Source organism: Scatophagus argus, chromosome 23 (genome assembly GCF_020382885.2).
Source record: "Scatophagus argus isolate fScaArg1 chromosome 23, fScaArg1.pri, whole genome shotgun sequence".
Taxonomy (NCBI): domain Eukaryota; kingdom Metazoa; phylum Chordata; class Actinopteri; family Scatophagidae; genus Scatophagus; species Scatophagus argus.
In genome coordinates this window covers 8,164,413-8,741,128 of record NC_058515.1, presented here as the reverse complement: position 1 = coordinate 8,741,128, position 576,716 = coordinate 8,164,413, and the positions used below count along the sequence as shown (strand labels likewise).

General features: G+C 40.4%; 6 protein-coding genes and 2 long non-coding RNA genes across 38 annotated transcripts; 1 reads left to right on the top strand and 7 right to left on the bottom strand.

Annotated features, from left to right (window-relative positions):
• Nucleotides 1-86,155: 86,155 nt before the first annotated feature.
• Nucleotides 86,156-89,169, bottom strand: LOC124054511 (caspase activity and apoptosis inhibitor 1). Its single transcript, XM_046380608.1, has 6 exons — nucleotides 89,017-89,169; nucleotides 88,287-88,478; nucleotides 87,374-87,458; nucleotides 87,210-87,255; nucleotides 87,009-87,076; nucleotides 86,156-86,880 (listed from the first exon to the last, which is right to left on the bottom strand). The coding sequence occupies exons 1-6, from the start codon at nucleotides 89,119-89,121 to the stop codon at nucleotides 86,384-86,386; spliced, it is 993 nt and encodes a 330-aa protein (XP_046236564.1). The 5' UTR covers nucleotides 89,122-89,169; the 3' UTR covers nucleotides 86,156-86,383.
• A 32,692-nt stretch (nucleotides 89,170-121,861) lies between these two features.
• LOC124054208 (phospholipid-transporting ATPase ABCA1-like) lies at nucleotides 121,862-253,222 on the bottom strand. Of its 6 annotated transcripts, XM_046379898.1 has the most exons (52): nucleotides 252,850-253,222; nucleotides 252,708-252,741; nucleotides 247,080-247,209; nucleotides 243,780-243,873; nucleotides 243,395-243,536; nucleotides 243,149-243,276; nucleotides 240,912-241,039; nucleotides 239,843-240,040; nucleotides 236,157-236,243; nucleotides 235,855-236,050; nucleotides 227,905-228,044; nucleotides 227,076-227,192; nucleotides 223,588-223,785; nucleotides 220,196-220,401; nucleotides 219,243-219,419; nucleotides 213,361-213,583; nucleotides 208,603-208,824; nucleotides 205,053-205,257; nucleotides 204,651-204,767; nucleotides 203,862-204,033; nucleotides 202,793-202,924; nucleotides 202,023-202,162; nucleotides 201,076-201,213; nucleotides 195,924-196,138; nucleotides 194,288-194,366; nucleotides 191,951-192,153; nucleotides 190,267-190,315; nucleotides 189,706-189,732; nucleotides 189,522-189,629; nucleotides 189,300-189,332; nucleotides 188,559-188,698; nucleotides 185,188-185,315; nucleotides 181,799-181,897; nucleotides 180,661-180,850; nucleotides 172,811-172,905; nucleotides 172,168-172,276; nucleotides 168,796-168,870; nucleotides 165,900-166,069; nucleotides 161,283-161,460; nucleotides 160,160-160,275; nucleotides 158,478-158,622; nucleotides 153,545-153,668; nucleotides 151,467-151,596; nucleotides 150,923-151,043; nucleotides 146,067-146,129; nucleotides 144,505-144,611; nucleotides 142,488-142,629; nucleotides 141,378-141,512; nucleotides 139,440-139,543; nucleotides 138,111-138,203; nucleotides 129,414-129,657; nucleotides 121,862-122,301 (listed from the first exon to the last, which is right to left on the bottom strand). In XM_046379898.1, exons 3-52 carry the CDS (start codon nucleotides 247,143-247,145, stop codon nucleotides 122,173-122,175), a joined length of 6,777 nt encoding a protein of 2,258 aa, XP_046235854.1. In that variant the 5' UTR covers nucleotides 247,146-247,209; nucleotides 252,708-252,741; nucleotides 252,850-253,222; the 3' UTR covers nucleotides 121,862-122,172. The 6 variants fall into 6 exon arrangements, with proteins under 6 accessions (XP_046235854.1, XP_046235855.1, XP_046235853.1 ...); XM_046379899.1 differs by having other exon boundaries at nucleotides 189,522-189,626; nucleotides 252,708-253,222; XM_046379897.1 differs by lacking the exon at nucleotides 213,361-213,583 and adding an exon at nucleotides 209,558-209,780 and having other exon boundaries at nucleotides 252,708-253,222.
• Nucleotides 253,223-284,276: 31,054 nt separating this feature from the next.
• On the bottom strand, nucleotides 284,277-482,917 carry LOC124054617 (adhesion G protein-coupled receptor L3-like). Of its 14 annotated transcripts, XM_046380812.1 has the most exons (25): nucleotides 478,642-479,451; nucleotides 456,403-456,488; nucleotides 451,464-451,568; nucleotides 424,736-424,964; nucleotides 403,641-403,854; nucleotides 378,259-378,368; nucleotides 365,905-365,919; nucleotides 362,425-363,234; nucleotides 349,356-349,709; nucleotides 346,534-346,637; nucleotides 343,753-343,938; nucleotides 341,680-341,718; nucleotides 332,919-333,102; nucleotides 327,997-328,119; nucleotides 326,511-326,716; nucleotides 323,892-324,068; nucleotides 315,476-315,685; nucleotides 312,066-312,286; nucleotides 305,772-305,838; nucleotides 303,784-303,875; nucleotides 296,235-296,403; nucleotides 296,010-296,135; nucleotides 293,956-294,052; nucleotides 289,761-289,886; nucleotides 284,277-287,041 (listed from the first exon to the last, which is right to left on the bottom strand). In XM_046380812.1, exons 4-25 carry the CDS (start codon nucleotides 424,788-424,790, stop codon nucleotides 286,092-286,094), a joined length of 4,635 nt encoding a protein of 1,544 aa, XP_046236768.1. In that variant the 5' UTR covers nucleotides 424,791-424,964; nucleotides 451,464-451,568; nucleotides 456,403-456,488; nucleotides 478,642-479,451; the 3' UTR covers nucleotides 284,277-286,091. The 14 variants fall into 14 exon arrangements, with proteins under 14 accessions (XP_046236768.1, XP_046236767.1, XP_046236766.1 ...); XM_046380811.1 differs by lacking the exons at nucleotides 451,464-451,568; nucleotides 478,642-479,451 and adding an exon at nucleotides 482,861-482,917; XM_046380810.1 differs by lacking the exon at nucleotides 451,464-451,568.
• Nucleotides 482,918-492,894: 9,977 nt separating this feature from the next.
• LOC124054896 (multiple PDZ domain protein-like) lies at nucleotides 492,895-534,734 on the top strand. 11 transcript variants are annotated; one of them, XM_046381364.1, is made up of 49 exons: nucleotides 492,896-493,195; nucleotides 495,553-495,638; nucleotides 497,160-497,326; nucleotides 499,793-499,954; nucleotides 500,336-500,475; nucleotides 500,885-501,098; nucleotides 501,346-501,468; nucleotides 501,659-501,859; nucleotides 503,082-503,184; nucleotides 504,068-504,156; nucleotides 504,661-504,895; nucleotides 506,729-506,806; nucleotides 507,116-507,195; nucleotides 507,440-507,586; nucleotides 508,162-508,332; nucleotides 509,008-509,193; nucleotides 509,308-509,517; nucleotides 510,594-510,752; nucleotides 511,062-511,214; nucleotides 512,801-513,145; nucleotides 513,539-513,650; nucleotides 514,385-514,583; nucleotides 515,330-515,371; nucleotides 516,554-516,661; nucleotides 517,189-517,269; nucleotides 517,446-517,623; nucleotides 517,850-517,960; nucleotides 520,227-520,319; nucleotides 521,429-521,491; nucleotides 521,757-521,828; nucleotides 522,581-522,755; nucleotides 523,695-523,891; nucleotides 523,989-524,080; nucleotides 524,883-524,961; nucleotides 525,304-525,363; nucleotides 525,799-525,894; nucleotides 525,973-526,047; nucleotides 526,279-526,477; nucleotides 526,581-526,726; nucleotides 527,354-527,437; nucleotides 528,412-528,605; nucleotides 530,722-530,869; nucleotides 530,959-531,045; nucleotides 531,133-531,220; nucleotides 531,330-531,493; nucleotides 532,257-532,361; nucleotides 532,656-532,750; nucleotides 532,949-533,072; nucleotides 533,174-534,734. In XM_046381364.1, exons 2-49 carry the CDS (start codon nucleotides 495,623-495,625, stop codon nucleotides 533,318-533,320), a joined length of 6,393 nt encoding a protein of 2,130 aa, XP_046237320.1. In that variant the 5' UTR covers nucleotides 492,896-493,195; nucleotides 495,553-495,622; the 3' UTR covers nucleotides 533,321-534,734. The 11 variants fall into 11 exon arrangements, with proteins under 11 accessions (XP_046237321.1, XP_046237320.1, XP_046237319.1 ...); XM_046381363.1 differs by having other exon boundaries at nucleotides 521,426-521,491; XM_046381368.1 differs by having other exon boundaries at nucleotides 492,897-493,195; nucleotides 521,426-521,491; nucleotides 526,369-526,477.
• Nucleotides 506,551-517,452, bottom strand: LOC124054901. Its single transcript, XR_006842502.1, has 6 exons — nucleotides 516,560-517,452; nucleotides 515,387-515,484; nucleotides 514,377-514,578; nucleotides 511,116-511,203; nucleotides 507,407-507,597; nucleotides 506,551-506,848 (listed from the first exon to the last, which is right to left on the bottom strand). It is a non-coding gene; the product is annotated as an uncharacterized LOC124054901 (long non-coding RNA).
• LOC124054900 lies at nucleotides 522,562-533,305 on the bottom strand. 3 transcript variants are annotated; one of them, XR_006842499.1, is made up of 8 exons: nucleotides 533,170-533,305; nucleotides 530,512-530,637; nucleotides 528,388-528,585; nucleotides 526,831-527,093; nucleotides 526,550-526,720; nucleotides 523,264-523,395; nucleotides 522,950-523,011; nucleotides 522,562-522,698 (listed from the first exon to the last, which is right to left on the bottom strand). It is a non-coding gene; the product is annotated as an uncharacterized LOC124054900 (long non-coding RNA). The 3 variants fall into 3 exon arrangements; XR_006842500.1 differs by lacking the exon at nucleotides 533,170-533,305 and adding an exon at nucleotides 532,915-533,035; XR_006842501.1 differs by lacking the exon at nucleotides 523,264-523,395.
• Nucleotides 534,735-550,571: 15,837 nt separating the features above from the next.
• LOC124054899 (leucine rich adaptor protein 1-like) lies at nucleotides 550,572-555,165 on the bottom strand. Its single transcript, XM_046381416.1, has 2 exons — nucleotides 554,681-555,165; nucleotides 550,572-552,135 (listed from the first exon to the last, which is right to left on the bottom strand). The coding sequence occupies exons 1-2, from the start codon at nucleotides 554,897-554,899 to the stop codon at nucleotides 551,746-551,748; spliced, it is 609 nt and encodes a 202-aa protein (XP_046237372.1). The 5' UTR covers nucleotides 554,900-555,165; the 3' UTR covers nucleotides 550,572-551,745.
• Nucleotides 555,166-555,701: 536 nt separating this feature from the next.
• LOC124054898 (5,6-dihydroxyindole-2-carboxylic acid oxidase-like) lies at nucleotides 555,702-562,438 on the bottom strand. The gene is made up of 8 exons (XM_046381415.1): nucleotides 562,313-562,438; nucleotides 560,155-560,500; nucleotides 559,476-559,798; nucleotides 558,030-558,234; nucleotides 557,754-557,921; nucleotides 557,364-557,543; nucleotides 557,106-557,252; nucleotides 555,702-556,996 (listed from the first exon to the last, which is right to left on the bottom strand). Exons 1-8 carry the CDS (start codon nucleotides 562,337-562,339, stop codon nucleotides 556,809-556,811), a joined length of 1,584 nt encoding a protein of 527 aa, XP_046237371.1. The 5' UTR covers nucleotides 562,340-562,438; the 3' UTR covers nucleotides 555,702-556,808.
• Between the last annotated feature and the right edge of the window lie 14,278 nt (nucleotides 562,439-576,716).

Here is a 576,716-nt window from a genome sequence, read left to right as displayed (position 1 = left end):
TTAGAATCTGCAAATACTTTACAAGAAAAAAAAAAACAAGGAAATGCCGAGTCTCAAAACATAAACATGATGCATTTTTTTTGAGAAACACTCAATGCAAATTAAAGAAATTATTTTGAAAATTCATATACCTGAAGGCTGGGTTGAGAAATAGTGTTGATAACATGCTAAGTAATTATAATGTTAATTTCATGTCACTGGAACCCAGTGAAGTTTCACATAATGAAATGTCAAAGTCACATTTGAAAATGGTGGTTATGATCAGCAGTGCAGCCAATTTCAAGAGCAATGAATACAACAATGAAGACATCTCCTGTTTTGTGAGTATGAAAGAAATCATTATATTCACAAATGTGGCAGTTAGACCCTTAAAATGCCTCTTTGCTGTTCAATTTGCTGTTCATTGCAGATTTTTGTCTGTTTCTGTCAAAGAAAAGAGTGAGAACAGAAGAAAAAAAGCTTTTGATGTGCCTATACTCAAGGACATCGACACAGTACCTTGCAAAATCTAATTTCCAAAGTGTGAAATTTCCTCATTCTCTTTCGTGATAGCTTCATTTCATAGTGAAAGCTAATTATGGGTGCTATAATTTCTTTCAGCAGTCAAGTCATCAGCTGGTCACATACAGAGCAGCTTGCCAAATGACACAATATAATTGCTGTGGCAAAAACAAGTACTCTTTAAGACATTGGTCATCATATTTAAGACATTTTAATAGAGAGAAGCAGGAAGAATAGTTGTTTATATTGTCTGGGCCTTTGTGAGAGAGTCATTTGGGGTAACTGAAAACTTTTTCATTATCTGTGTTTTTCCTCCCATCATACTTTTTCATGCGGTGCCACATTGTCTCTCCGCTGTAGCAGCTGTTTCTCTCTTCAACCAAAGTTTAAAAAAAAAAAAAAAAAAAAAATCAGAATAACAGTTTTACAAGCAAAACAACTAGCCAACCCACTCCTTTGACAGTGTCTTGTTTAGAAAAAAAAGGCCTGGCCAGATTTAAGATTCACTAGGGTTGCAATCTGCATACTAAGACCCATCAATTTTTCATGGCTCTCACACTATGAGCACTCACAGCCAGAAGGGGGTAATGCAAAATTGATTTGTGTATTAAAACTGCTTAGCCAAGCAGGCATCACTGGGAAATGTAGTGATTACCCCCTTGGGACTCTGGAAGGCCATATATAGCCAAATGATCGAAAGAGGGACTTTTCTGTCCACATTCAAAAACAACTACATATAACATTCTAAGAAAAATGAATAATAAAAAAAAAAGACCTTAAATAAACTATAAACTACTATTTTAAGGTACCACATTGAGACTGCCAGTAGGAAACTTAAATATTTTATGGCATTAGAACTTTTTTAAGCAGTGTACAGGTGACAGCGTCAGGAAAGCTGAAATGCACAACTCTTACATTGCAACACAGTGCGAGCAAAAACACAACAGTGATGTCACAGGCAATATGCTACTAGTGATGTCACAAGCATTATGATTTCAGCTGTGTCCCAAGTGTGATGCCACCACTGACAGAAGAGAAAGAGTCTCTGCTATGTTTGTCTTGCTGAACTGCAAAGAATTACGCAGCTCACTCATGGCTGTAAAGTGGCGTCCGACAATGGTGTTTCTTGAACTAAATAAATAATGTAGTGATGCATGGCCACCGTCCATTCAGTGAGCAAACTGAGGAGGTGACAGTCATCAGTTTCATTTGGGCCTTTGGACACACTGCCTACAGAATATTGCTCATTAGCTGCAGGTGATATAACCTACCAGCGGCAATGTCTTTCATTTTAACTGGCAACAGCGATGGCCAGTACGTCAATGTTCGGTATATTGCTGTTTGGTTTTAAAAAATAAATAAATAAATAAAATAAAAAGGGCATCAAGATTTGTGGGCGTTTTTCCCCAAAATGGATGGATGCAAAATGAAAGACTGGAACTTATCATTATTAGAATTATTTGTGAATTTGCCCGGGAGTTGATATCTGATCCATGAAATCATCAAAAATGCCTGGGGGAAAACACTTTTTGTGAGATTCATAAAATCCTTCCATTTAATCAACTATATCTCATGATTTGCTCAAAGCAACACACACTGACACGCCTCATTGAATGTACATCTCATCCATACTCTCAGTCTGCTTTGTTTGCTACAAAGGATTTCACCCCTTCAGAGATCACTTTGCTCAACATAGGGGAAAAAATGGCTGCATGCACTAAAGGACCTGTGCCAATTCTGGATTTACAAATGCACAATACAGTAACCTTGCTTGACTGCACAAAACGTTGCTAACGCATACATATTTATCAAAGCACGTTTGTAAGGGTCATGAAACGAGTAGTGTGGTCTCTCACCCAGTTCCCCTGCCTGTTTATATGAAACACAACATGTCCTTGGTTGTCAGAGGAGGTGAATACCTGCACTTCAAGAATATTTACCAGCACTTGGCAGTTCTAACCATTGTCAAAGGGATCCCTAATATGGCAAAATTCTGAATTGTTCAACAGAAAGGTTAAAAATGCAACAGTTTTTGCTTACTAATTGTCTATAGGAGCCAACTTATTTCTTGAGATAGCTTTCAAAAACTTTTGCATTTATAGACTTTTCCGCCAACATAAATGTGAAAACAAATTTACAGCATCCCCATAAATTACATACCCATCAACTCACCCTCCCACATTATGCTTTGACAACTCTTCAACTCTGGAAAGCACTCAAAGGTCATTTTTATCCCACAACATGAAAAGCTCCCTTCAATGAAAGTAACTTAATCATTATTTGTACAAGAAGTGGCACATGTCACACACACACACACACACACACACACAAAAAGTGGTGAGTAATTGTCGGCTAATGGTCAGTTCAACAAGCAAGAGCTTAACACAAATGGAAAGCATTTCTTGATTATTGCTGATGTCATGCAGGCTTCATTTAGTGCTGACCTGCATTTCAAAACATGTCTTAAAAAGAAGGGCCTACAGAGAGGCAGTGAGAGGTTAGAGCTGAGAGTCGATTAGGAGGGCTACTGTATGCCAGCAAGGAAAAGAGGTGGCTGAATGCGACCAGAAGCACTGATACTCAAGATGATTAAGTCAGATGCATGCACGCACACAAACTCTTCCATCTTGGCCAAAACAAACTCGCCAAATTGCATGAAATTATTGCCAAGTAAAAACAGATCTCAACACAGATGAGACGTTTGAGTGAAAAACATGATTAACACTCCTCCTGGCTTTCTGAAGTGGGTTAGGAGAAGTGTGGAGAAAGAAAGAAGCTCAGTCCTGTCAACAAAAGGCTGCAACCTATGGGTGAGAACGCAAGTGGAAATGGCAGCATGGCTTTTTATCCATGTTTGAGGAGCAGCCACTGACCTTTACGACTAAGAGCTCAAACATGTTGTCTGCTACATCTGGGCTTTGGGCCTGGCAGTCACTGGGCTTTTCGGTGATTATGGAAATATTTGTAGACGTCTCTGCCTGGAGAAAGCCCAGGAGACCATTTACCAGGCCTACCACCAAGCCTTTCCCTCTATCAAACTCCCCTCTCTGTGTTGGATTCCTCCTAGTGCGGCTTTGTGGTCATTTCTCAGCCTGTAATCTTCGCCCCCACAAACCATCTTGAGTAAAACAAAACTATCACCTTGGGGATGCTTCTGCTTTAAAAGTAAGACATTGCTCTAACATCAAACATTGAGGAAAAACAGAGAAACTTGGCGCAGAATAATCCCCACATTATTAAACACTGGTTGACACTGTAGGTCATCAGCAAAGTACATCTAATTATAATTATAAGAACTTAAATGAAGGGTCGAGGGACAAAATAATGCTTACGGTTTTGACAGTTTCCTTTTAAAAAAATAAAACTTTGGTTCTTGATCAAGAGCCTTCGATTGTCTGAACAATGGTGTTACTCATACAATCACCTTGTCGGTTTTGCCTTATTATTTCACTTGTGGTAATTTTATATTTATTTCATTACCTCTTCAGTACAAATATAAAAATTCTAAGAACAATCACAAGAATCAGAATTACATTCCCTTTTTCCTTTAAGTGGCTATTTATTGTGTTTTCTTTTCAATTGAAAGGTATATTTCCTCAATGCTAAGAATTATGATTCTCACATTACCTATTGTTATTGGTGGCTAAAGAAACACTGAAGCTTGAACCTAAGTGACTTGACAAAAAAATATAAAGTATCTGTGGCATTTACAATGTAATGTAAGGCACGACATATAGTATAAGTAACTTGAATTAAGACAAACTGCTAACTTTCACTAAATTCACAACATTTTCTCTGTCAGTGGAGATGTGCCAGTCCAATCTCTGTTCTGACACTTTTTTGAGCTCAGAAACATTTCATCTCTGAATGTTCTTTTAGCAAAGGGGTCACATTCAAAATCTGAGCCTTTCAAAAAAAAAGTTCACCATTTGGCTCCAAAGACAGATCTGTAAGTGCACTATCTCCAATATGTGGGAGGATCTTATCTAACCTTTCCTGCCTCATGAAAAATTCAGCATCCTGGCTACCAATCTCCGCCGTCTCAGGATGTTATGTCCGATACAGAGGCGGAGGTGCTGGGGAGAGGAGATGAAATTGCTCTGGACTCCAGCACTGCATGTTCACTATATTCATCGCAATGGACCTCATTCAACCACGCATTCTATAGCACTCTAAGGCGCGCATTCGCCACAGTCAAATTTCATTCCAGCTGTGGTGCTCTGGATGTGCCTATGGTGTGTGTGTGTGTGTATATGAGGCCTTGGGTTTGTCATGAGTCTTTGTGATAGAGAAGGGTTACGTAATGGGGGAGAGTGGGTGGCAGCGGTGGGGCGAAGAGGAGTTGAGTGGCAAACTGTGACATGACAGCTTTCCGAACTTAGAGGGAAGGTCTAATACGGGTGAGTGACAGAGATGTCGAGATAACGCTTCCTGTCAGTCTCTGGCAAGTGCTGCCCACCATCGCTACCACCCCCACCACCCTTCATCCCGGAGGGGCCTGGCAGACAGGACAGAGGAGATCTTAAATATCACATAGCTCCTGAACATTAGACATGCCAAACATCTGCTTTGTAAAGAGACACAAGCAGCTCTTGTTCACTTATGCTATCTCACCCTCTCACTCCCTCTCGCAGCCTGAATGCTTGTTTTCAAACAAAAAAATATTATGAGGAATTTTATGTTATCTGTCTGGTTTTGACAGGACAGAGATGGTGAACTGACAATGCTGGACAGGTTTACCTTTGACTTCAGTTTGCTACTTGTTGCTGTCTTTGAGGAAAACACTTGTTAGCTTTCTAACCAAGAGTACCAACCATGAGAGGACTGATACTCCTGTCATTTCTCTGTGTCAAAAGTAAGAAACTGGAGCCAGCAGCTGGTTATTCTAGTATAAAGACTGAGACAGCTTATCTATCTGTACACACACACACACACACACAAAAAGTTAAGATACTGGATCTATGGTGTTTTTGCAACAAACAAATCAGATATTGCATGTTAATTAGCATTAGCCAGCATTTTTTTAAATTTGGTGAGATAAAGGTTGACTGTATTTCAAAAAAATGAAATTAATGATCTCTAAACCTGCTATTTAAAGCTTTAACTTTAACTTAAAACTCCACATATACTGTAAAACTATTTTATATAATGGGCTGTTATTGCCCCTTCTACTTGCTTCTGCTCGACTGAAAAAACCCCCCAAATCATATCAAGTTTACTTCTCACTACTTGAGAGCGCTTGAATTTTATTTGACAAACCACTGATCTGCTTCTGACATGGAACAAAGAATAGTCAGCAGCATTAATGTAGGGCAGATGCACAACAAAAGCAGGACGGCCACAATGTCTACTACTGTACTGTGGATTTAAATTTAAGCTTGAGCTGTGAAAAACCCACGCATCCCAGACAGCCACCAACTGTATGTTTGCTTGGCTTTGCGCACAAGTGTGAACAACACCATCAGTTGCATGATATCACAGTAATGCCTCGGCCCATTAGATGAGAAGTCTTGCTGCTTTTTTATTTCCACCCCTGCCTCTGCCGAGCAGAGGGACAACCCCTGTCAGCAAGCACCACCCGAAGCCCACCCGCTGAGCCAGACGACAAGGAGCAGCCGAGGCAAGGCGCCCGGCCAGAGGCTTGGCAGCAGGGGGGCGCCTGGCCCGGCTGAGGCAGACTCTCTGGCTGAATGTCCACCTGGGCGATAAACACTACAGACTCTACTCACTCCTGAGGGCTCACAGCAGGACGTGGATACATAATAACCGCTGTTCTCCACAGCTGAACCAAATCCTGTAAGTAAGACGTGGAGAATAAAAGTACAAGAGTATGTAAAAACAAAAAGTAAAGAAAAAAAATCTGTAGTGAAAAAGGCTTATGGCGGCACCAACTTGTGAATTTCCACTGACCTGCTTTACAAGTGAAGTGTCAGGATCAGATTCCCCCCCCCCCCCATTTTAAACCTTGAAGAATGGGGAGGGGGGCAGTAAATCATTTTGCCTTGTATTCATATATACTGGAGGTGACCAATTAAATTTGTTCGGCAGTTTTCCCATCAATATCAGCTGTAAAGTTGTCCAGAAATATTTTAATCAGGAACCATTCATGCACATCAGCGTGTGACATTTAGAGTGTGAGCTCCAAAATACCAGTTGGCCAAAGCTGCATTTATTATGTAAATGTGAGATGTGAAAATCAGTAATTATTAACATTATTTAAAAACACATTTCCAAATTACAGCCTCTCTTTTGTGTCCACGTTAATGCAGCAAACCATTTATTAACTGTCCGTATGTAGAGAGTGAATGCAGCAATCAATGTATGTATGTTGGTTGCCATGGTTTCTCGTCCTGATGTGAGTTGCGATCTACATTTGAGAGTGGGCTTTTTACTGATGTGGGGGCACTGCAATAGCAGAAAACAGGAGCATACTGATTGTGATGTGCGTTCACAAGAGAAGAAGAAGAAATAGCTTCCAAATGTCCGAGTCTCACTGTTTTGTTTCAGTGGTATTTGTGTAAACTGCTGTTATTGACAGAGAGAACATTGACCTGACAGCTGATTGTGTCAAAAAAGAAAAAAAAAAGGAATAAAAAGCCGAACAGCACATATTAAACCCGTAATTAATACCTGCTGAGGTAAAAAGGGGCCTGCGCTATTAAATGTTCTCACTATGAAGCACAGACAGATAAATTATCTGAAGGAAATCAAGATAATGACTTTCATTTACTCAATAAGCAGATATTAATTATCTGTCCAACAGATGAGAGGGCCAGACTTATTGAGAGCCTTGAGATAAATGCCTTTCTGATCACGATATAATGAAAACCTTTTCAGGTAGCACTCATGAATTTGCATCTTTATTCCTGCCCTTGTTTTGGCATTTAGTGGTGGTTTTGTTTCAAAGCCACACCCTAACAGCACACCACTGTGTTTTTGTGTTTTCTTCTGGGGATTTGATGTTATCACAAACACAGCATCTCCACTTTCGCTCCCCCCCCTCCCCTCCCCTCCCCTCCCTATGGCCACCCTCTGCGGAAAAGTAATGAAATGATGAATTTGTGAAACAACCGCAGGGTGACTATGATGAATTTTGTGGTATCTCTCAGACTAATAGCTCTGTCAACAAGAACAACTCTCTATAGACAGGCGCAAAGAGGCAAAGCAATCATGGTATTTGTGGTTTAATGCCCAAAACATGAGTGCTGGTTGCTTAAATGGAGGCTGCAAATATCTCTGATGAGAGAGGTTAATCCCACATTGATTACTGAGGTTACTGTGTTTTTATTCCATTTTATTTTTTCAAGAAACACTGAAATGCAGTCTCCATCCCTGGCTGGTGCTTCTCTTCACAAGCATATTTGCCAGAGGGGCGAGCTGATTTGTGGCGGGCCATCGTGCATTTGGCTGTTGTCCAGCCATTTAACCTGCCAATAGCAGCATGATCTTGGAGATCCTCATGAGAGCAGATATCGCCCTGCAGCCGAGCTGAGCAGGAGAGCAGTCTGGTTAGGTTACCACAAGGCAAAGCAAACCTTATTTAAAAACTGCCAAGGCATTCCTCAAGTTGGCAAAGTGTCGGTGTGCACGATGTTCACAAAGCACTTCTCCTGGCTGTTAAGGGAGGCGCAATGGGGGATTCCTGTGAATCTACAAATACTCAGACAAACACAGTTCGCTCACGTTATTATTAATGTTTAAACTTGGGTAGTAGGTGAAACTTCTATCCCCGTCAACATCTGCCAGCAATTACAGTACGTCATTGCTAAGACTCCCTGTTAGCCAACTGTTGGAAATAAAACTGACTGACACAATATCCCAATGAAGACAAAGATGTGATGTAGATAATACTGTCACTACTGAAGACTGTATTTAACCTTTGCTTGTGTTGTGTTGGAGGGAAGAAAACCCGAAGATGTTAGATGTTAGTTTACAAGCCCGTGAAACTAGAGTTTTTCTTTGAAAATTGACTTTTAGTTGATTAGTTACTGGAAAATGTGTATATTATTGGAAATGATAATAATTCCAACTTTACTGCCTTTCCTCCTCTTGTATCAATTAAACATCTAATGTGGAGCAGAGACTTTAATGATGGGTGTGCATTTGGATTAAGACATCTCCACATTTATTTTTGGGGGTGAGAAACAATAAAATAAAGAAACCCCACTTAAACTGCGTTAAACAGCTAATTAACATCATCATCACGCATTACACATGCATTGTTTCTTCGTCTCTTGTGTGTGCTGGGGTAGGGAGCATGTTTGCACACGTGTTAGAACAGGGCCAGCTGCTGAAGTTATGTTTTGTTTTGTTTTTTTTCCCCCTTCTATTATCATGTGTGTGCGCGTGTGCATGTGTGTTGTTAGCCTGCCCGGTAACCACGGCGGCACCTCAGCAGGGTGCGTGTCTGACCACATACCAATCAGTTGTCTGGATAATGAGTATAATTGATTGGAGCCTCATTCAGATTCTGTGGAATGGAGCATGCAAATTGTCCTTGCCAAGTCATAATGAGGTCCCCCTTTAATGGCACAATCAAAAATTTCACTTCTAATTTTGCAAACTGAGGCGAGTGCTCTGTGTTGATTGCATGATTGGGTGCCAGCGTCAACAGCATGTAAATAGATAGGGTTGGTGGTTTATCTCCATTTGCTGAGAAAATATGCCACATGCATATATATCCACGGATGCAAGGGGAAGACAGAGAGCACTCATAATTCATATTTTATTCACTAGATGTTTCTTTCTTTAATCGTGTCATTAATTGATTCTGATACTGGCTGCAGGAGAAGCTACTGTTTGTGTTCCACTGAGGGTTTCTAACTGCTGTCACCACCATTCATCTAATGTCACTATCATAAGCACCGTATTATCCTTAAGGAAATATTCACAGTGGAACCTGGCAAACAGAGAACAAACACATAATTTTGATGGCAAGCCCTTCATTCAGCCACGGTGAGGCTATAAACACTTCAATTTTTCATGTTTGCATTTCACAATGAAAGCTATCCAATATTAATAACGTCCTACATGCTGAATGTAGTAAACAGCCCCCAGGAAGTTACTGGAAGAATTTTGTCTTTGTCAAACTTTTGCAAGCTGAGCATCACAGTGCCTTTAGTAGTCTCGTCATTCCTGGTTTAATGAATGAATTAACAAATGAGAGAGGATTTGCTTGTCTTGGGCTCTCTTTCGGAGGAAGGTTAATTTCCATTCAATATGCCAAACTGCTTAGAACCCAGGACTTTATGCAAGCAGTACCCCTCTTGCAGCAAACGCACTGGTCTGCCCTGCGACCCCTTGGCCCATCTTTAATCCTTCAAGATCCTGTGGTCAATACCTTAAGATTGATTCAGCTCTCCAGTCAAATAAACTATTAAATCCATTAGCGAGATGGCTCAGGCTTACTTTACATTTTGATTACAATCAATTACCATCTCCTACCGCAGATCTGATCCTTTGGTTCTGTCCAAAAGTGAAAAATGTTTGACTGTGCAGACCGGAACAGCAGGTTTCCATAGTGAAAATTCAGCCAACGATCAAACTTACTGTTTAAGGACCTTGAAATTCTGTGCATTTATGGCTTCACTCAGTGACCCAAGGCACTGATCATTATCTTGTTGGCAACAGAAGTAGAAAATGAAATCTCGAGGCCCGTAATGACAAAGATTTATAGGTGGGTGTAGTACCGTATTTATCATGGATTATTTACAGAGAGATTTGTTGTGATCAGTGTGGATGATGTGTGGGGAGAGGCGATGTGGCACATGAATCAGTCCAAGTTAGATGCAGAGACTGGCTCTGCCACCAAGGACAAAAAAGACAAAATGTCCAAAAACAAGAAAGAAAGAAAAGAAAGGACAAAAGTCAAGTCGGGTGTGGAACCTCTGACTACTTATAGTTAGAAATTAACTTTTCATTTAACTACCCAAACACAACCCAGTAATTTAAAACTGCTCTAATCAATATTGTTACGTTAACTAAGATTCACATTAAAGTGTGTAATGTGAAAAGGGTTGTTCATAGAGACAAACCGTCGGAGAGTTATCATCAAACTCTGCAGTTCCTCTCTGGTCTGTGAAGAGATTTAGCCCTTTTGAGCTTGTTTTACTTTTGAGGCCCTGGAAATGTACCATTTTGGTTTGCTCTCATTGATCAGCCTTATATCCAGCCATTTTTCACAATAAGGCTCTGATAGCTCCATTGTACCTTTGTGCTCAGCACTAAATGGCATACAGACAAAGTAAGCAAGTAGCTGGTTAACATAATAGAGAAGTCTAAGGAGATTTAGGAGATTTTTAGTGATATTTACTGGAGACAGTTGAAACCAAAGTGGAGCTAAAGGGATGAATAGAATGAATACTGGAATCACATTTGTCAGGTCACCTAAAAAACTTTCAAATATGTTGCTTTGTATCTATTAGATGTGTAATTAGACAACTGTTTGCTAATGCGTTATCCATATCAACAGATAAGATGTCGGTGTTGATTGTTATGCACTATATAGACAAAAGTATCCAGACATACCTCCTTATAGGACTGTTGTGGACTCGGCCTCTTACTTCCAGTGAAGGGAAATCTTAATGCTTCAGCATACCAAGACATTTTGGACAATGCTATGCTTCCAGCTTTGCTGAAGGCCCTTTTCTATTCCAGCATGACTGAGCACCAGTGCACAAAGCAAAGCTCCATAAAGACATGGTTGGATAAGTTTGGTAAAGAAGAAGTTGACTGGTCTGCACAGAGCCCTGACCTCAGCCCCATCCAACACCTTTGGGATCAACTGGAATGGAGATTGTGAGTCAGACCTTTTGGTTCAACATCAGCGTCTGACCTCACAAATGCTCTACTGCATGAATGGGCAAAAATTCCCACAGAAACAAAAATCTGGTAAAAAGCCTTCCCAGAAGAGTAGAAGCTGTTGTAGCTGCAAAGCTGTCTATGTATTGTCTATGTCTATGTATCTATATAGTGTATTTCATTCCATTTCTTGCCACATTTCCATCCTCACTTGAATATTTAGTTTGCTTTGACTGATCAATATTTGAAACTTTAATGAGCCCTGTTCCAATGATGTTATATGTGGCTTCCTGGTGGAGTTTAAGATATGAAACTAAAGATTTCTTTATTCACTACAGGGCTGAAAATAAAAAGATGACATTAATAAAATGTACATGATGATTCACAATCACGATCACAACCAAAACATCAAAACACAGTTTCAGACAGATACTTTAAACAACTAAATTGCGGGACAGTGTTTTTCTTCCTCCATTACAGTGACTTAATAATAAATACACACATAAAAAATCGATGTGTTGGGAGATAGAAAAACTTGACTCTCTAACAATAGGATCATTGGTTCATGATCACATATGAATGTGGGAAAAGATTTGAATCATTCTGACTAAACCAAAAAGGTGTTTCGTCAAACTAAATTAATGACAGTTGATAGTATGTCAGTAAGTAGCTTTTAGAGATTCAGTGGTGCACCGGCGCTAATGGTCTTATAAATCAATAGGAAACACTTAAAAGACCTTGTAGGCACAAAACAATGCCGCTAAGAGCAGAAGTCCTACTGATGTAATTCGGTGAGAGAAATCAAGCAACCCTGAAGAGGCCATGAATTAAAAGACTGATGGTTGACAGGTGATTGTCAACATTGATTAGCGCTGCACTTTTACTTACAATGACTGACAAACCGTACCGATATAGTTTGCTCTGGATTTGTGTTTAAAGTCCTTGCTAAGTTATTAGAAGCCACTAGCTACTTTCAAACTGGTTATTTACTACAGAAAACCTGGCTGCCCAGCTTGAACTTAATAAAATGTCTTGACTGTAGCTAGACTTTCAAATCTATAGCTAGAAAACACCTTTAGTGGCATCTGGGCAGTATCAAGGATATGCGTGGTCCTTCTCATCAATCCACAACCATGAAGCCCTACAATCATGAATGATTCCAGTTCATCTTTAGACAACAAAGATAAATGCCACATTTTTGCATTTTGTAGTAACGGAAACTGGATTGCTTGTGAAAAGTACTTAATTAATTTGGAAACAACATCAATTTTATTTTAAGGACAACATTAAATGGAAAATCCACACAAACAATGTTAATTAAAAAAGTAGGAAACTGACAAAAGTACACACATTTACTGGGTGATGCAGAGATGCAAACTGTTAATAAGAATTAAGTTTTTATAAGACTGTACAAGCACATTATATTTGCATATCTGTGTCAAAATCATCTTTTCAGCCTAAATAACACAAATAGAAGTTATATTTAGCAGCAGTATGCGAATTTACATCCTTTATATTTTGCATATTCTTCACCCGATTCATTTACAGCCATGTAAGGTGCTTGTTAAGGTTATTTTATTTATTAAGGTTATTTATCATGTGTGCTTCTAGGTATATTACTGCTACGTAATCTGTAAATTTTTGCTCAAAATAGCATCCTAAGCTGTCTCTAGTCACACACTTTTTGTGTATCTCCTGTATATTCTGGGTGATAGAATTTTTGGTAATCCTCCTGGATTAAAAATGACTTCTAATACCTGCAGCTGCAAGTCAACCACACTTAGTAGGTAGTGCATGTAAGCCTCTGTTGCTGCATGAAGAGGAGGGAAAAAGGATGTTCGTGAGGAAGAAACAGAGAAGGAGAGAGAAGGGAGGATAGAGAGAGGGGAGAGAGAGAGAGCTTTAATGCTGGTGTCCCTTTTAGACATGCTTTTAATTCCTCTGCAGGAATATCAGCAATATTTAACTGGAAATGTCACAGAATGTCAAGCTGGAAAATGTCACTATGGAAGGACTGGAGGGTGACCTCAAACCTCCCCTTTAAGATGAAATAAATATGCCTCTGTGGTATTGTAAAGACAGGTTTTTTTCAGGGTGTGATTTCTCCATTTTACGGGGGCTATTCATTTTCATAGCAACAGACGGGCGAAAAGGCAGAAGACAGGCCAGGGAGAGATAAATGAACTCATCAATCGTGCAAAGCGTGGACATGGGAAAGGCTGACGTCTGCCTTGTCATTTCCACCATCCATTGGGTAATTTCTGACTTGCAGCATTGCCGCGTTGTCGACTCTCGTCTCCTATATATGATTAGTCCTGCAAATACTAAAAGGAGTGGTTACCGCTTTCTAAATGATATATCGGTCAAACATTTACATATGAAAGCATACATAGCGGGGTGAGTCACCCTCTTGATGAGGCATTTGCTCTAGCTTCACTCCAAAGTCAAAGCGCCTTCATAAGGAGAAAAAGTTGGCGAGTATTCTATACTTCAACCTTCACAACACAGCTAAGGTTGTATAAATAGTTAAAAGACAGTGATTTGTTTATCTTGATCTTGAGACGCAGATTATGACAGTGCAGCTGAAAATGTTTGCTGGCAAGAAGGGTAACCTTATTTGCTACATGGTGCAACACATTTTCCTTTCAGCTATGACAAAGTAAAGGCACGAGGGATGACGTCCCTCCCTCCTACCTCCTGCATCAACTTGGACATGTTCTTCATATTAAAAATATACTGCTGTTAAGGAATTTGTGTTGACATTTGAACCAAATAAAACTGAGGACTATAAATACCCCATTGGGCTCCATGAGCAGGAAAACATACACTTGGCAGGGATGGTGAGGTATCTCACTGTACCAAAGCACAGGATACAGGCTAATATAAAACAACTGCAATCAGAAATCAATACAGCTGGAGACAGAGGAAATATTACAGTAAGAAAACAGGACTTTTCAGTCTATTTCCTTCAAAATCTTACCAGGGAAAAAGGGCAGAAAAGATCCACTTATGCCCTACCAAGACATTAGCCAGTTTTGCAAGGTGTCAGATTATACGCATTTGCTTTGCTGCAGTGCATCAGAACATCTCTTTCCCCTTCCCTCTCTGTCTCTCCACTACATCTCCCTTTAGACATCTACCTCAGTGCTTTTAACATTAAGGAAATTGATATTAACAAGATTTAGTCCATTCTCTGCTGAGTTTTATAGTTTCCAATAATGGAGCTAATGCAGATCATTACCAAGAGAGCCAATCAAGTTATTATCTGGCCCGGGCAAACACATCCAGCTGACCCCCAACAAGAAGAGCAATAGCTTATACATGAAGCTTGGCAGCAGCAAGCTAATGTTTCACAGGACTTCATTAATGTTGGACGATTCACCTTTAGAGATTATACTCTGTAGATACATTAGGATGCTTTGGAACATGTTTTACTGGGTGATCATGTAAAAAAAAAAAAAAAAAATCAAAGTGGGTGTATTTTGAAAAAAGCTAAATTTGCAGACATGTGCTTTTACTGAATACAGAAGATGGCTGTTAATGATGACATGTCGTATTCAAAGGTGGAAAATGGAAATACGTGCCTGCACTGTATATAGGTACACTGGTTTCAATGTATGGGGGAAAAAATTGAATTTGCAGGAAAGGCAGACTCTGCCTGGAACCATGACAACTACTACAGAGGCAATTAGAAAAAGCTGAATGCAATTGCTGAAAAAAAATGTTGACCATAAATAGTATCTAAAACAGGGTTCAATACAATAAAAATCTTAACCATTATTTTAAAAAGCAACTTAAGAGGGATCATCTGCTGATGTCAAGTGGTTCGCCTTTTCACCTTGCTGCAGTGATGTATAAGTGTACTTCATGGTGTGTCAGAACACTGTGACATCATTGTTGCACATGACTGCAACAAGAGCATACTTATGACCACACCCAACCCATCACACACATACCAAATGTGTTAAGAGGTGTAACAGTCAGCCCCGCAGTGAAACACTCAGCATGGCATTTAGTTATTCTTTAAATTTTCTATATTCATTTCATAAAAAGCCTTTTTATTTAAATCTAACATAATTTTCCATTCCCAATTGCTACGATTTTCAAACTTCTTAAGAAGGGAGGAGAATTGAAATAAGCTCCATTATCACTTCTCTATAGTTACACTAATCAATATACCTTTTGAACCGCATTAAAATCCTTCGCCTCACCTCAGGTCCGTAATTCAAACAAAAATCAAGTTTACCATGACTGAAATTTTAAGCGGCTCACCAAGGGTCAGGCCAGATATGAGGTGAGCAACACTCGGAAGATGTGTGTGTGTGTGTTTTCCCATCCTGTGCTATTGGCAGGTAATTATATTAAAGGTGCATTATTTCAAGGTCCCTGTCCTTTAAATGTGATAAAGTGTAATCTGCTGTCTGTGGCAGCTAGCTGTGTGTCCTTTCCTGAGGTCAGCCTGCCCCTCTGCCTTTGTCTGCACAATTTTTTTTTCTTCTGTACAGAAAGCTAACCGAAACAAAGTCCAAAATATGACAAAGTGATGGCCCTAAAAAACACCTAAAAGACTGTAATTCCCTGCACACTGAAGGTGCCTAATAATTGCTCTTTTAAAAGTGCCGTTCCCCAAAGCATTTGTTAACAAGTAGGTGGTCTGGAGCTGCCATTGGGAAGCGTGGGCTTGCTTTATATAATCGGCAAACAACTATGTTATGCAAAGCTCTTTTGATGAAGTTACTGTCGACAGTAAAGCATACAGTGCTGGACCTTGAACCGAAGCGAAGAAACAGTTAACGCTGATCCCTGATGCGTACAGCTGCACTGCATTTTCACAGTGTTGCCTCTTGAAAGCCACCCACATCAAGTGGCCATAACCCACTTGGAACCCAATGGTACTCATTCAGATAATACCTCTCATTATTTCAACCTCTCAAACTATACAACTTAAAAAATGGCAAAGCTTTCAGGTCAAGGGCAAGAAAAGATTTATATTCTATGACCCACCACAAATTTTCTATTGTCTCGGTGTCTTGCTATTCATAATGACTAATGCTCCCAAGGCGTACAGTGTTTTAGAAATGAACCAGGTTAAGAAATCAGGAACTCGCTTTGATCCAAGCAGACTTCGCATGACCTCGGTTAAGGCATTTGAATTCTTGTTTATGGTGTTTTTAATGTGTTTTCAACAAATCCATGTATATAATCTAAACCCACTTGACATCCTCAATGCACTGGCACGTTTATGGCCTTAAAAAACTAAATACTGCATTGTGGCTCAGGCTTTGTCTGCACCCGATTCATCTTTTCATGGCTGAGTAATGTCAGGGCAACGTTGCATCACTTCCAGAGGAGGATGAAATGCTAGAGATGTTCCTGACCATGTGCACTCCATCCCTATTCCCACTTCCATCAGAAACTTGTCCCCAGGCTCAAGTGATCCTACATAGACCAACAGAACAGGCATTAACCTTTGAGGGGTTTATATTATATATATAGTTTTTTCAAGACGAAGGGAAAATAGGACATCTGCTTCTATTGATTTTTCCTATGTCTGCTCTGAGTCAGTGGCCAAGCTTTCAGAGTTTCACATATTCTGTCTCCCTCTAAAAACTTCTCAGTGTTTCAATGCCTTATTAACCGTTTTACTTTTGAGAAATCACAATCTGCACTTTAGGTTAGTTTTTTTGTACCAAATCCCATTACTGTCATCCTTTTCCGGTCATACAAAAAAACAGCTATTTTTCCATTCTGTCAGTTCACTGTTAAGTTTTTGTGCTGCATTTACCATAGTGCTAAAACCCACAATACTCTCATTATGCACAGAATTCATTTGATTGACACAGCAGTAATTTCCTATTTAATGATTGCATTGTCCTCTCCTCTTTTCTCCTCTCTTCATGGACATTAACTTTTATTGTATAATAGCTTGGCTTTGACGCTACACTAAGTTTGGCTTTATGGTGGTTCATAAACATTGACCACAGTTGCACATTATGGCCGACATTTTTAAAGTGTTAAGCAAAACAAAGTCCTTGAAATTGTCTCTGGTCAAAGTGTTTGGGTCCACACACATCTCAGATAAAATCCTTGGGAATGGAATGGCTGTAGGCTAATAATTAAAGGTCGATGATGAAGTGCAGGACTTTATAACCACAGAAAGGAGGTGCACAAACTTGGGGTTGCTTAAACTGCATTTAAAAACCTGGTAGTGAAAATGAATCAGCACATTTAAAAGTGGAATTCTGCAGCCACAAATCTTGAACTTACAAATACTATTTTTGAAAAAGGACGCCATTCAAACGGGTTTCTGCCCAACGACCTGTCCACATGTGAACGAGGCTCCATAACTAAGTAGGATGACTACAGCTGAGTTAAGTACGTGAGAACTTAACAAATGACATTTCATTCAAATGATAGCCAAACGATGAGACCTGATTGAAAGCACAGGAAAAATCTTGCAAGTGGACCTTGTTTTAAAGAAGTAAGTTGTAAAACATGACCAGAATTTGTAGCTCCAAAAACAAAGAAATATAGGAAGCAAACTACCTGCTATTGCTCACTGCACTACAATATCTGTAGTATATTATATTGTAGTTATCTTTGTTCAAGTTATCTTTGGCAGTGGATATAGCTACTGTTAGCTCACAGTGCAAAAGGTTCCTGTTGTCGCACTGCAGCTTCTCCTCTCTTTCTTGAATACCAGAATGAATTCTGTTCCTGATCCTGCCCAGTTCATACCAGTTACCAACAAGTGTACTAGTGTACTACTACATCTGTAAAATGGGTGTATCAAGACCTTGGCAAGATGTATGCAACTTTGGAGCTAGCCTGGCTAACTGTTTCTCCCTACTTTCAGTCTTCATCCTAAGCTAGTCTAATCACCATCTCAATATAATCTACTACTACAATGTCCGTGTACTCATTCGCAGTAAAAAAACATGTCACTCTGACAGCTGTGCATTTGCTCCTGAAACTCAAGGCAACAATTAAATGCATACAGTTCAAAATGACCAACAACAGTCACACATTTTTAATTTAGTCTTTGGTGTTATTACTGTTCACTAAAACCAATGGTTTCAAACAGTGAGTTTTTTCTGCTTTGGTCCTTTCCTTGTGAAGTCTGCCACTGCTTCCAAAAATTTCTGTCTACCTCCAATCTGCAATTCAAATCGAAAGAATATGCAGAATAGGCCAGATGGTGTATCCCAGCCTGCAATTCCCCAGCCCATCAGCGAGCCATTTCTGTGCCTATTCTTCTGCACTCCGTTAAACAGAAACTTTCAAAAAAATTTTACAAATCACAAGATGTCTCAGATTAACCGATTTGCACGGTTATTTAATTAATTCATGATGATAAGATTAAATTCCATAGTTTTTCATTCAACAATTTCAGTGCTGTTTGACCATCCAGGTATGTTAACTTGTTCATGCTGTGATGCGAACACTGACATTCAACGGTGTTTGTGCTTGATGTCGAGCCAGTAGGATTCCCATTTTCACCAGACTTCCAAGATATCAAACATTTTGACTTTGACCTTGTCTATTTGTTTGCATATACTCTGCCAGATCACTTATAAAAATCTGTCAATCACAAGTCCTTCAAACCACCAAAAGATGGGCCAGGCATCCAGTCTTATGGCCATGAATGCTTAGTAACTTTTGCTTGCCAACCTTTGGCAAAAAAAAAAAAAAGGCACGGGAAATGATCATTTGCATTTCTGCCAACCTGTCAAGTCAAACCCTCACCAACAAAATGAACACTGTCAAGCCCTGACATGACGGGCGATTTCGCGCACACATGCCAAAGTGTGTCAGGAGCTCATCTCTCCACCTGTCCTTCAACAACGCCACGGGGTGCCATCTTGCTTTTACTTGCACTGGCTGATGAGAGGGGGACATGGCACCGTTCCCCTCCCGATTCCCCCAAAATAGACTCCAAGTCTCGTGTCCTTCTTGGCAGCAGTGAGTCTTCCTTGTCATGACACATTGTCAGAAAGCTACACAAAGTAGCAATTTGCCCAGGTATCTGCCATCCAAATTTTAAATACAAGCTAGACATGATCCCTCTAAATTTAGATCAAATCCCATTAAGCTTGCAAACATCTATGACACACTGTCAGAGAGTGTGGACTAATACAAGTCTACTACAAGTTGTTTTGTGTGCTGCAATCTTTAGCAGCTACTTTATATTTTGTGCATCTTCTTCTACAGTTGTGGTTCATTGTGTTATATAGAACAGATTTATTCACCTGAACTTAGACTGCAAGATTCGTGGATTAACTGTGCAGTTCTTGAACAGGAATATTTGTAGTATGGTGAGTAAAGAGGCAACATTATCTTTAATTATGCACAGTAATTTTTTTTTTTTTTGCAGAAGTTATAATTTTGCAGTCTTTTTCCTAAATGTAATACATGTAATGTACTACATGTCTTGCTGATGGTGTTATCTTTAGATATTATTAAGCTTACCGTTCTCAGTTTTGAATTAAAAGACTCAGTAAACCACACCAGCCTGACACCAGGTTTATCTGACCTATAAGAAGCTTTTCACACCTGCTTAAATTTTCACTGTACACCTTAACAGCACTTGATAAAGCATGTTGCTGCCATGCCACTGGCAGGGCACAGAAACAAGCTATTAAAAAAACACAAGGAACGGTAATATCAGTGGCATATTGCAGAAACGAAAAGAAACATGTCCATTACGGCAGCAGCAAAAATAAGATCAGGCTGTGTTCTCTTGGTGTTGTGATGACATCCTGTTTTCACTAAGAGATCAGACTAATGTAAAGCCCATAAAACAGAACCCATAATGTAAGCTAGCCCCCCATTCTTGATTAAAAAGAGTAGATTAAGAGCCAGCTTGGCTCTTTCTACACATAACTCAAATGTGCTGCTACTGTGTGTAAGCACTATGGAAAAATTTGTAGTCAGGTCTCTTCCTCCCTTTTCACATATAACGTGGCACTCAGGGGGGCTTCCTTGTACATATCATTGCTGCCCTCTGCAGTTCTACACCCATTTGCTCCTCAGTGAAGATGACGCAGCCAAATGAGTTGATGGGGTTGTAATGGGCTGCTACATGACAATACTGTGCTTCAAAATTGGACAGAATTTCACAATGCAATGATGGGATTTTTGTGAAAAGCATTATTAATTTATGCTTAAAAACATAACAGGCGTTCATAATGACAAGACATCAACTTTGCACATTCTTTGTCCAGCACATAAATGACTCAGAAAGTGATATTGCAATCCAAAGAATAACCAGAGTTCTGTTCTTAACTTGAAACTCTTTCTAGGACAAGTCCACTGTCCTATTTTTTTTTTTACACACTGAAGCACACATCCACAGTGACATAAATGTCCAATCCACACCTGTGGTGTGATGTGCCTTGTGACACACAGCTCAACTCTTCCCCTTGGGTCTGCCCGCTTGCCGGCCTGCCTGCCGCATAACAAGAGAATGCAATTAATGACAGATGGCCAGGCGATGACCACATCCTTGAGCTGCAAGCCTCATTGGCACCTACAGCTAATTATATCACATATACCACAACTAAAAGCATAATAAATCTGGGAGAGTGTGGAAGGTTTTATGCAAACCCTCTCCTCTTTTTCCAAGTGCTAAATTGCTCTGCTCTTGAAATACCTACAACCTTATGACACCCATACTGCATTAGCTTAATTGCCTTTTCCTCTGCCCAGGTTCTTCAGCCCTGAGAAACGGGAGAAGAGGGGAAAAAAAGAAGCAGTCTTGCTTAGAGAATTATAAGGATCTGATTAACAACAATTGCAGTCGATTAGGCATCATGGCCTGCTATGAAGTGATTTGAGGAGAGAGGGCATGAAATTATGATGTGCTGCCATGAAATTGTCAAACATTGTTAAAGGTTTATTAATTGCACTTGTATTTTGTCATAGATAAACAAATAGAAAGAATCTGTGAAAGTTAAGACTTTATGAAACTCCATAAATGAGGACACTTCATTGCCACACCTGAGGAGTCTCACAAAGTGTGCAGCTCACAAGCGTCCATGTAGACAGCTTGTGTCACTGCAGGGTTTTTCCCTCAACACCGAGCGGCACTCCCCTCCCTCGCAGCCCAACCTTCCCATCTCACCCTGGGCTCGTTATGGGGAGAGTGATGACGATGTCTTAGAGCAGCTGCTGCAGGGACAGCTCCGCCAAGAGATGGGAGCCAAGCTGCCTCGCCAACGTGCTAAAAGAAATAGACACGTAGCCACAAACGGCACAGGCTCTCAGGTACATGAGCTGTAATGTGCTGTGTCACGAGCACACTACACAAACCATTCTCAAATGATCAGAGATGGATAAAATGGAGCCTTGCATATATCACGACACTAGGCATAACCATACTACTTTTCATGTTGCACCTCATATTTCATCGTCTCTTTTAAACAAAGGTTCATGCACTCCACACATGTTCAATCAATGGCTGATATTGACTCTGACATGAACAGTGGAGCCCAGGAACATGTACGCCAACTCATCCAAGTGATGAGTGGATTGATTAGTATACCTGCAGCTTTATTGAGCACTGGTCTGTGGATTAACAGTATTGCTTTTTTATTGGTCCACAAAAATCAAGCAGATTATGGGACAAAATAAAGATATTATGTAATACAATCCCATGCAAAATTCTGTGGTCATTTCAAGCATAGCTGCTTTTAAGTATGCTTTGCTAGATATACAAGAAAGCAAAATTAATATTAACAATGTAAAGTTCTCCAAATACAAACATGCTTCTTTGCCTTATATTTAATATTCTCTACTCACTCTGTGTCATGTGTATTTTTCACTGGCTTATCTGCAACAGACTCTCGTCCCCTGTGATAAATTTACCCTTAACCTAATGACCTAGCAAATTAGTTTTAGCCATCCATCCAATTGTAGATTATGCTGCAACATGGGCATGGTAATAAGCCGTCAGACAAAGTAAATGCCCACAATGTAGGGCACAAATCTTATTTGGCTGGCGCCGAATTCTACAAAGAAAGCTGAGTCTGCACAGGGGCTGCTTACTCTGGTGGAAACGGAGGATACAATAAATATACTGAACAACCTTGGGTTCAAATATCTGGATGCAGGAGGTATCTGAAGGGAATTTCAGAGGACCATCATTATCCCTAAAAGGCAAGAAGCGTATGTTGCATGCAAGAAATGGGAAAATACAAAAAAAAAGGAAATCCAGAAACTGGACATTAAATAAGTGATGGAAATAAAACTATAAGGTACTTCATGAATTGCTTTAAAATGCAGGGAGGTGAAAATCAATCATCGTCATTTGCATTCATCAAATAATTTCCTTATATCCAACTTCCTCCCGTCTTAAATAATGTATTTTCCCAGTTTGAGATCTCTTTAACAAACAAATGAGCTACGGCTGCATTTTCTCCACAACTTACATGAACAAAGTACCATTTCTGAAGCGTTGAATTGAAAAAGAAATGACTGTAGCAATGGTTGCTCAGCTGAGTAAGCACAGCAGGACAGATTTCCACATGGCCACACTAACCTTTAAAACCACAGAGGCAAAGAGAAGGGGTGGAGCAGGACCCACCACCACCACCACCACCTGTGCCTGCACTCACAACTACATGTGCAATTAAACTCACGACTCCACATGTGCTGTAAAGAAAGAGGATTTCCACCAAACCCCAGAATAAAAAGGAGGCCATGGCAGCATGTTGGAATGAGGTGAAAAGAGGGAGGAAAAGAGAGAGAGAAAAAAAAAAACACAGATGGGGAAATCAATAGGGGTGTGTGAGAAACGATCTGAATGGCTTGCATTTCCTCTCTGGTCATCAAAAGGTTATTTTACACCCAAAAGCATGTATTGATTGCACGCACTAGGCATGGTCTCCCAGAGAAAGCAGAGGAATATCTGCTGGGGGAATTTACACGGTATTTATTTTTTGCATTAGGATTAGGGTGGGCGTTGGGGACGATCAATGCTTGTTTAATGTAGCTGCAGGGATCAAGGCATGAATCATAGGCTCTAGGGCTATTACATTTTATTTGGCATTATCATTGGTGGGCTTAAGGGCCTGGCAATCCTTGGGTTTAGTCAACATATGGAATTAAACTTCCTTGTCACCTCTCATGACTGTGCCAAACATATCTGGCGCCGATGTGGACACCCATTACAGAACTGGCTGTGCACAAATAATGGCTAAATATATGACAGCAGGACAAAGGAACGGATATAGCTAAAAAAATTTGTAGGTTCTACTTTCTATTTATTAATGTGGAATTAATTGTTTACTAGCTTTATTGATCACTTTTAAGTCATTAGGACAGCTTTTGGGTGGTGGAATATCTAGAGCTGTTATTATGTTATGTTATTTTCCTTATCAATGAATTTATTTTATCAGTTGTTTTCTTAATCACTCTATTAAAATGGAAATAGAGAAAATGATCATTATAATTCCCCTATAGCCCAAGCAGCTTTCATGAAATTGCTTGTTTTGCCCCCAAAACATACAGCATATTCACTTTTCTGTCATAGAAAATAATGAAAAGCAGAAATTCTCTTGTTTTAGAAGCAGGAACAGGTGAATTTCTAACATTATTGTGTGAAACATTAAGAAATAAATCATGATCTTCAAAAGAGCTGCCATATCATTTCCTGACAACTGACTAATCGATTAATTGACTAATTCTTTCAGCCCTTCTAAAATCTGTCTAGCTTCTTCAGCAAGAGCCTTTTCTTTTCAGCTCAATCTATAATTAATTTTTCAAAGGAGTATCTGACCATCCTTCAAGAAATCTGCGACAGATTTGATGGCCCGCTGAAAGGTGAGAAAGTCACGACCATTTTGGAATGACTTGACTATTAATAAATCACCAGCAACAATTTTTTCAACAGCCTGACAACTGAAATATTGGCATTAGTAAATGATTTGTTAACTATTAATTAGAACTTGAAAACTTTTTATCATGGGTACCTTATGAGAAAGCTGTATTATAAAAGAATATTCTTATGATCAAATAACAATAAAAGGTTACCCTGACAAAAAAAGATGATTTTGCCTTTTAATCTTAAGACTCCTTATTAACATATCAGCAGTGAGAGTGTATGAAAAGAAACCAGCACTGACAAAGTTTTAATTTCAAAGACAATGACAGTTTCACCTTGACAGGAACTTTTCCTGTGCAAAGATGGCTTTTGGATATATGCTACTGTCAAGCAGTTGGCATAAATAGCCGTGGCAGTTTACGGTGATCAGTTCTAGCAAAACATGCATCACCGTGACATACTATGTTGCTGCTGAGGTCGAAATCGATTCATCAGCAGATACCTGAACGAAGGAAATGTTTTATTTTGTAATATGGCTGGTAATGAAAAATGCAGTGCAGCATTAGGGCCAAGATCCACTGTGCTGGTAAAGAACAAGTAGAGCATTTCTGCTGATGAAGGTAAGTGAGCGGACAGAGCATGGATCATTTTCACTCTCTCGTCACCATTCCCAGCACTTGGCCTGTCAGCCCGCAGACAGTCATTGACATGGACCACATAGCCAAGCTACAATCCTGTGGTTCAAATGAATAATTCAACCATAACCAATAAGCCAATGCTCCAGTGCTCAGCCTGTGACACAAAAACGATAGCATCCCAACTTATGTCTGTTGAAATTACAGAGATTAATAAGAGCGTGCACTCGTCAGCGCACTGACAAACAACAGCCGCCATGTTTGATTTGCATGGATCTGAAGGAGCAATCTATTCACAAACCGCTTTCATGTGGCGTATGAGGGTCAAAGGAAATCTGACACACAGTCCCCTCAGAAAAAGTGCGTTTGGTTGATCTGACTTATCTAACTGAAGATACTCTGACATGCATCAGTCAGTTTTAGACAGTGGAGCCAAGAGGAAAATGTTTACAGCATCCTATAGGGAAAAGTGGCCACTTAGCGCTGACAAATTGTGGTATTGCATTAAAGCAGAAGTTCTGGTTTCTGAAGTTTGGGTGATTCTCAACTGATTATGATTCAATAACTTAGAATGAGGCTAAATGACATTAGTTTTTGCATGTATTTTCTTATAATCTACAGTTTTGGACAAACACAGTTTTGACCTGACAACAGCAAAAAAGTGAGGGTAACACAAACAGAGTTAATCCTGAAGGGGAATATGAATAAATGTGATTTCAAGGCAATCCATTTCAGTGTGGTGATATTTTAGGCTTCATCAAAGCGGTGGATCACGCTGCTCACTGTGTCATACATGCCAAATGTTTGCTAGTTCCAGTTTCTCAAATGTAAGGATTTGTTTCTTTTCTCCACATCATGTAAATCTAAACTGAATGCTTTGTGGTTTTGTACTGTTGGTCAGAAAAATCAAGCTATTTGTAGAAATCGCTTTGAGCTCTGAGAGACTGTGATGAGCGGTTTTCTCCTACATTTTATAGACTAAATGATTCACCCATCAATCAAACAATGGCTTTGCATAAAAAAAAATACATGCATGTTGTCTCTCACTTCATATCTCACAATCTTTCACACACACACACACACACGCACATGTAGATGTCTGACAAAAACACTGATTGTCAACTGTGATGACACCATAGCCGCCCACAGGAGACTGTTACTACATCCTTCTTCATCCTCATTTATGTCTATGTATGACAGGCAGCACAGTGGCTTGTTGGTTTGCACTCTTGTCTCACAGCACGACGGTCCCGAGCTTTTAAATCTCAGAAGGTCGGCTGGGGCCTTTCTGTATGGAGGTCTCATGTTCAGCACGTGTCCATCCTAAAGACATGAATGTTATATCTTTGCCCTTGACCAAGACGCTGGCCTCAGACCTGGAGTTGCACCCCCACAGCTGCAGTGTTGCTTCAACCTGCTCCTGTATAACTAGAAGGGGTCAAATACACGAGTGAATTTTCAGGAAAAGCAGTGGAATTTAAAACCTAAAATCTTAACCCAAACTGACCAAGTGACACACAGAGTGCTTGCGGAGTAACACACAAAGGAAAGTATAACTGCATATCAAAAAAGAGAAATAATCTGCAAAATACATAAAATAGTTCCGTTTTCGCAAAGAAGACTAGGGCCCTAAGGTTCATGTACCTGATCCCATTTAAGAACTGAGACACTCTAATTTTCAAACTAAAGCAGAATACGGAGACAAGATGGACGCGTTAACGGTAATGGTAGGTGACAGTGTGATTAGCCACTGACAGCACCATTAGCCAGGGAAGTCTTTTCTTTCTTGTGGCACATGCGAGATGTTCTTCCGTGCTGAGGTGCCAAGGTGTTAACTGTAGTGACTCTCAAAGGTGCTTACGGTGCTTGACAATTTCTGATATTATTGCTGGAATTGATACAGGAAAACACATGCAAACGATGAACTACTAAAGTACTGTAGGCTGCAGTACAACCGACACACTCGGAGCCAGCCAAACACTACAGCTATGGATCAATATTTCTTTCTCTTGACAGCGAGTGATTGATCACAGACCGACGTGAGATTTCAAGATGAAAACAGCAGGTGTCTTCTCTGGAGGAGGATGTCGAGTAACAGAGCGGTGCACCCGCTGATGAAACCGACAGGCCGGCAAAGACATAGAAACCAGAGCCTTCACTCGCCCACGCACCTTACGTGACTAGAGAGGCTCAATTGAAGAGCCCGAGACTGTGGATGCAGTAGCTCTTGCCGCCGCCGCCGCTACTGCCTTGGAAGTCTGCTACACCAGCCTCCTGCTGTTTTGAAATGATTTTCAATTGTGGCTTTTTTGGTGTTGTGTCAGTTGCAAGACAATGTGCCCTGACCAGTGTTAAAATGAGGCTCTTTTTCAGCGATTATGTTGAGTAGGAAATGGCTGTTTTGATGGTTTTTGGTGGTTGTTTCAGGATCAACTAAATGCTTTGCGTGCCAAGGATTTTTGTGCTTTATATACTGAAACATTCTGAACATGACGGACACAGTGAGAATGGACACTCTGACATTTCTGGATTGACTAATCGCAATAGGAGGCAACTGTTTTCCTGCTTTCTTTTGCTCTTTTTCACAACCTTTGGCTTATGGATTGTTCTCAGTCAACATAGCATAACTCTTTCTGGCCCTTTAAATAATGCTTCTTTCACATCAGTCACAGAATAGCTGCTTTAAAAGTCCCTTTAGCATTTTGCCAAGGAGCTGATTTAACACAGCACCATATTATCACATCAACCACCACTGATAAGACAGGCTTTTATCACAAAGCAGATGTTTAAAAGGGTCAAAGCATGTAAAATCTTGTATGCTGCACATTCATCTCCCCTATTGTCCCACTGTTTTGTGTCACTCCGATTATATATCTATAAAATTACAATGCAAGGAGCGTTCAGAGCATGAGGCATCCATTCGGGATTGATTACATGGATATCACATCCCATCAAGGACATCAGTTTGGTCCTGGCAGGCTTAAGTAATTCAGCCGCATGTTCATGTTTTGGCAGGCTTTTGATACTTCAAAAAGGTTGAAATGTTTGTGATAACATCTCTTGACATCTATTCATGTGGTGGTCCGAGTCTGTGAATGCAACGTGTTGCAGGCTTTCTAAAGGGCAGCTGTGACCATGAAGCACAGGCATATTTGAATCATGACATTTCATGACAATTCATGACAAAAGGGACAACTCTGATAGATGTGTGTGCTGGATCGTGCTGTCACTTATATACCTTTTAAGTTTAAGTTGAAATACGAATGCTATATGTGAGTTGCTCCTCCATGTTTTTTGTGGATAAATTCATTTAAGCTGTTACTGTTTTTGCTAACATGCATCACCAAATCCGATTTACACTTCTCATGTTGAGTGCTGTGCCCGTATCTTTGGTAGAGTCAACCAAATTTTGCTGTATAGTGCGTATATTGACAATAAAGGTTTCTATTCTATTAAGCCATTACAGTTAAAAGACAAAAAAATTGCTTTAAAATGTTCCAATATGCAGACAAGCTTAAAGCATCGATATATTCATATCATTTAAGCTTATGAAACCTGCAAATAGTAACGAGTAACAATGACTAATCCTCTCTGGTGATTAAATATGTGTCCGCGGCATCATAATTCTTCTGTGTTCTCTCATTTGGAGGTTTTTCATGTCCATTATCTCAGCTTAGCTCGATCATAGGTCAACATAAACAACCCACAGAGAGTCCAGAGGATCTCATACGTTACTATAACATGGAGTCAGGCAGAAGCAGTTTAGCGGGAGATGAGTTTCCACATTGAGATGGTCTCCTTCTCAGACAGGCAGGGTCAAGGTTGGGAGGTAATCCAATAAAGCTAATTCACTGCGCTGCTGTAATATGGGGTCACAGTGTTCTCAGACGCTGGGAGAGGAAGGAAGCTGGTAATTGTCCTTGAGAAACGCCACTGGTGAAGTACTGCGCAACAAGCAAGTCTTGAGTTATACTGATGACAGTTTTACAGAAAGGCAGTGAAAGCTCAAAACTTTGCTGACTCTAATCTTTCCAGACATTAAAATCTGTGGCTTGTCGATGATGTGACTTTCCATAATAGTAAATGGAGAACAATGCTACGATGCATGGCAGTGCCTTTCCCAGTGCTGCTGGACCAGCCTCGAGGGTGCCAATCGCTCTGTTATGGAAATTGCATTGGCTACTTGTCAATGTTGATGTCTTGGGAGGCAGGCCACCTAATTGATTTAAAAAGTATTGTGCCAGTGGGGAGAGCATATCAATGCTTGATATCCAGAGCTAATCAGAGGATTTAAAGAGCAAGTTCCCATGAGAGAACACTGAGCTGACATGATGCAGGGGACATGAAAACGCATCTGTGCTCATAGTTACATATTCAGCCAACATAAATTGGAGAGAATGTACTGTAGTGAAGAGACCATGCAAAAAATGTAAAAACATACATAGCTACAGCTGATCAGTCTGCAATTTTCCCTGCTCTGAGGCTCTAAACAATTGTGTACTATGATCACTCATGAGCACAAAGTTTTTAAAGTACTATATTTTTAAAAACTTAAAAGGTCATGTTTCTCTATCTTGGATTTGCTCTCCCTCCTTCTTTTACTTTTAAATCTCCATAATTGTTTTCTGTTCTGTCCCATTGCCTCTCCACCCAGAAGATACAACAGTATCTAAACTAAAGAGAAATTGATTCTACTGCCCTTTCTGCAGATAATTTATATGTTGTACTCAGCTAATCTTTGGTAAATTGTGGTCCAAACTAGTAAAGGTCATGGATCCCAGTACCTTACAAGGAACGCCATGCGAGAGACGTTGTCTGTTCCGAGCTCATCAGCGCTTAAGGCTGGCACACGCGAGGTGACAGACAGCATGGGAGTTGATCAATGTGCTGACAGCTATTAGGTAAGTGGGGCTGAAAGGGCAAGTGTGTTTAAGTAAGCCGCCAGGGAAAGCATGGGTTCCATCACGAAAATTGAACATCGGCATCGAAATTAGCCAGTGATGGCGTGTTTACAGCCCCAGTGCACAAGGTCAAAATGAAAGAAGAAATTTAATTTGTGCCTTGATGGCACCCCATCCACCCTTAACAATGTTTGGTAATTTGACTGTGCAAATATCTGTGCGAGCTGGCACTAAGAAAAGTTCATAATATTGCTGCCACACAGGCCGTTAACCCTCTGCAGGGCTGACATTGTCAGCCATTGCTTAGTACCATGCTGACTAGCTCCCACTTTCTGAATAGAAGTTAACTGTCTTTGCTTGCTAGCTAACTAGTTATGTGAGGTATACAATCTTAACAGCATGGTAAGGCTTCCAAAATGTTGAGAAGGGACAGAAATCTGAAATAGCTAATGTTACATAACCAACAGGATTGCTAGACGTACTATTAAAACTCTGTGTATTCACTTTCGGAAGCAGGACTTTAATTTTCTCTCTCAAATGTCAACCGCTGCCTTAAGAAACACACACCCAGATGCGTGAAGAACGAAAAGCACTCCCACCTCTTAAAAAGGTTGTATCCTCTTTTGAACAGTGTGTAAATGTGCACAATATCTGCTGAATCATTCGAGTTTACAGTCGGTTTCTTTTACAAAAAGAGAAGACAAACAAAAATTTTAATTTGTCTTTCAAAGGGGGTTGTGTGTTTGTTTTCCCTGCAGTTTCCACATATCCATCATCTCTTTTGGCCAAATGCAGAACCAAGGCCTCTCTTGTCAGAGCTGTATAGTTTTCTTGAAGACCACCTCATTTCTCAGCACCACAGGCCCATACTTGGCAACTGAAAGCCCAAAGCACTATTTCCAAATTTTAAAAAGGTCACAAAGATGTAGAGGAAAGGGCAGTCATGCCTCCCTCTCATCACCCTGTCACTGATGTGTGTCCACTAGGAATGGTAAAGGACAGGAGTGCCCGTGGCAGCGTTTGATTGTGCAATGACCCCCATAAGGGATCCTTGTGTGTTAACTAATGCAATCAGTAAAAATCCAAGACATTGCAAATTAGCCAGCCAATCACAACCCAGACCCTTTTTTTTTTTTTACTTCAACACATGCAATTTTTATTTATTTATTTAAAAAAAGGCAGCAATAATTGGTCACTAATAAATAATTGACTGAGGACAATCAATTCCCATGATGGTTGGTATGAGGGAGACCCTGTGTCAGGTCACATGAGGGGCGGTGGCTTAGGCATAATTAAAAACAGATAAGATACACAGAGGAATTGTAATTGGAAGTGTGGAGAGAGTACAAAAGAAACAGTTCAATGTCTGAATAGTATGAAAGATTCATCCCGAGGTCTCTGTGCTTTCCAGACATGCACTGTTTGCTTTGCCTTGCTTTTTAAAAAGATAATTAAATCACTGTTAGAATAGGAAAAAAACAAATAACGTACTGGGTACATACCAAACCTGCAACAAGCTTTCATTTAGCAGCCATCAAAGCACAGCGTGAGGCAGCCATCTGCTAACTCAAAATGTTCTGGAAACTAGGTTTTGTGATGTTAAAGAAATCTAAATATACTACATGGGATTCATATTGTTGTAAGCCTCTAGCACCAACAAGATGAACTCATAAATTATTACACATATCTGGATCTCTCAAGAAGATATTAAAAACATATTACATATTGAAACTAGTTGTCAACATACAGTTGCTGATTTATGAACACTGATAGGGTGGTTTGAACTTGCACCCGACCATAAGTGTGTCAAAACAGCTGCATTAAAATCAATAAATATCCCAGTATGCTGTCTTCATAATGATGCTCATTAGAAGTCTACACCAGCATTATGAAAAGTGTGTCATGTTTCTTGTCTTTTTTCACCATCAAATTACTACACACTCAAATGTGAGAGCAGATAGCTTACCTGCTAAGTAGCATAACCCATCTGAAATTTAACATTTGCAAAACATCTAAAACACAGATGAAGGTATAATAGATTTCTGCTCTTCTAAAATGTGTTAAAAATACATTCAAAGCCAATCTTTCTAAAGTTCAAGAGAGTTCTGACTGTTATCATTTTTCACACATCTGGTAAAAATGGATGCATCATCAACTCTGTATATGATGATGATTAAAATAATTGAAAGGGACAAAGTCAAACTACATGAAATAAACTACTAAAACGATCATCACATTATTTCCTGAATTGTCCTGACATGCCATGTGTTCATTTCCAACCTCATACCTCCTCATGACCTCAGCTCTATTTATGGTAAATATGATGTGATCTGATCTGACTTGAGTCACAGCAATGGCAATCATGCAGTTAGTAGTGTCAGTTATTTCCAAAACACAGGGGACCGGGGCTGCCAGCTTTCACTTCAATCTGATAATTGGCCTGCCCCAAAGATCTGCAATTACAGCACATCATAATTAATAGCCTGCTTTTCGGAAATGATTCAACTTTTGTCCTTACACGTTTTGTTTTTTTTTTTTTTTTTTCCCATGGTCTACAATTAAAGCTGCCATCCGAGGAAATGCGAAGGCACAATTACAACAGACATAAAAGACTGGTCATCATGGGTCAGTGTAATTTCAATACTCGTCACAGGTGATGGGTAATATGTCCCATGGAGTTAGGCTGGCTGTCAGAATGCTGGACCTCTTTCCCTTCATATGACATTGATGTTATAGAACAGCACAATGAGGGTGCCAAAGCCACATGATGGTCAACCACACTTTGTGTTGAGGCTCATCGTCAAGGTTTTTATATTTGATACTTTTGGTAAGTATGCTCTATTTTCACTATTAATTCAGCTAAATTCATTGTCAAAAGTAATGTAACACTGTTATTACATGCTGCCAGAGCCCTAATTTGAATCAAGACATCTTTAAGTACTTCAGTTACAATGATAAAACTTGCTTTCCACAAATCTGTGTATGGTGACTACAGAAATATTGCGGTTATGTCAAAATAAAAAAATAAATACATAAATAAACTTTGCTATGGTTTGGGTTAAGCAACGAACAGTTAAGTTTTGGCAAAGATCTTGGTCATGGGTAATGAAAAGGTAAACTTTGTTGCTCATCTGTAACTGCATGAGAACTCCAGTCTCTAGCCTGAAAGTCATGCTTCCTGCACTGGTGCTAAAAATCGGTACATAAACTGTGAGGCATGAAATCGCCCAATACAGATGGAGAGAAAGGAGAACCACTGCACTGGATCACTTAGTTAGGACTAATCACGCTGATTGAGGTTTTAATTTTGCGATTACTTTATGCGACTGACCATAATGTCTTCAAGTTAGATTATGATTCATTTGTTGCCTCAACAGAGCGACATGTATTATTCCACAAAGCATTTTCATATTCAGGGATTAAATTAGCCTGCATTTCACTTAAAACCTAAGTGATATAAAAACTGAACAGTGATTTAAAGCAGACACAACTCAGATACAGCAATTAAAATTAAATCAATTTACAATTCTTTGACAGCAGACCACAACTCATGTCTCATATGACATCTGGTGGATCACAGTACAGTACAGTAGCATGAATCACATTGCTGAGGCTGCTTATGCAATCCAGAGAACATGACGCACATATGCAAAGTGGAAAATTGGCCCTGGACTTTAGGTAACCAACCATTTATGTTACTTTATTCTACTTATCAGTATAGTGGAATTATGGTGTGGTAGTCCTGCTCAAACATGAACAATATGAGTGACTATTCTGCAAACTAGCATACAGTACAGAAAAAACATCATTATTGAACAGACGATTCCTACTTAATGCATCGATCAATCACGCATTAGCATTAGTCAAGGACGTGCTCACACCCTCTCTCATCCACCTGCAAGAAAATAGGCTGCAGCTGCTTAAGGGGCCAGATCACACAGAGGTAAACGCAACTGGGCGGAGTCACCTTTAGCGTCCCTGTCGATAATGTTGGACATTAACGCTTCGTCATGCCGGAGAGGTCAAGCAATTCAACATAAGCGATAAAGACGAGGATGAGCAATGATCTTCAAAATGAGGTGAGTTTGACAAGTGCATGTGTGTGTTCGTTTGGTTGAGCGATGGGTGTTCAACACATAATTTATTCAATGACTCACTTGTTCTCATCAGATTCAGTGCAATTACATGGGCCTCCATTCTCAGCATCAACATTATGAATTTTCCAGACCTCATTTTCATGAAGGTCTGTGAATAAAAAACTAAGGTCCTAAAGGAGGGGTACTTAAAGCAGACTTTGTCCTATTGTGGGCTGAGAGCTCTTCTAACAAGAGGTGCAACATCTACAAGCACCTCAGATTTTTGACTATGAGATCAGTTGCTTGTCATCACTTGCTTTGCCATTCTAGCTCAACACTTAGGCCCTCTACACATGATCAGCAATGCTTTATGAGCTGTACTGACAGCAAGGTGATGCAAAGATGTGAAGTGAAGATTTGGGTCACTATTTGTAACAGGTGGAGATAAAAAACCAGGAAATCACTGTGACACTATGGGCCTAGCAAAGACTGTGAACCAACTATCAAGAATGGTACAGGTGCGATTTCTTTATGTCCATCACAGTTTGCTGGAGGCTGTGGGAGCAGCAGTGAGCCTTGAGACAATGCCCAAGGTAGCACTGCTCAATAGGAAAATAATGTTTTATATGCACACAAAGAGGTTCAGGCACTAATAATGCAGAGACTAACAACTGCAAAATCTTTCGGCCTTGTTAAAACATACTCTATGTCTGTAACTCTGCCCTAGATTTTGTACGAAGATAAAGCATTAGCAAAGAGCTGAAAAAACAAAACAAAACAAAAAAAAAAACCCAAAACATTCTACCATGTGATTAACTGGAAGAAGAGTTTTGGTCAAATCATCATTTCTGTTCCTTATTTAAGCAAAATTTCCCCAAATTCACTGGTTTCAGCTTCTCCAACATGACAATTTGCAGCTTTTCTGTGTTTTATATTATTGTAAACTGAACATGTTATGGATGCCTTTAAACATTACACTGGACTCTCGGAACTTGCAATGGGCATTTCTCACTTCTGTCGAATATTAAATGGATAATTAATTTATTATTTAAAAAAAAAAACAACAACAAAAAAAACCAATCCAGCGATGAGTCATGAAAAATGCAGTCCTGCATTTCTGCACTGTGGGCTGGAAGCCGTAGCCTCTTGAACCTCTAAACAACATCTCTGATCACAGCTAAGTGTGTTTGCGAGCACAACCAGTTGTGCACAGCTGCATGGGATATGAAAAGAGCATAATCACTGCTAGCTGGCGATGTAATCAAGATTATTTGTCTGGGTGCCGATACTCTTTAAAGTTAAGAGGTTTGAGCTGCCAGGTGTTGTTTGTGCTCGTTCCACAAAGCGCACTGACAAATCTTGGACTCTGTCTTAAAGCATATTGGTTTATCAGATTTACTCCGCAGCACCAGTAATTGGGCCTCAATTCGTACCTCCATGAGACCTCGCCATCTGGATGTGATGGCCCTGAGTGTGGAACATGCTGTCCTGTCAGCAAATGCAGGTGTGACCTCCATCTTTGCCAAGCTCCCTCTGATGATATTTTATACCCCATAGTGAATACTACTCCATTTCCTCAATTCAGGCAACTTAATATAACACTGCTGTGGTTGACCTAGAATCAAGTTGAGGAAATGTATAAATAACATTAAGGTTTGGTCTTCCCAAGGCCAATAGGCACTGGTATAGACTTCACACTAGAGCTGAGATGTACTCCTGTGCTAGAGTCAAGTGCTACTTTTCTAAACTGCCTGAAAAGGCACAAGCTACTTTGTCCTCTTAAGCACAAAGAAAGTCTAACATCACTTAATTTAAAGATGTAAGGCCTAAATAAAGCACTGCATACATGCCAAATTGAATAATTGTTCCGTTGCTTAATTGCATTATTTTGAAATATTTTGAATATTTTGAAAACAGTCATATCGTGCATATGATCTGTGTAAACAATCGATTTCTTCCTCTGGCTTTATCAGCATGGACAGTTTCTGAGCACTATACAAGCTTCATCCACACTCTCCTTCTTGTCTCTTCCATGCTGGCCGTGCTCCATCCGGCCCAGATCAGCCATTCCATCGGATTATCATTGACAGGAAGTCTGGACCTGCTGAGAGAGGCACTTTCCCCTCCTGATTCTCGATCTGACATTGGGACAGACAACAAACAACTCTTTTCCATGGGGAGCGCAGTGCTCCATAATCCATACTGACCTTCCCTGGCTGCAATTCAGTTTTATTTTTAGTCTGGCTGAAGAGAAGAAACCTAACCGTGTGTTGTTGATGCAGAGAACACTGCAACAATTTTCCCAGCAGCGCTCCACCTTTCAATCGCTCTTATTTTGATGGATAGCAACAAATTACTGATTTGGTTCCTTGAAGCATAAACTTCAGCTCTCTTCATGACTCAATTTACTCCACACCCTTCTGTGTAATTCTCCTACAGCATTTTTATTTCCATATACACATAATGAAGGGAGACAAAGCATCTTATAACAAAGGTAAGTCATATCAGACTGTCTGCCAATAAAATATGTTTGTGTTGGTTTTTGAAACTGTTCAAGGACAAGGTTGATGATATTCTTTTTCTTACTGTCACTAAAACTAACTGAATTAATCCTATTAACAAATACTATCACAGGCTCCCATTGGTGTCCAGAAACTATTAAAACTAGTCAGTGAGCCACGCCGCCATTTTGAGTCTATTCTTCATTCATCTGCCTGGTAGCTTAAAGTGAATCAAACCAACAAAAGCACTGTGTAATCCTGTTTGAGTAACATTTGCTGTGAAACTATATATCTGTGACCCAAAGATTTATGTCTTTGATAGAGGAAAAAATGAGTTTGGGCTGTGGCAGCCACAGAAAAGGGCATAGAAGTCAGCAAGTGTTGAGAAAGGGGATGTTACTTTGTATTTCTTGTTTATTACTGACAAGCCCACAGCCTGGGCACAGATAATTTAAGATATGACAACACAGTCTCTGGCAACACAATAAGAACAGAGCTTAAGTATGTTACATGGTTAACCTTAAGAAACGGTGGCAGTATGGTTAGGTTTTGGCACAAAAATTTACCCACAGTCAGGGTTTTGCCTGAAATAAATAAGTTAATTTTGTTAACCACCTTCATAATTTTGTTAACATTGTGTCTGTCATGTTTTAACTCAGATTTGGGGATTTGGATAAAATTATGTGCTGCTGTACATCATCACAGTGCAGGGCTCAAAAATAAGGATTGTCTGCTTACCTGTGGCAAGTAAAACGCCACTTCGGACTAGTAAATCCAGCAATTCACTTCCCTCAAAAAAAAAAAAAAAATTTAATACATAAATAAGATAAATAGAACTAGTGACCCATGTGCCTTACTGGGAAAATGAAAAATAAATAAATTAATAAACACATCATCTGCAATGTATGTAATTATATATAGAAATGTTATTTTTGGTTAACACAGTGAATTACATACAAAATGATGAATTTAAAAAAATGAAGGTACTGGAGCTCACAGATGGATAGATAGATAGGACAGATATGTAAACCTAATACAGCCATAAACCAGTCCTACTAATTCAAGTATACATTATCATACTGCCCCAGCCTAAATTCAGCTGTGCGATAACATCACATACATAATAATACAACTATTGCATTATTCACTTACATGTCCACCCTTCTAAGTATGTGTCTCGGTCACACACATTCTTCTCCCTGAATGAACACCATTCAAAACCATCTGACACTCAGCTCAATCTCCTCAATTGTGGACACACAAATCTCCAAACTGATTATAATCTGTTGAAACAAAATAAATATCCATTATGGCAAATATCTCTGTCCTACCGAATGACAAAACATCTGTTTGTCTTTGCTAATGCTAGTGCTAAATCTCCCCGGTTCACTCTATGATGGCAACATATTTTTTTAAAAAAGGATGCTGTTTTAATGAATCTCGTGTGCTCGTTTTGTTTTTTCCCCCAAAAAATATTTAATTATTGCAAAGACTCCTCCGCTGTTTGCATACTTTGGTTGAGCATCAGGGATTGTCTAGAGACCAGATTGCCTGGAGCAAATTAAATGAAACTTTGTGCCAAAGATAATTTGGTGATTAATATTTTGGAATGTTAATGCCAGAATAAGTAGGTAAGGAGGAAAAAAAAGGCGACTTTGCTTAAATAGAAGGACTGTATTGCTGCTGCAGTTTGTGTGTGCAGCACAAGTATGTGTGTCTGTGTGTGGTTCATGGCTATGTGCAGCTGCAGCACTTTCAAGTCTCAGAGAGTAGAAAGTACAGAACCAAGAAATGGAGAACAGGGGGAGTAAATGTTAAAATTACCATATTGATGGATGTTACAAAATAGGGGCTTCATCTTTTTCATCTGAATTTCAATGATGCATAATCATAATGGTCATTTGCTTTGCCTATTTGCATAGTTCCCAGAATTATTCAATTTTTAGGTCATTTTACCAACAAAGAGAAATGAAGACAGAAACTATGTTTTTATGTGGGTCATGACTACGTGTCACAAACCGCATTTTGCTGCAGTACACCTGAGTGAAGAACTTTTTTTTTTTTTTTGAAATGCTAACTGACCATGAAAGGAATCGCAATCACATGTTTAAAAGAAGACTTTCTCAGGTCATGAACACAGACGAACACACTGTTCAGATTTCGGTCTTGAAAATCACCTTAAACACACAATCTATTACGTTTTGAGTCATAAAAAAATCTCTGCAAGCTGCAAAAGAACATGTTCCAACTGATGACCCACTTTTTTTGTGTTGTAAAAAGTACCCAAAAGTCATATTTGAATAAAAGTAAAGATATTGTGCTAAATTATGACTTTGGTATATATGAAAGTCATCCATTTGAATAGTACTTGAGTAAAAGTCCTAAATCACTTGATATTAAATGTACTGATTAACGACGTTGGCTGAATCAAATCTGATATTCAGCATTTTTATGCTTATCAGAAAAATTTGATTTCAGTTAAATAAATTCATCTAAAAATGTGCTACTTTCACTCCGCAAAGCTACTAGTAAATAAAGTTAACAAACAAATGCAGTGGAGTAAAAAAGTACAATATCTGTCTCCAAAATATAAAAAGTAGCAGAAAATAAAAGCACTCAAGTAAAGTACAAGTACCTCAAGATTCTACTTAAGTACAGTACTTTAGTAAATGCGCTTAAATTCCATCACCACCTTTTTTCATCAACCTTTGCAGCCTCTCCACAATCTTGAAAATCCAACATAATAATGAATTAATTGTGCTTATTATTGGCGTTGAGAGAGTTCCTGACACTCAGCTCTGTAATTTAATATGGTCACATCTATTTAGTAGATATTTTTGGACAGAAAGTTCACAAGTGTGTGCCTGGAGTCTAATGTCTTGTCCAACAAGTACTGTAGATATGACACTCTAGAAGAAATTGCAAGATACTGTATTCACTGTATGTATAAGTATCACTGAGCAAACACAAGGTTCTCAGTGACTTGACCTGACCATGTCTGGCAGGTTACAAGTAACGTTTAATTGACTGAACGCTCTCCTGACAGGCGGGATGCAAGATCAAAGTACGTGTCCACCACCAAAAAGATGCCAATTTAATTTTCCCGTAGTGGTAATATTAGAGGCACACGTTTGGCCATGTTTCTGTCATTTCCAGTCAGTAGGACTTAGAGGTAGAGACACAAATACTTCCAGCTGTCACGCATTCCCAAACTAGAAGTTGGGATAACCATATTCAGAGGAGGAATACCAGAGCGAAGCTGAGAGTTGTTTCCAAATTCTGTATGACAAAGAGTATCAGTTAATGTTCACCTACAACCGCACTGCTTCCGCTAGATGTAGAGCATCTCCACAAAGGGGTTAAGCGATTCAAACTCATTCAAAACCACAGGTCTGTAGGCACCCATCTCCAACTGCAATGCCCACCTTTCAGCTACAAAGCCAAAGAAACATAATGGATTTAAATCAGAAAAGCAGCAGTAAGTTTGGAGGAGTTGCGCTGCAGCTACACATGCCGTCATTGCCATGGATGCGTGATGTGGACTTATGTAGTTGTCTTTGTATTTCTGATTTGGCTCCTTCACAGTATTCACTATGTGAAATTCGATGTGGTCACTTTGTGATTATGATTCAATATCGTAAGATTTTGTTCCATTGCTCCTCTTTTTTTTAATTAAAAGACCCAGGGTTGTTGAGAGTTTAACCTGGTTTCCTTTGAGGTTTTCCGCAAAACACTGCTATAGATGCACTCACTTTTTTGTTTGCATAAACTGTCCATGGATAGGACTGCTGCAGATTCCTCGCTAAAGGTCTCCATAGCAACACCTTGTCATCTGTGTTTAAGTCAGTTGGTGTAGCAGTAGTGTCACAAGGAATACAGCCTCAGTACCCATCACAAAGTGACAGTGCAATTTACTTTACTCCCTAATCCTGTTTTCCCCCTCAAAGAGCGTCAACACCTGCATTACAAAAAGGAAACTGAGAAAGTATTCTCTGTATCCTTAAAACCTTTTAGTGTCAACATTGATATTTTGGTCTATGATTGTAGATTTAAGCCCGTATGGAGTCCAGTGGACTGTGTACGATGTCTTCTTCATCAGTCATTTCTCTAAAATCTGCACTGTATTCGCAGTTTGCCTTTGGCAGCCCAAAAGCCGATTTTGAAATTCATAATAACAACTCATGTCACGTAAATAGATGAGATTGTCATGGGCTTATATCACGGCACAGACAGCTCATCCAAACACAGCAAAGTGAATCTACATAATCTATCAATACGCTGTAAAGCTTTGGGCCTTTGAGAAGACTCAGGAGATCAATACTTCGCTGCAGGTATTGACAGGACTTTAAATGGTGGCTTAACACAATGTGCAAACTCTGGAAACATTTTTCACAGTTCCCCCATTATCCTGTTACACATTTATTTCAAAGACACAGCCTATTCATCCAGGAGACTGAAGTTCCCTGCAGAGGACTGCGGGCAGAAATTAATGCTGGGTTTTAAAGGGAAAGTTAATCTAAATCTGTTCATTTTGTCGGGTTGGAATATGAACTGCGGTAATCATACATGTATCATTAAAAATTTGCCAAATCGCCATAATGGACTATGACAAGTTTCTCAGAGACCAAATTGAGGTTGTTGCAATAGCAAAGTAGCTTACTGGATGTTGGTTGTTTTGATAATCTTGTGACAATAACAATAACAGCAACAGTGTAGCTCAGTCCGGCGAGCAAAATGCTAACATGAAAGTGAACAGCAAGGGAGAGCTTGATTAAAAGCTATTCAAGATATATTAAAGGATAATTCAAGTTTACTATTGTTTCTATCATTTATGATAACAGTGGACAAGTTAATTGCAGTAATCTAAGAAAACACATCTAACAACATCATTAAAAATACAAGATGACAGACAATCAGACAGTCTGATTGAGTTTGATTTTTCCGCTGTCCAAGCTAAAGGAAACGGGCTCCGTCAGACCATTCTGCATTGCTCCGGGAAAACATGTGGACAACTGAAGTCTAACATGAACAAAACATGATAACAAAACCGACAACTGTTCATGTATTCACGTAAGAGTTCGACCCAAGAAAGACCCCGAAAAAAAGTGCCATATTGGCAGTTAAAAATCCCACAATGCCGTGTATTCTTCAGTCATCTGATTTCCCTTCTGTGGGTGAAAGCAGACAACATCTGAGGATTTCGAGAGATTACTCAGTCATCAAGTCAATATGCAAAGAAACTAATGATCTAATGCTGATCCCTAATAGATAGGCTGTTGCATAGTGCAGTGATAAACTTGACGTGTTAGTAGATGATGCTCAAGTCAATTTCACTGCACATGTTAAAAGAGTCACATTTCAGTATCTTATTAGCGTTGCCAAAATAAAATATAATGTCTGTCTGAGACAGAGCTCTTTTCCTGACAAATTTAATTATCAATATGAAAAGAGCAATTCACCTTCAGCTGCCTTTTCTTTTAAGTTGAAAGGGATTTATATCCGAATGTACTGACGAAGCACTGCTAAAAAACCTGACAGCTACTTTTTATTTAACGTTGCCATTAAATAATTTCATGAGACTTCACGAATCTAACAATTTTAAATTCCCTTCTCTTACTCTGTCAAATTAACTGTTGGAGAAAACACATAGTGTACAAATTTAATGAGGAACTTGAGATGCTACACCTGTTGTAGCTTTTTGCCTCATGCATTTCGCTCTCAACAATAAAGAAACTGGTCTATGGAGCAACAAGTGTGGAACTGAAGAGCGTTTGCCAACAAACATGAACACTCAGGGGGCGAGGGTCTTTCTGGGACAAGACAAGTCCTCCACATTCAACCAGATTATCACCACTTAATTATTATTTATCTCAATGATGCAAATGAACATGACAGACAGCACCGATTGCTCCAAAATGGAGGAGTGCTGTGTTTGTTTACCCCATAAGGTCTAATTATCTGAAGAGCGTAGTCACCCGCCTTTCCCAGGCCCAAACCTTGAACAGTTAAACTAAAGCTACTAGACACAGCTTTTTCCTTTTATTTTGACTTTGTTATGTTGTGTGTCCCGGCACCCTGTGAAGCACGATGGGCAAGTAAGAAGAATAAACAACTTGGACCAGCATAAAAGGGCAAGGAGTGAGGAGGAATGTCTCGATCTGGAAACACCGTTTCACACGGTAAGAGCCTCAAAGCATTTCGCTCTGCACTTGAAAAAAAGACTTAAAACTGACAACTTCTCCCCTTTTTGCTGCCTATGATGTGCATCTTGTGAGCTTCTAAGGGCAGACAGTTTAGGAGAAGTCAACGAGAAGCCCAACGGAGCGCTGTTGAACTAGTAACAGCAAAGGCTGTGCTGAAGTGCTGGGGGAATATGGGCTAAGTGGGCTGTGAAGGGTTGGAACGCTACGCTAGTAAGTGGAATCTGGTGGGTTGGTGCTGCTATTTACATATCTGGATGGCTCTAAATGTGTGAATGATGGAGTCATTCAGAGCATTATGGTCAGTTTTACGTAACCGCATAGTTGATCAAAGATATGAAATTAAGCCTCATCTACTGAGGGTTCGTTCTACAGTTACAAACTGCTGAAATATACTGCAACATCTGTTTTTAATGCACATCTCTTGAAATGGCCTAGAGTATAATCAAGACAAAGTTACACATTGTGAAAAATTAAAAACACTAGTTTGGGACTGCAACCAAGCAATATTATCCTCATTGATCCATATGTAAATTTACAATCGGTCTCTAAGATATCAGGAAAAGGTGAGAAGGTGGCATCACGAAGATAAACCCACACAGAATTATCACTCGACTTTGTAGTTTAGCACATTTTAGTGAAATGTGTTAAACTACAAAATGGCTAACCCAAAAAAATGAAAGAATGAAAAGTTCAGAATAAATCATTTTGATCTAACTTTGACATTGCAGTGCTTCACTTTTGATAGCTCTGTAAATTAAATTAATTAATCAACTGAGTTATGGCACAAAATAATGATGTGTCAAAAGTGCTTTAAATCCTGCTTTACTGCTCATTAAAGTCGAAACTGCCTTGCATTTATTAGAGAACAGTGACTGAAGGCCTGATTTCTGACACAGCCACAGTCATAATCTACACCCAATCACTGTTTCATGACCAAAGAAACAAGAAATGCATTGATGGCAACATTACAACACACTGTATCAAGTAAACACACACAAAAAAAAACAAGTCAACTCAAAAGTTTTGCAGAATAATTGATTAATTATTCAGGTTAAATTAAATACAGATATTTGGAGCTTCCATGTCACCTGGACCATTTCACCATGTGACATTTGTAGGGGGAAAACAAAAGCCACTGAATCCCTGAAATCATTTAGTGATGAAAGCAAGCTACCACTGGTGAGTAGAATCTATGAGTTTTCGATGGAACCGCACTTCTCTTAAACTGCCCACAGCCACTGCTGTGATTACAGTCCCACACAGGAGTAACTGTGGGGCCCTTGATTCCCCCTGTGCTATAGTAATCAAAAAGTCTGGCCTTATTCTGCCATATCCATCTCCCTCTTACTGGAAACCTCTTAATTGATGGATGAGGATGTTATGGGAAATGGCAGGAGTCGTTATGTCGCTGATTTTCCTTCAAATGTATCTGCCACTTGGCTGGTGGAGGAAAGGATGAACGACAACTTTCTTGGACCCTGAACAGGCGGAAAGACACGTGGGCTAGCACTGCCACATCGACGGGGGGTAAAAAGCGAAGGGTGGATGATTGATAGAGACTTAAAATGGAAGAGGGACACCCACCTTCTCTCTCATCACACCTATAGCCACAGTGTCTGTAGTTCCCAGTGGCTGTAATCAGGATGGGTCTAATGAAAAAGGACTGTGTGCTCTTCCTCAGCTTCATAGGTTTTCTCTGTCTATGTGTGTCTCTGTCCTTCCTTGTTACTCGCACCCTACCGGTTTCTCTGCAGACAATTTCTCTATTGACAAAATGTACTAATGAAATGTCACCTCCGACAGCTAGCCGAGAGGATTGATGCGCCAGAACTTTTTTCACTTTATTTGAATTTTCTTTCCCTGCACTTCCTCACATTTTCTCCATCGATTTTTTTCCCCCCCTCCCATCCATTTCACAACGCCAGAAATTAAATTTTTGCCCATGCCCATTTGTAATACAGATTTGTTGCATTGGTTCAAAAAATATCATATGTCATGCAGGCAAGCACGGACTATGATGCCATAACTGACATCACAGCGTAAATATCACTGTTTTAAGGGGAGCAGCATACCAGAAAATGAAAGATAAACAAGGTTCTCCCACATGTAACCATAAAGTCAAGTAATTATTACTATAACCCTTTATGTCAGTTCAGAGGCCGCAACATATGCAGGGTCATGAATCCTCAAAAAAAAAACAACAACATTGGTTTACTGACTGAAAACAGACTGCAGATAATAGGCAGCAAAATACAATGTACTGTGTCTCTTAACCCTCTATTGTGTTGTGTTGCAATGAGACATCATGGAGTCTTGTTGATCCTCACTCATACCCATTTCCAAGTATTAACATTTTAGCATGCAGAAGATGTGATGCTCACCTCTGCTTCATAAACTTCATAAACATAATTAAAGCTGTTAAAGCATCCAATTCCCTCAGAAAATGCACTTTCTAATTGATGCATTGCTGCCATGTAAGCCTCGTTGGTGGTTGGGTGATCACTGTTGCTCTACAGTGGTGGGTATACAAGGGGAAACTGAACAGAACCTCCCAAAGGGGCTTGCCAGCCCAGGTATCACCCTTCTCATGTTTAAAAAAAAAATGCAAACTTCTTCCAGCACGAGACCACCTAAACTCATGAAATAGGCACAAAAACAGCTAGCTCAGTGTACAAGTCCACTGTAGAAGCCATTTTCTCTGTGTCCACTTAGAAAACACAGCAAGAAAAGCAGTACACTTGAGAATTGCTTTGCATCGCATGCTGAGCTGCATCTCAGGGTGAAAATGCAAGTTGTAGCTTTTTCTGTGTAAAAGTTCAGTCTGACCGAAGATAGCAGTGAACATACAGCAAACTGGATTTGGTAATTTAAACATTTCCATTAACACATCCGACAATTAACTAACCAGATACAGCAGAAGTCATGTTTTTGTCTTTGGATGTTTCTAGGGAGGATTAACTATTTATCTCAAGATTTAAAATAGCTTGTGCAGTTCATTAAGTCTTAATGTGCACTGCAAATTTGGGCCATTTTAAGACATATAAAATTGTATTGCAATTTCAAGGAAATTGGCTGGGAGGTAAATTGGCATCCCTCTCAGTTAATAATCTTCTATTGTAGCTCAGCATTCAGAATGATTCATTTTCCAGGGTTAGACCCTGCATTTTCAATTATCAACACCCAGAACTAGCTGTCTCTTTTAATTAGAAATCACTGCTCAGCTTGGTCTTAACATAAAAACACATAGCATGAACTATAACCTATAAATTGTTTTTAGTCTGCAAAAATTGATACAGTTCTACTAAAATAATCAAATAAAACACAGAGGCAGCATCCCAGCTTTTGCTCATTACCAAATGGCTTTAATGGTGAATCAACACTGAATCACACTGGACAGAAAACTGCTGCTGCCCTCTCTGCAGGTGTCAAACCCTTCCAGCGTGGTGAACCTCTCACCACACCCCAGTCATATGTGAAAGCAGGTATTTTGCCTCTGACAGCTGATGGAGAGCACCTGCTTAAATTCGGTGGTGATTTACCCTTAAAAATACCGGACAGGGAGCATCAGGGGATGCGCCAGTGCCTCAGGTTTTTCTGCAACCTCTCAGAACAATAGGTGCATTTGTTGACAACAGGGCCCAGGGCTTAAATACCACTATCTGTACTCCGTCACTTTTATTTAACGTTGAGAGCGAGACGAGAACTGCCAAATAATGTTAAATCAGTGACTTATCTTTTTAATTTGCCCTCTCTGCACAGCTACAGCACCATTCCCTGTAGAAATAGCTCAAAACTGAATTATGCCCAAGTCACTTTTTTTCAGAGGAAGAATTTTCTCCTACTCTCAAGGCTCCATCTAACTTTATTTCTTGCTGCCGTCCGTCCGCTGTGCTTCTAAAATTGCTCAAATGCATTAATGAATAAATGTAGATGAAAGACTGAGAGACTGAATCTTACTCTAAAAATTATACAGTCCTGGGTTTAATAGATTTGAGCTCCTGTTTGACCTTTCTGCTTCATTTCATCAAATGTTTTGGAATTAATAATCTTGTTTTTATAGTCAGAAAATGCTTTAATGCAGCTTAATTTTTATGTTTAAAGACTTCCCCGCATCACCTGAGTTTACATGGACAGATGACTCCATTAGTTGTGAAGAACTGAGTGCCTGCTGTCATCTTGATGTCAGATGTAAATGATGTTGTCAGAGTGAATTTATGAGGTACCAATGTAGTTAAGACACCAGAGTGCTAACAACTGCCTGTGTGACCTTTCAGTGATGAAAACATTTACAAAATGGAAACAATTATGACCAAACACATTAAATTTAAGAAAAACAGAGATGTGTAATTGGGCAGAACTCTGTACCCCAGTAGGACACAAGAGGATGTGCTCTCTCTTTTTCTATTTTAGATCATTAGTTTGAGTGTGTACCTGTTGAGCCGAGAAATCTAAAACACAGCATGTGCTCCGAGTAAGACATCCCTCCTGTCCTCATACCTCGTACTACCATAATTTATTTAGCCCATCCATTCTACACCAAATCCACTCTATTTTTCATTTTCCTCAACTTTAATTTAAAGTGACATTTCACTCCAAAATCAGTGAAAAATCAAAAATACTGATTTTTCCTCTTACCTTTACTGCCACTTAATCATCTAGATGCATGAAACCGCTCACAACAAAGTTGGTGGATTATCCTTAGTATGATTCCTTCAGAAAGACATCACTCAGCACTTTGAACACCACAACCAAAGTGCCATCTAAGTCCATTATATTCAAGAGAAGACGAGTGTCTCTACAGCTCTACAGAGACATGCAAGTCACACCAAAACAGTCCATACAGATAAACAGCACATGTACAGTATATCTTACTACAATCTTTTCATGATGACCAGGTCAAAACAGTGTACTCAGACTGTAGTATTATCAGATCAACAGTTATAGCTTGTAGTTGTAGACTGACACTAATTTCCATGTAATTCTTATTCTTATCACTCAGTCAATCATCTGCAAAAAATCTACTCCTGTTTCAGTGATGCGTTCAGGGGACATGCAAATCAATCTGCGTCACGACTTGGAAAACAAAAGGGGAGACACATTTCTGTGCTTTCATCTTTGACTGTTTCATTTATTTACAAAACTGCAACCTCCCCCAACCTTAATTTATGTTATTTGCATTTATTGCAAGGTACTACATGATAATAATGACATTTTTATTGGTAAGTCTCTTTGGCTTTCTCTCAAAGCAGAGATCACAGGCACATCCTGGGGCTAAGGAAGGATTACTTTGTAGTGAGACACCGCACCGCAGACATCACATTAAAACACAGGCACCTCCAAGGATGTTATTTGCTTGATTTGTTTCTTAGATGGAAACATACAACAGGATGGAGCAATAAAAAAAAGTGGAATACAATAAAAAAAAAAAAAAAAAGAATCCTTTGCTTGGATTTGATTTCCGGGGGGAAAGAGGTGTGTGCGTTTGAGGTGCCCCTGAGTGACTTTTTGACAGCTGTTTGTTTTTGAATTAAGGGCTGCTGTAATTTATTTATTTCTCTGACAGATTGCGGATGTAAAGCGTCTTTGCTCTCTTTGCTCTCTGTATGGAAAATTCCTTGAGCCCTCTTTGTAATTCAATGTTTGAACAACACCAAGATGTGGTGTGCAATGTTAACAAACACTTTGCCTCTTAAATACATAGACTCCAAAAAAAATAAATAGGCTGCAGGTAATCTTAAATACAGACACATTTTCCCTCCAAACACAATATCATGAAAGATAATAAGTTAATGTGACTGATGCATACCACACCCACCTCCATAATGCTGCTTAAAAATTAACTGCTTCAGTTGACTCTCAGGCTTCAAAGCCAATTTGCCGTGGTAATTGAAGGAGATGAAACTGTGAACACAAAGGACTTGAGACAGCATGTTGATTAGAATTGATGACTACATTCAGTGTCTGACTGCAGACAGTCGCTGGTTATGTCGAAGACGGTGAGAAAGTGAAAGTTTATGTTCCTTAAGATTCAGTTTTAATACATTTTTCTCGTCCATGTAACATATTAGTCACTGGCCTTATGTCGTCATGGTAATTTTCAATAGAAATTCAGGAGGTGGTTTTCTAAATTAGCACAGCTTCAACAAAAGTGGTCCTACACCACCTTTTTTTTTTACTGTTATTTAATAGGCTAGGGTGGCTAATGATGGTTTTCATATTTATCTCTGTGGCTTTTAAGCAGTGTTGCAACTCCTGCTGGTCTGTAATGTTTTCAATATTTAACTTCTCTCCACGTTACACCCTCAATACAAGCAAAACACTTGAAAGTGGAGTGAAGTGCACGTTGAAGCTTTTACTGATAAAGACATGCTATGTGGGGGTAAAAATGTTGACTGTATGAATTAGGCTTACTGTGATTCTCTCCTAGGCAGTCTTTGTCTGCCAAAGGCTTCATCAATACAGCCGTGACTTTTATTAATTCCAGTGCTCCCACTGAGACATTGATCAAAGCCTCTATCATTCCTATGATCTCATTTCAGGCTGTAATGTGAAACTAAAGGGTCATTAAAGATCTCTTATTTAATCCCGTGTTTGGCCGGCTCAATGGTTCGAGGAACTGAGACACTCCACCACGAGCTGAGAGATGTTTGCTTGGTTTTAAATGACAAGTCCCTCTGGATTACACTGTTTCTTGTCTGTGTTGTATTACGTAGCCCCCATGTCCTTGGTTATTTAAGTGAACCCTTTGCAGGTCATGTATCAATAGATTTTGTATTTCTTAACAAAGTAACAACCGTAGAACACTAAAAAGGGTGAATTTATATTGTTGGATATATTCCACCCAAACCGAGGACTTTTATTTAGCATTATGAGGTGTAACTGATATCAAACAGTCAGAAAATGAAATGTTAGAAGAACACACAACTGCACATCAAACTTTCAGATCCAAAATCATTCATCAAAAGAGCCAAAGTTTTGAGTTTGTTTTTTCAAAAAAAAAAAAACATCCTCTTAAAACTTCCCCGGCGCTGGCACAGATGGCCATAAACTTTAATTTCCTGCCTAAAACTCCATTTTATATAGCTTTTTCACATCACCATGTACTTTTGTCTTTCCCACAAAGACAAAGATTAAAGAAGAGGAGAAAATGCACAAAGGAGCAGATAAAAGCGATATGCTCCATATTGAGTGTAGAAGCGCTGCTATCGCCACGCTCCGTTGGCTATTTCTTTGTTATCAACACAACACCAGTATCATATCAAAAAACAAACCTCAGAGAGAACTCTGGAGAAACACCCCTATGTATGATCACTATCGCGAGGTGCCCTTTACTTGCAGATAGGGCTTATAATGAGGTAAAAAGGGGGGAAACATTCGATTAATAATACATGGGTCATTTGTAAATCAATGGAGGGGCATCAGGCCAGTGAATAGGCTTGAGGATTTATTCTGATTACAGAATGGCAATAAAGGGCCATTTACAACCTGAATGGGACAGCCAGTAATTAAGAAAGCCTGCCTTAAAACAAAGGGAGAAGGAGTTCTGTGGGAGTACGCCGTTAACTCCAGGGAGAACCACTGCATGTTAATGGCCATGCTGTATTTCACCTGCAGTTGGTGGACAAGACCGAGAAAGCTAGTCCTCGAGGAGAATGTGCAGTAGCCATCCATCTTATTATAATATCGGTCCGCACTGCAGTGATATACAATTGGCCTGCAATGGATTTGCTGCATTATGAGGTGTAATGCATGGGAGATTAACCGAACAGAGCCAATGACAGTGAAGTTATACGTGATAAACAGACATGGTTAAAAATTTACATCTCACACTGTAAAATAATCCAGGCTTGTTGTCAGCCATTTTCATACCAATCACGACGCCTTCCTCGAGTTATTCTCATTAACTTTCACTTTATTGTACCAGATTGCAAATACACCAACACATCGATTACATTAGCGTCAATCTGATTTTATCCCCTTGACAGCATGATTGATTAAGTGCTGGTGGCAGTAGTCAGCCACCTCTTTAATTGGTTTGTCTAAATGTTTTATGAAATCAAGATAAAATTCAATCAATCCCCCCAAAACTGCTGATTCATCCTAAAACGGCAGCGGACATTTTGATTTATATCAGTCGCCAAGGGGGCTGCAAAGTTGATATGTGCCCAAGCAGCAACAACTGAAGGTTAAAGAGCGCTAGGAGATTTTTATTTATTTATTTTTTTGGTGGGGGTGGTGTGTGGTAGGGGGCAACGCCCACACAGGAGAAGCCTGTGGGGTTCTGCTGCAGGACATACAGCTGCTCCAAACGCACAGCACAAGCTTTACAGACAGGATGTGAAGGCTGAGCCATTCAGAAGACGATACATGCGGTGCGATCATTCTCACACCCAGCACTGAACTGACTGCGCTTACCAGATGAAGCATTTTACAATCCGTTCATTTCTCCATCACACTTTCAATGGAAATCAATGGTCATTAAGCTCTACCAATCGAGGTTTGCTTTCTTTATTTTTCTGCTCGATTTGGAAACTGTTAATGCAATGTTGTCCTCACGATTGATCGTGTTGTAAATCATCTTACATGTCAGACTCATGACAGACACCTATAAAGGAATAAATTGGACATGTGGGGTTGCAACAACAGACCGTTTTCAAAATTGATTAACCTGAGTTTACATTCTCAAATCATTTGCTCCGAAAATGCCCATTTCTCCAAGCTCAAGTTATTAACAATGCTACAAAACCCCAAGACATTTACTATCATAGATGATAAAAAAAACAACTGAAATTTGCATGTGATACACTGGAATCAGTAGATTTCTGGCATTTTCCCTTCCACTAGATGAAGAGTCTACAGTGATGGTGGAGGCTCTTTGATGCTGTCAGTGCTTTGAACCAAATACAAACATGCTCACAATGAAAAAGTTGAGATTATAATGTTTAGCAGGTGGAATGTTCACTATTACCATCTCAGTTTTGCATGTTAGCATGTGAACATTTGTCACTAAAAACAAAGCAAAGCTCGGAAACTAAAGCACAACACAAATAGTTAACCAAACTTATTAGAATTCATCTTGAGGGGAAAAAACATTTGCACCTAATTTTGTGACAATATATTAAGAACTGTCAAGCTATTACATGAAAACCCAAAATGTCAACCTTCTGGAGGGGCTACAAGAAAAGTCAAGGAATCATCAAATTCATAGCATTCAACCTTCGGCAATGACAAATATCTGTCCAGTAATTCATAGCAGTCCATCAGATACTTGGTGAGACATTTCTGGACCAGTTATGGCCTGACCAGACCCGCCCAGTTCTGTACACAACCTGAGCCTTTGGACCTCACCACTGAACCACTGCTTTATGTCACAAGCCTACAAGTTTCCCTGCCAAAGTTACAGGACTTGACAGTAGCATTGGGCTTGTTACCCTCAACCACACCAGGTGAGGTTTACAGTAGGAAAGAAAGGAAATAAGCCTGGGGTATTTCAAAAGTGCAGATTAGCAATTGATGATTGTTCATTTCTTGATTTGCTGGTCTATTCAATGTATTGGTGACAATGTATTGAGAAAACATTTGAAATCTGTTTTGGTATTTAAGTCATATCTTTTCATATAGTCTTGATATATAGTTTAAATAGTGGCAAAGTGTCATACCGACTGATCATCCCTAAAAATAACAGAAATGATTAATCACCAACATTGTTGCAAACTAATATTTTGCCAAACAGCTAATAAATTAGTCGACCAAACATTTTCATCTCTAATGAAGTTTCACCACTGTGTCTCCTTCACTGAAGAAAATGGCACAACACTACTCTGCACTGAAGATATTCCCTGAGAAATGTTCAGTTTTATCATGATGTGATTCGTAGTGTGAAAGTCTAATTATGCTTTAATGGGTTTTGTAATTGCAAATAAATTGCTTATTTTGAATGAGGATTGATGTTTTTATTCAAATTAGATTGATTTCTAATTAAAAGCTAATTGAGCATAAATCAGGAAATCGCCTTGTAATGGAAGCAACCAGAAATAAGCATTGAGTTTTTCCTCATAACTGCACATTTTGCAGGTCGAGCTGTTATACGAGTTTGCTTGCTGCCTGGAGCTGTGATTCACCCTATCCTTGCATAGATATTTTTCTACAATGTGACATATGCTACCCGGGATGTCAGTTGAAATGAGAGGACGGCTGAAATGCAAAGCCATTTCCCGCTTGTTCCATTGTGGAGCTCAGCCACGTTGCTTGCCTATTGTATAGCTTCTTCCAAGTTATCTGTCAGGCCTCGCAAGCACCCTATTATTTTCTGCCATTTGACTGTCCCCTCTGCCACACTTCTGTCGTGCCATGTGATCAATCTGATTCTTTTGACATCCAGGGAACAGTATCTAGTGATCTGTAATGGTGGCCATGTTTCCTGTCAGAAAATGGTCCCAGGAAATAGGGAGTGGGAGAGGCAGAGAAAGCTAAAGTGAGAATAAGAGACTGAGAAAAAGAGGAGATAACAGAGAAAGGCAGACAACCTTTATGGGAAATATCACAGTCCAGTCTTTACCCAAAGTAGGAAGTAGAGTTTTATTGTTATTGCCTCCTCTGCCTTCCCCTTACACCTGCAGCCTCATGTGATTTTGTTTTCCCACAACTCCTGTAAGTAAGACATAAAGCCAATCACAGAATCTAGGCGTGCACACCACAGCAAACCAGCAACATTATTTGAGAAGCTGTTTGTCCAAAATGGCTTATTTCTATTGATTCTTTGAAAACTTGAAGGTAGGAGACAGAAGAAGCAAAGAGAAAGGCATTATAATTCCACAGCTGCTGCATACGTTGTCCTTCAAGGAGACATTGTGCGTAGCCGGTTATTACGGTGTACACGGCATCCCTGTCACTCCAAACTGACAAAGCTGTTAAGTGCCTCCTTAGCCTGTTGCTCTTTTCAATGTCACAGAGAAACGGTGGCTTCAAATAAGGCCTCACTTGTTTGCAGTTTCTCAAGATCCAATGTCAATTAGATGTCATGAGGACAGATGTTCAAAAAGTGCCACCAAGAATTGTCCTTTCTTGAGACATTTAAAAGTAAATAAAAATCCAGAGCTGGATTAGGAGTTATGTCCATTTCTACAGAATATTTATTGATTTAGTGTTCCCTAAACTGTCAGCATACTAACACCCCATTATTGTGCATGTATTTGCTGTGTAATAATTGGTTTCATGCCTGTCAAACATTTCTCTCTGCGGTGCACTAAGCTACCTATGTAGGAAGGAAGCCTGCTGTAATTAGTTTTGCTTGCTTTGGAAATTCTGCATTCAGTACATTCAACACTTGTCACGAAGGCAACTGTTGGAGCAGAAATGTATCCATAGCAAGCAAGCAAATGTGAGACAAAAAAAACAAAAACAAAAAAAGCTGTAAGATTCCTAATAATGGCAACCTACCTCAGAACAGGGCATGAAACTTGTGTGTTTGCAAGATACTTACTGCATCATTGTAGCTGCTATAATGATGTTTTTGTTGCACTATGGTAAAAGTCTGCATAACAGTAAAACAGCCAGTGGAATTTTTATTTACGTATGTCATGTATTTTATAACATCTACTGGAAATACCACATCATCTACAGGGAAATATCAAGATCAAGAAGAGAACGAACAAACTAACCTGAATTGACACTTGCTGCTGCACTAATTAATATCTTATACTTTATCTTTCAGCTCACAGGCTTTTACAGCCAACAACTCTTTTAATTTAGTCACCCTTATCAGCATCATTTCTAGCTGTAGCAGCTATTCTCAGGATTAAAACTCCGATTTATCCACTGTGCGTTGCCTATAGCACCCACCCGTTGAAAAAGAAAGGGAGCGATAATGGAACATTTAGCAGGTAAAAAGACAGATATTTGTTCAGTGTTAATTTTTTAAAATATGTTAAATTGCTTCGTAATAAATTTGAGCCCTGCAGGTTTTGGTCAACATTATTCAAACAAGACTAAATTTCATATCTGTTGGGGACTTTTTTCAGGCGTGGATTACAACACATTTGCTGCTCTGTTGATTATTTCCATCAGCAGGAAAGCTTTTAATAGCCAGGGTAGTTTTTCAGTTTCCTCTAATATGTTGTGTGACCAGACTGTGGACATGAAACTATCATTAAACTTGCTTAGCATCCCGGAAATGGTGTGTGGTGCTTTATTTTGTTTTTCTACAATGCGGAACAAAGATACAGCCACCTCGCCCATCAAGCCTTTTCGAATTCAATTTGAGGAAAGTCTGCAATCTGAACAGGAAAAAGATGAGCACAGCAGCAAGAGAGGAATAGTATTTTGGACTGCATTCACTTCTGTGGAAGCAAATAATGAAGCTGCAAGTAATCAGAACAGGCCGGAAAATGGATTGTTTTTCTGAGCAGGTTAAATCCACAATCACCCATTTTCCTATCGCCGACTGTTTATATGAACAGCCAGTGGGAAGTGTGGATATAGGAAGTGCATTGAAACTACACATTCATAAAATAGTAACCAAACTTGTGCAGTTTAACTTTAAAGAAAGATTCAGAAAATCTTAAATGTTTTCCAAAGCTAGTTGCACATCAACAGATACTCTCCTTCTCCTTTTCACAATGACAGACCTTAAACACTATATCCAAATTGGATCTGCATCTGCTCTGAGAGACATATACACTGAGGCGGCTGATCGTTCGAAGAGGCGCTGAAAATTGTGCTGTCATGGTAGAAAATGCTGAGAGATTAATACGGGTGCATTTCGCTGCCATCATCTCGCTTTCATTATCAAGTAACAAGCGCTGGAGGAAAAAAAAAAAAAAAAAAGGGAGAGAGAGAGAGATGCTGCTCTACCGTTCAACCTGAGATGTGAGTGTGACATTATGTTGACAATTCAGTGTGTGGGTACTGTTCAGACAGACACGGGCATATCAATGCGAGCCATTACTGTCTATAGTAGATTGGCTTAGCTTTGTGCTGAGGTGTAATTGCGCAGCTGTCTGGCATTAGTCCTCCCAAACAAATTGGCTTGGGAAAGACGGCCTTTCAAACCTACCAGTGGGGATACTGTATGATGCACACGAAACTCACCTTTCACGATTTGCTTCTGGCTTTTGACAGTGATTATCAGTGCCTTCATTTGCAAATAGTTACTGCTACATATTATTATTATATTGTATTGTTATCTTTATCTTTAGACAAAAAAAGGTCAGAATGTGTTGACTGCATGTCATTCTTGCTGACTGTAGCCAAGAGTTGACAAAGTGAAGACACACGTTCGACACCCTGGGAAGTCTATGAATATGCAAGATGCTGGCCTTTACATCTTAATGTGAGTTTAGCTCTTATATGTGCTAGTGAAATGTGGGGGGTGGAAGTGCTCATCTATTCCTGATCATGCCTTTGTCATGGGATCTCCTTGGGAATTCATGCTTCATGGCCTCATACGTGCTCATGAAATGTCATTTCAGACATAGCGCACAAAGCCCAGGGTTACATGATACAGAAGCCCCCCCCCCCCCCCTTCTGATAGTGCGCTCTCCCACTAAGTGATACTGCGGTGCTCTTACTGTATGATTTGCTGGGAATCTACAGTATGTCTTAGCTAATGTAAGCTAATAAGGCTGTCTTAAAGCCCTCGCAGCAGTACAAAAGAAAAAAAAAATACTGCAAGCACTTCATGCATTAATGCATGTGTTGTGCTTCTTTCAATCCTTGCAGCAGAACTTAAAGCTGATCCATCTGAAAGTCTATCCAACAATGGGTCAGAGCAAGATACAATAGGCACCAATGAGCCAGGTGTCAGTGGGATTCGGTTTGAATATTTACAGGTCGCAGGATGAGTGTCTAATATAAGCCCAATAACCTAACAAAATACCTAATGCTATAAATATATATATAATGCTATAAATATGTCAAATATGCCAAAATATGTCACTTTCAAATATAAAATAACACTATATAAATATAAAAAACAATCAGAATGAAAGACATAAACAGTGAACAGGGAGCAATATGTCAGTTCTTATTGGGAGGTGTCTGCTTTTCCCACGCTGGATTCATGTAATCAAGAGAAATTTCATTTAACTGATAACAGCCTCACTATTTACTGCTACTGCACTGTACCAAACTATAATTTGGTCTCCTAGTCCTTATGCCTTTGCCTTGTGTAATATTTTAAGTCAAGGTAAAAAAAAAAAAAAAAAAAGTTTTTCTTTTTTATTCTGTTGCTGAATTTGTCTGCAGTCAGCACAAGTGTGCTTATGAGAAAACTGTTAACAGGAAAAAAAAATGATCAATGACAGGTTTCTTTGACAACTTCAAGTCAGCAGTCTTTTAACAAATCAAAACATGATTAATCTCTCCTGTAAAGTCAGTGGAATGGAGCCTCCTTTTTCATAAATGGACCTTCAAACTCCTCAAGAGATGATTAATCAATGTCTGCAGAACACAAAAAAAATATTTTCAAAAAAATGTGTGACTTTTGTCGGCTTTGATTCTAATGAGTTCCCCTGTAGAACTGCAGATAACAATTAAGGCCTTCTTTTATTTTCTCCTGCTTTTGTGTTCATATCATGAATTGACACACATTGTCAAATAGAAGTGTGATTTTCAATGTAAATAGTACTTAGTAATCCAGTGTCTGACCTCACATTTTAAGGAAAATAGAAAGGGAAACAGTGAGGCTTCCTGAATGAAATGTGTCTTAAGTGGAGCATCGTGAAATGTAAATTTAGGATTTTACTTACAAAGCAGCTTTGAGCATTAAGGACTAGAAAACTGGTCCTATAAAAGTTTTATTCCAACCTGCTGATGGTAATCCCTCATCGCTCCTTTGAACACTTTTGGTGCAGTTAAAAGAGGAAAAATCAATAGTGAACTGAATCTGGCCACATTAGAGCCCCCATCTGGGATATGAATGTTCTCTTCCCCCATAAATCCATAACATCACGCGCAGTGGCAGAACTAATGAGAGAATATGTTGCTTTCAATTTTTTTTTTTAAATAAACTGAAAACAATAGAGCACTCTCAGCTGTTTAGGAATCTATTGATATCCATCCACTGAGCCCACCATTATTCCTCCATCAATGTCATTCAGAGGTGTCATCTCAATGTGGAACTGTCTCAGGATGATGGCTGAAATCTAACTGTTCTTTAATGTCACCTCATTCTCCCTCAACTCATATGCCGCCGTGTGAAGAAAAAAACGAAACAGACAAAAAACAAAACAAAACAAAACAAACACCCAGTGTTAAATTTGGTCACGTGTGCCCTATCCCCTCACCTGTCTCCTGCAGGGTAATATTCCACCTCAGTTAATTGAGTAATTAAATATTTTTATATCAGTGCTTGTGCGGGTGGGGACAGCAATATAAATACTGTAATAACAGGGCAGACTTTCTGCTCTGAAGGTCAACTGTGTCGCACAGACTTCTGTCTGCCCCTTAAATATTTCATTACTTCAAAATGAAAAATAGTACAGCCAATTCGAACATACCTGCAAGTCATTCAGGGAGGCTTTAAGATGCACATTTTACAATAAGAGCAGGGCTGAGTTTTTACTGCTTTTATTTTTTTTTTTTTAATCGTGTTTAGATCATTGTGTTTATTTGTTGTCCTCTATAATCCTTCAGATGCGATTCATCACTAAATGAATGACATCACATCCAATTTTGAGGTTGTGTACTGAATCAGTCTGCTTCAATTACTAAAAGAGGGCATAAGTTAAAATTTATACATGTATTATAGGTATAAATGAAGGTAAGCAGTGTAGGTATAAGTCAAGTCCATTGCTTGTTGTGAAGAAAACAAAACTTTCAGATGGTCAAAGACATTGGACAAATTAGAATTTGGACCTGTTGGTAGCGGATAGATTAAAAAGTCAGGGGGGTCATCACGTCTGCACGCATCCAACAGCTGGAGAGACTTTTCACTCTAAATCCAGAGATATTGTTCAGATATTTTAGCCCGGACCAAACTGGTGGACCATCTGATCTATAGACCAAAGGGCTGATACTGCCATCCTTACAGCCATGCTGCTATTGTAGCCAGAAAAAAAAAAAATCCAAATGAAAAATAAAGTGCAGCTGTCACAACAAACATCTAACAGCACAAAAGTCTTGGTGACATTTGAGAGTCATTAAGACAAACACACGTGTCCACTCTCCCTCCCCTGCAGCTTTAAAAGCTCCCTTGATTCCATAGACAATAAACAAATGAATTAAATGCTTGGGCCGATGTCAGACAGCAATCTCGCCCTCAACCTCACCACGCAGCCTCTCATAAGCATGCTAGCACAACACAGTAGCACCGATCAGGCTGCAGCTCCTCTCCTCACAGGGTGCCAGGACCCCGCTGTCTGATCTCCACCACCGCGCTCATCTCGGTGCCGTTCGATCATCCACAGAGGAAAGACCCCAATGTTACACATTAATTATTCCAAAGGCCGGGACTCATTTGACTAATCAGCGGTTATGGGACTCAGGGGCGCAGCCGCCTGAGTGGCAAATGCCAATATCCACTCTGTCGGCAGGGGCAAAGGCAGGGGTGACTATGGATCAACAAGCCAATACAGGAGAACTGATCCATCATTTTGTCAGCCATTGTCCAGAGGGTGACCCATGTGTTTTGCCAATGAGACGCAGCAGCAGCAGCAGCAGTGGTGGGGAGGGTCAACAAGCTACGCCTCCCTGATGAATGCATGACCATGCTAACAACTGCCACTTACAGCTTTTAATTACATCAGAGGAGAAGGCAGAGGTGAGGGAGATGCATACTGCTCTTAGCATCGGTATTACCACTCTACAAAACACTGTCGTGTCAGTGATGGTGCTCTCCCGATAGTGTGAATTTTAATAATTTGTGTGAAAAGGCAAAATGAAGCAAAGGCCACATGTTGGCATCATCATATCATAATACTCTTTAAAACCTGCTATCAAAACAGTCCAGACTCATCTGAATGACTGTTATTAAAGACATTGGACCAAAGGGTCTCTGAACTCATCTTCAAACAGATTTTGCACATGTTGAACCCTGTTGAATCAAAGTGGCAAAGAAAAACACAAAGTGGCCATATTTCAATGGTGCATAAATTATAACCCTCTTTCCTAAAAATGCACTCAATTCCATTCCAGCTTCCCACGCTATACAAGCATAGCCTTTACAGAGAGCTTTTAACCGATTGCATTATTTAAAAAGCCACCCCAACGCACAAAAGCAATTTGGTAGAATAGCAGCCGTAAAATATAGCTTTCAGTATTCAGTCGTGGGCACAAATGGTTTGTCTTTCATCACCGCTTTTTCCTGTGACTGCTTCTGTCCTCTTGTCAGACATAGCATCCGCCACCCCCACCCCATCGCAAAGAGAATCATAAGTGTTACCGCCGCACTCCAATACAATTGATCTCACATCAGGCACACTTGAACCCTCCAGCCCCACCCAATTTTCAATTTTAAGCTGCTATTTGATTCCTCTTATTTGATTTTTAAGCAATGCAATGCCTTTATTGTGAGCAACCCCCACCATACCACAGATGTCCAAGCTCTCAAAAGGTCAATGATGAGAATATGTTGTGTTTTTAAAGACATAATTTAAAGTGGGGACTAAACTCCATGGAAATTGGAGAAAAAAGAATTTTTGCTGGGCTCTAACTCATCTGGTTGAAGGTTGGGGAAAAGGGGGGGAACTGCAACTAATTAAAATGCTGAAATGGTGTAACCTTCAGAGTTTCTATGTTTAAGCATGGCTTCTTGCTCCACCACAAAGTGGCAAATTAAATCAGGTCTGAGCAGTGACATGCCGTGAGAGACAAGTTCAATATGTATGATTTATCTACTTAGACAAATGAAATCACTGTCAGCTTATTCTTGCGAAAAGGTTTCAATGTCTCCTCCTTGGGAGCAAATGCAATTTGGATCAAATTTGATTTTGTCAAAACTTTTTTTTTTTCGCTCTTTCCCCCAGTGGCCCATGTGAATGGCTTTGAAGGGTGAACTTTGCTTTCATATGTTTTCACACAGAAGAAAATAAAGTGGGCATCCACTGTCAATATCAGCGTTCAGTAAAAGAACAATATCATACTCATCTATACTATTATACTATACTATCATACATACTGTATCGTTATTGCAGACAAAAGGGGGGGGGGGGCAAGTAAAGAGTTGTATTCTGACAATGAATAAATCAAATTATCACCAGTATTCACAGTAAAGTGTACTTAATGAAATAAATCTTTTAAGGTAAAGTAATATCTACGCTGCGCATAAAAAACAATGCATGAGGTTTATTTTTGCACAACAGAAAATTTGATCGAGTTCAGGAATATTGATGAACGAAAGACCTAATATGATCTTTTCTTCCATGACAATGGCTGTGATGAAGTGATAAAGCCCCCAGCACTGAAAAGAATTATGGCTTTTGTCCATAGCCAGAAAGTGTGCAATGGAATTAAAAGAGAGGTTTCAAAGCTATCCAATCATCCAACGAGCAGTTCTAAAAAATATAAATATATAATATAAATAAAATAAAGGACATTGGTGCCTCCTGTGGTTGTTATCGTAACCAAAACGATAAAAATCATCTAACCTGTATGAAGTAGCAATTTTTACCCGAACCAGCACCAAGTCACTATGTGCCGAAGCATAAAAATAGAAATGTCAGATGACACAGTATTCGAAGGCACTGACAAACGATGTCACCCGAACAATGTCGGATTTGGAGATTCAACTTGATTTTGCCATTTCTCATGAGAAATATAAATTAAAGGTGGTGAAAATTATTCTGGAGAGCAAAGGGGTTTCTGAACACGGTGTGCTTCAGGATCTCATCTTCCCAACAATGAATGAGTAAAATGAACCGAAATCAAAACTGATCAAAAAACGCCATTGCAGCTACAAAAAAATGGACCTTGATGCAGTATTCAGATTTTTAGCCACTGCTGCAGAAAGTCACTCTGCATCATCTTCATGGTTAATGGAGCTGTATCAATCTGATAGTACAAAATAAGACAGCTTGGTAAACTCTGCATTATCATCTCTCGTCACGTGTTTAAAAAGCACTGACGGTGGATGTGTTTTAAGTAGTCAACCCTTTCTAGTTTTCAAATTATGCAACTGTCAAATTCATTGGTTCCAACCAGCCTCTTTCAAGTGGGAATATGAAAGCTTCTTGGAGTTGGAAATGTGAGGGGTGATGCAGCTCCCACTGAAGCAAATACTCTTTGAAATGTGTAATCTAAGTATGGTTTGTTGATATCTGCTCTGCCTCACCTATGGCTACCGAGCACTTAATATTATTGACTGACCTTTCACTACCCAGCCGCACTGAAGATGCCGAAAAAGAAGATCTTAACAAATGTAACAGCTGAATTTAAGTGCTTTTTCCATTTGTCCTCGGCTCGACCAGCCTATGTAAGTCCCCCGGTGTCATCATTTCCTGAATAGCATCCTCAGCGGCCACCACCAGTCTAAATGATAACAATGAAAAATGTGCTTACTGTCTTTCTGTAATAACCATCACCTCCAAATCCATAGTCATTTTCTCCAAAAAGGGATATGCACATTGACTAAGTGGGTGATTTATGAACTTGTCCACACAGCTTTAACTACAGAAACCGCAATTGGTAAGTTGGAGAGTCCTCATTATATCATTTAGTGGACCTCTTAAGTTATGTGTCCATTCGCTTTTCAAAGCAATGATACACTGGATAATGGGAATTAGGCCAAAACACATACAGAACAGCATGTTAACAACGACAGTATAGAACTTCCATGTCCTATAATTGCTTTTCAGTGAAATAAGCTTGATTAATTTAATACAATCAATAAAATACAACCCGATACATTCTTATTTAAATATAGTTTGTATGAGTAATGACTACGGCCTTGTATAAAAATATGTTTGGCTAAAGCATGAGACAATCTTGCAGTTTTACATTTTCCAGATATAAAGCAATCTAAATCCTTTTACTGGAGCTATTGGCAAACACTTTAGTCTACTCTATAGTAGCTACTATACGGTAACAACAGCACCTTTATTTTTGTCTAAACAAATGAACTTTCTTTCAGGATGTTGCATTATTTTTTTTATTTATTTATTTATTTTTTGTTAACCAAAGACACTGTGTCTGTAAAAGAGAAAAATAGCAACATGAAAACAAAGACAATTTTCATGGTAAGCACAAGACATTGTGCATCAAACAAGCTTTGTACATGAAGGAGAACAAGGACGGAAGGAAGTATTGATGACACACAAAAGAAATATTGAGAATAAGACATGTGAGTGTACAGGTGCAGACAACAGATACTATTGGCTGGGAAAACCGTCAGCACAAGCAAAACTACCAGACCCAAAAAATGTAATATATACACGAATGAAATGTAAATACAACAAAGTAGCATCTGAGGCTCAGCAGTGAGCCTGAAAACCAGGGACGGCCCCATGGAAGGCAGTGCCAGGAAAATGCAGCATCTACATCCACCACCTGTTCATACAGGGAGTCACAGACGTCCAAGCATCACAGCTTAAATTTAGTCACAAAAGGTAAATTCCAAAACAGTTGAGAAGAACAACCAGCACGGCTGAAAAGAGACGACGGGAGACCCCTAAAAGTTCATCTCATGACTAAGACAAGAATTTATACATAGCAGTAATAGCTATAGTGGCCAAAGTGGGAATTTCTGCACCTTCCATTATGTGTGTTGCTTGACCCCTTTTACTGAGGCATGTGCTCCAGTATTTATGTGCTGTGGCTCAGTCAAATCTCATGTTCAATTTTCAAACAACTCCCCCCCCAACCCCACCCATATTACTTTTTTTTTTCTGTAAGCCAGCTTAATATGATATGCACTGTACTGCTAAAGTTGGCTGCATGCTATAGCTACCAGTTCCCCTAGCTTAGCACTATCCCGGTCTGTTCACTGTCTTTCACACAACTGCTGTGCTGCCTCATTCAAATTCCTTTCTTTCATTTATACCATATATTCATCAAGCCTTGTGACCATATAAATTAGCCACATAAAAAAGATCACCAATATATTTTTTAACGCACATTTACAATGGCAATCCACTGACAAAACTCAGCTACTCAGGTTAATGGCTTGTCATATTGGCATGAATGTATCTGATTGGTGTGAGATTTTATGTTTTGGTGGAAATCAACTTTCATGAGATTCCGCCACACGGTATGTTTTTTGTCTCCTAACAGTGATTGGCAAATTTTTGTAAGGTGGAAAGTTGTAGGCGTGAAGTTAGTTTGGATTCCACCGGGAACATGTGCAAGTATTTGTAGAGCAAGAAACTTTTGACAACTTCACATTGAAAAGCTTTCCTTTCATGAAAGTCATGTCTGAAAATGTAATGTACCCTGTATTAACATATGTATATAAGCTGCCTTCCACACTGTGGTTGTCTGCATCATTTCACAGCCAAGCTATGTTTCTATGAAGTGAAATTAAAACTATAAGGGTTCTTGTAATCCTATACTGAGTTGAAAAACCTACCATTTACTTCCATACTAAAGCAAAGCCTTTTTTGCTGCTTATTTTTGGTCTATTCCTAATGCATTCATTTACATTAATGGCTTGTAAAAATCAATCAAATGCTTTAATTGCAGATTGCATAAACTGATTTAATGATCCAGCACATACAGATCTGAGTGTGAATAATGCATTTTTATTTGTTTAATGATGCCTATGTTAAGGTACGTTCAAAGAATCCCAATGCTTTGCCAAATCCTGATACAGCAGGAACTGATGATAATGTTGCCACAGACAAATCCTGCAACTATTTTCCTTTTCACAATGTCACTGATTCCTCACTGAAAGTACAGATTGTAATTTATAGCTGAGTCAGAGTGATAACATGTGGATTCTGGATTTTTTTTTTTTTTTTTTCAAGTTTCGCCAGTACGTCCAGTTTGTTTTCTATATTATCAGAGAGCCAAAGAAAAAAAAGAAGTAGAGGGATATGGACTGCCAATCTAGTTGCTGGATGCAGCAAAAGCTCAGATCTCATCTGTAAGTACTAGCTGGCTGAAAAAGGGAACCCTGCACAACAGATAAGAAATCATGTGACCTTAATCCCCCAAATGGAGCTTCGTATGGCCTCGGGAAGTCAGAAGAAACAGTGCTGCAGCCAGTCTGCCCACACCCAACACTTTCTCCTTACTGTATCACTCTATAGCTTAATTTTTCATGAGGAATGCTGCCAGTAGATGCCTGAAAAAAAGTGATGTAAACAAAATGCTGGGAGAAAGCTCCAGGCCTAATCACAATTAAGGATATAATTGCTTACTGGTGACTGTTTTCAAAGCAGACAAGTAATGATTTCCTATGTGTCTTAAAAAGCTAAAAGGCAACAGAAACTGAGCTGGGCATCAGCGCTGAGTGGACCCTTAAAAATAAATGCCCTCAAAATATCAATGATGTCCACAGAATATATTTAAATACTGTAAAAATAGGTAGGCAATACACTTTTTATTTTCAGTGACACTGAACACTTTGTCTCATTATCCCATTTCAGTTCAGAAAATCAGTCTAAACGAATATAACAAGGTCTTTAGAATAACAATCATTATGTAGCATGTGGGCCCCTTCTAACAACTTCTACTTTTGGCATAAGATCAGAGTTGTTTCCTTTTACTCATACACTCATAGGAAAAAAAGGTAAGTCGGAACTGCACTAAACACAAAAGCATGTCAGAGGATCACAATCCAAGACAAGCAAGTTGTGGTTTCCATTCTTGCCAACTTACCTGTCAGATCAGAGAGTGTGCAAACAAAAGAACAACAATGTTCAGAATTCCTCAACAGCTTCCCATTGCTAAAAAACTGGTAAATGTACTGAATAAGAACTATTATCACAGATTGGACCTTGAAATGTTAAAAAAAAAAAAAAAAAAAGAAAGAAAGAAAGAAAAAAAAAGCTCCTCTGGGTTCTAGCTCAATGTGTGCAATGACTTATTTGTGGATAATTAAAGTTACTTGACAACAATTAAGAACAATTAGATAAGTAATTAGCAGGTAATGGATAATCTGCCTGCTGTGCCACCATGAAAATTTGGCTCAATACTCAGTCCATAATTATGATTTAAGTTAGACTGCAGTAAGCATTCAGTGCATGCAAGGCTGAATGCATTGCCAGACGCTAAGGTAATACTTCATTATCTGTTCATTACTCCTTTTTAAGTATTATAGTATCTCACTTAACACACTGTTTTTGCCTGTAGGTAGTATTATGAGCAAATATTGTACCAGTCTAAGATTTCTCTTGGCTTTTGCTCTTTGGATTCAGCAAACTGTGAAACACTTTGGGACTTGCAAACAAGTATGACATTTTCACCCTGAGGGACTGCTTACATTAAATATCAGCACTGACAGGTTCAGATTTCTCATGCCAACAAATCATCTTGGGAACTGCGCTAAGACATCCCAGGGAGCCAGGGCAGTAAACCCAAGAAGTCTACCTTGGTCATATGCAAGTTACTATTCAGGTCTGATGGAATCTGAATCAAGACCAAGCCCAGATTGCATGCCCAACCAAGACCGGAGACACCACAGAAATCTGAATAACAGTTTTAAATGTGTCCTCATACATGTTCATGCAAAAACAGTTTTTGAAAGATGGAAGAAAGTCTTTGGAAGATGAACACGGATACAGTAATATTTATAGTATATGATATCCATTTTACGAATGAGTCAACAGAGGTTTGTGGGTATTGGATGTAAAATTTGTCACACAGCACAAAATAACCATGATACATTATGAGTTCTTTGGGTTGTTCATCAATACCAACAAATGCTTCATCATACACTCCTAAATAGTGATAAAGAAGTAGTATTATGTCAACTTAATGTTTCCATTGGATCTCTGCTCTAATTAGCTAGAGTCATTGTTGTTAATCTGTCACTTTTATATCACTGGCTATCTTTAACCTACATTCAGCTGTGCCAGAGGCAGGTTAATATAGTTACCAATTACTTGGTTGCCAGCAGAGATTGATGAAAGTTCTAAATCACTCACTGCACTCTGGAAATTGTTTGTCTTGCTGAGAGGAGAATAAAAAGAACAGGAACAGGTAAAGAAAAACAGAATTGTGAAGCTCTTACAATCAGCAGGAGAAGACTGAGACACTATCCCAAAGAAGCTGACGCACAGGCAAAACAGTCAAATCAAAATAGAAAAGATAAATGAATACAACAACACATATATGTGGTGTCTCACTGCAAAATGCTCCGATACCATTTTTTCTACATTAAATTCTATAGGAAATATATGGTAAACATAATTTATTTTATCCTCGTTCTTTATTTCAGCATCAGCAATCAATATAGGGCTGTAAGTGTCACTGTGTTTAGATGGTGGATGTTTTATTCCGAAGCCGATAAATTCAAAATATGGAACATAAACATGAAAGACGGATGGGAGAGATCTCGACGGCAGGCATCAACTCTCGTGCAGGTTTTCAGACAGCTGCCTCAAGGCAAAATACAAACATGCAATCTTCACAGCCCACTGGCCAAAGGGTCCACTGTTTGGGTATGTAGAAGGCATGCAAGTGACCTTTCTCCCAACAAAATCATTATTAGAGTAACATGCATTTAGAAGAAAAGTTAATAGTATTGTATTAAAGAATATAAGTTGTTTTAGTAACACGTTTTTTAAATTTGGGGTTTTTGGGGGAATGGATGTTGCAATTTGGTGAATATTAGTGTGCCCTCACTGCATCACAACAACAGGTATTTCTTATATTTGTAAAAAAAAAAAATGTTTTGCACTTTCTGACAAAGAAATCAATTGGAATTTAGAGCACACAGGCAGAGACAGACAGAAAAAGACACCCAGATTATGAGCTTTTCAGAAGTATTTTAGAGACACCTGATGTATGTAAATCAATGTCACCTCACTCCTTTGTGTATCTGAAAGGAGAGACAGGTTTTTGCTGTATCCATCTAGCAAGAAAGGGTCGGTATTGTTAAGAACGCCTACATTGCCCCCTGTTGGTGATGCACTCACATGCAAAATGAAGCCCAGATGAGAAGCCTGCACTGGGAACCACTTCTGGAAAATATCTTGGAAAATGGCTAGCTGGATGGATGAGGATTATGTCATGCCCCCCCCCAAAAAAAGGGAAAGCTATTTGAATCACATGTCACAGTAAATGCTGTACCTCTACAATGCAAATACCATTACTGTGGTCTTAATAAACACAGTGTCTCACCTCAAGATCAATTTACGTGCTTGCCATTTGTAAATTAATATAAACACTGACAGCCTTGTTGAAAACAGAAAAGACAAAAAAAAAAAAAAAAAACAGAAAAAAATGTCAGCTGCATCTTGAAGGGTTTGGGGAGTTTTCATTTTATGTGATCTATTGTTGCTTACTGCCTGAGCAGAGTGGATAAATCAAGTCAATGGCCTGAGAACACTCTTGGTCAGCTGTATTGGGAAGAGAGAGGAGGGAACGGTAGGAGTTAAAGCCCACACAATGGAAAATGAACTGCTGTCTTTCAAACCAAAATCCCACATGATGGGAAAGCAGCGAAGTGGCACTACACTGTGACAGCGCCTTGTTAGTAACTTTAGCTTAAGAACTACCACGGCATTTGGCTCCTTCTGAGAGGGAAGAGAGCTGGGAAGATGAACAAAAAGAAAAATGTTGAGGGGGGGGCAGAAAGAGAAGTTACAGTCGAGAGGAGAAGAGAAGAAAAAGAGGAGAGAAAGAGAAGAGAGATACGGCCATGGATCACCGGTTCTCTCTAGTTCAAGGAAAGTTCATTGGAACTCTTGCTCGGATTCATGTCATCTGTTTAGCTGTTCATTGGTCCCTGGGGTACATCTCTCTGCCTTTACAGTCTGTTCAACTTGACAAAAGGGCAGGGAGCTTATCAAATCTCCAGCAGCCAGGAACAGGTTCTCAGCCAAGTTACATATTTCAAATGAATTTCACAATATCATTTATGGATCCCTACCAGTATGGACAAGGAGATTTCAGTTTCTCATTGGCAAATATATGCCTATGATGGTTTGGAGCTTCTGAAGGAAAAACAACCAGTAATTTGGCAGACAGTAATAGTAGTCTAATTACAAACAGTGCCTCTGTCAGTGAGTAAGTGGGCATGCAGAATGGTATGAAAAAATTGCTCCTTCTGTCTTTGTCCAGATGACTGAAAAGCAATGGGAATTTAAAAAAAGAAAAAAAAGGAGAGGCATATGTAATTGCAACAACAAATGCCAGAGTGGCAAATTGCTGTTGTCAAATTGAGACAGTTTTAGACAAGTAAACAGGGAAATTAAGCAGAGGACAGTTTTATAGCCACTGAAAAGTCAGCTAATACACAAACACTCACTGCTGCTACAAATGAATGGCAAACCTTGATGTGAAAAACATCATCAGCTGCAACACCGGTGTATACAATTTAATTAATTGTCAATTAAGGTTATGTGTTAGCTTCAAAAGAGCACAGAAAAGGAGTTTTGAGACGGGAGTTTTCAAGGAAACGTGAAGCAAATGGGTTTAAAGAGGTAGATTAGTGTCTGAGCGAAAAGTATTTCAACCACAAAATCTCAATTAATATTTAAAGCATTTCTAATAGAGGTGCACTGATGCGTGACCCGTATGGAGTCAAATTACAGCCAAAAGTTTTGTTAATTTGAAAACAAAAGTTGAAATTTCGATTTTGAACATGCATATACAAATACAACGTTGTGTAGGAAATGATCTATTATCAGTTTTCACTTTCATATATATTTCAATCTTATTTTAATTTTTATTTTGATTTTTTATTTAATCTTCAGTCAGTGTGGATGAAATGTTGGTTGTTTTTTGAATATATACTCTGAGAAATTATTTATTTTTTATTAAGTGTTATAATGATGGGTACATTTTGTAACATAGGGGCATACCTTAAGGGGAATTGGCTAAAGCTGGAAATTAACCATAGGACTAGCAGAGTGTTTGTTAGTTGGCATATGTGGCTTCTGGCCAGTGATGTATTAATGTCCAGCAGATTAATACATCAAATGGCCAAAATGTCCGGTGCCAATAAATAGGATATTCTGTGACGAATAAAACATGTTCACAACTGAAAGGATGACCGGGACCTCGTTGCCCCATGTCCGGCTTGGTATCAGAGATACGGAAGACTGACCAGCCGATCTCCGGTCTGGGCCGAAACCCTGAAAACCAATTACCAATTACCAATTAACTAATTGAAAACCGATTAAAGTGACTAACTTCAAATAACCTCTTGCAATACAGAAGTACATCCAGAATTTATTAGCTAGTCAGTCTGTTGTTATTGTAAGCCTTACATTGTGATGCATTCTTGTATTTTTAATGTATTCACTCAAATTGACTTTGTATTTACAAGATGTTACATGTTAAATTTATACTGATAAATTTACCCTGCCATGCTTTGTTTGCTGCACCACCGACAAGCTACACCCACTCCCTACCCTGTCTCAACCTTGGCAGTTCTGCCCATCGTCCTCTTTATAAACCCTGCTGCATGCTTCCTTAAAAGTACACCACCCGTTCAGTGAAAAAAAAAAAATGCAGGCTCAAATTCAGAGTCAAGGTCACACTGACTTGAAAGACCATAAATGCAAGAAAATGGAATTACTGTCAGCTTCTGTGCTGTGTAATATCATACTGCCTTCTCTGTTGGTGTACCTCACCTTTATCCATGACGCCTCAGTACTCTGTCAGTCTTGCCCTACTTTGTCTTCTGAGTGGGCATAAGTTTCAGGTAAAGAGAGGGAGAGGGGGAAGGGTGGAGAATGACTTAGCTTTGAGTTTGGAGATTGTTTTCTAGTCTCTGTGGCATAGATCACTCCACTTCTGCAATACATTCTCAAAAATATATGTGTTGTGAGCTTCACAAAATTGGTATGGAGGCTCTGGCATCTTAATATCACTTGAAAGTTATAACTCAGTGCAAGAAACTCAAAGCCTGGAGCTGTTTTTTTTGTGTGTGTGTGTGTTGTGTGTGTTTTGGGTTTTTTCCCCTTTTTTGCAAGACTTCAATACATTCAATCCGAAACAGCACAAAAACACAAGACTTTAAAGTCAATTTATGAAGGTAATCCATTGCTGCAAATCAGAGGCCACTTGATCATTTGTGTGTAGGATCAAGATTTTTGCTTACATTAATGCACAGGTCGAGAAACAGTCAGAGCTTAGTTGGAAATCAGTTTTCTCATGCTGCCATTTTCATGTGAGATCCTCTGTTTCAGTCTTCAAAATGAAACGAAAATTCTCTGTGGTGTCATTAAGGCCTGGCTTCTGTCAATCACAGCATAGTTGAGCCCACACACAGACCCACTTTTCCAGCTGTAGTTTATAAAATTAGCAAGAAAAACTAGATTTTACACAAATAGCAGGCGCTGGTTAACACTTTCGACTGGGAATGCCTCTACCTATTTCTCTTAAAAAAAACAGGACCAGTAAACCAGAGCACATGATACCAGTTAAAAAAAATAAAAATAGAGTGAGCCAGTAAAGGAAGCCAGGAAATAAGCCAACACTCCAATCGCCCTGCAATAATCCTTTATGGGAATTTCTGGAGCGCGGAGTGCAGTGCAGATTTCCTCCTCCTTCATCACTCAAAGAACTGGAGGTTTCGCTTCCTGTGGGATGCTTCAACTTCCCACTACACACTGTTCAACATTTGTACAACATTACAAGGAAGAATGAAGCTGCTCTGAAGGCAAAGTGTGGCCCTATTCCTTGCTAAGTAAATAATATTCAAACAGTATATTGCCTTGTGTTTCCTTTAATCCCCCCCACCCCCACCTTTTGTATCTCAATATCTTATGATATCCATATGTATACAACCTGGGGCCGTGTGAATATACAAAGACAAAGGGAGCTGCTGTGTTATTCCTATATTGAAAAACTCAGTGCGACTGTTGAAGACAGATTAGATTTCATTTCTATCATGTCTATAGTATGGCAGTGCAAAGCCTCAAGTGTCTGAAGACATTCAATACCGCATTACACACACACACACACAAAATACAAACAGCCCTCAAATATACCTCCTGGTTGACTCAAATGAAAAATGAAAGCTGTTAAAATTAGACTCCCCATTCGTTTTATTATTCTGCTTAAACCATGCTTCAATGTGATTAAAATTACAACAACTGCAGAAAAGGCTGTGCTAATAAACCAAGAGGTTGTATGCATGCATCATAATGCTTCATTTAGGCACTAATTCAAATTGAAAAACAATATAGGCTCATAACGGTGACATGATTTGCTCATGCTTGTTTTCACAAATGGCTTTGCTTGGAGCTGAGAAGCTTTTGAAATAATTCAGACAAAAACATTATATTCCTCAAAAAAAAAAACAACCTGAACACAAAGCAAACAGAATAAAATGCTTTCTGTTCCCCGCACAACAATTTATCAAATGCTTTTCTGCTAGAAATGATTTCTTATTTTGGAAGAAAGCAATAGAAAAAAAAGCATCCAATTTGTCCATCAGGTCTGATGTCATATTCAGAAAAAAAAACAAAAAAACATCCGGTCTTCAAAGTTGAGTGCACTTATACTTTGTGTTGAGGTAGTTGAAGTTGAAACATTCTATTTATTATTTTGTATAGTTTTGGAACTGGTGATATTTGAATTAAACATTTCTAGTCACAGAATTTACTGAAAAGTTAAGACCTATTTTAAGCTACAGGACATGATAAATGTCTTGGTAACAAGTTATGGATCATCATCAAAATGTATGTGAGAGTGGAAGTTCATCCTTGACCTTGGAAACTGTAGTTAGACGGTCAACTTACATTTGTACTTTTTTTGAAATCAGGGTCAAGTGATTAAAAACAAAATAAAATGTGGCATGCAGGATGCCCATGTTGAACAAGCGGCCATTCTCAATGACCAGTCAGGGGTCTGCACTGTCTTTACTCCACCGTTTAGCGTTATTGCGTGTTCTTGATCAGTTATGGAAGCATTAGCCACTCTCAGTACAGCACCAAACCAGCAACCTTTTTACCACTCGCCAGGCCATCCTAGAAAACTTCCCTGCTTGCTTACTATTCAGTTTGGGTTGCTTCCACGCCTCCGTTTACTGCACGATTCATGGCGGCCCATAAAGGCCATTACAGAGCAGTTTAAAGTGACAAAGCATGTGATGTGAACAAGATGCAGGGAGGCCATTATCACCGTCTAGGGCGAAGCTGTGGTGCCAAGTCCAGCTGGTACCCGCAGCCCCCCGACAGTGCCCCCATGGCGACTGCGCGTCCGCAGAGTAACACTTGGGTCTCACAACTGTCCTGGAATACTGCTGAACATCATCAGGATTTAATGAGGTGACAGTGCATTGTATCAAACGCTAGTAGGGGGTCTGCTGCTGCCTTCCACTCTCCCCTCATTAAAACCCTTTTAATGGGCTCTGAGGAGGGCAAACCTCCTCCAACTGGCTTAACGCTTGTTCAGGTTGTCAAGGAAAATTATTTTTGTTGAAGGACGAACTTGCCATTCAGCACTGAAATATTGATTCAAGTAAACTTCAAGGGAGTTGCTGGCTGGCTCTCGTATAATGGCACAGTGTCTATAGAGCTGATGGCTTTCAGAGACTCAACTCGACTTTAAATTCAGCATTTTGAGCAAAAAAGCAAGCAATACTGGGTGGTTGGAAAGAATGTGTTGATAACTGACAGTCCTTCATCACTACTGTGCGCATTTACGTGTAAGTAGCGTGTTGTCAAGTTTAAACAAGAAACAAAAGGTTAAATTTATTACTGACAATCATTTTGGAGAATGGGTGGCATTTACAGGCAGGGCTTTGCTGACAACCTGATGCATTTCCTTAAAATAACAGCAAAGCGTAGTGAGTAAACAGATCAGATCAATCAAAGCATATAATATGTTTAAAGAACATCCCCCCAGCAGCAGCTTTTCATGTTCGTGTTCATTATATGCTCTGCACTTTTCAAGCTCATGCCTCAAAAGCAAGCCTCGAGCCAGTCAAGATGAATATATTCTCCATTCAATGTGACAGCTTATGGAAATGAAACAGGCACAGGCGTCAGAGCCCGGCCTTAGAGCAATTTTTTTTCGTTTGCTTTTTTCTTCAAGAACAACTAATTACATAATTAACCACTTTAAAACGACTTTGCATTCCAGGAAAGGGCAGATGACTTCCATAGTAAAAAATGCAATCCGTTTGTCATAGTAAGGTGGCAATAGGAGAGCAGCAGCTCTTTGAAAATTAAAGACGGGGCCAAATGACACGTTAATTAGTACAACAGTAATTGTGTATTTACCCAGTTAATGAGTACAGATGCTTCAAAGTAGATAAAAGACCCATATGTCCTCAAGGTACTGTGATTAACATAAAATGAACTTTCTCTTTCCAGTCAGCCATGGTTACGCTCCTTATCGGGTTTACGAGCAATGGGTCACAACGTTTAAGACAATTTTAAAGTACTACATACAGTACAATGCCTACAGATGAGATTCTGATACCTATTACTATCCCTTTAGCGGTGCAATGCTTTTATGAGGGGGTCCCTGTTTTGCATACGAGGATAAGCAGCAGACCTGACAGACAGTACTGACTGGCGGTGGTGACAGTCGAAGAAACGTAAAATTACACCAGCAAAGGCAATAAAGAACAAAACTGCAGGCTAGCAAACAAGAATATAAATGTCCCTCTATTCAAAATATTCAAAAACATTGGCTCTGTAAGTGTTTTATGAGGAGGAAAATACTGTCAGCACATTCGTTAGGCCTCAGTGAGACACAAGGACTTTTGTTGAAGAACACACACACATAAACATAACGTGCAGCTTTAAGTTTCATATATATATATATATATATATTTGTGTGTTTTAATGCTATTTACTATACTGCACATTCCACTTTGGATGACATATAATTCCATGTAAATGAAGGGAACCAAGTCAAATGAAGTGATAACCTACTTCTGTATTTCCTAAATTTCTAAATGAAATGCATTAATGTCAGAGATGGAAAAATGAGCTGTGCCAAAATGGAGGCTCTCCTGTCAGTTGATCTCTGGACAGCTCTTACAGGTAATGCAGATGACTCTGACGGGATTTATGCTGCCATTACAATTTCTGTCACTCTAAAATTAAAAAAAAAAAGAAGTTCCAGAGGATGACCTCCATACTAGTGATTATAGTGACAGTGAAGGGCACTTCAACCACTGCTAATCTTAAAAAGGAAAATGCAATACGTGAGTCATTTTCCCTCTGACTGCCAGAGGACTGACATTCAGACAGCCTTGTCAAAGTCTGGAAACAAAGTTTAGTGTTTTTGTTCCTTTTTTTAAAAAAAAAAAACCAAAAAAACAAATGCACATTTATCATGTGCTGTGCTCAGTGAAACTGAGAGACAAACCTGAAATCCCTGAATGATTTTCACATAGAGGCACTTTCTGTGATGTGAGAGGGAAGCTATAACTCTTCAAAACAGCAGTTATCCCCGGCAATCTATAAACATACATCATCAGGTAACAACACATTCATCACAGGATGGCAAGAAAAGAGCTGAGGAACGGAGAGTTTGTGTAATACCTCTGATTAAATCTCAGGAAAGCGGCACAAAAGTTACATTCCCAAGCAAAATCATTTGTTCTTGGCAAATTAGTGTGGGCAGGTGCTATTATTCTCGCATGAACTCTTTGGCTTTGGGAAAGAAATTCATCTTTTTAGAAATAGGAGAGAGCAAATCACTGTGAAGTTATTCAATCACTAGTGAGTGATTCAAGTGAAATTACCTTTTTGCTGTGTATGCAACTACCGAGCCTCAGTGTAGATGGCATTCAGAACAATGATAGCGACTGTCAAAATGAAGTGGTCCTGGTTCACGGCACCCACAGCAACTGAAGATATGAGAAACTTACCGGACTCACTGTAACTGCACAATTTCACTTTAAAGCTTCATTTACCACTTAGATGAATGACCTGCTGGTCCCCTTGCAAGGACAAAATTCCACTGCCCAGGACCCTTCCTTTAAACTGTCAAACTTCCACCAACAACACCTCAACGAGTTTAACTGACCCTTTCTTGCAAAACCGCTACTGAATGCTGCTGCAATATGAATAAATAAGCAAACATACGCTGTTCTTGTGCCCCCTCGCACAGCGTACAGTTCTGAACTCAATTTCACACTCCACTGCCTTCTCAGACAATTTAGACAGGCTGATGCCAACAGCAGAAAGTGAAGAGACAATGCATTTATTTATCGACTTTTTGGCAGAAGGGAGGATTTGTCAGACTGTGTGTGTGTGTTTGTGTGTGTGTGTGTGTGTCAGAGGAGTGAGCGTATGCGTGCATGTGCCCATGCACCTATGTATGACAGAGACACATTGGAGGGAAGCAAGAGAAATGTGATTCAGCCCCGAAGAGACACAGAAAGAGCGCAAGAGAGAGGAAGAGCGAGACAACAGGCACATCCAGGGGAATTGTTTTCTTAGTCACTCATCCGGTGTTTGTCCCAGCGCTCCTGCAATGTGTCTGAGGAGGACATGAAACGCTCCATGTCCACAGAGAGACAAACTCCACTGTGAGAATGCTGACAAAAAAAAAAGGATGGAGTTTAAACACAAGCAGGCCAGCTGTCACAAAAAGTCAACTCAAAAATTGTACAAAAATACATGTTCCTTATATTTCTTATGCACTACATGCACTATAGGCGGGACATTAAGTCAAGTCAAGTCCATAAACTTATATGGAAATGAATGGAGGGACACACGAATAAATATTTTGTGACATCATCAAAGGGCCACTGATTGTGCACATAAATGTCATTAGCAGTACCAATAAAAACAGTTCAGGGAGCACCAGCTGCATGATGGGAAATTTGGGATTCAGTGTTTTTTGACTTTGGCTCTTACAAGGGAAAGTCCCAGCAAAGTCCCACTAACATCCACAGCAACACTAAACTGCCAGAGTAGCCCATTAAACCAAGAATATTTCCACAGTGCGGCACAATGGAATAAAGTCTGAATTAAAATAGAAAAGGAAGCTCATAAGAAAAGTGAAAAATGCTTTTTTCTCCCCCTCTTTAAAAGTCATGAGACTATTAGTTGTCTGTGTTTTTTTTTTGCCTCACACTGTCAGTCTCTTTATGCCCAGGGTCTAGGAAAAGAAGCCCAGGCTCCCTTTAAAACAGATATTTAAGTCTTCATTTCGTATCAGTTGCACACACTTTCCAAAGTGGCGTCAAGGACAAAACCTTTAAGCTGGCAGGGAGAAAATAAAGTGCCTTGCCAAAGAAGAAGTTCTGCCTGGGAATTATTCAAAGCACTGCCATTTATAAAATATCCAAGCGTTCCTCAAGTAGAACTGGGGGTTCAGGTTCACTGAGCAGGTCCTTATCACAAAGACTTTTGGTAATTGACTCAGACATATCAAATAAACTTTCTACAAAATTCACAAGTAAGCAGGTATGACATTCTAATGGGCTTCTTCATTAAGTCTTCAGCAAGGGGTAATGTGTTTGAAATTAATGTGACATTTTCGACTCCAAAGAGTTTCAGTCTTCAGTTATTTCTCCGTGCATAATACTCGCTGTGGAAGTAATTTATGCACAGTTGTGATCTAATACGGAGCTGTGTTTTCTAAGCTGCTGGAATCCGACATCTAACACCGAACAATCATATCAGCACTGGGGAAAGAGCAACTCAGCGCCGGTGGGGTATAAACAGGTATCGGATTTGAGCAGAGGTTTCTTTCTGCAAGAGGAGTCATTGGGTCAAACAGTCTTCCAGGCTGTGGCTGCGACTTCTGAAGACCAATACATGAGCAATTGTGCATAAATTCTATTTGAATGAGGATTTTCAACCTTTTTCTACAAAATATACAGCAACTGCAGTGAAGACACTTTCCTCAGTATGTCAGTTTGGATTTTCTTGTAAAAAAAAAGAAAAAAGGTCACAGAGAAAGAAGCTTTCATGATTAAAATATTATGCGTATTTTCGAATCTGACCAGCAGCACAGTGGCTCTTTGTGCTTTTGCTTTTGACGAGTTACTTTTACTGTCTGTCAGAGCACGATATATGAAACTACAAAAATGATGAACACAGAAGATGCTGTAGTGCATTAACTGGGGGAACAGTTTAAAAGAAAAAGAAGAAGAAAAAAGAAAGAAAGTCAGCAAAAGAAGGTGAACATCATCTCCTTTCTCTGCAATATGAAGGGGTTAGTCTTCCCCAGTTGAGTTTTATCCAACACTCTGTGCTATTATCATCATTTCCCACTAAGCAGAAGCTCCCCAGATACTCCCCAGAGAGCAGCATTGAGCTGTACTGGCGCCTTTGCCATGTTACCATGGAAACATTCCCATGGCATAGCCCATTACAGAAACAGACACTTACACATCATTTCGGAAAAAGCTTTCGGGGGGTAAGATTTCAACTCCGGAGTGAAGACACTACAATTGTCTTTCCCTAAAACTTTAAACCTGAATCCCATATTATCTGTGCAAGGATATGTGGGACACTTTGCCGTAATTTTTTTGAGGCTTTCTGTGCAACATTCAAAGCCATCCTGGTAGTTCTTATTAAAAGAAAGATGCAAACGCTGCTGGCCAAAACCTCCAAAATGTTAAGAACAAATTATACGGAGCTCTTCTTTCAATACACGAGGAAAATGCATCATATAATAAAACGTACTACCATAATTACCCTCAAACTGCTGACTCATTTCATCAAGCGTAAATTGAAAATAACAAACAACCCCCTGGCAACCCCTTGCCTCAGCATCTGTGTCCTCCATCACCTAAATGAGCACCTTGATGAGCTGAAGTACAAAAGTGGCCCCTGCCCGATTGTCTCCCTTTTTCAGCAGTGGGGAGCCATTATTTTGAAGGGGTGCTCGGTTTTGATTAAGTCATGTTTTATTACGCCGTCTCCACACCCGTGTAATGAGTCTGGCGTAAGGACGATAAACCTTTGATAAAAGATCCAATATGGCTGTTCTGACTTCTCAGCTATCTAAAATAAATTTTAAAAAGTCTTTGGTGAATGCTGAGTCTAACTCTCAGTGGCAGGATGCTGTTTGTTTATCTTGGACAAACAGAAAAAAAACAGAGACAGGGTGGGCAGCTTTTGGGTCCCAATGCAAATACCAAACCTACCCCAGTCAGACATGTGCTACATCACAGCTTGCACGTCTTAAGCCCCAGTCATCACTCAAAGCCAGAACGCTGACTGCTCTATTATGACATTTGATTACTCGTGTGACTAATGAGTCACCTAAGAATAGGCTGAGGACAGATTATCAATACCGAGGAGCACTATAATAGGAGGACCTTTGCCGTGAATACAGGATGACTCATGATGGATCTTTTGGTGTTAGGTGCTTTGATTTTTAAATGACTCATCACTTCTATATGACCTTTAATTGTGCAAAGTGATAGTCAATTTGTCATTGCAAGAAAAAATGGTGTTAACGCTCAATTTTGAAGTCTTAAGGGGGCTGCATTGCCTGCTACTGATTAGTTTGGGTTGGACAAGATTAAACCGAATGGCAAAGGAGTGTTGATTAATGTTAGAGTCACTTCAAACTTACCTTGATTAATTCCGCAGAAACTGTTATTAGTGTTGAGCTACTTCCACCTCTGACAAACAAATAGTTCATTTCCTAAGCTCATAACCAGGTGCACAACGCACTTTCATTTGACAATGACATTTCTGCTCATCAACATCACACTGAATGATTGTGTTGTCATTTTGTCACTGAATACATACAGCGACATGGTTTTCCAGTCAACTATTTGCAGAGGGCAACGACAAATGAATGACAATGAGCAGCCACACTTTGTGCAAACTTACTGCTTCAGGTGGACAGCGAAGGCCCCGAGGAGCTGGACCAGGTCCAGAAACGTTAGGCTCTTGGACTCGGAGATTAACAGCCGCCTCTTCTCCTCCCAGCATGCCGACTCCATTTACCAGCAGGCCCAGTAACACCTGTTCCTGCTGAGATACATATCATAAGCGACATTTTAACATCTGTCCTCAATGAGCACCTCAGTTTCAAAGGCAAAACTTGAGCACTTCATTAATTAAGGAACAAAATAGCCAAGTTCACAAAATAGAACTTCCAGTCATAATGAAGGGCACTGATGACACAGGAGCAGTGGTGGAGGAAGCCTTCAGACCCCTTAACTTAAGTCACATCATTCATATCACATTGTAAAAATACTGCATTATATTAATTAATGTACTACGAATTAAAAAGGTTACTTAAGAAAATGACTGGCTAGTTGAAGCATATTCAGGCAATGGTACTTATTCAGTATGAAAAGAAAAGGAACCCACTGCATATAAAATGGCCTCTGTCAGTGTTACGTCATTAGATCATTATTACTCATGCACTTCCATTTAAATGCACGATTGTGTCGGAGATGGCTGGGGGCGGAACAATTGTCTATATCGATTGACTGATTGTAGTTTGTAAAAAATCTGAAATTTTTGCCACACATTTCAGGATTGAAAAAGTATTTGGCCTCTCATTTTCTGTCTAAGTCAATTTCATGATTCCGCATGGACAAAATCTTAATATGATAAATAACTCGAAAAGTAAGTAAATAAGCACATCATTTCTCTCTGAAATGTGGTGCGATAGAAGAATTAAGTGGCATTAGAAGAAAGGGCTCGCGGAGTAAAATTCAAGGAGCTCCAATCTGCATTTAAGTACAGTGTAAATGTTCTTGGTTACCTTCCATCCCTGAGCAGAAACGATCCTGCCTTCCTCACAGCTCCTGCCATTCACTTGTGGAACACGAGCCTAATAATGGACCAGTTTGCAGGAAATCTGGACACTTTACTGTCATTTACCCTCAACTTTAACTATTTGTTGCTCCTACTACTACAACCCACAATCTTTCCACCTTCCGTGCAGCTGCCGTTTCCTCCCCCACATGAAGATATTTTCAAGATTGTATGAGATAATAAGATAAGATAATTGTGCAAATAATTAACCCAAGAAGCAAACAATGTTCTTGTATCCAATGGAGATCTGGTATTTTACCACTTAAAACTGGACAATATGTCAATGTGGAAGAAACTAAATAACTGACTAACACAACTACAAGTTAGCAGAAACAGTTACAGTCTCACTCATGCATAGGCACAAATTGAACATTTCTGCTAACGTGCATGTCACACAAACTGTTGACTAAGTACAAAAGTTTTCTCATTTGGTCTGGAGAATGTGTACATTTTTAAAGAATTGTTTGTCTGCATTTGCCAGTGGCCTGTCACATTAAGAGTCGCAGATATGTTAATTCCACTATACTGGAGTGACTCGATGTTCTCTGCAGGTGGAGTATCAGCACCAGCAACCAGACAAAATAGGTCGGAAAATATCGGCAAAAATCCAACATTGTGCATTCCTGATTATTTCAGTGATCAAAATGCCATTTTTGCTGAGGTGCCTGCTTTTTATAACAACCTCACAATCAGAATGAGGGACAAGCAATCAGTTTGGGGAAGTGTAAAGCGGAGTCTGGATTCTTAATTGGCTGTCAAAAAGACTAACTGAAATAGCACTGCATTCATGTGTTATGATGTGATGAAGAAGAGGACAGTATGGATGTTGGAACTATTGAAGATGCCGTGTGAAGCTTTTGTGTGGCTCGGTTTATCGGCTGTATGACTCATGCCCATTGTGTCATAGCTTGAGCGATTTAGACAATGGCTTCATACGTCTGCCTTATCATCTTCCATAACTTTAGAACTTGCGGGAAGGTTGTTGAGTCCTACCAAGAATCATACAAGTTATCAATCAAAATTGATAAATGGCACTTGTTCTGTTTGTTATTGTGAACCACAGAAATAAAACGCATTTGAGGCTGGTGTCACCAAACAGCAAAGCTTGTGTTCAAACTGCTGGTGTCAGACTTAAAATGAAATGGGGGGCGAGGGGTTAAGATTCATTTTGACTCTTGTATCTAAACTATGGCCTTACCCCGGAGAGCTGCATGCAGCAATGTAGTTAAAACACACGACAGGGCTATTAAACTAAGGCAAGCCCTGATGGAAAGAGAGACTGAAACTCACTGAGCAATATACTCCTCTCTTGACAATCCTTTTGACAATTACTTATGTAATACAATTGCCTGCCAGCTGATGGTGGAGAGCAATTTGACAGTTTTATCACAACTTTGACAAAAGTAATTTACTCAGCTCAGTCCTCTCTGTGCTTCTGCGGGAAATAAATCATCCAAATAAAAATAAATAAAGGGCACCCCGCCAGGATTTGACAGTTCAATGTCTTCCAACCCCAGCACAAATGGTGTAGTGTTCACCTAGCATCATAAAAAGTGTGAGCTACCAGGGCTGTGCGCTGTGATCCATCATCTGTCTAGGGGACACTTTGGTGGTCCATTGCTGTTCATAGGACAGATGGGGCTATAACCATGCAGCTGTTTAAAGCTTAGCTTCACAGAAAGTGTGATTAGTTGAAAGATACTGGATTTAGAATGGATTTAGAGTTTATTTTTCACATTTCTTGGTCTTTGAAAACCTGTGTTTAGAGCCACATTAAGTTGGGTGTGTACCACACAGTACACAGATATTTGTGGATAATGTATATTTTAGAGTCAGATATTTTACAGTATATTATGGCGACAAAATTCCAATTTTACTTATCCGATACATTCTTCAATCAAATGCAAATGGTTGCACAAGCGAGTTGTTACTACAGTCCTTGAACATTTATTTCGAATGGGTGTGATGGCAATTTTTTTAAAAATGTGTATCTCTTTTACATGAGAGCTGTGAGATGAAAGCTTAGTTTCAGCGTTTTGCGTCACTGACGTAGAAAAAGAAATACAATCTGATGCACACCATAATTATCTTGGGTGCCATCACCCTTAATTCTCAAAGGGGAGTTAAATCTTTGCATACTGTTGTAGATTAGGGCTGCAGTCTGCATACTCGAGCGGGAATCAGTCATGTTTACTGATAGAAGATTAACCATAGATCGCATGAACATTTAAAAGCGACACAATATTACAGATTTACACAAAGCCTGCTCAGTTAATTGTAAAATATATTCACTTCAGGCCATCCACCACAACATTTCCGTGAAAAAGCACCGACAACCCCGAGGATCAAGCTTGTTGATCGTGTTGCAGTCGCTGTCGCGGTGGGAGCTGGCTTTGATGTAATATTGTGATATTTCATTTGATTATGCTGATTTGATTGTGCGAGGTCGTCCATCCAGCCTGATGTCTCTGATATCCTTCAAAAGCGTTTCGTTTTATTGGCTCGCTGGTCTACACACCAGAATTTCAATGGTTGTTTGATGGTATTAATGCACCATTTAAATGCAGACGCCGAAGTTGAGGGAAGGGGGTGGTGGTGGCGGTGGCGGTGGCGGTGTTGGTGGTGGTGGGGGGCAATGGCATGCAGAGAGAGAGAGAGAGAGAGAGAGAGAGAGAGAGAGAGAGAGAGAGAATGAACAGAATCTGAAAGTCAGATGTCAGAGGAGTCAGTGCAGGGTAGGAATGTTCTCAAAATGCAGATACTACACTGGAGTGGAATATCAAGTGTTCGAATCTCTTTCAGGGATTTTGTAGTGTGACTTAAAAAAAAAAAAAAAAAAAAAAGGGAGCTCTTCTCTTTCAAATGGCACCAAACTTACAATCACCCACTTTACATTTTTCAAAAAGGATTCAGCCAAGCTTATGCCTCTTTGAGAGAGTAAGAGGAAAAAAAAACAAGCATTCATGCACACAAATGAAGTGAGTAGTGAACAGATGTGCAGTGTACTTGAGAAGAAATTACAACTGTCATTCTCAAGGGACATTCAAGGCAGCATAGATATCCATTATTACAAAATACCCACAGTGAGCCACCATTCAATTAATATGCAACATCTAGAGTAGAAAATGGAAAACATCAGGGTAATCTCTCTGTTTAAATATAACGAACACCTTTGGCATACATGCCTACATCTTCTAGTGTAGCAATTTGCACTATGACAGTTAGACATTCAATCAAAACTAAAAAATGTTATACTAAACATCTCTTCTCCTGCGTTGTTAAAAAAAAAAAAAAAAAAAGTACACCATCTGAAACTTGAAGAAAATGAAATGTGTCCGCTGAGTCACCACTTGGGGAAATCAATTCATTTAGTCATACAGAGGTGCTAAGTTATTTATTGCCTGTCAGCACGAGCTGTTAGTTCAATTTAATTTCTTGCTGCAGAAAGAACAGAGACTACAGAGGAAATTTGGTGAGAATTTATGCAAACAGGATGTGTTCCTTAAAAAAAAAACAAAAACCACATATTTCAATAGCTTTTCTGTCCCATATGTATTTCCCTGTGGTGCAACAGTAACATCTAGAGTCTGGTCTTTGATTGACAAGGTTTTGACTGACAAGCATATTTTTGCGAATGTTACCATTTGCAGTGATTGAACACACAGAAAACATTAGGAGAAATGCCACACCCATGTCAAAATACTGCCAACACTAAAACACGCAGGAGTGAAGGCACAAAAGTTTGAAGTTTAGTTTGAAATTATCAAAGCCAACAGCAGGAATGTGCACCAAAAGAAGCGGCAGGCCCATTTTGGACTGAGCAACAGCCGAGACAAAGACGTTGACCGGTTCAAGGATTTAAGACACTGCACAGAAGAGAACAAATCTGGTTCTTAAATTTCTTTAAATAAAAAAAAAAAAGTCAGAAAGGCAGCTTTGCTTTTGAGTTGTACCACCAAGACTACAAGTGTGTTAATATGTAATTACATTTTAAAACATTTCAGTCTCAGCCTGGAACTGAACCTGAAAAGCTGAGTAGCATCACCCAGCAGACTCAGCTACTTCACTTACACTCATCTGGATTACTGTGCTGTGAGGTACTAAGGTACTACATCAGGCTATACTACAACTAGCGTGGAACTTTAAATGCTAACATTTACCATGTTAGCATGTGCATTCACATTACATCACGAGGCTTGAAGCAGAGCTGAAGCTGATGAAAACTGGGCCGTTTTTTAAAAGGCACTATCGTAAAAAGGAAATTTTATCTTTCTGTGGCAGTCCTATGTAAAACAATAAGAGCGGCGGAATATTCATACGCTGAGGAAACAAACTCCATTCAGTATTGCTGAGATATGTCATTACCAGACAGACTGAAAGATGGACCAAAAGTAATATCTCCTTTGTAAGAGCCATTGTGGTAGTATTTGTGCTTTTGCTTTTTGTAGCAAGTATGGACTGAAGGGCATTGCAAGAACACTATTTGTATACAGCATACACAACAAAGATACTTTACCTTTGAAGTGCAATAAATGCACAAGCTCCTGTTTTATTTTTTAAAAACCGTACCTTGTCAATGCATTGAAAATGAAGCCTTGAGTTTTGTGGCAATCACAAGTAAAAACCAGTGAGGGACAAAATGTTCATCTTTACTTCCACAAAGTTTCGACACTTTGAAGCTGAGATGATAAACACAGCTGAAGTAATTGTTGAGAACCGTGGTGCATTGAAAGACAAACCAGCGGACAAGTTTTTTTTTTTTTTTGCACATGTTCAGTTTTGAACACGCAAAATCCATTTAGGTATGATGGACTCATAAAATGGACTCATTTAAAATCCAAAAAGTGCTCCTTCAACAAAACATTATCATCTCACCTCCATCAATCCATTTATCTGCCTACTCATTCTGAGGTCTGCTTAAAAAGCCATTTATCTCCTCGCTCCAAATCATAACTGGCATTCTAATAGCAGTGAAATGACACCGATAAATACTTACCGATCATAATCACTCACAGGCACTTTAGGTTTGTTGAATTCCTTTTTTTTTGCTAAAATGGACGTTTCCCTCTTCAAATCATCAATGAGTGCCATGATACCTGAACATAAATACACAGAGAATCACGAGTTTAACCCTCCCCGCCCTCGTTCCTCCCGCGAAATAACTCTTTTAAATGCAAATACCCAAGAGGCAACTGGCTTCTTATCACACATTTCACCGTCTCCTTTGGGGTGGAGAAGCTCTTTTGCTCTGCATCTGCATGTAATTACGCACACACACACACACACACACACAATGAAGCAAAGAAGCTTCAGAGTAAATGACAGGAAAGACAATATAAGATGAAAGGACACTATTAATTCTCTGTGCTACATACAGGTACACAAAAAAACCTCTTACTCTCGTGGATAAAACCAGCAGGCCCTTTAATTTGATGTATAGGAGACAACAGCTTATCTCAGATTTCTTTCATTCATGACTTTCTCTGTCATGCTATTGGTTTTTTGGAGTCTCAGATATCCATTTAACCCTGGCGTAGAGAAAAGACACTGCTTGGTATGTACTTGAACTCCTCATTGTACTTCAGCCTGACAAGACGAACAGGTGTTCAGTGAGAAAATACAGCAGGTGCGACTGCTGTACATGACGGTACAAATACTGCTGCCATGTATTTTGGCTTGCAAAGCTCAGTATAAATAACATCTTTCTTGTGTTCACACATTCTCAAAAAAAAAAAAAAAGACTCAAGGAAAACCTCCACCACAAATTTTTACTCTAACTGCATTACTAAATAACATCATTACTAAGAAAACCGGTCTTTCATGCTGCTTTGACCATTTTGACTGTAATGTGAACAAATAAATCATCTCTTGCTCTCCTCTGCACAGATTAGAAACCATTACCAGTACTGTGGCAGATTAACACTGCCATCTAGTGATGAGAGACAGAAACACATTTGGAAATATTGTGTGACAGGCATTTGTGTTTAATTTTCACATTAAATAGCTTATAACATCATTCCAATGTGGAGTAATAACACAGCATGGTTTGAATGGTATCCTCCTGAATGAATCACAGCTTAAAGAGAGAACCAGTGTTACCCATCTGTTGTATCATTTGAGCACAAACATGAAAAAGCTGTTATTATTTCAGAGAGTTTGAACCATTAAACCATTAAAAAATAAAACATGCTAAGCATTTTTTGTTAAACAAGGCTTTTTCCCGTTACTTGCTTTCATCAGGGCTTTGATTGCCCTCGCCCTCATTTCCAACTCCAGAAGCTCCAGCTGCTGAACTGACGGTTGACATGCTGCGGGTGAACAACTTGAAACTGGTCCGCCTTGAATCGGTGAACTAAGATCTGCACCATGGGGGGGCATTCTCTGTACCTCCTCAGCTGCCTCTTTGCTTGAAGTGGATGAAAACGCTAAAATCTCACTAACGCTTTTGTCTATGTCGCTTTGGATGTCTTTTTTTGCTTCTGTTGGTTGAGAGCCCGTGGGAGGTTCAGGGTTCGCTGGGTCACGGTTTAAGGCTGGGTGAGCACCTTCCCCGCTGCTGTCGACTACCTTCACCGCCCCGTCCACATCTTTAACAGCGTGCTCCTCTTTGGGTCCCTCTATGTCACTATCGTAAGCGTCTGCGTTTATGCTTAGGACGTCACTTTCCTCCCCCGAACCACCACCCTCTGTGAAGAAAATTACACCGAGACATTTTAAATGTAAAAATGTCCTTTTCATAGCTTTTTTTCCTGTCTTTGAAGTCTCTGACTGAGTGCCCGAAGGAGGTTTTGTGTGCGCATTACATATTAATTACCTTGCTTAGGGTCCTCAGCTTTTGCAGTTTCTTTGAGGCAAGAAGTAGAGTCCACATTACTGTCTTGCCTTGATGGAGGAAAAAAAAAAAGAAGAAGAAATAAACACAAAAGTATGAGGAAAAACCATTAGAAGACACTTTACTTTCATTTTGTTTTGTTTTATTTATTTATTTATTTATTTTCAAAAAGGGTTCACTCACTGGCTTTCTGTGTTTTTGTCGCCATTTCCAGATGTCACTTCTTCCCCTAGACAAAAACAGCAGCAGAAAGTGAATGAATTGTTTTAAGGTCAGACAATCCAGAAAGCGCATAGCTGTAAACTTAAAAAAACAAAAAAAAACAAAAAAGGGAGCCAAAATCTTACCTGTTAAGATCTGTGTAAGATTTGTCTCTGAGATTGGCTCCAGCTGCTCCCAGCACAGCTTTTTGATTTCCTCTAAATTACAGTCCTGTGAATGATAATGTGTTTAAACAAAATCTTTGATAATAGGTTGCTTTAGTAGCCCCCGCCCCCCCGAAGCAAACATCTGTTTAATTCAAAATTCTATGCACTTTCTGAAGTTGACACAAATGTAGGTTTTTAACTTTACTTTTCAATTTTACTAGCTCCATAGCTAATTTATAGCTACAGATAAAAATATCACCAACAGTGTGTGAAATAAGACTGACAGCAGCACCTTTCTATCTAAATTAAATAAAATAAATTAAGTCTTATGGAAAATTAAAATGTGGATAAGGTGACATTCAACCAGCTGTAATGAGATGAAACTTAACTTAATTATGTGCACCATAAAACAGAATATGCCCACAAAAGGATGGAACAAACCTTTTCATGAAATGATCACTATCACTCAAGGCGTTGCTGCTTTTTCAGCCACAGGTGGTGCTGTTGTAATATAACCAACAGTGCGAAATGTGGCCATACATGTTGGAAGACTTGTTGGCCAAGCACAAAATGTGGTACGTAAAACCACAAATTAATGTCAATAGAAATACAGCTTGAGGGAAACAAGTTGTTTGTCGAGGTTTACGGTGGACCGACATCTTAAGAACAACATTCGAAGAAGCTGTTGTGAAATTAAGTAACGAATTTCTTTTCACCAGCATACATTACATCTCCTCTTTTTCAATGACAAATATTTGGGTTTGAGTTCTGTAAATGTTTCAAATATTGATGTTATTCAAAACCAGCATTTACATTCAACCTGAAGTATTCCTGGCATACAGAGATTGTGGGTTTCAATAATATAACAGTCGTTAAATGAGCACATTAGTACCTTTAGTTCATCAGGCAGCATTTTCCGTAGCTTCTTGTCACCCAGCACGTGAAAACACTGCTCCAGCATCTCCCGCTTGTCTTTGACATAAGCTGTGATGGGCTGGAAGGGCAGGCTGAGGTCGAGTCCTCCATCCTCGATGTCACTACCAATCCTGTCCAGCTCTGGGTCAGCGAGATCATCTTTGGAGTCCTGTTTTAGGAAACAAGGTTGTTACAGAACCTCAAGAGCTTTAAAAAGTCTGCAATTTAAGTGAAGGAAAGAACGGTTTAGAACATTATAACATCAACTTTTTTGGTTTGCCACTTCTAGAGGAAGAACACAGGAAATCACCAGTAAACAGAATTGTGTTCTGTCTCAAAATATTACATGTTTGTGTTGAGGTTTCCTGTATTATTCAAACAAGCATGAAACAGTCCAAAAAAACTTTTAAATTGTTGTTTACTACACACGTTTGTGTTTTCACAAACAAAACCAGGAAGGTTTTCCACCCTGTTGTTAATGCTAATATGTTATTTAAACAAACACTGTGCTCTTCCAGACTATTTAACCGACACAGCTTGTCGAAAGCGTAAATTTCTCAAAACTGTCGAAAGTAGTAACGTAGTAGTAAGAGTAGTAAGGTTACTGTTAATACAACCACAAGAGCGCAGATGTAAAGTAGCTGCAAATATAAACAAAACATAGCATTAGCATGCTATTAGGTTGCAGAGCAGGTTGAATATCTTGCCTCCAAGGTGGATTCCGTACTTCTGCGTTTATTGTTGTCGTGTCGCTCCTCAGACTGCGAGTGTTTCCTTTTCTTTTCAGTGCTACTTGACTTCTTTCTGAGCATTTTTAAGGTAGAAAGATAAAACCGTTTACTCGTGAGCTCACTTGTTTTAAACTGAAAGGCGCTTGAAAATTACATCATAAGTAGGCGGCGACTTCTTCTTTTATTTTGGCGCCAATCATTTTATTTTTTAACGCCACCTACTGGGCTGGGGCGTCACTACTCGCCCGTGACATACTGTGTTTGGTAGCAACTTCTGTGTTGATAATGTTAAGTCTGGTCAAGATTGTTTGTAAAATTCCCTGCCTTTATTATGAAATCATAATTTCTAAATGAGCAGCAGACAACAACTGTATGTCCTTACTTGTTTAGAGTAACCGATATTCTATCAAACAGATCTTCTTGTAGTCCCAGCAGCAAAGATTTGTTTAATATTCTGTGAATGCAGCACAACTGCCTGTATTTTGACTGAATCATCTTGCACTGAGACGTCATTCCTGTGACCTCTGCTGATGGAAGTGCAAATACATTCAAACTGAATCCCATAATCATTTTACACTTCAAAGCTTCCTCAGATTAATACAGTGACAGTCAATAACGAGTTACCTTCCTATATTTCACACGGTCTTGCCATCTCCCAGTTTCCATCTGCCTCACCATTTCATCCAGGACGGTATATAAGATTCATTCCTGCAAAAGCCTTCAAATTTACTGCCACTGCTCATTTACATCATTCAGCATTTCACATTTAAATCAAGACAGCACTCTACCGTTTCACAGTACGTTTCAAAGGAATTTGGGGTCGTAAAATAATGACGCATAGGTCAGAAATGTTTGCAGAACTTATAACAGTAACGCAAAACAAAAGACACATATGAAAATGTTGGGTATTATGCATGCCTCATAGAAATACTCAAAACAGTGACATTAAACTCAAAAAGAAAAGAAAAAATTTATTTCACACGGGTAAAATGATGAAAAAAATATGCTTAACAATGACAAAGTGATTGAGCAGATAGACTGTACATTTCCAAGTGAGGCTCTACGTTGTCCTCCAAAACAAATGTCCTCTCCTCTAACATGTTTCCATCACAAGGCATTTGAGGCTGAATTAGATGCATATGACACATACAGCTTCATTCTCAGAGAAATGACAGGATAGATGTTTATATCTTAAGTAATAATCAATAGTTTTGTTAAAACGTAAGAAACTAACCATAGCCCCCTAAAAATAGTTCATCAAATTCATTTAAAGGACAAGCTAACATTAACCTCTCTCATATCTTCCGTCTGGAGCTGAATTACATTACATTTCACCAATAAACTCTGCAGCCCTCCGCAGCATGCCTTCTTTATTACCACCCAGGTAGCCATGCGTTTTCTTTAGCTGGACCGAGACACAGGTTTCAAGGTGCTGACGACACGAGCAAGCTGCAAATCACTCTAATTGGCTTTCCCGCCTCTGCCTGAAATAAGGCCGGAGCCAATGCGATGGTTGCCCAGGCACCATGGCGACAGCTGTCTCCACATAATGCAGGTTGTTATCCTGATGCCATCCACCAAATTATGCAGTGGATATGGTGGGAGGTACGCATCGATCACAATCACGTCACATCGTGTTTTCTTTGCAACATCTGCTCCCATGTGTCTGGATATCGCCTCGTTAAAAGGGCAATGATGGAGCTGGCAGTGTTGAAGGGGACACTGCATTTGGGAGCCATGAAAAGGGTTGAAAAAAAACCCCACAAACACACACACGTTTCACACACTCTGCATAAGTGTGCAAGTCAAACCAAGTCTCAAAAAAAAAAGAATTTTGTGAAAAGAGATAATTCCCTTATGCACCTCCAGCACGTTATTGAATTCTTTCATTAAATTCAAGAGTGCTCATAGAAAACTGGTTTCATGATTCTCTCTCTCTTTTTTTTTTTTGTTCAAAAGGGCAAGAGGAGCCTGTTGAATACACATCAAGACTCTGCTGTCTAATTAGGAAGTTTGGCTAATCAAGAGATGCGTTGCTGTGAGCTGAATGCATTTTGCTCTCCTCATTTAATTCAGTTTAGTTGCATAATGTTTGGGAAATGAAAAACCACAAGCAAAAGGAGAAAATGTAACCGAAAGTTAGATTAAAAAGCTTATGTGGGTGTTTCACCTCAAAGGAATAAAAAAAAAAAAACAGATATGAACTTAAAGTGGATAAGGAACTAATTGGACAGAGAAAATGAAACACAATCAAAACAACAAATAAATAAACTGAGTTTAATTTGATGCAGGAAAAAAAACAACCAAACTGAAAACTTCCAGTATAATATGCTAAATGGTATTTGTGTCTGCGTATTTTTGTATTTTTCATGATTTGACAGCTGGAAAACATAAAGATTTTATGTATGTCAACATTCCTCTGTTTCAAATATACACTTTATATCTAAATACAAGTCCCATTCTGACAATATGCTTTGATTGCATTTAATCAGTCATATCTACATATATTTACACAGGCAACTTCCGCATAAACGCAGCAATAATCTCGATGCTGCGAAATTACATAAACTTATCCATAACTGCTGATTGCATCAACAATTACACATTTTCCAAAAAAATAGTCTGTCAAGCCAATTTTTATTTTGAAAGAAAATCAGTGCTGATTTAACTTGGAGCACACAAATTAGTGAAATGCTCGCCCATCAGTCAGATGCTGATACTCATTTCAGCACTTCTTGCAGTTGTGAACACCTTTGCAGAAGCCATAGAAGTTCTACGTGCGAACAGGCAGCTCCGCAATCAACACCAGCTCTTGACAAATCAACGCTCATTAACGGTGCGTGTAGAACTACAAGTTTTCTGCCAAATGAGATGGATGTGCTTTTTGTTTTTTACTTCAACCTAATTCACTTGAAACGTACCTGAGAGTCTTGGCTTCAAATAAAACTGTGTTTAACTACTTTGTCTGTTTTTTTTTTCCCCCAATTAATACCTTTAAGTGAAGATGATTAGTTTTATTTAAGATGTGACGATAGTGGTTAGCACTGTTGCCTCATAGCAAGAGGGTTCCGGGTTCGAATCCCGGTCTGGGCTCTTCTATGTGGAGTTTGCATGTTCTCCCTGTGCCTGCGTGGGTTTTCTCTGGGTTCTCCTCCCACAATACCAAAAACATGCTCATTAGGTTAATTGGCTACTCTAAATTGCCCCTAGGTGTGAGTGTGAGAGTGTGTGGTTGTTTGTCTTTGTGTGTTGGCCCTGCGATTGACTGGCGACCAGTCCAGGGTGAACCCCGCCTCTTGCCCATAGTCAGCTGGGATAGGCTCCAGCTCCCCCGCGACCCTGACGGATAAGCGGTATAGAAAATGGATGGATGGATGTGACGATAGGTTGAGTCCCAAAAGCTTTGTGTGACAGCGGAGAATGCTGTTCAATCATATTTCCACCAAATACGCCTCCATTTTGAATTTGTTTTCCAGTCCATAAAACCATAACTAACCCTGAATCAGAACCACAACAGTGCAATTTGGCTCTAAATACTTTGGGAACCCATTTATACCTGGGCCCCGCAGTCGACTCAGAAGTTAGATTAAACAGGTTTGAACTGTGATTTGTCAGCAGGTTCACCTGATAGTCCGTGATCTGATCGCAACAGCGTTAACAAACCTTTTTTATTTCTAAGTTGTAAGAACACCAAGTTAATTCCTCCTTCTTTCAGGCATTACACTGAAACAGGAAACTGCTGAACCTGCACAGATTTCGATGCCAGCAACATGACAGCATTCCGGACCATTCAAAAACACACAATGTGTCCTCGCAACCATCTGACCTTACTGAATCAAGCTTTTGTGGCAGGCGAAGGACACATTGAGCACATAAAAAGAGATAAACAATATTTCACTTCGCTGTGTCCTTAAAAGCAAGCCATTTGCACAGCAGTACAACTGGAAGTCCACTGACCGACCTGACACTCACATCTCCACTTAAGTTGCCATAAAAATCTAAGCAGAGCCACGTCTGTGTCCACTTAACAACATCTCATATCAGCTGTAAGAGTCCTTTGAGATTGAGTCTCTTGACAGACTATTGACATTGAGACGCCTTGATATCATATTACTGGTCCAGAGATGTAGTGAAACGGATAAAGCCCTGTTACTGAACGGTTTGGAGAAGGGTCTTCTAGAAATCCCCCTCATATGGCCAAAAGATTCACAGCAGCTCCACAGCATATATGAAATAAAGCAGGAAAAAAAAAACAAACAAATAAATAAAAAATCTCTCCAAGCAGGGGCCTTAATTCAGCCTTTTCAAATGGCTGCCCAGACTGTCCCTAACTATGCTTTCAGTATCCTCAGCTGTCATTCCTGATAACAGTTTGCTCTACAAGCTTCAATTATTCTTGCACAGAACTGGGCAGCAGGCTGACAGCTGTACCCAATTAAACTGAACTAATGTATTAGTTGTCAGTAGTTGTAAAATTATAACTGGTTTGTCTTAATCACGAAACTTCTCTCCATTTTACAAGAGCTTCTTTTAAATGAAGCAATGTCTCTACCTCTAATACCTACTTAATGGCTTTACCCTGGTTTGGGGCTCCAACATTTTAACATTTAAGGTCAGTGAGGCACCAGCTTCACAAATGAAAATGCAATCCATCATATATATTGCATATATGGGAATCATGAAGAAGCCTGTGTCATATTAAAAAGATTAAATGCTTGGAAATAACTATGATGCGTAATCATAAACAGTTTACAGTATTGACTAAATATTCACATTCAACAGTTTTAAGTTATTTCCCTAAAAAAAAACACCACATAGCACCACATTAAAAACAGAATAAAGGCACCAAAGAACCAGCGACTTTCTGTGAGGATTGCAAAGCAACAGCTCTCCTGCTTCCCTCGTCCAGCATGGTGTTAACTTAAATATCAATTGTTCCCACTTAAAGCAGCAGCTTTCTGTCGTGGTGCTGCTAGGTAGCTTGTTACAGGACTGCAAAAACAAGGCAGTGTGCACACAGCTGTTGCCTTGAGTAATGAAAGCCAGGGATGTCTATTAAAAATCTATCTTTTGCCTCACACTGACTTCTAGGAGAACCGTACCTCATTAAGAACAGCAGTCATTGCTGAGTGAAGGTGTTTGGAAGCCTTTTGGCTTACACCAGGCTGTTTATTCTATAGCAGAGGCATCTGTAAAAGACTCAAACACAACACTCATGTTGGATGGGAATAATGGATTAGTGCCCGCTCACTTGTTCAAAAGGCCCAACCCAAATCTGTCAAATATTGCAGGCTGCATAAACTGCTATACATTGCTATAGCACAACAGGCACTGATTCATAAATAGTCTGTTCTAAAAGATGAGTCACCAGTACCGTATCATTCTCCAGCTGTGTGGAATAAGTCACTGTCTTAATTTCATAGCTGTAAACGAATTATTTATTGGGACTATTAAAAGCATATAATGCCAAGAATCTTATATCCACAGGCAAATGGGGCAGGTCATAAAAATTAACATTCTGATCAACAGTGGATGGTTTCCAAGTGAGCGAAATAATTCATGATTAATGAAGGAAATAAACACTCATTTCGTTACCTGCGGTGATCCCCCAGCAGCAGCACAAACAATACATGCGTCTCCTCATTACAACAGACTATGTGTGCATTTACGCACAGCATCTTAACTTCGTTTAAACAATATCAGTCAGGAACCAATATTGATTCATGCTGACTATTCCTCTACACAGCCAAAAGGTCAAAAAAACAAAAAAAATTATAAAATATAAACAAAACAAATCCGTTGACAAACTAATCTCAACTCAAGGTACTTGATGGTCGCCATATTCTCACCAATAGCCATTAAATGCATTTACATTATGCGATTATTTCTTCAAACTATGGGTTTTATTGCTTGTGGCCATTCCTATGTATGTATGACTGGAATTGTTTGCCTATGCAGACCTGAAGCACAAGCAAAGCTGCCGCACGTAATCCAGCATTACTGATTTTAAATTAGTTTGCGTCTGCAGAAGCCATTGGCTGCGCTCCAAACGGATACACCAGTCGCTCTTCTCTTGTATTTCTGACAAACTGCACGTGTTAAATCAGCCAGGACCGAAATCTTAAGGATTCCAACTTTAAGGCAAAGAATGAACTGTCAAGCTCAACTGTTACGTTAAGATGGATGAGATGCGCTCAGAATCGTAGAGCGTTTCAACAACCAGATCGTTCTCGGTCAGCTGATCAGGAAACATACAAAGGCCCCAGAACAAGTGAGTCGATCCTTGGGTTGAGATTATTTTGACAGGTGCTCTTTCCAAGTTCAAGAATGAACTGTCAAACCTGTGTCGCTGATATTTTATCCCACTAAAAGTGTATTTTTTTTTTAAGTGTTGTATTTGTGACAAGACACATAAACAGTAGCCTATACCCCTGTGGCAGGTACTGTCATGAAATTCTTGCTTTTTAACTTTCAGAAACACTTCTATCAACAACAACAACAACAAAAAAAACTGACAGAAAACAATAACTGACAGATAAATGAGGTAGCATGACTGTGCTGTCCATAAAGTTCGCAATTTACTCCCTAACAGTTTAGGTTAGCGTGATGCATTTCTAAAATTGAGACTGGTTTTCTTTCGAGAATTTCCCCTCGGGGATAAATAGAGGAATTCTGATTCTCACGAGAGTCGGAGCAGAATTATACATATATTTTATTTATATATAATTATTATATAATTATACAAATTACATTCCTCCATCCCACACAGAAATATCCATCTACAGTGTACCTGTGGAAAATAAAACAGTTCAAATAAACCAGTCAAGTGATGTCATTCATATTATTAGTTATATAGTTATATAGTCACATAGTTATATAGCTATATAGTCTTATTTTAGCAGTACTTTCCATGTGGCAGCAGCTTAGGAGGAAGCGACATGTAAAGGAGTGTGTGGGGCAAAAAGAGGTAAGAAGATATCAGGCGTTTCAACTTTGAAGCGTCTGTGGAGCACAACCAGATGCTCACTTTGCGGCGTTCCCAGGAGCCGTGCTCCGTGTGCGTTCCAGTTAGACTGAGTGAACAAGCAGGGTGAGATGAGGAACCGGCGCAGGATGGGATTTGGTTTCCCTCTCGCCTTTCATTCAGTAATTGAGGGCTAAGATTGGGAGGAAAACTGACAGGCTCTTGGCCCTCAAAGGGCTAACCCCTAGCCTCCCAGAATCCTCGGGTACTACTGCATTCCCACAACACTCAGCCTAGACTGGACCCATACATTTCTCATTTAACAGGGAACAGAAAAGGAGAGCGGTGAGTTCACTGTTATGTGTTTGCTTGGGGATTGTCCAGGACCATACTTACCACCTGGCTATGTTCTTCAGCTGAAGTCAGAGCAACTTTCCAGGAACAAAAGTATCTTTAAAGAAAGCAGACCGTAGGGCAGAAAGGTTACTTAAAGTAAAGGGCAAAAGTAGTATGAGAACAGTTTCAACAAAAGAAAACATTTACAAACCCACTTTCTCACCACTTTTAAACATTTACATGTTCAAAATGTGTCGCATCCACTCATCACTTACTGAATGTGTAAGCAGGTGACGACCGACTTAAAAAAAATACCATCCCACTCATAGGCCTATACACTGAGCATTAACAACACTGAAAAGTGAAGTGAATAATTAATCGAAAACGGCTCAGGAATGTCTCAAGGACCACAACAACGGCCTGCAGACTCCCCAGATCCTGACCCGATTGAGAATCTGCTGGATGGACCGGAATAAGCTGAAGCTGTGGCTGATCAGTGTATGTGATGAGTGATTTCTCTGTATGCTTTGCTCCAATGCATTGTCCTTTAAGACAGCAAGCAGACAAAATGAACTTTTCTCTTATTATCTTCACAATTAAGCTCCCAGACAGAATAATAATAATAAAAAACCAATCCAAAATACAGACATTCTGTATATCTTTTTTAATTCTTAATGGCATGAACTGATATGTCATAAACATCTTTTTTAAAATGGGCTGCAGCTGAAAAAAAACAACAACATGTGGTCTAAAATATTGCTCTACTTCATACCCTACAAATTCAGAGGCAGGAGTGCTGGCAAAAAAAAAAAAAAAGATAAGTCTGATGCATCCCAAGGTAGCTTTGAAGGGACAAGCCTCTGCAGCAACCTCTAAGCATGACTGACAGCAGCCAAGCCTGACATATTCATTCCATTTTCAGCTGTTAGAAGGATATTTACAGTCACATAAGCCCTGGATTTTATTTTTTTTTTATGACTAATATTTGGAGCAATTTCTCTCTTATCTCTTAAAGGCTTTCTATGACAAAATCTAAATCAGGTCAGAGAACAAAAATAAAAAGAAAGCAACTGAATGAGCATGGTTTTTAAAAAAAATCTGGAAAGAAATAGAAGAAATATATAAATTGCAGCACAAAGTACAGTATGCATTCTGCTTCAGCATTTCCATAGAGGAGGATGTGTGTTAAATGCAGACCTGACACTCTGTGTTTCCATAGATGGCAGTGTTTCATTGCAGAAGACACAGACGGGTTGTTTGCTGCCCAGAAACAATGATGCAGTGGCAGACTTCAGTTTAACACGAGTATGATGTCATACTGTGACAGGCAAAATTTCTGTGGCCTGTGATAAATGTTGTTTAAATGGATTTAAAACACGTGTTTAAAAAATGTGCATAATTTAGTGGTTCTACACTTTTCCTTTTGTTCCACTAAAGGATGGAAATATGTTTCTTTAATGTCCTGCATGTATTGTAAATGCTATCCAGCATGTACGATATGATTCCTTTTTTAAGAAGCTTTACATGCCGGAACCGTCTAGGCGGTGGAAGAGAATAATTATTATTCTCCCATGAGACCCTCTGAAGGGAAGAAGTGGGAGTGACTACTCAGGAGTGTCTGGGCAAAAATGTCTTTTGTGAGTCTCAAGTGTATATTAAAGCCCGTCTATGCTGAATTTTAACGTCACTGTATCAATCTCAATTTCATTTTGATTGCACAGAATGGCTGCAGAACATTTTTAATCATGATGTAATTATATGTGTCGACTGGGGCTGAATCACGGCATAAAGAAGGTACAGGCATACCTTTAAGGTGATTTGCTGGACACGATTCTCAAAGTGTTCTGTCTCATTGTAGCTGAAACTGAAATAATTGGTAGCAAAAGCAATGATGTGTTTTGCCCATTTTTCAGTGTGCATCATGCATTCCTTTAGCCATTAGCTTTAGCTATGGCCTTTGTGTTTAAAGCTATTACCAATACACCACATGTTACACCACATGCTAAACTAAGCTGGTGACTATAGAAAATCCTATATCTATATCCTATATCATACACTAACATTTAGCTCATAATTAAAGTGCAGCCTGTGAGGCCAGTGATGGCCTGTCATGTCATTTAACTCTTTAGTAAACTTTTTTTTTTTTAATTTGAGAAAGGAATATTACTGAATGTACAGTTACAACAACCACATCAGGCTACCAAGAAGACTAAAACACCTCAGCTGGTCAACGCTGAGAATCTGTGCACAAGTAAACGTACGGAGGTGTGTCTCGCTTTGCATCTTAAAAAGGGAGGGCAAAGCAGGGCATTGGTGCTCACGGTTACATGCCGAGAAAAGCTTAACAGGATACGTTAAGGTTATAAACACACACACACACATTACAGGGCAATATCAAATAAGCAGGACTTTGACTTACAATGTGAGGGACTGTCATGCACTGTCAATCAGACGCCCTTCAGCTCTTTGGTTGGAGGAACAAAAAAGCCTCCAGTGAGCAGGCTGATGACTGATTATGCCTGACAATAACATTTCAAAAGCATCACGCCTCCTAAACATGACAAAGCAAAGCGTTGGGTGTGGGCTGCTGCAATCCCCAAACGACTTTCAACTTCAACTGAGTGCTGCAAAACTACAAAATGCAATACATCATTGATGCTTTAACTATTGATGTTCTCCTGTCACTGGTCCACTGTGTACCCTCGTCATCCATCACAAGTTCCTACCTGTCTCTTCTCTTTCTCCTTACACCTGTACTCTTTACAAATGAGCTCCCAGGATGCAGCCTGTCTATCCCACCAATATCAGCCGTTTCACACTATCCTTCACAGTGGAGCTGAAGTGTTTGCTCAGATAAAACAGCTCTATATCTGAGCCTGACGGTCAGATCGATAACCGGGATGGATATGAATGCAGATCATGGTTTTGCTTCACTGTGAGAACAAAAAGGCTTCACGGTTGAAGGAAAACAAAGAGCGTTTTGGCTCCAGCTAATACTGAAATAGCCCACCTGGACTTTTTCTTTCAATCAGAAATTCCGATTACAAGCTTGCCCAAATATTTGAGAGAAAAAGAACAGAAATATTAACAATCGCATAAGTTTTTACTTGTTGGGCAAAAGTTAAGGTTTATAAGAAAGCAGATGAGATTCACTGGAGGTGACCTCGTGTGTGTCTGCACCTATATGCAGCCAATCACAGTTTTAATCTTGCAGCCAATCTGGAGGCCCATTTGACTGACACTAAGGTGTTAAATACAGATGTCTAAAGTCTGAAAATGATTCCTGACTCCCTGTGGAGTGTGTGGTGTTGGGCACATTTTTCTTTTCTTTTTTTTTTTTTCCACACACAGAAACTGTGTCAGTTCTCAAAACTGAGTGTGTATCCAAGTACAAGGAATGTAATGAATCTTTTTCTCTTGTATTAATTCACATTTAACACTATAGTTTTCTTTTTACCGTCCATTTAGTGATTGCACACATTTTCTTGAAGAAAAAAATGTATGGCTGGGATATTCCTTTTTCTGTGAGAAGAACCTGTGATTACACAGTGTAGGAGATGGCTGACAAAACAGAACATGCACACGTGAAAATGGATTTAAATGTTTTCATCTGACGCTGATTTGAGGCTGCAGCAGCTAAGTTGGACAAATCAAGTTGCTCCTTTTAGTGGGTCTCGTGAAAAATGTCAAAAATGCAGAAAAGGGGAATTACATAGTGAGAAAAATCAAGCTAAATAATAGCTTCCTCGGCTTTGGAGTTTCCATCTCTCTGTCCCCTGAAAGGTCAGTATTGTCAAGACAGCTCAGTATTGGTATATTGGTATGTGGTACAAATTCATGTGTTAAAGTTCACAGATGTTGAAATCTACGTGGAACATTCCTACAAATTAATCACGCCTTCTCAAACCGAACCTCCGGTCCCACTATGCCTGGTCATAAATCCCGAAATGAGAAGCGCTTCGTGCCCCTTGCTTTAGCTCACATATGGGATGATGACTCCTTTCCAACCAATAAGAACAACACTGTACATTTAGAGAAGATTCAGTTTGAAAAATCAACTAATTCCTCCAATTAGAATTTGGAGACCCATCATTAGGTACCTTTTAGCTTGAATTTATGAGACCATCTACATTTTACACCCATTTAATATTACACAGTATCATAAAAATGTGAATGATTGTGATTGAGTACAGACATGGAGGTCGGGTAACGGGGTGGGGCTGTCTATAGCAGGGGAGTCAAACTCAATATCATCAGAATTTCGGTTGCCCTCAGAGGTCATTTGGAAATGTAAGACCATGTGAGTGTATCCAATATTAAATATTAAATAATTGGATCTGCATTCTATTATTTTTAGTGTTAGTAATAACTTCAAAATTAATAACTGGCAAAAGTCCAGCAAAAATAATGAGGAGCATATATTCAGTTGTACAGCTACACACACACACCTTCAGCACACACTACTTCACGAATCCACTTTCTGAAAAACACTTTTGACGCCTGAATGATTTCTTCAGCCACAACAAAATTGACTTTTACTTGGGCATAATTTCGAGCTGCGACTTTTGTGAACATCTGTTGAGAAAGCATGCCGACTCTTAACTCTTTTAACTTTTCGTTGCTTTTCCAGCCCGCATCGTTGATCGGCTGTTTCTCAGCCAACTCAGTAAATACTAGAGCAAAAATTTCCTTCTTTGTGCTTCCTCACTGAGCTGCAGTGGAAGGGTGGTCACACAAAAAGAAAATATTATACAAAAAAAAAAGAAAAAAAACAGCACTTGATTTTCCACCTGCTCCTTTTAAATGCTCCTGAAAACTTGCAGGCACTCAGCATTTTTCTGTAACAATAATGACTTAATCCACTTGAGCGGGAGGGTGTGGGCGTGGTGCAGTCTGATTTGATTGCCAGTGGTCAACTCAGTGATAAAAGGCGTGGCCTCACCCCACTGACATGGCAGATCAAGGCTTTGATGGAGCAACCTAACCTATGTCCCCGTGTCCTACACCGCTTGGCACGACCCGCTCATTAGCAAGGTCCAAGGGTCCAAACCTGCCATCTGTCCCAAGGCTAAGGTTCACAGGGGCCCCCACTGTGCCCCATTGCACTTTCCGTGGCCCTCCCAGTCGAGATGCCAAGGAGCAGAAGGTGACATTCCAACTTTCTGTCTCTCACTCTCCCTCGTTCCACTCCGAGCTCCAGTCAGCTCCGGGGTTAGATTTATTCTGAGAAAGCTTGGATCCAAGTGAGGCACCGCGATGCCACCACTGACTACAAAAAGAGGTAGAGAGAGTTCGGTGTGTTTGTTTACAATGTGGAGAAGGAGCATGAGAGCCTCAAACCGTCAGCATTCGGCTTTGAATGCCTCACAGTGCATTTCTGTGTGCACGCACTCAGTCCCTGCGCACATTTAGTTGTACCCACTGGCAGTGAGTGCCAAGGGGGGGAGATGAGGATGGGCAGAAGAATGTTCAAAATAAACAGTTTTTTTTCTGTTTTCCCAAAAACACTTCTCCAGGGGGCAGTGATACTTGATAGAGATGTGCAAGCCTAGCTCAGCATGACAATGTTCACTCCTCTAAAAGTCGCACAGGAAGACTGTGGAGCGGTATAGAAAGAGGAGGATCAAGAGTGGTGGGAGGAAAGAGTGAGAGACAGCACTGCAGCTGTCCCGTCAGAGCCTGAAGCCTGACTAGCACTGACGCTCATCTCAAATGTCAACCGGGCTGAAATTAGGATGGGCTTCGACGGTCGTAAATCAGGGCCAGAGCCTTCGCAACTGTTGCGGCGATAAATGAATTTCACCATTTAATCACTCTCAATCTCCTTTCTCAGCAGGTACGTCTTTAAACTGAAAATAGATTTTTATAAAGAACATAAGTAATGTTCTTTAAAGGACAGCTGTAATAGAACGGTCCAATTTCTCTTCCTCGCTCCACACTTATCCATTTGTTTTCAATCACAGTAATGAAAGATTTGCAGTGAGACTGTCTGAAGAGAAAAAAAGAGAAGAAGTAGGCAGAGGAACAATTTGTCTTTATGGGAAATCTTTTTTGCTTTGTTGGCATGTGCATTGAATACAGCATGTCCTCCTAAATTGTTGGCAACATAAACTACATTAACCACTTTCACATAAACCTTAATGTACTGCTGTATGGATTTCCCAGCAGAACAAAGCTTTACATTCCCTGAGCTGGACAGGTAACAATAACCACTGCGACTTTCATTCAGTGTAATGTGAACAGCAGGATTCCATGAGACTTTACATATAAATCTTGTGACATAATCTTTCCCTCCCACTGTACAGCATAAAGGTAAAACACACTGGATCCACACTTGTGGTACTCCAATCTTATTTCTGTTCTGAACCACTAGGGGCCAGTAACAGAGCATCTGATCAATATGTGCACAGTAACATGTACCCTGACACTGCTCACAGCTGGACGTTTCACCAAAAACATGCTACTTACAAAGTGATTATCTGAAATACACAAAAGCACACTGACAGCAATTCTGTTCATCAACACATGAAAAAAAAGATGCCATTTTAAGACATACTCTAAGAAAATCTTCCTTTCAGGTGTCTCAGACAGGCCTGCAGCTGGACGTGATGGTTTCAGGGGATACCAAAATGGGGATGTGCCGTAGAGGAGCGGAAATAAAACATGGCATTAATGTTGTGTTGCAAATGACTCCACCTTTGATGTCTCTCCAGCGAGTCACCTCTTTGTCTTTCTCGCTCTCCTCTATTCTCTCTGGTGACAAACTCCAGCCCAACTCTTATATGTGAAGTTTCTATAGCAACCCTGTTGCCAGCATGAGCTCATCAGTTAATTTCCCCATAGGCTATCTGACAAAAAGAGAAAAAAAAAACAGGACTGGGCAACCCGGTTGACTTTGCAGGGGTGAGGTTTGCTTCTTCAACTCTACTTCTGCTCAGTGTTCAACCTAATAAATGACTGTCACTGCTGGATTGTGACCAGTGGGAGCCGATCAAAAAATGAGATAAATGTTTCTGATAAATACATTTTTATTTAGAACAAAAAGAATCGTCACTGTTATTGCCGTGAGATTTGAACATGTGCATTAGGAGTTACTGTAAGGTGCCTCAAAGCAACGGTGCCACATTCGGCACCTCTTCCCAAAAAGTGCATGGAGAGGACGCAGTAAACCGTCAACGGGGAAAAGCACGAGTCTGAGTGCAGACGTCAGGGCACAACCTGCCTTGTTAATGTCTCCCTGGCAGCGGGAGATGCCTAATGTGGGTGGAATACACACGACCTCAGCATTGATGGGCATTCGAGGGGGCCGCTCACACGGCTGGAAATCCGGCAGCTTTTAGGCTCTGACTGTGGCTCCAGAGGTCTTTGGAAATGTCAATCATGTGCCCTTGGACCCACATGCTGGGGCCTGGGCTTTACAACTTAACTTGGCCCAGCAGTTTTCCTGCAATCAAAAACAGCTCGATAGGCCACTTCTTCCAATGGCAGTCAGAATGGTCTCAATGCTCTTTTGCATCAATTTATGAAAACTGAAAATCTTTCTGCTATCCACCTGCCAGTGAAGTTGGAGTTTAAAAATCTTGGCATAACAAAAATCTGGGAAAAGCCATTCAGAAGAATCACACGACCAGCATGCTGATTGTTTGTGTACATTTCTTAAAGAAATAGTCAGACGTTCTGGAAAATGTTTCTATTTTAAACATTAGGAGAAATAAAACAGTTCTAAATTTCATAGCAACTTTCCTAAAAAGATTAGACTATTTAACATGACAAAAAGAAACAGAGTCAGTGTTAAGCTGAGCCTTTTAGTCAGTCAGTGCACAGGGGATCTGCTGAAGGTGCAAAAGTGTGACATTTGTCAGTTCAAAATATATGGAGAATCTGCAATAATGATGTTTGATGTAGTTCTTTCACAAAAGGAAGTTCAGTTACATCTTTCTTAATAGATGCAAAAGTTTTAAAAATGCAACTCAAACAAGATGTCTCCTAACAGTCAGCTCTCTGGAGAACTGGAGCTTTTCCACCTCACACTTAAGTTGCTTACTGGATGTGAAACGATCTTTAAGCCGTGTCACAAGGTCCCGTTCGTACGAACTCATCTTTAACAGATGAATATGACAACAGCCTTTGAGGTTCAAATATCATTTTGTACAGTGAAGCGCAAACATCCAAGTGAAGTAACAATAAGCAAAAAACAATTTTGATCCTAGACTAAGCTGTTTTCTCCCCAAAGTGACTAACTCAAGCAGAAATATATTTATTTTCCCTTATAACTATACCAAATCAAATAGCTCTCCCAAAAGCCTTCCTCTAAAAAATTATTGGAAAAAGAACAATCCTCTCCTCTAACTACACACAGAACCAAGTGAATACCTCTGCCTTACACTAAACTTAAAAACACTGTTTTAAAAACTTGAGAAAATTGGCTGCCAAGTTGAAATAGTCCAATAATCCAAATCCAAATGCAGGCCAATATTTGCTGTGTTATTGATTTAGCCCTGCTGTTTATTTTTTTTTTTTCATTAGCTTTCCCATTTTCTTGTAAGTTGACGGGAGGAGACATAAATTTGGCTGCGCATAAACACTGAAGCATCTATTTGTTTCCCCAAATATAGCCTAAAGTAATATGATTTATTGCAGCTCAATCATTTTATCTGCATCTGTAAAACATTTTAAAACATCAGTCTGCCACTTGTCATAACAGCTGCGGCCTAATAAGTTCAGGTAGAGCAGCCAAACACTCACATAGACATTGATTTGCAGTTCTAATAAACAGCAAGGCTAAATGTTTGTGCAAAAGTTATTACTGCTTGGTATGCTGAAAGCTGGAAATACAAGATTCAATACCAGAAATGAAATTTTAATACTGGGGGTTTAACCAAGGGACTTTTGTAATAAAAATGTTTTTTATGCTCCCTGGACAAGGACTGGACTGTAACAGCTCCTGCAACACAAGTTTGAACTTTAAGCTGACAATGACAAACATATTTGATTTTTTTGATACACTACATAGACAAAAGTATTGGGGCTGGGTGGGGTTGTTTTTAAGGCATTGGACTGACTGTGTTGGACCCTTACTTCCAGTGATGGGAAATCTTAATGCTTCAGCATATCAACACATTTTGGACAATGCTATGCTTCCAGCTTTGTGGCAACAGTTTGGGAAAAGTCCTTTTCTATGACTGTTCCCCAGTGTAGAAAGCAAGGTCCATAAAGACATGGTTGGATGAGTTTGGTGTGGAAGAACTTGACTGGCCCATAAAGAGCCCTGACCTCAACCCCATCCAACACCTTTGGGATGAACTGGAATGGAGATTGTGAGCCAGACCTTTGGGTCCAACATCAGTGTCTGACCTCACAAATGCTCTACTGCATGAATGGGCAAAAATTCCTGCTGCAAAGTTGTCCATGTATTTAGAATGTAAGATCATTAAAATCCCTGTTGGTGTGATGAACAGGTGTCCATATACTTTAGTCTATATAAAGAAAGAAAGGCTGTTTTATTTCACTTCTTAAAGTTCTTCCACACTCTTCCACATTCTTAAGAAACCATCTGTCCACAAACCAAAGGGTTGGTTCATCCCCACATCACCAGGATAACACACACTCTCCATCCGTGAACTTTTTTCCACCTTCCTGCTGAATGTGAGGGTAAGGATGTTGAAGCCACTTGAAGTCAGAAAATCCAGTTTAGAGAGTACTAAAGCTTTTGGTTTGCCTGAGCAGATTTAAAGGAACAATCACACAAATTTCAAAAGCAAGTAGACAAACAAAATGTTTCTAAGTGACAAATAAAGGTAAAACAAGAACTACTTTTTCTACTTTCAGACTGCTCAATCTTTTGCTTTGAGACAGATTCAAAAGTCAATATGTTTATGCTGTGAATCTCCACCTGTTTACAAATGTAAGAGTTCTTACTAATTTATGAGCTGCTGTCAAAGAACACCAATTAGCCGAAGCTGTGGTTCAGAAGGAGACCAATTTTGCCATTCATCTTCATGACTGGTGCATTGAGCAAAGTCCCCTGAACGTCTGCTAAATTTCTAGGTATCTGTCTTTCAGAAAAGTGCTCTCTCCTCTGCCTGTGAAAAGGCCTAATATAATCATATCCAGCCATGACAGTACTTCAAACCAAAGCAGAACAGACAAGACTAAAATGGAATCAATAATATCCCAGCACAAGGGGGACAGGAAAGCTTCTTAAACTTTTACATAAAAATCCGAGCAATTTCATCAGGAGTGTCATTCAGATGGCTCGGTCATGCCAGGTAAAAGTCATATCAAAAAACGTAGCCGCATGCTTCTGCCTGTGTGGCTGTGACACCATCGTCTCCATATTTTTCGATTGTAGATGGACCTGCCACTCAGCTCACCCCGCCACCTGTCAATCACACGTTTCACGACACATTAATGACCCTCATTATGTGCTGTGGCCATATGGCACGGCGCTCTGTGTGTGTGAGCACGTATGCCTGCGCCATGGCGTCTGCTCCTCCGTCCTGAAAGCAGATTGCGCCGGAGACGAGGCCAAGCTCTTCGTCACCTCCCTCAGAATCTCGCGGCCGTAGTTACACTGACAGAGAAAATATGGCTGTGGAGCCGGAGGGGGTGGCAACCATAATGGACTCTTTGCATCTGCTTCAGAATGTCATCCCAGATGTCCCCTTCTAGCCAGCAAGAGCAGGAGAATGAGCAACGTGCAGGGCCAAGTAATCGCCATGTGAGGCCACCAAGGGGTGACTGGTAGCTTGTGAATGGCACTGAGGGTGTAAGTCATAGTGAACTTCTCACCCCTTAAATATTAAAGTGTCCATCTTTGTGACAATCATTTCTGGATGAAAAGGGGATTGCGTGGGTTCTACAGTCAGAAAATAAACCCATGGACAAAACGTCAATCAAAATGGCCCACAATTTAACCTGCAACATCTCAATCACCTGCAGAAAAGATTAAAAAACGGATGCCAATTTGAAAATTGGTCACCATCAGGGAGACCCTGTATCTTTGGGAGTTTTCAGGCGATTAACTGCTTTAAATGCTTTGCAACAACAACATGTCTTCTCCCTCGCTAACCCTGTTCAAGTTTCACTCAGACAAATCAGGAGAATCAGTACATTTCCCAGAAAATAATTGACACATTATCATGCTTTCCTTCTCGAAAACCAAACTAACAGATGCCCCCATAACCTCATTAAAAAAGGAGCTGGATGATTTAGAAATACTGTTATTCATGTTCCAGCAGAGAGTTATAGCAGTGATTAGCTTTGCATAAAGACTGGAAGCATGGGGATAAAAGCTAACCTGGCTATTTCCAAAACTACAAAAACACCTACCTGTACCTCTGAAGCCCAATAATTAAGAGGGTGTATCTCGTTTGTTTACTTTGTACAAAAACAGTCATGTAAATAAGATAATTGACGTTTGAGGGAGTCAAACAGTGTTACGTACTACAGTTTATCCAGCACCTCTGCTGGTAGCTTGGTATCCTACAGTGACAACAAGGGAAGTCGCTTTGTCCAGCAGTCTTTATGCTAAGCTAAGCTAATTGCCTCTTGGCTCCATCTCTGAACTAAACAACTTATTACTGCACAGCCCACATTGCAAAGATTGCAAGTAATCAGAGCAGCAACAGCTTTGGTGCTATGCCTGTGGGACGCATTCAGGCACAGTTCTGAGTGCCCGACACACATTGTGCTGCATGATCTGGATTTTAATGGCCTTTATAATATTCAGTGGCTCAGTTAAACTTCTATTGAGACTTGTAACTTTTTTCAATTCAGTTTATTTATATAGAGCCAATTCACAACAGAAGTTATCTCATGACACTTTTCTATTAGAGCAGGTCTAGACCAAACTCTTTTCAGAGAACCCAACAACACAACCCCTTGAGCAAGCACTTGGCGACAGTGGCGAGGAAAAACTGCCTTTTAGAAGGCAGAAACCTCGAAGCAGACCCCGACTCTCATTGTCTTTGATATTTGATTAATTAAATCAGTACTCTACCCAAGTTTCTCTGTAAAAGCTACTCATGAGCTACTTTGACATAAATTTTGAGAGACACTTGGAGAACCGGAGTAGTTCCTGTCTGTGATACCAGACTTGAGGTTGCTGAAAACTTCTGGAAGAGGAAATGTTCCGGAAAATGATTTCCCTGTAATGTTTTGCTTTTCGTTTCCTTTACAGTCATAATAAACAAAATCCTCTCTCTCTCTCTCTCTGTAGTGAGGCAGGATTCAGGACAGCTGCAGTTTGACTTAATCACACTGCTGGTCAGACTGACCTGTGCTGATGGACTTCCGGCTCTCAGGAGGCTTTTGCTTTACCATTCCGGTTTTTCTGTGTGTACATATCTCCTAAAGAGAATCTTTTGTCTTACTCATCTTAGTACTTCAAAAAATGATAAAGAGCAGTTTTATTTTCTTTTAATGGAAGAGGAAGTGCACAGGATTTCTTTTTCTCTGGCAAAGCCATAGTTGTTCAATCAATGATCAATTGATTCAATCTAATTATCTGCAATTATCTGCAAAATAGACCTTAATAAGACATTTTGTAATTAATATAAATATTGAACATTTACACTGAGCTATTTATTTTTGCGCTACCGGAAACTGATTGGACAGACTACTTAATGGGAAGTCAGGTTGCCATTTGCTGTTGACTCGCGCCTCATGATGCCACCAGCTGGTTTATTTTTAGACCACAGCATGAATGCTACACATATCTCTGTCTCCCTCTTCAGTTGGCCCCATCCTCAGAGACGACTGCGTGCAGAGGAGCATCGCCTCCTCCTCTCCGCTGTCAGTGTATTCCAGCGATGTGAGACGCCAAGTGGGCGGGAGCACAGTAATCAAAGCTGCTGGAAACACAAACAACCAGCTGCAAGACCGGGAACAAACGCGTGCACACACTGCAGAGCTCTCATCCCTCACAGCCGAGAGAACCATTGCACTCGGTTTTAGGTGATCAGTTTGATAAGCAAAGTGGTGTGATTAACTGTCTAACAGCATGGTTTAGATAACAACGCGCACAGGTTGTAACAATGACCCCAGAAATGTGGGTCTGGCTGATAATGAATTAGCTGACTCTGAAAAGCAATCAATTACAGGTGATCATTTAAAAGCAATTTGTTGCTAATTACATTTTAGCTTATGTCTTCTATTTTTGTGAACCTACATGCGCAGGAGAAAGTTTTTTTGGTTTTTTTTGTCTCACTACCCTTCGACACAATAAAACTGTTTTCCTACTCTTCTAGGTGGCGTTTCACTGAATTCAAGAGAGAATGTACGATGATGCCATCAAAATGCACCACAATGAGGTGGTAGAGAGAATATTTAGGGATTTAAGCTACAGATACTGTTGGATCAGAATACACACGTAGATATTTTATTAATTCCAAGAAAGTTCAAATGCCAACTCAAAATACACTCAAATTTCTTTTACCGGCAGGCATATACAAAACTTCTATAAATAAATCAGTCACTCAAGCACAAGCTGTCAGAGACGAAACCATCAAACTCGTCACTCCGACTAGCGCTGCGATCAGGGACAGGAAGCTAAAGTCACTCGTTCAAGCTGTCTCTCTCTGCTCAGGCCTCTTGTCTCCTTACGGGCTTCTGATGCAGTAAGACAGCTCGAGGGAGTAAAGAGAGAAGAGGTGCTGAAACCAAAAGTCCACACTCGCCCAGACTTACTGACTTTGCAGAGGGGTTATAGCAGGCCTTTGCCAAAATTCATCTAGTCTGCAACGGCTCTCAAGCGAATATTTGGTGTGGGCTCTGTGTGGAACGTGGACTGTAGTAGTGAGATTTTTCATAGTTCACCGCCCTGCTGATATGATCATAAAAGACATCAGGTAACAGAGTCTTGTTCTCATCTTTGAAATAAGGTGTGGAACAAGCTCTTCAATTCCCAGCTTTAATAGCAGGGAGCTAATAACATCCATCTGGTGTTGGTTGTATCAAGGTGACAATCAAAATCTCTGGGAAACTGCTATTAATTCATTCAATAATATTAACGCTGACAGTTTGTGTATATTGTATTTGTATGAAAATGTATAGTCTTTCATTTGTGAGAGCGAAAGGCACAGAGAGGAAAGACAAATCCTTTAATTGCTCTACAATCTTGCGGCCTTCATCAAGGCAACATGTGTCTTTCCAGAACTATAGACACTTCAGTCATTGGTCAGACTCTAAGATACAAGTCCACCACTGCTCAGCCTGTGCTTCTGGGGTCTGGACTTTTGAATTCACCAATAGAACATCCATGGCACTGGAAGCCCACGGCGCATAGAGCAACAAGCCGAAATGCGCTCTTTGACTAAAGCTGCTAAGCCCCTGCTGATCGATTGGCCTGGCCTTTTACTGGCACTGTTCACACACACACACATACAGTAGGACATTGTTCTGTCTTGGCCATACATGCATGGACAGACCCAGGTGCAAGCACATACACAGCAACATTTGAAATCATATCGACATCACAGTATTAAGATCACATAGATAAGTAATAAACAGGCTATTTCTTCCTTCCTGCTTCTGTACCTGATCTGCTCAGGGATCAACCCAATGACTCTTGCTGCTATTGATACCATTCGTCACTGTCACCACCATATCTAGTGCCAGTTAATCACATGTTCAGTTAATTTGTCTCGGCGAAAGACTCACCGGGGTTCTCTTGAGGGTTGGGGGTGCAATGGAAAGGATGGCGAGGCAGCTACAGATGGCAAGACAATTATGTATGTATCCTTGGAATTGGATGTTTAAACCACTGGAATTCAGAGAGGAGATAGAAAATACATTTTCTTTGCTCAATTATAATGTCAGAGAAAAACTAATCTTGTGAGGTGACCACAAAAAGTGGCATTGAGGTTTTTGGTAAAACGATATAATGTGATAATTTCTTCACACAGATTTCTTGATCAGTTTTATTAAAATGTCACTGCTGCCTTCTGTCCTGTAAGAAAATAAGGATTATGAGGTTTGTCCAGCTGCTGCAGCATTTTGAAGGTCAGTCATTTTGTGCGTCCTTAACATTTTTCCCTGATGCAGCGAAGTATAGGGATGGTAAACATATGTATCTCTTTCTTTTTTAGCCGACTGCGCTTATCTGTGAGGGTGCAGGGTGCTGATAATGTTAGTTTCCAAGATGTGGCACCCCATTCAAATCTGGCTTTAAACAGGGGCCCTCTGTCTCGCCTACTTTGTATTCCGACGACGGTAAGGTCAAACCTCATTTGATTTAAGGGAGGAGAAAATATACTGAAAAAGAATGAAAAAAAACCCCTTGCCTGTGTAAAATTTAGGGCTTGTATTACCTCAGGCCTTAGCAACAGGCATGGTGTTTCATGAGGAGACCCGTGACCAAGATGGCTCTTCAAGTGAATCCCTGAACCGCTCCATCAAAATAAAGACCTTGGTGAATTATCCTGTGCTCAACGAAGCTTTGCTGATCAGTATGCACCTGCAGGCAGCTGTGTGTGGTGCATTAATAGGTTCTTTAGTGGCTTTATTTTTAACCCCTAACCTTGCACTGCATAACAATGTAACTGAAACTTGGTGCTTTTTTCTCCTTACATGAGTTGGATATTTGAATTCTGGCTTGGCTATTGTGTCCACCCACCAGCTATGAGCTCTGTTCTTAAACACAGACCACAACCCTCACATAACCTCTTTGTCTTTCAGTTTATTTACTGAAGAAATTTAGCAGTCGGTTGCAGTTTGATAACAGTGCCCTCGCCACAGATTCAAGCATCTGCTTGTGCTCCCAGAACAAGTCTGGGCATAGCTGCTGGGTCATAAAACCCTGTCAAAGTGAATAATGAGGTGGTCTCCGAGGCTGAGCCGGTGCCAGACCAGGTAGGTGACGTGCTGAGGGCAAAGCATGCTGGGAGCCGCGTGGGTCTGCAGACAGGCTCTGCAGCGCTTTGTCATCTGCCGAGTTGGCTTGTGTGTTCACACTGAAGGGTTTGGGCTGTCAGCAGATCGGGGGAAGTCGAAACCCTTCATGATGTCAGATAAACACTGGGAGTGGAGTAGCAAGCCCGTCTACAAAACAGATTGGAAAGCACTGGGAGGCATTAGGAAGAAGAGAAAGAGAAACAGGCTGGGCTGTCTGGGCTGTGAACTCTCCTGCAGTTTTCTTTTCCCTCTCTTTTACACCCCGCCCCCCTCCTCCAGCAACCTTGTTGGAAAACCGAGCATCTCCACCAACCCATTAGACAGTGAGGTTTTGAAGTGGCAAGAGGCAGTGAGAGGCTGCTCGTTATTTCGCCTCTATTGTCAACGAGGTCAGTGGTGCCCTTTCAAGCGAGTGCATCACTTTCCAGACAAGATTACATACAAAGTCACGACCACTGTTGAGACTTCAAGGCACCCTTTAATGGACAAGACAACATGATAAAACCAACTCAACAAGATGTTGGAGGAGGATTCTGGGAGAAAAAACAGTGAGTGCTGTCAGGGGTCTGCATGCTCAAAAACCCTTCAAATCCATAATCTGTCTGATTGGAAGAATTTAAGTATTATAGGTATTATTTCTACATAAAATTGCCGAATTAGAAATGTCTTTTTGTACTCTTGGTCAGACATGCAAAGGTCCAGCACGCATCTGGAATGTTACAGGGACTAGAACTTGTTTTGACTCAGCTGACTGCCAGAGCCTCTGACCTTTCTGGGCGTTAAGGCACACAAAATTTGACCAGCAAATAAATTAGTTATTTATCCAGGTGAGCTTTGTTGCTGAACCCTGGTTTGCTCAAGGCACATACACACACACACACACATACAAAAGATAGATTGGATAGTGTAGGTGAATCTGGTTTAATAGCAAAACAGTGATGTCCACAATATTTCTCCAACCTTGCATGTCATCTGGGTGGCATTACATTTCTTTCAAAACATATATGCTGCTTCAAATAAGTAGTAAATTTCTTTTGTACAAAATTCCACCCCAGCTGACCTATCAACTTGTCTAAGCTGAGAATGTCACGTAACATCCTCAACAATGTTTTAGAAATAACAGAAAAACCTTCTGTCAACACCTATTCTTAGACAAATGAAATATATGTGGAGCTCATATTGTAAAAGTGAAACAGCTTTGACATTCACTTACACTCACACTGTATGTGCCTATGGTGCATTTTATGTTGGACAGCCATTGCTGTGGGTTTTTGATGAATACTTGAGTGAATGAACATGAAGGTAAAAGCAAGGAAAAAACATGACTTGATTACCTTTACTGAGTAGTAGTTGTAGCTGCAAAAAGTCTATCCAAGAAGAATAGGCTCAGCTGATGATCAAGTTTCTCCTCAAGGTGTCTATTGATGATTCATTAGTACAACTGAGCAGTAGTTATTAAATTCCCTCCTAAAAAGACAAAGAAAATTGCAATTTGTTTTAGTATATCCACAAGAGACATGCTGTAATGAACTGGGAGGAAAAGTAATTCACCACTGATTGCAAAGGTGACTTAAAGAAAGCTAAATTGTTAAAATGGCCCTAATCACTCAGTGTACCAGACAGCTCATGCCTGATGGTGCTGCGACAGCGGGCCCCACCCACCACCTTCAAAGACGAGCAGCACTTTGGAGACAGCAGCCGGACAGGCAAAAAAAAAAAATGGCTGGAAGGTGCTGAGAAATGTCTCTAACTTCGCAGCGGTGTTGCAGCATTCATCGCTGCAGGAGATCCTAAACGAACACCAATCAAAAGGGAACTGATGCTCGAACCCTCATCATCTCTCAGCGTGAAGCCGCCGAGAGGTGGGTGGCTGTTAAAAAAAAAAAAGAAAAAAGGCATCTGGTGTAACTTAAATAGCAATGGACTAAAAGTGTGACAATACTTTCAGTCATCGTGGCTATTTCTAATTCAATCTTTCACTGTTAAACATTAAAGTTTCAGTGAAGCTGAATCCCTTCACAGAGTGTGTCATCACTTCTGCTTGGTACCTCAACACCATCTCCCATAGGGTCAGGCGACCATGTACTGCAGACGAAACAGTCAAAAGTAGTCCAAAACAGCACTGCTTCACGTCAGAGGGGAGCACAGAGATTAAAGAAATAACCCTAACTTGATAAAACCAGAAATATCTATAATGGCTGCCATAAAAGAGAAGCTGTGAGTAAACATTTTGGAAGCTGTTGCGCCCTATCTTGAGCTGGAAGAAAAGGACAGGAAGAAGAAAGAGGAGATGGTATTTTTGGTCCTCTAAATCAAAGCAGTAGACAAGATGGAGAGTTGAGTGTGGCGTATATGCATAAAAATGTCAAGGCAATTAAGTGGAGGAGGAGGGGAGAAGCTCTTCCACAAGGCAACACCACCAAATATGTGGTATTTCACACCATCTGTAGACAGGGTCACAAACTGGGGTCTGCTATCTGAGAAATGTACAGGGGCTGGTTCAGGCAGAAAGATAAACAGCTCATTGCAGAGTGGAGCATTTATTTTTTCCTTTTCTTTCATCTGCAGAAATCCGCTGACATTCATTTCCACAGCAAACCGTGGACTGCCTGCACACGCACACTTGACTATGCAACGTGCAAAACATAAGTACATGCCTGATTTCCATGAGGTGCTCATCATGAAAATTACCTGCACATGCATTATGCAAAATTCAGAGCATGACATCTAAACCTGTTAAGCTGAAGGTGTTTGTACAGTTTTGTACGCACAATTAATAGTCAAATTTTGGAAATAGGGTTTCCACTAGAGATTATTTTCATTATTCTTTGTCTATAAAACCCCAAAATGATGTCTTCAAATGGCTTCATATTACTTGTTTTGTCTAACCAGCAGCTCCAAACTCAAAGACAAACAGTAAATCTTTACATTTAAGAAGTTGGAACTGGCAAATGTTTGTTATTTTTATGTAAAAATGGCTAAAACGACAAATTGATAATCAAAATCCAATCATTTAATCGACCAATCCCAGCAACCGTAATTGGAAATCCGTCAAATCGATCAGAAATGAGAATTAAATTCTGCTTTAAATGACTGAATGCATTTGTGGACTCTTGCCAAGCACTGAATGAACAATTTTTTTTTTCACAGCAGACATTTTGGCTTGTCATCGTCAGACAAGGAAAAGTGTTGCTAACATTAAGGTTAGCTCTGCTCTATTCAGGTGTCCCAGTTAGCCGTGACACTGAGAAAGCATGCACCAGGACCCTGTGACATGTCACCATGTCCTCTGTGAAAAGAGTTGATGGGTAAAGCCAAAGAAATTCCAAACAACTTTCACTACTCTCCACCTCTGCAGGTCTTTTCATTCTTTTCCAATACTTTCCATTTATGTTGGGACAGAAAATGAATGATGGCAGGGCGATAAAATGTTTGACCTCGACCGACGGGCGAATCTGCAACACCGCAGGCAAGCAGCGTGACTTTTTCGTCTCAGTGCAAATGTAAAGTCAGTCTAACACAGTGGAAGATAACTTAATGGGCCTGCTGCGCCCTGACTGAAGTCGTATTTACGTTGGATTTGAACATATTTCAGCATTGAAAAAGGTTTTTCATGTTCATGCCAAACTAACTGGGGTATGTACTGATTATTAAAGAATCTCCTGTGATGTTACCTTCAGTCTTTGGATGTGCTTGTGTTTATTTTCAACTCAAATGATCTGAATATTGATATGTTTAATATTCAAATCAAATCCCTCTTAAAGAAAAGTTTCAGTACCTCTATCTGAAAAGATTTTCCGAGTTAAGTCTCCTACTTCAAAAAAGAAAAAAAAATGTGTCAACGTTCACTACATTAGTGAGCTATCTGTTAAAACAACATCGGCAAGGTTAATATTAAAATCCACCTTCATCTGCAACAGCATGAGACCTGTTGAAACATCAGCCCACGGCTGGCACTGTGCAGATCTTTGGGTTATTGAATTGAAGAGATGCTTTCATACATCTTTTAAAATGACTGCACATGGCATTCAGTTCAAGGACTGCCAGTGTGAGAATCAAGGTGTTTTTTTAAAGTACAGAGTGCTTCAAGAAAGTAAATGTAGCATGTAAGTGCTTGAACAAAAAAATGGCCTGAACACAGTTACTGATATACTTGGTAATCTAAGGAATGTATGGCTGGTGGAACCTTTTTCATCTCTGTGCAGAAATGAATAAATACATATCTTATTTCCATGTGATTAGCAGACTGACAAAAATATACGTAGAGCAACTGGTTCTGCTCTGTTGTGCATTAAGAAACACTACACTGTGAAATAATAAATTTGGGAAAAGATCCTCTTGAAATTACCCAGTGAAATATTCCACTATTTTATGGCTTTCTTGTATATTTTGTCTCTGTTTATTCACAACCATTTCCTCTTTCGAGATGTCTAATTTATTTATGTAACACTGAACATTTTGAATCTCCAAGCTCAAATATTGTGACTTCAGTTGGGTTTACGATAAATCCAAAGAACGTGACAAAGAACATGAAAACACGACTGTCAAAAATGTAAAAAAAAAATATATAAGATAACTTTAAAAATCACTCAGACAAAAAGTGCAAGTTCCCCTGAATGGTCTACAGTAGTTAGACTGCAGTGAGATGAACAGAGACACTGTACCAATTACTACCTATTCCAGACAGCCTATAACAAGTACCCTGAAGCAAGAACAGCAAACTTAGAGCACAAAGGGTGATTACAGTCTCAAAGGGTGGCAGGAGCTTTCTGTAAAGCTTGCCTGTCGAACAGATCATTGAATCTCCCCTAACTCCTGTAATCTTCCCATTCCGACTGACAGTGCCTTTTATTGCATTCTCGTACTTGGCGCAGAGATTGACAAAATGTCGAGACATGAGAAGGACTATTGTATGTACTGCATGAGCTACATTATCAGGGTAATGTGTTGTTGTGAACTTTTCAGCTAAAAGCATAAGCTGACTGATCTCACAAAACCTAAATTAAATCTAAACTAATTTGATGACAAAATGACGAACTCTGCTTAAGATTGTGACTATTTTTTCAGAGGAAGTGATGGCAAGCTTCAATCTAAAAATACCAGAGCAGCACTCAGTTCCTTGAAAATACCTTTTCATATGCTATTACCTGGTGTTTCTGGGTGTTATCTTTCCGCTCTCCATCATTCCTTGCCAAATAATAACATTTTCCTTTTAAAAGTGCTCCAAAAATCAAAAACCCACTTTTATATATATATATATATATATATGTGTGTATCGGAAAATTCAGATCTGGCTCTGCATGTTAAAATCCACTGAATACTGAAGAATCAACGGCTAAAGCGAATTAACAGCCTGCAGAGCCAACTTTCCTGATCTGTAATGTAACCTCTGCTCATAAACCTCCTAAGTATTACACTGGAACGTGAAGTGTGAGGGAGTAATGGTAGAATGCGACAAGTAATCTTACCGCAAGACTTGAGTTTTATCGCCTCTGTGGAGCTCCCACCTGACTGACTGCCTCTGGCTGTGTGCCCCCAGAGCTCCGAGTTCTAATGAGTAAGAGAAAGACGAGGTGATACATGCAGGGAGCCCAAACAGGAGCTCAACATACTCTATTTAAAGTTTGCAAAGACAGAGACTTCTTACTGTATGTGGGAAACATGAGTCTTCTGAGGGAACCACTGAAGAACTTCAGAGGTCTTATGAGAGACATGAAAACTCACATTCACGCAGGATTTGTTAATTTGTACAGGCAGATAATTCACCTATATTTTCAAAAGATAATTAGAAATTAAATCACACATACAGTATAATTATATTTTCTATAGCTTTTCGCAGGTGTAATTGAGTATATTTAACACACGATTATTATCACACATTATTTCCTATTTAGTATATAAAGCATTTCATGGCACATCTGGGTAAGTCACATACATACTTATGGCGTAAGTATGTATACATAAACTGTGGCTGTCGGTACTTAGGATTCAAACATCTTTTTTTAATAAATCAGTTCATTATTTAGCCAGTAAAGTGTCGCATCTTGTCAGGTGTCGTGGTGAAAAACATTCATCACAGTTTCAAAGCTCGAGGTGACATCTCCGAATTGCTAATTTTGTCCAACTCAGAATCCAAAGCCTAAAAATATTTAATTGCAATGATACAAAACAGAGAAAACTGCAGATTTTCACGTTTGAGAAACCGGAACTTGTAAGTGTTTGGCAATTTGATTGATAAATGACAACTAATTCATTATCTGCGGTACATTGCTTTTGATCGATGTCCCCCTGTGCACTCGGTTTGCAGGATTAGAGGAAACTCTGATGTTGTCTGATGTCTGAAGACGCCGTTAATATTTCAGCCTGGTGAAAGACAGCAGCAACTTTATGGATTGCAGATATTCCCTCCGTCATCTACCATTCACAAGCAAGAAAACAAACAGAAAACAGAAAATCCATATCCATTCATCTCTGTGATTTAGACCCAGTAGAAGAGCAGACAGTCAAGGTTTGATTGTCTGATCCAAAGGGAAATAAAACAGGAAATTGATATTGTAAATGTTCCCAAGAATGCATAAAAATGAGATGTCCTAATGAATTACTGCAGAACAGGCTGATCCAAAACAAAAGCTACATATTTTATGCTACTGAAATGAAATTGAGAAAACAGTTGGTTTAACCTCAAGGCGTAGCAGCTTTAAATTCACTACAGGGGGAATAAAGTTAAATAAATTTAAAGGACGCACACACACATTAAAAGAGTCTGTGTGGTAGTTTGACAAGAAAATGAATTCATTCTCAGGCATCTGGCAGACAAAATACATCTTTCCCTTTGAGCAACTTGACTAAATGTGAAATAAAATGCCTTACCCACTCCGGTGCAGTCTGTATTCTGGCATCCCGTGGTCTCAGTTTAAAAAAATGGACGTATGAGACGTTCAACAAATGTGAGCCGTCAACCGAAAGCCACACTCAAAACGAAAGACGTGACAGAGTGAAAAGACAGACAACACAACAAAACAGCATGTAGAAAGTTGAACCAGAGACTTTTCAAACCGGAACCCTATGAATCAGTGGACAAATCCAACAACATGCAAACATTAAAGTCAGAGTCACATTACAATTTGTGCAAATGTTTAATTGTTTGTCTTGGCATGAAGCAATATTCAGTACAAACAGGATTCAGGATTCATTATTCTTTGCAACAGGCATGACAGTAAAGTGAACACAGCATACAAATTATGCCAAGCTCTAAAAGTAAACCAAAGCGTCTGTGAGGGGTAAAATAAGGAAGTATTTACCCTCTGAAGTAAGTGCCAGCAACATAAACTGCATAAGTGAAGAGCTTTGGGGGCTTTTAATTGTCAGGACCCTTTCAGTCCCTCAGTGTTGTAGGCTACAGTACAATGAAAATAATATGAATGTTTAATTCTTTCCATTTACACGTAGACATTCCTGAGTCAAAACTACACATAAAACATTCCTGAGTGATATTTAATTTTATTTAAAATTATTAAAATTATTTACAATTTTTTTGTTGTTCAAAGTTTGCCACATCTTTACATACACAGTGACAGTGCTTAATTTAATTCATAAAACATCAACGACAGAACGGCCATTTTACAACATTTATTGCTGTATTTAGGTTATAAATAATTGACATGAATCTTTCCCAATAACATAATTGACCATTAACTGAACAGTCACAGCTTAATAACTGTGCCTAACTGCCGTAGGCGCAGCAGGTCTTTCATGGTTGGGATGAAAGGAGTGTGATGGGTGGAGCTGTACAGAAGTAATGCTTGGAATACTGAGAGCTTGATGGATGGTGTCTTATTGTCCATCCTTCCCAAACACACCGCATTTGATTGGATTTGGGGCTTTCACTTCAGCAACCATAGCCAACGTTAAGACAGTCTTATGTTTCCCATTGGTTAGTTCATATTGTATTGAGAATTTATTGAGAATTTCCCCCCTTAAGTTATTTTAAAAACTGAGCTACCAGTAGTCAAATATAATTTCGTTAGAGCAAAAGTCTAATTTTAATTACAACACTAGGATGAGCTAGCTCTACACTGCAATGCAACAAAACTGTTCCTTTATTGAGTTTTTTAGCATGTAATCACGTATGCAATCATTAAATGAATAATAAGATCCTTTTATATCTATCCATCCATTTTCTATAGTGCTTATCCGTTGGGGGGGGGCCTGGGGCCTATCCCAACTGACTATGGGCGAGAGGCGGGGTACACCTTGGACTGGTCGGCAGTCAATCGCAGGGCTGACACACGAAGACAGACAACCACTCACGCACACACTCACACCTAGGGGCAATGTAGAGTAGCCAATTACCCTAATGTGCCTGTTTTTGGGAGGAAGCCGGAGTACCCAGAGAAAACCCCAGGGACAGGGAGAACATGCAAACTCCACATAGAAGAGCCCAGACCGGGAAAGGCACCACTGTGTTGCCCACCCTTTTATATGGTTTTTAAAAAGCCAGCTGGTAACATAAGCAGGAAACGGTCATGGAGCTAGCATATAACCTACGACGGATTTTAAGTAGATTATGATTGCAATCAATGTGCATATAATGTAGGGAAATGTTAATAAGTTATTAGTGTATGAGCAGTAACTACGGAGCCCCACGGAGTGGGGCTTAGCAAATCACTTCCAAAAATATATTTTACACATCTTAACATTAACTGTTTGACTAAATGTGTTCACTCTACACACAGAAGTTCTGAGCATGAGAGGGGGTTATGTATTCTGTGATATCAGTTCAGGTTCAGGTTATATATTTACACAGTGCCAATGACAAAGTTGCAGTGACAGCAGTTTACTTAGATTTTGCAAAAGGAAAAGAAGAGGAAGATAATAATAATGATAAATAAAATAGATACTGTAGTTTTGCACTACAATGCATTAAAAATCTCATAAAGTACAAATCTGTTCTGTTCAACAGTAATTCTGGAAAGATCTTTCTGATGTGTATCCACTATTCATAATCACTGAGTCTAATGCATTTGAAGTTGTGTGTAAGTTGTGGCTGGTGCATACCAACATGTCTGACAGCTGGTTGACTCTGCCTGACTCTGTGTTGTTCCAATGCTGTAAACTCAGTGTCTTTTATTAAACACCATCTACAGCTAATTGGAGGCTCATTCAGACATTCAAAGTCGACACATCCGACAGAGTCGCTATTATTAATTTCTTATCCGTGGCAATCATCTAAGTGCCTGACAGTGACTCACAATGTGAGGTCGGAACTAAATACGGTTTGCAGTCTTCTGGGAACTGGGTTGACAACATTCTTACATTAGTAGCTTGCTGATATTATTTAATAATCTCAGTTTTATCTATATATCTATTTTATATCTATTTTATCTATATGACCTGATCTCACCCACTTTAATGCATCAGGGAAACTTCTTCATCATCTTATCAAGTAATTTCTATATGTAATTTGGCTGTAATCTGTAATTTACTGTGACCAAGTAAGAAAAAATCTGCCAGTGCCATCAGAATATTTCCTTTTCAAATTTAAATTGATTTTTTAAAAAATTTCCTAATTCTAGTGAATCTACTTATTCTTAACTGAAATATTCTTGTGCTGATCAGACATTTGCAGTGTAAACTCACTTGAACTCGGCATCTCGTCATTTAATTTTAAATTTATTCTTTGAATTCTAGTTCAATAGGGTTAAGATGGTTAAGCTGTTTTTGACCAACACTGGTCACTGGTTTGCACTGGGACTGAACAAGGAAGTGCAGAAAGTTTGGGAGGCTAGCCTAAGAAAAACATGGTGATTAAAGTCAAAAATTGCACTTGGTTTTGTTTGTGGACCCATCATTCTGGTACAAATCACACTCATTCAAACTTGTTTGAGGTAGATTGCCGGTTCACTCTAAGTGCAATGTGTTACGCTTTCCCTTTTTTCCTATGCCATCTCTGCTTCTTGTGAGGTCTTCACAGAACGCAACGGTAGCTCATCCGAGGTGTCCACTGGGTTTTCGTAGGCCCGAGAGTCGTTCTCCGCATGCTGGTGCCTTGCAAAATTCACAAAGACCTGGAATATCAATGAAGAGAAGAAGGTACTTAAAGGCAAATGCAAGATAGAAAAATTATAATACAAACTAAAGGGCCTGTGGATATTCTCGACCAATCTCATTTTTGCTCTCCCCCTCCCTCTACCTCTAAAACAAACAGAAACAGTGGTACCGACTATGGGGTGCTAGTGAATGAGCTGCCAGACAAGGGCTATGAAGCATCAAGTAAGCGTCTAGGCTCACACAGTGAATGTCAGTTTGACATCTTTGACCAGCTGAGAAAGCGAATAAAACAATCATTCTTCTCTCTGTGATGCCCATTTAATGTCAGAAGAAAGCAATCCTATGGTGTCCATAAAAAGCTGTGTGTATTTCATTGTGCTGTAAACTTCGCTGGAGACCGGGCTTGTTTTTTTTTTGTCTTAGCATTAGCTGTCTGATGTGGTAAAGCTACATAAAGACTTTTACTGTGCAGAAAAAAAAAGCAACAAAAAGGGTCACATAAAATGATAAGAGCATTGCTTTTTCATTAAACCACTTTCAGTGGCTGTAGGACTATAAAAGAATATGTGAAATACTAGATTGTATTAAGAATATCAATGGAAAAAAAAAAGGGACCAGTTCCATCAGAAATTACTTTGACATACCAATAAATAAAATTATATCGATAGTAAACACATGGGACACAGCATAAATGAACAGAAATAAACAACAGTGTCCTCTTGCACTTTTGTTTTTGAGAAGCTCAGATAAGATATACCCTGTCAGCTTTTGTCAGCCAGTTTATATAAACAGCACCCTTAAAATTTAATATCAATGACAAATAGAAAAACTCTTTGTAACATTAACATTCCATTTTTGAACACATGGAGGAGGTCTGCCGTTTACTCTCATGTATTTACTTTTTTGCTATTGTGTAAGATCTTTTGCCTTTGGTAGCTTTAGCTCCATGTCATTCTTACATTACCTGTATAATGAAAGCAAGCTTAAAATACATTGATAACCATGTGACTCCTGTTTCCAGTTTTAATGCTGAGCTAGGCTAATTCGCTCCCTTCCCAAACAAACAAATATGAGAAATGACATCAATCTTCTGCAAGAAAGTGAATAATAAATAAGCATATTTCAAAAAATGTAAAACTACTTTGATAGGAATCTTATGATTTAATTCAGTTTGACTCTAGTGCAGTTTTATGGAAGTACAACTTGAGTACATTGGTGAAGGTGTTATTATTTTACATACTGATCTTTATACTGATCTGTCCTAATAATCTTTATTTTATGGTTCTACTCAATTCAGAAAACCTACAATGCTACCACATTTCCTAAATTTTTCTTTTATTCTTTCTCCAAGATAAATTGATTGAGTACAAATACCAATTTCTTAAACCCTGTTGAAGCAACTCAGTGCAAACACAGTCCTGTCGTATTTGTCAGCTTTAGAGCAGCAGAAAAGCTGAAGCAAGTTGAGGGTTGACTGCCTTGCTCGAGGGCATTTTGGTTGCTATAATGAACTGAGGCACATTCTGCTCTTTCACCCGTTTAAACAAAGGAGAGAAACTGTTTAAACTGGATTTTGCGAAGATGAAATTCTTCTGCTTCCAGGAACACGTGGTAATTCCTTTCTTCTTTGTTCAATCCAAGGTTAAAACAAAAAGGCTTTTCCTACTTCATATACTGGATTTCCAAAGAAACATTCCTTATTCAAGCTAGTAACACTTTTGGTTCCAGCCATCATTTTACTGGACTTTGCTACCTACATATGTAAAGTTTCCTGACCTCGGAGCTCATGGAGCTGGTGGCCAGTTAGGTGTAGAAAAAGCACAACAGCAGGCTACATTCTAACTGAGGAGCGAGCTACGCCTGTAGAACGCCCAGGGCTGAAGCATGCTTGTGTGTGTGTGCGTGATGTCAGACCATCAGCAGTGTGTATCAAGGTCACAGTTGTCAAGGCATCTTATCAGGGCAGAATGAATAAGAGAGAAAGAATGACAGTAGCAACAGCTACACCCTGTGCCCATCTCTCCTGGCCTCTGACCCTGCCACTGGCAGATATTGGTTTGATGTGCTGAGGCATGCACAGCATTTTATATTCATAGCCAAGGCTGTATAATTTTGCAATAGGATTTCTAAGTTCTGTTTGTATTCAACTTTTTTGTAAAAATCCTTGGATAATTTAAAAAAGTGCTTCAACAGTGCAGTTTATAGCTTTACTGACTGAAGTGACCATGCTGCTTTGTGATGACATAATGCACGCCGTCTGTGTTTAGCCGACCACCCATTCATGACCTGAACGTCATGCAACAGTGCAGGTGAGCGACATTTTCTTAATGACAGATGGACACAGGCATTAATCACATTACAGAGGCTACATTTGGGTGTTTATCTGATGTCCGTTGAGGCAGAACAGACTGAGGGAAGGAGGTGAGTCACCCAATTAACCCCTCCTGTATATAAAAGGAGTCCTTGCAGAATGTAAAATAGCAGTCTGCTTTCACAGGTCATCCACATGTTCATGTTCTACTATGATGCCACATCAACTCTGGCTTGTTCTTTAGCAGTGGAAGATCCTGCTTTAGTCTGTCAGGCTGAGAGTGCACAAAACAACTGGAATTAGAAATAAATAATATGGGAAAATATACACGTTAAATCATTCTTTCTAATCAAATTAAAGGTTATGAGGCTTCATAGGCCTATTAGGAATGAAAGCTATTAAAATTTAAAACTGGGATAATAAGATTTATGTAAAATTTGGAGCAGTGAAACAAAGTGTAAATACAACTTTAGTTTAACTGTATGTTAGACATATTAGCAAACATCAGACATAATTGCAGCATAATAACAGCTGTCTTTTTACACACCTGATGCAAGTTATCATTCATTTTGTCCAATATTCACTTTTGGTGATATCTAGCTCTTTGAGTAAAATTAAAGCAAATAAAATTTATTTCTATAGCGAGTCACAGAGTGCTTCAGAAGGGCATCACAACACACAGTCAGTGAAATGCTGGCCTGGCACATTGCAAGTTACTCAAAAGCCTGTCGAAACAGGTATGAGTTCAGCTGCTTTTAAAAGAAACCACAGAATCAGCAGACTGTAAGGGTGCGGGCAGGGCATTTCATAGTCTAGATGCTACAGCCTCAATAGCTCGTTCATTGTGCCTCTTAAGTCGGGTGACTGGGACAGACCGCAAATTTGGCGTGTCTGACCTAAGAGAGCGAGCTGATGAGTATGGGTGAACTAGTTCAGGCACATACGCAGGAGCCTGACTGTGCAACAAAAACTGTAAGTGAGAGTGAGAATTTTAAACTGAATCAGATAAGCGACAGGGAGCCAATGAAAAGACTGTAGTACAGGGGTGATGTGAGGCTTTCTGCGTGAGCTAGTGAGTTTGCTTGTGGTGTTATTATAGATTGCCTGCACGCTATCAAAATGAAATAAAGGCATGTGTAAGCAGCTCTGCTTCAACAGATGAAACTACAGACCTCAGTGCACTAACATGTAAAGATAAGCTCTGGTCAGTGGCTTAACACTGGTGGGCAGAGGACAGAAAAAGCCAGTTTTCCCATTAACAAGTCATTTCGTATGTGAGCCTTGTTGGCTGCATTAATCAGGCACATTTAGACTGAGGAGGCCACACTGTCGTCATCAGCACAGAAAGAATGGGTGCTTGCAGCGGGACAGAGCACTCAAGCACCATGGCAATCCGGACCACAACAAGGACGGTGAGTGCTGTTCTGTGATTCTGACTGGTGGAAGCAGAAACAAAGAGGGGCAAAGTAGCAGGAATTCCACCTAACCACAAGGGGGAGCTAGTAGGATTTGTAGGGGAAGGCTGTGGTGATGGGAAGTGACCAGGTGTGGACATGGGATGTGTAGAAAATATTGCCTTTTAGAGTGTGTGAAATCATAACGAAGGAAGACTGGACGACGCCAAAAGAGAATTTAAACCATGTAGGACCACTTGGCAGTGACAGCCAACTGAAACAGTCACTCAGCCACAAAACAGTTAGCTTAAAGATGCTAAAGGAAATCATCCCAGGTGGTTTTGTCAATAAAAGCAACTCTTTCCATGTTGGACATCATTATATCACCCATTGTTAAAAAAAAAAATATCAACTACTTTTTAAAAGTTGCAACTGAATCATACTATAAATTGCCTTGAGAAATTATTAAAGCTTTCACAGACATTAACTTTGGTTTGTAAGCATCATTACCCATAAATAATAGATTTTTTTTTTATAATTCATTCACTTGGAAAATGTATTATTCAGGCATGGATAATAATATCTATTTTCACTATTATTAAGAGGTAACAGGCGAGACAGTAAATTACCTATAGAATAGTCACACAGTGTGAGAGCATGTTATGTTCTGATGGCAGAAAGGAATAAAAATAGTACAGTTCTGTAGCCAGAAAAGCAAACAACTTGGAATTATTATATTGTTATACACATAGGAATGCAAAAAAGTGTAAATGATCATTAAGACTACATATATTAAAGAAATTAAAAGGTCATCTGCTTCAGCTGTGCAGTCACGACATAGATTAAATGTAGAATGCTGTCTACGCACAGTTTAGCAAACCCTCAACACTCCTACAACACAATCTGCTTCAAAATGACAGTTGAGAAAGTCACATTTTCCTTTTCAAATGTTCCATCTGCTCTTCACTGTCTTGGCCCTCGGCGTTAGTGCCTGAGCTCCAGGCTGTGTGGATCAATATTAATTGAAATGCAAGTCGAGTGTTATACTATAGGTCATGGCTCCTCTCTATAAATCACCAGCTGAAAGGTGACAGTCTGGGTCTCCACAGGTTCTCCAGTCCTCCAATCTGTGTTTTAATACTATGACCTCCTGGTCCAAGTATGATTTATTTACTGCCTCTGATCTGGTAAATATTGACCTGTACAGAATGTGGGGCAAGCTGACAAAAAAAATCAAAATAGAAATTAGACAAGATTGGAGGTAATAGAAGAGCTAGACATCAGTGATGTGTGAAGTCTTAAAATCCATTCAGGAGAAACCAAATCCGAATGCAAACTACAGTAAGCTTTTCATAACTCCCATTCCTGTCACAGCGGTCGGCTAATTGCCCCCTAAAGGGCCGATTTCACTTAAATAATGTTGCAAAAGATGGTTTTATCTTGAAGGGGTTATCCACAAGGGGATTGTGTTGATAATGAAATACTTAACATCCCTGTGGTATTCTTCATATCACATAATTTCATTTAAATACAACAGTACAAACGAATCGACTGACGGCTAAATCCCATCTCTCTCTCTGGAGTTTTTTTTTTTTTTTTTAATCTAGAAAGAGGCACTCCCCCCCCCCCGCCCATCGTGGAGTGTACCGATGACCTTTCTGGACCACTCAGAGGGCATTTTCACCTCCCACCTGGTCATCTGCTGCTGAGCTAATGGCGGGCTTGCAAGACCAGACACACTCACACTCTCCTGTGTGAGTGCCTGATTGCATCGGGTCCCTGGGGCCATTTGGAAAACACAAGGTGAAGCCAGTCCGTAACATTGTAACATGCAGGGCTCACTTTATCTCACCAATCAGGGGGTCTATCTAGTGCACTTCAGCTGGAATAAAAAAAGGCACGGGATGGGGAAGCTTTATATACAGATAAAAACATATAAAAACACAGTCCAGAATCTTCATCAATACTGAGATCTTACAGCTGAATTATCTTGGCTACAAAAACTGTAGTCTTCATTGGTCAGCCTGACAGCTTAAATGGGAGAGGACAATTTGTTGGCAATGATAAATCTTTAAATCTTATCCTGGACTGCGTAGAATAGCATTAACTGAGAGCACTTAAAATGCTGAATGCATTGACTGATGACCTAATAATCTGTTAAACTGAGCTGGTACTCCACAGAATTTCAGTAGCATGACAGAACAAGGCCCCAGATATTTTGTGAAGTTAAATTTGGAGTCAAATTGTGCATCCGCTGCGACTGTATAAGCTAACACCAGCTACAACTGAAGAATAATCACACAAGTTATTCTTAAACATCTCCATTTCCACGTTCAACTCCACGTTTTTTTTTTTTTTTTTTAATTTACAGAATAATCTACCCAAATAGACACAGGCATTCTGAACTCCAGCATTAATAAAACTTAATTTGAATAAAGGAAAATCTGTGGCTTGGATAAATATAAAGGGGAGACATTTCATACATTATGGAGCCTTTGTGTAATTGCTTTTGTAGCTTTTTGCCCTAGGTGCTCTTAGAAACCTCTTTTGCCAATGCATAGCCACAGCTGGGATTGCGCACAACTCAAAAGAGCATGGGTTCTCTGGTTGGAGAGATGTTTGTTAGCAGTCTTCCTCCTTCCTGATTTGCAAATATATTGCTGCAATTTCTGAAGGCAGAGATGAAGACAGAGATTGGAATAAAAGTGTAGCTGGCTATCTACAGAGGTAACAATGGGTGGCGGTAAAGAGATTTCAGTTCATTCAGTTCCACCTTTACCTTGGGGATTGATACTATGGAATATTGATCAGTATATATGCCTGCAGAAATACAAAAAAAAAACATTAGGGTTCAATTGATACAGGGAAAATGCTGACCTGGGGTCTGCTGTTTTTCCCCAGCATGTTTTCAACAGCTGGCAAGGTCTCAACATGTCATTTAACTATTTTTATTTTTTTGACTGAGACAAATGAGATACTCAGTGTTTTAAGAAGCCTGTTTTGGATTCATGTGAAAGATGTCAAAACTGAAAATAAAATGTTTAAAAACAAATATCAGGCGAAACAATTTTCGAAAGTCTCATAAAGTAGTAGTCTTGAAACCATAGCAGCAATGTAGCTTTTTATATCCTGAATGTGTACATGACAAATACTGTCTCTTACCAACATGTGACAGCTCAGGGCGGACGATCTAAAAGTCTACTGTTAGACTCATTTCATTAAACCACAGCACATACATGCTTTACAATAGTAAATAATGAGCGCACTTCTTTATTCTTACATGCCTCTTGTGACTGTGGTTTATTCTTGCATTTTTCTCTCACACATAACAGTGCTGAAATGAAACGAAACTGCACTATAGTTCAGAAGAACGTAAGACTTGTAAGGAGAAAAAAAAAAGTAAATTATCCGATTTGGGCCTTACCTGATCCAGTGTAGTCTGAGACACGGAGTAGTCTTCTATACCCAGCTGTTGCCGATGGCTGGTGAACTGGCCAAAAATGCTGGCCAAAGCTCCTTGTGCGTATGGGAACTGATATTGCAGTGTGTTGTGATGCTTCTCCTTCAGGACGCTTCCAGGGAAGGTCCGCTGGACGAAGTCCTCGACTGGTGTCAACGCAGGAGGAGAACCACCAACCCTTACAATCACTGTGTAACCATCACCAAACCTAGAAACAAGAGGACAAGTGTTCAGCACAGAAACAATGAACTGCAAACCAGCATGCCAGCGGCAATTTGCTCAAGGCTGGTTCATCTAAATAATGAAGCCTCCTTTCCTGTGGCCACAGCATGGGGTGAGGCAAGCAGCAAAAACAGATGGAAAAATATAATTGGTCTCATATTTGCCATCATTTCAGTGTTGCTTAATGTGGTGAGCTGGAGGAGCAGGTGAGCCACGAGCAGCTGAGAGCAAAAGCAACATGACTTCACCAGCTCATCAACGTTGCTAGCTGATGGATAAAATGATGACCGAAAAATTGTGCGATGTCACTAAACACAGGCAGACGGCGTGCTGTGCTCTCATCAACCCTGACCTGAATGAACCAGTAGGCCGACGAAGTCAGCCACCAGCTGAAGAGCACATTCGAGATTTAGGAGCTAAAGAGTCAGAGAAACCCCTCAGAAGTCGGTGGAGACCAAAACAGATCTAAAAGTAGTTGGATTACTTAATTTACATTTGACGAGCCGCCAGGAAAACAACTACAAATCTTTGTTAATTATTGTTGCTCAGAGTCTTCTGGATAAGCAAACAGGTGACTGTCTGGTAACAATGATAAGGTGATAATATGTCAAAATTGTGTATGTAGCTTGATCCGCAGCTCTCAGCTGGGGGAAAAAAAAAAAAAACATCAAGTATTGCTGCTTTAAATAATAAATACGAACATAACATCTCTAACATCGTTTAAGAAGCCTTTAAGAAAAACACCCACATTCATAGTATATCATACATACACAGTACATACTGAGCACTTGTGTAACTGAACAGCCAGGAATGTGAAAATATGCCAACATGCTCTCCGAGTAAAACTTTACAACATGAACAATATCCTGGACATAAAATACTGTCACAGATGAAAATGAGCCATAGCTAAGCACTAAAGCTAATTAGCATTCTGCATCTTACTGGTTGTATGCTACGTCTGGTGAGCACCAAATAAGACTCTGTGCCTTGTTATTTTGTCGTTAGCACTCTTATGACCCATTGTTTTCAGCCTAATTAATTCCCTAATGTTGGATTTACTCATGGAAATGTCCGTTGTGGGCTAGTACAGCACTACATGCAACGAGAGTCAGAGGCTCCCTTAGTGGCAATTAGAGATATGGTGAATAAACTGCAGGCCAACATGATCCCAAAGGGAGTGAGAGAGGAAGTGAAGCTCTGTGCCGGCACTGAGATGCACAATGAATGACTCCATGGCTAGCAGAGTCCCTTTAGTTAAAACATGAGCGCTTGTAGCTGGAGAGCCACAGTGCAACAACAGTGAAACTGTGCATAAATTGTACGTGGGAATCCTCATTTATACCCATTTTCATTAAGAATACATAGCCTAAGTGTCTTTTTAATGCTACTTTTAGAATCTCACCATGCCAAGGCACCACCCTAAGGCTGATTTTGTTTTGTTTTCTTTTTTTTTTGCATTATGATTGGACAAAATGGAAAATCTTGTGATCAGACCTCAGGAGAACATTCACATGTGCAGGAACTGGCACCTGAACCAATCAGCAGCTACATCATTATAACCATACCCCATGACCTCTGGCACCTGCCATGCAATCTACAACCGGTTCTGTCTAAGACTGAGGTGAGGAAATTGGGGAGTTCTGGATAAATTTTGACATTTCTTAGCAATACTGTCTGATACCACAGTGAAGGAAATGTTCGAAAACAAAAACAGCAATGTATAGCTAAATAAATACACATTTAATTATGCTGTAACCTAAGGAAGAAATAAAGCGACACATTAAAAGGACAACAATGTATAACAAGTATCAGACTATTTTATGTTATGATGCAACAGATCGGGTTGCATGCTATCCTGCCACAACCACATCTGCGTCAAAACGACTCCATAGGGAGGATCTGAGAACTGTGCCTACACTGTGATCTCCTCAGGGGCTGAGCACCGCGGGTGATCAAAAGCATCACCATGAAAGACATATTATGTAGTACACATCATGTGGCTACAACTATGGGTGCCCTGCAAGTAACAGCATGTTAGCGCTTAATTAAGCAACTGCCCTTTAGACAACCCTTCAACCATACCAAATTATACTCATATTACACTGACCTGAGCGCCTCTCAACCTTGCAATGAAATACTGTTCCTTTTGCTGGATGTTCATTGAGTATGCTTGGCTTCATTAGCTCAAAGTGCAAATGAAAATAGGGATCATAATGACCAAGGGAATAGCGACTCTGGCAACATCATACAAAACAAATTATACCATGGGAGCAACATTTTGCCCTTATTTAAGAAGCTCCCTTCAGTTAGTATTGACATTTCTTATTTTCATGACTATATTTGATCATAACATGATTATGATTCATCTTTGAAAGTCTGAAAAAAATCTGAAAGCATGCACGGGTATTCATTTGGCTGTTTTCGGTATAAAAAGTTCATGAATAAAACTGAATGTGTAATGCAACCAGTGTGGAAACACATGCACATCCACCTTGGCCAGGTGCTCGGCCCAAAAGATTGCAACTATGAATCTATCTCACATGATGTCAAATGTTATCACTCTGGCCGTGCTGACACCAACAGACATAACTGCAGTATGTCACAACATGCCGTGAGTTGTTCTAAGCTGTTTGCATGAAATGTACAGACACAATACCTGTATGGAGCGTCCAATCCTCCCTTGAAAATATGCTTTGATTTGCACACACAAAGCACTACTGTCAGTGAGTAAAGCAAATATTTTATTTTAAAAGTAGCCAGAAGCCAGATCTGTCATTGCAAAAAGATATATTTTTGAGGGTTTTTTGTTTTTTTTGTTTTTTTGGAAGATGCAACAGGCTACACAGTCTATAATCAGACAACACCGCCACAACATCACAGCCATCGCCACATATCAAGCTCAATTCATCATCCAATCAAGACTATGAACATAATCTCTTTGAGTTTAATATAGCTGCCGGCTCAGGAAATGTGCTTTGTCCAAAGACGTCCAAGCTCGGCCAAGATGCAAAGACATTTTTGCAAAAATCCAATAAGACCAGGAAGCAGTGTGGCCAAAGGGTTTGGCGAAAGGGTTTGAGGCATACGTGGGTAATGAAATGCTGCTTGTCAGTGACAGTAAAAGAGCTTATCAATTAGCCCCTCCTAGGTCTTTCTCCCTGACGACCTTATATTTATTTCCTTTCTTTCTGCAGCTACACGGGAGCTTCAGGCAGAACTTTGGGGAAAATATCTTTCTTTCATATTCATCATTTTTACTCTGCCTCTGTATTCACAACAAAACAAGTTCTTTCATCTTTGATACACTGTCGGTCTTGGCTCTCCTCAAATAAACTCTGCCTGTGGAAGGAAAGGTAGGTTGGGATGTGTTTAAACAGAGCCTGCACTACATCGTCAGTTCATAACAATAGCGTTGCATGCAACAATTAATTAGCTTTTAACTGGTGATTTAAAAGCTGAAAAGCCAGATCTTTGCAATTTGGCGTTGAATACAGCCTTAGAGAAAGTAATGAATGGATTATGTTTTAAGTCATGACTGCACCACATTGTCACAACTAATCCGTTCATAATATTTTACCATTGGAGATATGATACAGCAGCTCAACACAGCATGGCAGAGACTCTGTAATGTCTGTGCCGCTTCTTCATTTTCATTATTCTGCTGCAATCCCCTCCTCAACTGTGGTCCGCTAGAAAGTCGTTCTTCCATGTAATTTAAAACAAACAAGAGCCAGACACACAGATAAGGGCATGACAGGCAGAAAATAATTTTGCTGCCTTCCTTCATCTGAGGGAGTCTACAAAGGTCACCCTCACCACCGCCGAACCTTGTATTTGTGTCCGCAGGGGGTGTGGCAGACCTGGGGCAAGAGGTCACAGTGTGGCTTAGGTGGTCTGGTGCTTTGATCAGGCAGGAAGTCATCCAAAAAAAAGTTCCTGGAGGGGGAGCTAACAGAGCTCCAGGCACAGTATCAGGACAGAGGGATAAATGAAAGGACAGAGGGATTAATGGATGGAGGGACTCATAAATAAACTTTGTCCAGCTAAACTATATTTTAGAGCATGCTTTGTTTATATCCATTCTTGTGACCAATTTTCTCCTTCTGTCGTCTTCCATTTTTTGGGCACATTGCTGCATTTCTCAGTACATTATTCATAATTAGCCGACAGATAATGAGACATTCATTGAGAACACAGTGGCACTTCCTCTGGTAGCTCAATTGGTTTGGAGTGTGAACTCATGACACTCTTTCACAGTTCCATGGTAGAGTTCTTCCTCACCTTCTGCCTGATTGGTGATAAACTCCCTGATCTGGCTCATATTTTGTCCTCTCAATCCTATGTATTGACAGTTTGAGGACAAAACTTAATCGACTGAAGAATTATTTTATCTCTCATGCAACCTAAATGTTGAATACTTGTGATGACTTAGCTGATGATGTATTTTTCATACACCTATTGGTTACCTATTGGCATTGGTTAAACATAGGTTTAGTGTTGTCAGTTCATGTCAGTTCAATATCTCTCCTGTTGTCTGCGCAAGCATGTGTTCTTGTGCATCCTTGAGTATGTGCTAACAGAGCACACGGTACAAACAACACGGGGCTTTGCTAATTATTAATTATCATTGGACTGGAAAGTGCATTAAGTTCATCCAAAACTTGGAGAATACTAGTTTGACCAATTACTCTTAACTCAAGGTCCAACATGACATGCTTCAAAAAGAAGGTAGTGATTGGATGATGATTGGATTACTGTTATTGTATCCTTACAAACAGTTTTCAGTGATTAGTGGTGACAGTCTGGCTCTATGTGAAGACATATTTACAAGGCGTACGCATGAAAAACTGTGCTGCAAAAGTAATCTCACATGAAGGCCATCATCTGGCTTATAAAGATTATTACTATGGGATATTCACACATGCATAGTTCAACAAGGTCGTAATAAAATATCGAGAGCCATGCAGAAGTTTCTGCAGACCTTGAAAGATCAAATGTAGATGCAGATGCTTGCTTTGCTTGTGAGCACAAAAAAATAAGCTGATAAAACCAACGTCTGTAAAAGGACCAAAAGCCCGTATTAATTAAGATCCTCACAAACTAAAAAAGGGTGAATCTGAATGCAGACAGCTCTCAGATACGAACTGTACAGATACAGTACTTCATCTGTGCTTGTCACTGTTCAGTCTTAATTACACCTACGTAGCTGATGTGTTGTAAACTGTAAAGAGAATTATTTTGTCATCCATCTCCGCCAGTGACATGCACTTAAAAGCCGTAAACTGTTTAGTTAATGGCACACCTGCAAAGCTGATGCTGAGTGCGTGGGAAGGAGTTTATTAGAGTTCTCAACGTCAACTTCAGGGGACTGATCCAAACTTTTAGACGTCACTCTTGTAAAAACTCTCCAGCGCCCACACCACATTACCTTAATGCATTAAAGGCACTTTACCCCTCACTTTTATATCACAACGTGCTTTAAGCAAGGAGAAAATAAGACTCCTGGCCGTGGTGTGTACTTACAGCAGGTACTCTATGAAGAGGGGATATGAATGATATCAATCAGTGAGAAATCCTGCATCGGCTAGTGGGTGTCCTTCCTAACTGACAAGATTATAGGGGAGCTTTGAAGCTGCTTTTATTGGTTCCTCCACTTCATTTGGGTTTACTTAACACCTGGGAGCTTTCATACCAGCACACTGCTGCGCTAAAGCACTATTTACAGCCTCTTGCATTTTTTTTTTTTTTTTTTTTTTTTACTTATTTATTTTTCCCCTTCCCCATCAGCGTTTCATAAATTCCTAGAAGTGTGATTGATTCGAGTGTCTCAGTATCAGGACAGGGAAGGAGGATGTTTTTTTAACGGCCGTGGAGCGAACATAATGAAGAAGAGACTTCTTAAAATGGCCGCCCAACAGCTCAGAATCCACTGCCCAAATGAAATCTTCACATGCTGACCACCTCTCTAGCAGTTTAAATGGGCCATTTTGGCTCATTTGGGGCTTGATTGATACACAGAGGAGGGGTTGTTAAAGCAGCAGAAGGGCATCCCGGTGATAAAGACAGGGTCTCTGCTGAACTAAAGGGGGCAGCACTAACAAGCACATAGATGGCTGGCTTGGAAGTCCTGCCACCTGAGAGTAGCAGAAGGAGGAATAAATAAGGGTAATATGGCGAGAGGTTTTTGAAAGAGAGGAGGCGATGGTGAGAGCGAGGGCTGCGATGGGAGGGAGTGCAATAGGGGGTCAGAATGTGAGAGCTGGCCTCGCGGTAAGATTCCGCTCTCCTTCCAGGGGCATGTGATGAGAAAGAGATGGAGATGTTGGGGGTGGGTGGCGGGGCAGGCAGGAGGAAATGGCAGCCCCAGCACTGCAGGTCTGCTGCTCACACCATGTGACGATGGCGTGCACCACCTGCCTCAATTGCCATGCCTCTCCGCCCAACCATCACCACCACCCCCCCTCCCACCACTGATGTCTGATGAAACACAAAATACCATTCCAAGCTGGACTGATGAGGCTCATGACAATTTAAAGGATGGTGGCTTACACGCTAAACCAGGGGTGGGAGCGTATGTAGGGGCAACATGGCAGTACAAACACGTGGCAGGATAGTGACGAGAAAAGAAAACAGAGAAGACAGTCCTTAATTGCCTTTTCAGTCATTAACAGGGTCCCACACCTCATGAAACATTAATTACACCAAGCGCGGCGGAGATAGGGACACTTAATTAGAAATTATTCACTGCGTGGCAAGAACTGAGCGATAGCATTTCAGCTGCATGTAAATTGTCCGTGTGAGATCTAAAATAAGCGCCACAAAAATCAGTGTCGACGTCATGCTTATCTGGCTTCCTCTCGCTTGACTGTCTTGTGAAGTGCAATTCTCTTTTACCTGATAGCAGTTTGAGTGAAGTAGGACACGTGTTAACCCTGTGTTCTCCTCTCTTGTTTGCTGCCCCTCCCCTCCCCTCACCTCCTCGCTCCCGTGACTCTTACCTATCCTATACCTCCTGCGTGGTTCATAAATTATTTACACCACCCTGCTGGTCCCCCTACAGACAGGATGTAATTGACACAGAGGATCTGTCAATTATCCTAACATCTGGGATGGACTGATTGGTACATCGCTCTTACACTCCCTGATTCTCCCTCCTTTCCAAGCCCCGTCAACAATCTACCTCTACCCTCTCCACAGCGAGACAGCGGCCAATGATATGACATTAACACTCTTCACGTGAAATACCCTTGACACTGCTGCCCCCTCCTTGCTGTTCCAGGCGTTTCCCCTAATCCTCTGCATGACTTTAAAAATGGTGTGCTCCAACCCTCATCCCAGGTGTATTGATCTTTCTCTCCGCCCAGTGACTGCCACCACATATTACTACTGTGTATGTAGCTCTTGTGTGTGTGTGTGTGTGTGTGTGTGTGTGGAGTGTCCTTCCTCTTACAAGATCACACAATAGAGTGGTAGTAATGTCACTAGACTGTACCTAAGGTAATGGATGGGCCTCACTGTTACATGCAGGGCTTTGGGCACAAGTGCGGGCCTTGGGAAATGTCAGAAGAATATCAGAGAGAAGGAGCCGACTGCTAAGTCGTCTTCGAGATGGAGACAACATAACAAAACACATTAAGCTACATGTGCACAGCTTATTAATGGCGTGCATTAGCACAGGGATGGCGGAAAAAGAATTTACGGGTATGCAAAGAAATAAATGTCAACCTGAGATAAAGGTGAATGATGTTGATGAGCCTACACTTAAAAGAAAAACAAAGTCCAGTCTCCGACGCAGCATCTCGGGTCACTCCGTGGTGGTACTGCGCTGGGAGCCGACAGAGTGCAGGACTCCAGCAGGACGAAGGGAGGGGTTTACTTGGCCAGTGATACTTGGTATAGTAGAAGTTGCTGGACAGTGTTTCCCAGATGTTGAATTTTTAATGTGAAGATGCCAACTATATTACATACATATATATGTACATATACATATATGTATAAATACTTTTTTTTTCATACACACACATACATACAAAATTTCATTTTGTTGTGTACAAGAACAAATAAATTATCTTGATGTTTAATAATACTAACATTGTGGGGAGTTTGCGTGAGGTTCCACTTGTACTGCAAACTCTTTGATAAATTATGTTCTTCTTTGTGTATCTCTTATGGAGTTCTTTGCTGCACCAATAAATTATAAAAGAAGCATACACATTCTTTCCTTTACTTCCTTGAAAAACTTAAATAATTTTCTTTTATTAGCATTATACTCTGTCTTCCATTATTTAAACGTTATAAATAACAGAAAAGCTCAGTGAGAGACAGGGATTTCTTTAATCTCATTTCAAGGAGCTTCAAAGATGCTTTTTTTTTTTTTTTTTTGCTTATGTTTTCCAACCGTAGGGCTGACCCTCTCTGTGGTAAAAGAAGGACCCTTACCTGCTTTTCAGATGCTGGATGCTCCCTAAACACTTGAAGCGGCCGTTTACCATGATGGCCATGCGTGTGCACAGTGCTTCACACTCCTCCATACTGTTGAAAGACACAAGGGCCAAGAGAGGAAGAAATTTTACCAGATAAATAAAATGTAACATCTTACACATTGAGCCTTTTTGGTGTAGTGGGGTTATTTTAGAGATCTTTTTTGTAATGTAATGTCCCGTCCTTCACATTTAACTGTTTAAAGTTTCAAGGCCAGAACACAGGTCACGGATGCTTTTTATAAAGAGTATAAAACAATTTTAAAACCATGTCAACTCAGTATTTTGCTGATAAAGATCTTTACTGCTTTACTGAAAGCTTTTCTTCTCATTTAACAGTTAAGGTTTGGCTTCGAGCATTTTTACATGTCTACTTTGACACCTTAAATGGATGACAAATTTGGTAATTAGTGAGAGAGGAAGAGACCATCTGTAGTTCTTATTATCTAATTTTTTTCTCTTTTGGTGTTGGGCTGGAGCAGGAGTCATCTGTGGTTGAGACAAAACCTGTGAAGCCTTTCTGAGGAATGGTGCAATTAGGATTATGACTTTGTAAAACCTGGTGAATCTGCACACTTAACAAAACACAACCACCTGGTCATGCCATGGACGATTGGATGCAGCTCAGACACATTGCCTGGGACAACAACAAATGCTTTAATTTCTCCATGAAGGCAACCCGTGTAACAAGAATAATACATTGCGAAGGAAACAGCAGCACAGATTATTCATGTGCACTGCCAGGAGGAGAAACGATTCAAAACCCAGGCAATTTGGGAAATGGTGAAATGAACAGACTTGTGCATTGCTAAATGTTCCATATCGACTTGGGTCATCAAGTTTTAAGCGACACACCAAAAAAAAAAAAACACAGAGAGGCATTTAATTTTTCTGTCCAAAATTGGCCACCACCACAGAGGAAAAAGTTGGGAAAAGCAGCTTTGCCCCAGGAAGTCTTGGATAATGAAAAGACTCCAGCACTGATATTGACAGTTTCTCTTTTCATTGTGGAAGAAAAAAAGCGCTGTTCAGTCAATATGACCCTGCGCTTCATGAAAGCATCATAGCAGACAGTGTGTTTCTGGCTGGCACTATTAAATGTGGCACGGGAAATGATGCCTTTCAAGTATAACTCCCATCAATTATAATTACAATATTTATGGTGCCAATTCATTTTATGGACAATTTGGTTGATCTGCTTTCAATGGTGAAGAGTCAAAATATTTGGACTGAATCTTAGTGGGTGAAGCCACCAGAGAAAATCAATAGATAAAGACTGACTGTGCACCTGTGTGATGTGAGAATAACGGAGCGTCCCTCTTTGATTATACTCAGGATGCAGTCCCACAGGAAGCGACGGGCTTTGGGGTCCATCCCAGTGGTTGGTTCATCCTGCAATAAAGGTAGCCTCTTTAAAACTGTTTTCATTATATTCCAACTCAGCACATTGTTCAAAAATTGTAGGATGGGTTACTATGGCACTGACAGCAAAAACAAAACATTTAACAGATCATTTAACCAAAGATCAAAGGAAAAACCTGAATGAATGAAGAAATGCATTAAGTATCGATAAGTGAAATAAAGAATAAAAAACTGTGTTCCATTCATCCAGTAAAAGTCAAGAGACTTGTCAAAAGCTGTTCCTGATGGTTTTTCCTTTAACATGTCACCCATGTGTGTATAAACAAATAAAAGGTAAAAATAAATAAATAAATAAAATGTATAAAAACCGCAGACGTTTTTAAGGGTTAAGTCTGATTATACCCATTTATACACACTTGAGACACATACTGAAGCATTCTCGATAATCAACACACACACACACACACACACTCAATGACTTGCTGTTTCCTTTTCCTCAGGGCTAGTCTGTCCATGCATGATTAGAGAGTGACAGTACTCAGTCCACTGGCTGGTTTCATTCCAGGCCTGGTTCTCCCTCACTGGCCGAGTCCTACAAATCCCAAGGGGCATTTCCATCAACGTGCCCAATGTGTCCCTGTGCAAACCCTGCATGGCACTGCCTCAAGGTCCGCCCGGGCTCCCTGGGCTAGCACACAACACTAAAACTGACACAGACACTGACAACATGTTCCCACTGCCTCAAAGAGAAGGCTAGACTGGCTCAGGCGAGCAAATAAGTGGGTTTGGAAGGGTGCGCCTCGACAGGCCTAAGCACTGAGCCAGAAAACAGGCACGGTTGGAAAGATTATTTTGTAAATGTAATTTATTATGGATTACTCATTACTTGACTGATTACTGACTAAATTGTTATTAGCAGCATAATCTGATGGATTGTTTCAAATCATGCAAAGTACTGCATTTGTGAAAGCTGAAAGGCAGCAGTTTTAACAACGTGAACTGGCATTAAAATGTATTTATATCAAATAACATTTCTGCTTTATGGCAATAACCACATACTGCGGTGAGCCCCCTTATGGAGAGGTCCACTGTGATTTAAGGTCATTAAAGTCTGTCCCACATAATAATAAACACAGCCACAAGTTCCTAATGCACACCGAAGCCACTTAAGTGAAAGCATGTGATGCAGTGTATTCTGAGTGAGGCCTTTATTAATCTTCCATCAATGAGGAAAAAGCTTTTGCACTCAGTTTTCATCCCTGATGAATAAGTGCAAATACAGTTCTGTGTGCTAAAGGAATTGGTCTTACAATAATAATAATAATAATAATAAAATAATGAATTGAATTACGACTGGTAAGTGTCCCATGAAAAGACAGCCCCCCTTTTGTCCACAAGCAATGTCAAACCCAGATGCCAAAAAAAAGTTGGGACGCTGTGTATAACATAAACAAAAACAGAACACAATGATTTGTAATTTCTTTAACATATATTCAGTTGAATTCAGTAAAAATGCATTTCATTTTCCTGAATTTTTGTAATAATAGAACCAATCAGGGAACAGGGGCATGTTTACGATGTGTACATGAATGCACCATGAAATCCCATATATATAACAGAAAATCACCCACACTTCATGCTTGCTGTATGTTAATGCTGGACCATTTGTGAAATGAAGAGAAATAATCAATTTGTGGCACAGTTTTTAAATAACCTTCTAATCTTTAAATGAAATGATGAAATATCAAGCATCTTCAAGTGGGAAGGCTCAAGCACACGTGAAGTCACAAGTCATCAAATTTGTGACTCTTGTGATTTGCTCATTCACACCACATTCAGCATATAAACACATGCTGTATCTCACCAGGAAAATCACAGGAGGACAACCGATGAGGGCAATTGCTGTAGACAGTTTGCGTTTGTTCCCACCGCTGTAGGTTCCTGCTGACTTGTTGGAATATTTGACGAGCCCCAACTTTTGGATCCCCCACTCAGCCACCTTTTGAAGACAGAAATCAAAGTGGCCAGACCCATTATGGTGTCAAGAAGAGTGTATCATCAGACTGTCCACGATGGATGATATTTTGGCTTAGATCTTCAATGTATTTATGCTCTGTGGTTTTTAAAGACGCACTGTGACAGCTGGCATCACTGTAAGACCTTAATCACAGGCTGCTGAGGCACTTTGCTGTTTTTTCTTGCTATTTAAACAACATCTTGTCAAACGGCGGCAATCAAGAACATCACCAAAGTGTTAAGGTGCCACGATAAAATGCAGGCTGTCAGACCTGCATTTCGCTTTCAGTACATCTCTGTAACATACATGTGAACATTTCTTGCTATGCAAAAATGACTACACAAGTGCTCACTTTGGATCAAAAGGCATATCACAATGGGCCACAGTAAAATTAAGAGCTATGCTAGTAGCGCAAAACTGGATCCCTTTACACTGTAGCTAAGAGATCAAAGCCCTGGCGCCCGGTCTGAGGCCTATGGTCGCCGCCAGCTTCTTCCTCTTTTGATCTTACTGTTGTAGAAGCGGGCAGTGCGAGTGGAGTGCAGGGAGGCCGCACAGGGCTGGCCACACCACCGGGCATGGTGAATAATGTAGAGCCATAACCCACAGCTGCCTGTTTTCTACCACTGGCCATTTTTCATTATGTATGGCTTCTCCCATTGAGGTTATCTATCACTTCGAAGCATACTTCAGTGTGCCCCATATGCATTCTGGCTGAAAAGTATTTTGATGGTAAAACTAAAATAAAAACATTCTGGAAGGAAATAAACATGTCTTGGAGTATTAGAAGGAGTTTTTTTTCATCATTTTGATACTCCAGTTGCAAAAGCTTGACAGCTAATCTACATTGGCTATAAATGTTATAAACAGTGCCTTTCAACATCAGCCATGAGTGAAGCAATCACTCAATTTTTAAATGAACAAGGACAAGAAGTACAAAAAGGATGTTCTGGTTACCATGGTGATCTCGTCTTCTGGCACCCCTCGTAACCTGGCGTAAAACTCCAGATGCTCTTGTCCAGTCAGTAGCTCATCAATAGCATCAAACTGGGGACAGTAGCCCAAGTTTTGGTGCACGAGCCTCATTTCTGTTCGTATGCTGGGAGAAGAGAACACGTTAGACAATGTTAGGCAGTTTTTGAGATCACTAAAGATTATATTAAATGCCTTAACAAGGCAGTGGATATGATGTCAAATAAACAATGAAGACAGTTAGGAGGGCCAGAGGCCTACACTTTCATGTACACAGGAAGTCAGACGTGAGCCAATCAAGGCCTCTGATTCTCTTTGAAACTCATGCAAACTAATACAGAGCAGCTGAGTGTTCATCTGATGTTCTGAACTCTCGGTCTAAGGAAGAAGTTCCATCCTCGTCTGCAAACAAAAAAGCAAGAAAACCAAAAAAATAACAGTACTAAAAATAACAATGCGGCTCTGTAATCTTTTCCAGGCATATCAACACGCACCCTCTAGAGGCTAGTAAAATAAAGACAGGAACACTTCTGGATGCAGACGTGCCCTTTCTGCACTCTATAATATTAATACTTTGACCACCTGCAGGCAACAAATGTTACAGCTGATTTTCTTTCTTATTTTTACAGCTGCTTTGTCTTTTTTTTTTTTTGAAAGATAATATTGAACCCATTTTTCCCCGCTCAAATGTTATTTTCCAGGAGTGACTGTCAACCTGAGGGAGGCTAAATGTGATTTGATGTGTCTAGAGGTCACTGGAAGGCCATAGAGAACTGAATGCTTTACTGACATTATGTTTTGTTTTAGCTTTGATAAAGGCTCATGATAACGGTGGGTTATATAGCCTTCGGGTGGTTCAGGATGTCCATAGCTTTCCGAAGGAGATCCACCTTTTTAGTTTGTTAGCACCGGCTGAGAAAACACGTATTGCCTTAAAACCAGAGGCATCCATGTTGTTACAGGTCATAAACTTGCAATCATTACCATGGGCATGTTCAATAAAAAAAAAAAAACCCAGATGCAAAGATTCTAGCACAAAATATAGAAATTTTTGTTCAAGCTATTCCTTGTGAGCATTGTGAGCACACAACTGCAGATAACAGAGACAAAAGTCAGGGGAGAACTTCTATTTAGGAGATGCTGCTGCTTCTTCTTTTCTGTCGATCATTTTTTTTCTTGCCACTGCCAGAAAGCATAATGAGCTGAAAACAGAAGTGTGGGCGTACTCACATCTGTTTTTCTCTCTTTTCAGTTTTTGTTTCCCCTAAAGGTCTTTGGGCTTTCTCTTTGATCTCTGTTACCCACATTAATCAGCATTAACGCAGTTGTGTTAGGCCGCGCTTCGCTCAGCTCTCTTCTTTTGTTGAACACATACTCAATTATCAGATGTATAAACGAACACCTATAGCAACCGCTGTGACGCTAAAACCAGCAGCGGCTTACACTCAGCCGCGCTCGGCTGCTGCGCTGCCTCGTTGTTTGTTCCTAAAAATAAGGCAGAGCGAGCCTTCCTTCGCTCAGGAGCTTGAGTCTCGTATTGCTGGTGTCAACGTACCTTTTTTTGGCACGTACAAAGATTTCTTATGACTGACTCTGTAAGGCAGACACAAAAAAACAGCAAGGTACGGGCTGAGGATGTGAAAAGGAATGAAATATGTGCAAGACGCAGGGGGAAAAAGGCGGGAGCAGAGTCTTGAGCATTTCTGAGAAGATCGCAGTGAGGGAGACATGAGAGAACCAAAGTTGAAAAGGCAGAGACGGCAGAATGTATAAGGGATACTGAAACTACCTTGCCAACAAAAAAAAGCAAAAAAAACAAAAGACTGAGAGTAAGAGAGATAGAGAAATAGAAAGCTGAGTTATACTGAACAAGAGAAGCTGAGAACTGGTGTGAGCTATAAACAAAACACCCCCACCTCGGCTCAATCCCCATCTGAGCAGCCATCTTGGGTGGCTAATTATGATGAGTTACTCGGTGCAGCAGTGGGAGTTAGCGCCTCACCTGTATCCATTTAGGAAGGCCTCTCCGCTGGAGACTGGGATGTCTCCTGTCAGCATCTTGAAGGTGGTGGTTTTCCCAGCCCCGTTGATTCCCAGCAACCCGAAACACTGACGGACACAAAGGGGAGGCTTCCATTAGGAAAACAGTGTTTCGTACATACAAGACTCAGTGGAAAACAGACGGGACACTGGACCAATGACACTTCAAACACTTTGTAAGACTTTCCTACTGAATAAATACCCGTTAACCCTAAGTAAGTTTATAGACTGTGTAAATAATTGTTCACCACATAGAATTTATACAGTTCATAGAGTATGCACGACTGGTTCAGTGTTTAGCAAAATAAGAAATTGATATTTTCCTGCACACAAACAAAACAACAAGTACTAAATCAACACGGCAGGCACGCAGCAGCAAATACTGTGAATATCAGACTATTCCCAACAGCATTTCTCTCTGCCTCTGTAAATTTCTACAACAAACAAACTACTCTCTCAGTCTTTTCTCCCTGACGGTGCTGATCTCACTTCCACTGGAGGACATGAAGCAGGAAGTCGCCTCTGCGGGGGCCCCGTGGTCACATGACCCGCATTAGGTGCTCTGGCACCGGCATAAATATTTGATTTCTGTCATTCATTGATCCCTGCTTGTTTGTGACCTGTGCTTGTGAATGCATAGAAGAGGGCTAAGCTTCATGTAAATAATGCATGGAAATGCAGTGTGTGTGATCAGCAGAGCCCCGTGAATGACAATATTCCTCTGGCATTTACACTGGGCTTTGAGTAAACAGTGGCAGGGTGGATGGATACCACCGGAAAGCCTACCTAACACAAACGCCTGTCAGCATTTGAGATTATGTTTAAACCAAGCTTCCAGTGTTGCAGTGCATGTGTAATGTATAACATGGTGCAATGAGTAAGGATGATTTACAGTGAAATTTCTTCCTTTTCAAAAGTTCACTTAGTTGTATTCAGATTCATTACTTTTTCTTTGCTGTCTTTTGAACTAAACATCACTGGGTCCTCGTGCCTTCGGCTCAAACTGCGTTGCTCTAGTGATGCTCTTCTACTAGGCTGCTTGTGTGTTTTCAGCACACACATGCTTGGCAGTAGCGTAATGGCAGGAAACAAGCCCGATAAGGAGATTAGTGTTCCTCCTGACGCCTTCTCTAAGCAGCATTTGGAATATATTTTGATTCCAGTCAGTAAAAAGAAAGACAGAGCCAAACACTAATTCAAATTTTCAAGAAATAACTGTAGACTGTAAATCAAAGCCCAGACAGGGAATCGCCGCTCATTGCTCCTTGGTTCTTGCCCATGTCTGTCAGTATTTTGTAAATATTGTCATTAATATTCACATTTTAGCCGAATGTGTTTAATTTAGTCAATTCACATCCAAAAGTCATTTTCACAGACAACACAAAATTATAATTTCTCCCAAATGGGTTTCGCTGGTGAATTAGTAACCAAATTCAAATTCAAGAAAGTCCTCTAATATGTACAAAGGCAAACAGACTGCAGGCTTGAAAAGGTGCTTGTGTGATTCAGTAGCATTTGGCTCACCTCTGCGGCAGGTACGCCCACACATAGCCTGTCCACAGCAGGAGTGCTCTTCCGAGGGTACACCTGCAGAGAGCCGACAATAAAATGAATCAAGCAGTCAGCCAGAGAAGAGAGAGGGAGAGAGAGAGAGATAGAAAGGGGGGGAGAGGAGGCGGGGGGGCAGGGGAGGGTGGTGAGCAGACAGTGAGAAAGATAGCAAAGAGGATAGCATGAGAAAATATGGAGCGATAGACCAGAGCAGCAGGGAAGACGAGAGATGGAAGAAGCAGGTGGAAAAAGAGGGAGGGAGAGAGAAAGTGAAGGAAACAGATTTTAACAAGAAGGGATCATTTGCAACATTTAGAGTGTACCAGATGGGAAAAGGTATTTGAAAAAAAAAAAAAAAGTTAGATACGAGCACAGGAGGGGAGAGAAGAAGAGGACATGAACATTAGTATTTCTGACTGCAGTGACACTTTTCATGAGGAAATCTGTCTCCCCTGAGTAACCTTCAACACACAAGCCACCCAATAATCTGAAAAAGTACTTTAATAAATGTATTAAACATGATATGAGGAGTTAACAAGTTTAAGCATCTACAGTCACACCAGGGACAGTGAATTGATTTGACACTCTGGAAAGCCAAATTGTTGAATAGATGAAAAGAACAGACAACTTAGATTTGCATGGAGCCAAATGCTAACATAACGGCAGCAGGCCTGCCATGAGCATTTTAAAAACCATCTTAAAACAGCATCTTACAGCAGTATTAAGTGGAACAAGCTTTAACTATAATATTAACATATTATTACAGTAATGTAAGTGCTGGAAGGTTTGGAGTCGTGTCTTGGCCACCTGATGAATTTAAATCTGATTTTCAGTCTCCTTTTAGCTCTGCAGAGAATGTCTGATTCATTAGCTTCTAACTGCTCCACTGTGTTCAATCACCAGGCAGTTGCCAACACTGTTTGTGGGTTTATAAGAGCGTTTTTGCTGAAAAAATTCTTATTGCAACACAAAAAACCAAAAACATGAGCACATTGGGCGTATTATTTATAGAAAGATTCAGCTAAGTGCAGCTGTAATCAGTCATACATTTTACCATGTTGATGTTTGGCTTGTAACGATAATGGTAGCATGCCATATTAGCATCAATTAAAATACAAAAAAAAAACTGTTTGGACTTTTGTCTTTTTTAACCTGTTGGTGGAGCTACATGAAAAGTTCAGTGATAAAAAAAACAAAAAAAAAAACTGATGCAGAGTCAGCATCTGGGGACTATCTTTACAAAATTTCAACGTGGTTGTCAAGATATTTCACAATGATAGAAAGTTAGGCAGCCCAACAAAAGGAAACCAGACCTCATGGGATGCAGAATCTCATCTCCCAAGACAACGGAGAGAATGAAACTTCTCACATTCTGATTGTGAGTCAGTATCCTGCTAAGATCATGTAGTGACACTGGAAATGAGAAGTCACTTGATGTTTTTCACATCTCGCTTGAAGCCTTTCCGTGCCGCATCCACATCCTCCCCCACTGACCAACCTCATCCATGCACATTTGCATTTGAGTCTGCATCGACTGGAGGTAAAAAAAAACAAAAAAAAAAAACTTGAAGTGAACATGATTTGTTCCAATCTAAAAAAAACAAAAAAACAAATGCAAGCGAATGCACAACAAAATGAGGTATTTAGTGCATGAGGTGTTTCCATATCCAAGACTATGTGAGAGCTTGATATGTTTTCAAAGTGGTTTTAAAGCAGCCTTGTCTCGCACAGAAAGACAAGACGTGGACTTTGTTGTTGTTGCCGAGTGTGACAGTCCAGACACTGAGCACTGAAAATCAAGAACAGCACTGTGCTCCTTTGAATAGCGAAAAAGTGACTATCATTGGCATTTTTTTAGGGAAAAGTTGAAAAGTTGAAAAGATAATTCTCGACGAACGCTGTGTGTTTACATGCTGGTATAAAAGTGTCAGAGCCTGTCAGCCTGAAACAGCGAACATTCATTAAAACAGAAAAGTGACAGCATGAGTTTCTCGGTATGAATGATACATTTCCTGCATAGGATCTCGAAACCAAATATCCGCTATTAAAAAGAGTCATCTGTCCCAGCTGCATTCAGAGAGCTACCAGGCAAAAGTAAATTTAGAACTGCCACTTCAACCCTGACAAACAATGATATTGCATTTATTTCACAGTTGGCACATCAAAAGCATTTGATAAAAGCAGGAGTTGCATAGATCCACCATTCTTCCAGTGCCATCTGGCAGCTGCGCTCAGTATTTATCAACCTGGATTACACACACACACACACAGTACTTTTTCATGATAGTTTGCAGTGCTAACAGTACATCAAAGTAGCAGATACATGTAAGGAGGAAGGCAATTAAAGGATAATTCCCTTCTGACTTGAGCACCGTGGCAGCTGTCATGATAAGCAGGCCGACGTCTAATCAGATTAGACAGTTGAGAGAATGTGACGGCGGCGGATGTGCAAAGTGAAAATATAGATTTAGTTTGGAGAATCACAAGATTCGAAAGCCGTATGCTATAGTTGAAAGTGTAAACTGACACTGACACCGCTTTATTAAAAAAGGACTCTCCGACGTATGGTCCATTTACTCCACATATGGCTCACAGCTGTATCAGTTGCTGTCCTGAGGTACTCAAAAGTGTCGGTTCATGAAAATCTGAATTTTAAACTGGATCTTCTTTAACACTGGAAATTTTAGAAAAGCGAATACTGTTCCATTATCAAGATACACTTGAATTCTCAATTTTTTTTCTCTTCAGTTCAGTAACTTTGGTCAAGTACTACTTTCAAAACTGCAACTGCAAAAGCACTCAGGGATTTATAAGATTAGGGAACACAATACGGGAATAGAATAAGGAAAAAGGCAATAAAACAGAAAGAAAAACCACAACAATATCAACTGCATTGTGAAAAAGTAAAAATCTGAAAAATATATTTCTGAAAGAAAAAAAATAAAACAAAGCCAAGCATGCTGTACAGGTTTTGAAGATATTTTTCCACCAAAAATATATTTTAGAAGACAAGGGCAGCCTTTCTGTACCTTTTGTCTAACGAGTCTCACTTATATGCTCAGAGTGCATATTAACACTTATTTCTCCATACTTGTAGTATGCCAAGGTGCCACTCATCACTCATTAGTCTCCTCAATTCCAACAGCTGTCACCGGGTTCTTTAAAACTTTCTCTGTCAACTTAGTGAGTGACTGGAAGGTTAAACTGACAGCACTGGGCCTGGAAAAGTGCTCACAGACGGACACACTTCCATTACAGTCTCCATCGATTACGCCGCAGATGCTAATGCAGCGGCTGAGCGGGGGCTAGCAGGTGGGGCGAACAGCAAAACGCTCCCATTTAGAGCAGCAGGAAAAGGAAGGGGGAGGGGCAGGAATATGACACATGATTGATGGCGTGTCGATCGCTTCAGAGGCATGCTCAGATTTATGACGGGGCTCAGCCTGTGGCGCGTGGCCACCGAAGCCACGCACTCATTGATCAATTTGTTATCTACACCCCAAATGGATGGGGCACAGCTGTGATGGGAGTCAATGAGGGCACTGCAGGAAGAATCCTGATGCCTTCTGCCACCGCGCTGCTGTTTCAATGCGGTGATGGGCCACTGTGTCTCATCTCAGAGAAATATTGTCAACTATGAAGGTGCACATGAACAACGGCTGCTTGTCAACAGCAGACAGGCTTGATCAAATCTGATATCCCAAAATGTTTGGCAATGTTTTAAAGCCATATTTACAGTAGACATGAAGTGTCTTCACAAGTTTTTAGTACATTTAAAAAGTTATGCCAGCAAGTTTTAGTTGAACATTTCTCTCCATGCCTTTTAACCTTGCCAGATGATTTGCAATACATTATCCATCCAACTGTTATACCCCGCACTTGTTCAGTAATTACTCCGGGGAGGGTGGTGAACGCATGTGTGCGTGAGCAATGAGTGAAAGATTAAGTATAGTGAGAGTGAGAAGACCGAGGGAGTAAAGGAGCGAAGAAGACTGGTAAGAAGTGAAAGGCTGTTAGATCGTCCAGCTGTTGGCACTGGAGCAGCAAAACAGGCTGCGGTGACACTTCCTGCTGCCGCACCACCCGCAGGGAGGGAACATCTGCCGATGGATGAAGCGTTAATCTCGGCGGTGTTGAGGCACGCACCGTCACAGCACGCTCGACTTCACCTGCTGCAAAGGAGGGAGGATCCAGAGTCGTGCAGAAGAGCGGACCTTTACACCCTTAGAAACGCAATCTTATTTGGTTCTCATGCCCACTTATGGCATTTGTAAATGTTCACAGCTGCAAACTGGCAACCTATCTTTGTCATTTGCCTTGCAAATTGAATACTACGGATTCAAGTGGAGGAAAAAACTGTTTAATAAAATAAAATTAGACTAAAACAGAGAAGTTAATTGCAAGAGGAAAACATACTGTGGTTTGCCGCTCTTTGTCTCGCGCATAAGAAGTAAAAGTAGACAAAGCAAAGAGTAAAAATAATATCGACCTTGTATGTAGGTGGGCAGTGCAGTTTTTCAGTATACAAAAATATTAAATACACCAAGTTTTGTACATTGTACAAAACTTTGTACAAATGCGAGGATGAGCAGGACAGCGCAAACGATTCAGAGAGGGCAAGACGAGGCCAAGGATATGCAGAGGTCAAAGGACAGAGTTCACCATCCTGATGGCCTGGGGGAAGAAGATTTTTGCTCTCTGTGCTTTATAAATCTCACATTCTGATCAAAAATTAAAGGGAAAAAAAAATAAAGCAATCAATCAACACAAGACTCACTAAAACACAGAGCAACACTGTTGGAGCTTAAAAAAAAGCAGAACACAGTTACCTTAGTGAGATCACAGATCCTCAGAAGGTCATCCTGGGCGTTGCCTTCGTACACCCGCTTGCGTTCTTGAGCAACATCGATATCCTCTTCCTCTGAAGATACCGACTTCGCTGAAATAAGCCTGGCAGAGAGAAGTCAACCACAGTTGGCATGACACCCTTCATTAAAATTAACATGAACCTACGTGACACATGATCTCCGTCAACGTTTGGGCTCAGTGAAACAGCAATTGCAATTTCCATAAATTGTATAAGCCACAGCCATGAGTTTCCATGGCAACTTTGCTTTTGGAGAAATTAAACACTTTTAAACACACGTTTACGAAACTGTGCAACAGATGTTTTTCATTAAAAGAATATAAAGCACTTTGAATGGGGCAAACAGGAGGTAATGATTTGTCTGACTGGGTGAAAATACACAACTTTATCAAAAACATGGATTAGAACTACAGCAGTGAAAAACATGATTAAACAGTCAATGGTCACTTTCAAATGGACAGAAACTTTTCACTCTGAATGAAACAGTTATGGACGGTCACTTGTACCTTGGTTTGCAGAAGAACTTATACTGGATGAGGATTGTGATGGTGAACATGACAACTCCCTCGATGGACATGGCACAAAGGTTCTTTCCCACCATTTCCCAGCTGAGTGGGTCCTTGAAACGGTCTTCCCCTGATAAAGAGGGATGATCACAAAAATATGGGATTAAACAAAGTCAATACTGCGAACAAAAATTCGGGTTATCCATTCTTAAATCATATGTGACTGTCATGTGAAAGACCTCTGCCAGAATTTTTCCCCCTATATTTAAATATGAAAAAATGGATTTCCAATGGATCACCAGATTTGTTTTCTCACTTGCCTCTTGGGGCTTCTGCACAATACACACAGAAGAAGGTAAGTACTTAAATGCATTATTACCATGTGTCACTTGATGTTAATTTCCAGCCTTTATCTACAAGCTCAGGGGACGATTTAGCAAAAACATCTTCAAAATAAAAAGGAATTACCATATGTGTGTTTTCTTTCATGGGCAGCCAAATACATCTTTGTCAGAAGTTTTTCGGAGTGCTGGAATTTGTCACCTCTTTGAAGTGTTTTTGAGACACATTCATTGGTGAAAGCTAGCAGTTTAAAATGCCACTTAGCCTCAAAAAAAAAAAAAAAAAAAAAAATGCTGTCACCTATGTCATGCGAGAAAATCACTGATATCCTGTACTTTTCATGTTGAAGCCTCTTTTGGCTAATGAACACATAAGTAAACGGCTGACAGCCCCCCACTCTAATCATTGTCAATTCTCCATCGCTCTCTTTCCTCCCTCTCCACGAATTCTACAACCCTTGAGCCCGAGGGGGCAGAGTAAGGAGACAAGAAAAACGAAAGCGCTTTCAGTCTCATTCTCTGGTAAATAGCCCCTCTCCACACTAGCCCTTTTAGGCTGTGATTGCTTTTCTCTTCCTGCTCTCCGCCACCGCCGCAAATGATTCCTCAAATCACTATTTCCTTCTCCATCTCACTACAGATAAGGCTCCTCTTCCTCTTTCATGTGCCTCTTTGCCTCTTGATGGCCTCCTCAACCCCAGTTCCACCTCTTCAACCGCGCACTCCTCTTCTCCCTTTTTCCTATCTAAATTTAACACATGTAGAGCTCAAGAGGAGGTTTGGAGGCTGTAATACTGGTCAAACATTTTGTTTTTCCTGCCAGCAGGATGACGAACCAGCATTTTGACATACTGTGTCACTTTGAAGGGAGGTATGTTGTTTAGGGGCTCATGCAAGAGGAGTGTGCACAGCCGTACATATACACGTACAATACACATAATACACATTCTCGGTCATCTTGCTATTCCTCTGATACACAGGTGGTGGTAATGAACCAACAGGGCAGCAAGTAGCATTGAAGAAGATCTCCAGCAAGGACAAAGATGGATGTAAAGAATGAAAACTGCTCCTGAAGATGTTTTGTTTCATGGACACACGCAATGGGGAGTATCTATTAAGGGTGCTCGGTTTATATTTTAGCCACACAGAGGCAAATTTGTCCTCATTTGCAGCAAAAGAAAAACAGCTGAAAATTGCGTGTTTCACCTCATGCAATATGGATTTTCATGCATTTCTGCTTATGTAGGAGGAGGGAATAGAAATGTATACAAACAGCTGCGGGATCCAATTTATCAAGGCGGACTGACCACGGAGACAAAGGAAATTAGTTGTGCTATACGTCAGGATGAAAACTCAGAACGAGAGACTACCTGATGATGGAAAACTGATGCATATTCCCTGACAGTAACTTGTGACAGGCTTAATAAAGATCCCTCAGTGTGTTCTGGTGAACAACACTGAATATAAACAGAAATGTGCATTCAAGCTCCTTTTTAGAACCACATTATTGCCAACAGAGAGAGGCCTTCTATGAAAAACCATCAGTGTCACATAAAACCTTGAGGCAGAGGCTGACTGCTGCTGCAATATCAGAATTTAGTCCCTTGAGTAGAGATTCAACATCTTCATTTGGTACAAATTTTATGATCTCACCCACTTGGCAGATGTTTTCTTTTGTTTCAAACTTAATATTGCACAGATAATCACGATTCCCCCCCAGTGGTGGTGGTCTCTTACCAAAACTGCTGAAGAGGGTGCCCATTGCCTGGTTCCTAGCCATGTCAATTAGCCCTCTACCCAGACAGAAATGCGGGAATATGAGCAGCACCTGCTTCACGATGTCGTTGATGCGAGCGACATTCTGGAAAACGTACACAAACAAACACACAACATACAAATCAGTGGCATTTAACGGCTTTGAATATTTGAGCCTGCACAAACCCAATATGTTGACTCAACACCTTGAATCAGCAGGGCCAATGACGTGAGAGGCTCGGAACATAGTGTGTAGCACCTTGACGCAAGCACGGATAATTAAACATCCCGCACTCCATCTGTTTTGCAGGGATTCCACATCGCACGTGGAGCATCGAAGCTCATCTCACCTTTTACGCACAGGAATTTAGCAAACCATAAGAAGCGTCCTATGTGACCTGTGAGGCAGCACATGCACAGTTTGTGTAAACACAAACTGCTGAGGTGGTGCTCAGGTAAGCAGATGTTTGTCCTTAAAGACATAACATAAGAGGGTAAGAAGGAGCACACAGGGACCAACCTTCAGGTCCCCTCTGAGTGTCTTACATAAGAAGAAAGAAACAAATGAACACAAAACCAAAAGCACAGTTGTTCCACTCTCTCACAAGGCATACATAAAAAGCTGGTCTTTTCTTGACAGGGCATTTCCCTGCTACAACTTTCTCCCCAGAACTGTACTCCCCCGTCCCCTTCTCCCTTTCCTCCTCCCTGAGGCTGCAAATCAAAAAAAAAAAAAAACTTAATTAAATGAAGACACAGTGGACAAGGCTGGAACAAACTGGCTCGAATAAGGAAGGAAGTACAGTAAGTTTTGGAGGAAGGAAGACAAAATAGCACTACATTTGGCACTGCATGGTGTTTAAAAGAAAGTTCATGCATTATGCATACTGCTTCATTGCAGCATAGTCTTCAAAGCCGTTGCGGACATGGAGGGAGACTATAAATTCATCATTTCTATTATTTTGGGGGGAGCCCAAACAAAGAGTAGGCAGGGGTGGCTGTTTTCCAGATTTCCACATGATGGCCATTAGTGTCGCAGAACTTATTCATGGATGTTGGTGAAAATGCTCTCTGATCTATTAGTATCAGTGATTGAGCTTTCTGTTGGTAGCTAGGGATGAGGGCCTGAGTACATTTCCTCTGTGTCAAAAGGTAACACAATCCACCAACCAGCACCTCTAAACCTAATTAATTAACATGTTACCTTTTGTGTTAGGAACTTCCTGGAGTCTCTGCTGGTTCCCCGGAAACTAGTCCCAGCCAAAAAATAGTCTGGCACACAAAGCGTTGTGACATAGCTAATTGTATTTTTTACACCTCATTTTTGGATGAGAAGAAGAAGAAAAAAAAGAAAACATGTTAATCAGCGAGCTTTAAAGGTGCTGACTGGAGGATTTTGATACCAGACTAGATGTTTCTATCTATATGAGAGAATCTTGCCCTTGTTAACGTTTATATATGATTCATAACACATCATACAAGGTTATCCAGGACAAAAAGAAGAAAGCAATCTTACTTAATCTTTTCCCCTTGGGGCAAAACATACAGTAATGTTTAAAATCCAAGAGTAGGCACATGCATATGCGAGAGTAGGTGGTCATTGGCCTAGTTTCTCTCAGGCAGCTATGAGAGTGTGATGAAAAGGCCTCATTGATCATGTTGTCAAAGCAAACCTTCAGATGTCCGGCAACGTGTTCAACAATAATTCATCACTCCTCTTATCTTTATTTACACATTTGCTTTAAGACTAAAGGGTAGAAAGAGCTGTGACAGCAATTCATAGCTAAGAGTAAAACCCAGTGGAGATGAATAAGGGACATCATCTAAAAAACATATCTCTTTCATTAATTAATACACGTTCAACATAATATGTTACAAATCACGCCAATAAAGCACTACAGTATGAGTTCTAATACCTCATACTAAGAGAGAAACAGGGGCTGAGTTGTATTCGAGAACATTATTTTTCACCAGATATTTTAAAGTTTACTTTAGTTTGTCTGACTTTTAAATAGATTTTTATCTGGTTGATGTATATTGATAGAAACGCTTTTTTATCTAACCATGGAAATAAGGACAATTTTTGCAGCTGCAGTTCAGCGTCACACAGGAATTTGTGCTACTCTCCTCACCGTTTGATAAATTTAATGTCAAACATATTTTTATCCCTGAGTTGTTTGCAACTGTATACAAATGTTCAATTACACACACATACACACACGTACGACTTAGGATTTTTCGAAGTCACCTCTGTTCTTTACATTCAACACTGAGCTTATAAGGAGATAAAAAAAAAAAGGCGAATAAATAAACAACAGCTATGACCTTGGCTGAACGCAGCACATCTGTCTGGCAGAGAAATGCTTAGGAAACCAGATGTAACTTGAGATCGATACATGAAATAACACAGCTTTTGACTGGGTGTTCATCAAGGAGATCTAAGAGGCTCCAAGGCGGAGGTGATGAAATGCTGGACAATTTTCCCCCTCACGTTTGTGCTATATGCCCATAAATCATTTTCAAATGGTTTTGAAGGTGGTACAGTCTGCGAGGCGCTTATCTGACCCATATCACTACCTGTGCTTATTCCCACAGCGTGGCTTCATTCATAATGCTGGGACTCAAAAACAGAGCAGACAGACACAATATGTGACTCAAAGTTAGATATTTTCTGGAGATGATATTGATTGTTTTGTTTTTCCTTGAGCTACTGTAGCTCTTAAGGAAAGGCGGGAGGGCTAACAATCAGCTAGAATTTTTACGGAATTTTCTTAAAGTCTCTGCTGCGGTTGTCAGGCTACACAAGTGATTTTATTTTTTTTTTTTTGAAAAGGGAGCGAATAGAAAACTGGATTTTAAACAGACAGTCAATAAAAGCTGCTTGACTTCATAAAATGCACATTACATGAGGAAAGTAGCACCTGGCCACATTGCCACACCTTTAGGTTTATCCTGGAAAATCTATCCATGCCTGTGATGATCTCTGAGTGGCACGTGGTGGAGGTATTCACTCGCTTCAAGTATACAAGGCAGGCTGGGATTGAGGCAATCTGCAGGGAGCTGGACAGTCCTGAGGGGAAGTAAATCTCCCATTGGTCTCGAAACTGGGGCGCCGAGTCTACAACACCGCAGCTCTGCTTTCTCACCCTGTTACTTTTTTCTCTTGGAGAAAATGGTGCTATGCCCAAAAGGGATCTAGATTCACCCCGTGCTTGAAAACGGAGAACAGACTGAAGCCTGTAGCTTTACTTCTGAACGACACTGATTTAACTGATGCCACCGCCGAGGAACCTAAATATGATAAGACAAAGCTCGAAGCTGTCGAAGCTGCGGAAGGAGAAGACTGGATTGAGCTGTCATGCTACTGTTTCTGACAAACTGGGGCACGCCGGGGCACCGCCGTATCTACGTTAGTCGTTTTGTGAAGAGCCTGTTCTACAGAGATATCGGCTTTGAACAAGGGAGAAATGGAAACCTGGAGATTTGTAACATTTGTTGATTGATGTTGACCTGTCGGGTTCCTTTATCAGCAGTGAAATCAAGTCAGATTAGCAGAATTATCGAGGTCCCCCGTCCCTGTCGAGTCTCAGAGAAATCCTATCTCTACCCTTAATTCCCTGGACAAGGGAAGAGCGCAAAGAATCCATCTCTTTACCTGCCAGTGGGTAACATGCTGTTAATTAAATGACCACCAATGGCATCTATTTTGAGCAATATGCTCAACTAGCACTGTATCAATAAATAAAGTGAATGCAGTGACAACAAAATGGCAACAATGACATTCTTTGGGAAGAGACGTGCCAGCGGAAAAATACAAATTGATAATGAATGCCGACAATAATGAAATCACGATGCAAATGAGGCAGCCTCGTTAGGAGACACAAAGCATCCCATGCCATCGCCGAGCGCCGCCAGAGGAAGCATCAAGTCAGAGGCAGGCGTGTCGGAGGGGACAGAGTGTGCAGAGGCAAAATCTTTCAGACAACATTACGCTCCCTCTGAAGTGTCGCTTCAGAGCTGTGGGAGACGTCCAGATGAGACATCAGATGTATAAGCAGCTTGTCAGACAGTGAAACGTCGCTGTCTGTTGACAAAGAATGAGTGATCAATGCCAGGCTGAAAATGCAACATGAAAAAAATCCAAGTGTTTACAAATCAAATCAGACATATTTAGTTCAGGGGGGGAAAAAAAAAAAGAAAAAAAAAAGACATCAAGAAAGCAGATAATTTTCTCAATCGAGACCACCTGTAACAAAATCGAGGTCCTGCCACTGAGAGTGCTGGCTCTTACCCAAATCCTATAGTCAGGATAGGCCAATTTCCTTCTCTCTCTTCCTTTTTTAATGTGATTTAAATTATAATCAAAATGACTGACAGTCAATACTCCTCCTCTCTCCCTATCCTCCCAAGCTCTCCATCTTATGCTGTTCTTTTTTGGTGTCTTTGTCTTTTGATTCCCTCGAGACTGAAGCAGCTTGCAGTTAAAATGAACACTCGCTGAAAGATGGATGAGGAAAGTTCTCCGAAGACCCAATTCTCACCAAACGATTAAACATTAAAGAGAATAGGGAAAATAACTCCTTTGAAAAATCCTTGAGAGGATAAAGGAAATATATTAAAACTTATACCAGGTGGGTACATGTTCCGCCCACATGCATATGGAATCCTTTGCTTTGAAAACACAGGGCGTTTATCTATGATTCATGTCAATTATCCATCCACTGCTATAGTTTCCAAGTATATTTTTTATGCAGCTATGGGATTCTGCGCCTACACAGGAACTGAGTTTTTCATGGCGTTGAAATTGTGCACACATGCATGTTAGTCTCAAAAAATGTGTGTGTGTGTGTGTGTGTGTGTGTGTGTGTGTGTGTGTGTGTGTGTGTGTGTGTGTGTACGTGCGTATGCTACTAACATCATCGTCAAAGAGCTCCATAACAAAAGTGGCCACGCTGCCGTTAATACCAATGAAGAGGTTGATGCAGGTCAGCACCACGTAGGCTGTGCTGGGCACGCTGAAGATGAAGGAGGCGGGGTACATCATGGGGGTGATGGACCACCTGCAGAGGAGAAGACATTGTCACACAAACAGAGAAAGAAGGCAGACAAGGACCCTCCCAACCTGATTTAGCAATAAAATAAAGACTAAATGTAAACAGAACACAAGGATTTCCTCTCATTGGAATTTGAGAAAAGAGAAGGATTTGTGCCATTTTGAATCCATAAACGCAGATTACCTTCTAACCCTCTGCATGTCAGTAGGTGGCCCATGAAAACACTGCTGAACAACGCCACCTACGCTCGGTAGTTCAGTATTAGGGGTAATAGAAGCGATAAACCGCTCTAAGTACTAATTGAAGCTGTAAAATAATAGTTCAATATCTTCAATAACATTTTACCGAGCTCAGCATTGCACATGCAGGCAGAATTTTTTTACAAAAGGTTTGTATGCAGGATTACAGTATTTAAAGGTCAGTCTCCAAATATCTTCATGATATGGCTGATACGGTGTTGGTGTTTTACATGTAACACTTCATTAACATATTGATTTCCAGTGGCTTTTGATTGGGAACTCACTCAGACAATGATGCAACAGCCAGTTGGATCAATTACACTCTGGTGGTGCTCTGATCACCACCATCATGACACAGTGCATACCGAATGTGAACAAGCTTAAATAAACGTGCTGAACATTTTGCCTGAAGTGCTTATTGATCATGGGTACCGCCATAGTTTAAAGTGGAAATAATCTGAAAAGATATAACTCATGATTTGTTCTGTCTAAACTGGCTATGATTTGAAGAGCCCCACTGGCATTATGTCATGAGATTTCTTTCCAAAGGACATCTGCTATGGAATTTCTTTTTGATGTAATGACATGGACATTAACCCTCTGGAGTCAGGTATAACTGTCAGTTTTTGACTATTTTTGATTCTAACTTTATATTTCAACTTAGAAATCTTTTACCTTGCCATGTTGGGTATCATTTTTGTTCAGCACAACCTCACAAGTGTGACTTTACTGTTACGTCTTCTTGCATAAAACTCGCCCCAAACGCGCACCAAACGCGCAACAAACGTGACGCAATGTTCAGGAAAAAAACATTGCGTATATATTTTATCATAACTCGGGTTTTACTTGACATATTAACAAAATTTAAAAACTTGTATATAGTTTGAAGTGCCCACTTTCGACACAAATTAAATCTGAGATTCAGCGAGGCTGCGTCTTGCAGCTACGTCGTCTTAAATTGGTCTTGTGATAAGGACACGCCGGCGTGTCTGTCGACTCCTGGGTGTTAAAAACTATGAGCTGAATTTAATTATTTCATTAAAACAAACAAAGCGTATAACTGAAAGGCTTCCATTAAAAGTTAAAACCCGCGTGCTGGTTATCAACAGAGAACAGGAGAAAAATGTTGTGTGTCCAAACATAAGAAACAATCCATGATGCAACCATTTGACTGAAATTTGAACCTACCTGACGAAAAGTTAAAATGAAACAAGTTGAAAATATGAATGGAGTACTGTACTGAGCTGATTTAGGATGAAATTTCCGCCGAATGCTGGAAGTGCTGGGTTTTTAAATTCACTTACCCATAAAAGATGAGCAGCAGAATCAAAGCTGGCAGGTTAGCAGGTGAAACGTAAGCTTTTTGTTGGAAGCAGAGGAAGATGAAGATCACGATCATGCAGGGGATGATGTAGTTACACTGTCAGGACAAACACAAAGGAACAAACAAAAATATTAGCAACTACCATCAGAAGTAGATAAGAAATCCAAACATTTTTGCATCAGTAGACTGCCTGATTTTTAATTTATTGTTTTTTACATTTCTTTTCAGACAACCTGAAAGTCTTATATATGAAATATATACATCTTTAAATTAAGAATAAACTGAATTGAATAGCTTCTGTTTGAGGCTGGACAAGTCACAAAGACACTAATATTTGTTTAACAGTAGTAGCTGTTTAAATCCCATCAATATCAATAGAAGGCTGGCAAAAAAGCCTTTTCTTATAGGATTAATATTCTTTTTCGGCCGTAGAGCAGAGTATATATACAATAAATAGAATGCATCAAGACCCAGTAACACACTTCTTTATAGTTCACAGGGACATATTAAGTAGCTTTTAAACTGGATTCTCTGTAATATCCCCATTGTTGATAGAGTACGCATACAAATGTGGAGAGCTTCGGGCTAGAATCATTACACTAACTCCTCAGGTACATTTGTCTTCCACTCAGACAGCATTCATTCACCATAATGATCGGCGTCCTGATGCCATGTCTTTACCAAATGTACCTGATAAAATGTTTACTTCAATTATGCCTCAGGCAAACCGCCAGTGAGTGTAATCAGCGGGGGCAGCTGGTGTCGATGATTATGCATCAGCCTGTATATCTGTTGTTGTGGTGAAGCTTTTCCCAGAGGTCAGCAGTGTCAAAGCCACATTATCAATTACAGTAGAAAGATATTCTTTTTACATATAGCCTCAGGTGGAAAAAATATTCAGAATACTAGAACAGTATCAAAATACAGTATAATGAGGCCTAAAACCTCGCCGGCACTGAAACCTGGGTCATATGAATCATTTCATAATGTGCGCCTTATAGTTTAAAGTGTGTTAAAAGAAAAAAAAAAAGTTGCAATGCTTTGTCTGCCCTACCAAGAAGCTACAAGAGGCAATACAGCACTGTGATGAAGCTGGTACTCACCATGTCCCAGGCAAAATTGGCCAACCAGTAGACAGCTGGGTTTACTCCACTGACAAATTGCAGATGCTTGGCTTTGTTCACCCTCTCTTGGATGAGGAAGAGGACAAAGCTGGCAGGGATGAAGGACATGGCAAAGATAACACAGATGGACACCACCACATCGGTGGAGGTTGCGGCCCTGCAATTGAATAGAGCACAGCAAACAGGAAGTTGAATGGAAAGCTAAGCTACAAAACGTGGATGCCGTTCATTCAGGCTCTCTTTGATAAAACTGCAAAACACATTAGCTGGAACTTTAAAGAATAAAAGAACTTTAGCGCAGTTGAAATCTAAATAAAATGTTTCCAGTGAAATAAAGACTTTAGACTATATCCATCCATTTTCTGTATCGCTTATCCCTCAGGGTCGCGGGGGGGCTGGAGCCTATCCCAGCTGACTACGGGCGAGAGGTGGGGTACACCCTGGACTGGTCGCCAGTCAATTGCACACAAAGAGAGACAACCATACACTCTCACACTCACACCTAGGGACAATATAGAGTAGCCGATTAACCTAATGTGCATGTTTTTGGTATTGTGGAAGGAAGCCAGAGTACCCGGAGAAAACCCACGCAGGCACAGAGAGAACATGCAAACTCCACATAGAAGGACCCAGACCGGGATTCGAACCTGGAACCCTCTTGCTATGAGGCTGTGCCGCCCGTTAGACTATATCACTGTTTGTAAATCTTTTTTTCTCAGTGAATTCTATCTCACTTAATTTTCCATTTCCGTGGGCACTAGTCAACATTGTATGGCACAGAATTCGTATTTACTTTCCGCTGCCGACATTCACAAGGCCAAAAATATTATAAATCACCAGAGTGACATCAATGAGGATAACAGAAAAAGGCTATAGACACAGACTCAACACTCTGCTTCAAGAGTTGGTCACTGGAAAGAAATTCCCACTGAAAGAGATTCGGAGAATAGAGAAAAGGTCTGGGGTTGGTTTTCTTGTTACTAGGGAATGAGCCAGACATCACTGGAACAATGTGGAAGCGGCATGTCTCTCTTTTCTTGGAAATGCTTAAATGCTTCTTGTTATGTCTGCAGAAATAAATTTATGTTTCAGGCATGTACTCGTTAGTACTAAAAAATTAATCGAACAAGCGTTATAAACATTAATAGAAAGCATGGACACTGCTGTTTGTAAATAATAACAAAAAAAGCTTTAAAAGATCATTAGCCTTCTGAAAGCATGATGGGCCGTTATGTTATGTTCACCTTCAACTCACAACCCAGCCAACAGAAGACAGAAGAGCACAGTTTCAAAATGTTAACCAGACTTCTTAAATGCAGCAGCGTCCTTCTTTCAAGTTAGAAACAAACTGTGGGTTTCTCCTCCGAGATGTTGACCTTCACTTCACTGGGGTACGGTCTTCGTTTATGCCATCCTGGCTTTTGAAAATGTCCTTCGCCGTGTCTGCTCAATTATCATTGGATGAAATTGTTGTGTATTCTTTTAACATTCGCCGTTGTCCTCACCCTCGGCCCACGATAATCTTTCACAAGACCTCATGTTGTGTAATTAGCATATTAAAGAAGCTGCCCTGTGTGGCTACATGGCTGTATTTATCATCGCCAAGCAGACACAATTAGAACACATAAATAAAATAATTTACCGCACTGGGTGCCAGCCCACATTTTCAACAGGTTTCAAGGGCTGTGTGTTCTGGTTTGGAGGGGGCGGCTGAGGAGGGTGGGTGGAGGACAAAGCTGTGAATGATCTCACCCTGAATGCTTGAAGCTGTCTAATTGCTGTGAAGAAGGGGACAAGCAATCTGCTAATTAACGAATAATGGAAGAGCAAGAAAGATGAGCAGTGGGAGTAAAGTGTTAAAGGATGTATTGCTTTCCTTTAGTTTTTTTTTTTTTTTTTTTAATGACAACGACTGTGAGGAACAGCTTTAAATGTTAAGCGTAGTGGGACTGAAAGCATGAGATGATTAGAAATCTCAAGCTCTATGCACAACAATCGGTTCACTATTTGCATGACGTGGTATTATTTTAAAAATGTAGAGAACAGTTTTTATTTTGGCAGATGGTGAACACAAATCAGAAATGACATTAATTTGCAGCTAAATTACGGATCAAATTCAAACAGAAGTCAGCCGCCAAATTAACACTACTCAATAATCAAGAAGCGATCCCCGTTATGAAATGGTGCCTAAATCTGATGTTTCTGACGACAGTAGCAAAAACTTGAAGCACCCATTTTTGTGCCAACGCAGATAGAAAACGAAGACCTTACGTGAGAGAAGCAGTAATTCCGATGGCCGTTCGAGTCGCCTTTCTTTCCATCTGCATAATTTCACAATTAGAGGATCATGAAATCACTCGCATTGAAATTGGTTGTGAAGTGCACTAGAGGAGGGAGGGTGTCACTTCAAATTTGATGCCGCAGTGCAATTTGGGTGTCCAAAACCCGACGAGGGAATGAATCATTAGTAATGAATTATTATCGATAGAACAGCTCTAGCAATTGTCTCTCCATGACGTTAAGGAGATTTCACTGAGAAATATACATTTCTTTTAAATGGCTGAAGTTCCCCTTAAATTTTAGATTGATTTTGCGTGACAAGGAGACAGTTTTTGCTATTGGTGTTTTTCTTAGCTCCGAGTAATTCAGGGACTTTACTTGGACTGGTGACAGGCAAATTACAGTAGATTTCACAACCACACTGACAGCTATCTCCAGTAAACTGACTTTGAAACTGAAAAATAAAATGAAGGCATTTTACCATTCATCAGCCTTCATAAAAATGACTTTGGCAACTTATAGCTGAGACACCACTACTATATTAATATTTACTGTGACTTCTTCAATCTAAAATCTAAAATAAAAACAAGGATCCTTCTCACCACGCAATGTTGTCCTCTTTCCAACAACAGCTACTGAATTATGCATGCTAAAATTCATGTCTTGAAAGCTGCATTGTTTTGGGTTTTCTTGTTTGCTTTTTGAGCCACTTGGGAGCAACAGAAAAAGTCGATAACATTGTGTTCTGTTTCTGGCCACCTGATGAACAAAATTCAGCAGTTATTCTCTTTTCAGCTTTTTCTTCACTGCATTATGAAAAAAATATGTGGGTCTTTTGCTACTAGATTTTTCACTAGCTTGACAGTGGACTGGCTAGCGAACAAAGACTGTTTGTTGGCAGGTAGCTGTTTTATCAGAACATTTTCACAAAAAAGATGGTGCCACTGCCTAAAATGGTGTTGATGGGAGTATACTTTGTGGAAAAAGAAAAAGAAAAGCTCTGCAGGGTCAGAGGAATTGCATAGGAGGGTGATCAGTCTCTGTGGGTTTATATACATTATGTTATACAAAATGCTTAATCACGCGCACAAGAAGTCTCTACCCCCTCCCCCTGCATCCTTGTCTGCAACTTGTACACATAATCAACAATGAAATGGTGTCCAAGCTAATCTGGAAATCACAGTTCATAAATTGCAGACGTCACACCCTGCACTGAGAGCAAAAGAGGCTCATCCTGAATCTACCATAGACAGGCCATCGTAATTATCTCTTAACCCCGGCCCACCTCCCACTCTAACTCAGGGCTGTCGTCAGCACCTGATCACTACATAAATACCTGACTGAGGAATGGGCCAGAGCAGCGCTGGAGAATGGAATAAAAGTGCTACAATGTGGTAATTGGTAGCAACCGCTGAACTCCGTGTATAATATCAGGAACTGTGGTTATGGCGCCGCATGGTAATTTGCAGCAGTGGGACGCAGTCCAACTACTTTCCATTAGAAGTGTTGATCACGCTGACGTCTCCAGACGGAAAAAAAAAAAAGAATGCAAAACTATCAAGAGCAATTCTAAATTTTTTGCTCATAATCACAGAAGAAAACACTGTGCATTACACAGAGAGCAGTTAAATCTGTATGTTGTGATTTAGCGCGTCATTAATCTCTCCCTCTCATGGGGCGCCGCTCTCTCCAGCCCTGGGATAAGGCACAGCAAAAATATGGTATATCCTCAAAAGGGGCTCCCATGGGCCTCCAAATCTGTGCATACTCAAACAAATCCCTCATCCATTTATCTGTCCTACACTTGCTATTCTTTTGTCTCTTACTGATCCGTTCCTTTGTCTGCTCTGTCTCCGCTCTTCTTTCTCCCTCTCTATTGCTATGTCCCTTTCATTCTGCCTTATCTCACTCAGCTCTCTCTCCTGCATCTGATCACGCGTTGTCTGAAAATAAAAAATCGCGTCTTCCAACAAGAGGTAAAATGCAACGCAAGCAGTCTCGTGTGCTGAAATTATGTTGAGGAAACTGCAGACAAGGTTTGCAGATGCAGTTTCTTGGAAGTAACTGTAACATACATTAGAACATTTCTATGAATGTGTTTAGATCTTCGACACATTGTGCACATCTGTTATGCGTATAAATGTAAAAATGTTCAATTGCAAGTAATGTTTTCTTTGACAGTTTAGAGTTCATGTTCCTGCCATGTTGCTTCTGGACCACATGAGAAGCAATACTGCAAAAAAACAAGTAATTTATCAAATTACCCCTTTGCTACACAATGCCAAAGTCCTTCTTATTTTTGGTCTGATGACTCACATGGCAGCATAGGAGAGCTGCTCCTTGGTGAGGTTGAGGGGATGATTGGACACAGAGATGCCATACCGGCGGGGGTCCTGTCCTGCCGGCAGATTTCCCCTCAGGATGGCGTTGTTTGCCACACTGAGGAAGGACACAATACCGTGCCATGCCCGGTTGTAGAACCATACCTGTCGAGGTGGAGACGAGCGTTAGCACTGAGAACAGCATGCAGAGGCTTTGCAGTTCCCTCAGATGTCTCCTAGCAACTACATCTAGCACCACCACGGTCGATCCGTTCAGTCGTGGACAAATAACGGAGAGAATGCCTCATATGCACGTTAAGGGGAGACATTTTAGAAGATGTCAGTCATACAGCTGCAGATGAAAGAGTCTTGCTCTGGGAAGAATATCTTTTCCATTTTTGGATTGCTGAGTTGCAACCTGTGTCATCCCACTAGACAGAATTTGTCTTCCAGTTGTGCTGTAACAGCTGAGTTGCTGAGATCAGCTGTTGTGAAGGGCTCTTACTGTAAGAGCTGCGTGCCACCAGTATGGTCATCAGAGAGCATGTCACAATCACTTAGTCCCCAAGTGAAGAAATGGGAAAATGAGAAGCTGTTCTCGTTGGAGATGCACTCAGGTTCTTTGCGCAAAATACAGTGAGATGTACAGAAAAGCGCTGTGTTACTGGTGGGCTTTCTAGTCTGTATTTTTTGTATGTGCTTATTTATATTGTGACAGCTGGAATACAGTAAGAGATAAAACAGGCTTTTGTCCACTTAGTGCACAAAAGGAGCTCTCAGAGGGGTCAAACGATCTCTCCAACATTTTCCATAACACGATACTGTTCTTTAAAAATAAGCAACAGAACTGTCAAACTTTACCTTTTCATTTAATAGAAGATAAAGGCCTGCAATGACTGCTAAATCCCGATATGGCTTGGCATGCCAGCTGCAGTGCCAAACTAAAATACAAACCACCCCCCACCCAAAAAAAAACACATTTTCGCACACTTTCTTTTTAATGTAAGTGATTCTCTGAGTCTGTGGCTGCTGGGGTGTAGAAGAAAAAGAATGGATGAAAGGGAGTGGGAGTGAGAGAGGACACCCTGCTGATAGTGCAGCGCTAATTAAGAGTGGATGGTGTTTGAGTGTCAGCCCAACATAACACTGCATCACAGAGGAGGATATGGAGAACCTCGAGTACACACACATAGATGTGCACGCACACACATAATCTTGTCTCTCTCTCTCTCAGCCTGTTTGTGAATCCGTTTCTTTGTTTGTGCCATATTGGAGATCGGCCAAAATTGATTGATTATTTTTTATGTTATGTTTCCTTCATCCTGCCATTTAACGACAGCACAGCAGCTTACCGTAAATATTATTTTATGCATTCAAGATAACAGACAGTAAAGAGCACAAGCTCGTCTGTTAAACAAACGAGAGTGAAACTGTGGGAGTGAAAAATATGTAGATCTGCATTTCCACTTCTGAAACTACTTTAAACATCAAATTATTTTGAGGAAGAGGAAAAACTGGAGTCTCAGTGTGAGATACTGTATGTAAGCTGGATATAAGATGTCTGAATGAGACACTAACCTCAGTATTGGAAAATGGAAGTGGCAGAGAGCAAAACCACTGTGATAACTTTGAGGTGTTGTTCGAGGTCTTTGCTCGTTACTTGAGTATTTCCACTTTCTGTTACTTTGTACTTCTACACAACAGCATTCATTGGTAACACTTTGGATCAGGGGACACAAATGAGTGGCTTTTCGACATGCAAATTCAGCCCCGTCTCTTAGAAATTATGTTTATATACAACTAATTAGCGACAGCAAACACATGTAATGCCAATCAATTACATTTTCTCTTGACGTGACAAGGAAGTGTTCGTACGAAATGTTGTCGTAAAAATGTTGTCACAGAACATGTCAGTTAAATTTTCACTGTCAATGTAACTTATTTGTTCTGTGGAACATTTAAGCAAAACATAATGCTTCATTAACCTTAACTAAACTGATTTTGTTGCCTTAACCTAATAACAGCCCAGAGACTGGACCCTGTGCACTTTGTATGCCTGCCTTTCAGTGTCTCAGGAAGTAGAGCGGTTGTCCACCCATCGGAATATCAGCGGTTCAATCTACACGTCGAAGTGCAAGAACCCCAAATTCCTCCTGAGTGTTCGTTTGAATGGTTACTGCTCCTGATGAGGAGGCAGGTAGCATATTAAACTCTGGCACCAGTGTGTGAAAGTGTGGCACAAAAGCACTTTGAGTGGTACAGTCCATTCACCATTTTTACCGAACCAGCTCCTTGGGAGTCTGGTGCAGCACATAAATGTAGTATTTGTTTCAGTTTATTTATTGCTTGTTTTTGCTTCTTTAGTACTGAACATAATATGCAAGCAGCGATTGCTTTTCTTTATAAATGCATTTGCTGTTGCAAATTAGGTCGATATAAATGTATATGTAATTGTAGGAGACAGGGTTGGTATATTAGTAGCATATTGGCTCACTCATGTATGCATCATTAGGGAAACTCATAGATGGGTTTTCTGACTTATTGACAGCTTAACTTTAGCTCGATAGAAAACTACTCCTAACAAGGCATCATTATTAACTCATCTCCTCCTGAATGTGGTCAAGATAAATAGCATAGGTTTGACGCTACAAAAAGAGTTAGAATTAAGAATGTATGGCATCATAAACTATAATGAAGTAAAAACAAGGAAAAGGTGAGTACAAGTTCTAGGTTTGCGCCTTCACTGTCTGTGCCTTTTTTGGTCCTGTTTCTTTTAATCACCACTTTTCCTCCCCAAAACTTCCAAACTGCAAAATGTCCCCTCAGAGATCATTAAACTTTCATCTCATTGGATCAAATCAAACAGCAGAGCAAAGCAATTAATATAATACCTTTATGTTGTCCCTCGTTCCCAGCTTCTTCAGCAGCATCTCAGCCTTCGGGAAGATCTGATCAGTCACATTATCCTAATGAAGATGAGGAAAACAAGAAAAAAAAAGAAAATAAAACTGAGTTGGAGACTTAATTGGATACACTTGGAAAACCACTACTGCTCTTTGAAATGCAAAACATGAGGCAGAGGGAGACAACAATTAAGACTTCCGGAGAGCATTTGGGTGTACTGAGCCACTTATTTCCCAAAGACTTGGGGAAAAATGTGGCCCCTGTTATTTTGGCTACTGCAATTTTTTTTTTTCCTCCACGTCACGTTTATGTTTCATTAAATAGTGTGAAATAATTAAAACCATGAGAGAGAAGAGGACATGAAACAAAGATTCACAAGTAACAGAAAATGCCTCATTACCCAAAGCTCCAATCAGATTTAACTTGTATGACTGGGCTGTAAGTCTTTAAGTCTTCATATGCGAACAGAAATAAAAATAACAGTATTTTCTGGTGTGTCTGCTGGCTTTTGTCTTGAGATGAGGAGCAGGAAATGGCAGAGAGAGGGTGCTGGACAGGTTGCATTAAAAATCTGCTCTATTCCACTCATGTTTCATGTGAAATGAGCCTTGGGATGAGGGGTTGAGATGACAGGTGCGCCATTTCCAAAGTGTCATGTTGATACCATGCTGTTCAACCCAGCCGTAAGAGCACTGAGCACATTACATGTGTGATATAAATGCAAATGGACCTCCTGTTGGACCTTGCCTTCCTCACAGGGCTATAGCAGAAGTGGGGAGGGGAAAAAAAGGGAGTGGGTGTTGGGTGGCATGGAGTAAGTAGAGGTCGGTGGAGGAAAAGTGCAGGTGACAACTAGAGATAGAGGTGGAGAGTGGAAAAAATAAGAGGAGAAAAATCAAGAAAGACATCCCAAGAATGCAAGAGTGTGCTCAGGTGGAGGTACTTGTCTGCTCTGAAAGAGAGAGAGCGGAAAGGAATGGACACACAAGATATCGCTAGCCCCCAAGACAGTTACCTGAGGACGAGGGGACTGAGGAGATCATACCACTACCTTTTTCAAATTTTCCCACCCCAGAATCCTTCACTCAGTCCATGCCACACTGTGATGTTGTCAGGAAAAATGTATGAAAAGTATTCAGGACATGTTTTTGCCCTGCCATGGATCAAGTCTGCTCTTTAAGGATAACAAAATGTTTACACATCGTTTCAGTTAAGCAGCATGAACTCTTTACATAGCACAGTGTGAAAAGGGGGTGGAGGGTGGGACGACCCCATCTACGCAGACAGGAGTATCTGAGCTGAATAACATTCGCCGTTCCAAGTCATTACCTTTTCATATACCGGGGAGAGAACAAGACTCCTACTCTTGTCCATAATGCTTCCTCCAGCAAAAGCAAGGGAATCTTGACAGCATTTTCTGTTTTTTCTTGACTTTGCATCATGCCAAGCAGCAGCGGGCAGCGCCAATAGGCGGCCTTCCTAAGGATTAGCAGTGGCTGAAACGAGATGAGAAGTGTGCCAGCAGCTGCCCGGGTCTAATCCTTGACAAACTCCTCCCCGCTCAAGGACAATGACAAGGCTGGTGTTGCCAGCGGACCTGCTGGTGCCACGGCTAACGGCACAGGAATAAAGCCACTCAAGTGTGTGGTGACTTTTTTGGCTAGTATTCCAAATACTAGGCACAGTTCAGTGGTCAAACGGACTGTGTGTGTGTGTGTGTGTGACAGAGAGAGAGAGAAAGATAGTTTACGAATACTTATTCTCTTGCTTATTTCTCTGAAAAATAAATATATATAAAGAACAAAAAAATGTTTTTGGAGACAGCAAAATAAACATTTTCAGGAAACAGGCATTTTTAGGTGCAATTAAGCTGTACTTTTTTGTTTTCATCGTTCCCATCACTTGTTGCAACATGAAAATCTATTTTTACCTGCTGAAGACAGAAAATGCAATTAAACAGGCATTTCAAAGCTCGCTTCCCAGTATGCACAGGTGACTCAAAGTGCAAAAACATGCCATTTCCCGTTAACATCTCGCGCGATGTCTGCCGAGCAGAAGAGAGTCAGACATTTCCCAAGGACAGTGTAGGACTTTAATAACAAGGAATGCAGAGCTGGGATGGCTAATGCCCAGCCATTAGGGTTACATCATTGCTGCTGCACAAATTAAAGTCACATTAGCGTTGAGATCGGGGAGACGGAGAAGGGAGCCTGGGCAGGGATGAGACCGGAGATGCCTGAGGGCGAAGCAATGTGCTGATCTCAAAGTAGTTTGAACATCCAAAATCTAAAATGTTAATGAGAGACTTTGTGCATGCAAGAGAGAGACAGAGAAAGAGAAGGAGAAGGAGAAAGAGAGACAGAAATACAAGGAGCGAGTTCGTATCAAGTTCAGGAAACACAGCCTGAGAAACAGAATATGTGAACTGAACTGCGATAGTAGAAGTAGTTAAACAAATATGAGTGAAAAGGTTTGCAGGATTGTGTTAGATTGCATGTGCTGTTGTGCGGTGAAAACCAAGATTCATTGATTTACTCAATGCAACGCACAGACAATCACAGCCTGTTGCCATGGACACTCAACAAAATACAATTAAAGAATTTAAACCTCCTCTTGTTCTTTGTCATTCTTCTTTCTCAATCCTTCAAGAACTCAGCAGGGTCCCAAGGTCGACAGCAGACAACATCACCTGTACCCATGATACAAAGCTAACTGAACAAAGAACGCCACGCTCCAATTAAGAGAAGTTCATTCCAAAGACGACTGACAAACTGCAGCCTTGACAGGAGAAAATCAATTTCAGAGCCACTTCTTCAGTCACAAAACTTGCCTAAAGATTTGGTGTTGGGCAGAGAGTTACAACACAAAAGACTCAAAGCTCCATTTTTATGCTTCCTGGAGGTTAATCAAAGCAAGTATCAAATTTGAAAAGGACAAAAATGAAGCACACTGTCACATCAAAAAATGATGCACTGGGTACTTGGAAGAATGTGGGCCCTCAAATGTATTGAAAAGACATTTGTGATTTTTTAGAAATGATGGGGACAAAGAGATATTTTCAGCAACATTTGACCTCATATGCAAAACCTCATTTTGTTGAGATATCTCAGTCTGGACCAAAGTGGTGAAAGGGTCTGCAGACTGCTTGACCAACTGATGATACCATCCCTAAAGCCATGCTGCTGATGACAGAGCCCACATTTAAAGGATCGTCACTCCGCTGATTTGAGGGAGGGGTTTTTGTCCTCGGTTTTATGAACACAGTCCAAAACTTTAAGGATCTTTGTAGATGCCTCAGGCTTATCTACATAATCATGTGGTACAAGCAGGTTTGACTCTGCCAGATCTTTTTTCCATACCTGAAAAAGTGAACTGAATAGGTTTTCCAGTTCCCCGAATGTGGCGTTGATGCCTGCCTCAGTCAGAAGAACTTGGGAGTTGACTTCCCCGACGGAGAACCCCCCGTACCTGGAATGGTGAAAAAAGAAAAAGCATGAGAGAGAGCTTCAAGTGGAGATAAGACCATAAGAGTAATGTTAAGACTACACACACCCACATGAGATGTAAAGTAAAAGCAGACATCACAGTGTAAATATGGACATGAAAAATATGTTCTGAAAATATGACCAAAAATTCACAGAATCGAACAAACATATCAACCTCATGCTTACAATGAATCATTTCCGGCACTGACATGTTTTCACAAAGTAAAATGACAGATTAAGAGAAGCACATCAAAGAAGCTCAGCAGGTTTTGTCAAAGCATGACAACTGCATACCATGTAGAAATGGAAATGGCAGCACAGTGTGCAGGATTTGGTCCTTTCACTCATATTATGCTCAAATGACCTTTTAATAATGGATGCTACAACAACACAACAGCAGCCCAGGTAGTAATTTGGCTCTTTTTGTGTCAAAAAATAGAAAAGGAGAGTCACTAGTCTCAAAAATGCTACCAGATAAGTGCACTCTGATACCCTTGTTCAAAAACACTGACATTACCTTGTTTTACCCGAGCGTTCATACGTCTTGACCAAGAAGTCTGTCATGTTCCGACCAGTTAAATCCAACAGTGTGTCTGTTGTGTTTTGGATCCTCTGTTAAAAAGTTAAAAAGAAGAGAAAGTTTGATTGTTAGAACTCGTAAAATAAATAATGGTTTGGCCATTTGTTATTTTTGTTTTGGTCACCTTAACAAGCTGTAAATACAACCAAATGTCACTTTATAAAGTTGAAATGGTGCATATATTAGTAAACACTTTGCTGGTCAATCTTATGTCCACCTGGTGAAGATTTTAAAATCCACTATTCTTTTAGCTGTTTTTGTTTCTACCAACCCCTGAGAAAAAATACAGGATTTATAAGCTGCTCAATGCTACATTTTGTTTACCAGTAAGTTGCTGTTAATACTGGAAAAGTGAGTTGTAGCAGAGCTTTACCACTGAAAACAGCTGTCTCATGCTGCTGAAAATGAGGTTAATCAAAGTGATGACAGTAAAATAAAACATTGAACCAACACCATGAGCTAAAAGATGCCAAAACGCTCTGTAGTGTTGAAAGTTTGGGGATAATCTTCTGCCAGTTTGTCACAATGAGTGACGCCTTTCACATTACTCACAATCAAATCGTCCAATGTTAATACAAAAATATTGTTTCGTTAACATGCAGCAAAACACTTTGTGATATTCTAAAAATGTGCCAGGTTCATCTGAAGGGATACATGACTCTCACGCAAAAGAAGCACCTTGTCTTTTACTTGTGAAAACATATAAAACCTTAGCATACTGCACTTAACTGTGCCTGTATGGAATGGAACATCACAACCAAAATGGCCAACCACAGAAAAACTCCAGCAGACACAACTGCTCAGCCACCCATAAGAACCAACCCACTACAAGGTACAAAATCAACAAAACTTAAGAGCAGAAATATTCTGCAGGTGATATCTGTTCACAGCACTGCAGAACACATTCTCTCAACCCTTATCATAATAGTCAATTAAGCCTAGCTATGGGAAGCCTGGCTGAAATCTAGACCCCCGCCAAAGCTGCGAAAGCTGTGTCTAATGTCAAAGGACCCTAATTAGATACCCTTCTGTGGATAAATGGGTACATTCAAACATCCAATTAAGCGAGGGTGCGACACACCATGAATACACTCCATGATGTGTAGACTGATACTTCCCAGTACAAACACGTGGACTCCGATGTCAAGCTGATTTAGCCCGGCTTATTTAGAAGTAATACTATGCTAATTAGCAGAGTGATCCTTGAAAAAGCACAATTGAGACCCCTGACTGCACCGCAATTTACCAACTTACCCCCTAGTTACGTTACCTACAATGCTGCACAAATAGCTTGATGTGCAAACTTTGGGTACACATGGTGTGTTTATTTGGCTCTTCCTATGTGTCACAGGTTGATATGTAAACCCAATTCTTAATTCTTTATCACATAGACGAGATGTCCAGGTGTTAGTAGGAATGACCATTTTTTTTGGCATCCCTTTCATTTTTGGGTCAAGAGCGTGGGTGTGGATTTTACAATACATGGTACTGCTGTTCCATAGAGTATAGAGGTACCAATATAGGGAAGTAGAATTGAGGACAAATAAAACAAATAAATAAATAAAGACACATTAAAAAGATTAAAGAATTCGCTAAAAAACAAGGAGGAGAAAAAAAAACATGGCAGGAATGGATAGAAGATAGAAACATAAGTTAAAAGAGCAGAGAAGAGGAGAGAAGAAGCAGAGGAGACCTCGAATCACAAAGCAAAGAACAAACAGAAGGAGAAAGCAGAGGAAGAAGACCCATCTGGCTTATGAATCAGAGATAAGCAAGACGAACGGCACAGCAACCTTGGCTTATCTCTGAACAAACATGCTTCTCTTTTGAAAAGCCACAGGAACTCGGAAACAAACAAAACCAAAAATAAGAGCTTTTACACTCCACCGTGTGTACAGTGAGTTTATGCCTGGGCATACAGTCAGTGTGGGTCTAATTATTTTGGACTTGGTCCATATCCCCCATCAAAAAAAAAACAAAACAAAATGAGAACATCACATGGTTGTACAATACCTGGGCCTGCATCTCTTGTTCATTACTTAGGAACAGCATCAGTTCGCTTGGCATTCTGTACATAACATCAGCTCTCCACCACACAGTGGTAGCTTGATAGCTGGGGAAGCAAACAGGGGTGAGGGAAATGTAAACTATGGAGTAATCAAATCTGTTGAATGAGCTTGCATACTTGAGCACTGGGGAGATAGGAGCGCGAGCTGTGTTCATATTAATCTCGGCACTGTTTGTATCGCACTGCAACTCGAAGGTAAAATTTAAATTTCATCTGGTGTGTGCAAAGGAAGGGCAATCTCAGGAGAGCAGAATCTTCTATAATTAAACAAGTTATGTTAAAGCACGTGGTGAACTGTCCTCTGAAGTTTTGCAAGTGATGATCAGATTAATTGTGTTTAATATGTTTCTGTACGTGTGAGGCTGTTTTGAAATTGGTTAACTCATGATGTCGTGTTCGAAGTGACAGGTGGCCTATTGTGCAATTGCGTGCATGGGTGTCATTGTGTGAATATCAGGGGCTGCTCTTCATTTCAGCGCATTTCATTGTGTTGTGCGATTATGTCCAATAGGATCTCATCACCACAATCGTTTTAAACTGAGCCAAACAATACCATGAGGTAATAGCTAGAGTGCTGTGTAAAGCAGTCATTGGGTTACAAACACGCAGTTACAAGCTGCTCTCGTTATTGTGTGCCGAATCATGAGAGACTGAGTTGCACACATCCACGGCCGATGACAGATTTTCATCTGGACCTCATTCTGTTCTGTTTAGTAACAACAAAGGGAAACCATTGCCTCATCTGCCATTTGCTTCACCTCACAATTGAATGACCTTTCCGCTCTTGTTTTTTAGCATCTCTTGCCTTCTGCTGAGAAGGCGGCTCCGGACAGGTCGTTTTACACCAAAATGGATCTGCGAATGTTGGGAGTCAAAGGAGCAAATCAACAGGGCCCAGCGGAGAAAGGATGCGTCCGCCCGTTGTGTTCACCGGGTTGAGTATGGACCGGTGGGGGATAGGAGCTGATCTTAGTCTTTGTCAGAAGCTGCTGTTGCAGAAAAAAAACCTGCTCAGAGATGTAGAGTTTACAGATGGTTTCACTGACCGGCATGAACCTGTCGTTCCTGCCGATTTTATTTTCTGAATTTAAATGAATAGAACACGTATTATTCATTTCTAAAAGTGCAACAAATACCCTTACTGACAGACTTTTTCTCTCCAACCAAAAAAGTAAACTATAATGGTTATCGAATTACCCTGTAGAACTCTTCTTTTTTTTTTTTTGTCATACAAATGGTAAGCCAATGGCCAACTTCAATAGCCTGATAGATGAGGCCAAAGAGAGTAATTTGCAAGCAAGCTGTAGTTAGGCCAGTCTCCAAATGATAAAGACATCAATCGTAATTCGGTGAATGTGGTGGCTTTATCAATTCCTCTGCACGCATGATGGCCTATTCATCTATGAAGGTTAAATATCACTAGTGAGCGAGAGTCAATATCTCTGAATTGATAATGGGCTTACTGTTGCCTGCCATTTCCATGGAAACAATGATTTCACACCACCTCCTGCGGTGAAGAGTCCTTTTTTTCTCTCTCTCACTCTCTCTCTCGTCTATTCTGTAGTTTCTCAAGGGCATATTCGGAGTATGGGCAGGATAAAAGATAAAAAAAAAAAGTTGTGTGAAGCTGGTACACTTTGTCATGATTTATTCAACAGGAGGAAGCTTTTAGGTCAAAGGGAATACATCCTCACAATGTGCTCGGCTTCTGTGGGTGGTCTCTGCCTCGGACGACTGGAATTAATTTATGGCCCCCCAGTGATGGACCACAGTGTACAGGTAAGCAATGATGATAAATGCATACGTTCCCATGCACATGGACATACATACTAAATGCATACGTGCATTCTGCAGCATGTCACAATGTCTATCTGATCACAGCACCACAAGCAACAATTCTCTTAGTCGGGCTCCACACTGAATATTCAGCATGACAGCCACACTATATAAAAGTCCACGTGTTTCTATTTCATGACCCTATGCACTGCACTATATTTCAAACTGTAAATTATAGGTTACGACCTACTGGTGGATTGCAGTTAAGAGTGTTGGAGAGGTCCAGAGCTTTATAGGTCATAGTTACATACTTCCTTTCATTGTCATTCATGAAGAAACCAGAAGAGTATGCTGGGAAAGAAGGGTCTTTTCACTAATGTTTAAATAAGAGGGTCATGCTGAACCATTTTACAGCTGAGCTACAGTGTGATTCAACCATACGAACTCACACACTATCACGGGGGGAATAAATCTTCCTAAAATTCGGATGAATAGAAGGAGATAAAATAAAAATAAAAGTTTCCAGGTTTACTGCATTACAAAAACTGAAACCTGCCAAATAAATAAAATGTTTCATTATGCAGAAGGAAGCTGATGGACAGAGAAACGTGACTACAACTTGCACATTGCATATAAATGTTCTCCTGTTGTGGCAGCTTCTTATCCTAAATTTAAAGTTCCTTTACCCCCAGTGGGAGATGACTGGCAATAATCTTGTTACATGATAACTCAATGTCCTCAAGGTTGTTTTCATACAAAACTGTAAGTCCATTTTGATATCCTTTTATAGGATCTGGATTGGTATAAAAGAAGATATTGTAAATAAAGGAGAAATGATGCAAGTGAATGTAACAAGATGTAGGCAAGAGTTGCCCTTTATAAATGGTCTTTTTTTTTTTACTGAGGCTAAGTGTACTAAAAGTGCACACCACTTACAGCATGACACAATAAAGTAGAAAACCAATAAAGTGGGAAAGTAGTAGCAATTCATAAAATAACAGGAAAGGATTTGGGCTGCTGAGTGAGTTTTAAATGGAAGTAGCAGGTGGAGACGAACAAAAAAAAAAAAAAAAAAGAGCGTGAAAAAGGAAGACCTTGCTGACCTAGTTGGGGACCTGAAGATACACAGATACAAGTAGCGCCACAACAAATGGGGCAGTCTGTGACAGTGCTGTCATAAGCTGGAAGTGAACGTCAAGGAAAGGAAAAGGTTACGTAAAGGGCACCTCTCTTGTTTGACTGTCTCGACAATCATCCTATAACATGATACCTGGACAGTTGCTCCATTAATGTGGCCCCGGATGGCCTTGTCACAGAAGGGAGCACGGAAAAACTCACACAAGTTCAACGAGGCATCACAGATCTGTGGAGGGTGTGAAATGGCACATTACATAGCATGGGATATTGTATAGGGGAGGTATAGGGGATTGGAAGGGAGATAAAAGAGCTGCAGAGGAGCCCTGGAGTTTCAAACTGTGTCATTTCATGTTGTGTCTGTTGGAATTCATTGACTTTGCAGTTTTTTTCCTCATTTGCCCTTCCAAGATGACTTCTCGAAAGTACTTTTAAAGGGGAAATGCCACAGCAATTATGAGACAAAATCATTTTCGACATATCTGTATGTGCCCATGTGAGTATTTTCTTAACTGGGCCAGAACATCTCTTAACACTCTCTCTTCCCTTCCCTTTAGAACCGAGGCTGAGAGACACTTTGCTACTTCATAACCACTTTTCACACTGAACTTACAAAGTTTAAACTTAAATCAGAGATATGCAAGAACTGACATTTTTAAAGACTTGGAAGGCATTTCAACTTCAATGCAACAGAAGTTTAAAACCATCTCATTTGGTTCCCCTCCACAATTTCTATTTTTTTTTCTAAATGAGTGGCACATTAATTAGAAATAATGGCATTTTGTACATTTTATAACTCTAAAAATACACATTCGCTCTCAGTAACTCACTGCTCTCAGACTGCATTCACCCACAAGGCTTTTGGGCCTGCTGCTGTATTTTAATTTGGATGATGAAGCTGAACTGAAGTCACGAAATGATCTCTCAAACAGAGATACATTTTTATTACTTTTAAAGACCCCCGTCGGTCATATGTTTTGCCCCGCTTTGTATTAGCTCAAGTTCAAGACCCTTACATAGTTGCTATAGCATAGCAACTATACAAGCGATGCAACTGCAGCGCAATAAAAGCTGTAAATCATATTCCCAGTAAAATGCGTTTTGATCATGTCATTATAATGTTGAATAGTAGAAATACTGTCTAACAAAATTATGGTTAGGTTAAGTGTGAGGGCGAGAAGCACTGATAAGGCATTCTGTTCTTTGTGTGTAAAAAAGAGATAGATTTTCAATTTCATGAATAAACTTTAATTAAGTGCTGATCTGACTGCAAGCTTCATAACATGAGAGCATTACAAGACAGCATGAATGTATGTTCTCAAAACAGTCAATAGGTCAGAAAAAACGTTTTTACACCTACCTACACACACTTTCCTACTTCTGCAACCCACTTACACCTTTCAGTTACATCTTTCCATCCGCCCACAATGCAGTTTGGGTGAACTATCACCTCGGGTCTCGAGTTTTTGAAATAATTTGCTGAAATGCATTTTTACTGTGACAAAGACATCTGTTATCCTTTACAAAATGAACTCATTAACAGAAATCTGAAATCATTAACCTACATTATGACTGTGCATGGTCACCAATGCACCTGAAAAAAAAAAAGATTTTAACGAAGCTGAAAGTGTAATCAGTGCTATTTTGCAGTCAAATCTCAGACAGGACCCAGAACTCTCTCGCTCCTTTCGTACCTCCATATGTGGTAAACTACCGCAAATTCTCAAGCATCACAAGACTCCAATAGGAAGCAGATATTGGCAGATTTAGGTGGGGTTAGCAATGAGACATTCAAATTCAAACCTCTAAAAAAGTACAAGCCACAGAGCCTGAGTAAACAGACAAAGCCATCTCTAATAAAATGACATTGGAGTGGAGGTGGCAGCGTCTCCATCTATCCTCTCTCCAGCTTAGATTTCTCATTATCGTTGAGAGACAGCAGCGCAAACAGCTAACTCCAAATCTACCAGTACTTTGTCTCTTTGTCCTGTTTGCTTCAGTCAGCAGGTAATGACTGGTAGGCAGGCATGCAGAGCCTTTAAGTTGCCCATTGATCCCATCCTGGATGAAGCCTCTTCAGGTCAGACCGTGCAACATTTGCCTGGGCTGCATTTGGCCATGTATATTCTTAAAGTAATGGCTTATAAAGAATTGGTATTGACTTCTGGAGGATGAGACATGCAAGCCTCCCGGGACTCGTGATGCGAGCGGAAAAGGTGAAGTCCTTTGTAAAGTATATGCTGGCAGTGCATGCAATAAAATGTCCGACAAGGTTAATGGTTGGCATACACCTGAACGAGTAAAAGGACACACTGCGAGTTTATTTTAACAGAATTTTTAGCGGGTATTGGGAACAAGCAGACACATTCTCAATGGCTAATTCAGTGTATTTTCAGTGGAATCAATTTTGGGACCTACTTTGATGTATGCACGCTAGTTCACAAAAGGGAGGCAGCACAAAAGGCTGATTTACATTTTGCAATGCAACGCAAATTCCTTGTTAGTAAGTACCTTTACATTTTCAAATCAAAATGATGCTGACTGGGATTTTCACACGGCAAAAGCTTCCATGACAAGCATTTTTTTATAGCACTGTTCCACCCCTGATTTATTTTATTTTTAACATTTAGACTATTCCATTTTCTCTCTGCAGTATTGTGACACACATATAGCAAGCACCTGTATTTTACAGGAGCACCCCAGTTGGTTCAGGGGGGCTTTAACCAACTATGACCTTAAGGTCACATAATGGTAGCCCCAACAACCACACTTTCCTCTTACCACAAAAAGAAAAGTATAAAAGACTAACCTGTGGTGGAGGGAGCCCTCCTGCAGCAGGTGGACAGTCAGGTAACATGATTGCCCGTTTTGGTGTGCTGCACTGACAGGAAGGGGAGGGATTAGACATGGTCCAGTTCCCGTTGAGGAAGATGTCAAGGACAGATGGATCAACGGGTGGAGTGAACCAATCAGAGCCACTAGGAGAACAAGGTAATTTCCTAGGAAAAAACAATTTAGGAAATATGAGAGTTTAATCACCACACCTGCTGAAAAACATATGCATGTGTGACTAGTAATAAATACTATTAGACAACATCTCTAATTAATTAAGATTTTGTGTGGTCTGGCTTTAAAGAACTTAAAGGGAGTGTTATTATATATTTTTGATCTTTCCTGTCATGCTATTTATCCATCCAGATTGTTTTGGTGTGAGTTGCAGATTTTGGAGATATCAGCTGGAGCGATGCCTGCTCTTTTTCGAATATAATCAAGCTAGCTGGGACTTTGTTGCACTTCTCAAAGCACCCAAAAAAAAAAAAAAAATTGGACCAATGATCAGCAGTGTCTCTTACTTCCAGAAATCATGACCCAGTTACTCAAGATATATTAATGGGCTTCTCCTCAGTGAAGCTGCAATCTTAGCTAGCTGAGTTAAATGGCTTCTCACTCATGAGAAAATAGTTCCAAAAACAGTTCTGCCTCTGCAACTCACACGAAAATGATCTAGACAGATCAATAGTACTATAGATAAGTTAGATAAACATTATAAATAGAAACATAAATATGTTCGCTCATGGCATTTGTAATGCACAGATACTAGAAAATGACATGGACTCCAAGCCCAGTAATAATTCATTTTTCAGTTTAAGGAGGTATTCATTATGCAACATCTTTGATCAGGATGGTTGCTTGTTTTCAAACATTAACATGCCAAGCACTCCTTTCCAATGCTCTGGTTTACTTGGCTTTTTTACAGCTTGTTTTTGTTTCTGCAGCAGGATTTCTTCAACGGGGGACAGACACATGCTCAGACATGCATGACATTTGCATGTGCACACAGACAGGTGTGAGGCTACTAGCCAAACATAAACAGCTTGAAACTTATGAATCCACGTGCATACGCCAACACCATTCTTTTGGCTTCCTATGAACTCAAAAACACTTACGGGATAGGGTTTCCAATCATGCAGCGAGTCCCAAAGCCAGGTGAGTTCACCAAGGTTTCCACCACCCGAGACACTTCTGCATTATCTGGCCCATCATTGCTGTAAATATTGGGAATATAACACAAACAAACAAACATTCAAACACTTACATGTAAAGTAAGGTTCAAGAAACATGAGGTTAAATGTGAAACTCAGTGTGGCTTATCAAAATTGCTGTGGCATTGATTGCTTCAAGGAGAGCTTGAATTCAACACCGGAGGACGAAGTGAGCTGAATTACATTGGCATTATCCCTCTAAATATTCAAGATGGTGGGTGGTCATGACCAGTGATCGACTAAAATCTATTGTCATTCCACTGGATGACAGAGCACCATGATGGAGTCTATCTTAAACAGCTGAATCGATTCACAGAATGACCTGTGCGGCCTCCATTATATTGAAAATGCTTGATAAATGTTTCTGTACAGTTGCTCTAAGAGTCTTTTGACTTCTAACCCCTATTACTGGCTTGAATGGTGTGGCATTGAACAGCAAAGGTATTGATTATAATCTCTGAAATCTGTCATTATGCTTGGAATACAATGAAATGTCACAACTGGTTAGGATTTCTCAAGTCTTCCAATCCATCCTCCATCACAACTGGTTAGGGTTTTACATGTCTTACAATCGTTCTCCCGCCACAAGTGATTAAGATTTTGCAAGTCGTTTAATCTGTCTTCCACACTGGCAAAGCACAGGAGTCTAGATGATCATTAATCTTAAACGTATCTTGACATCCAAGAGGGCCTGAGAGGAAATGATACATGTATGTGAGGTGATCGGACATGATGCATTTCAAGCAAACCACCTGGTTATCTTAACCAAGAGTGTGGGAGAAGTCAGAGTTTGCCATCTCTTTTTCAAAACAAGATTTCCAAGAACAGCACTGACTGAAGTGTACCTTTTCCCTCTAGCTTGAGTCCAGCTCTGTTCTGAAGTGTATTCCTGTGTAAGCACATACTTTTATGAGCCTGTTCAAGATTCTGTGTACAGTATAGGCTCTTCACAGCCTTTCATTATTATCTGAATGTCCTGTACATATCTAAGCCCTGTGTCTCAGTTAAACAATCTTCCCATTCCAATTTCTTTCTCATTACTAACCACACACACTCTGCCCTTTATCTTAAGGGTACCGGGGGAGTTAAAACACAGTGTTTCATAAAGACCATCGCAATGGCTTTCTGCCAGCTGTGGCCACAGCCCAGCCAACCATTTGGATTAATACAATGTTCATTGTCTCATTTAGAGGCGTCTCCATGAAGGTCACACGGTCATTTCCTTGACCACCAGCAAGCGCAATTGAAGTGGTCCGATTGTAAAAAAGGATTATGTGCAGCCATCTGTTTTGCAATTAACAACGGCTGGGTTAGCGCGTGATTGAAGGCAATAAAAACTATCGCACAGTTCCAAAATGAAGACTTGTGCACACACACAGAAACAGCGGAACAAATGAACAGTTCATCTCGTCAAAAACGAAACATCAAACTGAGACAATTTTCTGCATTATATAAACATGAACTTCTAAATTGTATAAATCATTATCTTCAATCACTCTAAGCTGAAATGGATCATTGGCATTTATGATGTATGTAAAACTGCAACACTCCTCTGAATGAACTTTTAAGATGAAAAGGCACACTACTTTTAATCACACAGTCACCATCGAGCAGGATGTTTGAAGTCACTTGAGAGAAATACAGTATTTAATAATTGGCCAGAGGGAATGTCAGAGAAATTAAGAACACTCCAGTCACACAAGAACATTTCCCAGGAAATCTTGAGAAAACTGAATGTGCAGTTTTGCCACGTTAGGCAGAGAGTATGTGACAAAGTCCATTAAAAATGCCATGGAATCCAGTGCTGTTGAGCCAGGATTTTATACCCACTTGTCATACTACTGTGTTGTGTTGACACAAAGAAGAGAATGTAAAAGGTAACATTGACTGTTTAATGTCAGGACCCACAGGAACATCTAAAAGTTGTGTCAGCCGAACACCTGACAAGATTGTTTCACTACAATTAAATGATCTTGAACAGATAGCTGTGCGCCTTTAAAGTTGGTACCAAATACTTTTTTAGCTCTCCTGGCAGGTGGCGAGAGTTGTTAGCAGTTGGTATTTGGTGTTGTATGGCTGTTGCTAAGTGCTAATGATGACTCCATGTACACTGTGTGGTGGTCACAGAGGAAGTAACAGTGACAGAAGTGGTGACAGCTAATAAACTGGGTCTGAATGTTTCAGAACCGTGGAGAGAGACAGAGTTTTGAACGTGTTAGCACTGACAGAGAGGCACGCACTGAATTAGACAAAGAAGCGCATTTAAATGTTTCTGTTGCATCATTGGCATGAAAGCAGAGTCTGGAGGAAAATAGTCACAACATTGTAGTTTTGGAGTGTTTGAGTAATAAGTTATTCGTCAAGACCAGAGAGGGTAGAAAAGCTTTCTCAATCCAAATCCAAACTTTCAAATGTAGTGAATCACCTCAAGATTTTAGCAAGGAGAAAAAAAGTCATGGTTTATTGTATGAATGGATCACTAGCAAAGGTAATTCCACAAGTAGTGAACAGAACAGATTATGAATGCAGTGTCAAGATTAGCTCGATGCTTTGGGCAGATACTGTGACCAGCGATTCAATTTTTGCGGTGCTTTTGTTGTTACAGATAAAGACAGAACATGTTGCACAAATTTGGAGAGACTTTACCTATGAAATCATATTAAATGAGTATGGAGAAATCCCTTGATAAGCCTCAAAGGGATTCTTCTGAAAAAGCCATATACTGTGGTGCACATCTGGGTGTTCTTTTCATGTTATGTGTCCACATCCTCTGCAGTAAGTCAAGTTCGTTCTCAGTGGGCGCTGACGTCCACCAAGGACAGCTTCTGTCACTGAGAATCATTCGCAGTGACAGAATAGCAAGCTGCCGCCAAGGAGGGGACACCATTCAGATCGATGACCTCAGCAATGCAAAAACCTCTTGGCAATCAAACAGCATGAGCAAGTTTGTGACATCACATTCCTTGGATTTTCCGTCTTTGAAGTTTGACGTTTCTCACAGGCTTTTGTTCATCTACTCAGCCATGTTTGCTATTGTTGCTACTCAGTTTATCACCAAATAAATTGAAAACACTTTGCTTCTGCTCACATTAAACCTGGAAAATCTTGCCACTGGCTAAAAGTAACAAAGAGTGATGTGCAACTGTTCCATACAATGGGTAGAAGCCAGTAGAGAAATACCACAGACAGTAAGTCTAAATAAAAATCTGTGCTGAATTGGCTAAAAATGCCATAATAACTAATAAAAACACACCTGACAAATCACGCTGTGCTGCAGTGCATAATGAGGTTACCTGAAAAAGGTGGTTTGAGGCAGACCGTACATCCAGGGTTGCAGCTCCAGACTCGGAAACTCAGTGAATGGCGGGACGATGAGCGAGAAGATCAGAGACAGGCACACAAAAACAGCAGGCAAGACCACCTAGGAGGACGAAGACAAATCTGAAGTCAAATGACCTCATTAAAGTCTCCCTGTCAACACTCTCCTAGAGACATTTATCCTGCTCAGTCCGACGTAAAATATTACAGAATGCGATACAAGGGGAGGGAATTTTAATGAAAATGCAGGGATTTTTCAGAGGAATAACTCTTAAACAAACTGATTTCATTGCTGTATGCCTCCAACAAAATTAAAAGGAAAAAAAAAAAAAGAAACAGAATGGAAACAAAATTGGACAAATTTTCTTCCAGGTTGTCTGCCACTGGGAAAGCAACGACCACTCATCCAGAATTAAAACCTCTCAGCCTCAGAGCTTTGTTTACATGCACAGTCGTGGAGGACGTCATTTTAACTGTAGGAACGGGTTGCATTTATTTTATGACCAACGCAATGTTTCAGCATACAATGACACAATTATGAGTGATAAAATCATAGCTGGGTTCCTTTAAACAAAGCCAAAGAGATGCATTGTAGCAGTGCACAGGATGCGTGCATGGCTGTGTGTTAGCATGACAGCACAAGATTCAATGCAGGATCAATTTCATCATCGGCCTCCCCTGAGCCCCCGAGCCCCCTCGCCATCATTACGGGCTGCAAAATGACTGATGCAATCAACAATGATGCGGGGGCCATTGCAATAATGGCCGCATTAATATGTTCCCTGCCAACTTGTTTGGGCTCTTCTTCACGCTTTATGAGTTTGATTAAACACTTCCAAACGCTGGAACCATCATCTGGCCACTCAGACACAATTACTTTCTTGCTATTCTCTCGTCTTTTGTGGTATGTTTTCGTTTTTCTCTATCCTCCTCACCCCCCCCCCCCGCCCCCCTTCCCCCCGTTCCCCTCACGTCCATCCACTCGTCTTTACTCTGTCATGTAATTCTCTTTTCATTTCATTGTTAGAGCTGACAAAAAGGTCAGTGGGGAAAAACGGAAGATATCTTTAATGTTTAATCACTTGTAGGCTGGGGCGCACTCAGCTGCAAGGGGGGGGGGGGGTTGCGTACATTTGATTAATTGCAGGGCGTGCAATTTGCCAGGCCAATTCAAGATGCTCCAATTGAAAAAAAAAAAATTTACTGCATGGAGCTGCGGCCATGGAAATGTGCTTAAGAGAAAGATAAAGAGCAGCAAGAGCCACTGAAAAGCGAAATGGCAGACCACAGAAAAGGGAAAGAACTATTCTTTTCTGTTGCTTTCTCCCTCTCTCTCTCAACAGTAATTGCAGGTGACAGCTGGTAGTTCTTCCACTGAGGGAGATCTGCGAAAAAACAGGGAGAAGTCATTACGCTCACAAAGCCAAAGCACTCCCATGAACAATGCATGAGTTTATCGCTTTCTCAAGTTTGGTGGGGATTTAAAGAAGGGGAGATTATACGCCAACGGGGTATAAACACCAAAACACAATTAAGATGCGTTTTACTTCTCGCAAAGTCAAATGGCTGATTGGAATGAGCCTGTTTCCTCAACATGTTTAGATCTATCTAATTTCATGTGTGAAAAACAGATTCACTGCTGCACCATGCGTCAACGTGGACAACAGCATCACCTTCCATATGTTTACCGCCGTGTTGTGGTGTTTTCTTTTCACTGAATCCAGATAGTTTGTCAAAGTATTGCTGTTTCCAACAGAAAGATCATATCCACAACAGAAAATAATGCAGCAGTAATTACATTGAAAAACACAATGTACATCATCTGCTGCTTAACCGCAAGTTTGCTGCAGCTTGAGAGAGGCGTTGCAGTCAATTCAATTTAAGCTCCAAACACCAGGAGCCTTAGCCTCATCCACTGCGACATACCCAATAACTCCTTCTCCCTGATTCTGACAGTGCCAAGACTTGCCTGTCCCCAACTTACATTCCCATAAATCACTCCTTTTGTGTTACATGCCATAATCTCCTTTATATTCCCCTAACCGCCTTGTATTGGGGAAGATTACCTCACCACACAATCATATCTGCTGACAATGGGAGCTGTTGACATGATGGGAAAGAGAAAACCTTTAGCCAAATGAATAAAGAGGAAAGGTAGGAAGTGCGCCCTTGCAGACAATGTGCATCCTTGTACGTACACACTCACACACTTATCCGCCCTATCCCGGTCTGCATCCGCACTAAAGAGGGACGTCCGAGACTGACAGTGACTAATGGGGATTGGTACTGCAGCAAATTACAAGAGGAGCCTGTACACCTCGCAAAGGTGAAACATTGTTCTGCCTCTCACTCTTTCTTCCTGTCCCTCATACACACACACACACACACACACACAGGACCACATCTGAGATTCACTTCACTCCTTTTCACTTATGTTTATTTCAACATCGTGGCAGCTGTCATAACTGATGGCATTACTTGATACTGACATTCGCAATATGAATGTAGATGGCTGGTGGTGGGCATGTGCCAACACAATTTAAGTCACAAGACACTTTTTAGAACTTGTGAAAAAAAAGAAAAAGAAAAGTATGTCGGAAATTGCTACTTACCGAAATTGGTTTTGACTCGTTTAAATTACATCTCTTTATTGGTTTTGACTTCTCAAATTATGTTTATAAGGAGCAAAATAATATAGACGTACACTTAACAGGCTAATAGCGGTCTGTCATCTCCGTAATTGTTATGAGATCACATTCAATACACAGCTAATGAAAACACATGATTAGCACACAGTAAAATGAAGGAAAAACAAATCACGGGTGTCACTTTGCCTTTCTGGTGCCAATCACGGCGATCAGGTGAAACTGATGGCAGTCCAACCAAAGCAAAGCAAAACACCTATCACTGAAGGCCACTTCACACAGTCTCCTGACCACACTAGCAATGACTATGAGTCAAACAGCATTAAACGCTCTGTTCATGCCATAGCGTCAGCAGTCTCTTGGGTATTTGTTGGTGTAACACATGGCTTCTTTTAGGAGGTAAAGGTGATTATTGTGAGTGCAGGTTGCTGACATGTTACTGCTCTTCAAATTTTTCAAACTCTTACTGCCTTCTCTGTCAATTTCTTTTCCCACAACTTAAATTCCACAATTATTGACTCCATCAAGATGGATGACCTGACTTTTCCCTCCAGATTTCAAATTAGCTTTCTCTATCACATATGTCATTAAGTGATTTTGAAAGCCAACTTGTATTTCATACAATCCTACCTTGATCCTCCCATGCAACCCCTCCCAGTATAACCCTTCAATTCATCAATATGACAGACTGAGGCCATTACCTGGGCAATGAGTCCCTTGCGGCTCCTTCGGGCGTAGTGGAAGCGCTTGATAAAGAGCGCCAGGAACTGCCTCCTGATCAGCTCCCATCCGGTGATGACCCTGGATCCCTTCCCACTGACACTGGCATTCTTTTTTAAGTCTGGAGTGGACATTAACCCATCATGTTATTTATCATCTATGCATATGTAAAAGATCTGCTGAGCACGCTTTCCACCACAGCTAATGGGCTGATCAAATATAACTTAAGTGTTAAACCTGCCAGCTCCACTTGCTCATTCCTCACTGCAGCACCTACTTTATTTTAATAAATTATGAATTTGGAAATGGTATTTGGGAGTGACCCAGAAAGGAAAATGTGATAAACAAGGGCTTTGTAGACAGTTTGGTTTTATACCTCGCTAATATAATAAAGCACATTCAGATTGAAAGCCATTTTCATGATTAAAACACATTGTATGAAAGTGAATTTCTTTCATAATGGCAAAATTGGAAAGGTGGAGAGAGAGTTTAGATAATTTTGCACCATTTGGGAAGAAATTCTGTTTGAAAATGACTTATTCTGAAGACAGAGTGCTTGTTTATGTCCTCTTTTCAAAATGGCCACTGAGGTGAAACAGTCAAATTGAAGTCAAAGTAAAGGAAGTTAATAACTGAAGAACAAAAGGTGTGTGACAAAACTGACACTTGCTGCTACCATAAAGCAAAGATTGTCTGTGGCAAGGAGGAAATGCAATACTTGCCTTCTACTTTATTTCTGAACTTTTCCTTCAGTTCTGCATGAGAAACAGGAAGAAACAAAACTCAGACAGGAATAAGTTTGTATTTGACAGAACACCTACAAATATTACCAACCAGTTGACCTTCTGGATTGTTAAATAAACTCACAAACGCTTAATTGGCTTTTTGGTGTTTTTTTTTTTTTGATTGAAAGAAAAAAGTATGATAAATCTGGAGAGACTTGCCATTCATCCCAGAGATTTGTTCAGTTTTAATGTGGACGCTGGCGATGCTGTTCCGCTTGGATGCGCGGGAGTTTCTTTTGCAGTCTCTCACCAACAGCTCCTCTGCTGCTGTGGGAATACAAATAAAATATGTTGTTTTGGCCTGACCCAATTTAGGGTTATAAATAACAATAAGAATAGCTACCTGCCCTGCACGACGCCATAATATTCCCTGCAAAAGCACAAACCCAGGTGTTTTAGGAAATCAGATTTTGAGATTAAAGTGAAAAGTGGAGTTGTTTGGTGATAGACACACACACACACACACACACACACACACACACACACACACACACACACACACACACACACACAAAGACTGTGAATAAGGGAGTGGACATTTCATCCACCGATGCACCTGGAGCGTGGATGCAATGAAACGGATGTTACGTGATGATTGTCATACTGACAAGTGGTTCAACATAATCTCATACGATTATGCAACATCATGACTCAATGTTGAAGACAATGCACAGGTACTCAGTGTCGCTGCGAGACCATGGCTCTGAAGAAGCTAAACATAACCTTTTTTTCTGCAATGCATTATGGGTGCCAGTTACACAATGTTTCCAAGAGATGCTGTACATATCTTTTTTTTCTTATTTAGATGGCATTTTATAAAACAGAATAACAAAGTGCCTCACATGAAGAAAACACAATAAAAACAAAGAACATGTATTAGCCTGCATACATATTGTCACCTTACTTGGTATTTCCGCATCCACTCCAGTATCTTCTGCAACTTTAAGAAATATCTGTAAAATAAACAAATAATGTATAAGCTACAACATGTGTGCACATTAATGCAGAGGATGATCCCTGCCAGGTTTCTGTTCGGAGTCAGATCAGGGTTGTTTATTCCTCAGGGAGCCTAACCTTAACTTGATCACCTACCAATTGGCCTCTCTTACAGAAGTGCCCTGCTTGACTCCCTCCACCAATAAAGGCCATATGTCAAAGAAATAAATCTCCAAATTTGTTAAAAATTTACAAGTGACTTTCACTTATTTCATTCAGCTGCACGAATTTCAACATATGCCCTCTAAAAAGTCTGGGCACACTTCTGGGAAAAGCCTGAAAAACGTATTATTTGTACTAAGTTTGACTTTATGTGGTGAATCATATGAATCAAAAACACATAAAGTCGAACAACTGACGTCGTAAAAACTCTCAGAAATAAAAGTACTCAAAAAGCTATTCATAACAAATACCAGGGTAAATCTTATTTTATGACTAACTTACAGAAGAAACGTCGATCAGCCCTAGTTTATGCGACATATATAGAAAATTACACTGTATTTCAACTGAAGTGTAGATGGACTTCAAAAGCAAACATGGACAGATGATATAACCTTCCTGTGTCTAAATTTTAGAAATTCAAAAGGAATTATTTACATTGCCTGCAGGCCTTGAGTGTCTGATTCATGTCTGAGTTACACAAAGAGCGTTAACCAACAGTCACTCAACTTTATGATCCAAGACCAGTCTGGATGCCAAACAGTGTGTGAGTTATTTAGGAAAATAAGACTGCATACTGTCTGTGTAATGTTAACAGTGACAAGTACCATGACTTCATGGAGAAAATAAAAAGATAATAGGAGACTGCTCATGGAGAACATAATGAGTGAGGATATCAATTTTATATTTCAGTTAAAAATGAGAGTTGAAAGAAGAATGATCAATGCATTTTTCAAGATTATGTCAGAATGCTATTGCTGTTTTTTACACTGTTTAAAGCACAAATAAGCACTGCGTGCAAGTTTGCCTTCCTTTCCTGTTTGTAAAATGTCGCTGCCCTGTGTGTTGTCAGCATCACCTTTTCACGATCTAAGAAACAACTTTTTGTAAAAATGCATTTTTAGGGTTTAAAACGATTCATCTGCCTTAAGAAGTTTCTCAAGCCAAAGAATCTACAGCATAAACATAATACAAGCAGCTGATTTAAATACTGTGCAACATCTAGTAAAGACTGGATTTCTTTTTTTATGTACTTTAATTGCTACAAGGTTAGCCTGGCTGCAGAAGTATCGAACATGACCTGACATTTTTGTCTCAATTTGCTGTTCTTCCAAAATTCATTACACACTAACAGTTTGTTTGCTCATAGCGAGTGCAAAAATGAATTCCCGCGGGCACAAAACTATGCTGTTCTCAAAACTCTGCAAAAGTATTCCCCAGATTTGTTTATAGTGTCAAGCTTGTGGAAAAACAGTCCAAAATGTAATCAAAAAGCGCAATCCGATTTGACACAGAATGACCCCTGACAGAAAAATAAGAAACACAAGGGCAACATTTTCTGTATGTTCACTTGTACGTGTATATAGGCAGTTTCTCTATATATGAGCATGCTGGTATCTCTAGCTAGTTTGTCAATCCCACGCTTTGTGTACCTCCTCCAGCGCGGTGTCAGATATGCCGTAGCTGGTCAGGCCGAGGTCAGACATGGCCAGGTCGAGCTCTTGGAAGAGCGGAGCAAAGGTCCCATCTCTGGCTCCACTATAAGGCAGTATGTAGGTGATCTCCTGACCGATGCTCTCCAAGAAGACCGCCTCAGGGACGTGGCGCCGCACAAGCTGACCTACAGCTGTCAAATCTGTAGGACAGACAGCCAGCCGCAAAATTACTCATGAAATGAACTCCAAAGGATGGTAAAACTGACAACACAAACAACAGATACTTGTGGAAAACACATACGTCTATCCCTCCTTTTTTTGTCTCCATACTTCTTGATGAAGCTGCTTGTTAGAGTTACAGAACGTACAGAAAATTCAAAAGGAACCAAAGCTTTGCTACATCTAATCGTCTATTTAATAAAAAAGAAAGTTAAACTGAAAAGTCTCAAAAGGTAAAAAAAAAAAAACAAACAACACTGAAAAACCACCACTGTGTAACGTATGAAGATCTCAACATACCTGATGCTGTGACCTTTAAACACACTGAAACAGATCAGTGGACATAATTCTCCTGTCTCATCCATTCTGAAGCTGGGTCTTAGTGAGAATCAATCAGGACAGTGTTGCAGAACGCATCGCATCCATTATTGATCCAGAACCTCTCATACATAATTACTGCAGCTTAACAACCAACGGCTCGGTACTTTATGAAGAAGTAAATGGATCTGCTTCACACATCAGAGTGAATTATTTGTGAAAATGTGTGTGTGCCTCTGCCTATGAGGTAATAAAGAGAAATGTGCTGTCAGTTGTGGAAATATGATTACTTTTATGGCGTTTTCTATCTTATATTTAACTATCGTGTGTGTAATCATTTTGGAGGTGGGAGCAGATTTGATTGATTTCCAACACATAAAAACCCGGAGTCTACCTGAGAGTTTTCTTCTGATCGTGTTTTGCATGAGCACCTTCGCTTCTGCGATCAAGGCTAAAAATGATCAAAACAAATCAAGTCGGCATTATCATATGTTTTAGTCGGGCATTATGTGTTCAGTTTCCGTCATCTCTCTTTTTTTTCTATACAACTAGATTCAGGAAAAACTAAAGGAAGGTCAGAGGAAGCAAGATTTGATCATTTGGGAAACACACTCTACTGTGAGATCAGCCAGTAATTGGTTGATAATTTGCATGAGGATTAAAGAAATAACTTATATCACCACAGTAAATATAGACTTGTCAAAAGTGTGGAAATAAACACGCACTGATCCATGCTTTCTGGACCGATTTGGTTATTAAAGATATTGTGGATATTAATTTGAATCCATCAGTTTGTATATTTCATCGAATATTATAAGACTGATGAGCGACTCAGAGGGGTTGGATTATTCTTTTATCATCGGATGTATTGAAGAAACCTAAATTTAAAAGATGGATCTCCATTTACTCCATTTGATCAATGTTTTGGTTTTAATGTACATCAGTTGAGCTAACCCAATGTTGACATAATGACGCAGAGTTCTTTGAGTTGCGAGCTTGGTAAATGAGTGGTACTTGTGTGAAGGCCAATCGTAGTTTGGTATGAGTGGGGTATCTGATGTGATGCTGAAAAAGTTCACTACATTTGGTGATGCTTTCCAGGTTAAAGATGAGGCATTACTTCTCCTGTCTCATCACAGCTAAAACTCTCTCATATATAACAGGAACTACAAGTTCTACTGTCTGGAAAATTTTGTATTGAATTTGAAGAACCAACTCTGCTGCTATTTGTTATGTTGGTGGAAAATTGGGGCTCAGAGCTTCTACTGAACACCAGCAGTCTCTGGAAAAGTGGACAGTAGTTCCGAGAGACAGCGCCAGTCACATGAATGTGCTATCAGCAACTTATAAGAAAACTTAAAAAAACATATTCTATATTATCTCAAAGTTTTCAGCGCTCATGAAGCTTCTAACTCTCTCCCACTACTAAACACTAAAGACCCTACTATTCCATTTGTACCTTCATTTAAGTGCACTCTAACAGTACAGTCTAACAGCAAGGCAGCAGCTACTTTATGACTCCTGTGGTGTCTTACTGAAAGAGTGGAAAGAAAACTATGAGCTAATGGGCATGCTAATTTGAGACTGGTATTGTTTTTCACCCATTATCCAATGCTTCCAGTAGTTTTGAAGAAGGCTGATGTGGCTCTGAGTTTAGGTGTATTTTATAGCAGCATACAAATTTTACTAGAGCTATAACATGATGAGGCTAAATAGATAAAGACAGATAAATATTTAGCCAGTTTGTTGTTCATTCATCCTGAAATATGAAGGCTGAAACAGAGATAAAGCTTCTACCTGAGGGATCAGAGTTGCTCCAGCTCTGGCTGCCGATGCCATCATCCACGCTGCTTCTCCTTGAAGGACAGCATTTCTCCTGTTAATCAGAATTGGATCAGAGAGGCTTTATCGTACCTTAGTACACACAACAACTCCTGTCTTACATTAACGAAATAACAGATTCCATATTTGTGTTTCTACCTAATTGCTGTAAATAAAACTGTAGACATGTGACCAGACAGGTAATGCTCTCAACCTGTAATGTAACCTGAAGTCACAGCCTTTTCACTTGAAGACAATACACTCGCATGAAGATTATATTTTCAAGGCTGAATAGACCTCACAGCAGTTCTTACTTGATGACATTCAGTAAATGGAGTTTAATCACACTCCATGAGATTGGGATGATCAAACTTTGTCCAGCTCTGTTTCCGAGTTATATTGGCTGTGTAATTGCAAAATCTTCCACTGAATTACAAAGTCGTCATCTTGGAGAGGAGGGGTGCTATTCTACCTCGCCCACAAATGTGTTTGCATGTTTATTTATTTATTTCAAACAAATGACTCTGCTCACCTCAAAGAGTCTGCAGACTGATGGTAATTGCTCTAGCCCTGCTGGCATCAGTGCATCTTGTTCATTTGCTCCTATTGATTAAAACTAAGTGTGCGAGGCACCATTGGCGAGCAAGAGTGAGAATCACCTCTCTCCCTGGTGACAATTAGTATCATCCAACACGTAGGCGTTTGCCAATTCTCATGCTGGGAGAGACTAAACACAGATCATTATAGGGGGAGGGCAGCTAGAGAGAAAGAGAGCACTCACGAAAGTCAGAAGGGGCTATGTTCAATAACAGACCAGAAAGAGGTTACCGCTGTGTCGAAAGGAAATTGCTGCTTCTTTTCTCGATACGTGAAGTCATAAAAAATGATCCCCTTGCAATTACATCAGGTTTATGTAAAGTTATTCTCGTCAGGATGAAAACAGGAGGGTAATTGCATGGTCAGGTGAAGGTCACGGTCACCAGATTTTTGTATATCTGAAGGTAATGAGATCATGTAACCAATGTTGTGTCTCCATGTGGACTACAATGGTTTCTGATGTCTTACTCTGAGGAATATTCACATGTGTTTTTTCTTTATTTAACAAAAGAAGTCAAAGAAATTTTTAAATGTTAAAAAAAACACCCTCCACCCTCCAAATGTTTCTTTTCTGTTCCTACTATCAACTTTCAAATAAAAGGCACAATAGCCAAATAATAATAATACAAAAAAAACTAAAATTATTATGCAAATCTGTAAATACCTAATTAAAACAAAAGCAACCAGGAATTCAGTACCAGCTTCCAAAAGCAGAGTATGAAACCTATCTTTGTGTATGAGCCACATGGAATGCAAACATCAAAGATAATTTACTATAGATCCTAAAAATTAAATTAAAAATCTGTTTTTTTTGTGGTCACTTGGAGCCGTACTACAAAAAACTGAATGAAACAGATGTATATTCTGGCCTTATAAACTTAATATGGCTAAGAGGTCAGCTAACAAGTTTGCAGATTACACTGAGCTGACAAAAAGCAAGATTAGCATATTTTGGCATTTCCACATACCCCTGAAGGAAATGTTTGGCTCATGCTCAGTTAGTTGCTTTTCATACCTCTTTGGACTGAGTGTGTATGATACCACGCCGCTGAGCCGTCATCTTCTCGTTCCCATCTCGGACCAGAGTGAGGTAGTAGCCGCTGCCAAAACATTTCTTTAGAAAGAGTGAGGAGCCACAACAGCGCAACTTGCCGTGGGAGATGATGGCAATGCGATCACCTAAGATGTCTGCCTCATCCATGTGATGTGTGGACAAAATGATGGTGCGGCCTGGACAGAGACAGAAACTCGTTCAATGTCACCGGAATGGCTACAATAAGAGTGTGAAAGAGTGTTTTTGTGTCTGAGTCATAGACATCGTGGCACTGACTGAAAATTTTAAAATAAATAGGCCTTCTGAAGCAATTTTCTCTTTGGACCTTGTTTTGACAACTGCTGTTATGAAAAAGGAGCCTGACAATAAAAGATGCCACAGATCAAAAGTGTTAAAATCAAGCCAATATCACAATCTGTCTCTACACTTATCTCCTTATTGTTGATTCCACTGTGAGGTTTTTTTTTTTTTTTCTGCCCATGCTAATCCGCCTGGCAACAAAGCAAACTCTAGAGGAGTGCGTGGGTGTGAATCTGGGACAAAATTAAAATTATGATAAAGGCCACCCTAAGCCTATTTTCCAGCGTTTCTATGAGACCACAATTTATTTCAGCTCTCCCTTTTGTGCTGCAAGTCCTTTGATTTGAGAGACATCAAACCCAGCACAATTGCAATGACAACTAGAGCATGCGTTGCAAGGTTATTCACAGGTGTTCTAATCCTTTCATATCATGCTGTATCAGATAACACATAATAATTATCACATACCCCAGAAATCAGAAAAAAGGAATAGATCTGCAATGAAGTCACAGCATGGTCATGTCTCTGCAGTCGCCATGAAAGCAAAATCACAAAGTACTAAGTAAAATTTGATCCAGTCATGTTGTAAAGCATAAAACATTTAACCCGATGCCTTTATTATTAAGTGACAAAGGAAGAAACCTATTTGAAGTTCAGTAACTATCTGAAAAGATTCTGATCGCTTAAGAGTATTACACCTTAATCATTAGCAAGGCCAAAAGAGTCAATAAATGGTGATAAAAGCTGGACTGGTCTCTTGTTCAGTCTACAGCTTTGATCCAGATAATAACTATTGACTGGATTTCCATGAAATATACTCATTTTCATAATGATTTTTTTAAATCAACTTAAAAAATGTTCATACCCTAAAACTTCCTGCTGCGCCATTATTAGGTCAAATTTCTGATTTTTAGTAGCTTGATTGAAAATCAGAGACATTCTCATCAACCTCAGTTGCACTGTGAGGTTGCTGCTACTGAACATTGTCAATAATACTTTACCAAAAAGCTAAATTAAGATGGTGCACATGGTAAACATTATACCTGTATTAAACATTATACCTATACCTATCATCTGATTACACATTTCTAATGGTACATATCTTATAAACTTATCAATATATGGTGATGACCCTCAACAGTTTTTATTGAGATCAATATTATTATCATTATTATTATTATTTTGGTTTTGTGGTTTTATTTATGATATTTTAATAATGTGTTTCACATTCCAATCCCAAAGTCTGAATATTCTCAAGAATTAAAAGTTCATTGCTATTTAAAAAGAGTGTACTATTATTATGCGATCATATCGGTGGCATAAAATGGTCTTCAATAATAATAGTGATCAAAATTGTTTCTGGGACAAAATAACAAAAGTAGTTATCACAACAAGCCCACAGAACTTATATCTTAACTCCCTTTGGAGACAAGTGCAATATCAAGGATATTAATCTCAAAATAGGGCAGTAAGTAGCTGACTGGATGGAGTTTCACCCTTTCTCCACCATATATGTGCTGGTGTTTATTGCAAGAGGTCAGGGGCCCTGCTGAATCTGACTGCTTTTTTTTTTTTCACAGTGAGCTAGTTAAATCTGAATCCTCACAGGTCACATTATCCCAGGGACAAGGACACACTCAGAGGTCATTAAAAGCAGCCTGATGCAGTCATTTTGCTTGGCCAACTATTTCCCTCTCCAGTACCCCCTTTTGTGCCCTGCCACCAGCTGAGCTGCTAAATCCATCCCTTCTTATTAAGTATAGCTGCTTTATGCTATGCCAAGCAAGTCTGGATCCACTCTATATACAAACTACAACAAAATGCGAAAGTTGAACGAATGCCCACAACCCAGTCAATTAAACATATGGAGGGAAAACGCAATGCTTCTGAAGGGAGTGGGCTGAGGAGATTGCTTGAGGTTTAGTTTGACGGAGCCAGCTCATTTTATTTTGGATGCTCAAAGTCACAGATGATTTTTCTGGGGATTTGTTGTGGTTTACAGAGAAAAAAAATCAAATCTGCATCAACAGTGAGTTGGAGGCAAAATAAATGTGTTTGGACTGCGGATGGCCCACAAAGGCATTCTGATTTATAGTGTGTTGCGGTGCATTACAGCACAAAGTGATAAATCAAATGGAGTTGGGTGTGTTCAGGTAAATTGGTACTTGCAATACGTACAGCAACGTGAGGCTGAAAATCTGGTTTCTGTTATTTAGCTTCCTTTCCTCTAAATCAAGTTGATAGAAATGGATTTCACAGTGGTTGAGTAAAGCCGGATGGATATTATGTACATCGGCAGTAAGATGAATTATTGCACCCACGCAGGCTCAGGGAGAACATGTGAACTCTACACACACCGTCAGGCTGGAGCCCAGGGTGTACTTGCTGTGATTCGACAGCGCTAACCACTTTGCCACCCGTAATCGTTTCAGATAAGTACATTTTCAAATGATCTTGCTGATATTTAAAGCCTATCAGTGCAATTAACAGAAACAAATGGGCCAAACCAAATATAATGAAAACAGGCTGGGAGAAAACACTCAAGCTCAGGTTTCAAGTTTTGTCATACTTAAATGTAGTCTGCATAATAGCACAACTGAAACTCACACTGTGGGTACTGCAAGGAATGTGTCAAAATTAGCTTGAAGGTTGCACAGGTTGAAAGATTGGATTTGATGACTGAGTACTGTGTTAAATCTTCCATATAATACAGCTGAAAGTTGTCTGTCTTATCCTCCTCTCTGCAACTTATCTCATTAAAGAGGATTGATTTTAACACATTTCCCTTTTATTTATTTATTTTACATGTCATGAAAACGATTTATGAAAGATCGCACAGGATAAACAAAGGCTGGTGCATTTTTATGCCATTTATACTGCAACGCTGACTTCAACTCTACATTAATTTGTATTCCTGGGGAAAATGTATTATGTGCGGTTGATCAATTTTTCACAAATGCCAGAGAACATATAAAATTGCATGCAACTGCAACCAGAGTCTACAATAAACAGTTGTGTCACAAATATCCAACCTGAAATTTACAGGCATGGGAACAAACTTAAAAGACTTTAAATTTTAACATGCTATCGATATGACTCTTTTAATAACTTTCCTTTCTTTTCAAAGCCAACACGACTGTTACTTTATGTGTATATACTATGCATGTATACAAGTTTCATATATCTCTGCTGTTGAGCAAGTCAAATGAAAAACAACAATATTGGCAGAGTGCATTAAAAATATTAACTGATTCCCACATTGTCTTTGCTCTGCTTGTTTGACAACAAAGTAAATAAGCCAAGTGACAGGTCACGAGCTGGTTTATGTTATTTAACTGTGTAACTGTTGATCCTGATAGCTAACTTCGGGGGGCGCTAACATTTTGGCCACTGTGTGAGAAAGTCAGCAGGTCAGTGGGAGAAATCCTTGAATAACAAGTTTCACTGGCTATGCAATCTAAAATATGCTGCGTGTCTTGTGTAAAAGCTTGCAAATTGGTAAAGTTACCAACTACAATCAAAGAATCAGGTGAGATAAAATGGTGCAACAAAACCACACAAGGTCAAAGGCAAAAAGCTTAAAATATAAAAGCAATTGTGTGAATATCATCTATATATTCTATATATATATCTATAGCCCTGTGTGGGAGGCATAATAATAGTAATGAAGTAATGGATAATGATCAAAAATGTAAAATTTGCTCATTTTACTTTAAATCTTAACCTTCAATGGAAATCTTCTCATGACACATAACAAAAGAAGCATTTATAATGAACTTTATATATTTTAATTCACAGATCTAACAAATAATCAAATTCAAAGATGACACCATATTAGAATTTTTGAATATTCCATATTATTTACAAGATATTTTATAGATATCTCTTTAGGCATGTACACAAAGGGTTTAATTTCACCTGTTAGCACATGCACACAATGCCCCTCTTCTTTTGTACCATGAGAAATTTTAAGACCAAACAAGCCCCTTCTGAATTTAATCAAAACCAGATCCACTTAAGGCAATCTAGTCACCCTGTCTGTATGGAAAAACCTGCACACTTAATTAGCTATCAAGAACTGCAAATATTAAGTCCAATTTTAGCCTTCAGCTTTCCATACAAATAGACTGCCTGTAGCCCTTACTGCTTAATGACAAACCTTAGTAGCACTGTGGTGCAAACAGGACTGGAGAGGCACAAAACATGACTCATTCAACCAGCCAGAATGTGGGTGTTCTCATTATAATGGAGTTATCTCCGCCTCCCAATTGGAGTGAAAGGACTTGATTAGAGAGAGAGAAGCTAATGACACATCGAGGGCGGAATGTCACTCAATGCACATTAAACATTTAGACATCTGTTGAGAGAATGTGTTACTATAATGTCCATGTCCTGCTTACAGCCACTAGCAGCCACAAAGTGTATAAGGCCGGGGAGCGACAAGCTGACTGATGTGGCAGACAATTAGGGACTCTGTTAAATAGCAATGTCAATTAAAGCTTCTTAGATTTACTCGTCTTCACTTCCATTTCAATCTGTTCCAGTACAAATTGAGATTTCTCTCCACCCACAATTGAGTGTCACAGGAAGCAAGAAGAAAAAACTAGTCTAGATGGTTCATTACTTTAACAGCTCTCATATTGGACACATTTGAGCAATGCCAGTTAAAAGTCATCTTGTGCTCAGCTCAGTCTTATAAAGTTTCTCAGCTTGAAACAAATCAAACATTCACTCTGTCTGTTCCAGTCACTTCTACAAACACGCTTCAAAGTCTTGAGCAGAGCCTTGGTTCTTACCGCCGCCAATCCCATACCTTGTTTGTACTTTAACAGCAGTTCCCAGATACCCCTACGGGCATAGGGGTCCACTCCTGCTGTAGGTTCGTCTAAGATGACGATTTTTGAGCCTCCGACAAAAGCTATGGCCACAGACAGCTTCCTCTGCATCCCACCTGGAAGACAGAACTATCTATATCAGCGAATGGTTTCTTAGTTATACAATTTGTCTTGGAAATGAGCTCTTCAAAAAACAAATATGTGCATATATATATATATATATATAGATATATATAGATATGTATGTCTATATGTATATATGTAGCTGACATGACATGGATGGAATGGATGAAATGGATACATTTTTGAAATCAGTGAAAAAAGCCTTCACAGCCATCTGTCAACATTAGGTTTCAGATGGAAAATGGAGAGAATATTGGGAAGTGATTATGGAATAAATGTGTCGAGATGTACCTCTCCAGGTTTTATTGTCTGTTGCATGGTATAAAATGATTGATGGCAGGAGAGTAGATACACCCTACTCGGGTTATTCCGGTCTCCACTCTCATGGCGAGCTCTTCAAAATGCATCCAGTGTAGTGCTAATGTAGTGGAAATGTCAGCATAGATCAACCTTGAAAGTCATATTTCAGTGATTTTGCTCACAAGCAATCCGTGACTGGGGACAATTTATCAAGCAGGACTTGCTCATGCCCCCCAGACAATGAATTACAACCTGTGACACGCAGGTATAGTGCATGTGTGCGTCAAGAAAGCCACATGTGCGTGTGCTGGCAGAGGAATGACAGGGCAGCTTCATCCCGAACACAAAAGGATAATCTACAGATGATATTCCTCCACACGGGAAATGAATGCAACGAACAGAGCAACTGATGCACACAACACAAGCTGAATTTACATATCTGCATAATTTCAGCGAGACAGCGAGATCTAAAGCATGTCAACATGCACACATGCAGACACACCTGACAGATTCTTAGCAAGGTCCTTCCTCTTATGTGGTAAACCAACATCCTTAATCATCTGGTCCATCTCGGCTTTCACCTCGTCACGACTGCGTCCTTTCAGCCTGGCGTAGAAATAGATATGCTCCTCCACCGTCAGCCTGCAAAGGTGAAAAAAATGACGCCCGTTTGATTGACATATGAGAGGCCAAAGAGGGCATCACCACTTATTCACATGTAAGTGTTTGAAATGTCCAAAATACAACATTAATGTGTATTGAAAAATGATGCAAATCCATTCTCAGTGGACTTTTGTGAACTGAGGTAAAGAAAAGTCTTGAATTTCATCAAAACATAATGGCTGTCTGGGATTAATATTAATGAAAGTAATTTGCAGGTGCTCAGACATAATTATGATGTAGGACTTGTGTCGGGCTGCAGGTAATCAGTTTGCAGAGAGGGAGAAATTGAGGAGAATCTAGGTGAAGCAAAAAAAAAAAAAAGAAAAAAAAGGAATAATGGCTGGTAATAATGCTATTAGGAAAAATTTAGTGGATGGAGTGAGCAAAGTTCATTTAATTTTTAACAGAAAAAGGGAAAGGGATAATGATGTGTTGATGTGAAACATAAGCCAGTACTGAGCCGTCATTATGCATATGATTAAACTGCACTGTAATGATCTGGTTTTATCTTTCTTCCTCTTTTTTTTTTTTTTTTAAATACCCCAGAGGCAAAACATGATTATACCAATGACCATCTGAAAACAAAATGGATCTGCTAAATTCACTCACTCGTTGAATAAGACGTTGTGCTGTGGGCACATTCCCATGTACTTTCGGATGCCGTCCATGTCCGTGCGGATGTCATATCCGTTGATGAGAGCTGTTCCTGATGTGGGTGGGAACAGTCCTGTCAGAATTGACCTGCAGAGATAAAAACACAAAGTTTAGTTTAGAGATTCTGACATCATCATAAATAATATAATCCCAAATTATAGAGATGCAGTGGGACTCAAAAGGGCAGTTGAAAGCAGCTGATTGGCTTCTTCCATGCTCGATTTAAACATATTTGTCAACAGATCTTATGTCCTACTTCATCAATATGCCCTAATTTAGCAGCTATAAAGTAGGAAACTAGTACTGCCAAGTGGAACCACGGCCTGCAATGCAGTATCACAAGATTCGGTGCTATTCTGATGACTATTGAGATCATCTTCATTAACTTGTATTCAGTTTCAGGTCATTAATTATGTATCAGTTTCTCAGAAAGATGGGCAGAAAAGCAGCAAACACCAAAAATCCAAAGTTTCATGATGTTTTTTTTTTTTTTAAACAATATGTGCACAAGCTCAGTCGTGACGCAGTATCTCATAGATTGATAGGTTCACTGCGTTCAGCTTCACTGTGTGTGACAGAGTCCTTCCTCTGTCCTCTTCTGTTATTGTGCCCTGTTATATTTCGTTACAGTCGCTCAGAGCGGATGTCTTCCCTTTCAGGCCTTAGTCTTGCATCATTTGCTCTCTCTCTCTCTCTCTTTCTCTCTCTCTCTCGCTCATTCTTTCTGGGCCACTGGGTTACAGTTATTTTCTGTCATCCTGAACCCCTTCCAACCTTCCCAATACTTTTTTTTTAATAATAAAAAAAACAGCAATTAGATAAGTCGCACTATCAACACAACAGCTGACACTGTGTGATAAATGCCTTTTCAGAAGATGCCACTCTTTGACGGCAGTGACCACTGAATTAATGGAGCTACAGTACAGTCGGCATTGTGTACAAGTTAGATTAGTTGCACCCTGTGAAATTACATGAACACTGAGCCAAGTGGCAAAGCACAGGAGAAATAAAAAATGCAGCTCACATTGTGGTTGTTTTTCCAGCTCCATTGTGGCCAAGAAAAGATGTGATCTGGTTTTCATAGAAGTCCATGCTCAGTCCATCCACAGCAAGCTTCTTTCCAGTCTTGTAGATTTTAAAAAGATTACGGATAGAGACTCCTGCCTTTATGTTGGGTGGTGGTTTCTCCAGGTACTCTTTAGAAACACATCCACGCATTCGTAAGCACACACGTTAGCACAGTGCAACAAGCATAAAAGTCGGTAAAAATTTCTTAAAGATATAAATACCTTAAGACAAGAACCATGAGCCAAATGTAAACAAAAAGAACACAAATTACCAACAAAATTATAGGTGATATTTAATGATGCTAAAACATGCTTTTATGAAAATAATATGGTCGACTAAAAATGCTGCTTCTCCTCTTGAATTCTTTAATTAATGCACAGTATGTGTTTATTCCTTTAATTCATATTGTCAAATTCACTGATTGGGCCCTTAAAACGTGAAAAGAAAACACTGCCAAGCAGTAAAAGATAAAAATAACCGGTGTGCTCTCTCACTCTGAATGTTAATTGGAAATTGTTTTTTTAGCAAGCTCCTAACTTGAAACTCACCTTTTTTTTCCCCCCACAAAGCGCCAAGCTCTATTATCACCCAATGTGACAAATAAGGTGCTAATGTTTGTTTGCGACCCATCCCAATTAACTCACTTCCCAATTAACTTGAGAGTCTGACAAACACATAATAACTGAATATGCCACACTAGAGTTACACACCCCAAGAGAGAACTGAAAGTTTTATGGAAGTTTACCTCTTTGTGCTCCGGAGTCCTTCAGCAAGTCGGGGTCAGTGTCAGTTGCTGAGGCTGTCCCACACCAATAAGATGAAGTGAAAGGGAAGTACCAAGGCTTAGGGATTCCATACTGTCCTGGGATCAAGCATGGAGAACGTTTTAATAATAGTTTGGCTGAGGGAATATGACATTTTACAGTGCATGTTTCCTCTAGACGGCCTGGCACAAATCATGTCTTCTTTTAATTACAGTGGATTTGAAAGACATTAGGACCAGCCTGTTAGGATAGCTGTACTAGCTATTTATTTAAATTGAGTTGTGGGGGCATCTCATTTAAAAAGAGTTTAACAGAAGACCACAGCAGTGGTAGATAGTGTAAAAATACAATCATACTAATTCATCTGCTTAAATCATGGATACCTGGAAATACATTCTCAATGTACCAGGTGAGCACCCAGTATATGACGGCATCAAGGAGCAGCATGATGATGGACACGATGAAAGTGTAGCGTTCTCCCTCTTCTGGACTCTTATGAATGTTGTACCACTGAATACCAATGCCTTGCTGCTCGTATTTGGCAAAGTTCTCGCAGCCATAGCCAAAGGCCACACATGACAGCAAACTCTGGAAACGACAGATATGCAAGGACAAACATTCAAAGTTAAATGTGCAGTCAAACATTTTGAGAATTATGTTCCTTTGTTGTCACGCTGAGAGTTAGATAAGAAAATTGACCCCTTTCCTAAAAATGTGTTGTTGGAGTTAGCTGTTAGCTGAGTTTAACATGAAGACTGGGGAAATGCCTGACCCTGATGGGAGCTTAGTTTAAAATATTACCCATTGCACAATGATTCAGTTTAAGAGCCAGGTCAGCTGTTTTCCTTTCAGTATGCTAAGCTAAACCAACCAGCTATGTACTAGCCACATATCTAATATATTAATACATGAATGATGCCAGTCTTCTTGTCAAATTCTCAGCAGCTCCAAATTTCATAATGACCCCAACAAAATTTTTATACACTTTAAAAATAAATATCATCATTATTATTATAATAAAATCAGCTAGGCTTTAGTTACTAAATTTAACTGATGACCTCATCATGACAGACATACTGTTACCTGTATCTACACAGACACCGTGTGGTGGAATTGGTGTGTTGCCTTGCGGAACAACTCTGAGGACTGTGAATTCTGAACAAAGATGAAGAGTAAAATATGTGTGCTAAAAGCTAAGATTTGTTGGGTCTTTCATACAGTAGGAAACCGCAAATGATGCTTTGCCCATGAGAGATCATCTGCCACGGCCTATCACTCACATCGCCATGTTGCCTGCCAGCTGTTTTATCACGTCTCATTTGCTCACAGCGTTTTCACTCCGGCAGAAGCATTTGCTGAAGCTTCAGAAACGAACCGCCCTGGATACTGTCTGCCTGATGTTACATTACCACGCAGAGAATCTGAAAAGCTCTGCAGCGATGCCAAACCTCTAGTCCGGCTGCTAACACTGCCAGCAACTTCCTGTGTTGTCATCCGCTGCCCGTTCACTGCCAAGCAATCAAGAGAGAGTCTGTGGATGAGGGATGACAGTGGGGCTAGTGGGCACCCATCCTTGACCTCGGCATGGACGGCTGACAGAACGACAGGACCCACTCTTTTGCTTTTCGAGAAAAGGGCACAAGTTGGGAGGCAGACAAAACAAGCCCCCTCTATTGAACACATGTCAACACTGCAGATTCAGCCACCGTTCGGCTGGCTGCAGACAAAGAGCATTGTTAAGAGCAAGAGTAATCAGGGTTCCCGGCTCTGTCTGGTCATTCTTTCTCTCTCTCCCTCTTCTTTCTTTTTCTATTTTTGACAAATAGAGCTGGAATGAAGGACAGGATCACAACAGAGACAAATGTGTTTCTGTCTGAAGAGGTCTTACATGAAAATGCCAGAGTGCAAACTCTCATTGTCTGGAAAGTGGTTCTCAGAATGAATTGGATTTTGAATAACAAAGAGGAGGCTAGAGCTGTGATAATTAATCTAGTAACCAATTTAATATAGATGCTATATACCATTTATCTGATCAAGTACTTTTTTAAGCCCTTTTCATGTTGAAAAATGAAAAAGATTCCCTTGTTGGGGTCAGGCTGTTGATCAGGCAAAACAAGAAAAACTGCATGTATAGTTTTCTCTCATTTCATGGACCAAACAAAGGGACCTTTGTTACATGTCATTCCCACTCTCCCCTTTCTCACTTCCTGTCTGCATTAATGCTATATGCTATTAAATAAATAAAAAAGTACTACCCTTCAAAAAATCCAAAACAAATCTAATAAAAATAATTGCTGCACTGTATATTAAATGTCAGAGAGGTTAAGCTGAAAAAAGTCTTAACAAAGACCATGTGTGCAAGTCAGCTGCCAGATGCTGAAAAAGCAAAAATTAATTTATTGATTTCAGAAAGGAAAACCTCTTAAGTTCTAAATGAGTTTGCAGGATTTTTCCAGGACACTGTGGTTCTGGTTTTCTAGAACATAAAAGATATCTTGGCTCTCTTGTTTCTACCTAATCCTGGAGGTAAAAGAGGGGAAAATAGTCAAAGCACAGTAGATATGTAACTGGATCGTGACTATGACTTGTGTTACAGTGGCCCGCTGATGCACTGCCTGTAGCCCTCCTTTGGCACACAGCTGCAATCAAATCCTGCTCAAATAAATTCAGGTGATCTTTTGAAATTCTGTTCAGATTAAAGCCTTCATTATCAAGGACAATGTGGGGAGACTTTGTATGCCTTGGCACAATGTAGTTTCATCAAAACTGGGTGGGAAAGAAATCCCCCCTCCCCACACACACACACAGATCTCTGATAAAGTGTAAGGGTGAACTGGATAGTGGGTTGGTCAGAGGAACATTGCTCATGCTAATTAGGGGGCTAGAGGGCTATCCATCTAGTTGGAGCAGGGGAGAAAAATCCCAGCGCCAGGGGAGGACCCAGCGATGGCACTCTGAAGAGATTAAATAAGGTCTGCACTGCTTTATATGTAAAATGGCGACCTAACCTGCATGCAGTCTGTAAAAGAAAACCGACAAAAAAGTTTCCTGAGGAGAAAGAATGACATAACTTTAAAGGACTTACTCAAAGACAAGCCATTTCAGCAAGTATCTTGGCACTGCTTGTTGGCAAAAGCAAGGTTTACAGAGTCTCCGCGGATGAAAGATGAAAGCAGAAGTGACTTCTGTCAGGTGCCAATGTAAGATATTATTGACTGCCACCATTTCAATGTGATAACCAAGAAACATGAGGCTGTTTACCTTGGCCACCACCACCTGATACCACATTGTTGAAACTGACAAACAAGAAAACATAACCTGATTGAAATTCTGCGGAGACGCACAAATGGCAATGAAGATTCAAGATTTTGTGAGCCTTTGTCTGCAGAAAGGACAGCGTGAGGACAAATGATACCAGCACCCTCCATAAAGGTCACACAGAAAGGCTACACTGAAAGTTGAGCAATGATGCACTATTTATCTTTATCTTAGAAGATAGGAAAAAATTCCCAACTTCCTCACTGTGTGTCTGCCCTGTGCCTTCTTTTATGTAAATGTTTCATGTTTGTGTCACTTGAGCGTGTCCAGGTTTAACAGAATGCTTCAGGTCTGTACCAAAACACGTCAGAACAAATGGAAACCAATGTCTTCACTTGACCTATGACTTCACACCTCATTATCAGGAGAGTTGTGCAGACATGATAAAGGCAAATCTTTCGAGTGGATTCACTTTCTTTTATAACAACCAGCACAGATCAAATCAGACTTGCACCCAAACTGAATTTAAAAGGAAATGATAAAGAACAAAAATGACTGATTATACTGGCAAAAAGCATAACCTAGGAGTATAACTCAAAATGCAGGCAGCCCTCAGAGTATGATAACAGCTGGGGAAGATATTAAAAACCATATCAGAGCTAAAGTCGGACTTACCACAACAACCTTGGCCGGGAAACCCATGACGTCGCTCCAGGCGTAGCAGAGGATGTGCGGCAGGTAGAGGACAAAGTAGATGAGGCCACCACATGCTGCTGCTAAGTTGGCCTTCGAGAAGAAGACGCTAATGAAGAAGCACTGAGTGATGGTGGCCAGGCAGAACGCCAGCAGGAAGACAAAGATTACTGAAGGGTCGCTGTATTGTAGCACTTTGCCATACTGTGAAAAAACCCAAGAAAAAAAAACACAAGAAAACACAGGATAACAAAAATTTGATGTCTAAAAACACAAGGTTTGGCAGAAGCGGTTATCTTGCAGACTGTTTATCAAGGAATCAGGTTGAGTCAGAAAATGTGATTGTCATTGCTGATTTTTACAACACAGCAGTCAGAGTAAAAGAGTTCCGAAAGGGTTAAAACGTCTTGTTTATCAATACTTCTGATACACTTCAACATTCTTCTGGTTGACTGATATTCTTTTATCTGAAAGTCATTAAATATGTCACTCTTGTGCTCTGCCAGCTTGAAGGAGGACCCTTCTCTAATTTTAGCGAGCTACTTGTGAATCCAGCCATTCTCCCACATTATGTGGTGATGCTGAGGTTCTCTCTGAGCCTCATTCAAAGAGGCACTTGAAATGTTAGGAGAATGGTGCTATTGTAATGGATGCAATTATGATTAAAAACCTTATAGAGGACACTGTAAGCATGGAGCTGTATGAATGTTCATTATAGAAACTCTTCTAAATTTGCACAGACTAAATGAACTCCTCAAGTACAAATGTGTTAGTGTCAAGGAAAATTACCTCATTTCAGTGCTTAGGTTTCTCTTCAAATTAACATCTTCATTATTTTAAACAAAAGTCCCCTTAATGCACAAGGTTTGACAGCCAAAACTCTCTAAAAGCAGAGTCGGGTCCTCCTTGAATCATTGTTGAATCATTTTGAAATCACCTTCAGGATAACAGTAAGGAGGAGAGCGCTGATGGCCAGCGGCAGCACACTGGACGCTGCCCAGCTCAGCCAATAGATGCCACTTCTCAGGCCCATGATCCTCACTGTCTCCTTAAGCCTGGCCTCCTTCTCTGCGACAATGGCCTTAACGATCATGGCCACTGAGTAGATCCAGGCTAAAGTCATGTATAACGGGAGGGAGCGTGCCAAAGTCCGGAGGAACCTAAAGGGTGAAGGAGCCAGACCACGCAGGACCATTTACCCCATTTATATCTGGTACTAACATGTAAAATTATGTTGGGGGGCAGTGGGGGGGTAGCGGTCATGTCTACTAACATCCCAGGTCCAAGGTCAGGGTGTTATATCAGCTCTACTTTATTTTCCTCTGCCAAAGAAGGGGTCATCTGCAGCTTCTGGTCAGGACTGCTTAAGGCAGCAGAAAAATTAGGTCACCTCTAAACATGTTGGGCTGAGTTCTTTCTTAAACCTGAATTGGTCAATCATTAGTCAACTTGGGGGCAGCAAAAACAAGCTGGAAACACAACACTGACTGACTAACAATTAATAAATGAAATAGAGGACATTTCAGCAAACATTCAGATGAAGAGCATCATCAGCATCAATTTGCAGTAGGGGCACTCTGCTTTAAGGGTTAAGACATCACACATGAGCCGCAACATTTTTGCTGCATCTCTCTCTCTTGTTTCCTTTCATCACTCCATTGTAGCAATATAAATAATTCACAGAATGCCCAAAATAATAGCAAATAAATCACACATTCATTTGCTGTTGTGTTTCCACTACTCCTGAGGGAAATCTCTGGCTCTATAGCTGCTAAAAGCTAAGCAGCTAGTTGCTAACTTTGAATAATGTTTGGTGCTGGGCAGGTCGCATACAAGGTTTTTGGAACATGCTTTGTTTCTTTTCCAGAGAAGATATTCAAATACAGGTTTATCATTAGTACCAGCAGGCTTGTAAATGCTGTTAAGTATGTTGGCAACTGACTAGTTATAGAGATACTATATTTAATTACTATTCAAAGTCTTACAATCTGGACATACAAGCAGCACTTTAATATGTAGCTGGAGGTAACCTGTAACTCTGACTGTCAATTAAATACGTTGATAAAAAAAGTACATTTTCCTCTAACATGCAGGGTGGTGGAAATAAAAAGTAGCATGAAAAATAAGTTTTTACGCACTATACAAGTACTTCAAAATCGGACGTCAGCACAATAATGATTTCAAAAAAGGTTAGGGCAGTGTAAAACATAAATAAAACTAAATCTGATAATATGCAATTTTTTTTTGACACATACTCAAATGGAAACACTGCAAAGACAATTTTTCCAGGTTTCCCTTCACTGATTGTTGTAAATATGCCTCGAACAAAAGACTGGGAAAGTTGTAGAAAGTTCAAAAAACACCTGGATGGGGTGAGGTTCGCCACTGAAACACATGACTGTATAAAGATACTGCTGGTAAAAGGAGTTAGTTTGCAAGCGATTGCATTCTGTTGTTATTTATATTTTACAAAGAATCCCAACTTTTTTGGGGTTCAGGTTAAGTTAAACAGTATTCCATCAACACTGTTTTCATTTCTGGCTCAATGATGTCTCATGTTATTTTTTAGTCCTGTGTGCATGGATGATTGATGGGATGTCAATAGCTGTCTTCCAACTGTGAAGGTGGTCTCTAATGGCGTCATTTGCATCCTTTTGTCAGCGCTCAGTGTTGTTGTGCACAACAAATTAATCAAATTTTAATGACCGAGTGCAAACATGACAAAAACATTTGGCAGGTGGTTTCACGTTGTCAAAACAAGGACATGCTATTTAGGAAAGGAAATGTGTATTGATCATCACTGATCGGTGTTAGTTTTCATAAAGATCTTGCCAAACACCTCGATTCAGCTAGTTTGAGATGGGATCCAAGTGTGGGAGAAGTGTAAATATATCAGTCTGCCTGATGATACATGCATTAGCTCCTCTATAATGGAAGAGAAAACAAGTGTAAAGTGACAGAGGACTCAGGTGCAGATGACAAAACCGGTTGTTGTCACACCTAATCCAGATACAGCCTTATGATAATTACCATTTGATTTGCTATTATTATTAATGTGCTGAAAATGGCTGTGAAATTATCATTTAGAATGGGCCTGTGATCTGAATACACACGGAGCTCACAGTTGCTCCTCCAAGGCACTCAACTAACTCAATTTATTGTTATTAATGTTTACAAATTGTTGATGGCTTGCAAACACATTAGGCTGATGGGAAATTACATTTCACCCAGCTGTTCAAATATCGTTTTTTATTTACAGGCCACATTTTCCAATTAAACTGCAAAAATTGATTAGGCCGATCTAAAATAACCATCCTTTTTTATTTCATTAGCAAAGCCTAGCTGCAAAACAAGGCAGCCCTGAAGGATGTGCTCTATCCAAAGGAGGCCAATAATAATGCTGCTACATCGTATGTCACCTGAGGCACAGTGGGTCTCCATTTTGGTGATGACTGTGCTTTATGCGTCTTTACTAATCAATCTTTATGCAGAAGATCATTCCAACAGATGAGCCAACCAAGCTATTGGATCTCACAGAGGAATGAGTATATAAACAACTAAAAAAAACCATTCACAACCTAAAAGGTACTTCCAGTATATAGGACATTGGTTAAACAGTAAAAATGATAATACAAATGTTTTACCCTTTTTCAGGGAATTTAACCAAATCTGTTCATATTGTTCCACGTTTTCCCAAATGGTTGATGGTGTTAGACTAAGAGCTTTATAAACTGTAATTGTGATGATGGTGAGATCGACTTTAGTTGTCCCTGGATATTGTTCTTTAGGGCTCCAACCTGGGTTCTGTTTGGTTCTCAAGTTCATTTGATTTCTGAGGGGTCAAGTTTTGTTTTGTTTACCAACAAAAAAACAAAAAAAAGTGAAATTTTGTAACTGTGAATTCATATTTGCCTATAATTAAATTCTTCATGCAAAGCAGAGAAGTGTATCTTAAAAAATTACAAGCTTCAGGACTGCACAGGTCAACACACAAGAGAGTCTCCCTGAACTATTGAAGTACTATTCCTCCCACTTACGGTTATTACCTTGCAAATTCAATAACGTAAAATAGTTCACAGCGTTCCACTGGCCAAAGATAATACATTTTCATTTCATCACATACCCAGTACGAATTATTGACTTCTCAAATTATATAACAGAAGCCTTCTTAATGTATAAGGCACAGAAAAAAAGGTGATGCAATTACAGGAAATAAAGGGCAAATACTACTGGCATGATTTTAATTTGACTTCATTGCAGTTTTGATCGCATGCTCGATTAATTAGCCCAGAAAGGCTGAATTAAGGATAATGATTTCATTCCATGCTAAATAACTGGTTATGATTAACAACATCAGGAACACCAAAACACAAAGCATGACCAAGTCTCTGACCTGAATGACCCACAAGAGCATCAGACAGTTTGGTTGGATGCATTTTCTTGGTATTGCTGCATGAAATTAATGTCTCTCTTATGTGAAAGTAGGACTTAGTGTTTCCTCTTAAATTAAAATGATTGGATACAGTAAGGTGTAGCCATTACTGCATATACATTAGCATTTTGTTACTGTGAAAAACGTTTTAAAAGCAACCTTGTATGTGACATAGGTGTCTAGAATTCATCAGTAATACTCCTATTTTCAAAAAAATGTGTCTGAAAAAGCCTCAAAAGCATGAACTGCTTTCATGTTGTATGCTTTGTGTTTTGATACTTTCTATTAAGAGACTCTTTTCCACTGACCTTAACCATGACACTTATGAACACACAGGGAATCGTGAGCAGAACAATGTTTTCTGTGAACCTCGCAGACCAAAGGGCACCGTTTTGAATGCCAACGGCACGCAGCACCTCCTTGAGCCGCAGTTCCTTCTCCAGCACCAGACTTTTGATGGTCATGCACACAGTGTACATGAAGGCCAGTACCAGCATCATGGGAAGCATGCCTCCAATACCCTGGATGAAGCTGGTCATAGAAGAAGGCAATCAAAAAAAAAAAATAAAAAAAAAACACAGGACTGCATGCTGGCAGACGGGTGCTAGTTGTTAAGTTCTGTTCAAAATAGAGGACTCAAAGCACTTGACACAAGGGAAGATAAAAATGCACAAAGGGAAATGTACTTAATGTACTTACTGAAGCAGTCAGGGCAACACAAAGTATTGAACGTAAGAATGTAAGTTCTCTTGTTTAAATGACTGAACAAGGCTACATAATTAACACCGATGGTTAGCAACATGTGGAGCTGAAATAATAAATCGATTCCAAACAGAAATTAAACAGAAAATATTTAGGGAACTGATTACTAAATCTGACTCATTTTTTAAAGCCGAATAATCATTTGCTGTGATAATTTATCATAATTTCCTTTGCATAATATCAGAATATCTTTGAGCTTTTGACTGGGGGCTGAAAAAAAAACAGGAACATTGCTCATATCAAACTTTGTTTTGGAAGCGAGTGATGAGCTATTTTGTGATATTTTTAAGAGCAAATAAAATGAACTCAAATTCAAACAATAGCTGCAGCCTCAGTGAAATATAAGAAAAAGAGAAATGGCTTTTTACACACATACTCCATTTGAAAGGTTGCCTTCTGCAATCTTAACTTGTCCTTTCTCTGTTTCACTTCTTTTGTAGATGATATAAATGTTATCATCAGGAGGGACAATCAAGACAATCAGAGTCATATTCATGGATTCGGCCCCATTGATACGGTTTTATTGTCACACTGAGCTAACCTTCATAAATCTGGTGCATCAGCTCAATCAAGCCGTTTAGTGCTGCAACTCATGCCAGAGATGATGTATGATTTGATGCTGTTACAACACAATAAGGTGATATTAAACTGGCTTCATAATGCCACCGAAATGCCATGTCAATATCTTCTCCTTTGCCAATATAACAAAGTGCTTCCTTTCGCTTTATTAGACAGTGAAGGAAGGATATCAAATAGATTTTGACAAAGTACAGATTTCACATATCACTTACGCTTGCATTCCATAAATGCTGGGGACATAATGTAAGCAAAGCACTGCTCAGCATGGATGTAAAGATAAAGCACAAAGTAAGTATCTAGCAACCGGCAGAATGAAACTCTTCTTTCAAGCCATTTAAAATAAACAATTGATCAAAGTACACCTCAGGCATATTTTGATGAAATGAATTTCCCCTGCAATTTCTGGGCAAGTTATTTTTAAAGGCCTTATTGAATTTCTGCCAAGTGAGAACAGTTCACGCAAACATCTACTTACCATAATTGCTAGGTAGCCCTGCATAAGTGCTTTTTTAGGAAGGTGATTGTGAATCAGTAATTTGTTTTTCTTTCTTTTTTTTGTCTTTTCAAACAACTATAAATTATTGTAGCCTATCATAACTGTCTTTAACAAAAAAAGAGTGTATTTTGCTGTCTTTATATCATACCTTGCACCAAGTTAACAGGGACCAAGCAAGTACAAATACGTTGATTTTGAGCTTCAATCAATACAAAATGCAGTTTAGTATAGACGGTTTTGTCATTAAATCAACGGATGATGGAAGACAAACACAACAAAGAGATTAAGTTAGTTTCACTGTGACCTGAGAGGAAGTTCTGATATATGAGAACTTGAAGGAGAGCATGGCAGACTTGTTTTTGAGGACACTTCCCCCAGTCCTCGTGGGAAGGATCACTAACAAACTAGGCCCTGGAAGTAGCAAGACAAGATTGGATGACACCGGGTTTCTAAGTTCAGACCCCGAGCAAATTATGCCAAAATCTGTTATGAGATTACATAAATAAAACTGCCTTATTGAACCCGGAAATTTGAACTTGAAGAGTTTGGAAGCGATACACTTCAACAAATAAAAGCTAACTCTTACATTTGCACCTTTTCCAGGGGGAGCGAACAGCCTGGAGCAGCCGATGCATGCAGATTGAATACTAATTCTGGCATTATCTGCTCCCGATTCTACTCTGACATCTCTGTAACAGCTGACAGCCTGCGTGACTTAACTCCTTCTGTGGCTTCTAGCACTGGAGGGGGAGAGATCAGTCATGCACACCGAGTCTGACACTGACAACCTTGCCACCAGATGCTCTTGAATTATACATTCGCTGATCGATCAAAGGTGCTTAAGTAATAGAACTCCAGGCGGGTCTGTGTTACAGGGCTCTAGTTACATTGGCAGCCTGACCTAAATTTAGGGAAGCTGGAAGACTGATTTCTCAGTACATCAAGAGATAGTAGAGCACAGCCTCCCCAGAGGTTGGTGTAATAAGAAAAAAAAAAAAAAACAAGCTTCCTGTCTCATTTTGAGCAAATATACCATTAAGATCCTTGGCTGGCTGGGAATCAGCACTTCATTGAAGGGAACAGCCGTTACCCAATGTGGATAATCTCATCGCTGGTACAAGTTATTGCTTGAGGAAAAATGTGCATTTGGTTATGGAATAAAGAATACTTAGGAACCCATATGTCATGTTTTTTTCCCTTTTCTGTAACAGCAAGATCAAATCTATAAAACAAAGTAGAACTTCTTCATCCAAAAGTGATGCAGAGTTTCGAGAAAGAGCTCAAGTTGAAAGATCAATATATAATGTTCAAATTAACATCTCAGTCATACATGTAGACGCAGAGAAAACAGACAAAAATGAATGACAGCAGGGCACTGCTTTCATTAGTCTTTGCTGAATTCTTTGAGAATTATTGTATAAATATTAATAAAGAGATATCGTGAAACTGAGACTTGAAAACTGATAATAAGCACCCAGAACCTTCCTGCTGTGCGATAGTGCTAACCACTGGACCACCGTGCCATCATTTTGTTTACATCACAGTGAAACCAAGTGTTGTAAAAAAGCTGTCTGAATTCCCTCACATCTGAAAAAGATGTAATGCGGTGAATTAAACTGAATGTTTCAGGGTTTAAATACCTGCTGTTGCACATGTTTAGTTTAGCTTATGACCATATATTAAAGATAACCTATGTATGTATTGCCAGTGCATTAGCAAGAAAATGTGCACTTTTTTCCTTTCACTTGCTGCAAGCTTCCAAGACCCCAAACACGAATAACAATTTTCTCTCATTCTCAGTACTAATGGTGCCCAAGGTTAATTAGGTGAATTAGCTACTTTAGATGGAAAAAAACATATTCCTCTTACATCTTGGATTTGAATATGCTTCATGTCCACTACCCACCCATGTTATGCATTGCTGAGAGCAGCCTTAGATCTTTCATGTGGCCCATGTGAATGTGAAGGACCTATTGATGGCAAGCAAAACCTCAGGAGCCAAACAAGAGATGCCTCTGATTCTGGAGCATGCAATGGCACAGAGGCCACTGATAAAAGACCTGTTTGTGTACTATCACGCCCCGCGAGGGTCAAACTTTATCCCACACCGTCATCTGCACACAATGCGAACGCGAGGAAAGTAGGGACCTAATGCACTTTGGTTATCTCAAGTTCAAAATGCCAGCAGGGTCAGCTGTGGTTGCAGAGGCACAGATTGCAGTCGATCATCAGGTGCCTCAGAGCCAAAGAAAACGGAATGCGGAATGAAAAACAAAACAAAAAAATAAAAAAGTATTTGCAAGAGGCAGATCTGATGTTAGGAGTGTTGATTTCTAAACTGAGCAAAAGCTACAGCAGATCGACAGACTTGACCATCTGACTGCACAGCGTTCGTGCCTTTATTTTGGCTGGCAACACTACGCTGTTCAGGATGAAAATAATTACCACCAAGATTCTTTCCCATCATGTGTTGTAGCACTTCTTCCTTTGTGTGATTTCACTCTCAATTATTTATGAATGAAATAGCAGTTTTCAAGTGTTAATAATTTATAAAAATGCCCAAATGGCTAGGCAAGCGAAAGAGTAAATGGTGAAGGGACTGAGGGTATTGCAGTGCTTTATGGCTCCCATTTATCTTCTGTAATTATTAATCCTTTGTTTCAGAAAGATGAAACTGAGGCAATGGGGGCAGCATTAGCAAATAAGCTGTAACATGTCTATTTTCAGGTCATTATCACAACAATGAGTTATAGAAGAAGATACAAGGAAATTGGTGCATTTTTATTTGAAAATCACCAGAAGTAACATGCTGAATGCAGAACATGCTACCACTGAAGGTGATTGCTACAGAGTTTTGGTTGTTACTATATTGAGAAAAGCCCAGAAAGGCAGCAGTGGGGGCACCAGTCCTCTTCCATCTGCAGTGCGGGATGACTTTGTAAGTTAGTGAATTCAAAATGTCAGAATTCCTCTTCAACAAATATCTGGTTTTAAAACCACTTTGGCAGTTAAAAACAAATATGAAATGTTTGATTTAAACCAGGTTTATTACAGCAGTTATTAGATCAAGCGTATGGCCGTGAAGCTGCATTTAATCTTGAAGCTACAATGTGGATATAAATCAGAAGGAATTAAGCACAAGTGGTTTAATTGAAAGGTAAAAATTACAAATTGATGACAAAAAATTTAATATTCTCATTACATGACATTTGCAAGAAAAACTCATAAATGCTCATAAATTTATGACTTCAATCTCAAAAATTCAGATTTTTTTCTTGTAATATAACTCTCACTTGCAGCTTCATGGTTTTTTTTTGTTTTGTTTTTTTTGGTTAATATGTTGTTGATATTAGAATGCAATATGAAGTCATAAGTTTCATGCTTCTTCCTGCTTCTGCATCTTTAAACATGTTGATCCAAAAAAATTTAATTCTCTGCTATCCAAAGCACATAATATTTTTAAATTAGATCCCTAATCTCTGGAACTGTGTTTTCCCACGCAGTGCAAACATTTTGTGTTTACTGAAAGGGGCATATTGTGTTGTTCAGCTTAAATCTCTGTGGTAATTATCTTTTCTCTTGATGGCATCACTGGGCTTTTCCTTTATTAATGGAGATCATAATGTTGCACGGATGCGAGTAATTTCCCAGACTCTGAGGAAATCTTGGCTGAGGAAGATCAAGAGTGATACCCCATCATTTCTGTCCCTAGGTGAATGGCCTGACATGACAGAAGCCAGTCTTATCAGTGGATACATACACAACACAGATGGAGTCCTGATAGTAATCATTGCACATAATGCCGCTACATGGGATGTGGGGTATGGTCCTCTCACTTTGTTGTGCATGAAACGCCTCGGACATACAAGGAAGGAAGGGACTCACAGTGGTTGCTTTAATAATTCAGCATCCATCAACTATTCAGGAATTTCCTGTGGTTTGACTAAAATCAATAGCTTTATCTCATTTTTTCCTTCTTGTCGTCTTTATTTTTACCTTTGCTGACTCTCCACACATGGTTAACTTTATCCTCAAGGACGTTACATTTTTATGACAGACTTTTAAAAGTGACAGTATTGGAGGAGCCTCTTCATCTGAGATCAACGATAGCAAAAGACACTAGCAGAAGATCAACATAGATATTAAAGAAAGGGTAAGACAGAGAAATACGAGGGAGCATCTTGAAGCTTCCGCAGGGAAATCTGGAGGGCCTAAGTAACTGATAAGACAATAACTCAACTACTTGGTGGCAGTGAGTGGCAACTCCCCAGAGAGAGCTGAATTTTATTGCTGTAATACCTCCTTCCTCTTCCACTAATCACAAGGCTGACAGATAAAAGCTTTTGTACTCACCCGTCATCCACAAAGCAAGGGTATGGCATTTGTTGGGCAAAAACACCAAGGGGTTGGGTCGTTGACGTTTGCACTTGTATAATGGCATGGTCCATCATATCCTGCAGGTAGGCAAAGCCTCCCCATATATAGCGTAGGTCGTTAAAGGGGTTGTCTCGGGCCCCGGGAAACCATAACCTTATCAAAAACAGACACACCATGATCTGTCTTAGCACAGGGCAGGTAAAGCACAACCAGAAATACAGCCAAAGTATGATAACTGTTTTTAGGAGTCTTATTGTTTGACAGAAAACTTCAAAAGAAGCATAAAGATCAGATCTTGTGGTAAAAATAGAGGGGGGTACAGTTCAAAATGTTCCTCACTCCGTGAGCTGAGAGGAATACTTTGACATTTTGGAAAATGTGCTTATCAGCTATCTTGCTGAGAGTTAGAAGAGAAGACTGATACAGCACTTCTGTCTGTATTTTCACTGACTTAAAAGGTTTTTTTGCTTTCATGTATCATTATGAAATAAATGATGATGGCACAATGCAATGGCTAAAGAATATTGACACCACTGGCACGTAACCTCCCCGGAAAATGAAGGCTGAGTGGTGATCTAGCCCCTTGTAATGAGCAGGCACTTTTCCGTCTGCACAGCGACATGAAAAAATGTTGGTTTAAGCAATAATATTTACCTTTGGACAGTGCCAGGCTCTCTCTCATTATATTTACTGTTTATGTGAAGCTAAACATCTCTTGGCTCTATCCTGATATAGAGCAGTACGTGACAGTACAGATCAAACTCTTGACAAGAAGCAAATAAGTAATTTCCCAAAATGTCAAATTAACAAAAATTGTGAAATGTGTAACATAAGAAAAGTTAGTAAGTTACAGCTCTTCAGTCAGTAAATGTAATATTTGTATTTGTAGTAAACTGGTAGTAAAAAGGTTCATGAGCTGTGTCACATACCTTTCTTTCACTTTACTTGTACGCTCTACCTCATCGATGTCCATGCGAATTTTGTATTTGACATAAGGTGGAGGTTGGCTGGAGTCCGGCTGGAGGTTTTCAAAAACAACACCGGCCCAGTAAGTATCGTTCGTCAGAAGCTCTAGTGCTTTGTCCACCAGTTGGCCTTCAGTTGGGACCGCCTCGAACTTATTCAGGTCTAGACACTGTCAACAAATGCAGAGGTATCACAAAACAGCTTCACTTTTAGGCTAATCTTATCTTCTCACAGCAAATCATTCCTGTTAGATATAAATCTTCAGAGTCCACAAAAGAGGGAATAAAACAGAGGCAGGCATGAACTCACTGACAGAATGGCAGATGGATATTTAGTAGAAAGCATCACTCAGTTATTGACTAAACCACACAGAGTCTAGTTCCAAATTATCTGGAGCTGCCAGGGGGTGGGAAATGTTTTGGGCTTCAGACAAGCAAATGAGATACAGTCTCGCAAGCACTCCCTGTTCTGTAGCCTTGTCCGCCTGTTTCATGAGACGATAATGAGCTAGCCATCCTGGGAGGCAGTCACACCTGACAGCTGTCCACACATCTCTGTGCTGCAATAGTTTTATCATTTCCCCCCAGGATTCTCTAGTCTGTATTCTGCATCAAGCCATGGCATGGAAATAAAGCATCACAGCAGCATTAGCTCAATACATAATAGTGAGGATATCACACAGGTGGAATGGTTACATGAGCTCAAAGTCTGGACAAGTGCTGAGGGAAATATACAGTAGAAAATTCCCTTTATAAACTAGGAAAGCCTATAGGAGTTAAGGGTGAGCTGCCACATTTGATGGCCTTCAGAGCTTAATATCAGCAACAGATGTGTCACTACAAGCCTTACAGAGCGAGATGTTTATAGAAGTTTATAGAGTAAGATTGTTTTTGCATTTCTGGCTTGTTTGTTTAGGACTGCTGGAACAGCAGCTAAGGCTAAGCTGTCTGATATTAGCAATATGACTCTGGCTCTGGACTGAGAATCAGGCCCCACTGAAGGCTTTCCAATCCCATTTTGGCCTAATTCAGAGGAACATCCAGGGCTGTTCAATTTGCTATTTCTAGTCACAGTGTCATACTGAGAGACACTGTGCAGATGCTGCAGACTGAGTTAGTTAAGTGATTAACACGGGTATATCCCAATGACATCATAAACATATGATGAAGTTACTGGCCAGTGTGTTTGTCAAGTGGCTGTGCATGCTATGAGTTCTTTTAGCAGATCTCCTACACAGCCCATAAATCAACATGTTGGAGAGGAGTTACGGTGTCTACAGAAGAGTCATCCACTAAATCACTCCAATATCCTTAATGTTTAAGCCAAAACTTACTGAACTGCAATAGCAGCATTCTCAATAAACAACAGACCAATGTCATGTCAAGCTACAAGTGAGGTTTTACTGTTTTGGGGCAATTCATAAATGAAGCAGGGCAGCAGCAGTTTGTGGCTCTAATTTGGGCCTTTGCTACCAAAGGAATACAGCTTGATTCTTCAGTGTTTATGCTCATGGCATAGTGGTGAGAAGCCATGCCAGTTTTAAAATGATCATAGACTGTTTGGCTTTGATCTTGAGTTACTAATCTGCCCACACAGATTATTATTATTATTTCAAGGATACAAACAACTAATTTGTGAACAAATACCACCGAGCCGTTCACCTCTTCTTTGCGCTGTGTCTGTGTATTTAACACCTTTAACTTGTTTTCCTCCATATCTGCTAAAGAAACTGCATTAAAGAGGAACTGTGCTTGGTTTTTCACCAAGCAGAGGGCAGATGCAAAACCGGTAATCAAAATCTAATTAGATCAGAGTAAATTGTGTTATTCGTCATATGGACAAGAAATTTGTTTTGAAGATAAAAAAGTAAACTTTGCAAATTTTCACTTTCTATCCAGCAGCAAAGAAAAAACAAAACAACAAAAAAAACAAGATTATGTAATGTCTCCTGGTGAGCCCAATTTACATTACTGTATTGCTTTATTTGTCATATGGTGACTGCACCTACTTACATTGCCTTGCCATTACTGAAAGTATGAAGAAGTGCTCCATTTCCCTACAGATGTATACACCGAGACAAGAGGACACCACGGTGAAGGTTGTCTAATAACTGTCCCTTTTCTGGGATCCATTTTGAGCAATGCAATTTCTATTAGGGCAGAAAATAGATTGCATTATGTTGGAATTTCATTGGCCATGTATGGCTAAGCCCAAGGGCCCAACCTGCCATCTTCGCTGCCTGTGGATTGATATTATGTGTGTGTGTGTGTGTGTGTGTGTGTGTGTGTGTGTGTGTGTGTGTGTGTGTGTGTTTGTGTGTATGTGCTTGATCATACACATACACACACAATGCAGAGAAAGAAAGGGTTTTGCTGCAAACTGTGCCACAGATCAATATATCAGTGTCAACTGTGTGTGTGTTCCCACTTAAAGACACCACTCTGTTTGATGCCTCTACACACACACACACACACACACACACTGTATCCAGGCCTGTAACAATGTTTTTTCATGATTATCATGGAAGCAATGTAGTGACAGATCTTCCTGTGTATTTGACAGTTTTCTAAGTCAAGGATATGAAACTTTAATGAATAAAAGACCAAAGCCTTCTTTTTTTGAAAAACACAAAAGCTCAGAGAGTGAGCAAGAAAGCAAAAAAAAAAAAAAAGCCCACGTGTCATCTGGAAAAGTCATGAATTTTGTTTTAACGACATCAGAGCACAGACTCAGTGACAAAAGCTAAGAAACAAAAAGCACTGTGCTCAACATGAAAACATCGTGTCTTGGAAGTGAAGCACCCTGTTTTCATACTTTACCAGAATTGTGAGAAGATATAGGAACAATTTAAAGTGCAGCAATTATGTAAAGGATACAGGAATTTTTTCCAGTTCACTGTCTTAAGTCGATTAATAAAAATATAAAGGCGAGGCATTGCTAAAGACAGCTTGTTTTTATCAAACTAATCCAGAAAAGAAGCTGACAAATTTATCAACTTATCTTAAGAGAAACACTCATTTGTTTGAGCATTGAGGTCATACAGGCATTTTAACTGCAACTCCAGCCAAACACATCACATGGGTAATTACCAGGTAGACCCGATAAATATCACTGAAGGGAAAGGCTAAAAGAGGACGGTAGAGGGAGGGCAAAAAAAAAAAAAAAAATGTATTGCCAATTTCCTTGCCAGTGAGAATTTTTAAACATCTTAAATGTCAGAGAACAGACTGTTTTTTAAAACATCAAATCTTTCACTTTACTGGAGAGGTCACAGAATCCTCTGGTGCATGAGTTGGCTGGAAGCCAGGTTCATGAGGTCTGCGCGAATAAAATAATAGGCAAAAGAGTTACATACACCAAGGAAGCTGGAGAGGAGCTTCAGGGTTTGGGTGGTGGCGTTGTAAACATTCCGCCAGTCGTAAGGCGGCATGCCAGGTGGACGATCCTCTGGAGGCCCATTGTACAGGAAGTTGGACAGCAGCTCGGCTGTCCACACTGTGCCGCTGAGACGCTGGTTGAGGAGCGCAGCAAACACTGGATCTGCCAGCAAAGCCTGATTTAAAAAGGCAAGAAGACAGGTCTAGTTATGGTTACTCTGGTTAAAAGTGAGAGGTTTAGAATGGATGTGGCACAAATGCAACGGAATCTGCATAAGGACAAAAGATCACAGCGTATTATTTTAGAAGAGAAAGCATAGGAGGTCAGCTTTGTTGGTGGCAGCGACATTCATTCTTCTGTAGACTGAAAGAGGAGCGTTAAGACAGGTGGCACTGTTGCACTTCACGCTCTGGGAGACACGGCCAAGAAGTGCTCATATACAGCATACATTATGAATGTGCAACACACACACACACACACACACAGCATATGCACATTTGCATGGACATATATCATGGGGTGTGAAAATGAATGCAAACTGACTGTACAAACACAAAATACAAGAACACAATCAGACCTACAGGCAAACGTTCATTCCCCTCCTGTCAATCCCCTTCTCCTGCATGATAAGAGAGATGTACACAAAGCCTCTTGCAGTCATCTGAGGTCACACACCGAGCTGCAATTGCTCTAATCGCGCAATGAATTAATAAGGGTCGATCTGGGAGGAAATATAACCTTGATGCAGTACTTAAGCACTACAACACATGAATATGCATGTGTGTTTTTGTTATGTGAAATAAACAGTTTAAATCATCTAAGACAATAGCTCTTGCATTATAAAATAATTTAACTCCCACCTGTTGTTTTAAATGCATTACCCTCCTGTTAGTAGCCATGACCCTTCCCCCTCACGCCCACCTAGAATTTCAACAGTTTCACGCTGCTGTGAAATTAACAGCAAAGTAATAATATAACACTCTTCCTTTAATGATAGTCTTAATAAACTAAAATTAAACATAACAGTGATTATATGCCATGTCATGCTCACAGATGAACACTGACAAGGAAGCGAAAGTTGCTGAGTATTTGAGACATACTTTTCAAAGCAATCATTCCAGCCGTTGAATATGTATGGTTCACATTTAAAAGTGGACCGTGTGGACTGGAGAGGAAAGGGCGCGGTACGTCAGTTGAGAATTGGGCATTTAAAGCGTGAAAGTCTGATCTGAGATTCAGATATATTCTGGCCAGTGCAGTGGCATTTCAGTGTCAACACTTCCAGTGATATTCTGCTTAACCTTAAGACAAAGTGTCAAATTAAGTAATCTGGATGTTGCATGTGACCTTTTAAAAAAAGAAAATCATAACATCCATCTTAGTGGGTCCTACATTAAGGACATGACCTGTCAAAAATGTTGGATTTGAAATGACCATAACTGTTAATCCAGCCCGGTATTTGAAACGCTCATTTGGCTACGACCGTGTGGCTTAATTTTCAGTGGTATTTTGGGCCAAAGAGTTGCAGATATGACATTTAACCTTGTTGTTCATGTGTCAAATGGAGTGGTTTGTCATGAGAGGATCCTCCAGTGAGGTAGGGAAATGTGTTTCACATTAAACAATGTCAACGTCCAGGATATAAAAGCTGTTTTCAGTATCAGGTCCTGTCATGCTGTAGGCGTTACCATATGTGAGAATTTTACTTGAAATACGCTATGTCAAAGAGGTCTGTGTAACTTCTACTGAAGTTAGCATTGCTAACCAGCAAACCCCAGCCTGTTCTGTCTTCAAATGCCACTTTGTACCTGAAAAGGCGATAGTGAGTCACCAGAGCGTCCAGGCTGCCCTCTGTCTAACATAAGATGAAAAAGTAGTGCTGCACGAAGATGGTTCAAGACATTTTTATCATTACCGGACAGTGGATATTACTGGGAGTAATGGAGAATAACCTCTCATTGCTAACTGTTAGATTAAGAGTTACACTGGAATGTCACCTCCAAACTCTTAGACAGGTAATTAACTCTACTGTGGCCTGCTGTTGTGTGAAAAAAAACTATTACATGTGCACCATGAAATCAGATTGCAGTTGTTCACGGTGTGATGGAAAATGGCAGATTATTGACTGAATTCTTCATTAAAACACAGTGAAACTGTTTGGCTGCGGTGTAAACAAATGCACTAGTTGCTTTTCTTCTCTATTTTTGCTCCAGAAGACCAGTAGTATTTAATCACATTTCGTGTTACCATGGTAACCAGGGGTTTCAGCAAATCGACAAGGACTGAAATCTCGAGGATTACAATTTTAATGCATAAATACAACGTAAAGGAAGGGAGAGTTTTGTCAAACATATTTTTCAAACACTTGTATGCTTGATCCGTTTCTGTACAGTGTGTCCTTCTATCCAGCTGCTACACCCTATGTCTTCTATCTCACATGTAGCTGTGGTGGTGGTGATGGTAATTGGTCCATCAACGTAAAACGTGTCTGCGACCTTGAAAGACCTCTGAAGATGACAAACCTCTGAAGCCACCAGCTTTGTAGGGAGAGGTGGAGAACGAGAGTGCCGGGCTGGGAGAAAATGAAGACAAAGGAGGATTGCTGGCCCATTTGTGTAAAGGTTAGGGCTAGGGTAATGAATACCCTGGCTATATGGAGCTCCCAATGTCTGCTTCCCTCCAGCTGCCTATAAGCTCATTTGGAGTGACACTGGAGTAATGTCAGTGTCAAGGAAATACGGCGAGAGGCAAAGAGAGCAGAGAGAGGGAGGGAGTGAAAGAAGTGGTGGCGAAGAGTCCGTGTCCTCTGCTTCCTTAGATAATCCTTTCTTCCTGGATGAAAATTATCCTGCACTTATCCATAATTACCTTCCGCCCTCTATTTCCATATCGAACAGAATGTGCAACAAAGTGAAATAAGCAAGGTGTTTACTCTCACCTGCAGCAAATATTGTAGGCTCATTATTTGCTTTTTTTCTGATTTTTACTAAAGCAAACCAGGATTTTTAGAAGAAGTTCAAGGATTATATGTCCCTATGGATTCAAAAGTTGTTGCACGCTGAAAAAGTCCAGCACATAAGCCCGCCAATAAAAATCACATTCTGTTGTTTTTACACTTAATAAGAGAAACAACACTCCTTAATCAACATATTCTAGTTTATGAGGGCTATGATGATGATGATGAGCTTTAAAGGTGTTAGATGTACAAATATAAGAGTGTTGTCAATCTAACTCAGTGAAACAAAGCAAAATAAGCCAGTTTCCTAAAAGGTCAGACTATTTCTTTAAGTTCTGTGCAGGTAAAAATCCCCTTTTCAAGACTTTTCAAGCCAAAGTGAAATCTGACTTCATAAAGATTTCTACAAAAAAAATGTCATCTGTGACAATCTGTTGGGAAACTAGACCATAAACTTCTCTGAATACCTAAAAGTAAGAAAAGTTTGTCAGAGAGGCTCTTAGTCTTACCCGTATTGCATTGACTTGAGAGCTATTCTCAAGGAAATCCCAGACACGTGGCCCAAGTTCATCCCACAAATCAACGAGTTCTTTGAGCGTAGCCAAGGCGTGGAATGTGCTATTTGCCTGAAACAAAAAGACAAAAAACAATATTTAACACTGTTGTTATCTCACCTTTTCCTGACTGAAAGCATACCCGCTGAGCCTCTTCTATTCGCTCCGAGCCAATCCATAGATGAAAGTACTCCACAGCTGAACATTTCAGCTAATCCCAAGGGGAACTCATCACATTGTAACACTGCCATCCACCCCATGGTGACGAATGTAAATGGGGTTATTTACCCCTGAACATTGACTTGTAAACAATCTATGTCTGGTGTGAAAAAAGGCCTCATGTGCCAGCACCGGGCCGCTTGCTGTGAACTCATTATGTATTCTCAATGCAAAACCCTCGCTGCCTGCCTGTTGTTTGTTTTGCTGATGCGCTTATCAAAACGATGCTAATATCTTGGAGAAATGTCATGTCATAAAAATACAATACAATCACGTTCCATGAACAGGCCTGACTAACTACTGTATTATCTTTGTTTTCTTTCGCAGCTGGTAACTTTGTGTGACATCCAGTGTCTGTTGCTTCATGTCCCCAACTGGCAGCTTTTTCAACCTGTTACTGATACCTGTAATTGGTCTGATCTTGTGCATACGGGATATTCAAGTACACCAAAAAAACAACAAAAAAAAAGTGATGTCGGGTTTTTACTAAACCTGCAGCTACTTTTCAAGAGCATGTAAAGTCAGTGTGTATGTAAATATGTTCCATTTTTCTCTCCAGGCTTACCTCTTTCACCAGCAGGCGAGCAGCAGGTGTATCAGGTGCATAGAGGACTTTCCCCCGCACTAACGGCTTGAAGGCGCTCCAGATGTAGCGCAGACCAGGTGTGTTCTCCAGGGTGGCAACAAGCGATTGACAAAAAGCATCTACAGAACAGAAGCAAAGAAGGGAGGAAAAACAGGAAATGTGAAGGCAAGAACAAGAAAATAACTCAAGAAGCTGTTAGATCAAGCTTTTAGATCCCTACAAAAAAAATCACAGAATTTGCAACACCCAAGAAGCAAAAGCAATAAATATTGAACACAAGCTTGAAATTTAGATGTGGTGGCAGCCATACAGCAACTCATCTCAACTTAGAAAGAGCAAATATGAACATGAGTTTCATTAAACATACATCTTGACATCTTTTGATTTCATATTTATGACGAAACCAGACATATCTTTAAAAAATATTTGTAAACCTCTATCTTTGGACAGACATACCACATTAATGATAAAGTTTATTTGATGCATATTGTGCTTGTTCTTCCACCGAACAATGTTGAGAAAATCGCATTCTCGTCAAGAAAAGAAATAAGAAAATCACGACCCAGCACCCCCAGTTCACACCACAGGGATGGCATTGATGCAATCACTGCACTTCAGAAGGTAACTACCGCTACTAACTGATACTGATGACTCATTTTTGTAGAGTCTCTATGAAAGGACCCATCGATTTTTCTGACACCGTCATGAGTATTAAGTGTTTCAATGTTGTTTTTTGTACAATAATCGCTTTGCAAGTACTACAAGCTCCTGGCCTCTGAGAACAACATACAGGAGTGTTGAACTAGCTTACTGCAGTACATTGTAAGGAAAGTCATATGATTGTTGGTTTTCTGTGAGTCACATTAAAAGATTTACAAACTGACTTAAGATCACCTGAGACACAACATCATATTTCATTTTCTTGCTAAAACATCACTTTGTGTATGTTTGAATGCTTGTTGTGGTTTTACTGCTGGACGTCATTTAATATTTTATTTCACTCTGAAAAGTTATTTCTTTGCTTTTCTTCTAACGAATTCGGGCAATTTTGGCAGTCGATTGGATTAAAAAAAAAAAAGAATGATTATATGAATATTATGTAAATTATACCTTTGGATAAAGGGTTTCTTCTACAGATGCGTGCTTCTTAAAACACACGTTTGCCGCCTCTTCTATAAGTTAGCAAGACTGTTCCTGAGAAATGTCCTAAAAATAATAAAATGAAAAGCTCTCCTGAAGTGGATATTGGGTCCGTTACTGGTACAGTACTTTATTATGCATCAGTGACCAGAGGGTTGCAAAGTGGATGTATTTACAAAAAGTTATCAAAAGTTAGTGTTACTTTAACTCACAGGCAGAGGAAAACACAAGCCAAGAGTGCACACCTGAATACAAGAGGAAAAAAAGTCGATATGCTCAGCAGCAGTGCGATCATTACTAATTTAACTTATCTGCCAACGTGAATATTGCCAGGTTGGGAGAACGCTGAATAGGTTAGGAGAGGACCTGCACAGCAGCAATGGAGTCTGAAGTCGAGATAAAGCTTGTGCTTGGACTGTGCCTGCCTTGTTGTGACTGGAAATATGTGAATCTTGTGGCGTAATCAGACAACTGATCAATTCAGTGTTTTTCCAATCTGACTGTCTGCCTCTCTGACATGTTGCCAACTGTCCCTTTTGTTCAGACACCCGTCATTACATCAGTGATTTTTCCAGTCCTCTTTCATTTCTCTCCTGTCAAGACAGCAACAAAACCTCAATCTTCTACTTCTTCTCATCTCACCAGGGCAACCATTCCTCCCCCATCAGGGAGATTTTAGCGGCCATTTTCAGTGCAATTAAATGCTAGCCTTTCTGCCTCCTGGCCATCTTTCCCAGGTGCTCCTGGGAGGTCTGTGCAAGGGCAGCTAATGGCCACCCCTTAGTCTGAGTCTAGCCAGCTGTTCCCTCCACAGACTGCACAGATGCCACTTCCTGCAATCATAACACTTGAAAGACAGGAAATGTATGCAACACATATCTCTGTAACTATCTGCTGTCAGGTGTAAAGATTTTGGTATTTATCGGCAGATCTGTAATCATCCACAGGAGAGAATTTTATATTATGCTTGTCAATAACAGTAACATAAAAGGGTTTAGAGTTCCAATAAAATAAGATGCCTTAAATGGACTGAATGGACTGAAACTCTGAGGACGTGGACTAATCACCTTAAAGTGAAGAAAAATCGGTTGCACTTTGCATACAGCTGAAACTGAAATTTATGTAACATAGTAACAAGAGACCAAAAAATAAAGGCTAATAAAGAAACACATTCAAAGACAGCAAGGAAAAGCTATTCAATTAGTACAGTAATGTTAATAATATTAATGGGGTAATAACCTGACAATAATGAAGGAATAAGGGTTGATGTTTTCAAAGTACTCCTGTCCATACATCAACTTTAAACCTCATACTGGTAAACTAATTTTCATCTAACATTGTCTCATGTTTTTTTAGCTCTTCACATGCAATTCGATATGTGTGTCTGCAACACATAGATTTTTTATTATTATTATTTGAATCCCTTGATATCACTTCTCTGAGCTAACTTGTTTCATAAAAATTCTGGGAACAGCCAGCAATGCAAACAGTCCTTGACCAACATGCTCAGGCTAATTGTGAGATACAAAGGATGAAGAATTCTTGGAGGGTTGAATGGAGATGGCAGTGACAAGTGCAATATTTCCTTTTATGATACTGTGTGTAGGAAAGGGAAAATCTGATTCTAGAGGTTACACATTCAAGAGAGCTGTGAGCTACGTAGTTCTTTCTGACAACAGATCTGTGTTTTATTCCAAAACGGTAAGTATGAAAGAACAAGAGAATCTGTTCTTTACACTAGTTTTAGCCACAGTCAAATAATTGCTTGGAGCCTCAAGTCAGCCCCTCAACTTACCTGGCAAATTTAATCAATTTGAGTTGCACCCTGGAGAGAGGCTCAGTTCAGCACTACAGTGAGACAGTGCCGTTGACACACTACAAATACTGGTGCTTCACGCACACACACACACACACACACCCTGCCGGGCACACACAATCACATGCGAAGACATGCACGTGTGCAAACACGTGGAAAATTACATTACTCTAGGTTCACATGACTCATACTCATACTTTGCACTTTCGAAGCAATACATAACCAAAGCACACACGTGCGCGCACACACACACGCGCATACCTGATATGACATGCCAGTCTAAAGTAAGCTAACCAGTGCATCAATAAAGAAGTACTTATTTCCGACAAGCAGTACAAATCAAGTGCTGTCTTGCAGCATTTCAACGGGAAGTCAAATAAGCGTGAATAAATGTCACTGAAGTCGCTCTTTTATAAGAGATCCAAAGAGAGGCCGCCTTGACATTCAGCAGTATGAGACGAGGTCTCTCTCACTCCCAACATCTGCCTCGACAGTCATGTATTCCGCCATTGCTGGATGAAGTATAAATTAAAAGGCATGTGCTTAAAACCAGGGTAACAATTACTAATTATGCAAAGACACCCATAGGCATGTACTCAGAGGACAATAGTGTGAGTGTTGAGATAATTAGGAAATGTTATGAGCAATGTCAGGGAAAACACACCAGGGAAACTAGGACAATACAAAATGAAAGTTATTTTGACAGATCAACAGAAGATGAATTGATCTGAAAAGTTGATGTTTGCCCTGGATACAAAACACAAAATACTCAGTGCGGTATGAGTTCAAGTAAGGTCACCAGGTTTATAGCCTCAGCTATGGTACTTCAGCTGTTTTGCCCATTTGTGTTTGCAGACAAAAATGGAGCCAAGCCATTCAATTTAGCAACAGCGAGAAAAACGATCTCTAAAATGAGCCATCCATGAGAGCAGGAGAGAGCCGACAAATTCATTTGCAAAATATTTTTTTACAAATGTATCCAACAAATACATAAATGTATGCTGCTGCAGAGCTATGTAATCACTTGTTATTCATGATAATCTGGAGGGCAAATTTTGAAAATGGTAAAATCTTAAAAGAAGAAGAAGAGATACCACCCCAACTGTTCTGGACCGTGACTAAGTTTTCCTTAGCTGTCAACCATTAATTGGGAACATTACTGAGCCGTTAACAAAACCTCACTGTTGCCCTTTATTTTTGCTACTCTACTATTCCTTTGAGTGTACTTTTACACTTACAAAGGAGTTGTAATTGGCCACTTATGCAGACACACTGCACTTTCCAGATTCATTTAACTGTACATAGAGCAACACAATGAAATGCCACAGCAAACCCAACACAGCCATTAGCATGCTAACACAGACTTTAGTGCTTATTTTGTATGGATGATACAATGTTTTTGTTAATTTGTGCTGGCACTAGCATGTAATTCCACTTTACAGTGTAACTTTATTCTGAGGCAAAAGAAGTTTCTTATTAAAATCTAATTTTGTGCAGTCGTCTCCAAAGAACCAGCATTTAATGAAACAGGAATGTGTGGCCTCTAATGAGCATGAGGCTGCAAGAAGCCATACTAAAGCCCTAAATCTTAAGGATTTTATGGAAAAAGATATTCAGGGATTTTAGCAGCTGTGCCCACGACCACCAACAACCACTGCGCTACATTTATTTACTCTTTCCCTTTTTAATACAGTGATAACAATGATTTCATGTTATAAGACTGTATCAGTTTCGCCCCACATGCTCAATATGAATGTGTTTTAACGCACGCTCAGCTGAGGGGTTGTGTGCCACAGAGCAGAGAGGCATCTTAAGAGTTTGACAAATACTAGCCAAATAATTAATGATTAGAACTGCATTGCTTGTACAGACGGGAGATATTCCCATTAGATGTGCTACTTCTTTAAACACTGTCAAACATCAGTGCATTAAAATGTCCACTGGAAACGCTGCATTTTCCACATATGTGGATACAGACACTTATGGGTTTAAAAAATGAAGAAATGGATGAATTATCTTTCTTTACATTATACTTTGTACAGCTCACAGCTCGCCAGTAAAACAAGCAGCACTGTCACATTAACAGGCCTATGGCATGTAAGGCTCACATTGTAAAGTTACAATTCAAATGTCCTAAAATGCTTTTGTATTTTTTGTTATTGACCCATGATGCAAACTAATGTCACATTATGTTCTGAATCACGTTTAAAAAATAAAATATAACTGAACTTCCAGGATTAATATACGTATATGGTCTAGTATATAAGTTTTTCAACATTGTACATTTATCCTTGGTTTACACTTGTGGTTATGTTGTCCAGCAATACTTAGATAGTTAAGATCAGTGTAGATAATATAATGGTGACATTAGAATTTGGCACCAAATTTAGACTTTCACAGCCAAATTTTGACTTTTCTCTGAGCGGACATACACCCACACCGAAAAGTTAAATGTTTGATAAAATAAAACATTGTCTTTGAAAAGATGGGCCTTAATCATTTTGTGAAGCATCCTATAGTGTTTCGCCTGAACATAAATAGGCATACTCTACTTGACTGTTAGTGTAAGTTTACACAACAAAGAACATGGTCAACGAGAGAAATTTCTGCTGTTACAGAACTGAGTCACAAACATCTTTTATCGAGGCTTCTTGTACTTTGATATACAGTCCACAACCCCTAGACAAATGTACGCATTGAGAAACACACTTTGATGCAGTAATGCCAGTAAAGCAGAGTGTCTTCTGGGTTAGATCAAAGTGTGATTCATATATCAGCACTCGACTCTCCAATCTGTCTTCCACAAATGCTTGTAAAATCTATCTTTCTTCTTTTATTAATTCAATCCTCACAGTCATGAGAACACTCATTTACCGACAAACATATCGAAGGTGGGTGGTGCGGCCCAGATTTTCAAAGCAGCGTCAATATACCATAGTTGCAATGTGGTTAGCTGAAATCCATGTTTCTCTAGCTGCACCAGGCTGCTGCAAAGTGCTCAACTCTGGTTGGATAAAGCTGTAAAGGTTACTTTGTACAATGTTACCATGTTTGTGCACTACATACACTACACAGACAAAAGTATTGGGTCACCTGACCCAAGTCCAACATGGACTTCAGTGACACCAAATTCAAAATACATAGACAGCTTTGCAGCTATAACAGCTTCCACTCTCCTAGGAAGGCTTTTCACAACATGTTGTGTTTCTGTGGGAATTTTTGCCCATTCATGCAGTAGAGCAATAGTGAGGTCAAGCACTGATGGACCAAAAGGCCTGACTCACTGTCTCCATTCCAGTTCATCTCAAAGGTGTTGGATGGGGTTGAGGTCAGGGCTCTTTATGGGCCAGACAAGTTCTTCCACACCAAACTCATCCAACCATGTCTTTATGGAACTTTGCTTCGTGCACTGGGGCTCAGTCATGCTGGAATAGAAAAGGGTCTTTCCCAAGCTGTTGCCACAAAGTTGGAAGCACAGAATTGTCCAAAATGTCTTGGTATGGTGAAGCACTGAGATTTCCCTTCATTGGAAGTGACAACAGCCCCATACCACACCTGAATCACTGATAAAGAGGTGTGTCTGAATACTTGTGTCTATATAGTGTATCATTAGGAGTAAGAAAGATAATGGCAATGTTTGCATGTAAATCTATTTCAAATGTTAACTGAATTAAAAAAAAATGCAAATTAATGTCTTTCTTTTCCATCTGTCAGGATTATTATTATTATTACTATTACATATTATTATTGCAATTATTAGCAGTTAGGTCATCAAGATCCAGAAGCAGTGGGTCGTGTTAATTCTCTGGATGAAAATGCAAACTGGTGGATGGAGACCCACCTATGACGTCCAGGTAACGTACTGGAGCAATTTAGACTCAATTTAGAATTTAGATCTCCAAGAGATTTTAAAGGCATCACTGAGATCTAACAGGATGGCCACTTCCCAAACATCTTCACAAACAGAGCCAGGTTCAGTGAAATCAACACAGTGCCAGGGAATGAGGCATACAAATGCTGACAATATGGAACATAACTGAACATGACAAAAGACGAGTTTCCAACGCAAAAAGTGTTTTAGTGACGCCATCTGTCCTCTGAGGGAAGTTTGGGTTGCCATATGGTCATGTTTGGGATGTTATGTATTCGTGTCTTGAGACTCTGCGCCACCTACACAACAACATCAGTTTCCAAGTTGCTCTGGACTTTCCTCCCCATACAAAGAAAAAAAAAAAAACAAATCTACATAGCTATGCCAGGCACAACTTTTAAATGGAGAGAAAAGCACTGATTTGATTGGTTACGATTGATGCTAGCCACTGACACAGCTAATACTGTATTTCAAAAGAAACCCAGTTTCCAGCTCTGGCATAGGTGCCAACTGTGCCACAGGTTCCTGGTTCCTGCGTCCACGCAAGTAGTCACATCCTGTGCACTCGGATGACGAGACGAGTGTGTTTCTCTCATATAACATATATTTTGATAGCTGGCTTTGAAATGTCTGTGCGTTTATTGTAAATAGATCCCATTTAATTACTTTTAGTCTTTGTTCATTAACAACAAACCTAACCCAAAGAATGTGGACTGAGCCTGCTGAAACAAAGCTTCACTAGCAGACAGATATTTGTACGCTCCACACCGTTTTCTCCATCAAACTGTCAAAACCCCGTCTGACATGTCAAATTACTAACATCTGAAATGTTAGTAATTTGATTAGTTGCGATTCATATCACATTGCGTCACACATAGTTCCTTTTCCCAAATAAAACACAGTCATGCTGGCTGATTATGACCAAAAATCAGTTGCACTGCCATGAGGTATTGTCTAGAGTGGCTGCTGGTTGCTAAAAAAAGTAAATAACCAATTTGTCATTTTCCTGGCTATAACTACAGCACTGTAAAGACAAAATGGAGATAAATAATTCAGACACAAGTACAATGTTTTACAGTACGGATTTTGTTGCAGCACTTACCGGAATTGTTGCCCACAAAAAAGGTTTGATTGCTGTTAGCCAGCTGTCGAGGTGGACGTAAATTGATGGACATATTGGTGGAATTGAAGTCAGACTGCCTTTCACACAGCAGCATATTCATACTGCCAAACATGTCACTTTGAAAATCCAATTCAGTAGCAGCCTTAAAGATCATGGAGTTCTGCAACCGGGTGACCTGGATGCAAGAAAAGTCGGTATTTTGAAAATACACATATTAAAAAAATAGCCGTGTCATTAGAGACTACAAATAGTCCTGTATACGAGACAGCAGCAACACTAACCTCCTCAAGCACAGGTAATGCATCTTGAGTGATTTTCCCCAGCAATGTCGCTGTGTCTGCTGCATTCAGATCCAAAGCTGAAGGTAACTAAGGGAGGGGATGGACATTTGTTTTGTATGAATGAACATGCATGGCCAAAAATTAAAGAATTAATACAACATACAACATACATACATTCTAACTGCAGGAGTGAAAATATTACAGCTGTCTCTGCATGGGCTGTTCGCCTGCACGCAACCAAAGCCTCAAATGTGATTGGTCAGTACTACTGCAGGTTTTCCCACACAATCGTTTATACGTGATGGCATACCACAATATCAAAATTGCCAACCACATATGAATTTTATATTTTTGAAGCTGTGTGCCTCTGCCTGTCTCTCTCACACACACAAACACATTATGTGTCTTCACTCTCTCCCTCACATGTGCTGACAATGGCACATGATCTGCAGAGAAACAGAGAGTTCACTCCAGTAAAGTAGAACGTGGAAGTAGAACTACTGTGTTAATCAGTGCCACATTGGTTTTGTTCTGATAAGCTCATAAGCAACAAGTCTCCTCCATATGCTTGCTCATCTCATCTCAGAGCAAATACAGCAAGAACTTAAAACACTTAAAATAAGGTGGAGAATGAAGTAGAATGCAAATGTTAAAATAACATATAACCTTAAAAATTTCAAATTTATTCTAAAAAAAATTATAATAATAATGATGATGACCTGTGGCCCATCATTAGGTTTCAGTCTGGGGAGGGAAAGGGGAAAAGTTATGGCACCAATGGTTTATAGACATTATACACACACACTAATTTGACCTGTAAATTGTATCCTAGCATCATCATCACTGACAGTGGTTCATAAAAGCTGCATTAAAATGACAAGTGTTACCGTGTGTTACAGTGACATTCTGAAGGTACACAGTATGTGTCCAATTAGAAGGAGTAAATGGCATGCCCTTTCAACCACTGTCATTTTCATGCATCAAGTGTCAAGTATAGGCTGTTACAGGAAGGCCTGTATTGTCTTTCAGCAATTAAAATTACAAAGGTCATTAATGTATGCAAGGCATAGATCCAGAACGACAGAAAGGAGAAGGATCAGAAGGCCACTACAGGTGCACTTAGACTGCTTTAGTATTTCTTAGATAAGACTTTAAAGCATGGTTTGAGTCCCCAGCAGATTCATTTAGGATCACTTTTACTCTCAGACATGAAGAGGACACTTAGCAAGAAAACGGAGGAGTCTCAGCAAAGCATCGAACCACACACAAGTCACCGATGGAAGGAAAAAGCCCATCCTTGTCACAAGAGGAGGAAGACAAGGTAAAAAAAAAAAAAAACAGCACAAAAAAGATTTCTCAAAGTCATCTGAGGTACTCGTCTGATGAAGTTTCCTCTGTATTTTCTTACTATAGATTTCAGTAGCTGTGTGCAGGTTTCTTTTTGCTAATGAGGAAAACTAATTAGAAAAATAATTCCACAAAAATGAAATAACCACATATATGTTAAATGGAACGAAACATGAAGATTTGTTGAGCTAATGAACTGCAAAGGAGATTATGCTATGAAAGACAAACTGTGACATTTAAATGACCTTTGTTGAGCCACACATGCATGCAAATGTTTTATTTTTTTGTTGTTTTTTTTTTTTACTGAAACAATTTCCAGAAACCTAAACACAAACTTCTTGAACCGTTTAAATCTACCTAAGTGATAAACCCTCCCTTGTCCTTTTCTTTATGCAGTTGTTGTTATCACAATCATTCAGCGACGTCAAGCTTTAAGTGTGAGAGCTTGATGTTCTTTTCCATCCATTTGCTTGCGGCGCTTAAGAGCTTTTGCACCATATCTTGTCTGGCCTTTTGGTTTTTTTTTTTTTCTTTCTGTGTCTGAAAATGCCTGTGGGCTTAAATTGTTCAAATGCTCTCTCCTACGAACTTCCTGCCTTATCACTTATTTATTGGATTTGCTGTCCCATATATTTTCTCTCAAAGATAAACTCAAAGAAAAGTGCAGGCTTTCATCATCCCAAAGGGAGCTCAGAGATTTAAAAGAACTCGAGAAAACTTTGGTTCTAATAAATAATTCCCACCTGATTGCATGCATTCTAGTAAAATCACTTGAAGACACAGAGGTGTGAATCACCATGACAATTTTAAAAGCTTGGACCCTGTGGGACAAAATATGATTTCTCACTCAAAATGGAAAAAAATAAAAATACAAGATAATGGTGCAGTAGGTGTTCAGGTGTTAGTTTTGGCATTGATGAATTGGCAAGCTTAGACTGAGAAAAAAAGCTTTGACTTCCTTCTCTTAGTCACAGATCCAGATAAGCATAACTGCTCACTTTAAAAACAGTTACTCAATTGGTTGGCACAGAACATCATCATCTTCTAATTCAATTGACAGCAAGCCATGTGAGAATTATAGATAGAGCTGACCTTGTGCCCATACTTTTAAATTGTATTAATCTGCACAGATAGTTTGACCTTACACTATTTAATTGATAGAACATTCATGCCGAAAATTACCCTGTGAAACCATGTATACTTTATTTATCTCTCATTTATCATAACTCCCATGAAGAAAACGCTAAAAAGAAGAAAAGTCAACAGGAAATTTTGGCATACAAAAATCACCTACGCTACCTAAAGGTTTGCTCAGGAGCTCGGGAACACATTTGAACCGCCAACCCTGCACAAGCGGGCCTGCTCAGCAATGTAGAAGCCACATTTTATCAGCAAACAATGTAAAGGTGGTACATGATAGATGTTTTTAACGATAGCAGGAAACATTTAGACTCCCTGTAACTCTGAGTAATTCCACCTCACAACCGAACTCAAGTCCTGAGGTTAACAGACTTCTTGTACTGTGAGCTTTAACATTCTGGCCATTTGCCATTGCTACATTTGGAACCTTGAATGATAGACAGCTAGTACTAGACCACCTCTTTCTTATAATGGGACGCAAACACTGCACAGCACTGAACTGCTCAGAACCTGCTTGACTCTGTAGGTACTGATGTAATAACATGACCGACAAGTAATATCCAGTGACAGTGTTAGAAGGGAAGCTTCCACTTCCACTCCCAGTGGAAGCTAGCTAGCCTACCTAAGTTTCACTTTCCTAGTGGAATAGAATTTGAATAACAAAAGTGCATAACCAAAGCTGTGTATGATATAGGGAAATGTTGTTGATATTTAGACCTGGACACAGCAGCATCGCTCAGCCTTGCTTCCAATGAATGATTTGATTCGCTGTTGAAAAATGAAAAAATACACACAGTGTCTTCAGTTCGACTTTAAAGTGCCTGATGGAGCTTTCATATTCATCCTCCACATTGCTCCTCAGTTGCACCAGCGGTGGCTTAGAGTTTCAAATTTACATTTTTAATACCACCTTCATTAGCCCAGATAGTGTCATTTGTAAGAATGCAAGATTTGGGCGACCTTGCCGAGCAGGAATGGGGACTTTTCAAACATAGACATCATATCCTGCATTATTACTGCAGTGTCCCCATCAGGCCAATTAGGGTATACACAGCTCCCAAATGCATTCACTCTTCAACTTTGTCAAAATTACACTAATTGTGCCCGAGTTACAATGCAAAATTCCTCTCATCAAACTCAAATGAGACATGTTGCGAGTTTTGTTCGTTATGTGCGGATGACGGCAAAGGAAAGCTCACCTCGGAAAGCACTTTCCTCGCATCCAGATTTTGCAGGAGGACTTGCTGGGTGTTAATCAGCTGCTGTGGAGTGAGGGAGCAGCTGACATTTTGAAAAGCCTCCTGTTCGGCTTGGCTGCTAAATTGGACATACTGATCCAGATTTGTCCCCTCACACAAGATGCTCCTCAGGTTGCCTGGCCTTGGGATGCCTATCATCTGAAAAATAAATATCAACCTTGGTAGAAGTCGACAAACAAGAGAACTCTGAATTTGACTCGAACTTATTCATTCAGGTGTGTGGCGTCCTTCACGTTTCTTTTATTGGCAGATGGTATGCAAAATGACATCACAACTCAAACGTAAAGTTTTGTTTTCATTTTAATCAAGCTTCATTTTTCTTAAACGTCCCTCTAAGAAAGAATGACATAAAGTACTGCACATATGCACAAACAGCGACACTTCAGAGAAAAACCTGACAGAAACAAACAGTAAAACCCCCACACATAGATGCATGCACACAGAAAAAAATCATATCAGACAGCATACAGTGACAGATGAGCAGAAGACAAGTGAACTTTTACTTTCTGGGCAAATAGCAAAGTTTGCACAAGAGCCCACTGCAACCATCAGAATGCCTCATACACAGTAGGGAGCTTCTAATCAGCACACATTTTATTTAAGCATCCTTGCCAATGTCACTGAAACATAATTACCTTCTTTCAGCTCATTTAATATTTCTTGGTGCATCCCACAGTACATTGCAGAGCAGAAAAGATGCTCTTATTGCTGTTGCAACTTAATTTCATTGTATCATCATTTCATCAGCGTAAGCAGCTTCAAACAACTGTCGAGCAAATACTAGGGTTCCCTTTGATTATGACTGTCAAGACAAGGAGTCCCAGAGGCAGTTCTTGGCTAGGACATTTCATTCTTAAATGTTCAAGTGCAACACTTTTGGCACTCTTTTGAGCATTTTTATAACATTTAAATTCCTTCATGTACAAAGGGAGGTGAAAAATTGTGTTTCAAAGCAGATGGGATTGGGAGGAGACTCAGCATGTAAGCAGAGTAGAGAAATGATACTCACTGAATTGAGCTTAATCTCAGCATTCATGAGGCTTTGGACCACTGCTGGTGGCGCTGACAGATTGTCTTTCAGATGAATGGAGAAAGTCTCATTGTCTCTCAGAATACTTCTTAGGATCACTGGTTGAGCTTAAACATAAAGATGGAAAAACTGAATTTTAAAAATGTAACAATTTAAAATGCTTTTACTAAACAGCACAAGATGAAATATAGAACACAGCAATGCAGTTTATGTTTACATGTGCACTGATAACTGGTCAGATTTACGCTATATTTCAGCCACAGAGCCACCTCACTTGCCATCTGCACTGCAGATATTGTGCGGCCCACCCTGCAGCATTTCCGTCTCTGTCTGTGATCTTTGTCCATCCTCCCGCATTTGATTTTCACACTGCTCTTCACGATTAAGGGCGTATGCAGAAACGTGTGTGAGACTTGTGTCATTTGCCCTCACAGACACCATGAGAAGACACCCATGCAGAAGAGCCTGCCGTGTAACTAATAGGACAGCAGCCCTTCCACTACAGTGGAAACAGTGAAAGGTTGATCTAAGCAAAGCACCACAGAAATTATTCTCTTGTTGAAAGGACAAGGTTGAGGCTCAGTTCCCTGACTTTACAAAAATCACTGCAGTGCAGCTACTGTGCTTCTAAATCCAGGGATTTCAGTGGAGAGAATGGTTAAATAACTAAAAAAAGGCAATGGTCAAGCTATGAAAATTAGCAAAAGTAAGTAAAATGAAATTAAAATCCTCAAATTTCATGCACACATCTTAGTAAAACAATCAATGATTTGGTTTTGTCACGCATGTTGCTTGGAGTGGCATTATGATCTGATAAATTTGATTTTAAATTATGCTTTTTAGATGACTGTTGCAATTAAATCCTTCACTGGTGCAATTAGGAGATGAACACTTGAACTGCATGAGTGGTGGATAATTTGTTGCTAAACATGTACCACATTTTTAATCAGCCATTTTCTCCTGATTAGCTGCCCACAGGTAGTCTGGACTTTAAAGAGCCAGCTTGAAAAACCAATTGACTGATCATTGTTAACCCCCCCCCCCCCCCCCCCCAACACACACACACACACACACACACACACAAAACGGCTCAGCATAGGAGGGATCCTGCTACAGCATAGTCACACATGCATGAACATACTGTTTCCATACAGCATGTGTTTTCTACATGTGATGTTAAGAAGGGGTTACGTAATTTAATTAGATCAGCTCATTTGCAAGTCTCATACATGCAAGTTAGTCAATTATCAGGATGGAGGGGGGGGGGGTGACTTGTACGGAGTTATTCAAGGTTCAATAAAGATAAATGTTTGAGGAATATAACAATCATTCGGCATTGTCTGCAGTTAATTATGCTACTTGATGTGCTTATGCTTATACTCTATACAATACCTCCTTATTCTTTACTGAATATATATTATTATGTCCCTCATGACTGCAGGAGCATCAAGGGGGGGCAGACACAGTTAAATTATGGGGAAGCAGAACATGCTCAGGGCGCCTCCTGAACACTGTTGCCCTTTTGATTGAAGTGACCACCTGAGTCTTTTAATCAACCTCTGGCAAAAAAAAATAAAGAAATAAAAAAAGGACAACACAATCGCCTTTGCCATCCTAGTCTTTTGATAGTACTCCATTCCCCATTCTTGTTAATGACCTTTTGTGCTCTGGCGTCAGACAGTGAATGCCATTAATTATACCCGGGCTTAGATCTCTGATGGATTTAATCTTGTATATTACAAGCCAGCGACCCCAAAATGCAAATGGCCCACAATGCATTTGTTGAACAGCACCCCCCCCTTCCCCTCCTCCTTTGTCTTTTTGCAAATTAGGTGCCGTATGAAAATCTGAATATCATCAGGCTAAATGAGCCTAATGCAAAGCAGCAACTTATCAAGACAAACGATCTGTCAGTCTGCACGGCAAATTGCATCATAAATAATCACAGCATTGTTTTTGAGGGATAAAGGGGAATAACAAATCCTCCAAGTTGTCATCTGCATGAAGGGGATACTTTCCTTGATGAAGAGTACTTAATAAAGACACAGCAGAGTGATTGCTGATGAGGCTGAGTATTTTCTATACACACCATATTTTAATCATAACTAATTTTATATCAAGATACCCAATCTAGACAGCATTTGGTAACAAGGTTCTTTCCTGAATACTTTGTTTAAAGTCTGTGCATTAAGAATGTGATACCCAAATTCGCTTACCATTAGCGGGATTAGCCTGTGACATGACTGAAGTCCACTGGTTGATGTCATCGGCTAGCAATTGCGCCTTGCTGAGAATAGATCTGTTCACCAGGAGGGTTTGGAATTCTATCAATATCCCAGCAATTCTGGTTGACAAGAAAAACAAAGAAGATTTTAAATAGATATAAAATCTGAAGTCACATTCAGTTAAATTCTCATGCACAAAATCTTAGAGGACAGAGAAGGAAACGTCACAATACGTACATGGAGCTGTTGAAGTTGTTGACTTGGCCTGGTGTCTCTCCTGGCGTTGGATAGCTCAAACAAGGATTGTCGATGTTACAAATCATACCTTGAAGCCAGGGCAGCACACCAGCCGATGGCATGGCTTTATTTGGATAGTGACCTAAAGGAATAGATTTACTGTATTCACCTGCCCAGCTGCGTGACTAACACTTTGTCGTTTTGAAATACAGATGCAGCGATGTCACAACAAGGGTTCATATCAGGTTATATTTTCCTCCACGTTTTTATGTTATATATGTACTAACTTGGAGTTATGACTCGTTATACAAACTCACATTAAAACCTGAGTGGTTGTTCTGCAGGTTCGAGTGAAGTTCAGCATTATAACAGTGCTTCTACTTACATTGGCCTTTGTAAAATGGTTTATTGGTGGACCGCACCCACACCAGTATGAAGAAGAGAAACAGAGGCCATATAATCTCGATGACCAGCCGCACCTGCACAGAGGACAAAGTCGTCTTATTTTCAAAATTTGCTTGTGATCTTATATCATATAATGGATGGCATCGTTCATTGTTTTCACATGAGGTCTTTTCCTTTAGTGCAACAGGCGTTGAAAGGGTGCAAAACCCGCACAAACGGATGACCTCAAGGCTTAACTTGTTCACTACATCGTTTCTCATATTCCCCCTTCAGTTTGCCTTGAGGGCTATTCTAGAGACCAAGTACCAAGACACAAGAGTTTGGAGGTTCGACATATATATCTGAACCGCCTTGGTGTATTCCAAGCTCAAGCTTCCACATTTACCAAACACACCTACATGCTTATTTTTATCACTGCTGTCATAGTGGAAACTTCTTTACACACGAGTCAAGGTAACGGGCACCTCTGCAAGTTGATGGTCGAGTAACATTTTGTGCAACAGCAGACTTCGCTTCATAAAGGCACTTCATCCCCGCAATGAAGTGTTTCCCGCAGGGCGTAATGTGCACCAGTAAGATATTACAATGCTGCAGCTCATTCTTCCCTGACTCTTCACCCCCAACAACCTCTTCCATCTAGGCTTTTACGCGTCCCTTGGCACAATGTGGCTCAACAGCCCCATTCGCCGAGCGCCGTGCTCACCCGCCGAGTCCTCTCTAACGCTCTAACCTCAGCTGCCATGGTCGGCCTGCACACTCACGCCTCCCAACATCTCTGCTGGAGTGACCTGCTTAGAGGAACCAGCAGGAAAGCTCCAGGCCGCCAGTTTCCTGCTCCCGTTTTGGTAACGTGCGGACTTTGTAACTGTCGAACAGAAGACTATACTGAGGTTCCTGTCTTCATAGTTAAAGTGGAGGGCAGGTAGAAGTGAGAAAAATACAATCATACACACTGCTTGTTATATAGCACCGTGGGAACCTCATGAATTGAGGGTTTCTGCAGCAGAATAAGGATGAGCGGTGGCGGTTGTACACATTTTATTAAGTTCAGTTTGGTGTATATATAAATCCAGAGTGAATTTTCACTTCTATAATTTTGTCAATGAATTACAGATGAGAAAATTGGAGAAAGTCACAGTGCACATATTTCAAAGAAACTAGATAGAATTTCTAATTCTGTCCTTTAATTCCCTCCAGTCTGTATGTCAGAGAGGATGTAGTTCTGCTGAGAGGGTGAATTATCATAATGTATTCCAAAGAAAAGGCATGGAGAGGGAACACAGAGATCATGGGGACTTTCTCAATGTCTAGCTCCCCAGGCATTTGCCATCGGACACCAGCGTCTTTGTGAATAGATAATCTCCTCCTATGAAATTATGTGAAATACTGGACCATAAAATCAGTTTCATGCCTGTTATAAAATCTTAAAATGCTTGGTGAGGCATTCATATAATTGGTCATTAACCTCCACAAGCCCTCCAGAAGCGTCATTGTCCTTGCTAACTCCCACTGGTTTTGTCTAATAATAATATTTCATGTTGACATTGGCCAAATATCCCACATTCCATGCACAAAACCACCACTGTTCCCTTACATATTTTAGGGAAAAAGTAGGCACATAGTTCTTTCTGATACAACAGATACCATCATGTTCTTTCTGCTGGTAGAGAAAATTAACAAGGGGGATGTTTCCCAGATACAAAGTTGCAAAAATGCAAAATGACTTTGCCTTGAGTTATTCAAAGAAAGAATGAACTTTGATGAAAGCAGATTTTTTTTTTGGGAAGATGTCTTTTGTTCCATTCTGGCAACTGAAACGCTGCTGTGCTGGAACCCCTAACGAAAAAATGGGGGGGTGACGCTCATCACTGCAAGGATATTAATCAAAGAACACACTGAATATCCCTCTCAGAAATGAGTCATCAGGCTAACCATATTCCATGGCAACTTGTTCTGACCCTTGAGATGCAGTTGCAACACATGGTGTTACTGTTATCTCCCCACAGTATGTGACCTCTTGGTTGCTCTGGGTGACATCAGAGGCAATAATATCCACCATATATCACTGGCTAATCATGTGTAGGCCATTGTCTGTTCTGAGAAGAAGACAGTAATGACTGGGTTTCAGGGAAATGGTCCTGGTGAAGGAACAATATCGAAAAGACTTCCAATACAATTTCAATAGCAGGGTTCAAGTATTCTTGGAAAATTTTTTAACATCACTGAGGTGGACACTCATATGATGCCAACACCAGGATCAGTGTTTAAAATCAATCTGTATTGTTTATATTCAGAAAGTATTTGCATTTAGTTACCATTTTGTCCATATTCTATTTAGTGCACATAAATCGAAAGAGTTCACATAATCCCCAAACAAAACCTACTATAAACAGGAAAAAGGCAACACCATTTCAAGAAAAATTTGCCTGTTGACACTGAAAATCGCTGGTTCAAACACTGCAAACAAGTATAAACGTTGTAAAATGTTGAATGTTTGCTTCACGAATGTGTCAGCTGAAGCTGAAACACAGGCAGTTTTAATAGCCAAAAGCAGCTGGATTTCTGGTTTGAACTCGAATCCCTGCAGGCAGTCAAATTGTCATTTTGAATGTAATAAGTGAACTAACATTTGAAGCATACATACATACCGAAAGCAGCTGAACTGCCAGTGGAAGTGTGAAAAAGGAAATTTCTTCTTTAGTGATAAGTGCATTGTAAAATATAAAAAGAAATATCAGTCGGGGCATTTGAGCTTTTAGTTGAAGAGGAAAAATGGATAACCTTTCACAGTCAGGTAACATGTTTTGTTAACTGCAATGATATCAAAGTTTTGGATAACACTGCTGAGGAACAGGCTCTGACAGCGAGTTTGCAAGAAAAGCCAGAAAGAGCATTTGCCCTTCAAACAAAGCATTTAACATTCGTCACTCTCCATCCCATTCCATTAGGCCAGAGACTGGCTTTGTTAGAACTAAAATACAGGCAATGTGACATAACATGCACAAGAGATATATCTCCAAATATTGAAGGTGACACTTGAAATTGGCTGGCATTAAGGTAAGATTGTTCTTGTTCTCTTGCGGGAGAGTTAAAGGCAGCTTTCTTCTATAGGAGACAATTTTCGCCGTAAATCCCCCCGATTACCCGTCCCTCCCATGAATAACTTAGTTGCCCTTGATGACACAACCCTGGGACCATATTCTCATTTTCCCTCCATTGCTGACCATTTTTAGCAGATATACGTTGATTTGCAAAGGGGTTTTGGTGAGCACAAGTGTACCTTTTGTCTCTTCCGGAGAGTGAAGTTCTTCCACAGGAGCAGAGTGAACTGCGTCAGGAGACCCATTACGGCTTATCCTGGCAATATCCTGCCAAAGCGTCGCTATGGCAACTGGCCCACTTAATAAACCCTGGAGGGAATAAAAGGCAGAGTTTGGTTTTAATACAGAGGAGCAATGCATCTTGGGGGAGTGCCACTAATCATTCACTTCCCCAGACCTTGGGGCTGATGGTGCAGCACCTGTTCTAAGAATTATTATCACCTACACACAGCAAATCTCAGGATGGGGCAACGTCTCATCACACGGATCCTCAATGTAAGAATCTTTATTAAAGGCCATGTGGTTGTTTTACTTAATGTACTGCATGTAGAGCTATTAGGTCAAAACCAAAATCTCTTTTCTATTCTTCCTAAAGGGGGATGAGGCAATGTAAACTGTGTTCTTTGCCTCATTAACCACTGCTGTGCTACAAATTCTCCATCAATTAATCATTCTCTCTTCTTTTTTGGTGACTAGAGTAAAATCAAAGACAAAACCTGCACGGGCAACTCTCTCACTTTTCATGTTGATCAAAGAATGCTGTTCAATGTTTACTGGAGGTTTTATTAGCCACTGAACACTGATTACACAGATAACAAACAAATAGATCTGCCATGGCATTTTTACAAGGCAACAACAAGTATGACCTTTACTAAAAACCAACAGTATTTCATTTGACTACAGTTGAATTATTGGCAAGTTGTGAGGTTCTATTCATTACTACAGGAATGTTAGATATTACTGATAGTTTTACCAATTTCCAGGGTCCATTTAAAATATGTTCCAGACACAGACAGTGGGTTAGGTAGACAGACTTTTTAAATGTTTCTATTTATTTATTTGCAACAACTGATCTTGCTGAAATGATGCACTAACCTGTAACCAAACAATAACTTGGTTACAGGTAAAACAAAAAAAAAACAACATTTAAACACTAAACTTTGTTTCATTTAATGTTTTGCATTCCAGTACCAAAAATTACAACCGCCAGGAGGGATTTTAAATGCCACAAAACATCGAAGAATTGAGTTAGCTGTTATTAATAATCAACCTGAGTTATCCAGCTGTGCTTCAAACATGCGGCAGAGCACTTCCACTGGTGCTCTGAGGAGACTTTTAAGCTTACAGTATGTGCACAAGGTGGTTTCAGGTGGGGATGGGGATGAGCTTTTTAGCCCAAGGGTAGTCCTGACAAATGTGCCACCTTTTAACGCTCCATTTCCTCTTTCTGTAAGGGTTCCATCTTCCCTCTGTGTGTTTACATTATTTACTGCTACTTCATGGATGTTTTATTTACTGTCATGGGAAAGCTAAGACTCCCTCACTTCCTCACTTCAATAGCCAGATGAGTTCTAATGGGCTTAAGAATGATAGCACTAAAGGCCACTGAATAATCTGCTGCACAATATTGGTGACTAAGTGTACACTCTCCTGACTAACATTTTGTTTTATTGGCAATAGCAGTTTGTAATGTTCAAGCTGTTATGAAGTTACCAAATGCATTCCATATTTTTGGCATTTACCACAGATTGTTGTAGAATGAATGTACGCTAACATCGCCTCCTCCACAGTGGCTTTCCTTGTAATTATTTGTTTTATCTTTCAATCCAAGGATTACTTTCTATATCTTCTGGGAAAGGCATGCTGGTTACAGAGCTGAGCAGGGGGGGGAAATGGCCTGGATCTTTACATAGAGGCCTCGTATACGCATGACCACTCGACTCCATCAGTGTTTGTATAATTGAGTATGTCGCTTCCACCGCTTTCAAGCCTTGTCTTTTGAAACACGTAGAGTGCGAGAGAAGCACAGCCTGGTACCACCTCCACTGCGAAATCACGTCAAGCATAAAGGGCAAACAACATCTCTGAGAATATACTCAACCCATACGTCAAAAATGTGTGTGTGTGAGAGAGAGACAGTTGTGTTGGTATCTGAGAAAAGAGAGGTGTCTGTAAAAGATGGTGTGTGTGTGTGTGTGTGTGTGTGGGCGAGCGTTGTGGAAAAGCCCAGCTCAAGGACTCTTTTTCAATTCTGCATCTAAAGAGCAGATAACAAGTAACAAGAGAGGGTATGATTGCGATTTGCATTGCAGCAGCAGTGTTACAAAACACAGTGAACACAATTCTCCCGGGAACAAAAACCATGCAGTGTGAAGAGTGTTTTCCAAATCCTCTTTTTAATCTACAACTGGGAGTGTGGAGAATAATTGAAATAAGTTCTTTTCACCGCTTTTTGGACTCCTTTTATTCACAAGACTGTGGCCATCAGGCACTGGCATCAGCTCTTCACAGTGTCATTAGTTCCAAAGAAAGCACCAAGGAAGACAGAAAGGCAGAGAATGTAGTGATACAAAAAAAAAAAAGGAAAAAAGTATTGAGAGGGTATAAGTGCTGATGCATGCCTGGTGTTTGGGGACCGGGGAGAGCAAAGTGCATTATTTCAGCCCCGAGGATGATCGAAACAGTAAACAGACATTTGTCATACAGCATGAGAACAGAAGACAGCACAGAACGTCTACGACATCCGTTACAAGGGGGGCCTCCAGAGCCCTCTGATGGGTATAATGGTCCCTGTGCTCCTTCATTCAATCCGTCTTTTTTCCCTCTCTCTAACTCCATCTTTATCATAAGCTGCCTTACAAGCTCGCTACAACAGGAATTCATACCATGCACTGTGAGAAGGCAGATTCAAACTTATGTGATACATTACAAGGCACCTCAACACCTTCTCTTTGGATAATATATTCAGGTCATTTATTTTTCATTGTTCTTTTTTTTTTTCCTCCCTCAAACACCAGCATGATCAGTCTAGTGATTTAATTGCTGTACAATTTAATCAGCAGCATGGGTCCAGATCATGCTGCTGTAGCTGATTGTGCAACAATAATCTAAACTCATAAAATGTTCTTTAAAAAAAAGAGGCATTAAGAGAATTTCTGATTTATTCTTAATTGTAGTGTATCTGTCATGTAGAAGAGATCCTTAAAACTCCTACCTGTAGTTTTGAGAACAATTTGAGAATATCAGAAATAAATAAATATATTTTTGCTGTCATCCAAACAGAAGAAAAGTGTTGCACAGCAGCTCAGTCTCACCTTTAACGCTGATTTCAATATGAAGGCAGCAAAAAATAATATAAATAAACAGTAAAAAAGCAGTGCAAATCGCAAACATTGGTATAAAAAAAACAAAGTAAAAATTCAATGTTTGATACATCTCAAGACTATATGAAAAATATATTTCCATCACTTATTGAAAATTGCATTTATGATTTACCAAGAACCTGGGTTTTAAATATCAAAAACCCAACTCTACAGGCTTCAAAGATGGCTTTGAAACATTTATAGCTACCTGCTCGCTCCTCCACAGAGGACTGCGGGTTGAATGCAAGCAGTGACAATGAGTTCTACCAGTGACCCAGTTTCTCTGTCCGCTCAGTATGTTCCACAACAATCATTTATTTTCAGAAATATTGCTAAATACACAGATACCAGTGGCCCTGCATATTCAAGCTCATCCTCTCTAGGTGATGTAACTGCACGTCCAGCACTAATTATACAACTATAGCAGCTTCTCCAACCTCAAGGCCACGGCTGCACCCTCCAGGTTGGAGAAGCGACTTGTGGCTGAAGGTTTGCTGGTTCGAATCCCTGGACCAGCAGGAAATTTGGGTGGGGTGAACAATCAACGCAATCCTCCCCTCCATTATTAACGGCTGATGTGCCCTTGAGCAAGGCACCTAACTCCCTAAATGCTCCGCGGGCAACTGACATGACAGTACACTCCTCCTGCGCGTGTGTGTGTTCATTGCATGTATTTTGCTGGGTGTTGCATGCGTGTTCAAGCAAGGATGGGTTAAATGCAGAGGAAAAATTCAGTTTGTGTAAAGATATATATACTGCCACTAAAGCTGATTCTTCTTCTTCTTCTTCTCAGCCGTGCTGTAACAACTTCATTCAGTTGTAATTCATTTTACTTCATTTTGTATTTTGTATTTTATATTTTTATATTTTTTCTTAAGTGTGCAATTTTAATTTTCTGCTGACTATTTATAAGTGTGTTTTTAAGCCGAGAATCTGCACAAAATTTCATTATGCTTGCATAATGACAATAAAGACTCTTGAATCTTGAATCTTGTAGCTTTTTCCTCAGTTTCAGTCCCAAACTCAGCTAGTGGTATTAGCCCAGCCGTAGCTTAAACCTGACTTGCACTGACTATGAGCACATTGTTCTCTTCATTGTCCCTCTTCATGCCCCTGTACAAGTTCAGCGAGGTGACAGGGAGTTTATTGACCCAAAGACGGATCTCGATTATCTTTCAGATCCTCGCACCGCATTCTCAGCAAAAGAAGTGCAAAGTCCTTCAGGAACGTTCTAATTGGTTTTGGAGGAAGTTCATTTCGTATCAACACAAGCTTATAAAATGGCAACATGGCCCCTCTGCTGACACAAAGCGCAATACTGGATGCAACAAGTGAGATAATGACTGGACATCTGACAGAAAGAATAAGCCATTCCAGGCTAGAAAATCAAATCTGCAGCATAAACACTTTAAAAAAGACCTGTTATAACCACAGTTACTCACATCCCGAAAGTTTTCCCTTTGATCAAAATGAACTGTTTCCATCCTTATGTGTGAGTGAAAGACATACACACAGAGGAAAAGTGTGTACATGCCGTACACTTCTACTTCTGTCACTAATTCAACCTTTTGCACCAAACGCTCCCTTTAATCACAGATATTTTAAGCTGTGGTACCGCAGTCAGTCAAAACGATATCACTGATATTAAGTCAGTCATTACAGGTAATTAGTTTTAGAGTTGCAGTATTTTTTAAGCTCTGGTAACTGTGCTTCCTGGGGCAGCCTGTCAATCACTTTTAGCAGCTAATTACTCATTCATTAAAAACAAATGAAACTGATAAATAAAAAGAGAAGGATACATTTTTGCACTTGATGAATCATTAAGACATGTCATTCAAGAAGACATTACTTAGCACATACAGTATCCAGCACAAAGGCGCCTCATATGACGCCCCTTCACGGCCTGTGCCAGGCTCGGTGTAAATCATTAGCATTCCGGTAATATTGCGCAACACGGGTCAAAGTTCATTGTTTTTCCATGTATGATTCAGCAAACAAGCGCACGTGAGCATGTTTAGATTTCCTGACATTCGGTCGACCATTATCACAGAACACAAGACAATAAATGCTTAATTTTCTTCTTTTTTTTTTTTTAAATCTTTCAATGCCCTCACAGCTACTTTATTTCCATTTTAAAAAGCAGCCAGCCCCAGAGACCGGTTTATTAAATGCTTTCAAATAAGATAAGCAGTTCTCGGGGCACTCTATTTGATCCACTGCAGACGAGACAGGCGCAGACAAACACAGGCGCAAGTGTTTATGGATACCCGGGCCTGAGGTCGAGCTAGCCTGGGGAGCACAGAGCGAGCTACAACAACAAGAGAAGAAGAAGAACAAGGACAAGAAGAAGAAGACCACCGTGACCACGAAGAAGACAGACAGCGTCACAACAAGCTTGGCTACAAAACATGTGTTAGCAAAACAAAATGTCAGAAACAAACCTACCTCCGAGCCGTTTGGCTTCCACCCATCAGCACATCTCAGGACCGACAGATGGATTATGGATTTGATGAAGCAGTTGGCTCTCACGCCACAAAAAGCCACACTTTTTTACAACCTCTTTCTCCCACGCACACTCCCTGCCTACCTGTAATGCTCGACATCTCCTTTTACCCCGAGTCATAAACTATGCAAATGACCTCTGCTGAGCCTGTCATAGCGACTGTAGCCACAGTAATACACAGCAGCAGCGGCCGGGAAGCACACAGGTGGTGTAGATTACACTGCAGGTTTCCCCCTAAAGCTCAGTCCCCTCGCAGCACACGTGTGTCCGCTTCTTGTAGCCTGGTCCGAGTCGCTTGGCGAGGCGAGGAGGGCGAACAAGGACCGCTGCCCTGCATTTCCGCTGGCCTCGCTTTTCACACTCACGTGTGTCTCACAGGGCAACTTTGGAAATGTAGTCACCTGTTGACTTAGCACAAATTATTCATAAACTAATTAGTCCTAAACCCCCCCCTCTGTTTTTTTTTTTTTTTTAATAAGTGAGACGTCAATTAAAGAGGTTAGAGACCAGATGGGATCATGGGATGTGTATTTATTTACCGTGAGACAGCGCCAGTCTGATGATGCTGTTGATGATCAACTGAATGTGCCACAAGAGGGGGAGCAGCTAAGTGCAGTGACTGTGGGGTTTTATAGCATCTATATAATTTGGTAACAAGGGGGCTAAGAGTTTATTATGCCAGGTGATAAAGAATAATACCAAAGGTGCACTGGGAGGATGTAATTATGTAGATAAGATGGCTGTTTAGATGGGAAATAAACAAAGAAGGCTCACTCTTCTCGTGTCACTGAAAACATTTTTCTTTCAGGACAAAGTGAGAGCAGGCTTGTCACACAAAGTTCTGCAACTCATCATTCTCACAAAAAAAAAAAAAAAATGACAACATTTGATTAACATTCCTGAAATTCTTCTGAAGAGACATTTAAGTTTGACAAATTTGAACTACCAAATGAAAAAATACCAGCCAGATCTTCAGATAAAAGTACAGTGTGCCAGTAAAGAACTCAAAAAGCAGATTAATCTGTGTTCATTTTCAACATGATTGAGGTCAAACCCTCCTCCTCTTCCTCCTCCTCCTTCAATGCTCTTGCAAACTACAAGAGAAAACTTTTTCGGTCCCTCACAGTCGCTGAGGGGGTGTGCAGGACCATACTTTCAATTCGTTACACACACACACACACAGAACGCAGGTGAAACCTCGATTGCCCAAAAGTAATTGCTTCGACTAATGAAGTGCTGCCGCTCAAAGGTGCCAGTGCGGTGGAGTGCACCTGCTGTTCCCAGGTCAGGTTCCTGTATTAGTCCAGTCACACTAATGAAAAAACAAGGTGCACATTTGCAAAAAGCACTACCTTGTAATTTGTTGCTCACACACCTTAAGGAGAAAAACAAAAAAAAAAAAAAAAAAAGGTGATGGGAACGCAACCAGAAGTTGACATGAAGGAATGAGCCAAGGGGCCACAAGCTGAGAAGCTAAACAAGCATACAGTGAGAAAAGCACTGTCGTGAAAAAAACTGTAATGAAATCAAATATTCAGTGCAGCAAATAGTTAATTTAATAGTTTCTGGCTTTGAAGAGCTCAGCATCGGGATATTATTCACCTTCTTTGGGATGTCTGCTCAGAATGATTCACAGAAAGTTTTTTTTTTCCTATTTCTAAGGAGAAAAACAGAAAGCTAAAATAATTAACAAGCTGAAAATGAGCTGGATCGAGTGTTCCTGCAGACTAACATGCATGGTAAAATGAACTGGGGCGTGTGCGTTAAAAACATCAAACTTTATTCACTCTAAAAAAAAAAAAAAGGAAAAAAGAGTTTGATTTATTAAAATAAAGCAGGGAAAAACCAGCTTATTCTACACAAACATCCACTGGTGCTCCACCTTCAACACCATCTCACCACTCAGACACGATATAGCACTAATGTTTGCTGTGATCTACGGAAATAAAAAAAAAATATATATATATATATATATATATATATATACCCCTTACAGCTCAAACTACTAGAAGGAGTAACAAGCTTCTTTGCAATCCTGGCTGATTTTATTGCCTGCTCAGGGGAGTTCAAGCACAGAAAAGTTGACTGATTTATTTATCTGCATCAAAGTTCAAGCTGACACTATTACTTGCTTAGACTTTCGTGCGCTTGCATTTCAATTTCAGTCAGTTATTGAAAAAAAAAAAAACGGTGGTGGGTGTGTGTGTGTGTGTGTGTGTGTGTGGGGGGGGGGGGGTGATCACAGATGAATACCCAAACAAGAACAGTCAATATTCCAGGCTGCTTACTGAGCTCGACCGAACACAAGGGAGACCTCCCCATGTCTGCTCACTAGTTCGCTTATTTCCTTCGACCCTCATTTTCTACAAGAACCTGCCCCCCCCCCTCCTCCGCCCCACGCCCCCCAACCCCCTCACCACCCACCTTCAGCAGATGAGGTGAGGAGTGAACTCACAGGTGCTTGTTAACTGTGTTCGACTGGACAGACAGGACAGTTGACAGACACTGGGCAGGGATAAACACGAGACAGCCCTGTTGGGTCACAGTTGGCATTTTGGCTCTGCATGCTGTGTTATGTCTTCTTCTTTGCAGGTGGACTGTTGTCCTGGGGAAAAGAAAAGCAGGAAAGCTGAGGAAAACAAATAACAGCCTTGCCTCAACAGATGCTGTTGCCTCTTTCTGACTACCGGCCATGGGTACAATTGTGTTTGTTTTGACTTCAGCCAGCACAGCCCACACAGACTGTGCAGAGGAAGAACACTTCTCACAAAAAAAAAAGAAAAATGACACCGCCATTGTATGGACTGCAGTGAAAATTTGCTGCGAGAAAAACAACACCTTGAAATTTGAACACTTGAGGCCGTCAGATCCAAGCAGAAGTTCTGTTCCACCATTTCTTAGCCAATAACAAAGATACATTTCTTTTTGTTAAGAGGACAAAAACAAAAGCATGATGTTATAAAATGAAGATATATAAAATGAAATTGGGCATTCTTGACTATTGTAAATTTTGAACTGATCATTACAGATATTTCTGATTTTTTTTCAACATTTAAATTGTGATTTAATTTTTAATTAAAAAAAAAAAAGCAAGAGGTCTACAAGGCAAAACTTATTTCAAAGCATAATTTGTCAGGCTATTTAAAATCACAAGGACTTTAAAGGATATTCTAGTTGAATGCAGTTTAAATAAGAGCGACATTAGCATTACACGGGCCCTTGGAGAGAGTCAGTTCATATTGCTTTTTCGTAGCCATTTATCATGATATGAAAACAGCAACCACAGTAACGTCCACGAACAGGGATTTTGCATACCCTCTTTGGCTAAAGTCTGTGAAGGGAAGCCACCACAAGGATCACATCCTGGTCACTGCACTAGCGACTCCTGCCGGTTGGTCCAGCCATGTCCACAAATAAGAACAGGATCTGTGGGGTTAGCATTAACTTCACTGCATATTACGCCCACCCAGTTAAACCTCTCCTGACAAGTGGAAATAGTCAGCTGGTGAGCTTATGTTTAACAGTGGGAGCACATGGTTGCCCGCACTCTCTCTCAGCCAACACAGTGTGTGTTAATGCAGTGTTTGGGAAACTGGCCCGACCAAATTAGAGAGGTAAAAAATACGATTTTTCTCCTCTTTGCATGAGGACGGCCCGTGATAAATGGGCTAATAGTCCCGCAGGCCACAGCCAGGTGTGACACCTGCTGCCACACTGGCATACAGAACCACAGGAACAACTGCGCCAAGCCAGCTATTTGCATATTGATGGGGCCAAATTCAGCAGTGGTATTACCTGCAGTAGCTGGTGCTGCTCCATCAGTTCAGCTAACTGGGGCACTCACTTGTATTGGCGAAGACTTTCATTAGAATGAATGGCAGTTAACAAGTCTTTTGGGATCCTGGGTGCATTTTCTGACCAAATCTGAGCGTGTTATCAATAGCCGAATTGAACAACACTGACATTTGTTGCACAGATGCTGTTGATTTCTACACTGACTGGGTGCTAGGATACATTTTGCATTCATTAAGCATATATGTAGTTTCTTTTCATCTCCATAAGTTTAAATAAAATACTCAGTAACCCTACAGTAACCCTGATCCCATATGTGAATGGGTTTTGTGTTTTCAAAGAAAACTGATTTGCAAATCATTCAGGACAGACTTGTAAACACAGGGTAGCTAACTCCGATCGGTGCGTTGAAGAACTCTGAGAGATGAGAGATGTCCCACATGTAACACATCACACTGTTTTACAGTTTTAAGTTTCAAAGCGGGGAGAAGACAATCCAACATTTGCACCAAAGATAAAAGCAGCACTAATGAGAATTTTTTTTTTTGATTTATCTGTGTCCCTTGTGGGAATATAAGCTATGCTTCACTGTTGAATTGTATGCCTGTTTTTAATCACTAAATATCCCATTTTCAGTCAGTTTAAACAAATATTTCACTCAACATAAAGAACCACAACACATAATATGAGGTTAAATTTTCAATTAAATCCAAATGGCAAGAAGGTTGGAAGGTTGAGTGCAGGACATCTGACATCACATGAAAACTACATGTGCATGCTAATCACTATGATGATTTAACTGACAATAAGAATGCTAATATTAGAAAACACACACATACTGTATTTACCTTAACCTTATGCCTTATCTGTCCGTACTGTTTTCACTGAAGAGACTGACTGACGCATGTGTGTCGACATCTGTGGGTGTGTTTTTGTCCCAGGCTCAGTTTTCAGAAAAATAATCATACAGAACTTCACTTAATAAGCTGTGTGTGTGTGTGTGTGTGTGTGTGTGTGTGTGTGTGTGTTTGCAGCACGTCTCAGAGACTGGCCTCTCACCAAATTTCTCTTTCTGTTTGCAGGCCCATTAAAAACTGACACAAATTCATCAGCCAGACTGATGGATGGCCTCTGGAAATCATTTGTTGCAAAAAAAAAAAGAAAGTTTAAGACTCAATCTGTTGGAGAGGAACTGTAGAGTAGCCAAATAGTTCAGATATGCATGCCAAAAAAAGTAACAGAGAAAAAAAAAAGTGAGTGTGTGAAAAGCATCTGCCACTGGGGAGAAATCAAGAGACTTAAGCCCTAAATGTTTTTTGTGCTTGTTTTGAACAGATGCAGTAAATGTACTTTTTGTTCAAAAGGGGGGAAAACAAATGGACCAATCTGTAATATCATTTTAAAAAATTCTTTAAGAGGCAAAACAATGTTTGTAAAAATCACTTTTTTGCTAATCTTAAGGAAGATATAGGCTGTTATTCACAAGTAGTTCTGGAAATGTTCAGCCTCCTTTTGACTTCACTTTTGAACAGATGAGGTTTGTCTGTTGATCTGAGTTCATATGGAAATTCAGAAGAACCTGTAATAACAATTAAAATATTGCATTAAAGGTGATAGATACAAAGTTAAAATTTGTAATTAAACCAATTTCATACTGTAAAAATTCTTCTGCTGCATTCTGAACAGGCTGAAAGGGATGATCAGAGTACAATAACCTAAAACACTCAGTCCAAGTTTGCAAAGAGAGTAACTTTTAAAAAATACTTTAAATACAGCTCAAATAATCAGTTTTGATGAAAACAAAACTGGACAAGCTTTTGGAGCAGAAATATTCCAACCTGAATGAAGCTGAGTGTTGAAAATCTGATGGAGAACACAGAATGCAGCAGTTGGTCCAAGAAAAGTTTCGAGACTTCAAATTTTACAGCCTCTCTAGCGTGTTTAGTGTGTTAACACTGAGGATCTCTAAACTGGCGAAGGTTAACATTCTGTATTCTTTCCGACAATGTACGGATCTTGAACAGATCAAGCTGACAACTTATTCTATAATCTGTTAAATCTATTTTTCTAGTGTGTGGCCTGTCTGAGTTGGGGCCATTGAGAGTTGAGACGGCTCTGGCTCGACTGCATAAGACATAATCATTTTGACAGCATTGCCTAACCTGTTGACATGCATCACCATCAGCCTTCCAAAATTATTCCTTCTGCTGTGAATGTGAATTGTAAAATATATCTTGGATTTCATCAAACCACCAAATAAATACCTGTATTATTGGAAGGAAGCTGTGACTTCATTGCAGGCGATGTCACAATCATCTTTAAATATCAATTAAGTCATTAGTAGCACTGAATTCAACGAATCAAAGCAGCCTAATCAGTATTGTTTACAATTCAGGCAAACAGAAAGGAAAACAGGAGCCACCTATACATGTCAGGCCTTATGAAAGAACACAGAAGAGATTCAACACCTCCCTGACACAGTGTTATGTTCAACCTTCACAAGGGTAGCATTTATTGCAGCGCTGCTGTATTGGATTGCATTATTTTCTGCTGAATATTCCAGGTATGTCTGCACATTGCATTGTGTGTCTACTGCCAGTGACAGCACCATGAAAGCGCTCGCAAATCATTTCTTTACAAGGCAAAATAAAAATAACAGCTGATTGCATATTGATTACTGCCAGCAGAGACAATTAGACGAAGCCATCTTGTCACTGATCTCTTTGCTTGGAACTCATTGTGCCTTGTAGAGATAACGGCACTCTTTCTGAGTGTTTTCTAAGGATCTTATAACTTTGAAAGGATGATGAGGTCACTGGGCGCTTTGCACTCCAGAACCTTTTCAAACGTGTGAATGGGGTTCGGCATGCATCGAAGCATGTCTGAACAGAGGAAACTGTCAAACGTTTTCCACATCAGCACAGAAAGGTGGTCTGGAGAAGTAATTATTTGCACCAGACAGCTGCATGTCTGAAGCTTTGGCAAAGAATAGTCTGATTGATGCTCATACCTGGTGTCTCAAAGAGATCAACACGCATTTGGCTCTAATAAACTTCAGCAGTACTGCAAAAAGAAGCCTTTAACATATTTTCAGCCATCACTATAAGTCACAGAGGAAAGCCATATTACTTACGAAGAGACAAAGCCAAAAGCTTTCCAATATTTCAAATATCAAGAGTGCACACCAAGGAATAAAAGCCAGTAATGGAATCTCAGTCTTCTATTGATGATGGACTCATTTGTAGTTTCTATCTGTCTCTTTCTCACAGTTTATTTTCATCTATTGTGAGAATGCCTTGGTTCAATATCTAATTATGTTACCAAAACCGATTAAAAAAATAAGGGCTTGAAAAATGGAACCCTGTGGTGAGAGGAGAAACCTGGATAGTTGGATTATTGACACTTGGCCACTTGAAAAAAAAAAAAAAGTAGGTTGTCCCATTATTTAGCATAAAAAGCACCTATGAGTGGACAGTTCATAAAAAATATTCTGATAATATTGAATCTAAAGGCATTTTAGGGGCAAAATCTACTAAGGGGCTTATTTTGCACACTGTACACAACTTGGAAATTGACATTATTTATCATACTTTAAAACCTTCAAAGTGAATTAGTGTTTTAATTTGGTGAGTAGTGCTCTATGCCCACTGTTTATGGTTCCACGTCAAAGAAAATGGCAGGGTGCTAATGGCAGGCCATGTTCCCAGAGTAAGTACTCCACCAAGTCAGACACAAATGGACATGTATTAATGTCAATTAGTACAGCAGTCAAATCAACTGTTAACCTGATTCTTCTTCTTCTTCTCTTTTTTTTTTTTTTTTTCAGGAATGAGGCACAGATAAGGTGGTGCACTTCACTGAGCAAATCATTAATGGTCCAGTGTGTAGGATTTAGGGTAGAAATGCAATATAATACTCCTAATTATGTTTTCCTTAGTGTATAATCAACTGAAACTAAGAATCATTATGTGTTCATTACCTTAGAATAAGTTTTTCCATATCAGGGTTCAGAGCAGGCCCTCTTTCACTGAGTCTGCCATGTTGCCAAACCCTGGCTCAAGAGAGGGTGAGACAAGGGCTGTTCAGTTCAGTAGATGACACTAAATGAAACACACCGAACCTTTAACTTTTCAGTGGTGTCATGTTTTATTCTAATGCTGTCAAAGAAAATAAAACTGTGTTTAAATGTGTTTCTATTATACATGAAAAAGAGCCAGATTTGTTTGTGAAAGAACTTCAGTCATGTTTGAGACTTACATTTTCAGGTCATTAAACTACCACTAAATGTAACAGTTTGATGTCTTTGCGTTTCTGAATTCTCTTGCAGACCACATGTATGACAACTAAAAATACTTTCTGCCTTTTGTGACAAGAATTTTCAGTTACTGCTGTTGTGGTGGACAGAAAAGAAAACCTAATCTATCCCAAACATGTTATTCCATGTCTAAATAGACAGGGCATTTTTCTATTCAGGAATCCTATGTATGAATGCCCAAGACTGCTGTCTTACACAGACAGGTGAACTAAGGTTTGTTCAGGTTCCATGTGTAAAAAAGGACTCGAGATGGAGCGCAAATAAGCTGTTAGCTCATCAATAAATGCAACACATCTGCTACATTTCCCAACCTATTCTTTACACAATATAACGAGGCTCGACAACACAAACACAAATGTTATAAATTGATCTCAGTGTGATGTTACAGCCTTGAGCTCAAGCTGGAAATTCAGGAAATTGACTTGTATCTTTTCATGCTGTATTTGAGAACAAGAAGTTGCGCTGATTCACCTCGCTGCATGAGGGAAAAGAGTCAATAAAAGGTGGATAAACTGGCTGGAGGATGCTTGCACAAGCTGCCTATAAGGCTCTTAATAAGGACCAACACTGGAACACTGATTGGAGCAGCATCTGCATGCATGGTGTTTTCCCTATGCTTAACTGTGCAGGATTTTCCTATCAGAGTACTAGTGACTTCAAAGGTAAAAGATACGTAAATATACGGTATATCCGCAGTGCACTGCAGCTCTGTACTGCACCAGGAAAGGAAGTGATAAAGCCTGTGAAAAAAGGAGAGGAAGAAGAGCTTTTCACTAATTTGTATCGACACAAAAAATGTGAGTTACACTCTAGGAGTTTCATAAGATCAGATTTAAACTGCTGTTACAGAAGAGCATCACTTGAGTCACAGGTTACTGAGGTGCAAACCAATCTTTGACAGGTTTGTAAATGACCACAAAAGAGTAAAGCAAAAGATCAGCGTAATGTATTTTTATCTTCCATTAGGCACTCTTACAAGGTTTCTTTCTTGACAGTTTTTTACTCTTTCAACCTGTAAGGCTCTGGGCGACAGTGGGTTTCTAAAAGGTTTGACCTTGGACTCACGCCTTCAAGTGCAGACGGCTCAGGCTGATCCAAACCGCTCTCCGCTCAAAGTCTGATTGGCATTTTTTTTAAAAAAAACAAAAAAACAGTACATCGATTTGCCCAGGTTATTTCATCCACTGTGACACACTCCCCTGGCTGTTATCCCAGCAGGAAGTTGACTTGCAGCTCAGTGTAAGAGCAGACGGTGTGAGCTGGCTAAAACTACCGCGTTATATGCAGTGGTTGAACTAAAACAGCGGTAGTGGACAGATGCTGAACAAAACACAGCGCTGTGTAATACACACAGGCGACGCCACGCATGTTTATACTCAACCATCACAGGGCTAAAGAAGAAAAAGAAATTCGAGGATAACCAGAATGTCAGTCACATAATGTCAATGGAAGCACAGTAGAGTGTTAAAAATCTTTAGATAACTGACTGATAATATATCTGCTCTGACAGTATAACCTTGGTATACACAAGGGATTCCAACAATGAGTAATGATGCTGTCCCGTCTCCGACAGGATATGGACAATCTATCTACGGTATGAAGCCTGGAATCTGGCAATACCATTTTGGTTTCCTCGCTGGCTTGCAAAAAACAGTTACAACTCGGTGTGAGTCGTTATGCAACAGTGTGCACAAACACACATTAAGTATTTATTTGCAGCATCGGAGTGACTGATGACGGACATGTAAATGCAGCATTGTTAAAGGTACCGTGCAGAGTGCTTCACCACTAGTTGTGCTACGGAGAAATGTTTTTACAAGTGGGATTCAATTTTGTCACGCACACACGCATGCACGCACTCACACACACACACACACACACTGTTGGCAACTGTGACATGTACCAATAAAGGCAAGGAAGAAGAAGACATGATGTAAACAATGTAGGATTTAAAATATTTAAAATATTGGCTTTGGGAATGTTCTCACCAGGAAAGAAATGCAACTCCCTTGTTAGATCTAAATAATACAAACAGCGCCTCCTAGTGAGGAACATTAAATGCAAACATAGATTTTGTTCACTTTTGGGCACCATTTAGCAAAATGAAATGGATTCAATTGCCATTACATTGATACACTTTTTTGGAAGCCATAACAGATTTTATATTATACACATTTTGTATGCCCACAGTATATATCCTATTGTAACTAACTAATCTAAAGCAATGGTGAAAACCCTGCACTTTTTCGTCCTGTGCCATGTGATTGCCTGCAACAAGGATAAACAAAAGAGAAACACTTACCTGGAGTTTGAGTTTCCAGAATGCTGTGTTCAAATCCAGACCCAAATGAACCTTTCATCCACATCTCTTCACAGTAAAGCCGCTGGCCTGACAAAAATATTTAGCCCTGCCACTCTCTCGATATTGGATATGTCACCCTCCATTGCCTATACCGTGGACCAATGTCAAACTCATTTTGCCTGTGGTGATTTTCTGAGCCATGAGCAGCACAACAGCCTTCTAGGAGATGATGCTGTCCATGAGAAAATTTCAAAATAAAAAAAAAAAAGGTGAATACACAGTTAGCTTAAAGGGTACAATCCCTGACACTGTAAGGACTGCAATGCAGGGAGGTAAAGTAGTAGAATAGTAGAGTTTTGACTGACTTTTATCAGAATTTATGAATTGCTTTACATACAACTAGATCCACCCTGGGACTAAGAGCGGCTCACAGACTGACCTGCACTTCTTTTGAGATTGTTAAGGGTGGGGGCAACTTATGCCATTCATTTTGGTATACTGAAATTGGTGACCTCATGTAATTCCCAGCACAGCAAAGGTATAATCAGCAAGAATAACTGAAAACACCTGTGTGGGTGTGCAGCAGTGCCTTTCATCGAAAAAAGGAAAAAAAGGCTATTTAACATGCACTAAAACATATTTCCATCTTCACACCAATTACCAGTCTCTTGACTACTTTGCCAAAAATGTTTTCCAATTACCCATTTTCTGTTTCCCTACACTATTATCCTTTCAGCACTACAAATGGAAAAAAAAAAAAAAAAAAAAAAAAATAAAGGTCCTTTTAGCCAAACTGGCAAGATACAAGGACTGACAGGCAGACAAAGTAAGAAAGGGACGAGGGGGGCATCATACCGCCAACACAGTGACAACCAATTTGGCAAAACAACCATTGCCTGGCTGCCGCAATATCATACCTCACCAGGGGAAGAGAACTTTACATGAAATGTCAGGGCAAACATTGACCGTGACAGGCTGACCATTGAGGTAATCCATTACTGGGCTCTGATAATGGTGCCACTCGTGGAGCCTCCACAATCTCTCTTTGAGTCTCCCTCAACACCCTTGGGGTTTGAGGGTGGTGGGACGACTGTAAACGATGTGAGTGATGACTGTGAAGACAGATGACTGTTAGCGGAGCCAAGCCTCAGCCGCAGGGAGCTCGCCCAGACTTAATACACCACCTTCGTATACGTCATCAAGTTCAAGAGCCAAGATCAACCCATCTGCTTCATTTATTATGCCATCAGGTTCAGCATTGTTATAAAGGCTTCTGCAGAGAGATGAGCAAATTGACTGCAATTTTATAGTGCTTATATCTTGTTAATTTAAGTCATATAAGGGAATGCGTCCTGAGAACACTGCTGCAAAAACTTCACAGAGCACAGTTTGCAGCAATCATTAAACTTAAACCAATTTACTCAAATAAAATGGAATAACGTAGGACAGTGGATTTAAATTAGGTCGTCTACCGACCATGGCACCAGAAGTATGCGTTCATACTGAGCATTTGTCATTTCAGTAGATGAAACAAATCAAGAATGAATTAGGGATGATGCTTTAAAGCCACCAGTTACATTAATGTTAGATCTGTGGCTTCACAGGTGGCCAAGAAATCTAATTCAACAGCTATGGCCCATGCTGGCTTAATTATACATATCAAATCCACTACCCAAATGCCTTCAGTTAAAAATGAAAAGTCTATTAACACTCTTGTACTCAGATTTATGAGGATGCAATACCTTCAGTCCACACAAGACTTAATCTGCCTTTGTGTGTCATTCAAACTTCATCACACACAGAAGGGATTCTGTTGCCATGTGACACAGAAAAAGGTGAAACCACAAAGACTAATTTATCTGCATGCCGCAGCTCAAAGTAAAATGACAATTATAGCCACAGGTAGCTCTGTGGGCAATCAAGAGGAACATGGATATGCATGGCTAATTGATTATTTAACAGAGGCTGAATTTTGTATTCAAGGTACGGCAGGAGGACTAAAAATGTGAACGTGCATTTTAAGTCTTAGTGTTTTCGCCTAAAGCATATTTATTCTCTAAATTAGGCCACGATTCAATACAAAAAGTCCAGCACCTTGAACTATAATATTTATCAGTGCTACAACATGTTCAACCCCTCCAAAACCCACCCCAGCCATACCCTCCTTTTCCTTTCATTTCCTGTCTGCTTGCTCCTGTTGGTATCTAGTAAGGGCCAATAATTGGCCAGGCTTCAGCAGTGGTGAAAAGTAACTAAGTAAATGGGTGTGCAATATAAGGCTGTCACAATAGCAGATTTTCACTACACGATTGTCCAAAAAATTCAAAATAACAATATTATCGCGGTATCAAGAGAAAACCTTTTTAAAAATGCTGTCAGACAAATTCATCTTTAACTTTGTTTATTATATGTTCTGTCTCTTTTTGGGAAATGAAGGATGAGGAATTAAATTCAAAATACGAGTGTGGGGAGGTGGAGAGAGTCTGTAATCATAAGGAATCATAAGGAATTGTTAAACTATCCAATTATAAGGCCTATCTGAACTGCTGCTTGGATATTAATGCAACTGTAATCACTCACAAAGGTGATTTTAATGATTCCTTTTGATGCTTTATGTACATTTTAATACTTCTGTCCTTTTAATCAAGTTTGATTTTGAATGCAGCTCTTTACTTCTGCCAAAGTATTTTTACTCTCTGGTATTGTTACATTTACTTAAGTTAATGATCTGAATGCTTCCTCTTTTACCACCACCACTGGATTTCAGTGTTTTTACATTTGCTTCATCAAATATACAAGCAATGATCATTAATCAAGCATTCAGCCCAAAGGAATTCAACATCAATATCATAAGAGCATCAATATAATGAACACGGACCAATCATTGAGCTACAAAAGAAGGAAAACATTATAAATCCATGAGCCGCAATCAGCTCTAAAAGCTATTGCTGTTCTTTTGTTACGGAAGACATTAACTGTCTGGTTGGTTGGTTACCTCAGAAAAGCACATGATATTTCACTAAATAATTTCTGATACTGCCTTAGGCTTGCATATAATTGGTGAAATATGAATTTCATATTTCTTCACAAAGATGAAATTCACTCCTCAAAGAGGCCTCACAAATCCATACAAGTTTGTCCTCAGAGAAGATTCAAACATAACTGATCTGCAGTATAGAAGCAGCCACAATTCATTGTCCACAAACACCCACAATGTTTCCCTGGGACTCTTCTACATAACTGGCTAGAAAGCTACTGTATGCTCATGTTCACACATCATTATTAAAGGAAGTACCGAAACTTATATGGAATATAATGAAACAAATAAACACAGAAGTGGGCAAGACAAGAATACAACCAGAGCCTCTTGGAGTACTTACAGGCAGCCAGACTGGTTACAACCTATAAACCCATTTGCTCCTGGCATATAAACAAGTCAATTTCCTTCTCTACAGAGCAAGTTGAGCTGTCAGGATGCTCCTCAGGCAGTGATCTACATGCCTGCATTATGGGAGGGTACACACACACACACACACACACACGTAAAGATGCAAAGATGCAAAGATGGTCCTCCCTCTCCTTTTAATACTCTTCAGTCAGTCTGTGGATCATATCTGTGAATATTTTAGCACATTTGAGTAAGCAGGCTGCGAGTGCCTCGACTGACAATAAAGAGGACGAAAGCAGAAGAGAGACGCACACAGAAAGAGGAGTTGAAATGCAAAGTTGCCCACCACTGTGTTTCCTGTCATCAGTATTCTGGGTCACTATGAGATACTCATTTATTTATTTTATTCTGTCTCTCACTTCTCATTCACAAGGTCTGGGGCTTTTCATATCACTCTGTGTGATGGAGTGTACCATAGTTCTCCCCCTGGAGATTAAACTCCAAGAAATGTCAATTTGAAATAAACTGTGAAAAAAAAAAGGGATTCATAGTCCGACTCAAGCTCTCAGAGAGGGGAATACTGAGAGGTGACGGCAAGGGAGACAGAGGGGCGGAAATGGGGAGAAACTGAGGGGGTAAAAAAGGGAGGAGTGTTGGGAGGGGGTTCCAAGATGTCTTCCGATGTATCTTGGGCAAAGGACAAAGCAGGGACTATGACAGCGTACCAAACGTGTCTAAAAAACTTGGGACAGAGCGGCCAAGCAAATCCATTTTATTCCTGAAGCGTAACAGCCATCTTGGAAGAAAAGTGTGTTGTTTCTGCACATTTTCTGCTAGCTTAGGTGAGGAAGGTTAATGAACCCACCTTTTCCATCATCCCAGTGGGCGTTTTTATGGGTGAAAAATTAATTACTTGTGACAAATACATCGGTGCTTGGACAAGGCGCCATTTCTGCCAGGCAGCCTGTGAACAAAAACATTTTTAAACTGCGGTTATATTAGTCATGGACTTGCCTAATCAGTATCCTATGCAGACATTTGTGTCAACAGACACGCACAAAAGACACACAACCAATGCTATGTCCCCAGACTCGCTGACAAAACATGACAGGCCATGAAAAATGCAAAGTTCACAAGCTCTGACACTGATGGCATGCTGTTTCCAAAGTAAAACACTGTATACTAGCTGCCATTGTGCCTCTAGTCTCTGGAGGAACAGCCATGTGAAATGACAGACATTGGTCCTTTTCAGCTCACAGCTCTACAGTCTTTGTCCCCAGCATCCTTGTATAGGTAGAGCTGCAGAGCTTGAGGGTTTTTCCGTCTCTTTTCTTTTTTATGCACTGCAGTAACATGCTCAGAAATGGTAATGAAATAATTTGCTTCCATCTCTCCCACAAGCCCCGCCATGATTAAAATGACATGTTTTAGTGTCCCCCGTTAGCAGCATATTGACCCCATTAATCACGTTGCTAAACGCCGGTTCCTTTTCCGGATCGGTCAGTTTGATGAACTGTTCATTGGCTTCATGTGTTGGAGAGTACCAGGGTCTCAACTGGAATTATTAAGCTAATAAAGAATATGGAGTTTTAATAATTAACATCACGCTGGCTTGTGTTTGCATTCATTGTTCCGAGCAGACACCATGAAGACATGATACCGCATATAAATGAAGCATTAGCTGTATGACTATATAAATATAAAATAAGATGTTTAAAGACTACCTGACGCCCAAGGAAACAGCTGTAAACTATATGAAATTCTGCCTTAAGAAATGAAAGTGAGTCCTTATTCTCTTTGTTGATCGGCCAACTAAAAAATGTGTTTTTGTACATGGCTACAACATGGCTCAGCTCACCTTAATTCCTTGGAGTTGGCCAAATAGACGAGTCAATGAAGAAGACTATTGATCCTCACATGTTATTCATGCACCTTTGTATAATCCTGAGAGAGAGACACAGTAAGAGTGGGAGAGATATCAGCCAAGAAAGAGAAGTAAAAAAAAAAATAATTAAATGCGGATCTCAAATCAAAATAAGGCAGAGGTGGTAATTCAACAAGGTTATGGACACCACTGTCATTGAAAGTGCTGTAGTATCACCACAGCGAGACAATTAAATAGCTATCCATTTCCTCTAATGGCCGCATTTGGTGGAGGAATGACAAATTTGAATCCAATGAAGTTGTACTTATTATAGCTGGATGCTTGCCTTTTTAATGGCTGCATGGTGCCACCGTGAACTCACAGACAAATTACCCAGAACGCCACAGCAATGAATTATTTATTAAGTGATGTTGGATAACGGCCACTTTCAGTTAAAACTTTGACATGAAAACGTTAGCTGACTCAAATATTCAATTATTGTCTTGCATGTAAAAACAAAACTGCTATTCTGGCATGATTGCCATCCCAAATAATTAGTGTGTTGTTTTAACATTTTGTCATTGCTGTGGACCTGCCTGACTCTGCAATGATCAGTCGAAGAAAGCTGCCACCAGTGAAAGCATGAGCATTTTTCCAAAAAAAGGAACTGAAAGCAGGGTTCTCCTTCTCTTATTTCACTTTCAGCATCACTGCAGCTTCCACAAACTTGAGCTTAAAGCACAAAACAATATTGCTGGAAACATCACACAGTAGGGTAATACATAATATACTGTAAAGACATTTGGCATCTGTGCTGGCTGGATAGAAAGGAACTGCCATATCTGACCTACTCCAAATGTCAAAGTGCTGATACTATAGAAGGAAAATAAACAAATCCTGATTTTTTTTTCTTCCCAATCTCTAGAAAGCATCCATCTCCTAGATGAGATGTCACAGGATTAATTTAGCCTATAATTTCATTGCCAGTACATCAAACAATATTTTAGAAAATGCATTCTAATGTACAATTTAATCAATCCACTTACCGTCTAGGTGGCCTTTTGGGAACCACACTTAATTGACACTATTTGTGCAGGAATACTAAATAAGCATTGGCATAGATTGCCTTTAAAGCTCTCTTAGTGGGACATGCATAATTATGGAAACACAGACACAGATGCTGTGGGTGATATGATGGCATCAGAAGGCTCACTTAATTTAATGCAGGCACATCATTTGTCCTATGGGAGCTTTATCCTAATACAGAAGCTTACTGCAGATTTAGTTAGATACTAATTTCAGTCATCACTCACATAAAGGACACTGCCAGAATTGCTACTGTGTGAAATGTATTGGACATTTAAGACTGTTTTATATTCAGTTTCTTCCCAACCCCTGAGTGTATTCCAAAAAATGTAAAAATATAAAAATCATACTTGCCAATAATAATTTTAAAAGCTACCTATTTTTGCTTAACCTAAAAGTTTGTAAATTTTATTTGAAGCACACCTTGAACTGTTTTAAAAGGAGGTGCCATAACATTGGTTGTATTTTTTTGCTGATATGATAATGCCTGGAAAAGCTGAAGTATATTTTCAATGCTATACGCCTTTTGTTGCCTTAAACTGTCCCCAAGACAAGGCCATATGGTTCTCTCGTGTATGAGCTACTGGAAATGGTGTGCAGTTTGAGAGACTTGTCTTGGTTAGCCTCAGGGGAAGAGAATACCACAACTGTCCATGGTATCAGATATAAATGAATAGCTGCACTTCACAATTGAAATTGGTCTTGGTAAGCCTTGGGGGTCATTATTTTAAGTTAGATGGAGGAAAGGGGATTTTGACTGGAATTCATATCTCAAGACACAATGTAAGGTCACGGCACTTGTACGGATGTCACGCTAACACGGGAAGGGCATGAGGATCATGGATTGTGTGTTGAAGGAGCACTATCTGTAACATTGATGGATTTACAACCCCACTCCATGTTTTGATGACAGAGTCGGCTGGCAACTAGCCTGAAAAGGCTAGCAAAGGTCACGCTTTAAGCAAGACAAAATTTAATACGTAAACAAGATGTCAGGGAGTGAAGCAAATAATGAATAGTATGAATAATATACCAGGCAAAAACTGTAGTCTGATACATCTGGTGTGTTTCTTAGGGTTTTGATGATATATCTAGGGATTGCAATATGATATCTACTCTAAAATAAAGGAAAGTGTTGACAACACAGGGCACACAGGTATCCCTGAAGTTAACTTGCCAATATCATCAAAGAGAGAGATGAAAAAGAGAAGGAAGTCCCAACTTACATTATGAGAAAGACATTGTGCCCAAACTGTCTGGTAAGCAGCCAGCAGTATCATCAATACACTTCAGCAAAGAATGGGGGGCGAGGGGGGGACTTTTGCAGCAACCTTCTGTTTATTTGAAACAGTCATTCCAAAACTTGACAAGTGAGTTGAGCCTTTAATTTCAAAGCGTGAAAATACAAACTTGGCGTGAAAAAGGTGTCGCTGCCAGTATGCTTGCTTGGTTTTGAACATACTTTATTGGCACTGTTAAATAGGATGGGTGGGGGGGCTGACAAGTTGACAAACCACAAGAAACAAGAAAGCTGTGAGTGTGAACAAGGAAGCTGATGAAGAAAAACGGTAAACTTGTTCGATGCAATGACTCAGATAAAAACACGGAGACGCTGAAGGTCCCCACCCAAAACATACAGTAACATGGTGCAGTGAGTAGCAAAGTTATCCTTCAAGCAAAAAAATAAATAAATCAGAGCTTCTACAAGCTTGAGGATTTTTGAGTACAGAGCAGCCATTTTTTTTTTTTTTTCAAAAAGGAGGGAAACAACCACAGTTGAAATGAACATTCAGTTCAGAGCAAATATTTTTCACTTTAAATTAAATCTGCAGCCAGCAGCAGCAGGAAGGCAGAATTAGATGGTGTGGCCCTGTCCTAAAAGTCCAGTCCCATCCACAATACAACATAAGGATTTGTGTGTGCTTTTCCGGTTCCAGGTTAGGAAGGAGGAGATGTTCTCTGTTCACCTAAAATTAAAGCATGAATGTGTGAAAAGTGAATTATGTTGGTGAAACGTTAAATAATCTTGCTACAGTAATGTAAACAGTACACAGTCATTTGTTCCAATGTTGTTTTAAATTTACATTACAATAAGTAGGTGGGTAAACTATTTAAATTGTGTTTGCAATCCTGTACACCACGTTAACTAAATGACTATAAATATATATATATATATAGATATATATATATATATTATAAAATTGGATTAATTATTTGTAACAGGCTGTTGGTAACAAAAAATCAATCTCCATTAGTGAAGACTAATATTATGTCCGTTTTATTATAGAATCATAAGTTAAATTGGCTTGGATTTTTATTTCTTTAGCTGTAATGTAGTGAAGCTTAACTAGTTCAGCTGCTACATTATCCTATTACACTAAGCTCTTCTTTACTTGATAGCTAATGGAAATGTAGTCCAACTTAACCAGAGAGAACTTGTACAGACAGACTTTTAGGTAAACACACCCTTTTAAAATGCTGTGTTATGAGCGTTTCTATCTTTTGATCTGTACCTCAGTTGAGCTCACATCTTATGTGCACCTCACCATATCCGCACATGATCTCATCCTTAATGCACACCTGACGCTAATTCAACAGATAACCACATTCCACACCTCATTAATGTTACATTAAATACTGATTCATTGGCTTATGTTAATTAATTAATTAAAAAAAAAAAATCTTGTTAACTATGTTAAATCCAAACTATGACCAGGAAGCAGCGTGGTTACATCCTGCTTCCTGTGGGTACTGCTCAGTGTTAACTGTCCTGGACACGTTGAGGACTTTCCACTGGAAACAACAGTGAATGACAGAGAATCTGAGGGAGTAAGAAAGTGGTTTATGTCAGAGGGAAACAGCACTCTGCTTCAGGTTTGGTTGCATCTTATCTGTAGCATGCATGTGGTTAGTCACAGCATGTGAAAACAGTTGGAAGGGTTTGTTTTTTTTTCTACTTTTCCTTCATTGATGAAACTGTAGGAGCTCATTAACTGAGAGCAAATAGAGTGTCATATGGAAAGAAAGAAGAAAATGTAGCATGCAGGAGTCTATTATGTATATAAAATCCTCACTCAAGATTTATGTACTTTTAGGGTGTGATATCGATACTTATATTTATTGTTTTATATAGTACATTCTGGGGGGGGGGTGGTGTCTGTTTTTTGGCAACTCCAGCAAATCAAATATGATACGAATTGAATTCTACTTCAGGCATACTGATACAGAACATAAATAAGTGAATTAATCAATTAACAACTGAGTGGGAAACTGCTTTTATTCATTATTATGTATTATATATGATTTTGATATGTTTTCTTTTTTTTTACTTCTTTATTTGGATCTAATTTCAGATTCACCTTTTTAATTTTTTTTCTTTTTTTTAAATAGATGAAAACTTTATACACTTTATACTCTTACAATAAACTTTAAAATTTAATTAAACTAAATTAAAAATCAAGCTTCTAGTACCTGAAGTTATTTCTGTAGAGCGTGGGTAAAACTTGGGTGGGTGAAGCAATTTTAATTCTTGAAGCACAACATGTGTCATTGTGTTCATAATCTTTTTGTATTCATGACAGTGGGACATCCTACTTACAGTGCAAACACATAGCTTCAAACCTCAGCATGAGTTTATTCATACGTTCATCTGTAAGGGCTGCCACCTTGACTAGATAGCTAGTAAATCTTTATCTTCCTATAGGGAACTCAGATGTTGTCATTATTTTACAGGCATTACATTGTGCAATCAATTTTTACCTCATAACCATATGTTAATACAAAACAACCGACCAGTTTAACTAACTGAATGGTCGATTGGAATTTTGTAAGATTAAGTTGAATAATTTACAATTTACTTTACCTCATTTTCACTCTGTCAGAAGACACTGTGCAGCCGATGCTGAAAGGAAATATCAGAGACTTCCTCTACAGTAGTGGAATCCAGAACATGAATGTATAGAGCAGCACAGAACATTTCTATACACTCTATCATGTTTGCAACTACAAAAAAATCATCTTGCTGCTTCATCTGTATAATTTACTGTGCAGTGCATTTCCCCCACATATTCTTAATCATTATTTAAATCAGCATTGAAGTCAGTGTATCCTTGACTTATCTTTAAGGTAAATACCTTACCGTATACATAAACAGTACACAGCTGCAGCTCCAAACAATGAATCACCTTGATAACAGCTTGCTAGGTACAAATATGTACAGCTCTCCTTCCAAGTACACTATTTCATACAGAATAACTGCCATTAAGTCTGACATTTGCACAAGCAGATCCTCAGCATAAAAATCAACTGTATTACAAACGGGCTTTTCCTCCCTCTCCATCTGTCTGACAGTTCAATTTCCTGTGCAAAGCTTTAATTTGGAGCATCCTCTCTGTACTGTATCTGGAGTTTAGATCTTACAAGGTCATCCAGGCATACTCAAGAAAGGGCCAGTGTGTAGATATTCATCAGCAATGTGATTTCTTATTTTACCCTCGTGCCATGACAAACCTCAAACAGGACAAAGCATATTTGCCAGGGGTCACTTTTATCTGTACTCTCTTAAAACATCCAGTGGGCATTTACTTTTGACAGCTGCTGCTCAGAGCTGACAGCCTATACACAAAACACTTATACAAAACAGGACAGGAGTGTCGTCTCTGAACACTGCCGGTCCCATTGGACCACTTCTTATCCTCTAAGGGGACCACAGAGACTGCACTGACAACTAAAGAGCAACCTTATCGAATGAAACTGTTCCACAGTATTGATATAGTATTGTTGAATATTGCACAAGAGCAACACATCTAACACACTAAATATCTGTTGAGTTCCACCAAGCAAGGAAGCTGACTGTACGTCACAATCGTGTGCACACACACACACACACACAGAAATAGTGTTTTATTGATTGAGGAATGGCTTAAAGTAATTGCCTAAGGTCAGCGTAGCCAGATAAACTGTTTTCTTGCTTTGTTAAAGGAAACCACAACTTCTCCCTCAGTCATTAAATGTGAGTTATTGATTCCCAGTCTCATGACATTTTGATACAAAAGCAAAGTTTTAGATAAACTGATTGTGTTTGCTGCCCTTTGTCTTGCAGAAAAATGTCTCTATTGGACTTACTCCCCTTCAGCTTTGCCACTGAGCGTTTTCTCAAACAGGATGGATGGATATGACTCATGGCTTGAAATATACCCTTAAGGCCTGTGATGAGTAGCAACTGCATTATTTTTTTGTGCGTTGTGTGAGTCATGTTGTTTTTCTTGTTCAAAACTAAACTGCAATTTAATACTAATTTACACATTCTACAAAAAAACATGAAATCAATTTTGACCTTTAATGAAATACAATACTGCATTTCTAGCATTCACTGAATCCAACAGATCTGGATTCATTGACTGAAAATCAATCTGTAGACCTCTTTCTCTTGCTTGAGTTTAACTGGTCCCAACCAACATCATGCCCACTCGATTTTTGTAAAAGTTGCAGTTGATTTCAGAAACATTTGGAAAATAAAAACACAACCACACAATTTTAAGAGTGAGCCTGCTGTTCACCACTCCGGGTTACACCTCACCACTGCATGGGTTTACAGAGATGAATGGAAATCAATGGCTTCCCTGAAGGTATGAGAAATGATTCAATAACTTGTATCACTATGATGTGCCAGGGGAAAGGGTCAGCAACAACATAAAGGACGTGTTTTGTGTTTTAATTGGTTAAATACATACCAGGATGGGCGATTGCAGGGACTGGCAGGTGCAGTACTGCCAAAATATGATAAGAGAGAAAATGATGAGAATAAATTAATCAAAGGGCAGATTGTGGACATAAAACATTCAGCATCACATAGGCTACACTACAGTGTATGTACAAATTTATGTACATTCCTATACTGTCAAGTGCTGAATTACTTCTTAAGTATATGCCAAAATCAATGATAACACTGAAGTTTTGGTTCTGATCTGTCATTGCAATGATTAAATAAATATGCCACAAACTGCTGCCCCAGTTTATGATCTTAACATGCCGACATTTCAGAAACAAATAAGTATGGAATAGCAGTGCAGCATTCCTGACTGGAACGGGCTGTGTAAGAGAAGCTTCGAACAGCTTTGCATAACCACTGTATGGTCTTTACAATACGTGAAATGACACTACAGCAGCGAGCACCAAGAGCATCTCCCACTCACCTCTGTGCTGTCTTGATTTGGATTCACTGGATAGTTTGTAAGGAATGGTCAAAGTCTCTCCTCCTCCTTGTTTGCTATGGTGACATGTAGGAAGGAAATGCATTATCGTCAGTAAGTTAAAACCTCAACTGACGAGTTAATCTGAAAAGAAATCACAAGCAAGGAAGAAAATGTTTGTTCCAATAGGAAAATAGAAGGCAACTTATTTAGCAATTGCATTTAATAATGACACAATGGTGATTCAGTTGTTTTGGCACAGAGTAAACAAAAATTACAGTCATTAAAATCTTCCAAATTATTGCAAATGACTATTAATGCGCAGCCTGATGGACATTTCTGATAATAGACCCCAGCTGATATTGATTTGATTTCAGAGAGAACTGCAGATTCTGATTAAATGCCACATGGGACCCATGGTAACACTTTATGAAGACGAGTGATCCAAAATGTACCTGTCATGCTTATATTTTCCCACTTCATATCTTTCATCTTCACATTTTACACTCAAATAAACCCCACTAAGCAAACCTACTTGAATGTGCAGCATTTGACTTGTTTCAGAGAGCCATTGATTGAAAATTGAGCCAATTTAGAATGTACAAGGAGAGCCAGGCAATTAGCAATTTGAATGCTTTGTTCAAAGACCTGAAATCAAACTACTTAATCGTTTCACAAATCCCCACACCCTTCTAACATGTGGCAAGCAACTGTAAGATTTAGACTGAAATGTCTTCTCCTGTGGCAGAAGTGGAAATTTAGACAACTTGTACTGTGGTAACTTAATAAAATGCAATTTGAGTTCAATAAAATATAACAATGTCATAGCATTCATATGAAAAGCTAAAAATCCTTGATTGAAATGTCAACTGATTTGACAGCAGGAAATTCAAGGTTTCCGTTTCATGCAACTCGAGCCTGTGAGTTTCCAGAGGGCATCTTAGCGACACAATTAGAAAACATGGCAGTTTACAACTTCATCATTTACATCTAACTGTGTGCTGCTACGTGCTAGCATCCCTGATACATCCCGGTGTTTGCATTAGCATCCAGCCATATCCAGCCCCTGTGATGAAGGCAGATGTGTACACATTAGTAAGAGCATCCCTTTAGGAGATCTCATTAAATTACTGGATCACAGCAGTGTCCAATCAACATTATCCACAGAGAATCCAGAGGAATATATTTTTTATTATCTTAGCAAGGGCTTCATATAGAGCAATAGAAAGCCTTATCTTAGCTCTCAATAGCATATTTTGAAAGAACACTGATTATTATCAGGGAAAGTCAAGACATTAATGGATCAGTGAGATCAATAGAACCGCACAAGGTGACCCTCTGCACTTAACATCAAGAAACTGTACACTTTCTTCTCTCACATTCAGCGCAAATAGTCACAAAACGTATGCTGTTTGAACATGTGAAGAAAAAAAACACACGGTCTGTATGTTTTAAGATGCTGGTGGTGCGTCTGGGACCAGCACACCTACCCCACTGTGACACTATCGCCACAGTCAATCTACAATATGCTGATTCTATCATAATAAAGAAAATTGGCTCAATCCCCGAGGAGAGGGGCCCTAATAGAAAATAATTCTGCCCTTGAAACACTCCGGGCCTGGCTCTGATTAGATGATGCTATCTTTGTTTAGACTTGAGCATCTGGGGCAGGACCATGTGTTCATATATTTAATTAAAATACCATTGCCTGCTCTGACAAAGGGAACTTATCTCATCAAAGTGTTCACCCTGGATTTTTTCTCTTAATTCAAAAGATTATCTCTGTTGATTGGCCATAGAGGTGGGATGGATGGGGGCAACAGTAAGTATGGAATGTATTGGCTTGTCAGAATACTGGCTTGTCTGCTGTCCACCTTGACTGCAAGCCAGATATCATCACTGCACGCCATCTGGCTCGGAGACAGAACTATTTTACCTTTATCGCTGCGTTTTTTTATCATTCATCGAGAGGTGTGTGAGAGCATAATTACAGTGTCATTATGGTTGTCACAACCTTGCTACAGCAAAATTTGTATCACTGACCCACTGAAAACGACCTTTGTATGCCAATAAAACAAGCCTCATCTTCTACTGATACACTTTTAGAATACAAACATTAGCAAACCAAAACCATAGCACTGTCACAATCGCTTCTAAGTGGGCTTCGACTACAGATTAGCTTTATTAGACTGACCATTTCAGTCTTCTGACTATTTTCTCAAAATAAGTGGCAGATAGGCAGAACTATGAGGCTAACAACACTGATTGAATGATCTCATCAAACAATGTCAGAAAATATTGAAAGAGACTCTTTACAATATTAACTCATTGAGCCAAGAGTTCAAAATGAAAGAAAGTCATTAAACCATCACACCTAGAAGCTGCAGGGAATGACTAACATGAATAAGTGATTCTTATCATTAAGTGTTGATTTTCACCCTGCAGATCAATTAATCACATGACTATTTGTAAGCATGATGTAAAAATGATATACTGTATCATCAAATGTTCTGACTGTAGAGCTGCTACTGAATTTGAAAGACAGCGTACTGAGAGAAACACTTTTTTATATACATTTTATTTGCATCTTGTCAAATGAACGAATAGCTTAAATCACTTGAAACCATTTTAACCGCAAAACGGTCATTAAATTTCCATCCAAAACAATGAAACATTTGCTGACAATTGATAACTATGACAGATGTTGGTTTCAAGCTAGTTGGCTAGTTTAAGGTTAACGTTCTGCAGCATCTCAACTCATGTCTGTAAACATGACTCCAGGGCTTTCACCTCTCAGGAACATACCAATAAATGCAGTAACAGGTGAGCTACATCATGTATCCTTTCTGGTTATGTATTCTGTAACAAACTCCACCCGGTGACCTGAAGTAACTCAAAGAAATTCCCTAGACAGCCATTACTGTGTTCCTGACTAGCACGCTCCTTCTCCTGTGGCCTATGCACTGAAAATGATCCTCTAAATTAACTCGCAGAGGATTTTTGTGAAAGTCACATAACCTGTTTGCCCGTGGCGTGAGGGGCCTGTTTGTTTGTCCCAGGTGAGTAAGTGTTGTGATACCATCAGCCATTAAAGGGGTACGAGGGGTTTTATGGCTTATCCCTTCTGTCATAAAACAAGGCTGTGATGGGGCATGATGAAGTGTATTTATGAGTGACCAAAAGCAACAAGGGCAAGTGGGAGTGAGTTTAAGATACAGAGCGGTGCATGAGGGGCGTGTTAAAGTATTTGTTAGGCTGGCATTCATGTGATTTATGTAAATGCAAAAGTTTATGGGGGAGACAAAATAATAAACGCTCCCTGAAAGAAACTTTTGAGTGACTAAATGACCTGTTAAAAAGGTGGCTGGTATTAGTTGGCGAGCTTTGGCGATCTTTTTCTTAAGTTTCTGACAGTGAACTGAATATTTTTTGGTTTTGAACTGTTAGACGTCTCTTCACCACATAATGTTATTTTTAAAACACACGTCACAATGCTGATAACCAGCTACCAATGTTTAAAATGTCATTCTGTCTAACAACTCAGCAGCAGTCCAGAGGTTACTTCAGAGTCAAATTCCCTCCTCATTAACTGTTTACTTTACTATTATAACTCGCTGAGAAATCAACTTGTAAACAACAGTTAATATTTTGAATAAGGATGGTACACTTTGAATGTGCTATATGTGATATCAAAATAAAGTGGTATTAATTAAAAAAAAAAAAAGACATGCAAATATTAAAAATTCTTCTGTAAATGAAGTCCTGGCAAAAGAGAAACACCGTAAACCTGAGTGGACTCAGTCAGATTTAGCCTGTACTATCTTTTTAACAGTATTTTTTTTATTTGTTAAAAAAAATGTACATGTTGACAAGTGTATGCATTTTTACGTGTTCATACATTTTCATGACACACACAACCTCATCCAGGTGTTTTCAGTTGTTGTGGCTGATTAGACCTCTGCTGCTGAAAATTATGTAAGACCACCAAAGTCCAAACATGATAAATGTGTAATTTGTCTCGCACTAGCAGGTGCAGCAAAGCCCCTCACAGGAAAGTGAGAGAAATACCAACAGAGCTCAGTCTGCATGTGCCAGTTCTGCCTCTCAAAATGTTGTTTCTCATCAATTCTCAGATATTTCTTTGTACTATGGCACAAAATTTTTAAAATGTGAAACAAGAGCTGATTGCAGAAATTCCAGCTCACCTGCTTCTTTAGAATTATGTGGGTGTGACTGGCCAGATATCAGCAATGAAAACAATGACTGTCATGACTGTCAATTCTGTCATCACATTTTGAATGTTGCTAAATCCTCATTGGTGCAAAGGCACAATTGACCTTTACTCACGTTGAGCCTCATCCACGTCAAACCATTGATAAAATCCCAGACGTAACCAAAAAAAAATTACAAAATCATCCAAGTAAAATAACTTAATGTTCAAACTATGGCAGAAAATAATTTTGGCACATTCAGAGCTCATTGTTCAGTGTAAAAAGTGCAAAATAGGGTTTCAGCCCCTTTAAACTCACCTGTGTGGGTTTACTATTAAGCTGAAAACCAAGTCTTTTATTGATATGCTTGATAATAATGTAAGTTTTGCCAAGTTCCATGACCATTCCTTTGTCAGGAACCTAAAGTAGCAGCACCGACCAAGCGTTAATATCTCAAGTACAACCCAAGCCCCAGTTCTTGAACACTTTGGGCCCCGAGTGGCAAACATTGACAAACCCCCCCTCACATCTTAAATCAATGTTATCTTGACTAAAAAAGCCAGAGAGGTATATTCTGTTATGTGCTAAGGCTGTCAAGTTGTCCCAATACACAAAGCTGGAGATGACATTGATTCACCTTTCATTTGGAATTCTGCCAGGCATTCGGCCATTGATTTTTCACAAGGGGGGGGGGGGCGAGATATGAAATGTGCCACTTTTATGTATCACATCTGAGCTACACTGTTGTTCACAAGGCGTGCAGGTGTTCCTCTCTCATATACACACACATGCAGTCTCACGTCCTCACACACATCACGCGTGAACACACATATTCACAGCTGCTCACCATCACACGTGTAGATGCAAATGGCAGACGGTTTTCCAATACCGTCGTCTCGATGGGTAGCAAATGGACGCTTGTCCTTATCAGCACATCCACAGCGTCTCTCCTCCATTTTCCCTCCTGTGCTAAACTGCTGCAAATGATCTTTCCCATAAAAGTGCAAAAAGTGCAAACTTAGAAATGTTCACACGTTCTTGGTTAAGTCGGTCCATTGTGAGACATAAAATTGACAACAGACATAAAATACATGTCAGATTACATTGATTTTACAAAGAAAAGTACATCCAATGAGTTTAATATTAAGTTATTAAAGATAAAATCAAAGTTATAGATGAGGAAATGGCAGAATAGGAGATCTGGATAAGTGCTGGAGGAGGGATGGGAGGAAAGTTGACATCGCCCTTAACTGTCAGGCTGGATAGTCACATGGATTGTGGAAAGAGCCTGCAAGAGAGAGCTTCTCCCCAGGGCTTAAAATGTGTACTTCTTTCTATCGAAAGCCCCTGCTCCACTTCTCCAAGTGTACATAAATGTATACAATTTTTTAATCTCATATTTAGAATGGTGTGTGTGCTCCTCCAGCATCATTAAATCTCCATCAAAACATCCTTAGAGTGTGACAAAGGATTTCCACACAAAGCTGTGAACTGATTATTTATCTGGACTCTTGAAAGTGCTCTACTTTAAGAGTACTGAGCGCATGTCAACACTTACTTTGTGGTTAGAGAGGTAAGCAGAAAACCTTTAGCAATTAAGGTTTTAAGTCTAAAGTCTGAGGGCCTTGCCAGGAAAATCAATACACACTTGTGCTATATTTGCACTTGGGTAAACACAGTGAATAAAGGATACTGTTTGATTTCAAAATATCATACACTGACTGAAATCTGTGCACTTTTTGTGCCAATAAACATCTGAGCAGTAAGAACCTCGAGCCAGTGGGATGTGAGCTGTGGTACTGCTTATTCACCATGGCATTTTGTGCCACGCAAGCATGTTCTTGGGCAGCGTTAGGGCCCGGGGCCAGTTATGAGCTTGCGTAACAACTCATTAATAAAGTGGATAGGGACCAGAGTCACATCTTCAGCACATTTCATGAACTCGCCCGGGTTTGCAAATGCCAGTCAAAGTGATGCAGTGGTGATGGCCACACGTCTTTCTGTCCACCCAAGTCATATCTCTCAGTAAAGAGCCATGCTTAAGCATATGGGCCGGAGAAAACCCCGGAGCTCAGACACTCCCCCGCACACCCACACCCCCTCCTTCGTCTTTTGACGCAAGATCCAGACTGTAATAAGAGGAGCCGAGCATCTCTGGCAATTTTTCACAATGACTCAGCCATCAATCACAGTACCAGCTCTGTGAAAATGGAATGAATTTTTGCTTTCTTTCTGCAATAATATACAGGATGTAAATACAGCACAATAGGCAAAGACAGTGTGAGAAGTATATAACGCCTGCGACTCATCACATAGCATTAAAATGAATTGACTGTTCTGCTACATTTGGAAAAGTCTACTACATTTACACTGTCAATTCAGTTCCTTATCTGTGTGGTTGAAAAAAATGGGTTTAGAAAAGTTACCAGTTTAATTTGTTCATTTAATTTTTAGAAGGCAGTGTCAGGTGCCAGATCCTATCAATAAAACAGAGCACATTTAAACCCGCATCAACCTGCACTTATACATAAAAGCTCAGACAGGCTGAGTGTGTACCACCTGAGCAGCCAAAAAACATCAGGGCCAAAGCAGGCAACTGATGGATGAAGAAAGTGGAACATTTAGAAAGCTAAAAACCCTGACATGTTTTTAAGAAGCCGGCTGACCTAGCAAGAAAAATTTATCAGGTGGGTAGTGAATAACTCCAGTGGGATGGCTCATGTTGCTCTGTGTCTGATGGAAGTTTAAGTTGGATGGTTTGCTGACACGCTACCTATAAAAAATTGATAAGCAGACAGCTGTATTAGAGTCAGGTTAGGGCGGAGGGGTCCGCAACTACAGGCCAGCTGCACCCAGAGGGGTTTGAATGTTATTTTTTCTTGTTTAGTTGATTATTTTGAGGGAGGTTTGTGTTTCTTGGTTGCATATTGCCATAATGTCCATATGCTACATTGCTACAGGCACACTACCATCATTTGTAGGTTGTTTCATACTCATTATTTGTGATGACACAGGCTTGTTAATGGATGCTGACTGTCTGGCCTCTTCAAAAATAGCTTGTTTGTTTCTGCTTCCATCGCGACCACCATATCTGCTCAGTTGTTTTAGTCGGCCACACATTGCTTGCTTGCACGTTGTTGTCCGTGGGTTCATTATGTGGCTTGATTTTGTAACATTAGGCCCTTTTTGCTGCATGGGCATCCAGCATCACGAAAGATTACAACGTGGATTCATTTGCCTTCTATTCTTGGTTGTCTGCTCTTGGGTTTTTTTTTTTTTTAAAAAGGATAAATCCATGGCAATGTCTGAGGTACTAAAATATCACACTTCATTGTAATCCGCATTTCAGTTTTCAGCTCATTCATGGCTCTGTCCCTTGTGCATCTCCACTGACACTACAGGCTGCACAACAGCCAACTACAGGGTCCTCGCCTCCTCTCCAAAGAGCCATTGGCTCCGCGTTTTTCTGTCCCTGGTTGTCAATAATCGGTTTAGACAACACTGAAATACTTGGACAGTATTCCAAGCTCTGCGACATATGAACCAAATTCTGTTGGCTACAACACCTTGAATAAGCATCAACAGAGAAATGTTAGTGGGACAATCGAAGGAGGGAAATCTGATATAAATGTGCACAAAAACCACAGTCATTTTAAAAGAATGTGTGATTTGCTGTATTTTCTGATTTTATGGTCACTCGGGAACAGCAGAACAGGATGTATACACAACATATACAACCCTTTAGAACTTGCTGGGATAAAGGCTATAGCATGTGATTGCCCGTTTACATGTCTGGCAGACAGAGAGCAGCATTAGCATTGATTTGGAATCACATTTCTGGTCCAATATTTACTGTCCTTTTAGCAACTCATGAGAAAAAAATCTTTTTAGCTGCAAAATGGTCCATTATGTTAATTAACTAACTGTTAACTTTTCTGGGAGGCAAATAATTCCTTTATCTGCAACTGGGAACGGGATCAAAACATAAGGCCAAAACAATGAGTTCAAGGGTGATAAAATGCTCTGTGAAGAAGATGTGAGCTACATAATTAAGTGCTAATCATTTTTCACTTGTCACAAGCACCAATTTGGCATTCATTATTAATATAAAACATTACTTGTTGCAAACAATTAATGAGATTTCACTTCGTTCTCCTTCGCTGAAGAACATGCTGATTATAACATCATCATAAGCACTTTTTGTCTCACTTTGTGCTGGTCAGACATTTCTTACTTACCTTTACTCATGTCCTCTGCTAGGGTATGTGGTCCAGGTGACTTTCATGTATCCTGCTGAGTTGTTCAAACACATTTAAAACATACAGTATCTGCAAAGAATTAATTGGTTACACAAAGCAATGATATTGAAATATTTATTACAGCTTATGAAATCACTGCTTCTATCGTAAAGCAGACCAGCGCATACAGAGCACATCCACTGCTGCTGGGCCAAAATTTATTTGGCACTAAAATGGACAAAGGGCTAATGAGGGATATTAACTGATCATTTAAAAATAATAATAAAAAAAAAGATAGTTCCATCATTTGGAGGTCCCTTGCTGTTAAAAAAGACCCAGACAAAACACCAGGACGTTTGTCATAGCTAAGTGATAAATCTGAATCAGTAATTTATTTGTTGGCAAACAAGTTTCACTGTTACAACAAATATTAGTTATGAGGTCATTCAACTTGGAAACCATTACAAAAAGGAATAAATAAGAAGCCATAGTCATAGCCAATAATAAAAACTTATCTGTGCCACTAAACTTATTTCCATCCCCCATTTTATTACTGTTCATTTAAACAAATAAATAAATATATTTTCTCGAGGAAGAAAAGAAAAACACTTCCAGTTTTTCTCACTCCAAAAGCTCTTTCTTTAATAAGTAAAACAACCATCTTTCTTTTTCGTACAAGCGCCTGGTGCTCATCAATGTTCAATTTGTTCTCTTACTGAGAAGAACAAGCGTTTTCTGAATGCCAACAGAGATGCAGAATGCACAATGAACCTTTCTGAGGGACACCACCTGATTAACTTGGACTTATTTTGTCTCCTTGACAATCTGTGAATCAGAGCTCTGCTGTCTACACAGTTAAAGAAATGTAATAGAAATCAAACAGAAACAGAAAACAGACCTGAAAACAAAGGTGAATATGTTGCACAAAAATGCCTGCACGATAAGAGTTTTGTGATATTTTTTGTGTTTTTTTTTGTTTGTTTGTTTGTTTGTTTCTATTTAGATGGTCATTTCTCAGAGAGTGATAAAAGAAAAACAAAAACAGACTGGTACCAGAAAACCAGAGAGGCCAGCACAACAGAACAAAATTGCTCCTAATCACTACATTTACAGAGACAAAGGGTTTGCCCGGAACAAAAAAAAAAAGCATACTATTATGTGCAATGCTAGTTATCTGTACAATTACATAGAAATATTTCATAATTCTCTTATTAGGTTTTTTCTCCCTCTTTTAACAACTGTTATTACAGTAAAATGAAAGAAAAAAGAACAGCTATGCTTGAAAGCATACGATCAATAATTCCTTCATGGTAATTGTTCAAAACGTGTATGGGTTTTTTGTTTTGTTTTTTTGTTTTGTTTTTTTTTTTGTCTTTTTTTCATTGAAGGGACACTTCAGCAAACAAAATGTGCTGCAACTCACCAAAGAGGAAGAAAATCTTTCAAAAAGTCAATATAGATACAGAAGTATAATAAAATAGTCCATTTTTTAAATTTCCCATGTATTCTGGTGAAGTCTATAGACTTAGACTTGTATAGTTTGGGGCTTTGCAGTTCCTTTTGACTTTCAGACTATATATCTGAGATCTAAAAATCCTGTGTGGGTAATTGTCTCTTTTCACACTGAGACAAAACACACCAAACCACACAGGGTTTGGGGGGGGGGGGGGGGGAGGGGGTGGGGCAATACAACATCAATAGATTCCCTCAATGTCTAACCAAATATAGTCACATATTTGCCCCCCATACATAGCAATTATTATCCTGTTTGTGGTCAGCAACAGCAAGAGTGCAGTTATTTGCTCTGCCTCAGTCTTCGAGGACACAGAATAAAAAGAAAGGCTACCACTGCCAACGACTGATGGAACAAGTGGACACGGGTTATAGAAGAGGACTATGGTATTAGGAGGGACACTGGAGGAGTCGGGGATTGTTGGGTCTATAGGCTAGTGACCAGGTGTGAGGGCTCCTGGTTGGCCTCTTCTGGAGATAGATCCTCTTTATTTGGGGGCACGATGAATCCATCACTGCTACCCCGGCCTAGCTGGTAGTAGGAGTGCAGCTGATGGAGGTGGTTACGTGAGCCTAAGTTGGGCATGCTCTTGTAGTAAACGTCGTCCAAGCTGGCCTCTGGGCTCTTGGCATCCCCACCCTCCTTGGAGCCGTCAGCAGATTCTGCAGACACATCAGGCAGGCCAGAAAGCATTGGCATGCTGGTATAAAGGGAGTCTCTCTGGTGGCTGTGACTGGGTGATGAGCCCTCTTCCTCGGTGTGCTCGTTAGTGAGTAAGGGAAAGAAACTTTCGCTGTTCTCCTGGGGGATTCTCCTTCGAGACGAGGAGGAAGTAGTGGCCGACGAGAAGGAGTGGTGAGGCAGTGGGAGGGGCGGTGGCACCGACTGGTGGAGGTGATTGTGAAGGTTGTCCACCGCCTGCAGTGATGGGGGCGGTCTTTGAGGCAACAGCGGGGCATTCGACTCCTCGCGGATTAACTCCAGGCCCAAGCCTTCATCATGGTGTGGACCAAAGGTGGAATGGTCATCCAGGCTCAGAGCGACATTCATGCCCATCCCCACCCCCAAGCCCATCCCGTAGCCGCTGTCCTTGCCACCGTTGCTAACATTATTGACCAGCTTATTCATTAGGTTCCGGTTCTGCTCGGTCGAGCGCTCATGGGAATTGTTGAGGTAGGAGGGGATATAATTGGAGGTGAGCTCTTTCAGGATCTTCTTTTCCAGGGTGGTCTCCTTGTGGTTGTAGCCCCGGTCAATGATCTGGACACAGTCACTCATGTATTCCGCGCTGGCAATGCTGTAGCTGTTGCCATGGTTACCATTCAGTGGTAGAGTATCCATGACACTTGTATCCCGGGCATTGTTCAGGATTCCCTCTGGAATGACAAACATGCATTGGGTTGGGGGGTAGGGTGGGTGAATGAGAAGGGTGAAATCTGATGGGATGTAATTCCCACAACTAAATGTCAGCCATTTTTACAAACACAAATTACTACAACACCGAGGCCCTTTTACTCTGAAATATGATATGACCCTGAAGCACTCTCAGCAGTTGAATTTCACCACCAAGTGCACCTAAGTATTTGGTTTAAAATTCTATCTACATACAGCAAATATTAACATCATACACACTTACCTTGTTACAAAAGAACATTTTTAAAGACCCAAATTCACTTTTCATTACAATTGACAAATTTTTCTATGGCAGTGATGAAAACACTGATATATGCATGATACACAACAACATAAAGTACAAGCACATGCTCAGCACAAAACACAAAGCTGAAGTACTAAATTCAAGCAAAGACAGCCATGCATTTTAACGTTTAAAGTGAATACAAGCCAGCTCTAAATTTGGACCCTGGCCATATTGTCCCGTACGAGCATCGCAATGTAACATTTTAAATCTGGGAAAAAAATTAATTATTGATGTCCGCTTTGTCTGTGTGAACACAACCAGACTTGTCTCCACACATGAATTAGTTAGAATATCTTCGAATCAACCCACATCAGAAGGAGGGAGACTTTCTCTTCTCTCTGTTGCATTAACATGTAGATTTCATATTTTATCACTTTCTCCAAGTGCATGATATTAACATCAAAGCAAATGTCTGACGTTAATTCAAACTACCCCAGACAAGGCCATCCACACAGTCTGACCTCCTGAATATCGGACAAGACGCACTTCTGAAACCTTCAAGAAGTGTTATTAACTTGATCAAAGTGGATGGTAAAAAAATGAATAAGTGAATGTACAAAGGCACAGACGTTCAATATTCACTGAAAGGAATACAGATCAATTTATATTGGTGTGCCTTATGAAATGTTAAGGTGAGTGTGAATGTTGACTGTAATTGGATTAGGTTATTCAGAGTGCGATTGCAAATGGGCCAATGGATATTTAGCTGTAAGAAACAGCAAATGCCTGAAGTTGGATTTTTTTTTTAATATATATACATAGTGCCAAATACAGTCAGCCGTGCAATTCGGGATGTGATTTAAACTGATTTTTACTGGTCTATTTGAAATAGCGAGGGCCTTTGTCATAAAAGAATGCTATTACTTCCAAAGGGAATGACGTCTTTTTTTCATTACCCCTTTGTCAGCACTGAGTGAAAAGAAAGTAAAGCCAAAGTCAATTACATTTGATAAGCAATGTTTAGTTTGACTCCCATACTTGTCTCTCTGTAGGGCTCTTTTAGGGACAGCATGAGGGAAAGGAAAGAAGAAAAGAAAACACAATAAGCATAACAGTGACAGGTAGAAGAGAAATGTGCACATACAGTATGCTGATGACGCATCAAGAAAATGTTTCTGGGATGCAATTGTTTTCTGTCACCATGCAAATTCTGCGTAGCCACAGAAAGAACCGCAACATATCTATTAACAAATATAGGAGAGAAGACTTTTTTGCAAGATCAGCAGGGTAATACATGGCAATGGCGCTCGTGTGTCAAATGCACCAATAAATTTTAAGATGTATTAGCATTTTCATCCATTCAGGTTTTTCTTTTACATCTATTGCAGTGTAAGTGAATTACAGCCCTCTGTCATGAGCTCCCATGCAGTACTTGCACGAGCATTGCATACATAAATTATCCACTGATCAAAGTTAGTTTTACATGAGTTTCTTAGTTTTACAGACTCACAAAGCTACAGCAATCTCATACTGACTGCATGGAGTTGCCGAGAATAAAATAATAACTGCTCAGAGAAAAAGATTTTTCCAATAGTCAGGCTGATCCCACAATAATGTGAATTTCTTTTCGACTGACTATCTAATACTGAGACAATATTAGTATTGGTCAAAGACTAATAAATTAACCCCCTACTTCCCCAATTAAAAGGGGCAGTTAACTTTTTCCCATAAAGGAGGCTGAAAACTGAACTATTTATGCCTTAATACAAGGAATTATACTCTTGAGAAAATCAAATTAATAGCAACCCAAAAAATTTGCTCTTCAGATTTTCCTACACAATAAAAATTACTTGCATTTTAAATTTTAACATCAGATTCATGACATTTTTCATACACAACAATGTTTGGAAATCCAACAACTGCATAAAAAAATGAAAGAAATGCTAACACTAAAACACACAGAGGACGTGGCACACAAGCTTCACTGACGACATCAGAGCACATTGGAAATAAATGACTGGGAATGTATCTGGCTCATTAAGGGCACCAAGTTTCGACCTTTTTACATATACGTGGGCCAAACAGCCGTATGTCAGTGTGACTTAAATAACCGAATCGCATGCCCTGACCCGGAGCCAAGATACACCTCCATGAAAAACCCCACAGCAAAACAAATCTGCAGGGTTTTTATGATAAAGCTAGAGTTTGTTAAATGCTAACACACAACATCTAGAGCAGTGTTTTTTTTAATCAAAGCCCTGTAAAAACCCTCAAGGGTGAATACTGGCATTTCAGCTTAGTGCAAGTCCATTACTTTTAACTCTCCAATCATAAAAGTTGCTTTCTGTTCCCAGGCAGGAACAAGGATGTGCAACCTCACAGTTTCTCCAGGACCAGACATGAAAAGACACTGCCCTATACTTACAGTGTTAAAGAATGAAAAGAAGCTAGCACACCTTGTGTGTTGTACATGCCCAGAGGGTTGTTATAGACTGCCGATTCCCCAAGCAATGTATTATAGGGATTGTTAGTGCCATGAGGACGTAGGAGTGCATTAGGTATAAGATGGTTAGCCATAGCCCCTGGAGCAGCCAGAAAGAGACAAAGTGACAGATAAAAAAAAATAAATAAACAGAGGAGAACAAGAGTGTAGAGATAGAAAAAGGTAGGTGGGTTGATAAATTGAGATAGAGACAGAGAGAAAGAGAGAGAACATACATATCAGTTGGGCAGATGCAGCTGAGCAATGACAGCCATTAACATCCAAATGATCACATGATCATTAATGTGAGGGGGGTTTGCTACATGAAAGTGGCAGAGCTGAACTGACATGGCTAATGGGACCAATGGAAAGTGTGTTAAATTGTATTGTTAATGCCGGCCATTAGTGTTAAGCCTGTTTTTGTGCTCCACATACAGGCAGCATACTGGTGTTAACAGACACAAATTACAAAGAAACACAGACATAGCCAACACAACACATGTACTGTTACATTTCTAATCAAACGGACAAAATACAATAATCTGTCTGGTCTTTCGACTCTGAGGAAATATATTGAACAGAAGCTCTAAGATATTGCACAGACTGTCACAGACAGAAATGGTAAATGAACAGCAGGTCTGTCAAGCTTTTGAATTTCTCCTTGATAAAGTGACTGTATTGTGCTGTTAGACTAATATTGATACTATGCATTTAATTTGTAGGGTTGTGTCATTTTTTTTAAACTGTTCAAAGACCAAGAACACAAGAGAAAAAAGTGTTTGCATTTGTGTCAAACAAAGAATGTAACTATGTGCTGTAACTGTTAGCTGGTCTGGCTAACTGGCTTAGTTGCTACAGTAGTAACTGAGTGTTAAGCCTGAGGAGAACATCAAATAATGACATTAGTGGGGGGGCAAGGGACAGTTGCAAAGTTGGATGGTTGTAGCACCTTGAACTCCTTCAATCAGGAACAAGCTTAAGTGATTGCACTCAATGTTCTCACGCTCTCATTTTTTTTTTGTTTTTTTTTTTTTGCACATATCTCATACAGCCACTGAAATACATTGTTTTGATAGTTGACACACTGAAGGTTATAACAAGTCAAGTCTAAAATAGGCATAAAGTGTCAATTGTTTGCGGAATAATTAACAATATAATGAGACAGTGTTAGGTGACATATGAAGTTGTTCAAGGGTAATCATGCTATTCAGAATGCAAGAAAATATTTAAGCTAATTCAAACAGGGTTGTGTTGAAAAGAAAAACAACAGCCTGACTTTACATTAATCCATATTATACTAACAAACAAACAATTGCTAATTAGCTAACTAGCCACAGCTGATGAAGAATGCCACTGACAGTTGCAATTTAAACCTACAAAATAACCTGTTTCTGCCTGAATGAGGCACCATCTTCACCTATACCTTCTTTTGAAAACAATGAGAGGTAAGTCTACCATTATGATTGTAAACTGCATATGTGCAGTGTGAGAATGGAAAGCTTTTCAGGAATAGTAAAAGCCTAGTGAATGGCCACATACTGCACTATTATTATTGCTTGCGGCATTGCCGAGCCAGAGAGCTGAAGTGTTATGATATTTCCCTTTCTCCAAGGAGCAAAGTTCATATTTTGTCTGACAGGTGACATGTGCCAATGCTGATCTAACCTCTGAATGAAGGTACATGTCCTTTCTTTTGTCTAGATGGTCATTACCTCGCCTCACCTTGTTCGTGTGAACAGAAGAGAGGTTTATTTCCTATTTATGTGATGCTTGAACTCAGATACTTGCTGCCAGGATCTTGCCTGAATGACTCATCAGTTTCCCAACCACATACTACCATACCAAAGCAACCTTCAAAGTCTGAGCCCTGTGATTAGCTGCAGATTTGAAGGCTGCAATCTTAAACATGAATGGTGCAGATTCCCTGATGTTTGTTTTTCTTTGCTGCTGATAAAAATAATTTATTTTCAAGTGTTTGAATGCATTATGCAGAATATCAAGTATGCTGAAAATATTTGCGACTCACATTCATTTCCTGTTTACAAGATTTTTTTCTCCTCCCCTGTCAACATGATATGATGCTATTATTTTTAAAGCAGCCAAATTCAAGACTTATGAAGGCGAAACATGCATGTGCTTCCACTATGCCAGAGTGGGTAAACATCTTTTATCTGAGGTACGAATGCACAGCAATTAGATCCTCTGGCACAGTGTACTGTTCTTTTATAATGCTCTGAATCTGTCATACCAATGTAAAAAGACTCGCCCCCCCCTCCCCACCTTCAAAAGTTGGTCTCATACTTTTTGATGGCATTCTAATTGCAGAAGTATTTTCTATCTTGAAGACACTCCTAAATAAAACTTAAAAAGAATCTGGTTTCAGCCAATCTTTCGGCATTCTAAAAAAAACTTCAGTATTAATTAGGAAATTTAATTTTGCCTGGAAATTAAAAATGTGGTTTTGATTTTAAAAAAAAAAGATAATTTGTTGTTGCTGGTGTTCCTGCTGCAAGCACGGCATTCTTCCAGCGACAGTCCTCAGCTTTTTGTGTCTCTGTGTGATAAATTGGACAATTTCCAAAATCACACAGATCTTGTAGTGCAGTAATTCAGATTTCTAGGATAAATTGAACATGCAGTCCTATCAAGATGATTGCAAGACCACGCTACTGAGTCTTGAGCGCAGCAAGAGTGTCAGCTGTGAGCTCGCTATCAGGTGCGATGGCGGGATGGGGGGGTCGGGGGGGCAAATAAGCAAGAAATATTCTAATATACTCATCAACACATTACACCTTAATAACAGCACATGAGCAGCCTAGTCACACATAAGTGCAATTCTCTTTGCATCTGGTCTTTGTGATAGTTGTGATGGTGCAACACTCTTCACTCTTGTGATTCTTGTCTCGAGCAGATACAGCGAGGCAAGATACAAAACTGTGTTAATAAGTTCTGTCTCCTCCTTTTGCCTTTATGGAAGATCCATGTAGGCCCCGATCCAGCTTCTCCAAAACAGAAAAAGGCTGTGTCTGTTGGTGTTGCTAAGCTGAGTGCCTAATTATTGAGATCCTGACACTTCCTCCCTGTGTCGAACATTAATCCATCATTGTAACTATGCATTAGTGTCTACGCAAGCAGGCACCCAGAGCGAATTTAGAGCGTGTGCAGTGTGGAACTTGAGCTCTCCATTAAGAGATGCGATGAGTAAGAGAGAGTGTTAGGGAAGGATGCCAGCCAGGACAGTATTTGCTACTTGATGTCCGGATGTAGTCCGGTATCTATTTTCTGTAGAACCTGAGAGACTCAGGAGTTAACTCTATTCATTGCGGCAGTGTCAAATGCATTAAGGTAAAGTACTTTTTATTAATGTGTTTCTGCGAGGGAATACCGCTAAATTGATTTTTACATTGTTATTCAGGCTTTTCCTGAGAGTATGCCTGGTTTCAAGGTTTATGCAGTCAGATGATATAATGCTGCACTGCTTGATGGGGTGGGGGTTGTGTGGTGGAAATAATAGGAAGTTTTTTTTACTTTTCAAATGTAGCAAAAATAGAATTTTCATCAACATATTGATCAAATTCATGACATCTTAAATTTAAACTTAACAAATGGCATATTATTCTTCAAATTAAATGAGATCCTTTCTGTATAACTCCTTTAAATTACCAGACTGTTAATGCTTCAAAGTAACTGATTTAATAAACAATTTTCTGTGGCTGCATGACACCAAAGGAGAATTTTATCCTTTCAATCAATGCCTTGTATTCAGTCACATTCTCTTTCATCCAGGCAAAAATGCTCACACTCTCAGCTATTTGAGCACTACATGGCAATTGACAGCAGTTCTGAAGAATCTCACTTCTCTCATTGAGTTGCTTCAGAATTTGGTGATAATTGACAGTTGAGGAGTAAAAGGTGTCTTTTACTAGGAATTTAAATTATTTGGATGATCTGAGGGAAACTTTTTTGAAAAGACCGACTGACTTGAACAAAAACAAACAAAAAAACCCCCCCAAAAATATGTATATACAATATTTATGTATTTTTATACTCTTAAGCAAAAATGACATTAAGTGGAAAACAACTTTGTCTTGCATTAGTCACGAAGCCCACAGTGAAGGCTGGTGTATTGAGGAGTCATTCAAGTAAATATTTGCTGTGGGACCAAGTACCTCTGTTGAGTGATGCAGAGCTGTTGATGTCGCCGGTCATAAAAGAGGACTCGGACTGTTTTCTGACTGTGTCATTCCACATCCGACGGATGCGGCTCTGCAGAGACAAACAACATGTCAAAACACGTCAGAATATTCACTCTTAACACTCCCAGTAACGAAGCTCCAAAGTATTTTTCTTCAAGCACACGCTCACCTTCTTTTTAATACAATAAAGGCTGATTTATGAAGCAAAAAAAGAGACTGTTGGCTTTTTAATCTAGCATTTAAACCGTGAAACATGTCAGCTATGAGGATAAGTAACCTCCAATTAAAGATGAGTATAAGTACAGAGATAGGTGAAGTCAATAATAAAGTCATCAGTCAAGCTTCTTGAATCAGTGTCTTGGGTTGCTAAGGCTCAATCCAAGAGGGTTCATCCTGGTTAATTATGATAGAGTCCCATGGGCTGTTGCACAAGCTAAGGGTGTGGATATCCAAGCACAGAGCTGACTACTTTCTATCCTGTGCCAGAGGGGCTTGGCAGAAGATTTGAGATTAATACATAACAGCTTTGAAGAGGGTGAAAGAAAAATAATGTGCAAAAAGTTGCGTGATGAAATGCTCGCTGACAAGATGATTCCAGTTCACTGCAGCTAAGGTCTTATTTGTTTTGGTTATCATTCATTATCTTTAAGGATAATACTGGATGAAAATATCATCTTTACACTGGCTCAACAGTGATTTGTTGTTTGACAGAATTACAGGGTCTAAGATGAAAAGGACAGGTTTAAGAGTAAAGCCAAGCAGTGAAGCAGAATTTTCAGAATTGTAAGAATTGTTACTTTCTGTGATTGTCTGTGATTTGTCTTCAACACCTCAGACAGGTTTCAGCTTAATTAAGTCATTGCCATCACCATTAGCTAAATTTGGAGCAGCTGTCACAGCACTTCACCTAATCTCTTCGTGAAATTCTCCATTAAAGGAGGACATTCAGAAAACAAACACATTTTTATGCCTAAAAGCTAAAAGATGTGAGTAATGCTCATGCAGGAGATCAATACTGCATGTGTCATTTTAGACATTTCTGTGATGAGTCCAGATGACAGCGACGTATACTCTCACAGCTCACCTCATTTACATATTGCATATCATGTTGTCCCCTGCATTGGAGGCACAGATGGGCTGGAAATGACACTGCAGTTTTGACTTAAATTTTTTATTTATTTATTTTTTTTCTTGGACAGATAAAAACCGTTCATAGCCAGTGGGGTCGAATGTTCTTTGCTGATTACACATTCATTTAGAAGCCTTCAGTTAGCAACCATGTCTTTCTGAGTGTTTCCATTCCTGTCTTGTTCATATAGAGTGACTGAGTGTGAGGTTAAAGCCATCTTGTCAAAGCACTGTGTATAATTAAACACTTTGATCTGTCGGCAGAATCCAGCTTGTATCGTGGGTTGGCACTGCCTGCTTGACTCCAAGGACTATTTATAATTGAGCACTGGAAGGAAATCACACTCTTTAGAATATGGATACGATGTTCAATTACAGTGTATCATGGCAATACATCCTATGCTTCATATCAATGTGGGAGGAATCCATTAACAATTTACTTTACAGGGAGAGTCACCACTTTTTGGCAAACAAATCTTTATTTGCAATTCCTCACAATGCTGGAGACAACGCTTCAGTCAGTGTCACTGTGCCAGTGTGTGGCCTGCTCCCACGGAAATGAACTGCAGACTGACTTTATCTATTTAGAAAATGTTTAACTTAGCAAGCACTACAGTTTCCTTTCATCACTTCCAAGCAAGGACATATGCTGTACTTCCTTGAGAGCTATCACATATACACAATCATCTTTAAAATCTTTTGTTCTGTGCGGACGCCTAACTGTGTAGAGTCACAGATTATTATCAAGGAATGTGTCGTCCTAGATTCTTGCTATGCAGACCGACTACTTAAAGAAACAATTCAGCGGTAACTCAAAATCAAATGTGGGTAATTTGTTCCGGAAGATACTGTCAAGTGCAGTAAATCAAGAATGTAAAGAAAAGAGTGTGTCGTGCCACCTGTGATCCCGTAGAATAACGTCCCGGAGCACGGGAAGCGGTGCCTTTCCCAGAGCCGATGGAGCTCTCCACACTTTTCCCACTGCAGCAGTGAGTGCGAAGGCATTTTCCATACTCCTTACGCACCTGTATGAAATAAATGCACAGCACATACAAGCTAAAAATGAGACCAAATACTGAACTCTCCTTTTAGTACTTTTGGAGATATGTGCAGTGAATCCATACCTTCTTCTGTAGCACACAGTGGAAGATGAAGATGAACATTCCCTGCAGGGAGTTGAAGATGGTGAACAAGTAGGCCATAACCACCGTGCTCTCGTTGACATACATCAGGCCAAAGGCCCAGGTCAGGCCCAGGAGGCATAGTAAAGCAATGGCCCCAATCACCCAGGATCTGCAATATGAACAAACAGCCATCTTGGAAACCATTTGACAAAGGTATTATATTCACAGTGTCTGGTTTTGATCTTAGGAGAAGCAGTGTACATTGTGCCAGGAGAATATATTGTGCGACTAAACAGAGGTAGCTGATTTCAAAACAATTTAAAAACTTCAACTGTAGCTTGTAAAATAAATCGTTCCATGGCCATTTAATCCATAATCAAAAGTAACGCTTTTCCTTTGAGATGGGAGAGAAGGCACAACACAAATGGGGGGGAAGGTGGGGAATGGCTGATGAGAAATGACGAAAGATTTAATCTTCATTTTCACCTTCACTTCCTGAAGCTCCCTTTTCTTTATCTGCCCTCTCTCAAGCGATGCCACTGACTGTTTGACAAGTCATAGATGACCATAAAAGTGCAGATTCATATATACGATAATGGAGGCCTGTATAAATGGGAGGGTAACAAACATGGCATTTTCATTACAAGACTATTTACATGAGTACATTACATGTTGGATTCTACTGCCTGAGGGTTGGGATAAGTGTCTTGTAAATTCTTACTCAAGCTGAAAGGTTGAACTGAGATAAATGCCCTTGAGAACGCCGAGTCTATTAAGAATGAAAGGCTCTATCTTAGTGCGAGCACAGAGAAGCAGGGAAGCAGGAGTTTTTTTCTTCACCTGCACCCTTTTGGCATTTTGGTAACTCCCTGTGTGCCGCGGTGGGCCAGGCGGACTTAAGATTAACACCTGATTCTTGGAAGCATCTGTTATCCACAACAGCCTGGAGGTATGAATATCTTCCTTTTGAGCTGATTAAATCCTGTTACAGCCACCTGACGGAGGACAGTTATGTTTTCCTCCTGCAGCCTCCAATCTGAGTGGCACGTTTTGTCAAAGCACAATTAAACGCAATTATGGTATTCAAGCTTCTTCTTAGCTTTTTATGCCTTTCAAATCAATACTAGTATAATGTTGGGAGGCGGATGTGAAAGAGGTCAACCTACAGATGCTCCGAACAACATGTTGGGGCAGATCACAAACATGGCTGCTCATAACACAACCGCTATAACTGCCATTTTTATTCACACCGACAGTCAATCAAGATGTGCTAATTTGAATTCTTTTGAAATGATTAACGCTATGAATGTGTAAAAGAGGATATTATCACAATCATTTTAGTTTATTCACTTTTAGCAACTGTAACAAGTTCCAACATTACTTTTAGCCAACAATACTTTAACTGTTTAAGCACTATTTGCAGAAATAATTTCAACACTTAAACTCGCCAATTGTTTCAGTTGCTCTCTACTTTTTCATACATTTTTAAATCAATTCATAACCTTATTTTTGAAGTACTTGAGTTCCTCCTTCAATATTTCCAAGTAGGCTTTTAGCAAGCGCAGAAGTACCTCCTAAAGTAAGAGTACTTCCGGTGAGGAACCACTGCAATACACTTTGAATGATGTAATTAATATCCTTGTGATCTTGGATTTAGATAGGAAAAAAAAGATAACCAACTGATAAGTACTATACGTACATTACAGCACTAATATATCTATAGAGTACAGGGTGAAGACACAGGTGTCATTTAAAACTAATCTTGCTGTCACATCTGTAGGCTATGTATATCTAAGACGGGAGAGCTGTGTGCACACTAATGTGGCCTTCAACATGACTGAGTGCTCCACAGTAAATCACGTTAATGATTCAGAGAGGCAGCTGGATGGGTTTGGGTGCAAGAGTGGTTAATATTGAGGAGTAAATGAAAGATGACATTGTGGGAAAAGGGTCCTTCTCATTTCGCCTTACTTGATTTCAGGTTTGTAATCCTGATAGCTGGGCAATATGACAAGAACAAAATAAAAAAAAAAAACAAGAAAACAGGCAGAAATGAATTACATGACAAAGAAGTGGAGAGGTGTAATCTAAAATGTGTGGCTGTGAATACAGTGCACAAATTTAGGAGGGAAACAATACACCAAGGAGGAAGATTACATACTCTGGCAGCTACATTCACATCACCCACATCCATACATCAAGGCCAGACATTCATACATTTTTTGGAAGGGATCTGTTAGTGATTTACAGGTGATAATGATAATTATCTCGCTTCACAGAAGAATCTGGAACCCTCATAAATGCTGGCAGACCTTCACATTTAAGCGGTTATAAATGGGCCAGGTGTGCAGCAAAATAAATGATTTATGAATTCACCAAGGCGACCATTAAACATTATTTTCCCAGGGCTGTCTTAATGACCTGGTGGGAGAGGTACTTCATCAAGGCGATTGCCCCCGGAATGGACACAGAAACACAAGCAGTGGGCACGACGATAATAAAATATTGTCCTCTACCTTGTGGCAGCTTTGTTCAAAGAATGGTGGATAATAAAGGCACGAGAGGTCATAAGAAACGCATCCAAGAGGACAGGATATGAAGAGGCTACGACTCTTATCGCACACGGCTTATCTTCTTCTGGAGTTATCAGATAAACGCGGGGATGAATTTGTGAGCTACATGGAAGTGGCCTCGAGGCAAAACTTCTGCGACCGCATAACAGTCTCTGAAAAGCATAACAACTAACTTACAAATGAAGAGGGTGCATTTCTGTTGAGTTTTATCCTGTCAAGACTATTACATGGCTGAAAGCTAATATTAGTAATACAATAACAGTTACAGAACCTCGGAGTTCTTTCGGGCATCATTAAGGTGAAAACTGTTTATGTAAAGTGAAGTATTTGTATTCTAATCAAGTGTTTAGCTTTATTAAATTTTAGAATGTGCAATATAGCATTTAAGCATTCATGTTAGCTCAACAAGCAAAACCACTGATCCATGTGGATGGCTTTGCAATATATAGATATACTTTGCATCCCCGAGGGCTGCTGCAGAGCACCTCTCAGCTTTCGAAGCACAAATAAAGAGAGTGAAGCTTTATTGTGCTAGTCATCGAGAAGAAACGCCAAAAATGAGCAATTTTAAGCAGAGAACTAGTTCAGACTGTGGCATCAAATTACCACCAATTTCCTTCAAAATGACTTAATTTGCAGAGGTGCCATTCATTGCAATGTCAGAGGATCATTTATGTATGAGATTGCAATTGGTCAATTCAAAATTGTATAAAGTCATTTTATAGGCTGTTTCTGGGAAGAAAAGAGGAAGCGCTGTGATCTACCTGACAGAGTGTTAATTATTTAAGCAAAGGTATACTTAAAATGCTAATCAGCTCAAAGTGTTTAAAACATCAATGGCGTGACATTTTTGAGGTTGGCGAAGACATTTTTATCTTTCAAATCGTCCTCGTTAGCATATTTCACTTGAAGATTCTCATCTGCATGGGGAGGAAGCAATTTGAGTCACAATTCAGTCGCTTCTCTCTAAAAAAAAAAAAAAAAAAAATGTCCAGTCCATCATGTTCTAAATATGCCACATTCAGAAGCGAGTTTGATATTTAAAGTCACTGTGGTGCAAAAGTCATATTGTAATCCATGAATCACAGGGCAGTGGCTGCCTTTGTCTCCAGCACAGGGTGATGTTTGGGGAAAAACACATCAAACACAATATCAATTTTATTCTACACCCTCTACTGAGAAATGTTGCATCTTACCAGTGCCATTCTACAATAACACATCCATCATAATAACGGTAGCTAAAACGAAGAGGAAGAGAAAAAAAAAATGAAAAGATGAAAAACAGAGAGATGTTAAAGATAAACATGGCATAAGATAAAAAGGCAGGATGTGAGTCCTAATCAAAAGAAGAAAAGCAGAGAAAGAGATGCACAGTGGAAGAGAGATGAAACATTCATATTAAAACAAGGCGGCATGATGAAATCTGAACAGAAAACGAGACATCAAACCATAAAAAGGAACAAAATGGCAGAAAGCTGAGACAAAAGACACACCTCATTAAACTGAGCTAAATCGACTTAATTAACCTGTGGTATCATACCATCAAACCAGTTCACCTTGATAACTTGGGGAAAAACCTCATAAAAAGGGAAGGCAGTAAAAGATTTGAAAACATCAGCTGTGACGTTTGGAGTATTTTGTTCAGTTCTGTTTTAACAGCAAAGGCTACTCTGGCTCCTCCAACAAATTGGACAAACACACATTCGGCTTGATATTTTGCAAGGCTCAACTAAACTATTTTTCAATCCACGTTCGAAACTGATACTTTCCTGTGGTGAAACAGAAGAAAGTGAATGGCTACGACAGGATAAGTCTGGATCAGCTGTATCGCACAGCCAGTGACACAGACAGACAGAGTCTTGTGAATGTGTTTGTGCGGTTGTCGTGTGTTGAGTAATGGGTCTTGATTTAAAAACTGTGCCAGATGAATGAGGCCTGACAAAAGCAACGCAACTTCATACCATTTTCCAATGGTCAACTGAAAAATTGCAGTTACTGTTTTGGAGTCAGTAAGACTTGGGGTCAGGCGGTCAGCTGTTTGCCACATTATGGGAGGCCAGTGTAATAAATCACATGACAGTGAGAACTCTAGCAGTCAATATTTTGCTGCAGAACAAACCACATCATGTATCTTGCAGCACCAAAGATGGGAAACACACTATAAATAAATGGAGTGGAAAAATGTTCACCAAGTAGCCTTCCAAACAAACGAGCAAGTAAACTTCAAGATAACTAAATTATATTAAAAAATGTGTTGTATTCTTTTATTGCCAGAGTTTTTGAATGTGTACGGCTTTGTGCTTTGCTCAGTGTACCTGCTGTTCTGGTCCAGTTTGGAGCTCTACCAAAGCACTCTGCTAAGCAATCTATTTCTACCACCAAGCCTCACTATATAATGTAGAGGAGCCAATCAAGGGGCTGCAGCTGGTCTGCCTGTATTCCTGCCAGTGTTTGAACCACCACGTTTTAGACTGGGGCTGCGCGTTAGTTTGTGCATGTTGTATAAGAGTGTGTAAACATGGACATGTATCTGAGACTCACTTGTGTTGGTTTCTAATGCCAGATCTTCTGCTGAGCGGATCCTCACAGTGTTTTCATAGGATGAGTATGACATGGGAAAATGCCATATGATTCAGTGTTTAAAAGTGAAAACTCAGACCCTGCTGGCTAACCTGTGTCAACAATTCCTGCAGCTGCACAATTCTGTAGTTATTGTTCTATTTCTTTCATTGTTGCAACATGCATAGTACTGATTGACTTTCTTATATGGCAGAATGAAACAGGACCAAAACACAATGTCTTATTTCACAGAATAAGATGGAAAACTGGAAAGTGGTGGTGCTGAATGGCAGTCACCATGCAAGTAAAAGACCTCACTGTAGCTTCGAGAAAAGCAAGCTAATGTTAGTTACGTCAGATAAACAACAGTTACTGCTGTGTTACTGGATGTACTGTAAATGCTTGTCAAAAACAAATCTGACTCTACATAAGAAGCTTGTGTGGTGCAAACACATTGGTTATGCATAAATTTCCACTTAGTAACTCTTACATTATGAGAAGGATATGTAAGCACTTATAAAGAGCTGCGGCAACCAGCAACTTGGCTGCTCAGTTCACATGTGGATAACACAATTGTCAAAACATAGCAACAACTGTGTTTTCCCCGAAGCGACAAATCCAGTAAAAGCTGAACATCTTTGTTACCTTAAGGTGACTGCAAGGTGCAGTCCATAGTTTGGCCCTGCTCTGCTCAAAAGCAGCACTTAAAACCACGGTTTGGCTCGAGAACATCCTGCAGTGAATGTGAGATTGAAAAACACCTCGGCACAGCCCAGTCTGCCACGGCCCAGCTAAAGCAGGCGATGTCATGCTCATAGAAAATTGTTGTTTTTTTTTTTTGTTATATGTGCATGACTGTGCTGAGAGGAACGGGGCAGACAGGGCCACCGTGCTGAGACACAACCAGTGATGTGATGCTACAAAAAACAGCCACGACGTCGGCCATAAAGTAGACTAATGTGTCCAGAGTGGCTTCAAAAAAAAAATGAGGCAGACAGCGAAAACAGAGCAGAGGCCCTTATCCATCATAGCAAACAGACAGCAAAACAACTTCACGCCATCTATAGAACGAGTCTGCCCTGACACCAGGTAGCTGGAGCCTACTCTAAAGACAATGACCAAAAATGCTGTGTCACTCTACAGGGTAAAGGGGTCTTTAAAACAACTTTTAGGACTCTTTCTCATCTAGTCAGAGTTCTGGATGAAACTTTTCTTTAAATGTAGCTGTACCAAGAAACTTTAGTATTTAAAACTGCAATAATCAACATCTTTCAAGCAAAAATAAATGAATAAATAATAAACTATTGGTTGTTATTGTTTAACCATAGACACATTGTAATATATAATAAATGAGCTAAAACATACAAAATCTCTTGTAGGCTCCTTTAAGAGTGCATGTTACAGTTCCAGATAAACTATATGGACAAAAGTATTGGGAAAATCTTTGACTGACTGAGACTTGACATCACTTATCTTTGCAAAAGCTGAAAATAACTTCGCTCGAAGAAGCAAATATTTATCTGTACTGTATCAGTATTTATCTGTGTCTGTAATGAAAAAGAAACTCTGCATCTGAGTTTAATGGGAGCCGGCTGTGGTTGGAAAAGCAGGTTGTGACCGGAGAGTTCGCCAGTTCGATTCCCCTAACTGGCTCATCCTGGCCGCTTGACATGGCAGCCCACTGTGTGTTCACTGCATGTAATTTGCTGGGTGTTGCATGTGTGTTCAACCAAGGAAATGCAGAGGAAAAATTCAGTGTATGTAAAAATATATATACTGCCAATAAAGCAGATTCTTCTTCTTCTTAATGATAATTATTGTCTCTTAAACTGTCATATTATTTTAAAGCAGCCAGTCATGGGTAGATAAATAGACTCAAAGACACATGAAACACACACACACACACGCACGATATGAATATTCACCTGTGGCACATTGACACTCAGATAACACCAGGTCAAATTGTCTCCTGGCCTTTTCCCAGTGCAGACAACAATGTTCTTCTGACGGAGACAAAATTGAATACCCTGCCTGACACAACCTTTCAGCATAATGGGGAGGTTCTTACTCGTGGACTGTTGGGTTGGCTGTTCATAGTCTTAAGTGCTTTTAATGAGTTTGCATAATATCAAAAGGGGGACGCAAAATAAAATGAATTGCTTGGGAACACCTGCTTGAACGCAGAGTACCATCCAAAATGTCGCTCTTTAACCAGGGGCTCATTACACCGAAGGAAACAGGAGGAAAAGTCGGCTCAAATTGAGTCATACTAGACACAACACAGCTGTTGGCAGTTTTGTGGAAGTGAGCCCATCACAGTCATACTGAAACATTCTTTCCATCTGTAACAAAATGTCACAAGGAGTGCTATTTCTGGATGACTTTAATGGATATCTGGGTGATCTGAGTGCTCTTACTTGATGTTGTCCAGGCAACCAGAGTCTGGTTTCAAGATGGCTGTGTGATGGAACATCTTGTAGAGTGCGATGCCCAGGAAGATCACATTGAGCTAAGAGACAGACAGAGATTCACAGAGGCAGTGAGAGAGAGAGTGAGAGAGAGAGTGAGAGAGAGAGAGAGAGAGAGAGAGAGGGAGGAATGAAGCTTGTATGTTTCCTGTTTCAGTTCCATTCATTTTAAATCAGAGCACTTTGTAGCACAAAGCTGGGACGCTGCAGCCTGACTTGGTTTCCCACTTTGCCAAACAGAGCGCAAAATCCTATGAAACCTCTACAGTGTGGTGGTACAACAGACTAAACAGGGAACAGTGAGACAAGACAGCTGCATACTTTTATGAGGGAGCCTTTCCATCTGACTTATTCACACTTGTCTCATCATATTCACACTTAGAGGCAACCGCAGGGAATAACTGCCACTGGTGCCGTATTCGCTTTCTTTCGGTTTCAACATCTGGAAAAAAAGATAAATATTTGACATATTTGACAGATTTCTTTTTTTTTTTTTGGTCAAATGCTTGAAGAACTTTGACAAGAATTGACAGCCTATAATGGTAGGATATACTTTGTTTTATTTAGAGTCCGGATTTCTGATTTTAGAAAGAGACTGCGGAATAAAACTTAAGTTTGCAGTCAAGCACATCTCAATTAGCTGAATTTTTGCACCCATTCTGCCAAACACATTGCAATTAGTCAGAAAAATAAAATCTGGGCTCACGTTTACAGCATATCAGAAACATATACGTTAAACAGATCAGTTCTGGTGTATCTCATTGTTTTCATTTTCTCTGTGAGTCAGCGATCACATAAACAGAAAATGAGTCAAGTCTGGTGCTGGCATGTTTTTCTTTTTTTCTTTTTCTTTTTCCAGAATGACTCTTCAGAAAAGCCATTATGAAGCTTTCACTATCTTTTCTGCTGTTTACAGGTGACATTCAGCTAACATAATGCCTACTATCTCTGTCCAAAAAATTCACCAAAATCCCAAAGGCAGAACTGCATTTGAGCTCAAGCTTTCTTTCCAAAAGAAATATTCTTGTTTGTAAATCTAATACAGAAAGGAGTGTGTCATGAGACACACAGAGATGCATTGTGAATGATTACACCAAACTGGAGCATGAAGGTTGCATTATGCATGTTTAGATTTGGCATCTAGCTGGGCAGTTGCATTAAAATTAGTTGGAATTCCAGTCATGCACGACAAGAATATTAACATTTTTTTTTTCGCTGTTGGGAATATTTAACAACTAAACAGCAAAGTTGATTCACTGATTGCATAGTATTTATTACGCCAGCTGATTGGAAAATCAGGTGCACATCTCCAGTGCCAAAGCAATATTTACAGCTTGGCATTAGCCTAAATACTTAGCACCAGCCTGACACCACATTTAAAGCAGTTGGATCAATAAATAAGCTGTTTGTTTATTTATTTTTTTTCTTTAAAAGAATTAGGGCTGTCCTCGTTGGGAAAGACACAGAAAGTATGTGCGTCCTCCTTGCATAAACCTTGTGTGTCTGCACCCAGAGCTGTCTGTGTGCCTGCGAGGAGGAGATGGAAAAAGGTAGTGTAGTACGAGTTGGAACGGGAACAAAATCAATCATAATCGCAGTGCGGATTACTCCAACACTGCATACTGAGCAGAGTTCACTCTCTTTCTCTCTGTCTCTCTCACCCACCTCACCCCTCCTCTTCCATTCCCCCCAAATTGTCTGAGCTGGTGACTGCAGCGGGGTGACAAACTGCAATATATTCTCTACACCCCTCATTCGTTTTTCTGGACGGCTCCGTGCCCGGCGGTGGCATATATGCTCAACAGGGCAGAGAAAAGAGGGAGGACAGGAGCTGGAAAAAGGGATCTCGGCGGACCATTTAAGCGACGACCCGCAGGCTAAGTAGGGTTAATGAGCAAATGGGGGTGGGTGAGGGAAGTAGTGGGTGTCACGCTTACCATAATTATCAAGGTTGCCGGTCCTATGAAACTCCAAATGAAGTAGGTGTCCAGGCGAAGCCAGCAACTGCAATGAAAGAGAAAGCATGAGATAAAAGGGGGTGAGGGGGTGGCGGGGGAAGTAAGAGAGAGGATGGAGAATATTGGGGAGAGGGGGGAGTTGAGGTTACAGCTTTACTCTCCTGCTCAGAGGATATAGATCAAGTGGGAGGCTGGAGTGACACAGACAGGAGTGTCAATGACACCAATAATGACTGGCTTTCATAACCCAAAAGGGTGTAATATCAAAAGATAAAGAAAAAACAGGGATGGAGCTAGACCAGTAAGGGATGTACCCTAAGGGCTGAGAGTGACCAGATTTTAGCTCAGTTCTGTTTTAGCTTGTCAGGTTCAGGCCGCAATTAACCATCACAGATGATAAGTGATACATGTTTCAATTAGTTCTCTGCTGAATCCTCGTTGTATCACTCCAAAGGAACCCAGACTGACCTTGACCTCGACAGACATGGCCACACACAGTCCTTAAGCACTCAACAAAGTGTATTACATGTTCATGCTGGCCGTGATGACACTGCAGGAATGCTATAATTACATCAATAATTAAATAACTTGCTCTCCTGACCTCTCACTTCATATCAAAACATTACAGACAGTCTGTTCTTCTCTGCCGAGTCAAATTAAATACACACCAGAAGCAATAGGGATGGAGGAAGGTGACTGTGCTCCTTTGAAATGTCTAGAACCCCACCCCCCCTTGATTCATGACCTGTGGTTGAATTATTAATCTTTTAATCTCCGCCGCAGCAGCAGATAGACGCCTCCATTTTTGGCCACTGGAAAATTACAGTTCATGCAGCCATGTTGTCATTCAGGCCGACAGCGAGGGGAAATGAAAGTGGCAGAGAATTAGCTGGAATTCAGGAGCATTTTAGGGCGAATTGAAGTGTATGGGGAACCACTGAGCTTCAGACATCAACTGTGTTGAAAAGTGCTGACATATGAAAATGTATGTCTCAAAAATGTGGAACACTTCTTTAAATGTGCTTCCTGATTAAAATGTGGGTGTCTTTTTTTTTTTTTTTTACTCCCATTCACATCTCCGGTATTGACAGTAACAGCAAAAAAATTAAAAATATGGAATAAAAACCTGATACGACGGACAAGCTTGCAAGTGTTTCACATTTTGTCACAAAGGAACAACGCAACAAACGAGATAATACTGTGAAAGACGTGACAGGACAAAACGTGACTGCTCCTTTGTTGTTCCTGGGACTTGATACGTCTCCCCATCGCTGATATCAATGGATGAGAGGAGGCAGCATAGAAAAACACATATGGATGCATAAAGAAGTGAATGAGCAGAAACAAAAGATGCACATCATGCACAGAACTCTGGCAGCTCATCAGAGCTCAAGTGCCGAATGTCGCTGTTATAAATTATGCTGAAGCTTCTATTGTTTGTTTTTGCCTTCTTCTTCAGATCATAGAGAGATTTTTAAGACATGGTGGGCGGTGGGAGCTGCAGGCCTTCATTTTGTTCTTCCTCCTCTACTTTCCGCTTCTCCACTGTGTCACGGTTATATTTGGCTTTTGGAACGCATCTAGTTTTATCTTTATACCTCGCATGCGGATGCTACTTTGTGCACTATTCCTTCAGTAACAAGTAGGGAAAACTGTAATCGTGCGCCAGTCAAAGCCCAAAGCCATGCTCGTGTCAACAGCTTGGGCTGAGTATGCTGGCTTTCATACTATCAATCTGCAGTGATCTGACACAGGCTGTCCTTTATAGCCGAGGCAGCATAATCTGCAAAGATGTCTTTGCAACAGAGATGGTCTTTTCACTGGTCTTAGTAATCAATTCTAATGTAAAAGGTTAAAACTCCACAGTCAAAAACAAAGCCAGTGTGCACATAAGATAACAGTAGTTAACACAGCCAGTAGCAGCAGTAATCGTGCTGGCAGATTAGCAGATTAGCTGTAGTGCTAGTTAGGTTCCCTCCATCTGTCATATGACTCCTGCCAAGTTTAATAAGAAAGGAAATACATTTAACATGTTTTTAAGTCTCAAGAATATAATGACATTGGTGAGAGATGATGAATTTAGCCTAAACATAACTATATTTATTGAGATTAAAACATCAAATGGGACATTTTACAATACCCACCGTTACCCTGCATGCTCAGTGAAGGAGACTGGACTACTGTAACAGCAATAAGATTACTGAAACAAAAAAGGAATTCTATCTGCTTTTACAGGTGGTTTGATGTATTGCTTTAATTTAAGAAATTACACAGGATCACATCCTTTTTTTGCTTACAACAAAGCACCTTAACTGGACTTGAGATGAGTAAGTGCCTTGCTCAAGGGCACAATTAGAGTAATTACAAAGAGTAATTACCCTTATCTTCCCCTAAATGTGTCAATCACAATAATCTATCTATCATCTCCACCTCTCACAGTGGTAAATTGTCCCTGAAAGCACCTGATAAAGTCTTACAAAGCAACATACCTAAGGCAATTATTACTGTATCCCGTCACTGTTACTACCGTAGGCCAGTGAAACATTATACTATAATAATAAAAGTAATAATAAATTAAAAAAATATATACTACCAACCATCAGCCCTACTGATGGGGATACCCCCAGCAAGAAAAAGACTGTCAAATTTTCATTTGATAAAGATCAGATCATTGTTTCTGGTAATCTGGACATGACTGGGCTATGGGAAACATGGCTCAAAATGTTTTCTTACCATCAAATAAAGCCACCCAACTATACTAATGACCATGTTGCTCAAGCTACAAAACAGGATCGAGGTGTTTACTATGATTTTTTTCAATTTTAATTAATTTAAAACCTTCTCCATTCTCCTTCTCCAACCTTCTCCAGCGTCTTGTCCGGGGAACTGGTTTCCATCTTGTGTTATTTATAAAACCATCATGACAATATCTCAGATCTTATCACTCTTTGCAATGATGACATCTGATGACTTTTTTTTTTTAATCGTAAACGGACTCGCCCCTTCATACCTATCTGCTCTCAATAAACCTCATGTCCCATCCTGTGCATTGCGCTCTCAGAAAACAGCCCAACTGCCCGTCCCGATGGTTAAGAAAGAAGTCAGAAGGCTGCAGGGCTTTTTCCGAAGAATTTAATCTAACCTTAAAAGTCATTAATTTGCCTCAATTTACAATTAGTATCACATTCTCGCATCTGTTACCATTACCTTTTCGCTGTGATGGTCTTGGTCTTAATGGATCTCTTAAACCCAGTCCACGTTTGTCCTGCCTATGACATTACAACAACCAGCATACTTCCGATAAACACTGCATTTCTCTATCAATATTTCCCTCAAGCTGCAAGTTGTATGTGTTTTTCTCTCTCTCTCTCTTTCTCCCCGCAGTCATTCCCTCCTTCTCTTTTTTCATTCAGCTTCCTCTCCACTGGACCATCAGCCACCCAGGAACCCCCCTCTCTCTCTCTTCTTACATCGCAGATGGTTGACCTGGATTGGTGCCCCCTTAGAGATTATCTATCACTTATGTTTTTTTCAGTTTACACATATCTATGTTTCTGACTGCTAATTTTCTCTGTGTGACCCGTTCTCTTCAACCCACCATGGTGGGGAGGAGGTTGTATGGCTCAGGTGCCATTAGGTACACCTCAACCTGGTCAGCTGACATCCTGGATCCACATTCATCACATATATTTTGCAATCTATATGCATTAGAAATGTTGTTGTAATCTGTGTATTCTGTGATTTTGATAGTCTATTTGTCCACACATCAATTGACCTTCTGTCCTTTGTTAGAGAGAGAGACAGAGAGAGATCCCTCCTTTGTGGTTCTTCATGCGGTTTCTTCCATTTTTTTCTGAGATTTTTGGATGTTTTTACTTCATTTTACTTCATTGTGTGTCTAAGGACAGAGAGTGTCACCCACTGCAAGGATCACAAAGTGAGACATTGCAATTTGTGATTTTGGGCTATATAAATAAAACCGACTTGACTTGAGTAATTGACCAGAAACTTCACTTTCCTTGGGTCAGAGATTGCTATTTGATCTCAGACTGAGTGGGTGACTTCATAAGCATGCAGACCTTCGGGGTGCTGCGGCCTTTTTAAAGAGCTTGGTTATTATATCGCTTGAGTCATCTACTAATCCTGGGTCACTTTTGACAACTACTTGTTGGATATTTCCGCTCAAAGTGAGACCACCCATGACAGTGCTGCAGTGGCCCCCAAATCAATTTGTGGCTGGACTACATACCCCCCCTAGCCTTCCGCTATTCACCACATGTCAAGCCTTTTCCCTTCCCTCATCCTTCAAAGGCGGTGTATAATTGTTCCACCGGTGGCAGGCTTTAATTATTCACATGATGCCAAGGCTCGGGCGGTGGCAGCTATCACCTCATTCATCACCAAGAACTATGGCTCCGCCAATCTACAAATGCATTTTGTGTGAGCCATATACAGTATGATAAACATCATAGAAACAAACTGCTGATGCTGGTCTTTATTATTTTCAGATGGATCTGAGATTAAATGAGGAATGGAGAGCGATCCTCTGCTTGGCATTGCACTGCTTTATAGCCCACTTTGTGTTTTAGAGGAAAGGGCTGAGCAAATTATATCTTATGTAGCTTTAGGAAGGAAATAAAAAAAAAAGCCAGTTTCTGTTGCTCGCCATCTTTTTGTTAATCTTGCCGTCTCTTTTTCTCTCTGTCACTCTCCATCTCCCTGTTCATACGCACTCTCCCTCCTCCATTCCTCTACATCTTTCCATCCCCTCGCTGTAATTTGTGCATCCTAAAATGCTGAAGACATTAACCGCAAAAGCTTGACATTCATCCAGCAATACTATCTCCTGAAGTTAGCATTTTTCACTGTCGAAATAATGTCAGTTCAGCAGTGGGGAAATGTACGCTGCTTGAGTAACTGTTCTGCTTCATTAAAAGTTGATGATAAGCAGTAGCTATTGGAGTATCATCTGCGAGATAGTTAAAAATGCCCGCCAATAATAAATACAAACAGTTGTCAAGTTGTTACCAGGGTTTCTAACAACAAGACAACAAGATGTTTCCCAAAACTATAGAAGTATTATTTTCTCATCATGAGATGAAATATCTACACGAAGTTGCTTTCTTAGGTATTCCTGTCAGCTGAAATATATCTGATATATCTGTTAATTTCAGTAACCATAACAGACATAAATTGTATAGCAGACTGTATCTCAGTCAGTGGAGTCACTGAGTTAGTTAGGGTAAGAACAGTGAGCCCCACCAGTGTGGATGGGGGGAAAACACCTTTAAAACTACAGCTCCTGAGCAGCAGTGAACTGGGACCAGGCAGGAGCAAGAAGAAAGACGAAGAGGAGAAAGAAGAAAAAAAGGAAGAGGAGGAAGACCAAAGTAAAATACAAAAGGTTCCATTAGCAGAACTGACTGAACCAAAGTTATGATTAAACCTTGAAGTCATGTCTCTAATTCACAAATGTTCATTCTGCATCGCCTCAACCTTTGTCACCAATGGCACATTGTGATCATTCTGAGTTACCCAGAGAAGAATTTTGAGCTCACAGAAATTATGTGGTGCTCTCACACATAGTTATGACAAATACATGAGGGTCCATCAGCAGAACAGATCCGACCATAATTATTTGTAACTTATTAAAATAAAAATAGCTTCGAACGCATTCCAGTGTATGTCAGTCCCGGTCCCTTGGTTGTTTCAGATATTTCCCCTGCTGCAACACAACAGTTTTTGAGAGAACAGAATAATGGACTTCTTAATTCCTTTCAGCACAAAGCATATGAAAAATTCTGCTCAACTGGGATTAAATTTTGGTAAAAGTTGCAAAGCCGTAACATACACGGCTGATAAAAGCAGGTAGAATATCAGTCAATTGCATGGCAAGAAAAATCCCCTTAAACCTGCTAGACTACTAACATTCTTTTAAAATTCTTGCCTAAAAAAAGAAAAATTGGTGTATACTTTGATTTCATTTCACTTTGCAATAGACTCTACACGCCTGGAAAAAAAAGCAGGCTTCCTCAATTGAGAAAGCTCACCCGGATGCTCTGAAAGGACCTCGTGGTTAAGTTTAAGAATGCAAGTGGTACATGTACTCTGCAGTTGTACATGGGTTTGAATTCTACTCATGCAAAAATGAGGCCAATCAGTATATATTTTTCAACTGACTCAAAAACGTACCTTTATATGGGTATTAAATCAAAAAGGAAATCCAGTTCTTCTGCAACATTCAGAAGCTGAATGTGCTCGCAGTGTACTCACACTCGGTCGGTGCCGTAACTGCGGTAGTCCACCGCTGCGGAAACGGCAACAATCAGTGCAGGAACTCCGTAGCCCACCAAGTAGAAGTAGCGTCTGCGCGAGTGCTCACTCTCAAACACCTCCACGAGCATGATGTAGAGCTGCACACCCTCCAGAAACATCCATGTGAACGCTGCCAGGAAGAAGAAGTGGAGCAGGGCGGCGAAGACGGCACAGGCAATCTGGGAAGGGTTTATGGTGGCAGACACATGCAAAAAAAGTGGGAGGAAAAGGTACATTAAAGAAAAATATGTCAAATCAAATTTTCATTTAGCTGATTTCCTGATTTCCACCAGGATTAAATGGCTTGCTGAAGGGCATAATATAAGATAATATGGAGAAGACTGCCTATAATGGATCATCATTTTCTGACCTCTGCGTGTTTGTGTCTTCCTAACAATTAGCATTGGTAAGCTTTGTTTGGCTGAAGTTATTGGATGTTTGCCTGTGGTGACTGGCAGGAGAACACTGCAGCTACTGAGCCCATGTGGTCTTGTTTGCTGTAGCTGGCATGGATGAAGGGTAGCTATGAAGAAGTGAAGTCAGTAGTGCTAGAGCCATTTGGAGCTCACTGCATTTTATACCATGGCTAGGTGTGAGCACATAATGTGGTTAAGCACTTCCTGGGCTGATAGAGATACCTACAGGCGAGACCAGAATACATCAGACGGTCATTAGCATGTATGCAGGTGCCCACAGACTTTCTAACAATAATAAGATACAGTACTTACATGGATTGATATAATTATTGGCACAGTTGAACATAACTGGTGTATTTTGTCACTGAAATGGATTCAATTAAATAACTAAAAGGTTGAGTGGACATTAATTGCAGTCCAGGAGAGTGATCTTTGAGCTGGGCTGTGAATCACACCCATAAAATGTTATGGAAGGGAAAGGTGTAGGCCAAAGCATTATCCTTTAACTTCACAGGGAAGCAGCTTTGCGGATAAACTATGGAGTGTGATTTTTTTGGTTCTGATAGTTATAGTGACATTCAAGAACGAGTGCTCTGAAGAGCAAGAAAATGATGCGCTTTGATAAAGCAAAGCAAAATCGTTTCTTCCTCTGTGAATTCACTATTTCCATTAATCATAAATCACCTGCACTTGTAAATCAGTTGGCAACTGTAAGTACACTATATGGACAAAAGTATTGTCTCTTTATCATTGAATTCAGGTGTGGTATGGGGCTGTTTTTCAGGGGTTGGGCTCAGCCCCTTACACCCAGTGAAGGGAAACCTTAATGGTTCAGCATAAAGAGACATTTTGAACAATGTTATGCTTCCAACTTTGTGGCAACAGTTTTCTATTCCAGCATGACTGTGCCCCAGAGCACAAAGCAAAGTCCATAAAGACCTGACCTAAACCCCATCCAACACCTTTGAGATTAACTGAAACAGAGAGTGTGAGCCAAGTCGCTTGGTCCAACATCAGTGTCTGACCTCCCAAACGCTCTACTGCACGAATGGGCAAAAAAATCCACAGAAACAAAAAACTTGTGGAAAGCCTTCTCAGAACAGTGGAAGCTGTTCTAGCTGCAAAGCTGTCTATGTATTTAGAATGCAATGTCATTAAAGTCCCTGCTGGTGTAGTGGGCAGGTGGCTCAATACTTTTGTCCGTATAGTCAATATGTGGCATAAAATGATCCAAATACTGACAAGGAATAAATAACCACATTTTGAAAAACTATTCCAGTGTCTGTCACCATTACAAATACAAAAATAGATGCACAGACCATTTCGTCCTGTGCTCAATCACTCCAGCCTTTTTCGCTTCGAGAGCAAAGCTAACCGTGTAACCTGTCCTATTAGTAAGCAAAGATGTCACGACTGAGAGAAACTGGAGGTGCAATAAAGCCCTACGCCATCCTGTATACATGTATAATGACTCCACATTTGTCTACAGTACGAGTGTTGAGTGCACACATTTGAAGATGACTGTGTGGTGACAGCATGCCTCCACCTGCTACCACAGCTGAGCTTAAACAAGTAAAGCAATGCCATCCAAAGTAGTGTTACATTTCACCAGAAGAAGGTTTAGTGTATTGAACAGCTTAATCCGGATGAATCTGGAGTGTTTACAAACTGGAAAACTGCACCAAGAGGTGTTTAAGAGAGGTGAGCGGATGAATGTATGTCAGTACGTTTGTAATAACAATATGAGGATGTGACAGTGAGCTGGCAATGTCTGTGTGAGTGTGTGTGTGTGTGTGTGTGTGTGTTTTGTGACTGAGTATGTGGGAGCAATTTCAAGTAAGTGTCTGCTCCTCTGTAACCAAGGGAGGAAGCATTTGTTGAATGAGGAACATCCTATTCTTGTCTTTCATTATGTGGTCTAAGTGAGCCAGGCACAATGAATAAAGTTCAGGGCTGCTGGCACTTGCTGGGAATGACCACTGACAGCATGACAGGACAGGAAATGTCACATTTCCTCAAGAATTTTAGGCTCTTTAGTATTGAGGGAAGATGGTGAACATTCTTCTGTGGAGACTGATCAAAGATTTCAGACTGCAGATTGCAGACACTTAGGACTACGCATTTGCAAGATTGTGATTCAAGTTTTATGCACAAGGTTAAGGAAGAGGCATGTCTTCATTTTGTTTTTCATTTTTTCAGTGCACCTGTGACAACACAATGAATTCAAATTCTTCAAAAAGCAGCCCTGAGTGTTTTCGTGGACTAAAAAGATATCACATCCATACTGGTTACTGTTTAAAAGTGTTGTACTTTCAACATCACTACATTTTTGGCACCTTTGAACATATCAGACTATTTAATGAAACTGGTTTCAAGTCAACAAATGAGACTACAGATTAAATCGTTTTTAACACTCAGTCTTTCTGTCCTGCACTCAAAAGAGTATTTTGACATTTTTCGAAATACTCTTATTCATTTTCTTTGTCGTGAGACGAGAAGCTTGACTGCACTCTCACACCTGTACAGGAAATACTGTGTGTACCTGGAGCTTGCAGCCATTCAGCTGAACTGAGCATAAAGACTGGAAACAGCTCACCTGGCTTTTTCCAAAAGCAACAAAATCCACCTCCCCGCACCTCTAAAGCTCGCTAAATGTCTTTACTAATTGTCAAGTGCCTGACTATTTCTTGGTAGTTACCTTTATGCTAAGCTAATAGGCTGTTGAGTCCAGATACATTTTTACCATACAGACATGACAGAGGTGTATATTTTTCATTCAAGTTGGGAAGAGACCATGTTATTATATTTTAAATATTTTAAAAATATCAAAATGCTGTGTTTTACTTCTATGATTATGTCACTGGCTGCAGTGAGCAGAGTGCTGAATGCAGTGGTGTTAAATAAATGAACGCTTTACAGTGTAACTGTATCCAGCAGCAGCAGGAGTCTTACCGGCTGGTCTCCTCGATTGATCCCTACCAAGAACAGAGACTCTGCGATGAACAAGCTGATGCAGAGGTTCTTATGGATGGTGTTACGATCGCTCTGGAGGCCGCGGAAGAAGCAGAAGGTGAAGAGACTGATGAGCAGGCAGACCAGCGACAGGAGGATGCCCACCCAGGTGATGACATCCAGAAGCATGTCGTGAACAGGGTCTGTGTTCTGTAAGAGAGGTGATGAGAGACAGCGTTCAACAACGTCCACTTCACTTGTTGGAAAGGTTGGGAAAAACAAATATTTGAAAATATTTTGCTTCTTTTAGGACATTCTGATATTTGACTGCAAGGAAAATATAATGTATTTAAATTGTTAGCACAAATGAGAAAAAAATCATGGGCAAAAAGGAAGAAAAGAATAACTATACCAAATACCATGAAATTAAATCAATATGTGACCCCAGCAAAGCTTTTATTTTCTTTATTACTATTTTTGGGGGGTAAAATGCATTCACTCAACCATCCAACAAAGCACTACACAGCAAGCCACAGGTGGCAGATATGAATCATGAATTAGTCAGTGTGAATCAATCTAAAATGCCCCCCTGTTGTTTCATTTTGGACAGGCAACAAAGTGAAACAAAGTGAGCAGTCCACGGGGCCGCAGGTGTCTAAGACCAGCACAACAGGAATACAATCAAACCACAACATGGTCAATAACTTTCACTGTTGCTTTTAGATAATTTTCTCTTTTCAAATAGTAATTTGCCACCACAGCCAGTTCTGGGTACTAAAAAGCCTTTCGCTGACGATAAATTCGTAGCTTTACGGGAGAGATAAGGATCAACACTGATTCCGCCACAGCCATGAAACAGAATTTACATCAGTCCATAAAAGCCCGAGTGCACATAGGGATACTTGGACAGACGATGGAAAAGGCAACACACCCTAAAACAGCAGAGTCTGCAGAATGACTGACTTCTGTGGTCTTAAACAGATTAAAACAAACACATTAGAAGCAACATACTGCCAAGAACCTCACAAGTGTCAAATTTGGGGCTTGTCAGAATTGGACCCTAATTGGAAATGCGTAAAAATGAGATTTTGTCAGTGAGGTCTGTTTTGAAGGACTGTTTCCCTCTTGTCTGATTAGCTTCTCTAAATCAGAAAGTAGCTCAACTAATGTGATAAAATAGAGATTATAATCCAGTTTAAAATGTAATGTAATGTATTACTTCAGCAACATCTAAAATGTTTTGGTTTAATGGCAAATGATGTGAAACTTTCTCCAAGTGTTTGTAGTGCAAATGCTGACAATTTGATTGAAAAAATAACGCGCACTTGCATATTGTTAATAGTTAGATAATATTCTGTTTAAAATCAATTCAAACAAAACATTTAGAACACGACAGGTGGTGTCGATGAGTTCGTCTGACAAGGCTGTGGGGGTACGTCTGACAAAAAAAGAAAAGGTTGGAAGCCACTGCTCTCAAAGACACACGCCACTGAAGCCATGCATAGATTGCCTGTACAATTCACATCTGTTACTGGGAACTACAATATCATCCGACAGTTTGGTATCCTGCTACCAGTGGGGAAAGAGAGGTGCCAAAATATGACACGGCCATTAAATGAGTGTCTCTTACATGTAAAACATGGGAATATGCATCAGACAGGCACATCTTGATTTATTAACTAAACTAACTAAAACATAATTACTGCATCCAAACATTTTGGTCAGCTTCCGATGCTTCCTAATTTCCCATAGGGATAGTCCTCTTTTTCAGTCTGCTGGGCGTTGATTTAAAAAAGTGAGGAAAAAATGAAGGTGTGTGCGGGGACAGGAGGGGAGGGGGTTGCCTTGATTTTAAAGAAATCTGCCAAACTCCTCACAGCTGACTGCCATCCCTGCTGGGACTCGAGAACTACCTGGGTGGAACTTGTCAGTTTTGACATGATGACAACATCTGAATGCTAATGAATATACAAACAAGCACCGTCTTAACCCGTTCCTTAATGATATAGATACTTTAATATAGATACATTTAATTAGCACTGACAGGTAGTTCAGAATCATCACAAGTGAAAGTTAAGCAAAACTCTCCTTAAAAGTGTGTACATCAAATACTGACACTGTCTATTGACTAACAGACTTAGAGTACAGTTTGGCTATTTGATATCAAAGGCTGTGTATGCAGTCTATAATGTATGACTCACAGCTATAGCGTGGGACAAACCCGGGAAAATATTTGCTTACGTTGAGAAATAATGCCGCAAAGGCATACTATGTGTCTAATGTGTCTCTCAAACAAGCACCCCTTTAAATCACATTTCATCCACAGTCAGCAGGATTTTCAGTGAGAGAGGGAGCATCAGCATCCACGGGTGGTTTGACTTTTGTTGCTCCCCTCCCCACCCAGTCAAGTTTATGTGAGGAAACTTGGGGTATGAAGTATCACACAAAAGCCTTGTTTAGTGGCAGCTCAGCTAACGCTACCAGAGAGGGGAACAGATGCTGATCATTAAGGGGCTCTGGTACAATAACAGCCGCAGTGCTCCTTGAGTCTGGGGAGAAAGCTCTTTTGATTTTCCTGCCTGATGAGCCGTTGTGTATACGTTGGGGTGGGGTGGGGGGCGGCTGGCAAGATGTTACATAGAGCAGACGTCTGTGTGCGTGTATGTGTGTCAGTCTGTATGAAAGTAAGGCTGATTTTATCCCCTTTACTTTAGAGGGGTGCATACGCAGTGGGTGGCAACAGATGTTGATGTTTGTGCTTGCATGCTCTGTAGGTGTGTGGTGCATGTGACACATAAGTCTGTTTTCCACCCGCTGCATTACAGAGGTATTGATGCAGTGGGTGGTACTGGATGCGGCGCATTGTGAGGGGACCCTAAGGTCTCTTGGGCTAGTGAGCTGCGCAGTTGCTGCAGGCTCTATCTATCACAATCTCACCTTCAATTGGAGAGGGGCCAGGTCAGAGAGAAGGAGAAAGCAACAGAGGAAGACGGAAAAAGAGACAAAGCCGTAGAAATTGAGAGAGAAGGGCACTGAGTGTATCTACACCTGGGTGATGGATTTACTGTGGAATGATTTCTTTGTTCTGGGAGGTGGATGATGGCTGAGACGTCGCCAGCCACAATGTCTCTGCAGAAAGGCTTCCTTTTACTGAAGGCTCTGCCTGGGCAGGATAGCAAATGATGTGATCTAAACCGCCTCTGCACCCAACCTCACACCGACAAGCCTCAATGATGGGAATCAGTATAGGAGTCTCTAAAGTGTGCAGACGTAATTTGCTCTGGAATTCACTGGCCGTGTTGCAAGGGCGGCCAAGTCATACAACATCCATGTTACTTAGCCCGGGCGAGGCACATTTGTGCACATTCGATTTGTCTTCCAATCTTTCACTTCAATGTTTTTCTCTGATTTCTTAAACATACATATTTTTCATTCCAGACGGATGCCTTAGGTGATTGGCTTTGCCCCTGATCTGCTCCCACGTGGCACAGAATAAGGTTTCTGGGCACTCGAGCAGTCTGACGAGGAGGAGCAGACATGGCAATGAGCAGTTGAGCATCGCGTACTGGTCATTCCAGCCAAGCCAGCTGAACCTGACATCACATCATATGCACTTAATTACAATGATATCCAAAGCCAAAATCTCCTGAACCAGTTCTCTGAAATTCGTAAGGGGGTGAAATGGTGAAAAGAACAGAGCACCAAGCCTTGATACCTCAAAGAACTGCTCTGAGCATGAGGCCATGAAGCCAATCCAATTAAAATGCATAAATCTCCCTATATGCCTCCAGAGCCGAGCTTTGACTCATGAAATACGGTCAGGCAGGGCAGACAGTTGCGCTAAGGGGTAGTGGCCCACTGCAGGGAGTCATGTGACAAGTTCACCTACGGTATGACCAAGGATTTATGATCTGCACAGGGATGAGGAACAGTTGCAGAGGGGACATATGAATCAGGAATCCTGGCAAATTCGTCACATTTAAAAGGGCTGGGAGAGAGGTTCCAGCTTGCGTGGTGGGAGTTGACATTCAACACATGCACGTAATGTCACACTGTGTTCTAAACTGCAATAACTATGATCTAACGTCCAAGATCGACCATTGGTTCTTGCGGCAGTTAACACAGTCTCCATCTTCTCCGTCTGTGCCTTGAAAATATAAATAGATTTGTTTTGAACCGTCTCTCTTGCTGCCTGCACAGCCCCGTGCCTATGTGCAACATCGTAAAATACACAACTAACCTTGACTGTCCTTTCTCATCATATTTACTGTCTGATGGTGCCAGCGTGGAGATGTTCTATAAGGACAGTGATGAATGCTACCCAAATATCACCCTCTCCATCATCTAGTGGGATGTGCCATTGATTTATACTTACTGGTCTGTCGGGAATAGTGCCACTTACCAGTAGCTCAATGCTTCCCTGGGGTCTATCTTAGCACACGCATCTACTACGTAAATAATGGCCTGTAGGTGGAATCAGAGCAGGTCTATATTTCTTGAGCAAGGGCTTGTGCTTTGGCCCATATTTAAAAGATTTTTTTTTTTTTTTTTTTATCTCAATGCCCACTAGCTATCTTCACAAATGGTGGACTTAAATTCAAAGGAAAGGGTTCCATAAAGAGCCTCAGGAGTTTGAATGGGCGTGAGTCATTGGGGAATCTTGAAAAACATATTTGAAGCGGACCATGATGAAATAGTGGCTATCCACAGTGTGTTTTTGTGACAGTTATTGAGCTCCTGCATCTCCTGAACCAGGACCAATTGACCCAAAAGGTTTAAGCAACAGAGGCGAATCTGTGCTGATCAAATGATTTGATATGAAACGTTCATGTGGTGTCCAAGCCCAACATCACCAGCTGAAAAGGCTAAATCCTGTCTTTTGATATTCAGTCGAGCGGAGTGAATTTATTTTCAATACATTTTAAGCATCTTTATTTGCAGCAAATGTCTCGTGGCTCAGTGAAAGGACATCTCGAGGTTAGAATCATCAGAGCTCTCAGCAAAGTCACTTGGAAGTACACTCACTCTCACATCACTCGCTCCAAAATGTTTGCAATCAATCTGAAAAGATACAAAAGAGACACATAATCTCTCAAACGCAGCTGCCATCTGTGAGTGCGGTTTTAATTTGTAATCGGCCAACGGCGCTTCTCAGCTTGGATTACAGGATCAGTCAAAGGCATCAACTCTCTGGCTAAATAACTCAAAATTAGCAAACAAGGGTCTTGAGTGGCGACCCAAACATCAGTGACTGCTCTCAGTGCCTTTGTGATCATCTAAGAGGTTACCTGATCCTGTGTAAAAAGTACAGATATCATGATGAGCAGGACACTCCTGAGAGCGAGCAGGCTTGTTTTAGATATTTGACATTAATTAGCTCTTGTGAGCCTGCATAAAAAAATAAAAATATATATATTTTGCATTTGGTCGTTTGGCAAGAGACATGACATTAGAAACCGCCAAGGCTCTGAACCTCTTCGGGTACTCACTTGCAAATTTTCAACAATGTTCAAACATCTACAGTTAGTAAATTAGAAATTATTCTGAGGAACTAATTGACTTCAAACATAATTAATCCCAGTGAGACACAGTTTGGAGTTTCCCCACTGTGGAATGTGTCGAGTCACACACACAGAGCATTCTAGTTCATGGGTTTCTTTTGAATATGCTTCTGTGGACAAGGTTTTTACCTTGACCGTACAAACAGGTGAGTACAAAGCACTTATTGTTAAAAAGTATATATAAGAGCACAAATTAGTTTAAACGGCAAATGCTTGATCTGAAAAGAGTGAATGTTTGGTCAGTAAAAAATTGGCAGGTAACTGAACTAAAGTGTGCAGAACACGTCGGGTATGATTACATTCATTCATTACACAATGAATGTACTGCATAATGATTGTTATGATGACAATGTATCAAATCCAGCTCGGAGAAAATCAACTTTTCCAGACAGAGTTGGCTTCTTTTTCTGCTAGACAAGGGCTGAAACTGAAAAAAAACTTGAATCCTGCACATCAAAACTGCATCAGAAAACCACGAGCCAACTTCAAATCACTGTCAAGGACAAAATGACAGAGTTCATAATGTCACATGCACAAAGCAGGAACATTCTGCCACTTCTAATTTGCAACACTTCGGAAGCAATCATAGCCTGGTGCTAAAAATGAAACAACACAAATGAGGTACAGATGACAGCTTATTGAGCCGAACATAAAGATTTCTGAAGGTAACACTGTCATTATTGCCAGCTAGCATGCATATGATACATAGGTCAGAAAAACAACAAGATGAAAGATGATAGTGATATTATGGTCTGTAATTGTAATTACAGCATGCCTGTCTTTTTATTTTTTCTGAGATGCCACTGAGAAATAAACAAGGTTAGAATATAATCTGTTGCTCTGAGGGTAATGAGTAATAACAATGCAGAGATCAGCAGTGGTATGTGCTGTTGCCATGGATACAAAAACAGTCTCCTCTATATGACTTTTCTCTCTCTCTCTCTCTGGCGCACACACGCAATCCCACTTTCCCTCCATCCTCAGATACAACACGATGACAGTTTGTCAAATAAAAAGCCTCCATATCTCCCATTCAGTGGCATCTCCCAACACCCAAGCAGAAAAGATAAAGAATAAGGGAAGGTGAAAAAACGCTGTCACTCAGAACTGGGGTGTAACTGCCGTCCACTTTCCTCCGGCGAGGAATGTTTGGGATTGGCTTGACTGAAAGCACTCCTTTCACCGCTTCCTTAAATTTTTTTTTTTTTTTGCTGCTTTGCTTTCATCGCGTGAAGGCTCCTATTCTTCACGACTCTCTCTCTATTCCACACTCGGCTTCAGCTCTGCAGAGAGCTTAGCGGGTCTAAAAGTCACGCTGCTCAGTGACAAACAGATTCATTCTAACCATAAGAAAACTATAAAATTCCCAATCGCCTCGAAATACTTACTGAAACTCACAAATTTTTTTTGATTTTTGTGTATGACTGTGTGCATGAATGTCGGGGGTGGAACATTTTGTGTGTGAGGGATAGAGTCGGACTGGGGAATAGAAGGAGGTGAAGGAAAATCTAGTGGTTTTATGAACAGGTGCCAATTGGGATGACGCTGAGAAGCAAGGCTCTGTAGAGAAAGATGTCATACCAGATACCAAGAAGCAGCCTGCTCTGTCAGCAGAGCTCCTCAAACTTCCTGTCACAGAAATTATTAAGCCGTCTGTCAGCAGCAGATCGCCGACACATCTTCCTCCCTGACCAGCTATATCCTTTTTCCTTCTTTGACTTGCCCTGATTTTTCCATTTCCAGTATCCTCATTACCCGACTCCTCTCCCTTTATCTTTTCTTTTTCTCAGCTTCGTAAGAGCTGCCCACAATAGTCACTACCTACAAATCTCTTTAACAGGTTTTTTTTTTTTTTTTTGGCACAACTTCCATTAGAACCTTTCAATTAACAGCTCTACTTATTTCTGTCTCAAAAAGTCACCAAGTTAGTCTCTATGTTGTTTCGACATTGTGACGTAAAAGCACATGAACACGCCAGCACACCAAAGCTGGAAGAACAACTTTATGAGACCACGACAAATAGGACCATCCGCGTGAATGCAGTATTTATGAAAAGCTAATCGCCTCAGGGCTCATGCTCCCCGCACAAGGTTGGTATCAATCCTCCTACCTGACAAATTCAGCAAAAAAGTTACATTTAGACAAATTTGGTTATTTTACAAGCTTGGAATCAGATCCAGAATGGAACTCTTAAAAAGTGCTTTCAAAGTCAATTACTAATTGTCAAAGTAGATACACAAGTAAAAGTCTAAAATGTGAAGGCATTTTCCCATGGAAAATAACAATTCTGATGTCTTACATGGAGTTTCAAAAAGATCGGAAGGCCAGAACACATCTTTATTTATAAAACCAATTTACACAATGCGTTTAAAATAAGCATTTTACAGTGCTGCTCTTCAACAACTGTATACACAAAACACACCGCACACAGGAGCAAACCATAGTTCACACACTGCAAGTTTAAGACAGGCTGCAATCAATACGCACATTACACAGACAGGGTCATTGTTCAAAACTGTATGAACAGGATCTGTATATTGGCACTTAAAATGTTAGTCTACAAAGTGCTGTGAAGGTCAAAAAAATGTTCAGTCTGTTTCACCATCTGAACTAAAAAAGCAAGGCAAATACAAAACACACACCGACAACCAGCACTGCAGGAAATGCCTTCCGCTTTGCAAGCTTTCCACTGTCTGTATCTTACTTTTCCTATGAACCACTAATGTTCTGATGAACTGTCTGTTTAAACCATGACCAATAAATCTGTATTTCTCTTAGCTGCATTTGGTAAATTGCACTTTTTCAAGGGTAAACGGGCCCACTGAGAAGCGTGAAAAGAAAAAGAGCCGACCTACCTTGACATCCACATGGGCCATGAGAACTGCAAAATTGGTTAGATGGGTACATGAGCATGTGGTGTGTGTCCTGTTGGTGCCGAGCAAGCGGCAGTCCTGCGTCGACCAGTAACCTGTCATGGTTTTCTTGGAGTAACTCCAGAACGAACAGTTGGGGTTGAAGTTCTCCTCAGATTGCTGTTAGAGAGGGAAAAAAACCATCAATAAATGAGTACAATTAGCCACAGCTGAATTAATAACGGAAAAAAATACAGACTGTGCAGAGTAAACATCTTCAAAAGAGGATAATTTTCCTCTCCACTGCAATCCGTATCCATTTTTAAGTGATAAGCAGGTGGTTTTACTGTCATACTGCATCAAGCGACCCCACGCTTGTTTTCCATTGTGTTTTTGACCTTCCACTTTAGCTTTCACTGTGAGAGAATGAACTGCCCCGCTGTTTAATGGGCATCACTGCTGTCTGCGACGGGCTATGGCTTGAACAACGAGCATGCCTCCCCGCTATCATGCTCGCCATTTTATAAAAGTAATCCACGACTCCGAGGCTGGGTAACCCATGAGCACGACAAAACATAACTGCTGACAAAAAGATGTGTTTCTCTCTCGAGCTTAATTTCTTTTGTAGCTTCTGAAACAAAGGAGTGCACACACAAGATCACCGCCTTCGTGTCTCACAGCTTCCAAGGTTATCTGCTTTCTTACTATAAACACCATGAGGAGCTGTAGTTTTTCATAGTTTCACACTTGCTGCTGGGTAATTAGCCTAATAAGGTTTATCCTCTGTGAATGTAAATTTTCCACTGATTGAGTTTACCCTTCACACAACCAAACCCTGTGTAAAATATTACACAGCAAGAAGATAGGATGACCCTCTGTCCGATTAATGATTTTAATTGGTCCCATTAAGTGGTGAGGCAAGGAAGCAAAACAATAACTAGAGGACACATCATCATCGCAGAAGGCCAGTGATCCAAAGCATCACGGTTGAGAGGGGGACATAACTGTGGGAAGCCAGAAAAATAGGAACCCAAATTAGGTAGCACAGCTGAGATGTCTGAGGTTTATTTTCAAGGGCAAACTCAACATACCCAAGATGAGTAATTAATACTGCCTGGAAGCATTATATATATATTTATATATACATAAAATTACACACTTTATGCAAACAATTTTGTAGTAGTGACTACATAATCACATTCAGTTTACCTCGGGCAACATTATCCTTACTAAAAGACCAATTTTTTCTTTTTCTTTACTTCTTACTTCCAATTACAACTGTCGCAATTATTCCAATTTGTCTTTGATTCTTAGAACCACATCTAACAGAGCTGAGCTAAGAACAATAACACCAAAGTTGTGTGCAATACACCAAATAAAAAAAGGATTTATCCCTGGAGAAAGAAATAAGATAATATTCTTGCTTGCAGCCACAGTCATGCTTGCGAAGCAGAGACCAGTTAATCAGAGCATCCTTTTAACAACACCTCTGACTGGCTTTCTCCATTTACCAGAGAACTGAGAGCTCTTGAGCTGATGCACCCGAGAAAGCGCTCTTCAAGCGCAACATAAATATTGCATCCAATGAAGTTTAATTAATTGCGGAAGCTTTAATTGTAATCATGATTATTATATGATTAATTGCACAGCCCTCTGTGTACACAAAATGCACTCTGCAGGGTAAATGTGTGCACGTTTATGGCAATGTGATGAAATGACAATCGTAGCGGCAGTACTCTTGGTGCACCCTGATGGTGTAAGCCAAAAAGTTACTGTACAGAAAACACGCTTCTCCAAAAGGGCACAGTTTTATTGAAATTACTTGATCTGAGCAAGAAAATGGTATAAAAGCGTCAGTGCCCCAACATTACACCAACAGTAAAATTACTGAATCTACTGTCCAAATTACAAATTACACTTAAGGCAGGTGAGCCACAGCCATAACTGCCCTGACATTTTCCCACCATTTAATTTTGACTTCCATAAGCTATCGTCCTTTTACTCTCCATCCCGCCGCGCTCTCTGCTTTACTCCGTCGTCGTTGCTTCCTTCCAGGTCCCTCCTACACAAGAGACCCTCTGCTATTCTCTTAAGGATGTTCAGCATCTTCAGCATCTCTGATAATCGCTTAAGGCGCTGTTTGTAGACAAAACAGGGATATTTTCCGAGGGTAGCAGAGTGTGGAGAAGATAATGTAGTCAAGAGGGAGAAGTCGCGACTCCCCACAATGACTAAGCAGTCTCTAGTGAGGCGCAATATGACTGATATTTGCTTAAGAGATCAGGCTGGTATTTGTTCAGACTGATAAAAACAAAAAACAGCACGCATCACCTTGTGAGTGATTTTTGTTTTCCATAATTTAGTTTTTTCACAAATGTCTTCCAATGAAACTTCTTCATCAGCAACCTTATTTCCTTGGTTTGAAATGAGAACTGGTTATTTTCGTTGCATTTCAGGGATAGAGAAAATTGTGATGAAAGGGTTCCATCAAGAAAGTGCTTATGCAAGTGTGTTTTTGTGTGTGAGTAAAGGAGATAAAAAGCACACTAAATGCACAGGCAGTCACATCAAAGTAAAAACAAAACACATCTCAATACAAACACTAAAGAGACAGGGAATTACCTGTAGATGTCTGATGGTAAAAATGACAGGGTCAGAGAGGTAGACTTTGTTAGCGTCCTTGTTGATGGCAGCTGTGATAACCGGCGAGTTGACGATGACAGAGTAATTGGTAGCCATGGCTTCGCTGCCCAGCTTCATGCTGGCATTCTCCGTCGAAAGGTAGACCCCGATGTGTTTGTACAGGACGAACGCGATCCGAATCTCACCTGCAAGAGGCCCGTAGGGGAAAGTGTTCAGTTGATCGAAGAATACACAACATGGCATGTGTATTCAGCGTGTGATCAATATTACACACACGCGTGGCATCACTCGAAAACCACGAAAGTTAATCTGCTTCTGCAAAATAATCCTCTCTTCAAGATTTAGGAACCTGGCTGCCAAAAGCAATGAAGGGAAATGATTTAAGAGCAACATCAGCTTCAATTTGATTAGTCAACTCTGGGACAGTAAACAATGTTAATGATTTTATTTAAAAACTTAAAAAGCTCTGAAGATGTGCCCTGCTGCGGGTACGTTCGAAATACAGAACCTTGATGTCGTTGAGTGGCAGAAGCACCTCGTAAAAAATTAAAAAAGAAGTTATCTCAAGAATCAGTTATGAAAAAGACCAATGTCAAGGTTTCCAAAATACTTCCATGTAAGACAATGAAAAGGAGAACATCAACATCAGTTATTTTAATTTAGCATCCATATAATGCAACTGCCACTCTGCTATTTGGACTGACAAACTGTCCAAACGAACCTTTTTCTTGTTAATAATTTCCTTGTCTCTTTCTCTCTCATACACATCGCTTCCCCCTCCTGCCGTCTCACTTTTTGAGCACTGATATGAAAGCGAGTTCCCTCCCGCCGTGACTGAGATCACTCACTCAGATGAAAAGAAAACAATTTGGGTGCTATGGCACTGGAGGATAGGGAAATATCCGCCACCCTGCTATAATGATCGGCCTGAGCACGGCTGGACATTGACTTAGTCATCCAACTGAGAGGTACTGGGCGCAGCTTGAGTCCTTTCTGATTTGCATGAGCTGATAATAAAGTCTAAAAATGGGCCGGCATTGCTCCTGAAAACAGCTACGCATTGTGTCTAACTGCCTCATTTACAGTTCAGTGGCAGCGTTAGAGTGTATCTAATTCTACAGCCAGGGTCCCGTCTGAAGACTGCGTAACGATCCCTGTGCTTTATATGCCGCCCAACAAAAGATCTGAGAAACAAACTGTAAGTTATTCTCAGGCTTCTGTGTTTAATTCAGCCAAATTGCATATCCTAGCGTGGAAAAAAAAAAAAAAACACAGAATTTTTTATTTATTTCAGTGGATCTTGTACACACAATTTTTTTCCAGGTAATACTTTATTTCTAATATAGTCACATTATGATCACAAGCCTGAATATTAAACCAACTGAAGTTGTGCTTGAGGCATGATTACACTTCAGACCAACAATAGCGGACCAATAAAAGCAGATTCAAAGGTTTGACTACCCACCGTTTCTTCCGTGCTGCTTTAGCGTGTTTGCCGAGAGGTGAATGGAGTTGCCCTGCCCTCCGGTTTGTGGGAACTTCAGATCAGGCAAAGTCCCATCTGTGCTCATCCTTGCGACCTCCAGCTCTGCACACATACAGAACAAACCCAATCAAGATGGCATTTAGGAATCAATAAATCTGTTTTTTTTATGATACACAAGCTAATAGACATAAAATCGCTGCATACTGTATAGCCAAGGAACTAGAGAGGCTCAACAGAATGCAATGTTCCAGCTCAGGCCCAAACTGAAACAAGCAATGCAGTTATTTGATTTACAGAGTACAGAATTGGGGTGAGCGGGTCACTAGCTTAGCTTAGCATAAAATGTAGAAGCAGAGGGAAAAAGCTACTTTGGCTCTGTTCAACAGTTGGTTAGCTTAGCCCTGCTGGTGGGAGATGGTAAACACACTTCTGAAAAGGTCCAATTATTTCTCTGACCTGCGTTCATAATGGGACCCATCATCATTTCCACTTTCCAGTTTTTAAATAGAATGTCATTCACATCATCTTAGCTTCAATATGTCCATTTTGGCACTAAATAACACTCGACTGTCTGAAAAAACAAACAAGGATGTCAAATACTGCAAAGCCAAGGCAAGATATATGATATCCCTTTTTATGTGTGTTAATATAATAACAAAAGTGTTAAACTAAGTCATTTATAAAAATGATCATAGATGCTTTGCACTTGACTTGCATGTGACTTGTTATTACTGCCATTAAAAACCATAGCAGCAGCAATAAGAAAACTTCAAACATATCTTGAATTCACTTCATCGATTCCAAAAGCCTCTCTCCTGCAGTGGCTTATTTTATTAATCAATGCATCTCCAACGAGCACTAAATGCAACACATCCTTGCCTGATTTCACAAAGCTTTGAAGTACTGCCTCCCTCTCAATTCTCTGGGTGCAGGGGAGGTTAGTGTTACACTACAGGCCTCTTAATCAAGTGACTATCAAGTATTCAGGTGACATTGTTTCCTCTTAAACTGTAACAACAAAGGGGTGTCTTTTGCCCTTTGGAAAAAAAAAAAACAACAAAAAACGATGCCTTCATTTTAAGGAATCTTTTTCAAGAACAGAAAGAGAGAGAGAGAGAGAGAGAGAGAGAGATACAAGGAGGAGATAAAGACCAGCTAGGGAAGAAAAGCTCGCTTCTGCGGCAGCTCAACAGCTGTTGTGTCTGAGGCAAGCTCCTAATTTATGGTTCAAAGACTTTGGCGTCATACAGCAGAGGAAAATGAGCTGCTGATAGGAGAATTGCTGAAATGAAAAGCTCCTTCAATCAAAGTATGATACAATTCTGTGTAATAACGCAGTCGAGTGTGCTGTCATCTGAAGTGCGGGTGACCTGCGTGAAGCCTCTGCATTCCTCAATGTCACAGGAACTCCCAAAGCACTGAGGTGAATCTCCTGATTCCCTGACAGGTAGATGGACAGGTAGACATACTGGATGGACCATCCGATGTGGTGGGCATAAGTAAACAAGCTGCCCTGATGTGGTTTAGGTGAGGGAAGATACTAGTTTTTGTGAATGAATGTCAAAAAGATAGATGCACAACTGCTGTATGTTGAAATACAGTAACAGTAGATAACCAACTGCTGGCAGCATCAGCATATTTATCTAACAGCTAGGCTTGCTTGATCATAAAGCTCACTAATTAATGCTTTATTTCTTGTTTGTTTGATCCATGCAATAACCAAAGTGTAAAAATGACACACTGTTATTTTACAGGGGGGGGGGATTTCTCCTGGCTGCAAACAACTCATGTTTTACACTGACGCGTTTCGATTTCACAGTTGTTATTAAATTATGTATGTTACCTGATTACAATGCAAAAACGAGCAGGACTCAGTTCCTCTGGAAACTTTAACGGGGCACTGAATTATTCCAGACAGAGAACATGAGGCCAATTGCATTCCAGTTGGGGTACAGCGTGGGTAAATTTGGGACTTGATCCTTTTATTACTATGTTGACTTGGCCATTATAATGCTGTTTGCATGCCGATGTAACTAATATTTAAAGTTCATGTTTAAGGATTTGTTAAGTTAAGTTTTCTCAGGTGTATCTTCATTTGAACTTAGATTTTTTTTGTGACAGCTCCCTTCTTTTCCCACCGAATGTAACATAACCATTTGCTCTGCCTTCATGTAAATGCCTCTGACTCATTTAAATGTGATAAATGAAACACATGGTGTATTTTGAGATGGACCAACAGTCGCATAGGCGGGCTTCATCTGTCGGAGGGGGTGATTTATGATCAGGAAAATAGGATGAATGTCAGTGTCAACAAGATTCACCTCTAATATGTCTCTAAGCTAATGGCTAAAATTGTTTGTGCAACACATAAAACTGGCTTTTGTCTGCAGTGGAGGGTACCAACTTGAAACGCAATTTCACCAAGACAAAAACCCAGAAACTTCATTAAGCCCGGTAAGGTATTCAAGTGATGATCTGATGTCAGCGGACGATGACACCTCTGTCTTTGATAAAGGTTAGTGCCCACGAAAAGATACAAAGAGGCCACATTTAATCCTCCCTTTGTATCCATTCTCATACCAAAGCTTCTCATACTTTCTTGTACAAAAAAAAAAAACCCCCTTTGTATTAACATTCTCTTGTGCTTTCGCAAAGGCCAGGGGGTTTTGGTGATACATTCCTATTCAACTTAGCTAAGACAATACCCCAGATACCTCACCATAGCCTGGATTCCAAGCCTGCCTTCAGAATAAAGGAAGCATTTTTCTTCTCCCTCTCTCACTCTGTCTTCCCCACGTGGTTGTGTAAAAGAGCTTACGATGGGCTTTAGGGAATTTCTTTGATGCCATAGTGGTTGCTGGACCCTAAGGCTATACCTTCAATATACTCTAATCGGCAGAAATCTGCTCAAAAGATTATCATGCAGAGAGTGAAGCGCACTTTTGCACAGACAAAGCCCTAGACAAGCACATGCACTGTGATGTGTAAACACAAACACAGGCACAATGGGTGAGGAAATATCCTTGGTTTGGAAAGCAGAGAAAACAGATCTCATTATCAGCTACAGCCGAAAATTGGCACGAAGCTTTCTTACTGTTTAGGATTCGCTTTAAAGCAAGAAAGCCGTCTCGCCCTGACATTGAGAGCGTGTCACCAGGTGCAATGCCTTTGAGCTACAGCACACCTGCGCACACAAAACCCTTCACTTTAGATGTAAGTCAATGTGAGGCATCGATAATTAGCTGCTGTAGTGATTACAAATGTTTAAGTGGGTCTCCTTGTCCTCATTTAACTACCCTGCATGGGATGAGAGATTGCGGAAGACAACCGGCTGCAAAAAATAAGCAGAGCAAACAGAAAGATAAGGCCTAGTAAACATGTCACCGGCACATAATTAACCAGACTACCACTTTGCGCCATAAAATCTCACTCGAGTCGAGCAGGCATCGTCTCATTCCCTTCTCCAAACGAGCCCAGAATCTCCTTAATACCCAGATGAATTGTGTGCCAGATACAATAAAATCCTTTTTATTAATTCTCCTTACGCTTGCTTCCTTTTAAGACAGTAGACCTATATTTTTAGGTTGCCATAGCAATGGGAACATGGGAAAAAAAAAAACCCAAAACCCCACTTGTTCAGAGAAGAGGGCGATACATTATATTACGTTACATTACATTATAACAATTTTTTTCTTAATTCCCCTCGCTCCACTAGCCACCATCTACAAAACAGGTTATTTGATTCCATCTTATTTGGTGCTTTGTAAATGGCTTGTAAACACAATCTATAGATTCAAATTTTCTTGTGCAACTGACTGGGGTATTCACTGCTAAGGAAAAATGTTTGATGACACAAGTTCCATTATCTGTGCTCACTTGGTATTTATACACCGAATAATGAGTGCTGATCCCTGATCTGCATGACTAGTGGTTAATTCTGCCTAATAATTGACACGAATATGAACACAATCATTTGAGATAATTGTCAGTTCACAGCTGACTGCCATCAGCCATAAGCAGCCCTGCCAAACTTAACCTCCTGTGAGGGAGAAAGCATTAATCCAGTGACCTTCACACTTGTTCCTCAGTCTCAAGAGCTCTGCTGTCAATACGAGAGCGCCCTGGATCAATAGCAGTACGGTGAACTTTGTAACCCCTGTGCAACTGGTAAGACCAGTGACAGATGAAACACTTCCAAAAGACCAGGAGAAAACTTAAAACCGAACAAAAACATTCAGCTGCGCACATGCTACACTGCTTTAAATGTTATGATTGCATGTAATTTTCTAAATATCATAATTGACAATACTGAGTCTTCCAGCTGAGCTAATAACTTGTTTGCCAGCAGCTTGAGGAGAAATTAACTTAATCCTGCCCAAGATGGTTTACTCATGAAAGATGACGACAATAAAATTTAAGTGTTTTTTTTTTTTTTTTTTTTTTTTAATTGCTGGCATATAGCTTTCATGAAATGAAACAGAAATCAAGATATTAACTGGAACAGTGTTGAGCTGTGAGGCGATTCTTGGCACAGCGGCCACACTTGGTACACTGGCCCAAAAAGTCTTGATAATCACAAGAAAGTAAGTGAATATAAAACGGTGAATAAAATTTTATGAGCATCACGTACATCCTAGAATGATTATCAGAATTTTAAGCATCCCCTCAAACAGAACTTGAAAAGTGCATCATCAGGAAGCCATCTGGACTGAAAACTCTTTTTCAAGTGAGCAAGTTACCATATAAGGCACAAATTATCACTTCAAGCATTGTATTTTCCTAAAACATGTCTGGAGGTTGTCTTTCACTTTCTTCTCTCTTGCAAAATAAGCTTTTTTTTTTTTACATATATTTGCACAAAGTGACATTTTCATGTGCAGATAAACTTAGCATGTACTCACGGATGTTGTCAGTGTTCTCTTGCACAATGTCAGTCTTCAGCAAGTTGTCTGCCAGGACGAAGGCCCCTTGCTCCACCGTGTCCAGCAGCATGGTAGCGGCTCTCAGCTGCTCGCCTGTGCTCAGCTCCCTCCACGCTCCCTGGGCCTGCGGCTGCAGCAAATTGTTCACCGTCTCCACCATGGCCTGAGGAGCCCAAACCATTGATTTAGTGAAAAGAAGCTTAGCTGGCCTGGAACTGCTGTTGTTTGACATGGTGATTTGGTAAACGGTATGATGTGAGTGAAGGAAGATCAAAAAGAGTCTAGGACTGAAAAACAAATCATGCAATCCTGTGGGATTGTGCAAAGACGGAGCGTGAAGTGTTCCCTGATTTTCATTTGAGCAGAAAACTCATACATACACAACATAATCATCTTTCTACTTAACAATTTCATGACCCTATTTGCAATTCATTTACAAGTTATGCTTTTGGACATGGACTGTCAACCAGCAGCAGCAATGCCTCAATTTGTAACGACACCGAATATGTTCTTATGTTGCTTTCGTTACCTTTTATCTGCTACAAGAGTTAATCATGTAAATGAATCAGAGCCAACGCTTACAAGACTAGAGGCCAGTTCTTACATGACTTGAGGCCAGAGTCTTTAATTGGAGTGATTAATGTTCTTCCATGCAGACGATCCCAATACACAAGAGCACTACAAAAAAACACGAACCAGACATTCCAACGAATGTAAGAGGTATTAGCTGGTAGCAACCATATCTCCCGCATATTTATGGCAGAGAACAACTATTATGCCCTCTTTAATCTCCCCACAACAATGCCGAGGCAAGTAAGCACAGAAGAAACGAGAGCATTCTCAAGTCAGGATGAAAAATTAAGAACCATTAAAGATTCAGAAATGCCAATAGCGAGATTTAAAAAACGGAATACTAATCGGTCAAGCGAAGCAATTCATCTCTGGAGCCACTGCTCCGAAGAACAAAATGAGTCCGAGTGCCAGTGGGGGAAAAAAAAAAAAAGCTATTTCTAAGCCATTCCAGTACAGTAGGTGGTCAAATGCATAATTATTAGAAATTTCCTGCACTGCTAATAATGGTAACATTCCCTCCACAGAGGCAACCACACACCTGAAAACTTTGTGTTTACTCACTTGTAATCCTAAACATGGGAGCCATGATGTATGTCAAAAACAGGGGGTGTCACGCCATAGAAATTCTCTGTGAACTTTGCTTAGATCCCCTTTTTGATCAATGGATTATGAAAGAGAATAAGAGTTTTAGCATGACTCCAAAACAGCACGGGGATAAAGCCACAGGCGATAAGAGAAATCATGTGCTTGAGTGTATCCAATGAATTCCTGATTTAAACAAAAAAAAAAAAGAAAGAAGGGAAAAAGAAACTGGCTTTACAGTCGTGAAGCACAAGTGTGACGCACACACACACACACACACAGACAATTACATTATAATGTTAAGCTATATGTTTGTTTTAAATGACTGTGATAGCAACAGGAGACGAAGGACTGATGGTTCAACTCACTGGCACACTGGCAGAGAATTTCAAATAGCACCAGCTGGCTTTTCCTCATTCAAAACATACCCTGCACACATTAAACCACCCACACCCAAACACAGCCACACACACACACACACACACGTGGTGGAAGACTGACGCAAGAGTGAACACACACCTCTGCTTGTATACAGACAAACCTGTGCAAAGCGTCACGTACACATGCATAGACAGTCTACGGTCTTTGATGTAATTATTCATTATCTGCAGCCAATCTCCAATCACACCTTTTGACATTCAGCTAGAGGCAGAGGTTGATTCACTCTCAATTACGGAGCTCTTTTTCTTCAGGCACTGACATTTCTTTTTTCCTTTCTTCACCAAGGCAAGATTATTATTATTTTTTTTTTTATATTCCCGCACTTCTTAAAACATTGAAGTAATGGTTATTCAGGGAAAGGATTGATGGACTCGCACAGGGAGGCTGTCTCGCTTTTTTGCATGCACAAGAGACGACTAGCGAAGACTAGCTCAGCCCAAAGCCAGAGTGATGCTTCGGAAACTTGATGGGGAGGGAATATACAATGGATAATTGATAAACAAGAGTGAATAAAACAACCAAGGGCAGGGTATACAGTATGTATCAAAAATGAATATTGGAATAAAGATCAGTTTTCTGACTGGCGCCGCAACAGTGTGCCAGTTCTCCCTCATTCTAACAGATAATGAAATCATAATATGAAAACTGTAGAGTACGGAACATTTCCATGATGGAAGGATGGTGAGTCAGTGTACGTTTTACAGATGAGACAATTACCTGGGCCTGAGCATACACCCACTCCACATGTAATGTAATGAAAACAAAACAAAAAAAAAACCAAACAAACTTTCCTTTATAATCACCAACAGGAAGCATGTTATTACTTGTCTAAGTTTGTGTGTTGACTGTCACTTTCAAAAAGGTCATACTCAATGAGAAATGCCTCCCCTGGGTATGGGCTACCCTGCTGTCTATACGTGTCAAACAACGCTAGAGCTAACACTGATCTCATGTCCTTTTCGAGGAAGCTGAAGGTCTTACATGGGCCACATTAAAGGTGAAGATCTCCAAAGTGTCACAAATTGAATACAAGAGTGACATTTGGGAAATGTTGTTTTTATTTTATTTGCCTTTTAACAGACAGATAGGAAAACTGATATCACTCTCATGTCTGTAAGGTTAGCTTTATTATGCGCAGATTGAACAAACAAGTCATAAAGTGTGCATTAATGCGCTTCAGAGGTGTTGTTAGGCAGATATTGTAATATTTGAACAGAGCAAACCTAACTCTATTTTTACTATTTTTAGCTGAACATTTAGGGAAACCATCTCAATAAAGAAAAGCAAAAGCCTGAAACACTGACATGAGCCAATCCACTGATAACTTCCTTCCAAACCAAGAGTGACCATAATCCATTCATTTATCTGAAAACATGAAAATCTTCCAAATGTACAGGCTATTTAAAATCCCATCTATGGCTCTTATGCCAAACGCATGACAAATTTGCACATTTATATATATTTTTTTAGATCAAAACCAACTCTTCTTTTGTGAAAAGTATTTCTGCTGACAGATTTGGCACCCAGGGGCATATATAAAAAGTCTATCTGATAAAATGTTCTGATAGATTTTGGGTTGGTCTACCCAAACACATCCTTCCACATGGAGCCTGTGGGTATATGTTTTATCTGTAAACTTATAAGCAGTTTGAAGTCCGTCAGAGACTTTTTGAGACTATTTGAGCAACAAGAATCCCAAAATCCACCGTGCCCTCAAATGAAAGATGGCCTGTCATTCAAGAGGAAAACACATCACTTCTCTCCTTTGTTGTTCCTCTATAAAGTGACAACAATAAACTGAAAAAAACTAGTATCTATTTTGCAGTCCATGTCCTGCCAATGTTTGAACTCATAAATGAAATCCTGACCCAAACCACCATTTAATGGAAAACAACAACAACAAAAAAAAACACACACACACAGAAAAAAAGCCATTTTAGGGGGCCTCAAAGGTTAATGGATGGGTTTAGTTTAATCCAAGTGGCAACTTCCAAAAAGCCCTTTTATGTGAGTGCTAGATCAGGTGAATTCTGAAGTACACTGTGAGAACATAAACACATATGACAGCTCACGCTGACAGCATTTTAGATTCGCTCTCAAGCGTCCTATTCGTTTGCCCTTACTCAGAGACAGATTAAAAGATTGATGTCATTCTCATGTCTATATATAATAAATATGAGGCTACACCTGGCAGCTGGTTAGCTTAGCATCATGTTTAAAAGTGCAGAAACACAGGAAAAACAGCTAGTAAAGTGCCAAGATAACAAAATCAGCACCTCCAATTCTCACTAATTAGCACCTTATTCGTTATTTGTTGAATCCGTGCAAAAGAAAACTATTTCGTGGACACTTCTTGTCCTCACTGCGAGGTGACCAACTAATCAAACTATTCATTTAAACTAACATGGTAACAATAAGGTTACACATAACAAGTGGGTTAAGGTCGTGTTCAGTCGGTAATGATTAAATAACTTAGGTTGAAAATGACACAGTTAAAGTCAAATAATTTAAGAAAGTTCATATATTTACACCAACCAGAACTCCATGTCTTTTCTTTCCGTGATGCAACCTCACTGCCAGAGCCCTGTCTGTTTGTATTTGTGTTTCCTCCATGTAATCCGTCACCATATGGGGCATCTTGTTTCTCCTGCTTTTCTTGCACAGAGCAGGATAATTGCATTTTGAAAATGTTGGGCTCATTCTGCAAAATTTCATGAGAGCAGTGTGAGAAGATCATTTCCAGCCTCAGCGGGGGAAAATGTCTAGAGAAAGAGGGGGAGGGGTGCACCTAAGCGCCACACCAGTACCATCATCATAGCCTGTGCAGCTGAGTCGCAGAGACGTGATGGCGGCTTGCTATTTTACTGCTATTAGCACACTGCCACTCCATCTGTCAAATGTAGCAGCTCACTCTGCTCCTGCAAACTCCCAACCATTTTTTTAAGCTACTTTATTTTCCTGTACTGAAAGAAGGTAAGCATGCGGTATCTATCTATCTATCTATCTTATAGTTTGTGGTACATGAGGAAATGCTCATTGTTAACTAGTCTCACTGTTGGAATGTTCCACTTGGAACAAGGATGAGGGCTGTGCTTGAAAAGCTGCAGTGCACAGGGCATTTATTCCAATGCAGAAGGAAGGAAGGGAGAGGTGGACATTAGCTAGCGTGTGCTTGGCAGAAGTCCAAACCAACCCGTGTGTGTGTGTGTGTGTACGTGTGTGTGCGTGTGCGTTTGCGTGTGTGCTTCTATCCGTGTGCTGATTGATGAAATGAACTCTGGGTCTGGGAAATTGATTCTGGCTGAGGCTGATCTCCCTCTCGTCCCTTTCTAGCCTGCACCTCCTCCTCACTCCTCCCTTCCTGTTCACCATTTGGTTCTTCTCACTTGTTTTCTCTCACTGAAGTTGAAGGCAGATCTCGAAATGTGTGTGTGTGTGTGTGTGTGTGTGGTGGGGGACAACACAAACAAGGTGGGATATCTTGTTCTCTCTGTCCTGTTCTATATGTCTGTTGGCATCTTGAAACTGTTGCATCATTTCTGTATTTCATTCACTGTGTTTCATTGTACCTGCTGGCAAAATCATCTGTCTTTGAGAATCTCTGCAACCTTCTTGTTCAATATTTCATGAAACCTTTTCTCTGTAGTAAGCGAGGTGTATGTGAGTTTCTGAGGGATTACTGTGGTGTTCTTTGTCTTAGGTTTAATCTTACTATTGTACTAGTTCCAAACAGAGGCCCTTTATTTAATGCAATATCAGAGAGATGCAGACCTTTATTTTAAAGAGTTACAAATGTGCCTTCATTCCTAAGTTTCCCTGTTTGTATGTTTTACTGCACTTTAGTCTTTTTGGATTTCTTACACATCTGTTAGTACGATGAACTATAGTTTCTGGTAGTTTCTGGCACCTCACTGTGTGCGCACTTTTAATTTGAAACGTGCAGTGAGCTTTGAGTTTCACAGAACTAAATTGGCTAACTAAGTTGGCTAACTAAGTTTTCTATTATAAAGTGAAAAGATGAGGGTGACATGACTCTTTTGTAGTACAGTTGGAATCAGTGATATGAAAATTTACCATGAGAGGAAACGAGTGCAAGTATTTCCATCCCTGATTAGTATTTTTACTCAGCTACTGAGCATCTCCCTGTACTTATTTGTATTGGTTATTTAAGCTTTTATGCTATTATTTGAGACCTATATGTGTACTGATAGACAACTTGAGTCGAATTACAAAAAAAAACCCAAAAAAAGTATATTCTGAAGATCGTACTAAATTAATAACCACAAACATAAATTCCTGAGCGTTTTGAGAGATCTTTCCACTCTCTCCGCTGAGCAGAAACAGCTCACACTGATTATTCAGGCAGAACTCTGCTCCGCAGGTGAGATGAGGAGGTCTCTGTTTATAAGGATGTGGTTATCTTCATCGTTCAACAAATTGACTACCAGGGAAATTTTATCATCTCGTTATATTTCCGAACGAGAAGCCTCCCTCTGTTTCGCCTGCTCTAAGGTCATCCTGCCGTGTGACACTCCTCCTAGTCATGCATGCAAAGGTGTCATTTTAATGAGGGGTTGGGGCTGAATATCCTCCCTGTATCCTACACATTCACACTAACTTGGCTCCTACTAAGGCACAAGATATTATTTTGATCTTATTTGTTATGAAATTGTGGTATTCACATGCTGTAGATCCCACATCTTTAACTTTAAAACAAAATAAATGCCAGAGGGAAAAGCCATTCAAAGCTAGCGAGTTTCACTAAAGCTTTAATAAAATATAGATGGACATAATCACAATAATGGACGACCATAATGTCACAGCCTATAAAAAAGCTGCCACTAATATAACCAAAAGGCGCAGGAAGCTGCTATTTTTATCGTGTTTGTTCGAAATCAAAGGGCACAACAGAGAAACATTCCTGCAGGGCGAATGTTAAGAACAGGGAGTTGATCATTATATGCTTTGTAGCTTTATCAAGGCCAAATCCTGTTCAGTGGAATCAAACTGGCTATGACATGTGGCAGACAAAACTGCTTATGAACAAGAAATACTGAGCAGTAGTCATAGTTACTAACTGTTTCATCCCCCCAGAATCAAAAGACGACAGGAGCCTGCGAATATGTGACTGAAACGGCAAAATGAAGCTCTTTGTTTTGAAATTTCCTGATGATCCTAATGAGATGAAGAATTCAGCAACAGGTGAAATCAAATGTCATGTACTAGTTTACCACTTAAACAAGACAGAAGCGCTCAGTCAAGATGAGAGTCAGTCCTCAACTCATTTAGACATCAACCTCAAGCGTTTTATTTTAGACTACGTCCTCCTTTACCGCAACCACACCTGCGCTCGCACAATCTGCCTTTTCCCAAAGCACCGTTGAAGTCTGTTTTCAGCTCTACCAGCAGGTCTCCGAGCAGAGGGACGACAGAGGCAGGTGCGCCTCTCATTTGCTTTGTATTCCTCTGCTAATCCCACTTATGTCAACCACCAGGGCCCCGTTGGAGAAAACACTGCCAAATTTCCCTAATCAATGAAAGTCCCTCAAAGGCTGGCAGCACGTGCAGTCAAAGCCAGTGTTTACCTAAGGCCCCAGATGTTGCTGAATTATTCTGGTTCGTCAAGTGAAAGCTCTTAACTGTTGCTTGAATTTGTCGGCGCGGTGAGGGAACGGAACAGAGGAGGAATCAGATGCGCTCGGGGTTTAGTGTCAACTAGCACATGCTAGCATGCTAGCATGTGAAACTAAGATGGCGATAACAGCAATCATTTTACCTGCTAAATATCAGCGTAACAGCATTGTTATTATCGGCACGTTAACATTTGGCTCAAAGCACTACCGCACTTAAAGAAAACCCTCCCAGAGCTGCTAAGAACGTCTGGAGATTCCTATTTATGCCCGTGTTTGTTTCATGAAGTATCATGTCTGCGGCTCCATGATGTCTTTTTCATTCTGTTGGCCAACAATGGTTGTCTGTGACACAAAAGAAATAACCACTTCAGGCTTTGGCTGCAATTATTTCACAATTGTCAGTTTTGGTTCATTGTTGAACCTTTTTATGGCCTTTATTGACAATAGGAAAATAAATAAATAAATAATCCTTTCAGCTTTTCACTCTCACAAACCCATCTGCACATGTGGGCCGGCCAAAGCCTACACAAACATACATTCCACTTGGATGTTATTTGCACAATCATATACATAGTTAAGTGCTTTCTGATGTGCCTCAGTGGAATTGAGGCAAACTCATGTTGCTTAACATGAGCGCCGCGGAGCATAGATATGCGACAACATCTGGCTCTAATGTGCAGCTTTATTGGAGCCATCTGTACGGAAGACAGGGATGTCAACTTACTTCACAGTTCTCTTGTCAAGGTAGAAATGATTCTGTTGACAGGTAAAATGTCACCCCAGGGAAAACAAAATCACTCAGTAGCCCGAGAAATAGCTGAGTGAAGCAACAGAGACCTCCCCTAAATTGGGACACATATGTATTATGCATCAAGGAGAATCATAACATGTCATGACTTTGGCTGACTTAGTAGTTAGAAGTTGACTTGCTGGGTAATGAGGTCACTTCTTTTCTGCTCTTAAGCTTTTGCTGAGAAATGTAGAAGTGTGTTACATGCCTAAGAGCTCAGTTTTTGACTGATACTATCCACTTATGTGGGCTGTTTCACTGGAAGCAGTGCTGGTGTGACAGCTTTGAGGCAGATTTAAAATGACTGAGAAACCTGAGGAATCCACAATAGATGTTTGGCATTTAAAAATCAAGAAATTCTCATCCGCATGCTCATGCCAAATGTATTCGAGAAGAGATGAGAACGTCGTGACGTATGCATGCAGGGTAAAACGATAACATATGACTCATATCTTTAGGTTTTTCCTTGGATGTAAATTACATGATACTAATTAAATTTGACCCTTTAATGAAATAAAAGCAGAAATGCAGTGTATGATGGTATACATTTATACTGACTTTGTTTTTGTGGCTTTGTATTTGGTTTTAACACAAAACCACTTCAAAAGTCAAAGTCATGACAAATTACTTAACCAATAACGTGGTAAATATGAAAATGACAGCACAGTAGACACAATGAAGAAACGGAGAACAGGGTATGAGGGAAATCTGGTCCAAATACCTGAACATAATACCGGCAAGAGCGCTCTCGTTTCTGTAGCTGCAACCGAAAGAAAAAGCAAGAGTTAGCTACAAGTCAACGACTCAAACAATTCCAAATACACTTCTTCTTAACTTACAAAAAAACAGGGTAAAAATACACCCTAAAACAGAAGTATATATATATATATCATAATTACACATCATCTTGGAAAAACAGCAGAGACTCTTGTGTTAATTAGCATGGCAGGGGTGCACCTTGTTTTTATTTTTCATGTGAAACCTCAGGAGACCTGCTAATTCTATGAACCTGTGCCACCTCTAAAGGAAAGTTAGTGCTAACAACAATTTAGCAACCCTGAAAAATGACAGGAGGTTCTGGCTCACAGAAAGGCTTTTAGCACTGCATGGAGAGTGAATAATTTTAATGAGTTATGATAGGGTAGCTGTCAGAGCTACTGTGTGGCTTAACAGCTAGGCTCTGGTACCATGCTAAATCCCATGCAGATTAGCTCCAACGAGTACCATTTCTTCATAAAGGAGCATTTTGCTCTACATCACAGCCCACACTTCCGGAAACAGTCCTGTCTGTACCGTTAGCCAACAAGCCTTTGATAGTGAAAATGACATGGATCACAGAGTTTGCCAACTCAATCTTTTCATTGTCTGCTGGCAGGGGGCATTGTGCTGCGCTATCAAACCCCTCCCAAATTCTTTAGTTCGCTTAGCTCTTTGCAGATTGTGTCGAAATGATTGAATGCGAGAGGTAAACATCAGCAACGGAGCAGAGAGGAATAGTTCATTGGGTTCTGGAGCTGCCTTGGGGAGTGCTCTCATTAACAAAGGAAAGCTGTAGGGCCATTTTTCTCCTTGGATGCTGCTTGCTAAAATAATAGAGTGTGTGTCAGAGGACAGGGAACTACAAAGTACAGGTAAGCCCTTGACCTCTTGAATAAATTATCCTGGTGTTCAAAAGATTTTTTTTCCCTTCAATGGAACTGCTTTTTTTTTTTTTAACACCACTTCTACAACAGAAAATTATGACCACAACCTCAATCTCGACTGCAGCGGTAGAATGTATTTTATGGGAAACCTTCTTTTCAAGAGGTATTATAAACTGTAGTTGCTCCTCAATGTGAATTTACTCATCATGTTCTCTTCTGAGGCCTTTTGGCCATCTTTACTGCCTCCTCTCTCCATTGGAGAGAACTGGCACTAAAATCTCAATGGGGACATCTGTGTCTGTTGCGGCAATGAAATAAAAACCGTCCCGAAAAAGCTATCTGAGAACAGGTGTTCATGTTCCTCTACAAGTGAAGCCGCTCCAGCAAATTAACGACTGACATTTTGAATTTCACTGATGTTTGCTTTTCTGTTGGCTGCTCAGCAGACAGAAAGAATTATTTTAGCTCGCTTTGCCAGAGTGCCCCTCACTGTGCTCTGCCGTGAATCGAGGAATAAATGCATTAGCTTCAGGTTCAGCAAAAACGAAAGTCCCTACACAGCTGAGATCCAATTCACTGAAATCTTAACCCTGTCCCAACAGTGAAAATCAAGTGGTACAAATGAAGCACTTTTGACAAGCATGGCACGTGGATAACATGTTTTAAACTAAATCAAAGTAAAATTGATAGCATTATACATGATACTAGAGTAAGAGATGTGCCTGAAATTGTAGGTGTGTTTCAGTATGCACTGGACCAGAGGGAAATCGTGGATCTCATTTTGTGTGACAGCGCAGGGCCAAATAGTAGATCATTAAATGAAAACCAGCTGTTCAGGTTTGACTGGACTGAATTCTTCTGGTGGGTAGGTCTCCAATTTGGAAATTCAGAAAGTTTTAGGCATCAGAATGACATAGGTCGACTTACAAATTGGCACCATTGCGTAAAGTAGTTCAACTAAAATTCCTTCATTTTGAGGCTCCTTTGCAGAGGTTTACCTGAACCATGTGGACAAGTAAAGGCATAGGTCATAATTCCCGCAGGCCGTGTTTATCCAGCTTTGTTAGCTTGTCAAGACATTCCATTAAAGCAAAGCAGAACTGAATAAAAGGCAGTTTTGATGTTTCTCATGAAACTGTCTCTTTTGTTACCTTATTGAGGCTCCGTGCTGCGCTGTCCTTGCCACCCGGCGTGAGGTTTCTCAGCTGTACGTCGAGGAGATCTACCAGCTGCACCATGGCCTTTACCGTGTAGGTAATGTCCCCTGCCTGAAGATTACGCTTAGTTTGCTCTGCCAGCTCTCTGGCAATGACAGCGGCTGTCTCTCCAGCTTTTATCTGTAGAAACACAGGGGACAAAAACACAATATTCCCTCAAAAAAAAATAATAATAACTTAATTCCACAGGTGAACGAAACATACAAATATCTCTTTTTACTCTATTATCCACAGCATACATAATGGAAAACATGGGGGAAAACGTGACAAATTGCCATATACAAATGAATGGAATTCAGCCTACACTTTTTCCCCAACTGCTGGTACATTGCACACAATTAATGTGGTGAGATGGTACTCAGCTGAGTGTACAGTGGGGAAAATACTGTATCCGAAAGCAATTATGAAATCAACTATTGAGGGAATTTCCCCAGGTAGCCTTACACCTTTATGAAACTACTGGGGAGCAGTGCAGCCGGGGGAAGCAGTGTGTACATCCTGCTGGATATTTGTTTGTTGTTATGCTTGATAGCTTATGTTTCCTGATTATTTGTTGTTTAAAAGACTTCAACTTTTGCTTTATTTTGCACACCATTATCTTACCACATTTGTTTCTGAGGTTACAGGTTATTAAAAAGATGAATAAATAAATAAAATAAAACACATTCCTGACTTGCACATCCACTGTTTACTTTTGCACTGTTTAGTTTTCTGTTACTTTTCTTTTATTGGAGTTGAAGAAGTTTACACTCCAGCAACCTCATCAAAACAAACACATCCATTAGTCCCGATTCTGAAAGCTTTTTCTCCGGTAAAGTTAAATGTGAAAACAAACTGTGGACCTGAACAAGTTTGTGAGCTAAGGGGTCAAGGAGGGTGTCTTCTACATTGATCTTAAACTGGTGAGCAGGCTGACGTTTTGCCAGGAAATTCGAAGCTCTTAGTTTGTTAGCATGATATCATGTTCACAACCACCAAGTTAAGACCTTTTTTTTTTTTTTTTTACATTTGCTCACACTGTAAAATAAGTCAGCTGGAAGCATGAAAAAAAAAATCTAATAATAATAATCCAGCAGCATAAACACAGTAACTGGACTAGCAGTCAAAATGACCCAACTGGTCTGATGTAGTTCAAAGGTCTGTTACCTCCAAAGGTTTCAGCTAATAGACTAGGTGCACTATAACCACAGTGATACCAACTAAAACAGGCCAATCCTGATTTACTCTGGCATCACCTGCTATCATCGCCTCTGGGTTTGTTAGTCAAGCCAATGATGCAGCTTAAATTGGTCTTCACAGAGCTGTGTACAGGGGAACATGTCTTAGGAAGATATTTTCTTCTTTTCCCTCCCTGCTCATCTCTTAATGAGGAGAGCTGAGGTTTGCAGGATAAATAGTTCTGTTTTTCCCTCTCTCTCTTTCAGCTGATCTGCAGTCATTTCTTTCTCTTTTTGTTCTTCATATATATTGCTTTCTCATTTTGTCAACCAAACCAAATGATAACAAGCAGTGCCACACACAGGACAATGGCTTTAGATGAAAAATAATGAAGTGCCAGATGGGCATTCCAGATCTCTGACAAGTTGTTATTCATTAAAGCCTTCCTGTCGCCACGACAAGACACAAGACACACTGCTGAAGTGTGATTTTCTTTAAAAAAAACAAAAAAAAAAAAAAGAAAAAAACGACATTAATAACACTTGTTAAAAATACACACACTACTTGATTGTCAAGTCGATAATAACAGGCAATATTCTATTAAATTCACACTTCTGCTGCTGAATACATGCAGCAACAGCGAAGGCAAAGCAGCCTCTCTCGCTCAAGTTCAAAAATAACTTCACTTTAATTAATTTCTCCAAACAGCAGCCTGTAGTGGAGCTTTATTGCGCTGCTCAGATGGTGCCGCACCGCACAGAAGCACACCTGATAATTTCTCTGCCTTCTACTTTGCTCCCCAACAGCCATTCTCCATCCATATCTACAAACTGCCGTTTGTTTAATGGGCCGAGCTTTGTGCCGTTGAGTCGATCGTAAGTGCTATAACATGCACGCCTCAGGGTCCTATGAGTTTAAGGGAGAACATTTTCAACATTGCAATTCATAACCTGGAACCCTGATCCTCACTTGCAGTAAATGCCTCCTCTTTTGATTTGATTCTATTACAGATTTAAACATAGGAAGCTTTATGTGGAGCTTTGCATAATAACTTGCCCGTGGAGGAGGAGATTCAAACCGTTTGTGCTTGAGAAGTATGGAGTGCAGCTGACTGCTGTACCATGTCGTAGGACAGAAAGTGGTCTAGATTAGCAGTCCATTAGACTGTGGTGCTGTGGTATTGGTTTTCAACTCTCTCTCCCCCCTCCACCCGCCATCCAACCACCCACGCCAAACATGCATAACCCCTTAGTTGAGGAAAACTTCCAGCTAATCCATCACATTAATTGACCAGTTAAGAGGGGGCAAAGAACAAAAGATAAAACACACAAAAACTAAAGCCGTCTAAGTACAAGAAGCATTTTATACCTTTGATATGGGTTGTGAGCTGTTGCAAATCTAACTTAAAACAGGCTAAACAGGCACAGTTATGTTTACAAAAGCAAAACAAAATTAAGACATAAAAATAAGATTTAAACTCAGAGCCAAGTACAAGAACGCTTTCCAAACAACCCAACTGTGCACATTTCCTGCTCATTATATCATGCAGCTTAGTACCTTCTGGCTGATGAGGTTGACCCAGGGGGAGGTGCAGTTGCTAAAGTCAGGTCCCTGGGGGTCCCAGTATCCCTCTGGACCTAGGCATGTGTATGAGGCCACGCCTGGGGGGGGGGGGGGGGGGGAGAGAGAGAGAGAGAGAGAGAGAGAGTCAGTAAAAACATTACAATTAAATTTAATAAATCAAGACACGCAATCATGTCAGTAAAGACAGAATAGTTACCGTGACACATTTTGAACATCTGTCATCATGTGTGTGCATGTTTGGGTCCTTTGCAAAGATCTCTTGGGACACATCAAGCTTACCCACATTTTCTCATTCTTCCTTCCTCCTTCTTCCTCATTATGGGCAATGGACTACACACCCTCAACTAAAGCCCAGTCCTTATTGTATTTTCTGCTTCTCTTTTTTTTTTTTTTGCAAAACTTGTCCAAATAAAACTGTCCTAAGAAACACAAAACTTAAGTGATTAAATTAATGGATGTAGCAAAATGTAATTGGATGGTTTTATCTTATAGTGACTGAAACGAAGTTGCTTCACTGAGGCCGGCTGAGCTCGCCCAGACATTGTCTGTATTTAATCATTAAAAGTCAGACAATGTCTACATGTGCATGACAGTTCAGCTCTTGCCTGAGAGAGAAAATACGCCAATTAAGTCTGGCATAGCAGAATTCATTACAAAAGGTCAATTAACAGGGCTCTAGAAAACCATCTCTGCTGACAGAGATGTGATTTAGGGAGCGACTGTCTTACAATATTCGATCTGGGCTTTAGTACAAATAAACTTCCAAATATTGAGCAAAATTACTTTATTAATTGGGATCAATAAATACTTATTAGACAGTGACAACCAACGGCTCTGGTGGGCGTGCGATATTTCAGATGAATCCCATGAATGCAGTGTTTTCAAAAACAAAGCGTCTTTGACTTGTACCTCAAATAACTTTCGTGTATACTTTCAGAGCTGACATCAGCAAGGCTACATGCTGACATTAAAGTGCCCTTGCTTGTACTTAGAGCGAAGGTGCGCTGGAGGGCGAGACGGCCAGCATTAACAGATATAAATTTTGATTGACATATAATTTCCTTCCCCAGTCCACCCTGGACAGCCTTATGTTTGATGGGTTTATAAGATAAGGGACTCTGCATTTCCTCCTATATTGAGAGACAGGAGTAGGAGCATGAAAGAGAGGAGTAAAAGAGGGAGAGGGAGAGAGAGAGAGTCGGAGGGGAGACAGAATGACAGCGAGCGAAGTGAGGTAGATAGAAGGGGAGCTCGAGGAACTTTCAAAGAGTGGCAGAGGAAGCTCACAGAGTCGTGTTCTGCTTGGCAGTGTCGTCTGAAGAGCACTGGCTTTGAAGAGTGCACTGAGGGGAGATGGGGTACGTGTTCTTCTTATCTTGCCATATGACGGCTGTTAGTGAGGTCTCGACGGGTACTGGTGTTGCCCATTAATGAACCGTGTATGTACAGTGTGTGTGTGTGTGTGTGTGTGTGCTGATTGATGACACGAACAGACTTTTTTATTGAAGGCTTCGAGCCAGATTTGAGGGTATGATGTCACTCCCCAATCTAGGATGGCTTACTCTTAAAAAAATCATCAGAAGAAAGTTTCATAAAAATCCTTGACAAAGGCGCATTTTGCAGTTTTAACATTTCTGATTTCCATTACCTCTTCTGGGTTTGTCATAATGTATTAACACCAGTAAGCTGCTTTGCAATAACACTGCCTGACAATAAAGGCCTACAATATTAAGGTTTCTCAGTTCTCAGAGTCTTCTCTTCAGAACGCAGCATCATTTTCGACCTTTAGGTTATGCTCAATGTCAAGGTCTCATTACAGTATGAACCACTGCTAGATCATCGGTCACAGATATTCTTGCTTTCTGAGGTAGCTTTTATATATATAAAGCAACCCATATTGATTTTTATCTTAATGCACTCTTGACTTCATTCCCTTAGTATTGATACAAAGACGACAACATTTATGTAAACAAATGGTCTGATGCCTGATAAACAACGCTCAGCAGCCCTTTTAAAGTGCCTAACACAAATGTGTTTAGCCACAAATTAATTGCACCAATCGAGAGAGGAAATAAATATGGGTTAGTGTGTGGCGTATTAGTTAGTAGTTTCCATATAGATGCAATTGCAAAGCTATTTTAAGACCTGCATCGGTGAGTGAGGAAGAATGAGGAGTGAAACAGGAAGCAAGAGAACAAGTGCTGCAGGGGAAGTGTAGACATAAAGAAAACACACACAGACGACCAACATCAAGGCGAAGAGCCTCACAGCAGACTTTGTCTCCTAACGAGAGAACTGACATCCTCCCAGCTGAACAAAGGAATAACAAAATAACTTATATATGTCACAAGCAAATTTTGTCAATTTTTGATGAATGATTAAGCTTTTGGAAGATTCATCAGGTTAACTGAATGTGGATATTTGAAATCATGTGTAATGTCACACATTGTTACACTCAACTGACACTCAACAAACTACGAAGTGACAGACCTATAAAGAGAGGAAACAACAAGAGAAAACAGTAGTGGACAAATGAGTGAAGTGTGTGAATGCAGCCTGCTGCCGCCACAACTTGGACCCAGATTAGTTAGATGAATGGATGGCCTTAATTTCATCTTCTCATAAGTTTGGTTAACCTTGGGGTTTGTTTAGAACTTGATTCTCTGATTGCTTATGTTCATTACACCAGCAAGCTTTTTTATGAAGCAATGTCTACCTGTACCTTAATCTGATTCGATTATTACTGAACTCAAGCTGTTATGAAACCAGGATTTCTCTTTAAAAATCCACCTTACCTATTGTTCCGGGTGGACATGGCATCTTGGACACCATGCCCTGCTTGGTCTTGGGCCAGGAGATATCCATCATCACCAGGGGATTGCAGTACTCCACCCTGATGTTGGGAAGCTTGGAGGAAGGCGGCGACCTATCGCTGTCATCTGGGACCAAACCCTCCACCAGTGTCTGGACAGGGGCCACCACCGTGGAGGTGGTCCGTGGCCACTGGGCCATCACGGTCGTTGTGGCAGGCATCTTGGTCGTGGTAATCCTGGCTGTTGTAGTTGTCATGGTAAGAGTGGTTGGTCGAGTTGTGGTCCTCGTTGTCATAGTCGTCGTGTCCATGTACACCATCACAGAGGAGGATGTTTCTGGCGAAGGAGAAAGGGGGAACAAAGTGAGCTGACGAATTCTCGGAAAAATGCAGAGCTGGAAAAAGAGGGTTGAGAGTAAACGTCTTTCTTTTTTCAGCCACACTTCATTAATGTCTGAGAGTAAAATTTACGTTGGTGCTGGTGAAAAAAGACAGAGTGTTCGTCGAGGGGTTCTATTCCTCCCTCCTTTTCCACATGTCAGTTTAAGAGATGGTACCTCAAAGAGGATCAATTGGAACTGGCAGGTGTGACCTGCATGGGCATGCATGGTATCCTACCCCCCACAAACCCCCCCTGCCCCAGCTGGCTAAGCTAACATGCACACATCACACAGACGTACACTTACAGCCGGGCCGTCTAAATAGAGCTGCTGCAGAGGGCAAACATCTGACAGTCAGGAGCTCGATCTTGTGGTTACATACTATTTCTGGGTCAGCCAGGACAAACTGAAATACCTCTTTCCTCCCTGTGGATACACTACAGGGGGTGCGTGCTAATGATGCTGTTTACCTGAGCACTTGGGAACAAGGGCTATCATAACACCAATACACAGACACACTGAGATGCGTCCACAAACAGGCAGAGTGATCCTTTTCTTCCCACTCAAATCTATACAGACCTCCACTACTCCCCATCATAAATCATCCCATCTACTCATCCACTCTGTCCCCTTTATGTTCCTTTCCCTCGTGTCCCTGATTGGAAAATAGGGGCCTGCAAATTAAATTAGCAACAGGCTTTTTATGAATGCTAGACTTGGTTTAGCCACAGAGGGTCAGAGGACACACAGAGGTCATATTTCATAATTTATCTTCAGACAGTGGGAAGAGGTTTTTTTCTGTCATGTGCGACAGAAGATCTTTATTTAGGAACATTGTTCTGTAGTACTCATTACACATTTGCATTGTTATTTCTGCACAATATTCTTCAATATTCTGTAGTGACATTTCTATATGCCATGATCTTATTACTGTGTGTGGTTTGGAAGAAGGCGGCACACTGTAAACCCCTTAAATAAGTTCCCATGAGAGAGCACTTTCTCACACACAGACACAAAATCCAGGCCTTTGTAAAAATGCAATTTAGGAAAGGCGTTGTTTCCGACTAACGCAGAGATACAATCAAAATGACAGAAGTGACAAATGGTCCCAATCTTTATATGAAAGGGGAGCAAAACAAAATTTAATGAGGGTCGATTTTAGGCTGGCAGGTGTAATGGATGTCACAGATCCAGAGAGCTTAGATAACAGACATGACTGCTGAAATCCAGTTCAGTGAGTTTTCAATTTGCAATTGGACGATTTCTCTGTATGGTGAATTTGAAAGCTCTGAAATAAGACGGCATAAATTAGTGCCACGGTTTAGGAATTCCGAAGATGCCTGAAGGCTGCGATGACACGAAGCAGACCACTATCTGCAGTCAATGCATTCAGCGCTTAAACAGCATTCAACGACAGCCAAGGTTGATTAAACAGGTTGCAGCAGCAGCAAGAGTTTCTGGCTGATTGAGTATTTCTTGTCTCTCACGAACAAAAGAGTGTGTTGTGTTTTGAAGATCCGCAGGTATCTTGGACACTCCTGTGGAGGCACTCCATCAGTAAAGTGGAATGATAACAAGAATCTTGACTTGCAGTGTGAACTAAACTGCTGCGGAACCTTTTTTTACTCCCATCTACCCGGTAATGCAGCCTGCATAACTTCCAAATTTCTCTCACAGACAGAAGAAAACAAATCAGCAAGGCACACAGCAGTTAATGTTAAGTCGAAAACACGAAGGCTTGGAAAGGATGCCGTTACACTGCTGCACATGGATGCAAGCACAAGTATGCATGGTCACATGCTCGCACACTGGCAGCCACACACTCCCACACAACCCTCATCAACCAACATAAACAACCACCAATCAGCTGGGATTTAGAAAAAATAAATAAATCACATGAATGCTCAAGTAGGTATTAAACATTTCCACCAGCCACCAAGACATCACCATTTACATTCTGTAACCACCATTAGACATCATCATCAATCTGCACCAGCTCAGCCCAGTGGATCCTTCATCTGCAACGACCGTGCAATACGAGGGAGAAATATATTCATGGACACCAGTCTGTTTATTTGATTATTTATGAAAGAGCTTCTTCATCCATCTGTTTTTTAGGAGACGTGGTGTCAACCTCAAATGTGTCCCACCCACTCTTGATAAGGGAAGTAGCCTGGTAGAAAAGTATAATTGAAATCATTCCGTGGTGCTTAAACTGCATATAATAAAGGAGACCATTAGAGCACCTCATGGAAATCTGATCATGGAAATTCACTGCTCATATTGAGGTCACTAAAAGGTCACAGTGCACAGGCTCAGATAAGCTAGTGGTTAAAAAGGTGTGCAGACCAGCCCATTAGGATAAGGGAATTATTCTACTGGTCAAGACAGCTGATACAGGAGCAGTTCTAACTGAGAGATTTTTTGCTGAGGGAGTTGTTTGTTACAGCTGGCCAAAATGCAGGCTGATATCAGTAAGCAAACTGCAGACGTGACGTATTCACAGTTTTATAGTTTTTGGTCTTGTGCAACCAATAACTCATAGTGAATAATGTTGACAGATGTTTCAAACGGATGCTGCTGTGTAACTAATATTTCTTGTTACTCTGGGTACTTAATGACTCTTCTTGTGCTTCTGCAACTTCTGTTACACTATATTGAAGCATGTCATGGATAACAACTAAGAATTAAACACAGTGTACCCTTCCAGAGATATTTGCTGCTTCTGGACTAAGCCTGGCTACCATTCACTCCTGAACCAATATAAGTACTTGGAATTTGGTACCAGTCCCAACGGTACCTTTTCAGTACTTCACTTGCTGTAATGACAAAAATGTAAATTTAGCTGTAAAAAAAAAAAAAATTCACCAAATATGTTAAAACATTGTTTCGAAGAAGAAAGCTGTTCAAAAACCTGGGAGCAGCTGGAGGAACTTTGTGCACGATGCAAACTTTACTCTACCTGTGTAAATGACTTAAATTTAGAAACACCTGAGTATGTGACATTTCCTTAAAATGAGATATATTTAGTTTATCAGTCCTTTTAAAATAATAATGATAAAAGTTGTCTTATCACTTTCTATAACGCTGGAGGTAATTTAAGAGAATATGGCTTGAGGAAATTGTCATCACAGCATGAGGTTAATTCAAAGTCACAAGGAACCATGTCTAGAATCTAATTGCATGCTTCCACATGATCCCGTTGAGCCCACTGTTGAATTATTTTTCAACACACAGCATGTTAAATACGCCTGCAAAGACACACACGAGAGATGGAGAGCAGGAGTGGAAAAGAAGAAGGTGTCCTTGCGGAAACTTGTATATCTTTTCCATGAGATGAGCACAGAAAAAGGAAAGCCAGCACACAGCAACCACAGTCTGCAGGCACTATCGCCTTGGAGACAACACAAGGACATTTTGTTTTGCTTTGCCAGCTTTCCTATTCTATCCAAAGGGATGAAGGGAAAAGGGGGGGGGACTAAGCTCAAGAGCACAAACAAGGTGAGCAAGACTTTGGTATGCTCCGATGGGCTTGTGATTGACCATTGACCAGAGGAGGTTTTCACTGTGAGTTTTATAAAGTAACCACAACACAACACAACACAACACAACACAACACAACTATGGAACAAAAGAAGAATAGAAATATGACTAGATGGGTGACCTCACCATTTGCTCTTATGAATTTCTTATCACAGTGTCGACTTCACAAGTACTACCTCTTTGCAGTATTTTTAATTAGAACTGGGTCTTAGGACGCATCATGTGGCATTAGGCAAAGTTTGAGAATGTTACTCCAAAAAATGGCCTCAAACCTCAAAGTAGTTTATCTTCTTTCAATGTATTCTCCAAGGCATTAAAGTTGATTAGAAATGAAAAGACTACACAGACAGCCATCAGACATTCATGTTTCTTAAGCTCAGTGTTCCTACACCTAAACAGGCGAACTTCACAGTTATAAAAGACAGAAGCAAACTTCTGTGGGCACTCAGGCTTCCTCTCATTCAGACACCGACTCCACTCTTCATTTACGCTCAGCTTCTGTTGCACAAAATCCCCTGCACCAAACGCACAAAGTCTGTTTCCACCACACACAGAGCTTTGTGCTTCATTTCAAAGCATTAATTTCTAACTAATTAGCCTTCTCTCTCTGTATCCCAGGGCTCGTGGCTTCCACAATTAGATAAGCCCACTCTACTTCGCTCCAGGAACCTGCTATGTTATTATGAAATGAATCCGGTTTATATGACTTGCCATTTCCACAACGAGAGTGGGCTTGTCGGCTCTGAGAAACTTCTGCAGACTCAAGATCAAAAGAGGTGGAAAGGGCTTTCGGGGGTAACAATGAAACGAGCATCACACGGTAAAGTGACTCTTCCAGACTTGTGCTGAACCCAATTACCTTCTAATTTTAATATTTGAACCTTTATGCATGGTTACATCTTCATCATACTTTAGAAAATAGTGGACAGTCTTTGCGTGATGTCACCCATTGACTTTCTACTAACCTGTTAAAAGTCTACAAAATGAGACTTCTGGGTCCTGGGAAATGTGTACTTAATTATACGTGTTCCTTGAGTGCAAATCCGTGATCACCGGCTATTAGTGGATCTCTTAGAAATAACTTTATACTTTGGCTGTTTGGTCTGAGGGTGCTGCTTCCATTTTGTAGTTCTGACTTCACGTCTGAAGTCAGAATGTCTTTTTAGGCACATGCAGCGAAAGGAAAGTTAAACTAACAATTTTTGATGCTCCTCAGTGCAATCATCAAGTTTTGACAGTGTTGAAATGGATAGAAATAACATTTTCAACTCATGCTACATAAAAACTCAAACTCAAAAAAATTATTTAGGGAGATTTAGTGCTTGTTGGCAGATTTTGTTACCTTTGGACAGAGTTAGCTGTTTCACCCTGTTGACAGTCCTTATGCTAAGCTAAGCTAACTGGCTGCAGACTGTGGCTTTATATTTCCTATACTTCCTCCTTCTCATTTAAACCTAGACAAGAAGGCTAAAGGGTGTGTTTGTCAAAATAGCAAACTTTTTCTTAATGATTTCTTGTTGACGGTTGAGTAACGTGTCCTGTGGCCACAGGCGATATTAATTCCTGATGACTGAAAACAAATTGGCAGTGTCTCTAGAAGTTTTTGCCGTGGATATGGACTTGAACCAAATCATCTGTCAAGCAGCCGAAAAAAGCCGGCTTCACAGAATGCCGTGAGGGGCTCAAGAAGACACTTAGCAAAATAACTAACTGCAGAGATTAAGCTGATGTTAAGCTTTAATAGAAGAGGGAAAGAAGGGTTCAAACAGGGTTGGCCAGTAGTTTTAAAGACGTGTCCCAGTGTTACCCTAAAGCTGCAGAACATGCTAACCACTGTGGTTTCTTAATTCTCAGCCATAAGCTAATTAAGAATTATTTCATGAGCCACAATGTCAAATTTGTTCTAAGACGACATATTTACATTCATATACAGAAAGAAGAAACATCATCCATTTTAAGCTAAAATCTGTACCATCTACATAAAGCTCCCGAGCTTATCAATTCCCTTATGTATATGTCATACACCACCAAAATGCTACACATGTCCTTGTTTGCTGAGGAGAATAGTGGGAAGATAAAATGATGATCAAAGTCCTGTCGTTTAATGGAGCCTTTTGTGGCAGGCCTACAAATCCATCAGTGAGTGCAACAGGGATGTGGGGAGCAGAAGGACGGTGGTGGAGGGTGCGGTAAATTATGCAGCCAGACATCCGGTAATGCTTCGATATTATCTGACATGATGAGAACCGTAATGGATGGGAGCTATGCATTGTTTGGCAATTAATTTCTCATTTCGAAGCACTCTTACCAGGACTTGAGAGGGCATCTATGGAGGTCACCCAGCCTTGGGAGAGGCGCATGAACCGGTCTCATATATATGCGCACATGCACATGCGGAGGCATGAGCAGTGTTTGAGTTAAACTGACAAAGGAGACATGAGCAAAGCTTATCCACTACAGGGAAGAACTAAAGGTTTGAATTCCATAGACCAAAATACAAAAAATGCATGGGAAAGCACAAAACACAAGTGCTTCTTTGACCAATGGCAATCATATTAGCTCATCTGCATTTGATTCTGATTAAATTTCAGTTAATAATATACTCTCATTTATTAGCCTCAAAACCTCAAATGAAAAACAGTACTGTAATAGTAGATCGCACACAACCAGGCAAAGAGAGAAACGTTGTATTCTGTTCTTACTCCCAGAGCCAAAAGGTGAGAATCTCAGGCCACTGAGGAGACCAAATATGGCTGAATATACCAGGAGAAGCTACAGGAGGAAAGAGGAGTGTGAGCACAGGGACAGAAGGTCTCCCCATTTTCAAAAAAACAAAAAAACAAAAAAAAAAATTAGATGAATGACTGTCAACCAACAGTAGAATGGACCAAATGGTGAGGGCAAAGCTGTGCAAAGGAACTCTAACACTAGTGATAAAGAGAGTCAAAGATGCTTCGGAGGCCTCGAATCTGATTTACTCAGCTGAATGGCTAAAATAAATCACCTCGAGCTTATGTGTCACCAAGCCTGTTAAATCTAATGTGGCAATTTTTGGGGTCTCCAGAGGAACCGGGTAGCCACACACACACACACACACACTCATCAGGAGTGCAGGAGAAGATCCAACACACTATATCACAACCTCAGTTACACACATTTGATATTCATCAAGTGCAAAATGGTGAGGAAGCACAAATGATAAAATGTTTTGTCTCTAGACGCTGAAAAGAGACAGAAAATACACTCATAATACATTGGTACAGAGAAAGGGACAAATACACCTGTACCGGATTATCTCCATTCAGCAACTAGTTTCACATTAGACAAAACTCTTTGTTTGTTACCGTAAGTATACTTTTTTCCCCTCATTTCTGTTCATGTCAGTAGAGATGGATAGGCTGTTGGCCTTCACTGAGGAATTACCTGCCAACCCTCTCACTACACAGGTGATCTGTGTATGATTTCTGGATCAAAGTAGAGCCGCCAAGGCTCATGATGGATGGCCAGTCAGTAGGAGGGATGGCAGACAAAATCATGTGATATATAATGCCACATTCTGAATCAGTTGAAACATGAGCTTGCATACCAGAAAAAACAAAACAGAAGTATACGAACTAAGATCAGTGAAACACACACATGCAATAATATTATTACTTATAATACTTAAATATTATAAGTAATAATATTTTACATAATATCATGAAGGATTTTTACATGAGAGAATGTGGCTCCAACACATTCAAAAAAGCCTCTGAAGCACAAAGTGCTCCCTGTTTCCATGCTAAAAAAAATCTAAAGCTGCATTACTAACAGAGCCCCATTGTGTTGCAGCATTAAAGGGTTCCCAAGAAGACTGTGCATTTGTGCGTGTGTTTGTGTGTGTGCGTGCCTGTGTGTAGAGTGTTGGAAAAATCATTCTGAACTATAATCCTAAACCTTGCACTTTCCCTCGAAGAAAATTGCCCTCTGCAAGAGGTGCACTGGGCATGTGATGAGTGCGTAGCCTGCAAATAAGCATGTAGCCTACATTTCTAAGCCTCCACATCAAAAGGGCTTCGTGGAGCATGCAAAAGATTTTTTTCTTTTTTTTTTTTTTTGTGGAATGGTGGCATTTAGTTTGAATTACTAAGCGATATATTCCTTAAAGCTAAAGTCACACTCGAATTATCTCTACCAAACTTTGCCAGCCTAAGCATAGACGGTCTTAATCAAATTAGTATGTGATAGGCGCTTCCAAACGGAGCCAAGATGGTCCTGAGCCTCCAAAACATCGGCTGTTTCGACACGAAGGTCGGGACGCCACATCTGCGGGCTCCCTCAAGGCTAGCAGGGCTGGCACTGTGCCCTGGCCAGATGGCAACATGTGGCAGGATTACAGGAATGCCACACAGTGAATGAATCTATGACACTGACTGTGCCACATCTTATGCACCAATCATAAGCCAAGAAAATAATTACTCTGAAAGTGGCAAATTCAAGATTCAGAGGTTGTCTCATTGAATTGTGTAAGAAAGGGAACACCCCGCAGATACTGAAGCATAAACAGGCTAATAGACACTGATTGCTCTGTTCTGCAGTCATCAGATCAAGCTTGGATCTGGATATGTTAATTTCAGTGATAGAAATCAGTGAGAATCTGAAACCATGTTACTATACACAAACAGCAAACACATCATTGTAAAGTCCATAAGAACCTGGATTCCAAAGAAGTTGAGAGGCTGTGTAATAATATGCAAATCCTTTTTTGAGGCATTCTCAACTGAAAACAATACGACCACAATATATTTAAAGTTTCACCTCCTCAACTTCATTGATTTTTTTGAAAATATATGCAACAAAACACTGGGGAAGCTGTGGAATGCTGCAAAAATTCATCCCAAAGGTGCTGGATGGGGTTGAGGTCTGGGCTCTGTGTGGGCCAGTCAAGTTCTTCCACAACTCATCCAGCCATGTCTTTATGGACTTTGCTTTATGCACTGGGGCACAGTCGTGCTTCCCCAAACTGCTGCCACAAAGTAGGAAGCATAGCATTGTCCAAAATGTCTTGGAATGCTGAAACATTAACATTTCCCTTCACTGGAAGTAAGGGGCTCAACCTCAGAACAGCCCCATACCACACCTGAATTCAATAATAAAGAGATGTGTCTGAATATTTTTGTCTATATACTGTACCACATGGCTCAGTCTTTTACTGAGCTCGATTGTATAAACAAAATTAACACATGGCTTCAGGAACATTAAGCACGGTTTGTTTGCCTTATGTTTTTATTTGCGTTTTATCAAGCATTCCAACATTTTTGGAACTGGGCCTTGTATACAAATGCGGTCTCGAACCTAAAAAGTGAATCTAAGTTAACATAAATGTCCTGTAGGATACGCAGCATGAATTTTATGTTATGGCAGCACATCAGTGCAGTAGCAGCAGGTGTGAGACTGAGGCAAATTTTCTCATGTGGCTGCCCTCTTTGCTTTCCTGCAGAGCTGATGCGGCCAGTGCCTCATGCTCACTGTGGCAGACAGCTTGGAGGTTTTTCTTGTAAAGGTGAGGCCAAGTTGGATGAAACAATACTGAAAGTAGCTTTATGAAGCAACAGGAGCATTTTTTTCCAAGGGTGACTGCCTGGTAATAAACAATTTTACTAAACATGTCTTGACAGTGACTTCATGCATCTTCTGGACAACTGGATCAACCAGTGGGAGGGAACCAATTTCCACAACCTACAGAGAGGTTATTGTGGCTTATTGTGCACAAGAATTTGTGTCGTTTTCATTTACTCATCGGGCAAAAGTTACTTTTCCTTTCTAAAATTTGCTTCATATTCCTGCTTTTTCCTGATATTAAAGGGCAACGCGAAGAGCTTTGTGGCACCTTTATGCTTTCTTTTCTTTTATGTTATTTAAAAAAGATCATAGAGCAATTCAGGTTGTCCTTGCATATTCTGCATTAAATGTGATCAAGTAAAAGGGATTAATGGTAGGAGAGCTTTTACATCTTATCTGCCTGCTAATAGCAGAGCAGCACAGCTTTTAATCACCAATTCTGTGAATTTAATTATCAATGGAGTTGTCATGGTAGCACTCTTGGGCATGGATCATCTGTCCTTGAAAACAGCCTGTTTGGACAAAAAAAAATGTTCTGTCTGTTAAAAAGACTTCAGCAGCTGCAGAGATCAGGACTAATGCAGGGAGTCATCATCAAAGTGCAGGAAAAACAATTAATATCATAAAAAGTTATTTACTTTTTCTTTGGAGAGGTAATTAAAAAAAAACAAAAAACTCCCATCTGCTTTCTACCAAACACTTAAGGAATAATAAAAGACAAAAGATCAAATCATCACTAATTAGACACAATTAGACAGATCCAGATACTAATTCCTGTGCGAATCCAGATATCATTTTCCTGTTCCCCGTCTACTGCCCTGTAGCATGTGCTGTGCCACGGCCCATGTGGTTCAGCAGACGGCCCCGGGGCCCCAGCTGTGGGCCTGGCCATGTCTCTCCTGCTCGGTTGCCCATGTAACATGCTCCACTGGTATGGCAGGTCATGCATGCTCCCAGCGGTGGAAGCACAAGTGGAAATGAGCTCGCATTAGAGCGATCACGGAATGACACCTTTCTGGAAGTGTTATCAGGAACGGTGATCATGACACTGGATCGAATTCCAAAAGCTCATGTTTGCAGCAACAGCAATGTACCGCATTGATTTCTACAGAGTATTCTGGCTTGCCCAAATTTTAGAGCTCACCGAATGACAGCAAAAGCTCCGACAGCTCCGAACTGGTTGCGTTTTACAGGTTTTGCTCAACCACATTTAGCTATTTGATCCCAGCACATCCTCAGAGGACCGGCATGTAAATGGTTCAAACAACATGATTCAGCCGCAAACACAGACTAATTTGCAGAGGTGGGCAGTCATTGTCCAGTCACAAGTCAAAGTCTGTGCTTTCAAGTCCCAAGACAAGTCAATCAGGGAAATTATCAAGCATTTTCAAATTCATCAATGGTGTTCAAGTCCGAGACGAGCTACAAGCCTTTTTTGATTTTCATGAGTAAAGTCATCAAATTTGCGATAATTTCTGTGCAATGAATTTGAACACAATTACGTACTGTCGGACAACTGTGAGGAAAATGTGCCCAGCTAAAAACACCTTCACCAGAATAAGTCTGAATCCTCTGTGTCTGTCTGGGAGTTGATCAAATAAAATGTTTTATTACTCCACAGTCCATTCAATCACTCTTTCATTTCTTATGCCTCTGTTTATCTGACATTTATATTCTTGTTCTTTGACTCCATCCATCCACTTAACCCTCTGAAGTCATGTATAATTGTCAGTTGTTGACTATTTTTGATTCTAATTTTATATTTCAACTTAGAATTTTTTTTATCTTGCCATTTTTGAATCATTTTTGATCAGCACAACCTCACAAGTGTGATTTACTGTTGTTTTTTTCATTTTGACATACTGTATTGACACACTGGACCTAAAATCACACAAAACTCTAAAATCCGACTGGGGAAAATGCGCTGAAATGCGCTGAATGAAGTGCGCTCAATGCGCTGGTGTTTACTGCGTCTTCTTGAACAAAATGCGCGCCCCAAACGCGCACCAAACGCGCACCAAACGTGATGGCAATGGTCACGAAAAAAACAGTGCGTATATTTTTTATCATAACTCGGGTTTTACTTGACATATTAACAAAATTTAAAAACTGGTATATAGTTTGAAGTGCCCACTTTCGACACAAAAAAAACTGGGATTCAGCGAGGCTGCGTCTTGCAGCTACGTGGTCTTAAAGTGGTCTTGTGATAAGGACGCGCCGGCGCGTCTGTCGACTCCTGAGGGTTAATGCAACATTTTATTATCCATATTCATGCGGCAGTCTCTTTGGAGGGCAGTCGATTCTGCACAACAGCAGCCAAACACAAAAGTCAAGATCTCACTGGGAAGTCTAGTGCTGAGAATTTGCATTCGCTTGTGAGTGTGTATATGCAAATGGGTGTCATCATTGGGTAACTGTTAAAAGGTGATGGATAATCATTTAATACAGAAAGCACATATCAGCACCATTTAGTTTCCTAAAGTACATTTTACAACAAATTATATTATTGTGTCTCATCAAAACCAAACACTATAAGAATGGCTAGTCAATGAGTAGACGTACAATACAGGACGTGTTGAAGCAGGACTCTGTATAAAAAAGATTTGGGGTAGAACAGCAGCCAGCTGAGGAAAATAAATGAAAGTGGCAAGCTGTAGGCAGAGAAAACTCCAGAGGAGAAAGCAGAGGTAAAGACTTCACAGTTAAATAACTTGTGACATTTTTGACTAGAGCTGTTGATGAGATAGAGCAAAAGAATTACCTTGGTGTGTCATAAAAGGTTCTTTTTTCCGTTTCATGCTTCCCAACAAGCACCAATTTATAAAAAGAACAATGGAGCGAATAAATTAGGCTTTTCAAAAGAGTTTTGGGGAGTTTAATCTGAGCTGTCGCTTGTTCTTTTGCAAAGGCAACTGCTAGACTGGGTAAGAGATTGTGCTTGTGGTTCAAAACACACAGTGTGAAATGTTTACACTGTTAAACAACCAGTGTGATATGGATTTCACGATAATTTAACTACCTTTTGTGACTAAATATATTCTTATTTTATAAATCTCATTATATGAATTCTTGCAATGGCTGTTGCTGCAGTTTTATGGTGCCCATTTTTTATGAACAGTATACATCTGGATGTTTAACTTAATTTCACTTCCTTTTTGGAGACTAATTAAAAATACAGATATAACACATTGATTATAACACATTCCATATTGGCAATTATCACCAGCCCACACGGTCTTGAGGTGTGACATTTTATATACTATTCTTCTGTATTAAGTCTTTGGAATATACCAAAATGAGAAAATGGGCCCAAGTAAATCAAGTGGGTCATTACAGGCAAAATAAAATAAACCAAATGTGTGAATTTCCATGGTCTTTAATTTAAGACGCGCGATGTTTTGTTGTAATTTCTATTTGCATGCCATTTTCCATACAGCACATAACATTTTAGCACCCAATCTCAAACACTAAACTGAAATGTATGAATATTATGAGTATATGTAGTATAAAGAAATATGTTGGTCTTACCGAGCCTGTTATCCAAAGTTCCAAAGTCCAGAGAGTATTTCACGACATGGTAATTGTTCCACACATACAGCAGGTTGTCCCTGGGATTGTAATCCACTGCAGCGATGTACTGATAGGAGTTGGGAAAGGGAATGTCCAGAAACCCATCTTTACTCAGCTCGGTGTTGTAGATGTAGTCAATCTTGTTCCCCGTTGCCTCGTTGTCATCATCCTCATACACTGACTTCACTACATAAAGGATTCCACAGATCATGAAAGCGTTGGATGCTGAGCGCTTGTCATAAGCTGTGTCCCACGTCCCCTCAACGCGTAACGTGTAGGGATTGAGCTGGCTGATGACAATCCGTCCGTTGTTCTGCTCAGTGGCATAAATCACCCAAAGTCCATTTTCATCAACAGCCAAGTCAATGTCAGACTTCCCTCCCCAGCGGTAAGGAGAAGTGTCATGGTAGTTGGCGTTGGCGATGATGGCCTCGCCGCTCTTGATACGAGTCCGCAGGTCAAACTTCACAATGTTGCGCGTGCGCTCCTTGTTAAAGAAGAGCGCCCCATCGTAGACCACGAAGCCAGTTCCATCAACGCGATGTGGAAGTTTGTAGGTTGTCGTTGGCCTTCCGGCGATGAAGTCTTCTTTGGAGGAATATTCGGTCAACGTGTCAGTACGATAGGGTGTCCAGGGCATGTAGTAAATCTTATCAGAGGCTTGGAGAGGGTCTTTGCACCAGGCTCCTGACTGATGGTCCGATTCAAAGAGGTGCTCGCTCTGGTACACCCTGCGCAGAAGCCCTGGGCACAGGAATACTGAGGAGCCAAAATAGGGGAAAGACAATTACAGCGTTACATTGGCAGGTATTATACCTCAGTACATGAGACAACAACTGGATGCCACAACAGTGAAGTTCAAATCTGCAGCTGAATCTCCTTCATTGTGAAATACCATGATATTGAATCTCACCCTCTTCATCATTGTTGGGAGGATTTAGCTAAATCCAGAAAAGATGACTGATTGTCAGACAAAGAATGTAATTAGTAATGTGATTGAATTACTCAGATGAGTTTTGGATTGCATGTAAATTAAAATTAAACAGGAAACAGTCAATGTACAAACACAACCACTGTTTCCATGATTTCAAACTGTGTCTCAAATTCTAGTGCTAATTTGGTTTCAATTACTTATTGCAGTTTGCAATGTATAAGTATTTGTATAAGATGCTTCTAATTCAGTTAGTCTCTGAGGCAGAGGTGATTATTTTACATCATCACTGAACAAGCAGATGTTATAGGGAGGAGTGAACAGACGTTATGTAAGGGTTATCTCTTCCTTCTGACTTTATGTGAAGCAAAGACAAGTCAGAAGATGCTATTTAAACTAGCTACAGAATGGCTTCTCTGCACATATTTACTAAATTAAATAAAACTGCACCAAAGAAAGAAAGGTTTCATTCTTTTTCTCGCATGAAAGCACCCTGGTGGCAGTTCTTAATAATTAGAATTAAACACACAAACCCAAAGCTAAAAGATTTTGACAAATCGCTACGCTGCAATTATTGACAAAGGCAGCCATTTAGGAGAAAGAAAACACAGACACACGAAAAAGAAAAAGAAAAAAAAAACAGTAATTACATCATCTATATAATGATTGCCTGTCCATTATTTCATCCACATGACATTTTTAGTCTGTGGCATGATTTACAACACCACACACAGTAAACTAATTATATGTGAACTGGTTTGTACTCAAATCTGATAAAGCTTGTCCAAGGCAATACAGCTGGAGCAGGTCAATAGTGGGCACGGTTTGCACAAGCTCATTTGAGTTCATTATGGATTATGTTGGACTGAGGCAATTGTAATTTTCTGTCTTTCTAAACAGGTGACATCAAATTTCAGGATTAGACTGGCCATAAATTGAGGACAGGTTAAAGATTTAAGTTACAACTTCAATCTTAAAGTCACAATAGTAATAGTGAAATAAAATCACATGCATCATTAATATAACCACAACATATCATCAAAAATATTAAAATAGCATATAATTTAAAGAAATACTGGGCAAGTCTGATAGACAGAAAGAGAGAATGTAGAATTGAGACAGTGCAGTTTCCCTTCATGCACAGGCTTGGGCCCAACAGTAAATCACACATAAAAACAAAGAGTGCGTGAAGACTCCTTTCACAGTAATGGGCGAGGAGCCTGACGCAGCGCTGACAGCTTCTAGCCGCAGATCCTTCGAAAGGTAAAAGCTGCTCGCTCCGTGGAGAAGGAAGAGAAGGAGACAGCGAAAACAGAGGCTTCTTTCCCATGTAATCTCTTAAGATTAAACATGTTGTCTACCTGCAGGTGAAAAATGTGGCGAGAAGCGTCCCGTTGACATAGCGCCTCGGCACACATCTCAGTGGTTGCTCTGCTAAATGCTAAGAGGGTTGTTACTATAGCTGAAAAAATGAGTTGTACTAGGGCTCAAGGTCAGATTAGGGTAAGCTTTGTACTGACAGCACACTGGGCTGGGTAGTGAAATGTGCTTTTTAAGGATGTAAGCACAAAGATGGAGGAGTGAATGAAAGATATTAGAGAAATGATACAAAAGCAATCATGGCTTTCATGGGGAATTTCACAAAAACATCTCGTCATCTCATTGCTCATTCTCTTTGCCACCGATTTCAGTGATATGTCATTAATTAACGACCATGAAACTTAAATTTATTGCATAGCTATTACAGCAGAACTCTTGACTCTTGTTTAATGATTCCATTTCCATTATTGACTTGAATCCAGCTTTACAGTTAAGATTTGACAAAGGACCAACACAATGCTCCTGGGGCACAAGTGAAGACTTGGCATATGTTTTGCAGCATTGTGCACTGCTGATAAGGGAAGAACATGACTGCTATGATGTGTCTCCAGTATTGACTCGTGAGTCCCTGAAGGTTATAGCCATCATCATGTTAGAGCTATAATCAAAAATGCTGACAGCTTATTGGACAAGCTATTGATTAACCCGTATAGCCCTCTCTTTTAATATTATGCAGCTGATAAACCAGAGCTGGAATAATCAGTTATAACAACAAATGATAATATCCCAAGGATATGGGATTTTAGTGGGGAGCAGATCTGTAATGACCTTACCCCAAAATGGCATTGTTTATGTGGCAAGGTCAAAAGAGCTGTCAGTCTGATGATGCTGTTGATGAACCTCGAATGTAAGAAGGAATCTACTGCAATATTCACAATTTTGGATGCTGTAGAATACTAAGTGAAAGAAAAAAAATTCTTCATCACGTGTTTTTCTAACACTGATTACCTAAGCGATTTCATTTTCCCCATGAATGACATGTTCAATCTCAGCAATGAACCATACGATGAGCACGAAGCTACAAAATGTCAAAAACCTGCTTTAGCACCCAGTCACCAACGAAAAGCAAGCATATACCCGAATGAAAATGCAGATGAAAAGAAGAAAAGTTGTTGGCATTTAGTTACCTTTTTGTTCCACTTCTATATTTAGGCATGAAGGGGAGAGAAAGAAGGAAAAAAATAAAGAACAGATTATTAATGTGATAACTGTGAAAAAAGTATTTTATTAACAGTCACGCAACAGTACAAGAGGAGCTTGGGGTTAGAGAAACAGACACACAAAACATTGGATTATAAACTTTTAAAAGGAGAACAAGCACCACTTCACACATGAGCATGTAGGAAAAAGACAAGGTCTTAAATTGCACAAAATATTTGTTTTTTGAGGGATGTGAACGTGTAAAACAGATGTACGGTTCATGACTTTCCGCAACCGTAAAATCATTCAACCATATGGCCGCTTACAAGCAAGCTTCTGAGTTTAAGGTACAGCTGGGAGGAAAAAAAATGCTTCACATGCAAATAGGGTACATTTCACACTTTGCACTGCCGTAATCTCAAACTGATAATCATTTATGACCTAAACAGACTGATGAAGCTAGAATATAGCTATTTACCTTGGTGATGAGATACTGTCAGTGGTGAAAATAAATTTAAATGTCCTTGATACTGACTTAGTCTGGGCTAAGATCTGTACTTATTGAAGTTTTTTTTGCAGATTTGGGGACAGCCGAACCAGCTGGTATGGCTAACACATCAAGAGAATGTTGTAGATGACATTAATCTTAAGTCATAGCAACCTAACAAATGGAAGTCCACTGTTTAATGTTTTGGTCTCCACCATCTTCTGCATCTTTAGTTAGGGTTTAAATATTCAGTATTCACTTGTACATGCAGTGAATACTGGCAAAAAAAATAAAAAATTTTCACGTATGACATATTTTATTAAATATGAATAGCTGCAGGTGTAAGTGAAATATAAAAGCTGCCCTGATTCAACAGCTCAACAACTATACTGAAAGCCTGTAGAAAAACTACTACGGCTATTACATCTCAACTCTCTCCACACTATACGTATTACTTCCTCTCATGGGCAAGCTTTTTATGTCAGTCATGGCATTTTGCTGGTCCTGTCCCTTCCCTTCCAGTAATCCTGGTTCTAATAAGAGAGGATTAACCTCTGTTACCAGGGCTTACAAGAGTCCTCTCCTCCAAATGGAGAGTGCAGCAGAGTGAGGTATGGAGGTCAGTGGGTAGAGGTGGGCGGGGTAAAGTTTGAAAGATGGGAAAGTTATTAGAGGAGAACAATATTAATGCAAGGCGGTGAGGCGATGAAAAACAGCGAGCGAGGTGGGGCGGTGTCAGGTAAGGGGAAAGAGCAAAAAGAGAGAAATAATGGGGAGGGGAGGGGGGGCTTTCAACAAGCCGTCTGTGTTTGTCAGATCATAAAATTGTACGCTGGTGCACCACAGCACCTCATCAACAGCAAAGACTCCAGGTGTCATTGGAACATGATAAGTCCATACTGAGCCTGAGCAACAATAGCTGTGGGCTCCATCTGAATCATCATTACTGGCAACTCAAATTTGCCAATAACTTGGAACTGCACGTGGACCCCATAGATCAAATCAAAGTAAACAGCCAAACGTCCCCGATCGAAGCCTCTTCACCTCCCATGAACAACAGCCACACAACAGGGACCATGGGGATGCTGGCATTTCTGATTGAGCGCTCGCTAACAGTGGAGAGGGGAGAGGAGGGTAATGATCTATAGAAAAAGGCATTAGCGGTGGGGATGTGAGAAGTGGTATACGACGCAATCGCCGGGGGAGATGGTGTGAGAAGGGAGTAAAGGATTCGGATGAAATCCCTGACAAGGAAATATGCCACTCCCAGGGCTACTGTACACTGCGTGGCCCTGTCGCTGGACCAGAGGTTGCCGCTAGATGCAGCAAGGTCACCCCTCAGATCACTCAAATCAATTTGTTCATGTCACGTCCACTCGCGTTTCACTGCAAATACAGCACTCACTGAGACACACCTGCGATACGAGCATTGGAGATCTACGTTTACGGTGTCATGGATACAAGCATAGCAGCAGGAAAAGCAGAGTGAGACGGAGAATTGATTCATTTGAAAAGCTTCTTTACTCCACCCCACCACCCCCATTGTGACCTTAATACGATTTTGGTCATGGCTGTCATTGAGTCGCTAAAAAGCACTTAGCTCTCTCATCCTCACGTCTCATCCCTTTCTCTCCCTTCTCCTTGTCTTTCTCTCTGGCCTCCTCTCTGATGCCTGGGAAAAATTGAAACTATCAAAGCTACTCTTACCTTTGTGCAAGTGTTAACATACTCTCCCATCACACAAAATAAGCCTTTGAGTGTCTTTTTCATAAGCTCTACATTATGAAAAAAAAAAAAAAAAGATCCTATGTATTTACTTCTGCACCAAAACACTTGACAGAGTCCTACCCTGATCTTCAGGGACACAGCATTAGATGAGTTATATACAATACAGTATAACATGTTCCTCAGTGTTCATTCTGCTGTACACGATCTGTTTTCAGAATGGCTCAAGGCAAAAACAACAGCTTTTTACTGATGATCTTCTCATTTAGAAATCATTTGGAAGTATCCAGAAACACAATTAATGGAAATACTCCAATGAATTGTGATAATGATGATGTTAATGGTAATCACACCACTCTCCAACACAGTGCGCTTCGACGAAATCAACTTTAAAACACTGAATGAGGAAATGAGCCAGTTATTTGAATAAGAGATGTTGGGCATTGAGTGGCCATTAAAGCAGATACGGGATTGAGCAAATGTGAAAAAACACACCAATGCCACAATGGGTCTGGGGGCTGCACCCTGGCGGTAGTTTAAGAGGAGAAAGGCCCTGCAAGCTCTTGACATTTCAGTAACTTAAGGGGCACATGAGGCTGCAACTGCCACTTCAACTTATAATTTGATAAATAATTGCGGCAATTTTGAGGGCGAAAGTAACATGAGAAAATAGCTCGTCATCCTGCCTTTGCAATGGGTAGAACAGTTGGATGCCTCATCGACAATCACAAGTGTGTGGCCCATTTTCCTCTTGGAAAAAAAAAATGACCGGCTGTAATCTCCCTTCCTTTGATGCCAAAGCAACCAAAAAGGAGGAAATGTCATCATTGGGAAGGAGAAAGAAAAAAAAAATCCCCCTGAAATTTTACAGATGCCTTGGGCTTGCCAACTGACAAACATTCTGTCATTGTACATCAGTTATCTAAACTTGCTAAAGACCAAGAGTCTTTTTCACCCAGCTTCACACAGGCAACACCTGGAAGCAGCCCAGCGCAAGCACTCTTATCTGCTGTCCACTGAGAAGCAGTTTGCTCTAAGGCACCTCATTCACTCCCCAATATACATTTATTTCAGGATTAGACCAGGGATAGAAAACTGCAGGCCACACAGATCTAGGAACACCCTATGCCTATAAATGGATAAGTTATTTTATATTTCAATTATATTTGGGTCAGTTAGCTTTTATGACAATTATGGAAAAAGCCAATCAGATAAATGTTCTACCAGTGAATATGCTGCCTGGCCTGGTTGGGCCAAATTCTGGCAACAGGTTCGGGGCAAAACAATAACTCACTGAACCATGTGCATGCAGCTTGTAACAGTCTGGCTGGTGTATGGCTCGACCTGCCAAACACATAATGCTGGAAAAGACAACATGGCCGATCCTGCAGCTTTCCTAATTGGTCAAGCTGTCGTACCAAATTTATTAATCCGAGCAGGCAGACTACACATATACACACCTTTTTACAATGTGTTTTTTCATGGTTATAAAATGATCATTGCAGTTAAAGATTGTTCTGCTCGCATGCATGTAATTCAGCTTTGACAGTGTTGATAATATGACTGAAGCGCCCTGCTGTTCGGCCATACCGTATGCTATAAAATTCAATTATACTGCCACTGCATGATGCAGTTCATACTGTATTTGTGCAGGCAATGTATAATTTCAAATATAATTCCAACGTGAGAAGCCACTCTGCATACTTATTCTAGTCCACTTCCTGTTTAAGACGCATGCTGAGCAGCTCACAGTGGAGACCTTTGGCGACTGTGACCCTGCCATGTGAGCGGCAGCTGTATGGATTTTCATTTGAATAATTAAAGCTTCCCAATTTCACGCTAATGGTTGAGAGGTATCAGAATGGTATCATTAGCCGCTAATAGAGATTCATGGCAGAATGGCTGCAATATTTTTTGCAATATTCCCCCCCCCTCCTTCTTTTTTCCCATTCCCTCGCTCTCCACTAAGGAGTTGCAGAGTGCAAACCCCTTAACTCAATCCCATCAGCTTTTTAATTAATGACACAAATTACGGGGCTTTGAATAGCATGTGCCTAAGGATGGGGGAGGACATGCAGGCTACCATCTCTCTCCCCCTCTCTCTCTTCATCTCCCTCATCCCCCCCCCCCCACCATTTCTCCCGGTTGGTGCTCATGAGTCTCTCTCGTCATGATATGTTCCATTTCTTGACACCCCTCTTTTTCCTGCAACCACTTGTCTGCTCTCTTTGTGCTCTTTGCTCGTACTTATTCAATCTCTTCCCTAGCGTCTCCCCTCTGCCTCCATCGGCTTCTCTGTCCCTCCTACTGGGAAGCTGCTATGCTATCTTATAACCTTGACAATGCAGGATGCTCTTTGTGTGTGGGTGTGTGTGTGTGTGTGTGTGTGCGCGTGGGTGGGTGCGTGTTTGGTCCTCTGTCTGTATGCGCACACATGTGTGTGTGTTTGCCTCATTTTGAGGGACAGGTGCAAGGACTTGGCACTCATCCAACCTGCTAACCACGTGGGACCGAGCAACAGAGGGAGAAAAGACAAGTGCAGCCCTGGAAAAACAATATTAAATACATTTTTGTGGAACATAGCGGCAACTGGAGCAGAAATAACCTAATTGCACCTCCTAAAATATGTCTTGATTTTCAAGGACCTTGAAATTATGGAGGAGAACAGAAGGATGAGGGCGAATTGTGGGGGAGAGAAGAAAAAGAAAAAGGATGTTTAGTCTGGTGTGTGGCTGAATGTGGTGAAGCAGCAGTGAAGAAAGAAAGAGAAAAAAATAAATAAGGAAACAGAAAAGGAGCTTTGATTAGTAGGGTGATCATTAAAGGGAGAGACCCCCCAAAGAGACCAATGTCTAATTAGTGCTATATCCTCGACACTTGGCACCCCAACAAGTCTTTCAGACATGTGTGCCTGAGTGTGTGCGTGTGGGTAGCAGTTGGAGGAAACGCTGAGATAAAAGCTTTGCTCGTGTTATATAAATGGAAGTGTTTATGAACATTAATAAAGCTTGTTCTGCATGCAGGAGCATTTAGTCCAATATGTTGGAGTGCGCATAATTTTGTCTATCCAAGAAAAAAGCAGGGATGAAACTATATGTATCTTATTGAGCATTGAGAGCAGTCGGTACAGAACAAGAACCTGACAGATTACACCAGCTTATTCAGCTATTAGTGGGGGGAAAACACTTCCTACATGTCCAGATTCACCCCTTTCACACCACCATTTATCCACACTGGTAATCACAGCCCCTCTGTGCAATTACCTCCCCTCTCAGTACAGGGTTCCCCCCCCCATAGAAGTACCATTGTTAATGCCACAAAAAGTCCCTTATTTGTTTCACATTGCCTTTAATATGAAAATGCAAACAGTTCATTTGTTACTTATATGTTATTAAATCAGGGAGACTGACCTTACATTTTCATTTTGTGATGAAAGTGAACAACTGGGGCTGGATGATCTTTATTTAAATCAACTTTTAACTTGAATGGTATAATGACAATATGATATAATTTGTTGTCTTTCATCAAAATTCTGCTGTCTAAATTACTGATTCCCAACTAACTACCAAAAACTACCAACATGAGCTGCTGCACTTGCACTTTGAAGAATTGTGCCTTGTGTGATACATAACAGTTACCGTATTGAATAATGTAATTGTCAGATAAATGTCACTATGGTCACACATTTGATTACAAATGGCACATATATCAACTATATATAATATTTTCTGACTGATCTAACAACCGTTTGTTAACCATATCTCCCAGCCCTACAAACAACAAGCATTTCTGCTCTGGAAGTTAAATGTGTTCATGACATTGTAAACGGTGTATTTCTTGCCCCCTTCTTATCTACAAACAAAGACATGTCCTGTCCACCATCTTAGCTTGCTGAGCGATCTACCAAACAACAACAGCAACTGTACTGCTCACGTCCGTTTCTAGGCCAGATAGCCAATTAGCTCAGGCGTAATATAAGAACATTAACCAGCTTGGAAAAAAAAGAAAAGGTAAGACCAATTGTGCTCTCAGGTGGCCTAGAATGTGAAAATCCCTGTAAAAACAGGATTTTTCTGCAAAGCACAGTTTAAAGCCAATGCATCATAACAAGATCAATGTCTACAAATTCAGGCCATGACAACAGTGTGAATCAGGTGTGTGAGGTATGTGAAAGAAACTCATCAGAGCTTGCTGCGTGGTTTAGGGAGTGGTCAGCTGTCACTGAGTGATGTGATGGCAGTACAGGCCCCCGTCACACATGGGAAAAGTGGAGCTGGTTGTTCAGGTGGGGAGGAGAGAAAGAAAAAAAAAAAAAGCTGTCTGAACAAGAGGGCTAATGCTCACTGGCATTTCAGCGGGGAGCGAGGAGGGTGTGGTTGTGTGATGTATCTGCTGTCACGGCGCCGACTCCCACACACTGGACCTGATGAGCGTGGATTGGAGAGCTCAAGGGCAAACAGCCACTGAACTTCCATACAATCTGCTTAGTAGATTTACTGATAGCATCAGATAGAGTGATCTACTCTTCAAGAAGCTTACAAGTTCCTGCAAGATTATCCAAGGCTAAGAGAACTGCCGGGGTGCTCGGAAAGGTAGCCTGCTGATGGATGTTTGAAACTGAGAGTGAGCAACTATCTAATCTACATTTGAACATTAACCGAGACGTGATTATCTTTTATTAATAACATAAGATCTTTAAATGTGTAGGGACATTAAAACAAAGATGAGACATGCGACTAATCTCAAAGTCCACATTACAACTGTGGGACACCGTCCTGGTCACACAGGTGGTGTTTACCGTAGGTGTGACCACTGCATAATGGGCCTTGTAATCACACCACATTCTGCCCAAGCTGCATTGTAAGTGATAACCATGTGTAGAGCATCAATTTCATGGCTTCACCTGCAAACACAGAAGGACAGAGATTGGTAGCAGGTGCTGAGTAAAACTTGCCAAAACAATCTACTCCTCTATTCGTCGAGGGTCCCCTGAACCTGTTACGTGTGTTTTTATTAACAAAATGAATTAAAAACCAATTAAGGTATGTTGGACGTAAAAAAGAACTTGACAAATCACATGGCAAGTTTCAGGGTGGTATGAGCTCAGGATCACACCGCTCCGTTCAAATCAGAGAATTGATTGCATGATTATACGACCTGGTTTAGCTTCTAGAGTGTGAGAAATATCTGACAGGGCTGAGCTGGATCCCACTGTGTAAGACAGGGTTTTACATTGTCCTTATTATCTAAAAACAGTGGGGGGAACTAGTGGCTTATGTGTAGCAACGGACTGCCAGCAGGTTTTCTTCCTTTGTTCCCCCACTCTGTTCTTGTCTGTGTCTGTCTCTCACTTTCCCGCCACCTCATCTCATACACACTGAAGTGTCAATTTTGAAAAGTGAACTGAACAAAAGCATTTCTCTGAAAGGACATGTAATTATCCCCTACCTGTTTTATTTTTTATTTTTTTTTGTCCTTTCTTATTTTTTGGACAAGGGGTATGGCTGCTTGCCTGAACCAAATCAGTCAATTTACCATGGAAACTACACAGAAAGGTCCGTCTGATTACTGGAGGCACATGGCTGATGCTTTGGAGAAACACAAGAAAGGTACCAGCTGTCAACAACAGGAAGAGTCTTTCAACAGCAAAGCAGGTTTGAATGTGCTTTCTTGTGTGACAAGTCTGAGAATTTGAGGGGCCACCGAGGGGATGTAAGTGCTTCATTAGTGCCGAGGAAAAGAACACTGGGTGGGTAGGAGGGAGACGCAGTTGTGTTGACCTCTTACGAGCTAGACCTTTGGGAGGAGCTGTTAAAGCGAAAGTTACACGGAGAGGAAGACGGAGCGAGTGAGGAACAGAGGTTTTAATAAGGCACTAAGAGAATAGACGTGCATCTCTACACTGAACTGCTGAAAGTCAAGGTGATAGGGCGGGGCAGAGACAGATGTCAGCCATTGAAGCACAGTCATGTTTATGAGTCATCATAAAAGGTCAGCACATCACTTCGGCTCGAGGGTAGCCTTACTAATCTGTAAAGTGCATGTGGGAGCACGCACAAACTGCACTAGTACAAAAGACAAAAGGGTCCTCTGGCAGATGAAAAATGAGTGTGCCCTGATAATCACAAGACTCCATTATCACTTACAGGGTGTAAATACCAAATTCAAATTCTATTCAGTTTTATCTGTTAAATAATTCCTTTTTAAAAATGCAGCATGTATCAATTTGACTTTTATTGTTTCACCTTCCTAGCAGGGCCATTTTACCTCACTCACTGTTCAGCGTAATGCTGTTTTCCATAGCGCATATCAAATAATTATTCAGACAGCAGCTCAAACGAAAATATGATGGATTGCCTTGTGCTGTGGTATTGCCACACAGCACAAACACTGGCACTCTTAGTCGTAATTGTTGCAACATTTTCTTCCATTACGACTGATGGAGCGGATCAAATCGCAAATTAATAAAATCAATATTATATCTGCGCCATGCGTCCATCGATTTAGCACACTCCTCTGCCATTATAAATGGTGGATCTGACTGTACCATCTTGCTGGCTTATAACGATATGGAGAACAGAACGGCAATTTTTTCCGAAAAGAAAAGAAGCTCCCCAACAGAATACAGATAAAAGCTGTCAGTGAAGGTAGCAGAGAATGGAGGAAGGGCAGCTGGGATTGTGTAGTGAGGGAACGAGGGTGGAAAATAAAGGAATATGAGGGTGGGGCTTGGGGGGCAGTGAGAGCACTTAAAGGACAAAAACAAAAGGGAAAGTGAGGGAGACTTGGAAGAAAAAAGTATTAGGACTGAGAGGAAGAGTTTGCCAGTGAAATACAGAGTCAAGACTCCACCGGTGAAGGAGAGTTGGAGTCATGGGTGGCTGCCCCTCTTATTAGACTCTCAAATCCTTCAGTTTGTCTCAGGAACTTGGTAAGAAGACTCGTGTTAAAAGCCTATTCACAAACGCGCAGCCATTTCTCAAACCTTACTCCACTGCCAGTGTAAACACCTGACTACTCGTCCCAAATTAATGAGCAAACCAGTTGAAAGCGTTTTCTGTTTTCTGTTTTTAATTTCAACATGACATGTCAATAAATCTAGTGGTGTGATTAATTAATATGCAAGCCAGGTGGTAAATATTTAAGAGGGAGACACAAAAACACACAGAACTATATCCAACTGTGGCTCATTCCAGACAAAAGGATCTGATTGCTTTATTTGAGAGGTAAGAAGAGAGTCCGCTGGGTTGTCACAGCTGAGTTCATTCACACCCTGCAATTAAATGCGTCTCAAAGTGCGTCCCCAGTGGCCATTTGTGATTACATTTTGCTTCACCGCTCAAGTTACAAACAAACACCTACATGACTTCTGCAATATTTCTGCATTGCCAGCAGATTCTTTTATCCCACAGTGGCTCTTGGCACAATCCATAGCGAGACCAGAAAAGGTGTCCCTGGTTCACTCCCTTGTGCTCTCCTAATAGGTGGTCCCGATGCAACCGGAACAAAGGTGCCAAACACAGTTCCAACAATTCAGCAGACAGTTCCATGTTTCCGCCTCGCTTTTGTTCAGGAAGTCGGGTATGTAATTAAAGGAAAGCTAGAATGTGTGTATCTGAGGCGGAGAACTGAATGGCAATGCCATGCCATGAACAGGGAACTGAAGAAAACAGCACGAAGGCCAGTGACAATGTCAAAGGTTGTCGCGTAAAACTCAATGCAGACTGAATGCTGTTCATGTGCTGCTTGTACAGAAACGGATAGAAAACTTTTTTTGTACACGGCAGCATCCGTAAATTCAGTGCACATCACAGTGTCACACCAGAAAAAGGGAGATAATTAGCCTGTCCACCTGGGTGTCATGTCTCCATCACTGCTGACAGGAGCTGGAGCTCCTGTATACCCGTGACTACTACAGTGTTCCCTGAAATCAATCAGCTGACTGTAGCCTTTCCCACAGAAGGCAAAACTCAGATGCTTGTGGGTGTTCAGTGGGTTTCGTGTCCAGTGTTAAAGGGGTATGTTTGGGAATGCCCCATCGGATTTTCACCAGTGTGTCACCAACATTGGGATAGAAAAGCACAACCAGGATGTTGGACACAAAATATTTTAACACAGGGTCACAAGGTGCAACCAAGTCCACACTATAAAAGAAGTGAAAATGATGGGATAAGGATGGCACGGAAGTGGCAATGATATAAGCCAGACAAACAGGTGCCATAAGTGAGAGCAGGATCAGGTTGAACAGGATAAAAGAAACCCCTTCCTGTTTAACCCTCTAGGGGGCAACGATCATCATCTGATTACGACTAAAGAGAGCATGGTTGTCCTTAAGGACATACAGAGATCTAAAACTGTAATCCTTCAATATTACCCTCACTATGCTCAGTACAAGAAAAAAATACTTGCTAACTGCCAGTTTCGAACACTGGGACAATATTTATTTTGGCTTTTGGAGTCAAACCTTTTAGGACATGAACTTAAGACATTCACATGTTTGAGTGAAAACCTCAGTACATGAAAATACAAGTCCATTTTGCCTTCTGCAGGTAAGCATTTTATCATTTTTCTTTTTTTTTTTTTTGGTAAAATGGTATAACAATGGCATTGTAGAATGAAATGTAGGTAAGAGCTTAATGGAACAATTATGGACTAAAAGTACAGATCTGTCACTCAGAGCAAAGCACTCTGAGATGTGCTAAAAATCAAAAGGGCTGATGAAAGTAGTATTTCTGCTCACTGTAGTAACTTTAGTTGAATCAGTGTTCTACATGGACACCTTGGCAAGACGCTGGGTGGTAAAAATGGGCAGCAAAATGTGCAAACTGCAAAGAGTCAGGTATAAAAGAGCCATCTGTGAGCTCTGGATCACAGGTAGAAACGTTTTTTTACTTCCTAACATGAAAGCTCCTGCTCGGCAGACGACTGAGGGAAGCCTCTAAGGATATCAAATGCTTAAAAAGATGGATTTGATTTGATTTATTAGATTTCGCTTGAACCCAGCAGCTGCAGACCACATGGAAAAATTGCAAAATATTTCCAGTTTTGTATCATTTCTGAGCAAGCATCACATTATGTAAAGGTGTTGGCAGGCATAATTATGGTGACTTCAGCGTTCCATTTCGAAGGTCATTATAACACAATACCTAAGGTCATATGGCAGTGTCCATGCCACTTCCTCCGGCCTCACCTGGACTTCCTCACTGCTGCGCTTATCCTGTCACCCCATGCTGATCCTTCCATTCCCAGCCCAAATGTTTCCAGTCAAGTTATGTGCAGCCTGACAGTGTTTTTCACCTGCTGCACTAATTAAATCCTTTTTATTTACTCCCTTCAGAGATGCTTCGCTAGTCTCAACATTAAGTGGCGTCCACTGAGCTGAACTGAACCGAAAACAACAAGTATGTGTAGTTTTGATTAAAGTCAAACGGCATTTCTCGCTGTTACACTAACAGAGACGTGACATGATCAGACACGATTCCTCAAAGATATTAAAGTGCTGTGAACTGGGGTAGCTGATGGGAAGGCACTGACAAGCTCCATCAAAAAATGAAAAAAACGCTAACGCCGTCTCTGACTGAATATATTAGCAAATATGCTGCTTCATTCTTTTCAGCATGCTGACATATAACAATGGCACTGTTCTGGATGATAAATCTTCTGCGCAGTGGAAAGAAGTTATTTACCTGCAGCTAAAATGCACACCTATGAGCCACTTATTTTATCATTAATAAATTACACAACCAATATCCAACAGGAGATGTTACTTCTAAAAAGGTGAGCGGAAGCTGGGACACTGACGAAACAACTGATGCCATGTTTGATGAGCAAAATGAAGAAAACCTCTATTTCATATCAGCTAAAATAGAGGCCATAAAGTTTGCATCACATTAATTGATTAACATTCCTCTACACTTACATGCTGCATCATCTCACATGTGCACAACACCGTCATTAATATTAATCTGTTCGACTATGACACATTCAAGGTATTTTTGAACATTTGGGAACATGATTAGCATGCATGTTGATTGGGTCGTTGTATGAGTCACTGCTGTTAAGAGGAAATAAGAAAGGGTTAGATTACTGAGGGGTGCTAAGGAGTGTGACAGAACTGAGGAATACATACTGTAGGGAACGCATTCATATTGGACTTCCAGATATTTGTAGGTTCCCGGGCAAGGGTCAGGAAATACGTCTGGTCCAGCCACGACAGCACACTGGGTCCGGTTATTACATCTGAAAACAGAGAAAAGAGAAACAGCAACATCAGCAACAATCTTGTACTTCTAGATGGCCAACATTACAGAGTAGTACATGAGTTCGATGTTTAGAGCGTGGTTAATGAAGTTGAAAATATTTAATTCGGCAGAAGAGATTATGACAATTATGAAGTGCCACTATTTATGGAGATGATTTATCCAGTCTTTTTCATTTAACACTCCATACAGGAAGAGAGGAGGATTTATGTTTATGTCTTTGAAGGGGTGCATCATGTTCACCTTAATTATAATGGGAAGTATTGCTCAGTGGGGATGCGCAAGCACACCATTATCTGCATCACTGTCTGTTCAACCTGTTAAATTATCTCTTACCGTATCCTGACTAGAAACGGACAGGATTTAATCCAGAAGTGGACTGTTGCTGCCTCAGAATTGAGCTTTCAGATCGGTGCTTTTGATCACAATAGTCAGGAAGCTATTTGCAGAACAATTTCTTTTCATAGACTTAAATTAATAAACTTCACTTGTCCTCATTGCTCTCTGAAGCAATGAGGATTTTCCTTTGTCATGAGTCTGGACTGGTACTTGTAAAAAGTACATTTTGTGTACCGGATACTCATTTCAGCCAAGAACTTACACAACCCAATTATTGAAGTTGTAATAATAGATGTATAACCTTTAAAATGTCATCATCATGTCAGAGATATGCACTTAATGGGAAGCCTGTATCACAAACTAGGGATGTGGGGTTTGACAGACATTGGCATTTGCCAAAAAAGGAGGGTTTAATGAAGACAGCTGTTACAGTATGCAAAGTGTAGGCTTCAGTGAGTGAAAACTCAGACATCATAAGGACCACATTCGAGTCAATATTAGAACTTTTAACAGTAACATGAATTTTAGCGGATGTGGACGGATGTGTTGAGGCTCTTGATTGACTTTTAGTTGAGGTTATCAAAATGGGTGAAGAGATGGTGCACATATTAGTATCCTGTGTGAAAAATCTGGCTGAAAAAGTCTATTGTTCTTGCCATTTTGTATTGAATACTGGGATTTAAGCTGATGGTATAAGAAGCGTTGCATTTAAAAAATCTCTTCGTATTAGAGTAAGTATTGTATTTTCTACAAGCTGTTTATATAAGGCTGACTATAATGTTGCTTTAGATATATTGTATTTACGGGGATTTATGGTCACATGACTGGCTGATGGACTAGATACCACTGTGATTAAAGCAAAGGAAACATTATGAGAATAAAGCACAGCATATTGGAGCTGAGTTGAGTGACGTGGTTAAAGCTGAGAGGTTCTAAGGTCGCTCTTCTTTTTAGGTTCAGGAAGCAATGTCGTGGTTAAATTCATCATTCTGTTGAGGAACAGAGTTGGACGTCATGGGTCTGCAAACCAGGCTTTAAACCACGTACAGGTCGGGTTGTTATTACAGTATGATGGATGGCTGTGGTGGTGGTGGTAGTGGAGAGAGGAGACAATCAACTCGGTGCGAAATCAGCTCCACTATGAAATGTAGGTCTTCATTAAAATACACAATCATGGCTACCGGTGGTGTTCTCATGTGCCATTTTGTTTTTGGCAGTCATCAATCACAGCCCCACTTCATATGCACGGAGAGCCTCTTGCCGCACATAATAGCGGCACTTATCTCACAACATTAACTCTTAAACGTTTTGACAAGTATTGATCTGTCCGTGCTTTGCATCTGTTCGCAAAACAAAACACGGGATATGAAGGTCGGTCCAGTCACTGTCTGAGAACCCACTGTGCACGCGATCTTCATGAGGCCTGCTTCTGCGAGCTACAATGTACACGGGACCCGCCGGCCATCAAATCTCAAATCTATACTCGTTTACGGACTGCCATTATCTTGCAATATATAAAAGGTATTTATTCTCCAGCAAGGCCGTTCACAGCGCAAGTCTTGTGAAGGTCAAGGCGGGGTCTGACACAATGATTCATACGCCACAATTAAAGGATTCTCTACACCTTAATTAACATTGATTGGCTGCCGACTAATCAATTGAACCAGTGAGGGACAAGCAAAACGGGTCCCATTTCATTTCAAACCAACCCAGTAATGAGATATGGTCTGCCGAGTCTCTTCCACATGAGCTTTATGGGTTCATGAACCCAAGCCCACCCCCCACATCACCCTTTGCCACTCACTCACTCATGTCAGCTGTCTGCGGCCTGTCCGTGGCTATGAAGAGTTAATTCCCAGGCAGTAAATGCCAGTCGCATAAATAATGGGTCAAGCCAATGAAACTGGAAAACAATTAAAGAGGCAGGCTTCTCATCTCTACAGCCTTCCTCCTTACTACCATTTCTGGTTTATTCTATTTAGAACAGGGGGTGGGGGAGGGGGGGTGTAATCAGCGAGTGAGAACTCAAGTTAAGATTGAAGTGTCACATAGAATTAGGAGTGAGATGGAAAGAAGAACTAGCTAGAGGTTGGAGCAGGGACACAAACAGACACACTCCAAAACATAGCTCGCTTTTCAGCAACATAAGAAATCGTTGCTTTGTTTTATATCAAACAATATGTTTCTTTTTCTTTTTGATTCAATAATGATGAACTAGAAGTAATGCAAGCTTCAAATTTTAATCATGCTTTGTTCCTCTTCCTCTTGAGGGATTAAACATTATAACGTGTATTTAACGTGGATTGAAAACTTAATCCCAGCCTTAACATTTATCTTGACCCATATTCAAAATCCCTTTTATCACTGCTGTGCATTTGTTTTTACCTCTGCACACAAAGCCACAGATACACCCTGATCAATTTTCCACCTGCATCCTGAAGGCATCTCAAAGGGGTATAAAATAAGGCAGAGAAATAATCACAATTAAATTTATCAAGTGCAAATCAATGGCAGAGTAGGAGGGCGATCGATAGCAGGAGAAGCTGACTGCACCACGTGCCGCAATGACTTCACAATTACCAATTAGGGGGGTAATTAGGATTTCATCAGATGCTCGGCTCTGATGGAGCCCTTTGAACTAACAGGGGGAGAGGGAAATGGATCCTCTGTGAGTGATGCATTCAAATATGTACAGAGATATGCGGTTTTGCATTCACGACGTGGAGGAAGACGACAGCAGGTGGTTGGAAGCTACTGCAGGCTGAATGCTCTAATTGGCTCCTCGCTGGAGGCTTGGCTTCCATAGGCAGACGGCAAACAAAAGGTTGAAACTTCCTCTTTTTAACACATACAGCAGTAATAGTATTTCAGGTCTAGGTGTTATCGACCCGCCGCTAGATAACATAATGACAGCACATGATAAAGGATTACATAACCCTCTATCAGAGCAAAAAATTTCTAAAAGAGGACACACAATTTGGCCACCAACTGCCCCTTTTATCCGCATTCCCACTTGTCCTCCCTTACAGCTTTATTCCTCCTGTTCCCTCGTCTGCTGTTATAACTGGCAGATTAAAGCGCAGACTGCCAGCTGACGAGGGGAGATGTGGCACAAAGCACAAGAGTCCTCTGTAAGCACAAACTGTAATGACTATAATCGCTGGCTGATCCTGCTGCCTCTGATGTAAGTAGTTTGAGTCCCTTATAGCCTACTGACCAATGACACGAGACAAAAAAAAATAAATGAGTCAATCAATGGTAGATAAATAAATAAATAATTCATCAGTAGTCTAAGACAGGGATGGTGCAGCTGCTGTCAAAGCTAAACAGATTTGTCCACTTGAGAGAGTAACATAAATGACAGCAGAGAAAGGCTAGCCAGCTGTTAACAGTGCAGGACAAGGGGGGGGAAGCCATGATGCAATGCTGAATCTGCTTCCAACATGGCAACTTGCTTTGAATGATTCTCTGTAGAATTCATATCAAAGAACTTTGCTTGAAGTATGTCAAGTAAGGACAGAGTGGGGTTCAGCTGGCGTTCTGCATTAAGGGGACGTCTCTCTGCGGACTTTTCGTATCCATTTGATGAAAAAATTCCTGTCAGGGAGCGCAAACTCTCCCATTTGCTTTTAGTTAAAAAAAGCAACGCCCTACCTACAAGAAATCCACACACAAACACACACAAACAGGGATTAGTTCTTGTGTTAAGAAAAGATGCATAGGGTGTTTGAGGGATGCATGTCGGGGTGTGTGTGCATAGACGTGGTATTATTGGTATTGTCTGATTCATGTGTAAACTGCAGTCTGTCTGTGTGTGTGTGTATTTGTGTCAGCCTGTGTACAGACTTGTGAGGGTTTGTATTTGTAAGACAGGGAGGCGGGGGGAGTAGGGGGAAAAAAAGTGACGGACGGGTCAATATCCCCGTGCCTCTGTTGGGACCCATTACGCTTTAGTGATGGTCTTCGCCACCTACGGTCTACTTCATTCATTATCTTTCCCAGCTGCACGCTGCAGCATCCATCTTTTCTCATTCAGCCTGTCTCCCGGTGCAGCACACACACACACACACAAAAAAACAACCTTTAAAACTCCAAAGAAAACCTCAAGAAAATGTTGAAGGAGAGGAAGAGATAAGCTTCACCCTGTGCATTTAGCGTTTGAGTAAAACTGAGATGTATTCAAGGGTAACGCTTGAGTGTTGATTAGCATTAGCACTTTAATAGAAAGAGGTGGTTAAAGTCCCCGTGGAAGCCCTTATTCCTACACAGAGGCTAGCTAAAAAGCATAATCTATCTTGTTTTTTGTTGCGAAACTGACATTAATGTATCTTTCATATCTTGTGACGATTATCAAAAAAACTGGAACAATCATGCTAATAACCTCTAACTGCTGGTTCCACTCCGGCTGTGGACCATTACTTTAGAAAACAAGAGAGAATTACTGCAATCAAAAATCAAAAATGAAAAGTTAACCACCATTTTGGCTTTGAAAAACATTCTCTTTAATTTGCACATATAGCCCAGTGCATCAATACTATACATACTGTGCTGCTGACTACATACAAGCTTTACCAAAGCAGCCGGGGGTTAAAAGGTTGAGCACAAAATGGAAGTACACTATATGTTGACAAACAGACACTCCTTTACAGTGAAGTAGCCTTTTAAGCTCACAAGTTATATGTGAATCCAGAGGATGATATAGGATTGTACAGGATTACATATTCAAGCAACCTACACGGAGATGCTCCACACATATCGTATTCTATATACATGCTGGCAAATTATCTATAATGGCACTGCTGTTATTATTCTAAAAGTTCCAGAGTATGTTTTCAAAACACCAAGAGATGGCACTTAAAGAGCAAAAGAGGTAGATGGGAGAATGAAAGTACACAACATAAATACAATGGCTAAGTGTGGGTGTGGAGTTGTTAAAGCACATCGCTCACAGTTCTCGAGTGCTTAAGTTCTCGTCACATCGCAGAAAACACGACTGAACATCTGCACTTGAGTTTGTGCATGCATACGTGTTCGGGTACATATGGAGACAATCGCATGTAAGATTAACACTGCCTGCCTGCTGGGTGGCATTAGCAAACGTTCTACAAAACCATGGAAAAACATCAAGCTCTGTCGCACTGTTTGTACAAACACTATGGGTGACAAAACGTCAGCCATCTTCCTTTTTTTATAGGATTAACTATGTGGAACTAAGCAGAAATGAATGAAGTGCCAAATGGCTGTTCAGTATAGACAAGATGAAGTGTTTATGTGCGTGAGCTATATGAATGACCTTTATCAGGCTCTGTTAAGTATGGAATAAGAGTTTCGTTAGGGATGGTCAGACAAAGGTCAAGATTGATCATCTCTCATGAACTACTTCCACTGCTTACATAAATTCAATGCTATTTCTCCCCCCCCCCCAAAAAAAATGAGCATCTTGAGCTCATTTTTTTCCTCCTGCTGACAAGCATAATCCCTCTTAGCCATTCACACAGATTAGTAGCTTTCATAACATTTTTACATCACACACTTTTCCCTCTGTCTAATATTGTATTTGGAAGATAAGCCGCACTTCATCCCAACGCAACAACAATCTGAGAAAACTGGCAGCTCTAAGGCGCTGCAGCTGGATGTGGAGAGATGATCACCTTTCCGGGCTATTTTTTAACATCTGAGGTCCTGCGGAGAATACGTAGATAGGGGGATACATTGATTCATCTGTGAGGTCTTTTGCCGTCCAAGAGCCTAACGTGAACCTTGATAACATGTGTTTCCTGTTCCGCTGTGTACTCGGACAAGGGGGCACTTCCACCGAGGTGATGGCCCAATGAATAATCCGGAAGTGATAAACGATGACAGGCTTGTTGATACTTCACGATGACGGGTGAGATGAATATTAAAAAACTAAATATTTTGCATCTCGGAGTTGTTTTATTTGTCCATGTCCCCCACTTACTGAAGCCCACAGCAAGAAAAAAGTCTCCCTCGTAATTTGTTTGGAAAGAAAACGTATCCAGGTTTTGTTCAATACTTATTTATAACAATGTCAGCGATATGGAAACAGTCTGTAGTGTAAATCCACAGGAGTTTTGATGACAAATTTTATTTGTTTTGAATGATTTCAGGTTCAATATCTGTCTACATTGTATGTGTTTCATCAATTATTTTATCTGCCCATTTACTTCTTTATTCACTGATTTTAAATGCAATTCCAAAATTAACAGGAAATGATAATTAACTGCCTTGAAACAATCTCAAAATAAATGTCACAAAGACTTTTCTAGGCTGTGACTTTTTCAGGCAACACATGGACATGAGGTCGAAGCAGACGAAGGTCATCACCTCAGGGGATGCTCTCATCCCATGGTGACCAAGGCTTCTGAGGAGGAATTTATTTACCTCAGATCAGATGTCGTTCACAAGGAGATTTAAACCACTGGATGTTTCATGTGAGCAGAGAAGTCCTCCCCACAAAGGCTGATCAGCTGTGGTAAACATTTCACAGACATTTTGGTAGAATGATACATTTCTTATTTCTATTTGTCCTATTTCTCTGCACCAAAGGCTGCTACTAACTCCAACGTGACCTCTAAATCCCAGAAATGTGAAAACTACTCTGTGTAGGTTTGAAAGGTTTGAAGGAAGACAAACCTCTGAGCTCCTGTGCAGATATTTGCTTCACCTTTGAGTCACCTTAACAACGCTCCACATCACTCTGTCAGGTGGAGCACGAAAACAAAGGGAAATATTTTATCAGCGTGAATTTGAAAGCACTTGTAGTAGTAAGAAACTAGTAGATACACAGCTATTTATCAAAGTCCTGGGATGTGTCAAAACTCAAGTAGCACTGCAATTTTTTAGCAAGAATTTTGAATATGGCTCCTCTTGTTATTTTGAAGAAGAAGTAATCCAGGCAAGCTGTAGACAGATCAAACTTGCTCAGCTAGCCTCTTTGAAATTAATCCATCTATTTCAGCGCCACAACAGGTATTAGATGATGCAATTTTTCTCTCCACCTGAAAGGTCAGTCCGTGATTCTGCACATGCTGTAGACATCTATCTGTCTGTGCACACCACGGTTCCATTAACGTTGGAATCTGGCACACACGGGAGGGTGCTGGGGGGGGCGGAGGGTTGGGGGGTGGGGTGGGGGGGGGTACATTGTTTAAATTACAATAAAAGCTTGGCCCCTGCCTGAATATTAATTTAGATGGGTCGGTTCATATCGTTTCATTTAAATTGTAGTCTTTCACTCACTGGTAATACAAAACCATCCTTTTGAAGACAAAGGATTCGTGTGCTGAATCCTTCTTTGACATAAATGCGAGACCCTTTTCACATATGCATTCGTATGTACAGCTCATCTCTGCTGTAAGGCAGGGACACAGCAAGTGGTGGTCTGGGGTGCAGACATGAGTGTCTGAGTTCTGAGAACCTAAAAGGGCAAAGATAAACTCAGCAGGAAAATCCTCAGCCATTTCCTTGAATGTCAGGAGATACACATCTTGAAAACTGCACAGCTCAAACAAGAGCAAAGAACAACGTTTTGTTTAAACTTGATAGCGATTCCAAGTTCTGCCAATATTAGTTTGAGTCTGTCTAACAGACACACACACAAATATATACTGAACCGCAGAGAGGAGATTCCCATAAATAATGCATTATCTGCAAAATCTCTATTTTCTTTGTTTTAGCCTGTGAATGAACTGAGTCCACCATGAATGTTGAAATAATACATTTTCCACATAGGTGATTATCACCTAGAAAAAAAAGCAGAGTCATGTATAACTTATTTTATCATACATGCAGAGATGATTTATATGATGCAAAAATTATGGCAGTGGCTAATTAAAATGCAAACGCACGCTCTCCTGTCAATATATTCCCCTGCTCTCATTTACTGACAGCGGACTGACAACTCAACATACAATTTGTGACAATTCATAAGTTACTATAAAATGTAATGGGATGGCTGGTTCACTCAGCTGTAATCTGTAAATAACATGTCAATTGTCTTAGACGTGATTTGATTGTATGGATGACAAAACAGATTGTTTAGTAGCTTCAACAAAGACACAAATCTGAATTTAATTTCTATACAGATGCAGGTTTTATTACTTTAGTTATTTCCAGTAGCTTCAGGACAATAGTTAATTAAACTGTGTTTTGAAATCTCTTGCTCTCAGAAGAATGGGCTCTGATTGGAAAAGCTCTCACATACCACTACCACAGGCACCCACAGCTAACCTGCTGACACTGAAACGAGTAACAAAAACCTAATAACATCATTTTGATGCATCTCTTCCATTACAAGTAAACAAATAAATAAAGCATAATGTATGATTTAAATATCTGTCACTCTGTCAAAAACAAGAAGCATCTAATCTCCGGGTATGTAAATCACAACGCCCACCAGGGTCTCTCCAGGTGCCTGTAAGGAGGCAGAAGGGAGGATTGAAATGTGCAATAACTTCTAGAATCGATTTGTTTGGTGGGTGAGGCTTATTCACTCCGGCCTGCCCGTCCAGTGATTTACGATTTCCAGGATGAATTTTTCTATTCTTGCCGACAAATGATGCTGCTCCCTATCTTCCTGGTGACGCTTGATTTATCTTCCAGCAACAGCCCTTTGGGACTCTGAGTCCGTAAGCCCATTTTAGGCTGAGCCTCATTCTGGGGAGAATGTGTAAAAAGGAGGATATGGTCATATTTTCATATGAAGTCATATGAATATTAATGTGACATATTGAAAGAAAAAAACAATAATTTGACATGCAAAGTGAGATTTGTGACGGTTTTGTGGCTGTGTGCACACATTTGTGTATCTGTAAACTGAAGTGATCTATGTATGAGCACAAGCATCTCTGAAGGCAGGCAGAACGCACACACTCAACATACCCTTTTCTACAGCATAAAAGAATCCACCCTGAAATATTCCAGTGACAGGCCCCATTGAATTGCTGACCAGGGTTAGCCTTTTGAACCATTCCTGCTGAGATTCTAAGCCCATCTCAAGAGCATCTCTGCAAGCGTCAGATTCTTCGGCCAGATACCCAGAGGTGCCACTGCTGTGCTGGCCGTCTGACGGACGGATGGGGAATAAAAACGGGGAGGCAGAAATGCAGCCTGTCATTTGACTTTTCATGGCATCAAGTCCTGTTTGTTCGCACAAAGAGCGACGTCTGCTGCTGGTCTGAGTCAAAGGAGTGTTTTGGGAGCCTGTGTGGCTGAGCACTTCACAGCCACAACAAAAAGATTCTAATCCTTTGCTTGGACGATTATCCAATCTCTATTTCTGAAAATTGGGAGAAATTCTGAGGTTTGTCTGAATGCAAAACAAAGAGTACTCACACCTACGCTCAAATAGCTCAGCACTCCATCCTCTGCATTCATAATCCACACGCAAATCAATAAGCGCACTGTATCACTGATCCCCCCCCCCAATCTTTCTCTTTCACTTCCCCAAGCAAACACAAACACACACACACAGACACGCACACCAAGACCTGCCTTTAAGCAAAGATTTTTCATTTCCAGTCACTGTCACCATGGTAACTTCCAATGTCCAACTTGGGCCACTATGTGCTTCCAGCACTTTCCCTCTTCAAAGCCCTTTTTCAAAGCCTAAACCCACATTGCTTCACGAACGGGCACCCATAGTGCTTAGCCTCTAAGGAAGGTGTTTAGTTGCTAATTGCCTCGTGTGACAAAGGGACAAATAGGTGCCTCTAATAACAAACCTCTCTATCTATACAAGCCACCAGGTTTAGCAATAAATAAACCTCTCTTTAAAGCTGTTGTTTCATAATTCTTATAGTAAAGGAACAGAACAAAACAGGCTCAAAATGACCTAGCCATTTCAAAACTGTACGTTTTTGCTTGCTTCAACATCATTGCACATTCAAAATGGCCCTCTCTGTTGCCATGAAGAAGAGCATCTTGGCAGAGCCACCTGAGCGACAATCAAATATTCCTGCGTTGTCCGATCAATGAGAGCCGCCCCCTGACCTTCCTCATTCACATCTCAATAATGAAAGACAAGCAGGGGTTATGAGTAACCTCAGTGCTCTATTGGGAGGGGGGGTTCAGGCGTCGATAGCTCGGCAAGAGTCCAGACATGCATTGGCATGCAGGAAATCACCGTGGGTCTTAAGGAATTGTCCTGAAGGAAGCATGGTTGGGATTAAAAGCTTGGGATTGACTGAACTCTCCTGTCTCCTCTGTCAATATGCCCAAGGTACTGTCAGTCACAACTTAAGTCTGAGGGGAAAGTAATTTACTGGCACAAGGATCCTAATTCAGTACAGGGTGTATCATTTATAGTGATGGTAGGATGGCAGCAGTGGCAAAATACAACTTGAGTATTTAAAAATATTTAAACCTGGTGATGATTAAAACTTTATCTCTGAATGTCAGTGTTTATTAGGGTTGCAACTTGCAACAGATTTTCCTTTCCAGTTAGACAAAAGTGATAGAAGTGTGCACTGCCTGACAACTGGCACCATCGCAAGTGTACTGAATTAGCTGTTAGCGTTTCATCAATTGACTTAGCTTCAGTACAGAACAAAACTCCACAGAAGTTGGAGTTGAAGACGGGGTCGTTATTCTGGGAATTATACTTGAGAGGATCTAACAATACTTGTGCCATATCTGTTAAAACTAAGCAAGTTGTGATAAAACAGGGGAAGTAGCGACTGTTCATATCTGCGAAGCTGGAACTGGCAAAAAAACAACAACAACATATGAAATGACTAACCAGATAATCTGCTCATTTTTTAACCACTACTGTCAATTTTATGTTTGAAAAATATGTATAAACATTACAGGCCCTCTACTTTTAAAATGAATTAGCTGTAGAATGAGAGAAATGTAATAATGCAAAAACAGTGACTGTTTCAGATTTATTCAGGACTTTAGTTTGACAGATGAGGAGTGCAAGCGAAGTGAAAAAGGGGGGGAACAAGAAGTACAAAGATTGAACTGAGTTGTGGCCCTTTCCTGTACTGGCAGAGGTGACAAGGCGCTCCTTGTACTTCACCCAATGCAACACCACTGTCCCACTGAATTTGTCAAAGGAAGCCAAGACATTAGCTGTCTTTTAACTTCTCTTCCATAACAACAGGTCTCCAGAGATACAGCCTGAGGTGGAGGGGAGTCAAATTCTAGTGGAAAACAAAGTCTAGAGTATGTCATCCTGTCTGTTTGTTTCCCCAAATACGATGTATTTGGTGTCAGCGTCTGTGAGTAGCAAAATATTCCTTACAAAACACTTTGAAAAATGACAGATTTTTGGAGCGCACTTTGTTCTGCTGTCGTACTGAACATGAGATGTGTTATCCTCATCCTAATTCCATCATTTCTGGTATCTTTCATGACATGAGGCCTGTCTAACAAAGCAGTATAAGTGGGAGGGTAAGCTAACTTTGGGCTTAATCGTGTCTGTTTCTCAGTTGAGACTGTGCTCTGTATCCGTGTTTTCTAACACCTCACATCAAAACTGTGGCGTGATGTTTTTGTCGTGGCTAGTGCATAAATACGCACAGAGTGACCACCTCCTCACCAGTCGATTGTGAGGAAGATTGTGCCACCATTTCTACGGGGTTCTCATGGTGACAAAAATACTGCACGAGTTTGGAAATACACTAGAACTACAATTCCACTATGGTAGTGTCTCTTTCCAAGATAAACAAGTAGGCACTGCATGGCTTTAATATCAGGAAAATATTTAATTCAGTAATTTGTATTAATAACTGCTAAAGTATCCCACAGTATTTAAAATGTCGTTATTGCAGTTAAGATGTACATGTGGTGACCTGAATGGAAATTCTTTAATGGACAGCAGTTATAGTTTTCCAATATGTGAAGCATTACTTCAAGAAAACAGCTGTTTTTTATTTTGTCAACAGAATGTTCTGGATTTCATGTGTTTATTTACAAATTATATTTCTAAATAATACATTTGCTTGTGCTTCAGAAGTGCAGCACTATGTTGAATATGCCAATAGACTGCTTTTATGGCAATCTTGAAAGATGAAAATAGTAACTTGTCTCATTTCCTATCGTCAAAACTTTCTCAGTGTATCCTCCACACAGATACAGATTACGGCCACGAATCTTCAATAATTTTTTGCTGTTTTATTGTCAACTCGTTTGAGAGAGATCTTTAACACTTGAGAACGTGCAGGCCCTTCCTACGGCAGCTGTTAACTAATGATGCGGCCTCGATGAGCTGGGGCATTCTTGTCCATGAAGATGAAATCAGTCCTGTGTTGCTCATGCAGAGGCACAGTGACTGGAGTAATATTGTTATTCAGATAGCATCGGCTTGTGACAGTACCATTCACAAGGTGTAGGGCAGTTCTTCTCCAACAGCGTTGGCGGCCGTCATTTCTGCTCAGTGTGAATCGACTTTCCTCAGAGAACAGTACTGAGGCTCACTGGTTCCTCCTCCAGCGCATTTTAGGTGCACTCTGAAATTTCACCCAAAGTCGAATATCCCTAACTTTTTGTGATTAGCGTAGACTGAATCTAAAACATTGCTGCATGACTGCACAGACAAGGTTAGCTTCACGTTGAATTCCACTGCGAGGTCCCCAACAAGAGTCTCACAACCTCCATTACAACCATTCACCCACAAAAGCCTCTCTCTTGCTTTAGCACTTTTGAACATGCTCGAAGCAAATGATCAGAAGGCGAGGCTACAAGCTATACTCCTTTATAGTGTAGCAGTTCTCTGCGGCAGCTACAAGCACTTCATTTAAAAACACACTATAGTAAGGGACGACCACGGTCCAGTGACTGAGGAGGCCATTGATGGAATTAAGTCTCATGAATAAGAATGCAGTGTAGGGTGAGTGAGAGCTCTCCCACTGTGTAATATTGACATGCTCCCCAGTCAGAAAATAGCCGAACATAATTAGATTTCAAAAGAGACCAAAAAAAAAATAAAAAATAGGAGAGGCCACTTTTGACACTGACAAAACCCTCAAAAGGAATGTGTTGACTATGTATAAGCGAGTGGTTGGGTGAGGTGGTGAAGGGACAATCGTCTTGGAATTCTGAAAGTCAGATCACTTCTATCAAAACACTTCTTTGCAAAATTTATGGAGTCAAGTGATCTGCAGCGATGTGGACTGGGATGTTCTCAGCTTCCAGGAGCCTGTCCATGGCATAACCCCACCATACACTCTGTCCACTATTTATATTTTTGTTGAGCGTAGGTTAAGATCATCTGCTGATTTAAAGATCACGTGGTTGACAGCACCAAGACAACTAGACAATGGACCACATTCATCTGTATGCTGGGAAATAAGACTGACACATGAATGTAGCAAACTTGATTTGCTGGGGTCTAAGAATTTTGAAACAGGCCAGAATAGGTTACAAAATGACGGCTAAGATAAGAGATGTCCATTCAGCCTGATGGTGATTATCAGAACAATTCAAACCATGTCAGGGACAATGAATGTCAAATTAAATTAATCTATTGTCATGAAATCGAAACGCACCGCATGTCACGCACAGCTAACAGAACCTCTCAAGTTATGAGCCTCCTAAGTATTCCCATATGGATTATTGGATATAGAGTTCAAGTGGTACAAACTCTATGAATATTCAGCTGCTTGGGCTAGATCAAAGAGAATTATGTAACTGTGCTATGAAACATTGATTACGTGAGTGTCATCAGTTTTAAAGCTTAAAGATTGATACATTATGTTTTTGCTTTCCGTTGCAGATTAACTATGCAGGTAGGTCCAGCAGCTGCAGATCAAACAGACGGATATTTGCATCATTTTAATTAATTAGGATTAGACAGTCACATTTCAAATAAAGAAAACAAGCCACATCTACCAAGAAAATATCTCACAACATGTCACAACATCTTTAAAAGTGCTCCTTTCATTCCACAGATAAACACAAACATCATTACGGCATCTATCACAAATACTGAATTTCTCAAACTTGTATCAGAGATATCTTTAACTCAATTCTAGATATATCCTCTTGCCAAAGTAAAATGGAGAAAGCAGACGAGAGCGGTGACTGCAGGTGAACGAGACCGGGCTAATAAAACAGGTCCTTTTGTGAGGCGCTAACTGTGTGCAGCCATCAGAGAGTCACGAAGGAAACAAGGTGAAACCGTTCCTTGTCTCGCTCCTTTGATTTCGTCTTGCCAAGGTTAGAGGGCATGCGGCATCAATGTGGATCCCACTTTCACTGCCCTCGCAAGTAAAAAACACAGAGATTTCAGATTGTGGTGACTCATTCATGCCCAGCGAAAGCCCATTAGCAAAAGGATGAAATAAAAGAAATGAAGACATTGGAAGAGAGGCAGTAAGGAGGGCAAAAGGGATTCGGAGTCAAACAGTAATTGAGAGTATGGGGAAGAGAGAGAGAGAGAGAGAGAGAGAGAGAGGGGGAGGAAGATAGCAGGATTAAGAGAGGGAGCAAGTGTCCTGTAATGCTGGGCTGAGCAACGACTGGAGGCTTTCCCAGCCCAAGCAGTCTGAGCCATCTATCGCATCAGCCGGACTACAGCACCTCATCATAGCCTAAACTCTCAAAGATGACTCACTTTAAAGCAATGTTCAATGCCAGCCAAGCCAGATGACAAATATCAGACTTCACATAGTGACAATAACACAAGGAGCAAATATTCTAGGAATCTGGACTTGTTCTACAGCAGCAAAAAGCTGTTGCTGTGGGCACAAAGAGTTGATTCTGGAGCGCAAAATAAAAAGCTGCACAGCGACTTAGAAATGACTCAAGTCAGTACTGAATGATGAAGACTAATAAAAGCCAAAATGCAAGAAAAGGTGCTGTACAATGACCAGCTGTTTTTTGTTTTTTTTATTTATTTTTAAGTTACTTTATTAATCCCAAACTGGGAAATTACTTCTCTGCATTTAACCCATCACTGATTGAAACACACACACATGCAACATGCAGTGAAACACACAGGAGCAGTGGGCTGCATCAAGCGCCTAGGGAGCATATTGGGGGTTAAGTGCCTTGCTCAAGGGCACATCAGCCGGCTAATGGGGGGTGGGGACATTATCACTCCACCACACCCAAATTTTTCCTGCCCGTCTGGTGGGGGAATTGAACCAGCAACCTTCCGATCACAAGCCGCTTCTCCAACCTCTAGGCCACGGCTGTAACACTGAAGTTGTATGTAAACATAAAAGTTTCATTTTCTATACTGTGAGTAATGTGAGATATGCATCAAAGGAAGTGGAATACAACACGAGAGGGGGGTTGAGGTTACTCATGACGTTCCCAACCAGCCTCATTTCTGGTCTCATATTTTTTAAACACCTCTGTTAAATTGAGTTATGGCTGACTGACAAAAATGGCTCCCTCAAAACAGACATGAGCATGATGGGGAAAAAAATCACGTTGTCATCTGGGTGGTTCAGTGGGGCAACGTGCAAATACAAGTAATGTCCCTGTGTGTTTGCAGAGATACTAAAAGTTTTATTTGTCATCGCAATGATCCTCATGTGCACAGTGACTTTGTCGTAAAAATTAAATGAATTATGTATCACATTATTTTCATGTTTGTCTCCTATTTCACTTAAGTGATTAATGAGGTTGGATTCAATTAAATAAGCTTACTTTTATATGCAACGATAACGCCACTGCTGCCAAGACTCAAGAAGTTTGTTTAAGCTGTTTATATGATTGCGTAAACAGACAATTCCGCACAATAATCTTGTTTACATGGCTATCCAGAGAGAGAGTTATTGTTTTTTCCTCAAAAGACAAACTGTCTGCTCACCCCTATCAAATATAATCAAAGTTATTACAATCACAACTCCGCTGTGTAACATTATACTGCCATTTGAAATGCATTTTGGCATTGTTAGCTTTGCCAGACAATTTGATCGGAAGGCAATGACTCATGCAGGCAGAGTTTTAGGATGCGGGTATAGAGAGTAGACTGGTGGAAACAAACAGCCTCAAGATCTTTCAGCGATGTGGAGAAAAGAGAGAACTTTTACACTGACTTAAGGGTTTTCACTTTAAACTGAATGTCCAGCAAAGTGTCTCTCAGGAAGTCATCTTCTCCTCAAGCTGATAGTTTGTACTGCTTAAACCAGGAGACAACCAAATCGGCATATGAGCACAGAGTGGTTATTCTGCACCAGCTTGGTTTATTTGGCTTGTTTGGGCGCGACAGAATGAGCCTGAATCAGAATATTTACTATGAGTGTTTTGTATATTTATGTAAATGTGACAGATCTCTTTTAAGCATTTAATAGACAAAATTCAGCAACGTTTATGACTTTTGGTGCATTTATACTATACATTTCATAACCCTTATTGGCAGAATCATTCTGCTAAATTAAATGAGCAATTGACTCTATAAAAACACAAACAACTCACTGCCTTTGCATAGAAATTGAACTGCATACACATTTTTCAGTTTTTCTGCCTTGCCTGCTGCCCAGGGCACCAAATTGCCAATGGCTACAAGAATTATTCTTTCAATAAGTAGGTAATGAACACTGGGCATGAATCAATGTAACAATTTACTCAGTTTAATTTACAGCCCATTGAGCTGGTGACATTTCTTCCTCTCCGATCCTTAATTGATATACTGTATCGGCACATTATCAGATGTTAACGTGAAGTAAAGCCATCAGAGGAAAGTCATTTTTAATGCAAAGTTCAAAGTGAAAGAGCCACAAGAAGTTTTGGAACTCTTTCCAAAAAATGAACCAAGAATCAACATGAAGGGATGCTGTTTTTAACTTTTTTTTTCTGGGAGGAGGGGTGATGAATAGCCTGTGAAGTTATTAAAGGTCAGTAGAGGTTGCATGGCCTCTCTATGTTGAAGGGGGAAAAAAAAAAGATGTATCCAGAGCTTCGAGGCAGAAGAAAGAGATAGAGGAGTACACATCAAATGTGTATGTTGCCTACTCCCACCTGCCCATTAAAAAAAAAAAAAGAAGAAGAAGCAGCTAGAAGAACAAGGATGAAAGACTATGGAGCACAGAAAAAGGCAAAAATCAGATCGAGAGAAGGAAAGTCGGCTCCCCACGCTCTGAGTAACCACCTGCTCCTATCTGAATTAGCCCTTTCTTTACTGTTTGCACTCATCCAAGTGAAACTCACTCCCCTAACTGACAAATGGACTGATCCCAAACCCCATGTTTAGTGAGCCACCACTGTGACGGCTATTAATCTGACACCAAAAAAGGTCCAATGACCAGGCTAAGGGTTCCTGAGGGTAATATGATGGGGGGCAGAGTATAACATTTTCTACGAGAACTCCCAAACTTCTGGATTCACGGACAAGGAGATCAACTTAGAGGGGAATAAAGAAGTCCATTAGGCTTTCAGCTCAGGAATCCATAAAATGCACACCGTTACGGTCGATTCATGCCACCGGCTTGCTTTTTCCGTCTAATCATCAGAGAGTCTTGTGTGGCCATGTCTGGAGACCCTGGACAGGTTGCCAGTTTGAAGTTTACAGCAGCTAATTGGTCAAAATTAAATGCAGCAGGTTGCTATCAGAGAGGATTGGATGCGGAATGGAGCCAGGAAGGGCTGAACAATGAGACAGGATAATGAATGACAGGTGACGTCGTTCAATGCAGGAGAAGAATAGAATGTGGGAGAAATAAACCTCTTCGATTTAAAAAGTCTTTACGAAAAGAGTGTTACGCAAGGGCAAACCTGCACAGGCAAAGGCGGTCTAAACTCCTACAGTAATCCAGAGAACTTTGAAAATGTGTGTATTACTCTGCAAGTTTGCTTCACAGCAAAAGGGAGCCTTTATCTTCTTTTTCTGTCAGAGCTTTCATTAATACTCTTTTGCATATTAATGCTGGCTGCAAAAACCACCCACCATTCTTTATTTGTTCATACTATTACAACAGGCAGTTGTCCCCCGCTGCGCTTATCAGTCATGTTTTTGTTCTGTAATTGTGAGGTGCTCAACACATAATTGTATCATAGAAAAACAGCCTCCAACCAAGAGTAAGCAAGACAAACCAATGACTTCTGCATAAATACAGAAGAGCCGGGTAGAAAATTAAACTCTGCTGAGTGGCTCATGAAAAATATGCACCCGATATAATCTAATATGCTCAATAAACAAATTGCACATGTAACTTGCATACAACTTGTGCTGCATGTCTACTCTGCGGTGCCCAGTTGGAATCAAATCTGCAGTAGTGGAGGATCATTCCATATAATTAAGTACCACAGAGTCCCTTTCATTACAACCTGTCTAATGGAACCTTTAATTTAAAGCAGAACCTGCATGATATTTACACTTCAAACATTAAAGTCATGCATTAATTCATCTGACATCTCATTGTTTGCACAGTTAAATGTTTATGCAAACCTTGACTTTAAACAAGGGAGACCACTTCTGACAAGGCTTTGTGGGTCACGCATGAACAATGTCGGTATTATTCTCACATGTGCTCAGCATGATAAGCTATCTCTTATTGTCCATGGCAGCTGTATATTTGATGATATTAAAGACTATACTAAGAATTTATACCACACGAATATGCACAGATGGTTTTCTTTCATGTATTAAGAAAGAAATGGCTGTAAAAAAAAAAGAAGAAGAAGAAGAAGAAGACAATGAAAGAGGCACTCCAGCATCCATTTACAAAAATGTCAAGTGTAAAATGATGGATTCCAGACACAATTAAGCCTGGTGAAAAACTAAACACTATAGCAAGAGCAGGGATATGTGGGAGAATATTAAGCAGATGGTCACGCTCTCATATACATGTCAAGCCACCCTCAGAGATGAGGGCAAGTGAGGACAAATGGGCATGTGTTTATGTTTAAAGTTGTTTGAAAAATTAGGTTTGTGTTTTGTATGTTAATAAACATATCACTATTTCTCAGTTAGACCGACTAATTTTGCTTTTTTTTCCATTGTTGCTTCAAGAATCATATTTCTCACTCATCTTGTGATAACAATACAAATTCTAAGTTAATTGGAATTGGAATTTTCATTATGAATTGTTTTGTTGGCAATTGGACAACAAAAGAACCACGGAATTTTCTTTTCTTCCCAGAAAAACCCATAACATCCTGCTTGAGATGAGGGGAATTAAATAAAGATGGGTTTCAGAACCGAAGGGGATTCTTCAGTTAATCCTACTCTCCTGCTAAAACAAATATCTCATCAAATCCTTCAACTCTGAAATAAGGTCAAAAGCCAAGGATAATGAGAACGGGAACGTATGGGAAAGATCATCTGCAAAGGAGGAAGGATCCTCCCATCTGCTTTCCCCCTTCTTATCCCTCAATCATTCTTGTCCCTCTGTCAGCACATGTTTTCATCCGATGGGAGAGGAGCCATTTGTCTCATGCATTCCAGTCTAAGAGCGGTGAAGTAAATAATGGCCTGGAAGCATTTATTTCCCACATAAACGTCATTAACAGGAGTGTTGTCAAATGTCAACTGTCACAAGGCAAGCAGGTTCAAATCACAGGTTGTGCTAATTTAGTTTTATCGTTCTCAAGAGACTCATCAAGCTGATATCTATTAACCTTCATCATTAGTGTCATGCACATTAGCACAAAATGCTAGGAGATAAAAATATGTTTTGTTCCTCTTTGTTCCTTGAAATGACAAGTATGATGACAAAGCAGTGGAAGCAATCCCAAAGAGACTGAGGAAAAAAAACAATAAAATAAAGTGATACAAAAAGGAAAGCCATGGACACGTGTATGTGTGTGTTCGGCTGTATGTGTTTGGTGGGATTGCTCCTTCCTGACCTGCTTTTCTCCTTCAGGGGTCGTGCACAAGCATGCCACAATGCTATCAGCTGTCCCGTAAGGTGCCTGCTGAGGTCTACTGAGATATAAGGTGATGTATAGCTTTGATATAGCCTGTAATTACTGGCCGTGAAGGCCACACCGCCTTGGGGAAAGGAAAAGGGGAACACAACAAAAAAAAAAAAAAAAAAAGGGAGGGAAGAGACACTGGGGCTCTGATGAGAAAAGGGTCACTGTTGTTTGAAAGCACAAGTGTCCAGTCCCTCAACTGATTTCACACAGAGTGAAATGGCGCTAGATCTATGCAGTGTTTTGGTGAAGGGGCAGATTCAACAGACATCTCAGCTCCCAAACAATAAGTTCCAAAAATATCCCTCAAGGCAATAGCAATGATTTGCAAAAATCACAGGCTGCAGTATGTGTGTACACGCTATGCAAATGGCCTCAAATTGTGCTAAATTAATCCTTGGTAGCGTGGTTCAATTACAGCATCATTAGCCTCCATCGAGCTTGCAACACGGCACTGCCTAGGTGACATGTTTATCCAGGGGCTGTGGATTCGGCACAACCGCGATGTTCACAGCACAAAGGCAGCAATGGCTAATGAAAGAGAGCCATTCATTTCATCCTGTCACAGCATGGTGCGAGACAACCTTCATTTTGAGATGCATTAGAGCACTCACAAGCTCAGTGGCGTGCTATCACTCAGGTACAGGGTGCTATTAGCTCTCGCTTAGAAGACTATAATGGTACCAAACACCTTGCTGAAGTAGCCCAGTATACACCTTTAGAAGGGTGCTAAACTGGAAAAGGTAGCATGGGTGCGATAACTGAATATCAATGGAGTACTCTTAGAAGCTGGGGGAGTGGGGCGACCGAGACGCCTAAATGTATATCGACAGCTCGTGGGAGCCGGTGACATGGCTGGGTATTTGCTGGTGATGGATGTGAGGCTGGCACACAGACAAAGCTGGCAGCAGTGTGGCTCATCTTCAGACGGGACGTGAATGCTAACTACCACACTTGCCAGTCACCACGACTTAACTGGTGCCAGCAGGAGAGGCAGGTGGTACAACAGGCTAGAGGGAGGGGGAAAAAAAGGGCCAGGAGTCCCACAAGACGAAAATACTATCAACACATTCACAAGCATGCTAATTTGATTTTATGGGAATGCTTTGATTATTACAATTTAACCGGTTTATCTTGGTTCAATTAGATTGAAATTGGAGCAAACATACCTGTAATCAAGTCAGATTAGTTATCAGTCTTTTTACTGACTCTTCTGTGTCCTAATTCAATGCTACAGACTAAAAGCATACAGCTTGCATACTTTCATAATACACTGTTTTAGCAGTTAGGAAAGAAAGTGAAATAAATAAATTCTCTGTCATCAAAGTACAACTTTCGAATTTCAATGCCAATGTACAAAAAACAAAAACAAAGGGGTTTTCTAAATGTTTCATTCTTGCTTTTTATGAAATTCAGGATCTGGTTTCAACATTATGGCAACATATGTCTTAGTAACCGTGATTATAATAAACCAGGTGAACATCGGTGCCTGTTAAAGCCTACTCGAGCTGTTAATATTGGCCAGTATTCGCTAATGTCAAATATATCAGTAATTGTGCATACATCAACTGGTAAGAAAGAATAAATTACATTGCAAAAGTGCCAAGGACATGTTTGGCATCGATGTCACTTGGCAAGTTTCTCCCTTTCAACTTTTAATTGTCTTATTCAGTGTAACTTTTATCCACACACGCACAAAATGGATATTGGGCCATATACACCCTGTACACAAACATACTGAGTCACCTGACAATTACACCAACAGGGACTTTAATGACATCACAGTCAAAATACACAGACAGCTTTGCAGCTATAACAGCTTCCACTCTTTCTGCAAGGTTCTGGAGCATTTCTGTGTGAAATTTATGCCCATTCATAAAGTGGAGCAATTGTGAGGTCAGGCACTGATGTTGAACCAAAAGGCCTGGCTCACAATCTCCATTCCAGTTCATCCCAGAGTTGCTGGATGGGGTTGAGGTCAGGGCTGTGTGTGGGCCAGTCCGGTTCTTCCACACCAGACTCATCCAGCCATGTCTTCATGGACCTTGCTTTGTGCACTCGGGCACAGTCATGGTGGAACGGAAAAGAGTCTTCCCCAAACCGTTGCCACAAAGTAGGATGCATAGCATTGTCCAAAATGTGTTGATATGCTGAAGCCTTAAGATTTCCCTTCACTGGAAGTAAGGAACCAAGCCCAAACCCTGAAAAACAGCTCCATAAGGAGGTGTGTCTGGATACTTTTGCCTATATAGTGTTTCTCTATTGTATTTAACTCTCAAATATGGATATTGGAAAATAAGAGTATTAGTTGAAGTTATAGTCATTATACACAAACATTGGTGTAATTATGCAAATTTAGTTTGTAGTCTACAGCGCATCCTTCCACACATTAGCCCTGCTGTAATCAAACAACTCATGGAAACCTCAATTATTGGGGAAATCAGGTTACTGCAAACCATGCAAAATGCTTTAATCACACTATTACATTGGTTTGTTTCTAGTGATTGGGTTAAAGCGTGCATGTAAACATACTGCATCAGTACGGGGAGAGGAAAAAAAACAAGAAAACTATGAGATGAGAGAGGAAATTAAAAGCAGACAAGCTGCTGAAGGAAAAAATAAATAAATAGTATCGTTGGTTGGTGGAAAGAATTGTTCTGCAAATCTTATCAAATCAAGTTAATTACAATATAAAAAGAGAAAGCAAGGCTGTAAATTAAGCTGAGACACATATCAACATGTGACTTGAGCTCATTTTTTTCCACACATCACATTATCCCCACTGAGATCATACAGTAACCAAACACATCAAGTGAAATCTTTGTGCCCCTGCTTCAACCTGGGCCTTATCGCAAGCCTTTGAAGACTTTCTTTGTGCAGATTGCTTGTTTCTGTTTTGTTCTCGTTTTCTTTTCAACCCAAATGAGCTTAGGCACAGGTTCCTAGCAACAGCTCTGACAGCTCGACAATGAAAAAGTCGGGGGAGGCGTTCGTTTGTCGCGCTAACCTCCGCATGCTAATGTGTGGCTGTGTTGCTACAGCCACAAATGTCATTGAGTCCTCTCACCCGATTCCTACTTTGGCACCCTCCCTCCCCACCCATTCTCTCAATTCAAGCCACCCACACCTTTCATCCACTTAGCAGCTTCCTCTCCCAGGACAAAGTGCTTCGGCTCTCGATCGGGTTGCAGCTACCATTAAACATCACACCGGCCCAGCAGCGACGAGATGCTAAAAAGACTTGCTTTTCCCTGTTACTTTATGTTAGTTTTGTGTTCTTGACAGCGGCAGGACCCGCTGGCTTATTCCTGCAGAGATTTTTTAGTCTGAGTGGGCGGCTGGAGAACAAGGGAGCCACGGGGTGCATCAATTATCTGACAACATGCTTCAAACTGCCTCTTTTTTACCATCAGCTGCTTTTCACCCAGCTGATTATCTGAACTCTGGCATCAAACTAAAAAGCCAAGAGCAATTGTTTGATAAAGCCCAAAGGTCCATTATTATTTTCAAAGGGGACCGTGCTATGTAGAGCTAAAACTTTGGACATAAAAGGAGCTAGACAAACGTTAACGCAGAGTAGCAATTTAGATCAAGTCTGTCCCTTCAGAGTGCTGCAATAAGTCAAGAAAAAAGAGCCAAAATGGACTCTACATATATTCACTCCACACATGTCTGGAGCTCTACATTTTCTTGATTCCAGACTGCTTGGTTAAACCCCCCACAACTTGTTAATATATTTTACATTAATGTTACCAATTCATTATACCGCAATAGCCAAAGCACAGTAAGACTATACTCTATCTGTCCTGACAAATAGGTCTCCATGTCCAGGTTTCTACACAACAGAGTCATAACTCTGAGAATAAGAATCACACATGACAGCAAAGCTCATTGAGCACATTTTTATTTTGACAAATAACTGCTAATGTATTCATACTAGTCCAACTGAACATTGATTTGTGTCGGAACAAATTTATGACTAATATGGATTAGCAGCCAGGTATGCTTGAGGTTGATGAGGCTGATGTTTGAACGTGCTAATGGCTTGCTGGGATTCTTGACCAAATTAACCCATAGCAGGGATATGTTCCTCAGTCTACCTGCATGCCTTTCATGAAGAAAAATCCATCTACAGGACTGCCACACTTAATTCCATTTCAGTGGACTTCAGGTGCAAATTAAAACATCCCTCATTGAGTGATGATTATGTTTTCATGATTTTTTTTCCTTTTTTTTTTTGACAAATACACAAAAACTCCCTGAGTCAATTACTTTACAGGATAAAACATAGTTTTTCTTTTGAGTAAGGCAGTGCATGCATCCATGAAGTTGTCCATGTTTCATTATTTTGAAGGGGGCTACAAACAAACGCCTTTTTAGCGCTGTCACTTGTTGTCATCATCTATAAAGCCTTAAAATGACTAAACATGAAAGGGCTTCGATGCTAACCCTAAATTAAAAACCACCCACGATATACACGAAAAAGTATCATAATTCTACTGTATGACTCTAGATACACACATCAAATTTGAACTGAAATTTAAATTAAACTCTTTCTCTTCAACAATGAAGTATAAACTACAATGATACTGCAGCTATTGCGCCTTTTTCAAAAGGGGATATGCATCATTCAGTGCTTTTTAAGATCTTTTTCATGCTGCTATTAGCTACATCACTTATGATTACCACTCTTAAACATAATTGACTTATTTGACTTTGCTTAATTGGTTGGACTTCATGTCATAACTCTTTCACAGAGGCAAACAAGTATAAAGGCCTAAAATGCTTATGTCAAATGCTTCTGTATGCTTCAAAAGAAAACACTTTCTTGTAAAGGACATCATCACTTGTGCTAAATCACAAATCTAAAACCATATATTTTGACGACCCCTTGCACAGTACCTGAACACAAAAGCAGCGTGCAGGTACAATTAGAACAGATAATTATATCCAACAAACCTGACTGCGACCCCCACATATAGACAAGTTTTGCAAATGATCACAAATGCTTTTAAACTGCCAACAAAAATTATTTTTTGTCTTTTTTGTGATGAGAACGGCCATAATGCAAATGTGTCCTTACCTTTGAGACATGATCTTGTATGCATCCGGCAGGTAGCACCGCGTGTTCTCCATCTGTGCTGGGTCTGCGTCACAGATCTTGTCATCTGTGCGGCCATAGTTGGCGCTCTCAATCATGATGACGTCCGTGCCCGGGCAGCGCAGCTCGATAGGGTAGCCCTCACACGACAGCTCCCTCCTCACCACCGCCATGGGGATGGGTGCTCGACTGAAGGCTGAGGAGGTTGAAATAAAAGAGAATGTCAGTATTCTCTTTTCCTTCTTTTTTTCCCCTCCTTTGGTAAAAGGCTTTCTGCACTTCAATGTGAAAACAACTTTATCCTGGAGTTGGTGGAAAACAAAAGTCTGTATATCCCTACAGGAAAACAGAGTAACAGATGTGAAGACCTGCAATCAAAAAGTCTGACACTGGGACATGCGAGGAAAGGTTGTCCACTCTGTTCTAGAGTGTGTGGGTGGACAGGACACTCGCTGGTTGTTTGGAGTGGGAGGATGAGCAATACCACAGGGGCTCTAAGGAAGCCAAGGGTGGTGGAAAGAGAGAGGGCAAGACTGACACAGATCAAACATAAGGAAATAGATGCGGTGTTTGCATTTGGCTGTGAGACAATAAACATTCATTACAGGGGCATTCAACTGAGAAATTACGAGACAGACGGAGAGTAAAAAACAGAGCGGAGTGTATCTCTTGTAAATTGTTCCAGTTTCCCTCCGGACTAGAACCACAGCAGTTGCTTCATGCTTCGTCTTTTAAAGCAACGCGATGCACTTGAGTTAAAATACACGCGGACAGGAGGCAGCGGGTCAAAAGGTGCTTGGTGCCTCGAGCCACAGCCGAGAGTCTGTTTGTGGCAACAATCTTTACCACAGAGCCAGAATGGCGGGGGGGGGGGGGGGGGTTGCGGAGTTTGCTGTTTTCCCTCTCCTTGACACAGGCGCACGCACACCCACGCACGTCTGTGGAGGCTCACACTCGCGCACGAGCGGGCATGTAGCACAGCAGACTGCGGGAGTTCTGTGTTTACAGTGAGGACAAAAAAAGGGGCGAAGAACATAAACATTGGCCTGAGCGAGGAGGACTGTGGCAGTTATGGATTTTTATAAACACCCTTTTTAGACGAGCGTCTGAGCCACAAGAGCCACCGCTGGACGACGTGCAGCACAGACATTCATCAGCGGGGACAGATAGAAAGAGAGAGGGGCAGAGAAGAAGGAGAGAAAAAATAAGATACAGGGACAAAGTGTTAGCACATGTAAAAGCAGGGCTTGGAGCTATCACCGCTAACAATTCATTTGGGTAACAATAGATTAAAGATTTTTCAAAATAAACGTGCACAATATTTTCAAATTGCCATTCGGTCATGTGATTGAAAGCTCCAGATCTAAATGGAATTTCACATTTGCTATCATGTAATTGACATTTCTGCTCCTGCAAAAAGGAAAAAAGAAAAAAATTATCACATATATTTCGAATAAATTGGAAAAACACACTGATGGCATTAATCATCTCACTGTAAAATGGAAAAGTCTTTGTTAATAAACTGCTTTGTCTGAACTGTCTTGGTAATGTGACATTTTCCGTCCTTACTTTTTTTCTCAGCTATGCAGTCATCATATTATATAACACTGTTGTGAATCAAGCAGCTGAAAAACTGCTCATTTTTTTACTCCTGAAGCTGTAAAAAAGACTTTTCTGTTTTTTTTTTCCTACAGAAAGTAGATTTTACTCTGTTTGCGTTGACTCACATGGCATTTTCTTATTGTGTCAACTCATTCTGGTTCTCTCTCGCTTTAGCTGAACTATATTCAAGTCAGTTTGGAATAAAACTGCACAAAGGATGCAGTCACACACTTTATTTATTTTGTTTTGATTCACAATGGATGAAATCAATATGTGTAGCGTGGAAAGGGTCACATGCAGAGATGAACAAAGAGAATCTTTAAACTTAACTCTGCATTTCCCCTCCCCATTAGAGAGCATTTTAGCACCTATTATTGCACCACTGTTTTGGTTTCACAGCTCAGGACTTTACTGTTTTAATTCTCTGTCACTGCTTTTATCAGTATTGTTTCCAACAAAAAAAGGAAAAAAGTGTGAAAAGAAAACAGTAGCTGGTGAACCTGTAGTACATAGCATTTAGCAGCTAAAGAGCAAGATATTTCCCCCATACTGAAGATGAGTGAACATTGGATTTCCACTCGTCTAGTGGCCTCAGATAAATGCTAATTGTGCTATATGTCCATTTAATATGTAAGGAAGCAAGTTGCCAGTCGGTGCACGTGTCCGCCCAGGGTTTTCTCACTGCACCATTTTCATAATAACACTGGATGAAGCATGGCGGGCCTTGTCAGGATATAAAATCTCTGCCGTTTTCAGCTTTTCAAATGTCATACAGGTCCCACTTCTAAGATTTCCCTTATGATAAATAAGACAAGGTGTGAAAAAACAACAGTAGAAGCCCCTCATGATCAAGTCATTTCATATTCTCTCACAAATCATTCAAACACCAACAATGCAGTTGCCAAGTGCAGTTGCCACTGAAACATCACAGATTGAAATAATTGTATTCATTCTGGTGATGAAAGCCATCAATTAGCGTCCTCTTAATAGGAAGATTTATTCCGCCCTCTGAAAAGTACTGGTCTGGATCACACTAAACTTCTTTGAAAGTGACAACCACAGCGAAAAGGGTTATCCCTAAGTAAACTTGGGCGCACTCAGATAAATGAAATGAATGAAAAAGGCCAGTCTTCCTTTGATTATTGATCTTCATTCTTTTTGTGCGTGGTTTCTTGATTTTTAAGAGCTGTCACCCAAAGTGTTCTATTGCACAAACTTTTGTTAGGGATTCTCATTTATTTGATGATTTGCTTTTTTAGTGACAAAAAAAAACAAAGAAAGAAAAAAAGAGGAGAATAATTCTTTTAAGTCTCGGCAAGAGCTCAAGTCAGGCCAGCATCCCCAAAAGAAACATTAAAAAAAGATCAGAGTGTCGCGAGCATGACGCCGTCAACATGGGCAACAGCAATCCCCTAATGTAAGCAAGTAAATGCATGCCAGTGATGTCTCGGATTACCCGGCTAGTCAACAACTGTAGTGTAATTACATTTGTGCCCAGAGGCGGTGATTGATGGGGCTCATATTCCTCGGGTGGTGGAGCCAGCATCCTGCCACTCGCACATACTGCTGTCTACCTGTACATGATACTGACAGAGCAAATGAAAATCAAAATAGTCTTACTGAAAGTCCATCCTCTTATCTCTGTCCCCATGTTCTATTCAGTTCAGTTCCCTTTCCAACTCCATACCTCAGAGGAGTACTTATATGCAGTGCATATCTCTTTTTTTTTTCCTCCTCTGAAATTTCTCCCTGGATAATTCCTCTCTGACAAGTGCACTGCTGAATGGGAGGGGGGGGTGTAGTTTGGGAAAAGTTAACTATAAGGGTCACGCTGGATACTTTCATTACTTTCACACCTCAGAGCGGGGATTTTCAATCACGATGCTCGCAAATGACATAACTCACAAATAAATATTTCAAAAAAATGCAATTACTCGCCAAAAAGGGCAACAGAAAGGTCAGAGAGAAAAATGTTCATTTGGAAAATGTCGCTCCCCCGCAGAGCTTTTAAAAAGTGCTCTTGGGGTGGTGGGGTGGTGGTTTTGATTGTGGGTTTAATAGTGAGCAAGGGAGAAATTTTTCCTGTCGAAAAGCAAAGCTCATTCTCGGGTCACCGAAACAGACCGAAGACCCCATTACCTTCTCTGGACCACGCGGCACTGAAGTGCAGACAGAGCAGAGTAACAATGACATTTAAAAGTCATCATTAGTAACAAAAGAGGAGCCTTGGGGAGCTTGTATTTCATTTCATCTTTCAAGAATATGTGTCGGGGAGAAGGAGTTAAGCTCAACCACCACACATAATTACAATGAGCCCAACTAAATAAGCCACCATCGCTCGGATAAACACGCGTCGAGGACCTGTGACGGTTCTCGACAAGAGCGACATGGTTTAAGATCACTTCCAGGCTTCAGCTTAAGAGCGTAAGCAAAGACACAGTGGACAATTTTCCAATAAATAATAATGTTCTCTACAATTAGGCAGCTGGAAAGTTGGGCAAAGAGCCAAATAAGTTCCCAGAAAAGGAGAAGGAAAAAAAAAAACAAAAACGTTTTGGCTATTCGAACATGAAATGTGTAAAATACTTTATTCCTCAAAAAAGAGACTTAAATTCTGCAGCAGATGCTGCAAACTGAAAACTGTGTGTGTGTGTGCGTACGCAAGTGACAGGGGGATGCATTCAAATAAACCCTGACTTCATTGAATTAATGTAAGATAGATGGAGGGGAGCGCAGGAGACGGCGAGGGAGCTGATTCAACAGATCAAATGTCTCTTTTTCCACCGACAATCGCTGGATGGGTCCAACCCCCAGAGCTGGTGATTAATTAGCACATGAATCTGGATGCCGTTATTTGATTAGACCAATGGGAGCCTGTCACACCCACTTCCTTGTTTTCAACAAATGATATTTTTCAGAGATCAGAATAAGTCACTTGACTCGCAACAAGAGGGAGAAATCTTGTGAACCGCGACTCAGGGAAAAAGTATAGCATTTTCAATAATGCATGAGGGATTATTTATCTTGAAGTGAGAAACAGTTCAGGCAAATTGTTCTCCCAAGTAAATTACGTTTACATATGGCCTAAGGCAAGCAAAATCTCAAAGGCTTTTATGCGGAGTGCAAAATTATCCAGGAACTTAACTGTCAAAGAAGTCTGCAGATAGAACATTTAAGAAAACACCATTAATAACACAATGTTAGCGCTGCGTTTGTGGCTTCGGATCAGTGCAAGCAATCCTGGATGCATTGCCAAGGTGATCTGACAACTTTCAAGATTTGAATAAATAAGGCATTTTTATTGAGACATGCAAATGGATGACAGACAGTGATGAATTCATGAGCCAACCCAGGGAATGAACGTGACAAACTTCTCAAAGTGTCTTGATGGCTTTTGACACTTTGACCAGCGATGCTGCTAAGCACAATTAGCATTACTCATTATGACAGGACACAGATATCCTTTCAACACGGAAAATGAATGAGCCATTTGTTTTGCTTCTACTCGCATTTGCTGCCACACATTTGAACACATTAATTGGCAACACACCACACACTTGCAAATTCCAACAGAGGGAAAAGACTGATGGGCTGTATTTTTTTCTTTCTTTCTTTCTTTATTTTGCAGAACGCCAACGTGCAAACGCAACTTCTAAACCGTCAGTCAAACCATGGCCATGATGCCTGAGGGGATATTAGCTCTTCAGTGTTAACAAATTAGCTCAGAGGAAAGACCAGATGCAGTGCAGTCGGCATAAACCACCCGCAACTTACAGGGTCAACCTCCTCACATGGTGAATATCTGTTTCTCATGAGGGGCCGCATGCAACTTCCACTTGATGAAATCGAAAAGATTGTCATTACCGAGTCACAGTGTATTGCTTTTTTTCTTTCCAACTGTAACGATGTATTGACACAGCAAAAGCTAATAACTGTGAAAGTTAATAAATTGGTCACTAGATGGAGGGAAAACCGCCGAGCGCAGCACCTTTCATTCCCTCTGTGATATACTTCAGCAGACAGTAACCTCATGTTTGCATGCACACAAGTAACTTATACAAGTACCTTGCCATCACTCCATAAAGGCATGATTCACATGCCCAGAACACGGGGTGAAGTGTCTTTCCATCCAGAAAGCACTTTCATTTAATTAATCATTACTTCAATTCATTAAGTGCATCTCCATGGCAAGAAAAAAAAATGAGGAAATGGGAAGAAAGTCAGGCATCAAGGTCTTATGTTTAAAACCACTTTGGTGCGCAAATTGCAGCATTAGATTCTTAGGTCAAATCCACTCCAGCTTTGGAAACATCAGCGATTCCCTTCAGTGTGGTTCAAACTGTTTGGATCTTTATTGAAATTATCTGAAAACCGATCAGCTTTAAATGGAACTTTTGGTATAGTTTCAAAGATGCCTCAGCTTTTTCTTTTTTTTTTTTTTTTTTTATTTTAGAGGTAAATCTGAGCAAATTTTGGGTCGTTTCCCAATTTTTCTTTCTATAACGTAAACACAGCAGAGACGCGTGTCCTGCTTCCCATCAGCAAAGTGCCGTTTTGTCGGATGGTCCAAGCCGGAGGTGAGTCTGTGGAGCTGGCAGCGGCTCCTGACAGCGAGCTGGTCTTTGTTCAGCTCCCCTCGTGTCTGACATCGTTTCGCTATTTCCTTTCCTTTCACTGCCGTCTCCCTCCTCCCTCTCCTTCTCCCTCATTCCTGTAACCCACCCACTTGTGCCGGCATCACTCAGGGGAACATCTCAGCCAAGACTAATGCACCTTGGCCCCCACCTACTGTACGCTGCCTCCTAGGCTAAAATGAACACAATGGCTTTCACACATACACGTAGGAGATACACAGAGACTCGCTCCCAAAGCAGGCATGACTCAACATGCCCCCATAGTAACACGTGCCCTGAACGTAATTGAGGTCAAAGAAAAGAAACAACAGGCTGATTTTCGTCTTGTGTGAGAGGAAAGGGGTCTTTTCCTCACTCGTCTTTCACCACATACTATCAGATGGAATTGCCTAACAGCACACTGGAGGGAAGAGCTCAGCTAAGTTTAGCTTTTGTGAACTGAGACAAACTGCGGCACAACCTCGCTTATCTGAATCTCTCGGGAAACGGAGGTTATTCGCTATTCAGACAAGGAAAACAATGAATTACAGGGGTCAAAGAATGAATATGAAAACACATGCACACGTTCTAAAACATACTGAGGAAGCTATTTTGGTGTCAGCCAATTGGAGGTCCTTCCAAGGGATTTGATAGGAAGGTACACGTTTCTAAAGATATTATTATTACACGCCTTCTTATACCAGTCAAATGAAGACTAATCTTTAAAATGCCCACCTTAGCAGTTAGCATATTTGACCAAGGTGACTAGTTTTCTAAATTTGTACTTCTGTATATCTGTATCTCTAGCGTTTCCGTGACCTGCATGAATGCACAGCAAGCAGTAGAAAAGTAGAAATACTTCAATATTACAATCATTAAGAATAAAGTTCCAGATTTATTCTTGAGAAAAATGTGTATATAGCAAAAATGTACAAAAAGTATCATCTTTATAGAGCGTTATGCCATATTATTACAAACAAGTTTGCAGCATTTTAATGTCAGCTTGTTGAAGCAAAGCAAGTTTTATTAATAAACATGGTTTGGCATTTTAATCCATCACAGGCATCACATTTTCAAATCTGATGATACGTATCCTAAGTAAAGCACAAGGACCTCAAAAATTGGACCTCAGAGCCATAACTGAATAAATGTAGTTATAGGTAAGACAGGTAGCAGATGTTTTTGTTTATTCTGCAGTTACTCTGATATGCACTTGGTCATGAATTGTGAACCTGCAAAGTAACACTTGACTAGCTTAGATTCTAATTCAGTGAGTCCTCTGACTTGTTCCTCAAGTTGCCTGCGTTGTGTACTTAAAAACACTGGGGATTCTGCTTTCGCCAAACTTCCATTTAGATCAGAATTTGTTTTTCTGTGTGATCTTTTCTTTTTTTTTTGAAAATATGACATACTTTATTAAGTTCCTGTCTTGCAGGAATTTAATATAGTGTGTCAACACACACCGTCAAATATAATTCTGAATATCTCTTTCTTAATAACAACACTTCATGTAAACACTTGACTGCACTTTATTTCTTGATATTGTAACCTACGGTATTATACAAGCTCAATGAGCTCCTCTCACATGAGATACAGTAGAAATAATGACAAAATACCTTTTCTTGTAGTGGATAGGAAACAGACTGAATGGATCCTTTGGGCTGTATTTATTATAGCTGAGCAACAGTGAGTGCAAATGGCACCGGCATTAATATACTGGCCACCAGGTTAGCACAACGCCAGCTCTCACAGCCGGACTGATAATAACTTTCTGCTTTGGTACAATATGATGTATGTGTGTCTATTGATCATAGTGATAGTAAAACTTAATCTAAGATGACCTCGACAGCAAAATGAACACGACATCACATCCCACTGATAAAAAAAAAAAAACTTTCTTTTTTATTTGAAGCGAGCAGAAACTGGGGAAAAGATAGTAACAGGATTTACATAAAACAGCATCTTGGTTGTTGTTAAGATCTTGAGATGAAATTTCCCTTTATGTTTGTCGTGAAGGCTGTATGAAAAATTTGGCCTTGTTTGGAATCTGGGGTTGTATGAAGCAAGGGTGAGCATTTTTCATTTTCTTGCCAGTTGAAGACAAATACAGGAAACTGAAGCTCGCTCTTACGGCATCCTTGTACGAACTTGTTTAAATTGCATTTTATCAAAAGTATGCTTGCACAAGGTCCACGCACCATGAATTGCGCTGTAGTGATTTGTTTTCAGCGGCAGAAATAAACCTAAGCCGGTTCTCTTTCCTGTACTCCTGCGAGTGTAATTTTCACTGCAGTGTAATATCTGAGAGGCAAAAAGCATGAATTAATACCAATTAAAGCTCAGTGCTGTAGCGTTTACTTACATAATGAAGAACAAGAAATTATTTAAATGACAAAATTAAAATGTGATTTCATGCAAATGCATCTGCTATGTTTTTAGTTTCACAAAGACATTAATTCAAATTTCTCAAATTATTTGTGTCGGTGTAGCCACATTTATAATATCAAGCACTGGCCAAATACAACAGCATTAGTCACATACACACATACGCACGTAGTACTAGACTCTTATTTGAGAGCAAATATTTGAGATAACGCACATCTAGTGGATGATTCCGACTAGTTGAAGTTAAATCCCTGAAAGGTGTAATTCAGAAGTACTGAATGAGCACAGACAACAGTGAGATGAAGCAGGGAAGCAGCTGCAGGTGAGGATGGGGGCAGGGGTTTGCCCTATATATAGTAAAAAATCAAAGGTTGGTGCAATCTAATATGATGAGTGGCATCAGTAGACTGAAGGATGTCTGGATTTGTGTTTTAAATGCAACCCATTTCTTTAGTGAGCTCCCTTGTGGTTTGTGCATTCTTCCATGTGTGTTATAAGTGCATATGCAAACTTTAATACATAATGCATTGGGGTGGGGTGGGGGGGTAGTTCTCCCTGGGGAATATTGCTATCTGGTGCATACACCTATGTACGCTGAACGTGACACCATTCAAGGATGACAATTTTCAAATCAGGCCCCCTGCTTGTTGTGTTTCACTTCCTCCTCCCTGAGCTACAGCGGCACTTGCAAGGTGCAGCACTAATTCAATCTTATGTCAGTCCTCTCCGAGCACCACAGGCCGTCCTATGGGACAGTACAAGCCAATTCATAGGCCATTTGAGTGGTCTCATGCAGTACGTCTCTAGGAGACGAGAGGTCTTTTTCATAGGGGTCACAGTGGCTAAGGAGCTAGCTTTTAGCAAAGCTAAATGGTTAGCGCTGACATGCTGCCAGTAAGGAAGCTGCATAAGAAAGAGAAGGGAATGTGTGGGCAACAAATTGTAGAGGTGGATTTGTGAAGAAAATACAGGGAAAAAGTGAGACAAAAATGTTGTAAAGAGAAGAAAGTGGGTAAAAAAAAGTGTCAGAGACAAAGCTGTAGCGTTGGAGACTGAGGTAAAGGTGAAAAAAAAAGATTCCTAAAACCACCCACAGAGTGAGAAGTAATCTCATTCCACATGTATGCAATCAAGGCAATGCTGCTGAAATTAGCCTGGGTGGCTACGCTACATCTGAGACACACTGCTATGATGATCCCCTTTGATCGTCTTTTCATCCGTATTCAAAATGACAGGTATCAGACACGGGGTTATTGTGTGCAGATAATCAGCGCTGAATATGTATGAAGCAACATGGACGCGGTCACAAATCAAGTCATCTGGCCGCAACGCTTAACATGTGGCATATTGGAAGTCGACAACAAGCATAGGAAGCATGAAATAGGAGGGAAGGCTAGATTTCGGGCAAAACATGCCACACATGGTTTCACACAAACAGGTGTTGTGCTGTAATGCGTGATAGAGTATCACATTGAGACAGGCTTGCACCTCGAACAACATCTAATTTGTTTGGCAAACCCATTACTGGGAAACTGAAAGCTTCAGTGGTTGCATATATTAATTGAAGATTATACTCCTGCATTCTTAAACATGTATCTCAAGTCGAACTTAATGAGTCAATAGACTCAATACAGCTCTTGCTTGTACTGCAACCAAGTAAGCAGTCATCTGGTTTAAAGTTGACAACTACAAGGCACCATCTGAAGCTTTAAGGAGCCTCTTGTTAGATGCTAAATTGCATGCATAATGTCCTTCCATTCTATATGACTCGTTTATGATGCAAAAAAATGTGTCAGATGGGCACGACCGACAAAATCCGGACCTCCCAGCTAAAGGCCCCTGTGATCTTCACCATGACCCCGGTACAAAATACCCACCATTGTATGGACAGGGCTAACATTCAGCTGAGAAACATCTGCAGTGGGCCCATTACAAAAATGGCATGCCATATTGTTTGATGCCGTTGCTTGCTGCGGAATGACATCGCTCCCTCTGCCTATCCAGTTTCAACCCTTTCCTCAGTCCGTCTCAGGGCAGAGAAAGAGGAGTATTATCACAGTGAAAAAGGATCTCCTTCTAACACCCCTCCTCCTCCTCCTGTCACGAAAGGGGGGGGGGGGTCATTACGGAGGCAGCATATGCGTGTATGCTTGCACCCCTTAATACTGTATGTGTGTGGAGGAGAGTGGGAGGCAAGAGGGAGAGCACCAGTGGGGAATGTGCACCTGCAATTTCTCTCATTTGACACAGTTGGTCTTTTGTGGGGTCTCAGGCACAGGGAGATGTCTGTGAAAGTTATGCACCCCCCCCCCCCCCCCCCCCACCCCTCACACACACACACACACACACCCTTACACCACCATTACCACCACCCCTCCACATAATAAAGACATCTTCATCATGGCAGTGGGAGGAAAACAAAACACAATCCACAGATGACCAGGATGACCTGACAGTTTGGCTGAACAGAAGCAACACATACACGCATCTTACTGCTTGGCTTCTGAGCTATCAGATGTAAACAAGGCTTGTGACAAGCTGCAGACCCATATGGGAGAAGAAAAACAAAGACAGAAACAGATAAAAGTAAAATAAACAAATAAATAGATAAAATAAACATATGATTATTAGAAAAAGAAATGAACGTCACGGAACACTTAATTCACAAGATCAATTTTTAGACACAAGATGTTGGTGTAATAATGCATGTTTATTTATAAATAGCAACAAAAAGACTAAGCTGAAAAAGTACAAATATTGCATTCATATGAAAAAAAAGTGACCATAAATTAAACATAACATACCAAAAGGTTTTATTGCAATCTTGGTGTCGCTGAGAATGAGTTTAATTTTGTACTGTACAGCCCAGAGTAGAAAGTCTGGTTTATTTAAACTTTGGTCTTACAGGCCATTGCTTCTATCATTAAAACTAACTTTCTATTCACTAAGTTCAGCGCCCAAAACAAGGAATATGGCAAACATTGTGAAAAAAAGCAATCCAATAGGGTAAAAACTGCAAGAGTTCAGAAGATCATGCAAATTTTAAACAAACCGTCAGGGGAGCCAAACTGTTGTAAATGTCCGTCACAGTTTACAGAACGACTTCTTGGTTCAACTTTGACTTTTCCGGCATGCAGTTTTTCTGACTCCTGGACCTGCTTTAGTGGGTACAGTGTCATCCTAACTGATAGATATGAAGGCTACAAAAACATGACCGAAGTTGTAACAAGAATCATCCTTTAAGCAGATAGTTATAGTCTACTTTGGGGAGTATATTTTGGTCAGGCTATCAGTGATCCATGGTCGAAACTGATGACTCCTCCCATGTCTGACAGACTGAGGCCAAGCTGAGACCCCCAGAGCCTTGATATTGTACATAGTGTAGAGGGTCTGTAAGGAAGATTTGTGTTCTTGTATGTCGGAGGGCTTGAGAGGAGGAAGACAATAGGAGGGTATGTGAGGTATACTTGTGTGTGCACTGTATGCGCGGTACCTAAAATACATAAAAAGTGTATTTTCCAGCTAGTGGAACGCACTACAGCTGTAAACTACTTGACCCCTGGCATCCATCCAAACAAGGAGGGCACGCTGAAGAGCTACTATTACTCTCATGCTATCCATTCCCTTCTCCCCTTCCTTTTATTTTAATGAGTGCACAATTAATAAGGAAATGGAACAGCTTCCCAAAGGAGGCCGGTTCCTCCACAATGGAAGCCTTCTTTTGTCAATGGCTGTATTGAATTCCCCTACAAGGCCACTGGGCCATATTGAAGGCCATCTCCAGTATCGCCCCCCTCCACCCCAACCCCACCCTCACCCCCCCCACACCACCACTACCTTCTCTTTCGCTTGCTCCCTCTCTCTTATCCTCAAGGTCTCATGGGCTAATCTGTGCCACAGTATCATTTGATCCACAACCACCCACCCACCCACTCCGATTCTCCAAATGCAGACTTAACAATACTTGATATTGATTCGCTGAGATGAAATCACCAGTTACTGTGCATGCTTGGTTTATTCAATGACAGACATGAGGGATGAGAAAGCAGGGTCACCTCACCATCTTTCCCGTAATTGGCCCACTGTTTCTGCATTGGACATTTGTTTGGGGAAAATGATATCAGATCTTTAATATTCTTTGTGTCTGAATCAAATTCACCCTGATAGTTCGACTGCTGGGTGAGAAAAAGAGAGATCAAACGGAACAATTACTTATTAATCCTTTGCCCTTTCTGTTTCTTAATTATTCCCTCTGTTGGTCACATAAAGGTGGTATTGGTACACCTGACCCTCTGAGTCATACTAAAGAAGATGCCTGTATTTTCCTCTGCAGTTCTCTGATGCCCTCAATTGCTCCTAGAAGACTCAACAACAACAACATCAATACCCCATACACCTAACAATACAACCTATTCAAGACTATTTATATCAAGATTTACTGACAATGTGGGACTGAAAGTAGAGAACCAGCTGTTGAGATGCTCTAAACAAACAACAGCACTTCACTCTTTGCTTGTTACATAAGCTGAATTAGGCTTTCACACGCTCTCAGAGAGCTTCCCTGGACACGTGATCCACATGACTCAGTGTCAATGAACAATGCCAAAAAACATGACAACTTGATCAAGAGCCTTGCTGAGGTGTAAGGAGGACAGGCACCGATAGAGCTGGCAAGCTAGATCGCTAGATGGATCGGTAGGGTAGGGGTGTAAATATGAACCCGATTCTGAGAACCAATAAGAGTCAGAGATTCAGCTACATCAGCACACACCAATGCAGCTCCAACCCAAAATCTGCCTAATATTCAGAAAATAAAAATTGGTAAGGCTGTCAAAGCTTTCCAAGTAATTCTCTCCACACTCCTGTATCTGTGTGTGTGCCTCTTTCCTGCTATCTGGTGGTGGTGGTCTTTAAAACACATAATCTTTAAAAAAAAAAAAAAAAATAGTTAGCCCGACTGGAAGGTGGGGGGTAAGTTTTGAACGTAGCCAAGCTAGTATTTGTGCTAAGCTAAGCAAATCAGCTGTTCATGAGAGGGGTGCGGATCTTCCCATTTCCTGCCAAATTTCTAACCATCCCTTTTAAATATGCTGGCAAAAAGGTAACATAATTTCTTATTCAAAAGGAGAAACATGTGTGCTTACAGTACACAAGCTACAGAGAGGAACACTAGTGTTAGCAGCTAATGCGATGTGCAGCTGACGCTCCCCAAATCTGCCTAGTTACTGAAGCTATGGGCTGGTTTATTTACAGCAACACATATCCCTACAGCGTTATTGAAAACATTTTCAGATGAATGATACTGACCAAGGAACTGAAGTAAACAAAACTCCATCAATAGCATTTTCTGTGAAAAATTTATCCTCCTTTGGGACTAACAAAAATGTTACCACTGACTGCATCTCTGCCCATGTTTACTATTGTTTGTGTGGAGAAAGATACAACTTGCTGGGACATTTCTGATTGAGTATTTGAAATAAAAATGATTGAAATTGTCAATTTATTTTCGTCTTTTTATTTTAGAAATTTTTAATAGCTGAAAAAGCAAAGCCAAAAAATCTGGCTCAGTCAAATTCTAATAAATGGGCTTTGAATTGCAGCACATCATATCATTAAAAATGTATGTAATGTGATCTTGGCCTGTGTACCTACATATGTATTGAGTTGTGACAGGGAGATACACAAACCCCAAACTCCAATGCCACGCACAAACACACACAAAAAACACGAATGCATATTATTAGCATCATGTGCATTAAAAAAGAGGAGATTGTAATCTAAATAATTAGCAAACATGCATATCGTATAGCCTTGAGGCGTGTATTCACATCATACACTGCTGCAGTAACAATTCATCATGTGGGTGGGTAGGGGGGACTGACAGCCTCACACTCTCACACACACATTCCCTCACCCCTGATTGTGATAACCTCATGGTGGAAATCGAGCTTAGGGGGGGCCCACAAAGCCGACACATTTGCATATGCAGCACCATAGTCTCAAACACTGCAGCATGTAATCATCTGCCCAGTCTTTCTCAGCACCTACTGTGTCATCAGAATGCAAATATGTCACATATGCAGACAGCTACATGTATGTGGACGAGTTGGATTTATCTTTTACAGGCGAGGGATAAAAAGCATGTGCCACTCGTATAGATTTCACACTGTGGCTCAGGAAGGAAAAAGTAATTAATTTCACAAATTGTGTAAAGCATAGGTCACCGTGCTACATCACTGTGTGGTTTCTATTTGCCCTTCCTGCACCTCACATTCCACCCACACCCCAAATTACTGCCTGACCCCTGTTGTTGTGCTGTATGGGAAACCCTGTGGTATTGCACGCCCACAGTTTTTGCCAGTGAGCAGGTCTGCGGGGGTTATTTAGTGATTCTGTCTCCACTGTGGCAGACAGCACAAACATAACCAAGCACAAGGCACACACGCACATTATGCATCCTAAACTAGCATCCAATGCCTCTTGACCTTGCTGTCAATATATGTCCTCATTAAACACCATTCGGTCCAGCTGCAAGTCCACTTTAAACGGCATCATTCAGCGCTTACCGAATTATGCCTGCGTAACTGGGGCTGAATGAATGGGGAGTCCAACTCATTTGTTTGGAAGATATACACAGGTCCAAGTATGGACACCTATAAAACATGCAGAGGTATTTAACCCCACCCTGCCATTATTAATGTTGCTGTCATTCATTCCTCTGCAGTTGCAAGTTCTGACAGCAATTTGGCATCGTCAGGCAGTCACTACGGATGCCACGAGCAGCAAAGGCCGTTCTTTTATTCCCCATATCAAGCAGGTATTGATTTTTCACTCATTACAGAAGAACATAAAAAAGAAAGGGGGATTTCTGAGAACCATGCCAAATGCCACACGAAATGTTATTGGGATAATGTGGAAGTGAGAACGGAAACTGAACAAAAAGACAAAGGGGATTTTATTTATTTTTAAATCTAACATTTCTATTTCTAAGGTCACAGGTAATGACAGAGAGACCAACTAAAATTACTATAAAAAACATTCAGAAAGAAGCTATGGAATAAGCTTGCATCCAAATGACAGCTGTGGAAGCCACCCTTGGGGTAAGTATAAAAATTAACAATTTTTTCCCCTCAGTACAACATTATTATCTATTTTCAGGAAACCTTGTGTGGCTTATGGAAAAAAGCATAATCCATTCCCGGGAAAAAAAATAATAATAATAATAAAAAAAAAAAAGAGAGGCAACTAGAAAAAAATTTGTTGCAGCATTAAACCCAAGGCATCTTTAAGAATATCATCAAAAACATTTTCAAAGCCGTCAAACTTTAAAGGAAAGTCAGGTTACAAAATCATTTTAATGATACATTTTGCCTGTCATAAATTTCCTTATTTAATAGAGCCACATATTTCTCGTCAGAATTCTCCATCAGGGCTCAAAAGCAAAAGACAAATATATTATCAAGTTATGCATATCATCATGTATGGTGGTATATATTCATGCGAGCACAGATCAAGCAGTGACCGTGCACCGGAGACGTGTTGCTGTCAGCGGGCACAAGCTGTTTGTCTGCCTGTGCCTGTTTAGTACTTTTGTGGCCTTGCCTTGACATTTATTGCACTAGTATGTGCAGCACATTCCACAACCCAAGCACCAGTGTTGTACGCATTTTCAGGCTCTGTGAATGAGGCATACAATCTTGCACAACTAGCATTAAACGTTAAAATAAACACACAGTAGAGAGCGGAAATAAGAGGGATTTGTTTTTTTTTTATGCTGGACCAGTGTGGCTCTGGGGATGGCGATGTCAAGTGGTCCTAACTGGAATATCTATAACAACCACTGGATGGACTGCCATGACATCTTCACAGTCTCAGGTGGATGATTCCTCCTGGCTTTGGTCAGCCCTTTGCCCCCTTTGGTCAGTGAACATGAGTTTACTCAAATCTACTATTGTATATTTCCTATATGAATATTCACTGTTTTTTATGATTTATGGCAAATGTCATACAGATATAATACAACATACTGTGTGCTTGTATAAGGTAATTTACCAAATAAATTCCTTTGTACTCTAGATGACATTGATTGTATGTAAATGCTGAATATACTGTACATGTAGTGTTTGCACAGCATGTGGTTTCCTACCCAGCCAACACAAGACAGAAACTTGCGTGTTCATATGCAAAATAGATATGAATGGTGCATAATGGGGATAGGCATGTTAATATTTCCACCTAAAAGAACTGAATAATGTCTTGGCCCTGACCTGAAATACTTTAAAACCTGTTATGGTAATACCAAAATAAGCTTGTTATGTGATTGTGCTTAAGATTTGAGCTCACCCTGACACCCGCTCATCATTAGAAATGCATTATTTGTTCAAGGGCATCTAGACTGTAGCTATTTGTTGGGAATTATCTGTAGCAGAGATTAGTACAAACTGGAAAAAGTTCCCTTGGCCCACTTCTGTAACTTTAAGCCACCCACTCGCGTTGCACCTCAAAATATATAAGCTCTGTTTTCTTCTTTGAGGATTTGGCTGCACAAAATCTACAGTCATTAAATTCCTTTTTTCTGGTTACTTCTACCATTACCTCATCTTCATGAAACACAGACACCGTTCAACATTATTTCCTTAATTTAATGTTGCATGCATAATTTACCCCTGCACTGACATATTGTATATGCCTGTACATTTTTCCGCTGCAAATGAATGATTGACATCCACCCACTCCAAAGCCTGCTTATTTTCAACGCTTCAAAATTCATCTCAGAGTCACAACAAAACTGTACATGCCTCAGTAGGTTCTACAAAGAGCTTTCTCCCGCTTTGAAATATGAGCTCAAATAAATCATTTGTTTAATTAATTAAGCAAATTAGGCAGATCCAGGGATGCTGCTGCGGATGGAGTCGGTGCCCTGGCACAAGGAGATTAATTAAGTGGATCGGGTACGGCAACAGCGAGACTGACACTGGGACACTGGGAGTGTCTGGGAGTTTAATGTTCTTGTTTGCTTAGACACAGCTAACCTTAGCATATTTGTGCTGAGACCTCAATGTGAACAACGGGAGGTGATGTCAAGGTGAAATAAAAGAAAAAGCAAGAAGGATGTTTTATGTGTTTTTCATTTGTCTTGGCCTCTATTGCCATTTACCTGAAAGTCTTCAAAGAGATGAAAAAAACAACAAAAAAAACCTACAAATCTACACATTAGCTTCACCTCTCGTCCATCCCTCATTAAGTACCTATTCCACCCCGGCAGGACGATGTCGGCTTCCAGGCTTCATGTATGCACTAGTGTCTGACCATGAAAAATATGTGTCAGACTTCATGCTTTCGTCTCTTGGATTGGTCCACGAGCCGTCATCCATTATAACCGCTGTGTCTCGGATTCCACGGGGTGGGATTAAGTGGAATGAATATAAAATCCTTCCCGGAGCATTTTACATGCACAGAAACGCATGATTAATGTGCTGTTCAGGCATGGCCAGAGTGTTTGGGACACTGCTTTTCCATTCTTATACACTGCTACCAAAACAGTGACAAGGATGCGTTTTACTTATTCTTCAACCCACCGACTGCATCTCTGATAGAATCTTTTATTAATCTTGCAAGACTCTGTAACTACGCTTCCACACACAAGCAGACACAAAAACAAAATACACATAACTCCATCCACACATCCCCCACCGCTCCTTAAGCATTTACTTTTTCATCTTGCTGCTGTGACACTTGTCCAGAAATATTTCTCATTTCCCTCAGATAAGTGTAAAGTGTCAGACAGTTGAGTACATGTTGACATACAAATAAAGACAAGAAAGGGCAGGACGCTGTGCTGCTCCATCTGCAGACTCTTAGCTATGACATGTGTGTGCGTTTTTCTGCACATATGTTGTGATTATTACATGTGAAACTCAGGCATGTGTGTCAACAGATAAAGTGCTATTCCCTGTGTTTGATTCCACTCATCCGTGTGCATGTGATTGCATGTCTGTGCCTGACTTGTATATAGACAAAAGGGGCTGGATCCCAAAGTAGGCCAGCATCCTCTGGAGTACACACTTCTAACACTCTAAGGGAGAAACATGCACAATGACACCACAGTGAATATTCCCACTAAACCTCCTCCAGCTGCAAAACAATTCACTGGCAACATCTGGTTGTGTCCACTTATAGCATCAGGATTGGGTTGGGTGTTAAGTAATTGTTTTTTTTATATATAAAACTGCCAGATTATCTTCTAGGGATTTCAACTATTTCATCTGGTGTTCAAACAAGCCCGAAACACTCAAATATGGTTCCTTTAGGGCATTAGTTACAGAACCAAAAACTACAGCAACTAGATGGTCCACCAGTTCAATGTCACCTATTCCTGTGGGATCAATGAGTGATTGATTGTTGGTATGAGAAACAAAGCAGAATGATTGATTTAAAAGGCCAATGAAGCTGTTTTTGCATGTTTCAGCCCATTTATGGCAAATCATACATGCACTGCTGCCGTCCATTTTCCAAATGGTATAAACCACTTTTATGACTGATGGATGCTTTTTCCTACCTTTTCATACCATACCGGCATGAACCAAAAGCAGAGACAGGCTGGAAAGCAGAGAAATGCTCCCGCCAATCCAGAAAACGATGGTATGCTTGGAAAAAGTAATACCATGCTAATGTGAGGTATATTAAATTTGTGGGAAATGGGCTATAACATCAAAAAACATAACTCATTCCTTGAAATAAACTGGCTGTCATTGAGTGTCTGCAACGGACGAATTCCAGCTGCATTTCTCAGACATAGATCTTCTTTAAACCACTCCACATCCAGCCCTCACACACTTTCCAATTGGCTGAGGCCGGTTGTCCAGCAGTTAGTGTTTATCCAGCCAAATGGAGTGTCGCCATGCGTCTCCCTAATCCCAAGACATGCTCAAATGCTTTATGTACCAATGGCATTTGTGGACAATAGCTAGGAGGCAGTTGACACTTCTTCTATTAAAAATATAATAACAGTGTCTAAAAGGGCAGCTAAAACGCAGCAACTAAACAAATCACACGAAAGGGCTGAGAGATGCTTACATGCTGTGTGATTGACACATCTGTTGTAGGCAGCAATTTAGAATCAATGCTAATCTAATACAAGCTCAAGAGGTTAAAAAAAAATAACTACCACTAACAGTGACCACAGCCGATCTGCTATATGGTTTGTGCATATGCTCGCCTGTGCGTCACACACACAGGGGTCAAAGGGGTTCCTGCGAACTGAGGGTTACGGCAAATGTTAAGACACACAGTCATATCTCACTATATGACTGTAACTGAATAAACTGCACAATGACTAAACTAACAACAACGGGCCTTGCGACCTCAGGCCAGCTATACTCCATGATTTCAATCACAACATAGAGTTAACCTATGAATGCACACTGTAATTTTGGGAAAGCACAGATGGGACAACAGTATAAAACATCTGCTCCCTGATAGTGAACCACAGTCTGTGAAGCTCTTTCGGTCGTCTAATAGTAAATCAGCTACCCCATGTCGACCTCTCAGTCAGTAGAGCTGTCAGTAGAGAGTTGACTTATTGCTGTCTCCTGACCTCTTTCCTTTGAACATTAAAGCACAAAATAACAATGCTGCAAAGTGTGCATTTTTTTAGCAGCGGCTAGTGAGTAGTTTATCACAGCATAAAAACAATTCAGCTCGCTTCAGATCTCCCAATAATGATTTTAGCCATATCAAATTTATATTGCAATGAAGTATTTACTGACCTCTTCACACTTCCTACATCTAAGGCCTAGCATATTGTGACAATCCACACACATACAGACCATCCAACCACCACCACTGGCATCTTTTAAACTGAACATAAATGACTTCATTTAGTTTGTTTTTGAAACAATGAGCCAATGGCCACAGGGAAATGCTGCAAAACTATGGCAAGGGAGAAGAAATACTTAGCTTAATCTTAAATCTTAATGCATGAAATGATAAGTCATTTTCTCCTCTTTCTACAGTTTTTGCTATCCTAAACATGCGCCACAAAGCCAAAGTGTTAGCGATTCTTTCAAAGTAATTTCAGTTCAATTCCTGTCGCCAGGAGAGCAAGAGACTGAGACAAGAGAAAAAATGGACTGATCTAAAAATAAGTAGGAAATCAGAGAAAGAAACAGAGAGTGCAAGTAAGACAAGTAGGAAATTAAAGGTTTGGGGGAGTTTAGAGAGTAAATAATTGCTAATTAGTGAGAGGAGCTAGATTGACATTGAGAAGAAGAAAGACATGAAGTCAGAACTCAGAGGCTTTTATCACAGTTGGCTGACAGAATCTGAAAACTTAATAGCAAAAGGATAAAATTCTGAAATAGCTTCAAAACATATTAGTCCCAAAATTCAGGAGGCGTGTTTTTATCCCCACATCTGCACATCCACAAGGACAAAACCACCAATTAAGACACACAAGCTCGAATAAGCCAAACTCACCCATAGCGGCTGGTGCGAAGAGGCTTGCGAGGACAAGCAGGCGTGCGGTCCACATGGCCTCCTCCTCTTACCGCCCGCCGCTGAAGGTCCCAGTTGAGGTCAGTCTTTTGCTGGCGAATGCCCGAATCGGGTGCCTCCTTTATGGCACTCTTCCCTCCACTGTGCTCCACTCTCTTCACACCACAGGACCACAAGTCGTGTTGCTCTGCAGCCAGATGCCGTGCAAAATCTGCCCAGAAAAATTAAAAACCACAAGTTAGCCGAGCAGAAGACCTTAAGTGATTGGCTTCTTTGTTCATTTACAGGAACAATAGGTGTCTTTTCCTGTAAGAAACGCAACAGATGGATGCACCACGGCTTTATCATCCTTGCACACAGCCCTTATGGCATCGTGGGTTTCAAGTTGTCATCGAGTGACTGGGTGCAAGTTGCTCAATCTCCAGTCAGCTGAACTCATACCGGGTGCGATCAACCAAACACTAAAGCAGTGTGAACCACAAAATGTATTTTTGGATATTGTGTTGTTGTTTGCTCATCAGTGTGTTAACTCCCCCTCCCTACCAACAAATCACTCCCACAGAGAGACAAGGAGTGAGCGATGAAGCGCATGCTGCTTTGGGCTTCAGAGGACAACTATGTGTGTGTGTGTGTGTGTGTGTGTGTGTGTAAGTCGTCCAGATCTTTGCATGTGCGCACATGTGCTCCAGACTTTGTGTGTGTTCTTGCGAAACCTGATGGTAAGTGACATAAGAAACGCGGCAGTGCTTTCCCTCTCCTGCAAGCTTGAGCCATAATTTCACAGTTTGAGGTTTTGCACCTGTGAATGTATTTATGCGACCCAGGAAACAACTACTGCGCTCAGAGGCTTCGCTCCAAAATTCCCGTCGACACGGCGGCCGAGCATATATGCTCTGAAGAGCCGAGCGAGTTCGAGCTGACCTTGACCTCCTCTGACGCTCATGGGAGTGCCGTCACTGGCGCACTCCTGACTCTGGATGAAGTCATCGGCAGGCTGACATTAAAATGAATTGCAGACATCAAATGTGATTTACATGGTGTCGTCTTGTTACTGCGGTGAGACTGACACTTAGGATGTTTCAATTTAAAAAAAAAAAAAAAGAAAAAGCACATGAAAGTTTGCAATGCCGCATCCCGTAAGTGAAGTATGAATATAACGCTGTTAGATGAGCGTAATTTATTTCCTATCTATATTCTGATAAGATTATCCCCATCAAACCCATATCATGATATTAAGGTTAAGTCAGTTTTAATGATTCAGCAATCCAAACCCCTCTATTATCCACTATCAACCACGATCTGCTGCAGAAATATAATCTGTGCAAAACGATACGAGCCAAAGAGTGCGCACAATGCTCATCCTTGCACATTAGGCATTCCATACTGCTTTTGATATTGCAGGGAGTTAATTCCATTGTGGGATGCCGGGAAATCTGGTTACAAAAGGTCAAAACGTGAGCGCTGCATCAAATGACAAGGCACTAGGGAAGCTGACTGACATCCAGATCTCAAGTTATACATCGCTACATTTTAAATACACCTCTATCTTTTTTATTTATCAGACTCTCAACATCTTATCCTCCGGTATGGACTTCTGCTCAGTGAATTCTTTGGGAACAGCAACATTTCCCCATCTCAAACTCAAGCTTTTAATCCATGCTCAAAAATCCCACATTAGAGTAATCAGATTTTTTTTTTGAGCAGATATTAATGGGTTTAAGAGAAGGGCAGCAAGCCTATCATGAGTCTCGGCATAAGCAGACCATTTGGGCAATATTAGGAGGTTATAAGTCAGTGTTCTCATCAGCAAAGTCTTGGCAGGAGGCCATGAGTAAACGAAACTAGAGCCTTAACAAACCATCTGAACCACATCCACAGTACCCTTGACTTCATTCCTTGTGTGTATATGCCGGCAGGGCTGCTAAGACATTAAAATAGCAATGTGAAAGAGTGTATTTGATCAAAGAAATATCCTTGTGAGTAAACAGCGCCTTTAATAAAACACGCTGACGGCTCTGGGGGAGCTAAATGAAATATGACATCAAATCAGATACCGTGACTCCCTTGACAAAAAAAAAAATGCATTATCCCAGGAATAATCACATTCAAATACACTATCCAAGTAGCAAATTGGACCTGAAGTGTATACTGTAGGACAACTTTGAAAATTAATGACAGAGAGACAGACTAAAATGGAGGCAAAGGCACACATGTTGAATTATACATATCAAACAAGATAATCTAGCACTTCTTTCCATGGTAGGGTTGTTGGCATAGGACTTTCTTTTTTTTGCAGGTTTGCACTCAAACTGTGACCAAAACAAAAAAGCAAAAAGCAAGTAACGGGAGATAGAAGCTGTTTCTATGGTGGAAGACAATAAGAACATTGAGTTCCCTGTGTATCACTGTGTGCGTGTGTGTGTGTGTGTGTGTGTGTGTGTGTGTGTGTGTGTGTGTGAGGTGAAGAAAGTGACTCGATACACCATATTTCACAGCACAACTGATAAAGCAGAAAGTACTACCACCTGCACAGGTGTTACTTGGAAATTATCACATACAATGAAGAACGCTTCACTATCACAGTTGTTAATTTGCTCTCAAAAAACATGTGAGCTTAGATACAGGAAACACTATGAACTGCAGAAAAAGAACACAACATAAAATACATATTTATGAGAAGGGCTTGGACCCACTTCAGTGCAAAAAGTAAAAAAAAAAAAAAAACAAGCGAAAGTTTGAAAAAAAAGAAAAGAAAAGAAAAGCAGAGCGGTAATCCAGCGCTGCCAACTTGTCTTGTATTCCAGAAGGAGCCTAATGATACATTATGGTGCTGACGTTTCAAGGGTACTTGTTCTGAGGGGGATTTAGTGCAACTCCCTGAGATAAACTGGCCAACATTTAGCAGGCCCAGCAGCAACCAGAGCTTCTGTTCTCAGTCACATCAAGAAGCACAACTTCTTCGTCATGTTTCCTGCAACCTTTTGTCTAATCAGTGATGTTTTTGTTATTTTAGTGATTGTGTGCACGCCAGCGGGGCCCTGATGAAACCTGACAGATTTAATTAATTGTCTTTTCTATCTAGTTAAAGGAAAACAGAGCAGGGAGATATAGGTGGAAACAGCAGTACTCAAATGTGGAGGTGCTGGGGGGATATGTTGTCTCGCAGCAATCATGTGACTTGTAGAAAAAGACAAATGGGAGGCAAAGAGCGTTAGAGGAAATGGAACCTATTAGGCTTGATTTAGGTTCCAAAATTGAGGCTGCATTCAGGGGACTTGTGATTAATTGAGACTGAAAATGCCAAAGAAAATATATAAGAATTGCTCTAACATGAGGTGCAACTTTTAGAGAGTTCACATACATTCATGACGCATATGTGGTGATATCGCAGATGACAAAAACACCTTTCTGGAAAAGTGTCGAAAGACGCTCACGTTAATATGAGATGTTATTGTCCAAAGACACAAAAGAAGATTGATTTCCTGCTAAACACCTCCCACTACAGTATCTTGACACTGATAATGCTCCTGCGCCTCTCAAATTGGGTGAGAGCAAAATGTGTTATTTTGTAATTAGGCATGATGTGCGACTATGCTCTGTCAATGACAACACCTGAAATAATAATAATAAAAAAAATCTCTGGAGGACAAGCTGGAAACCTAAATGAATTCTATAGAAGAGAAGAAAAAATATAAATGCTTGTCGTTTGGTGCACTGCACCTCCACAGTGTAGCTGCTCTCATGGAAAATTGTTGGAGGCCATTTCATATATTTTCTACACGCCTGGTCAGCCTCCTCACTGCAGTCTCCAACTTTCTTTTCCTTGTTTCACCTGAGTGCAAGAGAGTTTGCCAGAAGTAAAATACAGTATGCCAACTGTTTTACATGCTTTTTACATATACTTTTCATATTTAAACTACACAACTACTAGTTTACATATGAGTCAATGTCTCTCCACTGTGATTAGCGAGCCGCATCACTAAACCCCGCTCTGGCTCAAAACGAGCAAGCCAAATCCTTTCTGAAAACATACAAAGAGTTCCGAGGGCAAATTGTATTAAAAAAATCCAGTGAACATCATCTGATCGTGTATTACAATTAACAAACGTATATCGCTGCCGAAACCAGTGAACTACTTGTGAATCAGAGGTTCACGCTGATGGAAAAATCCTGTAAATCCAGTATTGACATTCTTAATGATTTGTAATGTTACCCACAGTACAACCACAGATATTAAAGTTTCTATCACCTCACTTGCGGCATTTTGTTGATCTTTTTTCATTAACAGCGATTATTTACTTGACTGATCAATGGAGCGACGGAAGGTTTGGCATTTTTCCTTGAAAAATAAACGTTTAAAAACTGAATTAACTATGAATTAATCATATTGATTATCAATAGCGGTACTTGAACAAGATAACTGACAGATCCGGAGACACAGGAACCTTTTTAATTCTTCAGATGATTCCTAACATTACTTTCAGTTCAGCTGTGACGATACATTCATTTTATCAGTCTTTTTAATGAGATGGATTTCTTCACATACAGCCCTCTCATCTCTGTAACCCTGATATAAATGGTGAGATTGCCGTCACATTGATGCACATCACCACCTAAGGGCATTTCTCCATCTGTCACTTCCTGACCTGACGAAACCAAAGATGATTTTCATTAATACAGACTCGTTCCATACAGTGCTTCTGAAACAAAGCGAAACTTGATCCTCAGTGTTATCTGATGGGGGCACACTAAGTATGATGTTACTAGTCACGCCTGCTTTAAGCCCTCCCACGTAACACTATGTAATGAAGTGGGATCCTGTTTCCGGGTTAAGTACCATGTCTCAGATTTTCAACTGTTTCATGTCCAGATGCTTATCACGGCAGTGGGGAGGACTTGGTAATTTTTACGAGACAGACAGTGTGTTCATGCAAATGAAGTGTCTCATATAAAATGAATATTAATCAGGCACAATGTCTGCATACAGTTTGATTGATGAGCACTCATTCAGAAATCTTAGAAGATGAGCTGAGATTATTAAAACCAAGATGATCCTTTCCTTCTAGACTTAAAGATTTTGTTTTTTCCCACTTGGTCAGGCTTCCAAACCATGCAGACCAATGAGCAGTCAAGTTTATAATACTAAACACAGCAGAAAAGTGAAAATCATGCTTTTATGATGTGAGTTGAAAGGTGTGAAAACCTGAAGGGTAATGGAGAGTCCTCTTTTAAGGCACTGTGCACATCCCCAGAGCTTGACAACATGAGCAGGAAGGCATTGACTCATACAATTGGTTTTCCACAAGGGACCCCAACACTGCTAGCCAGTGACAGGCAGATAATAGTGCTAACTTTAGCCGCCACAGTCTCTGAATGGCCCTATATGATAGGCTTGTTGAGTGTGACTGATGGCTTGGGTTAAATAATGGGACCATCCCTCCTCCCTTCCATGCACACAAAGGCGTTGCAACCCCCTTCTGACACACAAAACACTTCCCAACTGCAAGACAATACAAACACAATCCATTAAAGGAAATTACTTGCACACGCAATAAAAAAAAAAAAAAAGCAAAAAAAATAGCTGCAAAACAAATAAAACAAATTACCATTTCAAATATTTAACAGTACACAATAGGGATGGGTTACATTTCCACAAGGGAGAAAAATAAAAGCAGAAAGGCCTGAGCGGACATACAGTTGGGTGAATGAATGCAAATAGATGCATCGTTTTAAAGGCAGGGGAAATCTGCTTTGAGACGGTTCTCCATTATAATGCAAAGCTCACTATCCATTTTCCATGTCTTCCTTCTTTCTGTCCTCCCTTTCTTTCTCTCTCAACATATCTTGCCTAATGCAGCACAAATGGATCCCAGACAAAGGACGAAAGAGGGGAAGAGGCGGAGGAATAGGGTGGACACGAAAGAGAAAGAGATGGACTACCAAGAACTGGGAAAGAGGGAATGTAAAAGATTGAGGGATGGAGGATAAAAGGGTAGGAGGACAGATGGAGAGAAATTAGTTAGATGAATCCAAAAGACAGATGAAATTTATTCACAGAATAATAAAAAAAAGGAAAATAAAAGACAGAGATGAAGATGTAAGGCAAAAGGATATTAGATGATATCTGAAGGTCAAGAATAGCAGTGCAAGTGAATCCTGCATGCAGCCTCCACTTTGGCTTGTGTTGCTATAGTGGCTCAGGTGAGCAAGTTACCATGACAACCTCACCTGTTGGCCATTAATCACCTACCGGTAGCAATTGGCATGCTGTGCCCACAAACACTGCAAGTCATTATGTGGCAAGGCTTGATTTTGGATGCAAGCTAAAAGGCGGCACATTACATCACTGCAGGTGACTGAATTGCATCGTGCACATAGCAAGAGTGGTCCTAATTTTCCCAACCATGAACCAAAGAATGGTTCATGGTGTATAGCTTTAAAACACAGTGACCTTTAGAGGTAAGTCCCATTGACCATATGAATTTCTTTTTTGACACCTGCATCAATATATTGCCAAAGTATTGTGCTGACAAGAGCTATTTTCAAAGATACAGGCTGACAGTATTGGCAGGGTTATGGACATGATGAATATGTGGTGAAAAAACACGACCTCCTCTATGGCAAGATTAGCAGCATACTGCAGGTCAACCATGTTGGTCCAGACTTCTATCAACTATTAGATGGATTTCCATGAAATGAGGTCCACACATTCATGATTTCCAGCAGATAGTCAGTGGGCCGTCCTCAGGATTGCAGAACCCATGACAATTGCATCATCTTTGGATGTACTTTATTGTACAAATGCTAGCATGCTAAAACACCAAGTTGAAATAATGAACATTGTAAATATTATAACGTGCAGATTTTACCATTTGGTGTAGCATAATAGTAAAAGTACAACCTTACAGTGAACACAGAAGACTGAAGAAACTGTGTTGAAACTCTGTTGAAAGCAGTAAATATATACATATATGAATGAGCTGATAATTAATTCTGACTGGTTAGTAAAATAGCACGGCCATCTATTGAATACAAAACTATTCGCTGTTGAACAAAAAAATGGGCAACATATGGCTGGAGGACAGTTGAAAATCACACAAAGCACTGTGGCTATGAGCTCTGGTAGCAGACAAAGAAACATAATACAGGCCACACCCTTTCACACCTGAAACAAAGCCAAACCAAGTCAGTTTTCTGATTGCTGCTATCGTTTTTCAGCACAGCTTGAACTCTGTGCAGCCAGGTTTGGAGGACGTATGCTCAGAAAACACACCCATTTAGTTTCTTCTATTTTTTTTTTGTATTTGACTTTTTCAGGTCTCAATTTCCATGCTTTTTGTATTCCCTCTAACCATCTTTGCATAATTTTCCAATAGACACTTCATTCCCTGCCAGATTTGAGAAGGGAGAAAAAAAAAAAATCACACACACACACACACACACAAACAACAGCAATTTCAGCTCAGCCTCTGAATCAGAGGTACAGCAAATTCCAATGTCAATAGCACTGATCCCAATGGCGCATGCATTTCAATATCATTATCTGATGCTGAGCCCAATGCACAGAATATAATGAAATCTTAAAAACATGAATTGCATAGCACCCCGGCCAGGCTAATGTGATGCACAAAAGTGCATTATGTATCACTCTGCACGCACTCTCTACAGAGTTGATTACAATGTTAATTCTGCCTTCCATCTGGTCCTGAACGTCTGTGTTAGTGTTTTTGACCACAAATTGCTATGATGCTTCTAGTTGGCATAATGATTGTAGCACCGGTGTTACCGATGGCAAGAATACGTTGTAAATGGTCTGGAAATGAGAGGTATGACTGTGTCACAAGCAACCACAATGGTCACGACCAGAGGGAATTCAAATGGGTTCCACCTGGACTCCACTCACAGCTCAATTAGAGGAAGAGCGGGGGGTGGAATCCATGGCAGGCAGGTGTACATGTGCTTATTTATCCATCAGTTTCCACTAAATGTTCAAATCATACATATAAATCGATAGCTGGAAGGAAGTGGTGTACATTAGCAAAGCAACTGACCGTGAAAAAGCAGGAGGAGAAATCAGAAACTTAGAAAACAGCAATTAACATAATTCAATACTGTTAGATTCTTTGCTCAAAAAAGTTTATTCACTGACTGCAGATAATATTTACACAAGCTAGAACTCACTGTTTAACTTTTGTTTTGTAACAAACTGCATTTTCATTTTCTTTGTAAAGTTAATCTTGGTTTAAGTTACAGAATAATTTGATTTTTTTTCACAATATGTGTATTTCCACATTAAGGTATCACTCTTGATTCGCCTCACTGACATAATTTTATCCTTACATGACATAACATTTTAAAGATGTTTTCAAAACAATCTATAATGCACTATCTATATAAAAAGTGTATACAAATACACTATCTATAATGACTTACTCCCTTTGAGGAACATGGTGACAGCATAATTTGTGAGCACAGTAAGATTCACCGCTCCACTGAAGGGCCCTTTCATTGAGGCTCAACTGTTGACATTTCAGCCGAAACATCTTTTGTCAGAACCTGCTCTGCCTGTTATTGTGTGAAATGTCTTGGCCCTAGCAATGTTCCTGAATGAGCAAATATCAATATGAAAGTGCAAACAAATAATCGATGCTGCACTATATTGTGGTGTGTTTGGTTGCAAGACATGACTGATTCACTGGAAGCAATACTAAAATATGGTCTTTGGGATCATTTCTTTGTCCAACTTTTTGCAGTATATAAACAATTCTAGCTTTTTAACATGTTTTGCAAATGCTGTCTTGCATTGCATAACTTTGATATATTTATTATTTTAATCTCAAAGGTAATGTATCAGGAATTAATGAGTCTTGTATTGTGAATTCACCTTTGCTCCCAGCCCTAAAATAACATGTCAGTGTTCTGCAACTGTATAACGTTGATCTGCATACACCAACTTATTTACTATTCATGTGAATGAGTGCAATTCTGCTCAGCTGCAAAAAAGACTTAAAACAAGTCTCTATAAATGACTTGGAAACAAAATGAAATAGGTGAAAAATGTAGAAAACACTCTTGACTTGGATTTTGCGGTCAACAATGACCCATTATCTTGTTGAGTAAGACGTTCGTATTCTCCTGGCATTCAAAAGTAAATAATTATCCAAACATAGTTGACACAGAGGCCAAAGGTCATTGTGGTGAATTGTTTTGTAGCCTCCTTGAGTTGTCCAGCAGCTTTTTAGAAAATGCGGGCTGAAATGTGAGAGAGCTTCTCTTGTCAAGACCTCGGAGACCTGGCTCTGGAGTGATCGATTTACAAGCAAGAATAAACTTGTGAATGCCTTTTGGTATGCTCGAGGACTTACTTTTCAACTGAAAATTGAGAAGTTCAAAAGTGGAGGAAGACTAAGGATACTACTAGAAGGTATTCAGAGAGATAAATGTAAAATTATTTTACGTTAAGCCATTTTTCATAGTTGTATTTTTGGCCCACTTGGTCTGCTGAGAAACGAAACAACTTAGAGTGCACTTGCAACAGCTGCCAGCCCATCCAAGATCCTATGAACCATTTCCGAATCATTATGGTTCAGGTCGCCCCGAGGAGCCCTCCTAGTTGCCAACACTTCTTCTCCCTGTCTTCCACAAATCCAACTTATCACAGAATGCTCAGAGATAATCATCTATAATTGGGTATTTTGTTTTTCTAAGCCACAGGGAAGAGGTGCCTGCCGAGTAAAGTATGGAAGAAGTGTAGACAGCTCGTAGGCTGTTGGGCCCCACAGTCCTCACTCAGACTTGTACAGAATGGAGTTTGATGAAAGTCTGATTGGTCTGGGCAAACATCCTCATGGGGTATGTCTCTGGACAAAGGGAGCAATACTCTCCTCTCTTGTCAAGGCAAATGCTCTCAGGTCTGACAAATCACGGCTGGTCTCGAGGTGCCTGGTCTTACCACGAATTCTAAAACCTGATGAGATAGCCGGGGCCCCCAGGGTTATATCAACCTCGATCTATATGTCTACTGAATTTCAAGTACGTTTATTATTCTTGATATAGAGTCTTTTCCTGCAGCCCACTACGTACATTATGTTAGCTGTAAGTGAATACACACACACAAAAATATGAAATATGAGATTTGTGGCAGCAATGCACGAAACTATGAATCCAGCCATTTTAGTACTTTTATAATAGACTCAGCAGCATGGACTCATTCAAAAAAAATATTCAGGATGTACTGGCTTAATTTTGCTAGATGCTGACTAATTCTAATAAAGTCATTAAGGACTTAGTTTGAAGAAAAATCTGCAAAGACAGGGGATTTAATGAAGTTGATTAGGGACCACAAAGAGAGAATCACATACAACGCCATATTGATGCTATCAATGGTTGTTCTAGCCACAGGAGGCAAGTTAGATATATGTTTTACATGTCAAATCAAAACATGAACGATTAGTAGATGTAATACACACACACGGGGGGGAGGGACACCGTGCGTCTATGTGTGTCTTTGTGCTTTTATGCACTCTGACTTCACGGAGTGTCATGAAAACGTGCACAAACACACACACACACACACAATCTAATGACCTTGCCCTGTATTCTCTTGGCTGAGCAGCAGAATGTGTTTGGGTTGAACTCAGCAGGCAACCTTTCTAAATCTAAAAGCGGAGGTCTCCCAGGGTGAGGCAGCCACATAACAGTCAGGGATAGTTAACAAATGTGAAAGCACATGAATGGACTGTGAACCACGGCTTTTACACAGCTGTGATTGGAGCTTACACACATGTACATCCACATATACACACTGGACTGTTAGAGGACTCAAGAGGTCCAAGAATTAAAAATGCACAAAATGAATTCAAATAAAGGGTTTGGATAGATGGACCTGGAAGGCCTGACAATTGGGGTAAGATTGGACTGGAAAGGATAATAACAGGGTTTGCACCCAGCTCCTCTGTAGAAAATGTAATATTGTGTTTGTTGGCAGCTGGGATGCACTGAGGAAGACAGAGCAAGTGAATACACAGACAGGCTGTCTTACTCTATGACAAATACTCTTACACAGTTGCTCTAGTTCTTTCTTGGTCTCTCTAAAACAAACTTTGATCGACATAGCGTGAAATCATCACGACTCGTGATCCAGGTGCAAGGTCCCAACTATACTCCAGTATCATTGTTTGTCCACTGAGGCCACTGCCCCAAGTAATTGCTTCTGGCTTTCCAGAGTACAACACCCCAAATAAACAGAAATTTCACAGAACCACTCAGAACACAGTCTTTAATGAGACTGCCTCCTGTTTATGCAGACGGGATAACAGAAGACTCTCGATTGATGGCATTGGCCTTTTCCCCATCAATATTGAGCACATCAATGCTGAGAGGTCTCTGGGTGCAACATGTATTTAATTTGGCCAGAAAGACTGGCCCATAAGGTTTTAAAGAGAAGTCACCCAGATAGCTTTTTCATGCCAGAGTCGATGTTTTAACCCAATTAAGAATCTTTATGGTGTCTTTGCAGCCAAATTAGATAAATGGATAAATTTCTCTATTATAAGCTAGTGGCATGGCTCTAGGAAATGAACGGCTGTTTGGTTAACCATTTTGGTCTAGACTGAAATATCTCAATAACTTTAAAATGGATTACAATTAAATTTTCTACAGACACTAATAGTATTCAGATGATGAACTCTAATCACAATGATGATTCCTGATATTTTGTCAAGTACCAAAATCTGGTCAGAATTTTAATTTCCACAATACTTAGCTTTTCTGTGGAGAGCTAAACTAAATAACACATTGAACTAAGATAAGCCTGTGAATATTCTCATTCATCCAGGTCATGGTTATCTCAAGGAAATTCAATCGAACGCAACTGGACTTGATGGTGTGCATGACTAGCAGCGTGGCACCTTGATGTTAGAATTATGCCTAAGCATAGCCTCGCAGCTACTACTGTGTAGACTCTTAGTCTTGTTTAACCCAGAGTGACAACCCTGTTTTGTTGAGGAAAAAGTCTGTGATGCCATAATGCCCATCTGCACTCCCATTTGTTGTAAATTTAGAAAATCTTAGGGTTCTTCACTGACTCATAGCATCAGTGTCAAATCATGTTGACATCCATCTCACAGTGGCTCTTTTTGCATCCCTGATGATCCTCTTTGATCCAAAACCTCAACCCTTCTCAGACAGAATGACACTGACTACATTTCTGGGGAGTCCTGTCAGCCGTCTCTATCTCATACTTAAATGAAGGGAACTTTCCACCCCTACATCCTGTCTATCATCATAATCATTTATGGACCAATCTAACACTGGATTGTATCTGCACAACAGGCCATCAGGATGGTGTGAGAGACCACCTTTAAAGAAGAGCCTGAAATTCTGTCTTACCCTCCTGAGCAATCCACTTCCACCGTGACGAAGCTGAACAAGGAAAAGGAGATTTTTGTTTTACTTCAGCATCGTGAGTGCAGGGGTGTCTATTTCAATACCATAGCCTTTCTTTAGACTTGGACATGGACCAAAGAGGGGTCTCTGGGACTCTCCAGGAGCCTGGCATGCACATGCTGGACCAGTTGGTTTGAGCACAGAGGGGAGTCTGAATAGGGGGAGGGAAGGACTCTGCTCTGACAGACGTCCAATACACACAGCTGATGCCTCAGGCTGGCAAGTCTAATAACATCATCTGTACTGGTGGATCTCATATTTATTACCCAATATGTCCATCGGGAGGAGAGTGGAAATATTGCAACAGCAGCCAACACAGCAATGCTCATGTCAAGAATTTCAGAATGGATATAGTTAGGCAACTCTTGGGAACGCTGGGCACACAAATTGAGAAATGAGAAAAACGCCTCACAACTAGCATAATTATGGTTGTCTCTGATTAACAGATGACTTCGAACTCCCAGTACTGAGGCTGCATTCCCTCTAAAAATCTGCTACCATCTTGAGTTTGAGATGCTTCATCAAATTTGATGGATATTTCCAAGTTCGGATTGAAAATCAGTCATGATGCAGCAAAAAGACAGACTCAAATTCATGTTAATGGCAGACCCGAGTCTCATCAGTTTGAAAATTTAAAGCTTTGTCTGAGACTATAGGTTTACCACTGGGCCCATTTCACTTTGAAGCCTTCCTTAAACGTAGTTTTGTGTAATCCACTGGTAAAAAAAACATCCGATTAAGAGTCATCAAAACATTAATGCTTGACGACATGGGCATTGAAGTTGACTTGGGTGACTACAGCACCCAAGTCCCCAACAAAATGCAAAAATAAAAGCATTTATTCCTTCTTGACTGCTAAAAATGTCACAGCTGTTCATTGATTTATTTATTTAATTATAACTATATGTTTGTGAATACTATAAGTGAAGGTCTGACTAAACTAAAAGTATAACCAAGCATCATGAAAAAGTGCCTCTTAACTTTCACCCTAACTTTTCATAAAGAACAACCCTCCTAAGCATCAGTAATCATTAATATCACTATCACCAACAATAAAATTTTACCAGATTCAGTTTAAATATATAGTACTAGGTAGATGAGAAATCTGATTACTAATCTGATTATCCAATTATGTGCATGCATAGACAACTTTTAGAGCAGTCATTACAGTAAATGCGTTTTTTTGTTTTCCTCCCTCCATGTCTGATTTCTCTTAATAACCTGGATTCCTATGTGCAGGTCTACAGAGTCAGTGGATGCATGAGATGATTTTCTCTATGGTTCAGCACTGATGCTATCACAATTTATCCTGATGCCATGTACTCAGAGAATCATGCCTTTCATCCTTTTGACACATCACAGTGACTCGTCTCTGCTGTGATTGATGATGGCAACGTGTGGTGCTGTGCTCCTGTTTTCTGTTGTCTAAACTGTGTAAAGAAAATGCCCAAGAGCGTGAATTTCAATTGTTTCGGCTCCAATCGCTGCAGCCTTATCTGCATATGAGCGGCATCTGCTTTGACCTCATACACTGCCCAGAGCTGAATGAGACAGCAGCCAAAATGCATTTCCAGTGTGTGTATCCCACAGTGCACAAGCACAGTGCTTTAGTTTAACCGTGATGTGAACATCGCAAAGATTTGTCTGAATCATCGTGAAAAAGAGGTCACATAGGCTAATGCAATTCTATGATATATAGAGTGAAGATAATTTTACTACTTTCATATAAAAAAATAATAATATAGCAGATGTAATGACAGAGGACAAAGACCAATGGTAAGCACAGTTGATCGAGACAGCTTTATGCAGGTCACACTATTCATTGCCCTTTCCTACTGATGTGTTAGAAAATTGAGCCAATGACATTTAGTTTCCTATTCTTTTATTTCCATGCAGTATTTTTGTAGCACAGCCTTTTAATGTTACGTGATTTTAATTTAGTTTTGGTACGGACAATGGCAAACATGATATTTTCGAATATTTCCCATCAAATGCAGGGACCTGTCACCAGGATGTAAAGGGCACATGTTAAGTGGAGTGACACGAACGAATGTCCTCTGTTCAGTCTGACTCTGCAAATCATTATTCAGAATGAAGCACATCTCAGCGATCCAAGCCTGCATCCACGCGCTAATGCGCAATGCAAATGGCACCAATAATTTAGCACATCCGAGTGATTTCCTCCGTGCAAGCTGATGCTGACAGTTTCTTTGACGATCCCTTGAAAAATAAAATGACTTGTGTGAGACGAAGCAGTGTGTGTGAGTGTGGGAATGACATGAGCTGAAGACAGTCTGCAATGTGCAATGTAAGCATTCATTCAGATTTATAGGACTAAAGTGATTATGATTCGGTTTTTATTTGTTTAAATGCAATGCTGCTGGTTAGCACGTCACGTATTTTGACACAGCAACTGATGCTTCATATGATGTTTCTTATTGTAGTATCATTATTAGTATTAGAATTAAATTTAGCATGTCAGTGAATAACAATGCAGCCCACATACAACTGAATCAATGCAATACAATCACCCTTCACTGAACCACTGCGCCAACAATAACAACTGTCCAATCATAGCTTTAAGCACGGCAGGTCTGTCAAGTTACAGATTTATTAAAATATGAAAGCTCTTGGGCTGTACTGAAGGTGATTAATTTAAAGATCATTTAGTAACGGGCATTTTATCTGGTCCTTTTATCTAGCCCTTCATTACACAATCGCAAAGACAAAAGCAATGGGGTATTTATCTGCACTGTAATCATTAGCATGCTTGGCTAACAAGCGTAAAGCTAGTCCATGTCCTGAAAAAGGCAACAAACACACAACTTAAACAAACACAACCTGAGCAGCCAAAGAGGGCCTTATCCCTATTATAAAATAACATGAGAGTTACTAGCAAAAACGCAGTAACAACACTTCTTTTTTGCATGTCTTCTGCACAGATCATGAACCAGGATGCAAATGCTTCGCCTGGTGCATGCAGCCTTAGTCTCAGTCATGAGACTATATATTGTACTTAGGTATCTTTACCCATGATGTTACATGATTCTTGTTTAAAATCAGGAACACTAAAAGGCGTTTTTAACCAACTCAGGGGGCTAACGTTAGCTCAACTGGCTCGGTTGCTGCTGCAAATAAAGCAGCTCGCATTTCAGAAAGAAAAGTGAACAGTTGCAGTCTAGAAAGGAGAAGCTGCTCTTATCTACCTCGATCAAAAACTAAGGACCAACTTCAGCAATTATTATCAATTTCCATACATTTGCTATTGTTAGCATGGAATAGCAGAAAGTTAGAGTGAAAACTGAGTGTTTAGCCTCATTTGGGAGCTGGGTCACCACCTGGAATCTTAAATAAGATGAATATCACCACTTAAAGTGTTTACAACTCAACTGATTAGCTGAACAAGAAGGAACCATCACCATCACCACTGGCTTAAATTGTGGTATTTCTTTTTTCCTCTTCTTCATGCGGTATTCAGTTTTCCTCCAGCGGTATGCCAGAAGTGTGCAGGTGCGACAAAAACACACATACGTACATAAGTGTACATGCCAAAGTCAAAGTCTGTCTTCATTCACATGGGGTATGCACATCACACCACACTGACAGCATGACCTCCACATTAAACACCAAAGCACAGTTATTAAGCCGGGGTCTGAAACTTGGCTCACGTTTCACGCTAAATTAAGTGTGAGAGGCATGAATGCACATCTGTGTTCCTATGAACCTCGTGCATGATGGGAAACAAGTGTTAAGCACATACCTCAATTCAGTACAAATGTACTGACTGATAATGTCTAAGCTATCTAGATATTTCCCAGCAAATAAACACAGCAACGCCCTGCAGGTCAAGAAATAAGAAAAAGAAAAAAAAAAGCAGAACACAGGCGTTTAAATTTTAATAATGTGTCATATTTGAGCGATTGAAAATTAAATTATTTAGCGCCTGCAGTCTTTCACTGCGCTCCTTCATTATACTTCTGCAGAGCAATTTATCCGTTATTGCTTTCTAATAGGGCAACATATCCTGGGTCACATCCTCAAACAGCTAGGAAAAACTGAAAACACTGTAGCGTTTGAGCACATTCCAGTCCTCGCAGTTTGTGGGTGTTAAATTTTTCAAATATGCATATAATGTCCCATCTCCTGTGTGAAGCTTGCCCTTCCACTAAATGAATTATAAATATAACAGACCTCGTGCTAGTGTGAAAAATGACACACTTCGATGACTTTAGTTTGAGGGTTCAGAACGCCATATGGCTTCATATCCACTTTCACCAGAGTTGTCTGTAAACTGATGGACAAAAGGATAAACTCAAGCTGTCTCTGGGAGCTGAAAAAAGACGGAGGAGTATCCTCATGCTGTTGCTTTAAGTATTTAGAAGGTCCTTTCTCCTTAAGACTTCAGCAAAGGTTACAAACCCTCATTCCTGCTTTGTACACTACGTGAGGATGTCGAACTGGAGCAATTCCTATGGTTTATCTTGAAGTGAAACTCACTAAGAAATGCAGTTCAGTATTCAGCATCCTCCATCACTGTCTCCACACAAGATCTTATAATAAATGGTCAGGCTCAAATCTGACAATACAATAGATGACAAAGAGTAAGGGGGATAGCAGACAAGTAAGCCTAAAATATTATTCTTTCTTAGTATGCATGTATTCAAACTCCACAGCTCTGGAGGTCAGGTTATGAAGTGAGACACATCCGATATATTTGTCTGGCCATCTGAAATCTTGGCAAAAATCCTGGCTTTGGAACTTCTTGTCATGGACAAGTTATAAATCCTGAGGGTCCCCTAACCAAGGGAAGCACATCGATCTGTTTTCCTTCAGGAAAAAAAGGAGCGAGCAAAAGAGAGAGGGAGAGAGAGAGGAAGGGAGAGAGAGATAGAGACAGAGAGAAAGAGAGAGAGAGAGAGAGACACACTGGGCAAAAACACATAATAGAAAGCAATTTTGAACATATTTCTACACGGTCGCCTTTGTTTTTTTCAGCACACAGTCAAAGCGTCATTAAGCACAGTCAAAGTCACTGATTTTTGCTTTTATTTATTCTCCCCAAACAGACGTTTGTGAAGGTCAAAGGGCAAACACCCTCCATCTCCAGTCCTTCCACTTTATTCTCTCATCTTCACAGCAGTTCGCATCATGCAAATACCACACTCCGCTGGGTTATTGATTTGTTCCACGGATGCAAGCAGCAGGTTTAAATGAAAATGCTAAGTCTGCATGGAGAGAAAAGTAAGACGATCTGATGAGCTTAGCCTGCATGGAGACACAGAATATTTAACATGTCTTTAAAACATTACTGAAATGACTTGAGTGGCAACAGCATATCATGAATCTTCAGTTTCTCCGAATTAAAAATCATTTGTTGTGAGATACAAAGGCAAACCCAGCAAGACTGATTAAATCTGTCAAATTTGATGAGAGTTAATGATCCTTTGAAGATGTGGTTATATAACACAGCCTAAACAACAGTTATTTAAAAAAAAAAAAAAAAAAAAAAAAAAAATCAAAAAGCTATCTTTAAAATATGTCCATATGAGGAAAATACCATAATCACATTTCTGGAGATTAAAAATGTCTTAAGTAAGTACCTACAAATTTCATGTAGCTGGTTTAAGAATAGAACAGAGAAACATACAATTTTGTCCTCCGCCTCCCATCAGCAAAGACTGAAAGAACTGAAAGAGGAGCCAAAAAGCTTATTATTCAATCTTGCCATTTACCTCCAGAATTCTGGATAATGGTTTCCAGTCCGCGAAACACAGGCTATTTAGAAATTAAAGGACAAATGCCAGTTTTCCGTCTTTACAAGACATCAAACAAAAGAGGCAGAAAAAGTACATCCAGCATTGCCTTCCATGGTCTGGCAGCACAGATGGATTACAATGTCCAAGTCATAGACTGCTGAAATCCAAACCAGTGAACAATGCAGCGGGGGGGGGGGAGAAAAAAAAAAACCCATTTACAACCAGGATTAGGGAGAAAATGATGGAAATTGGGATGCATGGATAAGAGATAAAGAAGAGGTTTACAATGAAGGCAGTTTATTTACATCATCCCCTTGTTTCTTAAAGTAAATATAGAGCGCTTTCTCAAGGGATGTGGAACAACAATGCTGCTTTTTCTCAAAGGTCCTCTTTCTGCGAGCGATATGCTGGAAATAACTCAGGTGCCCTCAGGTGAGAGCCCTCAGGGACACTCGAGGAAGTGGGTTGTATCTTATCATAGCCAGCTCATCTCCAAATACTGTATCTGAGAAGCTGACATCTTCTAGAGGCCTTACAAAGTATTATTTTTAAAATTTCCATCCACTCTAGTGGCGTTATCCCAGTGGGAGAGCATGGCAGGCTCAAGAGAACAAGTAAAATAAATTTATTTGAGCTGGACATAGCAACCCTAATACACTCTCTGAAGTCTGTATTGGTTCAAAGTTTAGGTAAAGATATAAATAAAGTTTTCTATGTTCCTTGCGGTCGTTTTATGTCCAGGCTGAAGTGCATCTATTTAGTTAAAAGCACAAGAAAAGGCTGGGGCCATTTTTCAAAAACTGATGACGGCCTTGCATAAATTATGCAAACTTTTGTCCTTGTGCCAAGCAGTGCATCTACTGAATAATAATTACGAGAGGGACTTAGGGATATGAGCATGCAGAATATGAAACACATGCCAACATCCCCTGTCATCTGTGGCCAAATCAAGGAAAGGAGGCAGGGATGCGGAACATAATGAAAGACAAATATCTGACAACAATGGATGTAACTTTTGTGTTTTTTAACTTTATTTCCCCGAATGTAAACAACTTCTTCTGCAGTTCAACAGCCTGCATTTTTAACATTGGATTGGATCAAAATTAAAACCACTGCTCTACTTGTCATATCATTAACATCAGCTGTGGGATTTGCACCAGTGAAATCCTTAGCCAGGCATGTAAATTAACAGTCCATTACTTTACTGTCATGTCTAGTGGCTTGGATTGCTATTAGACATTTACAAGGATTCCATGTAAAATATTTTTTGCTGGAGATACTGCAGCTTGATAACTCAATGAATGAGGCTGTTAAATGTTCACACTGGGGACAACAAGAGTCCAGCTGGATTTTATAAGTAGCAATGAATGGAAATCTTGGAAATTGTATTTTTTAACAGCCAATAGCAATTTAATGAAACTAAGACTGAAGTATGTCAGTTTTTAGGTGGAGAAAAGAAGTGTATGAGGAGATACTGAGGCCAGAGCAGCAGAAGGATAGTTGTTAGTGATTCAGTATGCAAATGAAATGACCTTATTTGCTAATTCGGTGTCCCATGCCCCCTTTGGCAAGACAAAAGTGTCCAGTTTCAGGTGAATTCTAGCCTATCACTTTTGTGTATCTGTAAGTAGAGCGTCGTATAGTGTAGCTTCATTAACGAAACGGTTTCCTTTTCTTTGTTCTAAATCCTCTTTAAAGTCAGACCGTAGCAAGATTTTGGAATTGAAAGCATCAAGGACCTATATTGTCTCCATTTGGGAATGGGCATCTTTTGCATTGGGGTTCAATGAGTTTAAAGGAAGAGGTCAACATTTTTGGAAAATATTATTTCCTTTCTTGGTGAGAAGATTTGAAACCACGGTAAATATGAAACTGGAGCAAAAAGACAGCTTACTTAGCTTAGCATAAAGACTGGAAAGAAGAACAAGCTAGCCTGGGAACAAAATCCACCCGCCAGCACCTACAATGCTCACTAATCATCAGGACGTATCTTGTTCAGTTTAATCTGTTGAAAAAGTATCATTGTAATTAGTTAGCTAGGCCAACCTGGCTAACTGTTCCCCCATTTCCTGTCTTTCTGCTAACTGAATGCGGGTCGTCGCTTTATGTTTAGCCATCAGGCACGGGAAGGTATCCATCATCTCATATAACTCTGAGCAACAAAAGCAAATGAGCACATGTCAGCCTTTTCCTATGTAACCACACATCTCAGTCAGCTGAACAGTAAGGCACTTCCTGTGGGATTTTGGTCTCTGCCTTATACACATGATGACTGCTTCTTTGGTTTGAAAACATTCCCTCATCAGCCATCTCATTAAATGCCAATTGAATTTAATGAATAAATTAGTATGCACATTTTGTGTAGATCATTTTGTTAGTTTCCTTTATTTCCATTTTACGGGCGATCTGTTTCATTGTGTGAGTAACAGGGAAATGGTTGACTGATTTATGGAAATTCATTCTGTGCATATGACACTTGTCAGTCTGTTATATCAATATCAATACTGACAGCAACAATGACCACTCGAACATCTCTGACAGATCCTACAAATAGCAAATGACAAGAAAGTGCCACACATGGAAAGATTTAATTATATTGTTTTTTTTAAAAAAAGCAACTAACAGTGTGAATTTGCTTTTGTCACTTCCCTCTAATTTAAGACGAGAATTTTTGTCTTAATTCCCTTTAAAAAAAAAAGATGTGATCACAAAGTAAAGCAAGACTGACGTGCTTAAACACACACACACACACGAGTATACACACTCCTGCACACATCTGCTCGTCAGTGAGCCTGTTGGAAACTGTCACATGCCTGGCAGGTTCTGTAACTTGGGCAGATGGTCCAGCACAATTAGACCCACCGAATCTCTCAATCAATCTCCTGCATGCCATGTGAAGAAACTGGTTCTCCGTTTCTGTGAAACCAACGTGCTTGTGCTACATTGTACTGTGTTGCATCACTGTTCCTGAAAAGTATGGGGTTTTTTTTTCCTTTGCCTTTGCAGTTCATATTTTCTTTGCCTCCCTCATTTTCTGTAAACTACAATACCTGATTTTTTTTCTTTTTTTGTCATTTTCCACACTCACTATTTTTTTTTTTCTTGGCAATATCTTCTTTTGATCCCTTTCACTTTGCAGGACTATGACCCTCTCACCCACCCAAGCCAGTTTTTCCTTCTTGGCTTGTTTAACCACTGGCCTGAATGCAAGACTATACTGGAGACAACAGGCAAGCACAAGTGTTTCATTCACACCCAATTACTGTGAAAGGGATTTTTCTGGCCAGAAATTCACCGAGGAGCACAGTGAGAGAGTCACAGAGGAACAAGATATCCCTGGCGTTTCGTGTTCTGTCCCATGTTCCACACACAAAAGAGAAGAAAAGTGATCCGGTGTATTCAACACCGGCGAGGGCCATTAGCCGGAGCTGGTTAAATAAGGATAGCGCTAACTGAGGCGCTAACAGAGACGGGAAACATCTGCTGCTCGCGCTGGGCCCTTGTTGGCCCTGAGGATTCCGCCTTTGATCAGCGGCCCTCGCAACCACCTTCCTACAAGAGCTCAGATGAAACAGCCTCTCAAACACACACATAAAAAGTGCAAGAGAAGCACACCCACACTGAAAGAAACACAAGTGCAAACACACAAGAAAACAAGCAGGGCTCAGATCTGCACCAATGTATATGCACACAAGCAGACTGATGTATCTGGAAATTGGAAGATAATTTTAATACCATTTTCTTTCAAATCTCCTGAATCACTGGTTTACTCTTTCTGGGCAGAGATAAATAAAAACTTGCACGACTACTTCCCTTCTTTGTCATGAAAAAAATATGACATATTCACATTTCCAGCGGAAGCAAGCCAAACACCTCACTCAACAGCGGGCCAGACGCCACCTTTGGACTGCCAATCCCGCTGTTGTATTTCCCCCACCTGTGACGGGAAGATGATTCACTAGGCCTGCCAGACTGCATCGAGGGACTGTGTGTACTGGGGCGTACTCGCTGCCAGCACAGACAGAGGGTGAAAAAAGAAACACCATCCTCTGCACTGCACTGTGACCTGCAAATGCAGTTGATAAAATAATGTGGCCTGTGAGCAGATGTATCATACTCTACCTACTCGGGGTGTAACAATTCACCAATTCGAATCAAGGCATCAGGCCAAATGATTATGATATGGCAGACGGGAGCATAACTGGGCCTTATACACAGGGAGAATGCTAAAATTGACGCCACCCTGCATGAACACACCACCTGCACCAGAAAAGCAATAAGAGAATTATAGGTTAAATTGGATTTTTTTTTTCTTTTTTTTTCTTTTTTTTTTAAAGCGAGCATGTAAAGTATATGAAATTTTTTGGCTCTGTATTTTTAGCCGTAGAACCCACGCTCCACCTGTGCTGCATTCCTCCATGAATACACAAACAGCACCAAGACAGTTTTTGTTTTGACAATACAAATGGAATACTAGATATAACCAGGCAACACGGATTTCAAGAGGAATTTACAGCTAGGCCACACTCCAAACTCCCGAGACAACATAAATAACAGGGCATATTTCTGCAAAACATATTTTCTTTCCCTTTACATGCATTATCTCCAGTCATACTTTTCTCAACTTATACTTTTTCCATGAATTTAAGTCTGAAATAACTGCCATCGTGTGACACAATGAAATGTGGGGATCAAGGAAGGCTTTTTCATGGGCTACACCAAACAACATAAAGCTGTGAATTTCTTTCAACAGGCTACTTAATATGTAAAATAAAGAAACGGTGCTACATCGTCAGGTGGACTTGAAAGAATTGTCAAATTATTAAATTAAAGCAATCTAATTAATGTGAAGAGTGAAGAGAGTTCAAGTGGTTTGCAAAGGCAAGGACTGCATTAGTTCTAATCTGTGCTTAATAAATTTCAGCGTACTGCATCTCGAACTGTATTACACCATAGATCACATGACAAATGGGAATCCAATTTATCAAGCTGGAGAACTCTACCTCATACCTTTAGCTGTTCTTCAAAATGGAAGAAAGAAAAAATACTTTCACATAGAAAAAGTGGGAAGAACAGGGAAAAAATTCTGGTGGGTAATTATAAAGGCCACAGGAGTTCAAAAGTCTTAATGGAATGACTTGTGCTCGCGCCAAATAATTTTTTTTCCCCCACACATGCTTTTGCTCCTCGCCATTTCCAGGTGTTCATTATTCCAACCATGGAGAACATCCTGAGGGTCGTGCCATGTTCTAATTCCTAATTAACTGTCCAGAACAAAGATCATGGATGGCGGTGACCCTGACCGGCGAACAGCACCGGTTGGAGTCTCAGGGCATTACTCTTACTCAGGTTTGTAACTGCTCATTCCCAATACACCTTCCTCCAACAAAGTTACGGAACAGTGTGTCACAGAATCGCAAGAACTGGGACATGCTTTGAGAAAAGCAACCTAAAGCCCGCTGGAGGCTACGCTTTTTTAAGACATAGCACAACTGGAGACACCTGAGGACTTTGGGGGCTTATGGGTAACCACTGTTAAAGATCCTGGGTCAGACTCTGTTTATTATGTGCCACCTATCTGTCAACCAGGATGTAAACAGCGGGGAAAAATACAACAAATGAATAATTCCCGACTTCACTGCTAATCTCGGCTAAAGCTGCGTACCTATCAGTGGCATGTTTTTACACTGTCTCTGAGATTAGTCATGTGTACTCTCCCTGTGCACATACATATTAGGGCATTACTGGCACTTGTAGGAATACAAAAGCAGCGGCGATGACTAAAATGCAGATGTTTGCTTTGGAGAGATCAGGCATGCCCTCTGTGTTACAACACGGGCCACCTGCAGTCTGGGAAATAGGTTTCTGGGGGGAATTAGAGGATTCTGATGAATGAACAAGACAGACATGAGTAACCCGGCCCAATATACTGCTTATCTACAAGCTTATGTTGCACAAAGGAGGCAGATAAGCACAGACATGCCAGCAGAATGAAGGAATGGAGAAATCAGTGGAAATGAGGCCGAGAGGGTGAAGAAAACATACCAAGGTCAAGATCTACAGGAACGCGGTCAGCTGCGACAAAGCCTGAACGCTTTGAATTGCCGAAGAACAGTTAACCATTGACTGGAGGGACTAGTCAAGCTACACAGCACGGAATCCATGTCATTCGTGGTTATTCAATTCCGGAGACCATGGAAACAAAGCATAAGGGCATTATTCATGGCCCTGGGCAGTGAATGCAACACTAATCAATATGAAAGAAAGGCATTGTGGCTGGTCTTAGAGGACAGGTGATATTATGGCGGTGTGTGTTACTCTCTGTGCGTGTGCATATGAATAAGATTATCCTGCCTATTAGTGTTATCTTTGAGGTAGGTGGTCTGGATGGTAGTAGCAAGCATCACATTGCAACTATTAATCTGTGACAGTGAGGAAAGGACACATATTGCACGGCCTTTTTACACTTTCTAATGATTAACTTTATTAACTTTGACATGAGCCTGTAAACCCTTGCTATGAGGTAGTCTTTAGAAACCCGTTTTTGCACATAGAAAAAGGAGGCAAGTCTGATGAAAACTGGTGCAGGCTGTTTTTTGTTTGTTGTCATCCATCCTAAATGCACTGCTGTCAAGCACAGTCTTTCATATACTACATATATAAGATATTCTTATCATCAGGGCAGAGTGAGTTTGATCAATAAACACTAAATCATTGTGCAACAAGTACAATGACCAGTCAATCGTTTAAGTCCGTATAGCAAGTGCTACATTTCCCAATGGGAAGACTTGCAGCTTTTCTATGAATTATGTAGTTATAGTTTGGGTTCAGCTCTCAGACATCTTTCAGTTCTCAGAAATTTTTTAGGTAATTTCTATGGCTGTCTGACATCTGACTCGACTGAATCAAATAATCAAACAAATAAGCAAAACTTGTAGTCCTATAGCTCATTTCACGCAAAACAAAATCTGCCAAGCAGCAGTCCTACATTTCTTGAAGATTAAGACAACATGGAAATCTGTGATGAAATCAGTCTGTGGCAAAATGACATTTTTCAAGTAGTGACAGAGAATTGTAACTCTGTTCCCATTTGTGACCAGCGTCTGGAATGGTCTGCTAAGTGAAGAGCCACAGCAAGTCTGGCTCAAGCCTGTTGGAGCACTCCACAATAAGACACAAGTGACAAAATTGAACTTCACTTGTCAAGTGCCATAATTCCATCCTCGGCGTATATTACGCAAACATCCACAGCACAAGGAAACAAATCCCATTGACTTGATTTTGATTTAATTATTCCTCTTGAAAAGGTTTCCTGCTCTCTTTTTTTCTGAACCTGAGGGGACAAAAGAAAAAAAGAAAAATTGCTTTTTTAGAAGGAATCTCTACCTATTTGAGAACTGAATTGCTTCCTGCTTGTGAGATTCCATTCACGAGAACCCACCTTCACTTATTTCATTTAAATCTGAGCAACTGTGGCACTCAATACAATGAGGTTTCACTTTGGTAAAATAAGAAAGAAATACTAAATACGGTGTGACTAAGGTGGGGGTGGGGACGAGGGGGTTCATTCTGGAGAAAATTCTGCCTTTTGAGAAGAAGTGTTGACAGAGTAGCAAGAGACAGTGAAATGGAAGGAGAAAGAATTAAGAGAGGTGTAGAAAGGGGTAGTGTACAGTTTCAATCACCAAACAAAACACTACATATTTCTTTGAAAGACAAAGTGTTAAGTTAGGCTACTCTGCAAGCTGTCAATAGCAACGTTCATCATATGGCCAGCCGCAGTCTATATATTGATTAAACCATCCATCACTTAACTCTACAAGACATTATTTCTAATTAAAAAGTAAGTCATAAATTTCCGGCTTTATTGCCAGGCTGCGGTTGTAAATAAAATTCAAGGGAGGGCAGAAACAGATTGCAGGCCCTGTCCATGGTTTAGAGCCACCGTAAAAAGGACAGACGGGTGTGATGGCACCTTTGGGATCCTCACATCCAGACCGCCAGGCTGACAGCAGGGTGGTGCTCTGCTTCGTCCTGGATAAATCAATAATTTCCCCTGGTTGTGTTTTTATAAGACATGCTCTTCCCCCCTCCTTCAGAGGTGCTAAGGAGCACGTCATGCATATGGAGAACAAATATGTAAATTAAATTTTCATAAACCACTTGGGAATATGAGAAAGGAACAGTGGTCGGTGTACTTGAAAATGATGTATAATCATAAGAGGCCATGAGAGTGTATGAAAGCACTAGATTGTACGACTGGGTTGGTCGGTAGGCTGGCAGTGACAACAAGCTCCTATTATCCATCTGTGTCTCCATTTTCCCCTGCTAAACAACAACTTTGCTGCCAAATCTGCAGTCGCAGGACATTATTTAATGATCCCTGTTGATAAAGAGGCCATTAGTACACCTACACTGTAGCCAAGGCTCTGACGTTGGACAGGCAAACACAGAGCACATTCTCAGTCATAGCAGAGGACACTTCACATCTGACAACTGCTGATTACCTCAGCGTGTACGCCGGTCGTATGGCGGTGAACTCCCATGACAGCCAGTTGAGGAGTGTTGGTTATTTTTTGATGGGCACAGAGGGATGTCTGATTTTGCAGGTACTAGACAAAGGAAGGGAGGAAATAGAGGGAATTCAGGGGAGAAAATGAAGAGAAGGCATGTCAGCCTGCACTGCCAACAAAAGAAAGCAAGTGCAATCATTATTCATCCGTCCACATTTTTCTCTCCTGGGCAGACTTTTTATTTTTTTTTTATCCATAGCCGCCAGAATGGGAGTGGCTCCCACCACACAAGCAACCTCAGACTGTGACTTAGTAAAGGAGGAAAGGCTGGGGAATCATATTTGGTTAGCTGACGTCCAGACAGGTTGCTCCCCAACATGAGGGAGGTGGCCTTAGTCTTGGTGAGAGACACAAAGAGAGAATTACGCTCCGGGGGGGATGCGAGAACTAATGAGTGAGCTAAAAAGGACAAGATGGAGTGATTCTCTATAAAAAGACCAGCAGTAATCTGTGCTTCTCCTCCCTCTCCTCTCCCCTTAATGTCCTGAGAGATCTTGGCTCCTCCGCAAAAACCTCCTGCCTCCACACATCAAACAGAGCTGATTAGAGCTGCACACCTTGCTGGAGCTAAACCTTCGGCGGGGGTGCAACCCAAGTTCAAGGAAGTCTCAGTGAACTCAGTACAAAAACCAAACAGAAAAAAATCTTCAAGTTAGTGGACATCTCTCTCTCTCTCTGGACTATACACATTTGAACATCTTCCATTAAATCAGTATGTGACTACAAAGACCAACTCGAGTATCCAATTAGCATATCTATATCCCAATGCCTTACAGCTCAAATAACATCAGTGTCTTTCAGATGTTTCCAGTGTGCTGCTTTAGATTCTTCTGTCATGTCAGATGATATCAGCATAGTCCCAGAGGTGCAAGCGGTTGCTTGAATCTAACTGTCATCAGCAGATCGTCCTGTTCTTTTACATTAGCATAAATGACCACGGTGATGATGAGGAAGAGGAGGGGGGGGATCAACAGGAAGAGGCGGGGGGGGGGGAGAAAAGTAGGGGAAGAGTTGGCAGAAGATGATGGAGACAGACCACTGAGCTGCTATGTGAGTTTGCTGTCATGGGTGTTGTTTTATTAAGACACCCAAACTGTCAGGGCAGGTATCAGGAGAGCAGCCGGGCACATCACAAGACACTTGTGCTAACATCCCAGTAACCCCTTCTCATACTGAAATAGCTCCATCCAAATTTATCGGTCTCTCTGTCTGACTCAGGGATGGAGGAGGTGGGGACACCATTGTCGAAGGGACTGTTAAATATACCAATCAAGACAAGGGAGACATTCACCTGCACAGCCCTCTGAGACTGAGGACGTGGGCTGTGACAAGCAATAAAAATGAGAGTTTGTGTGGGAGAGACTGACACAGAGAAAATAATACAACTTGTTACAAATGTGCATTTTTCCAGAAATCACTCCACTAGACCAATGTTAAAGGACCAGGTCAACAGCACGGTGATTCCTTGGACTGTGCATTAACCAAACATGATAGAACACATTCATTCTTATTGAGCATTAGAAGTGCTGTTAGGCAGATTATGTTACATCTGGACCAGGCTGGCAGGTCCTCTATGTTTCTCTGTTTTATGCTAAGCTAAGCTAACCAGCTGCTCGCTGTGGCTTCATACTGAACAGACAGACATGAGAATCTCAATCTTCTCTTGACATTTTTTTCCCAAAATGAGACACAACTTACTTAAACTTTTAAATTAACTGTAGCTGAACTATCTATTTCTACAGTTGTGTTGATGTGTGAAAAACCCTCATCGCACTGTCATGTATATTAATATTCCTCCATGAGATACATGATTTGCTGAATTTAAAAACGCATGCAGAAATCACAACTGAAAAAAAAAAAACATGCTTTTACCATGACAACGCAGTCCCAGAGAGTACAGCCACTGAAGGCATAAAGATTTTAGAGGAAAAGGTGGAAGGGTTGCAGAGTGTCCCTGTAAACACTACTTTAAGTAGAAGTACATGCACATTTTCTGTATGTATACTGATTTACGCTATATGCTGATCAGGCAAGACCACTGCGCACTCAGATAAATATATCTCCTAAAGAGCTTGACAACACTGTGAATAATTAAGGTTACAGCTGCCTTAAGTTCAGAACAAAACAGGAGATAAATGCCCTAGCGTGGTGTGCAGTTGTGTGAATATATCTTTAATTTATTCAAACGGAGGCACCCATACAGACATGGCCTATGATACTACATCTTTAAAAAAACATAATTAGATTTAAGTATATTGGTTTGGAGATAAATCAACAATACTCTACTACTACAATAATTTAGGAAATCTGGCATATAAACACGTGCTATTTTTGCATGATATTCATCTGCCCACCCCAGTTTCCAAGTACATGAGAGAACATGAGATGAATCAGTGACATTTTCATGCAGCTGCAGGAGGGTTCTCTCATGCACTCATCACCTGTTGGGACAAAATGACCACAAACATGTCTGAGAAAACACATTTCCAGAAGGTTGCTGTTGTCAAGACAGCAGCAATTTGCATGGAGGGCCAACAAATTTGTCATTACCAGCCATGCACTACATCAAGCAATGTGTGCCTTTTAAATAATTGGGTCATTTAGAGGGTTTTCAAGTCTCTGTCTGGTATCCTTGAGCCAGGTTGCTTTGGTGCTGACCATAGTTGCCCAAGTAACAGGACACAACAACAAAGATGTGCAAAGTCAACTATCTCTGGACAGGATTCAAATTCAAGAACACTGCCGACATCGGCCAAAAGGACTTCACTCCCTTTCCAGTCAAATGACCTGTTTTGCATCATTTCGAGAAATCCGGGCAGGATCACACTATGAAAACAAATAGCAGGGCTTTAAGATAACAGAACCAAAGCCGACAGGGCTAATGTCATCACAGGCCATTATGGTCTAACTAACTTGAATGGCTGATGCTATGGGCAACCTTGTTGGGTATGCAAAGCATTTTGGGAGGGTCCAGAAGATCATATTCTCCAACAAGAGTTTCGTAGTTGAACAGGTTTCCAGAATTTCATAATTAAAGAGTTGGCCTAAACGTCTTACTGCCCAACCTTATAATCTGTAAACCCTTCAGAGAATATTGTGCATGTAACTAAAGGTGGATTTTTGCCTTTCTTTGGCCAGAAAAAAAGAAATCTCCCCAAAGTAGGTTAGAATTAATCCAAAGTGACCACAAATTAGGCACAAGAAGGTGCATCAAATGAAGGTTGTGATTCCACGTCGGGGTGCATTACGATATTTATCATCAAAGCCATCCCCAGCTTTTAATTCATTTGACATCTTTCAGCACTAATACAGTATCTGATTTCTGAGGAGCACCAGCGCACGGTCACACAGCGTGACATCTGGAGGAAAGCAGCGGGTTGCAGGACAAGTTTGCTGAAATGTGTTTCTATACAGAACAGAGATCAGCGCCATTATGTCTGTACTAGAGTTAGGCTTCATATCTAAAAAGCACGAGCAAGCGCCACACGTAACTACCGCCCACTGCTCTCAGTGTTATTCAAATGACAGCACAATTCTATTTTCACCTCACCGCTAATGTGACCATTCCTCCTATGTCAGCAACATTTACTGTCCTTTCCTTTGTGCTGGATGTGCGAGCAAACTTGCAAATTAATTCTAAAAGTGGGATAATCCTGGAATGTGTATGTCGCTGCTGGGATTGAGTTGAAATGAAGTTCCCAGTTACATTCTTTCTGAAATCTCCCATCCCATCAACTCTCATGAAGCAGTGATATAGAGGATTTAAGATCCTGAGGACTAATCCAAAAGGTGATAGGACATACTCTTCATCAGCGCAAGTTTTTATGGCTTAATCTCACTGAATACATTTTCATAAAATAACATAAAAACATCAACAGGGTCTCGAAAAGCAATGTATAAACAAAGAAATATGCTCTGCCACAAAGAAGTTGTTAGGGAAAGAGGAAACGAGGGGAAGCTGCATTGCGTTGGCTGAAGGGAAAATGAGTTACATGGATGTAGCAGAGTATGTTTGTGTGTAGGTGTGTGTTTGAGTGAGAGCGAGGAGGAGGAGGCGGTGGTAGCGGCGGGAAGGGGGGGGGCTGACATCGGCAGGCAAACCTATCATCCACAGAGCCCACCAGTAAACTCTGTAGGGCAAACAATCTCCCTAATTGAATTCAATCCAGGCTCACCACAGGAGGCAGGGAGGCTGGTGGCTCCATTAAGTATGGAGAGGGTTGGTGGAGGTGGCGGAGGAAAGTGTGTGCATATCAACAGGATGAGGAGGGGGAGGGCTTGAGCTGGCAAGACAAGTGAGCAAGGAAGGGGAGAGAAGATAAGTACAAGAAGCAGAGAGCAAACACGGAGCTGTAGAAGACAACAATGACAAACAGACAGGGAGAGGAGAAAGAGCTCGGTGCACGAAGGTTTTGGTGTTTAAGGGGCGAAGGGGTGTGTGAGTGTGTGTGCAAGGAACAAGAGACTAGAGGCAAAGAGAAATGGAAGCCAGCTGCGCTTTTGCATGATTACAGCGAAAACATCATTTGCATCACGGAATGGAATCCAAACACACTCGGTAGATATGTATGGTTACCAAGCAAGAAAGCCCTCCTTGTCGCTGGCGGCAGAAATTAAAGGCTTACCGGCGATGTCCCACAGATTTGCATACGAAGATGAGTACCTATCATGAATCATTTTCATAAACATCCTATTGCACATAAAGAACAAGCCCAATTGGCCCACGTGAATACACTTCATTACTGTGGCATGTTGGGGGCAGGAAACCGCTTGTGCACTTGATCTGGGATCTACTGCGTATTCATGGCAATTAATGACACATTTTAGGCCGACTTTTGCCATCATCTGAAAAGGTGATAAAACTGTACAATACCTCGTACTTAGAGGGAGTCTGATTCTTGAGCGTTCTCCTCACAAATCTTGTGTATCACATTCCAGATAATAAAAGCCTGCTCTGCCCTGTAAGGAAATGGAGAGAAGAAGCATGTTAGGAGACAGAACAGGATAGTCTTGTGTCAGTAAAACATAGCAATGCCTACTCTTTCAAATTAGGTGACAAGGGACATAATTAAAAGTCTAACATTACAAATTATTAACTTCTAAATCACCACTAACTGACCCATGCACATTGAGGACATGGGTTTATTTTTATAAGCTGAAAAAAAAAAAAAGAAATACTGAAAATAACAATTTTTCAGTGCCAGAAGTGTTAGTTTGTCACAGTCCCATCACGCATAAACTCTACATCTCGGTCTCTTCTGGGTCGACCATCATTAAGTGGCATCTTCATAAATTTTTCAGCTGTTGTCTGGTTCCCACACTCTGGACTACTGCTGTATGAAGTGCTATTCAGGTCACATCAGCTTTTAATGGCTGATTTATTAAGGCCCAACAGGGGCTTGGTGATGGGCTTCAGGACAAAGAGCCTGTTTTAAACTGCATTAACACTCTGCAGTAAATATCCCATACAACATTAGCATTTTGATGACTGCCTACCCCAGTCACCTTTTGCATCGTCTCATTTTCCCCTCACGCACATTTTGCTCTCCTGCTCTGCCTCATCGCCTCGTCAACCCGTCTTTTTTCACGAGCCACTTTTTGTCAGCCTTCGTGTCAGTTCCTCTTCACTTTTTTCCACTCGTCACAATCAGTATAAACCTTTGTTCGGCTGGTACGGGCGTCCGCAGGTGAAGTGGTTACATTTAATTATGGCCGAATTAATGAGCGACATGTACAGATCCAAGGGGGTAAATTCAAATTCTATTCAGTGAAATTGAAAAACTTGTGTCTTCCTCACCTTCGGTGCAGAAAACCATGTCACCTTACTCTCTTTCGTTATTGTGATGCAAACTATCTTTACTTAATTTCTAATTAAATCTCACCTGCATTAAAAAAAAGGAATGAGCACCAAAGCATTTGTAATTGAGGTGTCTATAGAAGGTTAAGGTCTTGAATAATAATCCAAAATGAAAAAGGATTAATCGGTAGCACAGTGTTTACTATGTAAATTAGGTAGATATTGGATTACTCACAATTAAAAAAACCTATTTGGGTTGTCTGTCACATGCTTTTAAAGTCAAAGCTATCACAGACACGCAAAACTGAAAAAGACAAGCCGTCAGCTTCCAACTGACATCATGTTTAATGTTGTGCATGTGTGCTTCAAATTGTGCAGAGATGCTACAAAGCAAAGAAAAAGAAATTCTCATTTGTATTGCCAAACTTCCACAATATCATCTGGGTACAATGGCTGACCGAACTTGGCTTCCGAACAAGTGCCGGGGACGTGCTGCATCAAATCTGCTATTCATTATGTTTGATCAAATTGGAGACTTTGGCAGCGAAAGCAAATGCCACAGGTCAATTCAGCTGAACCACCCAAGCTAGTCTGGTCAACGGAGCATCTGCCAGTCGTTTAGCAGGCCTTGAAGTGTTTGGAAAGGAATACAATCACACCATATTGCAACAATCCCTGACCACAAACTGCCGAACAAAAGGAGAGACCAAGTTCACAGACAAGAGAAAATAAAAACTACATTCTTGGTGGTTTAATGGCTCCTAGTTGGCTTTCATCATCAACTGACACTGGATCCACACCAAATTTACAGTAATGGCACTAATCTTGAGTTTATACATATTTACATCTTATTAAACCCACATTCACTGCTCCTCTCCCTGATTTTCCACACTGAGCAGAAACACAGAGTCAGAGCCCAATTCAAACCTGCGCTCTCATAATCATCTGTGTTGAAGTACTGGCAGTAGCTGAGAACTCAAGCCTCCAAAATATCTTCAAAGGGTTTTGGACCAGTGAAATGTACACCAGGCAGTTCCAGGCACTCAAGGCAATCTCGTACCATTACTACAAGGATGTTCATCCCAAAGATATGCAAGTCTATTGAAGTACCAGGCACGGATGACCCAGTGTGACACTGTGAGAGATAAATGCTTATTAATTCCAGGTTGCTCATTAATGAAAGCATAACTGTAGAGTTACTCAGGAATGTGTTGAGCTATTAACACCATGGCTGGCATTATAGGGCCGGATTTAATTTGAAAAGACATCTCATTGCAAATTTTTCTGGGCAGTATCACAATTGCAATGAATATCACCTTTTCCAAATTTAACTAGAGGCCTGTGTTTGTGGTACACATAGTATTAAACAAGATAAGACAGCCAGTCAAGTTAGCAGTAAAATTAAAGTAAAGTAAAAAAGTAAGTAAAGTAAAAACTGAACAATCAGAGAAGTGGAGTGCTTGGCATAACTCAAACATGTGAAAATATAATCATGGCTTTCAAAAGTGGCCGGAAGTAATGACAAACAGCTGAAAAGTCGCATTTGACAACGTTTTTGGTATCGCACAATGAGCACCACCTCGCTGTAATGTAGACAGCTCTGTACTGCAGAAGCTTGAGCTCACATTAACCCTGGAACACTACTGTGGGACCAAACCGACAGAGGGATTTTGGTTTTACATCATGTTATTAACTTTTTACTGACTTCTGAGGATATTCCAGAGAGCAAAAAATGATATGAAAAAGTTCTGCTGGACTGCCAAGTAAGCCAGCCAGATCGCTTGATATCTGTAAGTGAATGATTCCCCACTGCAGAGGAATGCTCAAAACCAAGGGGAGGTGCTGCAAGTGCAAACTTTATGGCAGACACACACACAAAAAATGTTCCTTGAAAGGATGTTTTTGGATCTTTTCTTCACCAAATTATCTACTGTACCCTGTTTTTTCAGTTCCCATGTTTAAAAGAGTGTTTTCTAAATTACAAAGTGATGAAACGCAGGACGACTATCCTGTTTTCGCTGCCAAAACCTCACACTCAAATCTGATTTCGCACCCTCAGTGTGATTCACTGTGGTGCACTGTGCTGCCTATCATTGTTAAGTGTGGTCAGAAGTGCAACAGACCACATTTCTGACCTCAGCTGACAGTAATGCTGGGTGTGACAATGCTTTTCTGCCATGAACGATGAGTTTCATCATCCTTTATAAAGTTCATTTCAGCAGAACTAAAGAAAGCATTGAAACTGGGTGAAAAGGGAAAGTTATCTCCCAAAACTGACAAACATTTCCTACAAAGCACACAACAAATTAGCTGACCTCCCTGTTTTAATTAGCTCCCACAGTGTCTGTTGATGGCAACAAACTGTCACAGAGATGTTAAAACTAGCCGCATCTGTGGGCCTAGTTTCATTCTTGTACATACTGTATATAAATATGTTTATAACATTTTTTGTGTCACGCTGTGTGTTTAATCTGAACAAGCACACCCGAACAAAAGCATAAATAGTCAGTTTTCTCCTGAATGCTTTATAACTACTAAATGGTACTAAAATTGAATTATACACATAATGTAGCTGCTTTTCACAATAAAAGGAAGGTAACAGCATACATTTTTATTCATTTATTCATTTCATTAAATTTCATTTATTAACGTCATTAAACTCATTTTATTGATATTTACTTTTTTTTTTGTTTGTTTGGGACCAACTTCACTCTTCCTCTGCTCCTCTACAGCCTGTGTTAGCTTTGCAGCTGTTAGTTACCTCACCCTCAGGCTTCAAGCTGTTTCAAGGTAGATAGCCAATCATGATGAATAGTACAGGGACATGGATTTCACCATCTGAGAGAGAACTCAGACAGGACAAAAAGTACTCTTCCAGCCTCCAGCCTCAAAGCAAAAAGTTGAATATTATAGTTTCAGGGCAGTCTTGAAATACATTAGTGGCTCGAGCACCAGATTATCATTGCATGTCAAAATAAATAAATAAATAAATACAATCAGAAGACAAAAGAACATATGATAAAGCAATGGACGCATGCAGCCACTGTATGAATGATCGAAGTCGACAGCCTGTGGTGTGTCTCTATAAAAGCATTTACCGAGGCGCAGCACCGCAGCCTGCCGAAAGCTCATCAAAGAGTGGCTTATTTTATCAGCCAAGTGGAAAATGTGCTGAGAAAGAGAGGGAGAGGCAATAGTGAGGAAGTCAGCGAGAGTAACTAAGCTATTGTGGCCATCGCTGACCCAAACACCCGCGTTACAGTAGTCACGGCTGCTCACAACAAAAGCCCTAATCGGCGGAGCAGGCCTGTGCATGTGGAGGGGCCAAAGGCAAAGGGGATATGGCTCATGTACAGAAAATGTATTGAGGTGGTGGCATCTGTTAGAAGTAGAGTCAGCCTTGAGTAACCTACATACTCGTGTGTGTGAAGTGCAATATGCACTGCTGGTACTTATTCGACTACTTGCAGCTATTTCACAGATTATACAGACTTTAAAATGAGCTGTTCTCAGAGACAGAAATAACCAGGCTTCATAAAGATTCAGTTTGCACCCTCAGGTAAACTGCACTTCTAGTATAACACACCATGACTTTCACCAAATGTAACTATTACACCTCTCACACGGAGAGGAAGAGTCTGCATGCATTAAGCGCGATAATCCCTGTGAAAAGGCGAGGGAGAACAATTCATGACCACGTCAAAGTGTGAAATACAAACAAGTCCCCTGTTCATTAAATCTAAACTGGACAAATGACGTTGCAACGTTATATTCGGTTTAAGTAATCATGACCAATCAGAGGCTGCTCATTCAAGGGGAGGAAAAATCTACCAACCCAAGTCTATGGGCAGCATTTATAATGCATGGGCAGCATCGCTACTCCCAAGGGTCACATTAAATTCAGGCAAGCTGATAACAATTGACTGAGGTTGCTGGCAACTGCAGGAAGATGATGTATACTTACATGTCTGCTTTCCCATTCTTTAGTCTCACTTTAATTCTCTGCCGCATCACCTTCTCAGCATCCACTTGTCTCGTGTTGTGGACTCTCCCTCTCTCTCCCTTTATTTATCATTATCTTTATATTTTTCCTTTAATCCCTGTTTCTGTCTCACACTCTGTGTCGGCATACCAATGAGAAGGGGGGTTGGGGGACGTAAAACACCGAACACAACAGTCCCTCCCCGGAAGACGTCCTTTTACACAGGCCCTAATTGGTCTTAATTGGAAAGGGATGAATCTTGGGATAGGAGTCTGTAGGTTAATATGTATTGTATGCATGAGTGTGTTCTTGTTTGTGTCTGTGGAAACATACAAAAGATAGGAGCGATGAACACACACACACACACACACAGCCTCCAGAATAATGCGTTCAGCTAATGTGGTACCTCACACCTCCGTTTTGAATTTTTATTCGTGGGTGTATGCAAGCTCATGTGTTTGAATATTTATGTAAATACTATGGTTTTGTAGTCCTCGGGCCCTAGATTGCCTCTTAAGCCAAAACGGGATTTATGTTATGACATGATCTCACCACCAATCCTAGCTCAGAGACGATTCTTAAAAGGCTTTATGTCTACGGCACCCAATGCTAAATGCATGAAATGTATCGTCAGAAATAAGCTGTCAAAATGCCATACATTCACATGGACATTTCCTGCACTCATGGGGCCATGGAGCTGTTTACCTTAGTGGGAGAATATCATTATGATAATCACACTTGTCATGCATGCATATTCCCACCACAATGACCAACCTTGCAGCAGAACATAAAAGTCAATAGAGGGGAAAATTGTATGGGTGACACTCGTGGGACTTGACACCATAGGTCCTTCATGAGGGTGCACGTATTGTGCATGTACAATCAGCCATTTAGCATTTTTCTGTGATGGTAATGCCACATGTAGAAGCACATTTGTTCTGTGATGGGTTACCAGCCAAGGCCATGGAGAGTCGCTCAGAGGGACAAACAGGATGTACTGTATGAGTGCAGCAAGACATCAAAAGAGAGGATTACCTTCAACGGGTCATGAGTTATATCAAAATGTGTCATGCCTCTAAAAATAATGTCCTTTTGAAACCAGGGCTGCAACTCATTTATTTGCAATCTTAATTAATCTATCTATCATTTTCCTGATAAATCAAGCAGGTGTTTAGTCCATAAAGAGACAATAGGAACAAATGCCAAGGTCTCAGGGAAAGAGGTACAATCTTGAAATTGTTTATATAAACTAAAAAATTGTTAATAACTGAAAGGGATTCGGTTTATAGTTACAGAAAACACAAAGAAAAGCTATAAATTCTCACACTGAAGAAAGCTCTAGCGTACTTATAGTGATTTAGGGTTGTAGCTAATAATTATTTTCATTATCGACAAATGCACCAATTATTTTGTCAAATAATGGGATGATGATTTGATCTATAAAAAAGCAATAACATAATGAAAAAAGGCCATAATGAACTTCCTACAACCCAAAGTGATATCTTTATTTTTCTTTTTTGCCCAAACAAAGGTCCAAGGAGCAAAGATATGAATTTTATTCTGAAGGGAGACAAAAAAAAAAAAAAAAAATATTTAAGAAGCTCTAGCCAGACTATTTTTGGCATATTTCATGAAAAATGACTTCAATAATTAATCAATAATCAAAACTACTGCAATTAGTTTTCTGTCAATCAACTCATCGATTAATCAGTTGTTGTTTTAGCTTTGACATGACATGTAGATTCTAATAATTATTACTGACTGACTTTCTCTCAGTCAGTTTTTGCATTCAAGTAAAATACACATATTTGCTGGATGGAAGGAAAGGACACTATGTCCCTCAGTGGTTAACCTCTCAACTCAAGAACAGAAAACCTGCAACTGATTGAAGCAGTGGATCAAGTTACAGCCAGTTTGCCTCTGAATCCTGTTTCCATGTGCGAGCCAGTGCACCTCAGCCAACCTTCTGTGCTCTTGCCCTCCCCACCCTGACAAATATGGAACTTGACCCTTTCTGAATTCTGAAGCCAACCTACACAATGAATATAACCTTAGCATAGGCGAGGTGTGTTTCCAATAAAGTCGGGTCTTTGGGTGTGTGCGTCGCAGTGGGAGAGAGAGGATGTATGCATGCTCTGTGTTTATGTGAAATTCAATTGTGTATGTCTCCGTGTATACGTGCCTGTGTCTTGGCAGAGTTCTGCGGCCACCACGTGTGTTTATTTGTTCATATATGGCTGATTTTAGGTGTGTGTATGTGTGTTTGTATGGGTGTGCAAGGGTTCAATAACCATGTGTGCGGCAGGGGGGCTCTGGAGTGTCTCAGCACCCAAGGCGCCAAGGACATGGCTTGACAGGTGTGTGCGGAGGACCTTAGAGGTCTGCAGAGCAGGAGCGGGCAACAGCACAATGTGCCCATTCAGGCCTGGAAGGAGACAACCGAGATATCGCAGGACCCCTGTGAGGAGGGGGCGGTCAACTGGGGGCATGTCAACCTCTCACCGTGACTACAAAGAAAGACATAACTATAACTGCATCAGCGCAGCAATGGGCAGTGTGACCCCATGCTGGGTAGCTGTCTACTGGTATGTGACTGATTTAGGCTGTCTAAAATTTCTAGTGTAGACAGATTGTGCTGAGATATCTTTGACCATTGAGGAAAGAAACTGGGTTTCATGTGGAACTACAGGTCTTAATAGAAGAAAAGTTGAGAATCGCAGTGGAAACGTGGAGCAGCCTGTTTTATTTTTCATTTATTCCCAGTATGTTCAAAATCAAAAATAAAAATACACTGTTTATATTTTTCATTTATCCCCCGCTATGTGCTAAATCTGCTTGAGGAAAGCTGAATGGAGAAAAAACACTTTTTTCCCCTATTCTGAATTCATCACCAATTTCCACCAGGCATTCTGGGAAAAAAAAAAACAAATGGAAATGGTCTGACTAATTTCCAATTTGGCATTCATTCCCCGTTTACATGAATGAACAAAGTGACCATTCAGGTGCGTCAAGTTTTTATTATCTCTGAAATTAATAACCGGCGGAGGAAAAAAGAAAACCTGGCAATTCAAGTAATTTAACGACTAAGACACGCACATGCAGAGTCACTGAATTATGGTTTCAAATCCAGTCCAATGCATATTAATGCACACACATACACACACATATATATATATATATATATATATATATATGTATATGTCAGATTCAAAACTCACATGACAAACCACTGTGCAACACATGCCAATGGCAGGATGTGACAGAAATGGCCATGTGTCTGGAAGAATTACTTGGCTGTGTGGTCCACATGTCCTTAACGTACATCTGATGAGAGCTTTTAAAACACATACAATGTCACCAGCGCTGCTATCCATGCAGAAAATAGGACAGCCATCCTTCAGCTCCGACATAAATCTGTGGGGGAGCAACACGCATCAGAGAGCAATATAGTACAGAACGAGTCTCTGCTGAAACCTAAAAGTAATTGAATCGAGGATGAATACAGACAGGGTAGGATGAGAGTTGAAGGAAAACATGTCGCCTGAATTTGATGCTCTGCGAGAGAATGCTTTCAGCAAATACGCAAGAAGAACAAGTCTGCTCAAAAGGGAAAAGCAAAAGATTATCACACAAGAAAGAAAACTTCAAAATAATCTGGAAAATCAAGAAGTTTTCTGTTTTTGCCATTGCTGTTGAAGCGAACAGCTTTTGTGGTTGTTCACTAACCCCAACCCCTCCGCACCTATTCTGGAAAAATTCCTCAACTACATTCAGTTCAACATATCCAGCATGAGCAAGATAACCTTAACCTACATGGGTTGTTGCCATGTACTACACAGTAGAGGTCTCTGCAGCAGCAACCCCTGAGTCCCAAGGCTATCTGCCCACTAAATCACATTTGCAGGGTCATATTAAACACGTTGCCCTGAGGAGTAAAAGCTCAGCAAAGAATGATAGGCATCTTTCTATCACCAAAAACCTGCACTGCATTTATTCCATGCAAGTGGCTGATGTGATAGCATGTTTCAATCGACTGCTTTCACGTGACAATGTGCACTGAGGAAACGTGTTCAATTATTCTTGGGTACAGCGAGAGATAAGGGCCATGTTCTCATCAGGTCACCTGCAATAAACAAATGTGACCAAACTGAATGGACGGGGAAAAGAAACAGTGGTTAGCCTTCAAAATGCATGGCCACAATGTTGAGGAAAAAATATGTTTACGCTTACAATGACAAGAAATGGCCTGTATAGAAAAAGAGAAATGAAATGCTTGGATGATCTACAGTAGGTGCATTTGCTGGTGGCAGAGAACAAGGTATGAATAACCTTTACAAGATGCGCTTAAAGCACCTGTAAAGCCCCCTAAATCACACCTATAATGTCAGACTGTCACCAGAAATGTTAACTTTTGTCATCTGAACTGGGATGTGGCTGTAATGCAAGGGGGGGAAAAAAAAACGGTGGGGTTGTGGTGGGAGAGAAGAGCAGAAACAATAATAACTGCAGGCAGCGGTGTGCTGTGGTTACCAATTCTCAAAGCTCAACTGAAAGGGGAGTTGCATGTTAATGGAAACCCATATCTTTGAAGCAGCTAGCATATTCTCAACATCCCCCCATCGGTAGCGTCTAATTGGGCACGTTGCAAGTATAACAAAAGCAGAGTCATTGGCCCAACTGTCAAATTTAGCCCAGTATCCAAGAATTATGTCCATATTAGATGCTTCCAAAGCTCACGATTTACATCCCATGACATTGTTCATTGGAACTGCAGGAAGTAGAGTAGCTTCCAAGTCGCGAAGCCAGACACAGATATGCAATAGACAATCGTCTTTTCATTAACTGTAATCCTTTCAAACCATAATAAAGCATTTCCCTAACCCCACAAACCCACTGATGTCATTCATGATTTATTTGCTATAACCACAGCCTTTCCCTAACCTTAACCATATGATAGCTGTAGAAAGTAAGAATTATTTGAATGCTGACATTGGACATATTCTGGAGTTTTGCAGAGTGGTCCAGTATTGATGTTGCCTGGCAGTAGGCTTTGTCTAATTTCCCAAATTTTCAGTTAGAGTTAGATGCAAGGAGGTCAGAGGTATCACTCTAACTGATACCTCTGACCTTGCCTTTTACTTGTTTTTACGGTGGATCAGCGGATCTAGGAATCAGGTAAGAGGAGTCAAATTAAATTTTAACTGGGCATAATAATTCATTCCAGCTATCCAGAGGAGGTAACGCAGACACTATAAATGGTGACAGTCAGTATATTTTCTGGTTTCTGTTACTTAGGTCACGTATAGGTCGGGCATGAGATTTTAGAATGAAGTTCAGAGGTCATGAGATTGGTTCAGCATATTTTGCATGCCATTAAAATTGTATATGGGAAATGGGTACGAAAACAAACTGTCGGTGCAGGGTAACAGACACAAGGAGACAGATGGCTGCCGGAGTGGGGTTTCTTATGCATGACGAATTGTCGCATCTGCTGGTGTGACTGTGCAAAGCTCGCGGTCAGGGGAAGTTCTCAAGAAAACCGGAGGAAGAGTCATCTGAAAACAAGAAAACAAAAGCCAGGCTGTCTGTTTTCAAAGCAGCTGATCTTTTTATAGTACAGTCATCTGCAGTAGCCGAGTCAGGCAGGAATCCTTTGGGGACCTGAGGGCAATCAAGGTGGCAGTCACTCTCCCGGTACCCAGGTGAGGTGACATTCTGCCATAATAAAGGCTTAAGCTTACTGGAAACAGCGTCTGAAATGGGCATAAATCCTTTGGGGAAAGCTGTAGAAAGAGCTCAAAGGATCCATCCACAGGCCTTGCCACACCTTGTCATCCAAGTTACAAAAATCCACACCGAATGTTGGCCAAAGTTTGTCAGATGTCAAAACAGATCACAAAAACCATCAAAACTCTATCAAGGTAAAGTGCTTGTGTGGCCTCTTTCCAAACCTGCCTGAGTTTCTTCTGAATCCAATGGCATTGTCTAATTAGATGAGCAGGATGGTTTGATACATGCTCTCATTGTATTAAAAATAAAGTCAAAACAAGAGCCATGGATGGAGCCACCTCCTCCCCCCACCTTGTTTGCCTGCAGTGCAGCGATAGGGAAGGTTACAGTCGTTTCTCCCTCTCTCCAGTGCATCCACAGATGCAGAGAAAAATCAATGCACAAAAAGCACTTCGTTCCTACTCAATTTCGTCCTTTACCACCAGTATAATTAAATGTGGCTACTATGGACTTTCCCATCCAAATTTCCCAATCAGCTGGAGGTGGCCTGCTCAAAGTCATTTGCGCTAAATTCAGGGGAAAAGACTTTTCTTAAGACTGACATGGCAACACATATGCAAGACAATGATTGTATGGAAGCTCGGGTTATTGACAAGCACTCTGTGGCAATTCAGCAGATTAGTGCATGCACTTTGTTTGCAGTGACAGGTAATGTACAGCAGGAAACAGCAAAGCCAACAAAGTAGGAAAAAGTGGTGAAGGCACTTAATTTAAGATGGGGGGGGCAACTGCATGAAGAGGCACAAAAACCAAACAAAATTTTCTTTTTAGACAAGTTGTTCAGCTCACTCAATTTGCATTTGTACCAAACCCACATGATGAGCATAAATCATTTTTTACACAGTCTTTCCCAAAAACCACAGCTGATAACACCAGCTGAGAGGGAGAAATTAGCAAATTACCTGTGTGTCATGGCTGCATCCAAGCTGCTGGACCAATTATTTCTGCGCTGCTGCAATTGTAAAGGCCTCTCCAGCTGCGTTTGACACAAAGCTGGCTTAGGGAAGCTTACTACTGACCAAAAACATAAACAAGATTACAGGAGCCTAACCTTTCACAGCACTCATGAGCGACAACAGAAAACCTGCTAAATGGACTCGCTATTGCTTTCGATATTGCTTTGCAAGAGACCGAAGTGATAAGCCACTGTGGAACAAAGCAATCCTTGTTGTCCATACTAATCAATAATGGGCTGTTCATTAGTAGAGACTGCATACAAAATTAACAGAAAAAGACAGAACAATGCCTTAAGAAAGAGGTGGCAGGCACAGGTGTAATGAACCTAGATTACAGCTTAACTCCAGCATTCCACTGATGACTTCCAAGGCAATAACTACACCTACCTTATTAATCATTATGGGCAGAAATTCCATAAAGGTTTGACCTACGCTGACCTGACTGAGCTCATTGTCTGGTGGCATGCTGCAGTTTCATATTTTCCATGTAGAACTAGCATGCTCCTGTATTAAGCTGTTTGCTCTAAGTCAGTCTGACTTTTAGCTACATTTATTATGTATGAGAGGGTGAAAGGGGTCCATGAGAAGATTATAAAAGCTTAACATTTTGATGAGATTAATCTAGCTCTCAATCTGTGCATGCATACAGTAGTGAACCAATTACAATGTGGCAGTCAAATAACAAATAACATTTATATCTCTGTGACCGTATGTTCTGAGCTTCTAGAGAACCGTAAAAATCAGCACATGAAAGCATGTCAAGTGTACCAGCAAGGTGCGGAAGCAGGGGATTGCAACTATCAATGCAGCCTCTGTCAGAAGATAAAGTATCACCATGGAGAACAGGAAGGGAGTGGATGTCAGTTGCCTGGAGAGGATGATCTGACAACTCAACTCCCACCGTCTGTCATTCTGTCCCCGAAATGATGTATGGATGTTATACGGCACCACTCACCCAGCAGAACCAGTCAATACAACCATGCAGAGGAATGCAACAGCGAGACAATGGGGGACTGTGACCCTCGTTATGGAATGACAAAACTCCACGAGGGTGGAGGGGAAATGAATGGGGCTCAAAATAAGTGTTTTTTTAATTCAATATCACAAGGTCAGCAGCCCTGTGGAGGCACTTGAATGATTAAATGTTGCAAAAATGTCTTTGCAAATGCTGGTAAAAACCAATTTAGATCTGGCCCCATCTGAGGCCAGAAACACTGGGATAAGTTTGGTTTACTGACAACAGTTCAGTAGATTTTTAAAATACAACAGACTTGATAATGGATAGAACAACAATGTATTGCACTTGTTTCCATCATTATCTCTGGTATTTATGCAGTCCACTAATCTTATCAAGAAAGAGACAGGCCGGAAATAAAAAAATAGAACCTGAACTACATAAACCAACATTCCACATTCAAAATGTAATGTGTTGCTGACACCCAAAAAGAAAAGAAAAGAAAAGTGAAAACTAATACATAAAAAAACATTAATATATCAACATACTGTGTAGGAGTACCAACTAACAACAAGATCAGCCTTACCGCTGAAGCTTGATCTTACTTGATCTAGATTTTTAACACCATTTTTAACTCTAAACAGTATTTCTGCTTGCAAACATTAGACCAAAAGTCTTTAAAGAAATACAGTCAATCAACTGATCTCCTTCCCTGTTACCACCTCAAGGTGTATTTACCATTGAAAGGAGGAAGGGCTCTGAAGATCAGCCAAAATTTTCCATATGTGAAGTTCGATCTAGCCCTTGAACCAAGGTGTCGTCCCTGTGTAGGGAGAGGAAGAGGCCCCCCGTTTTCTAGCTTGCCCATGGGGGGCTCTGTTCTTGCCTGCATGCCAGCACCGTTATCTGCTGCTTATTATTTGGCTGAATGAGCTGGAGTGGGGCTCACGGGGCTCGCTTCTGACATAATGACTGATTACAGTCTTGTGGCTTCCCTCTAAGAAATCCCACAGTTGCTACCATTGCGCCGCAGCATCACAAGCAAGACCAATGTACGAGCAGATGGGGAGGCAGGAATGGTTGGTGGTGCTTGGGGGGGGGGGGGGGGGGGGGGGGTCTTTTCCAGTGACAGCGTAACTGCTACCCAGTCCTCTAGTTGTCATGACTGACAGAGACGGCAGTGCACACCTGGGTCATCAACCTACTTGTCATCAGGCACCTTGTTAACAACTGCTTCTTTTAAATAAAAGGCTGAATTCTCTCTGTTTCCGATGCCAAATGCCAAAAGATGTGACTAAAAAAAGATCCATGTATTTTAATTCACACTTGAATATTAAGGAGCACATCTGAAACTCATCCTCCCTGCAGTAATGCAACACATACTAATGCATACAGACATTAAGCCCATTAGAAGTAATACGTGTCACATGAACCATCCATAATGCACAGCCTTATGAAGACACCATGCATCCTTATCCCTGAATGTGGTATACAGACGGATGCATGCAAGTGTGACAGCAATCTGAAAACAACGCAGAACAGACTCCGTCAACAGCTAACGTTTCCAAACAACAACAGAAGTCATTCTGTCAGCACTTTTCAAACGACAGCTTTCAAGCAGTCAATTAAGTTCAAGGTGAGGCAAAAATGTGTTGTCATTTAAACCGTTTTGCTCCACTGGGGCGGTGCATCAATTCAGTCATCTCCATTCCAGAGGTGACAAAGGGCTGGCAGGGAAGTTTGTATTTGCCAGTGGATACACAATTCTGTTGTCATTATACCAACCTGAGATAAAGCAGGGTAGCAAGGTGAACGAAGCGCCAAGATTTGAAATGCACAGTTCCCGGTGAACAGAGGCTCATGAAGTCATGAAGACAAGAACAAACAAGGGGCTACTCTTGAGCAGCCTGGTGACTGAGGCAGTCAGTCCTGACAGATCCCACCCCCGACTCCTGAATCCAATCCTATGCTATCGATTAGGAAAATCAATTTGGTCTAAGTCACAAGCACAGAGGGACATGTTGAAATTCTGCAATACATTTCGAAGTGGAATAAGATTCTGATCAACTCAATGAGCACAGCCTGATTTACTGCATGATAAAAATTCCTTCCCTTAATTAAGAAAAAGAGGAAACAACCTCAAGTATAAACCCTTCAATGTGGAGCTATCCACCTGTGTGAAAATACTTTAATTATCCGCCTGCAAAAATGTGTCTACCCTCTGTAAATGTTATCAAGTATGAATGGGGAAGTGGTATTTCAATTTAAAAAGATTCAGCAGGATATTGTAATCAACATCTCTGCAAGGCATTCAGGCTTTGTGTTCCATTACAAGCTCTTTTGAAGTGGAAGACTGAAAGTATGGTAGGATGAAAAAAAAAATGCTGTAATGGAATTTGCATCCAAACACAAAAGTAACACTATTAAAGCTTATGTTCTTCAGTGAACCGACATGTTTTGAAGATGTGAAACTACCCAGGAGGATGAATGGATTCCTCAACAGCTAGGACTCAAGGGGCGAGCCCATTTTCATTCCCATGGCGCCAAATAACGCCTTTTTGGCTAACCATGGGCCAACGTGACATCCAGATGCAGAGGGTACCCTTGTATGTCCGAATGAGACGCAGCACGCTTTAACGCACCTACATTGCAAACCCATCCATGTGAATATCTCTATTTATCTGTCATGTGAATGATGTCTAAAACAGAGGGTCTGGAACACACTTCTGTTTAAATGCAATAACAAAGAGCACCCGTGTTACTGAAGGAAAAATTAGTCTGGAAAATGGCAAAATGACTACAGAGAGACACAAAATGACAACAAAGGGACACAAAACAACCACAACAACGAGTCATTTGTAGTCATTTTGTGTCTCTTTCAGTCTTGTCTCCTGGTCCCATGTCTGTACCTAGAGAGTCATTATCGCATCTTCTCTCTGTGCTCAAGAGCTTTAGTGCCAAATAACATCCAAGTCATACAGCATATTGTTTCAACAGAACTGTTATAAAGGCTTCCAGGAAGTAACATTCCGTCAATCCTTTGTCTGATCTTGTTAATTTGATTCCTCTAACAGCACAAAATATGAATTTGTGACCATCTGGCATTTCCATACTAAGAATATTTCTCTTCTGTACTGCTTTATTGTAAGTTAAAGGTGCACTTTGTTATAACAGGTGTAAAATTGAGAGTGCAAAGTTGCTATGCGCAAATTTGCACCTGATATTTGCAGATACAGCAGCCTGTGAACAAGGAAGCTATCTTCATTTCTCTTTGCTGGCCAATTAGTTGTCAGATCAGGAGGTTCCAATGGTGTGGGGAGGAGTAAATACTAACCGTCATTTCCATTCATTTGTATGCAGCTGCAGGTGCACTACCTTATTATGTATTCAAGCCCAAACCTGCCTCCCAAACAGGCCATAAATTAACTTCTTTTAGAGCTTCGGTCTCAGAGAAGCATTGCATCTTTGTTTGAATCCTCTTCACTGATCCAAAGTTCACAAGGAAAAAGAAAAAATCCTCAGAATAAAGAAAAGCCATCAATATTGTTGCAAGAAACTTGGTGTCATACTGTAAAATGCACATAGACAAATGTATCAGATTTTACAGAGTAGTAAAGAGGTTGATGTACTGCAGCTCCATCAGACTTTGTCAGTTTGATAGCTTTTGGGTACATTTTAACACCACCAACAGGGTCGTAAGAGTGGCTTGGATTGCTTTAAATGCTAAGTTGACATTTTTGGGTCCATATCTGCACTCCAGGAGAGAATGTATCTTTTTCACTCACGGGCATTCAGTTTCCTTGGGCCAATTCTGTGGGGGCTAAGGTTAAAAAGCAGACTACTTTTTGGAATAGAGATATAATTGCCCAAAAACAACCCTTTCGTTGCTGTTTTCACCAAGTGAGGGACAACAGATGTTCTATCTATACTATTCACGAGTCCTGACACACTGCAGTGGGCCTTATCTGCAAGCAATGTTATTATAAGAATCATTGCTGAATGAATGCATATCCGCATATGGGCAAGCTGCTTAATTCTTTGCACTTATATCCCCTTGGCACATCCAGTCTTCGCATCTTTGCCTGCACAAGTCGTTGAGTGTTAAAGCGCAACTGCTAAGTGTTTTGACCCCCCTAGGGACAACTTAACTATGTGTCAAGTTAAAGGTGGAGGGGTGGCTTGCAGCTAGAAACTCCACTCTAAAACATGACAATTTTTTTTTAAAGCACGCTGTCACCGGTCACAGCAACATCTACTCTTGTGCTCAACAACGTACCAGCCTTGGAGGCCTTTATTAAAATTAAATGCCTAAATTAAAATTACGTGCCACTGGAATTCAACACACAGTCAAGGCTGAGTGTGTTCTGTGAATGTTAGCGGTAAAGAAAAAAAAAAAACAGCTTCTTAACTTCAACTGATTTCACGGTCAACCGATGAGCTTATCTCCTGCTGCTACACAATCTAACGTCCTCGCTTATGTCCACACTTGTTTGCCTGTTCATTGTCATGATTTCAAGTCAAAGACACAGTCAGTGAAACGTTTCCGTGACCTCACCCTATCCTCAACACGCCAGAGACTCACTGGAGCGGTATAAAATCCCTGCAAATCCGTTAGTGATTTAAAGGGGCTCATCAATACACCACACACCCCTTCTGTCTTATCCTAACTGGTTTTCTGGTTTTCTAACCAAAGAAGGGAGATGCACAGACTGCTGATTCTTACTCCTGTTCTTTTCGACGCCGCTGCCTCACACCGTGTTTTTGTGTGGATTCATAGAACATTCTTTATCAGAAAGAATTTATTATACTTGCAGAAGTATAATAAACACACACAAAATGATGCAAAACACTAAAATTCTCCCACAAAGAAGCTGTGCTCAAACCCTTGTAACATATATTCAATATTCAAAAAAAATACATGCTGCATCCATTGAAGAAACAGTTTTCTTTTAAAAGGAGTGCGAGCAACTCTTTTCTTTGACTTTTGCTCCCAAACACTGAGGTCACTCTTCACAGAGCCACACAGAATCAGGAAACTAATTGTCTGTTCTTTCCATCAGCACCAGCTGAAGTCTCCCTCTTAACTGTAACCCCCATTTCCTGCAGGGGGTTGTGAAAGCTTGTGTCAAAACCTTTGTGTCCGACCACTTTATGAGACAGGACAGCTAAAGTGTTGAGAGGCACAGACCTCGAGGACCTTTCCTCGGCCGCGTGCTTTCTTTTTTTTTTTATTTTCAGCTTTTGCTTTTCTTCTTTTGTGACATTCCTGGCAGAGAAGGGGCCCCAGCAGACCAACCTGTCTCACTCCTAACAGCATGATAGCTCCGGTCTTCGGGACCATACAAAAAGCAAGGGCCTCATTGTAGCAGCGGGTGAGATTTAGCCCAAAGGAAAGTGAATGCAGTACAGTAGGTGGCCTGCCTTGTATTTTTTTTTGCCACAGGTTTAAGTGTTACATCTCAAAAAACAAAAATTTCAAATACAGAACTCGTGCATACAACACAAAAATGTGCAAGTTTAGCCATTAAGGCTACCACAGCGTTACACTGGAGAATGAGCCACTTATTATTTAAAAATCACAGGGGAACAAAAAAAAATTTTTTTTTTCCAAAACATAAAAAGCATCATCCTCACTCTCTGAAGACGTTTCTGTGATGCTTAACATGTCAACATCCAGCCGTGGGGATAAACAATCACTCAACTGCAAAATAAGTTCTGAAATCCATCATTTAGACAGCCTGTGTGAAAAACCAGAAAACTCCTCTTCTTAGTGTGCTTGTGTTCTAACTCGTCAAGGATCTCACGCAGCGCTGCCTATGATAAGTTTAAAAAAAAAAAAAAAAATCTCTTGAGAGGAGTAATGTCATTTGCTGGGAGATTTAACATGCAGGTTTCTGTGTCAGGAATCTGTCGATGATGGGAACAAAACGACGGCCTTAAATTGCAAAAGCCCCAACAAAGATATTGAAGGCTTCCACAATCTATTTTTCAGGTGAATTGGACGGATTTAAGATATTTAGGTTTTTCAGTGTCCTCTTATTGTGTTTCCAAGCTTCCCACAACCTCCTTGACTGACAGATCTAAGTTACGTGAACAAACCAACAGAGTGACGGTTCTTCCTTGGGGGGATGCATTGTTAATAATGCACCTGAGTCATAGCTTGCGGCATGTTGGATGAGGAGCCAGTGCCAAAAAATAACAATCTTTCTGCTCATAGAGAAATTCATGGGCTATTTCACAAACATCACGATTTAGATTTTGGATCACGATTGCGATTAAATAGTACATGATACAATCTTTTGGCCAGATCGCCCACCTCTATCTGCCAGTGTTGTAATTCACAAAATAATGTGATGGCACTTTGTAAGATTAATGCCAGACAGCACTCCTATTGGCCCACAGTTAAAGTTGCACAAAGGTGAGGTCTGACAAAAAAAAACTAGGACTGCAACTATTACCTTCAGTAACCGGTTGATTATTTTCTTGACAATCGATTATTATTTTGGTCTACAAAACATTCCATGTGTTGGTCAAATCAACAGTCCAAAACCTAGAGATATTCACTTTATATTTAAGAGGTTGGAGAACATCATGAAGTAATCATTTTAGCTTTGTGGGAAACACATGCCATTGTTCTAGCTTCAGTTCAAGTGAATAGAAAAAGTCAGGATTTTACATTGCTTACAGCTGAAACCGGCGATGTTCTGAGTGAAAAGACTGTTGTGATCTGTATCCAATGAGACCATCATTTAAAAAAATGTCACTGATTTGCTACAACCTGACTGTAATCCCTGACTGCCAAAAAGGGTTCAAGTTTAATAAGAGGTGTTCTCATCTGTAGTCTACTTTTTTTTGTCTTAAAAACAGTAATTAATAAATAAATTCCCTCATTCAGTGAGAGAAATACAAACATCTGAAAAGTATGTGCAGCAGCGTCCCAGATAACTACACATAAAGCAGTGAGACAAAGATAGAAAAATGCATTGACGTGTTTGGGTGGAGTTGTTAGCATTACTTGGACAACAACACAGGGTTATGTGGGCAGCGTTAGGACAATCCAGGTCTCACCTAAGGGAGCACAGTGTCAGTTGACAAGTTTAAAGCTACAGTAGATGCCGTTCATCTAAAAAGAAAGAAAAAAAGAATCCAATTCATTGCATGTATCACAAAAGATGTTGAAAGTAAATGGGAAACGTGCGCCTGTGTGAGAGAAAGAATATTTTTTTCCAAATGCTACTCCTTGAAGAATGGTTATTCAAATTGATAAACCAGTAAAAGCCCTCACTGTATCTAATATGAGCCATAAAGCTTTACCCCACATAAGCTAACCTAATGAAGAAGAATCGGAGAGCCCATGTCTCCATTCATACCGCAATGACAAATTGGATTGCCCCTGGCTTGCAATCATGTCCAAAAAGGCAAAAAATCAAATCAAATAAATTGAACTGCCAGTGGTAAAAAAAAAAAGAGGAAAAAAAAAATCCACTGGCTGAAAAACTACACTACATCAACGAGGAGAAAAAAGGAGAACATCACAGAGAGTGGGGTTACTTCACAGGAACGACGCAAATGGCCAAATGAGGAAAGAGTAGGCTTCTCAATGAGGGCAGCAACTTAATCCATCCAGCGTACAACAGGGGAAAATCATTGCCAGAACAAAGCACTGAAACAAAAAAAAAAGAAAAAAAAAGAGAGAAAGATGCCTACAACGAGTCTTTGAGACAAAAGAAGGCAGTAAATCTCTTAAAAGTGCTCTAATGAATCCTAAATCTTAATTGTTTTTAAGTTTGATTTCATTTATCAAGTTCTGAAAGAAAAACAGAGGAAGCATTAAGCATCATTAACCAGAATGAAAAAATATTATGGCGCAATCATGAGAATGAAGACGATCAGTGAACATCCATTTCAGCGTGCTGTTTCCATGTTTATTTCCATCACTATGTGATTCTCTTCTCAAGATAACCAGTTCAGTCAGTGTGCAGCACCACGTCTCCTCTTTCACAAAACCGTTCCTACAACGGGCTGCAACATAACAACAGGTTCAAGAAAAGCAAGGGGAGCAATTATTTTATTTTCGTGCCGCCCTCCCATCAGGTATCACACCAGCTGCTGGATTCAGCTGCTGTAATGTTAAATAAAACCTAAATTATATCCCACAAGGAACGTTTAGCGCGATCAAAATGGATGAGACACACTGAAAACAAAGTGCAGGTTGACATAACCGTTTAGTCAGAAAGCATCAACTGTCCCCTTGAGTTTCCCCTGGAGAAGACAGTCAAGGTTTTCACTGTTGGTAGAGGAAACTGTGTGTGAGAGGAGTGTGTGTGTGTGTGTGTCACCTGCTTGAGGGCACTTCTACCAATCCAGATTATATGACAGATGGTACTGCAGTCCTGGCCATAATGAATGTAATTTTCAAATAAGGATACAAACAACAATCATGTCAATGATATTCTAAAATGGAGGAGAAAACACACACACACACACACCATTGAAGTCTCACATCTGTGGGACAATACGCCAACCCCCTGGATGAAAAACTGCTCATGAATGATCTCCAAGTGCACAGCTGTTATAATATTCAGGGTAAAATTCAACCGAGATCAAACCGTGAACTGGAAATGAAGGGCATCGTCGTGCAGTGATGAGAAAAAAACTTCAGATGCGACTCAAAGTGATAGGCTTGGCTACCTTTTCCGCCTTGATTTTGATGTTGAAAGACAGTGTGCCGTCCTCGCGTCAAAGCAGCGGCCCCTCGACTCCTCACTTCTCTCAGACACAGGACAGCATGTCTTTCTCGGCATGTGCAATAAATGATATGTGCTGTGCAGAGCTTTTCTGACAAAGGATATTCCACAAAAAAGCAGACTGACTGAAGGTTTATGGACAGTAATATATTTATATATATTACATAGCCAGTACCAATAACTTGATTATTTTATTCTTTACGCAAAATTCAACATTTCATTAAAAAAGGCAGATGCTTGCACCACTGGATCTATTCTCACACCCCACTATATTCTAAAGAACAAACTGCAACAGAAAACACAGGCCTGCATTGGTACATCTCTTAGTTCAAGCACCTTAGAGAGACACGCAGTTCATTCTTTGTCTTAGCTTCAGCCTACAGACGTAAGGAGGGCTTCATATTCAATTTAAACTGAAAAAGGAGAAGAAAGCTCCAATGAAAAGGCACTTTATAACGCACAAACTTCATTCACGGGTATGTATCCACATGCAACTTCTTTGCAAAGCCATTTTCACACCGGAGCACATTCTTTCAAGCATCGTGTGAATGGTACAAAAAAAAAAACGACCATTCACTAATCAACAAATCCCCAGATACATTAGATCCAGCCTTCTAACAGAAAGGATTAATTAGTCCGACAGGAAACTGAAATTTTCATATTGGCTATCAATATTTTCCGCGTTGACCGGCGCTGATTGCACCTGAACGCATCGATAGTTAAAGTAATTAAGAGTGAAGCGCATGTCAAAACTGACATTACAGGGCACATCAGCGTTGCTGCGGGGATTCATTCATGGGCATTATTATGGGATGGATCAGATAACAGTGGATAAGCGCACAAACAGAAGGACGTGCGCGTTCTGTGGAACAAAGTCACACTTACCGCGGATTTAGAAATGACTGGTGAAACACACAGCTCACGTCCTTCCATTCAAGGCGCCAGCGATAATTTCTCTCTGTACTGTCTTTCAGGCGTCGGGAACCGTCCTTACGCACTGTGTGCGAGGAATGGACTTGATTTTTTTTTAAAAAATAAAAATAAAAAAAAAACGGGAGTCGAGCAGTGAATGAGAGAGAGAGACAGCAAGGAATCCAAATAGTTGCCTCCTGTCGCTCCGTTCAATATCCTCGTAAAAACAAATCGCCTCGGTGTAATCTGCCGCGCGTCCAGAATCCGAGTCCCGGTGATGCCGCAGGAGAAAACAGCGGCTTCCCTCGCGTCGTATCCACGGTACTGTCCCCTTACATCCCTTTATGGCACAAGGCGTCCTTCTGAGCGGGGGCTACATCACGTCCTGAAAGCTGAAAAGGCGAAACGCCAGCAGCCCTCGCCACTCACGCACACAAACACAAACAAAAAAAGAGTATCCAAGGAGGGAAGAAAATGACAAGGACACACAGAGAGAGAGAGAGAGTCGGGAGGTCTGGTGAGAAAAGCTCCACAAGGAGCGAAAAGTGTCTAAGTTGTTTGGGTCTAAAAACTGAGCTCTCTGCGACTATGACAAACCAATTGTGCGCACAAGCTGGGAGTAATTCTGTATGGAGACCGAGGGTTTGGAGAGCCAGTGAAAGGTGAGAGGAAAAACTCGGATGTGGATTGCCGCTCTCGCGGTATACTCGGGCTCCACCTAGCAGCAAACGCTAGATAACATGCTGCAAACCAGAGCCTCTCCACCAGCACAACCGTAGCCCTTCTTGCCTGCGGCTGGCAAAGAGACCTATGTTATATTACATTCCGCCTGTGACTGCAATATTTATGCGAAATCCACTGCCTCTCTTTCTCTCTCTGTCTCTCTCAAAAGATTTCTTGAAAACTCAACTAGTATAAAAGCTGACCATCGACAGTTCAATCAAGGAAATGAACACTGAGTTCTCATTTGAGTTTAGTGAGTGACTAAGAATGCAAACGCTGTTTCCTCTAGGGGGGACATGTTTACTTGCAAGAAGACATATGCAGGACTTTTTTTTAACTGTATTCACTCCAAAAAAAGGAAGAAGAAGAAAGAAGAGAGTTCGTGGTGCTTTCACTTGCTTTACTCGTTCAAATCAATTTATACAAGAAGCTGTGGGAAGCACACGTTTTTAACCCAACACATCCACTGTCATTCTAGCTGCTGTCCTTTTGACTGCATTTGTAGCTGAAAATGCCACAAAGCATCAGCTAAGAAACGAAATTACAGCTAAATCTTGAGATACCACACCGTTTGACGAAAATGTGCCACACGAGGAACACAAGGGGAAAAAAAATCTGATGACCTTTGAACGCTGCACCAGCTGCACGCCTCCTGCAGGCGCCAGCCAGCTTTCAACCTCTCAATCATCCTATAGCCAATTAATCACTTTAATAATCCTAATTATAATCAAACAATAACGAGCAATCATCCAATCACTCACTCGGTGCTACACTAATGAGCCTATGCGAACACAGACCTGATAAAGTACTTTTATTTTTCTTCTTCTTTTTTTTTTTTTTGCACTTGTTTCCTGTGTAAGAAACACCTTGAACCCCTGAACGCACCGATGAAAAATAACCAGGCTTCCTGCTTTTGAAAAGATGCAGCGTTATCTCTGCCTGGCACTGCTTTCCATGCAATCCTCGATGCAAATGGATTTCTCCAGGTAGAGCACTGACCAAAGCTGCCAGCCATTACACTTACACAAACCAGGTAGCTTCAAAGCGATACCTTAAGTGCCATGCGATATACTGCTGCCATCTTGGCTGCATAAAATATTCAGGCACTACAAAATAGCAGTCTCCACATTAGCAGAAACATGAATGCTACACCAAATATTAGAGATGCAGATGCGTACAGACTAAAAGAATACAAGTTAGATTCGGATCAGTTCCTTTTTATCTTGTGAATAACACACTCTCAGTGATTAAAGTACAAACAGTTTTGCATGTCCTCCACTGAGAGGGAAAGCATTTCAAAAATATGGAAATGAAGGCGAGTGAGACTTAATCTATATCTAGTTTTAGTGCAGGAAAAGAAAATCATGAAAGTGATGGGAAACGTCCCTGAGCTTCGTGAGCGTATAACAGTTTGGTTTTTGAAAAATGGAAAAGGAAGGTGAGCTAAAACTCTTTTTTTTTTTTTTTAAATCAATGATTAGTGGTATTTCTATTAAATACGTGCAATTAGGAACTCTTAATCAAAGCTCTAAAATAGAAAAGGCTCTGATCTGACAACATTTTAGTAATGAATCACTAATCAGACTTGTCAGATTTTATGCTTCTAAAATATTCCCACCAGAGGTATTAAAAGTGCCTTTTATTCTATTATTGCCAACCTCCCATTTACAGTAAGTGGATCAGCACAAGGATTTGTTCTTTACTTCATGCTGGAAGAGATTTCTTCATGTTAATTCTAAACTAAGTGTTCTCTAGACGGAGATAATATTACCGCAGTCAGATAAAAATCCTTTCAGTTCAAATGAAGTATCCTTCCAGGTATTCAAACAATTACATTCATTTTCTGATACCTCCTCTAAATTGCAAAATTAGAATGGGTTCAATTTTTTGAGGTGAAGTGTTTTGGCTAAATCAAATTCAACACCCACACGCTTATTGTGATACAAACATCATCACTGAAATTCATATCCGGAACAGAAAAACAGAGGTTTTTGAGACCTATTTCAATTTTGATAACCTAAATCAGGGAGCAGAGCGAGTTGAACCCTGGGCTGATTTACAACTTTAAAGCTGCTATACTCAATATTTTGTTGATCTCATGGCCACTTGTGTGTGAAAGGGGTTATGCATGGAGATGAACCCACAGATAATTATCACCTGACATGATGGTTACCTTCAGCTCTACCAAAGCTTTTCAAGCACATTTCAGCTCATTGTTTTGTTTTCCAGGTCCGCAGCTTTCCTGTTTTGGTTCACTCTCACAGCTCTCCTTGGCATCTTTTTTGTTTAGCAGCGGTGAGCATATCTCGTAAAAAAAAACTTTAAAACCAATTATACTTTACCTGCCCAGTGCCAGTCACCTGAGAGACAAAGTTAGCCGCTAGCTGGTGAACATTTAGCGAAGCATGTCTCAGCAAAAGAGCCAAATCCATTCTCCAAGAGAGATAGTGTAGACCAAAAACATGAGATGGACAGAAACGTGATTGTACACGAATGCTAATAATCTCCTGCATGCGTAGGCAACTGCATGCAAACAAGTTTTGAGTGGTTGGCGGTTAGAACCTCAAAGTCCATTGGGAATCAAAGATATCTTAATAAAATAGAATAAATTCCACTGCACACATGGAAACAGCGATGGATAAAATGCATTAAGTAAATTCAGTAAATGTTTGATTACTATACTTAATTCAGTCTATCTAACAGCATTTTGCAGTAGTTGTTGGAGAGGTTTTGAGTACTCCGGCTAAAATGGGTGAACTTGTGATCACATGCATCTTAGGTGCTTTGCTGACATAACGTGGATATTGAGGCATTAAATACTGCAAGTAGTGTTCACTAAGTTAAGCATGAAAAGCAGAACTTATGGGGCTTTAAAAGTTGGTGTTTCCTTAAAGCAAACACAGAAAAAAGAACTGAAGAATCTTCATACATCAGACTGAAAATGGTTGTTTGTTTTTTTCTTTTGTTTATTTTTGTACTTGCATTTTAGTATGCTGCAAGCTAAGCTACACATTATGAAATGTTAATGAATAAAGATATGTAGAAGTGGGAAAATGCAACAAGCATAGCTTCTGAGCCAAGTCGTTTGTATATCAACAACAAAAAAATGTCTATTTCCTTGTAAACAAGCCGTTTGAGTTCTGTGACGGTATGTATAATTGTGTGTGTAACATGCTAATGCTAAAATTACAGCTGCCAATAATGGCTTTACTAAATACAGAGAGTTAAGCACCTGAGACGCAGTCATAATTGAGCACCATAAAGTGATGCACGGCACCATAAAACCTCTGCACAGCTACTCACCATGCTGTTGTAAGAAACTCCTGCCAAATATAAAGCTGTTCAGGAAAATTAAGGCTCATAGGGACAGTTGTTGTGCAAAGTGAATCCAATAATGCAGAAGCCATTTTCCCTGTTTATCCATGCTAGCAAGCCTAGGAATTATCATCTCCACAGTGCTGACACTTACATATGCAGCAGTGCTTAAAGTGCTTAGCCAACGAGACACTCTTCTTCAGTTGTTTGTGGAGAACTGTGTGGATATGCACTTGATTGTGTGGTGCTGCAAAAAAAAAAAAAAGGATTAGTGGTATTAGGACTAAATGTATGAACAGCAAAGTGCAAGGTACAGGTTTATTGTGCAGTGTAGGTGACAAAGTCCACGTGAGAATATGGACAGCCAGGACACGGTGCTGAAACAACAAATCCTCCAAATTAAATAACAAAGCGTATCATTTGTCATTACCTCCCACAGTGACACATAAGAGCAGTTTCCGATCTGATCCCCTGTGACATAATTTTTTTTTCTGTGGTGTCCAAGGTCTCCACATAAGACTGTTTTGGTTTTCTGAACTGAAACGGTTAAACTCATGCTTGGGTTAGATTTAGGCACAGAAACTACTTAGTTTAAGTGAGGCTAAGTCATTTTCAAAGAAAGAAATATACATTCAGTACAGTACGGGGGCAGCCGTGTCCTCGAGGTTGGAGAAGGGGCTTGTGATCGGAAGGTCGCTGGTTCGATTCCCCCACCGGACGGGCAGGAAAAATTTTGGGTGTGGTGGAGTGATTAATGCGAAAAAAGCCCCCCCCCCCTCCTTCATTAGCCGGCTGATGTGCCCTTGAGCAAGGCACTTAACCCCCCCAATATGCTCCCCAGGCGCTTGATGCTGCCCACTGCTCCTGTGTGTGTTTCATGTGTGTGTTCAACTAAGGATGGGTCAAATGCAGAAGACAAATTCAGTGTGTGTATGTGCAAATATATATATATATACTTTTATATACTATATATATAAAAGCTGATTCTTCTTCTTCACTATTTTTCTGCTACAGCATCAAAGAGGTGAAAAGGTGTTAGTGGATATTGCTGTGTAACTGAGTCAGTTTTATCTCATGAAAAAAATGTGTTTCAGCATTTACTGTACCATTATCCTGTGTTTGCCACTTGTGGCTTCATAAGCCACTGTTCAGCAACAGTTACACTCAAGTTTAAAAGTAGAACTACTTGGTTCAGGTTATGAAACAGACAAATCCAGGTCAGGGGAAAATTAATTCAGCGCTGATTGACAGAAGGAAACAAACAACAGTATCCCCATTCAAGTCACAGCTGTTCTCGAAACATGACCTGAAACATTTTTGCGAAAACAGAAGCAAGGTCACATTTTTAGCCTGGAACGTTCATCAGATACCAAAAGAAGATCTAATGAAGTGAAGTTTTTTCATGAATAAATGCAGTTCTAACCAAGATGCCACTGTTAAGACATCGACACAGGTGAGTCTGAGGCTAATGTGAGACTTTAGCAGTCTTACCTATCCAAACTGAGTATCTATAAAGGTTGCAGTGTTAGTATGAAATTCCCTCTTGGTGTTACCTGGGACATTGTTAACTTGCTGAGCCACACCAAAGGGATAGATTGCTGCACAGATCAGTAACCATAAGTTTGGAGAGACTTTCAGGACTAAGATACTGACTTGAATTTTTGCACAAAATGAAGACTGACCATTTGCGTCCCTGTTTCTTACAGTACAGGTGATCTACAGAGGAACTGCTTCAGGGCCAGCAAGATGAGGAAGAGTAATTAGATACACACGTATTATAGGATGATTAGATGTGAAAATCTGAATTAATCTGATTTGAGATCTGCAAAGTAAAATTTGCCACCAGTAGACAATCTATCCAACTTATCTCGGATTATTAAACTTGTTATGTAGATGTTTCTTCACGTGTTGAATAGTTTGTCTTCACCTTCAGTGCATGTAGGCCCATGACTACCCACAGTCAGTGGGCACAATATGCCTGCCTACATTCAACATTACATCAGCTGCAATAAGCGAACTAAAACGGTTAAAGGTGGTCCAGCAGCCCATGCTGTCACGAGTCAGTTAACAGCGCGGTCCGACAGGCTGGTCGTGACTGATTGTATCTGCATGTACTGGCTTCTTTTTGAATTGAGGTGAAACTTTTTCTTTTAAATCTCATTCATATGATGACTAAGAAATATCAGAGTCAGCCCTAATAGAATTTTTCGAATAATTTAATCGATGACAACAATCCCTCTTATCAGAATATCGGCTGCTATCCACTTCAAATTAATTTGTGTCCTAATGAGTAGCGGTATAATGATTTAGACGCCAAAAAAAAAAAGGAAAAAAGTGGGTGCATAATTCAATGTAGTGAAATTAAAAGCTAGATTGATGACTCTCTCCCTTGCCGGTCTGTGTGTCTGTATTGAGAGTGTGTGTGTGGGAGTGGGACTACATGCACACACCTACTGTCACGTAGGCAAAGGTTGTACGTGGAAAACAGAATAGAAAAAATATCACAAGAGCTCTGCATTCACTGGGTCTGTTTTAAAGTTTCTGGTGTGTTTATTATTTCAGACTTGGGCTGACACAATTTCTGAAGTTTTGTGTGTACTTTAGCTACACATATACTAGTTGTGTCATATGATGTCATATCAAATATTTGATTTGTCCGTGTTTGCATGTGTCAAATATATCTAAATACTAGTAATACTCACATCTACACTCACAGTGTATCTGTGTATTTGTGGAGATTTGGCTTTGACCTTTGCTGTGTTGAAACCCCCACATGACAGAAAAATCACTGCAGTAAAAAAAAAAGGAAAAAAACACAGCAGCACATATACAGAGATGCCACAAAAGGAAAAGACTGAAGCTTTGTGCTAAAAAGAGACTTCCTCAACCCACATTGCAGCGTTTCAGAATAGCTGCTGCTAGGCTACCTGCACTCAGTTTTTTTTGCACAATGAGGACATTTTGCACACTTGTGAAAAAGTTTATCTTGAAAAGTTAAGTTTATTTTAACTGCGCTACTACTGTCATTCATGTTATTTAAAGGTGGAGGTAAAGTTTGGGAGAGAAGAGATCGGCTCTACAGAAATCCAAACAGGCACAAATAATGACACACGTCCTACTTCTACATCTACTCTTGTTACAGAGTTCTCATTGGTTGGATGGATTTCCACATATTTCACTTTGAAATAAGATCACTGGAAAGCAAAAAAGAACGGTTTTGCTACTGTTTTTGCCATTCTGATGTTATATAGAAATCCCTGTTTGTGGCCAACACAATGACAGATACAGTTATGTTATATTTTCAAATAATCTGTAAATATTGAGTATTGAGTTAAGACACATTCATTACCTTTAGAGGGCTTCAAGTGTAGAGAAAGTCATCTCTGTCAAACATGGGCATGCAGTTAGGAACGGTCTAAACAGAAAAGAGCAGACACACAGTAAATGCTCTGACTGAAACTCGAAAAGGAACTGTTCAACACCTTCCTTATGAGAGTTGAATGAAAGTATCAATAAGACACTGCTGTCATGCATTGGTGAGCGAACAAATTAACTGTAAGCTACCTGCCCAGGATCATAATGACAGTAAAGGTTACTAGTGTTTTGCTTGTGTTATCTCTCTTTCTCTGGAAATACATGGGTAGACTCTTATGTGTTGTTAAACCTAGCTTGCTACTCCAGCAAGTAGGTATCCCCTTAACATAGTGTTCTATTCCAGCACAGACATTTTGTCTCATATGGTGCAGGAACCTGAGAGCTCTTATTTACCTCAAAATGTCATAATACAGCAGAGAGAGTAAGATGTGCTTCACAAATGAAGCTACACGTTTCTTCATGAATGTATTTATTTTGTGTTTTATGTGTTTATATTGTGAATAAGCCAAAGGCTGTGATGGTTAGCTGCTCAAATAGTTAGTACTACTATAATCACCGAAATGTTCCTTTGTCCGTCAAGTCTCTGAAACACTCCATGGAAAACACAAAGCAGAAAAAAACATGGACATGGAGTGTTTACTGCAGTACTGTGCTGCATGTTACCATTATTGTGTCCTTATCAACTCTAAATTCCGCTTGCTGTCTAGAAATGCTGGTTGTTCAACAGCATGCAGGTGGTCATGTGTATCACTACATGGATGATCAGTCAACAAGCAAGCAAGAGATTCTTGACAACATTTTTTCCATCCTGTCACACAGGCAGTCATTTCCTCAGCAATTAAATCCATTTGCACAAACAACGCATATTCATCATCATGACAGGCATCCACAACTTTTCTTTACTTACAAGTTAGCTGTTGAAAAAAAAAATGAAATGAGTCAGATACAGACTGTACACAAGTCACATCACATTCATGTTTATGAATAAAAAAAAATCTGCAAAGTATTCATATGCATGTAGCCACAAGAGTTCTGAATGAGTACCTGATTAAAAAACTTGTTATGTTTTGGACACAAGATCCACGGAATTGACATCCCGTCAGTTCTTAGTGACAAACATGATATGATTAAATGCAAAAAGTAATTCTACCACTGTGCAAAAGTATAATGACAAATGGTATTGATGACATCCTGTATTCACAGCAAACCTGGCATTATAATGAGCTCAAAAAATGAAATTAAATAACATAAAAACATTTATTATCTTCTTTCAAGAGAAGTAGTCTTTGTTAATGCAGCCTATTAGCTATGTGAAACAGGAAGCCAAGCCAGGTACAACTTTAGCGACTTAATTTTGGAGTATTTACATACTTTCATGTTACCTCCAGGTTGAAATGCAATATTTTATCACCTATTGCCATGATTAGGTCAAACCGGTTTTTTTACTAAATACTTGCAAAACAAGTGACATCTCCATCCAGCTTCAGCTTCACTGTGTTTATTGCTAATTAGTGAAGTGGACATGCTAACATGCTACATCAAATAAGTAAACATGGTAAATATGTGCTAAAAATCAGTGTTTCCATTGTAAGCAAGATTAGAATGCTTAATGTTAAACATGTTAGCATAAAGCACTGTGGTGCCCACACGCTAACATGCAGTATTTTCTTGTATAAAGAAGGAATAATATGAAAAGTTTATTTTAAAGCAATTGATCATAATCTAAACATCCATTTTTGATTTATTTTGCAGCTCACAGATTTCTTTTCTCAGCTGGACAGGAGTATTTGAGGAACCAGGATATGCAGAAAGTTCCAAACAGCAGCAAGTGCAGTTAAATGACCTGTGGGGTTTTTCAAAGTCTGGCTTGCTATCTCTTTGAGGAAAAACAGCTTTAGCTCTAGGACTAAAATAAGCATCAATACAGTCTCACATATGCCAGTGATTAGGTAAGAGGCAAAAAAAATGGTGCTACATTATGTGAATATGGTCCTTCCTTTCTCAGCAGTGACCAGTGCTTGCAATTAAAGTATATTTCATTCATTCATTACTTTTTGTTTCAGCCTCATCAAGCAATTCTATTAGCTTCATTAAGGCTCACCTGCCGTGACTCAGGGTGCATTCAAAAGAGCATGACTTGACAGTTGTTGAATATTAGCTTTTGGGCCCTTATTCCAGCTTTCAGAAATACTGAGGTCAAATATTGTGGGAGTCGGTTAACTGCTCGCAAAGCTCCTCCAAATGATGCAGTGTTAGTGATTTACAGAGAATGTGATGTTACAGAATCTTGAACAGAGGATGGAGGTAATAAATTGTCAGGAATAAGCTACCATGCCAGGTTAGCAGTCATCACCCTTTCACAAGCGATTGCACAGCTGCCAGCTCTCACACACATTCATGGCAACTGACCCTTATCACATTTACTCACACTTCATCACATACCTACCACACAGCGGATGTCTGAAATGTTTGTTTTCTCACTTGTTTTCACTGATTGGGGTTTCATGAAATGGTTATAATGTGAGCTCAGAAGAGAGAAGCAGTCTTTCTTTATATATATGGCTCTTTCATTATGATATTTATTAACCATCAAGTATATTAATTATTAAGAAATAAGGAAAATAGATCCCAACATTCATACTTAAGTTACACAATTGAGTCCTGCATCAAGGGTAAATACCAGAGAAAACTGAAGGTTACAATTCAGTAGTTATCACTGAATGGGGACCATTGATTTTATTTTTATGTCTAGATTGGCATGACATTTATTGCACACATTCATGCTCCAAAGAGGCAGAGGCTGATTTATTTTCGCTGACCCACTGACTCCTCTTCTGACACAATCCCCATCAAAGTTTTAGTAGAAAACATGTTCAAGTCTCCAGAATCTCCAGAAGTCACTTCTAAATTGCCATTAAATTCCATCTGCACAGTCACATTCCCAACAGGAACAGACCTATTGATTATCGCTATGACGATGTGACCTCAGCTCTATAACACCATCAGGGCAAACCTTCAGTTTTCAGCTCTCTGACCCTGAAACATCAGTATAACCTTCTAGTTTTCAAACTCTTAAACTTAGCTGCTAAACCTTTGTATTCTTTCTTGCTATATGCTGCTGGACATATAGTTTATCCCAGCACAGTAAAAGGAGACCTTCAAATTGCGGCAAAAATTAGCAATTATTTATTTATTAATTTTTTCTATATATAAAACCACGAAACACAACCACTACTTGGTGAATTATTATTTTGTTATTCTCTATCTACCCCTATGATATGAAAAATACTACCATGATGTCTTTCTGTGAACGCTTTTACATCATTTGGGATGTCAAGTCTCAAAGGCTATTTGAATGTTGATGGATTTAATGGCAATAAATCAAGACAGGCAGACAATGCCAGTGTTCACTCTGCCAATATGGCTCAGTCATTAAATTTGTGATTCCTTCAGGCTTGCTCTCTATTACACCAGATGACATCAAACAGCCAGCTGGTATCCGATAAAGATGGTATCAGAAATGTGCTCAAAGAAAATGTGTGGTTTCAGACAGGGATGTCATTTTTGTAGCAGGTTCATAGGTTGTCACTTTACTGCTAAATCACTGTGACCTTGAATAACCACTTTCACGATTAACCTCCACACTTAATTGCAATCAAGCAGCATCAGCTATGTGAACATGACTGGCACAAAGCATCTATAGACCACTCACGCAATGAATATGTTGACCTGTCAAACGCAGGTGTTTCTCATAGCATTAATCATGTCAGCATGCCATTTAGTTGTTCTGTACTTTTATGACTGGGGCAATACCTCATTAATGTTATTAGTTACACTGATAGTCATGGAAAACATCTCACATCAACCTTCGCCTGTAACAGAATAGGTTAATGAGTATATTTTTAGGCATAAAGTACACCCACTAAACTATATGTCTTCAGATTGAAGTATGCCGAAATGGTCCATTTAAAGAATGTGAAATGAAATTATCAAACAAAATGAAAATTGACCTAAGTATTAGCAAAGCCGAGAAAAGAAAAAAACCCCACTGGACCCAGCTACCACCGATCATGTCACAAAGCAGTCTCAAACAACAAGTAGCACCAAGGGCCTGTGATAGGCAGGAACAAAAATACAAAATGCTGAAGCTGCCTAGCACTGAGCTGAGATGTTTTTCTTCCCTTTCTTTTTTGTTTCAATCTCTTGTCTTTTTCAGCTTTTGGCTGAGTCAGACCTCCCACATAAAAGTGGCTTATTGTCAAAGTAAGATGGGAGTTATTGGGTGGATAAGAGGGAGGTAGAAGTAAAGATATAAATGGTGAAGGGATTTAGTCAGTATCAGCTCTCTGAAAGCAGCCTGTCCCCCCGTTGAAATGACTTCTTACAGAGTGACCCTGCTCCTTCCTGCTCTCCCCTTGAGACTTGATCCATGAAAACTAAAAGTTCTGCAGTTGGTAGAACCTGGTAGATCAACAGCTTGCCGGTGTCTACCTGACCAGCCAACACAACACATCGTCTTTCTCTTCCCCTTACAATGAAGCGAAAACAATGCAAACATAATCAGAGCATTGCTATGTTGGGGCTGTTAGACCCGAGTCATGAGTTAACAGGCAGCAGCTTCCATCCCAGTGGGCATTTGATACATTTCATTTCGAGTAACAGCTCATCAAATTTGATAAGCATGACGCACTGCCGCCTGAAATAGAGTGTATAATCCTATAAACAGGACACGGAGAGAGAATTCTGCCTTTATCAGCATGCTGTGTCATTTTCCAACACACATCCATGGCCTAAAAAATACTTTACTTTGCACTTCAAAATCATGGTATGTATTCCCATTGCTTGAATGCTTATTAATCGAACACACTGAGTATGTGGGTGTATCAATAATGTCCTGCTTGTACAGCATGTACTTTGTATGTGCATTGCCAAAACGAATATTGCATTAGCTCATTCATGTAGCATAATGAACCACAAAGTTCTTGTCTGACCAATGTGCCTGATTCACCAAAAATTGTTTTCAAAGACACAAGAGATGTAATCAGATACTGATGAAAACTGAACCATAATAACAAATATGTGCCAATTCTGAAGATTGTATCCCCTGCAGCAATGTTTGCAATAAGTCTGCATTAAGAATTCAGGTCTGGTTTCTTATTTATTTGTTCTACAAAGAGTTCACTCTGTCCAAAACTAATGACAGTCGTATTTTTTTTTCTTCAACTCTAGTATAGTTAAGATACAGAGCTCTGCCTTTTGCTCAAGGGCATAACAGTGAGCACCAGTGACACTTATGGGTCATGTTGTCATTTCAAAGATTTGGCTTAGCTGCCTCAGACAAGACAACCTGACTTTTGATTGATTTGTCTCACAAGTAATTTCAATGTAATTCACCATTGCTACTTTCTAGTCTAAAATGTTCTACAATAAGCAGGGCTGAATTAAAAAAGATGGAGCTGCAGATAAAAATTGAGCTGCTAGGCCCCTCTTGACCCCATTTCTCTAGCTATTTGTGCACTGTATGTGTACAACATCACGTTTAAATATCACCTAAATACACGCTGCTTACTGCAATATTTGATCTATAGACCTACCAAACTGGTATTAATTTCAAAGAGTTTGCTGTATGTTAGTTACGTTTTGGTGCATATTCATTTAATGAACAACTTTGCAGTAATTTATATTTCTACAAACCAGCTGACACACAACAAATCTGGGACCACATGATAAAATGCCTTCTTGGGTGCCCTTCCTGCGGAGAAAATGTGATAGCTTGCCCTGGTGCCTCGATCCATCCATCCACCATCCATTTTCTATACAGCTTTATCTGTGCAGGGTGGCGGGGGGAGCCTATCCTAGCTGACAAGAGGTGGGGTACACCATGGACGGGTCTCCAGTCAATTGCAGGGCTTCCACACAAAAAACAGGCAATCACACACACTCACACCTTGGGGCTACGTAGATTTGTCAATTGACCTAATGTACATGTTTTCAGGTTAGAGTAAGTTAGAAGTTAGAGTAAACCCCCCGGGGAAAACCCACACAGGGATAAGGAGAATTATGCAAACTCCACACAGAAAGGTCCAGACCTGGGCTTGAACCTGTGAGGCAACAGTGCTAACCACCGCACCACTGTGCCATCTGCCCTGGTGCCTCCATGTTTGCAAATAAAAAAAATGCGGCCAAAAGTACCCTCTTGGATGCATTTTTGGTTGACAAAACACAATTGAGTGCCTTCTGGGGTGCCTTTCCCTTAAGGAAAATAGAGTGAAGTACCCTTCCAGCAGACAAAACATGGTAAAGTGCCCTCTGGGGTGCCCTTAAAAGGGAGAAAATGCAATGCAGTGCCATCTAAGGTGCCCTTCCAGTGGAAAAATGTGATCCAGTGCCATGTAGGTTGCACTGCATGCTAGAAATTGAGTTGGCTTCCATGCGCCTCTAAATAAATAGTTATTAAATCGCTGTACGTTTTTATTACAAAGTACTTTAATATGCATATAATAACACAATTTTCATTCAGTTGGTTTTTTTTTTTTACTGTTTTACAATGAATTCATCATCAATCTCTACCTGATGGCACCCCACCACACTCTTTGTTTTCCACAAATCTTTCATAAATGTAAAGATCCTGATGTACACAGCATAGGAAAGCAAAGACGCTATAACGACGATATAATATGAAAATTAAAGTTTTTTAAACTCTTATCTGAGTGGCTATTCCTTTATTTTATATTACTAACGCAGGGTGGAGTACTCTGAGGACTACCTGGTTTAAAACTTAATATATAGGACAGGAATTTACCGTTCTTACTTCTTACTCTCCCAGGCGAGCGGACCTCTATTTTTGGGACTGAAACAAGCCTGCTTTCAGCATTTCATTACTCGACCCTGGAGCTGGGAGCCAGGCCTGATAGGCCTTTAATGTCAGGGCAACCAGCAAGCGGCGCTTCAGTCCCAGTTGAACTCGCGGTGCCGCTATCACTGAAAATGTCCATAGAGGATCGGGTTACGCTACGCCCCATCTTTAAGCCCCAGTCAGTGCGCCGTTAGCCGCAGGACAACAGTGGATAGGATAGCATACTGGCCGCTGGGAAATTAAATCCTCCACATTCATGTAAGTGCCATTTTTTTCCCCCGACATGTTGTTGCCAGAAATGTTAGCGAAGAGTTTGGAATGTAAGAATAACTTGATCTTTTGGCAACAGTCGCCTTTGTTATATAAATATTCTGAGACGCCTGTTGTCGCGGTGGGTCACTGAGCAAGAAACACGGGATTTAAATTGAGTTTTGTGTCTCGGTTCAAGTATAAAGTGTATTATATGTCCTGTAGCAAAAAAAAACTGCGTGGGCGGACTTTTGCTTCAAACGAGCTGTTCAAGCTAACTTCTTGACCGTCTCATTCTCGAAAGCCTGTTGCTTTTTTGCTCCACGGAGGAGATGGGGAAGGAGGAGGAGGAGTTGAGAAAAGCGGATTGTCTCCAGTGCCTTGGCGACTATATTCAAAATACGAGCAAACCTTGACTGGTTTTAACAGCTATTCACACACATCGTTTGTTGCTAATGCTTTATTTTAAAAAGCACATATGAGATAGGGACGGACTCGACCGACATTTTCTGTCATTTTGAAGAAGAACGATGGAAATGACAATCTGTTATTATTATCTATTTGTTTTCACACACACGACTTCAGCCGCTATTACTGTTATCTTGGACGAATGACACCTTAAGGATGTTTTTTTTGGTTTTAAAGTCCAAATGTAACGTAGCTAATGAGCTCCTTAGGCCTTCAATGAATCATTACGAATCACTGGATATGTGTAACCCTGAGAGTGAATCACATCTGCTCTTGCTTCAGAATAGGAACCACAAAGTTTATGTTCAGTGAATGTCCCTGAAAGCAACCCGTATAAAACTTATAGCATTAAACCAGTATTGGCATGCCATGAGAGAAAATATGTGTTCTCGTTGCTTGGTAGCGTATACAAACAAACCAGCTGTTAAAGACTAAAACAGTATTGCTATATTTTACAAATTTGTATTTTGTAAATCACAAAAGTGTATGTTTGTCTGTAACTGGATGCCATTATTCATTTGAATCATCATTTAGGTGGTCAAACACTTTAAAGGGTTTCAGTAGCTGTGATAAATTAGTAAAGATAAATAACTTTTTGCAGAACTATCATCCTTCCCTGCAGCAGTTTATTCGTATTCGAGCACTACACGAAAACTAAGTTTGATCAAAAATAAACCCAAATAATTTACAAGTGTCAGAGAAGTAAAATTCACTCGTGGCCACAGACTGTTTTTGAACGGTTTGAAAATTATAAGCACACAGTGGGTGAAGCAAGTCAAATGAATGTAAACAAATTAGTGCTGTAGTGATCCCCGTGCCACATGTACTGTAGCTATTCTAAGAGTCTACATAGGGCTTTTAATTATCCCACCAATCTCCTTTAATCGTGTAATGTCTCCCTGAGTCGTGACAAAGCCACTTCTAAAGTCAAGTATGACGTTCTCGAGATTGGATTTGACGGCCATCACACCATTGGTCAAATATAAAAGGCAAAAGCACCTTCATATGTTTCCCGTAGGTTTTGAAGTTATGATCTGTCCAGGCTTTCACTGGCTTTGTTTAGGCAGTGTGATTTTTCTCTCAGAATTAGTTTTTTCTTATTCGATCAACCTGTAACAAACTGGGATCATGTAGTTTGGTGGCAAAAGGCGTATAGCAGGGCTGCAACTAACGATTAGCACTATTATCGCTTAACCTTCTGATTATTTTCACAGTAAATCGCTCATCATTTCTTCTCTGGAATCAGAAACATGCTAATCACAATTTTTAGCAGCCTGAAGTGAAGTCTTCCAGTTGCTTTTTTCAGTCCATCCAACAGTCCAGAACCCAAAGTCTTTTCATTTACTGTCAGAAATGGCAAATAAAAGCAACAGATCCTTACATTTAAGAAGCTGGGACCAACAAATGTTTGACATTTTGCTTTTAAAATGACAGAAGTAATTGTTTATCAGAATAGTTGACATTTAATATTTTTTCAGTCGACTGATTCAGCCTGTTGCAGCTGTACCCAGGAATCTAAAGTAGGTATAGTATTTACAGTAGATGTGTGCTCAAACAGACTCTGCACCATTGCACTGGGGACTGGGTAAATGGCCTGCATTTCTTCAGCACAGTGGCTACTCTGTGATGTTATGGTGAAACATCTTAAGAGATAAATATTGCCTGGTCTGAAAGGAAATAAATCCATTTTCCCTTTCATGTTGACCTTTGGAAAGAGAGAGTTTTTAAGAAGTCGAGCTCCGAGGAGAATGAGCCTTTCCAGCTCTTATTTCCTGTTTGCACAGAGTGTACATGGTAGGAAGTTGACTGCACAAAAGATGAGATGAATTTGTGCCCTGATATTGAGGCATCTGATTGTTAAGGAAAAAGACATAACATAATGCTGTTGTCCTTTGCAGGCCTTGAGAAAGGAGAGAGCTTGAAACTGCTGTTAATGGGGAGAAATCACACTCACCTGAAGTTCTAAAAATGATAGAAACAATGGGTAAGTAATTCTTTAATTGTTTCATGGTGTGTTATTTATTATGGTTAAAAATACATGTGAAGGAAATGATAACAAAGGGTGTGTGACTGTATCCATCGTATCTATCAAATGTTCTTTTCTCTCCTTCCTTCCCTCATCCCTAATTTAAAAAGCTGAGCTCTCCAATATCAAATACTCAGTTTAATTAAGATTCAGTACTACTGTAACAAACAAGACAAAACATGAAACAATGTCTGTGCACACTCACTGTGTCTTTTTTTGTTTTTAATCATCTTTTCTAAAATGAGCATATTTTTGCAGAGGGGTTTGGTCTAGTCAGTTGGGTGTCCGTCTTTGCTGGCTCTGCAGTCGTATTTGGCTCCTGCTGTGAGTTTTTTCTCAACCAGTGTAAGAGGCCCTGGATGTACTTCAAGGCTCGAGGACTGCCAATGTTGCCATATCTGATAATGTTGCCATATTCTTGATTGTTTGTTTGTCCCCACAGAGATCTATTTGTCCAACTGTCATGCCTGAAGCCAAATTGGTGCTGCCAGCTTCTTTCTTTAAAGCTGCAATCTGTGGTCACTCTCAAGACTGGCACGCTAACCGTGTACTTATGTATCATCAAGCGTAACATGCAGGTTGGGCCAGTGAGAAATGAGGCTTAAATAATTTCAATTTACATTTATGTTACTGTATTTGCATAAATGAAACACTTAACCTGCGTAGGACAAGCAGTGAACAGTTTAAAAAAAAAGAATTTGCTGAGGCTCCAGTATTATTGGCTTGTTTACAACCTTTGTTCAAACAACAAAGCTCTCAAAGTGTAAAAAGTGCTTTGGACCTTGTGCACGCCCTATTAGGTGTTAGTCACAGTTGGTGAGCTCTGGAAATTGCTTCATTTTTGTCCGGATGACGTTGGGCTGGCCCATCCTCAGTAACAAGCCACTCTGGAGTTGCTCGATTTTGAGGCTTATGCAGGGTCCAGCAAGCAAACTGTGAAGGGCCGGCTGCTTTTATCTTTTCCTCCTGTTACACATTCTATGCTCCTGTGCAACCCACTATTGACCCTAAAGGCAGAAAGGGAAACATTGCTATTCTGCAGACAACAGCATGTTCAAAATTTAGTTTTTTTCTTTTCTTCGGATGTAAAACCTGATGCTCCATGATTCCGATGTAGGAAGGTCTGCTGAGCACCAGTCAGCCTTAGCTAAGCTTACAGGTTGAGATGTGTGCCTCTCCATCCTTCTTCTATGTTTCATTTACATGCCACTGTTGAACATTAATAAGAAATTAAAGGTGCATGCCAAATGGTTACGGAACATTTCTTAAAGCATAGTATTAAATAAGGATATTTCAAAGTATAAATGAGGTCAGGTCCAAACACCCTCTCCAGTCTCACTATCTCTCCCCATGTACTGATAAAGCCTCTGTCCTCATCAGCTCTCTCCCCTTCTATCTCTCCCACGTGCCTCTCCTCCTCCTCGCGTCCACTCCTTTACTCTGGCCGGCGCTGTCACTGAAATATGTGACGGCTTGCAGATACACAGCGTGCCTTGCAGGCGGTGGAGCGTCTTCAGGCCAAACTGAAGGAGCGGGGGGAGGTGCCCACTGAGGAGAAGCTCAGCCTGCTCAAATCGGTGCTCCAGAGCCCCCTGTTCCACCAGATCCTGGCTTTACAGAAGTCTGTCCAGCATCTCAGAGACCAGGTAAAGTATAGTATAATAAGTATACTAGTATAGTAAGTACAGATATCCCCTGTTTGTCATTGTTAAATACCTTGCAGTAATAATACAATAAATGGAACTATAGGTCCATTTCCTCTATTAAAAATGTAGCTTCGAATTACATTTAAACAATGCAGTGTGGCAGTGGCAAACACCAACACCCATGGCCTAGCTTTGGTGATTTTGATGTTGAGACATAAACTAGCATTAGACCAAGTGTAAAACTGGAAGCGATAGCGTATTTGTAAATGGATTCTCATTGGTATTGGCTGCTGTAATCATTTTGTTCATGCTGAGGGACATTAAAGGCTGTGACCTTGGGAAGATTTCCACTTCATTTGAGAAACTCAGACTGTTGAAGCCTCGCATTAGCGTTTGGCTCAACGTTAGAATGCATTTTTACACAGAAAGACGACTGTAGAATCACATTAGACCTCTTCGCAGCTGGTACAGACAACCAAAACAACTGCAGGGAGCAGCATTGCTTTTGGTGGACATATGGTCATGTAAGTATGGTTTGAAGGCTCAGTTTTCTGTCAGTACTTACACGATAATGCAGAAGAATGTAAAACTGAGATTCCTGCACTATCTGTATACCATTGAAGTTAGAATATTTTCATTCTGTGCACCGTCGCTGTGGCTTTTTATCTCCTCTGTTTCCTGGGTGACCTCACTCATTCTGTTCTTGGTTCGTGTCAGGACACACGCTCCCAGCCCCTTTCAATCCCCATCCCCAATAGTGTTGCTACTGTGGCCAAATTGCTGTCAGGGTTCATACTAGCCAGTTATAATATGGGCACACGAGCAGAGATAGTTGGTCTAAGTCAGGGACTCCTTTTCAAGTGGATTCTCTCCATTGAGAATTGAACATTTTGAGTGGAAAGGAAAAGAGCTCTTAAGTCACAGTGGAAAGGAGCCAGGGTAAGCGTTTGAGAAATAGAGACAAAAATATGTGAGCTATGCAGTGGGAGGCAGGCGTTCTAGAGCTTTTTACTCCTTGTGGAATTTAGATTATAAAAGCCCTGCTGACATTTTTGTGTGCTGGCATATTTAGCTTTTTTTCAAAAGAGGTACATGCTGTGTGTGTGCTGATGCATGTGTCTTTGTTTTGCTAAGCAAAATTTTATCAGGCAGCCATTCATTGTAAATTCCTTTCGGGACTCATTCCATGTTGTAACAGTGGTAAATAGACATATTCCCCTAACTGCAACAAGTCTATGTTGTGTTTTTATAGAGCATCCAAACCTAACTGCCCCTCTTTGCCCTCGTTAAGCACAAACCAATTTGATAGAGAGGATGCATTTTTGTTTTGTTGTGAAACAAGAGCCAGACGCATAAACACACACACACACTGTCCGTCTTTTGGCCCCGCTAGTTAGGCCTTGCACTGGCCCACGTCGCTATGGTGACAAGGCCCTGGTCTCCAATGAGAAAGAGGCCGCCGTCGTGTGAAGTGGGGCAGAAACAATTTCTTAAATGTGCAAGAACCAAACTGGAACTTTAATCCTCTTAGCCAGGCCCCAGCTAACAAAGCTCATGCATGAGGACAGCAACTTAGCAGCATGCTACGCTAACTTAGCCCAGCCCATAGGGTTTTGTTTACAGACTGCAGCACTAATGTGTCCTGCCCAGTGGAGTTTTGTTTCTCAGGACTAATCTGGAACCGTCTTTAAAGGAGGCATGATTTACAGACTGTGTTTCTGAAGTTCGGAAAGTTGTGCAGTCAACTTGCTAACACAAATGTACAAGTTCACAAGGACAGCTTTGGCTTGCCAATGCCATATGCCAAATGGAGTGTTTATGAAATTATTGCTGTGTATTATGCCCGTCCTTTTGAATCCAATTCAGATGGTCATAAACATCATGCCCTTTGGCTAATGAAATCGGAAAAACACTGCTTTATGTAGTTGTCGCTTTCATGTAATTCATCTGTCACACAAGTAAAGTCATTGCAGTAATTAAAACCCAAGCATATTAAGGCGTCCAGATGGCCAGTGATGCTTTTCCCCCACCATGATAGAAATATTGTATTTGGAACCTCGTCATTGTTGGAACATCAGCTAAGAGCCATTATCTCCTGAAGGATTAGGCTGCCATAGATCCAGCTAATCGTGGTGGGATAACAAACTATCTGGCATCCCAGTGGTTTCAGACACACAGCCATCAGGGTTTTGGTTTTACTAAATGTTTTTATGTTCGCAGTAGGAATGAATCAGGATGTTTTTTTTGTTCCAACCTTTAATTGCCTTTGGTTGGATTTACTCCTGTGATTGATGTTCTCTGTAGGAGCATTTTGTAGAAATTCAAAGCTGTTGTGTGGATACAAACGGGAACTCTTCACAGAAATCATTTCCAATCATTTTCATTTCAATCTGATTGGTTAATGAGCAGTTAGGTGAAAAGTCATTTCAGAAAAAAAAACACTACATGCTTACTTTGTTTTTCCAGGGGAGTGTCCCGGTGTCACGTGGGAGTGACCTTGGTGAACACGTCGCCACAGTCAGGCCCAATGGCGGCCATGTTACCCACTCAGAAACATCAGCTGCTACACATGTCAATGGCAAGGCATCATCTGAAGAATTTGAACACATTATTCACTCCATGGCACAGGTATGAGCAACCGTAAAGCCAAAGTAGTAACTGTGCTGTTTATATGCTGCTTTGAGTTTGATGTCAGTGTAATAACAGGCTAATATACTGACATTCTGCTGCTTTTCAAATCTGTCGTTGAGTACCTTTTAACGTTTTAGTCATTTGAACGCACTAATAAAAATCAGCACCTCATCTGTAAACAGGTAGGTCACCTCGAGTCTGCTTTTCTTAACTCAATCCAAATATCCAAAGATAGTAAACGATGAGAATCACAGACTGTGCACTGTTTTTTTTGCCTCTTGAGGCACTTCAAATAGACTTCTAAAGGCTGCCTGTAGCTTTGATGCAAAAGTGAATCAGGACAGAGCCACATGTTGTATATACATATGTATGTTCCAGGGGCGTTACGTGACCCACGTGGAGCTGGAGAAGCCAGTGTCAGGAGGTCTTGGCTTCAGCGTGGTGGGCCTAAAGAGCGAGAACCGAGGAGAGCTCGGCATCTTCATCCAGGAAATTCAACCGGGAAGCGTGGCTCACTGGTGTGTGAGAATCAACATGCCACAATTCAAAGAGCCATGAGAACACAGTAAAACTTCTATACTGATTCAAATCTTTTCACAACAAAGTCTGTGTTCCAGAAAGTTTTTCAGCATTTGGCTGATTGCTGAATTAGATTTAATTAGAGAAGTCTGTTCGTCTGGGGACATGACAGGAATTTAGGGAATTGGCCATTTCATGCTTCAAAACATACAACTGAGAAATATGACAAAATCTAGCAAAACAAATGACAGTTACACTCTCACTGAGTGGAAAATGAGCATCCCATGTACTATTTGTGAAATGAGGTCACAAATGAAAATAATTACTTGATCAGAGGTAGACGTACATCTCAGAGGCACCATCACCATTTGAAACCGCTACAACAGTCCACGATTCTTTCTTCTACAGTGACGGGAAGCTTAAAGAAGCTGACCAGATCTTGGCCATCAACGGACAGCCCCTAGACCAGACAGTGACCCACCAGCAGGCTATAGGCATCCTACAGAGTGCTTCAGAGACGGTGCAGCTCACCGTGGCAAGAGGACCAATACCTCAGCTGGCCAGTCCAGCGGTGTCCCGCACTCCCTCTGCTGCCAGTACGATGTCAGCCAACTCCAGCGCGGTATAGACACACTCTCACAACAATGTCACTCGTGCAAACTTGCAAACACACATGCCTGTTTCTTGTCGTAAAAACCTTTTACTTAGATACAGCTGCTGAATAAAGTGTTCCTTAGATTATGCAGGGCAACACTATAGTTTCAGTTTCAGTCAAAATGTTTTGATGTCGCTGAAGTTTGTGGTTTGTTTGTTTGTTTTTTTTTATTATTTAATTTATTAGCTTTATTGTTTCTTCTCTTTTACTCTAGTGGCAGCATGTGGAGACAATTGAACTGGTCAATGATGGTACCGGTCTTGGCTTTGGTATTGTGGGAGGAAAGACCACTGGGGTTATTGTCAAAACCATCCTTCCTGGAGGCATAGCTGATCAGGTGATTGTTTTTTTTTTGTACATTTTTTTTCGTATTTTATGACCTTTTGAGAGGTCACCATTGGTCTTAAGGTATAATGAAAATGACTTCATTGCAAGCAAACACAGACTTAACTCTCACTCTGACTTTTTGTTGGTACGGACAGTGTAATGATGGGTTTGATTTAATGGAGCTAAACACACGTTTTCAGGATGGCCGCCTGCGCAGTGGGGACCACATCCTGAGGATCGGAGACACTGACCTGTATGGCATGGGCAGTGAGCAGGTGGCCCAGGTCCTCAGGCAGTGTGGCAACAGGGTGAAGCTGGTGGTTACCAGGGGTCCTGGGGATGAAAATCCTTCTGTCTCTGCTGTCATGCCGGTGGTGCTCCCCACTGTTAATGAACAACAGGTGAGAACTAAAATTAAAAATATGACAGAAATTTGCTACAAAATACTACAATAGGGAAATCACATTCAGATTGATTCATGATTTGGAGTATCACTATGTTTCTCAATAACAAACCATCAATATTGCCATATATGATAGCAGGATTTTATCAAAAACACATCAGACCTAAAGTTCAAGGGTCTCATGTATAAAACAGACTCAATGACCAGTTTTGATTTGATGTATAACTTAAACAGAAAACCACATGTAAATAGGTATTTAGAAAACCTTACTTTGATGTGGAGGTAATCTTGTCTCAAGTCTTGATGTGATTTACCTGCTGGTTATGTGGGGTTTTTCGTTTGGGACACATATGTGTCCAAGTTTATAGTATAAGGATTAACACTGAAAGGTGTTAAGGCCTCCATGCATTTTAAAAAAATTATTATTATTATTTTATTTTTCATTTTTAACATGAGCCATGTCTTTCTGTCCCACCTCGTTCACTGTAGTGACGACACACTCTCAAGCTGTGCATTTGGCTTTGTTTGTCAGCTCACTATTTAGCCCATTGAATATTACTTGTCCAAATGTCCATGGCTATTCCTGACTAAATCCTCATTTGTGCTGGCATTGTATAAGTGGAAAATGTAAGACAAGTGCCATTGATTTGAGATTTATAGAGCGCAGTGGTGTAAGTTACAAATGGGTTTTATAGAAGCTGCTAAAGACATTTTTTTATGCTCAACATCTTTGGTGAATTGAACTTAAGCATATTGTCAGAAGTGATCTTAAAACTAGGGTCAAGTATAAATCTAAGAATACAGGCCTTTCATCACCTGTTTTGTCCCCTCAACAGGCTCAAATAAATGGAATTACAGAAAATAACAAGTTAAATCACCTGTGACTCACACTTTGGAGAGCACATATAACTCACTTTCTCTGAAACAGAACTCACAAACAGTGATTTCATGGCTATCCGCAACACTCAGCCCTGTTTTAGCATTAATAATTTCACTGACTCACCATATGAATGACGAACATATCCTTTTGTTTGTGCACATTAGCTGCATATTTCGTGGCTGGCAGGTTCAGAGAGCTGAAGTTGAAAGAAGAGTTTTGGTGAGCGTGTACAGCAGTCAGATGACTGAAGTGCTATGACTTGCTTCTCTGCTGTTGTCCGATGAGTCATCCTTTACTTTTATTTGGTTAGTGGATGTTTACCTGTCACTTCTTCACACAGGACTATGAGGAAGAGGAGGTTGAAGCATTTGATGTGAGCCTTACTAAGAACACACAGGGCCTGGGGATTACTATTGCTGGCTATGTTGGAGATAAGAATTCAGGTGAGAAAAAGCACATTTTAAACTTGCAAGTGATGTTTCACTAAATACACATTTAAGTTGCAATGATTCATACTTTTCTAGCCTATAAACAATGGATTCAATGCATGATATGAAAGATGCTGCTCATGTTGCTGAACCCAGTAACATCCCAAACTGTGTTTTATTATGTTTTAGGTAATTGTTTTGATTTTTAATCCCGCAAACTCGGCTCTGGTCAATCTTATTTCAAGCCACGGCAGCCATTTTTATTAAAATAAGCCCTGAAAAAAAAAATCTAAACACTATACTCTACCTGTTGAGCACCAAAAGGTGGACAGGAAAAGTTATCTTAGAGCATTTAGCAGCTAAAGACACAGTTTCCTCAATCAGGAGTCAAACACAGAGTGAAAAAAGGTGACTGTTAGACTTAACAATCATCAGGTGGACAGAAACCAAATGGATGTTATCGTTCTCTGTGTCTGCTGGGATGTGTCAAATCTTTGTCAACACGTTAGCCACAATAACTGTTGAGGTAATGTCAGCGTCACTGTTTTTAGGTTTTTCCACTTTCCACAAAGTGTTCTAAAGCCCAAAAGTGTGAAATATGTTTTCACTAGGTAGTAATTGGCTGCAATATAATGAGACCACAGACAGGCTACATCATGACATGTTATATTCAACTTGAATAATGAATTCCCTTGAAGAAAAAAATAGTCTGAATTCATTATTAAGTGTGCTGGGTTGATTATATTATTGTTCATGACTTAAATAATGCTGAATCATACTTACTGACACTGATACCAGACTGAAAAACATCTGTTTGCGTTTCTCTTCAAGTCTTATTTAATGTCATGGTACATGCTTGTGATGCTCATGTCTTTAAATATTTTTTCTTTTTCCTCAGAGCCCTCTGGTATTTTTGTTAAGAGCATAACAAAAGACAGCGCAGTAGATCAAGATGGCCGCATTCATGTTGGAGACCAGATAATAGCTGTAAGTACTCCAGTTATGTTCTTTGTAGCAATTACTATTTCCTCTGTCTTCAGTGGCATGAGATAAAATATGCAGTCAGTGTTTTATATTATCTATTACAGTGATCACATTTACCCAGATAGTCAATGAAGGGAAATCACCATATGCATAATGAATAATTCACAATTAACTCACGAAGTTTTTTTTTTTTTTTTTGTGACTCCAAATTTTAAAGACTTCTTCACATGCAGGGCAATTAGGTTTCTAGTTTCATTACTGAAGGACATTAACAGCGAAGTTAAACCATGTGTAATTTTTTGCATCATTTGAAAGACGAGTTAATGTGTGTGTATATTGGAATCTTCATGTGGGGCACTCTGTTTCTATGTTTGCTGGTGTTTATAATCAGGTTTATAGATCGATCAATTGCACTTCTGTCAAATAAAAATATAGATGGCAGTTACGCACACAGGCTGTTCTGTCTCTCGTTTAATCCATGGGCTCACAAATGGTCGCCCTCTGCAGGTCGATGGTGTAAACATCCAGGGATACACCAATCAACAGGCAGTGGAGGTGCTCAGACGCACAGGTCAGACAGTCCACCTCAAGCTGATCCGGCGGTGCTTCAGGCCTGATGAGATCCCCCCTGCTGTGGCCCCCAGTGTCACCATCCTGTCTCCTTCCACCACCATCCCCACCACCACCACCGTCATGAGGGAGCTGGAACTAGAGAGGAAGATGGCTGAGGAAGCTGCTCAAGGTAGGAGGGATAAAGTGAGAGAAATTTAATGAGGACAGACAAAGACACATCCCTTGTTATACACCTCATCCTGTCAAAAAAGGTGTCATTTAATGTGTAAATGTTGCCCAGACAGGAGTTTTCATGATGCAGTAACAAGTGGGTCCAAATGGAAATTTCAGTCACTTTTATCAGTATATTTAAAATGCAGAGACAGAATTGTTATCCAGCTGCATATGGAAAACAGTGGCTCAAGTTAGACACAAATACAGTCCAAATTGGTGTCAACATTGTGACACATTGTGAATGAGAAAGGTGGCCCTCTAATGAATCTTTGCTCTTCCACAGGAAAATATGTTACATAAGATATATATATATATATAATATACTGTATATCTCTATATCTATATATATATAGATATAGATATATATAATTTTTGAACATCTCACTGTGGAACTAATGTTGAAAAAGGAACTGAACAGATTACTTGTTAAAAATATTCATCCTAATCCTCACGTTTCTGGTCATCTTCCCCAATACAAGAGTGAATGCACTCATTATTAATAATCACAGCGAACAAAGAAGTGAGGCAGACATAGAAATAAAGCTAACCACTAAACAATTTGTAAAACAGTACTATCCTCATGTATTGGTATATTGCACTTAGAGAAAAATGCACTGGCTGGGCTGACCCAGCAGCCCACGCATGATGCACTTCATGTTTTTAAAGAAGTTTTTGCATGTTTTTGGTACGGCATCATGAATTATTACAGCAACAAACAAGATAGGCGGAGGGTAAGCAGGAAGATTCTTGTCTCCAGTTGTACTGACAGGACCTCCGGGCTATTGCAGAAGCAAGAAAAAGCAACTTGCATAACTTGTCGATAGTGATAGATGGAACTTCAAACTGATTCGATTTGGCAACAGAAAGTTATAGCCCAAAAACATTCTGAAAAAACTTAACAGGCAAAAGTCTGCATACAGAGATACAGAGGAGGCCAGTATTTTCTTGGCTGCTGTGAAACTTGTCAGATAAAAAAAAAACAAAAAAAAAAACACAGCTACATGTGTTTCCACTTTTGAGTATTTTAGATAATAAATAAAGAGTCCACAACAGTGCATCTCTATATTATATGAGGTTATGTGCCTCCTTACATAATAGTAGGGTCTGTATTTTAGCTAACTTACTGCCCATGAGATTATAGGTTTGGAGTGCAAAGTTGTAATTGGTCATTTAATGATTGGGAGCGTGGAAAAACTCCACAACTCATTTAAATTGTTGTCAAGTCAGTGTTACAATGGTAGAGTTCCTTTCTGCAGACCAGACCAGGCTAGTTTTTATGTTGGCACTTAAAAGGTGCTGATGTACAGCATACACCATGGGCTTGTCTGGGTGCTTGGGTAGTAATTTCATGGGCGACCAGTTTGGTGCCCTGTGGAACTCCAAAGACATAAAGAGTTGCACAAAGTTGTAAAAAAAAAAAAAAAAAAAAAAAAAAAAAAAAGGTACCCGGATCATTAAAAAGGTATTTGAAGTCTTGGAATGTTTATAGTCTGTCATTATGGATTACTTCAGCACATATCCTTTGTGGACCAATAGGGAAATGTGATAGGTTCCTCTTTAAACTACTTGGAAGAAATAAGAAATAGAGTGTCACATAAAAAGTCACTTTGCATGCCAAATAAATTCATCATGGTTGTTCATTTGTGGTGTTTTTGCATGTATGTGTGCTGTCAGTGGAAATAGATGACTCTTTCCAGTGGCTTGGTACCGATAATGTCGTGTGTGTGTGCGGCTGCCTGCCTCTGTCCTCCTCACTCTGTCTCTCATCGTGTGTTTACGTTCACCGCAGATGAAAAGCTGCTCCAGACAAAGAGCGAAGGATCTGATGTCGGCCCAGCCACGGATCAGCTAACAGAAGACAAACATGGTAGGAGGCTGGGATTCTTCTTGAAGCACACCTGCACAGATACTGAGCACACATCTGACAGATAAGGGTCATTGTTGTCAGGACCACACGGACTGGCAAAACACAGTGTGAGGACATACTGAGATGGGTGCTGTCGGTAGCTTCACAGACAGTGCTGTAATTTTTAGGGTTTGTTTTTTTTTTTGACATTCAAGTCTCATCTCGTTACAAATTTATGATCCATTGCTGGCTGTGAATGATTCATCCCAAATTTGGCTTTTATGTTTTTTTTGTTTATTAATACAAGTGCTTTGTATTTTGCCTTCCAAGGGATGCAGCTAACACCCTTTGAAGAGGAAGAACTAACAAAGAAGTGGCAAGAGATTCTGGGTCCAAGCAATGAAGTTGTAGTAAGTTTCATTTTCAAAGGGGATTTTTTTTTTTCCTCTCATGTGTCAACTAAGCAGACATCAATTCCTGGTCAAGAGCTTCATAATGATAAGCAGCTCAAAACTGGTATCTTGAAAGGAAGAATGGCCCGAGTCATTAAACCAAATGAACTCATTTATCAACTTATAGTAAAATAATAATCTCTTATAATAGGAAGCATGTTCCACATACCAACTTAGAGGTGATATCTTGTTTCCATGACAGGTGGCTGAGGTGGAGAAGTTTAGTGAGAACAGTGGCCTTGGCATCAGTCTGGAAGCCAACAGTGGGCATCATTACATTCGTTCTGTTCTACCTGAGGGACCTGTAGGTCGCTGTGGCAAGCTGTTCAGTGGAGATGAGCTGCTTGAGGTACGTGGCAGCTTGAAAGAAAGAGAACATGAACAAGTTGTTTTGACATACGCACACATACTTCAATATGCATAGATTGTCCATCAAAGCGCCTCAGTTGTGAGCCCTCACCAATATCTTTATATTAACCCACTGGGAATCATCACCCAACTGTACAAGCCTTCTCAACTCAGCTTCAGCCTCTTTCAGCTCATTGTTTTTGGTTTTTAAGCCACTGTATGTTACCATATGTTACTGAGCACTCAAATGGTAGACAGACAAAGTTAGCAATTAGTGAGAGAACACAGTGGAACATTTAGCAGCTAATGAGCCAGAAATTTCCCTCAAGGAGCTGGAGGAGACCAGACTAAAGGGAGAGTGAATATTTAAGTTTGCCAGGTGGCCAGAAACATGAATCCAAATAAATGCTGGAGAAATTATTTCCTAACACCTTCTCTGCAATAACTTTAATTTGAAAATATCTCAATATTGAGTTTACCAATTGTTCCCCCAGACTCAAACAACAAAAAAAGTTACTTTATAATGATTTTTGTTCTATGCTAAGGCATATGGTAAGATAACATTTCCTCTCACAGGTCAATGGTATATCCCTTATTGGTGAGACCCACAAGGAAGTGGTCAGAATCTTGAAGGAGCTTCCACTCTGTGTATACATGACATGCTGTAGGCCGGCCCCTCACCTGCAGACTGACATAGATGCTGTGCAGCCAGAGTCCGAGGCTTTGTCCACAACACCTGAATTAAAGGTACTGCATTTGCATTTGCTGCTAAAGATTTTAGCAAGAGCTTTGTATCAAATATTTTTTTTAACTTAAGAAAGTGAATTAATCTTTTTCTTCTCAAGGCAACATGCAGACTATGTTACTTGCAGAGCATTGCAGCAGATGATGCATTTAAGTATAGTCAGACATTCCCTGCATCTCTTTGACAAGCACTAATGTATCATGAAAAAGGTTTCCCCGGCCCTGCATATAAGCAAGAGAATGTGATTGGAGAAGAATTCTCTTTAGGCCCTCCTCCTCCTCCTCCTATACAAACCACCAACCATTATTGGCTTAGCCTGGGCTATCAGTCGCTCCATTGGCTTTCCACATTGCCAGCCATGATGGATTAAGACTTAGCGATAAGCAGGGGAGTCTGAAAGTTTATTAAGAGCAATTCTGGTAATACCTCAGCAGCAGTAGGCAGCATCATTTGTGAGAGATATGAGACATCAAAAGCAGTTTCCCTATGGGGAAGGGGTTTTCATAGCTCCGGCTTTATCTATGATAATGTAATAAGGCCCTAGCATCCCAAAGATATTTCTCTTTTATCTCCTGCCAGAAACCTGAGCCAGAAACACAACTAGAGGGTAGCAGCCTATGGGTTGGGAGTAAAAGTGAGGAAGGCACGCTGTTAGATTTTGGGCTTTTCCTCTGCAGAAACAAATAGACCTGAGCAGCGTACTAGTTGCTGAAGCCTCAGAGGTGAACACAGCGGCAGTGACACAGGATAATGTGACAGAGGAGGCAATAGGATCTCCTTTGGCGATGTGGGAGTTGGAGATCCAGAATATCGAGCTTGAAAAAGGAGAAGGGGGATTGGGATTCAGCATTCTGGACTACCAGGTAGGAAATAGCTTTCCTAAGAAAATCTATTTCATGCCAGTGTATTTGTACTTAGTTGTTGTTATATTGTTTAATTGATAACCTTTGTAAGTTATGCCTGTGGCTCCTCCACAGGACCCGCTGGATCCCGCCAAGACGGTGATCGTGATTCGCTCTCTGGTTCCCAACGGTGTGGCCGAACAGGACGGCAGGCTGCTGCCAGGAGATCGACTCATGTACGTTAACTCTACCAACCTGGAGAACGCCAGCCTGGAGGATGCCGTCCAGGCCCTGAAGGGGGCCAAGCTCGGCAAGGTCCAGATAGGAGTTGCCAAACCACTGCCTGTAAGCATTAGAATTAGTGTTGTTTCTTTTATTCTTTGCTTTAAACCTGACTGAAAATTGAGGATAGACGGTGTGACGTGTGTGTCTGGGGTAAAGGGAGAAGTTGCTGTTGTTGGGGGTTACTAAGAGTTTTCTACATATTGCTTTAAACATTTTTTCCGCACGTCAGAGACTTGTCACTGGCTGTGTGTGAGATTCAAGCTGAGAGTCAAGCTGTCTTTATATCATGCGACTTCAGGTGCCTTCTGGGTTCAGCTTACAAGGGCTTGAATTTTTCATGCGGGAAAAAGAGTGGAGGTAGGCTGTATGGTTTAGCATTCCATCCAGTGGTTCAGAGGAGGCGACCTGCCTAAAATGCTCTGTGCCCTTTGTTTTATATTATTACATTATTGAATTTTCCAAGAGCGCAGACCTTCTTGTACAACACATCGGGGCACCTGTCAAAATATTGGGTCTGTTCAGTGGCATGTTCATTGCTGCAGGCACCTGTACTCTTTTGTTTCTCTCTGCAAAACTGCCTGCATTCTTTCGGCTTTAGCGCTGCTTTTCTCCTGTATTGAATCTGCCGTTGGATTACACACTGAGACCTCTGGGCCGCCAAGGTTAGCTGGATTATAGAGCTGTAGGAATCCTCTGTGGAGTTGCCCAACTCTGCTGCAGGACGTGGAATGTACTTCTGAGGGGTATTTTGTTGTATTGCCTCTCAAAATTGAGTCTGACAAGTGTAATCCTTCAATATGCCTTCTTGCTTTTCTTTACCTGTCTGGGCTGCATGCTACACAAAATCAATATCAGGGGCTCTTAGTAAAGAATACTTGTACAATGTTCAAGAGCTTTTCTGTTCATTCAAAGAAAGTTATAAATTTGCCATTTTGAGCAATTTCTCTGCGTGAAAGCTTGTGCACTAAGATCAATATTTAACTCTATGGCTGGTGTGTGAGAAAACTCAATAACTCCTAACATGTTTCCCCATTCTATACTAATTTATTTGTACATGATTTGGTCACAAAAAAATAAATCAAAAAATTTAATTACATAAAGCTGGACACACTGAAAGAATTTCTCCGCTTTCCTAGGGAATATGTGGATATTCCCACTCTCCACACCCATATGGTGACCAAGAAATTACTCCATCCTCCACCATCCATTCATTTGACTACAACAATATTTTGGTTGAAGAAGGAGAGGAAGAAGGACTGACTGAGGGCATCGTTTACCGAGCAGAGCCTGCATTGGTTAGTTAGTGTTTGGGGGAAAGAAAAAAAAATGAAATCAATCAGAACATCCTGAAAAAATGGAAAACAAATTGTACTTTACATGTGATATTTGCTTTTGACTAATTTTACCAAGAGAGTTCTATTTTTGTGTTTGTAATCCTGCAACAATTAATATAGTTGTCTGATGTTGCATCAGCAGTATTTTGTAGTAAGATTAGTTTTTCATCAGTGACACAGGTGTCATAGAATAGCAAGCTGTGATTGGATAGGGCTAAATTGCTAGTTCTGTGCCAGGGTTGGTGATACACCTTCCACTCATTGTCACAGATTGACACCAGCGATGCAGACCTGTCTGATGAAAAGGTGTTAGATCACACTTACTCTGGGATAGAAGATGACACTTTCCAGGCATCCATGATTGCTCTTCATGGCAGCAGCTGCAGCGCAGACCTGGATTACCTCCACTCATCTACGCCCAAGGTAAGCAAGCAGTTTTTCATTATAAGGCAACAACTGAAACCAAAAGCTTAACTGAAAGTTATTCCCTCATTTCATTTAACATTACTGCAACGGTAACTGCCCTTTGTCACAACGAGCTATCCAGTGTGTAGTCATTATTCTTTGTCCTTTGTTATCAAGAGCCAAAATGTCATGAGAAGTGTTTGATCTTCTTTGTTGAGGCGGTAACTGACTTTGTTGTTGTGTGAGGGTTGTAGCGGCTGCTTTTGTCCCTCTCTGTCCCTCAAGAACAGCAACATGGATATTATCCCAAATGGATATTAAATTACAGGAAAATAAACAAAGAGATCAAGAGGCACATAAACTGCTTTCTTAGGGGTATTTGTATGCTTACAGTTTCCCCAAGGTCATAGCTGACCTTAATTGTGGGGCCTTCCTAAGAAATGTATGTCGTAATAGCGCAGCCTAGAGGGACAGACATGGGCCAGGACGACGTAGGGGATTTTATGCCAGTGAAGGATTTCATGCAAACATATTTCAAATGTTTGGATAAGGCTTGACAGCTCAGTGTTCTCGTGATGATGAACACCTGAACAGCTCTTGAGAGAGACAACAAGTCTGTTGCGACAGTAAATGGTGGAAACTTGTTTCCAGACTTGCTGACAGAATATACGTTGACACTTTTTTGAGGAATATGGATGTTTTTATTCCCACACCTGTTTATGAAACAAGAATATTAATGTCAGCTGCTGTAGCTTTTAAGAAAGATGACCATTTGTACATTCGTTGGTTGTACTGCTCATCACCATAGAGCTATATATTAGAAATCTTTTAAAGGCTAGTCTTGTGTCTACAATTAGGAGATGCCCTTTTAAAATAATCTAACTGATTAGATAAATTCAACAGACCAACAGCATCTTTTGTTGCTATGAGAGTGTTTTGATTGTTCAGAGTTTCTTTCAATGGCAACTTAAGTTTTATTTGGGTATTCCTTTAGTATTTTGAGAATTTTCTTGCTGTTATGATAATTAATTAATGTCATGTGAAATACATTTTTAGAGATGCTGAAGGAGTTCTTTTTAAAAACTGTCCAATTCTGCCTGAAGATATTTGTGCTTCCTTTATATAGTCATACATTTCATAAAGATTCCTGACTTTATGGCTTAAAATATAGGAGGAATGAATCCTTTGTATAGATGCCTGACAACACTGCTATTGCACAGCCCAGTTCATCATGACATTATTAAATGATGTCATTGACTAATCCTTATGTCTGCTTCTTCAGCTCCACTTGTACTTTTTTTTTCTAAAGATTTATCCTTCTGTTCTGGCTCCCAAAGGCAAGTGCTTGCTGTGATTCATCACAAGTATTCAGTCTGTTTCTAGCAAGGTTTAAATGCTGTTAAAATAAAAAGACATTTTGGGCATAGCAAGTTCACAACCACCAGTAATTCCTGCTTTCCTCTATCGGCCACTGATGGCTTTTCTATGCCTCATTACAAGGAGGGCAGGATGGTGACTGAGCAAGACGAATTCCCCCTGTTGGGCAATTGTCTAGCTAACATAGTGGAACGTTCATTCAGCTGCTGTGTTTTGTTTTATCCTAGCTGACAGCTCGCCTGGACTTGTTGGACGAGCGTCCTCACTTTGCAGCATCGTCCGGCCTCGCAGACAACACTCAAGCGTTCTCTCCAGAGAAGACTGACTCTTTCACTGCTCCGAGTTTGAGAGGTCATGTCCCGGATTTTAACGCCTTCCCGAGTAGTTCTGATCAGTACCTGGCAAGGCAATCGACCAACAAGGAACCAGCAGAGTGCTCATACTCATACAGCCCGTTTGCTGAATTGGGAACCAGATCTAATGTTCTGGATGAACCTGTGGAGTCTCTTCCCTATCATAAGGAGCCACCCATGTCTTTTGGAGATATTGGAGACATCGAGATTTTGTTGAAGGTAATAAAAGCTGCACATTTGAAGCAAACCATAGATTTAGTTTGTAAGGCTTGAAAGGCCAAAATGAGCAATGAATGAGCATTAGGGATTGGCAGACAGTGAACATCACGGATACTGTATGTCAAGGTACATTTTAACAGCTACAAAACAACCATTTTTGATCTTTTTCCAAATAAAATTTCTTAAGCAAATTTCTGACCTCTGTCCAGTCAGCTGCGAGACTCCTGCGTGAATGTGAAATAAACAAAGTGCTAAGTTTATCTGTTTTGAATTCATTTCCACAGCTCGTTCGCTGCTCCTGCCTTATCTCTTGAGACCCCTGCATTGTTTTGAACTTGGCCTTACATTTTCATTTACTGTCACGAATAACTGTATTGAATTATCACTTTCAAGGACGAGGAGGCTGGCGCAAAAGAATCAGGAGAAGACGGGGACAAGGAACCATTGACCTCAGGGAGCAATTTTGAAAGGACTATCACAGTTGTCAAGGGCAACTCCAGCCTTGGTTTGTGTTAATTTCTTCACTTTCTTTTATTAGCGTTTTTATTATTTTCTCCTCAGCCTTCACAGAAGTGTAAATGAGTTTGCCGGACTGAAAAGCTTGTTGGCCTTTACTTTTTTTGTATCACATTTTTTGAATGCCACATTTGAAGCAAAAAAGATAGAAAAGATTTTGTTTTCAAGTCTGAAAGGGTAATTCCATTGTGATACAGGGTATTTGCATTTCAAAACCTGCCCATGGGATTGCAGCTGACTCCGAGAATATGGAATTTCAGCATCTAAAACAAATAGGTCTTATGATGGCACTGTTTAGAATACGCAGTGCCTCAACGATAACAGTACCACATTTTACTTTTTTGTTCCGTTTGAAGGTTTCATTCCTATGTTTTCCACTCCTAAATAGAACATACTGATTTTATTTTTATGATCTTTGCAGAAGAATCCCCAAACACTGTGCTATAACTGAGTTTGTAAGTTTTAGATATATATATTAATTTATTATTCCACATTCTGAACTCAATGAAACTCTATAGATCTACTATATTTAGGCTACCCTTTTATTTCTAAAAGAGTAAGTCTGAAAATATGTCTTAATAGCATTGAGGTTATGTTTTGATCTTCATTTGAGAAGCTCAGTTTAAAGTCATCAATGACTGCCCTCAAATATGAGCATCTGTTATTGATTCAGATCAAAATCCCAATTAGTATGTGACAGTTTTTTCTCATCTACCTCAAAAGGGATGACAGTGAGTGCCGTCAAAGATGGTTTGGGGATGCTGATCCGCAGTATCATCCACGGTGGGTCCATCAGCCGCGATGGACGTCTGGGTGTTGGTGATCTCATCCTGGCCATCAACGGGGAGCCCACAGCAAACCTGACCAACGCTCAGGCTCGAGCCATGCTCAGAAGACACTCACTCATCGGACCAGACCTGGGGTAAGAGACTTTGATTAGGAAACAGTTGTAGACATGTGAAATTGTTTAATACAAGGTTTTATACAAAATACTTCTGTGTTGTGGACTGTTGCTCAGTTCTACCGGATTGTTGCCTAAATGATTCATAGTGTGGTCCAAAGTTGACAAAATTGTGATTTGAATAAGGAAATATCTAAACTGTTTGATGAGTCTGAACCATATTTAGTTTGGTTATATTCAGTTCTCTGTAATACAGATATCATTTTGTTTTCAAGTATCATGGTCCTGTGAAATTACTCTTTGACTCAGAGAAATCAAAGGTGGTGAGATATTCAGTATTTCTTTAGTATAAATGGAATCAAGCAAAGCTGACCGTTATATTAAGGGTTGCTTAGTGTGTGTGTATCAAATATTCATTCTAAAGCATCTAATATTTAGTATTTTATTCAAAAAAAAAATGTGAAGAGGTATGTTTAAGATGCAACTTAACTAAACTTTGAAAGCTTCTCTAAAGCCAAATCAATGCAGGAACTGCAATCATACTTGATATTCAGTGATTCTAAATGCAAAATACCGGTAAACTAAAGCAAATACTGTTATTGCTGCAAAAATCACATGTTGCATTAAAGTGGTCACCATTACTCTCACCCTTTGAGAGAATTACTTCACAAGAAAATTGGATATAATATTTCACAAGTTCTGCTCGCTGAACTAAACTTGGCGGTTTGTTAGCTTCGGTGCATAAAAGCCAACTCTTCACATTCTAGATCTGCTTGTGCACCTGAGGACGATCTGTGCCCATTTTATGTGTGAGTATGACTAACTTCCACACCGGCGGTGTTTCGGCAAGAAGCTGCCGCCTCGGTTTCCTTCCTCTTGTTCCCTCCATCTGCTGTCGGGCTTCATTGCATTCGGTTAAGAGCTTTATCCAGACACAGAATTAGAAAGTCAAATCAGTTTAGTCAAATGTCAAAACAATGATAACAACAAAATATAAAAGTCTGGGGGATTTAATTGGTAAAGATGCTGTTCTTACTATCATCCAGATATATTGACTGAACGTTTTAATTATGCTGTGAGACTACACTCCATTAACCAACATATATTTGAAATATGTTTGTCTTGGGACAGCAGCACTTAAAATAGTGTGTGTATGTACTCTAACACGCACAGACAGAACAATATCTGGATAAATCTTGACTGACTGCATCAATTACTTAATATACTCGCGTTTTCTCTCACTAACATTTTACTACGCAGCTGTTTTGCCCCAATCACTTTTCTAACTCACTGTTTTTACATTAATCACTGGTATTTAAGCACCTCCTTTCACTGCATGTTGTGATGTCCTTAATGAACTCAGTCATCTGTTTCATTCACTGGTATTCTCTGTCCGCATGCCTGTCACATGTAAAATCCAAATGAACCCATCTGTCGAGGATCAACTCAAATGCGTAAAAGTGCCATTCAGAAACTACTTCCCTCTGAATTGTTCGGAAATGGGACTTTAAGTGGGTGTCACCCTGTCACCTACTGTGTGTGTTCATCACGCAGTAGGTGACAGAAGACTCGATTTGCTCAGACATTTCTGAAGGTAAACATCTGTTTTGAACAGTCAGATATGATGGCCCTATAAAGAATTCATCAAAACTCACCCTGGGCTTGGGAATGTGTTTGAGAAAAAAAAAAAATCAGCTCACTGTCACTGCAGTCTTGCTGGAGTAAAAAATAGGCTGCTCAGTTTAAATAAGCAGATTTAAAAGTTCTTTTTTTAATGGAATGAGAGAGGTTTTTGTGCTTTCATCCCTTTAATGCCAGCTCTTCTCTATTTTTGGTAAATTACCCCGTGAGATCACAGTGAACAGGAGCATAATTACCACTGAGGTGGGTAATGGAGTTTCTAAAAATGGGGGATGTCAACTTGTTTACTATGTCTCACTCATTTGTGCGCATGTGTGTGTGTCTGTGGTTATGTGTGTGTGTGTGTTCAGCATTACGTATGTTCCAGCTGAGTATCTGGAGGAGTACAAAGCCAGCTTAGAGCAGGCTAAAGAAGATGTCTTCTCTGAAACAGCTCCGGTCTCAGTTCCAGCTCCAAAGTACGTCTTCGCACTCCACCACAGCAACTCTTGTCATCCAATTAAACTGACTGACAAGTACATTTCAAAGTTGCCTTTTGAGATTCATTTTAAACAAACCAATTATGTATGTTTACATTCAGTGTATGTCATCAAAACAAATATGCATATGTATATCAGTGATGTCTAACAAACTTGTATTTGCATCCACTGAAAGAACTGCAAAGCCATTTTTTTAAATCATGCAACATTATCATTCACGTTTGCTAGCTAGCACTCTTATTCTTATTCCCTATCTATGCAGCAGCACTGCTAGGACTTGTTTGTATGTTACCACCTACAGGTGACAAACAGAAGTATAGCATGAAACAAAGAAAACAAGGACCCGCTTGTGAAAAAAAACGCTGCATCGCTCTACTAAAGGCCAAAAGTTCCACAGGATTCCCTTTAGTCATGTTAGCTAACAAAATGTATCAGTTTTATCATATTTTTTTTTGTTCTTTGAGGTGTAATTAACGTCTGACAATCATGTCAATCAAATCTGTCAGAGATATTCCGAACCTCCCAGAGCGGGAAGATGGAGAAGGGGAGGAAAGTGCCTCTTACAGCAATTGGAACCAACCCAGGAAGTGAGCACATACCGTATCTAAGCTTCTGATCTCATTTTGTGAGCATGTCCACTGATAGACATGGTTTAAAGAACTCGAATTTTCTGTCCAGCATGCAGTAAAAGTTACAATAGATCAGTATTGGTATCAGATCAGTAACACAAAATCCAGCATGCTGACACTGGTCCCTTCCTCAGAGTGGAGCTCTTCCGAGAGCCAGGCAAGTCACTGGGTATCAGCATCGTCGGGGGCCGAGGGATGGGCAGCCGCCTGAGTAACGGAGAGGTGATGAGGGGCATTTTTATCAAGCACATCCTGGAAGACAGTCCTGCTGGACAGAATGGGACACTGAAGACTGGAGACAGAATCGTAGAGGTGAAGAGACGTTTCAGGAATAACACTGAGTGTTTTCTTTTGACATAATTTAGAGGTTTTGTGTGAGATTTTAATCCATCGGGAGACTCAATTTCAGACTGATAATCTAAGTGTTATTTTATTAAGATGCAGCCATTTGAGAGAACCAAAAGAATTCTGAAGAGCATTTGAAATCCTCAAAAAATGTGGATGTTTGACAGACTCTTACCCTTGATATCTCTGACAGGTGGATGGAGTAGACCTCAGAGATGCTAGTCATGAGGAGGCAGTTGAGGCCATACGCAGGGCAGGCAACCCTGTCTCCTTCTTGGTCCAGAGTATTATCCACAGGCCCAGGGTAAGTCCCTATTAGTGTCAAACCAATCGCTAGTAACTATCTCATAATCTAAAGGTCACAATTTCCTCACTCTGTAGCTTTTTTTTTTCTCTACAGCTCAAGTAAAAGTTAAATGTAGGTGCACAAGCCATTTAGGGCACTTTCAAAATCTAAAATGTACAGTCCCTGTAGTATCTGTTTGACTAAGCAGTTTCCTGCTGGGGCTGCTACTGGCTTGTATCAAGTGTCAGAGCTCTCATAGTCAGTCGCGCATCATGCATTGTTATCTATGAGATATTCCCCCCCATGCTTTCCTTAACATTCTGGTTATTCATTATGCCTTATAGCCACTTATAGTGTAATGCAGCACATGCTGGAAGAACAGACACAATGAGTTTGCGTTAACCGAGAACCACGCTTAACTGCGGTGACTCTAACAACGTATAATAGACGATAATAATTCAGTATTTTCATAACGGGGGGGTAATATTACCCATCTCTGCAGCTACACTCAGATCTACAGAGGTTTATAGCATCTTGCAGCTTTTCTGTCTCATAACATTGTTTCTGGCCATAGCAGACAGATGTTTTGAGCAAAAAAGCCCTAAAAATTTACTGCATGCTGATAGCCCAAAACCAAACAGCAGACAGGCAAAGTTAGCAACTTACAAAGACCAATAAGAAAGCTAAAAATTAGACTTACCTTCTGACAGAGACAAATTAATGCTAATGTTGCCATGGATATGTGTAAAAATAGAAAATTTGCTAGCAGGTCTGCTGTATTAGCTTAAGTGGCTCAAAGGTGGACTTACTTGTTATGCTTGAGGCAATAGTTTGACATTTTTGGATAAATGCTAACTAAGCTAGCTGCTCTCCGTGTTTCAAGTCTTTACACTGAGTTAAGATTACCGTCTGCTGATTGTAGCTTCACCAGCATTCAAACTAAATCCCAGCGATGTCGAACAATTCCTATCAAGAGTTTAATACCTTATGTCTCCGTAAGTGTTCACGCCTTATTTTTAAACACATTATGAGTTTCCTCAAACTTGCATCTTTGTTCTTCCACACTGCTTTCCCAGCCTGAGTCAATATATAGGCCGGCCAAATCACCTGTAGAGAAACACGCAACCACTTTCACATGCATGCCACATCACACGCGTCAGGTAATCTGTCTTTCCCCTTTTGTCTCTCTCATGTCTGTTGCATCAGCTATCCATCACACTTAATCTTGGCTTCATTATCTCTCCTGACTCCTCTTCCTTCCTGTCCCACACCGTTTGCTGAGTCTTCTTAACTGCATCTTTGACTTTGACATATGCATAATGTGCAAAATAAAGACAAACTGGAATTGGAGATTCCTTTTGGGAGAGAAAGAACTGAGGGGTTCATTTTAATAACCAGAAATCCGATGCTGTTTTCTATCATAGCATAATGACATGACCCACAGTGATGTTTTCAATCAAAAGGGGTCAGCAAATGGTGATATCAATTTTGTCACTGGTAATTATTTTAGAAAACGTCTCTGCTGAAGGTGTGTTATGCTGACATTCAATACACATCCAGACTAGATTCTTATTGCAATTTAACCATAGAGGTTATTGAAATGTCACCGCTATATCTAATAAAGGAACTCATCAAATAAACAATAGAAAACCAAATGATGAAATCATCCGTAGCTGTGTGGCTGCACGGCTGTCAAAATATAATCCAGTCTGCTTCTACTCAACAAAGTGGAACAGGTAAACATTTAGGGAGAAGACTTCTTTTCAATTTACTGCTGTATAAAGTTACTGATATTGAATTGCAGCTCCACTAAAATTCATAACAATGGACAGAATAGTTTGGGAAATATTCTGATTGAATGATATCTCCAAGTGCTGCAGGCAGGTCAGTAATGTCATTTTTAAATGCAGCCACCTAGAGAGTATAATAGCACATCCTTGCTGTTTCCCTTCAAGTTTCAAATCCTTCTCTTGTAAGCGGTGAATAATCTCAAGGTAGCCTGGAGGAATCTTTGAAACATTATATTTAAAACATTTCTGAAAAAGGGGCTTTGCTCTGATATTTTCTTTTTTTTTAAGTGTAGAGGAAACAGCTGTCCTCCAGGAAGCTGTTTGCTTTAATGGTTATTCATTTAAATAAAACCTGAGGTGCTTTTTTCATCCATGTACTCCCCTTTTTTTTTTCCTTCTGCAAGGCCTCCAATTCAATTTTGTCAGAAAGGCTCCGCCATCAACTTAAATATTCATCGTGTTGTCAGCTTGTTGGTCCTGTGTGTTGCTTTTAGAAGCCGCCCCTGCCCTTTCTGCAGCTAAATAGCCACCGTGGGTCAAGCCTCTTCAGCACTAATCAGCCCTGCTTAGCACCTGCCCTCCCTCAGGTTAGAAAAGTTACCCCGTGTCTGTCTCTGCCTGCTCGTCTATGGATGTCTGTCTTAACTGTCTGACGCGTGTGGAAAATGATGAAATAGAGCCTGCACGTGTGTGTGATTTAACACTTAAAAATAAATTGGCTTCTGCTTTCATGCAGGTTTACCACATCAGGGCGATTCAGTCAGCGTCAAGAATTTGCATTAAAATTTGTATAAATTGTTCCAGATTGCCAACTTTTATTGTCCCTCTTGGTAAACCTCTCATGTCAGACATGAAAAACAATCTAAACTTTTTGTCCTCATTGTCCTTCTGTATACATGCGTGTTGGAAGCCTAATTTGAATCTATACTTTTCCTTCATCCCTTAGCGTGTTGCCTTATTTATATCTCTCCTCCTGTGCTTGGCTATATCCCTCTGTCACACTGAAAAAGTAGTAAAATCATAGCCGAGGCTTTTACTTCGAGTGCATTTTATTTTCCTCCTGTCCCCGGCTTTGAAAGCCCAATTATTCTCAATTATGCCTCAAACATTGTCCCAAGTGAATCGCTGCCAATTTAAACAAGACAGCTTGATACGTCAGTGAGCACTCAACACAAACACTGTTATGTGAAGAGCTATAAACTACAATATCATCTTTTTTTTTTTTGTCAGTATACCAGACTCTCTGGCAAAACCTTTAAAGCTCGATCATTGGGGATAAATGGTCAAGCTTGGATCGGAATGTGCTTCTGGATGAGCTTTTTTTCACTTAACACATCAATGTTTTGGCATGGTTGCATGTGTGTGTGTGTGTGCCTGTGTGTGTATGTGTCTTAGTTTTTAGTATGATTTTGCCAAGTATGAAGTTAGCCGAAGAAAAGTTCTCCTTTATTGAAGAAATGTGGATTTTTCTTCAATTGTAGCATTTAGAAACAGATGGTTTTCCACGATATGCCATATGGTGCACAAGTCCGAGTTTAGCCATTAAGAAAACTTTTTGGAAATGTATTCATATTTATGGGATGACCATCTTATATGATACTGTATCATTTATTATCTTGGGGCACTGAACTGAATATTATGACTTGCTTTCTCATTTGTGAGTGATTTACCTTCTCCTCCGGCTTATACAAAGCAGTCACCAATGACAGACTCCTGTGACGAGAGGACTGCAGCAACGACGAGGGACAGCAAGGACAAGGTCGGCCTTTCAATTACCCTCCACTGACATCTTGTATGAGTGTTTTTCTACTTGTTGTCTCACAGTCAGCTTTCACAAAGCGTAGCTTACTGCAACATGGACCAGGTTTGAAATACACAAATACAAATACTGTAATTCAAATAGATGCGTTCAACTTTCAGCCTTGAACTGAAGGCGAACGTGACACTAGCATATGTCTGTCAGTAGACGTGGGTGTGAAATGTGTTGTCCTCTAAAGTTGTTGCCCTTTGTCTCTTCTCTGTAGGAGGGTGACAGTCACAGTAGACTTTTCCTCCGCCTCTCCCCAACTAACCCTTTCACTCCTACCCCGTTTAAGGTTTGTGGGTCTCTGTGTTGTGCTTTCCACTCTCTGTGTATGCTTGTACAGATATGTTGATGGAAAGCGATGCAGTTCATGTATTGAATACATCTTTGAACATGCTGTACACGCACACACTTGTGTATGTCCTAACATCTCCTCCATCTGTCTGAAATCCTCAGTGCACTTTTGTGAAATCTGAACATGTTGTGATTTTTTTTATTCCGTCTTTTCGTTTCTGTCACTTCCTCTCAGAAATGAACAGAATCGCTTTAATGTTCGACCAAAGGCAGGTTTTGTTTTTACAAAGAACAGCTGAAGTGAAATGTTGCTTTTGGTTCTCGACTCAGCGTACGCACGAACGTCTGATGGACGAATATTTGATTCTAATTTAATAACGTAATTACATCTGTAATAACTTAGTAAACAAATGTAGCATTTTTGACTCGCCAAGCGTGATTTTAAACATCGATGAAAGCATCTGTAAACATCATTTAACCTTAGGCTGTAGCTTAAGTAGCTCCTAGCGTGTATGTGAAACTGCACTTATTTCTTAAAACTAACATGTCCTGGGAAAAGAGAAGAAGCTGTTCATGTAAACCAAGCATATGGCTTCTGTTGATTGTATTGACAGCTCTCATGTGTCTTCCTATCTCTATAACCACTGATATCAAGTTGATTCCAACTTAAACACAAAGATAAAACCTTCACCTTTCTCTTCCTAACTTTCACTAATAAACTATTTTCAAACCCCATCTGTGGCGTGACAGCCGGCGAGGCGTGAAGCAGCAAAGGCATCTCCCACCAGCGCTGTCCTCCTCCTGCCAGTGGTGCCCCATGTGGGAGAGACTGATACAGACACGCTGACAGAGATTCCTGGCAGACCTGCTGAGGTAGAGGAGGAGAACGAGGAGGAGGACGAGGATGAGTTTGGATACAGCTGGAGTGAGTTCAGTTTCTCTTTTCTAAAGGGCACAATTGTAGATTCTGCTAGGAGCAGCAGTAAAATGTCATTGGCATATTGAATTTTGAACTTGCTGACAATAAATAAATCCTTGCATTATACATACCTGAAATTTTCATTTCAATAGAATCAATTAATAAGACGATCAAACTCTGTACTGTGCTGTATTTCCTACCTGCCACTAGAGGTCCTCCCAGTTCCACGCTTGTCCCGCCTGTTCATAAATCCACCCAGAGTCTGCAACAGAAGATAGCGATTCACATGCTTGAGGTTGTCGTCCCTCACCAAATCTGAAGGACTCAGTGTCCCAATTAAGCTATTAGCACCCTGCAGATGTCATATTTAGGATAACCTGACAACTGCAAGGACAACGGGTCACAGTCAGTCACATTCAGCTCAGGCAATCAGCATAAAGGACAGACTTCCACCTTCCCAAACTCCTGGGACTGTGCTGAATATGTGTGTGTGTGTTTGTGTGTGTGTGCGCACCCATCCTGCGGGGATAAGATTGATGAGGTTAGGCCCAGGAAGGTGAGTTGTGGAGATTAGTACAGGACTGATGGTTCAACAATGGCAGGGAGCCCAGAACAACAGGAGCCTACTGGTCTGAATGGTGGCTATCTAACACACCAGAGACAGGAGAGGTGGATGGACAAAGACAGGGAGATCAGAGTGAGAAGAGGAGGGATAACAATAGAGACAAGACTGAGACAAAGAGAAAAAATCAGCAGCCTGACATTTAAAATTCTTAGCATTTGCTTTCCGTGACCATGCATCCTACCAAATCCAAACACCTGCCCCTTTTCAGCGCAACATGACAAGAACCGATATGGAAGCCCAAGCTCAGGACAGATCTGGCACTATTCCGCAGTATTGTCAGCTTACATCTGTCTGCCATGACTTTCACCTGCTTCTTTCAGAGAACGTAATCCAGCGCTATGGCAGCCTCCCAGGTGTCCTACACATGATCGAGCTGGAGAAAGGCAAGACGGGCCTGGGCCTCAGCCTGGCGGGGAACAGGGACCGCTCTCGCATGAGCGTGTTCGTGGTGGGAATAGACCCCAATGGGGCGGCTGGCAGGGACGGACGTATGGTAGTGGGGGATGAGCTGCTGGAGGTAAGATGCGTATTGATTGTGGTTCTCTACTTAATTTGGCATCACTTTTGTTATTTTTCATATGCGTGGGTAATCCCGTATTTTTCCGTCCTCTCAGATCAACGGGCAAGTCCTTTATGGCCACAGTCACCAGAATGCATCCTCCATAATCAAGAGCTCTCCATCTAAAGTCAAAATCATCTTTGTCAGGTATAAAAACACTGTGATCATCATATTAAATCTTCGGCGAACACGTTTACACGGTGAGAGGAACTGCATTTCGTTGTCAGACAAGGCCCGTAATGAAAACCGACACAAGATAATTCAAATGTGTTGTAATACCTTTCAAAATTCAACAGAGGGAGCTATTGTTATTCAACAGAAGGATTCACGAGAAGGTGAAGTGTTGTCGACCATATTCAGGGGAGACTAACATGTTCCTCCTTCTTGCACATGTCAAAAAACATCAGGATTTATTATCTTAAAATTATTGATCTGTCAAACCTTTGAAGACAAATTGTGAATTTTATGTAAATGATATGTAAACTATTTGAAAACCTTAAAGGAAAAACTCATCACTCCAAAAAAAAACAGAGAATTAAATGTGGATGACTGTGAAAAAGCTCCAGAAACAAACAAACAAACAAACAAACATTTCGTTCTTTCTTTGTTTGAAGTAACTGGGAGTTTCATTTTAAGGTTGCAGTTGATTGATGACCAATGGTGCAAGCACATCCTGTGAGAACAAAACTGCGAATGTTCAATTCTTTTGAAGTAACTGCAAAAAATGACTGTACAAGGTACAGAAGTGGGACAAAGAGTCCGACACGTATGACTCTTGACCTCTGAGTAGCCTTTGCCAGGACTACACTGCTTAAACTTATACTTAACTCACATCCCTTTCCTGACCCCCCTGAAAGAGAGGGACTGTGATCAGCACATGTAAATCACAGCTCTGCTGTCACAAAACAGAGGAGCGACTGTTTACGTGAGTTATGACTCTTTGGAACAGGAACACGGAGGCGTTGAAGCAGATGGCTGTGGGACCCGTGAGGGAGCACGAGGGCGACGCAGTGGAGCCCCATGCTGAGGTGGCTATGACCACACACACACACACACACACGCACAGTAAAGACAGTGAAGTCCCAGCTGCTTAAGAAGCAATGAAACACACACTCAAACCATTATTAGTACTTGACTCTGCTCTCATATATTTAGTTTTTACCCTGTATCATTTTCCCAAATGGTTTTCATGTATGTTTGGCTCCTAAAAGTCTGTGTGGTCCTGGAGCTCCCAACCTCCCATGCCTGTGTGTAACTTCCAAGACAACCAAAAACCACAAATAGCGGTGCAGACACACAAACACAGAGTCGACACGACACGCACACAAGTTATAGTTAGTTACTTCATTCTGCTGTCTGTTTCCTCCCAGCTCGAAACAACTCCTGCTAATGGTGACACTTCAAAATACGTGCATCACGTAAAGCTGAAGGTGAGGTACACTGGACTCCCCACCACCACCATCCCATATACACAAAGCACACACAGAATCCTGTTCTTTTGAAATGACTGAAACGAAAGTAATAATAGTGAGAAAGGTGGAAGCGGTGTAATTATGAGGGTGCTGTGCACAAAGAAGTCAGTGGGGTATGACGGAGAAGGAGAGGGAGAGCCCACAGGAGCAGTCAAGTCTGACACGTCGCCAGGAAAGAGAAAAGAGACAGAGCATTGTCAGATAGAAAGATGAATAAACCAAACAACATGCATGGAAGTAGAGCTGTTCCAAAGGGACATGAAGACTCAGTTCTTTTTCTTTTTTCTTGTTTTTTAACCTTTTTGGTGTCTTACTTTCCAGCCATACTGATATTTTCAGTTTTTCACTTGTTGAGGTTTTTTATGTCCTGGTGTTGTTGTTGCTCTCCAACAGGAGGACGGAGGACTTGGCATCACCTTTGAGGAGGGGAACACTGAGAGTGGAGTTGAGATTCAGAGTATATCTGAAGTGAAAGGACACACGGGCAAAGTATGTATTACATACTGCAGCTAAGTGACTTTATTATACGACTGATTTCTAATCAAAATCACGATCTGCTCCATGCAGGAGGGCTGCATGAAACCAGGGGACAAACTCTTAGCAGTGAACGGTGAATCAGTGCTAGGCTACACTGTGGAAAAGGTACACAGCCACTGGAAACAAACTGTAATCAGCAAATGTTTTATTTTTTTAAAAGCCAGGATTTTTTCCCAACGTAATGAAGGTGAAACAGCCTTATTTGTAGTGTTTCAAAAGATCTAAGGATGTGTTTGTCACAGTTGTCATTTTTTTTTAATTTTCATAAAAATTATTCAGACGGTAAGAGTCGTGACGTAAGACTCGAGTCTGATTAGTAATTCTAATTTGTTTTAGGTCAATTCTCTACTGAGAAAAGCTAAAGGTCCAGTGAAGCTAACCTTCTCTACATATGAGACCTCCTCCTCCTCCTTCTCCTCTCCCCAGTCAGCCCTCCAGGACATTGCTGGCTCAGATGGCGTCTTTGCCAGCCTACCAGGCACGGCGAGCGCCACCACGACTACCCTGAGTCAACCAGACGTGGAAACAGGCACGAGTGAGTCCGCTTGCTATTTCAAGATTCGCTCGATGTCTCACATTGAAGTTTAGGACTTCTTAATCGACTAACCGCGTTTCCTCTCTTGCTTCCACTATTTCAGGTCCGAGTCGCTCGTCCACTCCTTCCACTCTGGCCTGCGACCCGGCGACCTGTCCCATCATCCCCGGCTGTGAGACCACCATCGATATCTCCAAGGGCCGCACAGGCCTGGGCCTTAGCATCGTGGGAGGCTGCGACACCCTGCTGGTAGATAACAAAAATGATGAATTTGAATACACTGTAAAGTTGTATTAACTTAAAAAATAGTTTTAGAACTATATTTTTGAATTAAAACCCACAATACCACCCACTTAGAAACTTTGGTGGTGGTACAATCAGGTTGGAAATAGCCGTGGCAGCTCAGGAATGTAGGAAATGATGTTGTCACAGTCTTCGTTGTCCTCTTCGTCCTCCTCCTCTCTTGTTGTCCTCTCCTCAGCCCCATCTATTTTGTCTGCTCAGTCAGGCTTGTGGGAGGACGGCGAGGGGGGGGGTGGCTCTTTGTCTGGCCTCGGCCACTGCAGACAATATCCAGCCCTGGAATGTAACCTCTGAACCCCAAATGACACTCACACTGGAACGCAGAGAAAACACACTTGATGTCAGGAACACACACTCAGAATGAGCATCCAAAATAATGTCTGGCTGCTGTCAAATGTGATTTAAAGAGAAAAATCACACATACACATATTTTTCAAAACCATTCCCTCCTCCAACATGGTATTTGTACAGTTTCTTCAGTTTTTTCCACCACTGTTTACTTTCCTGTATCCTCCCCATTGTCACCTCCCCCTGTTCTGTACTTAATTGCTCTCTTGTTTGCTCCCACTGCAGGGGGCCATCATTATTCATGAAGTCTATGAGGAAGGGGCAGCCTCCAAAGATGGCAGGCTTTGGGCAGGAGATCAGATCTTGGAGGTGAGGTGCTGAACATCACATACGGTCCAGATAAAAGGAGGCTGACCTGAGACCAGCCTATCTGAGGAGTTTTAACATGAAAACTTGAGTTTACGACATTCAGTTGATATGAAAAAAATGTGCGCTAAAGAATCTTATATACGTCTCAAACATAAAAGTAACCACTTGTACGAATCCTCGACTGTATTACGTGAGGAGTATCCCAGCTCAACTTGGTTTTGTCCTCTGTTTGACCTCAGGCTTTGTCACAGAGGGAGGGCCTGGATGGCACTCAGTTTAGTTATGGTAGCTCAATCAGTAGACCTGAACTGAAAGGCACACACGCACACACACACACACCCCTTATGACTCAATTGCCCTCTTCCATTCCTTTCTGTCCCCGAGCCAAGCTGCTGTGTTTAGAAAACAGGGTCAGAGAAGAAAAGTGAAAGGAGCGGTTTCCCAGTCCGCAGCAATGCCGTGAGCTGGGAAAAATCTTTTGCACGTCCATGGCGAAAGCTAATGGGGTATTTCCCCCCTTTAATGTGGCTTAAAAAATATGCTGGACATCAGTCCTTAAACTGACCACTTAAGCTTGTCACAGACTTTTGTGGGAAGGCTGCTTCCCCTTCCATTTAGTGAAATCTAAGCGTTGTAACATCACCCTGTGATTTTCATATTGCAAACCAGTGTTGAAATATCTGAGAAGTTTGGGTTTCCAGAGAGGAAATGTGACCTCAGTGGCTCAAGGAAAATTCAGTTTTAGCTTTAAATTAGCCTGTTAGCACTTTTTATAGTCTGCTGCTCACTCACATTATATCAGGAGCAAAACATTTTAGTATTTATGAACTGAACCCTATGAACCCTAAATCCAGTTCAGCCATAGCCATAGTTCAGTGCATTTCTGGAAATATGAACAATAGATAAGACATTATTTCAACCATATATTGCTGGAGCACACACATACTAACCTCTTTTTTTTTCTCTCGTCGCAGGTGAACGGAATCGACCTGCGTGAAGCCAGTCACGATGAAGCCATCAATGTGCTGCGGCAGACCCCTCAGAGAGTCCGGCTGGTGGTCTACAGGGACGAGGCCCAGTACAAGGAGGAAGACCTGTGGGACTCGTTCACGGTCGAGCTCCACAAGAAGTCTGGCCAGGGCCTGGGACTGAGCATCGTAGGGAGGAGGTGAGAGAGATTTATTGTTAGTGAGAGTGCATGATGCCTAGTGTGGACTTAATGTGCAGCAGGATTTATTACAATGCTGAATGAGCTTTGTGAGCGTATGAAAACAGCTGCTTTTTCATTCGAGTGCTTGCTGTTAGCTTTGCCAGTTGCTTTTCGGGGTCACAAAAAGAATTAGGATATTCAGAATTGCAGTTAATATTATGAGTGGAAATGAATAACCAAGAGTAAGAGTCTAGAGTTTGACAGTAACTATATGAATTTTGTTGTTTTAATGCAGATCGCGGGACCAGAGGTAATCGTTTTTAAAAGTATTCATTAAAATAGCTTGTAGCGTGTAGAAAGTAAGAGAAAAAGAGCTTTTCCAGATCTATAAGACACGCCCATGTAGAAGACTTTTAGTCATGAGTTCCTACCTTGTATTTTTTTTTACCATCCTTAGGCCTTCAGTTTAAAATTGGAAAAGTTAAAGTTCAATTAAAATGATAAAATGTTGTATCTGGTGTGTACAAAATCCTGCTTACCTACCCGTCATGTCTGTTGGGTGGTTTGTCAGAAATAATGCACTCTACGTTGTCACACCTCGCTGTAACACATCATGACTAAACGACGGTTTTCAAATCTTACAGTATGGTTGAACAGCTGGTCATATCACTGGCTGGATTGCTGACACTTTAACACATTCTCCTGATGATTAGCTATCGGATCTTTGTCAGTGGCTTTAGTGGCGATCAGGACTCTGTCAGGGACTTTTGTCCCCATTAGAGCCATTGAGGACGATTTATTAGGACGTGAGATGGCAAAGTCTAGACAACACAGGCTTCTATTCTTGCAATAGCATTTATGGCTGAAGGCACATGTGGGGAAAAGGCCTGCTAAATGTCTGTTGCTGTCAGGTGTGTGTGGAGTTGCGGAGATTGATCTCACCTCTGGGATCACCCTCAGAATGGCTCATACGGGCCATAAATGCATATGCACTGCCAGTTACATATGTGTGAATAACTTTGTTTTGTTTTTTTTTTTAAATTCCTTTTTAAACAACTGCAACCGGCAGATGAACTTTTAATGTAGTTGTAAATCTTTTTCCTCTGTCAGTGGTTTTGCTAGACAAGTGGAAAAGAAACAACTAAAACGCTCAATCAGATGGAAAAGGCAGAGACAGAGACAGCCCAAAACCCTCGGCTAAAACGGAAAGTGCAAGCTAGCAGTTAGTGGTGAGGAGCTGTGACAGCCAAGTGTCTCTGGCGCTGGGGACTGAGCGGGATAGAGTTGCTTCTCCTCGCAGCTTCGGCTTGTGTTGGTTTTATCCACGTGGAGATTGGCACGTCAGATATGCGGAGTCCGCGGCAGAGATGCGCTTCATCCTCTCTGCATTCAACTTCATTTCCAAGATGTTGAAAGCAATCAGAGATGTGCTGACCACGCTGACCTTTCCTTTGACACCAATATTTTCATTTGGGTTTATCTCTCACTTTTTTGGCTGATAATAGAGCCTCTAAACCCACATTTGGTCAAAGGGGTAAAAGCATGGGGAGGAGCTGAGGTGGTACAAACAGGTTTCAGTCACCACAGCTGACTCTGGAAGGGGTGGACATCTGTCAGTAAAGCAAACCAGCCTCAAGACAAGCTGCTCAGAAAGGCTTAATATCTACTTGGTGAAGGATTAGTATTAAAACCAAAATCCACTAATTAGAGAATACGAATGAACTCCAACTGACAAAACGTACAAAAGAATTAAAAAGACTAACACTAGAATGTTTTTAATTTTCTGTGATCGTTTCTCACTTTTGGTGCCTGACTGCAACATGATCACCAGTGCGCGTATGCAGGATTCAAGATGGAAAACACATCTATTGAGGTCACAGTTGGGGGCTAAACACGTTCTTTGCTATTAAATATTCCATCTTACCAGCTGTTTGTCTGCCGCTTTCCGAGGAGCATAAGCCACATTTGCGCAGAGGCCCACTGGAAAAATATGAAATTGCTGGATCGATAGTTGGACCATTAGTCAGCGGCATGAAACGATGAAGGTCATCTAGCAGAGAAACATACAGCGTGACTCTTGTTAACTTAAAGACAAATATGGTAATAACGTCACTGCTGTGTTATTATCCATCAGGAATGACACGGGAGTATTTGTATCCGATATTGTGAAAGGAGGTTTGGTGGACACCGATGGACGACTGATGCAGGGCGACCAGATCCTGTCGGTCAATGGTGAGGATGTCAGGTCGGCCACTCAGGAAGCCACGGCCGCACTACTCAAGGTACATCTGCCCCTCAGGACGACGAATGGCAAGTCGGCTTTAAGCTGCGTCGGATGACTACATTAAGAATAATGTGCCTTGTGTTGCAGTGCTGTGTGGGGCCTATAAAACTGGAAGTCGGGAGGTTTAAGGCAGGACCCTTCCACTCTGAAAGAAGGCTGTCTCAAAGTAGTCAGGTAATTTACCGCAACTATGAATGCTGAACTGGGGTCACTGTCATCTAGACCTTGAAAACAATAAAACACTGGATGTCTTTGTTTCAGATAAGTGAAACAGGCAGCTCCAAGGTGGCCTCTCAGTCTTGTGCAGACTCTGGAAACCTTCCTGATGACCCGGACAAGAGCGCAGATCGTAATTATCCTCAGAACTCGTATTAGTTCAGGAAGCATGTGAGTTAGGCAGCCATAGGAAAAATGTAAACAGAGGACAAGGCATTGTAACACGCTTGGCTTCTTTACAGCTCCAGAGCATCAGGACATCAGAACAGTTGAGTTCACTAAAGGCCCCAATGATTCTCTGGGTATCAGCATAGCAGGCGGCGTGGGGAGCCCTCTGGGTGACATTCCCATCTTTATCGCCATGATGAATCCCGTGGGCGTGGCTGCTCAGACCCAGAAGCTAAAGGTACCGGATTTACGCTCCCTCTCAGTAACCTTTGTTCAGCTTCCAGTAGAATACAAATTATGCACACCAGCAGTTTTTGTGTGGGATTTAATGTGAATTTCACTTACTTACACTCATGTTATTTGCTCTAACTTTTCTCCATTTGTGAATCTCAAATCCTCCGAAAGGTCAAGAGCCTACAGCCTTTAGCAGTGGCCTTCGCGGTTAAACGACAATCGTGGCTCTGTGTGATGCAGACCGGAGGAGGACAATAGCCATTGCTAACATGGATAATAAATCTCCCACTCCTGCATTCAGATCATTAAGCCTACAGAAGGGCTCATTGAAATGAATAGGGGGGATCGTGAATAGTATATTCACGCTGCTTTATCTTTTTAGTCAGAATGAGAGATGACAACGCTGCATAATGGAATTACTCAGCTGAACACGAGCATAGTTTTGCTTTTGTACGGTGCAGTGAATTAAATTTTCAAATAGTATTAGTCAGTGTCTCTCATTCTGTTATCATGCAGTAACTCCTGACTTTGCCAAGTAACACTGAAGTCATAGAACTCACTTAACAGCATGCCTGCAAAGCTTTTAAAAGTGGTGCTGATGTGATGATAGTATTCATACTGGTTTCAGGAAAGCTTCTGAGAGTGCAGGCCACAGAAACAAGTTCTAACTCAAACACTGATCCGCATCTGTTTCCAAACTTTTCACAGCTGAAGTTGTTCTCCTCTTATGTATCCTTTTAAATTGTACTAAACTCTCACTTTAATAGATTGGGGACCGCATTGTCAGTATCTGTGGAACTTCTGCTGAAGGCATGAGCCACTCACAGGCTGTCGCTCTGCTCAAGAACGCCACAGGCGCAATACAGCTGCAGGTCGAAAACACACACACACACACACACACACACATAAACTTGTTCTCTCACCCTTTGTTTTCTTATTAGATAAATCCACAGACACAGTTAGGTAATCTGCAGCTGAACATGTACTGTATTCTTTACTTTATCTGTGTACAAAGTTTTCACCTGAAGAAAGAACAGTCCAAGGCTGCCAGCGGCCGACTTTGAAGTACCATAAAATTTGTTAACCCCATTCAGCACCACCACTATGCTATCAGTCTATCTGGGGCAAGTCTAGCATACCATAAAAGTGTTTTTGTGCACCCACAGGTGGTTGCGGGCGGCGACACCACCGTGACAGGTCCCTCTCAGGATCAGGTAGCTGGAGGTTTAACACCCAGCTGCATCTTCCAGGATGACCTCGGGTACAACACTTTAATCTTCGGATATTAGAGGAGAGGATGTTTCATTCCTTTTTCTATGTCAAGGGGAGGATCACTGACAATTTTTAGTTATGTTGGGGAGGGCTATGCTTTTTCTGAAAAATTTAACCATGAACTTCAACCCCCTCCCACACTCTGATCATTACCGTAAAGTCTGTAACTGTCTCTGTCTTCCATCAGCCCACCTCAGTACAAGAGCATCACTCTTGGAAGAGGACCAGACGGACTGGGTTTCAGTATAGTCGGAGGGTACGGCAGCCCACACGGAGACTTGCCGATCTATGTGAAGACAGTTTTTGGAAAGGCAAGTTTGGCAAATTGCTCAGTTTTACATTTGCAGAGCTGACATAATTGTGTGTTATTGATCAAAACTCTTAATTTGTTTGCGTGTGTGTGCGTACTTAGGGGGCAGCAGCAGAAGACGGCCGTCTGAAGAGAGGAGACCAAATCATGGCCGTTAATGGGCAGAGTCTGGAGGGCGTCACGCACGAAGAAGCCGTCGGCATCCTAAAGAGGACCAAGGGAACTGTCACGCTCACTGTGCTGTCATAGACACACATCTGCGAACACCTACAAACACACATACGCACACTATTTTCACTACTTCTCCTAAGACTGAAACTTTAAAGCAACAACACACCTTGCAGGTGTGACCAGCAATATTTCACAACTAGAAGATTGTACTAAAATCGCCCGATGTTCACCTGTGAAAATACACACATGTGAAGCATGAACAGCCATACACTGATTATCATGAAGAAGTTTATAGCTCAATGTAGCTTTTGACACTGTGATCCACGCGAGCCTGCTGCAAATAGATTTATATATGTGTCACGATAAAGAGCTTATATCACTGAAACAGTCTCCCAAAACAGTATGTAAAGTAGTACATGAATTAATAAGCTGTAAATAGTATTGGAAACAGCAGGTCAACTCACTTACATTCCATGGTTCTGGTATGAAGTATTCACTGAATGTTATGGATCAGGTATTTCACTGTTTCCTGTAATGAAATCAATGGATTGTGAGATCGTTCATTTCAGGAATATTTCAGATGGCATTCCAAAACAGTATGAGAATATTTCTATAAAATAGAGGCCAATTTTTTAAAGTTTGTTTTACAGTCTGCAGTCTACTAATAGGGATGACGATAACTAAATAAATTCAGAGCGTGAAACAGCATGAATACACCCTTGAGGCAGTTAGCAGGAGCAGGATATAGCCGTTGTACTGGCTGTTATTGGCCAATATTTACATTGCACTGTCACTGGCAAATCATGCTGATTTTCCTGAAAGAGTGATGCTGCTGTAACTGGTGTTAATCAAATTATTGTGAAGTCACTATTGTTTTGGTAGAAGGGGCTGAGAGAGCATTTTTAAGTGCTGAAGAAGACGAGAGGTCTGACATTGTAAATACGAAATGTGTTAACACCTCCATGAAGTGAAAGATGTGAAATCCTTGATGTTGTGGTCCTTAAACTAAAAAGTGTGGTGAGTGCACACTTGACGAGATGAGGAATGAGGAATTTTGTGTGTGTGTGTGTGTGAGAGTGAGTGTGTGTGAATTTATTCACTGAAATATAGTGCTGCTAAAGCCAATATAAATTAGGAATATTTTGTCACAGTATTTGGATTTTTTAAAGTATTGATTAACGTTCACTTCATGAAAATGCACAGAAAAACAAATGACCTGCTATCTTGGTTGGAAAAGACAAGTGGTTCTTCCACCACAAGTGTTTTTACTTGTCAAAAATGACCTGAGCTCATTTTGACCTTATTATTTACTCAAAACAAAGTCATGTAGTGTGTAGTTTGTGAAGTCATTAGGGCACGTGTTGTGTGGTCTAGTTTCAGAAAGTTGTCTGTTCTCTGTCTTATCACCTTAAATATGTGGCTCTAGTACTGTCAATGTGACAGTATTGAATTTATTCACACTGAATTAAATAAAAGTGACCTTTGGATTCAATATGTTCCACTTTTGCGTTGCCTTGTATTGTATTGCACTGTGTTTGCCTAAAGCAGACAGCATTCATATTTTAGCATCATTCTCTTAACAACAGTTGTCCAACATCTGAATTAAAGTACATAACAAAGTACACTAAGAAAACGAGCTTGTTAAATTTCACCAGTGGCTATGTAAAAATATGGTGTTTTCTATGAATGATAGCAGTAAACGGTATGAAATATAGTGCAACATCCCAAGCACACCAGCAGTAAGTCAATCTAAGTGCTCCTTACTGAGCGCTTGGGTTATTGTGCCGTATTCACATCTGCCATACATAACTTAGATACATTTTCTATCCGCGAGATAAAAGCAATTTACTGACACGGGAGGTCACGTTTAAATGAAAGGTGAATGGAGCTAAATCAGAAGCTACAACAAGTTGAAATGAAACGTCCATGAACAAAGATTTATAGATAAAGAATAACACAGCCATGTGGAACAGCGGGTCTGGTCTTGCTTGAATAGAGTCTCTGTTGACACTTCATAAAGCCTGGACAGAGAGAGACAGAGCTCTACATTAATATAAAGCACAGCTGCTTCACAGTCTGTCACATGGCTTGCGTTGAGTTCTATGAAAAAAAAGTCAATTTCTTGAATCGGTTCAGAGCAAACACGGGGGCTGCCAATTAATACATGAGTCACACAAGACCTTTGAAGTCCTTTATCTAATGGATAAGATTCATTTGAACATTGTGCTTCATTAGAAGCTCAACAGTTGGGTGACTCCTTCACCCTGGGGTCAAGACCCAACACAGTTACCTCCAGCTGCTGCTAGCTAAACCACAAGCTAGCTAACGGCTGCACTCGACAGCTGAGCTCTCTTCGAGCACCTGTTGTTTCAATGACCCCCAGAGGGTTTACAGGTCGCCCAGCCTCCCTCCAGGCTCTGGAGACGCTGGCTGGCTTACGTAAGGTTTTTCTGCACATGCCTTTTTAGATGTGAGATCATATGTTGCCATCATGTCACGGTTGGCTTGGATGTGGGCAAATGGTGTAACATTTCCGCAACAATGGCGCCAAAGCTAAATCACTTTAAAGGACCAAATTATCAAGAATCCGTCAGAGCTCGAGCTACATTTTCAAGGGATTTTCCCATGAACAGGACTTCCTCTTTTGACATAAACAAGAGCTACAACAAAGACACTTTTTATGTTGCACACAAAAAGTCAACTGCATAACTAATGCATTTGACCTCGAAGTTTCCGCCTGTTCAAACATTTAAGAACTCAATGTTATCATGACTCATGCTGGCTCCACTGACTATCAAGAGGTGAAGCAACAGAAACCTGTAGATGATGATTGGGTTACAATGATCGAGCACACATTCGTAATGGAAAACAATCAAGTTGTTCGGTTTTATAAGGACAAGGTGATGGAGATCATTTGTATCAGTCAAGTCAGTCAGTCAGTATCAGATTTTGTTTGGTCTATGAGGTAGAGAATTTCTTTCAACTGCAATAATTTATCATTAGTTTTATTATCTGAGAAATTTGTCCATGTGAGCTACGCATGCATTCGAGATATGTCGGTTTCTGTCATCCGTTACAACGAAATTGGTGTAATTATAATGCTTTGATCAATGTTCAATAATGTATCATCAGCACAAGAGAAGCAGAGCACTGATGTCATGCTTGTATTGGCTAATTGGCATGAGATGTTTCTGATATGTTTCACAACCACTGGCTCATTCATATTTGCTGCTGCAGCTTCCTTCAATACCCAACCTCCTCTTCATCTAATTGTTGAAAACTGGCAGCTCACAGAGGCAAGCTGTCACTTGAAAATATTTTTACAAGAGCCAACATTTTTGTTTGTTTGCTTGTTTTAACAAGTGGTAAAAATCATTTTGCCATTAAACCTGCCCTGATACGTCAGGGCAGGTTTAATGTGTTCACAGAGAACACATGCATCTGTGAGCAGACATGCTTGATTAATCAACATTCATCTCCCAAATACCTGATCTGCCTTGTGGGCTCTTGAGCGTCATGGAAAAGAGTCTGCTATCTTTTGCATGAATTGAATGCCTCCTTTACACAGTGAGTGTCGTTAGAACAGAGGCTCTTGAAAGGTCATCTTTCTCAGCCTGCCTTCACAATGAATCGCTCATGCATACAGAAACTAGCAAACATAATTAAATTTCCACTGCGGCAGTGCTGTGAAATTGCCACTCGATGAACGTGGCTGTTCTTTCTCTTTGACAGCTTTGAAGGAAGGAGCTAGTCGAGAAGGTTTCTGAGGCAATCATTTGACTCTGTTACCTAAGTCTTTACTTTGCAGTCAAATAGATTAGCATCGGAGGTGTGTACAATCATCAGTGCTGTTTGAGTCAGCAGACAGTTCATCCTCTCAGCACAATGGGGTATCTACAGTTAAACTGAGTGGTGATTGTTGGTAACAACAGAATCTGGAGACAAACATGACAAATGCCAAGAACATTTATCTCATTCAACATTTTTATCTTGAGAGGAAGTGACTCATTATCCAAGTTTAACGCTTTTATTCGATTAATATCATTGAACTTTATTGACGTAACGATTATTAAACACAAACAATGAGTTGAAACCCTAACCGATATATTACTGACTGATAAATATGTCATGCAATTGCTGGTAGAATTATTAGGTAGTAAGACAAGAAATGGGAAATTTTATCCACTCCTGCTTATGTGGCGCTTTCATTTGTTTATTTCACATTTACATATCTCCTTCTGGTGTCTTATTTCCAGACCAAACCAAGAGGTGTATAACTACCTTCACTTATTTAGATGGGAACAATTATATTTTTCTGAGTCAACAGTTAAGACACAAATGAACACATGCTTTCATTTTCTCCTGAACCCAAAATGATGCCAGCATCATACTTTGCAAGCAGGAAGCTGGATGCTATCATGATTTACAGTGGGGTTTTCCTCATTACAAGCTAAAGCTCAGCGTACAATCTTGCGTTTGTGTTAAAATAGAGTTGGGAGTTAACCAAGGCAGGGGTGACATCATGCAAGATCGGATTTCCACTTCACCTTTGGTGTGTTTGCACAAAGCGGAGTGTGAAGGCTGAGGATCGTGTTTACACAGACAACAGAGCACATGTTCACCAAACACTGACATTAAATGTTTGGCGTTAAACCTTTAACTGATGTTATTACACGTTAGCAATACAAACAGTAGAGTCAGCTCAGACAGGACAGTTTTTAATAACCCATCTCATACAGTAAACTATAGTTTATCTGTGTCTGACCTCTGTCTGATAACAGGAAGCGACTGCACCATAAGGCTTGTCTTAAACACACCTTGCGTGTTTCTCTTGGTATGTTTGCATTTCAGTTACAGCTTCAAATTACATCACCGCAGCTGAAGCCTGATAAGGCAGAGTGTGTAATCATCATTTTATGAGCTGTGTGTAAAGTAATGCATTGACACAGTCACTGGGAAATGTTTGCAGAGCAGAGGGTAGGATCACCTACGTTTGCCTCTGCGAGGTACACATGTCTGACCTTGCAGAAGAACATGACTGCAGGGCTGTTGAACCAGCATTCAAAGTATCATTCCCTCATGCTAATACAGATCACATATTTAACTCAGCATGTTATGAGGACATAGTCCATGAACTCCTGCTGTTATGAGCTTAAAAAAAAAAAAAAAAGACTGAAGCCATGCCAGCTGCTCGAGGCCTAGGCACAGCGGTGCTTTGAGCTAAATGCTAACATCATCAACATGCCTACAATGAAAGTGCTAATTCTAATCAGGTACAAGTTTACCATCACCATCTTCAGTGGTTGTTCAGACCAAAAATAGCCCTGCATTAAAACATATTAAAGGTGATGGACCAACTGACAGACTGATGCAGCTAAAACACACAATAATGAAGATCTGGCAAACACACTGTTCTACATTCATTAGTAGCCTGTATTGACTGCCATCCCTCTGCACTGCCGGTTTAAAAAAGGCCTCCTATTGATTTTAAGGCAGGGTGGAAAAATGAGCCAGTGTTGAAAGCCCATTTTTGCCCGCGGCCCTTGCTGCTGTTTGAGCACATTTTCCGTCTTTGTTCAGCAAACCTGCCCATGCCGTTACATAGAAATGAGTGTCAAATTAAATGACGTACCATAAATAACCTTTTTCTTAAAGTGCTACTTGCTCAGGCTTCAGCTTGGAGGTCTGATGTTAATTCACGCCAAGCACTCTTAAATTCTGAGGACGACATTTTTAGAGCCCCCTGTTATCAAGCCGCCAGCCCAGGCTTTAACCCCTATTTAAGATTGGGTTACAATTGCTGTGAATTTTTAGCATGATGGAAGGGTGAGCCATACGTCATCTGGAGCTGTCAGCCCCTTGAGAAATGAGAAAATTCATAGTTCATAGGTCATATTCTGTTGTCCCAGAGAACTTTCTGCAGTCTTAGGTCTGTTTTTTTTAATCATGAAAGCATAAAAACACTATCTCACCTTAAGCTATAATTGTAATTATACTGTAACAAAGGTTTGATAAAGTCATAAACTGAGTCTATGAGGATTTATTGAGTCTGAAGGTATACTTGCAGCTTTTTTGCTTCTCTATCATTATCATGTGTTGAGTAGCAGTTCAGCGATGGCTTGATGATCCTAAATAATACTGCTAAGCTGTAATGATGAGATTTTGAGGACATTCTTGCAAGGTTACATTCTCAGACACAACCATAAATAGTAAAAAGGGTTTGGCCCTAACAGTAAGGTTCCCACAGTTTGAGGAAGCCCTAAAACTGCTTATTTGAACAAAGTGGTGATGTAATTTAGCCCAAGTTAAGTTTTAGCCAGTTGACAAGCTGTAAACAACATGCAGTGCATGAACTGTGCAAGAACAAGTTTCACGAAAGCGTCACGAGGGAGGAACTGCTTAAAAATGCATTGCAAGTTTTTAAAGAATCACAGGTATGAAGCTCAAAGAATGTCTAAATTCAAATGTCACTTTAAACAAGACTTTTTTTTCTTTTTATCCAACAGCAGTAATAAATGAAGCTGTTCTGTGGCAAAACATGACACTGCTGTGACAGTACTTAAGGTGCTGCACTTTATATCCAGCTCTGCTTGATTTACGAGGACTTCCATTTGCCTCTAAACGAGACCGCTGCAGGCTTTAGGCAGACCTCAGCAGAGCTTTAAAACATGTTTATTTGACCCTGACCAGGTTAGTGTATTCCGGTGCTTCAGGTCTTGTGTCTTGTTGCTGCTAAAGTGTTTGGAGCCACTGCACATTGTTCCTTTTCATCAAGATCACAGATGCCAGATAGCTCTTTTGGGTGACTGGTTTTTTACTTCCTGAGTGAATTCCAGGCTTTAAACAGATGCAAGCATGTCCTCCAGTCATTGTAAAATCAGACAGAACAGAAACGTGTCTCACAAGCTTTCAGCTTCCCTACTGCCATCAAGTCAATGCAAATTAAAAGAAACCGCCATGGTGACACTCAGACTGGATTGATGGCTATCTGATAAGACTCTGGTGCCATTGTCACATTAGTAATAAAGAAAGAAATGCAACTGGGTGACAATGTTGTATGTTTCCTGAAGATAAAAACAAATGCTTGAGTCTGGCTTATTCTGCAAAAGCATCTTAGGGAAAATATTTTTAAGGAGTATCACAATTACATTCATGTGCATCTGTTTTACGCCATCGCAAAATGCTAATGCAAAAATAGCTGTTTCTCTCAAGACCAGATGACAGTCGTTTCGAAACAATTAATGCCCTTCAGCCACTTACGAAGCGCTCCAAGCTGGTCGCTTGAGAGCATATTCACTAGACCTGAGAAGGTAAAGAGACCTCACGGGTGTCAGCAGCCAACACAAGGCATCCATCATGCTAAAGCTGTAGGGTATTCAAAGAAAAACTTTCCGTCAGAGCTGCATAAACCTGTTATTTGGAAGCAGTCAAGCTGATTTATGCACCCTGGATATGTTGTTATGTTGAACCAGTTTCAGGCGAATCAAATGACAGTGGCGTCGCCATTCATCATCGTTTACAACAATAAAATGGGATTATCTTTAGCTAAATTGCTACCTTGCTTGGAATATTCATTTAATGACTTCTAGGATTAAAAATGCAGCCATCGGCCCAGTCAGAGTTGTTGTTGTGAAAATAATAGTCAGCACATTTTTGGTTTTTAACAGGCACAGAAAGTGAGCTGCCAACAGGCATGGCTGCAGGGCCTTGCTAACACATGACATCATTAGCAAACTCTTTCACATGATTTGACAGGCTTTAATTCACCTTGGCAAGGTCATCGACTTGCACTCACATCCTGTTGTATGTGCGGAAAGAATAGACTGCCACAGATATCCTGTTATTTTCTATGCTTTAAAGATCAGTGCACTTATTTCTTCAAAGTGCAATCACTGTATTGCATCATCATTCATCATATAAAGAAAACACAGAGCGTGACTGTCACCAAAACTTGTGAAGATTTCAAAGACAGTTTTGCTTTTGGTTTTCAGTCATATTTGACTTTTGGATAGAAAAAAGAAAAATGACTGAGAAGAATCCGATCACTCCAAACAGTAAACTTGTCACAATTTGATGTTGAGGAATGAGCATTTCTTTCAGTAACGGATTGTGATTTGCATAATGGCTTGTCTTTAGGGTTGTGTGAACAGAATGGGTAAATCTCATCTTTTTTCATGTAAATGAAAACAAGCCCAGAGACGATTCTTCATTGTATTTCAAATCATTTAGCTCCAGTTCAATCAGCATCCAAAAAATGCCTTTTGTTCAGCTCCTTTGACTGGTAAGGTAGGAATTTTGCATCAATTTAACAGTCAACTAAATGCACAAAATGCTTGGTTCTCAGTGATAAACTAAATCAAGCTGTATGCATTTGTTTTGCACAGAAAACAGATCTAGAAAACTACACTGTATACATGCCGAAGTAACCTCCACATGATGTACGACTAACCCGGACTAAACATTTATAGTGCTACAAAATATTATCATCTGGAGATGGAATGTCAACATCCATACAACAACAGAGAAAGGGTTTTTTGTTGTTGTTGCAGCCATGCATTTATCCTCCCACTGTATTCAGAAGTGGGCTGTCATGGAATCCCTGCTATGTTGCATTGTTTGCCAAGATCCTGAGATTCCCAATGAATTTCAACTCCCAACACTTCAGAAAGAAAGAACTAGCAGCTTTTATCCATCCATTTTCTATACCGCTTATCCGTCAGGGTCGCGGGGGGGCTGGAGCCTATCCCAGCTGACTACGGGCGAGAGGTGGGGTACATCCTGGACTGGTCGCCAGTCAATCGCAGGGCCAACACACAAAGACAAACAACCACACACTCCCACAATATAGAGTAGCCAGTTAACCTAATGTGCATGTTTTTGGTATTGTGGGAGGAAGCCGGAGTACCCGGAGAAAACCCACGCAGGCACAGGGAGAACATGCAAACTCCACATAGAAGGGCCCAGACCGGGATTCGAACCTGGAACCCTCTTGCTATGAGGCGACAGTGCTAACCACTGCACCACCGTGCCGCCCCTAGCAGCTTTTATTTTGTAGAATTTTCTTTGTTGTTTTCCTCTGGGGTTGAAACATTCATTAAAAAAACAAAAACTACAGAAGACTTCACATTCTGTTTGGATGTGGTGGATTGTGTGCAGGTTCATTCTTTACCCTGGGATCAGTGATAAAATATTCGGCTGGAGAACTTTGTGGTCCTTGACCTTTTCTCTCCCAATGTTTGGAAACCTGGTATTTAAAATAACTAAAAATCAAACAATGGTTGGTATTTGACATATTTGCTGTTTAAGACCGCTTGTTATTATGTGACCTAAGTAGCACAGAACTAACACTATAAATATGGCCTAATACAATGATATTCATAATGAAATTTTTTCTTCTTTTAGTATAAGCACTGCTTTACATGATATATTCAGTCTCTGGGTGAAATAGATAGTATCACAGACGTCAGCCAAATTGCCTTGTGCATCTATTATGTTGCTTAGTGCCTAAAACAACACCACGCTGCCAAAAAACTGCATCAGCAGGAGAGGAAAAATGGTGTGCAAACTTGTTGCGGACGGAGAAAGCTTTTGTGAAAACGCTGTTGGTCCCAAAACAGGGCGCTATCCAGTTGTATCCAGTCTATGCTAATCGCCAGAATGCCCGATTTGGCGTGAAGGAGTCCCAGTAAGGCTGAGAGATACACTCGGAAGTTCCAGAAAAGAAGAGCAAATGAACCTCGAGTTCAGAATATATGAAGCACTTTGCAAATGGCGGTCATGGTCGTCCAATTTCCTTTGATGTCAATAATAAATATTCACTGGATCTCTATAAGGTCATTAAAATGTAAAAACTTTTTCCAGGCAAGTGTAAATGGATAAGGAAATGTTCCTAAAAATCCATTAGCAGAGTAATTCACAACTGAATGGATTCACAGTTTAACAGGTCAGGAAATCTATCTTGCTCTTCTAGCACTTTTACCCTATCAGCAATCTGCATGATCATTTGTCTTCATTAGTCTTTCGAGCAAGTACAACATCCTCACCTATGAGGCCATGGCACTCAAGAGAGAAGGTGGGAAGGGGGCAGAGCATCCGCACATCTGACTAACTACGCAGACAAGCTGTCAATGTGTCGTGCACCAGTGATTCAAATGATGATCTGTGCAGAGGCAATCATTAACACAAACTGCCAGAGGCCCGAACACAGTTAGGTCAGTTATCTATCTCTGCAGCAGCTACACTGTGTATTAAAGCTGGTGTCACCTTGGCTGGGCTGCACTGTACGACTGACTACATGGCTTAGCACAAAACCTGCATGTGAGAACTTCATAAAAAAAATTTATCTGTGTCTCTGGTGATCAGTAGGTGAACAACCTCACTGTAATGCACTGCTTTAACCCCTCCCTGACAGCAGCAATCTCTTGAGTCCTATCAGTAACAGCCTGCTAAGAGGCTTTACCCCCCCCAGTACAAAGAGTTGTCTGTTAGGCCAGGGAGGCATCCCAGGAGTCAGAGGAGACAGGTGGCTATCCCCATAGGGTATGTACGTGGGGGCTGGGAGACTGAGTGCCGCAGTAATCAGAGACAAGTCAAGACAAAAGCATGGTGTTATTTCAGCAGTGTGGGGTTCCAACTGTTCACAGTCTGGGTTAAATGTTTGGAGGAGAGGAACAACACAGCAAGTCGAAAGAAATAAGAAAAGTTTGTTTTGTCCAGCTTGAATGTCCATGGACATTGCAGTATGGACACCTGGAAATGATTTCAAAATCATTACTATCTTCTTAATGCCTCTTGACTGTACAAAAATGATTGGTGGGATTTTTTAAGTCAAGGGAAGGATCAAGAGAGAATATTAGTAATTCCAACCATTTTATCCAGAGTTGCCAGATACTGACACTTTGCCACATGACCAGCACATCACATCCAGAAGCACAAGTTGCCCACAGATGCTAAAGGTTATCATTAGCAGCTATGGGTGACACACAAACCCTTCCGGCCACAAAGCCTTTCTAACATGTGGTTAACATGAAGCGGCTCTTTGGTAAAGTTTAGGCATAAGTACTACCACTCACTTTGCTGATTTACTTCACTTTGTGCAGTTACTCTGGTCATCTGAGGGTGGCTGTGGTTGCACTGGATGTACATTAAAGCCTGGTGTATCTCATTCAGATGCTAAAGGGAACCCTCTGCACATGATCAGATGCCAATGAAAGTAACAAAATGATAGTATTTAACACTCAGGGAAACAGACTGGGCTCATAATTCTCAGAAGGGCCTTGTTTTTTTTAAGAACATAAAGCTCAGCCACGTCCAAACCCCAATATTTTTCATAGACACCCTTACATAAATAGATAATTTGATGAACATCTACAAATCAGTGCCTTTGATTAATTGTTTTGTATCACTTAAAGTCATGACAAATAGAGATTTGTTAAAGGGACTGGAAAGGGTTAGACTCTAATATCATGTGTCTTTTCCTTCCAGCTCTTCCTCAATATTTACACCCTGACTCTAAACTCTACAGTTCTTTTGCATGCTGTCTTTCAGGTAGATGGGGCCCGATGGTAATAAAACCTTCCAGAATTACCCTGATGAGTAGGAGACTATCAGGCAGAAATCCTGCTCGAGTAGAAATGATCTTGTGTTTTCATTGAAGCTCTGGTTTTGAATGAAGGGGCTTTAAGAGGGTGCCAAGGAAACCTTTCCAGTCTTACATCCTAATCCCCCTAGATATTAGAGGTCCTTTACCTCTTGAACCAAAGCATTTGAGTGAAATCCTCCAGGTCCTGTTACACTGGTTTTGAGATGCATGGGAGGGCTTTAGTGGCAAGTTTTGAAGTCTGAACTTGGATGGCCTTGGGAACTTTTTTCAACCATCAGTGCCACCAGGCAGGAAAAAGAGGATTTTACTTATTTATCAGAATTGGACGAAACTCAATTTGCGCCGCATTTTAGCACATCATGACTGAAAGGTCTGACAAATAAGGCTTTGTCTGGTTCTCATGGATCAGACTGGGGTTTTTGAAACACATATCATGTTGATCAGATAGAAACATTTAGAAGACTGATAATTAATTGAAATACTCTATGGATAAAGGGTCAGTTTGGTTACTGAATGATTGGTACAAAAGCAATACAATTATGATTTTAGATTACAAGACAAATTTCACAAGAGGACAGACATCAGACAACAGCAGTGTCATGAGGCGAACATGGGAGGGTCTTGCCTCACAGGACACTTATGGGGGAGTGCAATATTTGTACTTTCCCAAGAGGATCATGTCTCTTTCCCAGGCAGGATGACAGTTTATGAGAGTGCAGACAGAATGACTGGGGAAAATGTCATACCATAGTGGCATTAAAGCTGCAATAGTCACGTGAACAGTAGTTAAGATAGAATATAAATAGGTCCAGAAGTTGTATGTGAAGAAAGCAACAGATTAAAGGAAGGACTTCACAGAATGAAGCACTTCAGGCAACAGTGACTGAATTATGAAATTCTTCAGCAGAATTCTCGATAAGCCTTGAAATAAAAGTAAGAAGAATTCTTGGACTAAACACAACATACATGCCTATGGCAACATTTTTTTTTTCTAAAACTGGCAGTAATTCACTTAAAATCGAGATCTTTATGCAGAAGAAGTAGAAGAAGCAGAACAAAAGCATGAACTTATATCTAGCAAACTGGTAGAGTTGGTATCCAAACTTTTTCACCACAAAGTCATCAGATCAACGCTACTTGACCCCTATGGGTCAATCAATTGTAATGCTTTCCTGTTGACCCCAAACTGCCCTCATTTGACCTGAGTGTTCAGGGAATTACAAAGCCGTCAACCACAGGGAAACATTTTGGTCAACCATGTTTGTCAACCACGTTTGTCAGCCAGAGCTGGGGTAGCCGCAGATCTGCTCCTTTAATGACACAGGGTCATCTTGTTGCCAGGAAACACTTGAAAGCATTTTTGACCTTTTGGCTTCATGTTGCCTGTTGCAGGGAGTTACTCACTGGTTAAAAGCAGTGAGGAAATAATCACTGTGAAAATATCTTAAGGCTGGTTGTGACTAATTTCTTATTTCGCATAACAAATCAAATACATGGACAAGGCTATCCCATAGAGCCCTGATGATCACATACACTGAGATGCTACAGCTTCCTTAAACTTCAAAGCAACTATGATAACACACATATTTCACTCTTTCTCTTTCATGACTCACAACTTTTCTGTCAAAGAGCAAAGCCTAAGTTCAAAAGCTCTGGCAGGGTCAGTGGCTTCTGTCGAAGCCCCTTTGATTCCTAATATAGTCACGGAAAGGCTTCCTGGCCCGGATAGAAAGAAAGAAAGGGAGTGAAAAAACGGGGATCAAATGGGATAGAGGTTTGTTTTGTTCTCTGCTCTCTATCTGGTGAAGGTTCCTGGCTGATGCAGCCTGCTGTTTAATCTCAGCTGGCTCAACAGCAAGGCCTGTGATCGTGTGGTCAGGCACCGAATACAGAACACCAAACACAGCCTATGACTGAACCTGCTGTACAGCTACACATGGATTATTACCAGTTTATATGGCCATTCGTAGAATGAAGGTGAAATTCACTCACATTCTGGGTAAAGGTTACACTCCTTAAATGACTAATAATGATGAACTGGCCAATCCTTATGACTAACTGGCCAATCCTTAGTCTTAGCATAAAGGGTCTCTACTAACACCAAAGGGAAATTCTGTCTCTTAAGCGGCTAAATGTTCTAGTATTCACCAATATACTCTCTTAGAGTATTGTGGTGTTCAAGGCATAAAACATAAAGAGACAAAATGCCACATGCCACAATCTTGTCATTGTAGGAAAAAGTAAAAGCAAAAAAGGGTCAAATGAAACTGTGTTCCACCTTAAATCTGGGCAGGATATTTTTCACAAAGCAGTCGACCATCCAAGAATTGGCAATGAAAGTTACATATTGTCAAGCTTGTCAAACAGAGCAAGTCTTTCTTTGACAGTGAATTCTTGAAAGATTGTATGGTGGACACAACAAGCACACTGCAGAGATAACAAAGGTCAGTTTAAAAATGTTCTAATTTGCAATAATAAATGGCCCAATTTGTGGCCCTTTGCTAACTTTATCTAATTCAGTATGACCCTCTGGAAAAAAAAAAAAGTTGCCCACCACATTCACTGTTACCTATATTACTTTTCAGTCTTGTCTCTTCAGTTAAGCAACGTAAATATTTTGTGACAACATTTCAGACTGCAGCGATTCAGATGTAATCCATTCCATCATGAGACTCACAAAGACTATTCAAACTCAAATTGCCCAGAATTTGTCTCATGGGGGGATTCCTAGTCTTTGTAACTATATCTGATAAATAATCAAGAAGTCTTTGTTAATGGGGATAAAAAAAAATAACCCCATGAAATATATGTGGCCTCACTTGAATTTCCCTTGGGATCAATAAAGTATCTATCTATCTATCTATCTATCTATCTATCTATCTATCTATCTATCTATCTATCTATCTATCTATCTATCTATCTATCTCACTAGCTTGGAGAGTAATGCGTTCTCAGTCTGGCCACTTTCTGTATTTGGGCTTCTCAAATGTTTTCTATGTGCTGTTTACAGAAGCTTACAAAGACTGTTTTTCTTTTTCTTTTCTGAAATCTCTGAGATAATTTATGAGAGCAGTGGCAGGCCATTGTTAATGTTTAATATTTGCACTGAGGAAAACAGTGCTGCTGCTTTTGGTAACAGCGGGTTCCCAGGAGCAGAGCAGTTTCTCAAGGATATGCTTGGCAGAAAGCCAATCGAGAGCTCCATCAAGACTTAATCTCCCCATAACGGATGTTTTCCTGACATATCACACATATATGACTTCCCCTTATGTAATAATCTAATCATTTTGAAGTCGAGCACTATCATCACATTGGTAGTGCAGAAAATCTCATGTTAAGCACAACAAGAGGGTTGCGGTTACTCTTGACATTCATTAAGTATTTTTCCTAGCTGAAACAAGATATTAATTCTATGGGAGAGGACATATTAAGTTTTCCATGTGATAAATCTCCTAACATGGAGCTCCTCAAGTCTGGAAATGCAATAAGGCTGACATGGTTGATCTAATGTGCTACATCCATCACAAGTATTAGCTTGGCTACACAGCACACAGAGCCATCACACACATTAATAATGAAGTCATGCACAAGACTTACATTCTCTTGAATAAAACAGTAATGTTTATAGAGTTCTCCGGTCTATATAAAGTTGTATGAAAACTAACTGAACTTTGAAACAAACCACAAGCCCAATGAGAGAAAATCTTATTAAACCAGCATAAAATAACTTGACAATTGTGTGTATAGGTATCTGTGTAGCTTCCTGTCTCAGGGGTCCACTGTGGCTCTGGCTCTTTTGATCCCTCCCCATCCCCCCCAAAACTACTTCAGTAACCCGTATCCCATGTCCTCATTTAGTAGCACGGTGACAGTTTCCCAGATACCAGACGGTATTGGTTTCTCTTCATCCTGTGGCACAGGTCCAACCTCAGCGTCTAATTTGCTAATGGATCCCTGCTGGAATCCTCTGTCTCGACTGTAAGCAAGTGTAATTTTTTCAGGAGAATAAGTGAAGTAACTGAGGACTAACTAGGGAATGAATAAATCATTGTTTTGCACTGTGCATCAAACTCAGAGGACTGTATCCAATTTTCCCTTTGTTTGTTTTCTGCAAAGCCTGCATGTCATTCACCCTCAGAGCAGGCTGACTGTAATTGCTGACAGAACAATTTGACAAACTTGAACTTGAAACTGGGTTTTCTCTCTCACTTTCTAAGGGGAACAATTATATAGTCATTACGTACTTTGCTCATATTGAGGGAAAAATGTAAGCTTGCAGCTCTCACAAAAAAAGTTCACCGTCCGTTTTTGTGGATGTAACTTGAAGATTTGGTCGTGTCAACTGGTTTTCCCTTTCACGTAGGAAATGGACACCTATTAAGGAAGGGGAAAGGCAACTTCTGTTTATGTGTAGCATACCATGCAGCTCTGAGTGATTCTGATTCAGACATATTACAATATAAACTTGCAGAACAAGTCCTGTATGTCCAATTATTTCAAGGCCACTGGCTCTTGTCACAACATCTTCTCCGGAGGGATATTGGTAAGTCAGGTCATGTTTACATTTGTTAAAATGTGACCTTTGGGGAAGTTGAGAGCAATTTTTTTGAGATTTAAAGTAAATTGCTGACAAGGAGGTCATGCTGCCATTCGCAAGGCTCTTTGGTTTAGAGGCCTCAGTATGGGTCAACTTGACAGGGAGCTTAAGCTTGCCAAAGCCTGTGGGAGGTAGAGATAAGGAAAGGCACCATAAAACCAAATAAAGCTGCTTTGACAAAGTTACAAGTACACTTAATGTGCCTGGATAAAGTGATTATATCTGTCTGGAACAAATGTAACACCCAAGAGTGTCCTTTGTGCATTTCATATGATTCAAGAAGAGCTGTCACGCCTTAAGAAAACATCCATGAAATCCTTCAACCACGATTTCATGAATGCTAGTTCCATATAAGTTGAGGTCCTACCACAAGACAGCTCTCTGAACTAAGTGAACTAATATAACAAGACAGCAGTCCCAAGGCCAAGCCCCGACTTCAGCTCCCAGTCTGAGAACTAGTCAAGTACCGTGCCCCATGGCCACTCATTTATTTGCAAGCCAAAGAGACCAAGGTTCTCATCTTTCCTATAATGGCTTTCCCTGCATACTGAAACTTCAATTATCATATGAAAGATAAGAAGCTAGCAAGATGCAGAAAAATGAAAATACCACAGCTGATCATTACATATTCTGCTTGGCTGGCATTTCAATTGCAATTCTGTCTCATTTTTGATTGGGGTTATTTTCAGTCCAAGAATTACACTTATGACAGACAATCATGAGCTTTTGGTAACAAGATACCTCGTTTATAACAATACTTGGTATGCCACCCTAAATAATATCCCAAATGACATTCCTGAGCTAACAGCTCAGGAATTTTAAAGGGCGCAAATAAGCAGCAATTTGACAAATTTAGAAGCATCTTCCTGGTTTTGCATTTTATCAAGTGAAATGACATGGAGTGACACCATGAAAGAATGAGGGTAATTTTCTATGCCACATTACACAGAGAACCACAAAGCCCGACTCCATTACTAAGAGATTATTCTTAACTTAAACTTTCCCAAAAAGGAAACCACCATAATGTTCACTTTACATCTCATTGAGATTTCAAAATGGGTTCAGTGAACTATTTTTGGTTTCTAAAAATTGAGAATTACGGAACACTTGCATTAAAAACTTACACAATGTGAGCAAGAGGAAAATCACAATATATTATTTCATTTCCACAACAAAATTAAGAGCAATCAATAAAATCTTTTTTTTTTCTCCAAAAGCAGGCAAAATAAAATACACATGTCAAACAAATCAACATAAGGAGTTTAAAGCTAAAACAACAAATGAATGTACAGCAATGTGGAGCTCTCTTTACACCTTCTTTTGGCAACAGAGAATTAAAACATGCCCACAAATAAAGCATGTGTTTCACATATGTCCACCATCTAAAAATCTCCCATCTGGTGTGAACAGGTTTTTGCCTCAGGCTTAAGTTATCTGTAAGACAATCATTACTTTGGTTTTCAGTCAAGCATCTGTGCTTTGAATGTGCTACTAATCTCTTTTGTGTACATGTAAGTTCTTCTGTTTCAGAGTCGGGTTCAGTTTAGCTTCCATCAGTCAAAACATGCAAGTCAAAATAGTTAAAAGCTTGAGATTTACAGTAGGTGGTGCTTAAAATTTGGCATAGAAGAAAATTGCACTTGTTGTAACACTTTAATTTACCACTTTGCCACTTTAAACAGTTTAACCTCAAGAATCGCTCAGTGTGAAATATCCAATTTTCCAAATGGCTGTTAAAGCCTAATCTACTCCTTTGCTTAGATCAGCTGATTGTGGCTGAACTCACACAAAACTGAATTTTCCACAAATAAAAAAGAACAAAGGAAGAAGGAAATGCTATTCAGCTAAAGCTGCTGCTTTTATTCACCTCATCTTTAAGCAATTTTAGACTAGGAAGTACTCTAATTGTGAAAAACAAACTGCTGAGGTATTGGATGACTCCACAATAAATACAGTCTTTAAACATAATAGAGCACCTTTTCAATTTAACTGACCTGCATGATAAAATATTAAGACATAAAGAATTGTTAAGATGTTTTAGCTTGTATTTGGTGTGGCATTAAGTGGTAATGGTTTCATGAGGTGTTTTTTGATCCACAATACAATGAAGCTGGTTTCAAGGAAAAAACAAAACAAAAACATGAGACATTTGGTAAGTCTTGCCAACATCTTGGCTGTTGCTATAATGAGAAAAATATGAAGCATGTGGGACAAATCATCTGACAGCTGTGTTAATTTGACATTATTATTTAAATCTTTCTTCACAAAATGTCTCAGTAGTCTCTGAAACCACACACTTTATCATTATCCAAAGCAGTAGTATTCATCTGATTCCACCCTGAGTTTCAGTGGCGATTTGCTGAAACCATCACCGTCAATAACTGTTTTATCCACAAAACAGTCCAGATCTGTCGGCGAAGGGTTGTCCAGGACGTCCTCTGCTAGAGTGTCCAGGTAACTACCCACAGACAGACCGTCGAGCCCATCACTGTTACCATCATTCAAGCTGCTGAAGCTGCCTCGCAGTGAGGTATCGTCTTGGCTGTCCGATAGGCTGTACAAGCTGCCCGTCAAGCTACCCTCTTGGCTGGCCACGCCTCCTTTGTCTTCAATCATCCAACGGATGGACTCGATACCCTCGTTGATTGACATGAGCTGCTGCATCAGTTTCACGTCAATGGCTCGCAGATGTGCCTACAAGTAGAAGAAACACATGGTTCTTAATGGTGACCTTATAAAGAATTTGATGATGAGATTGATACTGTACTCTGAGGTACATCATAATGCTAGTTAGCCAGTTAGCTTAGCATTAGGGAGAGGCCTGGCCATTATCGCATGTGATTTTCTGAATTTTTTTGAGAATTGGTATCATTGTTCTTTTTTTTTTTGTCAAACTGCTGACAGAATAAATTAAGTTCATAAATGAAAATCAGTCAAAACTGAGCTAAGCTACATCAAACAATATACACAGGATAAGAACAATTAAAGCCAATATAATACAAAACCAGTACCATCATCATTGCTAACTATTGTTAGCACTGAGGTTCAAAGTTCGCTTCAGAACTTGAACACAGCAGTTGAGAAAACAATCTTACCACATAGTCCATATAGTAACTGTTCTGGAGCTTTCATTATTTTCATCAGAAAATTGACGCCCATCATGGATGTAAAACAAAGGAATCTGAACAATTTGAAAATAACTGAGAAAAAAAAAAACATCTGCTGATGAAGATCATGTAACATGAGGGAAGGCCCCAGATCAGATTAAGTGAACCTTGCGGTAACAATTGTTTCCTTCAACCATTGTTAGCATTCTAATGTCTGCTCTTGGCCAGAACACCATGTGCTATGTTGTTTAAACGACCAGGCTCTTTTGTGAACGAGACACTTAACTATGTGGCACCGGAAAAGCGACTTGTCGTGTAACAGCACAGCCAGGAAACAGTTAGAGTCCAGGATTATGAATGATATGCCTACTTTACACAGTATGGCCATTGATTTAACTCCCTGCCATGACAAACCATGCTATTGACTGGGGATGGAAGTGGACAGCCGATGGAGTCATTCAAAGCGAGACCCCTGTGTCTACTGGGTGACAAACACCCAGTCAGAATGAAAAATGGTCAATGGACAGCTGGAGCAGCCTGCTACATTCAAAATGCATTGAGGCAGATGAAGGCAGACGGGCCTGGTACAGCACTACAGACAGCTGGCTTGACACAACAGCCTTTCTTTGGAGAGGATTTGCAATCAGCCTTCACTTAGCGCCCATTGCTGCCGGTGTGTTTGCTTTGTGAGCATAACCACCCGCTTTATACACACAGACGGAAGAGGAGCAGATGGAGTCATACTGGAATTTCAGTTCAGGCAGCTATCGCATGTTAATAAGACGACACCAGTGGGTTGATATCACAAAACGAGTTTTGCAAAAACAATTATTGCGGCATAATTTTGTCTGAAACGACAACAACATTTGTCATATGACACTAATAAGAGCTAGTCCCTAACCTTTATGGGAACAGCACATTTTCGAGTTCATTTGCTCCTCTGATACACTGCTGATTATTTCAGCCTCTAAAAATAATGTTAACAATTAGCCAAACACACAAAAATGTGTGTGTGTCTGTGTCCGTGGACCAGACTTGTGAATACCAAAACAGAGCAGACTAATGGGATTAGTGAGCAAGCTGTGAAGGGAGCCATAAAAATAGGAAAGCCCAAGACAGGCCAAAATTTAAATGAGCAGTTTAAGAAGAAGAGACCACTAATGGAATCACACTTAATCAGTTTTTTCAAAGTCAGCTAATTTTTTTTTTCCTCTTATATCAGCAAAACTGAAGTATAACTGAAGTAAGGGATTGTTACATTTGTAAATACAAAATGTGCCACTTACAGTCCTCAACTACCCCCAGTCACATTAAATTTAAGCCCATCACCACAGCCTGTGGGTGACTGGACAGTCTGCTGGCCGTGATGCAGCCCAACTACTGTCTGAAAAATCGGTCAGCCAGGCCATCTGCTCAGGACTCCTAATACCTTCCGTGACCTTACTTTAAACCGGGGTTTGCCGAGACTCTGACACAGCTTCAGTCTAAGGAGCGTGACATTTGGAAAATAATTTCATGGTCAGTGTTAGCAGACAGAATTATATTATCATGGGAAGGTTGTTAAGACAGGCGCTATTGGACATGAATAACAACAGGGTGGGTGAGGCTGAGGTGAGGGGAGTTCATCGTGGTCTCTGTGGACTGTAGGTGTGAATGAGCATCACCTGCTGACCTCAGGCTTCACATTGCTTTTTAATGCAATGAGGCACAACACCCAGCACTGGAACTTTGCGTTTAACAACCCACTGTTCTTACATATGGCACACAGCCTGAGCATTTCCTGTGAGCTCAGGAATGGATGCCAGAAAAAAAATAGACATGTGAAAACCTAAACTGTCGTGAAGCATGCTAAATTGGTAGGCCTTCATATCCAACGGTGTTTATTCATTCATGAACGTGTGTGGGCCTACATAAATAAACTGCTCTGATGTCTGAATAAAGTCTTGGTGACCTGGCTTGGAATTACAACACAGTAAACTTCGACCACAATAATGAGACACATTCACGTATCACTACTCTTTCTATTTTCCCAGCTGTGTCACTAATCCCACAATGTTTATACTATTTACGGCTAATTAACAAATGCCTCTTTCATTTAAACAGGAAACAAGGTGGGGGGAAAGGATACTTACCATTTCTTGTCTCAGAAATAACATTTTGCTCTCCAGCCTTTGCAAATCCGTAGAATTAGTACAACACTTGCAGTTCATTAAGTGCGCCGCCGTCGACTTCTCGTGCTCGTCCTGACGTCTTCCTTCCACCAGTGAACGGATGAGACCATCCGGGACTTTTCGACCCAATTTTGTCTCTATGTCCTTCAACTCGGGCAACAAGTTGCTATCCTCGTCCATTGTAGACTGTCAGACAGATTACAGGTTTTCAGTGGGTGCTTTGGAGCAGAGCAGGGTGGGGAGTAAATGACAGAGCCGCGAGCGAGCGAGATATCCCCGATGATTTGCTGGCGAGGACGCGCGAGACTTCACAGAAGTAGCGAAAAGTAGCAACAGGCGCGTGCTCTTTACAACTTTATTCACGCCGTTAAGGGAATGAATAGTAGAGTCAAAAACGCTTCGTATTGGATCTCCCGCACCGCTGATCCACAGACAGACCTCCCACTCGAGCGTGTGACCACTCGTGAGAGACTTTAACCCTCAACGTGCTCTCCGTGGGCCCTCCCACAAGGGAGCTTCCTCTGAAACCAGAAACCAGGCAGGTGAGACGACACCGGGATGTTGTGAAAAAAAAATGGATTCCTGTACGCAAGGGAATACATTTTTCAGGGATTACAAATGGACTGGTTGCACAGCATGTATTCTGACATGTCACAGCAGGGTATTCACAGGTGTGACAAGGCTGCATTCCATTTCAAGGAGATCCTGCTATGGTGCGTGTTGTCTCATTGTTGTTGTTAGCGGGACACTTAATGGAACTGAGCCCAACGTCACCGTCACTCAGTTCACCCTCATGACCCTGGGTGAGCAGCACTGTGAACTATTCCTTTATGTTTATGTGATAAAACACGCACAAATGGAAAGACCCTCACACAGAAGCACGTGTTTTCCATAAATGATGAGCGGTTATAAAAAAATATGATATGAATGTCAGTACACAGTTTTCATCCGGTATCCGCGTAAAGTCGAACAAACCACTCTGTTGGCGTGTAAAATTTAATCATTTAAATAATTTGGCGTGTGCCCAGATCCAACAACAGTTTAGCAATAGTATAAATGTAACAACAGAGTAGCATTCATGACCTTTTCACAGAAATTTCTCTTAAAAAGAAAGACAGGCAAAGGAAGAGAAGTGCATATTGTGGGAGTACACAGTGGAGTACTCAGGTTTACAGCATGATGAAACTGAAATTTTCGCGACATTTCTTCTGAATCAGTACTCCTGCTTTTTTCTTCTTCTTCACCTCTTCATTCTTTTCGGGTCACGATGATCAACTTGACTTCATACGCCATTAAAAAAAAGAAAAACAATAAAACCCCAAAGCATGTCTCTCCTGACGAATACAGTTTCAGAAATTGAACTATTGCACCCCCTTGTGGGCATTATGGCTCCTCGACATGGGCAGCGTTTTCTGTAAGAACACTTCACTTTTATACCATTTTGCAACGAAAAGTTAAGTAGGACACACAGAGAAAGTTTTATAAGCTCTAAACATTTCAGAAGTTATAGATCTGTGACTGTATATCTGAATTATTTTGCCAGTATTATGACGTGTGTTCAGAAAGTTACACAACCTTCTGTATCCACAGCAGATTCTGTACAAATCCTCTCTTAAGGGAAACATCCAACACTAAAACTACATACTGACACGACATACTGAAGCCCTGCGGTCACTTCCAGTTGTTCACTTTATGAGATCATTCTTTATTTTCCCCTTTCAAATTTTCTTAAATTCTGCAAAAAAAAAAATGTAAGGATTGGATCTTTGCAGTCTTTGCAAACCCACGCTCTTTAAAAACTACTGCCTATACCTTGACCTTTCCATGACAGAAATGCATCTTAAATGAGTGCCTTATTTTCATTTTGGTAATATTTAAAATTGGGCGCATCTGTACTTTCTGTAGAGACAAATGAGCTACACCAGCTGATAAAGGGACATGACTGCAGCCAAAAAAAAAACAACTTCCTGTCATGCTGTAGCATTCAGGAATCGACACATGCACTCCAGAGAGAAAAGATTCGGGCCTATGAGACTGCTTATTTGAGAAGAGGCACGTGTGTGTGTGGCTGGTGTTTCGAGCAGCGACCTTAGACGACAGATTGGCTTTTGTCATCGTCGTAGCGCTGGTACTGATCCCCAAGCAGAGGCTGGTGGCCCTCCATCTGGTAAGACCTGGCACGCACGACACATGTGGTGGCTGCAAAAATGACCGCGACGACGACAAGGGCAGCGACTATCGCCATGGTGATGATTTCAGTCAGAGTGAAAGGTTGACCTAGAGAGGTGAAGGCAAATAATTATTACTTCGGTCATCTGCTTTTATTCAAAGGCGAGACTGAAAACAGACCCACAAGAAAATGTGAGAAGCAAACCAAAATGAATACCTGGCCATTCAGCTTCGTAAGAGTAACCGAGATTTTCAGGGGCAGTCACGAACATCTCGGCATTAGTCACTGGAGGCCAGAAAGGCACCATATTGTAGCCTCTGTTGTGACCAATGGGAGCATTTTCTTCAGGATACATGGCCAGATCTGTTGAGAAATACTTGACCTTAACTGAAAAGCTCATCGTGCTAAGGAGAAAGCAGTCAGAAATATGCAGGTATCATAGAGGAAACAGCAAAAAATTTGATGTTAAATCACCTGGGCTGTGTCTCCTCAACCATTCATCAAATATAGCGTCAGTGTAGGTGTGGAGCAGGACGAAGATGGGGTCATTGGGTGAGAGGTGAGTCTGTCCTCCTGTGCCATTGAGGAACAGATGGGCCAGGTTGTGGAGGCTCCTCACCACGGGGTCATAGTTCCCCTGGGGGGCGCTGTAGCCTGTCGAAACAATGTGGAAATGCAGTAGGAAATGCACAAACACTGCAGAAGAAAATCTGGATGCAGCATCGGAGGTGGAAATTATGGTAGAAAATCTATTTCCTTGGGTTTGCGATGCACAAAAAAAATGATATGTTACTTCTTTCACAATGTAAGTTTATGGGCTTGTGTAGGGGAGAAGGACAGAGAGAGAAATGTCTTTGCACTCACCTTCAATTGTGTTTCTGAAGCTTTCAGAGGAGGTGGAGTAGTAGGGCGGCGTGTCAAAAGTGTTAACCTGCAGACAGTCCGCCACGTCCTGAGGCTCTGGGAGACGCTGGACCATCGGTCTGTTGACGTTTCCTGCTGGGTTCCTTCTGATGGGAGAAGTCTCAGTGCCTGGAAGGAGGCAGGAAAAGGCCCCAGATAAGAGAAGCTGTAGCAACTTCTCTGCAGCTAATGTATAAAGAGAATCACTGGAACATCACCGATGAACAATGGCCTTACTGTTGCAGATGGTTCCCAGTGTGTCATAGTCCTCCACGTTCTCACAGATGACCCTCCACTGAGAGAAGACAGTGTTGGGGCTCAGGGAATTCACGTCAAAGCTGCTCCTGGCTCCCATCAGGTCATCTGTGCAGATGTCACATGTGCTTCCACCGATGGCGAAGTTCCAGTAGGGCAGGGCGAAGGAGGGGTCCTGCAGCATGTCCTGGTGGTTTTTAAATAAATAAAAGATGGCCCAGTTAGAGTCCGTGGAGATAGAAACTAGAACCAAAGAATTGAAATTTTAACTTCCGATGCAACGAAACAACACTTTCAGGAGTTCGCTTGAGGTTTTGTGCTCTCAGCAATCGCCTTACCCCTCAAGTCTCGTTTAGTATTGGAGTCATAACGCACAGAATAAATTGGATATCATTCTCACACACTGCGATTTGCTTTAAAGACAGTATATAATATCTGTCCACCATGCATGAATGGATTTATAAAAAATGAAAATTGAAAGCCTGCTCATCCTCGCTCTTCCACAGCTATTTTTTTCCCAACTGTCTTGTACAAAAACGCATCATATGAGACAAATTCAACTCATATCACCAAAATAAATGTGTCAAAACAGGATTTATAAGTAAAATTATTCATCGCCCTCTCTCAACACCAGTGAATCACTTCCTTTATTTACTTCAAAAAGAAAAAGAAATCCAAGTTACCTAATCCCATTCTGAAAATGAGCACTTTTGAAAAAGAGACCTTTAACCAGATATGGTTCAACTGCAGAAGGAGAAGAAGCTGGGATATGTTTGTAGTCACCCGAGCTGATATATCTCATCCTGATCCCCACTTGATGAAGTGAGTCCTCTTCCTAAAACTGTGCCTGTCAGTGCGCTCACTCGGGAGAGCAGAAAATGTCACAACTGGGGAGCACAACTTAACCAGAATAAGGATGGAGTTTCTCAGCAAGTTTCTGAGTGTGCAGGCTAAAATAAAAACAAAGAAGAAGAAAGCAAGAAAGAAACCAACGATTGGTGGAGTAAATAATGATTCCTTTCACCTAAACTCTTTCTTCTGCAGTCTACTTAGAAACTGATGGGGCGCGGATGAAATCGAATTTCAGCCCATAAAACGCTTAAAATCACATTTCGCGCATGCTCGCCTATTAAAGCATGAAATTGTGAAATTGTGTTATGATTTCCACGGCAATACGGTTTTGGGGAAACGCATTAGGTAAAACAAACAAGCTTGGGGGAACTACAGCTGGGTTGAAGAGCTTTTAGCCGGTAATAAGGGCCCATTGGTTAATTAAAATATGGATAAACGGTCATGTTGAGATTACCTTCAGAAAGAAAATCAATTCGATTATTTTTCCCTGATCTTGGAACGCCCCATCACATCAGAGCTATGAGCAATAACATCACCATTGCTCTCATCACCGCCCCTCTCAGTGCTGCATCTTACCTGCATGTCTCGCTCCAGCTGCAACAGGTGGTATCTGTGCCAAGTGAGGAAACCGGGCCCCTCGTGTGAGAAGTCCACCCCGCCGAAACTGGCCTGGCCCGTACCCAGGAACGTCTTGCTGACCGACAAGTAGTGGGACCACACGAAGTAATTGTAGATGGTGATGTTCTCAAACTGCACGGTGTTCCCGTCGGGCCCGAAGATCTCCGCATAGCGCCGCGTGGCGATCACCAGGTCAGGGTGCACCGTGCGCTTTGCCCGGTCAAGCGCGTTCACGAACGCACGCTTCTCATCCGCGCTGAGCTGCATCACGTTTCTCCTTACTGGGCGCAGCAGAGGAAAAGTGGATTAGCACAATCAGTCATGCGTTAATAGGGTATTTGTTTTTAATGACTGAGAAAAGAAGCAGAGAAAATGAGCGTTAATTGGCAGTTTTAAGCCATTAATTTTGTAATCAAATGCCTCTTTTCTAAGTTTCAAGGCTGTAACTCTTTCAAATGAATTTCAGCTTGTCTGGCCTTTAAATGAAACTATGGTAAATGTATCTGAAATAGTTGAACAGTTAAATCGACACAAAAATAAATCAACATCCGTTCATCTGGCTCGACGTGGTGTGCTAAATGGGTGCCTAAGTGCCATTGAGCAAAGGCGCAGAATCTCTTAACAAGTCCAGACTTACCAACATTAACTCGCTGGTCACAGTTGGCCCCAGTCCATCCGTGTTTGCAACGTCCGCAGTTGTAGCCGCTGAAGTTTCCGTTACACTGACAGGTACGGTTGAAGAAACGGATGGGCCACCTTTCCCGATCATCGCGTCCGTCGTGCGGGTACTGAGGGCCGTGCGGGCGCGCGTCCACCACGATGGATACGCACTGTCCGCGCCCCGTGCTGGAGCCACAAGGATCATTGTCGAGGCCGGGGGGCGACGGACAGCACTGTCCACTCCTGAGTCCTTCGGGCGTCACGCACTCTCTGGGGAACTGGGCGCTCACGACCACCGCGCCCACAAGCACCAAAAAGCAACACTGAAACATCATCCAAAAACGGTTTAACGCACGGATGTGACTGAGCTGGAGGTAGTTCTACCGACGGAAAATTTAGCTGCAAATCTACACCTCAACTAACACTCTATTCAAAGTGAACATCTATCACATCAACACACCGGGAACGGATTCCTCTGTTAACTAAGCTGTGTGTAAAACTTCCCCTCCCATGCGTCCAGGCCCCTGCTTCTATTTCCCCCCAAACCAGTGAACCATCGACCTTAAATACCGGATTAGCGCATGACTACAAGGATTTTCTTTTCTGACTCCCGCGTGATGCCATCACATAACACATCATATTTCCTACTGGGGAAGGAGGAAAAGAAGGTAGTGTGATCCGCCACGCACGGTATTGTTCTTCTAAAAACACTCACTGGACTTTTGCAGTTGCCTAAATGAGCCCAACATTAGTTAGGAAGTCTAATTAACTTCAAAATTCTTTCAGAATAAAACACAAATTATGATGAATGAGTTCAGGCCTTACTTTACATGGACTGTAACTTCTCAGCACGCCTTTGTGAGCTCTGTATGAAAATTAATTTGTTATGAAGCTCATAATCTTTATACAAATGTAGCACAAGCAGTTGTTTGTGGACTTAAAATAATCGACTTCAACTCAGAAATACAACACAGGTCTTGCTTATATGATCTACTATTTGCACTTGTAAACTCTCATTTCTGGAAATTGAATAGAGAAGAAAATCTGAAATTCACACTGTATTAAAGTTATTTCTCCCCGTTGTATAAAATGCTGGGATCTAATCTTGAAAACCCTCATTTGTTTGTCGAAGTGATCATATTTCGGGTCATTTGACTTCTCAGGGAGGCCCCCCTCTCCTCTCTCTCTATTGCCCCAGCCACAGGGCTGCTTGTGCTGCCATGAGCATGTGAGACATGGAAGCATGATGGGCATTTTCTTCCCCAAAAAAAGTCTTCTAGGAATGCAGAGTTCTGTGATTTCAGTGTTTCAGACCAATGTGAATCAGATGCAGCAGACTGGGGTTTAAAATTGGATGCCAGGTACAATGGAAGTCAAACACAGGTGCACAATAAATGCTTTTCTTGATTATAAAGTCATGGACTTTAGGTTTAGATAGTTGCAGTATTTGTAAAAGCTGCTGCCTTTAAAGGTATACTCAAGAAATTCAGTATTACACTTGCATTAGGCTCATCTGGATATGAATGTGGAGTCGTTCATGTTCAGGTTCACTTTGACATATAAAATTTTATCTGTTACATTTGGGTTTCATTACTTTGAATGACAGACTTGTGGTCGTCACTCGTTCGTTTGGTTTTAAACCACTATCAGGCTCCAAGTGGGAAATGTAAGAGTTTCCAGAAAAGTTCCTGGTTACATTGGTGACCTTTTAAGTCTTTACAAGCTGGAATTCAGCCTTAGATCCTCAGGCAAGGCCTGGTTCCTCAATCTGGGGCCTGACTGAAGGCCAAAGGTGCCCATACTTTTCAATAATGTAAGTAGGTTAGCCAAATCAGTTTCATTTTTTAAAATTCACCTCTGAAGACTGACTTTAATAAACAGACTTTTATGTGAATCACTCCCTATGCGCTGCCATTCAGGAGTTTTGGAATCACCGCAGGGTTTTTTTTTTTTTTTACTCCTGTTTGCATCATTTTTTGGCACACACTTGTATGTAAAGTTTTTATGATTTAGTTCTGTTTGTGTCAATTATTTTCGGTGGTTTTCTGTAACGTATTTAATTATTCTGAGTAACAACAGGATGAAAGAACTTACCACTCCCTCTCTTCTCCCTCAAGTAGGTTGTTTTTCCATACCTTTTTTATGAAGTGCCTGTGCGACATTCATTGAAATTCCTCTCCGATCACCCCTCCAGCGCGAGCACTCTTTGTTTACATGCCTCACTGTGAAGGAGTTGGGTTGAAAGCAAATTCTTTGATTAGTTTAAATGAGCTGATGATACCGGAGGCAGAATCTTGATTATTTTGGTCTGCTGCTACTATAACCCCAGGACTTTTTTTGGTAATAAGGAAAATGTTAGGCTGTAATTGTCAATAAAACCTGCGCCGACAACTCCAAGGAATTAGAATCTGGGGCAAGACAGACTAGGCAGGTTGTTGCTGAAACACGGAAAGTCTTACAGCCTTCTCTTAATTAACAGGGAGCTTTACAGTGGTTGCAGAAAGGGCGCTGCACAACAGTTGTTTGGTTGCATGAACAATTACTTATTAGCAAACTGATGCTTCACTAATTCACTAATCAAATGATGGCGAAGTTCAGTGTCATGTTATTTTTTGTTTGAACTAAGAAACAACAATTGTTCACTCCACACACAGTTTCAGTAGCAAATGAATCAGCAGATAACCAGTCAAAACCGCCTCTAAAGCTGAGCTGTTAGCAGTTAAACAGCCTTCGATCGAAAGCGCCATGTGAAAGCACTCAAATACACACATTTTCCTTTACTTGACTATATCCATTTCATGCCACTGTGTACATCTACTTGAGAGGTGAATATTGTAGCTTACACTACTACATTTGATTGAAAGCTGTGGTTACTTTTCAAACTATGATTTTTACTGGAAAAACAAATGATAGTACACAATACAGTGTTAAATACTAAATCGGTGGGCAAACAACATTGCAGTACATACATATTTGAATATCAGTGGTGAGGTTTGTGCCTCCCACACCCACTTTGCCCAGTATATATTAATTACTGCCTTGGTTGGCAGTTCCACCCAAGAGTGATTTTCCCTCTTGGATGGCCTGAAGAGCTAAAAGAATCAAATATTTATCCCCAAAAATGAACAGCATCTGCCTTAACAGTCTAATAATATAACAAAAGATCACACCAGTCATGGGAGCTACTTTTCTGTGACATGATTAAATACACCTTGCGGATGATACTTTAACTTAAGTCAGATTTTCAATGTAGTCTTTTTTTATTTTTTTACTTATAATGGAGTATTTTACATGGCTGTGTTGTTACTTTCAGTCAAGTTAAAGGAGATGAGCAATCCCTCCATCACTGATAAAAACAATACTGAAGACCTGAACTGAAACATAAAACCTGGAATATGTTTGTTCAGCTCTGAAGCCAAACTGTCGCAAAACAACTTTTTTTTCTTGTGAGTATGTGATAAAACTGATGACGTCAGTATTAGTAATTAGCATGTGATATGAAAACCCATCACAACAATGCAACACTTCTCTGAGAGGAGCAACTTTGCCTTTTTCCAATGTGATCTCACACACTGAAAGGCAAAGATTCTTAACCCAGTCACATGTGGTTCACGATGGCTATCATAAATCCAGCCTGCATGTATCTTTCATAGTTGGGGGCGTGCCGATGAGGATTACACAAAGCTAGCACTAAGCTCATTCTCATGAAGTACATTTGAAAATACAGCCGCATTCCTTATGTATGTGCCGTTCCCATGTTCCCCTGGAGAACTTGTAGGAGATCCATTAGCGTGTCAAGGTTGATGCGACCATTTAAACGTCATTTGTCTAGAGCAGCCGTCAAGTTTTTTACATTTTTTTCTTTTTTAAATGTCAAGATGAATACTGTAATAGTTATAGTGATCGATTATTTTGCCCTTAGAGTCTCATACTGGCACGAAATTAATTTATAAAGATATATCATCATCATAGATGTGTGGGTATTTAATAATTCAAAGTGCTATTGACCTGAAAATGCACTACAGTGTTTTTAAGGTCACATTTGAGTAGAGGAGGAGCCATCTGTAAGAAGCTTTTGTGTTTACAGTCTCTCTGCCAAACTTCGGCACGGTTCACTTTGAGCCATAAATGTATGTAGTGATTCAAACCCATTGTCGCGGGAAATACAATGCAGCAAAACCTGTAAACTAATTTTGTTGCCATGTGTGAATTTTGCAATTGAATTTTGTCTGTAAAATCTAATTTTGCCAATTATCTTCAAAAGTATACATGTTAGATTAGTTTAACTAAAAGGTCAGAGGTCATGTGATGGATAATCTAATAGCTCAGATGGACCTGAAAGATGCAAATACACTCATGCTAACAAACTCGACAAAAAATACAGCATTTTCTGCTCGCTGTTTAGGAATCTACTTCAGTATTTTATACTGTATTATTTGGTACTGTCGCGGGTGCTACATGAGCACACAACTCCTCTGTTTGTCCCGTGACCGCAGCTCAGCCGACCTTCCTTTCATCCCTGCTCTGCCTGCTTCCCCTCCTCTTACTATTCTGTGTGTGCTCACGTCTGTGCATGTGTGTGAAAAAAAAACCTTGGGCAGGATAGAGGATCATGTGAGAAGATGTGACTCGGGCTTAATGGTAATCCTTGCCTTTGGTAAAAAATGGCACAGTGGGAATCATTAGGAGCTGGGGAGCTATACGAGCGGTTCATATGACTGCCTGCCTCTGTCTCCCTCCCCCTCCTCCCCCTCCCCCTCCTCTAAGACAATGCCCACAACTGCTTGGCATTCTCTCTCATTTCACTCATTTCATCTGCTTTTCCTCATTTTCATTTGCTTCTCGGTGAACATAAAAGGAAAAACAAAACCATTTTCCACCATCTGAAATAACAGCAGCCCCATGTTAACACACTGTTACGGCTTGAGGGTTCTGTGGTAGAATACTAAGAACCGTGCTTGCAACTCATGCCGGTGCTAACTTCCTCACGTCAAGCATTTTCACAACTTTAGTTTAGCAGGCTAACTATGCTAATTACCACAGCTAGGGACGATGGGAAAGCCACTGGTTCTGTTGGACCCACCACCTTTGTAGGAGAGTGACCTGCCTATATGTTCTCCATCCAAATTAGTGTTGAATTATCAGAAAATTGACAAAGAAAATGCGTGTAAATGCGTGTTTGCCTTCACTCTTGTTATGCAAATATCAGAAGTTGAGTGCTTTGTGCTAAACAGCTTGTGGTGCTAATTCTCAGCTCAGGTGTGAGTCAGCAACTGCAGAAGAAGAAAATGGAACAAGACATGCAATTAAACCTCTATCCTATTCAATTCTTTTTTTTGCACATTTTTTTGTGTTTCCACTTAATGTTTTTTTTAATGCATAAATTAAAAATGCAGAAAAATGTGTGGATGGAAATACACATATTGTCAACATATTTTTATCATTTAATTTTGGGGAACATACTGTTCAATCGAACATGACAAATATATTGACAACACGAAGTAAAAAACATAACAGGAGGATGTGGCCAAAACAAATAACTCAGTGATGCTCTTCTTTGGATCTACGTGCTATGTGGTGCACATACAAGATAAGACAAATGTGAAAATGAGCCTGTATTAGTTTTTGAGACAGAAGGGGATGCTATAGTATTCGAAGTGTGACTGCAATATAACAATATGCTGCAAATCACCTAAATGTAATTATTTCTTTCATAGCAGCTCAAGAAAAACTTATCACGCTGAAAATAAAACATGGGTTTCACTGAAAGTTCACTTCCTAACTGAGCCGTGAATGAATGGAGGTCTATCCTGTGGGACCGTCTGCTGACTGAATGAGGCAGGCTCATGACCAAAGCTCTGGGGGGTGTAGGGGTGGTGGAGTATGCGAGCTTATTTTCTCCTTGTGAGCTGCTCACCATGTAGTTTTGGTTTTTTTTGTAAATTTTTTAACTGCATTCACATATAAATGCATCATTTTTAATAATTTGATTAATATGTGCAGCCTGTATCTGCAGACCTGGCCTGTGCATCAAAAACAATGAAGAATAGGCATTTTATTTCTCCTGCCTGGTATTGCAAATGAAATACTGAAACAAATGCAGAAGATCAACAATGTATGATATAAAGGCACTGCAGTTCTGCTACTTCATAGTGACAACATTTCTTACACACATTTGCAGTGGCCATGACCGATATATTTGTGCTGAGGAGAAATCAATTTGGATCCGTGAATGGAAAGAAAAAAAAATCCCCGTCCATTACGTATTATGTTTCACACCATTGCTGGCACAGGAATAAAAATAAGCTTGGGAATAAGGGAATGCATTATTGCAAAAGGTATAAGCCTATGTGCTGGGAAAGACAACAAGACTTTTCAACAATAAAACAATTATTTCTCACAATGGAGTTTTCTTCTGTGATAAGCATATTAACAGTCACAAGCTTGAATTCCACCACAAATTAGCCGATGGCAGTGTAACAGTAGTTTCGGATATTACAGAATACAAATACTTTGACTATAGTTCATACCAATTCCAATTCCTCACCAAAAGTGAAGAAACAGAATAAAATCTGAAAAAGCAAATTATTTTTCAGAAATATACTTTTTCTTTTGCACAAAGGTAGACCTCTGCCCTGTAGGCGTAATACAGTCTAAAAGCCAGCAGAGGGCAGTGACACCTCATGAAAAGATTTGGACTAAAACAAGTATCCTGCCTGTGTTTACAGTGGTTCTGGGTGGACATCCACCCACTGCAAACATCAGTATATACATTATGTACAGCTTTAACCCAGCCAACAGTTTAAACTGTGGACAACTTTTATTTTTAAAAGTGAATTCCAAATGAAAACACAAGAGGTTTTCCGGCTCCTCAATCAATATCCTGATCTCAAGTTTACAAGAGTTTAGAGTTTCTCACCTCCCAAAATCAAATTACAAGCACTTAAACTTTTCCATGGCAACACCGAAAGTGTGCAAAGCCTTTTGGTTGAGGACAACTATGTGAAAATAGAAGGTAAAAGTGCTTGCACTACATGTTAGTTCAGAACTTTTTTGGGCACTATACTTTACACATCAGTTTTGCAGAAGTACAGAATAAGCATTTTATATGTGAGACAGAAAGGACTTCATTTGTTCCGCCAGTGAACCCCTCAGAATGTAGTGCCAGCCCGAGGTAGACTGACACCCTGATGAATAGCAGGAGTTAGTCCCTCAAATGAAGGCCTCCACGAATATCGGGATACTGTCTACTTAGCGTATGCACCAGCATCTTAAATCTGCTGCTTTCCAATACCAAAGCACTTCAGGTGATTTACATAGCAATAATTTAAACAGCAGAGGTGCCATATGACTGGACGCTAGCAATAAAGTACAGAGATCTACTGCTCAGACTGCTGCTACCACTTGATTGCTTTTTAACAATCATTAGTCTTGTGGGGGCCTTTTGAAAGGGCATCATTTTTCGGTCAATCCTTTGCTCTACTTCACAGATTTTTTTTTCCACTGATGTATGAAAATGTGGGAGGATATTGACAGGTACTGTAAATGGGAGAGGTGAGGATAATTCAGCGGGATCTGGCTGTGTCACAGATCATCGCAGACAGCAGCGGTAATTAGTGAGGAACACCAGTTTTGCTCCGGGATGTAGCAGGGAAACAGCTGGGTTGGAAGGTTGTGCCAGCCTTGGCCAATTAAAATGCTGCACAGAAGTAGATGCTGACAGCGATGCAGGTTAGGATAGATCCAACTCATAAGTACTGGAGAAACACAAACTCTTTTCAATGATGCTATGCTGGGGAAGGAAAAGGTTATGAAAAAAAATTCTGGATTTTGTGACTGACTGCAGACAAAGGAAGCACCATCAGTGGGAGTCAAATTTGATGAATAAACAGCAATGTACAGTTTAATTTTCCATCCATCCATCCATTTTCTATACCGCTTATCCGTCAGGGTCGCGGGGGGAGCTGGAGCCTATCCCAGCTGACTACGGGCGAGAGGCGGGGTACACCCTGGACTGGTCGCCAGTCAATCGCAGGGCCAACACACAAAGACAAACAACCACACACTCTCACACTCACACCTAGGGGCAATTTAGAGTAGCCAATTAACCTAACGTGCATGTTTTTGGTATTGTGGGAGGAAGCCGGAGTACCCGCAGGCACAGGGAGAACATGCAAACTCCACATAGAAGGGCCCGGACCTCTTGCTATGAGGCGACAGTGCTAACCACTGCACCACCGTGCCGCCCACAGTTTAATTTTAACAACCTAAAACAATATCCCACACTATGGGCCACTGATGGGCGTCTCATGCACTACATCCCTCCAGCAGCAATCTATGCTGAGGAGCACTGAAGCCGTTCCTGTGGCTTGTGGTGGTTCACTAAGTTACTGGCTTCTTACTCATTCTCCAGCTAGCTGCTAGCTACTGTTGGTTTCGCCAATGCTCCTAGACAAAGTGCACATGGCTACAGCAGCCATTTACCTCAGACTTGCAGAGTTTGCCTTATAGTTGGATTGGATTGCATTCATCAGGCCCAAATGAACAGCACCCGGGCACAACTGCTCTGTTCAGATCTGCCCAAATGAATCAAACCGTACAGGCGGAAAATGAAGCAGAGTTAGATCCAATCTGTATAAAAAAAAAGGGTGGTTTAAAAATGTCCTTAGTAGAAGTGGTCTTTGTCCAGTGACAGACTAATTCTGGAGTGGGTTGTTTGAGAAGAAATAGTTTGTGCATGAAATAACAATTTAGTTTTCGTCCAAAACATCAAATGAAAACCGATGTAGCTAGAGATATTAAAGTGACAGAAACTGGACCTGGGAATAAACGCTGGCAAAATCTCAGCTGACAAATTTTGGTATCATCTTTTACAGTGACTGGTGAAAATTCTTGAACGATGAGTGAAGATTAAGTTTTCGTAACTGAAAAGTGGAACAGGACACGTCGTGCTCAGGTGTTGGCTGATAGTGCTAAATTAATGTGCTGTGTTTAAATATGTTATATTTACAGGAATATATAAGTCTAAATGAACTCATGCTAGAGGGAGGAAAGGGAAGAGATTAGAAGTATCATTAGCTGTGATAAAGCTAGAGGAATGCAGTTTTATGTTTCATTAAAGTCATACACCTTATCGGGGACTTAATTTCATCACGGCCAATACCCTTCTCAACTCCTACACTGTGCTGCGCAGCATGCTAGCATCACATTGTTCCATCTTTCCTTCAAATTCTGGTCCCACTGACACGCTCATTAGTTGCCCCTTGCATGTTCCCAAAGCAGCTACCTCAAGCCCACAGTCACCGTGAACAAAGGGATTGAAAGAAAGAGACAGAGGATCAAAAGCTTTGGACGGAGCTTTGCAAATTCCCAGATGTGGATTCCACTTGGACTCTTTTGGACAGGTGGCAATCACTATGTGCACAATGTATGGGCAATGTTCTTTGAAAGAAGATTTTGGATTTTCCAGCTTTGGCAAAAAGGAGATATTTCTTATAATGTGCGCTTGATGCTGTGTATGTGGAGTTATTCAGAGTACAGAGCAATTCACCTCACTCTGTGGGCGGATGAGAGTCAGGCACTGATGTGGCAAGAGCCTTACGGAAGCATATCGCCTGTCTGTCAGGGTGAAGCATGCATTAACAATATAATACATCTGAAATGAACTCCTCACTCACACTTCTACTTATTATAGTCAGAGTTGATGTCTGTGCATTTGTCATATTCCCTTTGTGCCCTGCCACATGTGGAGTGATAAAAGTTCTTTGATTAATAACAGCTTTTCGCAAACTTACCCGCAATGAATTGACAACATGTTAATCTATGCACTTCCTCGCGTAGGTGTACGCTAGAGTTTTCCTCTAGGAAATTAATTCGGAGCAAACGTCTAAATGTAGACCTACACTGATCTGTTGCTGCAACACATCTTCGGTTTAATGGAAACACAGAAGAAATGCAAAAGTTATCGGAGGTAATGATATCACAGTGCTGTAGGCAATTTTTCATTCGTTTAATTTCTCCAAATATTTTCAGGGGTGATGCAAACCATTCAGCCAAGACTATTTCTTAATGAGGCACGAGGTAAACACATGCCTAAACTTAAAATAATATTGTTGATCAACCTTGGTATATTACCATACTTATGGAATGAGTTCTATTCTGATCTCCAAGGACACATTCAGTTATGTTTTAATTTCAATATTCTCAAAACTACCGAGGAAATGATCTCTGAACCATCTGACAGTATTCACACAGAAAACAAAAACATCTGCACATCCCAAATTTGCTTTCCTGCACACTTCTTTTTTTCTCTGTAACACCCCATGATGTGATGAGGTGTCGGCAAATGCGATTTACCTGCCGCCGTCTCTCTGTACCTCACTTGTGAATGAGTCATTTATTAGTACTCCATTATGTCATGTAGCCAAATGTATTTTCATTTGTTATGCGTGCTGGGGTGACAAAGGTGGAAATGTTCTTGCTAATTTAATGCCTATTGAGACAGAAAATTGGATCTACTCCAGGGAGCCGTGATGAGTGTCATGATGCCCGAGCTGCCAGTTTCTACCCAAGATTAATTAAAATCAAATTTCCATGGGACCTGTGACAGTCGCCCATCTCCTGTACATATTTCTCCATAATTGGAATCGGAATCAGTCTCTGGAGGAGGAAGGGGTTTCTGGGATGTTTCGGGGGGATCCAGCCAGGATTTGCTGAGGTGTGCACCGAGGACCAAGGAGAGTTTGATTGTGCTTAAAAACATAAGTGAAAGAGAATATCTCATTTCTGCAAGCTGGTGACATAAATCACTTAGAGTATAAGTTGTGGCAGAATGAAGGACAATGAAAGGCAAGCCCACTTATAATCCAGCAGTGGGCACAAAACCAATACATCAAGACAAAGACCAGCTCCAGGGGAGCCAAGGCACAAATATACCGCGTTCAGCTCTAGTGGCAACTCATGCATAACTAACAGGCAGCAACATGAATACATGCTGCATTGCTTAATATGCTGGCACAGCATGAACAACAGTAACAGCAACAAACCACAGATTCGGGACAGGTGTGCTTCTTTCATTTGACTGGGAGCTGTTCTACAGTTACAGCAGTCAATCAATCCAAGCAGCAGCACAACAAAACCAAAAGATGTTGCACCACAGGGGTCCTTAGTTTATTTTCTGTCAGTTTTATGTCACGTCAGAGTACCATAATGAATCTAGCACCAGTTTCACTTTTACTGTATTGCAGCAATGATACCAAAACATGTAACGAGAATTCAGACCAAAAACAGCACTGTCTTAAAACGGCACAGGGGGGCCGCCTGTTGTGCGATCAGCGGTGTAAATACAGGAAGTGGAGTTGGCGTGGTTTATGGACAGTCCACAACACGGCGGTTCAGGTTGCTCACAGGCATCACAATGATAGCTATTTTATCTTTTGCGGCAATCATCATGAGGTAAACAGTAGAAATACGGTGTTCGTGTTAGAGAACATGTTTCAGAACATCACCTGATGACATCATCGGATTATTTTAAAGCTTTGGCTTGAGATTTAATTTAACAGAAATTCTGTGTTAAAAATTAGAGTTTTAATAGCAGTGGGCATTTAGGAGGAAGGTTCAACTGAGTTGCATTTGGGGAAATGTAGTATTCAGTGTTTTGGGGTTTTTTTTGGAGCTTGAAACACCCTAGGAACGAAAAGGCAGGATAATTTGACTGAACTGCATTGATTTTGGCTTTACTTTTACATTTTGTTTATTGTAAGTCCCCTGTCACTATGCAAGTGTACTACTAAATTGCTTGTGTACCACATAAAGCAAAAAAGCTGAAACGTTTGCTGGCTCTAGCTTTGCAAATGTGAAGATTTGCAGCTTTTTTATGCTATAAATTGCTGTAAGTTTACCATCTTTAGGTTTTGAGCTGTTGACTGGAAAAAGCAACAAAATACACGCTGTTTATGACAACTTAGATGTTATTTTTGTAGGATTGGCCCTTGTTTCCTCCAGCTTTGACAACACTGCACTCACTAAAGTAATTGCTGAGATCTGGGAGTGCAGCGGTATCACTAAAATGAGGTCCAGTGGGGCACGAAACTCAGTCGTCAAGACATTCAGAAAGGTTGTGAACAGCTCAGCAGTTTAGCCACATTATCAGGAACACTTTATTTTACTGCATCACTAATGTTGACAAACCAAAAGACTGTGTGCACAACAACTGCAGGTACTTTAGGCCAAAGTTGAAGCAGGAAGTCGACCTGTACACTATGATAGATGTTTTACCTTCTTGCTTTTGAGTTATGTCCCAGATAAGCTTGTCTTGGGGGTTTATCTATACAACCCTGTATGACTGTCTGACTGCTTTTGATTCTTGCCGCATCTGACCTCTTTCTAACACGGTCCGAGGTGGAAGCAATTACCTCGATGAGTACAAAGTTATTACTGATTTGAATTGTGACCAAACCTTTGAAAATAATGTTCAAGCTGAGATTAATGTAAATTATCCTCCAGAGCATCTTTTCTGATCTATTTTTGTGTGTATATGTGTGAGATCATTGATCAGCAGTTGTATCACACCGCGGAGAAGCAATTCAAGGAGAAACTACCCAAATAAGTAGAGCACGATCAATCTATTTTTCCCTCCTTTCATCCATTCTGTAATCCTTAGTCAAAAGATCAAGCTGCTTTCTTACCTTTCTAGGTAGACAGGAGCTTAACTGCTGTCACTGGATGGATTTGTGCTAGACTCAAGCTGTCTGTAAAGTCTGGTATCTTTTTTTTCTAACTTGGTCAAAGCAGAAGTGCTCATAAGTTAAATGCAGGTATCTGTGGGAATTAAGGGCTCTTTAAAAATGACTGAGGTTAAATCAGGTGTACTGAAGCAGGAAACCGAGCCAAATAATGATGAAACCACAGGGAGTGAACAAAAAGAAGAGAACAAAAACCAAGAAATATAGACTGCTGGGGAAAAAAAAAGACAACTAACCTCCATGTGAATTTAATTTAGAGCTCAGAGCAATACAAAGTGCAAAAGGAAAGACAGTACATGGAAACATGCAACAATAGGGATTTCTACTACTTAGTCACCATCATTGTAGATTTCTTCTTAACCCCCAAGGTAACAAGGCAATGAGCTTAAAAAAGGTTTTAAAGAGACAGTCCTCTTAAAAATCAAAAATACTATTTTTCCTATGCAGCTAGACCATATAGACAAAAGTATTGGGGCAACTGACCATTACACTCACAGAGGGTTTAATGACATCACATTTGAAATATGTAAACAGCTTTGCAGCTATGACAGCTCTTCTGGGAAGACTTTCCACAAGATGTTTCTGTGGGAATTTTTGGCCATCCATGCAGCAGAGCATTTGTGAGGTCAGGCACTGATGCTGGACAAAAAGGCCTGGCTCGCACACCGTTCTAGTTCATACCAAAGGTGTTCGATGTGGTTAAGGTCAGGGCTCTGTGCAGGTCAGTGAAGTTCTTCCACACCAAATTCATCCAACCATGTCTTTATAGACGTTTCTTTGAGCACTGGGGCACAGTCATGCTGGAATAGAAAAGGGCTTTCACCAAACTGTTGCCACATAGAGTCTAACCCCTGAAAAACAAGAGGTGTGTCTGGATACTTTTATCTATATGGTGTATATCCGCAGTTATGTAAGTATCTGCTGCTACATGCAGCCTATGGCGAACCCTTATGTCCCCCATGTTTTTGCATATTGTCGGGACTCATTTCTTTGATTAAAAATGACTTGTTTGGAACCTGTCCTCAGGGCATGACTGTTGTTGGGAGGATGAGGGACATTAGTATGGGAGATTCTGAATAATTAGTAGGTGCATAAACTCATGTAAAATCCTAAATCCCAAATAACCTCCATCTGTCCTTGTCTTATTATAAATTGTTCAAAATTCATCAAGTCTGATTTGGGAAATTCTGAAGAGCTCGGTCTTGATTAATGCAATTATTTGGGAGAGTATCAAACTAAACCAGAGATTTGACCTAGAATGCACTCAGGGTTTAGTTGGAGAACACTGCCCAAGGATACAAGACAATTTCAGTTCAGTTTTGTAGTTCTGCAGTGAAACAATTTATCTTAGTAGCAGACCATTCCTTGTTTGACTTCTGTTTGGCTTGTGTGGGAAACTCATGCAGATGGATGTGAATAAATCATTTTATTTTTTTGTTTTTTTTTTATTGGGATATTGAAGAGAAATGCTCAAAGTTTTGACTGATGTTGACAGTATCAGATTTGAAGAGAAAGAATAAAGAAAGTCAGTGGAGGCTGGTATCCAAGCTTGTGTGCTAGACACAAAACTGGCTTGTAGAGGCAATAACTCATCGAGCTTTGGGATCCTGTGTTTATATATTGTTGTTCTGAGGGAAATACTGTACAGTACCTCAGCCATTCATACAGCAGGCAGAATTCGTGCTAACTGAAGCAGAAAGGAGACCGAACAGAGCAAGTTAACACCTTCTGGGAGGCCTGCAGACCAAATGCATCTCGACACCGGAGCACCTTGAAGTTTTTAAAAGAATCTCAGCCTTGTCCTCATTCTCCATGTTCATGTCAGATAAATGGCTACGCACAAAAAACACACACTGCAATAAGCGAGCACATGCAACATGGTCACAATGACATAAAAGCAGACACGCAGGCACACCCACTGCCATTTGAGTAAGAGACAATACCCTCTCTGTTGTTCATATTTGGGCTACTTACATAACCAACCATTGCGAATTATGTAATGCCCCGTTTTTAATTTTTAAATGCATCTCTCTTTGAAGGAACTATAATTGGGCGTTTATATGTTTTGTGCCTTGTCTCTGAGGTATCAACACCCTCTGACGTGAGCTGAGGGGCACCGAAACAAACGTCTCCAAAGCAGAGAACATATTTTACATCATTGCTTTGTGGCTCAAGAGTACGGGCTGGATCTCTCCGATTAAAACTAAAGCAGAGGAGGTTTCGTGCTGTCACAAGGAATAAAAATGTGACATCGTGCTTTTTTTTTTTTTTTTATTTTCGTCCCCAGCACTCAGAAAGTTTCACAGGAAAATCTTGCAGCAGAGAAAGCAGACTAAAAGTGTGTTGACTCGGTGACAGCTGTCATGAAGCTTTGACAGCTGTTGTTAAGCTTTGTGTATTTTGATAGCAATACATTGAAGGCTTTAGCGCCACAGAGCAGGTGTGCTAATTTACACAACAGTGAGGTTTAGTCGGTAATGCGCCTGTGATGCTAGCTGCTGCGCTTTGACGTCTGCACCTCTCAAAATGTTCCCAGAAAAAATAAAGTGGAGACTTTGCAAAAACATTTGCCACCATCATAACACTAAACCTCCTCATTCAATGCTGCATTCTTATTTCAGCTAGGCCATCAGGTGCAGTCATATACTGTCAACAGTACTAATATTTACAGCAAAGACTATCCAAAGGAGAAAAAAAGGAGAAATCATTGCTTCCCATCTCCTTGGCCAGAAAAAAAAATCTCATTAGAAATGTTTCTTTTTATATATAGATTTATGAAAAGGGTGTAATGCAACTCTGGCTGTACGAAAATATATGCAATACACAAAACATCTGGGGCAAAATATTGTAAGGGATTCATACAATTATCACTTCAGGGCACCAAAACTTGTCCCAAACCTAATTTAGTCTAGAAAAAAAAAATGTATTTTCAATCTTGATAAAGATGAGTGGATTAGGTTTTATAGTTGACAATAATGAATGGATGAGCAGGCCCAAATGAAAACAACCAACAGCCAGTTTAGCAGTCTTGAATGGCTGACCTATGTGGTATTTATTATCACACAGTCAAGAAATGGAGAACAAAAGGGGGTCTTCAGAAACAGCCCTGAGCTACAGCAATTTAAGACTCGATTATACAATCCAATCTCACTGCACTATGACATGCCCGGTTTCCCCACAGGAATCATAAAAGTTTCATCAGCGTTGGCACAAAGAGAGCCTAAATACATTTTTCATCATCGTTCGTCATTCATCTTTCATTGTAATCATCTGAAGTCAGAAGCCTTAAAATTCACAAATGTATACAAACATGAATCCAGTGGCACTTTGCAGCATTGTAAATGCTCCGTGATTAACTGTCCTCCCCAAAGTGCCGTCTGCGCCTAAGTAACTGTAGTAACGTTTAAAGGAGGAAGCCAGGCTTTCTCCTCACACACTCTGACAGTGAGGGAATATTCCTCCATCATACCATTGATCAGAAATGTGCCCGTTACTGTGAGATGCCCTTAGGCTTAATTAAATATTAAAACCTTTTATTTGCTCCCACAAAGGTATTTGTAAATACATTTCATGCCAGGGAAAGCATCAAAGATTCCAAATTCCCCTCCTGACACAAAGGTGGGGTTATTGCAGCCTCCCCCCACCCCCCTGACCAAACCATTTAGGTGCATTTAGAATGATGAAAGAGGAAGGAAATTGCCAGTGATGGCTTCCAGGGAAATGGACAGTATATACATCTCAGTCTTTGTGTGAGAAATTATATGTTCCTGACTTCTGTGAGGTTATAAACAAATGT

Bases quoted from the DNA above. Each gene is read 5' to 3' on its own strand.
- LOC124054896 (XM_046381363.1), top strand. The intron at 513,146-513,538 runs GTAATAAAAGCT...ATCACTTTCAAG, and splicing joins ACATCGAGATTTTGTTGAAG to GACGAGGAGGCTGGCGCAAA. The intron at 516,662-517,188 runs GTACGTCTTCGC...CAAATCTGTCAG, and splicing joins GTCTCAGTTCCAGCTCCAAA to AGATATTCCGAACCTCCCAG.
- LOC124054898 (XM_046381415.1), bottom strand. From the start codon at position 562,339: ATGTCGCACAGGCACTTCATAAAAAAG. The intron at 558,235-559,475 runs GTAAGATGCAGC...AAAAACCACCAG, and splicing joins AGCTGGAGCGAGACATGCAG to GACATGCTGCAGGACCCCTC. The intron at 557,253-557,363 runs GTGATTTAACAT...ATTTCTCAACAG, and splicing joins GTTGAGGAGACACAGCCCAG to ATCTGGCCATGTATCCTGAA.
- LOC124054617 (XM_046380811.1), bottom strand. From the start codon at position 424,790: ATGTGGACCGCACGCCTGCTTGTCCTCGCAAGCCTCTTCGCACCAGCC. The intron at 326,717-327,996 runs GTGGGTAGTCAA...GGCCTCTTGCAG, and splicing joins AAAGCAGCACGGAAGAAACG to GTGAGATTCGGATCGCGTTC. The intron at 303,876-305,771 runs GTAAGCGTGACA...TCTGTCTCTTAG, and splicing joins CGGCAACCTTGATAATTATG to CTCAATGTGATCTTCCTGGG.
- LOC124054899 (XM_046381416.1), bottom strand. From the start codon at position 554,899: ATGGACGAGGATAGCAACTTGTTGCCCGAGTTGAAGGACATAGAGACA. The intron at 552,136-554,680 runs GTAAGTATCCTT...TTCTACTTGTAG, and splicing joins TATTTCTGAGACAAGAAATG to GCACATCTGCGAGCCATTGA.
- LOC124054511 (XM_046380608.1), bottom strand. From the start codon at position 89,121: ATGCTCAGAAAGAAGTCAAGTAGCACTGAAAAGAAAAGGAAACACTCG. The intron at 88,479-89,016 runs GCAAGATATTCA...TTCCTAAAACAG, and splicing joins GTACGGAATCCACCTTGGAG to GACTCCAAAGATGATCTCGC. The intron at 87,077-87,209 runs GTGAGTGAACCC...TCCTCCATCAAG, and splicing joins GACAAAAACACAGAAAGCCA to GCAAGACAGTAATGTGGACT.
- LOC124054208 (XM_046379897.1), bottom strand. From the start codon at position 247,145: ATGGGTCTCCTGACGCAGTTCACTCTGCTCCTGTGGAAGAACTTCACT. The intron at 243,277-243,394 runs GTACGTATTGTG...CTTGTCAACCAG, and splicing joins AACAACTTCAACAGCTCCAT to AATTGCTGGGATATTGATAG. The intron at 151,044-151,466 runs GTACAAGTGACC...TCTCTCTGCCAG, and splicing joins AAGTTCTTCTGCAAACCAAG to GCTTATTTCAGCGAAGTCGG.